General features: G+C 39.8%; 11 protein-coding genes across 26 annotated transcripts in view; 3 read left to right on the forward strand and 8 right to left on the reverse strand.

Moving 5' to 3' along the window:
• DLD (dihydrolipoamide dehydrogenase) overlaps nucleotides 1-4,513 on the reverse strand; it is a 13,655-nt gene extending 9,142 nt beyond the window's left edge. Inside the window, exons 1-3 of the mRNA XM_054060092.1 lie at nucleotides 4,368-4,513; nucleotides 3,231-3,306; nucleotides 2,380-2,459 (exon numbers count right to left, since the gene is read on the reverse strand). Of these exons, the coding sequence (XP_053916067.1) occupies nucleotides 2,380-2,459; nucleotides 3,231-3,306; nucleotides 4,368-4,406 (195 nt within the window). The 5' untranslated portion in view covers nucleotides 4,407-4,513. The remainder of the gene's footprint in view (nucleotides 1-2,379; nucleotides 2,460-3,230; nucleotides 3,307-4,367) is intronic.
• Nucleotides 4,514-28,449: 23,936 nt separating this feature from the next.
• On the forward strand, nucleotides 28,450-47,191 carry SLC26A3 (solute carrier family 26 member 3). Its single transcript, XM_009557271.2, has 22 exons — nucleotides 28,450-28,526; nucleotides 31,838-31,956; nucleotides 32,047-32,246; nucleotides 33,051-33,190; nucleotides 33,328-33,438; nucleotides 33,529-33,686; nucleotides 34,472-34,636; nucleotides 35,298-35,450; nucleotides 36,235-36,317; nucleotides 37,603-37,750; nucleotides 37,880-37,993; nucleotides 38,108-38,185; nucleotides 38,636-38,731; nucleotides 39,722-39,828; nucleotides 40,086-40,155; nucleotides 40,239-40,331; nucleotides 41,580-41,675; nucleotides 42,284-42,517; nucleotides 44,097-44,151; nucleotides 44,634-44,779; nucleotides 45,571-45,636; nucleotides 46,516-47,191. The coding sequence occupies exons 3-22, from the start codon at nucleotides 32,116-32,118 to the stop codon at nucleotides 46,537-46,539; spliced, it is 2,268 nt and encodes a 755-aa protein (XP_009555566.2). The 5' UTR covers nucleotides 28,450-28,526; nucleotides 31,838-31,956; nucleotides 32,047-32,115; the 3' UTR covers nucleotides 46,540-47,191.
• A 4,157-nt stretch (nucleotides 47,192-51,348) lies between these two features.
• CBLL1 (Cbl proto-oncogene like 1) lies at nucleotides 51,349-60,492 on the reverse strand. Of its 3 annotated transcripts, none has more exons than XM_009557273.2 (6): nucleotides 60,149-60,492; nucleotides 57,723-57,890; nucleotides 57,269-57,366; nucleotides 56,912-56,995; nucleotides 56,018-56,091; nucleotides 51,349-55,477 (listed from the first exon to the last, which is right to left on the reverse strand). In XM_009557273.2, the coding sequence occupies exons 1-6, from the start codon at nucleotides 60,159-60,161 to the stop codon at nucleotides 54,436-54,438; spliced, it is 1,479 nt and encodes a 492-aa protein (XP_009555568.1). In that variant the 5' UTR covers nucleotides 60,162-60,492; the 3' UTR covers nucleotides 51,349-54,435. The 3 variants fall into 3 exon arrangements, with proteins under 3 accessions (XP_009555568.1, XP_053918754.1, XP_009555567.1); XM_054062779.1 differs by lacking the exon at nucleotides 60,149-60,492 and adding an exon at nucleotides 59,811-60,000 and having other exon boundaries at nucleotides 51,350-55,477; nucleotides 57,269-57,369; XM_009557272.2 differs by having other exon boundaries at nucleotides 51,351-55,477; nucleotides 57,269-57,369; nucleotides 60,149-60,479.
• Nucleotides 60,493-62,028: 1,536 nt separating this feature from the next.
• SLC26A4 (solute carrier family 26 member 4) lies at nucleotides 62,029-90,570 on the reverse strand. 3 transcript variants are annotated; one of them, XM_054062730.1, is made up of 20 exons: nucleotides 90,296-90,570; nucleotides 88,676-88,815; nucleotides 85,752-85,862; nucleotides 84,028-84,218; nucleotides 83,387-83,551; nucleotides 80,659-80,811; nucleotides 80,467-80,549; nucleotides 79,372-79,519; nucleotides 76,828-76,941; nucleotides 75,985-76,062; nucleotides 75,715-75,810; nucleotides 74,152-74,258; nucleotides 72,898-72,967; nucleotides 72,495-72,587; nucleotides 72,297-72,392; nucleotides 70,282-70,512; nucleotides 68,773-68,827; nucleotides 68,317-68,462; nucleotides 66,626-66,709; nucleotides 62,029-64,973 (listed from the first exon to the last, which is right to left on the reverse strand). In XM_054062730.1, exons 1-20 carry the CDS (start codon nucleotides 90,448-90,450, stop codon nucleotides 64,950-64,952), a joined length of 2,340 nt encoding a protein of 779 aa, XP_053918705.1. In that variant the 5' UTR covers nucleotides 90,451-90,570; the 3' UTR covers nucleotides 62,029-64,949. The 3 variants fall into 3 exon arrangements, 2 of the variants coding, with proteins under 2 accessions (XP_053918705.1, XP_053918715.1); XR_008449136.1 differs by lacking the exons at nucleotides 62,029-64,973; nucleotides 66,626-66,709 and adding an exon at nucleotides 69,922-69,944 and having other exon boundaries at nucleotides 68,397-68,462; XM_054062740.1 differs by lacking the exons at nucleotides 85,752-85,862; nucleotides 88,676-88,815; nucleotides 90,296-90,570 and adding an exon at nucleotides 85,281-85,498.
• Nucleotides 90,571-97,545: 6,975 nt separating this feature from the next.
• On the reverse strand, nucleotides 97,546-135,831 carry DUS4L (dihydrouridine synthase 4 like). Of its 5 annotated transcripts, XM_054063349.1 has the most exons (13): nucleotides 135,692-135,831; nucleotides 134,999-135,133; nucleotides 134,355-134,476; nucleotides 130,809-130,926; nucleotides 129,232-129,354; nucleotides 128,048-128,293; nucleotides 118,562-118,666; nucleotides 114,494-114,594; nucleotides 112,225-112,375; nucleotides 108,321-108,456; nucleotides 105,536-105,647; nucleotides 99,779-99,879; nucleotides 97,546-98,434 (listed from the first exon to the last, which is right to left on the reverse strand). In XM_054063349.1, exons 2-13 carry the CDS (start codon nucleotides 135,106-135,108, stop codon nucleotides 98,396-98,398), a joined length of 1,464 nt encoding a protein of 487 aa, XP_053919324.1. In that variant the 5' UTR covers nucleotides 135,109-135,133; nucleotides 135,692-135,831; the 3' UTR covers nucleotides 97,546-98,395. The 5 variants fall into 5 exon arrangements, with proteins under 5 accessions (XP_053919324.1, XP_053919307.1, XP_053919314.1 ...); XM_054063332.1 differs by lacking the exons at nucleotides 128,048-128,293; nucleotides 129,232-129,354; nucleotides 130,809-130,926; ... (1 more) ...; nucleotides 134,999-135,133; nucleotides 135,692-135,831 and adding an exon at nucleotides 119,175-119,297 and having other exon boundaries at nucleotides 97,549-98,434; XM_054063339.1 differs by lacking the exons at nucleotides 128,048-128,293; nucleotides 129,232-129,354; nucleotides 130,809-130,926; ... (1 more) ...; nucleotides 134,999-135,133; nucleotides 135,692-135,831 and adding an exon at nucleotides 119,126-119,229 and having other exon boundaries at nucleotides 97,549-98,434.
• A 120-nt stretch (nucleotides 135,832-135,951) lies between these two features.
• COG5 (component of oligomeric golgi complex 5) lies at nucleotides 135,952-321,087 on the forward strand. Its single transcript, XM_054063261.1, is given in 23 exon segments — nucleotides 135,952-136,077; nucleotides 137,360-137,499; nucleotides 138,505-138,562; nucleotides 141,303-141,357; nucleotides 141,459-141,528; nucleotides 146,235-146,355; nucleotides 214,878-214,984; nucleotides 214,987-215,010; nucleotides 257,886-258,051; nucleotides 259,137-259,249; nucleotides 259,344-259,421; nucleotides 273,321-273,402; nucleotides 275,685-275,889; nucleotides 276,990-277,151; nucleotides 279,385-279,484; nucleotides 297,026-297,136; nucleotides 298,516-298,578; nucleotides 299,376-299,479; nucleotides 300,901-301,138; nucleotides 309,931-310,007; nucleotides 310,507-310,633; nucleotides 311,185-311,264; nucleotides 320,403-321,087. Coding segments are annotated over 23 exon segments (2,466 nt in total). The 5' UTR covers nucleotides 135,952-136,007; the 3' UTR covers nucleotides 320,518-321,087.
• Nucleotides 163,465-175,979, reverse strand: GPR22 (G protein-coupled receptor 22). Of its 4 annotated transcripts, none has more exons than XM_054063305.1 (3): nucleotides 175,521-175,979; nucleotides 174,135-174,524; nucleotides 163,465-171,541 (listed from the first exon to the last, which is right to left on the reverse strand). In XM_054063305.1, the coding sequence occupies exon 3, from the start codon at nucleotides 171,514-171,516 to the stop codon at nucleotides 170,215-170,217; it is 1,302 nt and encodes a 433-aa protein (XP_053919280.1). In that variant the 5' UTR covers nucleotides 171,517-171,541; nucleotides 174,135-174,524; nucleotides 175,521-175,979; the 3' UTR covers nucleotides 163,465-170,214. The 4 variants fall into 4 exon arrangements, with proteins under 4 accessions (XP_053919280.1, XP_009555572.1, XP_053919273.1 ...); XM_054063298.1 differs by having other exon boundaries at nucleotides 163,467-171,541; nucleotides 174,264-174,524; XM_054063289.1 differs by having other exon boundaries at nucleotides 163,467-171,541; nucleotides 173,454-174,524.
• A 140-nt stretch (nucleotides 321,088-321,227) lies between the features above and the next one.
• Nucleotides 321,228-339,396, reverse strand: HBP1 (HMG-box transcription factor 1). 3 transcript variants are annotated; one of them, XM_054063274.1, is made up of 11 exons: nucleotides 339,376-339,396; nucleotides 335,086-335,278; nucleotides 333,763-333,997; nucleotides 332,753-332,885; nucleotides 331,870-331,981; nucleotides 331,621-331,733; nucleotides 331,124-331,280; nucleotides 330,425-330,569; nucleotides 327,716-328,045; nucleotides 323,878-324,019; nucleotides 321,228-322,325 (listed from the first exon to the last, which is right to left on the reverse strand). In XM_054063274.1, the coding sequence occupies exons 2-11, from the start codon at nucleotides 335,252-335,254 to the stop codon at nucleotides 322,308-322,310; spliced, it is 1,554 nt and encodes a 517-aa protein (XP_053919249.1). In that variant the 5' UTR covers nucleotides 335,255-335,278; nucleotides 339,376-339,396; the 3' UTR covers nucleotides 321,228-322,307. The 3 variants fall into 3 exon arrangements, with proteins under 3 accessions (XP_053919249.1, XP_053919246.1, XP_053919253.1); XM_054063271.1 differs by having other exon boundaries at nucleotides 339,292-339,385; XM_054063278.1 differs by lacking the exon at nucleotides 339,376-339,396 and adding an exon at nucleotides 339,292-339,343 and having other exon boundaries at nucleotides 335,086-335,274.
• A 7,709-nt stretch (nucleotides 339,397-347,105) lies between these two features.
• Nucleotides 347,106-441,452, reverse strand: PRKAR2B (protein kinase cAMP-dependent type II regulatory subunit beta). The gene is made up of 11 exons (XM_054050221.1): nucleotides 440,923-441,452; nucleotides 410,145-410,180; nucleotides 371,812-371,864; nucleotides 370,590-370,673; nucleotides 360,777-360,883; nucleotides 358,586-358,739; nucleotides 356,952-357,053; nucleotides 356,467-356,541; nucleotides 355,665-355,730; nucleotides 355,364-355,502; nucleotides 347,106-352,433 (listed from the first exon to the last, which is right to left on the reverse strand). Exons 1-11 carry the CDS (start codon nucleotides 441,239-441,241, stop codon nucleotides 352,300-352,302), a joined length of 1,269 nt encoding a protein of 422 aa, XP_053906196.1. The 5' UTR covers nucleotides 441,242-441,452; the 3' UTR covers nucleotides 347,106-352,299.
• Nucleotides 441,453-467,904: 26,452 nt separating this feature from the next.
• On the reverse strand, nucleotides 467,905-503,617 carry PIK3CG (phosphatidylinositol-4,5-bisphosphate 3-kinase catalytic subunit gamma). Of its 3 annotated transcripts, none has more exons than XM_054079598.1 (11): nucleotides 503,482-503,617; nucleotides 494,861-496,876; nucleotides 490,481-490,546; nucleotides 490,151-490,376; nucleotides 485,517-485,620; nucleotides 483,013-483,159; nucleotides 481,829-481,919; nucleotides 477,773-477,903; nucleotides 477,055-477,166; nucleotides 475,017-475,174; nucleotides 467,905-469,905 (listed from the first exon to the last, which is right to left on the reverse strand). In XM_054079598.1, exons 2-11 carry the CDS (start codon nucleotides 496,862-496,864, stop codon nucleotides 469,624-469,626), a joined length of 3,321 nt encoding a protein of 1,106 aa, XP_053935573.1. In that variant the 5' UTR covers nucleotides 496,865-496,876; nucleotides 503,482-503,617; the 3' UTR covers nucleotides 467,905-469,623. The 3 variants fall into 3 exon arrangements, with proteins under 3 accessions (XP_053935573.1, XP_053935579.1, XP_053935589.1); XM_054079604.1 differs by lacking the exon at nucleotides 503,482-503,617 and adding an exon at nucleotides 498,066-498,205; XM_054079614.1 differs by lacking the exon at nucleotides 475,017-475,174 and having other exon boundaries at nucleotides 469,652-469,905.
• A 25,453-nt stretch (nucleotides 503,618-529,070) lies between these two features.
• CCDC71L (coiled-coil domain containing 71 like) lies at nucleotides 529,071-530,810 on the forward strand. The gene has a single exon (XM_054056577.1). It carries the CDS (start codon nucleotides 529,726-529,728, stop codon nucleotides 530,668-530,670), a length of 945 nt encoding a protein of 314 aa, XP_053912552.1. The 5' UTR covers nucleotides 529,071-529,725; the 3' UTR covers nucleotides 530,671-530,810.
• The last annotated feature ends 20,009 nt before the right edge of the window (nucleotides 530,811-550,819 follow it).

The raw sequence follows: 550,819 nt of genomic DNA on the forward strand, positions 1-550,819 counted from the left end.
CCCTAAGTTAAAAACCACAAAATGGCTCTTTGCAACAAAACTCCCTACCAGAAGAGAGCCACATTCCCCACTACACCATTTATACTTTCATACAAGTTTATGTGTCGTTATTCTGCTTCAAAAACGCACAAAGTTGCCTCAGTTAAATACAACACACAGTTCTGTGAAAGATGTTCCCCTTACAATTAAAAAAAAAAACCCTGCAAAAAGTAAATCATGCAAAAGTTTTCCTATGGACATGTAATCACAAGGAAACAATAAATTAAGTAATATGTTAAAATCACATGATTTTCATAAATGTTCTTTTATTTAAAGAAAACAAAAGCCCCAACCCACAAACATTTCCCTCTCTAAAAAATTAACAATCCTGCAAGACCTTTTGCCATAAAGTTGTGCCAAGATCTATAAAGAATGAATAAATTCAAGTAAAGTGAAGCCAAGCAAAAATAAGTTCAATACCAGCAGGGCTGGAAAATATTTCATCTTCCTCTCACCAACTTGCCAACATCAAAGTGTACAAAGGCAAAAAACAACGGACGAAACTTCAAGTGAAAACAGATCGCTTGCGGAGGGGGGGAAGAGAGTATCGCAGACCTTTTTTATAGAAACAAAATAATTGCCATCTCCTTCTTTGCACGGTGCATACATGTTCAAAACAATAGTTCCTTGGTTTTATACTCCAAGAGCTCTGATCTGCTGACAGATATGACCACCCAGGGGAAAGTGTATTTCATCAATTCTTTTAAATTGCTATTTTTGCACTAAAGTAGAGGTGATGGTAATGTGAAGAGCAGGATTCACCCTACCAAATCACAGAAATGCATTTGAGACATGTTGATTCTCTATTTACTCTTCCTCCTGTTTTAAGCCCATGAATGCATGAAAAACAATCCGAGAGCTTTAAATGCTGCACTACAGATCAACCAGCACCAGACTGCTCCTACCTTTACCCAAGAAGGTGGTTCTGCCTCATCCAATTTACATCAATTTCACCAACAAGGCCAAGCAAAGCTCTTGAAAAAGCCAATGCCCAGAGAACATTGTTGGCAATAAAGTGGGATGGTGTGGTGGCAATACAAGGACTTAATACTCGTACTACCACAGGCAGCACTAAAATTGAAGGTTAAGGTTCAACAGAGCACAGTCAGATTCTTCCATGAATGGTGTCACTATAGAATCTGTCTTAGTACCCGTCTCACAAAAACATCTCTTTACATTTCTCAATGACAGAATAAACATTTTTCATTTATTCAGTATCACAGGGAATACAGGCAAGCATGTCCAAATATTTCACCCACTCTGACTAGCTGTAAAGCAGAGTAACAAAATTATTTTTTGCCACCATGAAACACAAAATCCAGGGCACATTTTAACCTACTTGTACAGGATATCCCATTGTTAATCAAAGATATGAAGGACCTGAGGACAGTGTTGCTCCAAGAAAAGCAGGCATATAGCCACAAAAAATAACTTTAGAATAAACAATCAACTCGTTTTTGTCATGAAGTCCAGATGTCATGATTCAGAAGAATTGGGACAGACATATCAGTCAATCCAGACTGCTAACACTGTCTTCTTGGAGTTCAAAATGATTTAAGATATGAATAACACAGTGCCAAGGGAGTAAGCTGATCTCGTATTAAGAAGTAAAGATAAAAAAAATTCTAGCTAAAGTCACACTTTTTATTTTCCCAAGTTTAAAAAATCTGAAATGCATTATGCACATATAACTCTCACAACACTCAATTAAATGACACATCATTAGCACCTGTCAAACAAAAGCTCCCACTTTCAAGAGGTATTCAAAGACAACAGACAGAACAGCAGATATGAACATGAATAAATGCAAATTAGATACTACAGCATTTCTACATATATATTTGCCTCTAAAATTCTCACATGGCAATGTATTTCCTCTACTCGCATTCAAAAAACCCACATCATTTGAATATTGTTTTTTCCTTTTTTGAGTTCCCTCACTCTGTTATTCAGGATAGTCTTCCAGTGGCCTTTTTGTCACCGCTTCAATTTTTTTTTTCCTTTTTGTCATTGGGAGAAAAATTCCTTCAAGACATTCTTTTCCCACCTTCTTCTCCACAAGAGTATAAGCCCACCTCAATTATCACTTCCAATCAAAAGAAAGCTATCCTAAGCAGCTTTATCAGTAGTCCCGCAGGACTACAGACAGCAACACCTTCACATTTCCATTACACCTTCTGTTTAATCTGGATAAGCAAGGTAAAGAAAGACTACCAACACATCAACAGCATCTGGTGGCCCAAGATGTGACAGAAGAATTTCAGTTTTTCAGTATCACACAAACATCTCCCAAGTTCATCTGGATGAATATTCTGCCATGTGAGTGAGGTCTCATCTTACCTTAAATCCAAGCTGAGCTGCTTTGATAGCAGCAACATACCCTCCAGGTCCAGACCCAATAACTGTGACATCGGCATCAACTGAAACAGAGAGCATCCGAGTAATTTTTGTTTCGGCAATTAACATTTTACTCCATGAATACCCATTGTATGATTTTCACGTTTGAAAACATATTTTCTAAATGGCAAAATAGCTATTACAAGCTAGGTTTAGGCAAGTAAATTACACCTCGCATCTGAGGGCAAATTTCTGGACAAAAGGAAAAACTATGTGGAGGTATTCACTCTGCATTACAAATAACCAGTCTTAAGTTTTAAACAGAAAATCATGTAAAATGAAATGAGGCAACCGAGTCCTGCTATAAATCCTTTAAGAACTTAACCCAGTTCTTAAGAACTTAAATTATGCCTGGATAGTTTACTATAACATTTTTCCAGCATAGGTTCTGTTGATGCATAGTGCAAAAGGTAAACACCTACTGAATACCAGTAGTTTATAAAGGAGAAAATATGGCTGAAATAGGTATCTATGCAACGTCTATTGATTATGAACACAGCAGAATGAACTTCGTACCTAAATCATATCTTGTAATCACATTCTTTGGAATATTAACTACCATCGCTGTTCTTAAGTTATATAAAGTTCAGCTTCTGTTTAGCTTGATATAAAACAGGACAAACTAGCTACTACTTTGCATCTAAATCTCCACACTGACATGGATTCCCCTGTCACCTTGTAGGCTGACATCTAATTTTGAAGCAATGCTTTGGTTTTTTATGTTTTCAGGGGTTTTTTTGTGGTTTTTTGTTTTTTTTTTTTTTTGTCCACACACATTCTTCACAACTAATTACCTTGATCAGCATAGGTCCTTTGTGACACTGCAAAAATTCCCTGGAGACCACGATGAATCCGATCAAAATGGCTTCTCTAGAAAGGGAAAAAATATCCTCAATTTCAAAAGTTGAAGTCTAACCTTTAAGAAAAATAAGGATTCAACCCCACACAGAGTCACCAGTTAACCAGAACAGGCACAACATGATGGAAGCAGATGTGGAGGGCACCAACTGGAACATGAGATGGAAGTCGCTCTGCCGTTTGCTGCTCCGCAGCCCCAGATGATGGTTACACTTGTGTTCATGCCAGTCTTGCCTAAGACTGTCTCCACATACGCTAACCTCCAGTCCTTCACACAGGGCTCCCAAACCACTTAAGCACACCAATCAGACACCCACTAGAGTTTATGAAAAGTCCTGGTGTTCTGTAACCATCCCCTTCAGGCAAGTCCTATGAACAGGCACATCTCCTGTTCCCTGGAGGTGTTCAAGGCCAGGCTGGATGAGGTTTGAAGTAACCTGATCCAGGGGAAGGCGTTCCTGTGCATGGGAAGGGGTTTGGAACTGGATGATCACAGAACTATAGAATGGTTTGGGACGCAAGGGACCTTAAAGATCAGAGGGTTCCAACCCTCCTGCGATGGGCAGGGACACCTTCCACTGGATCAGGCTGCTCAAGGTCCCATCCAACCTGGCCTTGAACACCTCTAGGGATGGGGCAGCCACAGCTTCCCAGGGCAACCTGTGCCGGTGCCTCACCACCCTCACGGTGAAGAAATTCCTCCTTATAAATCTTCCCTTCTCCAATTTAAAGCTATTCCCCTCCTCCTATCACCGCACGCCCTTGCCAGAAGCCCCTCCCCAGCCCTTTGAGGTCATGCAACGACTCCGCGCTTTCGGTGGCGCTTCCGGCGATCTTTCAGCTGCTCGGGGGCGGCACAGCCGCTGCCGGCGCCTCTCCGGTAATCTGAGCAAGGGTCAGTCCCAGGGATGCCCGCAGCCGCCTCCATTCCCTCCCCACGAGAGCAGCAAGGCCGCACGGCGCCTGCTCGGGCCGCTGCGCCCCGCCCGCTCCGCCGAGGGGGTACGGGGGCGTGAGGGAAGCCCCGGCACGAGCTGCCGCGCGCGGCCGCGCTCCCCTCGCCGCCGACCTACCCGAGCGAGCGCGCAGGAGGCGCGCGCCCAGCGCTGCATGGTCCGCCGCCCGCGCCCACCGCTCCAAGGACTCCGAGGACTCGCGCAGGCGCGATGCGGCGTGGGGGGGGTGAAAGGGAGAGCGGAGGGGGAGCCACGGCGCACCCTGGCGGAGGAGGCCGCGCGGTGCAGCGCGGTGAGGGAAGGGGCGGTGCTATGCAAATGAGATACGAGGGGCGGGATTATGCAAGTAACACTCCGCCGGTACATGCAAATGAGGCTCCTGCGGCGAGGCTGGCCAGGCAAATGAGGTTCTTAGAGTGAGGGCGGGGCATGCAAATGAGTTTGTTAAAGAGAGGATGGTCATGCAAATGAGGCTCTCAAAGTGGGGAGGGGGCATGCAAAGAATGGTTTTAAGGCGGGGCCATGCAAACGAGGCTGTTAAAGAGGGGACAGGCATGCAAATGAGGTTCTCCGAGTGGGGAGGGGCACGCAAATAATGTTCTTAAGGCGGGGCCGTGCAAGTACTGCTTCTAAAGTGGGGAATGCAAATTAGTCTTTTAATAAGGGGCATACAAACGAGGCTCTTAAAGCAGGGTCAGTAGGGCAATGCAAATGAGGCTCTTTAAGTGGGGCGGGGCCATGCAAAGAAAGGTTTTTAAGCAGGGACACGGCCATGCAACTAGAGCTCTTAAAGTGGGGAATGGAATGCAAATTAGGCTCTTCAGGAGGGGATATGCAAATGAGGTTCTTAACAGAGGCAACCCATGCAAATGAGGGTATTAAAGGTGGGGTGGGGTATGCAAATGAGGCAGTTAATAAGGGGTGGGGAAGGCCCCATACAAATGATGCTCTTAATAATGTTGAGCAAAGACAATCAAATAAGGCTCCTAGAAGGGGCAGGCGCTCCCAGGGCCACTCTGCACAGCAGCTCAGAGCACAACGTGGCACTGGAACAACTATTTGAGTTGGGCAAAGCAGCTCACAAACCCCCATCTAATAAATCAAAAGAAAATTTGGGAGCAAATACGGAAGTAAAAAATACTTCGTTTTTCAGAGTGAAACCTCTGTCATCTAAATTATAACAAAATGCACATAAATTCAGTTTTTAAATATTCAAAAATATAAAATCTAATATATTTCATTTTGGAAAGTACTTGGAATGATTACTTTCATTTTATTTAATCAGGAAAAGTTTAAACTAGAATGTTAAGACCTTTTTATAGTCATAGAATGGTTTGCGTTGGAAGTGACCTTAAAGCTCATGCAGTTCCAATCTCCAATCTCCCTGCTATGGGCAGGGACACCTCCCACTGGATCAGGTTGCTCAAAGCCCCATCCAACTTGGCCTTGAACACCTCCAGGGATGGGGCAGCCACAACTTCTCAGGGCAACCTCTGCCAGTGCTTCACCACCCTTACAGTAAAAAATTTCTTCCTAATATCTCATCTAAATCTCCCCTCTTTCACCTTAAAACTGTTACTCCTTGTCTGATGCCAGCACTCCCTGATAAAGAGCCTCTCCTCAGCTTTCCTGTAGGCAATCAACACAGTTCAATTGACACTGTTTAATTTAATGCTATGTATGTTCTTCCAGGAGCATTTGTTCTTTAGAAGAGTCTGCACATCCCATAGTCCTCTGCTGTTTGCACTTCAGCGCGTCAATATTTGAAAATGTAAAACTTTCATTGCCTATCAGGGAACAGCAACAGGCCAAGACCATTTTCCTTCTATACTGCATTCCACCTGGTCTAGAACAGAACCATAGAATCATTAAGGTTGGAAAAGACCTCTAAGATCATCAAGTCCAACCATGAGTCCAACACCACCATGCCTACTAAACCATATGCTGTATTCTCTTCAATATATATAAAAACATCTAAATGTGGCTTTAGGCAAGTAATCTGCAACATAGTTATTAATACTGATTGTGCATACTGCCTGAAGGTGAAAATGTTTTCTGTGAAAAAGAATTCTCCAGTGTTCTAGACTTACTTTCTAATTTCTTGCATAAAATCAAGAGTTCCATGAGAGGGCAGCATTCTGTTATTTCCCGTGTGTAGAAGCATATAATTTGGCACAAATTTTGGAGATCCCTCAGAAGAGAACCCATAATATTCATGAATGACAGCCTTTCCGATTAGAGCAGACTCAAAATATTTAGAAGAACGACCTAGGAGAAGCGCAATTCACCCATTAATAAAACGTAGTCAGATCTGAGAGAGGTGTAGTAGCTAATGAATATGCCGGTGTCTAACAATGCTATGTGAAAGCACCTGGGTTCAGGGCACGATTCCTCTTCTGTCTTTGTACATAAGGATGTCTCTGCGCATCAAGAAACACTAAAGACTGCATGTGTCTGATATTTTTATATTTAAGTTCTTAACTCTTAGTCTGGCTGATAAGAAAGCATCCCAGAGTCTTTGACACTTGCAGAATAAGCATCATGGCCCTGTCATTTCCTCCAATCCTCACTAATGAGCAGAACAAAGAAAATAAAAAGCAAAAAAAAACACTAGCTGTCCCTACCTGAAAGATCTCAGCAAAAACATTTCCATTCCCTATGGCTCTTCCCCAAGCCTCCCAGACCTGCGCACCAGCAGGAGGGTATTGGAGCCCTCCCCTCTGTGCAGGCAGCGCTCGGCACCTTGTGAATATTTCTGCGTAAACTAAATTTTTTTTCACGTAGATCTGAACGCCATGAGCACATTCACACAGCCACATGTGCCATGAGCATGTTGTTATTGCTAGCAGCAAACATGACCATCTGGTAACCAAGTTGGTGAAGGGTCTGGTGAACGAGTCTTATAAGGATTGGCTGGGATTGCTTAGCCTGGAGAAGAGGAGGCTGAGGGGAGACCTCATCACTCTTTACAGCTACCTGAAAGGAGGTTGTAGTGAGGTGGCTGCTGCTCATCTCCCAAGTAACAAGTGACAGGGCAAGAGAAAATGACCCCAAGTTGCTCCAGGGGTGGCTTAGATTGGATATTAGAAAAAATTTCTTTCCCAAGAAAGTGGTCAAGCATTGAAACAAGCTGCCCAAGGAAGTGGTGGCATTTCGATCCCTGGAGGTATTCAGAAAGTATGTAGACATGGCACTTCGGGACATAGTTTAGTAGGCATGGTGCTGTTGATCTTGGAGATCTTTTCCAACATCAGTGATTCTATGATTCTATGTTTCTATAATTCTGCAACAAGAAATGACTCAAGGCTCTGAAGGACACACTTTGGACATGTAATATCTTGCTAAGAGAGCAATATCTGGGTTACAAGTGCAAGAACAGGACAGGGCAGAACAAACGGCTGCCCATCCGCATCCTGTGGGTTCCTGCTGCACCATGAAGTTTTCTCAGACTGGAGGAGATTCTTGTGATCACCTTTGCCACTGAAAGGAACAGGGCTTCCGTGGCAATTGCTTCAGGACCCAGGAGCAGTGAGAGACTGTAGGGACCCTGGAGTAATGCAGAAACCATCAAAGCATGTTTTGGTGGATGGGGGAAGTGGGAGAGCAAAGGGGCACAGGGGAGCACAAGGCTGGACTCCTCTGCCCCATTTGCTACAGGCTTGGCAGTCGCCTCTGAACAGCCTTGCTCATTAACTGTGTGTCACTTGAGGTCATGGTGGCTGGGACTGCCTTCCTGAGGCTTCCTGGGGATTTTGCTGGAATTCAGAGGTTGTTAAAATATTTTCTTGAGGTTTTATATCTCTGAGTAATAAAGACCATAAAGATCAGATACTCAGTAGATTGCTTTTAGGACTGTGGTAGTTGCAAACAAAGATCATCTGAATGCCTTTTGTTCTGTTTCTCCTGGAATAACTCTACCTCACCTTTCTTTGGTTGTGGCACTCCTTTTGTGAACACTGAGGTTACAGCACCTGGGCGCACTGTTGCTTTTTATTGCATTTGTTAGTACACATGAAACATCCCCTTACAGTGAAGCAGTCTCCCAAGGATCCCAGGCTGCATCAGGGAAAGTACTGCCAGCAGGTCAAGGGAGGTGATCCTTGCCCTCTGCTCAGCACTGGAGAGGCCACAGCTGGAGTGCTGGGTCCCGTTCTGGGCTCCACAGTATAGGAGGGACATGGATGTACTGGAAAAGGGCTACAAAGACAATGAAGGGATGGAAGAATCTCTCCTGTGAGGGAAGGATGAAAGAGCTGGGACTGTTCAGCCTGGAGAAGAGAAGGTTCAGGGGCATCTCATCAATGTACATAAATATCTGAAGGGAGAGCGCAAAGAAGATGAATCCCAGGTTCTTCTCAGTGGTGCCCAAGGACAGGACCAAGGCAATGGGCACAGCCTGAAACACAGGAGGTTCCCTCTGAATATCAGGAGACACTTTTGCACTTGTAAGGATGACTGAGCACTGGCACAGTTTGCCCAAGGAGGCAGTGGAGTCTCCATCCTTTGAGATACTCAAAAACCATCCAGACACAGTCCTGAACAACTAGTTCTAGGTTACCCTGCCTGAGCATGGAATTAGACAAGATGACCGCCAGAGGTCCATTCCAGCCTGTCCTTCCATGATTCTGTGTCAGGAACATAAACTACATCATTAAGTCTTCTGATTAGCTGCCCTGAAAACAAGACTCACCTCTGACTTAGAGCCAGAGGAGGAGAGTTGCAGACACATACTGATGTCAACAGAGGGCAACCTGACTGCATAGATTAACGGGGAGATGTGTAAGTATGTTTTGGAAAGAAGTATGCATAAGAACCTAGAGCATTATATTTCTGTGAAATACTGAATATTTTCTTGCAGTAAAAATAGATTGCTTACACATGTGCCTATTCACATATGTTTATTTTTACACTTCAAGATTATCAAATTATCAGTCTAGACAGACTATTACACTGGCTCTGACTTGGGAGAACAGAACTGAAAGACCTACCACACTGCAGCCAAAGACTGGATTGTGGCCATCAGTGTCTTGTACCTTGCAAAGCTATATATCACAAAGCACATTTTCAGATGATTCCTCTTATCTTGGGTAAATCTTTTTGGTAAACCCTCTTTGGTGAGAGTGAGCACCATGGCAGGGCAAGGTATATCCAGAAAGAGGAGTGGAGTATTTTTCTGCACCCTTGTCCAAAGCAGGGTATTATATTGCTTTCCAAACTGCTCAGCTTACTGCTCTGCTTACAAAAGCTTCCTATCACTCAGGTATTAAAGCAAGAGGAGTAGAGAAGTGCAATAGCTATACCAAGTCCATGACCTCTGTTTGAGGTTCTGCATCAATATGTGGGCAACATGGGATAAATAGGAAGGAGGAAGGCAAGTGGGATAGGGCCAGATATAAAACAGCAGCATACCTCAGATTCACTGAAGGGGCAGGACAAATGTCTCTAAAGTATATCAGGAGTCCTGATATGCACTCTGTTCTGCAGGTATTTCACAAAGATCTGTGACTCCCAAATTCTTGTAAGTGAGTTAAGCAGTCAGGACGTTCTTCTGCGACCTGGAGCTCTGAAGGAGCGCACGTAAGCAAGCAGAGACTCAAGGAGGCTGAAGCACGTTATCAAGCCAGAGGGAAGTCAGACAGAAGTTCCAGACCTTACAAAGGACATCAGAGCTGGGTCTGACGGCAAGAGCCATTTAGGGTCTCTTGCACCATGGTCCAAACTGTTACTATAACATACCTGAGGCCTGGTCACATACCAGGGTTAAAGACTCAGCACTCTGCCCAACGCTAGCTCCTAGCTCGTGAGTGAGGAGTGATGCAGCTGTCTCCCCTGAGGGAGTGACTTTTCTTTGCATTTAAATGTTAGGCACCTAGAGAAGCCATCCTCCTAAAGCAAGTACTCAAAGTCCCTGGGCAGTCAGCAGGTGCCTTTGAAAACAAGCACCCAGGAGATCCTGGCTGCCTATCTTATATGCATGCACCGAGGCCAATACAATCTTCTTCAGGGCCTTCAAGGATTCCTGCCTGTGCTTTTATTATAGAGAGAAAACAAGCAATCAAAGCAGGACTTATCTCACCTCACTGCAGCCATCAAGGTCAGACAACTGGTTTAGCAGGTCTAATAGAAATCTAGTCTTCTGAGCTCCTATGGGAGATGCAGAAAGACTGGCAAATTGAGAGGGTGGCTCATCCTGCCCCAAGGTGGCTGTCAAGGATTGCCCTCGAAGGGCTGAATGTAGGCAGTCAGCTGAGCAGAAAGGGAACCCAGGTGGCCTGCTTTAAGACAGTGAAAGCTCACGAGAGAAATGCTCACCCCATTTAAGCAGGAGTGCTAGCTGGGCATTTCATGTGGTTCAGATGGATCCTGCCCTGGGTGTCCCAGGGACACAACTGTGCTGCTGCCCTTCAAAGGAGGCAGAGGTGAATTTTCCTCTAGTCGTCAGTTTTCTTAATTTTACCAAATGTTATTAGTTTTAGTAATTTTATCAAGTCTGTACTGCAGAAAGAAAGTGGGAGCTCTATGTTTGATGTCTTTTCCTCTGATTTCCTTCCATCTGACTTCCTCCTGGGTATTAATTATTTTGCAATAGCAATGAGTGTCTTTGCATAACAGTAACTCAGTGTACCTTGTGTTCCCTGCACATTACTCAGTTCCAAAAATTTGTGACCTTCTAGCTACAGAGAAGATTACAGATAAGGCTGGTGTGGAATAAAAGTGCCTGGTTTGAACATGGAAAAAGTCTGCAGTATTTCTAGGAGGTTACACAAAAGAAAAAAATTACTCACTGCAGGATAAAATTGTGCAGCGCCCATAATTCAACATCTTTGCAATAAGAATTAGGATAGGATTATGTATTACTGATGTTTTCCTTTTCCTGTGCTCAATTTGTCACTGCCCATTTAAACTTCTTAATAAACCATTGTACTGGAGCTGATCATAAAGTGCCAGTTAATATTCACTTTTTGGGTTTTTTTTGAAAAAAAAGCACTTTCATTTCTTTTAGGCTTCCAGTTAAATGTTATGGGTTTTTTTTTTTAATAAAAATCAAAACCAAAACTACAAATGTTTTGTATTCCTTAAACACCTGTAACATTAATTGGTTTTATTGGTTTTGGAAAACATGTAAATCTAAACTAAGGTGGAAAGTTTCCACGCAAGTTTTCATATCTTGCTTTTGTCCCCAAACAAGGCCATTAAAAAATGCAATGACTATGTAGTATTTAATTTTCTTTGATTCTGAAACCTATGGAAAACAAGGTAATTAAAATAAAAATAAAACCTAAATAACAAGGCAATCAACTTGCATACACCCTTCAGGACCTATGAACTACATGAAGGAAATGGCCCGCTTCTACTCAGGGGATGACTTTCTCATGTTCTGTTCTCCTAATCAAGGATCTGGCCTTTTAATCCCCTGAGGGAGGGTATTTTGTGACTAACAGGAAGTTTTACACCAGGAACCAGGGACATTTTCTGTGTTCAGAAAGAAAATCTTCAAAGTAATAAATTCTCATTGTTAGATCATCTTGGCTTTATGAAAGTCAAAGTTCTCCCTGAAACACCATGTTATCGTACAGCTTGGAGCTTTCCCGGTGATAAACTGTTGATAAACAGAGCATATTTCCTGCCTATAAGATCACTGCGGTGTTAATGTTTTAAGCACTGTATGGTACCTGGATGGGAGAACATCCTGATCTAGCACAGCAAATCTACTGACACGGTGAAAATCAAGGTGCATGCGCATGCTGATCTGCAGTTTGCCCTTTAGGCACCGTAATCAATATAGATTAGTTATATTAACATTACTGTTTGCTTGTGATATTGTGCATTAGTGCATTACAACAAAGTTGTGCGCCTGGGAGGCACCAACCCCATGCTACAGTGGTAGGCTGGCTTCCAGCTGGTGAGAAAACAGCTCTGGAGAAAAAGGCCTGAAGGTCCTGGTGGATACCAAACTGACCATGAGCCAGCAACCTGCCCTAGCAGGAAAGATCAACAGCCTCCTGGGCTGCATGAGCGAAGAAGTAGCCAGCAGGTTGAGAGAAGGGATTTTTTCCCCTCTATTCAGTGCTTGTGGGACTACATCTACAAAAATGACTTCCAACTTTGACTCCCCAGTGGAAAAAAATATGGTGATAGAGTCAACAGGTACAAGTTGGTGGACAGGCACTGTGCCCTTGTTCTCAGCACCTGCCCAGCCTTCCCCAAGACGATCTAACCTGCTCTGTAGGAGCTTCAGGGAGATTTTATAGTGCTGTTGGCTACCTATTCCTCAGTTCTATTATTGTTATTGTTAGAAAGTTTCACATCTATTTTAGATCTATCTTGGGCTGGTTACTCTCTCAAAGAGAACATTTTATCTGTTAGATACAATTTGTCCTTGAAAAATTTCATTCATTGTTGTTTAGCTTTTTATTATACTCAAGATGCTAAAAATTATATAAAAAGGTTGAAGTACTCTCAGATTCCCTAGGTTCTCCTTTCCCCTTCAGCTGAACATGAAGTAAATCCTTTTTGCACTCATCAAGACTCCAATGTCCCATCAAAGGTGGCTTCTCCGACTCCTTAAGTAGTCCAGGATGAATTTCATCAAGACCTGCCAACCTGGGGGCCTTTACTTGTAGACTATAAGCAAAAGTCTATTAGGAAAAACTTTATACGTACATTTCGTGTTTCTTGCTAGGATGCATTGGATAGGGAAAGAAGAAGTTAAATATCATTCAAACAATCTAGACAAACAATGTCAAGACAAATGTTGCCTACAACTACTTATATATAAGCATAAGAAAAGGAAGGAGAGAAAAGAAACACACAGAAAAAAATGAGGGTTAAATCAAATAAAACCAGCATGACTTGCATCACAAAGTGAACAAGGACAGAGACATGAGTTACCTCTACTTCAACATTTAGTACGTTGTACTGGTTTGGGCTGGGATAGAGTTAAATTTTTTCAAGGTACTTCAGAAGGTGCTGTGTTTTGGATTCGTGCTGAAAACAGTGCTGATAAAACAGGGATGTTGTAGCTATTGCTGAGAACTGCTTGCACAGCATCAAGGCTTTTTCTACTCCTTGCACCATCACACCAGCCTGTGGGCTAGGGGTGCACCAAAAGTTGGGAAAGGACACAGCTGGGACAGCTGATCTCGACTAACCAGAGGGAACAAGCCATACTATGTGACATTATGCCCAGAAATAAAAGCCATGGGAAGAAGGAGAAAAGGGGGACGTTTTGAGTTATGATGTTTATCTTCACAAGTAATCTTTACACATGACAGAGCCCTTTTCTTCTGGACACTAAACCGCTGCATGCTGATGGGGAGTAGCAAGTGAATTCCTTATTTTTCTTTACTTGCACATGCAGCTTTTGCTTTACCTATTAAACTGTATTTATCTCAATCCATGAGTTTTCACGCTTGTAAGGGGCTGTGTAGGGCTCACCTGACATCACAGGTGCTTACATCACAACACACATACAAACAGGTGCGGCTTTGTACAGTGCAGTGGTTGTGCCGAGGACCCAAAATCCACATTTCAGTGTTTTTCTTTATTTTAGACAAGCTGTAGCCTAGCTCTGTTGAACATCCTGTTGCAGCTGCTCCTAAATGCACACCTGGAGCACATATTTCCATTCATTCCCACTCCTAGGAAGCTGGTTCATCTCCTCTGAGGCTGCTACAGTGTGAGACACAAAGCAGAAGAGGAGATGATCAAGGGATTTGCTACAAAAGAGGACTTGTGTTCTGATCAACACACTAATGTAAATGCTGCCGAAGAGACCACAGGAGGAGGCTGCAGGTGCTCAAATAGAATAAATCAATGGCATAAAGACTTAAAATAGTGTACCATCTTGCAACCTCCACTTTTAAAAGCTCATGCATAGCAGAAAACATGATCCTGATGCACAAAATGAAAAAACAACAATAATTATATAGTTTTTCTAAACTGGCTATCTTTACAAGTTTAGTAGATAATTAATGTTAATTAGTTGATTACTCCCCAGGCAGCCTTAATAAACATCAAACCCCAAAATGTGAACTTCACCCTCTCTTCTGTTCCATATCTTAACACAAGGTCTTATTGTCATGAACATATTAACATGGAGATGGGCTAGGAGCTGCCTGAAAATGTTTTTTTCCCTCCTTTTTAGCCTCTCTGTCGTTTGGTGCATGAGACCCGCCAGTGCTGGGATGGCAGAAGCAAGGACGAGGCAAGTCCCAGCCCCGCAGCAGGGGCAGTTCTTGGGAGTGCGATTTGGGATATTGCATGTCTGCCCATAGCAGGGCAGTATTCCCTTTCAGCAGCTTGATTTGCCCCAGTCCAGCCCAACACATCATGCATTGTGTCTTTCACTCTAAATTGTGTTCTAGAAAGCACTTAATGTGCTTAAGTTCAATCTCTTCTCCTAATCCTGAACTGCACACCAGCACAAATGTGATTCTACTGCCAACACTGCTGGACCTAGACATGCAGGAGCCTGGATGGGCCTTCTGTGCTTCCCCCACGACCTCTTCAGTAGGGAAGTCTCCTTGTGTCCAGGTTCTTGGACTCGCAGGCTACTTTTCAGTGCAGGAGGAAGGCTAAAGCATAGCCAGAAGTGAGTCATGGAGTCAGTAAGATGAAAAAAAATGTTGGATACAAGAACCCAGAAGCTGCAGAGCAGAAAACAGCACGTGGAATATTTTATGTGCAACTAGGTGCAAGTCAGACTGGAGCACTCTCCGTTATCAGCATCTTACCAGTTCTAGCCAGGTCAGGTATGTCTACGTGACTGGGAGTGAAGTGCAGCCATACCTCTAAACATAGCTTCAGGATGATAGGAGTACCTGGAAGCTCAGCAAGGCTCAACTCCTTTGTGAAGAGGATGTCTGTGGATCTTTGAAGCTGGTTTCAAGTAGAACAAAAAAAAGGAAGCACCAAGAAACATAATGGTTCCATGCCAACTGCTGGACAGATTTGTTCCACTCCCTTACTGAGTCATCAGGTGCTCCAACATCCCAAAGTCACCTATCAGTAGCCTAAAGTGCATTACCCGCACCTGCAAGGACTCCAGATCTGCTCCTTTTGCAGGATTAAGGCATTTTTATTTCTAAGATTTTTCACTCCCTCTAATACCCTTATTAACTTGAGCAACTCTGGACATTGATACAGCAACACTCTAAAACATTGGTTAAAATCCAATTCTTTTCTCTATGGCTTTGCCTACAGGGATATTTTCATGGCTTACCAGAGATATTAGCACATCTATTTTTCTTGCAGCAGCCGCCATTTTAGCTAACTTACCTCTTTGTGCATTCAGAACTAATTTAGAGCAACTATGCTCTAGCTAAACTCCAGTTTCCCTATGCCCATAGTTCAATATATTTATTCTCTCTTACTCTAAAATAACCTATTTCCCTCCAAAGGGAGCTGAGGGAACTTGAAAACTTCAAAATATACCAGGGCTGGGAAAGGATTTGGACTATGGACTGTGTATTGTGTTACCACCACAAAGCCCCTTACAGTGCTGTTGAGGAAAGCCAAAGTAGAGATTCATTTCAAAGTTTTTGCTTTTCTGGTGCTCCTCTGAGCTGATTTATGCTGTAAAACTGTGATTTGACTATGCCAAAGGGAGATCTAGTAGGTTGGAAAATTGCAAGGCAGACTCACTGTGTCTGTCTTCACTGGTGTTGTAGTCGCCAAGTTTTCCTTCAATCTTGCTCCTCTTCTCCTTATTGTTCCTTTTCTATCTGTTCCTCAGTTGAGCTACACTTTAGCACTTTAGCACCTTTGGAGCATGTCAAAGGACACACTGGCACTGCACAGCAGAGATGTCAGGGTGTCGGGGAGGGGAGCAGGATCTCCCTGTTAGCACCCACAGCCCCTTAGATCAGCCCAGCTCATCTGACTGAGCTGATTTGGTGACCACTGTCACCACTGCAAACAAACCCTGGAGTTGCCTTATTGCACCAGGTCAGCGTCTACATTGCTCTGTCACATGTCCAGTCAAGTCAGGCCTAAAAGAAACACATATTGGAAATGCATCTTCTGTTCCTGAAACCCTCTAACTCCTTTTAGTGGCACCTGTCTTTAGACACCAAGGATAGAGGACCCAAATCACTGGACTTCAAACATTTGCAAGGTCAACGCTTGCATCTGGGAAACTTCTGTGGAGTGCCTCTGCAGTCAGTGGGAGTGACAGATGCTCTCACAAAGCACAATTCAGGTGATTGTCTGTAGATAGCCACCATAGGAAAATGGAGTAATCACTTTGGAAGCACCCATCTCTCCCTAAAGAGAGCTGCGCATGATTAAGTCATCTGTGTGCGTCCATACCAGCCTTCTTCCATGAGCCACCCAGTCGATCTCCAATGGAGATCTGCCTTTTGATCCGAAAGAGGCAAGGGTCCTTTGGGACACAGCTATGAAATCCTTCAGTCAATGTCTATATCTTGTATATACACATATAAGAAGCCTGAATTCTGTCAGGTTCTAATGTAGAGTGCTCTACTTGCTTTACTTAATAGTAAAGCAATCTTGCAATCTTAATAGTTTTCTTTAACTAGCATTTGTTTCTAGGCTCTTTTAAAAACTGATAACAAGAAATCAGGTGTCCCAATGTCTGGCTTTGTTTTGGTCTCCCCTCAGCAGGTCTGAAGCCTTGAGGACCACTGCATGGAGCACGTGGGCTAAGTTGGAGTGTCAGCAAGAAAAGGTGGACATCTCACAGATAAACACTGGCAGAAACAGAGTGCACTCTTCTAAAGTCGTATTCTTAGCAATGTCTGAACTATTTAGACCAAAACCATCCGAGAAGTCATCCTGAAACAGATTCTGTGCAGGTCAGCTTATTGCAAAGACCTGCAGTTTGGCACAAAGACTGCAGCTGCAAAGTGGGGCAGTCAACACTCACTTGCTAAATTGCTGTTAGACCATTGGCCTCAACAATGTTGTATGGAAGGAGTTTCACCATGAGTTGGGCGCTTAGAGAAAAAGGATTTCCTTTATTAGTTTTGAATTGTTCCTTTCAAGATTTCACGTACATTTTTTGTTTCTAATATTGAAAAGTAGGGAGATCAGGAAACCCCACTTGGAGCCTCCTTTGCACAGAGGTACGTGTGCCTTTTGTATAGTGGCATTCTTAACATATTTGTGGACCATAGTCACATTGATGTCTAACAGACTAATAACAAATACCTGCGATGTTCCCCACAGACCTCCCAGTCTTAACCACAGTTATTGAAATTCAGGAATCCTTGCTGATGTCCTAATTGATAACTGAAATGGATTAAAGAGACATTGTTGGGAAACAATCAAGGAAGATATCTGAGAGGATAACTTTGTAGGTGGCAGCACAAGAACAATAGGACCTGAACACCCAGGTTACGCAGCTGATTCACAACTACACACGCAAGGACATGACTCTCTGCCCTGTACAAGCTAGTCAGTCATGGAGCAAATCAGTGCAGACTCCTGACAGAGTCAGGTTCCCAGAAGGCTTCCTGCAGTCAAGGATATTTTAATACCAGAACAATGAGGAATATCGATTGCTCTGAGGTAATATCTGCCTCTAACAGAACCTGCATTGGGCTATCTGGGCCATCACAGGACAAGATGTCCTTGCAAAAGAAGTTTCCAAAACGTCTATCAATAAAACATCCTTTGATATGGCACGAAGTAATATTTACATGCCTTAGTTTCTTTTAAGTAAAGCGAATATCATATGTCTACTGTGGAAGGAAGTGATAAAGTCACACAAATAGTCATAAAGCAATACAAGAATCTTGAGTCGAAGATCCTAAAAAGCAACAAGTGCTATTATATCATTAATACATTAATAGTGAGATACCCCGGGTAATGTTTAACTGTAGAATGAGACAGCAGTAATGAAAATGGCACTTAAACAAGCATTAATTGTTCTTCTAATCAAGGAACTGTTCCACAAATTGAACTATTATCTTCAAAAAAAATTAGAGTGATTCAGTAAGAGGTATATTTACAAACACTTTATCTTCAGACAGATTGTAAAGATTATCAACACAGGTTTATATTAATAAATTATGCTTGAGTAAGAATTGTATTTTGGATCAGTTTTCAAATGCTAACCAGGAATGCAAGAGTTCAATGGCATTTTATATGTTGTATTATAGACAAAATATTTTTTACAAATATATATTAATATCAATATAATAAAATATCAATATATATAAAAAGTATGTTTTCCAGTGGTTGCAAGACCACCAACTCAGTTTTGTGTATGATCAGGCCATTCTAATTGTCATGTTTCATTGTCATTTATATTGATTAATGACTGTTTGGAACTGTTACTAGTATTCATTTCTGGTTCATGAATGTACATAAGGAATCTGGCACAGGCAGACATAGATAGGCAGGTCTAGGAAGTGAGGAGGAAGTTTACATATCGATTCTTAAGAAAAATAGTTTTTTTTACAGCTGCATCAGTCAGGAGCACGGTGCCTGGGATATTCATCCTCAATCTTTTCTTGTGAAGATTCAGACACTGACTTGCCAGTGCCTTTAAGGAGACACTTACTGCTCTGCACGTGTCATTTATTCTTTCTACGCATTTTCTGGCACCTCATTCCTCTGCCACAGGCAGGATACTCTTTTATCGTCTCCACACTGCCTTCAAGAATACTTAAGCTATCCAAGTTTTTCTTGCCCTCTGCGAGCAAAAGGCATTTGAGGTCCTAGAACGGCACAGAAGGTCTTCCAAAAGCATTTATACTCTTAGTGCTCCATCAAAGTTGCAATCCTCTGCACACCCAGCTGCAGAGGATCAAGTTAAATGGGTTACAGCTATGGTACGGCATGCACTGTGTTCCTGTTGGCACAGCAAGACTCCTTCCTGGCATGACCTTCTTAACTCTCCTGGGACGCTGTGCAGATCAGCTCTCATGTGTGATAGCTTCACCAGAAGTACTGCTTGCAGCTTTCCAGGGCAAGCCTGATTCATATGCTGTAACTTGCAGCCCATGCACCTAACAACCTCCAGACTGCAGGAGTGCGTGTGAGCTCTGCCATTCAGCAGCTCAGACCCACCAGGGCTGTCTTGCTTACAGAGCCCTGCTTAAACCACAAATCCTTCTCAGCTTCTGTGATAAGAGTCAAAAGACTGAGTTTAAATATTAACAAAATGCTCTGTGGTGCATGAGGCAGTCAAGGCTGAGTGCAGTGTTCTGTAATTGGGTTGCACCAGTTTGGAAAAATCTTAGCTTTCAATAGCCCTGTGTATCCACAATAAAGTTTCATTTTCCACCACGTGGGCAGTTGGCAAGCGAAGACATGAACTTTTGTCTTTAAGAAATTCTTTTTTACCTCATGCAGCTAATTCAAGGCCAGAATTGTCTCTTTTCAGCCAAGAATGACAGCTCAACTGTTTCTGCTCACCTGTGGGTGGACAGGAGGAGGGGAAGGGCTAGGAGCAGGGCAATGGGACATCTCCCTGCTCCTCCTCTTCAGCAGGGCTAATTTCTGCCATCCAAAGCAGCCTTGCAGGAGGATTGCCTGTCTGGAAGAGCACACCAGCAGCTCTCTGTGCAAAGAGGAGACCTCAGCTGGGCGTGCAAGAAATCTGGTCAGACCACTCTCTCTGTCCCTGCTCCCCCTTGACCTTCTTGCAAATGAAGGTGTCACAGGACCCAATATGGGATGGTCTTGGGGGTCTGAACCCACCTCTCATACATATGCCAGGCTGCAGGCGCAGAAAACCCCTCAGGAGCACATGGCCATGTCCCTTCATAAGTTAATTCATGTTTTTTCACCTTCTATCTGTCTCCCCAGCAAGCTGGGTTTCCCAGTTATTTCTTCTATCTCACCCATCTGCATTTCTGCCTGCACTCTCCTGTAAGTGTCCTGACTGTCTTCTTTGCTTCAGCCTGGTAATTTCCACCAGTTTTTAGTATGTCTCACTATAGAGAGTTGTGTTTTGATCAGTCATTGCAAGGACAAACAAAACCCAGTTTCTTAAATGTAACTGAGACTTAGCTTTGGACAGAGCATTGTTCCAGAAGCTTTAGGAACATCTTCAAGTGTGAGAAAAAAGCAGAAGGGTTCTTGTGGAGGCAGATATCCTTTTGGCAAAGCCTTGCTTCACGCACAAGGGGTGAGGCAGAAAGCTTTTCAGACTTGCCATCACTGACAGCAGGAGGTCTCTCCGTACACTGAGCTGGCCTGGAGCCCATCAGGGCCCAGACTAGTCTGGGTGATGCAGCTTTTCCAACCCAAACTGCAGCAACTTTTTAGAACATCACGAATCACGTGCAAAATTTTGTGTATGCCATTTATTTATTGTGATCCCTAATTAGGAGCTGGCCCTAATGGAAACAGCAGCACTACAACCATGTCTTGCATCCCATAGCTCAGATGACAGTCCCTGCTCATCTTGTCCTGATGGTGGAACTTGCCAATCCAAAACAAGTTGCAATCTGACTCCTTAGTGCTGTTTAAGTCAGGCTCTGAGTACACAGTTCAGTAAATAAAGGTCTGGATTGCCTAGAAAAACAGAACGATTTAACAAAATGAAGGAATCCACACGTGGTTTTGTGGTTGTTTTTCCAAGGGGCCGTCACAGGACAGAGGTTAGTTGGTTGGTGCTTGTACTGATAGAGACATTAGACTGCAACCAACTCAGACTTATCAGATGTACTTAGATACACAGCTTTTATTCTGGGGCCATGCTGAGTCACAAATAAAAAAGTCTTTCCAGTGGACCTTGGAAAATACTACATCGTACAAGTGCAGCCCAGTGTTGTCCTTTAGGCTGGCCAGTTTCTTACTGCCTGATCTTTAGGTGATTTTGCATGAAGCTCAGCATGGCAGATTCCCTTTTCAGTTTCACCAAAAGGACTTTTTTGTTTCACTCCTACAGCTCAGCACTCCAAGCCCCATCAGCGAGTCAGTGGGAATGATGCCAGCTATTGAGAAAGATGTTAATTTCCTGGAGCAACTATCTTTTCTAAGATGGCCTTTATCCTAAACTGATTAGACACAATACTTTTAGCTTGTTTGATCTGGCACAATTACAAGCAGAAGCAGGCTGGCAAGGAGGGAAGGGGAGAGCCGGCTCCCCGCAGCGGGTGGTATGGCCAGGGCCAGTTCCCCAGAAGTTCTTGCAAAAGAACATGCCACTCCCTCACACTGGAGAGTGTTCCCATGCCTGTTACTAATTGCTGGTTGCAGAATGTCCCGTACACATAGCTTTGGGATTTGTGGCTTTGCATGCTTTTGTCCCAGCTGGAGGAAATACATCTCTTTTTGTCAATAATGCTGGAGATAGGAACTGCCTCAGTGGCCACTTTGGGATCCAAAGATGACTATGGGCCTGGGTGGCTGAGCTTTCCATCAGGTGGAAAAAACAACTAAATAAAAGGCTGGAACCATCGGCTGTAGGCAAGTCACAACAAACCACGTGGACTGCTAGGCTTCCCGTTGTATAAGCAGAGGCCAAAATATCAACTACAAGCACCACATGGAGGAATTAAAAAAAATTGGATTCTAGGCTTGACTGACTCAGATATTCTGTGGATGAACCCAGGAGTCCCAGGGCTGGTGGGTCCGGGACTCTGAGCACAAAACTACAGACATTGCTACTTGCTCTTTTTTTCACCAAGTGGTAAATGAAATATCATTAAAATGTTCCATTTGTTGTTTTTTTCTGGATCTCATATACTTATGATAACAGTTATTTTAAAATAACTTTAATATTTTTAGTGTTTAATATTTTTAAAATAGTTTAAAGTATGTTGTCTCTGCATGACACAGAGTAGCAAATTCTAAAGAAGTGAAAGTTTGCTAGCACTAATCTACAGAATTAATCTAAACTACTGATTTTCAGCATGTGGTCTTTGAACCTACTGCTCTACTTCTAAGGCTTTCTGTAACATGAGTAAGGCAAGCAGGCTTTTCTATGCTAGATTGTAATGTTTGTTGTGTGCTGTATGAAAATGTTTATAAGCCCACAAATGGAAAAACTTATGTAAGTTAACAGCAAATTGAAAAATGAAAATTTTAAAAAAAAAGCATTTCAGTGACAATTCATTGCAATGTAGAAACCGGAAGTTCCTATCTTAACTATTACTAAAATTTTCACTAAAGTGAGGATCGTTAATTAGTTTTAAACTATTTTGCCATAAGATCAAAAGAGGAAACGCTCCTTGTCTCACAAAATCTGGTTTGTGCAGTCCCAGGAGAAGAGCAGGTTGGTAATAAAGGTAAGTTCAGGCTAAAATTCCCAAATTTAGCAGTGCAGGAAAGACCTGGATCCCTTAGATTGAGAGGAGGGCCACAAAGATCATCAGAGGGCTGGAGCACCCCCAATATGAGGACAGACTGAGGGAGCTGGGGTTGTTAGAAGAGAAGAGAAGAGAAGAGAAGAGAAGAGAAGAGAAGAGAAGAGAAGAGAAGAGAAGAGAAGAGAAGAGAAGAGAAGAGAAGAGAAGAGAAGAGAAGAGAAGAGAAGAGAAGAGAAGAGAAGAGAAGAGAAGAGAAGAGAAGGCTGCATGTGGGGAGACCTTAGAGCAACCTTCCAATACTTATATAGGGACTACAGGAAAGCTGGGAAGGGGCTTTTCATCAGGGAGTGCAGGGATGGGATGAGGGGCAACAGTTTTAAGCTGAAAGAAGGTAGACGTAGATTAGATATTAGGAAGAAATTTTTTACTGTGAGAGTGGTGAAGCACTGGCGAAGGTTGCCCAGAGAAGTTGTAGATGTCCCATCCTAGGAGGTGTTCAACACCAGGCTGGATGAGGCTTTGAGCAACCTGATCCAGTGGAAGGTGTCCCTGCCCATGGCAGGGAGGTAGGAATATGGGTAATCTTTAAGGTCCTTTCTAACCCAAACCATTCTATGGTTCTAAATCCAGATGTGACTTCAAGGTATTTTAAAGAGTGGGGCTTGATACACCCGAATAGCTCTGGAACAAACACTTGGCAATGGTGTGGGTGAGCATAAACCCCAGACTTGTTGAGTCATAGAGCCCACTGCTAGCTGAACCCTTCTGCTAGATGAACACAGCAATGTTGCTCCATGAGCGAAATACCAGATTGTTTCATTTTCCACATTCTTGCAAAACAAGCTGACCCTGATAGGAACCGCAGAACTGATAAGAGACCTGGTGAAATATTGGGAAATACATTTTTCCATGTAACTGTTACCTGAAGAAAACTTCAGGTATAATTCACACTGTTTAAAAAATGGCAGTCTAAAGTATGTGGAGATAATAGAGTATTTTATTGCACTGCTATCTGCTAAGGTACACCACACAGGGACACCTATAGCACAAACATACATGATTACAAGGAACTGGCTCTGACTTAGGTTTGAATGTCTTCAGGTGTTTCACCAGCTACACAGAAATATCTGCTGCATATTTGTTTATTTAGGCTATTTTTAACAGTACCCTTAGAGGTGTTTCAAAATGGATAAGCAACTAAGAGTTGCTGGACATCAAAGTGGAAATTAGGAACAGTGACCAGGACTTGGCTGGGAAATACTGTTCAGAGAAGCTGCTATTGTAGTCTGCATTTTCACCATTTATAATTACAGTTTGATTCTGGTTTTACTTTCGTGCCAGTTTGACTTTGTTCCTGTTTAACAGAAACATTTTTGGCTTAGGAATTGAAATTCAGGTGACCGCTGCTGTGGTCTTCAAGGGTCATTATCTTGACTGACCTCTGGGGAGACACGAACTGGACCAAAGTCATGGGCTGGAGATGGAGCTACTGACAAATGGTCCATCAGTACTGAGGAATGGAAAAATGGGCTTCTTCTGTCCCAGCAGTGCTGGACACAGGCATGAGTGTCAGGCCCCATCCAACATAAGCAACAGCACCTGGGCTTCAATTGACCAACTGAATAAACTGTCCCTCCCTCTGCCATCTGCTCTTGCTTGCCAAGAGGGAAAGACCTTTAAGAAAATACAGTGGGGCAAGCTCCACATTACCATGGTATTCACAAATCTCAGCAGGAAATGGCTGTGCTGTAAAACCATAAAACCACAGGCAGCTGACACCATGGCCTCCTAGAGGTGGGATATACACAGAGCGTGAATATTCATAACCGCTGAATGCAAGTCTGACCAGGACAGGGTGCCCTGTAATGCCTTTACTTCATTCTGGGGCCATGTAGGATGTTTTTAGAGTTTCATGTGACTGAAAAGCCTTTGCAAATGGGTGTCCATCTCTTGGAGCAGGTGTCCCTGGAGCCAGCGGGAATGAGGGTGGAGAGGCAAGGCTGCACCTTCCTTTCCAGTATGACGTAGATGAGGCTATCTACACCTCTGCTTTATTTTCAGATATCTGAACACTGATTATTCTCTGTGTTAAACATAATTGTGTGTGCATGTCACAGTATCTGTACTATAGGACAGAGCATGTCAGGCTGCGTCACTGCAGATTCCTTCACTCACCCACTGCCGGAAGGAGAAGCTCCACAAGGCTCTCTGTTGTACATCCTTCCATTGCTGTGATTCCCAGCCTAGTTGAATCTCAAATAAGCTGTTGTTATATTCAGTCACAATGTAAAAATTATATTTAAAAGCTGAATCAATAAGTCTAATCTAGCTGGATGTCTCTGATGTAAGAGATCTCTTAAGAAATTATTTTGCTTTGTGAAATCAAGAAAGACAGCAGCTTTAAATAAAACCAAAGGAATTAATTATGCCTAGAGCAAAATATGCAAAGTTCATAAAAAAGAAAATAACCTTAACATTGAATTAAAATATGACATATTTTTCTTGAAGAACAAAGTCTAATTTTTAGTGTCAGCAGAGAAGGATGGCAAAAATCTCCCTGCTCTGGATGTCAATGTCCAGGATTTTGTGTTTGTGGTCTTTATGGTGTCATGCCATCATATAAACATCCACCATCCAGGTCCTATTGCTGGCTTTCAGGGCACAATAACTCTAAATCCATAATAAAAGGGAATTAAAATACACAAGTGCAATAAAAGAAGAGTGAATAAAAAGTGAGAGGCAAGTGACTACAGCACTAACCCTTTTACTGGAAATTTCCAGCTCCTCTGCATTGGTACCCTGCTGTGACTGTATTGGGTGCTCCTGCTAATTTTTGTGTGCTCTGTACAAAGGAGTGATAACTGTCAATGACTCATATAGCCCAGCAGGGTGTTGGTTCTTCCTGAGTCACTATAAGCAAAATTCAGACCCTCTTTGTTCTGCAAGTTGTGATAAATCTGAGCAATACAGAAATATTATTGTTAACAGAACTGATCTCCTCTTCTTGCCCAACTTTTCCAATCTTATGTTGACTGCCTGACACTTACTTCTTAACTAAATTTACTTAACCCACCCCTATTTTATGTGTTACCACTGAATTTGATGCAGCAGCATGGCTGATTTGTGCCTCAGGGTACTACGAAGAGAACCTGTCTGTAAAAAGCAAGATCCTAGAGACTATAAGCTGGAGGTGAAATGACATTATGCTTCCTTCTGGTGTCAATGTCCTGAATCTATGAGTACAAGCGACACCTCTGCTTTCCATGAAGACCTCTCAGGGCCATGCAGTTTTCCTTTTCTTTCTTGGAGGCCCCCAGTGGGGGCTTCAAATCTTGAGGATGCCATTCACTGGCTGCAGCTCCAGTCCCTCCTCCAAAACAGGCACCCATCAGCGACGCATGACCAGAGTGACTACCACACTTCCTGCTGAGCCAAGTATATTTCTTTTACCCACTGAGCTGCCCAAGTAGATCAGTGTCATATTTGAAAAGGCTGTAAAAAATTGAGTTTGGGGTGGTTTGCACTAGAGACATCACAGCAGATGGTATCGTGAGTGATATTTCGCAGAACCTGGTAGCAGGGTGACCAGCTGGGCAGCGGAAGACAGGATGTGGCCAGAAAGCTGCAGATTAGAACAGAAGCTTTATACAACACATGGAGAAGGACAACATTAGGAAACATTAGAAATCCACACAGGCTGTTATTCTCATAACCTCAGCCAGCTAATCTCCCAGTATCGATACAGGTGTTTATTTAACACTAAAGAAAGATATAGAACTCTTCACAAAATAAGATGCGTCTCTGGCAAAACTGTTTTATTCTTTCTCTGTGAAACTTCTCTGCAGTTGTAAGGTGTTTGCACAATTTGTTACTGCTTTATCTCCCTTCAGTCACTTGTTGTTCTCTCCTCATCCTGGACGTGTCAGGAGGCAGCACATGTGAAGCCCTTCAGAGTTCAGCTCAACGAGTATCTTTGAAGAGCTGCGTGTGGTTTTCAGCTCCCATGAAAACAAGAGGAGGCTAAGTGTACTTGAGACTTGGCAAAGGATCAGGCTGTGACTGATTTATAGCATTCAACTCTCTGCATTTCTGGGGTTGCCTGAGAGAGAAAGCAATGAGAAATGTTCACATCTTCCTGCTCTGCTCCTCACTGCAGAAAGGGCCACAGTTTCCCAATTGGTTATGGAGTTTCGCTGGTGTTTAAGCACTCAGTGTAAAGACATCAGGTGTTTGCACAGCTGAACCTGCACAGTGTGGGACAGAAGCAACCTGCCCTCTGTAAGACCCTTGTGAATGAAACCTCTTCCTCATCATCAGGAGAAAATCATGTTTAATTACCTCTGCAAACAGGCCAAAGCATTTATTTCCCTCATCACTCCATGCAGCACCTTACTGCTTCGGTAAATTAGAGGAAGTAAACCACTACAGATGGATGTAATGAAGCCAAAGAAAAGACGCTACTGACTTCATTACTGCTAAGGGTCCCTCCTGCATTTAAACTTCATCCTAAAAAAAGCTGTCCTACTGTTTTACGTTTCAGCTTCTCCTCAAATACAAAGAATTAAGAGTACATTCAACACTTCAAAGGGGTTTTAAAGAAATTCGATAGCTGCATCATGTTAATTATTCTGTGGCTTGAGTTCTACATCTTTTTAAAAGTTTCTTATTTTAATGGTAAATGTAATTTCAGTGTCATTTTTGCATACTGCAGCAAATCCCTTAAGCCTAACTGCACTTACCAAAAGCAGAGGTTTGCTATCACAGAAAAGGTGTTCTTGACAGTTTAGGAAATGATCTGGGATCTTTACTGACTGGGGACCTTATGGTCTTGGTTAGAAATGTAACTTCAACTTTCAAAAGCACCTGTGATCCATAAAAACTCTCAGGGAACTTGGGGCCATAGGCTAAAGCACAAGAAAGATACCCTGACTGAATGGTCTAATAGATATCTCACCTTGTGGGAGGGATATTGGGGTCCTGCTCGCTTAATTATATTTCTTAGTCTAATCATTCACTGAAATACGGGCAAATCATCTGAGAGCAGAAGCTCAGGCTTCTCCTGCCTCTGCTCCTCCTAGCTCCATGCTATGGTGTCCTCAGCACCTCAGCACTGAAGGCTTACTGCTCTCCTGAACAAAGGACACCTGAACACAGGCACTTGCAACTAAAGTTGCAGCCTGAGGCATCAAAATGCTATTTCAGGTATCTCCTTAGGTGGTTTTATGTATCTCAGAGAAATGTTTACAAAGATTCACTTTGACCTAGAAAGGATGATTTCCCTGTAAAGGCAGTGAAGGGGACCAGGATCCTGCAGGATGGTTGAACCCACCTATGCCACATTCGTGCCCAAACACTCAGTGGCACACACAGTCCACATCTTTCTGCTGTCTGTAATGGGATGTCACAGCTGCAGCTCCACCAAGTCACAGCCAGCCTTTGGAAATCCCTGCAAAGGCTGTTTTCGGTAATGATCTGAGCATTCAGGAATTGCTTCTGGGAAGACAATTTAGAGTTCTTTAAAGGTGCTTCAGAGGAAGTTTCACAGAGACACATGTTGTCCAAAGCTGGCACGCCTGGTGGCCCTATCTCCCTTAGCAGTGGCTTATGCTCCCTCAGAAATGAAACAGACCATAGCTGAGCTCTGTTTACCATTTCTCACTGTGCTCAACAAAAACCTGGCAGATGCTCAGCAGAGGATTGGAACAGACCGCCTTTCTTATTCACCTCTATTTTCCCATATTAACCTTTGCAGACCAATCAGAAATAGTTCACTAAACTGAGTTAAGCAATATCAGGGAGAACTCTAAGAAATGACTTTTATCATCCCTCATGAGGATAGGCTCAATGGTCAAGGCCACAGTGAGATCTTCCTTTTCTTGTAAAAGTTAACTAAAGTTAGTTATTAAAGTGCTGGCAGTATTTAGGGAGGTTCTGAAAAGAAGAACAGCACAAGATACCTGCACTGCTGCTGAAAATTTCAAGGATATCTTTTTCCATTAAATCTTGTTGTCATTTCTTCTGAAGAGCTTCCTGGAAGAAACATCAGGTACAATTTTGACTTAGCAGTCCGGGTGTGGGATATGTCAAGTAATGGTTTTCAATTAAATGCTTCTAGTCATGTGTTGTATTTCTTGTAAGATGTAAAAGTTTCCCATGTGGAATTTGTTTGTGTTTTTCAAATGTTTATCTTGCAGAGAAATAGAGTTTGCGAGTGTGTGTACTCAGATTGAAAAGTGCGATGAAGTATGTTAATGTCTAATTATTCAGTTACCGTTACCACATTTTTGTGTACTTCTTCAACAATATTTAGGATAAATTAATAAAGGAGGAAAAGTATCCCCTTGTTAATTCTCACAACAAAATTCCACACATCAAAACATGCATTACCAAAGATTCACAGATGTGGGGGATTAGCAATGGAGTCAGAGAATTTTACATGTGAGAGATGGTAATGCTATTAATTGCTAGCCGTGAGAACAGGGTCAGAGGCTATGTGGAATAAAATTGAACCAGAATGTTACCTCTGGGGTTTCAGTTCAGACCTAGTTTTGGTTAATAGTGAGTGAAAGTTGTTACCAGTCAATAGGTGTGTGGTGTGTGCTTGGTCTGTGCTCCTGTTTCCCATCTGTGGGTGGGCACATTATAGAAGTCATCAGAAGAATTGTGCCACAGAAAGAGTCCAAAGACACAATGATGGGAGCTCTCTGGAAAGGCAGCATGCATTACTGGAGTATCTCTTTTAAGGGATTTGTGGAGGATATTGGCCTCCACTCATCACAATATCCCCACGTTCTCTAAAACACCTGAAATAAGCAATGATGCTGACAGCTGAAAATCTGTCCCTATGCAGAGGGCATCCTATCTTTGTAAACATGTATGGGAAGAAAATGAGAGTGAGCAAGAGGAAGGCAGTTCTGGCTGAAATCATGGTGGCTGATAGCTGCCAGTAGAGCTCATGGAAGAGAGAACCAGTCAAGAAAAGCTCAACTAGCAGGTGACTTGCAGCAGTGGTCATCCAGCTGCAGTAAGGTGCTGCACTACATTGGTCTCATTTACCTGCAAGGAAACAGGTTGAAGGCACTTTACATTGCATTTCAAGTGCTCAGGCTGGCTTGGTTAAACTTAACTTAATTAATGCCATGTGGCACCACAGTTTTTAAAGCAGTCTCATGCTCACATGGTTCGGCTTGACAAGACTCTTCAGATAAGGCTCACAGAACTCCTTCTGCAGCTCTAACTCATCAACCCAAACCACGAGGAGAGTCAATAAGTTTGGGCTCCTTTCAGGAAGCAAAAAGCATGCACAAAATGCATACATCTTCAGCAAGACTAGCACTAATAAGCAAAAGTCAGTTTGGAGGGCTGTAAGGAGGCATGTTATATGCCCCCTGAAACTGGGGTATTAAAGTTGGCCTGAGGAAAGAATAAAGGCCAGGCAAGGGTCAGGAGTGACAATGAAGGACTCAGAAAATCTACAGCTGCTGCAGCACTGGGGAAAATCTGAAATAAAAGAGTAACCTATGCACTTCTTTTATTATTATGGCTTACAAACATTTCAAAAGGTGCGAATAGTACTTCTTGTGCCCAACAATGTAATGGACAAAACTATTCCACAGGGCTTTCAGCAATATTCCTCTCTGTGGCATGAAGTCTAGGAGGTTGATATGCAGACAAGGAAGCAGAGCAATTCTAAAATCTTTGATAGGTAAAACTTCATTCTGCAAATCTAAGTACAACAAGATTTATCAGAGAAAGAATTACATTTACCAATTTTTTCATTGAAATTTCATCAGCCTGAGGTTTGGAGCTCTGATACCAACAGAGGGAGGGGCAGTAGTTACAGTTACAGGATTGGAGTATGATTTTCACAGATTTTGGATCAGGGTCCTGAATGAGCTTAGATTTTAAGAATGAGTCTGTTAGAATAATTGCATACCAATTTTTGGAGAATATTTTGGATCTATTCTTTTATGTTAAAACAGATACTAAAAATGTTTAATCTATTGCCAAAATAATGAATACTTTGTGGGGAAATAATATATCAACAAAACCCACATATCCAAGAGGCTCTTCTGACACTATTTGCATTTCAAGACACCCATGAATTTCCCCAGAATGAACTAAGAAGAAACTAAAATGAAATCACTTGAAATAAGTCAATAATGGGCACAGAATTGTAGCAAAGTTTCAGGAAGGGATTCACATTTTAATGCCAAAATTGTCAGAGATAAAAATCTTGTCATCTGTTCATGACTATGCAAACAGCTTTGTGCCACTTGAAAATCTGTCGTGTGATATCACCAGATATTGAGTACACACAAGTCTGAGTTAGAAATACACGTGGGCTATTTCAGTGTGAGTCAGGCCTTAGACCTGAGTGAAGAACAACTGTTGGTTAGGTATCTGTCATGAGATGCCGAGGAGCATTTGTGCTAGGGGAGAGAAAATGAAAAAAAATGCTCTGTTCTCAGTATCACAAAAGGCTTTTTGCTTCCTACAGTACAGCTTTGTCTCTGAGTCTAAAAAAAATAAAATAGGAGAGAATAGATAAGTTCCAGTTTGAAGGGTTCTACAGTGATCATCTAGTCCAACTATGGCTAACAAAGGGAAATTCCATGGCTCCTGACTAGGACAACTACTGTATTAAGTATTTAACAGTGGCTGCATTAAAGAGAAATGGTTTTAGATAGTACATTTATATATGTGAATTTAACATGGGAAGTATGTGAGGCATAGAGAAGTGGAACAGCACAGTGGGCATCAAAGTGATGGCAGCAATGAATTGCTGCAAAATGCCCAGTGGTATCAACTGAAACAAATCTTGAATCTTCTTGTGTGCGATATGGGTTTTAGGGGTCATTTCTGGAGTGACTAAGGACAGTTTCTATCAGCACGAACATGCAAATGTGGCTTGGGACAAGGAAGAAAATAGTATCTAGGTCAGAAGTTGCAACCGCTGTTCATGGGCGTGAAAGATAGGAGAAGCAGTTCAGACAACATGTGGAAAGAAATCTGACAAATAACTTAACAAGCAGCAATGCAATATTTTTTTTACTACTGAGCCTAACCTCCTGAGCATGCAAACCCAAGCCAAAAGATTCAGCCCCATCTCCAAGTCCAAGAGAGGACAGCTGAACCCTGTCTTGGCTTTGCCTTTCCCCTCACATGTCAATGGGTTTTGGTGAGCTCCCAGCCCTCCCAGCAGTGCCACAAAAAGAAAACACTTTGGATCTTCTTGTTTATTCTTTAAGAACTTAGTTTTTCCTGAGGGAGGCAGGTTTTGATTGTAGACAGCTGACTCAGAGATACTTTAACTCAAAATTCATGTTCTCTCTTTTTTTTTGGCTGCATCTTTAGGAATAAATACTTCATGCTCCTGTGAAACACTCTCCTGCGGTGGGAGGAGGAGGAAGGCTGGAGATCACCTTGGCAAAGTGAAGCAGATGTCTCAGCCGTATTACTTTTGATCTTCAAAGGTGGTAATTCTCATTTTGGAGTTCACTCATCTATGTTTACAGCTACCCACCTCACAGTACACAAGAAGCTAACAATGTTCTTTATTTCAGGGTTTTAAGTGACTGAGGCCAGAGAGAAGCACACACGAGTCACCATCCTCACCTGACTTTTCAGGAGAAATGGTCGAACCTGTAGGCAACCACTATGTTGTAGCCAGACCTGTGTACTCAGAGAATTTGTTCAATGAAGAGCATGAGAAATTGCACAGATACCATAAAACCTTTTGGGATCACCTGAAACTATATTTTCGGTAAGGAGATTTTTATTCATTTTAAATGTGCATCTAAGAAATAGCCTGAACTGCTGCTCTAAGAGAGCATGAACTCCATCCTAACAAATTTTATCTCGGATTCCAAGAAAGCAATGAAAACTCATTAACCAAATGCAATATCATATTTTTTTGAAGGATTTTAGCTTCTATTACCTTTAAAAGTCTTCCTACAGTTGTATCCAAAGCAGTTTCTCTTTTCCTGGGCGCTTGATAGCAGAGTCAAGGGAAGCCTTTTGATGGCTTTTCAATAATTCAAGGAGTCCTATAAGAAAGATGGGGACAGACTTTTTAGTAAGACCTGGAGCAATAGGACAGAGAGGAATGGTTTTAGACTAAAAGAGAATGGATTCAGACTAGATATAAGGAAGACATTTTTTACATTGAAAGTGGTAAAACACTGGGATAGGTTGCCCAGAGAAGTTGTAGAATCCTCATCTGTGCAAACATTCAAGATCAGGGTGGAGGGGTCTCTAAGCAACCTGATCTAGTTGAAGATGGCCTTGCTTACTGTAGGGGATCTGGACTAGACGTCCCTTCCAACACAAATGATTCTATTATTCCATGATTTTATGAAAATTTCAATTGGAAGGGGCCTCAGGAAGCTACTGGGTCCTCCTTGAAGCACAGCTGGCAGAGGAAGTTAATCAAGGCTGTGTCTGAGTGAGATTTTGACCTCTAGCTTCCTAAATGTGAATCCTTTTCTCTTTGTTTCTCCTCAAAAGACAAGCTGTGACTCAGCCAAGCTGTTCAGTGGCAGAGCTCTGTCCTCTTGTGTCTTCACAGCTACTCCCCACAAAGGGCCAAAAAAATTGCCTTGGGTTTGTTTCCCATCATTTCGTGGCTGCCTGCGTACCGCTTTAGGGAGTGGATATTGAGTGACATAGTCTCCGGCATCAACACAGGGCTCGTGGCTGTCCTACAAGGTACATCTGGGAAACCTGTGCTCTGACACAGCTCTGTGCTCTGTGCTCTGACACAGCCTGCTCTGCCGGTTGCAAAGGGACTGCTGCCTTCAGTGCGTAGCACACACATCACCTTTCCCGGGCCTCTGTCCTTACAGGTCTCGCCTTTGCTTTGCTGGTGAACGTCCCCCCCAGTTACGGACTCTATGCAGCGTTTTTTCCTGTCTTGGTCTATTTTATCTTTGGCACATCCAGACATATCTCAGTGGGTAAGTTCAGGCACACCAACCACCCTCCTGACTGGTGAAAAAGTACATGCTGCACCTTCAGGTCTCTAATGAATGCCTTGTGTTGCTCAGGTCCCTTCCCTGTCCTGAGCCTGATGGTGGGAGGAGTTGTTGTGAGGCTGGTCCCCGATGACATTTCTGGCAATGCCAATTCCACGAACATGTCTGCTATAAACGAAGAGAGGGTGATGGTGGCTGCATCTGTAACCTTCCTTTCTGGGGTTTTTCAGGTTGGTTAACATATGTGTGTGTGTGCTCGCATCCATCTATATGCATGTATATTAATTAATTGAACGGTGCACTAGACCTTTCCTTTGTTTTCTGCTGGTGTAGTCATCAAAGTAATTCTTTTCCTCTTCCCATGCAACTGCCCTTGGCTCACTGATTAGGAGTCATCCATCCCCCTCCAGTGACCAGTCACTGGTTCACGCCGTGAAATCCCTGGTTTTGCCGCGATCTGAGCCTACGGCCCAGACTGGTGGGCTCTTCCTAAAGCAAAAAAATAGTCTGCTGGATAGGAAAAAAGGTAGTTATGAGATAAATGTGAATGATGTAGATACAGCAAGGGGAATAAAACCTCTGTCTCATAATAGTGAAGTATTTGAATTTGACTTTAAAACAAACAAACAAACAAACAAATGTATCCTTCCTTCCTAATATAGAATTCCTACATTTCTTTCTTTCCTACCATATTAATATGGTTGTGCTTCATGAAACACTGGTACCATGTAAAAGCACAGGTAATGAAAACCCTAAGACTAAGGAGGTTTATTTTAGCTATAAAATAAAAAGAATAGGCTCTAACTGCTCTAGCAATTACTTCTCATAGTCTTATGCTCTCTGTTTCTAAGTCTCAACTTTCATTGCATATCTGGTGACAGTATTTTCCTTTATCCCTGAATGTATGGGATCAGGTGAAAAAACTTTGTTCTCATTTAATATGGTTCTCTCTGTTGAAGAATTTGCTTAAAAGCATGAATGAATCACACTGATGTACGGTTATTTTGCATTTCAGTTGCTTCTGGGAATTCTCCAGTTTGGATTCATCGTTATTTATCTATCACAATCATTGATCAGCGGTTTCACAACTGCTGCAGCTATCCATGTGTTGGTGTCTCAGCTGAAATTCATGCTTCAACTACCTGTCCCTGGATTTAATAAACCATTTGGCATCATCTATGTAAGTGCAAAATGTTTGTTATTTGATAATGTTGTTGAAACCTGCGATGTATATCTGACAAGGCAGTAGTAACAGAACTGAGCATAAAAACAGTAAAGCAGGAGGAAACACAAGAGAAAAATGTATTATCAACATATGACCTATCTTTAAATTTATTACCAAACACCACGTGACATCCCGTTTGGCTAATTAGTTCTATTGTGTACTGGCGTATTTTATTTAAGCATTCAACTTTGCCTCGAGCATTTATTCCTTTCTACTGGACTGATATTATATGTATTTAACTTGGATATGACTCTGTGAGGGCTGTTGGATGAGAAAGGAGGAAGATGAACAGGAAGGAAAAGCAGTGAGAGGCACCTACTGAGTAGTTCATATTGCTCACATTTCCCATCGCATGCATACACATTGCTCTGCCTCTGGGGAAGGCCAGGAGAAGTGGGTCGACAGCCAGTGGAAAGGGTCTTTCATGGACGCTTTCATCATTCAGATAACACATATGTGCATTCATTGGAGCTTTAAATCCTCATGTCACAGGGAATAAGTCCCAACTGCCATAACCCTCAGAGCAATTCAGAGACAAGCCTTTCTGGGTAGGAGAGTGCTAGTGTGCCACAGTACTGTTATTTCTACATCATGGCTTTTTTTCCTGATTTTGCAGACTCTGGAGAGCATTTTCACCCAGATCACAAAAACAAACATCGCTGACCTCATCACATCCCTTGTTGTCTTGGTTATTGTGTTCGTGGTGAAAGAAATCAACGATCGATACAAAGCAAAGTTACCAACTCCCATCCCAATAGAACTCCTAGTGGTAATGGTCACTTCTCTCTGATTTTGCAATTGTTCCATAGCTATAGTGGTATGGGAAGCAGCCTTTTAAGTATTTCTTCTCCCATTCTGTATTAAACGATGGGCTGTTGTTTTACCTGTAGGGAAAAATTGACAGCATTCATGACCTACTGTAAAATGTTTTAGCTTTACTTATTTGTTCTTAACTGAATGCGTCTGTAGTGCACAAAATTGTATAAAACTTGATTTTTTTTTTCTTTGGATGAAATCATCTGCCTGCCTTTCATATCAGCCAGCTGCAGTCCCACAGCTGGAGCCCCTCTGCACCACACCTGCAAGCAGCTACTGAAGCCTTGGCCATCGATGGCTGAGCACAAAAGAGTTTTGTCCTCCAGCAACAAAGGGTTTTGCTCCCAAGCAGCAGCAGGGTGAGGGAATCCACACATGGCCAGCAAGCTCCTAGAGTCCTGGAGCATGTCTCTATAGATGCAGGTGGCGCTTATTTTCCCCTCGAGTTAAGACAGCACCTTGTTAGAAAACACTTGTTTTATTGAATGGGATGTTCTCTGTTGTAAGTGAGATATTCTGGTGTATTCTCTGAGTGATTTATGAGCATAAAGCCATTCCTGCAAGGGGGTTCAGGAATGACATCTGAGCAGCAAAGGGATGTGCAGACTTGGGACATAGTTCTGCCACCAGTGATGAGACTGGGAGGTACATGGGAGAGGGAAGGTAACGTCTTTTAATAGTGCCTCCATACTTGTGTTTGAATATGCCTAATGGAAGTGGGGTTTATTATCTTTCAGACAGTCTTAGCAGCACTGATTTCCTATTACGTTAACTTTGAAGAAAAATTTAATGTAGCTGTTGTTGGAAAACTAGAAGAAGGGTAAGTGATTTGCTTAAAATTTACCAGTGGAGAAAAACATTCTCTCTAGTTTGTTAGTACTAAAGCAGTTCAATTATGTTTCTGATTAAAATAATCTGCTTCATCTAGTTTAGGTAGGTAAATAAACTCTTTGCTCTCAATGAGGACACACTTTCAATAGATAAAAGTTACTCACTCGAGCGCATCTCCTACAGGACAAAGAGTACACAAATAATTGTATGCTTCATTCTTCAAGAGAGCTGTTGAGCAGGAGGTTGATCTTTATCCACTTTACTGAGCTACTGTTTCCTAAACTGTTCCATTTCCCTCAAAGTACATGCATTGTTCAGCAGCCACCACAAGCCCTGGGAAGCCACCACCGCATCATGCAGTTCTCCTACCTGGTCCCCTGCCACCAGTTGCCAGCGTGGCCCCAGGCACTGTTTTCCTCAGAAGGCCTCAGTGTCTGCTCCTCCAGGAGTGTATCCATTCAGGCAATTTGAGTGTATATCCATATGGTGATGACATGCAGCTGTGCCAGGATTTTAGTATAAAGAATTAATAGGCACACATTAAGTTAAAAAGATGGAGGAAGACGTCTACTAGGATAGCAGACTGCAGCCGTTTACCCACTGGGACACTTTGGATTGCCTCTGGTAGCTCTAGGGGTGTAAGTGAATGAAGTTGGGAGAGGAAGAGCTATTTCTCCTCAGGAGTCTCCCTTCTGCAGATTTCAGTTCACTGAAAAAAAATGAAAGAAAATTAAAAAAATAGGCCTAAAGAGGAATTATCTTTTTTTTTTTTTCCTAACTGCAAAAGCTCTTGATCAAATGAACCGGAAATAGTAAAACTAAAGTATCTAGCTGATAGCCTGAGAGACTACTTAATGCTACCTGACTTAGTGAATATTTGTTTAGCTGTCTAAAGTGCTTTAATGAATCACACAGGGAGTAGGGTTTTTTTCTTGTCAAAGCTAAGTTAAATCTTTCCACATGCAAACTGCCTGTGCAAGGGCCTCAGTGCCATGTCAGAGAAGGCAGAACTATGCATGTACCTTGGACGCAATATGCTGTGGCTGGTCCTGGCCAAGTAAATGAGAACCTGCTGAGACACAAACTGAGCTGAGTGTGGATAACCGGAGTCTTTGTCCTGATCAAGGATTTCCCAAAGATTTGCAGGGTTTGGATCCACTATTCTGTGTTGCATCTCTCCAGAGTGCTCAATGTGAGCTGGACCACTGCCTTTCTCACTTGCTTGACAACCTGTCTCCTTGGGAATAGCCTTAGCAGAGGTTTTTGTGTTTCAGATTTCACATGCCTGTTGCACCTGATGCAAGTATCCTCCAAAAGTGTATCGGTGACGGCATTTCCATTGCCATCGTTGGCTTCGCGGTAGCCTTCTCTGTGGCTAAAGTCTATTCCATCAAGCATGACTACCCACTAGACAGCAACCAGGTAGGTGAAAAATAGAGGTCAATACAGTGAGTTTGTCAATGGGAAATATGTAATTTTAGGAATGCTCTATCATGTGAATAATTGTCATGAACTAGCTTGTAAGGACAATCTATTTTGCTTTTATTTCAGGAACTAATTGCTTTTGGGCTGGGTAATATAGTTGGTGGATCATTCAAAGGATTTGCCTCTAGTACTGCTCTGTCAAGATCGGGTGTGCAGGAGAGCACGGGAGGCAAAACGCAGGTATAGAAGACAACAGATCATGATGGTGTTTAACGCGAGAAAGCTTCCTTTTTTTCCTGGATGGCCATAAAGCCTTCAGGCACTTACTCAGGGTGAAATTGCTCTCTCATGCAGATTGCTGGTATTATCTCAGCTATCATCGTCTTGATCGTGATCTTGGCTATTGGGTTTCTCCTGGCACCATTACAGAAGGTATTCACTGGTTTCACCTTGTGCTTTTTCCTGCTTGCCAAAGACAGGGCTGCTTTAGGAGTCACTGGGAGCGTTCATAGACTCCATTGGGAGCCAAATGGGATTTTACAAAGCTTGGTTCTTCTTCCCAGATCATGATAGAAAGGACCACTACATCTGGTCCCTCAAAGGGAAAGCAGGTGCCCAAACACCGCGTATCACAGCACCAGCTTTTAGGTGCCAAAAATAAGCGCTATTTGTACACCCCAATCAGATACCTGTGCTGCTCCATGGCTAGGGAGGTTCCAATGCGATGCATGGGGCATTGTGACTCACAGTGTGAATCACCATGAGGAGATACCTGGTCCTTGAGCTGTATATTTTCCTATTTAGACGAGCTTCTAAGTCTTGCTGTTCAACGTTTGCTTCGCTTGCTTTAAAATTCAACATGCATTTTGGTCTTTTTAACAGTCAGTCCTTGCATCTTTGGCTCTTGGCAACTTGAAAGGAATGCTCATGCAATTCAAGGAAGTAGGCATCCTGTGGAGAAAGGACAAGTATGACTGTGTAAGTTGAGCCCCATAAGCATTCAGGAATGAAGCATCTGGAAAAGTCATCTATTACACAAATTAGCTTACAGGTTATCTTTATTTTTATGTCTTCCTGACTTCACAAAATAGGGACGTGCCTTTTCTACTCATATGCCCCCTCCTCATGTTTTCCATTTTTATCCCATCTATTTTGGGTAGATTTTCTCTCCTAACTTCATTTATATAAATTTCATCAAAATCTGTTAAAACACAGTCCATATTATAAAGCCAAATATAAAAAGAATTTACAAAAAAAAAATCTAGGCACCCAGTGCATTGACTACACATTCAGGGACACTGCCTCACGCTCTCACAGCACATTAGGTGGAGGTTACCCAGGAAAAAAACAAGTGACAACCACAGCTTGAAGGATTTTCTCCAAATATGAAAGTCCACGGATGGAAGGCAGGACTGCTTACTTTTGACAGACAGAAAATTTACGGCTTTCTCATGGGCCAGTTCCTTGTGTTCCCAAATGGTTCCAAGCCTTAGATTTCCCAGCTACCAGATATTTACCTTGTTAAAATTCTTTGACAGCTGTGGTCAAAAAATACTCGGTATTATCTAGTTATTTGTGTTTCTCAGTCAAGTACATTCACAGCACCTACACTTGCCTGTTTTGATACCCAAGGCATGTTTACAAATCTCAGCTTTACCAGGATCCTGATTTACTCATAACCTTGCCTTTCTGCTGGATTTTTATTGTTTAGTGAACCACCTACGAAAGATCCACACTCCTATTATTTTAAGCCTTTATTGTATAGAAATTATAATCTCTTCTAACACATCCTGGTGCTATGAGTGAGTCTGACCTTATTTTATAAGGAAAAAACCCAACAAACTAGGGAATGTGAAACCCCTCAGGTAGCCTAGGCCAGATCTGAGACCTGTTGCTGCTCCTTCCCTAGGCTAACAAGCCAGGTCCTTGACGTGCTCCTAACTGCTTCCCTCCACCTGCTCGTTACAGGTTATATGGGTAGTGACTTTCTTAGCTGCTGTTTTTCTTGGCCTGGATATTGGGCTAGCAACTGCCGTGGCATTCCAGCTGCTGACCGTGGTGTTCCGCTCCCAGATGTGAGTACTTGTGGAACACGATCATAAGATAACACAAGGCCTTGTGTTATGAAATAACTCCTCTTGTACAGAGAAGGCCAACAGCCCCGTACTTCACTCTGTTCAGCAACCATGCATGGAAAAATCATTTACAGAACCCTTGAGTGTGGGGTCCCATTTCAGTCTATCTCAGCAGCCGAGGCTGCTTTCTCTGATCCTTCCCTTCTGCCAGGTCTCAGTATGGGTTACAAATAATCGTATTGTGTGTTTGTTCTCAGTCCGAGCTGCACCCTTTTGGCTAATGTTGGGAGAAGTAACATCTACAGAAACAGAAAGGATTACACTGACGTAAGAAATGTCTCTTTTACTACATGCTGCATTTGTGTTTCTGTAGCAGACGTGGTTACTGACATTTGTGCTTCATTGTACAGATCTATGAGCCAGAGGGAGTGAAGATTTTCAGATGCGCATCTCCTATCTTCTTTGCTAATATTGAATTCTTCAGAGATAAACTCATCACTGCTGTAAGTGTTTGGGGCTGTCATTCTTAATGTATGAATTGCATGACATGTTAAGGCAAATACAGGAAGAGAACAGGCTGATTTGCACTGAACTTATGTTGTAACAACATATTTACGTATTTTAAGTCCCTTAGAAGAAAGTAGTGCAAACATAGATAATATGAAGTGCCATTATTTTATTTCATTAACATTTATATTATTTACGCCCAATAAATGCTGGTTTACTCATCTTGCCCCAAAGAATATAAACATAAGACTCAGAAGAAAAGTTGAATGAAATTACACCATCAAAGAGGTCTCAACATCTTCCATGATAAACTGGGCAAAGGCAGACAGTCCTTAGACAAGCAGCATAGAAAGCCAGGATCCTTGAGCTCTCATCACCTCACTATCCTCGGGCTGAACTGAACTTGTACCCATAATCTCTCCTTCCTGCTGCTCTTAAGGGGGAGTCCATGAGCAGCGGCTGCTCTGAACATTCATAATGAGCTGTTCATTCTTTACATGAGGGACTGAAACTGGTGAAGGAGCTCGGGAATCTGACCCCTTTGAGTCTCTATGTGCTTGGCTTTCACCTCAGAAGAGCTTGAAGGGTTTTTTTTTCTGTTAGTGCAGATGTTCACACCATTCTCTTTCTTTACAAACATGGGCACTTCTAGCACCCCTCTCCTGCACCTCCTAGACAGACGAATTAGAAGACTTGCAGGAATTTAGTATTTTTGTAACCCTTATTAGCTTAATTTACCTGCTGTCTAATTTATTAAAATGATCCAAGAGGTTCAAAAGACACATGCAGTCAGCGTGATCAACTTGTGTTTTCTTCTTCAAGAAAACTAACCAGTGTGTGAGTCAGGTGGCATAGAGCAGTTACAAACTGTGACCTCTCTAATCTCAGTCACCTGGGTGGTGACTCCTGACAAAGATGAGTAGGACAAGCTTTGGGCTAGCCAGCACTGCCCCAGCCTGCTGGAGGTGCTGGCCTGTGCTACAGCATTGCCACTGCTATAATGCTGTCCATGCTGGTGCTCTAAATCTAGTACAGATGGACCTGCCTGGTTTGTAGTCATACCTTTGGAAATATTTCCAATGAAGAAAAAGAGCCCTTGTTTGAATTGAGGAAAGCAGGCAGGAAACATCAAATCCAAATTATGTTCATTGTGCCTGTAAAGTAAAGCCACATGAAATTATGTGTCCTTCCCCTGGTGTCACTGGGATGGGTTTTTTTTAATTATTCAAACTGCGTTTTTGCAGGTTGGCTTCAACCCACTGAGAGTCCTGAGGAAACGTAACAAAGCTCTGAGGAAGATCAGAAAGATGCTGAAGAAAGGAGAGCTGCAAGTGACACCCGTATGTAAGGCAACTCCGTGGCTTGATGTGGCAGAGAAGTGCCTCAGAGCCTCCTGTCCTAAGTCAATATGTTATTCCCCAAGTTGACACCTTACAATATAAACACATTTTAAAAATAAGATTTTAAATGGCTTTGACAATTAGAGACTTACAGCTTTGCCATGGGCAGAGTTTCTGTATGTCCACTGGAAATTTGTTTGGCATCAAATGGCAAAGCCCACAGAAGCAATGTTCATGCTGCATTAATGGTAGAACAAAGCTGATTTTCTCCCAGCCCAAATCCTGTATACTTTTTGTTGACTTTCCCAAAGTTACTGAATAAAACCATATCTGACCATTGACTTGAGGGAACAATAAAAAGCCAGCAATAACTGATTATGATGATTAAATGATTGATGAGAGGAAAACCAATATTTCCAAACTCCTCCAGACAAAGGAGTGAAAACTATTTCTAGTGTGAAGTAGAGGTGGATACTGCTCCATTTCATGGCTACATCAGCTTTCCTTTGCCTTCACTCTTGCCCTGGCATAAGATATGCTACAAACTACTACCCTGGCTGGGTCTTAGAAAGAAGTACTAATTATGACACTTTTATCTGTCAACACAGAAAGGCTTGATTTGCATGGCTAACCATACGCAGGAGTCAGATGAAGAATTAGACAATGATATGATAGAGGAGCTGGATCAGCCCACCAGCATGACAGACTTGCCCATTCACATCAACTGGGGCACTGACCTCCCCGCCGGCATCACTGTGCCCCGGGTTGACATCCACAGCATCATTCTGGATTTCTCATCAGTGTCCTTCCTCGACTTTTCTGCCACGAGGGTCCTCCAAAAGGTGACTGTGATTCACAAGACACACAGTGATCATATGAAAGAGTAACATGAATGTAGTTACACTTGAGGGAAGGGATGGCACCCAGAGGGACTTGGGTAGGCTTGAGGCATGGGCCCATGTGATCATCTTGATGTTCAATAAGGCCAAGTGCAAGGCCCTGCAGCTGGGCCTGGGCAATTCCTAGTATCAATACAGGCTGGGGGATGAATAGATTGAGAGCAGCCCCATGGAGAAGGACTTCAGGGTGCTGGTGGATGAAAAACTGGACATGAGCTGGCAATGTGTGATTGCAGCCCAATGGCCAATTGTATCCTAGGCTGCATCAAAAGAAGCATGGCCAGCAGACTGAGAGAGGTGATTCTATCCCTCTACTCCACTCTGGTAAGATCCCATCTGGAGTACTGCACCCATCTCTGGAGTCCTCAGCACAGGAAAGATATGGACCTCTTGGAGCAGGTCCAGAGGAGACCTACAAAGATGATCAGAGGGTTGGAACACCTCTCCTGTGAAGAAAGGCTGAGAGAATTGAGGTTGCTCAGCCTAGAGAAGAGAAGGCTCAGGGCGAAGTGAAGTCTTCCAATACTTAAAGGGGGCTTATAAGAAAGATGAAGAAACTTTTTATCAAGGTTTGTAGTGACAGAAGGAGAAGCCATGTTAAACTAAAAGAGGTTGGATTTAGATTAGATATAAGCAAGAAATTTTTAAGGTGAGGGTGGTGAGACACTGGAACAGGTTGTCCAGAGAAGTTGAGGATGCCCTGACCCTGAAGTGTTCAGGTTGGATGGAGCTTTGAGCAACCTGGTCTAGTGGAAGATATCCCTGCCTGTGGCAGGAGGGTTGAACTAGATGATCTTTCTTTAAAGGTCCCTTCCAACCTTATTCTATGATTCTAGTCTGCTTCTAAAGGTATGTTCCCATGTGGACTGGAAAGTCAGGGGCAACCTTTGAGTTTATATGACTGTTAACGTACATTTTCCACAGAAAAAGTTTAGGAAACAGATTAAGTAATCAATCTAAATTTTCCTGTAATTAGAGTGTTGGCTGCAGAACCCTTTATTTACCTGGTAAGATTTTTTAGAAGCTTTACAGAAATGTACATATGAAATATGGTTTTAAACACTAGGCTAGGAGTTAGAAAATTTGTATCCTGGTTTTGGATGGAATAAGGTTGATTTTCATCCTAGTAGCTAGTATAGTGCTGTGTTTTGGATTTAGTGTGAGAATAATGTTGATAATACATTGATGTTTTATTTGTTGCTAAGCAGTGCTTACACTAAGTCAACTTTCCAGCTTCTCACAAACTGCCAGCAAGAACCTGGGCAGGGGTACAGCCAGGACAGCTAACCCAAACTGGCCAAAAGGGTATTTCATACCGTATGATGTCATATTCAGTCCACTGCCATGCGAAGAGACTATCCTGCCTGTAGATGCAGCAGTTTGGGTTTAGAGCTGCTTATTATTGTTCAAAATACAATCAATACCTTGAAGTGGTTTGTACATACGCTGTGGCTAGTCATTGTAATGGCTGTTATCAGCACAAACAGCAATATCTAAATGGTGCCTGCTTCTGCTTTAACAGACTTTGAAAGAATTTATCCGGATTGACATCGACATTTACATTACAGGAGCACATGGTGAGTACTTGATTTTCTGCCAGCATCACTGCAGTTGCCTCATCCCACTGCCCTCCCAGTCCACCACAAAACATGGCTGGGGAGGCTTACCCCAGTTCTACCTTCCAGTCTTGGATAACAAACAGATCCAGCTGAGCAGAGGCATCATCCCACCCATGCTGTTCCCAGCAGGCTAGAACCACACATCACAGCTCCTTTTACCTACAGCTGCTACTGTGCCTTACAGCCCTGGGCTGCAAGATGCACTATCAGGCAGCCTGCGTTAAGCATTAAATAAGAGCTCATGTTCCCCTTCCCTTCTCCCTGGCAACGAGCAAGGCAGTACTGATGGGCATTTACCACATCAATAAAGAGGAATCCATCTTCTCTAATAAATAAAGCAGAGCAGTATACCAGAAACTACTGTGTTCACTCCATAGATACATTTCTTCATTCTCAAGGCCCATGAGTCACTTTGTGCTTTGATTTTGTTCCCCCCACAGAGGGCTTCCTGGAGAAACTTGTGAGAAGTGCGTTTTTTGATGAGGAGATTAAGCCATCCATGTTTTTCCTCACCATTCATGACGCAGTTCTACATATTTTGCTGAAGAAGGACATAGCCAGCTCCCCCAAATTAAAGCTCACTAAGGTAACACTACAGTTTTAATATTTCACTACTTTAGAGTCTTTACACTACTCAGAGGCACCTACGCATGCTCTGCATAGCTCACCAGGGACTCCATACCATGATTATATTAAATAAGTTAATGATGAAAACTCAGTTGGTCTCCAATAAATTTGGAGACCACGAGTGGCCCCTGGTCCAAGTTCTTCACAAACCACTAGTGAAAAAGTGAATAATTCCCTCTGGAGACTGGCCTGGCCATGGACTTCTGCTGCAGCCACCTCCTTGGGAAGAGTGTAGCGCAGGGGAAATTCTGGCTCATCCATCACAGTCCTCTGTCATTGCCCATGAGGTGGGGATCTCTGTATACAGTGCAGTGGCTCCTGTGAGGCAAACTTGATACCGCTTGCATACAGGCTTCCCTGGCCTGTCTACCTTCAAAAGGAGTGCTAAAGTGGTGTGGATAAACCAGTACAGCCAAACTTGGCACTAGCCTTTCTGGGAACATTCTTAAATTGAGAAAAAGAAAGGATTCTGTGTATGTGAAATCTGTAACTCAGAGTGCTACTCACTTGGAAACTGTCTAATCTCACTTGGTTGAACTGGCCAGGCTCTCCTGCACTGACCCAGAGACCTGGCAGGGGGCATAAAGGGCTGGCAAGTGAGTGCTTGCTTCCTTCCAGGTAAACTTTCCATGTGTGTATCAGAGATTTAAAAGGAAGACCTTCTTCAATGTTAAAAAGGAAAAAAAAATTAAAGAAAAATAAAAGGCAGCAATTCATTTCCTAGCTCATAACTTCTTGTGTTCATTGCAGGAGAAGGGTAGCAGCAACAGCTGTATCGTCATCCCCAGCAACGGACTGTGCAGCCAGGAGCACGCGGTAAGGATCCTGTCTCCAGTAGCAGCTCTCCAACTGTAGGAAACACAGCACAAAAGCTGCTCACAGCACCTGCTAGGTCAGATAACAAAAGCACCTTCATCCCTGAGCTCTTGTGTCAGCCCAGGGCAGAAAGCATCCAGACAGCTTATTGACAGGATTTGACTTAAGGCAAAGCCTTACAGGAATAAGAGACGTGGGGCTCTGCTCACAAGCCTTGCCTTGCACGCTGAGAGTCTGCAGAAGGAAGGCGGGCAAGGGCCATCTCAGCATTAGTCCCATTTACCCAAATGTCTCAGACGGAACAGGAGTCTGGAGAGACAAATAAGAAAGGGACACAGTCTTTTGTCATGGATTTAAAGAGAAGGGGAGAGAAGGGAAGGCTCCAACAAGACCTTATAGCAGCCTTCCAGTACTTAAAGGGGGCCTACAGGAAAGATAGGGAGGGGCTGTTTGTCAGGGAGTGCAGGGATAGGACAAGGGGTAATGGTTTTAAGGTTAAAGAGGGGAGATTTAGATGAGATATTAGGAAGAAATTTTTGCTGTCAGTGTGATGAGGCACTGGATCAGGTTGCCCAGGGAAGTTATGGAGGCTCCATCCCTGGATGTGTTCAAGGCGAGGTTGGATGAGTGGAAGATGACCCTGCCCATGGCAGAGGGGTTGAAACTGGATGATCTTTAAGGTCCTTTCCAACCCAAAACATTCTATGACTCTACGACCCAGTGCACAGCTAAACCCACAAGGAAAAAATGTCAGACCACAGTCTTCCCATTTAAACAATTTAAAGGAATAAATTCTTACATACCACTCATCAGAGAGCACCTACCTACCATGGCTGTTCCTTGCAGAGGGTGACATTTGTTTTCTTCTATTTCCTGCAGATTTCAACAGAAACAAAATTTTAGATTTCATTTTCTATGCATAAAAACCTCCACCAACACAACATCACTTACAGAAGATTAATGCAGACACAGAGATGAGCATGAAGACAGAGGGATACTTTTAAATATCTTAAGAAGGATTTACTACATATAGTTATGTTCTAAGTTTTGCAATGGGATTATTAGTCTTTCTGTGTCTCTGTGTATATATAAATGTATTTATGTACATACGTGGGAAGCTAAAATCACACAGATTTTCTTATTGCGTACCTTGTTGACTGCTTACTCACAGAGCTGAAGCAGCAGGTAACGTTAACCCTCTTTGCAAATACTTGTACATATATCTATATTATTCTGACAGTGTGTAGACAACCTGTACAGTTACTACAGAATGTATAGATATTGGAAATCTTGTAATTTATAACACAAACTAACAGTTGGGAGTGGTATTTTATTGTCACCTTGTATATAATTTATATAAAGTTTTCCTTATGTTTTTTAAGATACCTAGTAGACTGAGTTGTTAAACTTGGTTTCAGGTCACTACCCTGAGCCTAGTGTGCACAGTGCCCAATGCAGCTATTGTAAAACGTGAAGATCCTTCAGGAAAAACACGGCATTTTCAGACCGAAACATGATTTATTGATTTGGATTGGGCTGATATAAAGTGCACAAGAGAGGATACATTTAGAGTGGACTATTAAATAATGATTTTGGTAACTCTGCTTTGCTTGCTGCGTTTGTCAATACACTGTTGAAGTAGCTTATAATCTGCGAGCATGTCTCACAGCGAGCAGAGCGGCCCCAGAACTTGGCTCAGGAGGAGCTGTGGGTGCAGAGCTGCTGGGCGGGCAGGCTGAATTGCCCCGGTCTCTTGAACAGATGCACAAAAGACTTTAACTTAAAAAGAGCCTGTTCTGATCCTCTAGTCTGCACAACCCAGTTGAGCCACTGCTGCAAATCAAATCATCCCCTGCTGGACCTCCAAGACTTGAAGCTGAACGACAGCACGTCTTTTAGAGAAAATGCAAGGACTGACAGAACTTTAAATTTAGCGTAGTGAATGCTGGAGGTAAAGACATCTTCAGGCTAGACAATAATGGAACCATTCTTGGAGTCTGAAAGAAACAGCAGCCTGAAATTCAGGAGTTCTAGTTTTCAAGCCTAGTTTTGACTTGCAACCAAGCTGGGGGGACCAGAATAATGCATTTGGACTTATAGTTAAGAAGGGTTTATAGGAAGGAGAAAGTGCTCTGGGTAAACAAGAACTACGATTTTTGTCTCCATAGTATTCAAGATTTCAGAACAAAATTTGGAAGAAAATGACACAGACGTAAGTAGGGAGAAATGCCGCTTGGTTTTAGAAAAAGTACATATACATACGCCATGTTCATCTGGTGCCTTTAGAAAACAGATCTTCCAAAGGGAAATGCCACAGAGCCACCACTCTGGAACTGAATAAAACTTTCTGTGCCATGTCAACAGGCAACTGTTAATGCTGTTGGAGAAGATAGGATCCCTAAAGGCATTGAAAGGCAAAGATAGATTATACTAAAGAGGTGACAACAAGGAGCTTTGAAAGGCAAGTACCAGGGCAGAGGAAGTATTGATCTGTTCAATATTTTCATTAATTTCTTTTTTTTTTTTCTCGCAAAAATCTGGAGTTATCTTACAAAATCTGCCAGTGAGACCAAGCTGGAAGATAATATTAAAGTGGGGAGGCTTTGAATACAGAAAGAATAAGGTGACCTTCAAAGCTGAGGAAAGAGACGCTCAGCATTCAGAGCACATACTCATGGATTTGCAGATGAGCTGTGGTTCTGCAGTGGGTGGTCATATGCCCAAAATGACATGGGAGTGGAGGCCTTGGGTTATAACCACAGTGAGATGTTACAGACCACTTTCTTCAGATGTCAGAGGGATAGTGAGCAGCTGTACTAGCCTTCTGCTCCTCTGAGCGTGCCACAGCAGGCTTGCTGGCCAAGTCACGGACGTGTTGCATGCCAAACAACCAGCACAACAGCACTGGAGAACAGGTACAACTAGGACATCGCTGAATTGCCTTTCTAATGCAGCCTTCCAAAAAACATAGATTGTATCAGATTTCCTCAGCAGAATGAGGAGGATATGAGGGCTACTATGCAATGTGCAGGGAATATGTCACTCTAAATATTCCAAACTACAAGGCTAAGCCCTCCAGCTCGAGAAAGATGAAGTCAAACCGCAGTTAATGAGGAAAACTGCTATGAGGATCTTTGTGGAACAGAAAGCCTGTATTCAAGAGATGAAAAAAGAAATATAGATGCATGCAGGATTTAACCTAAGGAAGAGGAAAGGCTATGCAAGATAAAAAATGATATTGTCCTTTGAGAGAGAAAAAAAGACATAAACTGGCCAAACATAAACATAAACTAGATATTAGAAGACGGCTCCTGATTTTTACAATGCTGAGATTCTGGAACACCTTTTCCAGTAGAATAAGAAAAGGAGAAAAACATTCTAAACTACTTTTAAGATGAGGCTTAGCATAGTTATGAAAATCATGTTATCAAATTGCACCAGTGGCATCTGAACTTTCTGACTGAGGCTGTCCTTTCCAGTCCTGTGCTCACACGCACTTATACAGACTCAGGCAAACATCCCTAGCAAAAGCAATTCAGCCTGGTGGAACCCCACATCCTGCACTTCAAAGCCATTACTGGGTTTGCTGACAGGTTTTGGGTTAAGCAAAAAGTTTTCTTTTCAAGTTGCACTCCTCCAAACAGTCCAGTACTAGAGACTCTTTTGATGTAGCACAATGTCTCCCAGCATAAATCCCCCTTCCAAAACTATTCACCTTTTCTTAAATGGACAGGAAACCCGGACAGCCTTAACTAGAGAGCCCTGCACTCCCTTCTCACTGTCCCCACCACTACTTGTCATCCTCTTAAATCATTCTACTCCTTATTTTTTAATGTTGACAACAGCCACATTGTATTTCTGATGTGTTACGTGATTTCCCTTCCAGGTACTGGTTATTTCTTCATGCTCTGTTACTCTAACGCTAACGTTGCTTTGGGCAGTTTACCCTCACGCGGGCTGTTGCACGTACTCCTTGCCCAGCTGGAGAATACTGTGGTGATGCAAATTTATTGGCATACTTTTGAGACAGGCACCTTTGGAAATCTAGATACTGCTCTTCCACTGAGCACTGTCACTGTGTGATTAGTGCAATACTTTACTCAAGAATAAGCTAAAAGGCAAATTTCATACCTGCTTTCCTTTTGGGGAGATGACAGATATGACATCAATTCATCACATATCCTGAGCCTATTTCTCCGCAGCACAGTGCAGATGCTTGGTAAGCGATTAAATTATTGCTAAACTATCTTTAAGCACTTTTTTACTGGAAACAAGTATCACTTGCAGTTCTCTCTTCCTCATCCCTGTTTTGAATGTAGGCAGCTTTCTTTTCTCACACTTCTTAAGAAAACATCTTCTCCCTTCTGCTGCCTAAGAAAATGCCTGAAAATTTACCTGATCCAGAAACGGCAAAGGAAAAGTGCAGGAACTCTCATTAGTATGTATGTGATTTTATTTAGTGTAGGAAATAATTAACCATGAAGTATCTTGGAGCCATGATCAAGCCTTGAACTGAAGAAAACTTTTGCCGACTGACCCATATTCATATCTATGTAAAATTTTGGGTTTTTTTAAGCAGTTAAGCTGAACTTTTGTGAAATTTTACTACATAAAAGTGGAAATTTTCCTGGCCACTTATCATTCTTTCTGTTGTATTGACTGTACTACAATCAGCCGCACTAGCACTTGAGAATCACTTGCACTCAATTATCAAAGTGAATGATTAATGTTTCAAGACGACTGAGCTCATTTACCAGCTCCCTGCTGCTATTGCACCCACAACTTTACGGACCTGTGCTGCATTTTTTTAATCTTTTAATCTCTTGTACTCATGAACTGAGTCAAAACTAAAAACATTAAAAAAAAAACAACCAAAAAACAAACCACAATGAATGCCCCATATTTAGTGAACAAGGAGATAAAATTCAGAATAGGAAAAGTTTCTAAAGTCACTCTGTCTTATGGCTGGGTCAAGACGCAAAGGAGCTCTAAACTTCATTCTCACTCACATTGCCCAAACAAAAGCAGTCAGTTCAGTTTACAAACTAGTCTGTATGATAATTGTCACTGTGAATATAACATACTTGAATACAGTGATGAATCTCTTGGTTGTGAAGGCACCATTACTAAAAAAAGATGATTTAACAGTTGCTAAGAATTGGTTTTCACACCATAAAATAAAACCCAGGGGAACTAAAAGTAGTATAGTACTGACATTTCTTTTAGACATTTCTTTTAGAAATGTAGTCAGGATGAAAATTAACATAAACCTTGCACATTTTTGGTTGCATTGGACTCTCCAGTATCTCATAGATGAACAGGGAAAATTCAAACTTACTTCTCATACATCCAATATTGTGATGCAACTGCAATCCGCTGTGCTTCTCCAGCTTCCCAGGCTTGACAGTGCCTTCTGATGCAGCCATGTGCATGCTTTTGTTGGCAACACAGCAATGCACACAGACAGAAACAACACAAAATCAGAAAAAAGTTGTACAGAGCAGAAAACATTTAGAGAGATGTGTTCAGACTTGCTCCATGGAGAAAGCGCATCCACAAAGGTGCTTTTGAGAACACTTGACCACACATAATACAGAGGTGGTTTTTCTCCCCTGTTATGTGTACAAACTCTAACTTGGAATGAACACAAGTTATTTCCACTTTATTTTTTAACAAAAAGAATTTGACACTCATTTGAGAGCATTAAAACAGAAGCGGAAACTCCATCTAGTAGGCTTTTCTATTCCTCTTGAATCAGATTTTTTAAAACTAATTAGCATTTTTTCTTTTTTACAAGGCATGAAGATATCACTTATCAAATCTAGGTAACCAGTCTTTACGTTAGTAGTATTTGGAAAAGAAAACACCAAATAAAGTACACACTCATGCAATTAGCCTGCTTATTGTAAAGTATGCATGGTTGCAGGCAATCCTTTAAGCAAAGTTGAAGATGACATTGAAGATAAAGTATAAGGAGACAAGGATCTAAACCACAAATGTTTTCAGGCTGTCTGCTGGTGTCCTTTCACTCATTTCATGGTGGATACAAACAGTCACCAAACCCCTTTTCATTCCCTTATGTGACATTACTAGGGGAACCTACAATGCCTGACAAATTCAAATGTCATCGGAGCTGTCTTCAAAACTTGAGATCTCCTCAGCAATGCTTTGGGAGAGAAATCATCACCACAGACAGGGATATTTATGCAAAATAAACATAACTGATTCAATTCAAATGTTTGTCTTTAAAGGAAAACCTAAGTAGGAATCCAAAGAATTCGCAAGCACATCTCACCATTATTAAGACTGTCATTACACAATCAAGTACAATATATGGCATTTCTGAACTTCACAGTGAAATAATCAGGAATTTTGCAAAACTCCTGCAACCAACCGAACAACAAAAAACCAAAATATGCCCCAAAGCCCAAAAAGACTGCTAACATAAGATTTTGACCAACACAGACATTGTTTACCTTTGTAAATATGAAAGCATCAGCAGTACCCTTAGCTACACCGGTAAACCTAAGACTTAATAAATTGATTTAGGTCTTCCTGTTCGAGGACACAGAAATCTGACTCAAGTCAAAGTTCTGCCTACATAACATGACCTTTCATTAAGTCCTCTATCACAAAGACTTCTGGTCCGTGGTCACTGAATACTGCAAGGGAGCCCTCTGATTTTTTTTGGTCACTGTCCAGATGACATATAGCAGCTTTGCCTCAAATATAAACAGTAAAAAATCTCACACATTCTCTATAGCGATATTTTACCTTTTTTTCCTTTTTGACAGAGCAAAGGTTGGACTCGATGATCTAAGAGGTCTTTTCCAACCTAGCGATTCTATGATTCTAAGGTTGCTGTATTCCCTTATCAATCCGACTGCCTCAGCATTTCCAGAGAAGCATTTTATTATTAATTTGAAGAAGAATAGCAGCAGGTCAAGAATTATTACATGTGAACCCTTCCTCTGCTTCCCAACAGACCCGGCAGCATACAACAGAAGTACGCAACCTGACTTACTTCTAAGTAGCAGCATGATGGAAAATCTTGCCTTACTTCCTCATCACCTGCAACTGGCAGGTAACAGCTGATTTCAGAATGTCTTGTTTTCCAAAGGAAAAGTACATGGGTGAGGTCGATGTGTCTCGCTGCACAAAAGCCTGTCGTATCCTTGTAAACCCGCATGTGTTGCCTTCTCAGCCCAAATAAAGTGACACTGGTACCCAGACCTGCCAGTCAGTCCATTTCAAACAGGTACATTAAACATAAGCTCGGCCTTGCACAGTCAAATAACAATAACCAGACATGCAGATTTCCTCCCAGATAAAATTGTATGCTGCAATATAAACCTGCCTCCTACCAAGTGTTTTAACAGTGATGAAAGCAGGTCCTTAAAAGACCCTCATGTGTTTATTAATAAAGTTACCGAAACAAAGTAACGCTGTTATTTTTGCCTTCATATGCACCGAAACAATAAATTTTCAACCAATGCCATACCACAGCACTCTATCATACCACCAGATTCTTTTTATTTAATCAGTTTGTTTTATTCAAAATTACTTTTTTCAGAGAAACCAAAAGAAGGAACATTCTCATTTTATGCTTATTAGATTTCTCTTTAAAAGTATGCTTATGAAACATAAATCTTGGGCCAAAACAGACCCGAGGGCCTGCTTATAGTGCTGCTTTTAAAAAAAGGAAAACACTTTCTGTTCAATTAGGTCCGTATCACAAAATCAAAACAGATAAAGGACGTGTAGCTTTTTTATTTCTTTGTATCTACATAAGGGATTTCAGACCACTTTTTTCTGGTTATCCAAGAGGGAAGTTTTCTTACTGTACATATTGTATAAAGTGGCAGAGGCAAACACCACTCTGCTACCTAAAATAATCTGCTTCTCACAGACATGGCAAACTAACTCACAGCCATCTCCACACAAACGTAGCCATAGGTAAAGAGAATTGTTTGAATTCAACTGCAGTGAGTAGCGTACATGTAAACAGAACCTTCTGAAACAAAATGAGCTTTAAAACAAACAAAACCCCCAAAACTCAAATAAAAACAAATTAAAAAAAAAAAATCAAAACCTGCAATGCATTATTACATGGTTTCGTGTCATGGCCAAAGCTGAACTTATGACAAATTTATCTTTCTGCATAAATTTAAAGAAAAAAAGCTGAAATGCAGTATTCTCAATGTCTGATTTCTAATGCTATGAATTCACCATAGCCTGAATTCCTTATAAGTAATGGTGACTGTAAAGTTCCCTTAGTGTTCCATTACACTGCCCATTTGGAAAAGATTAGTGCTGAAACGCGTCCCCGAGCTATGTTTGTGTTAATTTCATATAGAAACCCACCATTTTTACAACCATATTTGAATTTAATTGTTGTACAGAATTTAACAAAAACATATCACAAGTGAAACTAAACACTGGATTTAACAAAAACAATATTCAGAATGATACAACGTGTTCATTTTCTCCAGGAAATAACATTACAAGTGTTCATCTTAGAACAATTTAACCACACTAGAGACAGAAGTTCTGTTAAAATGAAACTGTGGTCTACTAAGCCACTTATTTCAGCACTACAGAATATTTGAAGTCAGAGTCCTACGGCCAACGCTTAAAAATCATTTGAGATTCAACCCCCAAATGTCTTACAGTCAAAATGACAGTATTTTTTTTTAAAAAAAAAACCACAATAAAATAACCCCAAAACAATTAGTTAAAAGGCTGTTGTATATAGTTCTATCCTCTTCATAGCACTCTCTATTCACATAATTGCTCACATCACTGGTAATAGGGTCTGTATCTGGCTTGATCAGGGTGGTGTGGTCCAGGAAGCGGGGCCTGAGCAGGAGGCCCTTGCATTCTTGGAGGTGGAGGTGGCCCCCTCGGAGCGGGCCATATCCCTGGACTCATTCCCCCAGGCTGTGTGAAAGGGGGACTAAGCGTTCCTTGATCTTCACTGAACTGTGGCAAAGAGTTAGGATTATAGTGATGGGGAGGGGGAGCATTTACATTTACAGGGGGGCCTCCATGCTGAGGAGGGGGAGGTCCCGGAGGAGGATGATTCATATATGGTGGCATCTGGGCAATTATATGTCCAGGTGGTGGGGTTATTGGAGGAGGAGCAGAGGTCATTGGTGGTGGAGGAGCTTGGCTATACACCATGTGCGGAGTACCTGCGGCCTGGGGAGGGTGTTGCAGTGGATGGCTTATTGGTGGAGGTGGTGGTGGGGGTGGCGCGTAATGTTGCTGTGGAGGCATAATGTGGTGAGGGTGCGATACCACTGGCTGGCCCTGGTATTCAGGATGATGATGAGCAGGTGCGGGGGCCGGTGGAGGTGGTTCTCGAGCACCTGAATTCGAATCATCCTGAATAGGGACGGTTATTAAGTTGCTGTGTTTTCTCGTGGAAATGCGGAAGGTGTCCTGGCTGACTGGGCGAGGCGGTGGTGGAGCCATGGACATCTCTGCAGGAGGCGCACGGATGTCTTCGTGTGGCGGATTATAATGCTCATGTGGCACATGCTGCAAAGGAGGTGGTGGCATCATGATGTGCTGCTTTGGCGGAATGTGGCTCATATGATGTTTCTCAGGTGGCATTATGAAACGCTCAGGGATTTCAGCAGGCGGTGGGGCAATAGGAGGATGCACAGGTTCAATCGGAGGACGAGTAACAGGCTTTCCAGCTCTCATATGACGGTGGTTGATGTGAGCTTGTAAGTCCCTCTGTGACAGGTAAGTTCTCTTGCACCCTTGAACAATGCTACACATGAAGAGAGACCCTCGGACACACTGCTCAATTCGCTGCACTGGTTCATTACAGCTACATCAGAAGAGAATATTGGTTTATAGCCATCACAGAGAACTCAATCTGCAATTATTTGTTTTTTAAAAAGTCAACCAATTTACCATAACTACCCAAACTAGAACTAACATTTTTTTTTCTCCACAGTAGCAATGAAAGAAACATTTCATTGATTTGGAAATTTATCTAGTTTTTAAGACTCCAAATACAACTATGAAAGAATATAAAAAGTTAATGAGATGGAAATTTATACATAGCATCACAGTGTCTCGCAAATTTCTTGCATGCTTTAAGCCTCACCAAGAGTCACACTCACTAAGTAAATTAAACTGCCATTTATTCCTTTTCAAAGCAGAGCAATAGCCGGAGGTTATCTACCCACATACTTAAGCACCGAACTATGGGATACAAAATTATAATCAAGTGGTGTAGTAAACAGTCCTCTAATGCCTCTGCTAAACAACCATAAATAAGAATTATGCTAATACAGTACCTGAAATAAGATAGTTAAGTTACTTTCCTATGTTTTCTTTAATAACAAATCTTGAGATAACTTACCCTGGACACATCTTGTCTCCCTTTTTCTCATGTAGTATAGCACAGTCATAGCAGAAAACATGCTTGCAAGGTATCTAGACACAAAAAATGTCTCTGTGAAGACATGGCATATAAATATCCACGTCATTTTGCACTGTTCCTCCCTCCAGCACACAATTTCTAATAATAAGAGTCACTACATTACCTATGAGGTGGACAAGCATAGTGGTAATTACTAGTTTACAGCATCTTTATATAGAAGCTTTCTAAAAAGTTTGTTTTGTGTTTGGGTTTTTGGGGGTCAGTTTGTTAGGGTTTTTTAAGAGTTGGCACAAATGTACAGGCAAAAGTTTAAGTCTTGCAATAATACCAACGTGGGACATTTACAGAAGCCGTGTACACAATCTAATTACACCTGTTTTGCCGTCAAGGAAATAAAGTTTAAAAAGCATTAACTATCATTAAGTCAGATCCTGAAACATCTTACATCAAACTTTGAAATCTAAAGTAGTCTCGGGGATTTTGTCACACTAATTTTAAAGGGACATGAAAGGAAACTGTTTCCTAACTGCATTCCAAGCCTTCAATTGACATAAAGAGCTCATTTTCCAAGCTAAGTGGTGTAAAGTCAGATCTCACTGAATTTGAGGGGATTTTGTTGGTGACGGTGTTCTCATTTTTTAACGTTTTTGAGCTCATTATATTAAATCAGGGTGTAAAGTGAAACCAGACAGACAGATAGAACAAAACCACTTCATCAACGAAGATCACCAGTTCCATCCTGATATTCTTCTGCTGTTTATTCAGACGCCTGCTGAGATCAGTAAACTCCAGAGGCCTCAGAAGGGCACAGTAAAACCTGTTTTTACCAAGAAGGAAACCATGGCTGCATCTTCCACTGATAATTTCACTCACCATGCGTCCATACATTTTGATGGGCAATCCACATTTATCACAGAAATGGACTGGTGTATCATCCTTTTCCCCCAGCAAGTTTATCTAATAGGGTAGAGAAAGGGGTGGGAGAACAAAACCCAACATCATTAAAGCTTCCCATTTCAATTACCATGAATATATCCATTATTTCTAAGTTTTCTGAGAAGGAAGTAAGAACACAAATGCAAGAAAGCAGAGAATGTATTTTCAGTCAGTCAAAAGTAATGGAAGCACTTTTATTTAAGAAGGTATCTACCAGTTTATTTAAGAAGGTCTCTATCATGTGGTTTGATGATTGACAGACAAAGACTGACTACTTCCCATCCGTGACTTTACCTTATAGTCCCAGAAGATGGGTCCAGGAAATCTCCTCTGATTGCCAAACATTTCACCTCCTTTGCATTCATATCGCTCCTCTTCATTATAATCAAATTCTTCTGTGGGAAGAAGAACGAGGAGAAAAACACATGCCAACGACAACACTTGCCTAATTGACAGCAGTTGTTTTTAAAAGCACATGTCATTCTCTACTGAAACCATCAAAAAACACCACAGCACTTCTAATGTGCTGGGCCCATTCTACAGAAAGGTACAGTCAAACAGGAAGACAGTCTGTTTTGGGAATGTGCACTATTGAATCTTATAGTGCAGCAATACTCAGAAATTTGAAACTTGTTTGGCACTTGGACAGAACCTTGGTCTCAAAATTTCCAAGGCTGAATAAAGTCTTGAACTATGCTGCAGAATAATATAATTCCCTGCTGCAGGGCTAGTAGTTATCCTAACTTACCTTCATCACCAGCTTGCGTCTTTGATGGCATCCTGTTCATACTCCTTGGAGTTCGAGGTGCAGGTTTGGTTTTATTGGTCTGTTTTGAGATAAGTTTTATAGGGATTCTTCTACGAACGTCAAGACCACCCAATGATCCTGAACTATTTGTTCCTTGCAAATCATTGTCTACAAAGGGGGGGGAAAAAAAGCTTATCTAATTTTGCAGTATCTCAGTTTCTAAAGAGGCTAAATATTAACAGAAAAGTTTTAAGACAAATATTTTAAAGCCTGTTTGAGACTCATAAAACATATTAAGTTTTAATCGCTGGAAAACAAATAACCTCTAGAAGAAATCGTATGTGAAGTCACAAAACTGCATTGGGAACAATCACAATTTTAGGAAATCTAGTTCTAAAAATAAAGCTATTTAAATAAGTTAGCTAGTCTGTCATTTCTCCACAACAGGAAGAACAACATTCAGCTCCTCTCACAGTGTGAATACCACTGAAGAGTCAATTCTTCATACAATCGTCACTGCACAGAACATCTTATGAGAAAAGGTAGTTTTCATAAACAATTTAAATACATCGTAAAAGTTTGAAGAAAACTGGTTTCCACTCTAAATCAGCATCTTGACATCTCACTTAAAAATCTAGCATAAGCATCACACAAGTATCAGTACTTAAGAACAGTATTATCCCAGCTAAACTAAAAATTATTTTTCCCCACTACGTACAGAATTCTCTGTAACCAGATTTAAATCCAAGTACCAAACCAATGGAAGCAAGCAACAGCTCAACACAAGCAACAGCAGAGACAGGCTCCAAGAGATACCCTAGATGGGGTATTGCAACAAACAACATCAATGAAGGGGGTACAACTTCCTCAGCTTTCACTAAGTCCACCTTAAACCTCTGCTCAGCTCATTCACACAAAAATGAGCTTTTCACACAAAAATGATTTGTGTGAAATCTCATTCACACAAAAATAAAGCTATGCCCTTCACAAATCCACCCAGCTCACTTTCATTTTAACTGAAAATGCCGTTTTGACAAGCGTTTCAAAGGGTCACATGCTCAGCCTTAGAGCAGTGAGGCCTCAAAGGATTACAGCACCACTGCATCTGTATAATGAAATTAGGGCCCTATCAGTGTAATCTAACGTCTCCAAAACAACTGTCTCTCAAAACCTACAGCCACCCCACACAACATAAGTAGAGGAAAAACAAAGAAAAAACAAAAGGATGGGGTTGCTCTAGGTTACTCTGCAACGACCATCCAAACTAAGAACTGTGACAAAGTTTCAAATCGGGACCCTGCCTTGACAGTCACTTTACCTCAAAATCAAGAGCTCTCAACTTCCTTTGATAGAGCAAACGTATTTACTCTTCTTAGCACTGTGGTTGACACATTTCACTCTAAAAAGCAATATGTAAAAAGGAAAATGCAATAAAGCCTGCTTTTGTTTATTTGTTGCTTTTGTTTAGGCTGCCCTGTTGGCTAAAAAAAATGGCCCCACAAACATACAACTACAACAACAGGCATCCCAGAGGCTGCGAGGTGGAACATCAGAGACTAACACTATAGCCACCTATTTTCCACTTGTTGGGAAATCCTGTTTTCTACCACAATACACAAAAACACAGTATCACAGACCAGATCCACTCGGAGAATCTTAATCCATTTGCAAACAGAGATAACAAAGCAAATTAAAACCAAAACAATTTTTGTGTATTTCTCAGTCCACTGAACTGCCACTACGAAACAGTTAAATTCTGTTTTTTCTCTTCCATATACCTTTACAGGTTGGAAAAATTTACACAAGTTACTTGCCCAACTGATCCAAACTAGGAAATTAATTACTCATTCATGTTTCACAGGAGAATACTAAACTCCAGTCTGCATAAGCACAAGTAGCAGGATCAAATCCAGGAAAAAAATATGAAACCCACACCAAAACTGTTAACACTACCAAGAGAAGACTAATTAGAGGGACTATCTCCTCCAAAACTGTCACTTTCATCAACTTTTTATGTTTTATTACTGTATTTCAAGTTTTTTTGCAAAAATCCATAAATACAGCTCAAATCCTACACCTGATACGTACAAATTTACAGCGTGATAGTTGCTAAGAAAGCAGAAAAACATGAGCAACCCCCACGCCCACTCATCAGCTCCTCAAGCCCGCGCCAACCAGCACAGCACCAAAGCGACAACACCAGGTTCAGGAGTTTCCCCTCCAGAGCCGGAGAGCGCAGCGCGGGGAAAGGAAAACCCGGCCCTGAGAGGCGCTGGGCCCGGCAGCCCCACCGTGCCGCAGGGAGGCCCCGCCGCGCCCCTGGACGCCCCCCCGGGCTCTCCTTGGGCTCCTCCTGGGCGGCAGCGCCGAGCGGGCCCGTGCGGGGCCGCGTAGGAACGGGTCCCGCCGACCTCTCCCTTCCTCACCATTGTGGTCCATGATTCGGCGCGGGGCACTGTGGGAGCGGAAGGGCGCGGCCGGAAGCGGAAGTGGACGGGTCACGGGTGGAGAGAGCGTGAAGAAAGGCGCGGGGGAAATGTGAGAAAGGATGCAGCGAAGAAACGTTTGTGGTGCCGCGTTCGCCTCTCCCCGGTGGAGCGGCCGCGACGCCGCGGAGCGCTGAGGGCATGGTGGAGCCCGCGAGATAGCTCAGCAGAGCGGAGGCGCCGGGAGAGCCACGCTCTCGGCGACCAGGCCCTGAGGGAGGCGCGAGGCCTGCCGGGACGGTGGTGGTGGCGGCGCGTGGCTTCGGGGAGGAAAGGAAAAGTGCCGCACTCCGCCGCGCATGCGCGCTAGGCGGGACTGGGGGAAGTTGCAGGTCACCGCCGCGCATGCGCGCTGGGTGGGGCAGGGAGTGTCGGACGCTATCCCGCATGCGTTCTGGGCGTGTCGCGTATGCGCGCTGGGGGGGGAGCCCGCGGGCGCGCGAGCGCTGAAGATGGCGGAGTGTGGAGCAGGGCAGCTCGGGTGCTGCGGCTTTCGCGGGGGACGGGGGGACCCGGAGCGCTCCTGTTCGCTCTTGCGGCCTCTTTGGACTTCTAAGGAACAGAGGAACCTGAAACCCCGCTGGACTCTGCTGGCCGCTGGTGGGCGACCGTGTTTTGCCGTGGGAGCGGCAGGTTCCTGGCGGCCGGGGCCGCGGGACCGAACCGCAAGTGCGCCCTCGGGCGTGGTAGGATTGTGGGAATTCATTGATAAGTTTTGCTGCAGCTGGTTTATGTGTTTAATAGTCTCATCATATAAAGATCAATAACCTGAGAGAATAAAGACTGTCTTAACGTTGCAAGAATTTATTGATAGGCTTAGTTGTCTTGTAAGATGGAGTTGTCTTGGGTCGAGAGAGAACCTGAAGGGAGTCTCCAGACATGGTTGGATAACTTAAAAAAATAAACATTCTTTGAGGACTGAGACGTTTCTTTGTATAAAACTAGTAGTATATTTACTTACTCCTTTTGCAAGATGTTATGCCTTGTTTAGAAGGGCATCCACTTCAGTGCTGGATTGTAAAATCACAATGTGAATTCACCAGTGAATGTTTCTCACAGCATCATTTGGTTGGAAAAGATCTTCGAGATCATCGAGTCTAGCAGTACCTAAGCACTTAATCTACCTGCCTTTTAAACACCTCCCAGGATGGAAACTCATTCAGCTCCCTGGGCAGCAGTTCCAGTGCCTGGTAACTCTTTCAGTGAAGGAATTTTTCCTGAAAAAAGCAGGGGAGCTCACTTCCTCAAGAACTTAATTTGTGTAATTTCCCTCAACCTAGCGTTTTGTAAATCCTACAGAATTCAGTGGGATACTGTCTTTTTGGAGTGCTTCTGCAGCACTGAAGAATGGAAGGGATCCTGCCTGGTCTAGTGGGACGTGTCCCTGCCCATCACAGGGTGGTTGGAACCGGATGATCTTTAAGGTCCCTTCCAACCCAAACTATTCTGTGATTCTATGAACATAAATAAATTGTAGGTTATAGGGTAGAAGGTGGCCCTAAGCAGTCCTTCTGCTGTCCTAAGGTAGCGGCAACTCTACACCACACACTGAAGATTAGTGCCTGTGTCACATAGTCTCAAGGATTGGTATCTTCCATCCCTGTGGACCATATCTCATCATCTTTACAGCCTTAACCTACAAAGCTGCCATTTAAGCCTAATGCTTCTTGCCTCATTCCCACAAGGCAGAGTGAACAGGTTTTTCTTTTTGTCTCTGTTGTTCCTCAAAAGGCTGACCCAAGGGAAGCCTGACGCTGATCCCCACGTAATATGCTTTATTGCCCCATAATAAGAATTCCCAAAGCGAAGAGTTTAAGGAAAACCCAACAGGCAGATTTGTGGAGGCTGTTTTCAGTATGCACGACTTTATTTTCTAGTTAACAATTACTTTCAAAATGCAGGTTTTTAAAAGAGTAAAAAACTTAAAATGTAGCTCCAAATTTAACACCGGTCATGCAGAAACAGAATAGTAATACTCAAAATGCATACAAAAATACCACTTCTTCATTCTGCTGGAAAAAGGAAAGCACATCTAGTTGCATTAGTCATGGAGGTTTGAATTAGTACAAAATTGTACAGAATTTTAGCTCCATTGCAAAATGCATTATTTTGATATCTTATTTTAATGGGTACAGAAATAGAAAATTAAGAAGCACGCACCCCCTGACTCACTGAGAAAGGTATTGGAATGCCTTCCGTGTGTTATTTTTACCATCTTGTGTAACTGTAGGCTTTATGTGCAATGCTGTTTTCCATGAAAAGATGAATATATTGTGCCGGTTAATTAGAATACAACCACGCCTTGAAGAAATAAGCAGGCCAAGAATAAGTGCATTGCATAATATTTTCTGGCAATTAATTCCAGCTGAGATGTCATATTTAGAAAGGAAACTGGAAAACTGTTGAATATTTAATTGATTTTGCTACATACCTGTATTGACAAGAACAGGAGAAAATTTGAAAAATAGCGTAAGTCCACATTTCGTCTAGTAAGAATCCATACTCAAACTTCACAGTACGGATGTTCTCTCAAGGAAAAAAAATACCACTGCTACCATTTTTTATGCTGTCTTTTCCATAGTATGTATTCTGAATAAAAATTATCTGAAGGCTCACTCATCAGTCCCAGGTAGAATATTTTAATTTTACTTTTTACATAAAATGTACATCCACTTTAGAAAAGAAATACAGCTGCTGAGAAACACGTTACTGGCCTTGTCCTTCATCACTGTGTGCACTGACAACTGCAGCCAACATTCAGGTTAATGGAAGTTGGGCCCATGCGCCAACAGGAGAGTTTTGTCCGTAATGCAGACAGAAGTGCCAGCCTCGAGCATTAGGCTGGTGAACAGAGGGGGAGAGAATGAGGACAGGTAGTGCTTAAAGCATAAATTGTCAAATCACAGCCTGAGCCTAAGCATTAGTGTAAATAGAAATCAATACTTCCACCTGTGGTGTGGATCCGTCTGACTTGCTGCTTAAGCAGGTGCTTCATGCTCAGCTTGCGGAGATGCCAATCTGACGCACAAATGGCACGTGTCTATTTGTAAATGCAAACCTGTGGTTTCGCTCACTTGGACTGGAACATCAGTATTGCCTGCATTCAAGCCTATGTTGCATTTGAAATGAGAAACTTCACTGACTATCATGAAGGCTGAAGTTTTTGCCTTAATTAGAGAATAAAGATGTCGTTCTGGTGCTGTTATCCGCTGTGAGATACTGTCTGACTGGCTGAAGTTTATAGGATTTTTTTTCACTGATTTTGATAGAATTCACTCAGGTCCTTAGGACAGAGTAAGTTATTTAGTGCTTAGCTTTTACCTGAGGATTTCTGCTAACATTAATTGCAGCAAAAATCTTCTTTGTGCAGTGCAATATAGGGAAATTTCTCTGACTTAATCAGGTAAGGAGGCTTAAATATATGAACACACTGTAGCCCACACTGTGAAATTTCATGGGATTTTATACCTGGCTGTTTCTTACACTTTTGTAACTATCTATCTGTTCCTTCACCATGCAGGGCTTTTTTCCATTTAAAAATTAGTGTAGTGCTAAAAAAATTAAGGTATCAATCTGCTTTCCATCAAAACACATTTCTTCATCAAAAGTAAGAACATTGATTTCTGATATCTATTTTATATAGTCCTAAAGTAAGGATTAAAGTTTTGCAGGTCAAATCCTTTATCTTTTGTAAATTATTGCACTTGTGCATTATGGACTGTCGAATATAAAAGAACAGCAGCAGTTTGATGTAGAATATTAAAAGAAAAAATATGCTATATAAAAATATAACTATTAAGTAAAGTAAATAAACACCTATCTTCCACTTAAAAACCCCGCAAACTTCTATACTAGGTCACATTCTGACTTCTTACTTGCGCTCAGTAGCAGCCTGTTCTACCGATTCCATTAAGTACTTGGGGACTAAGGTTTTCCTTTGTCTGATTTATGTCATGATCTGCCTTTTGATGAAAGATAGTTAACCTAGCCAAAATAATTTTTTTGTGTATACTTCATTTTAGGGATCAATATTAATAGTAGTGCATGATTTGCTACCATGGGATTAGTACAGAACTAATGAATTGATATCCAATGGTCTTTTCTATTGAAACTTATCCTATTTAAAGTTTTATAGTAGTTCAGTGCTGTTTTCTGTTCGTGTGACTGTTTCACCTGACACCTGTTTCAGTTACCTAACAAACTGCAGCAGTTTAAGGAATTGCTTGGAAAAAGTGATCGTGATACGTTTTTCAAGACTTGCTAGCACATGTGCTCATACTAACGTTCCAAAATTGCAAACCCTTGGCCAGCTGGAACTCCTGCCTTTTTGCTAGGCATTGTACAAATACAGAACAAAAGGCTTGCCATCCAAAGGTTTTAGTCTCTTCAACTCTCCTGGGCAGACCACAAAGCAGCTTTTTGCCCTGTATACACTGATAAAACAGTGTGATGCATCTCTCCCTCACTAGTTCCAAGACTGAATACATCTTTCATAATAGTCTTCTGATTTTTTTTAATCAATATATCATATTGGAAAGTGCTTGCTGAATCAAGGTCCAGAATATTTCTGAGATAACGTTAGCTAGAATTTGGAGATTTCTAGAGATCTATATCATTCAGACAAACAATCAGGGTTTTCTCCTAGTGCAAAGATTGGTTTCATTGCAGAAAATGTTTCTATAGTACCAGTGCATAAATATTGCTGTGAGTTCACAGGTAAGACAGTCCCAGCAGTCCATCCTCATGAAGCAAGTCTGCGCATCGCCTAGTGAAGTGGTTTTCGAAAGGTGGAGAAAAAAAGGCAATGGTTAGTTTGGAGTACACACCGCTTGGGAAAATAAAATGTTTGTGAATGTATTAATTAAAAACTACCAAGTTCAACCTGGCCTCCATGAAAGTACAAAGTAACGATTCTGATGCAGCTGCCCTCTGACTTGAGTCTGCATCCAACGATTCAGTCAGGAAGCTGGCTCCCACTTTCAAAATGTGGCTTTCAAGGTGGAGGACAGAAACCTCTGAAAACACTCCCTGCCCTTGGATTTTGGTAGTTTAGTGTTTGTCTTCTTTTCTTATTTAATGACAATAATGTAAATATCTAAGCAATCCTATGAATAGAAATCAGAATTCAAGTCTTTTTGGCCTGCCATTCCCAAATGTTCCTGTTACAGAATCATGGTGTCTTTCCAGATTTTTTAATCCTTCCTTCCTTTCTGTACTGCGACTTACAGTGGAGTGGAAAGTGCTTCTCCCCATATTAGTGATAAAGAATAACATTTGGGTCTCTTGCAATATTCACACCAACTAAAAAGAAGGGGATGAATCAGGAGTACCAAGTATTGCAATCTGCTTACTGAGCTCTGATAAGTTTGAGAAGCTTTTGCTCAGGATCTCAGTTTTTCCTCTCACTGATGTGCCTTCCAAACCAACCTTACCTTTTCCCATGGGACTTCACGCAATGGGAGAAACTACAATGCCGTGTGATGCTGAGGACCTCTACCCAGCCACAAACTCCTCTTACAAACTTGCCTCCAGAGACCTCTACATCACACCCCCCAGCAACCTTGCTGCAGCATTTTACTAGAGCATGACAAAGAGAAGGGTCACAGCATGTCTCCAGCCCTTTTTCATTCCTGGTGCTGGAGCAGAGAGGCTAAGCACAGGGTGCTGCTCCATTTTATTTTTGGAATTAAGAACAGAGTTCTGACTAGTGCCACAATAGGAGGGACACATAATAATCATGCCTTTACCTACATGGACTGTTACAATATTTCCATGGTATTGATGCATCACTAGTTTAACCCATCTCGGGCTACAAAAGGGCATTTAGCCCAATCTCTTGTTTGCTGAATAAGTGACCCATGTGCTGCAATATTATTTTACCAGTAAGTGCGGCTTTCTTTTCTGACAGTGTTCTGTATATATATAAATACAAAATACCACGGTATTGCTTTCATGGATTTGTGTTGTTGCATGTTAGTTATCTTCAGGAGACCACTTTGATGCAGTTTCCTGTAAAATGTTCAGATTGTGCAAGAAGATGCCTGCTGTATTAAAAGGAGGAATGAAGGGGGAAACTTGACTGTAATTTTGGACTCGGGTGTCTCAAGCAGTACCAGGTCTTCTCTTAGGCACCCAACTCATGCCTGTGTAAGGCAAAAGTAGTCCTAAAGCAACAGAGATCAAGAGACACTTGTGCACGTACAATCTGCTACATCTCTAAAAGACTGGCTTCCTCCACTAAGCACTGACATCCAGGTGCCCAGAGAGCGTATTTATTAACAGAGAAGGAAACTGTTGAGGGCTTAACTGTTAGGTTAATCCACTGTACTTTCACAGCATGACTCAGTGCTACAGGCAAAGGAATAAAGCCAGCAATATTCTGTAAGTCATAGGCATATTCAGTTCTCAAGTGCTTACCTCTTCCTGAACATCAAGTTCATCATCAGGACGGCTTGTTTCTGTGAATTCTATGGGTTCTTTAGACTCCTGCATGAGTGAAATCTTGGTAGAAAGAAATTAAAAAACGTGATGAGTGACACATTGTCTGTATCATTGAAGCTGATCTATTGCTCTGAAGTGCCTTAATACAACTTTCACAACTCATAAGTCTGTTGTTTACTGTTCCTTGACAAAGTCGTTCCTTTAGTTCAGCTGAAAGAAACTTGGAAAATGTTGGAAAGCTTCTGATCCTGCCTCTTCTTATATGGTTAATTATGGCTTTGTAAAAATAATAAAAGCAGAATCGGTTTCTAAACTGCTATATAGCTTCGTCAAAATGTTTATCTCTACTATAAGACAGTACAAAACTTCTAGATCTGGGTTGTAAGCAAAAAATATCAAAAAAAATAAGGACTCCATCCTATTTAACAATAATATTAATTTTAAATACTGCCTAGAGAAGTCATGGATGCCCCATCTCTGGAGGAGTTCAGGACCAGGTTGGATGAGCAACCTGACCTGGGGTAAGGTGCCCTTGCCCACGGCAAGGGGGTTGGAACTGGATGGTCTTAAAGGTGCTATGAATAGAACCATAGAATGGGTTGGGTTGGAAAGGACCTTAAAGATCATATAGTTCCAAGCCCCCTGCCATGGGCAGGGACACCTCCCAGTGGATCAGGTTGCTCAAGGCCTCCTTGAACCTGGCCTTGAACACCTCCAGGGATGGGACAGCCACAACTTCCCTGGGCAACCTGTGCTAGTTCCTCATTATGAAGAATTTCCTCCTTATGTCTAAGTCTAAATCTTCCCTTCTCCTATTTATAGCCTTTCCTACTAGGCCTATCATAACAAGCCTTGTTAACAGTTCCCCCCAGCTTTCTTGTAGCCCCTTCAGGTACTGGAAGGTCACTCTAAGGTCTCCCCGGAGCCTTCTCTTCTCCAGGCTGAACAGCCCCAACTCTTCCAGCCTGCCCTTGTATGGGAGATGCTCCAGCCCTCTGATCATCCTTGTAGCCCTCCTCTGGACACATTCCAACAGTTCCATATCCTTCTTATGTTGAGGATTCCAGAACTGGACACAATAATCCAGGTGGGGTCTCACAAGAGAGGAATAGAGGGGCAGATTCACCTCCCTCGATCTGCTGATTCTATGATTCTATTTATTCAGAATACTAAAATAGTGATTGCTAGGGAAGGAACTGTAGTGCAAAGACAGGAGAACATTATGAGGCTGTTTTTCTAATGTGGGCTCACATCTTTAAACACTACAGAGTGTTCTGGTTATCTCAAAAAACACAGAATACAACTAGGAAATGCACAGAGGAGGGCCGTAGGAATGAACACTGGTGTGGAACAGCTTCCAGGTACACTCGAACAAAGTAGAATGGGACACTTCAGCTTTGATCAGATGTATATGAAATTATTACTAGTGTAGGGAAAGACAGCAGGGAATGATGACTTTTCACTAATAAGATCCTGGGGTCGACAAACCTTTCCTTTAATCTAGCACAATATTCAGATACTACAGAAGCTGTCCAATTTACTAGACTCTAATTTTTTCGTACTTAGCTCTATGTTTAGTTTTTGAACGTGCCATGCTGTAATGGAAATTACAAAAATGAATACTAGATGATAGAAGGAAGGGAAATGTACCTACTGGATAACCTTACCTTCTCAAATATGGGATCCTGGTTATCCCTGTACGTCATTTGATTCCGTATGTAGAGCACAGCATCATGAACCGTCAGGAAGAACATGTCTTTTCTGACAATATCATCAAAGAAGGCACTCCGTTCCAGTTGTGATATAAGGTTATCTGAAGAAAGTCATATAAGGTTAATACAGTTTAAAGTAATTTAAGAAATAACTCTCAAAATACATGGTTGCAACTATCAGAAATCAAATGTACAGCCAAATCAATCAATCATAGCTTTCTCTTAACTTTTACTTTCCATGTTTCATTTAAACCCCACTATTCTTTGTGTCCCACCACAGCCCACCATGTTTATCAGTGTGATAATTCATATTTTTGTTAAAACAAATGCTTCCACAATACATCTAGAGGTCCCTTCTCATCTTCATTGTATTCTTTGCATGAGTAGTAGTAGGAATATTTGGATGTTTACCTTGATATGAGGCAAAGTATACTCTCACATCAATCCTCTCAAACTCTTTAATTATCTAAAAAAAAAAAAGTTTGCAACAAGGACATAAATAAATAAAGTCTGTAAGGAGAAAACACATATATGTATACGCTATGTACAGGCGCGCACACACTTTTGATTTGTTTCTTCACACGTCTTCATTGCAAATTGTGGCTTTATTATGATATGGGGTTATTAATAAAAGTAAGGAGCTGCTATATTTTGCTATACTTAAAGTCCATACTGGCTGCTGAAGTGGCCTTTCTTTCACTGTGTAAGTGGAACTATCAGTTTTACACATGCATACATTGCTACCTATTAAGGTTCTCATTCTATTCTCAGTACGAATAATCATATCTCTTCAAGTGAGAACCACATGGGCTTGAGCGAGCTTAATTTCCCACTACATATGCGAGATATCATGCAGTCTTTCACTGGCACATGCAAATTTTTTTTACACGGGCTTTACCCTCATGCAGTGCACCAGATGGACCTATTCTTGGATGAAAAAGCTGTATATGGAGAGTCATATCTGTGGACCATATATCTCTTTTGTCTCAGAAGCCAGAACTGAATCCAGGCTAAGCAGAAGGCTGAAGCAAAGCACACAGCATTCTTGTATTTCTGTGTGTTTAAAAGGTGGGAGGCTGGATTCTACCCCTGGCTCCCTGGTGGCAAGCAAGTCTCTTAGAATAGTGTTTTCCCCTTCTGTTCATTGGTAAACTGGAGTCTTGGTAATCTAAGGTCTGGTTTATGGATAGGTTAAGCAGTCTCAGCTGCAAAATGAAGTTAGTGAAAGCCGCAATCTGAACATAGGAAGCATCATAAAACACTGAAGACTGAACAATCTGGTCACACACACTTGTAACTGGGTACCAAATAATAATGAAATACTTCACTGTAATCTCTTCACCTCATTTCCCTCCCCCTAAACTAGGAATAATACCTCATTATGCAGTGTGATATTTGAAGATGAATTAATGAATGTTGATGAAGGGCTCTCATATTAGCTACAGAAAAACCCATAAAGAAATTAATCATTCTTCCTTAATAATATAAATAATATGGAATGAATATATAAATCGTGTGGCTAAAGACTGTACAGTGATGGTAAGATGAAATTTTTACTACCTCTGTGCTGAGTGAGCATCATCCTGTGCCCAGATTAAAGCAGAAAGCATGTGGAAAGAAAATATATAACTAAAATATTTCATAACACATGCAAACAAGGGGACCACATTTTACAGTTCTGTTTTAGAGTACATGACTACACAACCTTTGTATTGTTCTTTGAATGTATTTTTTGGTTATTTTTTCCCACCTGAAATATACACACACTGGTATTCTACCTCTTGCTGTACAAGTTGTGAAGATATTTTTCAACAATAAACTTTCAAAAACTCAGAAATTAACTTCAGCTAACAGCTCTTGATTTACTTACTGATGGCTAGTTTCATTTTCATGGAACCCAGGAAAAAAAAAAGCACTTACCGTTTTTATTGATCTCACAGCTACAATATCCAAGAAGGTTACTGCTCCAAAGTCAAGAATGAGACTGTGGATGGGCACCCTGGGGATGTTAACTTTGACTGGGAGTTCTGAATTCCAGTCCACCTGGATCTCTACTTCTTTGGTGGGAACTTGAAGATCTTCATTGTCTTCCGGTTCCTCATCAGTCTCAAAAGCTTCATTATTAATACCAGGCTCACTGATGATGCCATTCTAATGTTCAGTGTTCAGATAATATATGGAATATATCATTTAATCATGGAGAAAGTTATGGAGTTACAGGAAATATTTGCCTGGGATACCTTCTGTTTCAGGAATGAATAAAATGGATATTCGTGACCAGTACCCTCTGCTCATGACCCCTGGTAATGTGGTTAGCATAAATAATGCTTTTTATGAGGCAAGCAGCCATTCTCTGAGACCAAGTAGGTCTCGTATTCATTCCCTTTCCCCTCATTCTCAGGCCTCGAAGGTCCTGTGAACCAAGTAGACAAACTAAACAGATTTCTTTTTCCCTTCCCTATTGGCCTCAAGATCCCTGGGCTCTCTTCCTTGCCAGCCCTGAACGTTCTAAGCACCCAGCCAGCCAGGTGGGATTGATGACCCTGTCACAGAACAGGGAAGTGTAACAGCACTCAGAGCACTCTCTATAAAATTAAGCAGTTACAAGTCTTAAGTGCGGAATTCAAGCTGGAACTGCAGCTGGACAGTGAGACTTGTGACCTATCACTGTAGCCAGTGATGCCTCCATTGCCTGATTCCTCCAAAGATTGGAGTTGACCTCTCTCCTTTTACATGTTTTTTTAGTCCAGATTATGATTGCTGTATTGATACATTGAACCGTGCATTAAGATCTGACCCACCCTGGAGAGGGTCTAGGTGATTGTAAACCATAAGTTGATTTAGGGTGCTGGTGATAAGAAACTGCAAGTTAAGTTGTATTATAAATTCTGTATTACACTACTTATCAACTGTACTAAATTCATTCTGTTTGGAGAAATCCTGTGCCATTCTAATCCTGTGCTATAAAAATAATAAAATCCTGTTAAGAAAAATAAAGATTTAATTGTTTAGTGCCATCATCATTCTGCCAAGGATCCTTAGAAGAACCAGTCTGTCCCGTTAGAGTGAGGTAACATTATTGCATCCATGAATTTAAAGAAAAACAAGACAGAGCACATAATTACTTCCTCCTCTGTGCTGCATATTTCCCTTCCTGCTTTTTTCCTTTGTTAAAAGAGCACCTTCCAGCAAAAAGGCCATTCCCCATAAAAATAAATCCCTCAGAGCTACTCCCTCAACAGCTTTATTTCTGTGTGATATTCAAGACCAGTATTTTCAACTTCGAATTAGATTTACTACATATGATAACATGGAGAAATGACTATGTCAAAAGTTGGAATGTAACATAACTGAGCATTTACCCACATCACGAGTTGTAATATATACAGGAAATACTGCATCCTGCAGTGAGAGCAATGACAAGAGAAAACCCAAGTCTAACTTTCAGCTCTGGAAATTTAATAGGCTGCCTGTACCTGTCCACTCCTGTAAGCATTTAATTATTAAAATGGACATTCCTTTTTCAGAGGAATGCTTTCTTTAAAGAGGATGTGGAAGGCTTTGTCGACCAGCCAACTGATACAGCTCAGCTGTGCATGGGAAGCCAGATAACTGGAGCATGTACACGTGAAGAAGCCAACACTTTTACTGCACAGAGGCAATCTCACGTGGTGAGGAGTAGAGGCAAGGTCGGGGAATCTCTTGCTTCCACTCCTATTAACACTATAACCATCGCAGCTGCCTGAATCTGTGGGCTTTTTGGCAATAGCTGTACCACTCCGCTTAGTCTGCTGCAAGTCCCAGACTTATTACTATAAGTCACAATTTTCCATCTTTATTTATAGGATGAGCACAGAGAAATTAATAATTAAGGCAAAAGTAATGAGCTCTAGCAGTAATCCTTTAAGAAAATAGAAAGAAAAATATCAGTTTACCTTAGTAGCTTTTAATTTTCCCTTCTTGATTAGCTTTTGTATCTTCCTCAGTGCTTTGAGTCTCTTGTTATATACCTTGACTGCATCAAATCCCACCTACAGAAAAAGGATCGAATTTTTTTAAATTTACCCAGATATCATTCTGAGGAAATCTCAAAGACAATTAAGAAGAATCCAAAACCATCATGTAGCTCTTACTGTGGATTTAAGGCTGCTTTTCAGTCCATCGATGTTAGCATAAAAAATTGGACTTGAAAACCTGAGAATCTTCACACCTTCTGGTTCTATAACCTGTTGCCAAAGAATATAAGGTTAAGCAGCAACAACCATATTTTGGCTAATAAAAAGCTGTTTAACTGTTTCAATAGTTCAACTACGTATCTAATTCACACAAAAATGGTGTATCTTTGCTGATAATTGAGGTGATTTAGACCCATGCAACATGGACCAACCATTTGGATCCAGATGAAGAATTTAATGCTGAAACTTGTTAGCTTTGAGCACTCCGCATCCAAAAATCAAGTTGTCCACAATATGCAAGGCACAACTTGGTCTTACACTAACTTGTAGAGTGAAGGGAAGCGACTCAACAATGACTTACATTTTTGTAGTCCTTGACCTTCTTGTAGATGTCTGTGCCAGGAATGTTTCCAAAGCCACCCCATGAAGGACTAACAGAAACAAAAAGAAAAGACAATGAAGGTAAACCTCACTGTTAGGCATTCACAGAACTGAAGGGATTGCAGCATAAAAACTGTCATAGACTCTTGTAGTCTGCTTTCTTCTGCCAAACTAGTAGCCTTATTGGAAAAGTGTCTTATCTTTGTTTTGTGTCATTGTGAAAGGGTCTTTTTCTAATTGATTTATAGGGAACAGTCTTTCTCAAAGACAAGGGGCTTTGGTCTTGACTACTTGCTGCACCGTTTTTACATACAGCGAAATTAATAACTTCTTCTATTTGTTTCCAAAACCAGAAAAATATTTTAAAAGGAGATTAGTTTGGTTTGAAGGAAGAAAGAAAAAAATTTTTTACTCTGAAATAACATTGATCACTTTAGTTTCAATACAGCTGGAATGATACATTTACATTCTTTTCAGATCACTTAAAACTTCTTGTCCAAACCTTTTAATATTTATTTCAGTCAATAACAAAACCAAAATATTTTGCCATCTCCAGATATATTTTTAATAGTTGAAGCATTTTTTTTTAAAGCTTATAAAGCCTCACTTCTCTTTTGTATTTTGATTTCACAAATCTGAGTTGAATTGGGGAATGGGGGAATGTTTTTTTGAGGCTCTTCAAATTCTGTTTTTTATAATCTAACATTCTGTAAGAGTTTTACTTTTATTTTACAACAAATTGGACAGAAGCACAGAAATTTGTCTTATTCTCATGCTTTCCCTTCCTCTTCTTTTACAGGCACACACTGCCTTGTATAAGGAATAAGTGAAAAGGTTACTGGCATGTGCAACATACTGTAGTAGTGTTTCATGCTAGGAGTTATTATAATGAACAATTACTCACAGAAGCCATTCGTACAACTTTTCATATTTGATCTAGAATGTTCCTGTCCCTTTACAGAACTTGGCTGTGTGGGTGCACAAATAACATATGGCAGAGTGCCCAACATGGTATAGAGTAAATACTGACAAAATAATGCAGATTCTCTTTTATCAATGTAATTAAATAATAGCACAGAAATGGTGTTTTGTTCTAAAGAACAGACTTTTTCCATTTCAAAATTTTTGTAAGCCCAAACACATTTTCTGCCACAAATGATCTTGCTTTTCAGCATATTATCTTCCTTTTTCTTGGTATAAAACTAACAATTCTTTCTGATCCTGTGTTACTTACAACTGAACTCTCAGCACAACCGTCAGCAATCCAAACAGAAGGCCAGCAAGTAATCCCAAATCAAGTCCCAGAATGATGGATGCTACACATGTAAAAACCCAGATCATCTGGAGAGGAAATAACAAACGTAAAATCAAAGTCTCTTAAGTATAACATACAAGTCCTGGCCCTGCTAAAGAATCACTAGACCAGACAACATGAGTAGCAGAAGAATTTAAATTTGGAGATGATCATAACTCACTGGCAATTAGCCTACTTCCATACAAAAGTCTTCTTCTTCCTCCAAGATGCTTCTGTCCATTACTGCCTTTTAAGGCAGAGTTAACTTTTTAGGAAATAAGGTATTTTAAAATAATAACATTTTTCAAGGATCCAGTTAGGCTGGTGAAATTAAAGCGGATGCAGTTAACCATTGCATTTTATTTTTTTCTGATAGTGGCAGTCTTTGTTAATCTTTCTTTTGCAATTGGCAAGAATGTATTTGCCCAATGTGTAATGTACTCTAAGATGCAGCACCTGCAGATATTAGAGAGGGGAGAGGGATCTTCAGCGATATCGAAGAATCAGAACTGTTCCAAAGAGAGGTATTTCTTATTAACAGGTTTATGGCACTCTCTAAAGTCTCCACTGAATATTCAGGTGGAACAGTTGAAGTGCGCTCCTTGGTTCCTCTCCACGTCACTGCCCAGGCAGAACACGCAGTGGACCCAATTATAAAAAAAGCTGAGTGCTTGCACTCCTGAGTGCCTGACTGAAGTCAGTGGGATCTTTAACCTGTAAAGAGGACTAGTAAATGACTGACTAAAAAATTCAGGTCTACCTAAGGCAGCTACTGCCCAAATGACACACACTGTAAAATAAATGCATTGAAAAGACTGCATGGAGGGAATACTTCCCATGCAATCTTTTCCTGCCCTAACAGCCACACTGAAGGTCTGTTTCCCAGAAAGCACAGTGGAAGATGTGAACAAGTACCCTGAGATACGGTTATAACGGTTCATAAGAAAAGCCTGTTCACATATCCCTTACCATTTCAAAATGAATCCACATTCAGGCTAGGATTAGTCTTGCTACAACAGGAAAACATATCTTCTGAGGACTACCTCAGATTATCCAGGCAAATGGGATGCTAACGTGGTAACAACATAAATATATGTACATTAATTAAGAGAAGGTCAGCTTTTATGACCCATCTAAACTGTGTGAAAGATAAAAGCAGAATGGTAAAGCAGGCAACAGGCCATCTTTATTCTGATTTTCAAGCCATCTCAACACAAGATTGCTGTAATCTATGATAATTGCTATGAAGGAGTCATCACTGCACAGGAATACCCTGATTGGCAACCTCACTGTGGGGTATAAGGAATAAAGAAGAGAAGCAGAATGCTATGTAGAACTGACCTGATGGAACTTTCATTTTGAAGATGCACACAAAAGTTGTCTGATGTTAACTCCACAGAATTCTGTTTATGTGGTAGTTAAGAGAAATTTGGATGGTATTAAAAGGTAAAAAGCAAACCAGTCAAAAGCATTCAGGAGAAAAGAAAAAATTAGGTTCCTTACAGCATCCACTTTATTCTGTCTCCAAAGACGGGGAACATCAAACACTTGCATGAACATCCCTTTCAAGTTAGCTATCACTACAGCTGCCAACACAGACTGTGAAGAAAGATGATTAAAATTGTTATTTGGAAGCAAGGATGCATATTTAGATAGTGCTCAATGTTATACACTACAAGTCAGAACCTTCCCTGATATTAATCACCATAGTTTAAACAGGGCTATTAATCCTGCCCATCAAAGTTAAGCATTTAAAGAAGACAAGTATGGTACCTTTTGTAAGGGCTCTAGCAATTTCCCCAGGGCAACAATAGAAATCAAAACAATCACAGCTGAGACTATACCAGCAACCTGCGAAGAACAGAGGGTTTATAGGAAATGAAATTATTGAGACTCTATCTTATGTTTCTAGGATTACAAAGAAAACTATATAAGTAGTTGCAAATTACATTTGTTTTAGGAATAAGGAGACCTGCCAAAATGCTGTTGTTTTCAGGCATATGTGGTCAATCTTTATACACTTCAGCTGACACAGAGGGAATTCCATTAAGCAGGTAGCGTAAACAACTGCACGCAAGGTAGTAGCTCTTGGGGAGTTACATTGCATAGACAGATTAAAGGAGCAGAGTCCGTGTGTCAGCCAGAAAAGGGGCTGCTGGATAACTTGTAGTTCTCTCCTGTCAAAACATGCAGAGCTGTAGTACTATAAAACAGAATGGCACATTCAACATGAGAAAGCCAGCAGATGGGCAAACGATGAATAGCTTCTCAGGCCTGCTCAGGCTTAAATACTCATAGGCAGCTGTGAGAGGATTTTCTTTTTCATCCTGAATTCCTACAGAGACAAACTCAGTCCCTTAACTGGGAATTAAATCTAGGGAATGAGGCTTGAAGGATTTCTGACCTCTAATGTAATCCATGCTATGTAAAACTTGATTGCCCTCTTCTGGCAGAGCTACAAAAATGATTCACTACCAGAGTACAAGCTAATACATATGTAGCTTTCCATGTGCCAACAACACAATCATTTTAGGACTATTTTCCTCCCTGTAAAATCTCTGTCCTATATAACATTAAATTTACCCATATATAGTGCTAGTAAAAAGATGTCATTACCTGAGTTTTTCCGCCAGTGCTTTCTTGGACTGCAGTCCGCGAAAGAGCAGTAGTTGCAACAAAACAGGAAAAGGCACCTGAAAAAATGTTGCTCAAGCCAAAGGCAATAAACTCCTGAAAGATAATTGGATGATGCTGTAAATACAGGCGCCTGGAGACAATTTTGCAATGGAAAACGACAATAGCTCCTACAGTACTTAGTAAAGTAGGGAGCACAATAACATTGAGAAGAGTATGGATTAGTAATAGCTGTTAAATGTTTGCACAAATTCCTCTTTTGCCAGTGTAACTACCTGTGTTTGGAAAGCAATCCAGTGAGGTCGGTATACTCTCCCTAACATGGACATACTTGTCTTAGTATAAAGACATTTAAAACTTATTTCCAACAATGTTATCAAAACTAACATTTCTGACAATTACACTAGTATAACTGCATCAACAAATGGGACTGGTATAAATTTAACTCCCAAGCACCATCAGCTAAACAAATAATTTTAATCAGTATAACAGTCTAAGCTTAGACAAAACTTTAGTTAAAGAAAAGCATTGTATTATCAGTAGAACTAATCAGGAACTTTGCAATAAAACACAGTTTCAGTGAAAACTTCTAGTTTGCTGAGCCAAAAGTTTTTCACTCTAGACATCGCAATGAACTCATGCTGAGTCCCAGGCAGTGTTCTCATAGATTTGCCCCAGGGTCACAGATGCTGGCACCTACTGATGCTGGTTGTTCTGCTCAAGTGACAAGGACCCCAGGAGCTTTATGTCCTGGGATCTGGGCCATTCCTCTGATGTGAAATGAGGCATTTGGGAGCTGCCTGCAATTCCATGTAATTGACAGAAACATTGTTTTTCACCAAGCTGACACAGTCACAAAAGCTTTTCAGTCACTGAAAAAATTTTAAGATATAATTTGAGATTTGATTTTGATTCCCTTCTTTACTCCAAAATGAAATTTCCTGTAAGCTTTTTCATTAAGCTCCAACGACAAGAGCAGGCTCTTAAGTCATGTTCTTTAACAGAACAGACGTAGGTGATTCATGCCTATTCCTGTGTAACAGCTGTGCTCCACACAAAAATGCTGGAAATACAGTTGCTGGTGTTCTTAGGCCTTAGTAATCTATGAATCTGTGAAGACAAAATAAACACTAGCAGATAATAGTATTAACCTGTCCTTCAAAATTATGCTACTACCTCCTTTCATGGTGTTATTTTAATTTGTCTAGTTCAAGTAAACCATTTGCCCATCATCCATGGCTGCACTTGACCTTTGCTATGTGTAAAATTCATAGCATAGTATTAAAAGGAAGGCACTTTGCTTTTATAGACAGTAATTCTACTACTACACTGTTTAATTAGTATCTTTGAAGTATATCACCTGCTGGCAGAAGAGCATAGTCAACAAAATAACAGCATAAACAGCACTTCCAGGAATATGTATTATTCATTCAGATTTATTAAAATGAAAGTAAATGCATTTTAGGCACCTTTAAATCACAGTGTTACCAGATCTGACCTTGGAATATTGTAAAGTGACCAGCATGTTTAGAAGTATAATTTTGTTACATACAGTAAGACAGCTTTTCCAAAATCAAACTTTATGTAATACATTAGTATTAAAATAAAGGAGTCATTAAACAAAGTACTCAGTTTATCTATTTATTGTAGAAAGTGTATTTTCTCATATGTTCAAAGGATAAAATTCAAAATTAGCATAGATGCAGGACAAGGCACCTCTCTGACATTTTTCTCCCACGTCCTTGGGCAAGCCACACAACACCTGGTGAAGACACTGGCCAACTGCAGGAATCCCCTGAGAGTTTGTGAAGGCAAAGCTCATATTACATTCTAGCTATGTGCCTTCAGAAACCAGTGGTTAAAACAATTCAGTCATTTTGTTCAGATAAGATGTTCATATGCTGGTAGGCATTTGCTTTTGTGAAGCTGCAGGAGTTAGCTATACAGTTAGAAGTATATTTATGTTGTTGTAACTGGTGTCATGCTGAAAAGTACAATAATTTATTCTGTAGGAATAAAATCATGCCTTAACTGAAAAACTCAACAATTCCTGCATTTAAACCTAAATAAAGATGTCTGGAGCAGCTTCTAGCTTGACATTGCTTGACTCTATCCCCAGCAACACCCCTCAAAATATGCCTTATAGGTAGAAATGGAAAGCAGGTTGCTGAAGCTGGCCACACACAATCAACATCATCAAAAAATTCCCTAATAGAGTGCTTAGCTTCAACTACCTTCTGAGAGCTACTGTCGTCACTAAAGCAACAGAGAAGGAATAATTATTATGAAAAGTACATAATGAAGACAGAACACATCTGGTTTATCTCTTTGTTGTAAATTTGTCAGGTAATAGCTGACCATTTCAGCTATATTTTTTTTTCAATAGCCGAAAAAATTTCTCCTGTCAGTCTTCAATGGTAGTCTGAAAAATGTGTGTAAATGAGGTTTGTTCCATTTGGCTACATAAGTCAACACAAAACAGAACTTATTTTCACTATGTTTATGAACTATTTTGGTTATACATACCTGGTTTCCATCAATAGCATAGTCATACTTGGTTGCATATACTTTCCCCACAGATACGGCAATAGCATAAGCAACAATAGCAATGGAAAAGGAGGCTGCTATCATCTGGGAAAACAGGCTGACATCTGGAGGTTCGGGAGGCAAAAATCTAGCATTTAGAAAATATAGTAGTGTTATCAACTTTGATCAAATTCTGTTCTTACTAGAATTGTCAAGGAGTTTGAGGCAGAGGCACACAGGTTGCTTGTAATATGAAGTGTAATGTTTCAAGTTAATAAAAATGTGGAAACAGCCCATTGACATACAGAACACGCTTATCTAGCTCACCATAGCCCAAATCCGGATGCTATTAGTCAGCAACAAAGTTCCCATTGTTCTCAGCATGATTGAGATTTGGCCTTATGATAGCAAAGTGAAAAGGTACATTTTTTTAAGCACTGAGTAAAGAATGTATTGAACAGTACCATGTATTACATAAATATGTTAATGGCCCTTCATACTATTGTTAACGCATTTCATCAGAAGATCTCAAAAACATTTTATCCTCTACTGTGTTTCCACAAATCTTAATTAATCAAGCCCTGAATACCAAATGGAATGTGGTTACTACTGTGAAGTGCTCTGAATCTTTCAAGTGAAAGTCTCTACCAGTGTAATCCTCAACATCCTTGCTCCTATGACTATGGAAGTGACAAGATTGATCGGGATAACAGTAGTTGCATGAATAAGAATAGGATAACTCAACTCTACAGAAATTAGATCTATGCAGAATGTCATTATTAAAAATCCTTTTTTTTTTTTCTCACATTTTCCATAGTCATATATTCACTTCATGAGCATGAAGCAATTCACTCCCAGGCAAACTTCACGAATCAGGTAGATTTTCCTAAGCCCATTTTACAGATGAAGGAAAGCTAAGCAACCTATTTAGGTGGCATAATTGACAGAGCCAGAAGGAAAACTCAGGAAATGTCCAGCTCTGAGTTCTAAACTTAGGTTACAGCTCTCAATATCTCTTTTATGTCTTTTCTCTTACCACAGTCATTTTTAGCTAGTTAAAATAATACCTATTTCCCAGAAAATAAAGGCACTCACCCTCTTGGAATGCTCTTAACAATGCCTGCATTGTATTTTTTTTCCAAGTCAGCAGCATATGAAATGCCAGTGGCTACTATTGTCTGCAACAAAATAAAACAGTTTTAATACTTAAAAGAGGTTCTTCTCTTCCTGTAGCTAGCCCCTTCTATTTTATCTGTTATCAGTTTTTTGTTATGCTCCTTTGCTTACCACAATAACTTCTATTGGTATAGGTATAGGTATCTTGTGTTTGAACCGATCATTTATTTCTTTAACTACCATGCAGATAAAAATGGTGAGGAGTCCAGCAATAAGATCTGCAATGTTGGTGGTACCAATTTTTTCAAATGTTTCAATAAGGGTCTGAAAAATAAAAAATAACAACAGAAATGTGTCCATGTCTACTTGAAGGATTTGAAAATACTCATTAGAAAAAACAGATGCATGGAGTTTCGGAGGAGGCTGAGTTATTTCTTTACTCAGGCCTGGAGGAGCTTGGAGGTAACGTATTGTCAAGGTGCTACAAATCAGATTTATTGGTGAATTTAACTGAAAAAGCATAACTGCAAATATTGTCCACACAGGGGGCTTCTACTTCCTGATTTTTAAGAAATAAATACTAAATAAGAAGACCTATATTTTACCTCTATATGTTCTTGGAGTAAGGAAGGGAAGATGTATAGCTTCTTCACTTTGTTCAGATAGCAAGGGAGGTCCTAGTTTTTCTACTAAAAAGTCAGCTAGCAGACCCACGGGCAAAACTGTGATTCACTACGTGCCCAATACATATGGATTATGTTTCCTATTTCCAGTGTTGACATATAGAGAATGAGTATGAACATATGGGTCCCACCAGGCTCGTACACTTGAGAAAAGCAGTCACTAAACCTCACCTTACAGTAGTTATCCCTCCTGTCAGAGTTCAGTCCCAGGCTGGAGGACTCTCACAACTGGGCTGCAATAGGCAGCTCCCTTCTCCACCCTTGGTGTGCCCTTGCTTGGTTCCACTGATTATTGCAGACAAGCATACAGAGATAACAGGAAGGAATGATTACAGAAAAGCTACAAGTACTCCTCTGTCCTCCTCCTGAGCATCAGGGTAATTCTAGCTTGCCCCTCTTCTCCAAGAAAATTTAATTATTTCACACATAGTGAAGCAGCTTCAACAGAACAATGTGGTAGAGAAGGGGTTAGAAACAGACTTCTTGCCTCCTGGTTAGCTCCCCAAATACTGAGCTGTCAGTTTAAAGGCAAGTGGAGAGTTGCAGCAGCAGTACCACTACTAACATTCTGAAAAGACACTGGTTTTGAAAGATAAAGTCTAAGTGCTTAATCATCTACTTATTTCTAAGCTAAAGAATCAGCCTTCCTGAAAGACTGAATCAAATGCGTTCCTTCAGGTAAGATAAGCCATTTCTTGCCCACTGTACTGCCATTCTGTGGATCCCATTCTTACTGACTCTCTCTTGCACTGCCCGACTTCACAGCAGGACGGTAACTTCCTAACTTTGGCCTGTGAATTCTGCTAATGTGGGATGCAGTTTGTTAAACACCACTTTTGAAGTAAGTCCAAAACTTGCTGAAGCTGATACAGCAAGTCACTGGTTGAGCAGACTAGAAATCACAATTTCCTTGCTCTACACACACCTGCAAATACACTGGCTTGACTCACCTGTAAGAACACAGAATCTTTGAGCTTTAACCTGAAAAGTCAGCACTCCACTCAGGCATATAGGAGCTGGAAGAACCATGTAATTCCTTTTCAAAAATACTTTCTACTAAATGTAACTCTCTTCCATAAACATAAAAAACGGAGATCGAAAAACCTGCTGGATTAATAAGTCCATCAGCCTGCCAGTTCTGGTCTAAGGTCTATTAGATAATGCTTTGTCTCATCTAATTTTCCTTGTCCTGAGGGAAAGAGTTTTCTTTAATTCTGAAGAGATGCATAGCACAATTATTCTTAAATAGCCCATGAGATTTTTTTTCTACATTTTACCTTGATGTTTGTAGTTATATTCATCCTACTATTGCTAATCTAGATGTCTAATGTATTTTTCTATTCTGGTTGTCTGAACTGGCATGTAAAATCTATAAATACATTTTTTTGTGTAGAACAGCCTCCTTTAGAAATTTGTTACTTTAATATGAAGTGCTATGGAAGATCTAAAATGCTATGAACCTGAATAGTTTCATGCTGAAGTCAGTGACAAAACTCTCAATAATTTTCCTAGAGAAGGAGACTATTCCGTAATATGAGACCTCTAAGAATTCAGTGTTTCTATAATCCAGCCAAGACATTTCTCCGTTTGATCTTTTTCTCTAAGATCAACAAATGGAGTTGTGACAGCAACATTTAGCCTCACCTTAGCTAACCAGTAGGTACCTGGCCGTAGGGTGGGAATCCACATCCTTCTTTAGGTATTCTCAAGTATGGCTATGGTGTGGAATGGAGGATGGTGCCCTTTACCAGAATGACCTGCTGGTTTAAGAGTAAAGAGGCTTGGGACCAGTCAGCTTTGGGAGATGACCTCACAGCGTCAAGAAATGATGAAGCATCCGACATAATAAGCCAGGAACCAAGGGGTGAGATGGAAATTAGTCTCCAGAAGTGACAACCTAGAGAACTAGATAGATACTAGAACTAGAACTTTTACTAAATAATTACATTTAAACTTTATGTGAAAAACACCTCTGCCTGAAAAAGACTTCAAGGTGGCAATTAGATTTTCTGTCTGGGGAACTCTGAAAGCAGATACTTAGGGCCCCACAGCTATAAACAAACAGCTGCAGATCTTCATGAGAGTGAGAACTAAATGAGTGCCCTGCACTTACCATCATATAAATGAACCATTTCTGTATGAAATGGAAGCAGAAGATAAACAATTATACAAAAATTCAGGCATAAACCAAAACCAAAGTAGAAGGGCATACTTACATATATTATGGAAAGGACACCGTTATAGTTTTTTGTTGAAACATTTAGGACTATTTTCAATTGTGACACAAGCACTTGAAAAGCAGCTGCAGTTGTGAATCCCCCAACTAGTGGATCTGCAAGGTACCTCACAATGAAACCAATCTGAAGGACTCCAAATACTACCTGGAAAAATCATGAAGAATAACATGCTAAAAAACAAAAAGGTACACTTTTATTTGGTGACTTCTTATGTTTTATTCTTTCCTCTTTGTTGATACAGAGTCATAGGACCATTTTCCCCCATTGCAGCCTAGTGTAGCTTAATATTATGCCATCCAAGGAAATAAAAAGAGACACAACAAAATGTGTGAAAGGATGCTCCAGAATATGCACCACTAGCTCTCAGTTTCATGCAGGTTTCTTGGTCTGGAAAGGGCTATTCTTCTGTTGCCTGTGCTCCCAGCCATGCTGCCACAGACTGCCAAAGATAAGAAGAATAATGCTCCAAAAGCTCTGCAGAGTCTGAGATTACCTTCCATCATTTTTGTGTCTTACTACAGGAGAATGTCTTACTGCCCTAGCAGGTATTTCCATGTCATGTGTTTTCCAATTAAAATTAAAGCAATATCAGTCTCGTCTCTTCAAGCCAACTATTTTACCTGTAAAATTCCAACCAGAAATGTGAGGGTACTAGCAATCAGGACTCTCTGTGCATCTCTGGATTCAATGTCTATCAGTGCTCCAGTACCATTAGTCCCAGTAGCATTTATGCCATCTATGAGAAAATTATCATCAGGGGCCATGCTCAATACCACAGATCCCACCATCAAACTGACTACAGGGAATGGACCTGTAATGACAAACAGAATATACTAAAGTTTAATGTACATCAAAAAGAAGCATTTATCAGACTAGATGAACAAACTTTAAATCAGAAAATTGCATTCAATATTTTAACTGGGCTACATTAGTAGTATTAGTGTGTCAGGAGCCATAGGGACTGCAAAAATGACACAAAGACACATTTCCTTCCTTAAATAACTTATGTTTTACATAAAGGTGCAGTTTCATGCTTTGCTTAAGCCAATTTAGGGCTGTACCAAGGCTGAAAGAGGAGCATGTTCCAACCACGTCCCTTGTATCAGCACCACAGCCAGACAAAACAGATCACTGAGCCAGCTGAAAGCAACATTTTTCTTTTTTCAGTTGCGGTTAGTTTTCAGTTGATCCAGAGTGTCACAGAGCTACTGTGACCAGCAATCCCAACACCACGGTGGTGGCAGGAACATGCACCAAGGGCTACGCATCTTTCGGCAGTAGTATGGTATTACATTAGCTAAAGATGACTGAAACTATACTTTGGGCAAGATACAGAGAGAGTAAATAATCATTGTGTCAGCAACACATAAACTAAAAGCAACCACATTTGTTGCAGTTATGTTCTAAATCTATGCAGGAAGGGAGAATGTCTTAAAGAAGGATGAGTTAATCTTATAGGCACCTTAGAGGACACGTCAAGAGTAAGAGTACTGGAGAAAGTATAGAAAGGAATGTTTGATAATGTAGAAAATAGGGATGTCAACATAACTAGAGATGACAACTCAGACCTGGATAGCAAATGCAAGCTGATAGGTAGGGTAGGAAAAGACTAAGAAAGTGGAAAGAACGTACAGCAGTATATGATGCAACAGAGAGGAAAGTTGATGAAAAAGTGTAATAACATGCCAAAGTTTTTGGGAGGAAACCACTCTGCTGTTAGCAAATATGAACAAGGGAAAGACTGTCTTTTGTTAGAATTAAGAAAAAGAAACTTCAGTGATCATACTGTAACATGAATTTCAAATGTGAGAACTGACAGGAAACAAACCCCATATTTTAAAGGAAGTATTCAGAAAGAATCAACAAGGTTTACCCATAGCCTTGATGTGAGGCCCTAGAGCGAGGCTGGAGTGTACACACAGGTTCTGGGTCTCCGCGACAGGCAAGAAGATGATATTGTCCATAGTGATCGAAAAAGGATGCAGCAAGGAAGGCGTGTAGAAAAGACTAAGGGCTCTGTTTTAGCCATCTTGAGCTTTAGCTGGTAGACAAAATGTCTGTTCATACTGCCTACTGAGGCCTCTCTCTTGTAATTTCTTACATAGAGTATAGACAAAGAAAGATTTAAACTTCAGCATAAATGCAAGCAAAAAGCATGCATGTGCACAACTGAAGTTAGCTATTATGCACAATTGCCTGTACAGAGAAGAAACATCCATCAAGTCACCCAAACCCACCAATATTTAAATTCAGCACAACAAATTTGGTTCAGAAAGTAGTTATCACAGTAAGGATTAACATTTTGTAATAGATAATGCACTGTAACTTGAACACATGCAGTTACCAACTGAGATGTGCCTTGATGTTCCCAGGAAAAAGTATGTCAGGATGGGAAAAAAGGCAGAATAGAGACCATATCCGACAGGAACTGCAACCAGCAAAGCATATGCCAAACCTGAAATGATAGACCATCATGACAGTCCGATTCAAAATCTCTCAACAAACTAATATATTGTATAGAATAGACTTTCAGAAAGATTTACTCATTTGGTCCAGATAGAATTTAGAATGTGTTTTGTCTGTAAACCAGTTGCAGGCACATATGTAAGTATATATAAGTACTGACAGGCTGAGAGAGTTGGGGTTGTTCAGCCTGGAGAAAAGAAAGCTCCATAGAGGCCTTATAGCAACCTTCCAATACCTGACAGGACTACAAGAAAGCTGGGAAGGGACTGTTCATGAAGGCGTGTAGTGATAGGACTAGGGGCAATGGCTATAAACTGGAGAGGGGCAGATTTAGACTGGACATAAGGAAGAATTTCTTCTCTATGAGAGTGGCGAGGCACCGGCACAGGTTGTCCAGGGAAGCTGTGGCTGCCCCGTCCCTAGAGGTGTTCAAGGCCAGGCTGGATGGGAACCTGGGCAGCCTGATCTAGTGGAACGTGTCCCTGCCCATGGCAGGGGGGTTGGAACTGGATGGTCTTTAAAGTCCCTTCCAATCCAAACTATTTTATGATTCTATGATTCTGTCAATGACTGTAAATGATTACATATCCCACACTGGCAGCTGGATAAATAAGTACTGAAAGATGTTCCTATATTTGTACAGGTAGCACAAAACATAGGCTCAGATATGAAATTTAAGTGAGGTAACACTGTTAGAAGAGTGAATGGTCTGCCCATTGAGAGAAAAGAGGGCTACGCAAAGTGTTCTATTTATAGGCAGAAATTTCTAGTGCAGATTGAATTATTGAACTACAAATATGCTTCAGTATGTTCAGCCCTTTGGAAAACTAGGTCACTTCTTTTTTTTTGACTGTCAGCTTATAGATTTAAATACCAAAAGTAAATCACACAGATTTGAGAGTTTTGATCCTTATCATCACGTTCCTTTGTGTACCTGCGCAAGCCGTCAAATCCAACAAACAATGAGAAAAAAAAAGTTATTATCATTACCACACCCAGGTTAGCTCCCACTACAGAATGCAGTATTCTGCTCCAAAGATACTGCAAAAACCTATCAGAGTTCAAAACAAGCAAAGCCCTGATCATAGTGCTGTGACTGGTGGAAGGATTGCAAGCAACACACACAGTTGCTGGGAGTTAGGGACTTCAGGGACCTCAAGATCCCAGAGGACTTTTTTTGACTTTATTGTATGATTTAGAATTTCAGAATTATTCTATTTTTTATAAATTACAGCTAAATGTAGATTAAACCAGGTACTAATTTGAGGGTTCTTAGTGTTGATTGGTTGGGTTTCTTTTTTTAATACATAGATGGGAGAACAAATGGTTTATTTAATAAATCATTTTTACAAGTGAAATCTAATCATGAGAAAATGAGGACCCACTGTAAAAAAATAGAGGCAATTACTGTAAAAGCATAATAGTTGTTATAATTCATACAAAAAGCCCATCTAGCCCAGTTCTTTTTAAAAAGGCAGGGGCGTCCTGTAACTGTGGCTCTACCTTCGGCAGAGATCTTCCAGCTCTGACAAAGATTCTCTGTGGGACTGCGGACAAATTACTTTGTTATTCCTCAGGTCACCCCTGCCTGGGGCAGAAGTTTGTAAGCTTTCTTTTCTGGACAGTCTGCGCCTTCCTAGCACGCTCCAAGGGAACAGACAGGAGGGAATACTTGTGGCTAATTGGGAATGCATAAACGGCTTTCTTTGTTCCCAATGGGAATCCCTTTGTGCAAACACACAATATCCAATGAGGAAAAATGTGGAGTTGACACAACTTAACCTCCCCCGCTCCTGGAAAATTGTGAAAACAGTATAAGAACATGACTGAGGTGAAAGAAATTAATGTGCTGGATTGCATCAGGGTTATGGCTAGTCTTGTCCTAAGTGGACCTTCTCAGCTGCCTCAGGCAGAATAGTTCTGCCCTTTAAGTTTTCCTTAATTAGCTTATTGTAACCAATTTCAGCTCATTTCTGCCACTTGTTTATTTGTTCACCTCTTGAATGCTTTCCTGTTAAATGGCATAAGGAAATAAGGAAAACTTAACATTGCAAACCAGGTACTGCAAATATCCATCAAGTTTATGGATTTGTTTAATGCAAACATGCCACCACCTCCTTGAGGGCTGTTTTCTGCATATGCCTGAACAATCTTACTGGCAAAATTTTAAAGGAGAATAGATATCAAGGTTGCATTATTTTGGAGCTATGTATTATTAAGAATTCTCTTACTGTGAGGGTGAGGAGGCACTGGCACAGGTTGCCCAAAGGAGTCTTGAATGCCTCATCCCTGGAGGTGTTTAAGGCCAGGTTGGATGAGGTTTTGAGCAACCTGATCCAGTGGGAGGTGTCCCTGCCTGTGGTAAGGAGATGGAACTGGATGATCTTTAAGGTCCCTTCCAACCCAAAACATTCTATGATTCTATGATTTTTGTAGGCAGTTGCCGGAGCGTTATAGGCTCAGATAACCAAGAAAGGGAAATGAGCCCACCTGACCTGTCTGATTAATCACAATGTATTGAAAATTTTAAATACCAAAGTGAATGTTCTTCAAGTAAAAGGCTTGGGGAAAAAGTTAAATACACCTTGACAGCCCATCAAAGGAAATTTAAATCTTCTAGCCAAGCAGAGAAAAAAAGGAACACGTTAAAATCATTAATTATTTACTGTAAAATAATACCTAATATCTAGTATTAAATAACAAGTCTCAGATTTGTAATTCCATCTGCGTGACATCCCTGTGTTCGGCTGGCTCCCTGTGGAGCTGTCCCAGAGAACAGAGGGCCGAGGTGCCCAGCTTTACCTTGCAGGGTGGCAACAAGGCCGGTGCTGACCCCTGAGATGAGGTCGCTGATCAGCCACTCTCGCACCCGGTAGTTGGGCAGCCACTCCAGGATGGGCAGGAAGGACTTGGTGATCTGGAAGGCCCTTTTCCTTGAACATCTGCAAGAAAATGAGTGATGAGTCTGACTGGGAAGCCACCAGCAGCCTCAAGCTGACAGCAAACCGGGGCAATGCCTGTTTTAGCAGGCAGAGACAGGCACGGCCGAGCCTTGCAGACAGGGGTGAGGCAGGGATCAATGTCACAAGCACTGCCTCCTGAAGGAAGTGCCCCATGGGCTTTTCGATATGAAGGGAAGACAAGATCCATCTGCAGACATTGTTCCCTAGATCGAACTTGCATCTGCGGACTCTTTGATACAAAGGGAAGCCATGATCCACCTGTGGATGTTGTTCCATAGCTGGAACTCGCATCTAAGGGCTCTTTGACACAAAGGGATGCCAAGATCCATCCCTGGACATTGTTCCACAGATGGAATTTGCATCTATGGGGTCTTCAATACAAAGGGAAGCCAAGATCCAGCTGCGGACTTTGTTCCATAGACAGAACTTGCATCTATGTGCTCTTCGCTACATAGGGAAGGCAAGCTCTATCTGTGGACATTATTCCATAGATGGAGCTTGCATTTACAGGTTCTTTCATATGAAGGGAAGCCAAGATCCATCTGTGGGCATTGTTCTATAGATGGAACTTGCGTCTATGGGCTCTTTGATACTCAGGGATGCCAAGATCCATCTGCAGGCATTATTCCGTAGATGGAACTTGCATCTACGGGCTGTTTGCTACAAAGGGAAGCCAAGCTGCATCTCTGGACATTGTTCTGTAGATGGAACTTGCATCTACAGGCTCTTTCAGACAAAGGGAAGCCAAGATCCATCTGTGGGCATTATTCCATAGATGGAATTTGCATCTACAGTCTCTTTGATATGAAGGGAACCCAAGATCCATCTGTGAACGTTATTTCATAGATGGAACTTGCATTTACGGGCTCTTTCATACAGAGGGAAACTGAGATCCACCTGCAGGCATTATTCCATAGATGGAACTTGTATCTATGGGCTCTTTGATATGAAGGGAAGCCAAGACCCATTTGCAGGTGTGGTTCCATAGATGGAACTTGCATAATGGAATGTGTCGATGGGCTCTTCGATAAGAAAGGAAGCAAAGATCCACCTGCAGATGTTGTTCCACAGATGGAATGTGCATCTACAGGCTCTTTCATACAAAGGGAAGCCAATATCCACCTGTGAGCATTATTCCACAGATGGAACCTGTATCTATGGGCTCTTTGATAGGAACAGAAGCCAAGATCCACCTGTGGACATTACTTCATAGATGGAACTTGCATTTACGGGCTCTTTCATACAAAGGGAAACCAAGATCCACCTGCGGGCATTGTTCCATAGATGGAACTTGCATCTATGGGGTCTGTGATACGCAGGGGAGCCACGCTCCATCTCTGGACATTGTTCCATCGACAGAAAGTGCGCCTACGGTCTCTTTGACGGTCAGGGTGCCGCGATCCTCCCGGGGCGACGTCCCCCCGACAGATCCCCCGCTCCCCCCGCTCCCCTCACGCACCTGCTCGCCCGCTGCAGCCTCTCGCGGAGGGTGGGCGGCGGCGGGGGGCGCCGCTCGTTCTCCTCCTGGAAGCCCGCCTGGCTGTAGACGGGCCGCGACACCACGTAGCGCCCGGGCTCCGCCGGCGGCTGCTCGGGCCGCCCGCCCGCCGCCATCGCCCCGCCCGCAGCGCTGTCCGCGTCCTGAACCGCCCCGGCACCGCCCTGAGGGACCGCGCCCGCCCCGCCGCCTTTATGGACCTGCCAGAGACGCCCTCGCCTGCCCCACCGCCTTTATGGACCTGCCAGAGACGCCCCTGCCCGCCCCACCGCCTTTATGGACCTGCCAGAGACGCCCCCTCCCGCCCCGCCGCCTTTATGGCCCTGCCAGAGGCGCCCCCGCCCGCCCCGCCCCCCGCCTCAGGGGCTGCGGTTCCAAGCGGGCGCGGGGCGCTGTGGCGGGTGGTGGGTGCGGAGCCTCGTTCCGCTGCCCCCAAAGCCCTCGCGGAGGGGACAAGGCAGGACCTTCCACTCCACTCTCTACTCGGCTCACACGGAAACATCCGAGTCTCCAGATTTCTGCCGCATCGTGTGAACCGGCTCCACGCAGATATAAACACCCCATAAACCGCATCTGCTCCCCGAACCGTCCCTGGGATCACCCGGCAAGGGAAGGAGAGGCGGTTCGGAGCCCGCGGGCTCTTCGTGTCACACCTGAAATGACAAAGGTGGCTCTGGCTGCGGCTTCTCTTTTGCCCAGGGCAAGGTTAAGGGGAATAAACTCCTCTGCAACTCTGCTGCGATTTAGGATTAGAAATGAGACCCTCAACCTGCATGCTGAGCCCTGCTGCTGAGAAAGTCTCTGTTTTCTTTGCAGCAACAAAAGGATTGTTCCCATTACTTGAAAAAAAAAAAAGCACAAAAGAAAATGATCAGAAATATTATCAAGTGATGCTGAAATAAATGCCTATACTACCAAAGAGAGCGTGCTAGATAGAAGCTCTTCCATGTCCTCTGTGCAGGAGGACATCTGAGCAAAGATCTCACAGGATCTCACGTGTCTTCCTCACCATGGGAGGTGGGAAAATCAGAATCAGTGTCAATGTTTCAACTAAAACCAAAGAGGTGCTGAGGGTACAACAAGTAAAATATTTGTTCAACGACCTACTCAGGCGTGGGTATTCTCAATGACCTTGCTTTCAAAGCTTTTAGGATAGTGGTAGCTTTGGGCATGTTGAGGTCAACGTTGATATATTAGAAAAAAAGCTACTTGCGGAAAGTACATTTAGTAGTGTAACACAGCTCAGGATTCCTAATCCTGCAGTAGGCTTCCCCTGCTGCTGCGCTGTAAGACATGTCTGGGTAAACCAGTGAAATGCTTTGATCTGAGCAGCGTCGTATCAGGGAGCAAAAACAGCCAGCTTCTAAACTGTGTCCCAAAGATCTATAGAAGCTTGTAAGCCTGCCATTGGATAGAGTAAAAACTGAGAGTTCCTGTCTGGCAGTAGGGTTTTGTAGCCTAAGGAAAATGGTCTTGAGTAAACATTACTCACTGCAGAGGAGGAGAGTTTTTGGATTTTTTTGCTAGCAGATAATACTACAAGGAAATGGGATTATTGTTGAAAAACACAAAGAGTAGCTTGATTGAGTTAGACACATAGTAAAACACATATAGAAAACTAAGCTGGCATCAAAACTGAGTTATTTAGTAGGTTAGAATGCACTCCTGATAAAAATGGAGTAGCATGAGAAGTAGTTTTCAGATCTAACTTTTAAAAGCTGTTGTGTAACGTCTTTTTAGGCTCTAAAATTAACATAAAGAAAATGAAATCATAGAATGGTTTGGGCTGGAAGGGACCTTAAAGATCATTCAGTTCCTACACCCCTGCAGGAGACCCCTCACAGTGGGTCAGGTTGCTCAAAGCCTCATCCAACCTGGCCTTGAACACCACTGGGGACAGGGCAGCCACAACTTCTCTGGGCAACCTGTGCCAGTGCCTCACCACTCTCAAAATCTTCCTAATAACTCACCTAAATCTCCTCTCTTTCAGCTTAAAGCCATCACTCCTTTTCCTATCGCTACATGCCCTTGTAAAAAATCTGTCCCCCTCTTTCCTGTAGGCCCCCCTTAAGTACTGGAAGGCTGCTATAAGGTCTTGCCGGAGCCTTCTTTTCTCCAGGCTGAACAACCTCAAGTTTTTCAGCCTATTGTCAGAGGAGAGGTGTTCCAGCTCTCTGATCATCTTCATGGCTGTGTCTAGACTCGCTCCAACAGTTGCATGTCCTTCTTATGTTGGGGGCCCCAGAGCTGGATGCGGTACTCCAGGCAGAGTCTCAACAAAGCAGAGTAGAAGGCTAGAATAATCACCACCCTTGACCTGCTGGTCACACTTCTTCTGATGTGACTCAGGATCAAATAACTCCAAAAAGTATAAAGGCTTCTAGGTTAATCGTTACAGCAAAGGGTAATGCACAAACATTTTCGGGAACCTGACATAGACACACTCCCCTTCCAACATAAACTCACTTCTTAGGACTGGATGTGTATCACATAATAATTTCTCTGAAAATACCCACAAACCTATGATTATCTTATTTTTCGTATAAATGGGATTTTCTATGAGAACTAATATCAAGAAGAACAAAAGTCATTAACACAGGAAGACTACAGTCAGGGGAATTTGAACTAACTGTAACTAATGCTCTTTGCAAATTCTTTTCCTGCAGCACACATTTGCCTGGATGGAAGATTCAGGGGATAAAATGCTGTAGGATCCTCAGCAGATGATGTACAGATGAGAACTCTGTAAGACCATGCATATGGGCAGGACAGGAGAATGCATGTTTTAGGACAAGAGATTTCAAGAAAAAAGCTCTATCTGTGTAACAGAATGCACTCACCAGCATTTGTAAAGAAAATTATTTGAGGAAGAGGACAAGGAATCCAAATCCCAGCTCAGGATGGATCCTAAGCACAGATGTGTGTGAAATCAGAAGCAAGGAGTTTCTGAACTGCAGTGTGGCTGACCCCACTCAGGATGCTGCCCCATGTAGCATCCCCTTTCCCAGGAACACTAAGTCTCCAGGACAGAAGGCAGACTAAGGCAGGCTTTTTTTTCTTTCTTGTTTTGTCAACTTGAAATCTACATCAGTCTTATAAATCCTCCTGTTCACCTTATTATTTGTTACTATTTCCTATTCAGATCATGTTCATTTTGTGTTCACTATGAGATGAACAACCTAGGGTGGATACAAAGCCTGTATCCAAGTCCCTGCTCACAGTATCGCTGTATGCTCTGTTCCCAAGTCCTTGACTCTAAACACATAAGTAATGTCTGGAGAAGTATCAAAGCCTAAGATTTTGTTCTTACCAGCCAAAAATAATAGTCCCTCTCTTCCTTCCTTTCACATTGTCTCTTTTCTGTACCATGTCTTAAACTCAAAAGAAAAGGAATAGTTTAGCACCTTTCCCGCCAACTTAGTTTCTTCTTCCATAGTCAAAGCATATGTGTTTAAACTTCACACTAAGTAAGATGTAGAACATAGTCTCACTTTCTAGGTCAGCATCTATTAAGCTACACCACAAAACACAATTATCACTAAACTGCTGCCTGTTCTGGCTGCATTTTCAAAGACAAGAGTAAACCCGATCAGACTTCACAGACATTTTGATCTCAGGCAACACAATAAAAGAAAGCATTTGAGCTGCAAGTCTTGCAGATGTGCTTTTAATACAGCTGCAAATGGTATCCAATTTCCAGACAAATGGGTTTTGAGAGATGCTTCCCATTCTCTTTTTCCCTAGTAGCTGGCTTTGGTATCTCCTCACTTCAGTGGACATGCGAGCAATACTTTCACCATGAGAGTGGTGAGGCACTGGGACAGTTTGCCCATGGAAATTGTGGATGCCCCATCTCTGGAGGTGTTCAAGGCCAAACTGGATGGGGCCCTGGGCAGCCTGATCTAGTGGAACGTGATCAGGGGGGTTGGAACTGGATGATCTTTAAGGTCCCTTCCAACACAAACTATTCTATGCCTCTAGGATTGTACTTTGCAATTCCCTCTAGGCACCTAACACAGCAGGTAGGCTCCCACTCACTAAACCCTGATGCACCCAGACATGTCTGAGACCCCAACATCCCAGACTTGGCTCTGTTGATGCAGATGGAGACCACCTTGACAGACTTCAGAAGGGAATCCTCTAACATATATGGTCCTTGTGTGCAGGAATGTAGCCTTCTCCCTCCTCCGCTCAGCTTTCCCAAGGCTGGTGATGGAATAGCAACATTTTAGGGCAGACTTGCACTTGTGGATGCTAACAGGAATTTGTTAGGGACCACAATTGTATATCAGAGTGATGAACACTAAACTAGAGGGAGTCTCTTGGTTTCCTCAAAGATACACCTTGCAAGGCCCATCCCCATTTGCACATTGCCTTAGGAGTGACAGAAGTATTACATTTTATAATAGGAAATAAAACAATTCCACGTATATTGCTGAACTGGCAGTGCTCGGTTCCAGAACTATGTTTTTAGACCTTACATAATTAATGTACACAGCAGTATTCAGCACAGAGGACTGGAAAGACATAACTGAGAGCTGATTTTCCAACTGAACCCTTTCTGTCAAAGGACTTGTATTAGGTTGCATTGGGACCCAGACTCCAGTTGCCACTGGGATAAGCAGGATCCAAATGCAAGGAAAATTGTCCCCAAGAACTTACAAAGTAAATTCAGTATTTCAAGGAATGTTTGAGAACTGAGACAGTCTTATGATACTTCTACAATAACTTTGTATTTGGAAAACCAAACTTAAATGTTAATTCCACGCTGAGTAAAAAACAGAGCCTTCTCCCTCACAAAGAAGCAAGGGAAGCACCGTGTCTCTCCGATGAGGCTACATAGCCAAGGGCTGCTGTGGCAGCAAACAGGTAGTGCTAATGCAAGAGTACATTTTCAGAAAAGACTGCACACAACTTATGTTATTAAAGAAGATATATTATCAAATGTTTGTTGCAAAAATAGAAAAACAGAAAAAATATTCTGCTTGGCTAGGGGTTTCATTTAAGGAAAGGCTGAAGCATGTACTTACGCCTATTAATATTCAGGTCAGTTTTCAAGCACCCACCATGGGCTCGCTGCTTTCTTGACTCAGCAGAAAAATGCGTTTATGAAAAAACAAGAAAACACATCTTATTTGAAAGCTACTATCAGTTAAACCTGGGCAAATACTTTCAGAATTAACACTCTCTCCTATGCTTCCTCACCAAAGTACTGAAAGTGCACATTCCTACTATTGTAAAGAAGGAAAAAAGTTCCAAAACAACCAGACAATTGCTTTGACGTTATTTAGAGAATAAAGAGCTCTGAATTCTTACTTCTGGAGACATACCCAGAATTAATTCAACTGTCAAACAAGAGCACAGGAAGCAACTTTGATTCCATCAGTATTGGTGGGGCCTTAAATTTTACTTCAGCTCTTTCCTAAAAAACAGGCAAGCATGAACAAAATCTGACCACCCTGGAACAGCAAGAGTTAAAACCATGACATTTTGATTCACTCTTTCATTGTATATCAAGCGTAACTTAAAACATTACTGATGAGAGAACTGTGCTTAAAGTTGATCAACCCAGACTCCTCCTGCATGCTCTGAACACATATAAAGTACCGTGAAACAAAGCAAACACCAAATATTCCGCAAGATTTGCCGTGTACTGGAATGTACAATGTAGATGTAAAATTAATGTAAAATTGATGTACATCAATGTACAATGTACAATTAAGATGTACATTTAAGACTCCCAATTTTACAAAAGAAACATGTTCTTCCCAATAATACATTTCTAAAAACAAAATTACAAACATTAGTAAACTGCAGACATTACAAAATAGTTTCAATCTGAGTAACAGAAAATTCTTTTTAAGTGAACAAACCTGGGAGTCCAAAGAGCTGAGCACGTGGTGATGCAACTCAGTGCAATGTGTCTTTTCACAACAGACAGGTAGAAAAATGCCAGTGGTCATATTCTAGTCTGTGAAGGGAAATCTGGTGATACAAATACCAGACATGGCAGAGGGAAAGCAGAAAGTCTGGGTGTTTTAGGCAATCTCTAATTTTTAATCACAGAAACATTCTTTGTGGTCTGATATGCAGGGGGTTTTGTTTTAAGCTGTTGCCTCCTGGCTCCCTTATCTTCCAAGCAGCCAGCAGGACACCGCCAGGCGGAGATGACCGGTGGGATTGGAAGGCAGTGTGCGAGTACCACCTGTTGAATGAATGTTGCATGTTCAAAAATACCAGGCATCATTCCTGCAGCTGAGGAAACACTACACACTACTACCTACTCCTTCGCACTCCAGTCATGCTCTACAGCAAAAATTACTGTAAAACATTTGGACTTCCTTCTCAAGGAGAAAGATTGGTACTAAACCACATTCACAGCCACCTATTTTTTTGTTCCATGTTAGCTTTTCCAAGACAAATTTTTAGGGATGAAGAGTCCAGTTCATGATGTGAATTATGAGATTATCTACCTAATTATTTACCTGCACTATGGGAAGAAATGCATGAAATTTAATGACCAGATAACAACAGTAAATAATAAGTAATATTTGCTTTTGTTCTGGGTCTTAACGTAAGAAAACCAAACGAACTTTTACATCTCTTATTAGAAACAGCACCTGCTGTTATACCTCTAAGGCTTCCAACTATAGTCTTTAGATCATACTGGAGATATACTTAAAATTGTGGCAGAATGTTTCAGAAGGGGGATGGGAGGAGGGAAGATGCGTTCAGCTACATCAACAAAACCTGCGTGCATGCAGCTATTAAAATATGTAGCTTCTCCTAAAAGTTCCAGTTTGTTCTAATAAACAAATCTCCAGTGTTGTAGAATTTGAGAATGCATTGTCATTCCGTAATGCTTCATAAAGGATGAAGCATTTTTTAAAAAAAAAATGCATTCTTATTTAATACATTATGTTAAGATGCTTTACAATACTGAATACGCTATGTTTACATTCTAAGCTAAACAAATCCCATTTCCAGAGCAATCAAAACTATCTGTAAGAAGGCAGCTGCATTTCCAGGGAAAGTTAAGTATCACAAAATTAGAAGTGTATATTGTTCTTTGTGCATGTATCTGTTAACCCTGATGAGATAGTATGTTAGGAGAGATTCACATGAACAAACCCTTTGATGCAACAAACATATCCAACTTCCAAATATAATCTGGAACCAACAGAACAAAAAAGAAACTCAAGACAATTTTCTGAATGCCAAAGAGGGCTTATGCAAAACAGTGCACATTTATTTGAGGTATCGTATCCATGAAAACAAAACAAAACAAACCCAAGTATCTACATTTAAAAAGAATTTTCAGCAAGGCAAAAGAAGTTTGGTGGCACATACAGAGTAAAAAGATGTAAACAGTGTAAAAATACAGAATGCTAATAACAACCACACTTTGGTTATGAAAACTGAAATATCCCAGTGTATTAAAGAAAAATAAAACAGAGGCATGCAAAACATTATCTGTTATCCACGTGGCTAAGTGAAAGTCACAAGCTAGTGAGATGGATTCAGAAACGCAGTTTTTCTTCTTTCTTTCTTTTCCTTAGATCAACTGTTGCTCAATTTTACACTGAAGTGGAACTGCTGATGAAAAGCTTTCAGCCATCTTCAACCCACTTGTAACTGAATTTTTGAAGACTCCAAATGCTAAGGAGGTTTAGGCAGTTGTGTTTTTACGATAAAGCATGATATACAATCTTGGTCAAATGCTACAAGCAAATGGTGCATGATCTTTTACCATTCTGGAAGGCAAAAACCTTTGCGAACAGTCAAGTTGCTCCAGATGGAACCAAAAGATTATTTCTGAGTTTCGCCCTCACAAGAACAGTGACAAACTCCACGGTAAACCTGGTAAGCCACTTAATGTTTTATTTGCAGCACAGAATGTTTAGGCAACCAAGATACATTAAACGAATCTGAATAGTGACCTGCAGAGCAAGTGCTTTGCAGAAAAATCAGGTTTTGTTTCAGATACGCATCAGGAGCCTGAACAGCACAAGGCTTTTGACATCGAAGCAACTGTACTGATGCTATTTATCTTAGATGAACCTATAGGTCTTTCTTGTCTTCTGCTTCATTTAGACTCTCCTGAAAAAAAGACAGATAAATAATTTCTTATGTTTGGCAGGATCAGAAATTCTTGACTGCAGATGCCATATTTTGCCCCTTGCAGTCCTACCCGATTTGTCTACCATACACCCTTCAAAGCTGTAGCCCCATCAATACTAACCACATAACATGTGTGGCTCTGGTCCTAGAACAGCAACTGCCACACAACCCACTGCTGTTCCTCATTCACATTACAGCTCAGCTGTGCAGCAAACACAGCAGAAAATGTTTTCTGCTATCAAATGATTTATCCTTGTGAGCTGCATCTCCTGTGTGCTCAGTACCTTCATTCTTTCCATACAGCTAAACACAGAAAACTATGGATGTGTTCCAGACCACAAGACTGTTCGAAATGCAGAAAGACTGCTACAGCTCATTACACAGGCAAGCACAACAAAGATAGGACATGCATGGTGGTCTTTTAATCCAAAAACCTGAGATCAGTTGAGCAATCTGTGCAAAAGTATAGGGTCAAGCTAAGAATCAGTAAGTGGCTTCACAGAGTACAGGAAAAAGATTACAACCAGCTCAAATCTGCATCTTAAAAATATATTTTATTAACACAGAACCTATTTTATTAACAGCTCTTCTTGAAAAGCAGGCCACCAACATTTTAACGTCAATCATTTATCTTTTCCCAAGACCATTCCTTATAAATAGGCTAACTTTGACTTTTACTGAATTTTGGTTGAATTCTGAGGCACGGAACCTACAAACTCTTGTTTTTAAAGAAAAAGCAGGGCTCCTAGTTCTACTAGAAAAAAATACTGCATATATTATAGCCATAGCCATATGCAAACCAAATCAAACTGCTAATTCAGCTTTTGCTTACTATCTTTCTTTATTTTGTACTTCAGTTCGTATTTTTATAGTAGCCTATTTTCAGCTTAAAATTTTCATTTTAGGCTGTTTATTGTTTGGCATTTTGATTTTTCTGCGTTCTTGCGTATCAGCAGTACTGCCTTATATATAATCCAGTACTACAAAAGCACGTTTAAAGACTAAACAATACAAAATTCCTCTTATAAATGATGTCTATACCACACAAACACTACTCCTATCATTTTCTTTCAAGACCTCAGTTTGATCATCACACGCAAAATTATCTGAATCTTGTTTCCCAAGTGAGAGCAAAATTGAGCCTAACAATGGCCTGAGCTTTGACACCTGATGTGCAAAAAAGGAAAATGCAAATAGCTCTCCTGTCCAGTCTTTGGAAAAAGATCCTAGTAAATTCTCCTCTATAGTAATTACCCAACAAGTAGAATTTTGCTGGTACAATTTCAGAACATTGTGCTCATGTAATGATCCAGAACCTCCTACCTGAAGCTGTTCGTATTCTTTCATCAGACGATCATATTCTCTTTTAAGGCCTTCAGACTGCTTTTTGACTGCAGTTACGTCATTGTTTGCCTTGTGGAGAGCTGTAAAATATCAGAATTAGTGTTTTAATTATTACTTGTATTCCTGTAGTTCTTCAGAGCTGGGGTTTTGTATTAGGGCTCCACTGCATTAGACAGTCCTTCCTCTAAGAAAAGCTTAAATTTAAACCAGAGCATCACAGATGGACACAGGAAAAGATATGCAAGACAGGGTAATTACTTGTGTTCAGGACAAGCAGCACAAGGAATGGGAAGGGGCTGTAAGAACGTACAAGGCCAATAAACTGTGTTGTCAGAGTTGACAAGTTACTGATGACTGCAGTGTTCTTTCACATTGCAGAACACAGTTATAGAAAAACAAAACTCTATAACTTCCCAAACCAAAACTGTTAGCCCTCTTAAAACAAGGAAGGAACTGAATCACTGGGCAAGATTTTAGCAAAGCAACCCAGGATGTCTATAAAACGTGACGGGGGGAGGGGAAAGAAAATATGTTATTACTGGAGAACAGACCCCCGTGCTTTTCCACCCTGTTAGATATTTCACTATGCATGAGGTAATTCATTAGAAGCATCATTTTATGCACAGGAAGGCAGAAAGGGTGGTGGTAAGATAGATAACTGCGAGCAAGTTTTTAAGACAAGAAAAAGTAATTATTACTCTACTCACAATTTCAACAGCAATAAACTGAGAGCCTGTCTATGTGGCAGTACAAAATAGCACAGAACTCTGTAGGGTTCACAATGCAGGGTAAATCGGTATAAAGTTTCATAAAGCCATTAGTCCTTAGCTGTTGTGTAAGCATTCAAGTAAGGTAATTTAGACATTTTTATATTTCTCTGTTACAGATATCTTGGTTGTCTTTATATTTCTCTGCTGTAGGAGCACAGGCATACCCTAAAACTTGATTTATTCATGCTAAAACAGGAAAATGTTGTAATTGACCTATGAGGCTGCCTCACATACCCATAGTTAAACAACAAATCTTGATGGTACAAATAAAGAAATAAACACGTGAAGTTTTCATTGTTCTGAAAATGTGGATTTGTCCTTCGATTGCGAGCTCCCTGAGACAGACTGTTCTGTTCTTTCTCAGAGACCTCCAAGACACTTCAGAATTGAAGCACCTCTGTAAGAGCCTGTTCTCAAAAGATGAGGAGCTAGGTGGGTTTTTTGTTAAGAATCTAGCAACAAGCACTCTGGTCTGAACCACGTTTCTCTTTGGGCTGCCAAAACATCAGGACAAGAGATCTGACCACTCTCCTACATGCAAAAAGGAAGATTCCCTCTTCCAGTGTTTCTACTATTTTTAAATAACTAATTTCATTTTACAGATTCAAATAATTCAAATTTTAGAAGTTGGCCAGTGGTTTTCCAGTACGAGGATTTTTACCTAGCCTGAAATTCTGGTCTCCTGAAGTTAACTAAGCTTATGTCTATTGATTCCAACATCGTCAAAAGGTCATCCCATCTCTTTAAATTCTTTCTTACATTTCCACACCCTTACACTGGTATCCTTCATCCTTTAATGTATTTTTGACAGCATAAATACAAAAAACATTTTCTAAAGGTTTCAGTATTCAGAATGACCATGATTTCAATGCATCTGACCCCACTGCATTTACTCTGTCTCTGATCTTGCTACTGTTTAAAATATTCCACAGTAAAATTTGGAAATTACTCTAAAATAAACTTGTGACAATTTGATAAGCTTCTGAATTTTAAGTTGTAGACAAAAAACATGTATATGGCATTTTGCCAAGAATCTGCTCATTAGAAAGATAAATTTTGCCTTTGTTTAAATAATTATGTACATAGTTATAGTAAAAATTAATGATATCTCATTTCTGATTTCCTAACTCATTTCTCATGTCCTAACATCTAGGACTATTTAGCTTTTTACAAGCAGCACCACAGTACTTTAGTTGCAACTAAAAACTACTGTATCTTTAAAACATGAACAAAGTATCTGCAAACCAAACCGCAAACAAGCTGCTGCTTTGTTTCAATGTTTTGACCAAAACAGATGTATGACAGAATACCTCACCTAACCCTAGAAGAAGAAAAAGCAAAGAACAGATTGTCCTTCCCACCTGTGTTGGCTACAGACAAAAATAACCTCAACCAAACCCAGACTCATTCCTGTTGGGGTCACACAACAGAAAAAGAGCATTGCATCCTTGAAAACACAAACTCCTCATCGCGCCAGCTTCTCCGGATGTCATTTTGTCAAGCAGAGACCATCCATACATCACTGCTCAACTATTTTACATTACTGCTCAGCCATTTTGCCACTGCAGTGGAGCCGAGTCGAGCATACAGGTATATTGTTTGTCGTATGGATATCATCTGAACGCTGATCCAGCAGAAAACAGAAGATCCTTTGTGTGCACAATACAGTCAGTTATTATTTCTGGCTTCCATCTGGCCTGTCAGTTTGCCTCGCAGGACATAGAACAGCTGGACTAGCAGCAAGCAAAATCCAGCAGCTGACTGTTCCTACTAAGTAAATGCATGAGCAGGCAGGAGGCGAGAATGCTGCTCCTATGCTAACACAACTAATCAGAGGAACAGTCAGTAAGTCCTAAAACTGGAACTCAGCTTCAGCACTGAGAGAGGTGGGCAATCCTTTTTCATTCCTTCTCCTTGACATTTATGGAGAATTGAATCCCTTTACACTTAATGTGTAACTAGAGCTCCATAAACTAACGTAACATGTACAGTCTGGAAGAAGTAGAGAACTTGTCCTTCCCTTACCACATGCTCTGTATCATTTTCAGGGTAGATATTTTACTCCAGATTCCTCTAAAGTCAAAGCACGATGAGGAATAAAATTGCTCTGAGGAGGTTACCACAGCCTAGTAGCTGTAGCATTTCTATTTTCTTCTCATTTCAACAAAGATGGAGAACCGAACAGTAAAACAAAGCCAAACAGCAACAAAAGCAACCAATGATTCTTTGGGCATTTTCCTGCACAACTACTAGTCCTGGTCTGACTAAATCACTTGACTTACAGTGCTTGCTACTAAGGAAACGATCTGGAACTTAAATTAGCATTGCTTACAATACAAGTCTAAACTCCAAATTATTTGAACTAGTTTAAGACCAAGATCTCTCTCTTAAAAGAGTCTTCAAGTTGAGAAAGAGCTATTCACATTTAAGAATTTAGGCACTGACAGGACAAGAAATTTGCCAACAAAATACACTGTAAAGCTGGGAACATAACTCCAGTCAAGTAATTCCATACTAATTCTGAATTCTCTTCTTAAGATGCAGTGGGCAGATAAAAGTTTAAAGAGAAGAAGCAGAAATCATATTGATAAAATACCATCTTGGAAGGCCACTGAACAGTCATGTTATTACATGTCCAGGTATGCTAAAAATGGATTTAGGCTCTGAAAGTGTTAGCCCCACTGCTGGGTGCCTATAAAGCCCCCAGTATGTGGGGTCTGCAATAATGATGTAGTGAAGAACTAGCCCCCTTTCCTTCGCTTCCATTATATGGCAAAAATCCCATCAAGGGGGATAAGAAAGTCGAATCTGAAAAGAAAACAAATCTGGCCAAAATCTTCATCACTCATTTCCAACTTTCCCTCAGATTTTAGTAATTTCATGACTCAGTCCCTTTGTCTGGCATTTTCACTCTTCCTCCCCATCTGCCCAGGGCATGGTGGGCAGCAAAATGTCTTCTTAATGTAGAGTTTCACTTACAGTTAAATGGACAAAAAAAGACAAGGTGGACTGTGTCTCCGGTAAAAGGTAAAGAGCTGAAGAACTAGAGCCAGGTTTCCTGGACGTCTGCAATAATCAGTCTACACTATAATTTCAGTCCGAATTTCAGAAGTAGGAGGCACAGTATTTTCTCTACCAGAAGTGGTAAACAGAGATCAAAACCTTACAGAAAATTTGTATTAACAAAAACTTGAAGTCATGGCACTAATCTGATACTAAACATGTGGCCTACTACAAAGTAATATATCACCCTAAGACCATGCTGATGGTAAAATAAGCTTTTCCGTTTCAACTTTGGTAACTGCATAATGCATTGCTCATACTTCACTAGCACGAAATTCAACATGCACTTGCTCAGTTGCAGAACTCTCAGGAGAAAACGGTAGATTCAATTCACATTAAATCTCTATCATTCCACAAAAACTTGTGTCTGCAGATGTGGTTACTATCAAGTACTTGAAGCTTTCTGGCTAACAGTTTGCTCAAAATAATGTGTAGGAAAACTTACTAAAAATATAAGATAGAACAACAACACCATCTAGCCAACGATGATAACTAACATAACCACGGCTTTTCTGCTTTGGCATTGAAGGGGACAGCACCAAGGGAAGGGCTGTAAATATTTTCCTATTCATTCCTTAAAAAGACCCTCTCCCCTACTCTCCCTCTAACAAAAGACTCAAGTATGTTTTAATTTCTACATCTTTTGGATGGGCAACAGCCCACGGGGAGAAGGCAGCTGAAGCAGCATGTGGTAAATCTATTTATTCCTTAGCTTTCCCTAGCATTCCTCACCGAAAAGCTTATATTATATTAGTGTTACATACCTCCAGTTAGTTTAAATAAAACATATGCATTTAAGTTTTTCATTGATCCTGTCGCTTCAAAGCCAGTTTTGCCCCCTTTCTCTAAGAAAACAGCAGGAGAGGGAAAACCCACAATCAAACCTGCCTGAGAATGTGACCTAGTAAGACGCTCTACTTAAAAGATTCATGTTGCTTCAAGCCCAGCTGAAAACAGCTGTTCTACAATTCTTGTTCATCTTCCCAGTGGACAGGGAAAAATGATTAATGAAATATTTGTTATTTTTACAGCTTTGTGGCAGTGCTTTGCAATATGAAAGAAGGGCTATGTTTTGATGATAACATGGTACTGGTACATTATCTGGTACTATGAATTTGTTACAGTCTGAACATCTGATTAATGCTTACAAGGTCACAGGCAGTGTTATCTTAAAAAACACAGATTTCAGATGAGGAGGTATTCATAAGCATCACACACCTTGACAGATCCCAACAAGACAGAGCCAAACAGGTCAAATCTGCTTCTATCTCAATTTGGGTTGCCAAGAAAGCAGTTTTGACAACCTAAACCATAAACAGTGAAGCTGCTAACAAAGGCATTATGTTACAAATTGCAGAACGTGTTTCCTTGTAGGGGGGAAAAAGAAAAAATAGATTAAAAAAACCCGCTAATATCTCTGCTGCAGGAGATGTATAAATTTAGAATAAGAGTCAGGAACTTTTCTGCTATCTAACTGAAATCCTACTTTATAGAAAAAAAACCTTCAACCACTTGCTTCCCCATTTTATACAGGGAGAGTGGCTAATATGTACAACATGAAAGATCAATCTGATGCCTGTAAGCAACCTGCAATTGATTCCATAACCTGGTCATGTCACTGATGAAGTCAATACTACCTAAACAGATCAGTTCAATTTGTTAACAATTGCAATTTAACTAAGGTGATCAAATTACACTGAGCATATTTTCCTTATGAAAGCGTTTACTAAAACAAGGGGATGGCAGTGGCATGTTTTTCCAGTTCCTAGTCAAACGCAAAGAAACCCCAAGCCAAGTCTTCTGTAAATTGATGCAGTTAATGCTATACCTAGAATAAATTTCTGACATCCACTGTGGAAATAACGTTTTCCTTAATTGCAAGGAAGTCCTAACCAATACTTACCAGTGGATGTCTTCTGTAGCTCTGCTTTCAAATCTTCAACTTCCTTCTTCAACTTTTCATCAGTTACTTCTGCCGACTCTTTCTTTTTACCACTTCCTTGTTGACTCAAGGCCTATTAAAAACCACAGTTGCTATAATTAATTTTGTTTTCATTAGTCTGATGTTAATGCCAAACCACCAGAGAATGTTAGCCTTGATCTAGCAAAGTGACAGGTTTTATCAAGTGCCAACATGACACAGGCAGGCATTCAGTCGTTCTATAATAGGAAAAAAAAAAAAAGGAAAAAGATGGAAAAAATGCTCAGTCTTTTAAGCTGATCGTAATGGCATAGTTGTAATAGTATCTGCGGTGCAAGAGTACTTTTTCTCTCTGCATCATGCCCACAACTTCTGTTTAGGATATAAATGGCTATTCCGGAAGGCATGTGCTGGGACTGTAGGTGACAGAACACTGACATGCTTATACACAACTCGCTCTAATAATTTATTCTGATTTAAATCATGTACATCACAAATCTCTCTTTGTAGGTTTCCAGCTACTTCTTAACCCTTCAAAACATCAATACCCAGATTAGATTTCCACTGAAATGGAAGGAAAAAACTAGGAAAGGGTTCAGGAAAAGCTCTGTAAATACTAGGCACAAGAGTTGCATATGTCCCATATCCTGAAAACCTTGGCACTACTATACTTAGTGCACAGTCAATTAAGACAATTGCTATTCATAAAATCATAGAATCATACATTAAGGACTAGACCCCATAATTAGACCCTTTGCTCATATAGCCTCTATTATCCAACCAAGTATGATCTCTGTTATAAAAATGGCAAAAGAAGAGGTAAATGCTTAACAGGAAAAGAAAAGTAGAACAAATGAGATGAACAGCCATTAGGTGAACCAGAGCTTATTGGGCACCAGGTATGAGCAGATAAGAAAGATTGCTTTAGGAAGAAAGAAAAGAACTGTTTATAAAGACTGGTAAACAACCCAAAGAAAGTCTTCCAGAAGCAGTCTAACCAAAGACCAGAGATTTCATTTGACTGCTGGTAATAAAACCATAGACAATTTTTCATTAAATTGGCCTCCTTTACTTTGTGCTGCTCTCTTCTTATTAATACACAAATAGTTACTTCTGTAAACTTCTATCTTCAGTCTTGTGCTCCATGGAATCTCTGAACAGGAGACAGCACCAGAGCAAACCCAAAGTATTTGTACTCAGTCAGTGCCCTGTATGCAATTACTCTTGCCTCTCTCTGATAGTGGAAAGAAGCACATTTATAAATGAACAGGAGAACCTAAGTCACAGTACCTCTATAAAATTAAAACAATTCTGCACACTTTGCATCTCCAGGTTAATGGAGATCCAGCTGCAGCACGCTGGCTGTACTTGTGGCTACCACTGGTTTTGCAAACCATGCAGCCAAACACACAAATAGAAACAGATAGGAACACAGCTTCCAGTTTCTGGCTATCACTTACAAGCAGCTAAGAGAATGTGTTGCTAAGAGAATGTGAAAGCAGAACAAGAAAAAAAAAAAAATAAAGAGAGGACTTCTGGCCAAAACCCAATAGGACAGAAAGAAGGGAACAAAAAAAAAAAAAAAAAAAAAAAAGCACCACTATGCAGTAAAGAGACAAATTCCATGGCTGAGGGACAGAGTTTTTAACGTTTTGACAAAATACAAAATCTTAAAATTATGAAATAATTTTATACTTGGTAAGTATTTAACACACAGTCCAGTGATCCTTGTTTTAGGACACCTCTCAAACAACTGGATTTTTTTGCATCCTCTCTAGTACTTTTTGTTCAGTCTGTTCTCTTTGCCTGTAGAGTACCAAAAACAACAACAATAAAAAAGCAGTGCTGGTAACCATAGACACTGCTCCAAACTGGAAGGAAACCTGTACATACCTGCAGTGAATTTTGTTTTGACAGCGTGCCAGACTGAAGAATGCTGTAAAAGTCTTCATAGCCTGGATACCTACACTCTAGCTTATGGTTCCATCTCTTCCAACAGAAGTCAAACTAACCAATTATGAGAAAAGATTTCATACATTTATCTTTATTTTTGCTGACTTCCCTTCCTGTATACAACTGTACATTGAACCACAGCAGACAAATGACAGCTTTTCTCCATTCTTCTCAAAAATAACGTATTTTTGGTCCACTGGTGGTTCTCTTAAGTAAGAAATTTTTGGTAATATGCCTATTAATACTATGGCAGCACTTTACTGAGAATGGAAGGTACTAGGAAATTGGCCGACCCACCAAAAATATAGATGAAAAATTACAAAAGGCAATAAATACAAAAGACCAATTCTACAAAGTTAGAAAAGACATTTCAGGACCAGAGCAAATCCATGTAGAAAAAAACAGCCAACTTGAGCACAGCTATATTGTGGGCTTTTCTGTACTGGACTGCTACAGGCCTGACCTCAACAGCCAACTGTTTAGGATAAAAAGCATAAAATCAGTGTCTCCCTCTACTTTGCTATAATTAAATTCAAAGAGATATTTTAAGAATATATTACTACTTTGATGAAATTTGTACTGGAAAGACAAAAGTTCATTTAATTGGATTATTACTTTAGTTTCCTTAGTTATCAAAATGCTGCTGAAATTTGTATTCACTATTCTGAATCTCATATTGCAAGAACACTATTCTTCCTTTTTCCACCAGAAGAAAAAAAATGAACAAGCATTATTCAGTAGCAAGCCATCCCCAGAGCATTTTGTCCTAACTACTTGCTGTATAAGAAAATAACTAAGAAAAGTTCAAAGATACCTCCTGCAGCTTTTCATTCTCGGCCATGTATTTTTTGGCTGCTTCGGTAGTATTGATAACTTGCGTTTCCAGAGCTGCATGAGATGCCATCTGTTTTGCCAACTGAGTAAGAAGGGTGACGGTACGTCTCAATACACTGGTGAAGAAACACAGTGAACAGCACAGTAATTCACAGCACAAAACAAAAAAACCAAAAAAAAACCACAAAACCCACAAGACAACCCCTTTTCTCTCTCTCTCTGTATTAGATGGGGAAACAAAACCACGAGAAGACTGTTTAAGCATCTAAAGGGAAACATCCAGGCTCATCGATGACAAATAACAGTAATGTAAGAGACTGAAAACATTTTCAACCACCTGAAAATCTGACTTTTAACTCCTGCAGAACCTCCCTTCCAAAATCCCACAGCCATTAAGGGGTCAGAGACCTGCTTGCTTTAATGCTGAAACACTCTTACCTGACTTAGTGTTTTAAATAGGATGGATCTCTTGAATACAAGACCTGAGCAATGTGTTATTGTAATGCACATGATACAAAAAAAAAATGCCAACACAACTTTATAAAAGGCCTTGCAAGAATGAAACTAGAGATGTGAGCACATCAATCTTAAAAGTACTCTGTCGATACTGTATAAAATCAGAACATCCATGAACGCCAGCACTCGTATGGCACCTCAAATCTAAGCTTTGCAAATAACTCCCTTGATTTTGCCACTTTGCACCACTACTTTCATTATTCATCTTGGAGTCTTTCAAAGCAGTATGTTGCTGAATCAAGGAAAGGCCAAAGCAACACTGAATTAAATTAATTCCTGGAATATAACTATGCAGCTGCTCTTCAAAAGAAATTTGAAAATCTAAGTATTTGGCTTTCTCATAGCTCAAAGCGTATTAATAGACCTCTTGGCTTTCAAGGTAGCCCCCTTCTCTGCTTTTTTCACTGTAAGATCATTTCTTTATTCTTGGGGAGTTTAATAAAAAAGTTAAGGCCCTCACGCTCATATAACTTTTCCAAGGATTAGCAGGTTATACTACTGCTTATTTACTTATAGATACAGCAGTCCAGAGTCAACGAAACATTATTAAAACAGAGTCACCGATTCAGAATGCTGAAAGGGGCTTCCAGAGCTGACCCTGCCCAAGATCCTGCACAAAGCAAGGACGGGTTGAGCAGATTGGATAGAGGCGCAACTGGACAGTTGAGTTCCCACAGCCTCCAATAATGGAGATTTCACTGTATTTTAGAGTCCTTCTTCCAGTGTTTGACTTCTCTTGATAGCAAAAAAAAAGCACTTTTTACCACAAGTCAGAATTTTGCAGGTTTGTGGCTGTTGCCTCTTCTATTTCCTGTGTGGATCCACAGAATAGCAGGCCACATCTTCTCTACATCCTACTATGAGATAGCTGTAGAAAGCAACAGGATGTCCCCTTTGAGGCGTCTCTGGCTGAAGCCAAGCTTCCTCATACTCTGCACACAGATCATGTGTTTCTGCCCCCAACCTTCTCAGTACCCTGCTGCAGTACTCCAGTATTTCAAGGAGTCAAAACTGGACATGGTCCTGCCTCTGCAGTCCCCCACACGCCAGACAGAAGGGAATACACCTGCTGACTACACCCAGTCCAACACATGTTGACCTGGCTATTTACCAGGATACCCAGGTCCTTTTCAGCAAAACTGCTTTCTACTTTCAGCTAGTCAGTCAGTCTGTCCCCAGCCTGGATGCTATACCTGATCCTACAAGATAGTCAGTGTGTCCCCATCCTAGGATGTCACAGACCTGTATGTGCTCAATCTGCTTAAGTACTCCCTAACTGCAACTTGGGCTGCTGCGAGTAACATTACATTCCCCACCAACTCTCCTGCAAGGCTCGGAGAACTGGGAGGCAAAATAGACCTTAACAGTAAGAAATGATGTAAAGTAAGGTTGGTAACAAGACATTTAGTGTCTCATTGTTTTCCACATCTTTCTTTTTGTTTTGAGCCCTTCACATCCATCTCTGGTTCAGCACCAAGTAACAGAGAGCTAGACAAGCCTTGGCAAGCTCTCCACATCTCCCAAGACATGAAGTCAGATTAGCAGGTGGATGCGCCTCTCCTGTCTAGAAGACAGTCTCTGGTAAATAGAAGCCTCCTATTTTCTGTGCAGACAGTTTGCAGATAAAGGCTCAGATGGCCCAATATCTCCACTTACAGGCAGTCACTTTTCCTCACCTGTACCCAGTGTTCTACAATTACTGAACCACAGATGGAGAAGAGCTCTGGTCGTGTTGCCAGAAGTGACAAGCTTCCAGCCTCCTCCATCTTAGGAACCTCCATCTACCACTCTTCTGGAATTCTCCTATTGGTTGACGTGCTAAAGTGAATCAAAACTGACCCAAAGAATGAACCAGAAGCATCCAGGTACCCATTCACACATACACGTGGTTTTAAGTTGGTTGGATGACAATAGTAGCAGTGTAGGATAAGGCAACCCAAGCTTTTCCTCCCTTCTCTAACAGGCATTATGCCTGCTTAATGGATAAGCAAAACAGCTCTAACAGGAAAGTCCTTTGATCAAGCCACTCCTGTAGGAGTATTTATTTCTTCTAAATCTTGGTAAAAGGCCAGTAGCCAAAAAGAGGCCTTAAGCAAATCTCTGCAAGAGCAGAGCTTTCATCCATAATAAAATCCATTAGGGCCACCTGACCAGTTTTCTTCTGTGAAAGCCAAGTAGTAGGACCCTGAGGGATGAGCTTCTAATCAGCGTAGGACACAATCCAGCTATTCCTCTTTTAGAGCAGAGATTACAAACATATTTGTGAATATTTACTTAACCTTTCTGAAGGAAGAGAAAGAACATGATGCATTCCTATCACTATTGTGCAAAGCTACAGCCACTTATTTTTTTGCCAAAGTTTTCCTGCTGAAGTTTCGTATGAATATTTCCTTGACACTCCTTATGTACAATGTTCCTCAGCTATAAGCTAAAATGGCCATACATCACTCCAAGCAAAAGAGGTTTGTCAGAAGTCTCTGTGATTCCAGGCCTTTCCTTGTTCTATGTTCCTCTTACATATCCAGGCAATGTCAAGGAGCTTGCTGAAGGAACTCAGAGGAGGGCCAGCATTCTTTGCTTCGTGTAGGAAACGAAGAAGTAGGAAATGGCCTGACCAACATGACTGCTCCCATTCATCCACATTAGCTGTGTCCAATTAGTTCACGTGCTCCTTGCCCAACTGATAAGATCTGCAGGTTGTTGTGGCTACTGTGAAAACTTACAGGTAGCCTTGGCTGCTTCTGCTAGGCAGTACAGAACTGTCCTTTCCATTTCCTGTTTGATTAGCCACATTTAAATACCCTGAAAGGGATAGTGCACTTAAGATTGTCTCGCCAGTTGCCACGAAGTGTTTGATCTAAAATAACACCTGAAACTTTAATCGAACACTGGAACATTATCCTACAGTTCCAAACTTTGAGCTTTAGATGAAGTGGTTCAAGTTAGACTCAAAATTTTGCTTCTTAACACAACATGAAGCAATAACACTTTCTTGCAACATATTAAGATTAACTTAATAGTACTTCAGTTTTTGAGGGAGTTTTATTCCAGTTTTCCATGTTCAAACCAAACAAAACATAGGGCATAAGTTTAAGGAAGGAAATGATTATTCCCTGGAGAAACTTCTCCTGCAAAAGACATGTTTTCTCAAACATTCAAAATGTTTCTTTCCATGTGTTGCTCGCATATCCTTCCAATCTTCAAACATTTGCAAGGTACTATTTCCCCTGATCTTACTTGCTTCATTCGTAATCTTCTCATAGTTAACCTTCTGAAACTAGTCTTCCGATTTTTTTACAGTTGTATTACTTTGTGTGATAGTTCCTGTAAGAAACTTGTTATGTAGAAATTAGAAAAATGTTACTTACAGCCAAAGAAATAAGGAAAAGCCTGAGAGATAGAGGTTCCTTTGTGATCGGAAGAGTTTCATCTGAATATGATCAAAGGCATTGGTATTGATGTTCACAGTCTTTTCACTCACGTGAACAGCCGAGTACTTCCTAACTTCTCTAACAGCATCTGTAAACAGAAGTTTGCTCTTATTCACATCTGTGGGTATGCACATACAATAAACCAGACATAATATTAGAAATATGTATTTAGACTTTCTGCTCAGCAAAAATGTGTAGGACAAATAGTGACATCACTTGTCACTTGTCCGTACATTTTAAAGACAGGTCTTCATAAATCACTGAAGCCACATAATGCATTTCTGGAGATACGCCAAACCAATGCCCAAAGCATGCCTGAACAGTCATTTTCAACACTTGCACTCAGCCACTAGATTAGGCCAAAGCAAGACAGTCTTACAAACATTACCAGAGACCCTCCAGACAGCGTCAAAACATCACCGCTGACAACAGAATTAAAATCTTGCCAACAGACAAGCAGTGAGAAAACAGAAAGAGAAGGGAAAAAGATACACCTTCTGAAGTATTTGCCTCATATGGAATTCTTCAGGAAAATATGTATTTTACTAATGACAGAAGCGTCTGTGCTTGAATCACAGAGGGAAAAAAAACATTTCTATAACATCTATCAAAATAGGAAAACTGTAGTAACACAATGTTGAACATGAACAGAACAGAGTGAGTAAGCTACACCTCAACTTTCTTTCATCTGCCTTTCATCTATCATATATTCCTGATAGTTCTATAGAAGGGCAAACAGACTGCTGGTACTTTCCAAAGGACGAAATAATTAATTAGGACTTATATAGACATAAACCCAAAACCTAATCCAGTTAAGAATTCATATTACAACGTGCAAACTTAGGATCATCATACATACTTAAGGCCAACAGAGCATCTAAAATCTCCTCCTGCACATTAACAAATATCCACAATTCATGAATCATCACCAGTTCTTGCACACTATTTTGGCCACATTTTATTAAGATGCTGCTGCATTTGTCTAAGTAAAAAACATCAGCTCCAAAGAAAAGTGTATGTGAATAACATCACTTATGACTCCCTCTTTCACAGTCATAAGCTACTTAGGAGGAAAAAAAAAAACAAATGGATTTCAAGTGAAACTTTTCAAACAATGCAACAAAGACCAAGGCCAAACAAAAGTCCATATCCCTGTGCTAAAGGACGATTTAGTCTTGCATCATCTTATGCTATGGGGCAAACCTCATCACTGCTTTACTTTAGCCCAAGTCTATCTTCCCACAAAAAACAATGACCATCATTAACTCAAAAGCAAACTTTCAAAGTTTTCAATAGGAGATCAGGAAGAATAAATGAAATCCATCACTTCTCTGTCTTAAGCCATTTAACTGAAGGATCTACTTCCGAGGTTAATATTAAAGATCATTTAAAACATTAAAAAATGTTTATTTACATTTTCATTATTATTTAAATATTAGGAATATAGTATTGCTGTCTGGTCTGATTTTATATGTAGTATATGTAAGTGCATCTGTACGTTTCTCTCAGCAGACAATAAAACCAAGCCATTTTTTCTTTGTAGTTTGGAACTAAATAGCAATTTCACCGTAAGGTGTTGGAAACGCTTCTATCCATGGAGGAGAACTACTTCTATCACTGAAACACAGGAGAATTATTTCCGTCATTGAAACACAGGAGATGCTTACCACACAAAGCAGTCAGGACAGACATTTAATGAAATCAGTCAGGCATGTGTCTGTCATTCGAGCTCCAGTTTCACTAAAGCTTTACTCCCACTTGACAGAACTTGGAATCTACTCACAACAACTGTAGACGACAGCTGTTTTCTATCTGCACTGGGCAAAGTACTCAAATAGCTCAAAGCTCTGATATCCTCTTCTGCTCTTCTATTTCAACAGCAACCAAGAGAAAGAGTGCCATCTACTGCACGTTGAGAAGCTCAGCTAAACTCTTGCAAACATTTCAAGCTCATTCCTTATGTGAGGAAGCGAAACCAAGCAACAGCCCAGACCAAGCTCCAGTTTCCTCATTATTCACTTATTACTATTGCATTTGGATTCCCAAAACAGAGACAGTATAAACCCTCTCCTCTTCCACTCTATTGTAGAACTTTTAAACAATGTAGCTGATTTACATCAGGCTTGAACCCTTTCAGTTAATTTACCATCATAAACTCATATACCATCTTTTTCCTCCATTTGTTAAGGAATCATTTAACACTTACCAAGAAACAGGACGATCAGTAAAATTATTGTTGTAAGGAACATCTTGTTCCAAAAAACTGCCAATTTGCTCCATAGAGGAATTGTAAAAATCTTCTGCCATCTGTAAAACAGCACCGTGTTATTCAAAAATAATTAAACACTAGAAGAACAGCATAATAGCCTCACAGAGAAGAGCCTTGATATCGATATGAGACTTATGTAAGGTCTCTAAGCAGCTGCTTTAAACATAACATAATTTAGGTATATGTAACTTTTCCAACAATCTGACTTGCTTATCTCTTTTTTGTTTCTCGTCAATACAGGCAAAGACGGTTGGTTCAACCGAAAAATTCTTGCACGATAGCAGATAACTCTCCAGATGCGTTTTATTTTAGCTCTTACTTTGGTTAGCATTACTTTGTGTTTGGTCAATAAACTCAGGGATAGGGTAAAGATTATAAAACCCACTCCATCAGTTTTATTTCTACCCACTTATACTGCTTGCTGCCAAATAAAAAAAAGACCACAAATTAAGATTTTTCTCTACCATCCTTCTTTAGAAGGCTTCTTTTACATTGATGAATCTGCATAATTATGAAATACAAAGATTGTTATTATATTCTAACTTACAAATGACAACAAAAGGATGTCTCATGCGTATATTTTGTCAAACGATAAAGCCTCTTTCAAGAGCATAAATTTGTTGGCTGAGGATGGAACTTCAGAGGTCCAATGGTGGTGAAGACTTTTGTTTGTTTGTTTAAAGCAATCAATTGCCTATTCAATATTACCGCATGGAGGGCTCTGCAAGAATGCACACTTGAAGCACAGATTAGGAACATCTGATGTGATTAAATGAACTGAAACCCACGAGAGCCAATAACAGAGGAGCTACTTGTTCTTTGCTGCAGGTTAGAATCAGTGCTACTAAAAAAATGAAGTAATACTTAGTTACGCCATTAATGATGTAACACAGGCATGCTAGTCACTGCCTGATTATATCAGGTAAAATATCCAGCTTTTGTTAACACTATTTACGTTTTACAGAGTCTGTTAAAACTTTCCCTTTAACAAAGCATTTTCCAACCTAGTATGAACCTAATTTACGTTAGACTGTAGAACTGTCTCCAATGGTTCCTTCTGGTTCTGTACCAGGAAGAATTAAACTATTTTAGCACTGTATGTGTGAAAACCTCATTTAAATATTTTAACATAATCTGAATTCTTTATAGAAGACAGACATAGTCTGTATCAACCAAGAAGCAGACTTTAATTAAAGCAAGCTGCAAGTCTAACAAAGCCAACTTGTTAATTCAAAACATGCAATTCTCCAAGTTTCATATTGATCACTGCTTAAGAAGTGATTCTCTGAGGTATGACCTTAGACCAACCATACTGCCAAGTTATACTCAGAGTAAAAATAAGATCCATTTACTGCAAAGTCTTCCTATGTTGTATTTTCAAGCCTATCTTTCCTCAACAAATATCAATATTCACATTTATTAATGCTGCATTTCCTTTTGGTGACAGAAGTCACATAAATCTAACCCTTCCAAACTACAATACCGGCCACCACTACAGACATCCTGCATTTGGTAGTACAGTTCTGTCTTTTTGTGCACTTGCATTTTTATATTGTCAATTTATTTACCTCCCAGAAATTTAAAAGCTTGCTAACAAATTTGAAAAGGAGTTCATTATCCAAAAACTTGCAGGCACAAAAGAGGCAAACAATATATTTGAAGACTGACAAGTAAGGAATATTGTAAACATTATAAGCAATATGAATAAAAAATAAACAAAAATAGAAAAAAAAATTGTAAAATAACATCCTCAGAGAGAGAAACAAAATGCGTTAACTACTTTTACTGTATGCAAAGATCTGGCTTACAACCTTATCTTAAGATTGGTTCCTGTAAATAGCTCTTCAAATTTGGTAATGTTACTTTTGTTTCTTTATAAGAAATAAAGAAAGTTAGCTTCTCTACAAGAAGCAAGAGAAAGAGAGTTACGATTTGTTTCCAGAATATCAGTAATTCTCAAAGAGAACCTTCTGAAAAATGCAAGTAGTATAAAACCATAAAGCTTTTTAAAGTTACCACTGTCTCAGTGTTCTGTAAAAACTGTTGCATTTGTTTCCTGGATCTTTAGATATATTTAGTATGAAGAATGCAGCTTTTATTGAAATAAAATGCTTTCAGGAACAAAAGGCTGCAGTGCAGATAGTCTGAATTTGATTTAATTTTAATTAATTTTAGTTTAAAACCCGTGGGAGACTTTTCAAAATGGCTGGATCATCCACAGCTGGTATCAATGCTTAATCATGTTTCCTCAGCTTCAGAGGCTGAAACTGTTTTTGCAATCTAATTTAACCCCTGATTTTTCACAAGCTGGCTTGGGAGGAGTTAAGCATTTCAACACAGATTGTGCTCTCCTGTTTTCCAATCAAAAGTGCAACTTTATGTAAGAAGGCTGAAAGTATTACGGGAGTTACAACTGTAAGGCTATTAATGGATTGTGTGAGGAAACAAGCTGCAACAGTTTCTGCAGGCTGATGACACACACAGAGGACATTTGGATTACTGAAACGGGTTTCACTTATGACATAAATGGGCCTTGAATTCAGTCTTTGTGGCTGAAAAGCAAATTCATAACCTGCAGTGTCACCAAAATTTATTCTAACATTAAAACCAGCATTTTTATATATGTACCAGGGATAGATTCTTGCCCTTGTTTTTTAGCATTCAGCTATTCCTTTGAACAGTGGTTTCTGAAAGAGTGAAACATCTTTATCTTTTACACGACGTGTTCAATCATCTAATTAACAAAACCATCGCTGGAACCTTGTGGTGACAAAGACTAGATTTAGCTGCTGTGACAGTACCGGAGGGCAGCAGTTCTGCCTTGCACATCTTGGTGGCCTGGGAGCTGGTTCTGTCAGATAAGTAAAGTACGGGCAATTAAAGGCCTATGTAAAACTGCTGTTCTTCAGAGTTTTAATTTCCTCGCTTGTCAGTCTTCAAACAGATTGATTGCCTCTTTTCTGCCTGCATATTTTTTGGATAATGAACTGATTTTCAAATTTGTTAGCAAGCTTTATAAATTTCTGGGAGGTAAATAAATTAACAATATAAAAATGCAAGCGCACAAAAAGACAGAACTATACTGCCAAATGCAGGATGTCTATAGTGGTGGCCGGTATCGTATTTTGGAAGGGTTAGATTTATGTGACTTCTGTCACCAAAAGAAAATGCAGCATTAATAAATGTGAATGTTGATAATTGCTGAGGAAAAATAAGCATGAAAATACAACATAGGAAGACTTTGCAGTAAATGGATCTTATTTTTACTCCGAGTATAACTTGCCAGTATATGGTTGGTCTAAGGTAATACCTCAGAGAATCACTTCTTAAGCAGTGATCAGTATTACAAACATTATTTCTTAATGTCTGCGTTATGTTCCTGAAGTGTTATTAATCTGTTAATATGTATATAAAGTTTAGAGAGGTCTTTATTTCAGTAGTCCTGAACCTCTTGCATTAAGCTGAAGCCTGCATTTTTTAAAACAATCACCAATTTCTTGCAGCTACACACGCTGCATGCATTTAGCTCCAAATATCAGACATCTCTTAGCTGTTCAGCACCCACAATGCCTAGCGCGCCAAAACATTGTAATGCTGTTCCTCACAAACTTGACAAACAGCTGCGGAAAAGGCTGCATCATCACTCCATTTCTTACTCAGTTGACAGCAACCAAAACCAGATGCCCTCCTGTACACCGGCTACTCCAAAAACCCCTGCAAGAAGACTGGGAAATGACATCCCACCGGCTGAAGCAAAGCCAGAGCTCATCCTGGGAACCCTAACGGGTGCTCAGATGAATCAGCAGCGTGTGCAATCAAACATACAACTCCTTAAAAGAGACTTATTCCTGAAACTCCTGACTCCAGTCCCAATGAGCATTCCTTTGGCTAAGTTCACAGCTGGTTTAAGATGCAGAACTCGATGTTTATAAAAACAAAAATGTAAAATAAACCGAAAGCAGTGAGAAGGCCAAGCTGGGGGTGCCCAGCGCACTGCAGCCCTACCTCAGCGGGGAGATGAACGGCAGGCAGAGCACGAGAATGACTCCAATTTCACCGTACAGGAAGGCGGCAACCGCTGTCCACTGGAAAGTCATCTTCCCGGCGGGGCTGCGGGAGAGGGCACAGCTCAGAGGGGCGGCAGGGAGGGCAAAGGGGGGGGCACAGCTCAGAGGGGAGGCGGGGAGGAAGGGCAAAGGGGGGGCACGGCTCAGAGAAGGGGGACATGGGTCGAGGGCAGCAGGGAGGGCACGGATGAGGGGCACGACTCAGGGAAGCTGCAGGGTAGACAGAGATGGGGGGGCATAGCTCAGGGGGCGGCAGGGAGGGCACATATGGGGGGGCACCGATGAAGGGCCACAGCTCGGGGAGGGGGACACGGCTGGGGGGGGGGGGGCGTAGGGAGGGAAAAGGAGGGGCATGGCTCGGGGGAGCAGCAAGAGCGGAGGGCACGGATGGGGGGCGGGCAGGATCAGGCGGCGGCAGCGCCCCCCGAGCGGAGCCGCCCCCCGGGGTCGGTATCATCCCCCGGTCACCGCGCACCCCGGGACGCGGCCGCCCCGTCCCCACCTCCTCCCGTCCCGCGGCTCGTCCCGTTCCCGGCTCGTCCCGTTCCCACCTTCACCCGTCCCCACCTCCTTCCGTCTCGCGGCTCGTCCCGATGGCGTCGCGGCCGCGCGGGGGGGCGGGAGCGAGCGAGAAGGCACCTCCCGGGCGGCCCGGCCCGCCCCGCTGGGAGGCGGGACCCAAACGCCACACGGAAACGCTGCAGGACGAGATTTGGTTCGTTAGCGAGCGAGCGTCGTTCATGGGGGCTGAGCAACGCGAGGCGGTGCTCTGCATCAACCCGGTGCGACCAGACGAGAGCTGGACAGGATCTGTGCCGCGCTTACACGCACCGGTACTGATGCCCTGGGAAGGCAGGCTCAGTAATCGGCAGTTGGGACGGGTCCAGAGGAGGCTACAAGGATGATGAGAGGGCTGGAGCACCTCCCACACGAGGACAGGCTGATTGCTGGGGCTGTTCAGCCTGGAGGAGAGTCCGAGGAGACCTTATAGAGACCTTCCAGTACCTGAAGGAGCTACAGGAAAGCTGGGGAGGGACTGTTCGCAAAGGCTTGTGGTGACAGGACGAGGGCAATGGGTATAAACTGGAGAGGGGCAGATTTAGACTGGACCTGAGGAAGAATTTCTTCACCGTGAGAGTGGTGAGGCACTGGCACAGGTTGCCCAGGGAAGCTGTGGCTGCCCCATCCTTGGAGGTGATCAAGGCCAGGTTGGATGGGGCCTTGGGCAGCCTGATCTAGTGGGATGGAACTAGATGATCTTTAAGGTCCCTTCCAACCCAAACTATTCTATGATTCTATGAATAATCAATACCAGTTTGATTATTAACCAAGTATTCCTTTAATAAATGGCGCCGGGGTACACGTGGGGTAACCCACCTAATGTGTCCAAATCTTCAGACTGGTTACATACTTTTATACTGGTTAAACACACATATTTGTATAGATTCTAGGAAATACTGGTTAAACATACATATCCATATAGATTCCCGGAAACCTGTTACATGTCCATTATTTTTCCTAGTTTATCACTCACTTTTGTACACACATCACAGTTTCTTTGTGTCTTCAGAAGCCTCTGTTAGTCTCTTATCTCCTTCCTCATTGTGTCCTCTTGGGGCCTCAGGTCTATCCTTTGTTCTTGCTGTGGGACTGTCCTTTTAATACTTGATTTGTTCCTTGTTTCAACTAGTAAACAGGCTAAACTCTTGTTACAATCACATTCTTTCTAACTACAAGCTGGCCAAGACCTGATTCTTATTATTCCCATTATTCTTATTATTGTTTAAGCTAATTCATTCCCTTAACATAATAATTTATTCCTTCCTTCAGTATAATGGCTTTAAACTGGAGAAGATTAATGGCTTTAAATTGGAGGGGGGAAGATTTAGACTAGACGTAAGGAAGAAATTCTTCACTATGAGGGTGAAGTTGTGGCTGCCCCATCCCTAGAGGTGTTCAAGGCCAGGTTGGATGGGGCCTTGGGCAGCCTGATCTAGTGGGAAGTGTCTCTGCCCGTGGCAGGGGGTTGGAACTGGATGATCTTTATGGTCCCTTCCAACCCAAACCATTCCATGATTCTGTAAATTTTCCCAGAAATTTTATGTATATTCTATCACTTTCCAAGGACTAATTTTAATACTATTATAATCCTCACAAATCAAAACTCTTGCTAATTCAAAGCTGGTTCCAGCTCTGCCTGACCTTGCATTTGAGAAAGGGAAACAGTGCAAACAGAGGTGATTACAGAAGAGACAGCTGTTCAGCATGGATCATACTTCACACAAGACGCTGTCATCTCCAAAGAATGAACAATGTCTGGATAAATGCTGTTTGAAAGAAAACATGCTGTCAGAGGAACATTCTGTCTAACTTTCAAAAATACAGTTACTTAGAGGAAACTTTACTTTAGATTAAATAAAAAAATAATCCACTTTTTGGAGGAGAGGAGGCATCAGTGTCTTTTGTCCCAGCTGGGAAGAGTTGCGAGCAGGACCAAAGGGAAATGACAGTCCCTTCAGGAGGCTCCCTTTTTACAAGTAGTCACATGGAAAAGACAAGGGGTAATGGGTTTAAGTTGCTCCTGGGGAGATTCTGATTGGATTCCAAAATAATATTTTTCATCGTGAGAACAGTTAAACATCGGAATAATCTCCCCAGGGACGTGGTGGATTCCTCTACACTGGACACTTTTAAGGCTCATCTTGACAGGGTTCTGGGCCATCTCATTTAAACTATATATTAGCAAAAGGTTGGACCAGTTGATCCCTGAGGTCCCTTTCAGCCCAGCGTTCTGTGATTCTGAAGGGTCCCCACCATCCTCCCCGCTCCCAAAAGCCATCCTTGGCTGCCATTCCGGGCTCTGGCTGGGGGCACAGACAACAGTTGCTGAGGGGTTTGTGTGGGGCAGCTGAAGAGCCGAGCCTGAGGGTAGGTGCAAATTTACTCAGGGCCCCATCCCCGACCCAATGCATTCCTCAATATATTAAGACACTATAAACACATTTTCTCAAGGAAAATAGGTCCAGCATTTCATAAAGACACCACCAATAACAACCAAACCACAAGCAGTCTTGAACACTGTCAAACAGGCCTGTTCGGATCTCATGAACAAACAATATTCTTCCAGCAAAACCTGTTCTGTCTTACTAACCCTGCTAACTACAGTGAGTTTTATCAGCATAATGATGTTCCAAGCTCATAATTTTCATACTTTGGTACCTGTTCTCCCATTTCTTGAGTATCTCTTGCCAACCTTGTAACTACCCTTCACTGCCTCTGCACCACCCTCCCTGAGCAGTCTTTCCTGTTGTTTTCAGTATTTCCAATACTGTTGCTTGGGTAATCTTTGCCTCATGAAGTATTAACGAGGTACTGATACAGCTATCGGACACTCTTGGCCCTGCAAGTTTCTAGTCCCAAATGGCCCCCAAAACTGCTCTCCAGTTACCCATGTAGTTGTTTTTCATGTAACTCCCCCTTAACCACTGGGAAAATCCAGCCATTCCTCTCAGCGCTGTCTGTGTCTTTTTGCCAGCTTCTCACACAATTGTATGCCACATCCAGCAATTTCATATGTCATATCCAGGGGTTTTCCGCACCCTGTTCAGTGACTTCAGGCCAGGGCCTGCTCAGGAGCTTATGGCCTTGCCTGTAGCCCTACAAGACCCCAACTTGCTGCTGGTGGAAGAGGTTACCTTGTCTAGCTGGGCATCACCAGCCCTCTTGCTATAACTACCTGCTTTTGGGAATTCTGTCCCAATTAATTTCTATCAAAATGAGACAGACTAAAAGCTGTGAATAGTAGTTCTTTGTTACTCTAATCCATTGGAATTGAAGTGGGGTAGGAAGTTCTTGCATAAGCAGTTTTGAGCAGAGTTGTTTGCAGCTGATCACAATTTGAAATTGTTTACACTTAGAATTTCCCAGGTCTCTGGCCTGGGGATTCAGCCAGTGTGTTAACATTTTCCTAGCTGCTGCCAAGCAATATCTAGATGAAAGGTTACATCCCAAATAATTGTTTATGCATAACAAACACTGGAGAGTAAATACAACCAGCTATTTCAATCCACTCTACACAGTGGTAACAGCCTGGGTTTTAAGAAGGATTTCTAACATGTTTTCATAAACATACTTTATCAGAAGCATATGCAGAGCATAACCTCTTAGTATGTCTTGTTTATTACACTTTAGCTATCAGCCTACAGCAATTATACTATATTGAAGCTGTGAAAGCGTTATTAAAGACTTTCTCTCCTTTAATTCCAGAACAGTTTCCTGAGCTGCTTACTCACTTCTTACTAGTCCTGTAAGCTGGCCCCCCAATAGCCTAGTCTTATATCGATAGGACCGTATTTGCCTATCCCTGCTGCCTATCCTCTGAGTCTGCCTTTTCACTTCAGGGGTTTCATTAAGATCTCAAGAGTTGCTCTGCAGTGACTGCTGTGCACTTACACTGCAGCTGCTGCATCTTCCCTAACAACCTGCAATGAGATCTGAGGGATAGAGAGAAGCCTCCTGCAAATATCTGTGAGACCGCCCTTCTCCTGTTGACTGCACACTGCCACTCCTGGGAGATATTCTAACTGAAGTTATAGAGTTCTGTGTTGTTGATCTAAGCCTGCCTGCCTTACAGTGAGCCACAGTGTGATAAGTAGGACGCCATACAATATATATTATGCCAGGCTGCTTTAGGAAAAAAACTTGCTAACCTTGAAACATTACAGTTAAAAGAAACACCTTCCTCTCCCACCAGCAAGGTGACAAAGTGTGGGAAACTACGGCGGGCCCGTGCATCCCTTGACAGAACAAGAAGAAATTGACCTTGAACAGGTAACGGTGTACCCATGAAGAGGCTGGAAAGTCTTAGAGAAGGAAATGAAACAAGCAACATCTAACAGGAATCGAAACTGTCCCGAAGAAGAAAGGAAATGAAACAAGCAGCATCTAACAGGAACTGAAAAGAAAAATAGTAGATACAGATGAACAAATGAGAGTAAAGCTTTAGGCACTTGGTCAGAGCAGTTGAGCGAATCACTTTAATAGTTTTAGTGTGTGAACGCAGCCTGATAGATAAGAAAAAGTATAAAGAGACTTGTAAAACAATAAAGTTTGGCTTTTTGCTCACAAACTTCAGGATGTTGTGTTCATCCCAACAACGACAACGAAGTATTCAGAAACAGAAAAAAGAAATGCCTGTGTATTAGCAGCTAGTCAGAGGACAGAAATTTGACTAATTCTCTGCTGAAAGGCAGGCAAAGAGAAAGTTTAAACTTGTTCTATTCTACCTTGGCTTGTATGACAGCTGTTTCATCATCACACACTGCATTTGCCTAACTATCAACCCATAACAGAGAAGAGACCTGAGAAACAGCAGTAGGGAATGGCAAGGACATGAGTTTGACTTGATGATCTTTGTGGGTCTCTTTCAACTCAGGACATTCTATGGCTCTATGATAATAGAGAAAATGGGAGTACAGAGTGCAGTTTAGATTAATGCAGCAGGGTCAAAGTTGCAAGAAAGTACACCTATTAGGAGACTATAGCACTGTTGTACAGGGTGGCTTCATGTAAATGTCTGGATCAGTTACAGGAGGCAAAGGACCTGAAATAGGAGACAAAGCTTTGTATCTTACATTACTTGCAGAATAACTTTTAAAAATTCAAAAATTAGAAAACAGAAAGACTGCATGCCTGGTGATGTTACAAAGAACATACAGGGAAGGAATGTACGTAGTGGCTTTAAACTGAAGATGAGAAATTTCCCATATTCAAATGGCTTATAATGAGAAATGTGACCACATGCTTAGAACAACACTGGAAGTGCAGTAACTAGCTCCCACCTTTAGCAATTTATGTATATTTGAATAGTACAGCTGTTCACAGTATGGCTTTAAGATCCCAGTTTTGAAGTTTATTCTATGTTAACAGTGAAGTGTCTTCAGATGTATGAAAAATACACAAGGGAAGAAGGCATACAATTCATTTCACCCTCAAAAAGGGATGATAAATTTCCATTAACTTTTATGATGCGTAATTGGTTAGATCAAGCACTCTGTAATTACCAGCAATATTAACAGCAACCTAGGTCTTGTACTGCAGGCAGAAACCTCTATGATTGATCTCACACAGGCACAACAACTGCTGCCTTCAAAATCATAAAGTATTCAGTTCCTAAATAGGTCAAGGTTATTTCAAGTCCTCCAAAAATCATCTTCCCACTACTACAAGGCACCCCATGCCCCTGACTTATGTTTGTGTTATTTGATTATAATAAATAACTACTTCTTCTCTGCTTCTTGTGGCTAATGGGACAGTTCACAGCAAATAACAGTTGCTTGTCAAATCACTGTCTTAAAGAGTGAACTAGACTTGATGGCTCAGGTCATGCCTTTCAAACTTTTGTTTGCATGCTTAAATCAGAACATGTTCACTCTGAAAAATGCTCATCTTTTATGCCATTGCAGTAAAAGAATTGTGAGAATCCATATATATTAATGATTAAAAACAATTTGGGGAGTAGCATCAAAGGCAACCTTCCCTCCCCCATGGAGTCAGTCTATTAAAAAAATACAACTGTATACAAAACTGAGTAATTTATTTAGAAAATTTAGAGCTATTCACTTGTATAGTCACAGAAGCATCAGTGTCAGAAAACAAAGCAATTTCTGGTGTGAATTTCTGTGTAAACACATAAACCAAATTATTTGATTACAAATAATTGTACTGCACAGATTTGTGAAATTTCGCTTGCAGAACAAATGCAGCTGGTGTGTAGTGTTATTATCTTGTTCTAATTTTCACTATTTCCCTCCTATACAAAGATTCAAAGCCAAGCAGTTGTCATGCTTTGATAAACAAAATGCCAGGAGGCAGAAAGGACTGCAAGAGCCCCACTGAGAGAATCTGTCAGCTCTTCTCTGACCTATAAAGTTCTGTTTTGGTAGATCACAGGGATTTTTTACATAATTATTATGCAGTAGATAAACAAAACTGAATTTAGTTAGATTGAACTTTCAAGTCTTCTATTTTAGATTCAGCTGTTTGTACTTAATTTAAACTATCACTTCATTTCATTCTTTGCTCCTTTCTGTCATTGTTTTGCTACATGAAGTATGGAATTTTTCCGAGTAGTAAGTCTAGAAAGTTTTAGTCTGCAAAAGGAACTTCTAATTTAAAAGAGGATACTATGACAGGCTTCAAGGCCTATGCAAATTTAGAAGTACAGCTTATGTCAGTTAAAGCAAAAACTTCTGTAATTGCTCCAGTTGCATTCTTTTGGTTGGTAATACTTGATATTATTTATAAGTAGTCCTTCTGATTTTAGGAGGTTTCACACAAGGAAGCCCCTCGTTTTGCAAACATGTTTCTGTAAGCAATAGTCTGAAAAAAAAAAATATATAAAAAAAAGAATTGTCTTACAACAATCAGTCTTCTGTGTAGTAGTCCATTGTAAACAGAATTCCACATCTATGGAATCTGGAATATTTTCTAGAGTGAAAAAGCTGACATAAAAATATAAAAAATATAAAATATCACCCTGATCATCATGTTGTGTTGAAAATACTTGTACAATATATTAATGTGAGTATTAGGAACCCAAATAAAACTTTAACAATATATCACCAATTGGAAAATACAAGTTTACACAGAAATAAAATACTTCTTGTTATCACACACCATAACGGTCATTCAGATAATCTAGTACTGCTGAGGTACTTGATAAAATATTAAAAACTTTTTTTTCTTGTTTTGATGTTATGCGTTCCATCATGTACATTAAGTGGTGGTGAAAACAGGTAAAAGGAGTTCCATGCTCAAGAGCAATGTCCACCCAGTCCTGGATGCACTTCAAAGGTGTCTCTTCGTATCCTGCAAACATAGCCGGATTTGCTAAGAGTCCTCTAGCCACCATCACACCTTCAAATTGGAAATTAAAGCAGTAAGTTACATTATAGCTTAAATTTTACATTGCATCTTCCTATGGATTTTGTATAGAACAACCACCCAAAGCTGACGAGAAACTGGAGAACGACAGGGCTGAGTATTACACCTACACCACAGAAATCCACCGAACAATTCAAGCCTTGGAGTATCTACAAAACCCGTCAACACATTCAACTCGACGATGTAACCTTCCAGAAGTTTTGAAACAAAACAAAGGATACAGAAGCCTTTCCTCCCTACTTTTTGAACTGCAATCTGACAGTATTTTGGTTTTATTTGCTGCACACATAGAAGCCTGTCTCTTTAACATAAAATTATGACAGAAAGATACATGAGTAGTTATACGCTAAATCTAGTTATTTTTAGTGTAACTCAGCTGACTCACTGACCTAGAATCTTTCTTCCAGCAAAAGCTCAATGTCTCAATTACATAAATCTTAGGACTGTTGGACTGCAGTAAGACTTGCTGAACAAGCCAGAGTATTTGCAACTATAGTCCCAAATTGTCAGCTGACCTGACCAAAGTTCTATTCTAATTTCTCTGTGATTAAGGGATTCTGTTTTCCTGCACTGTCAACATATCACCTGTCACACTTGGTCTCTTCTTAATAACTAGCATGATCAAATATGACAAATTTCTTTTGCTTCTGTACACAACAGAAAAAAACCTAATGCTTTATATTTTTATTATTCAACAAGGTCAGCTGGGCTACAAGAACATTATTTTCTGTTATGCATTTCCTTCCTGCTTTGTGTTTGGGGGGAAAGTCACTGCAGTAGCATGGCAGTTTGGTTCAACTCATTTTTGTTGTTGCTAATAATTATGAATAGTGTCAAAAGAAACCTGCCATATCAACTTTTCCTTACACCACCACCTAATGTTCTCTGTCCTGTTATTCTCAAGCTGTCAGATACAAAATATGTAGGTACCTCTTTCAAACATATACTGAATTTCCATACTAAGTAACTCCACAGCAATCCTTTTCCCCAACATTTTACCTGTGAAGTGTAGATACATACAGATTTGAGAGTGCAATGCCTCACTGTGTCCTTGAAGACAACCATCTTAACTGTTAAGTCTCACTCAACAGCATTTCCTTTTTTCCACCATATTCTTACTATAAGAAATCTGTTTCTATGTGCAGGAAGTAGAGATTTCAAAGTGGAAGTTCACAGTTCTTGAAAAGATGATGAGCTCCATAAAGAGACGGAATAAAAGTCTGAAGGTCCTCCTGAACTCCACTACTGCGTGATATCATAACTAAGCAAAAAGCTTTTGTAGTTTGCCTTGGAAACGATTATTTGTGGTTTTGAGTAACAGTGCTATAGTGCTCTGATGATTACAAGTGAGTCTGTTCATAGGGCATCTCAAACTTCCTCTGTCATTTGACTCCTCAAAAAGTGAAATCACTCAAATCATGTCCTACTTACAGCCAAAATAAGTACTTTGAAATCTGATTTTTAAGTTTACTTAGAAAACAGAGTATGTTTAATCTTACCATCTGCTCCTGTCAAGTCATGTACATTTTCAGCATCTTTTAAAGTTTTAATGTCTCCATTGGCCACAACAGGTATAGACAAGCTTTGTTTAATTATTTTAATTGCATCGTAATGTACAGGCTGATGTCTTTCTTCTACGCTTCTCCCGTGTACTGTAATCCATGAAACTCCAGTTGCTTCAGCTTTTTGACACAGGTCAACTGTTCTTTTTAAGTCCTCATGGATCCTAAAATTCCAAGGAATGAAAACATTAGATAGTAAGTTACCTGAACTGTTTAAAAAGCCCTCCTCCGTAAGAAGGAATTATCACAGATTTGTATAAATAACAGTATAAATAAAATATTACTGTTGGAAGATAAGGAGTTGTTTGTTTTTCTAAATAAAGACATATGAATTTAATATGGAAACCACTATTTAAATTAACCTTTCCCAATTATATCACATCTCTTAAATGGTATATTTTATAGAGATTGAGCAAGGGTGCCCCAAAAGATTCTAAAATAAACATCATTATTTTGCATACTTTGTGATTAAAAAAAATCCAATTTATAATAGTTCCCCTTTCCTTAAGGACTGCAAACTGAGTACAAACTTTAATGACATATGCAAAAGCCACATGGGATGTGTGTATAAATAGCAGATGAAGTGGTACAAAGCAATGCAAAGCAATAGTTTACAGAAGTGAAAGCGATGAAGGGAAGCAGGATGTGTTCCTTACAGCAGCTGAAGGGACCAGTCCCCAGTTTCATTAACCCTTCCCATTAGTCAACACTAACTGTGGCTCTGGCCTCCAGAAGCTCACAAAGTAAATGCCTGTGATGATACAGAAACTGTATAGATACATTGCTTTCTTTTATATAACTCCAGACCTTTAACTTGTACTTTCTTGTCATTTGGATTGCAAGAAAAATCTAGTATCCAATATGTTATCCAGGTAAGTAGCCAAAGGCTGTGCTGGTTCTGTCTAAGTCTGGAATTACATGCCTCAGATATTCTTTCACCATCTGGGGTCACACGTAAGGAAATCAATAGCTGTAATTCTGTTAATGCAATATTACACATTATAATAAGGTATAGTGTAAGTATTCCACTAATATATTTCTTTAAAAAAAAATTAAAAGGATTCTGCCATGTACCACAAAGAGTAATAAAAGTTGGACCTACCTTATTTTAACAGATACTGAAAATCTAGGGTTATCGATCTGATTCCGTACATGTCTCACCATATCTTGAATGAGCTCTGGTTTATTTATCAAGCAAGCACCATAACCTTCTGCCATTGCCCATCTTTAAAAAAAGAACATTTTTTTTCTACATTTGAAAAAATGCAGATTTCAGTCAAATACACCAGTTTCTTTCCTTAGTAACTTTAGAATGTGCGGTTAAGTAAACACAGATAGTACTGGCTGTAGAACAATGATTCCTTTGCAGTTTGACACCAGCTTTTAGATCCTAGTTTAGTCTCCACTGTGCTGTTAGAACTGTGGACAATTTACTAACCTCTTCCAGTTTCATTTTCTGTCCACAAAAGGGACTCACAGGGAAGATAAATTAACATTTAATCAATGATGGTTTAGATCATAAACAAAATAAACAGTGTGATGTTTCCCCTCCCACTGGATCATGGACTTTATTCTAAACAGAAAATGACTTTGGACTGAAAAGAAAAATTGTTTTAGAGTGCAAGTAAGGATATAATTTCAGCAATATTCTGTTTTCCCTCATTGCAAACCATATTATTTTGATTTTCAGGAAATAACCTTTGATCCCACTAAAGAGCAGCAGGTGTTTTTTCTTAAACAATTTTTCTTATAAAGGCACACTAAGTGCACAAAGTTTTGTTATTTTGAAACCAGCATACACAAGAAACAAAGGATTCAAATGCAGGCATAGATCTTTGGCTTAAAAGGACTTACAGTTTGGAATGCTTAATGGTGGTTAATTTAGAAAAAAATACACTTCCATTCCAAAGCCTCAGATCTCTCCAGAAAAGAGCGTTCTCAAATACTATAATTTTAAGTGAAGACAACTTGATCAGAATAGACAAATTAAGTATTTGCACTGTAAAATTATCTTCTGCTTTACTATATTTATTTTTGAGGTCCTCACTTGACAAGCATGTAATAATTAGTTCTCAATTGAACCAGTTAGCAGGAATCTTCATTTGTGAATTACTACTCTGTTTCACTGTCAAGGCAAAATCTTTACCAATTTAAGTGAAAAGAAGTTCACTAATTCACTGTACTTGTAAATCTAATATAAGACAAGAAATTATTTTCAGCTCTTCCTGAACAATATAATCCATATAATTCTATTTTAGAGATTATCCTTCACTTGCAGAAGTCTAAGACACGAGAGACTTGCCTCGTTATTTTGAGAATTGCCACATCATTTCTCAAAACTCTCCAAATCATTAGCAGCAAGCTCTTTTTGGTAATGCATATTTAACATTTGTTGAGAAGGGATGGACACTTCACTTCTGAGCTAACACTCAATATCTCAAGAATTTAAAAAGGCAAGTTGGCAAATACATCTGGTTTTCCAGTCTCAACATGGTGACAGCCATCACAGAACATGCAGAACAGTGTCTTGCCACATAGACATTTCTGACATGTTAAAAAGCTGTTTCTTCCTCCAACTCTATTTTTAGGTTACAACAGAAATTACTATGAAAATAAAGACCAGTATTCTTTAATTTCAAATTATTTCATCATATTTATCCAGCTTTTTCAAAATTTTACCTCTGTGGACAGCCACAGTTTAGGTCGATTCCATCCGCAAAAGGAGCGATGATACGGGCAGCATCACACAAAACCTGCGCTTCTTTAGCAGCAAACTGAACGATCAGTGGATGATCACCTATTCCAATGAAAGACAGTTAAGAGCTTTAAAAACCATCAGAATATAAGAAGAAGACATAATACATTTCAAATGTTTTTCATATACCGAAAAGCTGTCTGGCTGTAGTCCTGGACAAGCAGCTCTAGGTAACCCTGTCTGAGCAGGGGTCTAGATAACATGTCCTACAGAGGTCCTTCCAAACTTGACTATTTTGTGATTCTCTGAGGCCTAGGTCACAAATAAATAAAGGTAGCTGACCAGTAGTTACTAAATGAGTATGTCCATCAAGAAAGATGGGAATACAGACAAAGATATGTGTTCTAGACGGTTACTGGCTCAACATGTATTTTTTCTGACTGAGATTGGTCAGATGCTTATCTTTCATAAAGACAATATACGAAAGTAAGCATTCTTTATTTTTCAGCAGCCTCCATGCTTTGCCTCCTAGCTCACCCCTTCTCGTCTGCATGCTGCCCCTGTGCACTGCTGACATGGCTGTCTGTCTTGCCAGGTGCTTACAGAACCAACCCTTCAGAAAGGAGTTAAACAACCCACAAGCTTTGCCCTTCCTTATCTCAGCCCATCTTTTTCCTCTTCTGTGCCAACATATTTGGTTTTTATCCACAACGTGATATGCAGAGTTGGAATGAGAACACTCAGGCAGAGACAGCTTTAGCAGCTTTGTCTCAAGTGGGAAACCAAAGTGTCAGTGCTCCTCAATGTGGGTCTGCTGAACTGCTTGTGATTTACTAAGCTCCTGCAGAAAGCCAGATGGTCATTTGGAACATGTTCTCCTCTTTTACAGCTACTGCATTACATTAAAGGCACCTAGAAATATTACAAGCTGTCTTAGCACTCACTTTCCATATAAACAATTGCTGCAGTTAAGAGGAAGGGGCATATCTGAGCACCAAAAGAAAGAGACGATCCAACAAACGCACAAAGCAAGTGCACTTCTGGTACTCAAAAGACCACAAATACTTCTGAAGACTTTTCTGGTTTAGTGGAAAAGAAGTAATTCTTGAAGTAGTGGAGCTTAAGTCAGAAAGGTCAGCAGTACCTAGTCTTTCAAGCTGAATCACTTCTAGAAGCTACATAAAAATATGGCAAGAAAAAAAAATCCCTTGCATATTTTCAAAGTGGTGTTCGTTTAATACAGTGCTCAGATGAAAAGATTTACATTATTACAGCTAGTATTTTGGAACAATCCATGCTCCTAGCTTTCCAGTTGCGCAATAAGTAACAAAAATACTGAGCCTAGCCATATTAAACTTTCTAGCAGCAGCCATGAATAATATTTACCACTATTTGAGAAATATACAACAAAGACAACAATGTTGGAAGAAAATAGGAACAAGAAACTGCAATTGTACACTCCAAACCCACTCTGCTAATTAGACACTAAATTCCCAAACAGACAGGAAGTTAAACATAAAACCACAGTAAAATTTCACAACCTGTTGTGGAACTACTTGTTAAAAGCATAAATGCTAATAATGTAAACACTATACTCTGGCAAAGCTGTCTGAGCCAGAATATTTTACAGGCCTATAAAGTTAAGGCCAGCCTGAAAGAGGCGAACAGGGTAAAGATGCTGTTTAACATCAGGATATTTCATTTTGTACCCCTTGTTATCAGACAGCAAAGGACTATTTCCTCTTTCCCTGTCCCTGCACCGCCGAGAATACAATACGCATCTGACCTGTGGAACTTCACTGTCACAGGACATTGAGTAGATCAGAAGTATAAGTAAATTCAAAGGGGGCAAACTCTGTGGAGCTTTGAGCCATGTATATTGTCAGTTATGTTTCTACTCATTTATTTTTACACACAAAGAATTCTTCATACTTTTTTAAAGTTGAATTCCACTAATAAGAGAGTCAACCTGTGCTTCCCAATGTGTTTCTGTGACTGCTCTGTTCTATTTGAATAATGCACCATAGTAAACAGTGAGTGCTAAAATAATGAAATACACTTCCCTGCTATTATATATACTCTTATGAAATCACCAGTTTAGTGGTCTGAGTAGATGAAATCATCACATTTCATAAGTCCTACACACCAATCTTACTAGCGTGTTAGCAGTGCGCTCTTCGTTCCTGCAGTTGCAGCCTATGCTTGTTATGTTCCTTGTTAGTGTCTTCTACTGCAGCCACTTCATGCCAGCAGCTCTGCATTGTTGTTGTCACGTCTTCCCCCATATTTCGTACCACTTTTCTCATTTTCTTTACAGCCAGGACTGTACAACTCCTTATACTCCTTCTTTTTGTATGTGTTCTGGTTATGTTGTTGCACCATGCCTGAAGCCTTGCTTCTCCTCCTCAACCCCACTCATGCTTCAACCTCCCTCTTGCTCCTTTTTATCACTCTCAATATCTAGAGGAGTCCACCAACAGCCCCTTCCACTTTCCACTCCAGCTAATTTGAAATCCTGCTTCTTTTATCAATCCTTGATTCCACTATCTGGTCTATTAATTTTTTTTGCTGTTAGCAACCCCCTTATTTTTGTTAAGAATTTTCCTGGCAAGGAGTTAAGTGTTTGTCTCTGAAACACACCAGAAACAGCAACCGCTGTTAAAAGAATCTTACTACTACCTTGTACTGTGTCTGTTTGGGATGGAGCTTATTTGAAGCTTATTTACAGCAGCCTGTATGGTGCCGTGTTTCAGATTTTGTAACAAAAAAAGTGTCGATAATGCACCAATATTTTGGGTATTGCTGCACAGCAACTTGCAGTGTCAAAACTTTTTCTTTTTCTCATTCTGCTTCTTCCTGCCCCCAGCAAATACTTTGGCATAGACAAGAAACTGGGAGCGGATGCAACTGAGACAGCTGACCCAAACTGGCCCAAGTAATAATCCATACTGCGTATCATCAAGCTCAGCAATAAAACTGGAGTGGTAGTGGAAGAAGAAAGTGGCTTGGGACACAGAAATTGTGTTCCAGGGTGGCCATTACCCAGCGACTGGCTGGGCATTGGTCTGCTAATGTGAGGTGGGATGCGATTGTTTTTGCACCACTTAGTTCTTTTTCTTTCCTTCATTTATTAAGCTGTCTTTATCTCAACCCTGAGTATTTTCTACCTTTTGCTCCTCCTGTTCTACTCCTGTGGTGCTGGGGGGGTGCAGGAGGAATGTATAAGCAGTTGTGTGGGTGCAGAGCTCCTGGCCAGCTTTGTGTGGTCAACTCATCACACGTCTAAATCAGTTTGGAGGCCCCGATTTCAGGCAGAGACAAGGTTTTCCATTATTTCTACTTGACACACACTCACTAGAACGTGCTTACTCTTACCTAGAATATTTATATGGTTTTACAATCAGATACGGTATACCAAAACTGTTAATGGATGCGATGTCAAGTTCTGTGACAGACTTCATTCACTTGGCCAACTTGGTTTATTGCCACAGAAAACTCTGACAAGACAATGGTTTATTAAAAACAAATACCTTTGTTTGTTGTGAACTCACTGTCTCTAGCTTTTGCAGATCTCACAAAATCAGCTGCGACTATCATTGGTGTGTAACACAAATCACATTTGTATTTTCTAACCAAAGTTCTGAAAGCCAACCTGTAAACAAATAAAAATTGAGAGGTAAATACTAAAGACATTTTTCTGATTAGCTATTCTAAAATGCTTTTCTGACAGGCAGTAGTGTTGGGATGTCCAAGTGCTATAAATAATTAAATAAGAAAAAGGTAATTATCCCCGTTTTTACAGTCAAGATAAACTTCCTCAAAGAAAACAAGGCTGACAGAATCATAAATAGTTTGGATTGGAAAAGATCATTAAGGTCTTTTAGTCCAAAGCCCCTAGTAAGCAGGGACATCTTCAATTAGATCAGGTTGCTCAGAGCCCCATCCAACCCGACTTCGGAAGTTTCCAGGGATGAGGCTTCTACTACCACTCTGGACAGCCTGCTACAGTGTTTCACCACCGTCACAGTAAAAATTTTCTTCCTAATATCTAGTGTAAACCCCTCTGGTTCTTGTTTAAAATCCTTACCACTCATCCTATTGCTACAGGCCCTGCCAAGAAGTTTTTCCCCATCTTATCAGCCCTCTTTAAGTAGTGAACATGGCAGGTACTTACTTTGAATAGCGCACCATAGGGGCACAAATTTTTACAACTTGCCCAGAATGAAACAGATCCATGGGAACTTTTGGTTGGCATGGTTTAGTTTCTGCGATGTCACCAATCATGTATAATTAGCAATCCTTTTAGCATCTGGGAAAAAACAAACAGTGTTTGGAATACACGTCATTCAGCTACTTCTCAGTCTGTGCAGCAAGAATTAGTGCTTAAACACAACCTGGTTTTGGCTATCCTAGAATCATAGAATGGTTTGGGTTGGAAGGGACCCTAAAGATCATCCAGTTCCACTCCCCTGCCATGGGCAGGGACATGTCCCACCAGATCAGGCTGCCCAAGGCCACATCCAACCTGGCCTTGAACACCTCCAGAGATGGGGCAGCCACAACTTCCCTGGGCAACCTGTGCCAGTGCCTCACCACTCTCATGGTGAAGAAACTCTTCCTAATGCCTAGTCTTCCCCCTTCCAATTTAAAGCCATTCCCGCTAGTCCTATCACTCCACGCCTTTGTAAACAGTCCCTCTCCAGCTTTCCTGTAGCCTTTTAGCTACTGGAAGGTCGCTATAAGGGCTCCTTCTCCAGGCTGAAGAACCCTGCACCAAGCCCCTCACTCGGGCAGTGCCGGCTGCCTTTTCCCACCGCCGAGCGCCCCGCTGTTATCCCTGACACCCCCCGTTGTTTCTCCTCCTCACCTCCCGTTCGGCCTGGCGGGACCCAGGGCTCGGGCGGAGTCTCCGCACACGGTGGGGCTCGGACACCCGCTCCTCCAGCTCAGGCCCCTCCGTCCTACCGGCCGCGGACCGGTCTCCCTCCACAACCTCCTCCCACACGGCGAGGACTGCGGCGCGACCGCCCCGGACTGAGCTCGACGCCCTCCGCGCCCACCGCGCGCGCGCGTACTCCCGTTCCCGCGCTCACCACGCGCGAGCGCGCGCGCCACGCTCCCGCCCGGCCCCGTCCCGTCGCGCGCCTTCGGCATCATCGCGGCGCGCCGCTGCCCCTGCCAGCATGGAGCGGGAGGAGGAGGCGGCGGGGGCGGGCGGAGCGGCCCCGGCCCTCGCCGAGCTGCTCGCTGACGGTGAGGATGATGTGTCCCCGCAGGCGGGACCCCTGCGACAGACTGCGCTGGGCGGGCAGAGGCGGCGGGAGCGCGGTGACCCCCGCGCTGTCCGGCGGCGGAGAGAGGGGACCCGGTGTCCCGGGGCTGCCGGGAGGGGTCACCTGGGGTCACCTGCTTCGGGAGGGAAGGAGAGGGCGGAGAGGAGAGGCGGAGGTGCTTGGCAGCGCTGGGATGGAGACTCGCGTCTAGCTTAGAGTCATGCAGGAGTTTGAGTTGGAAGGGACCTTAAAGATCATATAGTTCCGACCCCACAGGGCAGGAACTCGCACTAGATCAGGCTGCCCAAGGCCCCATCCAGCCTGGCCTCGAACGCCTCCAGGGACGGGGCATCCACAACTTCCTGAGCAACCTGTGCCAGTGCCTCACCACCCTCATGGAAAAATTCCTCCTTATGTCTAGTCTAAATCTGCCCCTCTCCAGTTTATACCCGTCCCCCCTCGTCCTATCACTACAAGCCTTTGTAAACAATCCCTCCCCAGCTTTCTTGTAGCCCCATTCAGGTACTGTTCCCAAAGCATCGCTACAGCATCATTTCTTAACTTGGCGTTCTACAAACTGGCGCTGCTGTGAGAGCCTGGCACGGTGTCTGTGCCACTTCGGTCCTCAGTGTTTTGAAGGTGGCTGGTGTGTGTCTGATCAGGGGTGCAACCTTGACAGCCTCACCTGCTCAAACTGTACAGTTTGGGGAAGATATCAACACTTTTTAGTGTGTTCTCTGCAACAAAAGGCTGTTCTGTGTGTGTTCTATGCAACAGAGGGGAATAAAGGCAGATATGTCTCTTTCACCATTTAACACTTCTCCGTCTCCTCTTCTCCCCTCCAGTCATCAGCTCCAAACTTGTTTCTCCTCATTGTGGTCTCTTCTAGACATAAGGAAGAATTTCTTCACCATGAGAGTGGTGAGGCACCGACACAGGTTGTCCAGGGAAGCTGTGGCTGCCCCATCCCTGGAGGTTTTCAAAGCCAGGTTGGATGGGGCCTTGGGCAGCCTCATCTAGCGGGATGTCCCTGCCCATGCAGGAGGGTTGGAACTGGATGATCTTTAAGGTGCCTTCCAACTCCAACTATTATACGATTCTGTGATTATTCACAAATCAGTGTGTCATTTGTATTGTGTGATGTAGAGCATGTATGCTGTTGGATTTGGAGGTATTGAAGGTCAGAGAACTGTTTGCTTCAGGTCCATCAATATAATTTAGCTGTTCTAAAGCTTGAAGATAAAATCTGAATCTTTTTTCAGAGTGTTATGCTGACTTCTTCAAAGAAGACTTTGATGTGAAAGCTTACACTTCCCAGTCTATCCATCAGGCTGTGATAGCTGAGCAACTAGCGAAACTTGCCCAAGGTATTAGTCAGTTGGATAAAGAGCTTCATTTACAAGTAAGTTTAAAGCAAATGTGTTATTCTGGGGTAGTTGATATAAACTAGTCAAAACCTTACTAATCTTATGATCTTGTTGCTTCTGAAATTGGCCGTTGTACTCTGCAAGCAGTAACTAAAGGTACAGCTTGCAGCAAATCTAGTAGTGAATCTGGTACTTAACCCAGTTCACTCAGTACTTCTACCAAGAAGCCATGTATTGCTTTGTTTTCAGTTTCTGTCACCAATCTCTTTCTACATGGAGGTTCCACCCTTTCTTGTAATATTCCCCAGCTCTTTCCAAATGATCATGTCAGCTATCAGAAGCACTGGCCTGTGTTTTCGGATAACAGTTGTGAGGTGATAGGAAGTGATTTAACCTACAGCCTTTTATCCTGTGTTGGACAGGAGCCTAGAGTCTAGGGTTTACTTTTATCTGGGCAAATATGACCTGTGTTAACACATCTCCACATCTTCAGCAAGGCTTTTGAGTTTGGATAGTAGGAAGCTTTTTGGTAAAAATCTTTTTGGACATCACAAATCCACAGTGGCCCTTGCAGTGAGAACACATGGTAAGTTTGTGTGTAGTTTCAAAACCTGATTATGCTTCCCCCCCAGCCTAAACTGCTAAATTCTTTGGGAACTAGTTTCTAAATGTCACAAGTAGAAAAGAAAATATAAAAAATGTGAATATGCATTATTACTGTGTGATTAATAAGCTTAAACTTACTATTACGGTTATATATGAAGGTGTTTTGAAGTGTGATTGCTGACTTTAATTAAGATGTCAGCTGTGCTTCAGTCACTGACTTTTTCTTGTTCTGAGCTTGCCGCTTTTGTGAATTAAAATGTATTCTAAAAACAGTTTCATCTTTAAGGTGCGGCTGCTTTTTCCTGTGTCAGCCTGATGTAGGGATGGTGATAGTTTAATGCTTAATGTAGACACAATGACAATAAATTATTATTCCTTTCAGGCACACATCCCTGTTTTTCTTTGTTGATTTCTCTGTTCTTTTTTTTTTTAAGGTTGTTGCTAGACATGAAGACCTGCTGGCCCAAGCAACTGGAATTGAATCCCTGGAAGGCAAGTACCATTATATTAAGCTTGCTACTTCTTTCACTTTCAGTATCTGTTCAGGGAATGTCTTTCACTGCCAACTTTGGCCTCTAGTGTTAAGGCTATGAGTGTAACGTGGCAGCCGCTTTTTGATTGTCAGTAGATGGAGCTCCAGGGAGAAGATTTGGCTGGTACTTCTCTGGAGTAACTACTTCATAGGAAAATGTATTTTGATAATCAGTATGAGCAACTGTAGCAATCAAGTCTTTTTGACCTTTTAATATAGTTTTCTAAATAAGTCTCATTTTGTTGTATCTGTTGGTCTGAGTACCAAGTTTGCGCCTGTTTCTTGGTGCAAATCTTAACCAAAGAGGCTTTAATATGTAATCTTAACTGCATTGGGATTTTTTTCTTCCTAGTAAGGGGCTGCTGAGTTAAATACATACCTTTGTGTTATTCCACCATTTGGGATCTGGATTTTAACATAAAAGGCTGTCTTTCAAAGGCGTTAGTTAAGAACCATTGAATTTGTATAGAAAAGTAGTTGCAGTATATTGTTCTTGTGTTAGGAGCTCATTAGACCTGCCATTCTGTTCTTTGTCACTTGCTGGGAACTTCACTTGGTTTGTGGGTTTGTGTGGGTTTTTTTTTTTCTTTTGTGCAGAAAGATATTTACCTCTATAACATGCTAATTTGAATTTACTATGGAATCCAAGCATTTGCCCTTTTCCTCTTCTATTTTGTAACTTCCTAAGTAATTTATCTTTGTTCATCCCGGTCATGATCTTCAGCAATTTGTGCTCAGTAGAATTGTGGTTTCTGAAATCATAGTGGTTTCTGAAGGCATCCTTTCCTAAAATTTCTCTGAGGAAAGAATGAAGTACTTCAGTACTTAAAAACAACTGTTCAGTTATAGAACATTCCTGTAAGGCAGGTGTGGTAAATAATGTGTGTTTCACAGCTAATAACCCAAAGTAAAAATAAAATTGAATTCACCTCAAATTTGTTGAAATTTCTCCATTTTCTTAGAGTTATACTCTCTAAGGGCCTGTGTTTGGGGAAGGGAGAAGCATGCAAAAGTTCTAATCCTGAGAAACTTCAGTCTGCAAGCTGCCAGGAAAATCTAAAGTCTCTGTACACAAAGATGGTGTTTTAAGTTTTGCAAAACTTTTTATCTCTGCCCTTCTTGTGCTACACGTGATATAGGGCCACTGTAGAAGAAACATGGAGTCTAGATTCATACGAAAAAGAAAAGATGGGTGTCAGTAAGAATTTTATTAATAGTTGTGAGCTCTTGGTATGTTTATCAAGAAAGTTAGGAAGTGAAGGTTGTGGAACTAGTTCATAGCATGCATAATTATTTGGAAGTGTGAAAGTGAATATCATTAGCTGTTTAAAATTGATATATTTGGCTTGTAGAGTCCTTTCTTTCTTGTGTCTGTGCACTTTTTTAATGGTAGACCACGGATCTGGTATACGTACTCTTTTCTGTCTGTCAGCTCAATAGATATCTTGAGCTACCTGTTAGCTCAAGGTAAGCTAAATGGTATTATCCCATATCTTATGCAGCAGATGGGGAGGGTAGATTGCATTTTCACCTATCCTAATTCTTCCTTCTGGCAAGAGGACTGCTGTATGCTTTATAGCAATGTCACAGTCAGAGATGCAGCACTATCATGCTACTGTCCCTCCCCCATTATTGCAATGTACAGTAGAAAATTCAGCCTATTTTGCCAACTTTTCACTGTATCTTGTATCTTCATTCTCTGATGTTTCAGAATTGCGTGCCTACCATTCCATGTATAAAAGTCAGAGAAATCCTGAACCAAAGTAACAATTCTGAAATATAGAGAAGATGAGAGTTGGCATATTTATATAAATTACACGAGATACAGTCTCCGTACAAGACAAGATGAATGAAACTCTTGGCTGTATATATGTTTGTCTTCCATCTTACTGTATCATATTGCAGTTTTATCCAATTTAATGATGACATGCTTGTAAACAGGGCTTTACAAAAATGTATGTTTGAGAATGCTAACAATAACTGGAACAAAAATAATTTCATAGGCCTGGGTTTGCCTAACTTAATTAAATTCTCAGCAGGCTGATTCCATATTGCAAAAATTACTGCTCCTCTTGACTACTTCGTTTGCAATTTAACAAGAAAAGAACAAGCATGCTTGTGTGCTGCTTCTTTGTGCTACTTTGCCAAACTAATTAGGGTGGCTTGCTCTGTTTGTATTCTATATTAAATGACCTCACAATTACACTGATACCTTACTTTTTGCTAAAGATGCTTGTGCATGGGAGGAAAACTGAAATAGAGTTGGTTATCTTCTCAGTCCTCTTTGTTGCTTTTTGTGAACTATCTAGTCACTGTGTTAAATAAATTGTGTTAAATAGGTTGTACCATTTTTGTATATCATGTTCAGGTGTTTGTACTAGGTGTTTGTTCTCTTGTCTTAGAAAGCAATATGCTCTAAATGTTTGAAATGTCACATACGCTGAATCTCAGAGTGATATAGGTTTGTGTTCTCCACCAATAAATTTACCATGACATTCAATGAGTGACTTGTTACCTGCTCAGTGTATTTCCAAGTATGCTATGTTTTATAAATTTCAGTCTGTTTGAATGCTTTGTTTTAAAGGAGGAAGCTGTTTTTTATTAATGCTGAAGTAGTCTGCAGTTGTTACTATGGTTTGAAGAGTGGTTCTTTCTGTCATTGACAAGTGTTCCATGTGAAAAATGTACTTTATTTTGCAGGTGTCCTCCAGATGATGCAAACTAGGATAGGAGCTCTACAAAGTACTGTTGATAGGTATGCCATTCACTATGCGATTAGAAACTATAATTTTTTTTATTGTTCTATCATGTTATTTATTAATGCTGCTATAAATAAATTTCTCTTCTTATCTTTAGAATTAAAGTAAAAATTGTTGACCCCTACAACAAAATAGTGTCTCGCACAGCGCAGCTAGCAAAACTTCAAGTAAGTTGTATTAAAAATGTATTAAAAAAACCCTTTTTGAATGTATATTGTTTCCCAGTTGTCAGAGAGATGGGTGAGATTTTCATAATTCAGTAGACTGTAGTTTATTGTTGGTACTTTTCAATGAAAATCAATATTTGTGTGTCTCATCATGAGCTACTGAGAAGTGCTTCGTTTTGCAAACTAAGAGACTGATCTCTGCACTAGCTAAGTGAGTTTTTGTAGAGATGGAGGGAAGAAGAAGGGTTATCTGAGTAGACACTAATTACATTCTCATTACTGTTTGTGTAATTTTGGTATTTAATGTTATAGTGCCATTGTGTAGAAGATGTGTTTTTCTTTAAGTTAATGCATGCTTGACTGCAGCTTAGTAAGAGTTCAGGAATTAATTAATTCTTTCAGAATAGTCATGATGCAGCTTACGGAGACAGTCGTGGTTCAGGAGTTTTATAAGCCCAGGTACATTGTTGTCCCTGCCTTTTGAATGTAAGTGGAGTCTACGGGAGAATGTAGATCTCTGTTAGAGGATAGCAGTGGGAGTTAGCTTATCACGACGACATTGAGATAAGTGTCCAAGACTTCCATTGCTGATTTTATATTCATTGAAAACTATTCCATAGTTCTTCAGTTGTGTAGGTGCATTGTAGTCAGTTTATGGTTTGAAGAGCAACACAACTTCAAATCTACAACTGTTTAATGAGTTATTGTTTGAACTATTTGTCTTCAAAAATTTGCCTTAGCTTTGCAATACTACGAAGTTATCTAAAAGTAGCAGAAATTTGAGCTGTGAATACATGCTCAAGTCGGTTGCCCTCTATGGGTTGTACAGCAGAGTAGATGGAGCTGCAAATTGTCATGCAATCTGGGGGCTGGTGGAGCAGCTGCACCAGTCTCTTGGCTGAACTTCTATTTTCTACATTCAGTAGCAGTGAAGTTCAGCAGGAAGCTCTTAACACTATGTTCAGCCAGTTTGCGCAGCTGCTTCTCCTGTTCTTTTCAACTCCAGCTATTAACTGTTTATGCCACTGGGCAAAACTTCCTTAACTTCCTTGACTTCCATGTGGCAGGTTAGGTGCGGGGCTTTTTTGTTCTCTGATGTATGTTGCAACTGTAGGAAGGGTTGTGGGAATTTGAGGCTAAAGATTATGATAATTTCTGCCCTGACCTTACATAAAGTCTAACTGCAGAAAGATGTCTGAGAAGAATGAGTCCATGAACTTAGGAAACGTTTCTTAGGTGCACTTGCTTCCTCTTTGCTGTAGCAGGGTTACATGGATTTTCCTGTGGTGTGAAAGCAGAATACACCCAGAGTCAGCATTACTCAAATTTGCTGTACCAAGGAATTTGCAGTGTCTGGCTTTTCTGGGCTGTAAGTCAGAAGAAAGAGGTGCAGGACAAGGGGAGCATCCAAATCCATTTACTTCTCTCAGTATAGAAAGAGGAATGATGATTCCGACTTCTCTGCTGCTGGCAGTCCATCCTTGGCACAAGAGCTGCTGTTCCTTCTAGTGTTGGAAGATACCTAGGAAATTATTTATGTTGCACTATGTGTTGGGAGGCATTGAGGGTCGGGGCACCTGGGCTTACGGAGTGGAGTCAGTAGGCCTTTGAGCTGTCAGCCCTTCTGCCTCCCCAAGGTGCACTGCTGTTGTGTCTCGTTAGCTGGCTGCCGTGTTGTTCAGGAAGGAAGGGCAGCAACACAGAAAACTGTTAACTTCCTGGCAGTGGCAGGGCTTGTGACATGGAATTGCTCCCAAATGTGAGATTGGTGGCATGGGACGTTTTCAAACTTGCTAATTTTGTCAGTTGATGTACAGTTGGTAGAATAAGTAAAAAAAAGTAGACGGTTGATAGCAGAGGTTGCTCCCTGTCAAAATATGTAGGGCTGCCAGATATGTTTTGCTGAACTGTGTGGTGTTTAAGGGCCTCTTGTACTCATGATGGTATCGTTTTAGTGCTTTTCCATTGATTGCTGTGGGACTGCTCACAAACTGAAGGAATATTTGGCTTGCATAAAGTGGGATTTTGCCATCTGTAGTTGTTTTTAATATAGTCTGGCTTTTTTATAAACATTCTCAGTGCAAATTCATTGTCGAACTTCAATTCTAGTACTGAATTCTAAATCTCTGCTGTGTGCTTGTGTATATTGTGTCTTGCTGTGCTCTTACAGCTTCACGGCATCCCAAGGGAGCCACAGACTCACAAAGCTTACTTCCTACTTTAATTTATACTGTCCTCTTCTGAGTCTTTCCAAAGTAGATCACAAGCTAAATGGGAGTAGTTAACAGCTAAAACATGCAGACACAGTTTGTCTTTCAGAGGCTTATTTTCTGTGTGGCTCTGTTAAACCAAGTGTTTCTACATGTTTTCTTACTTTCAGATATCTCAGTGTTTAAAAAATCCTTATAAGATCTAAATGTTTAAAACTTTTTTTTTTTTTTAAAAACGTGTTTTTTAAAGTCGCTCTCTCTTAAAATAATTCACCAGATGCAGATTTCATTCAGATGCTACGGTGACTAAATAGTAAATGTGATCTGAACATAGAGGACTGTCACATCTTTCTGTTGGCTTCTGTTATATATACATACTCAATTACATCAAGATCTAGCAGATACATGCATATACGAGCTATGCACTGGCACATTTTGAATGGTCCTCTCTTTATAGTTAACTCTTCTTTCAGTGATTTCTTAAAATTAATTTGAGATTAAAAGTACGAGGCTATTTGATTGCTCAAGTTGTAGCAATAATGTCTGTTAGTGTTGATATGTTGCCTTAAATTCCCGGAGATAACATGTAATCTCCAGAAAAATTGTGTTCTGTCTTTAATTTTATGAAACCCATTGGGAGTAGCTCAGGGCACTGGCCTTTTCCAAATTAATTCTTGCTTGAACAGTGGAATTCATTCCTTCTTGGATGAAAGCATCTCCTTTAGAAAAGCATACTACATCAATGGAGGAAGGGAATGTTTCCTGAGTTAATTCAAGCTTCTGTTATGCATATGGTCAGGTAAGAGGATCCAGTGTCTGTGAACAACTCCACTGTTAGATAAAAAAATTATTTCCGTTACACAGTCCTCTTATGTTGGATTCTTTTACAGTGACTGGGAGTTTTATTAAGTTGAACAACTGATGTAAATGGAAATACTTGAGTGAAACAGAACATAATGCAAGGGCATAATGCAGTAGCAATGGCTGTGAAGTTATGAGTGCAGTGGATTTTTCTCCTTTTTCTAATTCACAGGGACAGAAGTGAAAATTTTCTTTTTGCTCTTGTATCTAAATGTGATTTCTCCAATCTCTTATTCAGCTTGATAGTCCATTTAAAAGATGGTTTCTTGGGACAGGATATAATGAGCAACAATCAAATGAAAAAAATAATCTTTTGGCATAAAGTAAAAGATGGTCAGAAGATAACTGAAGTTGAATTCCTAGGGAAAAACATTAGCCAGAGGTATACACAATTGGATTACAGAGTAATTAAATTTGAAAGCAGAGTAGTAATACTATGCCCTCTTCTTTGGCAAAGCACAGTGCACTATATGAAAAGCTATTTTTAATTATCTTGTAGAAATTTAGTTCATAGATATGAAAGTGATATGTGGATCAAGATTTTTCTAATTAAAGAAATGAATTAATAAAAACTAATACGTTAATCTCTCAAAGTAGGATAAAACCCACTTGGTTTTCACTAATGGTAATAGAAGTCATGTGGTTGTCTTAAAACACTTAGGAAACTTGCACTTCAGACTGTGTGATATAGAGCTAAAAGCAGCAAGTGATTGTGCTTTCAGTCATTTGCCTCAGTGTTTTTTTTTTCTGTTTTTTTCCTTTTCATTCTGTCTAGATGTTTAGTAAAATTAAACTTTAATATTTGTGTTTTGATTTGTGCTGGCACAGGAAAGAGACTGACAAGTTGTGCAGTCCATTGTTGGTTTAAATTACTCACTTGGGTGTTTCCATATGTACACTTTAAAATTTGTTTTCAAGACATTAACTTGAGTCTAAAAAAGTGGTTCAATGTCCGTCAGATACTAAGTATTTTTAAAAGTAATTTTAATTTAATTTTGATATCCATAAGGTAAATATTTCAGGAGGCTTTGTCTTCAGTACCAGGGAAAATACCTCATAACAATGATGTCTTGTTCCAAACTTCTTATCTACCTCTTATGCTAATATGATTGCAGATGTTGGTCTCTGTCTGTGACTGCACTAACATACACATACTTTTTTACCTTCTCCTTAAAAGTATTTTTGATTTCTAGTTTAGATGTTACACACATCAGAGCCTTGCTTCTCCTGGGGCGTGTACTTCCTAGCCCCACTGACCTAATCCAGCCCTAGAGGAATTCTGCACTTAACCTCTTACTGTTTTCCTGTCTCTGTTATTTGCTTTATAGAAGGAGAAAACCTGTCTAGAGATCTTAGTTTAATAGAATATTATGAAACTATTTAGTTTTACTCAGACATCAGCAATGACTTTTTTTTTTTTTTTCTAAATTGGTGCTAATGAAAACATAAACAAATGTTTCCTGAAAATTTATGTATGGATCCTGAAAAAAAGGGATTTCAGTTTTCAATAAACCCAAGGAATTTGGTTTTATTCACATTCATTTTTTTGGTTAAAAATAGTTCTCTATTTGAGGCCTAATATTATGTGATCGTAATGTACTGATAATATCCCCTAATGCTACAATTTCTCTGCAGGCAGCTTGTGACTTGCTGCGGAGGATAATACGCATCTTGTATCTCAGTAAGAGACTTCAAGGACAACTGCAGGGAGGAAGCAGAGAGATAACAAAAGCTGCCCAGAGTCTCAATGAACTTGGTGAGTCCTTCTTAGTTACTTTTAGAGGCATCTTTAGCTTGCGCTCGTATGACTTAAAGACTAGTGTTTGACTGCGAAAGATTGAGGGATTTCTTTGTTTTTCGCTGTCGTTCTTGCTGTCTGTTTCCTGATTTGAATTGAGAAATGATATGGATGGAACTCATTAGTATTTTCAGGTTTTTTTATATGACTTCTCTAGATAAAAGTATTTAATAATATGAAAATACTTTGATAATAACTTTGTGTTCTTTTGGGCAACAGTTTTTTGTGAAGCAATTAATTTCGCATTGGTTCATATTTGCATAAGACACCTTTAGAAGCAGCAGGTATATATTTAGCTTTTGGAAGATGTTGCGCTACATTATGGCATTGTTTGATTTACAGTTTATGTCCTAAAAGAAAATTCTTGGTCTTTGTAGCCTTTTTGAAAGCCATATGTGATATAATATAAAGATACCTGACCTAATTCAAATAATGGAAGCATTCTGCTGCAGTAGTGACTAATTTGCCTTGTGTTTTATTGGCTTTTAGGAAGAATGATTAAATAGTTCTCATGAAGCTCACATTACATTGCTAGATTGTTTTCTGTATTTGAGCTAGCTTGAGTATGTCCACACTGTGCTGCAGGATGCAGTGAGGAGCATCCCATTAGTCTTGGAGCTTGGCTGTTTGTGTTGTATATGGTATCTTGCCAGCTGTTTCTCCTTTGATTTAATGGTATTCAAATTTCAGCTTCCCAAAATAGGTTGTGGGAGGGCTGAACTCTCAAGCATTCAGAATCATCCTGAGGTTTATTGTGCGTATTTGTCACTACTGCTCTTTTTATAGTGTGTAATCAAAAAATTATTAGACAATGACTTAGTCTTATAATTAGCAGATGCTGTGTTGCAAACGGAAAGTTTATATATTTATTTAGTATATCAGTTTGACTGAAGCACTTAAGGATCAATTGTAGCATTCTAAGCTAGAATATTTTCTCTAATTTTCTGTTTTTTCTAATGTTTAATTTTCTTTCCATTTGGTCTCCCTTCACATCCTAAGACTTGTGGGATTAATCTGAATGCTAGATCCTATCCAAATAATTAGTACAATTTAATGGTAAAATCTGAGATGTTTATTTTGTACAGTTTTTAGGATTTCTTTCTTAAAGAAAATGCCTTTTATTACTCCTTCCGCTATTTTTTTCTTTCACCATTTAAAAAAAGAGCTTGCATTCTGTTTTGTTCAAGTGATACAGTCTTTTGAGTTTCTTGTTTTCAAGTACTTGGTCTTTCCCTGAAGCTTAGTAATGTTTGAATAATAATTATTGTTAAAGATGAAGGGAAATGTGTCCCCTTAGGAAGCCCTTTTGAGTTTCATCCTGCAGTCCATAGTGGCGGGGCCAAGGCTTATGGTCATTAATTTAATCTTTAGTTCTGGATGGTTTGTGGCCTGGTAAAAATCCCTTGGCTACTGTCGTCTCTCTCCCTCTCTTTTCCTGGTATCTCTTCCTTTCTTCTCTGTCACAATTTGAGTTAAAATATGTGAGACTTCAGAGGGACAGTTTACCAATCTGCTTAACCCTTTCTCCGACAATCTCGCAAGAACAATAAACTGCTCACCTTGTCAGAGTAAGGTAAACACTGAGCAATCACGCAAGGACAATTAATCTTGTCCAGTATGCTCTACACCATGGCACTTGGGTTTTGACCCTTTCTCCGACAGTGTCGCAGAAATGAAAATATACCATCCAGCTTTCTGGGTTGCGGCAAACACTAAGTAATCATGCTAGGGCAATTAATATTGTCCGGCTTGCTCGACACCGCTTTACTGGGCTCTTAACAGAGGTCTCGCAAAGACAATCAGTCTCATCTAGCTTGCTGAGTTTAAATCAGAAATCCCCTTTAAATCCCTGTTAACAGTTAGTAGGATTCCTGAGACTTGTATGTTTATAAAAAAGTTGATTTTATTAGGAATAAATGATTATAAGAATTTGTGACTAAATAAGGGTTCCGTGGTGGCTGGGGATAAGATACTGTTTTCAAAAATATATTGCAAGTCAAGCATCTGAGCATGGATAGGAGCAATGTGCAGGTAGGAAATATGTGATTAAGGTCAAAATATAGAGTTACTAATAATTAGCTTGATGTTAAGATATATATTTAGCACGCATAACACAAAAATCTTACCCCAGTGATGTCCCAGTTGGGGAGGGAAGATGGGGTTTAACCCATAGGCTGATCCCAAAAGTTTTGATGTTCTTTCCCCTCTACAACTTTTCCCTTTGTTTACATTTTTATAACTTGGGCCTTTGGGGTGGAGTTTTAGGTGGAGCTTGAGTGACTGAAGCAATTATGTCAACCCCTGCTGATAGGTGGAGAAAAAGTTCTTGCCTCACATGCCGAAACTTAACTGTACACACCCAGTAGGAATCTTTACGAGAGTGGTGTGTCTCAGAGACAGGGAGGAGACAAGTAGCCTTAGGTGTGGAGGTGTGTTTTAGTATTATAATAATATGACAGTGATGTTATAATGAGTACAGGTCAGACGGAGGGCAGGATTGTCAGAGCAGCAGCTGCAGTTCATCTTCTTGGAAAATACTTGGGCAGTTGTACCATGCTCCTTGCTGATAGTGGGGCTGGCTACGTCTATCTCCAAATGTCCGATCTCCCACTTAACAGGCTAGATGTCCTTGCTGTATTCCTTTCTGATAAAAAGTGTGCTACACCTGTGCGTGTTGTATCTCCACTAACTTTGCTTTTAAAATAAAACTGCCTTGTACTCAGCCTGTGGAGGGGGAATATTCAGAAAACTTTGGGGTTCCCATTTCTCCCCACATTTAGCTTTATTCCCACATTCTCTCTTACCTCTCCATCTGCAGCCCTCTCATCGCTTAGCTATCAGCTCTTTGTTATCCTCTGCTGCCCACCTTGACTAGTCTGAATTCCTATGACCTTCCAGCTGGCCATGAAGCCATTCCTATGGCCTTCCAGCTGGCCATGAAGCCCAGCACCCGAGTGGATGGGAACAGCCCTGGAAGGAGTGGCTGGTGTGGTGGACTGGAGGTGTTTATCCTGTGTAGTGAGGTGATGGATTACTGGATATGAGGTGGCTGTGTTCAGACAGGATGGCAGTGTGCAGTGGCTGGAGCCATCAGTGTTCAGGATACCGCAGGGGCCCTCGGTGGGAAAGTGGTGTGTTGCAGGGAGGCTGGATTTTGGAATTAAACTGGGGAAGCACTGTGCTGTGCTTCTGGCCGCACTGGAGGGTGTGGGACACCTGTAGGGTGATGGTGGTAGCACAGTGCAGGAGAGCAGTGGTGCTGTGGTGACTTGGGATGAGGTTGTGGAAATGCTGCTCTTTGGAAAGACGGAAGGTGTGATGTAGTGCTCTGTGGTGTGTGGACGGTGGGAAGCATGGGGGACAAATAGTGGGCACTGGTATTGAGCTGTGAAGTATGAAAGCTTTGGGAAGATTTAGGAAGTACTACAACATCTGATAGTAGTAAATAGGTGGTAGACATGAGCAGTGTGAAAGCCTGGTATTGAACAGGGAGCTCTGCCTCCTGGAGGCCTTGAATTGGGGATCTTGGCCAAGATTCATACTGATTTGTGGTTTTAGCCAGATATTTCTGAATATCTCTTTTGGTTCTTATTCAGGGAAAATCCTTTCCATTGTTTGTTACCTTTCTGTTGTACGTGCGGTACAGTACAATTCCTGTTTTATTGAAATCAGCAGCACTATGATATTACTATGAAAGCTTTGCACTTTCTCTGGTATAATAAACCTTTTATTGCTTATAGGTTGTTCCGAGTAGAATTTTGGGATAACTGGCCATTTATTTTTACATGCTGTTGTGTTCTGTATGTGTTTGGGGGACACAAAAAAAAAGTGTGTGCCCCTTAAGTTTATGTATTCAACAAATATTTCCTCAGCAAATCTATGTTAGTTCACTTACAGCTTTTACTCAGTTGCGTCTTGAAGTTTATTTTGCAGTAATGAGAAAAGTTACAATAAAAATAGAAAATCTTGGAATTAGAAATATGAGTCGATCAACTACAAGAAACAGTGGCGTTTACTGAGAAAGGTGTTTTTATTGGATACTTTGTTAAGTTGATAGTAGTCTGCAGATCTCCAGCTTTAGTGGATGGTGTTAAGAACTTTACTCTGAAAGCATTTGGTAATGTTTTCACTGAGATCTCTACTTAAAGCTAAAGTAGATCTAAAATTGCTCTGTGTTGGACTTTCACGTTCTTTGAAATTAACTTCCCACTTTGGTGCAGTCAGAAGAGAAACTTAATTTCCTACATAATTTTTAGAGATTGTGTGATTTGTGCATGTGTGTTTGTTAAAAAACCCGAACTGTCTTCTTCAACGTCTTCGCTTCTAAACACGCTCCTTAACACGCTTCTTAGAGTTGTCTAGTAGTAAAGTAGAAACAGCTTTGTGATACTCCATTGAACAAGCTATTAGCTGCTGCTCTAGTGATGATTCTTCATGTTATACATTCCAATTCAATGTATGGGTAGGTAAAACAATTGGCATATTCAGATGTCACACCATGCCTAATGCAGTGAATTATATGCCCTGACTGTGGTATTTTAATACAAATATTTTATGAAGTGAAAAAGAAACATTCCTAAGCAAGTTTAAATAATAGAATGTGACAAGAAGATGGTACACTATATACAGTTCCCATTCACGGAAGGCAATCTACAGGTATTAAAAAATCTGCTGTCTTCTGTGTGGGTGTGCAGAAATGACAGCCTGTAACAGTGGCCAGTGACTGATCAGATGAAGATGGAAAAATTCTTAGTTGTGTAGCGATTGGCTAACTTGATTGTGGACGCGTTGTTCATTCCATCTTTCAGTTACAGAGCTAGTTCTGGGCAGCAAAGGATTTGTATCTTCTGCTTGTTAGATACCTTTAAGTGATGCGATCGTTATTCATATAAATGTCTAGACTCCTTTTAATTATAATGAACTCATAGTCTCTCTATATGGTTGTATGATAATTTGTTTCACAGCAAGTACGTTTATTTGCTTGAGTGACCTTGTAAGCATAATACTTGTAGGCAGGCTCTCACAGCAGCCGTGGTTTTGCTTTTTTGTAAACTCGGAGTTAGTCTGTGACTAAGCTGTGCAGCCATAAAATGAAGAGGAAGGGGTCTATTGAAGTGCGGTTTTGGGTGTCTTCGACATAGAAGTTGCTCTAGGACAATACTGCCTTCTGTGTAACTTATGAGAAGAGAGGATTTAAAATGAAATAATGCTAGAGAAAAGGCAAAATATTGTCAGCTATGGAAGTCTACCTAAAATGGAGACAAGCCTACATGTATATTGTCCTCTGTATGAAAAGGGAGCAAAGCTTACACTTGGCAGTTATTTAGGCTTAACATGACAATAGGACACTTAAGGGGAATGCAAAGAAATAAAGCTCAGTTTTGATGATACTTGTGTAGCTTGGATGGAGAAAACTGAAATAATTTAAGATATGCATGATACTGGGTGAAATACAATTTGAAAGAAGTTATTTGGCTGTGCCTGGAATGCCTCTTTGTGGCTGGCGTAATGTAGGTGGTGGTAGCCCTGTCTACTGAAGTGCACTCCACAACTAGTGACATCTGTACAAAGGTGCCGGTGGTCTTGTGCCTGAAAAACTCTCCTGTTGGGGCCTGAAAAAAATTTGACTTAGCATCTTTCTAGGGTAAACAAAATGGGTCATAATATCACCTAAATAAGAAAAAAACTGGATATGGCTGGTAATGTCTGTTAGAATCAAAACTGGGGGAAATGGGAGGAGGGAAATGACCTTTTGACTGCATGCCTTAATTGGTATTGCAGTGGTGGAACCTTGGTTTATCCAGTATTGGGGTTTCTCTGTTTTAGTGTGCTTTTCTAGTATTACTACTGCATGAAGTACCTTGGGAGTTCCCACCAAAAGGGAACACCATTGTAAAGACTGTGAAGTTATCTATAGTATTACAGCTTGTCACCCAGTTTGTATCATACAGTAACACAAAATAATGCTTGATAAAGAGGAACAATTACATTTCTTTGTGGAAATTCAATTTCTTTTCACATTTTGTTCTTGTAGTTGTGTTGTAGTAATGTCATATGGTCTGTGTTTTCCCCACATCTTTGAAAATGCTTTTTTTCTTCTTTTTCTCTGTTGCTGTTAAAACATGGACCTATTCCATAGGAAGGAGAAAGTGTTCCTTTGTGTGTATACATGTGTATGTGTATCAATATTTATAAACACAAATATAAACAATATGAATATTCATTCTAATGTATCTCAACTGTTTGTCAGAGCAATCTAATTGTTCCTAATGTTTATCATTGGAAAGTCTTGGGGGAAGATATGAGATTCCAGAAGATGAAGAGCTTGGTTTATTGAAAACAGAGCTCACTGGCACGTGTTTTATTTAGACAATTGAAACTAACATGACTTCCTTAAGCAAAGAAAATCTAGAACAAATAAACTGTTTGTGGGAGTCTAAAATGTGAAAGTGCTTTTAAATAGTAGGCCACATAGATTTATCATAAACGAATCCTGTTAACCAATGCCATTTTCTTTGCTGGCAGTATGACAGGTCTTAGGACTAGAGAGATCCATGAATATCTTGTAGTTTGATTCAAATAGGGCTCTTGACACCATGTCACACCAGCAGAATCAGATGAAAATGTTGTGCAATGAATGCTGAGGTTTTGAGAAACCTGTAGCCCAAAAGTCTTCATCAGTTGTTCGCTGTTGCTCAGCAGTAGTATATCAAGTGGGGTTTTGTTGAAATGTGTTTCACAGCTGGCTAGTGTTTTCATTAGTGATTTGAGTGATGTAATATGGTATATCCTTATTAAATTTGCAAGTAATAATCAAGCAAAGAAGAATGGAAAATATGTCGGAAAACAGGATTAATGAATTGGAGATATGTCTTAGCTGAACTGATTTCATTTCTCTTCCAGGTAAGTGCAAAGTCCTAGCAATAAATAGTTGTAGTTTACAGCAGGAACAGCAAAAATGACTGTGTGGGTAACAGTTCTGCAGAGAGGCTTGATGGTTCCTCACAATGTGAGTGCAAGCCAGTTATTTGTTTTGCAGCATCGTGACCTTGTTAGCAACGGAATTTGTCCTGAGTCTTGATAAGGATGTTGTGTGCAAGGCACATGAAACAAATCTTCTGTTCATGCTTTGGCTGGAGTATCAAGTCCCTTTTAATGCACCTTATTCAAGGAAATGTAGGTTAATTGGAGAAAGTCCGTAGTACAGTGGTAGTGATGGCTTAAGGTATCGGGGATGGGCAATGGGCAGAGGAACTGAAAGTGTATGGTGTTCTGGTTGCAGAAGAGAGGCTGAGAGGCAGAGTAACATTCTTCAGATTAATTAAAGTTTTTCAAATGGGAAGGTAGTGAATGGCTTTCTACATTCACTGTGATTGAAACAGTAAGTAATGGGCCTGAAGTGAAACAGAAAATTCTGCTGATAATGGTCATGTCGGGGGAGCTTCGAAGTCAGTATTTGAAGCTTTTTAAAAAGCAGTTTAGACAAAGCATGAGTAGTTTAGATACAGGTGGTTTTGCCTTGAAGCAGAAGTGCTGAGTAAACTGGCCTGGTATCAGTCCTTTGTTCCTCTCAGGGATGCTCCCCAGCAACTCCTAATAGAAAACATATTGTAGAGAAGTTTTGCGTGTTTTTTGTTGGTGTGCGCTGTTTTCTTTTTTTTTTTTTAATTGGACTGCATAATGTAAAATTTGCTTCCCACAAGCTGGTGTTGTGCACTGTGCCCAGATACTTCCTGAAATATTAGGACAGTGTCACTGGAAAATTCATGTCATCACTTTGGTTCAGCCTCTTCATATCACTCCTTCAGATGAAACATTAGATAAATCTCCTCAAAGACCTTCAGCTCACCCGTCTGACACAATTACTTCTCTTCTGGTTGTGACTGACGTTCAAGTGAGCTTCACACAGTTCATCCCGTTACTGGAGTGATGCAAAAATTGACCTTCAAAAACTATTAATGTCAATATTCTCTAGGAGAATGCAGTGAGCAAGAAAAGAGAGTTGGTACTGTCTATGTGCATGTAAATGTTGTGATTCTAATTATTTTTCATTTGTGAGGAGAGAAGGCAGGTTGTCTATTTCTCAGTGACCCTACTGTTTTTAAGAAAGCTATTAATTTATTCCTGCAATTTTAAAATATTTGTGAATGGTGAATATTGTTTTGTATTTATCAAAATACTAAACACTACTAGTCAATATTCAGGAAACAAGAATTCTAATTTGTTGAAAACTTAAATTAACTCATTTAAGTAATAAGTGTTCATACTTGTTAGTTTTACACCAGTTCTTATCCGTATATGTTGCAAGCTAGAATTACCTGTACATATTGTTTCCACTGTGTGCCTTATTAGTTAAGTGTTAAAACTGTAAATAATCTGACTAAAACACAGACTTATTCTGAAGTGATTGCGGATTAGCTGGCTAATATTTGTCCTTCATGTTAACTACTATTGTATAAAAACTGTGTCATTTTAACTGCTGCGATTTTTGAAGTAACATTAAATATGTTATATATCTGTATACAAGTATTACTAAACTTGCAATGGTAACTGCCTGAGCACCTGCCATGGACACTGTGGTTGCTGTCTTTCCCTGCTGCTTTCTTCCCATAGAGTATTCAGCAATGAAATTGGTTTTTTTTTCAAATCCGAGCAAAAGTTTAGAGTGTGTGATTGCCAAGCCAGGTCTTGTGTTGACTGCAGTTAAAGCGAGGAAGGACTTGGTTACTAGCGTGTCAGTGAGGTCTTTCACTGCTGGTACACAAAGCAGACAGATTTGTTGATATTAACATTGCTGTGTGCAGTTCTCGTAAGAATCAACACACATCAAACTGAAGAGAAAAGTTGCTTTCATGGTGCTTTTGTTTAGGGATTTAGATACAGTACATTTTACTGCTTTGTGCAAGACTTGGTGTCCTCTGAAATAGTATAGCATACGTCTGTGTAGGACAATGCGCTGTTCTGTAGGAGTAAGCGAACTGATTTGATTAATAGAAATTACACGGCCATGCTAGCATGATGCTTTGCCTTGGGTAATTAGTCCTGCTGAGAATAACTGAATTGTGTTATTGGCTCAGAGCCATCTGCATTATTTGTGAATGCCACTGCTTCAGGTGGTACATCTGTGCCCGTAGTAAGTGCAAATATCTTGCTAAAACAGTTTTTCTTCTGTCCCTGGTGGTGTTAGCAGTAGCACTGCCAGACCTGCACTGAAACTGTTTGGGCTAAAATATGCTGTGCTGTTCTGTTCTTGGGTGTAATTCCATGTTCTTCAATTTTGTTGCTGTTCCTTTCAATTGAGTCGGGTTTTTTTTTGTTTTGTTTTGTTTTGTTTTTTCCTGAGGTTCTGTTACCAAAAGATGAAGACTTGCAAAAAGTTGTTGTGCAACCATTTATTTGTAGCGTTCCAGACGAAAACCCCTCTCTGGTGGGACTCTCAAGCAGATATACAAATAATTTAAAAGCTTTTAATATTTGTAGCTTTAAAACAAAAAGCCTTGAACTGTTTGGAAACTGAGAACTCATTTTTATAGAAAAGCTTAGTTTCTCCAAAATCAGATGTTCAAAAAATCATAAAAAAAAAGAGAAGTTCTTCAGATACTATATTTCTCGTTTTTCTGTGACAGTCAGCTATATTGCAGAATAATTGTTGTTTATTTTTAATGTGATAATGTTGGTAGAACCATTCAGCTTACATTCATCCAACAGAGGCAGTTGATGTTGTTATTTAGTACATAGATAAATAAAAAGAAAAAAGCATATTTGTACTGCTTCAATTTACTGTGTTTAGAAAGATTCAGATATTATTAGTTGATCTGCCTTTTCAAGGAAAGGAGTGCCATGAAAGCTTTGGATAGTTAGTGCTATCAAAAATCCTTTTGGTTACTAAGATCTTGTTATTTTCTTAATATTGTTCCTGGCCTCATGTTGCCAAAGTCAGTTCTTTATTTATTGTAAATTAACGTGGATGGAAGAGCTACTGAAGCTTCTGCTGAATCGTGTTATTTCATAGATTATGATGTACAACCAAATATTTTGTGTAATGAGTGTAGAAGCTAGCCCTTGTGCATTTCTGTAGCTGATAAACCATACGCTTATTTCTTTCTCTGTTTTAATTATGCACACAACAGTCTTGTTCTATGGCATCTTCTTTTGTTTTGTGCTATGTTTACCTTTTAAGCAGACTTAAGGAGCTTCTGTGGATATTAATTGATTTCTTGTTGGCTTTTGAAATAACCTAAGAAAAATCTTGATAGTGTGTAACAAGTTAATTGATTTGAACTATTCACTATAAGATACTGAATTAATGTGCGTGTAACAAAGTGACTTGCAAAGCAATAGAGTTTTAATTATTTAGAGGCCATGTGTAAGACTTCTCTATCCTCTTTGAGCAAGTAAGACAGAACATACAGATTTTACCATCAAATTATGTTTTGCTGTGATTGGGATTCCCAGCTTGGAAATTTTATGTTAGACAAAGCAGTTTATGTCAATATGTATGTTTTACCTAATCTCTGACATGCATTCTTTTTCTAACGATTTTCAATAGAAGACACTGAATAATTGCAGGCACATGAGAGAAAGTTTGAGTTGATAAACAGAAAATATCCTGATGGAATTTTGTTTTACAACATAATCTGTAAGTTAGTAGGACTAAAAAAAAGCTGAGTTTCCGTTAATGGGGTGGGTTTTTTTTAAATGTCTGGTTTCCCTTAAATAACCACAAACATGTTTCAAATTTGCTATATTGAGTGAATTACAGAGCTGTTTATTCATGTTAGCAGTAAGATGATTTCTGTTTTTGATGAGATTACTCTTTAAGCTGTAACTACTTGAAGAATTTGATTTTGCTGTACTAGAAAGCATTTGGTAATTCTAGTCTCAAGTGTATAGGCCTTGTCAGAGGGCTGTATATCAGACATTTATAGGGGGTGTACAAGAAAGCTGGGGAGGGTCTTTTTACAAAGGCATGTAGTGTTAGGACAAAGGGGAATAGCTATAAATTGGAGGGGAGCAGATTTAGACTAGACGTAACGAGAAAATTCTTTACCGTGAGAGTAGTGAGGCACTGGCACAGGTTGCCCAGGGAAGTTGTGGCTGCCCCATCCCTGGAGGTGCTCAAGGCCAGGTGCGATGGGGCCTTAGGCAGCCTGGTTTAGTGGGAGGTGTCCCTGCCCATGGCAGGAGGGTTGGAAATGGATAATCTTTCAGGTCCCTTCCAACTCAAACCATTCTATGATTCTAGGATGATTTTAAAATGGATTTAGTACTCAGCTTCCTGTCTTGAGGTGTTAACCTGTTCCTGAGAGGTAACTTACTGATGTCCCATTAGCAAGGCTGTGTCAAGTTAATTATAGCGTGTTCAGGTTGCCTTTTTTGTAGCATGTGGAGTATTTGTAACAGTTTTTATCCTGATTGCAGGCCCATCAGAGACTATTTTCAGTCCTTTGCTCTTTCTTGCTCCCAGTTACAGATGTCCATACCTTTTTTGTTCCTTACATTTTTTTGAAAAGCTCTGCTCCTCCAACCACCTTGTCATCTATTACTGTGAATCTGATTGCTGCTATTTAATTATTTGTATCAATTATGATTATTAATGTCATGAACTAACCTACAGAAGTTTTGGTTGTAGGGCAGTATTACACTAAGCAAGGCTTCAGCAGGGGCAGAGTAAAATCTGGGGCTTGACAGCTCTCGATTTATATGTTTTCAACAGTTCAGAGAACTCCAGTGTGAGAGAAATGATAGTGGATAAGAACTAGAGAAGGAGAGAGAAGATGCAATGGACTACCTTCTGCTAGGAGAGGAATTATTGTCAGGACAGCAGGGTAGTGTACCAGTCATGAACCTGATAAGTTCATATACATTTAAACTCTCTTGTGTACTGTCACATGCATGAATCAGGAACGGTGTTTGCCCTGGCAGTACATGAAGTTCTGTGTATGAGATTAAGCCGGTAGTTCTTATTTCTTAAAGCCACTGAAACAACAGTATTTTCCATCTGCTTTGGTAACGTATCAGATGGTCTGGGGCTTTGAGAGCCAGAGGATATATTTAGGGTTTGTAGCCCCACCTGAGTAAGGCTGAAACAGAGGAACACAGGAATTTTGAAACAGGAACTAATTGGAAGAGTAGAAGGAGTGACAGAAGAGGGAAGTTGTGAAAGAAGGTCGTGGTAATTACACTACCCTGTCTTTTCTTATTAATGAGCTTAAATGTAAAGGCTGAGTTTTCCCAGATTTCGTTTGTTTGTTTTGCAGTTGGTGAGCTTAAATGTGTGACTTTAAAATCTGAAAACTATACTAATATTCCATTTCTGTAATTGCAAAATTCCCCTTCTACTCTCTTTTCGAAGTATCCCTATAGAGCAATGAGGAATTATACCAAACCTATTTGTGTTTTGCATTTAAGGGATACGTTTTCCACCCCAGGAGGATGGTATCTCAGCTCATAAGGGTGTTTGGACCTTGGTTTTGCTTTTCCCCTTGATTATTTTAAGTGTTTGAACAGTAAGCATTTTTGTGTTTGTTAGCTAGGGTGTGTCGGGACAGTGGAGTTATGAAAGGATTTGGAAGAATCAGCGACACAGATAATCTTGTACTTGTGAATGCTTGTGTTTAGCCAAACACAGGATAACTACAGCTTCAGAGTTTTTTTTCCCCCAATTACTTTGGAACAGTTATGATTGTGTAACTAGTACAGATCTTGGGCCACTTTTAAATTTTGAGACAAAGTATTCTGTTACTGAGTAGTCATACTTTTTAAATAGAACCATGTAAATAAAAGTAGAAATGAAAGCTATGGGGTTTTGTTTCCAGGTGGCATACAGAAATTATCAATACCCAAAGGATCTGCAAGTTCTGCCTGCTTTTGAATCTAGTAATTTTTTGTGCACTGGCTTTAAAACAAACAAAAAAATTGTGCACACCAAAGGTAAGAGAAGAGTTTAAGGTGATTACTTTTGGCTGAGAGAGAAGGGGAAATAGGTTAGCTGTGAGTCTCTGAAAGATTATCTTTTTGCTTCTTGTAAATTATCACTACATTGCAGAAAGTAAGAGCAGCAAGAATTTAAGAATAGTTTGTAGTGTCTTTTACATCTTATAAAAACAAAGAAAAAAGTATTTACTCACAAGTTTCTGTGTATGTTCATGAAAAGAAAGGCAAGTTGGGTTACATAGTTTAAATTAATAAGTGGACGCAGGCATATTGATGAAGAGGAGATGTCATCTCTAGATTGAGTGGCGTATATTCTCACTGTGTTTCAATAGGTATAAAAGTTCAAGTAAATAGTTAAGATCTAGGACTCAGTACCTATTATAAACAAGTGAGTCACTGACACTAACAACTAGTATGGAAAATTTAAGTTCTGTAGAGTTTGACACCATTTACAGCTAGAATGATACGTCTGAAAGAGCATGGGTCTAGTTGCCTATTCTACTCTGTGTGGAGATTCAACAAGGAAATGGCAATTTTATGTTTCAGGCAGGTCTGCATATGCACTGTCTGAAGCTCTGGTAGGAACTGGCATTTGAGACTTTCTCTGTTTTCCTCTTCCTCTCCTGAGTATTTACATGCTTGGAAATTCAATAGTAAGCTGCAGGGTAGTGCTCCCAGAATGAGAGTAGTGATCTCTAAGGTGATCAGGCCCAGTGGTTTGAGTTCAATAATCACTTCCCCATGGGAAGGTGTGGAGAAATCTCACACATGTTTTTCCTAGGGAAGGTGACTGGGGGTAGCTGGGAGGACGTGTGCTTCCTTTTGTTTTTCTGTGGGCAATGGTGAAATCAGTTGGTTAGCGGTTAAAGAAATAACACTGAGAAGCAGTTCATAATGTTAATCATTGTGTTAGTGTCTGAGAAAACAGATATTTTTTTTTTCCCCCTTTTCTGAAATTATTTCTGAATCAGATTGAGAAATAGAGTGAGAATAGAAATAGATAAAATGGGCAGGTAACTTGTGATCATCAAGGAAAAGAGCATTCAATTAGACTATTTGTCCTCTATGGCCAGTAATAAAAGATCACAAATTTCTAACACAGGAATTATCAACAACGAGAAACATTATTCTGGATTCCCTTATAATAGATAAACTCACTGCATTTGGAAGCCTCTTGTTGCTAGAGTGGAAAATTGTGATGCGTCAGGCAAACTGAGAGCAGACACAGTGTTTAATGTTTAATTTTTGGAAGAGTTAATTTTCCAATGAAGAGGATCTTTTGTTCAGTAGTTTGGAGTAATGTATGTAGACAAAAGTGGAAACCTTACTGAGAAAACCGTATTAGATTGTGAAATATTGGCTTTTTGGCAATCAAGAAAGAGAGTAGTCCTGGCTAAAGGCCTGTTCTAATGTGGTGACAAAACAAAGACAACCAATATAATTGGAAAAACAATGTATAAATGCAACTGAATGCATTGTAGAGCATAGATATGATAAATTTAAAATATTGGAGAAAAATCTGTGGGTGGCGGGAACCAGAGAGACACTCATCATAGAGTAATCTTGTTAATATATGTGCTTCCAGATTGGTCATAAAGATTTAGAATAGGAGGTTTTATTTTTTTTTATTGATAAATGCTCTTGCTTTATTTTTGGAGGCAGAATAATTTGTGCTTCCACAAAGAATACCTTGTAATCCAGCAATAACTAAGGAGGATGCTATACAAATGTGCTAACTTTCTAACTCCTTACTGAATGGAGAAGGACAAAGTCCAACTTGTGTTGCTCCAACTTGTGTTGCTCCAACGTTCACAAGGAGAAACGGTATTCCTGTTAAAATCAGTCAGTTAGATATAAAGCTGCTATAGAAAAATAGTAGAGAAGTTGAATCCATTTGAAAGAAGAGTTTGTGGCTGTGAAGCTGAATTAATGATAAAAAATTACATTTTTATGGAAAATGTGAAACAAATTTTGTGTTTTGATTACTTACTTGATTAAAGGAATTGTGTAGATGCATTATAGATCTATTTTATGTGCATAATCTACAATTTAGATAATTTAAATCATAGAATCATAGAATGGTTTGAGTTGGAAGGGATCTTAAATATCCCTTAATGTATTATTCTCTTAAGTATTTAGATAAGACATCTTCTTCTCACCTCACAGTTGCTCTGCATTCTTGGTAGATTTGTTACTAGGGGAGCTAAAAGACAAAAACCAGAGGTAGGTAAGGTAATGGTGATTTTCTATGGGTGTACACCTCAGATTAAGGCAGGCTGCTGGAGTACTGTGTCCAGTTCTGGAATCCCCAATGTAAGAAAGTTATGGAACTGTTGGAACGACTCCAGGAGAGGGCCACGAATATGATTAGAGGGCTGGAGCACCTCTGCTATGAGGACAGGCTGGAAGAGTTGGGGTTGTTCAGCCTGGAGAAGAGAAGGCTCCAGAGGGACCTTATAGTGACCTTCCTGTACCCGAAGGGTGGCTGCAAGGAAGCTGGGGACTTTTTACGAGGGCATGTAGTGATAGGGCAAGGGGTAATGGCTATAAATTGGAAGGGGGAACATTTAGATTAGACGTTAGGAAGAAATTTTTAATGATGAGGCTGGTGAGGCACTGGCACAGGTTGCCCAGGGAGGTTGTGGCTGCCCCATCCCTAGAGGTATTCAAGGCCAAGTTGGATGGGGCTTTGGGCAGCCTGATCTAGTGGGATGTCCCTGCCCATGGCAGGGGCAGGTGGAACTGGATGGTCTTTCAGGTCCCTTCCAAACACTCCATAATTGCACTGGAGGAGAAGCTGCTTATGAAAGGGCAGAGCACCTTGAGTGTTCAACACGTACATATAGCATGCTTTTTAAATTAAAAAAAAAAAGAAAGAAATATCATCTCTGTTTTCACAAATATGAAAATATGGTACTTAGCTTCTGTAAAACATTGGGTTTGGACTGTGACCACGCTGGGATTGCTTTACCAATGTTGTTTCCATTCTAGCATTCATGCAGGTATGTCAGGTAAACATGTACTTCTGCAATTGGTATTGGAAATTGTGCTGTACAGATGGAAACATAGTTTTGTGGTTACCTGTGAATAAATGCCACAGTAGGAGATTAAATGGGCTCTTTTCTTGAAGAATAAGACTGTAGAGGTGCATCCATGGGGAGAAAATAAGGGGTTGCAGAAGGACGGTTTGATTAGCTAAGAAAGAAATGTCAAGAACTAGGGACTGGAAAATGAGGCCTGGCAAATTTATAAGTATGAAATAATTGAAATATGAGATTGTGTATACAATTTGGTTGTAATTCCTCAAGTAAATACTGGTTGTTCAAATCTTAGCCATAATAACCAGTTTTATCCTGTTCATTTCTAATTGAAATGTGAACCAGTTCAGGTTAGAAAAATTGAAACAAATGTCTGTGAAAAGAAGACTGAAGTCTAATCTTTGTCCAGGTACTGGATGGGAGGCCATATTCCTGTAACGGTCGTTTCTGCCTTGCCCTAAAGATAATCATGGTGTTGCTGTGTGTAATACAAATTAATGAGTAGTGTAGAGTGAGATTTAATTCTTGCACATAGGCAACAGCTTTAAAAATAGGCTGTTCTCACAGGAATAGTTTTTCCTCTATCTCCCAACCCAACCACATGTTTTTCAAGTATTAGTTTCATCACTGTTCTCAGTTATGGTTTGAAAAGTGAAATAATCCGGTCTTTTTATTTGTTTACCATTCAGGTTTAACCTTCCATTGCTCACAGGCACCAAATCTGATTACTGGCTTTATTATTTTAAAGGTTCTTCAGCTGAGAACAGCATGGTCTCCTATCTCTTTTCATGTAATTTTAGGAAAGATGTGAAGACTTAACCTCATTAAAAGAAGGAACATCCTATTATTTTGAGAACATACTGTGTCTATCGCAGATAGTCTACAATCCCAAAGACTTCCACCCCCAATTTTTAGCTGACCTAACTGCAAACTAAGGATGCAGTAGAAACTTGAGATTTTTGACTGAAACAAAATTTGAGTATAACAAAGTCTCCATGACTGAATCAAAAATTTTCCACTTTCATTTAAACTGTTCCTGTAATCTTCACTGTAAGCTGTACAACTCGGACAAGATTTGTCAAGAGCTTCTGAATACATTAATCTTTTAAAAGATCTCTTTAACTTGTCTTCATGTGCACTTTTTTGTGCATTGTCTGTGTTTGATGTGACTGCAGATGACCTGAACAGTTCCATTTTATATTTATTGGCGTATAAGCTCATATGGTCAGAATTATTACACTTAAATGTTTGTTCCCATTTAAACACAGAAAATAGATTCACTTAATTTGGAAACTTCTTATGATTTGATGTCTGCTTGGTAACTGTTCAGAAGATGAATTTATAATTCAAGTAACACTGTTGTTTTTATTACATGCAAATATACTAGAAAGTCTGTTTTAGCTGAAAAAAATCTTTCATGAAATATCTTACCGACTGTGGTAGCAACAAACTCATATGCTAAATCTTATTTTAGCTATATTGTGCTCCATATAGGTGCAGGTGTGGCAAAACACAAAAAAATAGTTTTCCATGAGAGTTTTCGAGTGAAGTATTTAGTCTGTGGAAGCCACTGTTGTTGTTATTGAACCATGAAACTGTGTCAAAACCTTCCCTTTGCCTGCAGATTCCTGTCACATCGTTTGTTTTGTTTGCTATCATTCATTGGTAGGTCTCACTCACTAGTTTTTAGACTTGCTAGGTGGAATTATTCTTCTTCACATTATTGTTCAGGTGTTTAACACATTCACATTCACTCACAGTGTTGGTACTCACATTCACTTCTTGTTTTGTGATGATACATAGATTGCAAATAGTGTTCCTTTTCCATTTTCCTTTACCTTTTGCATGTTTTCAGCACACTGGTAAATGCAGCCTAGTGCACAGTATTGCTGATGTTAGCAATGATTTACGACTGTAGGAAGCTGTCCCTTTTTCCCCCCTTACTTCTCCCTTCTTCCTTCCCTGTTTAGTTGTGACAGGGATTTATGAAAAATATCTTGAAATAAGATTTGGAAGAAAACCACGGTGCAGAGCAGAAATAGATTGTCATCAGTTATTGTGCTTTTTTCTCCACTGCTAATTAAGTTTAAATTTAATTTAATTTGAAGTAAAATCTCGCAACAGATTGTGAGAGATCCTAGTACAGTTGAAAGTAAAGCTGTGCTAATATTGGTCTGTTAATAACAGTCTGACATAGCCGAGTGACAGATTTTACAGCAAAAATGTTGTTTCAGCAGTGACATTGATTTGTTTATCGGATATGGTATCAAGTTAAATTGTTGCAAGATAGGGTAGGAAGATAGAGATCATAGCAGGGTAACATAAACCAAAAGTATATTTCCAAAAACGCAGCTTGGAAAAGAAACAAGGGTGCGTTGTTTGCCAACAGCTTTGTGCCGTCAGCGTGCCCGCCTGCTTGCCTGGCTGTGCAGTGTAGGGAATCAGAATGAGGATATAGAAATGCATGTATTCAAAAGATAGAATTCATTCGAACTATAAAAAATAAATTATCTTTTAATAATTTCAGGTTATGTGCCTCCTATAGAATTTTCCCTCTATATCTTCTGGTTTTTAATTTTAAATTAATTTCATTTAATTGGTGAGAGTTTCTTTGTAAAATAGGAAGACAGCTGATAAAAAAACCTGTAAAGTGAACATACAGGAAGATATTTCTTCCATTCTGGCTCAGTTTGTAATAAGCACTGAAGTGTAATTTTAGCATAACATAAAGATGGCTAATGACATTCCTCCTTCAAATTTAATACTCTACAGAAATAATTAAAGTGAGCTAAAGAAGCAGTAATTGAAAACATACTGTCGTGGTGAAACACTTGAAATATTAAGACAAGCTGAAGTTATCTGACCAATAATGATTTCAGGAACAATTCAATAGAATTAAAAAAAAAAATTACCTATGGGAACAAGCATCCAGTAACATTTTCTTTTCAGGTCTGTTCTTGGAATGCCTGTACTCTGTATGTATTTTCTACTCAGTGAAATGTATAGTTTATCTCTGAGAGAAAAGACAGTAGAAAAAAGACAGTGGTCTCTTTCTGTATGTTTTGAGTATGATTTGTTAGGTCAAAAGCCTTTTCTAGAGTTGCTCTTCATGTGGTTTTGCCCTCTCCTCCCAGCAATTTTGGTAAAGACATATCTCACACTGGGTGATTCAAAGATAAGTTCTTCTTGTGTTTTTGTTTATTGTGGTCTAGATAGTAAAGTTAGGATTCTTTCCCTGGCAGGTGCATGTTGCTCTCCACCTTTCTGTAGGGCTTGTGGCCGTAGATGCCTCGCAGGAGTTCCTTCCACCTTCTGCCCTTTTCCTCTTGACCTGTACTCTCCACCTACTTTACATCCTACTTCTTTAACACTCTCTGGGTATGAGTCAGTTTTGATTTTCCTTTTAGTCACTCAGTATGTCTGTTTTTTTTCTTTTTTTCCCTCACCCTCCCCTCAGCAAAACAAAACTCAAAGCCTGTGTTTAATTTTGCTTTCTGAGTTGCACGAGTGTTCTATGAAGTAGAAAAGGCAGAAGGTAGTTTCAGAGTTAGATTCTTCTCTCCTGTTGGTGCAAGACAAATGAATTCGGTGATAATACAGCAGAATGTGTGAAGCGGGAGTGGAATTTGACTGTCATAAAGCTGGAAAGTTTTAATACAGAAGCTGATTGCCCTTAGCTGTATGTTGGAGTTGTTTGAACGATGAGAGGGAAGAGTAAGTTAGTGCATTCTATGTTTTTTAATACTACATCAAAACTTTGCCCAACAATGCTGTGTTCTCTTTTAAAAGAGCTTAATGGCAATTGGGAACTAGAACACTTTATTCAGAAGAAACAAACATACATCTAAAATATTCAGCTATCAAAGAATTCTGATGACTAGCACATACATTGATGTTGGAAAAAGAACCATTATGTGCATTGTAGTATGATATACGTAACAATTAACACAGCAGAAAAATTCTGCCTTGTGCTTAGGTAAATTATATATTGATGAATGTATTATTTCATTTAAAAAGAAAAAAAAATATGGTGTTGGGGATGGGCAGGCATTTAAACGTATGCATGGTGGGGCATAGTGCCTGTCTGTCCAGTTTAGAGATACTCTTATCAAAACCCCCTCCATGTAAATATTAAACAGATGCTAATGGCTGTAAAAGTAAGAGACATGCAAGTATTGAGCTCACTTTTGGTGTTTATGGATGTATAATAATGATGTAGTACGTACTTGTGTGTATTTATGTAACAGTGAAGGAAGAGAGGCATATTGATCTAATGTGTATCCGGATGCATACATTTTTAATCTAATATATTTAGAAATCACTGAACTGATTCCTATCCCTTGGCACTAATGAAGCAGACAGAACTTCTGACGATGTATCACTGCCTTGTAATCCCTAAATTTGTTGCCAACCTGAAACTAGATTTTTGTGAGGTATTTACATTTCTGTTTCACTGATTTGTGATGTACTGGTGTGCTTCTTGAATATTATAGTAGGTACTGGCACTGTACCGGCCTTTTTTGTACTTTTAGTGCAGGCTAAATTAATTTTAGAATGTAAATTTGAATGCAAATGCATCTGAAGTTAAAAGGCAACATAGTCAGATACCAGCTAATATTTTAGGGACAGAGAACATGTGGAAAGTGGTGGTGGTTGCTTATGTTTCTGAGATGTGTTTGCTGGAATTAATATTTTTAGAGTCCTGTACAGTTCTGCTTGCCTTAAGCTGAGTAGTGTGAAATGTACTTAAACTAATGACTCACTGTGGTGAGATATTTTTTAAGAATGTGGTGGGTTTCTTATTGTGCAATAATATGGCATGTATTTGCCCTTTTTTCTCCAGTGATGCTGCCTGTTTTTGCATTCTGTTTTAGTCTGTCAGTCAAGCACCCATGGCACACCTTCATAACCCTTCTAAAGTCCTCTTCTATATCTTTGGTATATAAAATGTTCCTTCACTAGTTGCTCTTTTTATGTTTTTATGTCTTATGTTAAATCTGTCATCTTTGTGGTATAGATCATGTATGATTCTGTGTTGTAATGACTCCAATGTGCATATAGGACTGCACATATTCTTACTTGTATTACTTCCTGCTCTATGTAGAATTTTTTTCTGTGGACCTCAAAGTGTGCTTCAACATGGTATAAGTCCCTTTTTTCCCCTTTATTTAATGAAAGATGTAGAATAGTTAATGTAAAAATGAACTTGGTTATATTCTTAAATGCTATCAATAACTGTGATCTACGTAGCCTTTAAAACCTGACTTAATCTGTCCACCTAATTCCTAGGCTGTATTTTTAATTTGGTATGAAGATTCATTGACTCTGACTTTCTAATGAATGAGCTTTTAACACTAAACCTGTAGTACTTGAGGATTTATTTAGTTTTAAAAAGTAAAGTTAATATTGTTAAGAAACCTTTCAAGTCTGAAAGCTTTTCTTAAATGCTTGTTTCAGATAAGGACATGGTATAAACTTATTCACGTGTTGTGATCATTATGATTTCTTCTTTTTAAAGAAATGAATAGCATTTTAAATTGATTTAAGACTGCTTTATTGGAAGATAAGTAATCAGTTAAATCATATTATGTCATTAATCCTAGAGATCCCACTTTCTTTTCCTCTGAGTGTTCTGAATACAGATGATAGCTAGGCAGAGAAAAGAAGTGTTAGGAAAAAAAGAAAAAAATAATAGTTCCTGCTCTAGGCTTTTTGGGCACATTTCTTTTCAGAAGAGCTTATTCCTGAAAGAATGGTTTGCAGTGGTAAATTTGGAGCATATAAGGTTTTAAAAAAAGAGCTTCTTGCATAAAACCGTTAAGTTTACTTCCCTCCTGCAACCTCACAAATAAGATGAATTTTAATTCTTGTAGGAAACTTGAAGTAAAATAGTGTTGGCTTGGATGAAATGGACGCTGTAAGTGGGCACAGCTGGACGTAGGTGTTGTTGGGCTAGCTTTTAGAAAAAGCCAGTGAAATTATGTTGAATGTATGTTATGCAGTACTTTTAGATAACAAATTTTTATCAATTAGATAATAAAACTTCTGGCTAGAGTGTGGATGATTGTAAGTGGCTGGTCTTTGTGGAAGATGTAGTATTATTTTTTTGTGTCTTCTGTTCTAGTAAGCTAAAACATGAGCCTAAGTAAACTAGGATGCATTATAAGTACTGCTTTTCTTTCTAACCACAAAACCAGTTTTGGCAATACGCAGGTGATTAATAACTTAATGGTGTAATGGAAAATAGCATTTTGCTCCCTTAAAACCACACTTTTTTTAATATGCAGCTTCAGAAAAATACTTCAGAATTTTTTTAATGTAATACTTCAGTCAACTAGCTCTCATATTCAAGGATATGCTCTGCCTTTTTCCTTTTTTTAGTAGAAGCCAATACTTATTGAGAATTAGCCTTTTAATTACAGTGGTAGCTGCTGACGCACTGAGCATTTTATATAACAAGACAAGTGAAATCATGCTAATTGATTTTGCATTTTTTTGGTTTGTTTCCCCCTCCCCCTATAGCTGGTAACTAAGTCAATTAATGTAGCCACTGTTCATTGAAATGATGAATTTCTAAGCCTGGGATAGTGCAAGCTGCTCAAAAAACGCTTTTGTTTGGATGAATAACTTAATTCTTGCTTATAGTGAAGTGGATGATATGACTTCTTAAGGCTTCCTATTCTTCTTCACAGGTGTAGGATGAAATAGAAAAAGATGATGTAGAATGATGCTATTGCACGGCTGTCCAGGAAATACAGAGATAGGGTAGCTAGCAGTATTGATCGATTTGTGACAAAGCAGTTGTATAGCTAGAACTGAATATCATCAAAGGAGAAGTGAAGTCAAAATAATATAAAAGTTGTTGAGGGCAAGAAAATGCCACTTTCAGCTGTGGCACTTGACAGCTATATCTGTCTATGTATAGTTGGTATGAATTAAATATCTCTGTATAAAAGGTCCCTGTGTCACACTAGAGATCTAGCTAAACCCCTTCAGTGTGAAAATCTAAGCTTTTGCACAGGAATGGCTTAGTCAGTTCCTTGTCTTTTAGCATCAAGCCCAGTAATATTCTTGTCTCTGTGGTTTTGCCTTCCTTTAGCCTGCCTTTTCCCTTACCTCCTCCACCTCTCCTGTGTGATAATTCAAAGTTGTGTATTTTCTGTCTAGAAACTGTGGTTCTGAGATGATATACGCAAGACCTTTTTCTTTTCTTAAATGTATCGTCAGTTTTTGGACCATCTTGAATTGTTTTTTTTCCTCTATCAAAATCAACTGATTCTGAACTGTTATTTGAAGAACATCACATAAATGGCTTTGTCTACATGTGCATGGTAATTACATGCTGGAGAAATTTGAAATAATTAGCTACCTAAATATGAGGTCAAAATATGTCCAAGTTGTAGCTATATAGCATTCAGAATATCTCTGATCAGTACTGTTTATGAATTAAATTTAAAAATGCCCTAGCATGCAAAATGTTGAATTTGTGCTTTAGAAAAGTATTACTGAGTGGAATTTTTGCTTAAAAATGCTTTTATATTTACAGAGAAATTGAGCCATACAAATATTGTTAAAATTTCGCACTTCTTTAAGGCTATTTATTTTCTAAAAAAGAGGACTTGAATATTTTTGACAAATATACACATGGTGTTACACTAACAAACAGCCATGCAACATATATCTTACATAATGAAGAGATTGAATATACAAGACCTACTCTATTTAACATATATATTGAAATTTTACACTCGCCAATAGTTAAAAAAAGTTTTTCTTATTTGGCAGTATTTTTCTACAATTTGTTCAAATGTTCTGCTTGATGTATTTTGGTGAATACTGAAATCTAGTCAGTGACAACCTGAGGTACTAAACATTTCTGCCTTACTTCGTTATCTTCAAAGGTAATCTTTTTGTTCCTTTTAGGCTCTATCCATGAGTTGTGTATTACAGCATTGTTTGGCAGGGGATCTGCTTCCACTATTGAAACAACTCGCTTTTTCATCTTACTTTTCAGAACTTTCTGAAACTTTTGCCTGGTGAATGCATAAAGTAGAGGGTGAAATATAGTCGTTCCGTATGCCATTACTAGAAAGCATAATCGCAACTTTACCAAAAGGTCACTTGGGCCCAAACATAAGATGGTGGTGTTTAAAACAGAGATTGGTGTCCAGCAGAGAAGAAAAGTTGAGATAATCAAGAGGGACATTCTGAAGACTCTCTTTTGCCGTTCTCGTCGCTCCCGATGCCGTTTTACAGCTCTGCGTAGGGCAATTATGACAGACACAGAAGTCCTTACGCCAAAGACAACATTTTTGCCTGTGCTGCTGTGGGACATGTCTGTAGTCTCGTGCTGAGTGGTCAAAGAAATAGTTTTTTTCTTTCGAGCTTTCTTCTTTTGTCCTGTTGTAAATCTTGTACCAATCCGAATATTTAGAGCCTGAAGTATTTTGCTGTAAGTAATTAGCATTACTATAACAGTGAAGAAGAAGATTGGAATCTGAACGAGAAGGTGGTAGTACATTCCTAGCTCAGTGTGGTACTCGTTTGTACTCACACACAGAAGTGTCTTATTTTCCCAAGTACTTGCGCTTTGAAGACTGAAAAAGTTGACTTCTATGAAAGGAATCAGGAAGGAAAAAAGTGAAATTATCCATATTGATGTCATTAGTATCACAGCCCTTCCCATAGTCAGAATTCGATTGGCAGGTTTTACAGAGATGTCATATCGGTCCAGAGTGATTGCAAAGACGTTGATTGCAGTTGAAACACTTGCAAAAGAGACACAAGCCTCGTGGAAGCAGCAAATCAGAGCAGTGTTACTCTCCAGTGAAAGCAGAAGGATAACTATAGTTAGAGGAATACATCCCACACAAATTATTACATCAAGTACATGAAGGTTCATTGTAATTATGTTACTGACAGAGTTGATTAAGTTGGATTTCATACAGTAAAGTACCAGCACGGTGAGGTTGCTGCCGAGTCCCAAAACAATTTCTAACATCAAAAATCCAGTGAGAGAAACTTGAAAGCTTAATGGATATGATAGTGGTTGGTACATGTTGCTGTCGATGTCGTCAATGGCATCTCGAACTGTAATGTTAGATTCAGACTGCATGTTGACTTCCAGAATGAGGGAGAAACACATCCTTTTGTTGCAGTTGTTTTTTCTCCTGAAAGGTGAAACAAAATATGGAACTATTTGATTTCTTTTTTTTTTTCTTTTTGACACTTACTGTAGATAAATGCTAGTGGAGGAGGATGGAGGAAAAGCATCTATTCTTATCAAAATTTTGATTTACTCTTTGTTTAGGGCTTTAGTTGGTATGGACTCAAAAGCCTGAGGATCTAGAATAGGACCTTTCCTTTTCGAAGGAAAGCAGGATTTGTTGAAAAAAAAAAAAAGTGAAAAGCTTCCACTTACGGAGACAAGGCTTTATTTATAATGATGTCGTTTTACAAAGGGCCCATTTGTTGAACAAACTATACTTGTACATTGCTTTTGTATTGCGGTGAGGGCCATTTTAGAAGAATGTTGTTAAGTATTAACAAATTAGTACTTGAGATCATTTTAAAAAGGCTCTTGTGGAAAAAGAAAGTGATAGGAACATGGAGCACTGTTGCTTGTGTATCATAAAAAGAACATTTAAATTACTTATGGCAATTTAGCAGCCCCTTTCTTTTGAAGAATTTGCAGTACTTTTGTGGGCTGAAACTTGAAGTTCTATAATTAAGTAGATTTTTACAGAGCTTCAAGATTTCTGTTAAATTTTATCTTGTGTGCATTCTCATATATGCAACTTAACCACTACAACAATTTCATTAAGTGTATATAATATCAAATGGCAAACTTATCTGGGTTTGAGGGAATGGAGTTTATTATAAAAATACTACAGTCTGTTTCTTTAAGAAATCAATGCCTACATGGAATGGGAGAGTATTTAATTTTATTCCAGAATAGATTTAATGGAATAATTTTAGAAATTAATCCTTTATAAGACAGTTGTCTCTTTCAGATTTGTTGTGGTTTTTTGTTTTCTTTGAATGCAAACTGCAATGAAACCCAACAGACTTATATATGTAGCATGTTTGTCTTAGGAATAAGTGAGGTTGAAAAAAAAGTAGCATTTATTATATCTAGGAGATTTTTTATTTTGTGACTCATCTGCTTGTTTTACACATACCATATACACATTTTAAATGTAGCATCTGCATGTAATACTTGATATTTGTATTATTTATATTGTCAGCCAGCTCTTGAGTTTGTAATGAAATGAATAAATAAAAGAGAGATTACTCAGTTTCTTGTTATGATACTTGAGGGTTTTGTTTTTAGGTAGCTTTAAATTTAAGAGCATACGTACTTGGCATGAAAATAAATTTAAATGCAGACCTTTGTTCCAGCCTGAATACATTAAAAATGGATAGCACTAAGGTGAACAAAAATGAGCTCTTTTTTTAATGAAAGTATGAATTAAGCACATTTGGGATACAGTATGCAAATGGGTTTCATCTGCAGTTCTGAAAAGCCTCAGTTGCACAATACTATTAACTGCAAATTGTATGAAGAAAATTGTTGGTATGCTTCAACAGTTATTTCACATGTGCCTCTTAGATACAAAAGATGTAAATTAGAACGTATTAGTCTCAGGTGTGAAACGAAACAAGAAACATTTCAAAAGCTTGGATTAATTTCTAATTTAAGCAACATCTATTAGCTTTATATTAACCCTCAGGAATCCGATTTCCTCTGTTAGGCTGTCCTGGCTGTGAACAGATTTCAGGAAACCATTCCAAATACATTACTGAATAAATTGAGTTCTTTTGTATTAGCAAAAGCCAAAACAAATGATGATCTTAACATTATGCCAACTGAAATTCTGTGAAAACAGAAATCTTCAGATATGCTAAGTGTTACGAATAGATTAACCATCACCTCCTTGTTGCACTGATTGCATATCAGTGAAATAAAAGCAGAAATGTCAAGGCAGGGTGCTAATTTACCTAGCGCTTCGCCTTTCTGGACGGTGCCTGTTCCCTTGCCAATGCTGAGCAGGGATGGGGTGCATGCAACTGCTGACCTACCTGTTCTCTGCGCCTCAAGGGCCTTTCAGATCACTGCAGCAGCTTGTCATAAATTGATACATGGTGTCACTGATAGATATTTGACATGCACTGTAACCTGGAAACCAAGTGGTAGCTGGGCTCTTATTTCATTCCTTGCAGGGTTTTTTTCCTTCCCCCCCCCCTTTTTTTTTTTTTTTTGTTCCAGCACTTCAGCAGCAAATTCTGATTAAACGTGGGGTCTTCTTAATTGCCTGAGACACTTCCACAGCCCAGTGCATATTCTGCATGTCTGCTCTGAGTTTCAAGGCAGCAATAACAAATAAACCTTCTTTTAAGTGATGTTAATTTCTTTCCCCTCTTGCATTTTGTAGCAGCCTGTTTTTATTTTCCAGGTTTAAAAAGGAAGATTTCTGATCTCTCTTTTCAGAGTATATGCAGACATTCTTTAGTTTATGGTTGCATATTTCTTTCTGTAATATTCATGCTCATTACTTTTGAGTGATGGCTTAGTCAAAGAAGTTGCTATACATCATAAAATCCGGCTCGTGTGCTTTGAGTGTAACCATGAGTAACCTAATTTGGCTTATTTTCATTTAAGGAGACTGCACAACAAACCATAAAACTGAGAGAAAAATATCCATTAGTCATTATGACAAATAAGTTATTTAATGAGTAGTATAGAAAAAGCTTGGTTAAAACCTTATTCAGCTTGCTGGTGAAGTATGCATATTCTCCTTTGGGGAATTCATGTTTCATTGTTTCTTCATGCATCAGTAGTATCCACAATTCTGGTTTTAAATTATAAATCCCTCTTTAAGAAATTCTCACCATTTTAAGGATTGATCATTGCAGTCTTCTTCTAATGAAAATCTGAGCAGATGTGTTAGTCTTCCATGTATATTGTTGAAGTGTCGTGCACGTAAGTGGCAATGCAAGCGTGTTCCATGTTTTGTTTCTAATTCCTTTATGTCTTAAGAATACATTTTAGTGGTGCATCCTGCTGCTTGTAGGTCATACAGCTAGAAAGAGACCCGGTCAACTGCATTCTTCATATTGTCAGTTGTAAAACAGAATTAGTTGCTGCATGCCCTTGTGAAGGGGAGGAAAAAAAGAGGTTAAAAGTAGGGCTTATACTTTCAAAATAAAGTTAATGCAAGAATATATTTTGTAATATCACTTATTTCATGGATAAAAGATCTCTAAAATAGGATCTTGCATATTACATAGAAAATAGTTGCTAGTAAATCACTATTTTATAGTAAAATCATATCAATTTTCTGTCAGCTTACATGAATTTAGTTTTTTGGATGAGTTTTCTGTTCTCCAAATAGTGCAGGTTACAAAAAAGCCATCTAGAAGCAATAATTATTGTATTCAGAATTTCTGTGACTAGAGCTAGAAAATGTAGTTTCATAGCTCTCGTGAGCAGGTGGTTTATATATACAACTCTCTTTTCATCTAATGAGAAATTGAGCAGAGTCAGAGAGCTTTATAGGAAATACAGTTTTGTTTAATTTGCACTTATAATTTCCTTGAAATAAATATTTAGCAAATCCATGTTTTTAATAAACAGCTTGAATGTGCAGGACAATGAAACAAGTGAGCTTAATTAAAAATAGAAAGCAAAAAAGGGGGATTTCTTTAGCAATCAGATATAGTCATATTAGCCAGCCTTCATAAAGCAATAAGTATGCACCAATTACAGACTGTCTGATCCTTCAAAGAGTTAACTGTAACATATTTAACTGCCAATATTTGAAAATACTGCTGAGAGAGGAAAAAAATATTCCCCGTTGCATTATGTGTTTCCCCCCCAATACTCTATTAGCTTAAACTATACTGTCTTTATGTTGTACCAACAAACCAGGTTCTTAATATTCTGCATGACTTTAATACAAAAAAACATTTTTCTACCATTATGCTTTTTTTGAGGAGGGGGAAATAGTGTTTGAATTATTTCCTGGTCTCAAATATAACAAGATACTAGCACTTAACGTAAGTTGAATCTAATCTCTTCCCCTTTTTCTCCAAATTTTTTGTTAAATGTTGCTAATTCTGCAAACCATAATAAGGAACAGATCTTACCTCCACTAAAGATTTGATAAATTCTCGATGCAGGTGAAGCAGTTCCAGGTTGGAGGGATTCATTTTGTTCACTTGTTAGCAGAGTAGAAGGGAAAGAGGGTGATAAGCATATCTTCAGAAAATGACCTTAGTGAAAATTTGTGCCTGTACTGTGTCATTGTTTCAGCATACTGCTAACGTATACAACTGCTTTAGTTCTGGTTTACAGGCTGCTGCAGTCTCCCACTCTTCCTACTGTAGAATCAATAAGCATCTGAAAATTCATAATGAAAGTAATTTAACATACTGAAGGCTTCTTGTCTCCAGAGACACCACTGAGATTCAAGCTTTCAAAAAAAGAAAAGCCGTGCTTCTGAGAGGAAAGCTTGCGATGGGCAGCTTTTGCAGAATGACAGCCTACCTTGTCGCTTCTCCTCACTGCAGAGAGATGCAGTGCACTCACTAATTTTGATTGGTCAGTGATGTTGGGCTTAAATTGTGCTTCATATATGGGATTGATGCCCCCCCCCTCGATTTATATAAGGATTCTTTTATAAAAGGACTCAATTTACAAATGATTTATGAATTCTGGAATATATTAAGGGTATGCTCATTTTATTTTTACCTTTTCACTCTTACTTTTTGTACACTGGAAACCACATGACACTGAAAAAAAAAAAAAAGATTAAATGTTTATTACTTAAAAAGCTTCCAACAATCTATATTTGAATTTGCCTACTTTCCATTTGTGATTTTTTTTCCTTTGGTCCAAAGAACATCTCTGAAATAAAACTGCCTCTTTGAGCCATGCTGGATTTCACCTGATATGTTTATATGCGATTGAAGATTTAAGTCTTGTCTTGAATATTTATTTTCAGGACAAGCTGGTACCTGCATGTATATTAGGAAAAAATCTATTAGGATTCACAGAGATTATTCAGGTTGTTAAAATAGGTTGATAATTCAGTTTAATTCATGAATCAGAAACAAATGATTTTTATAATCCATCACAATCTATAGTGTATGTATAACAGTTTAGGTTGTTAGTTCCGTTGAAATATTAACTTCTAAAAAAATTTTGTATGTTCCACATCAATTTTGCTAGAGACTTCACGGGTTTCTGTAAGGATATCTTGCATGACGTTCTTGACCTTCACTTTCCAGGGGGCGGGAGGTGTCTTAATTTTCAACACAAAAAAGAGTTTTGTTCTGTAACTTATTTCTGAGTCTTTTCTATCAGTCTAAACAATGCTCTCAACCAGTTAATGAGGAGTGAGAGAAGTGTGGCACAGTATCTATTTTAATGAATACTAATACTAAAATAAACCTTGGAAATAAATTCAATATACAACTCAAAGTAACTTTTTTAAAAATTGACTTGCTGAAGCAAGAAATTTAAGACTCTCTGAGTATAAAATGTTCTGCTGGTAGTTTTTCATCTCTAGTAAGTGTAGGGTTTGGAGCTTTTTCTGTGTTTTTTCTTGATTTTAAAGAATTTTTAAATTTTTTTTTAAGTGTGATAAAGTACTAAATGTTAAATCATCATTCTCACATAAGCAGCTGTATTAAGATAGCAGCTTTGGTCAAATTTTGATGAGGTTTTCTGTTTTTAATTTGTTAATGCAATTATAAAATGCAGTTGTGTAACTCTCACATTGTCTGCATTTCTTCTCTCTACTTTTTCTCTCAGCCATCCATCCAATATATTATTTATCTTTAGGTAACTGCATACTTTATTTATTTGTTTAAAATAGTTACGTATCCATTTACCATGCTTCCTCTTCTGTAGTCTTTCATGTTCAGAAAGTACCTAAATAAAGATTGCAGAAACTTTGAACGGAGATCACGGGCTCGGTAGGTACCAGGTGGCTTTGCTGAGTAGCAACTGATTGAGCTCTTTGAGCTGTGTGTGTCGTCTGCCTCCCAAGAGCTCGAAACCAGGGATACCAGCATAGCTCTTAAGGGTGACGTGATAAAGAGGATTCCTGAAATGAAAGCATAAATACTAATATATTAAAGAGATTTACTTGCTTCACTTTCAATATGACTTAGGATAAGTAGGGAAGCCTGTCTAAATTTAAACAGATGAATCTCCATCTCTCTTTCTAATTCTTCAATGTGTGCCTGATGGCACACAAAGATGGAGATGCTGGATGAGCTGTACTGTTAGAAAGAGAAAGATGTATACAGGAGGAAGATTGTAACAGGGTTTTGGACGCAGTGTGGATATGTGTTTCAAAGGCAGGCAAAAGGGTCACAAAAGCTTCCTTTGTTAGAGGAGGCGATGATAGCAAAAGTTTTATCTGCAGAAAGTGTTTGAGAGGAATGATAAGGAGCTGAGCTGTGAACATAGCAAGCCTAAGTTTTCTGGAGAGAAAATCAGGAGAAGCAGCAGTGCCATATGGAGGCAATCAAGAGTAGGTGGATGGATAGACATGCTTACAAGCCATTGCTGTGCAGATGCTAGTTAAGATGGTGTGAATAGATGACATCATCCTCAAAGGGTAGATAGGGAAGAGTGGGCAAAAAGAGCCATGTGCAGTCACCCAACATAGACAGAAATATGTGCTGTTCTTATACCTGTTTCTGTATCAGTACAGAATGCTAGAGAAAGAATTTGACTGGTGTTTTGAGTTTTAGGTCACTGAGAAGTGTGTTGGAAGGGTAATCAGAAGGCAGAAATACCAGGGAAGAGCAGGAGTCTTGAACCAGGAGATTCGTGATGAAAGGCCTTAGGACTAAGAATGACAACGCAAGGGGAGAGGGAGACTCAGAAGGTGACAGATGGTAGAGCCCTGAGGGGTCGAGGCTGCTGGGTCTGATATGTGGAGAAAATAAATGCAGAAAGGAAGGAGCTTGAAGCAGAGTGGAGCAGAACAGAGGCATGTGCTTGTAAAGAGGTGCTGGGTGCACATGGGTAGGGATAGCTGCGATTGCCATAGCATGCCCCCTTGTTGCACCTTTAAATTGAATTCAGGAGTCATAACTGTCTGTTAATTTTTCTGTTTTGCTGAGAGCAGGAAGTCCAAAAATTTGGAGTTTTTCTTCTTTTGTCTGCTGTCTTACATTCTACACACAGGAAGCAATGTCTTAGGGTCAACTGTTACTGCATCCTGAAACAGTGTTTGGTCATTTGTAGATCTGGAGGTCTAAACTCTGCTGGTGAGTTGACAAGATTGCCTCAAATGCAACTTCTTGCTCTGCAGTTTTTTAGAGAAACCTACTTTGTTAAAAAGACTGCTTAGTCTCACAAGGTCTAGCAGGACCAAATGAAGTACTTATGTCTTAAGTTTTCTGCCAGAGTCCTTGATTTTGTAGCATTAGCATTCTTTTAAATTGCTTTAGGGTTTAACTTTACATAAATATATCACAGACCACCTTAACATCCAGGTGTCATGGAATAGACACGTTCATAAAGATCTTTATTGGCACAGTTGGGAAACTGTCTGCTTATTTCTCTTGCGCTCTGCATTATTCTCTGCAATATTCTTTTTCTCTTACATTATTCTTTTTTATCTCCCCTGAATGCTCCAGCAGCGCTTTCAGTTTCTTTGGGCTGCACATCTTGTTATCTAGTTTGAATCTTGCTGCTCATTTAGTGCCTATTTAGAATTTTACTGCTTTTTGGTCTAAAAATGTCATCTGCTCTCATATTTGCAAGAGACTTGGGCTCTTAACTCATAGAAATTCCTCAGTGACACATAATCTCTTTAGAGCTTAAGTTGCTTTTGGGAATGAATATTGGGTGATTTTTGACATCTTGCTCTGGGATTGTTCATCAGCATTATTTAGGTGGTGCATCTGCACAATTCCGGCTGGATAGATCCTCCTGTACCTTGCACTTACCTACACTGGGCAGTTTGGTGTCCAATTCTAATGTAGCTCTTCTGGATGGTTCATTGTTTTAGCTGTTCTAGCGGCTTGTGATCCATATCTAAAATGTGTTTCTTGCCTTTTTGCATCTTATTTTTTTCAGTGGTCTGTTGCAAAGATCTTTATTATAATGTTGTCAAAAATCCAGTAACTTCTGCAGTATCAAGGGAAAATAGTTGATAATAGCAGTTGGGATTCAGGAGTTGTGCTGGTGTGCCCTTGTTGTGCTGGATTTGTCAAGGTGTTCTGTTTTACCCAACACTGAAATTATGGCTTGCTGGCTTGGATGATGCTGCAGCATGTTTTTATATTGAAAAGGTATAAATCTGACTCCTGTCCAGTACACAAATCACAGTTGTAAAGGGGTTTATTATTGTTTAAGAATGATATGCTGAGTAGGTGACAAAAACTCTGCTAGAACAAGTACCATTCTGACTTGATGGTAATGCAGTTTTTTTTTTCTTTTGACACAAGTACTTTATTCTCATTTCCTTAATCTATCAAGAATCGTTCTAAGAGTATGCTTTCCTGTAGTAAAGACTGATATCTACAAAATTAATTCTATTCAGTGTTCCATCCTTAATGTTTATTTTCCTTTCTCCCTCTTGCCATACAGCTGTCTTTGTTTTGTTATTTTTATAATAACTTATTTAGGTTGAGTTTGGAGTATTTTGCGTTTGTAACTTCCATTTTTCCCTTGCCAGAAAACATTCCTATATTGTTGATCTCAGTTTCTCCATTTTATAATTACCTCCATAAATAGAAAAAAATTTTGGATTTTCCACCTTAATTATATATAATTTCGTTGTGCTCCCCGTTGTATTTGCATAGATGTACACCTTTAGAAGCAACATAAATACTAGTATTTTTAATTAGATATAGAATATTTTATATATGAATAATATTTATTTTAGTGTTATATATTTTATATCTTTATCTAATTTCCTATATTTTGAATATTTATTCATTTTCAAGATGTGGAATTAGGGTTAGCATAGCAGCTTTAGTATGGAAAGACTACCTGCTAATACTACAAAATAAAAATGTCACAGAAGATTAATTTGGTTTTGTGTAATTATTAGGCAAAGCTTCAGTAATATTCTGTGTTAGTTCAACTATTGACCTTTTCAGCACTGGAAGTTCCTGTACTCATGAGGAAATGTGTAAATTACAGAATGCCCTTCAGCAATCAATGCTAAAACTGTATTTTGTTTTAGTTTTGCACAATGAGGTAATACCAAAGAAGAATTATAGAGCCAGTGCTGGTTGTCAGTCATATATAGAGAAGACTGTCTTTTCATACTATAATGGCAAATTTGGTTTAGTAATGTAACTGAATCATGACCCTGATGCATTGTTGCACAATTATTTAAGCATTTTAGTAAAAAAAAAAAAAAAATTAATATGAGTTGTCCTCAGAGGGGAAGAATGGCTGGTAAATTTAATAGTAAGTTGAATAACATCAGTCTGACTCCAGCTTTTATCCATGGAAGTGGTTTGTCCTCTAATATAAACATTCACAATGAATAGTGCTGTTTCCTGTGGTAGTTATTGACAGAATTTTAAATAATCACTGTAAATTTCAGGGTATCTTTTTCATTTTTCTTTAAAAATAGCAATATGGCTGTGAATTTAGTTTTTCTTTCATTGCAAATTATACTTTCAGTACTCAGAATTTGAGAGATCTCTGCTTTTATAAAATATTCTTAGTTCTAAGTTGGCAATTGCTAGTGAGTTTCAGTGAGTTTTAATTATTATGGAAAGGCTTTTGGAGTTCTGGCATATATCTTTTGTGTGCTTCAAACATAAAAAGAAAAAAGGCACCTGCTTGCATCGTTTAAGCTTGTGAAAGGGTGCCTGAAAGAGTCTTGATTCGCTGAGTTGTAAAGTAGTTTAGCATGATAGCTGAAGAGTGCTGAAGCTGGAGTGCTGACACGGTGTGGCTCTAGAATGAAGAAATGTAGCCTCGTGGTTAAAAGTTCCAGGTGGTTCCTTGTCTGGCTTTCATCAAAATATTTTGTATGTTGGAAAAATTTTTCCCTGTTATTCCCTGCTGCTGAGGTTGCTGTGTTCTAGCATCCCCCAGTCCTCACTCAGGACAGCACTGTGCTAGGGACGTGGCAGAATGGCATCAATGGAAACATTCCAGGAAGCTTACCAGAGTGAATTGAACTCAGAGGCAGCTGAACATAACATGCAGGATTTAAACTTCAGGATCTGTTTCAGGATTCTCCATCGGATGTCCTTGATGCTATGGAAGCTGTGCCTGGCAAAGTAAGCGGGATGGGCAGGAGCAGCACTAGCTGCCCTGTTACAATCCCCTGATGCAGGAGTTTTGTTACACACCTTCTTGCCAGACTTGAACACAGTCTGTTGAATAAGCAGCTCTAGAGAAAATCTTCCTGTTTTCTTATTTTGTTTTAAATTACCATACTACTTAGAGGATATTATATCTAAGGATATTAGTAGTATTGCTAATTTAAAACAAAATAAGAAAACAGGAAGATTTTCTCTAGAGCTGCTTATTCAACAGAGGTCTTCAACACACTTTGTTTCTAGTCATTTTTAAAAATAGGAAGGCAATACAATTTTCTCTTAATTAAGACAAAGGGTTCACATGGAGTGCTTAGTAGCAAGTATTCTTCTAGCTGAAATTAAGAGACAAATGTCTTATGATCTTAATTGCCCTGTGAGTAAAGAGTGAACACAACATGAATAAGTATGACAACATAAGCAGTGCCCTTTAATTTTTTTAAGATCATACATGGTCTAAAGGATTACCCACAGAGTGAGTTCGTATGTTGCAGTCTCACTCAGTTACCCCCTTGGCTGATCTGGTTTGGAAGCACTACAGAGTGTATGAAAAGGGTCCAGTGGGCTCCCTGTCTTCAGAATCAAAGTTTAGTGATCACACACAGTAGGTCTACATGTTTCCGTGTAACTGCAGTGGCAGAAACGTACTTCGCCTTTTTCAGACAACAAAGTAAAGTCTATAGGCAGTAGTTAGATTCTCCCAGCCCAGGTTGTGAGTGACTGCTGTAAGAGGTTAAGACCATCCATCAGGCCCCCATGTTCAGTTCAAGCCATTTACACCAATCAGATAGTGCTGATATTCGTCCATTAAGTTCCCAGAATCTGAAGAATTATATGAAGTATGGTGTGTTTTCTTGTCTGATTTTTTTAAATGATAAAATATTCTCTTTCCCTCTTTGACAGTCTAGTTCTTGAGTGGCAAAGACGGAAAGACAGAGTACTTTATCATTTTTTACAAGGTTGTTAAGGAAAACTGGTAGAAAATCTGTTTATGTTGTGCCATAAGACATGTGAGATAAGTTTTAAAGTAATAAGCTATAATGATAAATGCATGGTAGTAAAGAAATGTAAGTAAGCTAGTGCATTGTGCTGGATTCACCATTTCCTTTGCTAAAAAGAATATTAATTCCATTGATGTGCATGTTGAGTTAAATTTAGATTTGTGTTGATATCATCTTCAGTTTACATTCTTTCTTCCTCTGTTGTTTGAGTGTACTGGATTCCATCATTTGTATCTGTCATATCATATAGTTTATTTTTTTTGTTATTGATTGTTGAAAAATATTTCTCACTTTCTGAAGAGAATAAATGAAATAGAAATACAATACCCTTGATATTTTCTGAGTTTTTAAAAACACGTAGCTCTAAAATCTAAAATAAATACTTAATGTGTTTAAAATGCATGCATATGTATGCATATGAAGAACTAATTTTATCTATGAAGCTTTCAGATATCACAGATTTCTGTGCCTAAACCATAGTTTCAGGTTTTTTCCATCTCCTGAAGTATTTTTAACCTCACTGCATAATTGTTGTTTGAAACCACTTATTGTAGTACTTAAGCAAATGAGAGCTTGTTTCAAAAATGCTTTCATTTGCTGTTTTTTGAGGTAAGGCTGCGAGCAGTAGTGTCAGTGGGAGATCTAAAGAAGGGAATCTGTTTTGCTTCAGGTGCAGTTGATGCCTGGACGTGGCATTGCAGTCATTAGACTTGAATCCGAGGTTTTATTTTACTAATAAAATCTTCAGAAATTGAAAGTGATTGGTGGAACATTATTCTGACACCAATGGATGATGAGCAAAGACATGTTTATCGTGAAAAAACTTGAGAAATTCTTCAGCAGCCTTCACTTGATTATCTGCTTAAGAAATGAAAACGTATGGGTAGAATGAGTTGAAGTGATAGGAGCTATAAAGTGTAGTTGGAATGGGAAAGAGGAAAAATGTTATTTGCATTATTTCTCGTACCTTTCAAAGTGAGAAGCTTCAGTATTACTAGGTAGGCTAGCAACTCTGCAAATCGCTACCTATGGTTAGGAGTTCCTGGAGGAAATGTGGAATACGGAGTATAGCAACCGCTACAGCCTCTCAACAGGAAAACCGTGTGAGTTATTACCTACTGACTCTGCCCATTACCACCCTGTCTTTCTATAAGAGAAATTGCTGTTCTGATACAAGTAGAGGTCTTTTCCAGTCCTTGTTCTTTCCACAGTAGATATGGTGCCCAGTGAGAAATTGCCCTCCCCGAGAGACAGCTGAATATGGAGAACATTATTTCTCTTATTAATCAAGCAAATTAGTATTAATGTGAGGAAAGAATTGAAGGAAAGGAGAGCCAGCTCTTTGAAAGTGGTTACCACTTTTAGCCTGCTTGGTGGTTAGGTTAGAAATGGTTTTTTCTTTAAAGTTGTTTTATGTTGTAATACCTTTTCCTGGTGTCTTGCTCTCAAAGGAGAAAGAAAAACTCAGCCAGCCCTTCCTGTTTCCCCTGGGGTGGCTTTTTTTTTTACCACTGCAAATTTTTCATATAGTCTCCAGAAACTTATTTTGTTCACCACCATAAAAAAATCCTAACCATCTACCTGTTTATTGTGTTCTTGATAATACCCTGTTTAACACTTCCACTCCAAAATCTTTAAGCAGGCATTATCACAATAATCAATATGTACTTTGGTTGAGGGGAGAGTACTTAAACAAAAATTTTCCAGTGATTTGGACTGGCAGTTAAATGCATACTTTGATGATTACTACAGACTGTGATGACAGCAAGTACTTAATACAGTTTCTGACAGTATAAAAGTCACTCTTACTAATCTTGAATCCTGTAGGCAAAGCCAATATTACGATGTACTTTGGGGCAGTAAAGGTTGATATTAGTCAAGAGAAATTTTAGTTTGTATTCAGTACTCTTAATCTAGAGCAAACTTATATGGACAGTTAGAGATAATGTGGGTTAACTCTTCCACTAACGATTTTAGCTGCTTGTGCAATGCCCATGACCACAATGCATGGACATCTTGTGTCTGCTTTGTAGTTTCTCTTCAAATCACTCTGTTCTGTAGAAAAGCAGTTTGGCTGTGTACTAGAAGCCTAGGGCAGCTCTGGAAAGTCTGCCTCTATTTCATTAATCTGTCCAGTCTCTATAATACAAGACCAATTTCTCTTTGAAAAAAGCAGGGACTGTATAAATTTTCCACATTTATTATCTTTGCAGGTTTTGAAGCAGAGATTTTTTATATCTAACTAGACTTGACAAAGGAAGTTAAACCAAGGCAATGCTTAGGAGTAATAATGAGCAAATTGAGGTCTGAGTGGAAAAATAGTTAATGTATTTAAATCTTTCTCTCAGGACATTCATTTCTTTTCCCTAAAGTAAAGTAATGTATTGGCAAAGTCAGGATATAAATTATTTCTTGCATGAACCTTAGTTCTGTCTAAATTACTTGAAGCCATCAGCTGCATTGGAAGGGGAGGGAGCAAAACAAACCCTGAGAACATGCAAATAATTAATGAGATTTAAAAAAATATATCGATGAAACATTATAGAATTCTCTACTTCATCGTCCAGCTTTTCAAAATTAAACAAAACCTCCACATATCTCTAAGGAAACAGGCCTTACAGCATGCGTAGAAGATTATTAAACGCAGGACAAAGGTACAGATCCACGTTTGGAGAATATTTCACCTGGATTTTGACATCTAGGTGCCGTTGCTTGCAACATCAGCTAGGAAGTTAAATTTTTGCTGAACAAAACCTAAAATCATATAGGACCTAACAGTTAAACAAATCAATATCACGAATAGAGCAAACTGGATATAGTGCTTTTATGTACAGTACTTTGGGTTCTGCCATACTGGAAAACTTTTCATTTGTATGTTACGTCCCTTGTATTTGGGTACATTTCTCCTTCTCTTATCCTTCCCAATATCAGTATTTCATGTGTGCATGTGACGTGGCAGAAGGAAAAGGAAAGGATAGATCTATTAACAGTCAGATGCAAGGACTGGGAAGTTGTGAGAATTGCTCCAAGGGTGGCTGAGCTGCTCTTCAGGATTATTTATATAGGCTTTCCTCATTTTCTCATTTTGCTACAAGTGGACAGAGAACACTGAATGTTGAGTTTCATAGTTGCTTTTGTAGGAAACAGCTGAGAGCTTGATGTGTAAGCCTTGCTTTAAGGTTTGATTTGTTTTTTTTTTTTTTTTTCCCTTAAATCTTCAGCAATATCAATATTTCTTCACTTTGCTACCACAGTGTAATTCCTTTGAGTATGACTGCCATGTATGGTAGTTTGCTGGATTGCATCCTGTGATCAGCTGGGCACAAAATTGCCTTGAGTAGATTTGCACATCCACAACACAAAGAAATGAGAATGGAAATGGGACTGATCCCAAAAATTCCATAGACTAACAGCTGCAGAGGGAACTGTGGACTGTAGGCTACAGTCCACATAAAATCGCTGATCTGTAATTTTAAATCTTTGTTTAAATCTCTGATTACGATGCAAAGTTTATTTTCTCTTTCTGTGCTTGCGTAAAAGCATCTGTATTTTCAAAGTATGTTTTAAAATCGCTGAGAGCTGCTAGTCCTAGATGCTGAAGAAATGAATTCGCCAAATCACTAATCTTTTTAATATTTTAGATTCTTTTTAGAAACACATACAGCTGATATAATTTAATAGTCTGTTCTTGTGCAGAGTCTTGGCTAATGCATCTGTTGAATGAATAAATAAATGGAAAGAAATGCAGTTTTAATTCTGGCAAAAACTATTTTTATTTCTTGTTTGTAAAATTGGCAGCAATATTCTACTAAAGGATAGCATTGTTGGTTACTGACACGGTGGAATAATAGTGGCAGTTAGAAATAAATGTGAATTTAGCTGGATTTTATAGCTTGGGCTTTTATTATTTTGAATTAATCCTAGCACCTGCATAATAATGCAAGATGCTGGTTTCACTTTTGACAAATATTACACATTCATAGATTAATGTATAGCTTCTAATCTCCATTGATTACTATTATCTAGCAAGTGCTTGCTAGGTATCAGAGCAGTCTGACATGGTGAGTGGGTCACAGATTGGGCCAAGCTGTTCTTTGACTGAGGCTCAAGAGAGCAGCCAGGCAGCTCCTGCTTTATCCTCCAGGCAGAAATGTATCTTTTCTTTGCCTGCCTTTTGGCTTTTGCCTTCATACTGAATTACTAATTTATTTAAATTTTTTTTTTTTTGGGGGGGTAATTGACTAAACCTTTAATAAGGAAATTCTGTGTATTCCATATCCAAAGAGTTTTACTTGCAGTACCCAACTGTTTGCTGTTCAGTTTTGCTGATGAACACAGGGTTGCTCAAGATGCCTGCTGTGTCCACCTCCCAAGGTCTCCTCAGCCCTGTTCCAGATCCCCTTCCAAACCTAGGGATTCAGGGTTGCTGACTCAGCTGGAACAAGGCATGCTGGGTTGCTCTTGAAGACATCTGTGGTTGCTTGACTTCATTAAAGTTCTGCTGTTCTAACCATTGCTGATCAGCGGTGCTCACCCTGAGTCTGTCTTGTTCAGCTGAACAGCACGTACAAAGTAGTTATTCTCTAACTCCTATGACTGTGGTACATAAAACTATGGTATTAATATATAAATGTATATGTACATGTATGTAAAAAATATATATATAATTTACTTTAATTGTCCAGAAGTGGTGTGAATTACACTCTTTCTGACAACGGAAACAGTATAATTATTTCTGTAGAAACAGTTATTATTTAATCGGTTGGTCTTACGTTGTGGCCTTTCTAGCACTTGTAGCCTGAGAAATTGATGTCTTAATGCTTTTTTTCCTCTTCTGGTCTTTAATTGTGACTAAAACTTTCTAATTTTAGAAGAGAGGACTCAAAGGAGATCTTATAGCGACTTTCCAGTACCTGAAGGAGGCCTACAGGAAAGCTGGAGAGGGGCTATTCATACAGGCTTGTGGGGATAGGACCAGGGGGAACAGCTATAAACTGGAGAGAGGCAGATTTAGATTAGACTTTAGGAGGAATTTCTTCACCATGGGAGTGGTGAGACGGGCACAGGTTGCCCAGGGAAGTTGTGGCTGCCCCATCCCTGGAGGTGTTCAAGGCCAGGTTGGATGGGGCCTTGGGCAGCCTGATCTAGTGTCCCTAGATGTCCCTGCCCATGGCAGGGGGGTTGGAACTGGATGATCTTTAAGGTCCCTTCCAACCCAAACTATTCTATGATTCTGTGATTCTATGATTCTATGATTCTATGATTCTGTGAGTCTAATGTCTTTGCAGACTGGGATGCAAAAGCAGTGAATTGTCTCCTTCATTACTTTGTTACAACTCTTAAGTGCCTACTTAACATGAATTAGTTTACATCCTTCAGATATTTCTGTAAGAGTTGACATTACAAGTAATTGAAAGCAATAAACTGTTTGTTTCATACTTCTAATTGCTTCACAGAAATCTTGATCCTGGTCTTCCAGCATCCAAAAGTGAGTGAATAAATCTTTTTCCATGCTCATGAAAGTCCTTTTCGGATGTCATATGCATGTTTAACACTCCAGTGTAATTTCATTAAGGAAAATCTCATGATAAATTCAGATAAAGAAAAAACTCGAAAACTAAAGCAGACATCCTACTGTCAAACAAATATTAACAACGACAAGACTGTTCCATTCAAAGGATGAAAAAGACTGCAAGTAATCCTATGAGTAGTATTTTTGGAACAGATTCTGATAGTTTTGGATTCTTCATCAGGTTTATTCATATTTGGAGAAGGAAACCCCTGAATCGAAACCATTCTGTGTAATTGTGCAGTGGTTTTAAATTACTTGAAAAATTTATATTTTCTCTAGTTTTTAGACTTTCACTACTTGAACTCATGTTTAAATAAGCTTGAGTGAAGAAATGGTGTTGAACTCACACTCTCCTTTCTGTTTGTAATCTAGATATCATCTTTGATGCATCCAAAAAATGTGAATTGTTGCACTTGTCCCCATAATTACTAAAATGAATTCACTGCTGTCTGCCTCAAGCAGGCGCTTATTATTAAAAAATTGCTTTTGTAGTTGAGCATGGTAATATGAGACAAAATTATAATTCTTCCATTGTGAATACAAGAAATACTCTTATTCGTGTTACCAAAGCAAACACATCTATCTCTGGTGAAATGCTAAGCACAGTGTTGACTCTCTAGTAAATACTGAATATTACAGGTAGTTCTCTTAACTGATCAGTGTAAAACCTGTGAAAGTATCAGATCTATCGATGGCAGGATTTTCTCGTTCTATATTTAATTTTTCTGTCATACTGTTCTGCCTTGCTTCCATTCCAGTTACAATAGTTATGCATTGAGTTACGCATGGAGTGATCTGGTTCTCAGGCTGAACTTAGGCTGGATTTGGAACCAATTAAAGCATTTTTAAGTCTGGAGAAGATTATTTTTAGTCTTGCAGGGAGTGCAATAGGCAAATATGTCTTACACTTTCTACTACATGTTTATTATAACTATATTTCTGCTTGGACAAATCCTTTTCCCCTTCATTTGGATTAAATACATTGACAACTTGTGTAGGTACAGGGAGAGCACAAAGAAAAGGCAGTTCTGTCTTGGAACGTTGTGCTAAAGACCTTTCACCCGCCTGTGAATCACAGTGAATAACACTTTTTCCTTCTTTCTTTTCAATCTGAAGCTTTATTTATAAAGTAAAAATCTACTGTGTTATAGTAGCACAGAAATCAGGGTTATGAGCTTGCTGCAGAAAGAGGTTAGGTGGAAAAGCAAACTGGTATATAAGCCTGTAGAAGGAGAACAGTTATACTGCTCAGTTTCCCTGGATAAATGATCCCGCTTGAGAAGGCACGAGTGCAGTGATCCCAATTCTAGGGAAGTTCTTATCTGAATTCTTGCTCAGAAATAACAAGTCATTGAACTCCTGAAGTTTCCAGGCTTGAGCTTATGTTTCTAGACCCAGTTTCAAGTTTGAAAGTATGAGCTGTGAAAGTTTTGGCTCATCAGATTCACAAATTCCACAGTGTTACTTATTTAAAGCAGGTTGAGGTAGCTGCACCATGTATTATGTAATCTTATACCCAAAAAGATTCCCCCCCTCTCCAGGCAGTAAAAAGAGAAGTTGTTTTATATCCCTATATTGTAATACATAACATACTTCTGTACTTTTGACATGGGAACACAAAGAACACCACTATATTTATGTACCTTGAGATCTTCCTACACATTTCTATGTCCTTTATTTATTTTTTCTTCCCTTTATTTTGTATTCTATGTACAGAAATCAGAGGCTCAAGGAAATAACACAACTTAAGAATTTTTTATTTTGACCAGTATACAAAACGTGCATAAAGTTATATATAATGTATTCCTAGATGTTCTTTTTCACATTTCTTTGAAAAGAAATTTTTTACATCTGTTGTTCACATACCTCTGTATTTGCCTGAATTTTAGGTTTTTGTACACATCTCTTTTTTTTTTTTTAAATTACCTTTTAAGAAACTGTTGGATCTTTTAATTTAAATTTTATTTTTTTCTTGGCAAGGGGTGAACTTGACTCTTGCTTAATTGACTGTGAAAAACATTAATAAAATTGGTACATGCAAAATGCTGATAAACGTGTGGTTTAAAGTAGACTTTTGCCCTTGCACTGGCCTTTACTGCTTTATAATAAAACATATTATTGTAACAAAGTCAGAAAGCAGAAAATTTTCAGGCAGTAATGTTTTTCAGATTCATGGCATCTGTTCAGTTGGTGTTTATGAAGCACTTGGAGGTACTCAGATGAATGAGACTATATTAGTGTATGCGTTAGATGGCACCATTCGAAGGAGCAGCATGTCTAAAGAAATGTATCTTGGACTTTTATAAATTTAATTGTATACAAACCTCCCTAAGTAAAATAGCCTATGAAATGCAAAACATAAGCATTAAATTCCTTGGATGTCTTTTATTGGGGAAGCAAGATTGGTAAGGGCACAATATGTTGCAGGCTGTATTTCACAGCTCTGCCAACAGGAATCCAATCTGAGCTAGTGCACAGCTGCTATTCCTGCCAGTCCTCCTCTCTCTCCTGATAGAGCTTGATCAGCTTGCTTTGTTTTTCTGTGTTCTCTTAAAACGAAGGCTGTTTAACAATTGTTGCTAATGAATTAGCGATCTCCTGTTCAGGGACTTTTTTTTACAGGGTGCTTCCCCCTAACATTAAAATATTCACAGCATAGAATAAGATAATGAGGAAAAATAGATGTGAAGTTGAAGATGGATTGTGATCGATGGAAATACATAATAAAAACTAGATGTTCTTACAACAATTGTGCTATTCTTTTTGTCCCTGTAACACAGTTAATCCTCCTCCGCCCCCCACACAACAGATTTGTAATGAAAGAATAGAATCTTGTGCAGGCTGCAACTCCCAGAGGTAAAACCCACAGTACTAGACTTCCATCTGTATAGCCTGTTTTATTTCAGAGAGATTTCATTTCATTTTCCTTGGTTAAATTAGTCTGAAATACTGTCTTTGCAAGTTCATGAAAATTATTCTATAATGGGCAAGTACTATATTTTTTAAAGTTTTATATTCAGTTTCTTGGTGCCAGTGCTTGCTATTTACCTGATGTTCACATCATCCTTTCTGCTATGTCCTGATGTTTATTATGCTCTCTTGCCTTTTTGCTCACTTTCATGGCCAGAAGCATTGCTAGTGATCTGTTCTCCACAGAAGTCTCTCTCCTTCTCCTCTTCCACCCCCATAATAAAATACCAGAGTAAAAAAAAAAGTTACCTGTGTTAGTTACTTGTGATTGGAGTGGGGAAGGGAATCCTCTTAGGTTGAATAATGTATCTTTATAGAATTTAAGATCATTCAACCAGAATAGAGTCATAGAATCACCAGAAAAGACCTTTGAGATCATCGAGTCCAACCATACCTGTCTGCCACTAAACGATGTCCTTAAGTACTTCGTCTACCCGTGTTTTAAACCCTTCCAGGGTTGGTGACTCCACCACCTGCCTGGGCAAATACTTACCTGCAGTGTTTACATTCACCAAACATAGCCCTTACTGCTTAGTAAAGGCTTTTATCTGCTTGGGGAAATCTGGATTTGAAATTAAGATATACATGTTTAAAAAAAAAAAAGCTTCCCTTCCCCTAGGGAAGGGGGTGGTGCTGGGTTTTTTTTTGACTCGTCAGCCAGCGTGCTAAAATGTACTGAATCAATACTTTAAATCAATAGGCACATATTCAGTAGTTTCTTAGAAGCAGTTAGACCTGCATAGAAGGTCTGATGAGACCTAATCCTGATGAGACCTATGCATGTAAATCCTTTCATAACCTGTAGCCCACAGGGGCAGGTAAAGCTGCAGTGCTGAGTTCAAGAGTAGGCACAGCCTGGTGGCCTGGTGAGAACTTGGCTGGCTTGTGAGACAATATAGCATTGTCCCTCTCCTTTGCTAAGTAATAAATACCTCTTCCCCCAAAACAGAGCAAATAGCTGACTTAGATCCATAAATTACTGTGAATATACATAGGACCCACCAAAGCTACTTTTGTGAAGGGCGGTGGCTGAACACTTGAGAAAGGCTAGTAAGTATTATCTGAATAGTCTGGATTTATGTAATTGCCACTTAAAAGCTCTTTTACTTTTCCCACGCAGTATTTACCCTTATTGAAGGTATTAGTTTCAAACCAGGTAATCTGCCCTTTTGTCTTCCTAAGTTTGTTACTTTGATCAGCTCTGTTCCTTAAAGAACTTGCACTTCAACTTTGAAAGTTTTGAGTGGTTTTGCTGCAACTAATTTATGTGTTACCTTTTTTGTGCGTTGTATGCATTCTGTGCTAATTAGTGCTTGAGTAAAAGGAAATCAGAATAGATGTAGTAATCGCTGAGTAAGATGGTGGAAACTTGATGCCACTACACACAAACTTTGTAGAATTCTATATTATATTGCTTTAATGTGGAGCTTCATACACACAGTAGATTAAAGATTGCCTTCCATGTTTGGTGAATTGATATAAGTTGTTCTCCTGTGATTCTTTTCTCCTTGCATCTCTGCCACACACAATTACTTGTTCCTTCCGTAGGTGCTGATACATGTGTGTCTGGGGGAGCGAGGCACCCATGCAAGGAACTGATCTGGCTGAAAGCTAGCAGGGTCATTTTCAGCAGAATGCTTGTGATACAGAGGAGGGTGGGAAACAACATGACTGGGAGATGTGGAAGGGAGGGAGCCAGCCACAGTGGCTGGAATTTAGATTGGTAGCATAAAGTGATATGGAACTGAATCACAAGAGACTTGGGTCTGGTACCAGATCTCAGTATCTTCCCTTTCTTAAAATCTGTAGTATGATCAGATTATATGCAAGCCAGTGTCTGAATCATTACTGTTCCCCTCCTCCCCTGGAGGTCTCTGAACACTCAGTAAATTCCAGAGGAGTGGGAGAAATCTGACCCTATGACACGACTCAGAAAGGGTAAATGAAATGACTCATAACCTGGGTCAGTTTGCCTTTGACAGACTAACTTTTGAGTAATGATATGGGCGTAACAATTGAAAGAGGCAATCATAATTCTAATTGGTACTCCTGAAAATAATTTTTAACAAATACATTTTTGCTTTTTCTTTATTGTGATAGCATTCTTTTGACATTGCACGTAGGTTTGAGGTGACCTGTATGCTGTGGATTGATATTGCTATGGTGTATGTTATGGTTTTAAATACTTTTTTTCTAAATGTGAATGAGACAAGCATTGAACACAGCCGTTTTGCTAACAAAGCTTGCAGGATCCTTTTGTCACTCTTTGTCACTTAATTTCTGCATCTACAAATGGAAAAGAGTTTAATAAAAGGTAATAGACTAATTTGATTTTTTAAAATAAGACTGCAAGTCTGATAAAGCTTAAATGTATTAACGCTATTGAATTCTGTAGGCCTTTTTAATATGTTTCAAGAAAAAAAAAATCAAGTAAAAGATAAAAAGAAAAAAACCCCAAACCCTGAGCAGCTGGAATGGTAGAGTAAATGGCAGAGCAGCTTTTCCTTGAAAAAGAATGATTTGTTCTCTTTTGTAGAGTTTATTTCATCCCAAGGTCTGCAGACTCCTTAAGCCTTCCAGCTATTTTCATCTTTGAGCTGGAAGTCTTCTGTGTACATAGTAGGTTGAAGAAAACTTTGGTATAATCTTTTTCTGAACACCTCTAATTTTTATTGTAATCTTCCTGGTCACATGTTTTTGAAACTCTTAGGTAATTCTTCATTAGCTTTTTTGTACACTGCACAAAATATCGCGTCTGTCGGAAACTGATGTACAATTCCGTTCGTCGTCCAGCCACCAAGCATCTATTGTTACTTTTTGAACTTATGTCTTAATTTTGTAAACCAGTAGAAGTATAGTACATTTAATATAAATATTAATGCTATTTAAAACCTAAAGGAATGGGAAAAAAATGAAGGAATGGCAGTTTGTATAGTTTCTGGGTTGGGGTATAAGGGAATCATGAAGCTGCGTGCTGCTGTCTGTGCAGAAGCAGTGGATTAGGGTGAAGCATCAGACATAATTCTGTTTGGTTTTCTTCCTTCATCAGTATGCAGGTTCCTCTTGGTCGTATTGATCTTTTCTGCTTATTTACTGTCCTTTCATTTTATGAGACCTATACAATCATTAAATGGAGTAGTTTGAATCGAGTTTGAATTATTTTCACTTGCTGTGACATTGTTTTTTACAGACTGGGTTCATTTACCGGATGTCTGTACTGTTAGCTGCCATTAAGATAAAAATAGCTCATGGGCAAAACCAAGTAAGTAACTGTAGCCAAGTGTCTCAGGTTAAATGACCTGACCTACTTGAGAAAGTTGCACAGACTTGGTATCTTTATTTCAAAATGTCAGGTGTTGTCCAGGATTTTGTTTTTGTTATACTCTTTTAGTTTTTACTCTGAAAACTGAGGAAATATTAATTCACAGCAGAACAATTTGATCTCAGTGTGAACAGTGCTGAAGATCATATTGCTTAAAACAGCCTTTTGCTGAGCAACAGCCCAGGAACTGTTGTGTGATGGCATCATTCTTAATTCTCAGCTTGCTGTCTGCCTGACTGTGCACGCTCAAGGGGCTATCTGGAAATCAAAATAGATGCCTCTTATAGAGCCCTGTTGGTGCTATTTTAGGGCTGAGGTACCTGAGTAGCTTTGATTGGATCTACACTAGAAAAGTTTTGCTAGTACGGCTCTTCCAGATAATTTTTTCAGCATACATGTGGTGGTGCAAATGCATTTTTACCAGCGCAGCCAATGTTAGCTCCTGAATGAAATGGGATAAATTACACCAGCAAAAGACCTTTTCTGTAAAAATACTGCATTTCATTGCCATAATGCTGCACTACGAAAAGTTTGCGATCTAGAGCTGGATTTAATATAACTCTTTTAGTAAAGAATAGAACACAGAATCAACTGTGTTACACTTAGTAAGCAAAGCTAGTGAAAAATACTGGATGAGTCATAACGAATACTGTGAGTCTTTTTCTCTATCCCCCTTTTTTGTCCTCAAAACAATTTGATGGGGCTGCTTAAACAGATGGGCAGAAAACCTTTTAGTGTATGTTGGAAAACTGTTTCCCATGAAGAACAGTTTCCTTAAGTCATTTGCACTCTTTTTTTCTTTGTTCAACATTGACTGAACTAGTCAAAACATTTTAAGCATATTAAGCAATAACATATTAAGCAAGTCTATAAAATAATGAAATTGAAACTAGAAGTTAAGAGTTCTTAGAAATATTTACATTAATATTTGACTGAGTATAAATCTTACAATAACTACTTTTGACTCTTCTAGGAAACTTATGCTGAAGATAAAGAAAACCTTTATAAGGGTTGCTATGCTGTTTTGTACTGAAAATATTTAGAATTGTCTGGCAAATTTATTCTCAATCAAAAATGAGCTGTGCTTTGACTTTGCTGTAAGTGTTCAGAAACGATGAGGCAGAGACACCTAAGTTTTATAACTGTCCTTCCAAGAGACATTTGTAGAGTTATTATGGTGTTGCAGAACCCGTAGCTTTTCAGGGACTTTATTTCAGTCCTCTTCCTCTTCTCTTCCTACAGCAGTTGCCCAGCAGTGCTGTGCCTGAGGTCAGGAGAAGGTTTAATGGCTCTTCCTTATCTGCTTTGGGCCTGGTCACTGCTATTATGAACTGCGAAGGTCTGCCCTCTGCATGTTCTTTAGGAAGACCCAGGCTCTTAAAATTTATGTAAGGTTAATAGTCTGCATAATTTTGCAGAGAATGAGCAAGTACTTGGCAGGAGGTGCCAAAAAGCTGTGGCAGATTTATGTTGTGCTCTGTAGTCTCAAAACGGGTTCAAAGGACACTGATGATAACAGGTGACTAATAATACACCATGCAGTAACTCTTCTGTGGTGGAGATGAGTCAGGTAGTTATCAATTTCTACACGCATTTGCAAAGCAGCATCCATCTAATGAGGGAGGTTTGGAAGTTTTTTTTGATTTGTGATTTGCTGGAATCTTACTAAAAATGTGTGGGTAGATTTTGGGATCTTTTTTCCGGTCCACACTGTATGAAAAGGGGTGGAAGAATCCTGTAATTTATTTTACCTCCGGTGTTCAGTAATTCTCAAGCCCTTGCAGTGCCTCCAGTATGTTTCCCCTTACATAAGATAAGAGGAATCGCTGTTTTGCAGGTTTTTTCTTATTAAGATGTTTTCTCTCTTATCTCTGCCTGTGGGCTCTCCATGCAGTTCTCACTAGCGAATCGCCTGATCCCTCTCAAGTCCTTGCTGGAGGGGAGCTGGCAGAGTGATCACTTTTGGGAGGAGGCAGTGAGATGAGTAGCTGAAAACCAGCTTCTTAACCTTTCTCCATAAAGCAGGTGGGGATGCTATAGCTTACTTTGTTGTGCAGCCCAGACTTCTCAAACTGTGCTCCTTTTTTTCAGAGAATTCTGTTGAAGATCTGGCCCAGTTGCTACATGTTCTTTGGGAAATGGAAAGGCAGTGCTATACCCCCATGACTGCATTACTAACTTGTGGCAATGTAGGACTGAAAATCTCATTCTACTTATATGTATTTCCAAATTTTTAGATGGTACTTTCAGGATAACATTTGAGAATCTGAACGTAAAAGGGACTTCTGAAAACCTTGGGAATACAAAGCGAGTGTTCTCTAAAAGTTCAGAAATAGACAAGCAAAATAAAATATACAGACCAATGTTGTTTTAAAAAGTTAGACCCATGCCATGGTTTCTTGAGGCCTGACTCGTTTTTTAATTCTTGATGCTGTTGCTGCTGACGTTTGCCTTCTCTTTTGTTTTCTGGGGAAATAAATGGTGCTTAGGTTCCTCTCTCCATCTCCCCATCTTCCACTGGCTCTTTTTCTGACTGTACTGTATATTTCCCAGCTTCACTTGGGGCAAAGGGTGAGGGAGGCTGAGGTTCACAGCAACGTGGATGATTACTTGGGGAGTACAAGTAGAATGAAGAACATACATACAAAGTCTTCAGACTCCCAAAATAAGGGTCCTCAAAGACATGGAGCATGCATAGAAGTATTGTGAAATGTTCTGCTTTATCAGGCCAAGAAATGTTTACTTATTTTTCTGTTTTTCTCCTCTCAGAAATGTACTTCTGGTGGTTTGTGCATTTTATTAACTTAACATGATTCCCTCAGTGAGCCGAGACAGACGTCCCTTCTCTTAGTTGCTGTGGGGCCTTTGATACTTAATTTCACTTTTTTCATCTCATTGTATTTCTCAAATTGGAATTGTGTTTAGCTTATTTTCCCCTGCAACAGACTTCATACAAAACTTTTCTGTCATTTGTTGTGATGTATGAACTTAAGTGATTATTTGTAAATTCGTATACCCTCATGCCTTTTTTTTTACTTTCTACAAGCCACTACTTGTTGTGGTTCTATATGAGAAGACTGGCATTCTCTAAATGAGCCAATGAAATTATTTTCCTATTTCCTGCTATCAAATACAAAATTTTATTATTGAAGCCTAATGCTCCTGAGGAGTGCTCTGTCTTACCTAGGATGCCTTTGAAGACCTGTCTGCTTTCCCTTACTCCAGCAATTTCCCTTGGACTCCTAACACTGCTTGCCAAAGTCAGACCAAGCATAATTAACTTTGTGGAGTAAAATAAGTCTTCAAAAGAGTTAGGTAAAGCATGTAATTGTTGCTTTCTGGGAAGGTTTGAAACTTTGAAGTCCAGTTTTCATCCAACTTACGAGAACTCTAAAACTGCAGCAAAACAGAAATCTAAAGAGATGTGCACTTTGGAATTGGATAGGTCTTCTTTATTCCCTCTAAATTATTTCATAGCATAATATGACATAATTAAAATATTTTTTTTAAATAGGAAGCAATAGCTGCTTCCAAACTGTGAAATATCCTATAAAACAATGCTTTTAATATTGAATTCTCATTTAATAACACTATGCAAACATGGATTAGAAAAAACCCAGTAGAGTCCTGTGGAGGCTACAGTTTTCATTTTTAGTTCCTTTGTGTAAAACAAATGCAAACTCTGTTAAATCTAAAATTTTTGTACTTATAATTGTTTTAATTCCTTGTCCTAGAGCCTTACTCCCTTGTTAGTGCTTGCTCTCAGAGAGGGAAGGAGCTGAGGTCCATCAGAGCTGTCCTGGCACCCCTGGTGGCTGTGCTGGCCATCATGGGCAGGACCAAGGGCTATCAATCTGATGCCTGATTCTGCTGTGGTTCTCAGTGATTCCCTGAGGTTACCACTAACAGGAGGCTCTACCAAGTTCCTCTACTTCAGTCAGTGCTAATAAGCCATTTTATTTACAAATATGATCTGTGTAATGTCTCCTGAAATGCAGTCAGCTAATCCTGCCTTTTTAATTACTTACAATGACTTTAATGATGGAGGTATGTAAGATCATGGATCCTGTGGGAAAAGTGAAGATGTGTAACAAGCAGCCCCTCTCTTCCATTACAAGCACCAGTGAATGAAACCATCCAGTGGCAGGTTCACAATGTAAAGTTGCTTCTCTATGCAATATGCGTTCCTGTTGTCATGGAAAGTAGGGATTGGTAGATGTTTCCATGGGTTCAAGGAGTGATTTTATGGTTAACATAAAAGAAACTGGAATTGCGGATTATCGAATGTAATAGTACCATTGCTCATAGTATTGCTAAAGCATGGATTGTTGCTCTGTGGAGCTTCTGCTTTCTGAGTGTCCATGCTTTGGTCTCAGTACCCTGTGTTGAAGAGGAGCGTGGCTAACCTGAGAGCTTAATCACGTCATGGAAGCTAATAGCTGAGACCACAGTTGGTCCAGCAGCTTGTCTCTTAGCATATGTTGATGATCATTTTACTCAGTTCTAGACATGATGTGCTGCTTTCCGAGCAGGGATGTCCCAGTGAGTTATATTGGACAGTAATAAGTTTTACATATTAGACTTACAGATGTATGGGGTTTTCAATCAAGACTCTTTGCTGCTGCTTCTTAGTTTCCAGTGTTTCAGTGATAAATGGTCATGAGTCTATCAATACCATTAATTCTGAAGACTGTGGATAATCTTAATTTTCTGTTAAAGATTGGCAAGATATACTTTCTGTATGTTGGAAAAATGCGAGTCTTAATTGTGGTGCAATGTAATATTTTCTTGACTTCAGGATTGGGTTCCTATAAGAAAGTTCAGTACATGCTATTGATAAATTGGTTTTCCCCCAAATTTTTTTTTCTTTATTTTCCTCCTGAAGAAAAATTTAAACAACGGTAATATTAGTTTCAGAGAAGGATTTTTTTTTCCTGATTTTGAAATGATTTGTCACTATCAGTCACTATCAGCAGTGAATTCCACAAACTGTGCCTTGTGAGGCTTGAGAAAAATCTGTTGTCAGACTAAATATTATTTAGAATTAGAGGAACTGTAATAAAAATTATGAGAGCATCATATGAGTACATAATGAGTCTGTGTGTTTTATCATTTTACTTTTAAGTATTAAATTGCTAAACATCTTTTACCCTTTAAGCAGCACAATTTTTTTGTCCGTTCAACTTTTTTCTGTCAGTTATTAGATTTAATTGGCTGACAGATGTATGTAATAATAATTGGCTCATAGGTAATTATATAATTCTACAAAGAAAACATCAGCATTATTTATTTAATATCCATTATTTGCTAAATTAAATGTTATCACCCATCTGTTAACAATTTGTGCCTTTAACGACTGAAAGATTTGCTTGAACTTATTGTTTGCTTCCTTGGATATGCAATCTTTAAAAAAAAATCTTGATATTTTTAGCACTTAGCTCATTATTTTGAACTCTGGTACGGAAGACATTAATTTTTAATTTTGTGTCTGTGAATTAATAATAGTAGAACTCAAATCTGTCAGTACCCTATTTGAGTTAACTTAGCTTTTCATTTTTACCTTTTTCAAAATAATAGAAGAAAAAATATAACTGCTGTTTCCATCAATGTTTAATCATATTGAGAAGGTACATTCTTATGAAATCTGAATCTATGGCAATTCTCAACCTTCATATATGTATGTGCTTTCTAATTTTAACAATTTAATCAAGTTTTTCTTGAAAAAAATCATAGTAAGTGTGCACGAAAGGGCCCAGGCTAGTAGTGATAAATCATGCTGTTCTTTTAGGTTGATGAAGAACTTCTACAGGCAGGAGAAAAGGTGTGCTGCCCCAGCTATCTAAAGGCAGACCTGGAGTGTGTTCTGGGGGGTTGTTTCATTTTCTTCCACCTTTGAGCAAGAGCTGTGCAGGTGTGCTGAACCAGTTCCCTGTCGTAGGTGAGCAGTGATTCAGGTTTGTGATCTGGCAGGTGTGGAGGCTGTGGTGGACGCTGCAGAGCAGCTTGTAGGTTGGGGTAGGTTGCCAGGAATGCTTCCTTGCATTCTTGTAACGGCAGTATGGCTAAGCATTATGGTAAGTGCTGAACGCGAGAGTTGCATTTCACCAATTTCTTCTAATGTTTTTAGCAAGTTGCAACAAGTGTTATGTGGAGGGGAGAGGAAATGTTTGGAGTTGTTTTGAAGCTGTTTTCTTTTTTTATTGTCACTATCCAAATCGTATGAATAGAAGGTATTAAAACATTGTCAGGGTAACCGCTGTCAGTCTTTGTGTCATGGTTAAATACTTCATATTTCTATTGGAAGGTTGAAAGACAGGCACCTGTGAAGGCTATCTTCAATTGCAAGTGTTTGGAACCTGAACATTGTTACGTTCAGTTCGGCTTTGAAATAACATTCTTCTCTTGCCCATCTTTTTGGCTCTGTTGCTAAGTGTTATTATTACTAGAAGAATTGGTGAGAATTCTGGCGCGCTAAGCAGATTTCTGCCATAGGCTGATATTTAAATTTGAAAAAGGCTTTCCTGTTGGAGATAAGATATATTGTGTGGTGTTTTAAAATTTTGCAGTTACGTTCAAGTTGTCTGCAGAACCACTTTGGATAACACAAGGTTCACTTTGTTCTCCCACAGAATGTCTAAGGTACATAAAACCTGTGTGATTTATAGCCTATGCAACATCTGTTGAGTCTAAAGATGATAAAATCTGTAGCTAATTGCAGGAAGTTATTGATGGTATGCCAAGGAAGAGGTGGGAGGAATTAAATATGCATTTATTAAAGATAAAAATTACATATATTCTAAAGTGCTGAGGGAGTTAACATAGCTGATTCTAAGGAAAATGCGGCTCTGTTTTTTGTAGAAATGTTTTCCTGAAGGTGTAAGTATGAAAGGGATGAGTAGTGGGTGTTGAAAAGAGACAGGAGAGACCCATAAGGAGAGAGGAATATGAAAGAAATATTTACAGCTTATATATGTAGCAAAGAAAAAAAAGTAATATTCCCTCTTATCCAGGGGCTAAGGTAACATGAGTTTTTTAAAAAAATTATTTTGTAGCACTGTAGCCCTAATAATCTTAAAATATTTCCTGGCATTTACATGTATGTAGTAGAAGTGATCCATGTTCTCTCATGTACAAACTGACATTTTTGGATGCCTGTTTTAGTGCAAAAATAATGATAAAACATCAAAAAAAATAAGATAGATCTTACTGAAGTGAAAAAATGAACTGTGGCTAGAAATTACTGGCTCAATAAGGTAATTGTAGACTTGTACACCTGAACTCTGTAACTGTCTGTAAATGCCATTATCCACATGTAAAACTGTTCAAGAATTAGGTCATTAACCATTAACATAATGAATTAAAAGACATATATGAACCAGCATCTCTTGTGCCTTCCTTTGAGGGCACTGATTCAGCGAAGAGTCAGCCATCTCTGCCGCCTCAGCAGCTGGTGAGATGTTAAAAAGAAGTTATTTTTTACTAAGATTTTCAAAATACATCATCCATTTTCCTTCATTTTCTTTTATCATTGTATGGTTATTGCAACATGACATGGTACTGTTGGAAACTGAATTATTTTAGCTTTACATAATGCTCTATATTGAGAAATTCTACTTAGTAATGGTAGTGAATGGTAATGCATCGATAATATTTAAAAGCGGCCAAAAATACAGGTATTTTCAGACCAACGTGTGTAAGTTTAGATTATCTTTTACATCCTTCTACTCATAACTATCTTGCTTGCTCTCATGGCTTTAGTTGTGATGCTAACTCAGGTAAATAAAAGAGAGACAGTCGTATACCTTCATTTAAATGAGTCCTTGTCTTTGTTTGGGAAAGAGATGTTTTTCTTCAGCCACTCCTGTGATACAGTTGGATGGGCATAATTCCTTTACATGGGTTTATGATGTAATTGCAATATAATTTCAATGCAATTATCTCTTGCAGATATGAGAGTACATTTCTTTCCATCCTGCTTCATTGTATATGCTGATGTGATGCTCCATTTTGAGGTGGATGGCTTATTGTTCATCTGTTGGGAAATATATTTTCCCTACAGTAAAAATCTTGATGAATGTCTGCTTGAAATTTATTAAAACCAAGTTTTATTTACCCCTTTGTTTTCCAGTTTTAGATGCTCTCCTGAAATCTGAGCAGAAATGCTATTTGCATTGGTAATGAGCAAGCAGTGCACATCTAGGTTCTTATGGTCTCAGGTGAGGGTGGGGAGGAAACTGTCAAGGTGGAAAGCAAGTGAGGGCACTAGTAACAGATTAATAAAGACTGTCTTTGATTTGTCTTTGACCGAACTGATTTGTGTTTGTATCCTTTCACAAGTTATATTTGTTCATACTTTTCTGTATCTATTTTTGAGCATACTGTCCTTCTCATCTCTTTCATTCTCTGAGTTAATTTCTTCAGCCAGCCCCTACTTGGGGTTCATCTCTCTCCTGTTCCATATTATACTTTTCTGTCCCTCTTTCTGTTTCCATCTTTTTCACATACGCTGTACACGTTGCATTGTGTCTGTGATGCTATGAAGTCTGTTCAAAACAGAAATAGAACAACTGCATTTTTACTGGCAGTGTTCTTTTTATTTTTACTTGGCTCCAAAAAAAAGCCTGAGAGGAGCATTGACTTGTAGACGTATTATTGCTTTGTTGCTGCAATAAATTTGATTTTGAAAGTCCGTGTACATCTGAAGAGCAGTTCCTCATCTGTGCAGTGTCTAAATTAAACAAATTTATTATGGAGAAGTGTTTTTTTCCTCTGTTTATTTTTAATCATAGAATAGAATCGTAGAATGGTTTCGGTTGGAAGCGACCTTAAAGATCATCCAGTGCCATTGGCAGGGACACCTCCCACTAGATCAGTAGTAGACACCAACCACAAGGTTCCCTTTGTTACCTTGGCCTCTTTTTTCTTAACCATAAGCTTTCAACATGTGAAGAACAGTTATAGCCATCAGAATATAATGTGGACTTTGTAAATGATATAGACATGGGGTTTGTTTTCATTATTATATCTTGTGCTTCATGTTATGGACCTGTTGTAGTTTATAGGTATTGATGTAAGACATTTTCTTTTGAATGTTTTCCGATTCCTAGGACATAATTCAGGTAGAATTTTTAGGGTGGAGTTGGTTTCAGCTCCATCCAAATGCTGGCGATGAATCGCATGAATGTTACATTTATTTGGGAGTATCTTATCACAGAGAATTTACAATAAAATGCAGTTTAAGTTACTAAAGATGTTTGGGAGCTCTTGAGGAAATTTCAGCTTCCTTTGAGGAAAGACTTAAGAAGCTTAGGGTGATTTTTTTAAGTTTTAGATCTTAATGTTTCACTCTTTAGCAATTTAAATTATATTAAAATATATTGTCTGCATTCCTGCAGGTTAACCTCCCTGGATAAGGTGTACAGCCCCACAAATACGGTATTCTCCCCAAATGTCTAATCAATATCTCCTGTGCTGTAACTTGTGTTTTTCTCATCTCTTGTCTGTTGTCCTGTCCATGTGCATCTCTAAGAAAGGTCTGTCTCTGTCTTATCCTGACCACTTGTTGGGTAGCAGAAGACAGCAGTTAGATGTCATCTCAATCATATCTTTTCTATGTTAACAGACTCAGTTCTCTCAGCCTTTCCTTATACTCATATGTGTCAGTCTTGGTGGTTCCCTGTTAGACTGGCTTTAGTTTGTGTCTTTTTTCTGCAGGGAGGCATGAAGTACAGGGGCTTTACGAATGCCAAAAAACTGTCGCTTCCCTCAAGCTACTGGCTTAACGCTTGCTACACCCAGTCCAGTACACAGTAGATTGCTTCTGCTGCAAGGACACACTGAAATTTACTTTCAACTTGCTGTCCACAGGGTCCTTTTCTGCAGAGTTTCAGGTGCACAGGGTTGTGCCAACGCAGATGAACAGGGCTTAATTTGCTTTTGTTAAATTTCATGTTTCCATCTGTCCATTTCTCAAGGTTGTTGAGGTTCTTCAGACTGGCAGCCCTGCCCTGAGAACTTCCCCCAAATTGCTATCACCCATAACCTCACAGAAGGTTGATTTTGTCCCATCACCCAGGTTACTAACGATGACTTTAAATAGTATCACCCTCACGGCTGACCAGCCACCAGCTGGATGTGGAGTCACTACCTACTCCCCTTGGAGCCTGCCAGTCCAGGCAGTTGAGGAGGCAGTGGGTGAGATAGAAAGTATGAGGTTTAGTAGGTTGTGGTTAAGTAAGTCTGTCAGTCTGTATTCAAAGGTGAGGGGGAAGGCTGGGGGAGATCTAATGGTGCGTAGGTGGGGAACCTTAAAGGAGTTCAACAGCTCTTGCTTTAGGCCTAAGTGAATGTGGGAGTAGTGTGGTATAACTTGTGATTAGACCTAAGTAATGTTTGTCTTGGTGTGTTAAGCTATTTTCTGAATCATGGCATTTTCACAGGAATGTCTCCAAAATCTGGTGCTCATTGTTAAGTCACTGATGATGATAAAAATAGATAGCAAAGTCATTTCCATCAATTCCAGATCCCACCTGGCATCTGATTTCTAGCCCAGAGAGTAGTAGGAATTAACTCTTCTATCAAGACAATTTAAATGTAGCTTTAATATGATGTTAAAAATAGCTACTCAGTCTTCCTCACTACTCCTCCAGTATTGTTATCAGCTTTGGGTGTGTTTTTTCAGTTTTATGCATGCAGTATGGAGAGAAACAGCAAGTTTCTGCTGTAGATGGCATTGATCATAGATGATTATTAAAGTATTACTACTGTAGTACTACCATACTGCTACAAACAGTATTCTTTAATCATTTGGAGGAAGCAAAGATGATCGCCAGTGCAGGATGACAACTCATTCCTTCTTATTCCAACCTGCCTATAAACCTTCATTTCCCCTCTGTTTTAACATGCTAGAAAAAACCCAGTTCTTTCATACCTATGTGATTGCTAATTTTAGATTTTGGAATTCTCAGTTTTCTTCTGAAGTAAAGCTTGAATCAGGAAAGATAATGCTCCATCACTGGAAGTGTTTAAGGTCAGGTTGGACAGGTCTTTATGCAACATGAACTGGTGAAAGATCTCCCTGACCAAGAGGGCTGGACTAGATAGTCTTTAAAGACTGCATCTGAACGAAATGTTCTGTGATTCTTTGGTAAACAATGTAGATGACAAGTCTGTTCTACAATACAGATAATGATGTAAATGAGGAGTTCAGATTTTGCCTTCTTTGAATCATATGCTTTCTACCAGTTTAGTTTTGGTACTGTTGACCTCATTTTTCTGAAACTACACCAGTCTTGACATGTAATTGATATGCAAAATGGAGAAGTATTCTACTTTGTTTTTATTTTTAATGTCCCCTTCACTAGGGACATCTGTCAGAAGCTATACCTGATTGTCTAATACATTCTGTTTCCTTTTCTGGACGTAAGCAGCAAGAGCGTGTTAACATGCTGTCTGAAAAGGAAAACAGAAATACCGTGCCATGGGCCTCACTCAGTTTCTGTCTCCAGCAGGATGATTTTGCCTCACTTAATGTTGGTCAAACAGCAAAACTAAAAAAACCCATATGTATTATGCATACAAGTAGTTAATTTTTAAGACAGTAGAAACTGGTTAAATAAAGATCAGTTTTCATAAGAACTTAATGGCGTTTTAGTGGCAGAAACAGATTTTATTCTTGGTTATATCACTGAGGAAGGGGGAAGTTTTCAGGAATCTTGCTTTGTAGGAAAAGGGAAGGAAAGGCAGCAGGAGTTTTGTAAGCAACTGGCATTTTAGTAAAATAAAATGTTCTTCCTCTTTACTAATGGGTTCATAATATATGCAGAAAATTTTCAAAATTAATAATTTTGTGAAGTGTATCTAAAATATGTGGCATATTGTATATGACAGATAATATAGAGTGATGACGTTCCTATTTTGAACACTTTAAAAGGCATAATGTATGCAGTTTTCTTAGGAATAGACATCTTTTACTGAAGAGCTCATGTTCTATAAGATGGCTGTAAGATATTGTTTCATAGTAACAGTAGTGGAATCCCTTTCGCTTGATTTAAAGGCTTAAGATAAGCCTTGCTGCAGCAAATACTTCGGTGCCTGATACAGAGCGTGGGGCAGTCATTTCAGCCTGTGTGGAGAATTCATCTGATTAAAACAGAACATGGAGAAGGGTTCTTTTTTGAGGTACCAGCTTCCACTTTGAAGACTGACAAATGTGTTTGCTCTTGCCATTCCCCACCTGTTCTGTGCATCAACAGCATGAAAAATTTATGTGCCTCTGAGAAGCAGACTATTGTTCTTTATTTTGCGATGTGTTAGTCTATTCTACTTAGAGAATGAAGATGTAGTATGAAATGTTAGATTGCTTTCACCGAAGTGTGAGCATTGGGTTTCTGCTGAGGTATTGGGATCTCAGGGTCTCTTATAAGTCTGGTTTTCATTTCATATTACCTGCATTGATAAAAATAACTAAGGTTATTTTTAGGTAATTCAGGCCCAGCAGCATCCTGGGTTGTTGGTTCAGTTACAAGTGAGGGAAGCAGAGTCTCATCCTTTCCAGTAACTAGTGCTGTAACTAACATTTTCACTAGGACCATGGAAGTTTCCATGCTGGGTTAGATTTGTGGCCCATTTGAATTAGTAAATTACTTTGAGGTACTTTAGAAGCACATGGAAAAAGTTTGATTGCATCCTCAGGAATTCTAACACATCAATCTACTCATTTTGTTTGTTTTTCGCTTGTATCTAGGCACTGCCTAGGTCCAGACTGAAGCCCTTTCAGAACTGAAGTTGATTGTCACTGCTGAACAATTCTTCCTCAGAGAAAAGATTTTACATGCTTTTACAGTATCTGTCCAGTCCCTTCTAACTTTTTGTAACAGAAACAAATGTTTCAAATAACAGTTTAGGTTCAGTTTTGTGAATATCTGCACACATGAGCTTCCTCCAAGAAAAGTTGTGTCCTGCCTGTGGGTTCCTACCCTCTCCCTGTGTTCTTCTGTGTCTGTATTGAGTCAGATGAGAGAATGTCTTTAGATGAAAACTAACTCAACTGAAGAAGACTCTCTTATGAGTGCTAAAACTTGGAGGCTGGGATGGAGTGAAAGAGTAGGGAAGCAGGTTATGGGCATGGAGGTGGAAATCAGAGAACGTTCTGTTCAGGGCAGCCTGCACTCAGATCAGCTTAAAGTAATAATGACATTGCAGTTCTACTCCGTCTTGACATTCTTTACTTATAATATGCTATTTCTAATAGACAGTTTCAACCATTTTTTTTCTGATGGTTAAGTTACCTCTAGAGAAATTTTCAGTATGAATGCTGTGCTGTATTCACTGTAATATTTGCTCCGTAGCAGTCCTCCACAGTATTTCTTGATAAATCATGTTTTGGTAGCCTCTCATCTTCTGCATACTTAAATCCCAGCAGAACTCTTGGGTATCATTTGGACCTGTTGACTTTTTGGAATTTAAATTAGTTTCTTCCAAAATGGTAATTTTTCTTCATTATGGAAAAAAAACAGCCTTAGGGTACAGATATCACCAACATTTTCTGCAACTGAGACTGCAGAAGCAAAATAAAACAAATGACCCATGTGAAAGAAGTAAGCCCCAAACCTTCTTCAAACAGGCAAACAAAAATCTATGGTTTTATGATTTTGTTTGGAGTTTCAGGAATGGCTTAATTTCCTTTAATTTCCCCATCCCCCCAGTCTCCCATGACACACTCCTGAATTTGTCAGTGGATTCTTGCTACTTATGCATCTGGGGGATTTTGATGATATTACATGTTTGCTTCCAGGGAATCCATGTTAGCTCTTATAATTTCCTTCTTTCCTCCTTTTTATTAGCATCACTGAGGTTTCTTCTTAGAGCACAGAAAGATTTCTCTGTTGGGTCAAGTAGCGTCTTAAGTGACACAGTCTAATCACATTGGTCTATTACTAGCTGTCCTGGTTTCATCTTTGTTAGTGCACCTGGTTGTCTTCAGTAGTTGTCTGCTGATTCTCTAGTTTCTACCAAAAGCTCAAAATCAAATCAGTCTAAATAAAGAGCATAATAAAGTTTTTGTGAAGCTCATGGGATTCCTAGATTCGTAGTTATAAATATATTTTAGTACTTACAGAAAATTTTAATTCAGATTTTCTTCTTATCTTCATTATGTATTATCAGAGAGCAATATTTGAGGTCAAAAAATGAAATCAGAGAAAGGTTCTACGTTGTTGAGTCACTTGGATTAAGAAAAGCTCACCATTTTGCTCAGTGTATTGTTCTACCTAATGTACGATGGGCATATTGGATTTATCGCTGTCTATTAGACTGTTCTTACATAACTATATGGGCAATGTTGGTTTAAAAACTACATTTTTAAGCAGCTTCTCGGCTGGTAGATTAGAAAAGCTGATCAAATTTAGTAAATCAAGAGCATTTAGAATTGTAATGACAAAAAACTTTTCTCTTTAAGAAATATAAAGTTCTAACCCTTTGTCAGGCTGAGGTAGATTATAAATGTCACTGATTCCTAGGGCTCAGTGTATTCTGCTTTAACACATAACATTTTTGTTCAAGAAGAGGATTCAGCAGTGTTGTGGTTTAACCCCAGCTGGCAACTAAGCTCCACACAGCTCTTTACTCACTCCCCTCCAGTGGGATAAGGGAGACAATTGGAAGATTAAAATAGAGAAAACTTGTGGGTTGGGATAAAGTCAGTCTAATAGGTAAAGCAAAGCTACATCACGTATAACAGTTGCTTGGGAAGACAAACACCATTGCTCTGAATGTCCCCCTCTTCCTACTTCTTCCTGCAGATTTATATGCTAGGTAGGATGTCGTATGGTGTGGTATGGGATATCCCTTTGGTCAGTTGGGGTCAGCTGTCCCAGCTGTGTCTCCTCCTACCTTCTTGTGCATCCCCAGACCACTCACTGATGGGATGATGTGAGGAGCAGAAAAGGCCTTGACTTTGTATAAGTGCTGCTCGGCAGTAACAAAAACCCCCACCTGTGTTATTTAAACTTTTCAGCCCAAATTCAAAACATAGCCCCATACTAGCTACCTTGGATAAAATAGTATTAGTTTTACTCTAGTGCTTTAAGGGTAAAGCAGAGGGAAAGCTGACAAGTTTTAAACTGTGCCCCAATCCCCAGTGTCTGTACTGACTGAGAGATAAGCCACTCTGCTTAATTCCTAAGAAGAAGACACAAGTACCTTATGGCCCATGTCACCTTCACCTCTGATCATGACCATGGTGTCATTGACAGACTGTGCATGGCAAGAAACAGAATAGTGATTGCATAAGTGCCTGAAGCAAAATCCCACATTTGTTGGTTGCTACGTTAATAGCTGGTGGTATCTTTGTTGTATTTCACATGACAACGTTTCTCTAGTAACTAAAATTGTCTGGTTGGAATGTGTGAATTCCTCTGCAATATTTTAAATAGACTGGCTTGTAAACGCACTGTGGTTCTGGCTGTGATCTGGTCGTCCTTGTGTCAGCTGCCCTTCTGCTTTGTTTCATTGTGCGCTCTAGGATGGCAGCATCATTCCGGTGAATATGCAAGTATAGATATTTCTAATACTGTTTTGCCTGCTTAGATGATAAAATCGGTGTAAAGGCGCATATCCTGCCCCTGTTACAGCTTCTGCTCTTACATAAGAAAGGCAGGAAAGCACTTGCAGGTGTTTCTGCCGTACCCTTGCTCTCCTTAGGAAAACTGCCTTTCTTTTTAAAATGTGATTGTTAGGGCTTCTCCCTAGGTACAATAGCATCTGAGAGCATCCACAGCAAGATGTCTAACCACTGACCCCACAGAAAGGCCCTCTGTTTTGAAGCCGTGCTGAAATGCATTGTCCTAAAGCATATTGTTAGGATTGCAGGAAATTTGGAGTGAAACTGCAGATTTTGGCAGTTTAGCGAGAGGTGGCTGCCAGTCTGAGGCACAGATGGAGGTATTTGGAGAAGCCAAAGCAGCATGGTCTTTCTGTTCCTTTCTTAAAACCATCAGAAGGATTAGATTTTTAGCACTTGAAATGGCTTAATTTAGATTTTGAGAAAAATACAGTAGGGAGAGAGTCTCTTTTTTTAGTTCTCTTCACAGATTTTTCTGTAAGTTTAGAAGATCAGAACCATATTTTTTAATTTGATTTTGTTTAAGCAGCCTGGAGTTGCAGAATACAATTTTATGACATAAGTGAACTCCACAGCAGCTCTTGTATTTGTGGACTGTGTAAGGTGATATTTGCACCTTTTTTTAGTCAAGTTGCCAAGAAACTACTTCATAGTTTACTATGGCAGGAGACTTAATCTGTGGGTAGTTCTTTGCACTTTTTTTTTCCTGTGCAGCTGAGAGGAGAAGGGTCAGAAAACTTGTCTTCACATTCAAGACGCTTGCTCACTGAAGTTACTAATTGAATTAGTGGGAGTTTAATATCCATTTTAATAGGTTCATGTGCAAGGCCACCTGTAGATATGCAGCTTAGTTACAGCAAAAAGAAGCAGGGAAGTCATGGTCTGGGTGGCTGCTACAGCCTCTAGCAAAAGCGGCTTTGTAAGCCTGCCTGCATCCAGGGCTTCAATAACAGCCTGTGCAGCATGAGGTGTGCTGGTCTGCTGCTCAGCTGTCCTTTGACTGCTCTGATCCATTTTTAAACAAATGCATACGGACAAAAGCATTTACAGGCTTATTCTTAGTAAACAAAAACCAATTTGACATACTGTACTGTTATGGAATTGATTTCCTTTATAGAATCATAGAATCGTAGAATCACCAGGTTGGAAGGGACCCACTGGGTCATCGAGTCCAACCATTCCTAACAATCTCTAAACCATTGCCCCTCAGCACCTGGTCCACCTGTCCCTTAAACACCTCCAGGGAAGGTGACTCAACCACCTTCCTGGGCAGCCTATTCCAGTGCCCAATGACCCTTTCCATGAAAAATTTTTTCCTCATGTCCAGCCTGAACCTCCCCTGGCAGAGCTTGAAGCCATTCCCCCTTGTCCTGTCCCCTGTCACTTGGGAGAAGAAGCCAGCTCCCTCCTCTCCACAACCTCCTTTCAGGTAGTTGTAGAGAGCAATAAGGTCTCCCCTCAGCCTCCTCTTCTCCAGGCCAAGTAACCCCAGGTCTCTCGGCCGCTCCTCAGAAGACTTGTTCTCCAGCCCCCTCACCAGTTTCGTTGCTCTTCTCTGGACACACTCCAGAGCCTCAACATCCTTCTTATGGTAAGGGGACCAGAACTGAACACAGTACTCCAGGTGCGGTCTCACCAGTGCTGAGTAAAGAGGGAGAATAACCTCCCTGGACCTGCTGGTGACGCCGTTTCTGATACAAGCCAAGATGCTGTTGGCCTTCTTGGCCACCTGAGCACACTGCTGGCTCATGTTTAGTCGGCTGTCCAACCACAACCCCCAGGTCCTCCTCCTCCAGGCAGCTTTCGAGCCAGACTTCTCCCTGTCAGTAGCACTGCACAGGGTTGTTGTGCCCCAAAGGGCCAGACCCGGCCATTTGGACCTTGTTAAATATCTCATGCCATTGGTCTCAGCCCAAGTGGTCCAACCTGTCAGATCCCTTTTGCAGAGCCTCCCTACCCTCTATCAGATCCATGCTTCCACCCAGCTTAGTGTCATCTGCAAACTTGCTGAGGGTGCACTGAATGCCTTCATCCAGGTCATTGATAAAGACATTGAACAGGGCTGGACCCAGTACCGAGCCCTGAGGAACCCCACTTAACTGGTTAACTGGTCTCCAGCTGGAGTTAACTCCATTGCCACCACTCTCTGGACCCAGCCATCCTACCAGTTTTAAACCAGGAGGAGCGTGCACCTGTCCAGGCCAGAGGCAGACAGTTTCTGAAGCAGAATGCTGCGAGAAACTGTCAAAGGCTTTACTGAAGTCCAAGAAGACTACATCCACAGCCTTTCCCCCATCCAGTAGTCGAGTAATTTTGTCATAGAAGGCGATCAGGTTAGTTTGGCAAGATCTGCCTGTCGTGAACCCGTGTTGACTGGGCCTGATCACCCGGTTCTCTTGCATGTGATTCATGATAGCACTCAAGATCACCTATTACATGACTTTCCCCGGCACTGAGGTCAGACTGACAGGCCTGTAGTTCCCTGGATCCTCCCTGCAACCCTTCTTGTAGATGGGCACAACGTCAACCAGCCTCCAGTCCAGTGGAACTTCCCCAGTCAGCCAGGACTGCTGGAAGATGATGGAAAGGGGTTTAGAAAGGACATTCGCCAGCTCCTTTAATACTCTTGGATGGATCCCATCCGGCCCCATAGACTTGTGGGTGTCTAGCTGGGCAAGCCTTATTCCTTATTATGTAGTACTCTTCTAACCTTTTTGTTTCAGATTCTTATGAGATGTTTTTCATATGCAGGTATGGGGATGTTCTCTGCATAGCTGTGAAGTGACTCACTTGGAATTTTGTGTTCAGTTGTGAACATGTGGTTGCTATAATTAATCTAAGGCTTGGATTAGTTTATTGTGAATAAACAATTATTGCATACTAAAGTGAAAGGTTATTTGGCAAAGATTTAAAAGTTCAATTGGCTTAGGTGGAGTTGAAGTCTGTGCCTTAAAGTGTGCCTTAAAAAACTGACTTGGAGGGCGTAAAAGGAAGATCACTTTATTAGGAAGTCATAGTGGGCTGGTTGTAAATGGAAATGGGGGAAACATTGTTTGATGAAGGAAGTATCTGGATTATTCTGTTAGTTTTATGGGTTCTTTCAAAAGAACCAGTGGAAGACCTGCTAGATTGAGCTTAATGCTGAAAACTGTGTAGATGAGAGTAGTCCTGTATTATTTCAGAGATAAGTGGTATTGTAAATGTCTAGGTTACCTTGACATAGGGAACTGCGATGATTTAAATCTAGAAAGGTAAAAAAGGAGGAAAAAACCCATTGTTTAACTCTGAAGGTTCTAAAGGTTCACTGAGTATGTTTCTAGACTGCTTTTACATTTCTCTACAGGTGTAACCTAAGGCCTGTTCCTTAAAGCATGGCCCAAGCATGTTCAGCATGTTCTATAAATTTAATCATCCAGTTCCCACAAAATTTATGTTGTAATTCAGAGTTTTAACTGGAGAGATGTGTCTGTTCTTGGAGGAACATAAAGCAGTAGATGTTCTCAGGTCATGCTTTCCATATTGCATAGTTTGATTTGCGAGTGAGCCATAGTTATGGGTGTAATTGAATGTGAATGATCTGAGTTCTAGCCCGATGTAAACTATAGGTCTTCATTAGTCTGAAGTTGAATATATGGTTCCTGCATCCTAAACTTTGTTACTGTCACTATCAAGTCAAAGACTTCTGGGAAGAGGTGTCCTCCACCCCTTTTTTCAAAGACACATCACTACTTAGGTTAGGTCAGGAGTGCAAAATCAGGCAAAAGCCAACAAGCAGGGAACGTAGAGGTCAGGGAGCCCTTGGAATGTTAAAACCTTGTTTTTACTCCCTGGGTTGTGTTTTATGTATGAAACTGTCCAGTGAGAAAAGCCTAAACATCCATTATAATATTGCCGCCTTTAAAAGAAAGTGAATGTGTCTGGAAGAAAAAGTGTTACAGATTCAAACCTCCTTTGATAAAGGGAGGTAAGTATTGGGGTTTCTACTTGCTGGAATGCTCTACTTACTAAGTGGCTGTTAGTGAAAGACAAGTAATTTGGCCAGACCTACATAGCCAGTGACAGAGTTGATACTGAATATATTTTCTTGTTGCAGTTTGCCAGTCTACATCAGTAGTCTGTAGATGCCTGACTGATGGTTGTTTCCACAATAATAAATTTTGTAATGTTTCTGTGATTGAAAATGAAAAAAATATTGTTTTCTTTTCCTGCCATTTCTCTGTGTTTGATCTCAAGTGTTTAGAAGTGCAGTTTAAATATATGAAGTGTAATTTAAATCTAGTAACATATCGTGTATCTAGAATTTCAGATCTAGAGCAAAATTGTGCTTACCCAAACTTCTGGTTTGAAAAGTTTAATTATCTGGGACAATCCTTTGGGACAAGGAGGTGATTTCTTGCCCCTTCCTGCCCTGTGACTGAGACTCTGGAGTACCTAGAACTGATGCTGTGCATCTCTTTTGAAGTGTCTGGGTGTAGAGAAGGATGGTAAAGTAAATTTGGTGTATTCAATATCCCAGTTTTCTTGAATAATAATCTGTTTATTTTCATTTTTCTTCTGGTATAATACCTACTTTGACATACTCTTTTGTCCAGTGTTGTGTGCGAAAACATGCTTTGGAATTAACTGTAATTTCAAATTGTTCTAACATGTTTAAAATGTTCCGTTATCCTATGTCATGCTTATCAATGTTTTGTTGCTTTTATAGATTACCTTTCTCAAGGGGTAGATCTCTCTGGAATAGAAGTAATTGAAAACGATCTGACTTTTTATTGCAAGAGCTCGCTTGAGGTGGAAAATCAGGCTAAAAGGTTGTGCTTGAGCAAGGTGTGGAGACTCAGGTAAAATACACTTTCGTTTTTTTACTTTCTTTCGAAAGTGAAGTGTAAAAGTAATCTGAAGGGATTTCCTTTGTTTCGTGGTAGCATTGACTAATAGAGATTAAATGTGAAAAAAGTCTTACATAAGAAATTCTGACACATGAGAGTATCCAAAGAAATGGACGAAGCTGGCATTGTACAACATTTGCAAGAACAAAACTTGCAGGATCTGACCCTGAAATTTGGGAGAAAGTAGTGCTAATATGAAGAGTTTGACTCTAAACATTGATTAAAGCTTGATGATTGATAGAACCTAAAACTGTAAGAAGATTTGTACATTTTAGCTGTGCAATAGTATATTGCAATGATTTGAAAGATTTCCCATTAAAACTTTCAAGAGCATTTTAAACTTTGAGGTAAGTGTTCACTGTAGGGAAGATAAAACTGAATATACATAATTACATTTATCCAATCTAAATTTAATTATCTAGATTTTTATTAACCTGGCTGCATCTGTTATTTAACTATTTGTAGTATCATTAGTACTTTCTTCTTGCCTTTTTAAAAATTCCTGTTCTTTCGTCTATAATTTTTAGTATTCTTTTTTAAAAACGCAGTATTTTAAATCTCCATTACTACAATAAGAGGCAAAATCTAGTACAAATCCCTGTCAAATTTGGGTTTTAAATCAGAGAACAATGAGGGTTGGAACAGGCATTTTTTGTGCTGTTTGTTACCAACAGTTAACCTACCTGTAAGTCAGTATAGCATTCATTTGACTGTTTGAAAGTTGGCATGAAAATAGAACTTACATAGAATAGAAAATCTCTTAATTGGCTTGGTTAGGTAATTGAAGATTAAAATTACCAGTGTGTCTCAAACTTTTACCAGACCTCTCGTTTCATGTAATTTTGTGCAAAAAGAAGTCATGATATGTAAATACCTTGGCTATTTACGATAGGCAAACGGTAGGAAAAAGCACCTCATTTTTCACTTGGTTATTGTTCAAATGTTGAAACTCCTGGCTGTTAGAGCATGTTGCCAAGCTATGATTGGGCTTCTTAGAAGCTATGAAACATATGCAATGTTAAATAAAGACTGCATGAAGATACGGCCTGAGAAAAAGCAGGTGGACATTTGTTTTAAATGTAGTAAAATCTTCATCAGCGAGTACTCCTTCTAGTTTTTCATGTTATGTTGACCTTCCCTGATAATTTTCTCTTCATATTAAGTGCTAAAACAGAACTGACAAAGAAACCTTGGGGAAATCAATCCCACTCCACTTGAAAAATAGATAGATTTATTAGGTGTTCCAGGCTGTATCCAGGTAATCAAGAGATTATTAAAGTATATGACTGTTGTGCTTTAGCCAGGGGCCTGTTTCCAGCAAATGGAAGATTCTTTGGAAGAACATTAGTAGTGCTTAGTCATATCAGAAGCTGGGCTGTTTTCATGAAGAGGTGTTGGGATATGCTTCACAGTTTTATTGTTGGATATAATTTGTGGATTTTATGTTGGAAAAATAGTGTCTTTAGAAAACATGCATGCAGGCATTGCCCAAAAAATCTGGAGCTTGAAGTACAACTAGCAGATAGTATATCTTTGATTCTTGTTACTGTAGCTGTGCATTTCACTGACAAGTTGATTTACATTTATACCTACAAACCCCTGAGATTCCTCCTAAGAGGACATGGGTTCTTCACCTTTTCTTCTGTTTCGTATGACATATTCCTCAGATGGGCTGTCTTCCTGCTAGTATCTATTCTGGTAGTCAAGTCTATACCTTTGAGAATAGTGCACCTATATTAATTTGTCCAGGTGGTTCTTCAGTTATTTGATATTCATGTTTAGAATTGCAATTTTAGTTTTCACCTTTGTTTTAATCTGGTGTGTAAATAATACAGGAGATCAGTTGCCTACGTTACAGTGAGCTATATTTCTGTATTTAGCACTTTTCAGCAATGCCTTAATAAGAAAGTTATCTTACAATCTCCATTTGCGAGTGTTTCAGTGTCCATCAGGAAGAGAAGGCAGGAAAGTGGAAATACGCAAATAAGTAAAACTTTTAGTATCTCCTTTTAAGCAGAATTTGTTTGAATTCGGTGAATGTCTTCTCTAGAATTCTGCTTTTTTCCAGAGGTGCTGCTAGAATTTACTCTGACAAAGAGAGTGGAAATAAAATGTTTAAACTGCCTCTTTCAGCATTTTGATATGCCTAGTTTGTTTAGATAATAAACTATTTTTGTTTTTTTGATTATTTATTTAATGATGTATGTCACATGCTAATGAGATTTTCCCAAATAATCACTAGCAGTAGCACATGAAAGCAGATACCTGTGAGTGACACATTGTCTTTTTCTCTGTGTTTCTAATTCGGTTGCTTTTATGGCATGTCCATCACTGCAAGCACTTGTATGTTTCTGCAGAAGAAATGACATCTCCTCTTTCCTACTTCCTTTGCAGTTGTGCATTAGCCGTTCACTGCTTCAGAAGTGATGGCTTCCACTCATGTTCATGGCGGTGTCTTTAAAGCTGCTGTCTGGCTATAAACTAGAAGTGTGTGTCAGTGTATCTAAAACAGGCTTTCATAGAGCTGCCAACCATGCTTGTCTTCCTATATCCTTTTAGAAAGAGGTAAGCCCTCTTTGCTGTTGTTGACAGAAGTATTATAGCCACAAATAATAGCAAACCCAGTCAAGCAGGGGTACCAGTGGCTATGAGCAGGTTTTTCATTGTCCCGTAAGCTTTGTTGCACACTCCTAGTGTACATAGCACAGATTGATGCTCTTTCATGACCCATAGAACAGTAACAAGGAAATGTATTCAAATCCCATCCTTACTGTTTGGTCCTTAACTCCTCGGTAGCTTTCCTCCACGCTGTAAGCAAGTTAATGGCAGATAGTATAGAAATCAGGGTAGGCTGCTTTAACAGAGATACTTTAGTAACAGATACTTTGTTTTACAGAACAACTTTATTGAAGTCACTATTCTAAGAGAAGCAACAGCAATGTTTTCCTGCGTTAAAAGATAAAAAGAGGTACATATCCATCTTGCAATTGCCTGAAGCATCCCCCAGCATTTCTCTTGCTTACAGGATAAACCTTAGGCAGAAGAATCTGGATTTGCTCTTGACAGCACTTCATCCCTTTATTCAACAACAGTGTATTGTGTAAAGCCGGTCTGAATAATAAGAAATTACTCAGAGCAACGGGAGATTTATTAAGATTACTATTGCTCAATTCCAGGTAGAATGCTTATGCCAGGCAGTGTTGTGGATGCTATACTTATGAAAAAGAACTGTCTGCAACTTAGCTCACACTTCAAACTCTTACTGCTACATATTGTTTTGCTTAGTATGGGACTTTCTTCTTAAAGCCAGGGATGCCCAAACTTAGTTCCATCGGCCAGTGGCAAGTTTGATAGCATTAGAAGCTAGGTCATGTGTGTGCAGAAAGGACATGCATTTCCATCTCCTCCCTCTTTACTCCCCTGAAGAGCTATCCCTAGTTCTGAGCTAAGTTCACTGCTTTAACAACAGTTCAGGTCTCTTCTGCGTAAGAAGAATGGATTTTTCATGTATGTATTTATATGTATTTGTGTGAAATATGTTAGGAACCCACACTCTTGCTTTTGACTATACCAATGCAAACTTTACTATTTAGGATGTAGATGGTGAGGCCTATGGTATTATTAAAGATTGATTTAAATATGAAATATCCATTTATGCCAAACAAGACGTGGTGTGGAGATTAAAGCAGAACTCAGATTTCCTTGCATTTGCACCTTAAACACAGTTTGTCCTTCTGTGTGTTACAGAAACATTCTGTATCTTTGACCATCAACAGTAAAAATTTTCCTTCTTTATCTCCTAGACTGATCTATGGGAGACTCCTTGTTTTTTTTTTAAGGAAGATTGTGGTTAAATTCTGTGACGTTAGATGCCCAGTTTTCCTTGTTTAACGTATGAGCCAATTTATTTTCCTGCCTAGCGTGGATCTGGAGAGAGTTGAATTCATTGGAAATTCACTGAAATTGTTCTGGTGATCATGTAGTAAAGTTTTCTGATCATGTTAGAGAAAGCAAAGAATAAGTGTAAGCTTAATAACTACCCTTTGTCCAAATGAATATTAAATTGTTTATGCGGGTTTTTTTTATACATAGTTGGGGTTTTGTTTTTTTATTCCCAAATGAAGACCTTTCCTAATTATAACCTCAGAAAAAAGAAGAGGGGGAAAAACTCCAGCAGAAATAAATTCTAAACTCTACTTCTGCAAGGTGTTCAAATGCCTGATTTGTATGCACAGGATAAATATGTAAACAATACAATCGGAACAAATATGTCTCAATTAATTCTGTAACATCTTTATAACTGTTGTCACTTTGAGCGTATTTGGGGACATTTTGAATTTTCATATTGTAACTGACTGAGTAGAATTTGTTTATGAATTGTTCTGTGTTGTGTTCTTGTTCCATGCTGAACCTTTCCTCTGAGGTTGTCGACTCTGGGACAAGTACAAACATTTTTTTTCCACTTCTACAAATTATTAACTAGATGTTTATGCATAATTGTTCTTGACTAACGCTTTTTAGCACCTGACAAAAGTGATGGGAGGATGAAGTATCTGCATAATTAACCAGTTGTCTGGAGGTGACCGTCAAGAAGTTGCTCAATTGATCTCAGTTCAGGATTCCCTAACTTAGGTGCTTATGTAGTACATGCAATGTTATGGCAAAATTCATAAAATTACACTAACATCTTTCATAGACTGGCATTTAATCTCATGTCAGAGATCTCTAACAGAAGGTCGTTGTCATCTCCAAGGGATTGGAGAGGAAAATATGCACATAATTGACCATTTTTCTGAACATGATCATCAAGATTTTGCATAATTTATTTCATTTCAAGGTCCTGTGAGCTGAGTGCTTATGCAGTACAGCTTGCAGCATTACGATAAGATTGGTGAAATTAATCTTAAATCCTTCATAGGGCAGTCGAGGATCTTAAACAATACATGCTTGTTATTATCCTGTGGCAGCATTTTCCAGTCAAGCAAATGCACTTGAAAGTTTTTGAGATATTCAGATATTAAGAATGGCTGCTTTGGGCTCCATTTTTCACCTTTTTTTGGTGAAACTTGCAAAAAGATTATAGTGTTGCATACTTGAGTTACTTCTGTTTGTTACTGCCGAAGGTGTGTGTGGCTCTTCTAGCATTTCTGTCTGGACAAGTGTCTTGTGGTCTTCAGTTTCTTATTTTCAATCCTGCAGACTTTAGTAAGAGCATATGTTTCATTGAAGCATCCTTTTTTTCTAGATTAGTTTATGATATTTTAACACTTCACTTTAAATCAAAGTATACTTGCTAGTCTTTGCTACTTCAAATCTTCAGGTCTGAATGCTTTATACTAAATTGGACTGAGCAAGCGTGTGTGAACATGCTGTCTAAAGTTGTCAGCTCTGTGGAAGAGTGCTTGACTGTCAAACAAAGTCTAATGCCATAGGTGAATGTCACTTTATGTGCCCCACAGTTGTGTAGTGGGGCTCTTACTGTCTGTCTTTAGTTCATTTGGCTTAGGATGTGTAACATTGCCTGCAGTGGTGTAGAGCACTAGTCAAAAGAAAAATTTTAACTTCCAGATGGTTGTGCCTGCCCTTTGCTGTTTTACGTATTAGAGATCATATTTTGTCATATCTTTTAAACAATTTAAGCCCATGTGTACTTCAGAATCTCAATGGGATTGATTACCATTATGTAAAGTGCATAACTGCGTATGTATGTGTAATTATAAAATGATCATTCTAATAGCAGATAAGGTAGAAAAATGTGAGAAAAGAATCCCTCCAATTTGGCACACCACCAGTCATCTTTTTATCCATATATCGTAGGTTATCCGCATAAAAAGTCTGGAAAAAGTAGAGTTGAAATGCTACCCAGAATACACTGTTTTGGGTTTTTTTTAAGTCAAAGAGTAGTAATTGCTTTTTTCTTTTTATTTTTGTTTTGTTCTGACATTTATTCCTACTTTGAAAGCTAGAAGTTGGAATTTAACCTCATCACAGTCAAAAATTTAAGCAGTATAGTACACTTTAGGCAGTAGATGTTATATTTCCTTATTATTCCATAATCTTGATTCCCTGGAGGAGATCCTGATGGAAGCTAGACTGAGACTGCTATTTCATAATGAAGTGATTGACTACAATATGATATAGAAATGGAAGGCATTTTTGATTACTCAGTTTGAAGTCAATTACTTGAATGTAGAGTAAGAAGACTGAAGGATTATCTGAAAAAGGAAAATTTGAACCTGCCTGCTGGTTTTGTCGTAAGGTGAGAGTGGTAGCTATAGTTACCTTTAAATTGTCTAGCTTTGCTTAGTAAAGACAGAGGATGAGATCCAAAGTTTTTATTTAAGTTTACGTTAGCCACCCATTTTACTGCTTTTTGTAATTCTAATGTAGACAGAGAACACTTATTTCAGTATGTTATTGCTGTCATATTAGCTTTCTGTTGTAAAAGATCACAATGGCACTTGAGTCTGTTTAATTAAATGCCTACTGGCTTATACTGTTTCTGATTTTACTTTTACAATAGTTCTAGATACATATGGAGAATTTTCACTTTCTGTGTTTATATATCCTTACAAGTTTTACTCTACCCTGATCTTTAATTTTCTTTGTCACAGAAACATACTCATCTTGCATTATTCAATTTTATTTTTCATCTTCAATATTTTGGTTGTGTTTCTTTGTGATCTTGTTAACTTGCTAAATCAGATGCCTTCATCTGGCCATCTGGTGCATGGCGCTACTGAAGGAATATTCGAGAAATCTAAATTACTTCTTCTTTAAACTATTCTGTTACAACGCGATAGAGCAGTGCATGTCACATCTAGCAACTAAAAAATATCTTCCAAGTATGTGTTAGTTGTATCCTACAACTGAATGGTAAACTTCATGGGGATTAATCAAATGTTATGAAATTTTCACTTTACTATTCTGGTCAAAAAAGAGTTCATTTTATCTTAAAGTATAATCTAATGGAACTGAAGCGTTAACTGCGCTTCAGTAATTCAAAATCACCAAGCTACACACTAAGCATGAATTTATACTTCTGAACTATGGATTAAAATAAACCACAGATTTCTCTGCAACATAATCGGCTGATACTGATATAACCTAGAATATCCTTTCAGTTTCCATAGGAACAGATGATGGAATGTTTTGAATCTTGGAATAGCTAAACCGAATGTCTGGCTTCAATACAGTTCACTTTTATTTTACAGCTTGCAACCTCTGCATGTAAGGGCTAAGAACATGCATAAAGAAAGAAAGGTGGAATATTGACATGACATATTTTCAAATGTTTTTAGTGGCAATAGTAAAGTAGCGGTTTTAACAATAGCAACAATAATAGTAAAAATAAAAATACTTTAAGGTGTTTCTGTGCAAAACTCTTCAGGTGTTAGCTGTGTTATTTATTATATAGGTACAAAATGTATTTCCAGATCCACAGGAAGAGAGAAAACATTAATTATTCCTGTGTGTTAGTGGCTCTTTAAATGTTTTACAAGAACAAAAATAATCTGTCTCATTGGTCATTTCTAAATTTCATTTCCAGCTATTGCATTGTGCCTCTGTTACACTGTATAGGCATATTTTCTCATTGGAACCATTTGTACAACACGATAAAACTTCGTGTAGCCAGAAAGAAACAATGAGCAAAACATCAGTGGAATACATAGTGAGTTATACTGGTGACTATGGCAAACGATAATAATCCAAGGAAACACACTAGCTCTGGTAGCACTTGTTGTATTAGATGTTTGACATCTCTTTCTTAACAGGTCATGGTGCTGTATCAGAGAAGATTTGCTTTCAGTGTAAAAACATTAACAAGGTTTGAAAGATACCTCTTTGTTTGAGATAAATGGATATGTAAGTCCAGTACTAATGTATAGGAAGAATCTAGAGGCCTTGTTAACAAATCATTGGGAATCTAAGTGTTTGTAACCTGAGACTCGTTAATGCAGGTAGAAATGATAATGTGACTGACTGCTTGGTACTTGGGCTCTTTTCATTTGTTGTAGCTCCAGCATTTAAGATATTTGATCTGAATGGAGCAACACTGTTCCAAAGTGGTTTAAATAGTATCTTTTTCAAATATCCAAATTCTGAGTTTATTTTCAGCTACCATTAATAGAGGAGACGTGAGAGCTGTAGTTATTGGAACATATGGACAGGTTTAATAGCAACATTTTGAAAATAGAAGGATATTCAAATAAAAGTAATATCTAGGGCTTTCATGCTCAATATTAGAATATAATTTACTGTTGTAAATGTCCAGAGAACCCTGCGTCACATGTTACATTCTGAATATTAATCCTCTTTAACTAATGGTTCTGGTTTATGCTTTTGCACTATCTTTTAGAAAATTTTTTGCAAACTGTGTTAGTTGGTTTAGGCAGGTATCAGTAAGCCTCATTCTGCAGGTGAGGAGATATAGGGAAGTTCTGAATGACAAGAAGTAAGCAAGTAGGTTCTAAACAAAGTATCAGGGTTTACAAGTTTCTGTGCTTTAACAATTAGGCAGCAGTGGTTCCTTTTGACAGACCTTGTGTCATGAAAATGCTTTTTCCCTCTGCTATGAAAATAATACTTTTTCTTAAATAGATCCTGGAACCTTCTGTTTTCTCACCCAGTAATAACTGCAGCTGTAATTGTTTATCTTTTGAAATATATTGCAGCTAATGTAGAATAAGCGTTGTAAAATGAGTGTAAATTTTAGTTCTTGAATATATGTCCAGCAGAAATTTTCTGTGTATGGGAGTGAGGACAAGGGACTAATTAATTAACCGTCAGAGGGCCCCTTGCCTTCGATCAGCTGCCTTTCCCAGTTAGTAACTCTTTCTAGGAGTTTACTTTCCCAGCTCTGTGTCAGGGATGTGGCCATGCAGCTAAGCAGTGCCCTCACCTGTATTTGACTTCACATCTACCTCTGATGAACTTCTGCAATATTCAGGGTCAGGTTAGGTCCTTATAAAATTAAAAGGTTCTTATGTACCAGATATTGAACAAACAAACAAAATGCACAGGTTTTCATTTTTGTGAGGAGGTAGTATTGTGACATATTTTGTCACAATATTTTAGGTTATGATTTCAACAAAACCTTCAAATTTAATTAAGCCTAAATTAGAGTAGATTTTCCCCTGTTCTTTGGATTTTTTTTTTCTTCAAATCATATTAAAGTAGAGAACTGAGAAATAAAACGATCATTTTTTCCCAGATTTGGACTGCCTTACTGTCTCCACTGGGGTGATGGCAATGGCAGCAGTCTCTGCCGCAGAACCTAGGCATGTATGTGTTTGGGATTAGAGCATACCGCTATCCTTTCTTCTCCCATCCTTCAGCTGCATACCATTATGCTTCCATTTCCCTAGGCCTCAGCATGCCTTCAACGGCACCCAAATTGAGAAGACATTGGCTATCTTGCTCTTATACCTCTGTTGATTTCCAAACTGTGACCCCAGCTGAACCCAACACCTGGCATGTGAGAGCCCTATATTTGTGTCTGAAATGCTCCCACAGATCACCCCATGGCTCAGGCGAGCACAGCAGAACCAGAAACTGCCTCCTTTTTTGCTGTTTGTGTCCCCTACCTCCCACTGGAGGAGGTGTTGGCTCAGGGTTTTGGGAGGTTTGGCCAGGAGAGTGATGCATCTTGTTGATCATCTGTTAGTGCTCTTTGCTATTAATTTGATGTCTGCTGGACAGGTGTTCCACAGAGTAGTTTTTGTCAAACTGGAAAGCAGACAGCTTCAGTGAGGTATTGTCAATAGCAAATAAGCGTGAAAGAGCCTTCCTTCTGTGGCAGGTAGTGTGCCATGGTGTAAGGAATTCATAATTAGTTAATATGAGGCACAGGCTAAAAAGCACCAGCTTTAAGCAAATATTGAAAATAGCAGAAAGCAGGAGACTGTGTTTTGAGAAAGAACCTGCTTGGATAGACACATGCATATTTAATCCATGATTCATGTAATTCAATGATTCATGTAATAGTAATGTGATGCATATGGTAATACAAGTGTTTAGTAATCTTTTTGGCTTGAATTCTCTACCTAATTGGGAATTGTTGCCCTTTTTTATATCTTAGAATTATTTCGTAAGTGTTAGAATTAACTGAAGTAAACAATAATATTACTGTAATTATGCCTGCTAGACTTATTTAACTGAAAATAGTTTTGTCCTTAAAGTCATTAAGCTTTTATTAATTGAAAACTGTGTCTGATTTTCCCCAAGTGTTTTAGTGCCATGACCTTTTTCAATGCCTTTCCCAGAGAATCCATTGTTATCTAAACTGTCATTTTTTCTTTTACTGTTTTTCTTCTGACAAGGTACTGCTTTATGTTTGCTACTCTGAATCTAAAAAAATGACAGCTGAAACAAATAGTATAAGATGAAACTTTGTGTTATGAAAACAACAAAAAAGGGAGACATTTTTACTGCTCAGTTTTCTAGGTTTCATAACAGTTTATATGTCTATGATATTTTATTAAACTGATGAAATTAAATTTGTATCTTGCCTTTCTAACTTGACAGAGTTTTATAAGATGATAAAATTCCTCAAGTTTTCTTTAAATGGACTTCGAAGAATTTTGGTAGCAACTCTTTTCTCAGCTCAGAGAGTGGTATTTCTTCATATACAATAAGGTGAAGATTGTTTGAGCAATTACTTCGATAATCAGTGACCTAAATCCTGAGGCAAGGCCGGTGTTTCTACTGGGTAAATATGTTGAAATTGCTGAAGAAGGGAAAGCATAGTAATTTTTTAAGAGATCTCATGCCAGAGATCCAAAAGTGCAATTTTTTGCAGGTCTACCCGATTCATTTTCAGAGATGTAGTTTTGCCCCATATATATTATGCTTTCCAGAGTGAAAGGCTTTATAACTCAGCAGGCAACGATGAATTCCTCTGTGAATACTGCTGGGAAAACAGGACTACTTTTTAGAAACGTCTATACAGCATAATAGAGATAATATAGTAGTAAAGATGGCCATGATAGTGTTTTGTTTAGTCTAGCCAGAATTAGTTCATGCCAAAATATATGCCTTGTAATCTGGTGTTGACCATGCGGAAGTGTGTACTGCTGTTGCTGCCTTTGTTAGTCTTAAGGAACATAAGGATGAAAGCGTGTGCCCGTGTTGCAAGCTAGATAGGCAATGTGTTGATGTTTTCATTCTTCTTGTTTTGATCATAATTTATACAGGTAATCATAGTTATTGCATGCTGATACATACTCCCTCTGCAGAGCTCAGATGGTGCTTATTTTTGTGCAGCTCTTTTGCTCCAGGAGCAGGGAAGAAGGGAAGCTGGAAGATGAACTGCACTCAGTCTTTCCCTCTCCCCCCTGCAGCACTGTACGTGAGCAAAGCTAAAATGTGTATGCATTGGGAAGGATCGTGTGCTGGAGCAGGAGTTACCAGCTAGGAGGATGGGAGTGTGCCTTATGTTTTCCTGCACCACAGGTTTTAGTCTACCCTGGAGATATGATCTTAAATCCTATTGATTTCTTGTGGAAAAAAATGTAGTTGCCTTGCAGTACTTGCTCACTGTTGTAGATTTTTCTATTGCTGCTTAGTGCTGTCTTTGCAGTTATTGGGATGTTAGCACCAACTTATTTGAGGAAGGTCTAAGTCACATTTTTCTTGGTTATTGATGTTAGAGGAAGGGTTTTCCTGAATTCAGATCTAGGTCAGTATTTATTACTGTTGGGTTTTGGGGTACCACATATTGAAGACCATGTCCGTGAAGCACATATGTATCACCCAATGGAAACTTTTGGTATGACATTAATGTTAGTCATTTGGTTTTTGCTTCAGATTTCTTTTTTCTGCCTAAGGAGATGTTAATGCATATGGCCTTTTTCATTCTGTCTTTCTTTCTACTTCACCCTTGCTTTATCCCCTTTAAAATGCTAGCTCAGAACATGAGTTTCAAAGTGCTCTACAAATAAATACAAGCAACCTTTCCACATACTAAAAACTTTTTCAGTTGTTGGGTTGCTTCAGGCTATTCTGCTGTACATATGGAAAATTCCCCTTAGTTTAGCCAGGCATCAGCAGTTCCACCACACCTAAGAATTAAACTTTAACTATCTCATGATCAAGGATATTTTTCTCCTTATTACCAAGTACCATTCTACATGGCGACCCTCTGAGTGTTCTCACATGCAGCACAGTGGGAAGCATCACCGTGGCGAGTTTATGTTGCTTCAGTGCAGTCTGTAAAGGAATCATAAAATGAATTAATTCATAGACTTATTCAGTGAGCTAAGAAACCTTGTGATCACATAGTCTGACCTGTGTAGCGGTGGAAACAGACTTAAATTTGTTAGATGGTGAACTGTAAGGTGTGAAGAATAACTATTTTGAGCTGCAAATTGAATTCTAAAGCAGGGAATTTAATAACTAGTTAACTTTTATTGTACTGACCAGTCCTGAATTATAAAAGAAGTTGTGTAGCCATATAAAGTAGTCTTTGCTGTGAGGTGGTTGACACAGCAAAGTTACTGCAGAAATAAAGTAGATTATTGAAATAATGCTCTGACTTGTGAACATCTGAAAATTGATCTCATACATATTACTTTAAAATGCAAATTGATTTATTATCAGGCTTATATTTATACTTGATGTTCTCTATTCAATGTAGAAATCTTACAATTTTATAGAACATCTTTGGGATTTTCTTTTCAGAGAAGGTAAGTTTTAGCATAGCTGTGACCTCTGTTCAGAGAATTTTTTTTTTCCTAATTCTGAAACAAGTGGTAAGGACTTTTAAAAATTTAAAAAGTGTTAGGTTGTTAACTTTAACTAAAAATTAGATTTTAGATTAGTTGTTTAGTCTACAACTGAACTCTTTTCCCCACACTCTAAGTACTTAATACGTTGTGCCTTTATAGTTATATATGAATAGTTTGCACCCTCAACAAGTTTGTAGATGACACTAAGCCAAGTGGTGTAGTTGCCACACCGGAAAGACGGGATGTCATCCAGAGGGACCTGGACAGACTGGAGAAGTGGGCCTGTGCGAACCTCATGAGGTTCAACAAGGCCAAGTGCAAGGTCCTGCACCTGGGTCGGGGTAATCCCCGCTTTCAGTACACGATGGGGGATGATGTGCTTGAGAGCAGCCCTGCAGAGAAGGACTTGGGGTGCTGATTGATGAGAAGCTCGACATGAGCCGGCAATGTGTGCTCGCAGCCCAGAAGGCCAAACATGTCCTGGGCTGCATCAAAAGAAGCGTGGCCAGCAGGGCGAGGGAGGGGATTCTGCCCCTCTGTTCCTCTCTTGTGAGACCTCATCTGGAATAGTGTGTCCGGTTCTGGAATCCTCAACGTAAGAAGGATATGGAGCTATTGGAACGGGTCCAGAGGAGGGCTACAAAGATGATCAGAGGGCTGGAGCACCTTCCCTACGAGGACAGGCTGAGAGACTTGGGCTTGTTCAGCCTGGAGAAGAGAAGGCTCAGAGGAGATCTTATAGTGACCTTCCAGTACCTGAAAGGGCTACAAGAAAGCTGAGGAGGGACTGTTCATAAAGGCTTATGGGGATAGGACCAGGGGGAACAGGTGAAAACTGGAGACGGACGGATTTAGACTTGACATTAGGAAGAATTTCTTCACCATGAGAGTGGTGAGGCACTGGCACAGGTTGCCCAGGGAAGCTGTGGCTGCCCCATCCCTGGAGGTCTTCAAGTCCAGGTTAGATGGGGCCTTGGTCAGACTGATCTAACGGGATATCTGTGCTCATGGCACGGGGGTTGGAACTAGATGATCTTTAAGGTCCCTTCCAACCCTAACTGTACTATGATTCTATGTTTCTAGGTGTCTTTGGAGGAGGGAATTTAATCCTACATCTTCATAAATAGATGTACCTAGATATAATTTCTCTTGCATACTAAATTCCTCCTGTAAAGACTATTGCCATTGCCTCTGTATGCAATTTTTATGAACAATTGATTAATTCTCTTTTTTCCTTGAAAATTATACTAGTACATACATTGTGCCCCAGGTAAAAGTATTAAATGTACTAAAACACTGTCATGTTTTCCACACATAATACTATTATGCATTCCAATTTCTATAGGGAATGTTTGCATCTTTGTTTTCTGTAAAACACTATGGCCTTGTTTATATTTCATGGTAGTTAAGTTCACAGTTTATGTATCATTCAAACAAGGGAAAATACTAGAGGTATAAGAGCTGAATTTTAATAATGGATGAGGAAGTGAATTGTAATTGCAGTAGTTTTCCTAAAGCCATTTTAGTATAAGGATCTCTGTCAACAGTCACGTTGAATAGTTTATACATACGCAAGTTTTCTACCTTGGCTTTGAGTATTCAGAAGAAGTCTGGCAAAGCTGATTTTCTTTTGTTTTAGAATTCAGAATCCATTTTCCGTCTTCCTTCCATCTTGTAGGCATCTGTCTTAAAGTGAGTGTGAGTTTACTTAAAGCATGAGGCAGTACAGAACTTGACCAGTTAAGTAGTGGCTGTTCATACTACTGCTCCACAGATTCTGGGCAAGATCAAGCAACCAATATTATTTGTCATAATTTTTTAGTGTTCATTTCTTCCTCTAGGTTTGTAGGTTTCTTGGGGAAGGGGATGCTTAATTAAAGTTAAGGTTCTAGTTATTGTCTTCATCCCATGCCTTAGGCCAAGTTGTTCACTAATGTCATCTAGCACATCTCTTTTGTAGCCAAAAACTGCTGTGCACATTCCTTGAAGAAGAGACTTTGGCGTAGAATTCATGAAAACCCGGCATGGTGTATGATTGTACAGATGTGCTAAGAATGTTATTTTAACTGAGAATTTAATGAATTTTTTAACTGAAGATGATTATTGTTCTTGTTTGGAAGTCCCAGGGAGATTTAGCACAACTGTAATGTAAGCACATGTACACTTCTGTATAGCGTCCAATTATGCAGCAGTATCACATGTGAAACTTAGACTGGAACACTAGGCTTATTGTAGCAATCAGCCAGTAACGCTGAGAGGCAGCCTTTTTTCTATCCCTCTGAGTTGGGATAAAACTACAGACTAGTGATACAGACTCTGTATTAATATTTTTAATTAAAGACAGAGATTTTTTTTTTAAATAGATGCCCCTAAACCAGAGACCTCATGTTTGTTGTGAGTGGAATTCATATTCCATGTGCCTTAATGTAACATTTCAGTTTTTAGAGACTCAAGTGTCTTTCCTTTGTGAATTCTAAGGATATCCACCTGTAGGAGTTGTGTGCTGTCATGGCTTACTGTCATTTGCAAATTTTAATAGTCCTGTAATCTCTTTTGGCATTTTTAAGTCCATAACTTGAGAGTGTTGAATAGCACCAGAGTTAGGATAGACAGTGCAAAAGACAGGTGTTCGAGTGTCATACCCTTTCAATTTTAAGTGAATCATATAAATACTCTTTGAGTAGGGTTATCCCACCCTTATTCCTTATGTCCATTTTACGGAAGCTGAATCTAGACCGTGTTTTCTTCGCTTACTTGAGGGAAAGTCCCTTAAGATAGTGACAGCCTTGCTTCAAATCAAAACATATTATATATCCCATTAAAAGATATGTTACTCTGTCACAGAAATAAATTACTTTGGTTTGGCATGAGTTGTTTCTGACAAAGCCATCTTGGCTATTATTTAGCACCATATTAAAATTTCCTTGTGTATATCAAAAGGTAATTTAACTGTGCAGTCAAATGTAAATAAGTTATTACTTTGTAGCAATAAGACTACATAATATTGTGGTGCTGTTTGATGGTCCAGTTTGAAGAACAAAAATGTAATATATGAGATGCTAATTTTGGAATACCTCTGGTGTTAGTGACTTTGTTATATGAAGCCTTCAAACTCCTTAATGTCTTGTTTGGATATCAACTCAAGTTTCTGGGAATTGCTCAAGTAGGTTGGTAATTAAGGCACTTTCTGAATGTAATTAGTGGAGCATGCGGTAATTAATAAACTTGTAATCACTAGATGTAAAATGTATTCCTAAAGTACTACAACTTGGATAATGAAAACATTTACAACCTGTATCATTCATGGAGAACAATAGTACTCCTTAATATATTTTGCAATGAATCAGTAAGCTCTCTTCTCCTTCTTCAGCCCCCGCTGCTGACAGTTATTTTAAGATCAGAATTAATAATTATGTATATATAGCTCCTGTAAATCAGATGGATTAAAGAAAACAAATTTTTGACAAAGCTGAAGCTGAAGTACATTTTCTTAGCTAGGTTACATGTCAGCTGTAGATGTATAACAGGATTTTTACAATAAAATAAAGTGTTTATGGAAGGCCTAGGTCACTTGCTAGTTACTAATCATATTATTCTGCTTTTTCTGATTTGGGTCAACATTTGTGAATGGATTCTTGTTCATAGTCCCTACAAAAAGTGAGGTGGGCAACTGGTAGAGCTGTCCTCGGAATTTTTTTTTTTTTTGTCAGAGGAGTTTGAATCTTTAACTTTGAAATATTTGCATCAAAATAGTCCATTTCTTAGGCTTATGACAGCAAAATTTATCTCTACTTGTGTCTGTGACTCTGCAAAACTATTTCATAGTATCATAGTATAGTTAGGGTTGGAAGGGACCTTAAAGACCATCTAGTTCCAACCCCCCAGCCTGATCCCATTAGATCAGTCTGACCAAGGCCCCATCTAACCTGGACTTGAAGACCTCCAGGGATGGGGCAGCCACAGCTTCCCTGGGCAACCTGTGCCAGTGCCTCACCACTCTCATGGTGAAGAAATTCTTCCTAATGTCAAGTCTAAATCCGTCCGTCTCCAGTTTTCACCTGTTCCCCCTGGTCCTATCCCCATAAGCCTTTATGAACAGTCCCTCCTCAGCTTTCTTGTAGCCCTTTCAGGTACTGGAAGGTCACTATAAGATCTCCTCTGAGCCTTCTCTTCTCCAGGCTGAACAAGCCCAAGTCTCTCAGCCTGTCCTCGTAGGGAAGGTGCTCCAGCCCTCTGATCATCTTTGTAGCCCTCCTCTGGACCCGTTCCAATAGCTCCATATCCTTCTTACGTTGAGGATTCCAGAACCAGACATACTATTCCAGATGAGGTCTCACAAGAGAGGAACAGAGGGGCAGAATCCCCTCCCTCGCCCTGCTGGCCACGCTTCTTTTGATGCAGCCCAGGACATGTTTGGCCTTCTGGGCTGCGAGCACACATTGCCGGCTCATGTCGAGCTTCTCATCAATCAGCACCCCAAGTCCTTCTCTGCAGGGCTGCTCTCAAGCACATCATCCCCCATCGTGTACTGAAAGCGGGGATTACCCCGACCCAGGTGCAGGACCTTGCACTTGGCCTTGTTGAACCTCATGAGGTTCTCGGAGGCCCACTTCTCCAGTCTGTCCAGGACCTTACACTTGGCCTTATTATTGTATTTTAGAAAGGCAACTTCCTGCTAATTGAAACTTTGTTTTATTAGACAGTATGTCTATCCCAGCATAATTTGTGCATATTAGAGGGGGAAGTGTGCTGGAAATAATAAAGGTTACTGCGATTTATCTAAACACATGAAATGCAGCAACACATTCCTGAAGGTTGCCATAAGCACAGAGCTAACACAAACCCAAAGATTACTGGTCCTGTCAATTGAGGTAACAATTAAAAATCATAAAGATGTTGCTGAGAAGCTCTGTTCCCCTTCTCCGCTTTCTCCCTTTCCCTTCTGCAACTCATTGAAGATCATGTTGAGGAAAATACTTTTCAAACAATGAAAAAAAAGGGATGTAGAAGATATTAATGTAATTATGTAAATTAGGAATATGGCCACATTTAGATTACTTTAAATTGTGCTCACTTGGTCTCAGTGATAGGATTTAGAAGAATTTCAGAAAAGCATGTAAGAAAGTTTAGGAATATAAAGAAACCTGTCATAAGAATAAAAATTTAGAATATTAATTTTATTAAATAAGTTCAGCAAATAAAATATGTGTAAGCATGTAAAATAGTGACTGATACAGAGGAGAGAAAGTGGAATCCTTTAGATTTTACAGTTTTCTAGCTAGTTAATACAACATTTGTCCAACAGAGGTATTCAGAATTGTAAACAACTTCTGTGGCATGTTTCTTACAAAAGTACCAATTTAACAGTAAAATAATTGTTTTGTTAAATATTAGCATTAGTACCTATGAAGATGTTTATACAGAACATGTCTGAAACAGTGGCATTTAAAATGTAAATGTCAAGAATCTTGCTGTATGTCATTTATGGACAGCGATTCCATTTAATATCTGAAAAAATCTCTGAAGAGGTCTCTATCTCAGGAAAAATGTATGGAGATTGGTCTCTCTCAAGAAAATTTTGCAGGACTTTTTTCCTTTTAGTTTTCAAGTTTATTTCACACTCAAGTTAATGTAAAATCATTGATGTGTTGTAGAGTCTTGACGATACTTTTGTGTCATGAGGAGCTTTGGTTCAATATTTCTACGTTAGCTTTAAAAATTATGTACTTTTGGTTGTCGTACTCATTTCCCATTGCTCTGCTTTCTTAGTAATGATAGAGAACTCAAAAAATGCAAAAAGAGAATAACAAAAGTTGTATTACCATGATTTTTGTAAGAACCTTTAGAATAAAAATTGTTAACCACTAAGTAATTTCTTTGCTCTATTAAATTATATATGCTTAAATTTGTGGACAAGGACATGCCCATGTATGTTTTGCCTCTTGAAAATGGCAAAGTGCTGAAAAATCCAAATGCTGTTACTGTGGTAAGGTGTTCATATAAAAATATTCTTGTATCTTTTACAATTTACTGGTTTTCAAGGACTTCATCAACAACGTTTCGATGCTTGTGACCTGTTTCACAGGTGTTGATTTTTACAACAAAGTGAAGGCATGCTTATATATGACAACTTTTTAGGTTGGAGGAAAATAACGGGTTTTTATCAGGAGGGAAAGTAAGTTTGCTTTATTGACATCTTATACAATTTATTAAGTAAATGAATCTTATTTTAACAATGGCATTATTTTTAAAATAAAACTCTTTCTTTGTCATGCTTTGTATGCCCATAATGTCGGGACTTGGCTGGCATACATGATGTAAAGAGGTCAGTGAAAGATTACTTTTGGTTGTAGCTTAAGTACACAGAGATTACAGCAGTACTTTGTTTTATTCTTTAAGGTTAAGAATTTGATAGCAGTTAACAGGTACTTAGTTCAGTAGGTTCCTTTTCATAAATAACCATCGTAATGGGCCTAGATAAAGAGAGATATCTTGAGTTCTCAAACATATATCTTCTGACTGAATTTTTCCCATGAAAACTAAGCTTTAAAAGGCACTTCAGCTTGTGCATGTATAAAAAGTTCATCATCAGTTGCTGACTCCTGCAAGTAAACCTCAGCTGTGTGCTTGTATGTGACGTAAGTGATATCACACTGTTTATCCAAATGACATTGTCACAGGAAATAGCTATTATTAGCCCAAACGTTTCCCTTTTAGGAATCCGTTGGAATCTGATCTTGCCTGTTTGGGTTTATATTGATACAAGTCCCTGAAAAAGTCATGCCCTTTTATTACAAAGGTTTTTGCCACTCTTTTTTTGCTTGAAAAAGCTAGTGAACTGAACTCAAACGTGTGCCCTCAGTCTTGCACGTGACCCAAACAAGTATTTATCCCCCGAGAAAGTATATAAAGTCCCCGATCCAGGGTTTTCTTAAAAGAGGTATCATATCAGGTGTCTGAACAATTCCACAAAGTTCAGAGGTGTTGTGAGGAATTATGAAAAAATTTATGTGGGCCATCCTAGGGTTCAGTTGGCTTGAAGCCAGCCATTTGGACCTGTGAAGTCAGGAATTTGACCTGATGAGATGCATCCCAGAGTCCTGAGGGAGTTGGCAGATGTGGTTGCCAAGCGACTCTCCATGGCAGTCAGGAGAGGTCCCTGGTGACTGGAAGAAGGGTAACGTTGTGCCCACTTTTAAAAAGGATAGAAAAGATGGCCTTTGGAACCACTGACCTGTCAGCCTCACCTCTGTGCCTGGGAAGATCATGGAACAGATCCTCCTAGAAGCTATGGTAAAGCACATGGAGGGCGGGGAGGTGATTAATGGCAGCCAGCATGGCTTCACCGGGGTAAGTCCTGTCTGACCAACTTGGTGGCTTTCTATGATGGGGTAACCACAGCTGTGGACATGGGTAAACTGACAGATGTGGTCTATCTAGACTTCTGTAAAGCCTTTGACACAGTCCCCCACAACATCCTTCTCTCTAAATTGGAGAGATATGGATTTGATGGGTGGACGGTAAGGTAGATAAGAAACTGATTGGATGGTTGTATTCAGAGAGTAGTGGTCAATGGCTCAGACTCCAGATGGAGATCCGTGACAAGTGGTGTCCCTCAGGATTCTGTACTGGGACCGGTGCTGTTCAATATCTTTATCAATGATATTGACAGTGAGATTGAGTGCACCCTCAGCAAGTTTGCGGATGAAACCAAGCTGAGTGGTGTAGTTGCCACACCAGAAGGAGGGATTGTCATCCAGAGGGACCTGGACAGACTAGAGAAGTGGGCCTCTGAGAACCTCATGAGGTTCAACAAGGCCAAGTGCAAGGTCCTGTACCTGGGTCGGGGCAATCCCCGTTTTCAGTATATGATGGGGAATGACATGCTTGAGAGCAGCCCTGCAGAGAAGGACTTGGGGGTGATGGTTGGTGAGAAGCTCGACATGAGCCGGCAATGTGTGCTCACAGTCCAGAAGGCCAACCATATCCTGGGCTGCATCAAAAGAAGCGTGGCCAGCAGGTTGAGGGAGGGGATTCTGCCCCTCTGTTCCTCTCTTGTGAGGCCTCCTCTGGAATAGTGTGTCCAGTTCTGGAATCCTCAACGTAAGAAGGATATGGAGCTGTTGGAACGGGTCCAGATGAAGGCTACAAAGATGATCGGAGGGCTGGAGCACCTTCCCTACGAGGACAGGCTGAGAGACTTGGGCTTGTTCAGCCTGGAGAAGAGAAGGCTCAGAGGAGATCTTATAGTGACCTTCCAGTACCTGAAGGGGGCCTACAGGAAAGCTGGAGAGGAGCTATTCATAAAGGCTTATGGAGATAGGACCAGGGGGAATGGGTATAAACTGGAAAGCAAGCTTGGAACTAGATGATCTTTAAGGTCACTTCCAACCCTAACTATACTATGATACTATGAATTTCTGCAAGAGTCAAAAGTCTGTATGCTAAACGTAGTTTGGTGATTGTTTTTGTTAGAATGGGCTAACTGACAGTGAATGAAATGTAGGAAAATAGGTATTCCTTTTGTCTGTGGCCATATAAGAGAATGGATCTGATGCTGAACAAATACAAATTATATTAGTTTTTTGACTTGAGGTCCAGTGGGGTTTTGAACCCTCTTGAGCCCTTTTAAATGCAATATTAAGGCTTAAAATATATAGAAGAAACAAAGCTGAGCATTGAAAATGCTGTTTTCGGTTTTCCTTAATGGAAAGCATGCCGTGTTGTTGGGGTATGAATCCACGTTTAAATTGTGTCTCCTTGGAGAGTCATCTTAATGCCTACTGATGAAATTCAGCACTTTAGTGATGCTTGAGCCAAGACAAGGTCCTTTAGTACAAGAATTGTTCAATCATTGTCATCTCTGCAGGGTGAATGCTGATACCTTATACAGTATACCTTACTATACTAGATAGGGATTAGAGTTATTCTTTCAGTTCTTGCTGTCCATTTGGAATGGATGTGTAGGACCTTACAACACTTGGGCCTGGAGCATAAGCCACTATATTTTAGGATTTATTCTTACATTATCCTTTAGAAGGTTAAAGAATATTTATATTGTCCTTGAGATTTTTTGTGTGTAGACAGACACAAGCATTTCCCCTGATGTTATGACTCAACAAGCAAAGTTCAAATGATTAATAAGAAACCATAATTTCTGCAATGCTGCATTATGTACTCTGTCAGCAAACAAGGAGAGTGAACAAGGATTCATCATCTCCCTAAAGAAACAGGACAAGTCAGTAAGGCAAGTGGAGGATTATTTTGGTTTTGGCTGACATTAGATCATTGGAAACTTTGCTATAGCTTGTCTTAAGTTTGCAAAAAAACCTAAGAAATTGTAGACTGTCATTCTAGAATGGTACATTTCTTGAATACACTGAAGATTATGTGCATCATCTCTTCAAAATGAAACCTTTTTTTTCTTTTTCTGTGTCGCTTCCTTTTCAGTCACAGGAGTGAACACAAAGGCCACCTGCTTAGTATGTTTTGCTAACAGATCCTTCTCCAGAGAAAAGGATCGTGAACCAGGATTTCATTCAAAAAATAAAATAAGCCTAAATTACTATAATCAGTGCATTTTTGTTCAGATTGATGATAAATGAGCTACTCTAGAACTTGATATTAGTATCAATGTCTGGAAGGATACTAAGGATCAGATGGGAACAAACATCTTATTATTTTATTGCAGGCAGCAGAACCACTGCTTCTGTGGCTGTCCTGAGCATTTGAAAGCGGTGATTTTTTTTTCTCCAGGTTTAATCGATAGGTAGAAGGCCTGTAGGAGAGATACCCATTTGTAAATCAACATCTGCATGTAGAACCTATCAGAAGGTCAAAAGTGCCTTGGGGAGCTGCGAAGCTATGGGTGATAACAGATGACAGCATGATTACAGCACGTTGCTGACTTCTGTAAGCTAGTTAGAAGGATGTTGGGTTTGTATGACTAGGAAGCCTTCATCTGCTTATTAATCTTATAACTCGAGAAGTTAAACTGTATGTTGTCGTTACTTTGGCTTAAAGCTGCCTATGTGCTTCTGCATAGAATGAAGTGTTGCAAGGCAGCTTGCTGTGGAGTAGCTATAAGCTGGCATTTTCCTTCAGTTCGTTTATTTTCTGGTTTTATGGCTTATAGAGCATTCCTGCCTGTATTGACCCTCTCACAGCCTGTTAACGAATGTATTTCATGCTTTAGACTCCATTTTGATGTTAAATAATTGTTGATGGTTGCTTTTCAGTACCTCTTGTATTTTAAATCTATTCAGAGCTTATCACAGTTATGCTGATGCTAGGCCAGCAGATGCTGGAATCAGAACTCCTAATCAAATTTTTATTAATTATTGTAATAACTGTTAGATGCTTTTGAATATCCCACGTATTTCCACCCCTCAAAACCCCTGAAGAGTTTATTGTGCAAAAGCACTGTTCAGTAGCAGACCTTTTAACAGGCTGTGGTTAACCATGCTGTTAAATGGGCTGTCTTAAGTTGGTTCAGCCACTGAACCAACTTCATGTATAGCTTCCCCTTTAGGATTCTGCAAGCAAATAATAGAGTGAGACAGCTTGAAAATACTCTTGACTACTGTATGCTTATTATTTGGCTAGATCCACCCTTAGAAAAATACTCTTAGGTCATCCTTGAGATCATTTCTTCCTGACCAAACTGATTTAATTGCTGCTTAACCAAAGACAAACATGTGGTATGAGGATGTAGAAAGCAAAGCAGAGCTTCCTGTTTTCTCAAAAGCTGCAAGAGAAGATTTGTGGAATACATAATTTCATGAATATAGACACGAAGGCTAAAAAGATCCACTGATTACAATATTTCGCTTTTTCACATTTTGGTCCTTCCCACCCTGTAGACTTGCTCAGGAAACAGGATTTTACATGGCCTTCAGAAGTATTTCATAGTGTGCTCTCTTTAGAATCTATTACCTTTTCCAGAAACGTTCTTTGGTAGGTAAAGCCAGACTAGTGAGTTTAAAAGTAATCTTGTATTTTCACTTACCATTAATTTTCTGTGGAATAGTTGACTATTACAAAAATAAACTATGGGAGAGAGAAGGCAAGGAAGTTGTCAAAAATACCTGAAGGTATAGCTGAATACAGTCTATGGCTACAATGAATTTGTAAAATTTGTCTATTCACTGGGAAAAAAAAAACCCAAATGGCAGTTTTGATTTCTAAGGACCAAAGCACATAGTTTTTCTTTAGTTTTGATGTAAAGCTTCATGATATTTGTCTTAATCCAGCTTCGTACTGAATAGCAACGTGTCATCATTAGTACATAAGTTACATTTATATTTTATTTGTTTTGCCATTTTTTTATCAAGCCAAAGAGAGTCAGGCACTCCTTTTACTTTTACTCAATCCATGGCTCATCTTTTTCAGTCTGGCTTTTGGGATGCTGCTGTTTGCCTCCTCCTTCCCAGCTGTTCACTAGAAGATTCAGGACTGAAGCCAATTAATTTGCTTTCCTACTTTATTACCAAAAATGGCAAAATTTTGCCAATGTTGTCATTTTCTGACTTCAATAATAGATAATAAAGTTGCACGTGGGAATTTTTGCATATCATCAATTTTTTGAGTGTGGGTGGAATACTATTTCAGGCTCTTACTCTGAAATGCTAAAGCATAAAAGACTGTATTATGTATTTTCTTTCCATGATAACCAATATTTTTAGCTTATTTCTGATTCATCTATATCTGAGATAAGCTATCAGAGGCACAGAAATGAATGGTCATGTATATACCCTGGGTTTCCTTTCTCTAAACTCCTTGGGAAGACAAAGTGTTTAAGACACTGTGTAGAGAAGAGGGGGAGTACGCTTCAAAACTTCTAGGAAATATATGTTTTTGCTTTTTGCATTTTACCGGAGGAGGAAGTTTCTTGACAACATCTGTAACTGAATTTGATAGGAACTAGTTTCTGTCTGTGGAGGACAAGTTCTGTTGAATTTAAAGACATTGAAATACTATATTGTACAGGGTGTTTTGATTTAATTTTATTTTTAACTGCTGTATAGGTTTATTAGAAGATGTTTGGATAAGATCCAAATAAAATTGACTCAGATTTCTTTATTATATCCATAGCCCGATGTGGACATTCTGAGGAATTACTAAAATAAGTTATCAGAAAGTAGTAAACTGTGGCCACCACATTGCTCTTGAGAAGGTATCTGTAAGTCTTCACACCAAATTAACATTGAATACTGTGGCATGCATGTGCCTTCCTTTTCCAGCTTTGCAGTGTAATCATATGACTTCCGCTGTCCCTCCTTCAGGTTAAGGTTGTCTCCATCTTTATTAATGTAAACATAAGTCGCTATAAACCAGCTTTGTTTAAGAAAGACTGTAAATTGTGAGTTACTATAGATTTTAAGGTGAAAGGGGAGTATGGCATATGTAACTTAAGAGTAGTTGCAACTGTGTTTACACTCTCCATGAGTTTAAGAGTATTTACGTAGAGGAGATGCAATTTGATTTAGAGAGTTAAGAAAGAAAAGAAAAAAAAAAAAGATTAACCTATCCATTACTTTATCTCTTAAAGTTTTGGGCCTTTTAAAGGCAGAAAATGTTCATCTTTTGTTCCTTGCCATTAGTAACAGAAGCTGCTTGTAATATAGGCATACCAACTATCCATTGAGGATCTACTCCTGAAAAATGCAATGCTAGCGTATCAACAGATGGCAAAGCAGTTTTTGCTGTTAGAGTCAATGTAACAGGGTACAGATGAGTGTGGGTACTTCAGATACACAGGGACAAGACTTGTGTTGTGGAGGATGGACATGCAGTGGCAGGATTCTCAGGGCTGTCAGCTGGAGGAAGCACTGGCTTAGCAGCAGCTGACTTTTCTAACCAGGCAATCACTCTGAGAGAAAGAGCTCAGCTGCTTCCTACATGAGATTGATTGCCCAATTTTAATTTATTACTGTGGGCATTCTTGCATTCTTCTACATTTTAATTGTGCAAATCATCTTCCTTAGAATAATTGAGATGAATTAAAGCAGTCAGCAATGAAAAACTGAAAACTGGGTGTTATTACAGTGATTAGCAGCAATATGGGGTATTAGATGATTGTTCACAGAAGTCCAAAACTAAACACACTGATGAAACAGATAGTGGAGTATTCCTTAACCACCAAAATAGTCGTGTTACTGGGGAGTGTCAGCAATTAGATGTTGCGATAATCAGGAGTTAGTGCAACACCCTTAATTTTGGAATGTGTCTTGGAGGGTAACAAATCTTTTAAGTACTTTTGGCTTTCCCAGTCACATTGCTATGTTAATGTTTCTGAAATCAAATGCCTTTCTGAGGTAACAAATCTTTTGGCTTCCTAAAATGTATTGACTATATTTTAATTTTCCTTCTAACAACTTTGTTAAAATACATTAAATTCCATTTGAAAATGGTAATGTGTCACAGGAATATGTAATAAAAGAAAAAGATGAGGGTACTGACTGATAGTTCAAAGAGTTACTGTTTGTTTCTAGAATTTTTCAGATATCACATTTAAAGAACAAATTTCAGTGGCTATCTAGTTTGTATTTCAAAGAAGGGATTGGATACTGTAGTCTCTCAGGACAATTGACCCAATCTGATAGCTGCTTCTGAGAACTCACTGCATGCCACACCCTGTGGTGATGGTTGCTGCCCTATGGCAAGCATCCTTCATGGTGGTCTCTGTTGCTTCCCAGATACATTACTAGGCACAGGATTTTAATTCTGTTGCATGCACGAACACAAACACGTGCTCACACAATTTCTTGGTGTCCCAGACATGCCTGATAACCGTGTGTATGCTGATGATACATCATAATACTTCATGATCAGCAAAGATTTCTCAAGAGTCAGTCCTATCAAACCAGTTTTAGCTTCCTAAACTAGAACCTTAGTTTCCTCCTGTCAAAGGGTGATCAGTTTAGAGGATGGAGGGGTGAAAGGTGAGGTCTAATATTTTATTTGCAATGTGTTACCTCTGGCGTTTTCAAATTCAAACTGAGGAAGGGTGATGAAACTGCTTCAAAATTAATGCAGGATAGTTTGGAAACCACAGACAGTGTTGATTTCCATCTGAAATGGAAGAAAGTATCAAGTGAGTTTCTACATGGTTTTGCCCCAGGCACTAATTAGCACTATTCAGTGCTTTCATTAATCATCTGAATGATGGAATACAAAATATACCTATTAAATTTACAGAATGCACCTGTCTGAGAAGGATTGAGAAGTCTTGTGAGGACACAGAATTCAGAATGATCTCGAGAAACTGATTTGAAAAAAATAAGATGCTATTGAAAAGGAACAAGTATAAGGTACATGAGGAGAAAGGGAAGAAAACCATGGGTATAGTAAACACAACTGTGGGGATAGTAACCTGCAAAAGGGCATTTTGAGGCTATAGTGGATTACAGGCTGAATGTGAGCCATATCAAGCAGATGAGGAAAATATTGTATTGGGAGGTGTAAACAAAAGTATAGGTTGTTAAACATGAACTAATCCCTGTGCTCTACTCATATGGAGCAACCTTTGTGCTCTACTCAGCCCTGTGAGTTCTGATAGTGAATTCAATATGTCAAGAAGGATGTGGACTAGCCTGAGGGGTAGTCAAGTGAGAAGCACTGAAAACTATGCTTAAGAATTACAGCTTGGGTAAATTTCTGCTTTATGTTTGTATTTTTAGCTGTAGACACAGTTGCTTTAGAAAATAGCACTAAACTTGAATGACTTCTTAAGATCTTTCCAGTCTGTGTGGTACATTTAGTAGTTTCTTGGAAAAGTGAGATGATACGATGTCCTGGATCTGACAGCTGAACCGAACATCCAGCACCCTGATTGCGGTGAATGCACACATCGGAGAGATTGTATGTGAATGTACGTGAGGGTCAACTCTCCAGCAATTGTTAGAGTAGGGAACATGTGCTGTGCCCCTCTCCTGCACCTGCACAAAGGCAAGCAGCCCACCCAGCCAGAAAGGCCGGGCATCCCTGCAGTTGCTTTATAATTTATGGGTGACATGACACATTTTTAATGGATCTGAAGTTTCACTAATGGAAAATACTTGCTACCGTAAACAAAGTAAATCAGCTTGTTGGTGATTTAATACTGTGTTTCACACGCTGATAAGTTTGTGAATCTGTTGGCACTCTACTTGATGTGGATGCAAGGACATTCAATACCAGCAGTTCTCCCTCTTATGTACATCGGCCAGCAGCACACTTTGAAAGTGGACAAAAATAGAGGGTATCGTTGTGGTTTGTCAGAATGCTAAAAATCTGAATGATTACTTTTTTAGGAAGCTGTTCTCTGGAGCCCTCTTAACCTGCAATGTCATCAGTGGCTCACTGTGATAAGCAAACCATGAGAGAAATCAAGATAACATTTCTGTAAGATGGAAGGTGAAGAAAATTTTAAGGAGAACTAATAAATGAAAATTTGCTGAAAAAAAACCCACATCAGGTTTTAAATTAAGGAAACAAAAATATTAATTGCTAGTCAGACTAGTGGAGTGGATAATATGTAGACCGTTTGTTAGATAGAATGTTAGGAGGGAAGAATTTATGCTCTTGGAAAAGGAGAATGATGTCTGGGAAAAAGACACTCCATTGATGAGTGCTGTAGAGATCCAAACTTGAATAATTTATTTTCGCAAGTAAGAGTATGTGTTTCAGTGCTGCTAGTCCTTCAGAAAGAGATGTAAAACTATGTTTAAACAACGAGTTGATATTTACTAAAACTTTTAATGTAGAGCGTGAGGTTGAAATACAGTGTATATGTTTGTGCTTTGCTGGGACTCTGCATGTCTAAGGGCTGCTCTGCACACATTGTTGAGAATATTCAAGGAGAAACTCCACCAGCCGTTTGAGGGGTAGTGTTCTTCAGGATACTACAAATAATTTGAAGGGATCCAGTCAGGAATTTCTCTCAAAATATTTGTGCTCTACTCGGCACACCCACTCACTTGCTTAATATAAGATTCTGTTGAAAAGATTGTGTGCAGATGTAGAGATAATAGTCCTGTAACGAAAGGGTAGGCTATAGTTTACATCTTTGGAATTTAAATGCACGTTATGGATAGATTGGTTTCATGCAAGGCAGTTAACGCATATAAATTAATAGGTTTTCAGTTTCTACATGTGAGATTGTTTCTTGAAAACATGGGTAATACTGGAAATCAGTGAAAATGGACACAGTGCTCCTGCAGACTGAGTGGAGCTTAGCAGTAAGGCACAGTGTAAATTTGTACATAAAAATGTCAGTACACTGCAGAACTCAAGACTTGCAGTAACACAGTATCATACTTTGTTAATAAGCTGATGGGGACAGAATTGTATGTTTTTGATCTTAACTTGTTTAGTGTGTGAGTGTTATTAAAAATGTGTATGACACACTAGTGATCCACTTGAATACAGATGAAGGACAGTATTACATACTGAAGATCTATTTCTGGGAATTCCTCTAGACTTCTATTAAAAAAATAATTCAGTAGATTTCGGTGATCAGACATTCTGACGAACAGTCCATGATTTAAATGACATTTTGATCTTTCTTCAGGATGTCTGGCTGACCAGAATGTATGTGTATATCATGTAAAAGATAAAATACTGATTTCATTTTCTCAAAAAGCGAGCATCTAACATCAAATGGAGTCTTATTAACTCCTGTAGTGTCAAAAAAAGACCTTGTGCATAGTTGTATGTATCTTTTAACATCTTTACATTTTGTCAGGCCATGTGTCTTTATTTACTGGTATATAACTAGAAAAATACAGTTTTTAGCTGACATGTTTAGCTGTTGTGTGTTGGTTAGTCCTTGTGTGAGCTGTTACAAATGTGCTCATATGTTTTAATGGATCAGTTCATTCAAACATAGTACTGAGTTGCAACATTTAATCAGATTTGTTCTTTATATTCATGATAAATCAATTAACATCTCTTTTGATCATGTACATTACCCAAGTTTCACTTAGAAAGAAAGCAACTACCAAGATTGAGAAACCTTTATTCATCTTCCAGAGTTCCATGTGCCAAGTTTCATATTTACTGCACATTGTTTCCAGGTGTGCATGACAAAAATGCTGTTGCTATTCTCTGGCATTCTGTATTTTCTATTTTGAGCTGAGGAATTCGTGTTTTCAGTAGAAGTTTACCTGAGTTTGATCTATCCCTCTGTGTTAGATAACTCTGTAATATGCATTATCAGAATTCCTTACAATTCCTGTTGCTGTTATACCTACAGCACCTTTGTGACAGAGGAGAATACCGACATCTGTTGTTTGCAGGTGAGGAACAGAGGCCCAGAGAGAGACTTCATGGACCAGTCATATCAAGCTCCTAGATCTTGCCATGCACAGTAAGGGTCGTGGCAGTGGGAGTGCTGGTGGGGGAGTGTTAAAGCACTTCTTCAGGAGGTGGGAGCGAAGGCCAGGGTCATCTTAAGCCTGAAGGGCTTTGTCCTGTGTCTCATTTGGGAAGGAGTGACCTACCCTTGAGCACCAGGCAGGGCTGGGGTGACTGCATGCTGCTGTGGCTGCTAAAGGGCTTGGCACTAAGGCATGTCGCTGAAAACACTTTTACAAACTTAGCATTTACTCATGCAGACAAGACAACTGGTTTGTGCTTAGAGGTTGGATCTACCTAATAAACATGGTATAGACCCAAGCAATGTGATATTCATGGGTTGAAGGGAAGAATAACTGTAGTCCAGCGTGGACAGTTTATCTCGGAAGTTCTGAATTCAGCTCATTCTGTGAGTTTGTGACCAGCTGAAAATCACATTTTAAACTGCCGAGTCTGAACTCTACTCAATGGATTGTTTTCTCTTCCTATATCTTAAAAGCAGACTCAAGACATTGAAAGAGCTGCTGTTTCACAGACTGTTCTTTAACTGTGCTGCTATTATTCCTTACCCAAGAATTCACATGGTTGAAACTGATTTTAAAAATAAGCTTGCACGTAGTCCAGTGTGTTAAACCTGCAAAGGGGGATGCAAATAGCATCTTTCAGTATTGCTTACTTCCTGCCGCTGTTCTGGCTGTAACACAGAGGCAATGTAGTTAGACTTTTCTTCCTATTCTTTTCTGGTAATCTCCCCTTCTTTGCTACTCAAAGTTATTTTTTAGAGTAGAAATAGAGAAGGCAGAAGCCGTGATTGCTGTGGGGAAGTACTATGGAAACCTGCCACAACGACTGTTTCAAATGAAAGTGAATCTTCAGCTGTTTAAAAAGTCAAAGTATTTGTCAGATTCTGGTGTCTCCTCTAGAGGCAGAGCTGGAGGGGAAGGAAGTGTATAGGGGGGTGTTAAGGAGAAAATACATATTCTTTCTTTTCACTGGGGAAAAATACATTTCTAGGCTCAGCCTTGCAGTTACATGTCCTGCAATGTAGTTATTATCTAGGACCTAAAATTGCCTAATTATTTAATCTGTAATAATGTGATGCTAGCAATGGTTGATTAGACACATTTGCTCTAAAATCTAGCTTGTAAATGTTTCCAACTGTTATTTTTTTTTTAAAGAAAACATGGGCAGATGCTTCCCTTCTTTGAAAGAATTATTCACAAAGCTGAAAAGAAGTTACTAGTGGTGAATGCAGCAATAATTAAATAAATATACCTTTAGCATACATTTCAGTTGTGGATGATTGTCCATATTTTCCAGATGGAAAATGTGAAGCATGATGTTAATGTTTATTAGATCCCAAGTCCCTTATCATTTGTTCTCTCTGCCCTTTCTAAAGAAAAAAACATCAAATGCATTTTGTTGTTATTAGTAAAGCATGCAGAAGATAAAAAATGACACAGCTGTGGTACTGCTGGTAATGTTATGATTGATAGATTCACTTTGGGTCTCCTGTTACATTCACAGTGCCTTTTAAAATGTTCTAGTTGTTTCAGCACTATGCTGATGCCTAACAGTGTGGATACATCCATATATACATCTATATATACATCTATATTCATATATACATCTATGATTCTATGATTCTGTATGTATAGGAACATGAATGTTTTTTAATTAAAAGAAATGTTTGGAATGCCAGTGATTAATCACTAAAAATCACTAAAAGAGTCCAGTGGCACTACCTGAGGGTATTCCAAAAATGTGCAGTGAATTCATCTCCAAGCAGTCACTTAAGCTGATGGAGGTGTTCCACGATGTTCGTTGGTCATGTTAGTTGCTATTAGAAGTATTGGAAAGCAGTATTAGGTAAATGGAGAATATGTAAAGGAGGTTTTCTTTAATTTAAAAAATACTGCTTTTCTTAAAGGACTGATGAGAAACAACAACAAAAAAGACTTGCTGGTGGAGAAGTAATTCTAAAGTAGTAAATTAATCCTTTTTAATGTATAAGCATAGCAAAATAGGCTTTCATTTAAAATTTCAGAGGTTTTATTTTCATGTTTTGACTTCAATTTTTTACTGCTAAGTTATGAAGCCTTGAAAATAATAGACATGATGATAGTCTCCTTTGTCCTGTGAGATCCTGATCTTTCAGATTTTGATGTGTCTGCATGCATTTATTAAAATATGTATACTGAATTCAAAACAGATTATGGGATTATGCAGATTCTGTCTGCTTTCAGCTGTGATATAGAAAGCTTTATATCACTTTGCTATTGTGCCCTTGCCCTATGTAGAGGCAATTTAGGAAGCTTAATGCAGTTGGTGTCTAACTGTGACACAGTATTTTTGTAAAATTCTTCATTGCTTCTAGCCGTTGTAAATGGTTAATCAAAGAAGATTGCCAGATTATGTGTCTGGAAGTTTTTTTTCGATTTTTTTTTTTTTCTGTAGGTGTTTGTGACTCATAAATGCAGAATTAGACCAAAAATCTGTGAGTGGATAATGGAGTATTTCAAGTACTTTACTGCACTTTCAGTGCAGCACAACAAATAGCCTGCACTTTCCGGTGTTTATTTGTAAGGACTGATTATTCTGTGGCCCTGCTAATCCCATCATTTCTGTTCCTGTTTTTATGATAGTGCAAGAAAGTGGTTTATAAATAGTTTCTATAAATGGGTATTCCTGAAAGTACATCTGATCTGAAAAATATTTTTACATAACTGTCTTTTATGGTAAAGTAATAGGTGAAAATTGAGAAGTCATTAATGTTTTATATCCCTTCACTCTGCTATGAATCATCACTTAGCTGTTTGCCAAAATCTTTGTATTCTGTTTAGTGACAATTTTGTACGAGAATCAGCTGGATAATTTTTAAATTCACACCTTGTCCTTTTCTTTGAAGGTTCATCTGATTAATTTGGCCGGTTGCCAAGAAAATGTTAAACCTTATCTTCCATCCTCTAGGAAGAGGCTGTTTTAAATACTTGTTAACTTAGAGCTTGATAATGCTTTTCAAGGAACTCAGATAGCTTTACTGGTCCAAAACCTGTAGGTAATTCTAGGGAATTAGTAGTTTTGTATTGTATTTGTCGGGGGGGGGGAGAAAGAACACTTCAGAAAGCTCTCAGAAACCACCTTGTGTTTTAGAGCTTCCCATTGAGTCTACTTATTTTGAAATATGAAACAGTTTGGTTTCAAACCAATTAGTAAATGTCATTTGTGATCACTAAAAAATTATTCCTCATAGAATACCCGTCATGAAAACACAGGAATGTTTATTAACATTGAGTTCAGCTTTCTTTGCAGACAGAAATTATTTTGAATTAGAGGCTGCTGCGTAGTCTGCTGCTGTGTTCTGCTTGCCCATCTGTTTAGGTGGTTTCTCTGGACTGGAAACAAGTCACCCATTACGTCTTGGGCAGCTCTGACCACACTACAAAACTGAAATGTACTAAGACAAGGTAGTACTTACAAGGGAAAGAAGGTATCTGATTCTAATACTTTTAAGCTAATTAATCAATTATGATAATAGATTCATCCATTTATATGCAAAGAGACATGGACCACTGCTATGAACAGTTCAACTGTGAAAGGCTTTGTAAATAAAATATGCCTTAGGGGGACCATGAGGGAGACTGAGGACAGTACGTATCGATGCGGAAACTGGAAACTAAGTTTAGGAGTTGAAGGTGGCTCCAAAGAGAAAGATATGAATGGAAGGAGGTGTTATCAGAACAAGACTACAGAAGGGCTGGAGGGTGGACTGGGAGTTGGATAAGGTGGAGCTGTGAAGTAAGGAAATGGTGTTTGCCTTGCTACAGATCAAGAGGGGAGGGCTAAGTTTAGATGTTGTTGAAAATAGTTGTGATAAGATTAGAATGAGAAACAGAGAGGCTTTTCTTTATTAGACATTGCAGTGCCTTAATTGCATGGATCTAGTCCTCGTAGAATGAGCTTAATCAAAACTGAAATAAAGTAGTCTGCTGCCAAAGTCCTTGTCCATTTGAGTCTTCTATACCAAATTCTTTCTGATTTGGTTTAAGTACTCAGAGGTAAACAGCGTGTATGAAATTCTACTAGGATTCCAGGGGTGCAGCTGAGCAGAGACTGACCCTGGCTTTGGCTGGGTCTCTGTATAATCCATCCCAGTCTTTTTAATTGGTACTTTCATGTATCTGTCTCTCTTCAAAACTGAGGCTACACTGAGGTTCTTTCTCTCCAGATAAGATTCTATGTTATTGTTAAATGCCTTTCTCAGACTGTAATTCTATTTGTGGTTTGTACTGTTGACTGTTGATTGTTAACATGTTCTGAAATAATGCAATTAAGTGATCCAAGAAAAACATACAACGCATTAATAAGCCACATCTGCATAAAGCAGAGTGAAAAATATGATTGACTAGCCATGATACTCATCTAAATAAGAGAATATAATTCATTTTGCCTTTTTCTCAGGTTAATAATTTGCTCTTTTTCTTAATCTTCTCTGAAAAATGGATGTTTCATCATGTTCTTGATCTGCTACTCACTGCCACGTGAAATTCTGCATTATCGTACATTTGGATGTGTTCTAATGGTAACAAAAGATTTAAAGCTTTGAGTTAGCTTGAAATGGCATACAGAACTGAACAGTATGTTGCATTAGAAAGGAGAAATCTTGCATCAAAATACTGCAGATCCTAGGTGATGAATAACGTCCTCTATGTGGAACAAGTTATGCACTTAACTGCTTATTCTTCTGGTCTTTTATCTCCCTTCTTCCCTTCTGCAGGCGCTGCCCCCAGTAAGTTTGTACGTGTGTGAAGGTTTCAAAATGCGTTACTGGCAGATAACTAAAGTGAGAGGTGACCTTTTTCAGTAGCAAAACTGGATCCCAAATGCATGAGCTAGCTTCAGGCAAAACTAGGCACAGTCATTCTTTTTCTTTAGATGACTTCGGGATTTTTTTCTTCAAGTAAATTTTTTGTGTAATATAGCTGTGTCCATTCATTTTAAAGTCTACGTATTTTTTGAAAAAAACCCAACCTATAGAAATACAAAATATATTCCTTTAAATATAGCATCTGTAACAGGAAGAGATCAGTCTGTCATGCTTCTCCCAGTGGAGAAATTTACAAGAGGGCTTGGAATACTGATATCCGGGAATGGGTAGCACTGCCAGCCCTGAGGAAGTGTTGTTAGGTGTGTATGCAGATGCTTGCTTTCTTTCAAGGTAGCGTCAGGGAAAATGACTGCAAGTGTCCATTGTTATATTTTCCTGGAACTGTAATCGGAACTAGGAAGGGAAAATGGAGCAGGAGGGGGATGTCTTCTGGCTTATTTGAATGATCCTATCTCTGCCTTACAAGGCCCTGAGCAGCTGGGTCTGGTAGACCCTCCTTTGAACAAGGAGGTGGTTCAGGTGATCTCCAGTGGTCCCTACTATCCTCAGCTGTTCTGTAGTTCTATGATTCCTCACCAAATTATTTGCAGGCCTGAAGTTTCTTGTAGGTGGGTGATGCAAGGATTTTTAACATTTTATTAAGAAGAAAAAAATTGTTTTGAAATGTGATCTAACAGTGCCTCTGGCATTGATGGGGGTCTGTCTATGGTTGAATATGAAAATAATAACTGGAAAGAATTTAAAGTAAAGTAACTTTTTAAAGTTCATTCTTTTTAAATATTTGAGGGCACTTCAGACCTGCTGACAATATGTGCACAGATTTCAGAAATGGGATATTGTCACTTGCACAGGTAATTATTATCTTGTTGCAAAGACTAGCAAGAGAACAAGAGAACCCAGATGGCTTTTAGTAGATATTTAAACCATTTGGAGCATACCATGTAGAGGATATTTTGTCTGAAATCAGATTTTTTTTTGTAATTTTTTTGTAAACAGAGAAAAAATATTATAACCCTCCAGTAGTTCACTCCTATTCTTGTTATGACTGAATTAAAAGTAAAACTTGACATTCCTGTTTTGTAACTGTTTTGTTCAACCAGTTAACAAAGTGAGCAAGTACATAATGATATTGTGAGGAGGGAGAGAACACCTAGTCACAAGCTGCTCTCCAGAGATCAGAATTAGTAACAAGATTATGTGTCCTTAGAGTTATGTGCTTCAGTAACAGGACTTGAATCAGCAGGTGCTACAGGAGGTGCTACAACCTTGCCCTCTGCTACAGAAGGACAGGAGGTGCTACAACCTTGCCCTCTGCTTTCTGACCTTCATTGGAAAGCAATAGCTGTGTTTTTAGTAGCAAAGCCACATCTCCAGATTAACAGGCCAACTGGTTCATTATTGAAGAGGTCTTTAGAGATTGGTCAAGTTGTGTAAGAGGTAAAAAAATCATTTAAGAAGTTTGATTTGGCTCAGATGCCCTCATTTCTTAGTTGTCTGTTTGTTTTTATCACCACATATGATTTCTACTCTGAATTTCTGCACTTTCTACTCTCAAATACAGCATTGTAGGATAAAACATGTAATAGTTATGGGCTAGTTGATCTAGCTGATCTGTCCTCATAGGTGTTAGAAACTTTCTTTGAAATTGCTGTCACGTTGATAGCCTAAGGCTTGGTAAACTTTGGAATATTGCTTGATGTCTCATGAGATAATTCTTTACAACCGATCCTGATGCCTTTCTGTTCCATTAGCTCTTAGCCATCTGTTGCTTTGATTACACTATTAAAGGGAATAAGTGTTTTGGCAAGCTATTTAGCTGTGTTGAAAAATCTTGTTTCTTTGCTTTCTAGTATTTTATTGCTGATGTTTTTTTTCTCTGAACCTTTATAGCGTAGTGCTTCTTGTTATTTACTTCTTGTTATTACAAGAATCGAAAGTCTAACATAGTTTGAGAATGTGATGATGTTTATGGCTGTTTATGGCTGTGCTTTACGGCTGTTTTCCTTCCTGTGAAAGTCCTTTTACCAAAAGAAGTTGTGTGTTCCAAACATGGGCTAACAGAAGGTAGATATTGTAACCTAACCATATTTAAATGTTTAGCTTTGGGACTCTTGCTTCTGAAAGCATAAAATGTGCTTTTCCAGAGTCTGGCCAATGTGTTGTGTCAGTATTACCTTCTATAGAAAATTATAACATCTTAACCCCTTGCTCCTCCCAACACTGCAAAGGTCAAAACAATAAGAGCTGGATAATCATTAGAAAGAAGACTGTATTCTCTGGGTATACATTGTCAATTTGACCTTTTCATGTATTGCTCAGATTTTGAAGATGAACAGAGTAAAAGACAGATGGGGTGATAATGAACATAGAGACGTGCTTCCTAAGTAGGTTCATTTTTAGGAGTTGTGATATACCAATTAATTTTTTTTTAAGGCCTGGACTTTTCGAAATTAAATAAAATACTGTTTTTAGACTGCAGCTGAATTTCATTGGCATTAAATTTCTACTTTTAGTTTTTTGTTAATTTTTCCTGCAGTTAAAATAGTGGAGTGATACTGCAAAACAAGAATTCCAACAAATCTTAGTAAATTATTAATTCTGCTCAGTAGGTCATTTTGCCTTGGCTGTGACTCAGGCAACTTGAGTTTCCTTCACACCTTACCTGCATGAGCTCTTTAAATTGGATTGCAACTTCTCCTGGAGTAGCATCTCACTTTTTTTTTCACTTTTGGCGTCTGCAAGAGAGAACTACTCCTAATTGGTAGCTGTGGGTGCTTACAAACCCTTCCTCAATCACTTGGTCTCCAAGTAGTAGTCCTTGTCATTAGAGCTAGCAATGTTATTTATAGAAAAATTATTTGAAGGAGGCAGTATGTTGTAATGGTAGCAGGAAGGAGGAAGGAGTAAATACTGTCCAAGTTTGAATTATCCATATGAAGTGCTTCCAAACTGTCATGTGAAGGAATATTTTCTCAGAGAGCTGTTCTGATTATGTGGCGCACACACTTCTGAGATGTAACTACATGACTGTTAGCAATTAATTAGATTTCTAACACTGCTTCTTTATGAAAATAGTTGTAATTGTCACAGGTAGTATTGGCTGTAAATACTCAGGGCAATTAACACATCTTCATTTGAGAAGGAACTTGATGGTCCACACAGGTGAAAACCCTGCAGCATGGGGTCATATGAGCAGATTTGCACTGGATAAAGAAATAATGATGTGGTGTTCCCTAAGGCAGCTGGAGAAGAAAGGTTCACATGATAAATCCCCTACCCTGGGACCATAGAGTGTGAGTTTGGAAGCTTTGTTTGTAGCACTTGAGCCAATTAGTTTTGCCTGTCATCCGGATTTCTTAATTTTATTTCAACTTTATGTTAGGAATCTTCCTGTCCCCAAACTAGCTCAGTGTCATCACTGCACCCCCTTGTGAGGAGCAGACTTGCTCATCCAAGCTGTGTTTCCAATGATAAAACAGAATATTCGTCTTTATTAGCCATGCTTTTTGACGGTTGTTCTGATAACACTGGCAGATATCATAAAATAAGAGACTAGGGTAGAATAAATGACTTTATTCTACCCTAGGAGATATTTTTAAATTAGAAATGTTTTCAGTTAAGTCTCTAATGAGATTTTTATCTAGCGTTCATGCGTGTCACTTATTTTCCTTCTTATCTATGATGGTCTGCTGGACCAAATGGGTTGGGAGGGGATAAAATGAATTGAAAATCATGTTAGTAATCTGAACATTTCTTAATGACAGAGAAGATGAACAAATGCATTTGCTACAAACATCTCTTTATAGTTTCTTCTGTTCTGCTAAAACATAAATTGTAACATCCATGCCGTTTTTCAAGTGGTAGCTAACATCACCCTTCTGTCCAAGCTATTTAATGTGTTGTCTGACAGATGATGAGAAACTTCGATATTTTTTAAAAATTGTGAGAGTTGCTTTCATGGTAGAACTTGCTTTTGAGCAAGTTGATCTTATTTTCTTCTTCATCTGTCAAACTGATGATTCACTGAGTCTTCCTAAGCTCTTAAATTTGTGGAATTTAGTTTCCACATATTTGTAACATAATACGTTGTCATGTGCCAGATGGAGAAGTGTTTTGAATGGAGAAGGATATTATTGGTGGACTTAATGAAGCTTCCTGCTTCATTACAGTTTTTTCAATATGAAGATCACTATAGTTAATCTTCGAGTAGGTAGTGGTGTAGGCCAACGGTTTATGGGGTCATGGTTTTATTTCACTTGTGTGTGGTTGTTTTTATGCACAGTAGATTACACTGTACTCCTGATATATTACTAAATGTTGTACTGATTTTCTTTGCCCCCTGCTCTCTTGATTGCCATCACTTAAATTTTATGGCATATGTACCAGTATTTTTTGGATGCCAATTTATTGTATAAAAGAGTATTTTCTTGTAAGGCACTCCTTTGTGTGAAGCAGGATTGTGTCTTGCTGTTACTCTAACTGTCCATGCGTTTTTACACAATAAAACCGGTCTGGTTTGTGTTTGGTAAAAACTACTCCTTCTGAGCCTTCCTTTACAGAAGAAGACACTTAAAGCAAAAGGAGCATAGGATCTTATGGACAGAGATTCCTAGGAGGATGCTTACAAATTGCTGAGTGTAGTTGCCTGCTGTGGCGGACAACTTGATTATAAAATACTGCTAATAAGATCATTAAATTCCATCTCAAAAATAGTTATGTTTGTGTTCCTATTGGATAGCTGTTCTTAAGATTATTCTCTGATGTGATTCTGTTTTCCATTGTAAATCACTTCTGTGGTCAGTTTGATTTTTTTTTTTTTTTTTTTACTTTGAATGCATGCTTTCCATTTGGTAAGAACTATGGCAATCTTTTGAATTTCAGATATGTTTAGCTTTAAGCTTTCTCAAATAGAATAAAAATATTACAAATTCTTACAAAGTCTGTTGGTAGTGGCAAATTCTGCAATACTGTTTTTGAATTTTTGTCCAGTGTGTATTAATGATAAACAGTCTTAATTTTGAAGTGTCTATGCAAGACTGAAAGTACAATCATTTATTTTCTTCCTGCTTTCCACATAATAATTGTTGTCCCCAGAGATGCTCCATTTTTTAACATATTGTCTAAACCTAGAAACTATCTGTGCATAAAGAAATGCAATTCTCTTAGGATTAGTTATAACAACAGTGGACTTTATATAGCCTGTCTGGGGCATATAAAATGCAAACTGTGAGGAGAGAAAACTGCTATATATGAAACAAACAAAAAAAGGTATTTTATTGTACATTGTCAGAGTTTTAATGTAGCTCTAATTTCTGTTACGCAAGATGAATACGTGAGCTAGAAGCCCTCTGTTAGTGGCTGTTTTCGCAATTTAAAGCAAATAAGAAATAGGTCACCTGCATAGTCTTTGTTCAATTCTGGTTTTAACTTTGGGACTGGCTTTGGAAGATACTTTGAGTGAATTGCCAGTTTCCATGAAGATGAGTTTTGGTTATTCCCTAACTATTCCTGACCTTAGAATGCGTTGTTTGACAACTTTTGGCTAAAAGCAGTTATTTTGAAACATAGCTCAGGCTCTGTTGGAGCACTTTGTGTCTTTCTTGGCCAGTAGCTGCATAGTCACTTTGCTGAACTGTGATGTAGGAGCTCTGAGATTCCTCTGTGGCCTGAAATTATTTGTGCCTATACTGCCTGTCAGGAAAGTGAGTATCTGACCATTGGTTATTCAGCGCTGGATAGTGCCCTGCTCACTTTATGATGTCCTCCTATTTTTGTGTTGGTTAGTATATGAACATTTACTAAAGCCAGACTGAAACCTTGTTGAGTGCTCTTACAGTAGTAGTAAGGTGTTGATTTTATATTACTGACTTGCTACCCTATTTTATAATTGTGTAAGTATTCTATAACAGTTAGAATAATTTCAGCAAGAAAGACTGGTAAATTAATCTATATTTTTCTATTTTTGCTTTCCTTCCTTTCATTCTCTTTCTTCCTTCCTTCCAGCTTCTCTTCATTCTATTCCCCGTCCTCTTCCCATTTATATTTTCTTTCTCCTCATTCGTTCTGTCCCCAAATTCCCCCATTGCATTATACTGCTCTTCATTTTCTGACATCCCATTAATCTTCCAGTCTTTATGACTTACTTTCCCACCTCCACAAGCACACCCACAGGTTGCTTAGAAATTTTACAGCATACCCAGTTGTCAAGCTAAACCTACAAGTCCCAGACCCAGAATACTATGCAGGGAATGCTCATAAACGCCCACACTATTTGGAAAAAGAAACTGGTACAATTAGTATAAGGTCTGCAAACCATAATACATGCCTGATATTCCTTTGCTTTCCACTAAACCTGGGAACTCCTCACTGGAGTTGGGGAAAAAGATGGGATCTGGCATTTTTGGCTTCAACTAAGGTTCTCATCTTTGCAGAAACTCTTGGAAGAGTGACATCAAGTTGTTGTTATAGTAGAGAGACCTCTGAAACATTAGGCTGAGGAAAGCATACTGTTCCTCAGTGCATCAGATAACCTGTTGCAGTGGGTACATGTACCCTGAGTGGATCCTTCACACAGCAGCCATGTTGTAGCTTTACTGCTGTGCTATCAGTGCAAGTTCCCCGCACCTGAGAGGCAGGTGGACGCACGCACTTTCTTTGACTCAAGAATGTCTGTCTAAGAAAACCATGGCTTGGGGAAGATGAACCAGAGTTGCATTGGTCTTGCAGTAGACTCTCTTTATGTAGAGGCTACTACTGCTGCAGCCATCGACAGGAAGAATGCAGTGGTGTAAAGTCTCACTGCAAGAAGAGAGTCGAGATGGGGTTTCTAGTCAGAGAAGTCTGTGGTGATAGATCTTTCTGTCCAAACTGGGTGCCAGGATTTCTGCCAGACCATGTTCTTTACTGCTGACAGAAGTCACTGAGAAAAATGACAGAAGACTACATCTCTAATGTGTGTATGATCAACTGATCGCCCCCTCCACTAATTGCCTGTGAATGCTGTATTCAGTGCATGGATGACAGTGTTTAGTTTCTAAAGGCAATAATTTGAGGCTTTTCTCTTGCTAAACAGCACCCATGCCAGTGTTTAGTGTTGCTCAGTGGAATTATCATCAGATTTAATGTTAATCAAAGGTCTCTTAAACAAGGGACCTGAACAGTTTCTGATTAGTTTTCACTCTCCTGTGTTGTGGAAAAGCTCTGAAAAATACAAAGACACCGGAGGTTTTTTTTGGTTTTGCAGGCTTCAGAAATGACTGCTGTGTTGCTTTGCACTCTTAATTCTACTGTGAGGAAGATTAAGTTATTGTCAGTATTAGAAATAGAAATGTAGAAATGCAAGCCTAAATTCTGCAGTAGTCGCTAGAAGGGGCTTGACCTGCTTGCCTCTGCTTGTCTTTGGTTAGTATTTGTTTTTTAAGCCCTATCACATTTACTGAACTGTTTGGCTCTTAAATGACAGTACTGTAATAGACACTGCATGTTAAAACAATATTACTAGCTACACCATAGCTGAATATAGCCATACTGTAACTAACTTTGGAGTTACTGGATCAATCCCTGGTAACCCACCCTAGGTTAGATATTGCCAGCAGTGCTTCCAGTTCCTTTTTTGCTGTTCTTATTCAGAGGATAGCGCCAAAGGAAGCTAAGCAAAGCATTCATTGCTAAGCAATCAAAGGAAATCAGTCCCCTCCTTTATCCTGTTCTCTGTTATGCAGTAAGGATGTCAGTTATTTAATGTCAAATGAAGTGGATTAGCAGACTGAACTTAAAGAGGAACTTGCCCAGAAAAATTATGCCTCGTCGTGGATAAAAAAACCCTGTAGTACAGCTAAAGATAATAATTACATTTTAAAATCTTCTTTCTATAGAATCCAACTCAAGTGGGAACTGCTCTTCAGGTTTTCTATAATCTTGGGACTTTGAAGGATACCATCGCTAATGTGGTGGACGGATACTGCACAGTCCTGGAGGAGAACATAAAAAATGCTTTGGATATCAAAGTATTGACCCAACCATCTCAAACTGTTACAAGAGGTACGATACTTGTTTTACAGAATGATAACTGTTTTTTTTTTTTTGACAGAAGTACAATATGTTGTCAAGTGGAAGAAATTCTCACATCCAAGCCTGTTTAGGAATGCTTCCCTGCTTGCTTTAACCAGTAGAGGGTGGAAGTGGGCATGTCTCCAAAATCATCTAATGCAAAGCCAAAATTGGGTCTGTCTGTTATGACTGGGCTCAGAAGTTTTTCTTTCATCCCCACCTTTCCTCTTTTTCCTGACTTGGCAAGAAATTGTCCTCATTAGTCTACAACTTTGCAGCAGTTTCTTAGCACTTTGTCATGGGAAGATGAATTCAAATTCTGCTTTCTCTGTGTTTGTGGGAGGATCATGGGTAGAAATTATTTGCAAGCAATGGAACAAACCTGAAACTACATTGTGATGCTTTTGTCAGATGGAAGTCTTTTCAAAGCAGTATGTTCAATATGAAATAGTGTTGCACTGTTAAACATTTAGTTCCCACATGTTAGCTCAGATACCAAAGAATACCAAGGAACTGGGCAGGCAGGGAAATTTGAACTTTGGCAATATAAACATTTAAAATTTCTTTAAAAAATCTTTCACAAGTTTGAGGTTCAACCTGATGGTCACTAGCATAACAAAGGAATACAGCCCCTCTCAAGGAAAGTGGTGTTTAGAAGCTGCATGCCTTTCAGCTAGAACATCACTTTTTCTTTAGCAGTTCACTTATGTATTTTAGTGCTGAGCTGCTAATACCTGTATTTTTCCCAGCTACTGTGTCTGCCATTTCACTTTGCTATTACATCCCACGACAGTGCTTATTTGCATTACCTTGGTGTTTTGGTGGAAGTCTGAGTTGATAAAGCAGGTAGCAGTGATAAACATTGAAGTATCCCCACTAAACTTTGGAGTTCAGTTGGCTTCTCAGTTGAGACAACAGAGGCCATTCACAAAGCTCTGTTTTGAAGCTATTTTAGGCTGCTTGGATTTGTAAAAAACATTCTTATGTCAAAGGGCAGAGAGATCTGTATTTCTAATATTTTAATTTTCACATGTGAGAGCTGAAATGTGCTGCTGTGTGTTTTAAAAACCATTTAGGAGGTCCTGGTAGAGCTGCTATGCCAACACCTGGGAACACAGCAGCTTTTCGAGCAGCCCTCTGGACAAACATGGAGAAACTCATGGATCAGATCTGTGCAGCTTGTGGGCAGGTACTCAGCGGATAGTTCCTGTTTGTCTAATCATGCAGTTTTGCATGTAAGATATTAGATGTCACTTTTCCTCTCAATAAATTCTTTCTTACAGGTGCAGCATTTGCAAAAAGTATTGACAAAAAAAAGAGATCCTGTATCACATGTCTGCTTCATAGAGGAGATACTTAAGGTAAAGTTTTAATTTAACTATTTCTTAGTAATGCTGCAAGGAAAATGTGATGAGGGGATGTGTTTGTTTACACTTCTACAGTTCCATAACAATTTTGTAATAAAAATAATGGGAAAATATTAAAAGTCAGACTAACAGTGAAAGCTACATTTACGGTCTGTGAGTTACATCTGTAAAGTGTAAACATGTTCTTTTTATAATAATTTCTCTTGTTTTCATTAAAGGGAGCTGATAAGGCACGACTGTCAGTTTTTATTACTGATCATTAATGTCATTCCGGAAAATACCATGTGATTTGAGTAATTAATTAAGTCTGTTAGTTTACATAGGAAAATGTGTCTTCATCTAACGCTTTCAGCCATCTGTTTCTCTACTTCTTAGCAATTTCTTCCTTGAAAAATAATCATGGCTGTTCTTTTGAATACCTGTTCTTTTCAATTCTTTTGCATTGTTTTCTATTCATATTTGGAATAATTTGATTAATGATCATCTTCAGTGTTGGGAACAGAATTACTGAAGCTATCTCATCTATCTTATTAGATGAGAAGAAGCAAGCGACGTGTTTATACAGACATCTCCTTTTCCAAGTATATGGCTGGATTTTTAATTTAAATGAATTTAATTTTTGAAATATGCCAAGGAAACTCTTCATATGCAAATGTGGTCTTCTCAACAGTGAAAGCAAATAATGAAGGTTAAAGCCAGCATTTATCTGTCTGTTAAGCCCATCTCCAAATGGTGTTCCATAGAACATCACTTTTCTATGAGGCACTCTAAACTTCCATTTCTGTGTTGTAAAAAAAACCCAAACAAACAAACACAAAACACATCAAAAAGTTTATATAAACTTTTGGCATATTTTTTTTTGTTAAAAAGTTTGATCTTCAAAAAAATATCTGTTGCTGCTGGATGGACCCCTTTAGTAGATCAGCATGTGAAAGGAGGAACATAGAAACCAATAGGCAGAAGGAGGAATTCTGGAATGCTCAGGAGGAGTTTGGATGGAAAGGGAGCTTAGATAGATGAGTTTTTAGTGTTCATGCGTGACTCCCACCTTGGGCCTGTGCTTCTCACTTTCTCTCTTCTCTTTTGTACAACAGCACTCGAAAAGGGGATAGGAATTTTCCGATTGAGGATGATAATAAAGGGAAATCAACGGAAGCCTTTTATCATCCTGAGGAATAAATTAACAGGGAAAATGAATCTCAATAGAAGCTAGATGCAGAGTAAAGAAAAACTCATTAGAAGATAAATTAAAAGGCTTTTGGGTTGTCATATGCTAAGCATGTTCCATGATATCTCTGATTACCCTTCCTTCCCTATGGCTTTATACTGCAAAATTGTATCTAAGTGACAAATTGTATTTCCCAAATAAAATACCATCTGTGTTTTTCTCTACAGTTACCACTCTTCCAATTAGTTTGCTCTTCAACGGGTGTTCGGGTGTGGTATAACACCAAGCCAGACAGTTGTCATTCTCAGTGAGGCAGCTAAGGAGTAGTTGTATATCCTTGTCTGATGCTACCAGAGCTCTCTCAGCATGACGCGCTGCTGCTGCTGCTGCTTTACTTTCTTCTTACCGAGATGGTCGAGTGTAGCACAGTGTTCTCAGCCCTTCTTGCAGCTATACGATTTGCTTTAGTGTCCCTTGAAAAAAGCGTGGCACCGTCCTGCAGATGGGTAAAGTCACACCAAACAGTAGAGCTGTTTTTTAGACAAAGCCAGACATGCGCTAGATTCTGCTGAAATTCAAGAATATGCATACAGATGGCTGTATGGGAGAGTATGTGAATTGTTGAAAGTTGAAAGTAAGAAACTGGAATTTTGCCATTTACTAATGAAAATTCTGTGTCATACTAATCCAAACTGGAACAACAGGCTTTCCTCAGCAAGTGTTCTGGAGAGAGGCAAAAGTTGCATTTTCTTTGTTGTATTCAATTTCATTAATAAACTGAGCAAATGAACAAAACAAACTAAAGGTACTAACATACCCATTCACTAGGGCAGCATACCCACGCCAGAAGATAGGAAAACGAATCATCCACTCTACAGTCTGTGCACTAATTACTGTTACTGATGTCAACATTATTATTATAGTCATCTTCTGCAGCATCTGCAGTACCACTTTGCCTGTCCATCTGCTTCCTTGTTTTGATTACTGCAGTGCGAGTATCATCCTAAGAAGCATAAGAGCGGAGGAGACCCGGCTTTTTTAAAGCACAAATCCTTTAATAGCGAGGAAGCTACTTGCCTTTTTGGTTTTTTTAAAAACTATCTCTTTTTTTTCTCATTTTTGCATCTTCACAGATAGTGCAGCCCGCATTTTTTTCTAGTTTTTTATCATCTCACACATTTGCTTTCCAGCCTTCTAATTACCTGTTACCATAATAATGCTTAGTAGTGTATTATCATGTTGTATCTAAAAATTTAGTTTTAAAAGCACTAATTAATTAAAGGATTCCCGAAAACTCTCTGTTTAAAAGACAAAAGGGAAACAAAAGAAAAATCTGACAGTTGGAGAAACTGAGGCATAGGGCTTGTAGAATTTATAAAAAGCGTAGTTCAGCAGCAGGGCAATGACAACACCCACGACTTTTCTACAGTATGTTTTCTCTTACAGGATTGACTGCCAAGTTTTTCCACCAGTAGATGTGGCCAGGAGCTAAGTGACGTACAGAGGCTTACATGACTGTCGTGGCAGAATCTGGAGATGACATTTATATTGCACTTTTTCCCACTACTTTCCTTTGCAGATTTAGATTTTGGTATTTTTCCTTTGCCACAATATGAAAGTAATGCAAAGGATTTGCCATCCATATTGAAAAGAAGTCACATACTCATAGTACATTGTAAAAACTGTTGCATTTCGTACTTGTAATGAACTATGAATTCTTTATTATTCTGTAAATTTTAAAATTAGATTTAATTTCCAGGAAAGATGTATTGATATTTAAATGAGAAATACATTTATTTTAAGACTGAATGGACATTTTTGTGATTTATCTAAGAAAAAAGGCCTTTAACAACTAGGTTTTAGTTGAAGAACAAGGCTAAAAGAATTCAGAATTCATTAAGTTCTAATTTCTAATTTTGGGGGAAACGAATAGAGATTTGATTTTATACATTTTTAAAAGGTAGGTCTATTTTTTTCATAATGAGGGTAAAAATTACAAATAAGATTTAAATAATGTAAAATTGATATTTTTACTCATCTAATGACTGGTTATTTTTGTAATTTCTTTCAATTGTTTAATTCACCTTCAGAGAGCCTAATAGGTTGTTTACTCTGCTTTATTGCTTCTCTCTTTCAATATGTGGTGACTAATCCTTCGTCAGCTGTTGTAATACCTAAACTACAATTGACTTCAGTCCTGAAGGATGTATCTTTATGTGACAACCACCTTCCTAATTAGAGATAAGAATCCCTCTAAGCCCCTTGTAAAAGAGTTGAAAATGATCTATGATCTCCTCTATTTTGGGTCCTTCACTCCCTCTTCAGGCACCAGTGAACAGGCTGCAAAGTGCGAAAGAGCCTTAAAAGCAGCAAATAATTTTGTAGAAGGTGTTTGGGATAGGCAGAAGGGAACTCCTGTGAGAGGGCATATCTGCCCTGGATCACCTTTGATCTGCTGTCCCACTTGTTAGCAGTTAAGGCACACTGCTAACCCCATCATTTATGTAAGCCTCTGGGTAAAAAAGTGAGCTGAGGGTTGCAGGAGTGTTATTATGTACTTCGTGGAGGGCTCTTATCGTTGCCTCTCCTGATGAACGTGTTGTGAGTAAGCAGGCTATTTTCTTGAGTTGTCAACACTGGCAATGTGAGGTGTTAACAATACAGAAGGAAGTGTCCTCATCATTACATAAGATAAAGAAAATAAATGGAAAATATAGAAGTCTATTGCCCAAAGTGTACTTACATTTCACCTTATTTCTCCTCCCTATCCAAACTTGTTAAAAAATGGTGCCGCTTAGCAGTTATTCACATATAACATAACATAGTCATGTTCAGTTGACCCAATTAAAAAATAATCCCAAGTGGAAAAATTTGAAAAATGATCTAATTACTGCTGTGTATAAGTGCAGAAAATAATCTGGTTTTCAGCTATTATTACAACTATGTGATTTGTTTTCCAGTGTTCTTTTTGTTTTGTTTTGATTTTTTTTTTTTTCTGTAGAAGCAGAATAGGATTACTTGCACATCATTCCTACTGTGGTTTCTGTTTGTTATTTAAGCAATAACAAGTTACTTTGTGGCAAGCTACACACAACTTAATGAGCAGGTTTTTGATCCCTCAAAGATGCTCTTTATTTCAGATCTACCAATTGTCCCTCTGAATTCAGTTGCAGATTTTTGAGACCTGTCTTAAAAAAAATTAAAGGTTTCACCAGCTAAAGGTCCTAATCTCAGCTTTGGATGGATCAGTGTGTCCAGACACCCATGCTAGAAGTATATTGCTTCTAATTCAAATGGGAGGGTCAGAACCTGTGCAATGGTTTTCTAACAACATTGTGTTTTCTCTAGAACTTTAATTCTGTTTCCCTGACAGAAATGTGCAGCCATCAATAAAAAAAGGAATGGTGTGGAAGTTGCATGGTTTAGTAGGTTGTAATGACCTTTGTTCTTTATCACTTTTTGTTCGGTGGGGTTTGTGCAAAGTACAGTTTGGTGATTATAGAAAATTGTTAAGTCAGTCGGGTTTCAGGCATCTTGCTATTGGAAAAGGAAAGCATTTACTGGGAGTGCTGCCTTTTTTCATTGTTCTCTTCGGTCTTGCCTGAACAAGTACAGGCTGAGTGGACATGGTAATGAACCATCCTGTCATCTTTGGATGGGGTACGTAGTAGTCAAGGGGAAAGTGTAGTTTGAATTGCTGCTGCACACATTAAATCGATTCTCTGGATAGACAAAAACTGTCAGGTCCCTTGGGTAGTTACTGGCTCTTGGAAATGCTAAGTTCATTCACTTGCAGTTGATACATATCTTGCAGGAATATGAGAGGATTAATTAATGTTTTAAGTAGTCTTGAAGATATAGGGCACTGTTTAAGACGTATTTTTGTTCCATACAAATCAGTTTGTCTGAGGAATCATTTAAGAATTCTGATATTCTAATAGGGAAAATGCCCAATCTTAACTTTATTTTCTGGTTAAGAAAGTTATGTTTTTTTTTAAAAAAAAACCCAATCAAACAGATTTTATTTCTTTTGTCAGCTGCATAAAGAACCCTTTTCAGAATGTTGCAGTACTGCCCGAAGTCTAAAAATGATTACACCTTGGGTATAAACTGATCAACTCAGTGTAATGAAATTCTATGCCCTGCAGTAGTACAAAAAATCAAGGTAATTTTTAAAATTATGGTGTCGTTTATTGACATCTGTTCACCTGCAATGTATAATGTAGACAACATTAGAAATTTAAATGCACTGTTCTTTTTAATAATTTAATCTTGACTACTTTGAGAAGATAGAAAAGGTTTTTTGAAAACACATTCAGAATTTGTCTGTTTCTTTACTGATTAATCGCGCTACTGAGGATGATGGCTTTTTGTTCACAGTCTAACATTTGACAATTATGTTGCTATAGAAATAGTGCAAATAGATTTCCTTATTTCTGTCCCATAAGATCTTGCTCTACAAAATTGTTAAATAATTTGCATTGTCGCTTTATTGGTGGAAAAAATATTTAGGCTGTCCTTTAAATGTCTTCTACATTTAGAGCAACATTCTCAAGTTCTGTATTTCTTTACAGTGGAGTCCCTTGATTACAGACAGAAAACACTGTATGTATTAGTATGCAAAGCCTGATTTCAGGACCCTGCAGCAACTAGCTACATGGTAATATTCACTATATTGTTTTACATTTCAAAGAGGCTTCACAATAAAGATGTTTTTCACATTCTACTCAAAGTATCAAAATTTCTACAGGGAAAAATAAGTTGGAAGTGATTGTCATAAAGAGGGAGCCAGTTTAGAATCAGTGGGTCAGATTTATTATGTGAATGTTAGAATAGCTATTTTAGACACACACAAATATGATAATTCACAGATGGGAAATTATACTCATTAAGTCCTAAATTTACAGTGTGGAGGAAATAGAGTCATTTGTAAAAATAAATGTGTCTTTTCAGCATATTCTTGCATTCTTGTCTAATACTGAATAAGGGGAGTACTTTCATTCCTTTTCCTTGAATTTAGATTTAAAGTCAGATACCAAATAGTTATATTAAGAACAGAGCTCAAGAGATTTCATTTCAGTATTAGTAAAGTTAATTAGCAGTTTGGTATGTTTTTTAAAAATGAGATAAGCTGTTCTGTTTCTATGTTTGAGGAGATTTTAGATCAGTTTTCCAGGCTGCAGCATTAATGTTATTGTAGAGTAACAGTGAATACAGCTCTTCAAATATCTTTGCTGTTACAGTACTAATACTCAGCCCACTATTGTGCAATGGTTTGTTAACTTACTAGTAGCTGTCAGTGAAAATGGGTTATACTTTTTGAACTGTGAAATCAAGTCACTTTCATATGGATAAGTGGGAAGGGTTTTAACACATGGATTCTGTCAGCCTGTAGTTTCTCCCATCAAAGATAATCTTGTAACCCTGTAAACAACTTTAATTTAAATTTCAAATCTCTACAGCTGAGTAGTAATGTTGCTTCACACTATTAGCAAGTCATGGTGTAATACAATGCACTAAAGATGTAAAGACTACGGAAAAAAAAAGAATTTTTAATCTGCAAGTATTAAAGACTTTTTTTTCTCTGTTCATTCTATATCAATGGAAGAATACTGATTGAATCCTTTCCTTACCATAAGTCGTTGCCTAGAAGATGGTTGAACCTGCAGTCTCTTTCAGCTGCACTGTGTGCTATTACAGTCCTCTTTCTGAAGTTCTGAAACTCAGCTTTTCATGAACATAGGGTTGCTCATGAATGGCCCAGCTGAATGGCCAGGCCCAGAGGGTCGTGATCAGTGGCACAAAGTCTATCTGGAAGACAGGAACTAGTGCTGTACCTCAGGGGTCAGTATGGTCCAGTCGTGTTTAACAGCTTCATTAATGGTCTGGATGGTGGGGCAGAGTGTACCCTCAGCAAGTTTGCTGCTGACAAAAGCTGGGAGGAGAGTCTGATGCTCCAGTGGTTCATGCTGCCATCCAGAGGGACCTCAACAGGTTGGAGAAATTGGCTGGCAGGAGCCTTATAAAGATAAACAAAGACAAGTGTGAAGTCCTGCACTTGAGGAGGAACAACCACTTGCTGGGGGCCACTCAGCTTGGAAAGCAGCTTGGCAGAAAAGGATCTGGGGGTCCTGGTGGCCACCAAATTGAACATAAACCAGCAATGTGCTCTTGTGTGAGAAAAGGCAAATAGTGTCCTGGACTGTGTTAGTCAAAGTATTGCAGCAGATTGAGAAGATGGATTCTTCCCTTTACTCATGACTGGTGATGGCACAACGTGGAGCAAGTACTGTGCTGAGTTCTAGGTTTCTTAGTACAAGAGACGTGAGGGCCCACTGGAGAGTGTGATGAAGGGCCACAAAGATGCAGGGACTGCAACATCTTTCCTTTGTTCAGCCTGGAGTAGAGAAGACTGAGGGAGTTCTCGTCAATGTATTTAAACACCTAAAGGGGGGGGTGCAAAGAAGCTGGAGCCAGGCCTGCTCCACTGATGCCCAGTGACAGGGCCAGAGGCAGTGGGCACATACTAAAACACAGGATGTTCTCTCTGAACATCGAGAAACACTTTTTCACTGTGAAGGTCACTGAGCACTGGTACAGGTTGCTCGGGGAATTTTTGGAGGTATACAGGTGCTGCCTGGACACAGTCCTGGACAACCTGGTCTAAATGGCTTTGCTTAATCAGGGGGGCTGGACCACATACCTCCAGAGGTCCCTTCTAACTTCAACCACTCTGTGATTCTGTTGACTTACGTCTTAAAGTCTCTACCTAAAAGGCTGTTCCGGTGCTTTGAATTTTGCATCTGCTAAACATGGACCTTTTCTGTCCTAGACTAGCAAAAGTGTTAAATGCCATTAGAATATTAAATTTTCAAACTTACTATGCTAGTATTATGGGGAAAGAGTGTTATTAGTTTACAACATCAAGATTTATTTAAGAGAACCTTGTCTTAAGATACAGATTTCTAGTCTGTGTTCACGTAGAATGCAGAACCCTGTGTTCAGCTTTGCTTCCTTGAGCTGGGACTGAGGATCAGGATGAACTAGCACCGTCCACGTGCCTCCTGGCACTGTCGTTATGTGGTATTGTCGTGCATTCTTAAATGTTTTATCTAAAAACCCCTCTGTTGTGGGGAAGTTGCACAGTATTACTGTCTGTGTGGAGTATTGATAATGGTAACTTTATAGTAAGAGTTGAAACTAAGTAGTTATACAAGGTGAACACATGGTTTTGCTGAGTGTTGATTATGGCTCCAGTTCAGGAGCACTTAAGCACTTTCTTAGGGTCACGTAAATAAGGTTTACCATGGAAGTTAAACAGGCTGCCTGCATCTATTATTCTAATTAGGGTAAACTTCTTTGAATTACGGTTTACACAAATGATCTTTGTCCAGTTCCCGTACACAATAAAGTGTGCTCTGCTGTTGAGAAAATGCATTGCCATTTGTGGTCTAGCCTGCCGGACATACTTTGTCTGATTTATACGTGTAATTTCCATGAGCGAGTAATTCCTGTGTGAATAGGATATATGATGTGAGTTTTTCAACAGTATGAAAAATGGTAGAATTATAGTGGATGAACCAAACTGGAATCTAATTGTTGTGGTTTTCTGTTGTAGTCTACACGGATGCAAGTGGATTCCCTAAGAATAACATTTTCAAAAGAAGCTAAGTGCTTATAGCTCATATGTGTTTCAAAAGCATCTTTCTATTCCCCTGGTTCTGGCCAACTGTTCAGCAGGTCAGAACAGCAGAGAGTTGCCCTAGTTTATGTTACTGGGCAGTTGTTCGGCGCATTTTGTGACAGCAAAGAGTAGGTAAGAGGAAGACAGATCTAAGCTGTCTTGTACTGCCCAAGGAGTTGCATAGGGGCTACTAAATCAGCTGAGTGCCTGCTGAGCTGTATTGGTACTGGGGCTAAAAGTGGTCACTGGGTGCGGAAGCAGGAGAAACAATATTTTTAATTTCCATTTTGGTTTGGTAGATTATTAGCTTATGTAAGTGTAGTTTAGAAAGAAACATTTGCACAGCAGATATTTTATGAAAAAAAAAGCCAGTTCTTAAGCTTCAACCATTTTTTAGTGGTGCAAATTACATTTTGTGTGCAGAGTTTCTCTGCTAGGGGATCAAAATAAAGCTGTGAACAGATAGTACCATTGGTTAAAAAATGCTTAGTTAAATGGATCTGTGATTGGGGGAAAATCCTGTTTTGCCATTATAGTCCTACAGTTGCTTGCAATTAATGTTCATAGATTTAATTCAGTTGTATTCTGTAATGGGAGAAATATGTACATGTCAACTTGAATCTTGCCTGCCCTGAGATTTAAATGCTGTCAGTTGCTGTTAAGTTTCTTTTGTTGAAGAAAACTAATATTGCGTGAAAAGAGGGAATAGCATTCTGCTATATGTTAAAGGGTAATAATTTCCTCTGAGAGACTTTAAATTACGCATAGATGTTTCATTTATATTTCCTATATATGCACTATGCACCTGAAACAATTTTGCCCCAGATAACAGTACCAGACCTCTTAAATTCCAAAGGTTTATGTGTTTTCTGTGTTATTAAACACATACTGTGATGGGGGGGAAATATGTCAGAATGGTGACCTTTTTCCAGTGTTGTTGGTTATAGAATAGGAAGCTGTTAGAAAATGATTGCCACAGAGCTGAAAAGATAATCGGATGCAGTTCATTACTCATCTTGTCAGCTGCTCCTGCTACAAGGGATTGTATCACAAGATGTTAATCTGCTTGTGACTAGATTTCAAAGCAAGCATTTTTATTTTGGAGGGGGTGTAAGTAATTTAACATCTTTCAATTTTATTTCATTTTCAGGAGTAAGAGAAATGGAAAATTCCCAATTTAAAGTCTCAGAATATTAATTGATAAAAATATTAGTACAACTTTGCACGTTCTGTTATAAAAATATGCTAAGCTGCAGAAAGCTATTTAATTACAGAAGTTGTTCTTTTTAAGCTATTGATAAGGTTGTATGATGTGTTAACTTCAGTAGTGGAAGTTAATCTGCTAGCACACTTTAGTGTGTACTGCAGGACAGGTAGAGACACAAGGCAGATTTACACCAAAAAGAATCCCTTCTAGACATTGAATCCCTAATGTGGATGTGCCCAGTGCTCCCGTACATCGTCTGCCAGTGAGGATATTTGGTGTAAGTTAGAGGAGGATCAAATTTTTTACTTACACTCTACAGATGGGAAGACGACAGGAATGCAATTTTAGCTAGATGATGTTTTCTGAAAGTAAATAGCCCAAAAGAGCAGTTACTTTCTGATACTGTGGGATGTTGCTTACAGTGCTATATGAAGCATTGGAGAGGGCTTACAAAATTTCCATTACAATAACATGAGGTGGTAGATATGCTGTATACATTTCAGGCAAGCAGTACTGCCTTTTCCCCTTCTACCTGCATCCTGCCTGTCTTCTTAAGTCCTTGAAGAAGTTGTTCAGTACAAGGAGAGGGACATTTCCTTTAACTTCCTGCGAAGCTGGAGAAAAATACTCCTTTTGCTCCCCTTTTTGTGTCATGTTCTAGTATTGATTATTGTCAAATGGAATTGTACATTTTATTTTAAATACTTAAATTATAATTTCTGTTTTGATCTACAGGGATGGATGTAAACTCTATTAAATACATTATTTAAAAAACAAGCAGTGAGATACTTTAAACTACTTAAAAAATAATACATTGAGTTAATATGTAAGCAAAAGAAATTACAGGTTTAAACAAAACAAATAAAAGGTTTCTGGATACTCAGGGTTGCGTATTGCACTTTTTATTCCAGCAGCACTATCTATTGCTAACGCCTCGCTGTGTTCCAATTCTGGTAGCTACAGTCCACCCACTTAAAACACCCTTCGTGTATTCATAAATGACAATATTCACTAATTCCTGCCACAAAACTCTTATATGGTCTTTAGTGTGCTATTAATCAGCAGCTATATTTCACCTCAAGAGTGACTGCTTCTCAACACTGGACAAAGCAAAGTATCATATCTTCCATTATAGAAGCAACCAGTAATGACTCCGTAGGTAGTGTTTTTAGTTGGCTCAAAGTCGAGGCATTAATGATTTTTTTCCCCCTGAACAGTTTTGACAGAGTAGTCAATCAGTATGAAAATATTTGAATTTTCCAGGTAGCTTTTCCCCTCTGTTTCTCCTCACACATAATACAATTGGTTAGCTGAGACACGACAGCCACCTTCGCGGCATAATTCCAACACAGTTTGTGAATGCCATTTGCCCAGGTCAGAAGACATAAGCTGATGGGCAGAGGATTAAGTGGTACAGCTGTGGCTACAATGCAAATGTTTACATGAGTACACAGGTATAGATGTGTGACATTATATATGTATATATAGCTACACAGAAATCTTTTATCTTTTCACAATAACATTAAATGTCATCACACGTATGTTACTGTTACTTGTCACTACATTGAAGTTGACAGTTAAAATAGAAATGTCAGTGTGGGGAGAGCACATGCAAGTTTGTTTTCAAGACCCTTCAGTCATTGAATTTTCTGCTGAGACTGTGACAGGGGTGTAGATGGTCATTACAGTAATGAAAAAAAAGTTGTTTGAAAGTGCTTTGTAAGTATTTTTCCACCTCCATTAGATTATTTAGAAATTGAACTGAGTTACCATGCTGAATAGGCAAATGTTGTTCCAGGCTGGAATAAAGAATATGAAAGCTAATTAATTTACTCTATAGTTGATGTGAAAGGCCATTTGTTTTATGGTAATTTTCATGTTTTAAATGTGAAATTTTGAAATGAAGAACTGAGTAGTTTCACATTTATGCTATAGTAATAAATTTACAAAAAACTCGCAAAATATTTCATGCAGTGCACCTTCTGGATCATTGTCTAATATTATAATTTTACTTTGCCTGTATATAAAAATCAAGTATAATTTTACAGAAAATACAAATATAGCTATAAAATAAGTTATTTCAGTTTTTAAATCCATCAGTGCTCTTGAGGAGTCAAAACTGAGGTTACATCATCCCAGTTTTAGTATTCTATGTTAATTCTCATACATTTTAAAAGTATGAGTCCAACAGCATAAAATATATTCTCTCTCAATTCTTAACACATGATGTGTAAATTTTGTCTTGGAGTATCTTTAGATAAAAGGGGTAGGGGTTGGATGAATTCCTCATCTAATCTCAGAATTTGTGAAAGCAATTTTAGTTTGGGGTTTTTTTTTTCAGTTTTTAGATGTCTCAGTGTACCTTCGACTGATTTTTCAGTTTTTAATCAATTCCTTTAAGATGATAGTTTTGGAACTGGAATTTAAGCTTGAACTTTCAGTCTTTCAATGACCAGGTCTTTGAGTGGGATGCAGTGGTACCCTGTTCAAGATGACATTCTAAACACCTTCATTGCTTTGCTTGTTATTGCCAGTGCAAGTGAATAGAGTGCGTTGTTTCTTCCTGTGTTAAGTAGTAATTCTGTTTGGAGTAGGTGGACTTCTATATTTGATACCTCTTTACTGCTTTTTGTGGTGCTGGGCAGTGCAGACATTGAACTAACACTTCAAAAGGGCTTGTGGGATTGTTTGGTTGAAGAGGATTTTTTTCATTTTTCTCATAGCGAAATCATTGGCAGTGCCAAAAGGAAAGCTGAGAAAACGCATCCCTCTTTGACAGTGTTTTCAGTGTTGAGCCCTTTGCTTGAACCTCATCTTCAGCTATAAATGTTGTGCTTTGATTTAAAATCTTGTGTCTTTCAGTGAGTCAGGATAGAAACAGCCAAGTGCCAGCGTAAGATCCTTAGAAATGCTGACATTTGTCATCACTGCTGGCTTTTCACTTCTTCATTCTGAGCACTTCTTGCTGATTATCATTACTATAGTGATTTGGTCAAACTGGTTAATTTATACCATAGGGTGGTGTATACTGTGTAAACCATGCAGTGAAGGAAACTATTCTGCCCAGAGTGAGCTCTTCCTTCCCATGAAAACACTGGACAGCCTTCGAAGTATCTAACTAGTGGGCAGGACAGGATGCCTGTTACCATCTCTTGTAATTTTTTCTACCTCAGACTCAGAGGCAGTAAGAAAGCAAAAGAGAGGAAACAAAATCATGCTTTAATGCTTGAGAGTAAGTGCAAAACGCTGCGGGGAGTAAGGAAAGAACCTGGCGTTCCTTGGATGTCTTTTTGCAAGAATATGCTACCTTGTTTCCATTTCTGACAGCAAAACCTGTTGACAAAAGGTAGAGAGTCAACTGTGGGATTCACTGTATTTTCGTGTGTTTTATGTTTTTAGAAACAGGGAGCTGTTCTCTGTGAAGCAGAGCAGCATGCACTGTTTTGGTCCCTGGTCGGTGTTTGCAAGCATGTCGTAATGGCAGGAACGAGAATTGCTGTGATGTAGACAGCAAGAGAACCCTCACAGAATGAGGAGCTCACTGCCATGCACAGAGGTTTTGCAACACAGCTCCTGCCCCAAGAGAGCTGGGAGCGTTTCTCTCAGGCTTGAAGGGAAATCTCCTATTTGAGAGAACGTTGAAGCTTTTATTTTGGCTTCCTCCAGTGTTTTTTTTCTAGCTCTAAACTGGAGGAAAACTTCTCAGACTTCATTTGCTTAGTTTTTATTCTCAGTGATGGTAGAACAGTGTTGACTGGAAGCATTTGCATTGTTTAAGGTGCTTTGAGAAGAGTATGTTTTGAAACTTGTGTTTCTTCTGTCCCTTGCTAACAGGATGGCCAGTCTGATATTCTGTACAAATTTTGGATGACAGTAACTGAGACACTTTCGTCTCAGTTTCAGTCAGCAACAGACTGTAAGTATTCCGTATAAATGATCTGTAATGTGTTCTGTAGTTACTTTGAACCTCTCATTTCAGTAAGCCTCATTATCTCCTCTAACAGACCTATAACAGCAGTTCACTCAGTGCAGAGTCTGTGAGTCTAAAACTTTTTGGTTTGTAATAAACAGTGTGATCCTCCTAAACTGTGGTTGAATTTTCAGAAAGAGATATTTTCTTCTTCATTAAGTGGTCATTAGCTGATGGCAAAAATACATTTTTACAATTGTATGTAGAGGTGAAAATGTTTGGAATGTTTGTTATTTTATACTTCCCAAAGCAAATTCAGTAATTTGATTTTATAGAACAGTTCTTACAATTTTTTCTTGTTAAACACCGATTACTTGTAAAAGTCTCATTTTAGCCATTTTTGAATATGTTTATAAATAGGAGTTGAGTTTCATCAGCATTGTGTCTTAGTCTAAATATACATGAATGATTGGTCTTCTGACTGTACACAGTATTCTATACATATGTTATCATCAATAGCTGATATGATAAAGCAATATTAGATAAAAATCATGTATAAACACAAGGCAGCACTGTTACCTGTACATGCTAATGCAGCATGCACTTGGATCATAGGGGAGTTTGGTGCTTTCAAAAATATATCTTTCATGTTTGTATATGGTGTATAAAGTTAATCTTTTGCACATGCAGGTAAAGGGCATAAGATTTGTGATCTGTGACCTCAGTTGTTGCATTGGCCCTTCAAAAGCTGGTCCTTCCAGGCTTTATAGCAGCAATATAATTTTGAGGAACTGGCTGTGTGATTCATGTTCAGCGGTTGCTAAGTAACTAGGTGATCCCAAAAGAAAATTTATTCATCTTGTGTTAAAACATACTAATTTTACTGTTTGCCTTATGCGTTACTTTAACAGCAGTATGTACATACCCGGAATCTTGCATATCGCAGGCCAAACATGTGCTGTCTGCTTTCAGCACTCAGTTTTAAGACTGTAAAATTGTGACATTGGTTAATGGGGTCAGTCAGCATTTCAGAAGTAAGGGCACTCTTACATTTTGTCAGCAGTACTTTGTCTGACAACTGTTCAAAATTAGTATTTATGATTTTTAATCATTTTGTAATAAAAATTTAGATGGAGTAGTTGGATATTTGAACTGACAGTGATACTTTTACTTTGCTACAACTGAGTTTTGGGGAAACAATGCTTAGAGCAAATATATTTTTAAATTTTTTAAGTGATGTCTATATGAGAATGTTAATTTTTAATACGTGAATTCTAAGTGATTGAATCCACTGACATCAGTCACAGACCTCTGGATCATGTAGATAAGAGGAAGACTAGATAATGTCAGAAAAATAGTGTAAAATTAGGAATTCAAGGCAGTTCACAAGGTTTGGTAATAGATCATGATCTGCTTTTGTGAGGTTGGGACAGTTGTTATAAATATAGCTTTGTGACCTAAAATAACTCTGTGTTTGATAATAAATGTGAATCTTCCAGTATTCAAAATTAGAATATATTTGAATTGAAAGGATAGGCTGAGTGAAATGGGGCAGATGTCTGGAACCTGAAAAATCTATGAATGAATGGAACAGGGTTAATCTCCTAATGTAATGGGAAATCCATAAAGTATGAGTGATGTTAGATCAAGTTGCTGAAACAGTTGTACATTTGTTTCATTTCCTGTTACTTGTGCTGAGCTTTTCAAGGCTGAAAATAATGCTGATTTTTCTACTGGATTTTCATTCTTTGTTTGACAAGTTTAGAGTTTGCATTTTATGTGCCTTATTCTAGATGTGTGTAAAAGCAACTGCTTCCCTCATCAGAGTTCTTAAGAGTTTGGGTCACAGAAATGTTATGTTTGTTTTGAATGGGTATCTTCCAAGTTCCACAGCCCCACACTTTCCCCCCGTCAACATCTTATTAGAAAATCTTTAGATTTAGGGAGTTATAATCAGACTTTGGACTTAAATGAATGATAGTGCTAATAATTAAATTTTATATGGAATGTTTCATGACCATGATTAGTGTCTCTATAGTACAAAAATTCCATGCCCAGTCTTCCAAATGTGGATTTTATGCTGGTGCTTTAGATATGTACCTTTGTCAACTGCATTTATAGCTCATACCACTTCAAAATTAGTTTTAACCATTACATTATTAATATTAAAGACAGGATAACATTGTATGCCATTCATTGATAGAAATGCAAGGATATAGGGGTTTTATATCAATGAAAAAATGAGCTTGAACTTAGCAATACATATTGCTTACTGCTTTATTTTGCAGCCTCTATGTTTTTGAAACAAGCTTTTGAAGGAGAATACCCTAAGTTACTGAGGCTTTATAATGACTTGTGGAAGCGCCTGCAACAATATAGTCAAAATATTCAGAGGAATTTTAGCACAAGTGGAACTGCTGATCTCTTTGCTGAACTACCACAAATGGAAGAAGATACACAGGACATATTCATGCAAAAATCCCAAGATTATGAGTATGTATTATGAATTGTAAGGCAATGAAATGTAAAGCTTTGCACCCTGCAAGAAAACAGAATGTTTTTAAGACCTTAGTGTTATTCAAATTGTCATAGTGGGAAAATTTTAAAGGCTTTTTTTTTCTTTTGTAGTTATTGCTTTAATAATATTTCAGAGCTGTTGGATTTTCATTAAGTTATGTAATGAACAGTGTTGGGTTGTTTTGTCTATCACAAATCCCTGACTTTGGAACTAGTTTTATCTTTTTTGTCTCTTAGGGTGAAAAAAAAAGCAGAATGATGCAAATTCAGTTTTACATGTGTTACGGTTACAGCAGTAGCTTTCTCTTAATGATACTGCAATCACTGGAGTGTGACAAATACTTAGTTTGTTATGATTCACAGTGTTTATGTTTATACATTGGAGAATAAACATTATCTGAGTGGTAGATACCGGAAGGATCAAACCGAAACAGGCTTATCAAGTCTATTAGAACTTCTAGACTTACGTAAGATAAAATGATTTTTTTTGTGAGATTTGTACTGGCTTAAATATGTTCCTGAGCAGTCAGTGGGAGACTTAGTATTGGAAGCAAAGTAAAAAGTTCACCAGACTTCTGACAATGATATAAAATGTTTGAGAGCTACTGCTTACTCATTTTCACAAACAGAAGTACTGAGTCTGAAGCTTAGATTTAAGAATAATCTTTCTGTTTGAGGCTTTCTCTATGCATACAAATACCAGAAGGGTTTTTTTTTAATGTATCATTGAGTACAAGCTATCTGCTAATGAAATATGTGACTACAGAAAGGTCTTTCACTGCAGTTCTGTATATCTTGCTGATATTTTGCAGTCTGTCCCAAGAACACCTTGTGTTAGTGATTCCACATAGATCTTACAGAAAGTGCCAAGAACTGTTTTGAACTACAGAGAATAGCTCTGGTGGTTCATGTGAAAAGCAAGGTGTTATACAATATTAAAATATTTTCAAGTGCACATACTTAAAGAGCAGAAAGAAAAAACAGGTTCAATACTGTGAAGTTTTTATGATCTGGAAAGATTCAGTGCTATTGTATATTTTAATTTAAAATGTAATATTTTTGTCTTATACCCGCAGTCCAGAAAAGGCCTTGAAAGATTCACTGCAACAGTATGAAGCTGCTTATTTGTCAAAATCCTTATCTCGACTCTTTGACCCCATCAATCTTGTCTTCCCTCCTGGAGGTCGGAATCCTCCTTCTTCTGACGAACTTGACAGCATCATTAAAACTATTGCCAGGTATGCGTGTACAATACATTGCAAAATGTGATCTTCAACATGCTTTTTCTCATAAGTTACAGTTTTAGAAATGAGATTCCCTTAGCTGTGAAAGATTGAATACTATTTAGTTGTAAAACTGGTTGGTGTAAAAATTAAGTCAGGATTTGGAATGGAATGGAATGGAATGGAATGGAATGGAATGGAATGGAATGGAATGGAATACCATGCCATGCCATGCCATGCCATGCCATGCCATACTTCAATTTTAAGGGACCTACAGCCATCATCCAGTCCAACTGCCTGACCTCTTCAGGGCTAACCAAAAGTTAAAGTATGTTGTTAAGGGCATTGTCCAGATGCCTCTTAAACGCTGACAGGCTTGGGGCACTGACCACCTCTGTTATACTGTTTGTTGTACCCTTGGTAAATAAATGCTTCCTAATACCAAGTTTAACCTTCCCCTGATGCAGCTTTGAGTCCTTCCTACATGTCCTGTCACTGAATGCCAGAGAGAAATGATCAGCATCTCCCTCCCTCTCCAGCTCCGCTACTCGGGAAGATACAGAGAGCAATGAGATTGCCCCTCAAGCTCCTTTCCTCCAAACTAGACAAGCCCTCATTCCTTCCAGACCTCTCACCAGCTTTGTTGCCCTCTTCTGGGTGCATTCAAGAACATTCACATCCTTCTTAAATTGTGGGACCCAGAACTGCACACAGTATTCAAGATGAGGTTCTACCAACACTGAATACAGTGGGATAATCACCTCTTTACTATTGTTTATAACTTATTGTAACATAGAATTTATATGTTTGTCATTTTATTCTTTATTCTTTATTCTTTATTCTTTATTTTCTTAATTTTGTTTTTCTGAAATAACTGAAATTTTGTAAATGTCTGATATGCATTATTCTGACTGTGTCAGAAGGGAAAATGATAGTTGTTTGGCTGCAAGTGATAATACCTGATATAAATACTCTGTTAGAGCAGGACAATATCAGACAACTATTCTAGGTATAATTTGTAAAATGAGATACTTAAATTGTTAGTGGTGTATTTTCCCTCGTAAGGTTTTGGAACGGACCGTTGTGTTTAATACAGTCCGAAAATGATAGGCAGTATTCCTAGTATGTGTATGTGCGTGTGTAATATTAAATACTGACACTGTACTGGTGACAGGGAGTTACAGCTGCTCAGAACATGCCTGTTGGTGTCATTATTGATGTTAATTTGCTCCTTGTGGAAGAGAAGGGAAAAATATGAAAATTAGGACATTTCAGTTTTCCATAGTGAGTTTTAGCTAATAATGTTTGGGACCCTACAGAGTTCTTGGAGAAGTTTTTTCCTATGTTTAGGCTTGATATAAGGAAGAATTTCTTCACCATAACAGTGGTGAGACACTGGAACAGGTTGCCCAGGGAGGTTGTGGATGCCCCATTCCTGGAGGTGTTCAAGACCAGGCTGGATGGGGCCTTGGGCAGCCTGGTCTGGTGGGAAGTGTCCCTGCCCATGGCAAGGGGTTTGGAACTAGATGATCTTTAAGGTCCCTTCAAAACCAAACTATTCTATGATTCTATGATTCTGTGATTCTATGATTCTATGTCAGGGTGCCTAGTGTCTCTCCAGTTGTTGGGAGAGGTTAATCTCACCACTAGCAGCATGGTGGTCTTTGTGTTTGTCTGTTTTCAGTAGAGCATTTATGAACGCAGCCCCAGCTCATGGAGGTCTGGAGGATTCTGTGGAAAAGAAATACTAGAAGTGATTTAGAAGTCTCTTCCTTCTTCTGTTCATTCCCTGTCATTCCTTTGGGGCCTCTGTTACTATAAAGGATTGCCTAAAACACAGCTTATTAGTTTTGTCAAGCTAAGGCGTCCCCTGGGTATTTCTGCACAGCTCATGTAATTCCAGAGTTGAATGACTGTGTATTCACCTGCGATGTTTGAAGGCTGCTGCCAAAGCTTGAGTGTAGTTAATTGCAGTCAATATTTTTGAATGGCTTACTGATAGTGATTTCATACTGAAGTGTCATTCCTAAACTTTGCTCATTTTTACCAGAATAGGAACACTGCACATAAAATTCCCAAATGACTTGTTAAATTGTAAACTGAATTACAGTGGTTAGAAAGACTTGGTGGTATGTATTACTCTTTCTAAATTAACATGCCATGTAACTGTGTATTCGTAGTTAACTCTTTATCGATTAAATACAGTACTGTTTAGTTGTTAATTAAGATTTGTAACCTTTACTTCCAGTGAGCTGAATGTGGCTGCTGTTGATGCAGACCTGAGTTTAGCTGTGGCAAAGAATGTGGCAAAGACCGTTCAGCTCTACGGTGTAAAGTCTGAGCAGCTTGTAAGTAATTTTAAATTACTAAAACCTTACGGCTTTCTATATACAATGTTTTGGGTTTTTCAGATGTAAGACATAACAGTAAAGCAATCTAGATAGATAAAACCTTCAAATTGGATTTCCATTGTATTTGGGAACATTTTCAGTTAAATTCTGCCTTCAGATAATCACAGTCTATTGATAGCCATAAAATTTGTCTGTATAACTCCAAATTGGATTTGCCTTATTAATTTAAAAAAATCAAAATTGTAATTGTTGTTAAGTAAAATTACGGCAATTCAATTCAATTTAATATTTACCAATGTTTGATATTCCATCAGTTACATGATATATTGCCTGTATAGTAAAATCTGGACTATTATATTTTTTCACTATTTGCAACAAAATTTGGGCATTTTTCCTATATATTTATTATTTGCAATGTTTTTAACTGGTCCTTGATTTGTTTGCATTTGTCAAATGCTTCCAGTCATTTGCTATGCCCTGTTATCTAGTGTTGAAGTGAATTGAGGAAGGATCCCCAAAGCCTTATCCTTTGGATAAAGATCCCCTAAAAGCCAGTGGATAGTACAGTGAATGTTGTCATCATATGAAAAAATAATTTTTAAGATCAACAATTTTCTCTTGAGATTTGTTGCTGAAATTTTAATGCGTTCTTTATGAAAAGATGAAAATTAATTTTTGCAATATGCGGATCCACAAGGAATGACTAGCTACTTGTATTTGTAAACAAGATTTTCATTTAAAAAAGATTAATTCTGAAAGCAAACTCAGGCTCCCTGACCTTAATTTACTATGTGGTTCCTTTAAAAAGAGATATTTGCTAACATTTTTTGTAACAGTTGGCTACAAAACATTGAAGCAATGAAGTTAGTATGGATTCAGTTTACCTTTTAGACACCTGCTGTCTCCCAATAACCTTTAAAAAACTGAAATTCAATAACACGTGCCTTGTTTACCATGTCCGTTGGATGAGTTATGTTGAAAGTTTGCAAACTAGAGTAGGGAAGAGGAACATAGGTGAAGCAGTCATGAAGGTCATAGAAGATATTTGAGATTTTAAATTAAAATATATATATTTACATTATTTTGCTATATATTTAAAGCATTAGTTCTTAAGTTGGCTCTTCCCTTAAAGACACCAAATCATGGCTTCATAATTTCAGAATGAAATTTGGTCATGAAGGAAATCAGTAGTTTTTGTAGGTTTTAACTTGTGTCAACATTTATCATGAAGTTTTGAATGAAATAACAGCATTCCACTGGAAAAAAGACTTATCAGATGTAACTGTGAAAGCACCGGGGTTTGTTGTGCTCATTGTCTCTGTTAGAGTTTGAATCTGCCCAGTGGCTTGTTCAGAGCTGTACATCATCTTGTGATCAGCCAGCTGGCAAATTCTTTAGAAACCCTGAAAAAAAGGTTATGTAGAAATAAGCTGACACATTTATGATTTGTGACTTTGTATTAGCTGACCTTAAACTAAAAGAATGTAGGAGTAAGGAGGGAGTTTAAGCCCTTGAACTTCTTGAATTTGACAGTTATTTGAAATTATTTGAAAATAAAACTTAAAATTTTGAAAAACTAAGTGACAGAATTAGTCAAGCTGGCAGAATGAACGTGAATGTCCTTCAAGAATATACCTCTAAATTGTCAAAACAGTATCAACAATGTATCGCACAGCTACATTTTTTTTTACAATTTTTTAATTCCTTACTGATATAAATGTTACAAAATTAAAACCTGGAAGGACTCAATGCTGTTGCCAAGGCATAGGTGTATAGCGCCATCTTTAAAGTGCTAAAATACGCCTCGCCTCCAGCTGCATCGCTGGAAGGGCATAGCTCTCCCACTTGTCCAGTGCCACGCGTGCCAGCCCTGTGAATATAATCCAGAACATCTTAACTTTTTTGTTTTGTAACTATTCTTGGATAGACAGATTGAGCCTGAAACGTGTACCACATGTAGAACAGGAGCTATGTCAGACTGTTTCATTATGTTTTAATGGTGTAGCCAAGAATGCAATCTTCATTCAGTCTTGCAATCCAGCCTCCAACAATAGCTTTCTAAAGCTGAGAAGGGTGACCATGTAACGTTTCTGCTTAGATGCTTCATTTCTGATAGCTATAGAGAAGAAGTGCTAAAGATGAGAATTTATTTCACGGAGGAATTCACAATTGAGTTCTCTTCCAAATTGAAATTAAACAAAAGAATCTCAGAATGAAGGAAGGGGGGCGGGGGGATTTTAAGAGTAATTTTTTTCTTTTTGGTAATATTATAGGTAAAGTCAAATGATGAAAAATTGAAATGTGCAGTCCTAAAATTGTTGAGATATTCTGGTGTCATGTTTCTCCAGTTAGCTTCAGATAGGAAAAAAAACCCCAAGAAAAATGTTATTCAAGACTCAAATATTTTACCTTTGGGTAAAAGTAGCATCTGGCAATCTGTACACATAGTACTAAAGTAAAAACAATTAAGAAAATATGGCCTCTTCCTGTGAATCCAAAACGTTTGTGTTACTTGTGATTTCATATACTGATGGCTTTTGGTTTCAGCTTTCCCCACACCAAGAAATAGCTGTTGCTTTGCCCTAGAGCTATTCTTGTGTTTCGCAGTTCAAATGACTTGAGAGAAGATATAAATAACCCTTTGTGAGCAGTAGGTAGATGTATTCTGCTGTTGAGTGAATCTTTATCTAAGCCCTTCCTGATGCTTGATGTGGTTGGTATATTCCATGAAGTGTTCAGATTTATTGTCCTGATTTCACTCAGTGTAATTGCAGATGTTCTTGCTATACAAAGTTTGAAGGGGTAATTACACATTGCACTAGTTTTACAGAAATATTTCTCTTGATTTAAGAGTATTACCTTTCAACTTCACCACCCATCCTGTGTTTTGTTAGGTGATGCTGAGGTAGGGTGCTTGGTATATTTTCTCTGTGCTGATATTATCATCTTATTCACATTTTCCCTAAATCAGGCAGCCCAAACTTCTTCATGGTTACAGACACTGTGAGGTTTCTGTTTAGTGACCATTTATACATACTTCTCATTCCAGATTGGAAGAGAGATTAACAAATCTGATCATCGTGTTTTGGATAAAGAGTGAAATTTTCCTCTTCTGCATGTGCTCATTGTAATCCATTGCTTACTTTTTAACATAATTTTGCTTACTGAGCCAGATTTTGCTAATTAGCCACAAACTTTTCTCCTTGATTTAAGAGTTTTCCAGACGAGTCATCTATTCCCCTTCGCAAATACCTTAAGTTGCCTGTGATGATTGACACATTTAACATGTTGTGCTCTTGTTTAACTGGCCACATAAGGATAATTAGCTCTTTCATCAAATGCTGATAAGAAGTACAGTGGAAGGAAGAGATTCATGAGAAACCACTAAGTTGCATTTCCTGAAAACAAAGAAAAAGTTGAGTAACTTTGGGGTTTTTTTAGAATCCATGCTGCTTAACAAAAGACAGAATCTCACAAATGTGCCTCCTAGAAAAATGTTCCCCCCTTTGTGTAACTGATAGTTGGGAAGAGACGTAAGAGAGCTTATATCTCACCGACATCTGCATTAGCTGCCTTTGACATGGCAGCAGTAATTGCATGGCAGGATCCTGTGGGACAGGAGTCTCTGAACTTTTTTGGTCATGCATTCGTATCAGTAGAGACTTTTCGAGCACGCACCCCTATTATATGTATGTTTATCTATTTATAAATTATATACGTGTAGTATTGAAGTTCTGGTATTTTTTTCCTGCACCCCAGTGGATTGTCTTGTGTAACCCCTGTGGTGCATGCACCTCACTTTGGAGACCACTTCTCTAGGGTAATACTTTGCATTTATCTTCCATATTAAGAAGTGAAGAGATTTTGGTTGTCCATTTTTGGAAAAGATGCCCCATTGATTACAGAAGTATTTTAAATTCACATTTGATTTTTGTTCATATGCTACTTTAAGTCAGATTTCTCATTTATGTGTAAAATAAGGAAAACTGTAGTCTTCTGTTGATTGGAAATGAGACAAAACTGTTTTGCCCGTCGTTTTGTCATTTACTGAGCTGAATTTTAAATGCACTTGAAATATAGCGATTTCTTTCGTGATTAAAAATCTCTTTGTTGCAACTTTGCAATCGCTGTGTTTTGGTCTGCCCGTTGATAGAGCTATTTCCTTATTTAATACTTAGAACTGGATCTCTTGAGAAGTCATGAAACATTGAGGGTTAAAAGCTCTGAAAGTTCACAAGCTGTGTACTTTTGCCAACAAGCAGGAAAACAAATTGTAAGATCCATTGTCGTTATAGAGATTGAAGATGAAAGAGCCCTATTTGATCATCTAGTCTATTCCCTTCCCAGCGCAGGACTATTTAAAACAATATTTATCGATGGGGGTTTCGTTGCATTCTTTCTGCTTTTAGATTGATTTCAGTTACCTCATATATTGTGAGTAGAAATGTAAGTACTGTATGTTCTCTTACTTTTGTGCTATTTCTGTTCAGCTTGGCATGTGGGTGGATTGAAATACACTAACACACCCACCAAGTGCACATAGATGAAATGTGTTGTGCTGTGAACATGAAAATGCAGTTGTTTAGAGAAGATGCAGTTCTCCTACTTTTTGATCCTGGAGACCTTTACTAGTTTTCTCCCTAGAGTTGCAGTCATCCTGTCAGACTATCTTTATTAATTGCAATCAGAGTCCCACAGCAATCCCTCCCTCTCCTGCTGCCTCCTCCCACCATCAAACATCACTGTCAGAGGCAAAGTGGCCTGGTATCTTTTGGCCAATAAACAAGCAAAGAGTAATTTGCAGAGGCAGGATTGTAAAAATCAGGTTGCCCACTTCAGAGCAGATTTGGGTGATTATACTGGCAACGTCTGGTGGATCAAACTATCTTAAAAGCATTTCGATATGTGGATGTGAATGCTTACATCATTTAGGCAAACACAAACTCACTTTGCTGTGCTCCCAGATGGCGGGGCACACCGTACCTCCACTCCACGGCAGGGTGACCCACTCAGCCTTGTACAACACTCTTATTCAGCCTGGAGCACAAACAGAGCAAGTTCATGTCTGCTTGAAGCACAAACAAAGCAAGAATCTGCATGGCCATGTTACACTAGACAGATTTATCCTAAGGTTGGGATAGATAAGGCTAAAATCAGTGGGAGCTGTGATTGCCTATAATTGGAGAGGTTCCTAAATATGGAATATTGTATTTGATGAAAAGTTTGTCTAAAAAAGGGGATGTTTCCAACAGACAAGAGGCTGCAGGCAGCTGATATAATGGAGATCTTTCCCACTGTCAGGCTTGTAAGCAATCATAAAGAGGAAACACTCAGAAGTTGGAGAAGGAGAGTGGGTGTAGTGAGGGAGGAAGGGAATAGAGAATCTGAATTGTTTTTTTTATTCCCTTACCTAAATGTGGTTGGAATTGTGTCATACATCTTCCAAAAGTAGATGAATGAGGTGGAGGCCCGAAATACAGGCTGTGGGCAGTGCTCTGGGAAAGCTACTAATCTATCCTTTGCCCACAGCTCATGGTAGAGGCTTAGCATCTCATCAGGATCTTAACCTGGGCAATGGTTGTGAGATGCTCTGGTTATCACGTTTGCCTAGTAAAAACCACTTGGAAATTTTTAAGCACTATAGAAAGAGCACAGTCCTTGGCATTTGGAAGAACTCTTCCCCTTCTTAAGAAAACATAAGGTGAAAATTGGTGTATTTTATGTATATCAGAGTTGAAATGCTAAAGATCGAGTAACGGAAGTGAATTTTGAGGTTAAAGATTAAAGAGAAGACATAAGTGCCTCAAAAATTAGAGTCCCCACACCAAGGTTCAAGTAGTTGTCCCATATCCTCAAGGCACAGGACATTGATTCATGTATTGAAGACCTCTGGTACCAGACACACCAAAAGACAAAGTGAAAGAGAAATTGCTGTTTCCAACCAAAACCATTCTGTGATTCTGTTCTGATTCCAATGCTTGGGATGCAAAGGAATTTGTATGGGTTTTCTCTGATGAATGAGGTTTTTAGGTTCTAGGTTGTTTTGAAGACGTCAGCATCAGCTCATAGCTGTGATAGAGAGTAGGCAGCCTCTTTCTCACTATCCTGGAGCTCAGTAGTATATTGAGATTTATTTACATTTGCTTCAGTAAATATGAGTTATGTAATGTTATATATGGTTTTAGAATGTGCACCATTTGCGGAGTACTAGAGAAGTGATATGAGCAACAATATACGGGTACTCTGCTAAGTACAAAAAGGTTCTTGGAACGTAACGGACAAGCTCTGATTTAGCTTGATACTGTTTTTCAATGCAATGATGAAACTGGATTTCAGATGTTGTAAAGCAACTCTGAATATTTAATTGGATTAATGATTAAATGTAGAGGGACTGACACAAAAATTCTACGAATAAAACTAATATATTATTTTTAAACTCTATTTTTTCGGAGGTTTTACTGAGATCTGCTTTTCTGTTAACTAGTACAAAATAGCATAACTAGGTCTGTGTTATTGTAAAGTATTATCTGTCATAATGATGAAGTAACATGACAGATGTTTTTTGTGCATTATTTAAGATAGTAAATATCAAAAGAGCATAGTAAGTAGAAAAGCATAACGCTTGTTGTTTCAACCCTTCCTTCAGAGTTGAAGGCTGATATATCCCGATCACTTACTCCTTGTCCCCAGATGCTCTAGATTTTTTTTGCAACAGAGTATGGGTGTGGAAAGAAAAACACATGACTGTCCTCAGAACAGTAAATGCAAGTGAGTAAATGAGCTTGGTGTCATCTGTTTGAAGGCAAATTTGTATCATCGAGGCTTGTTCTGATTAGTGTTGGCCTTGTTTCAAGGATCAGTGAAATGTGTCTGGTTTTCTGCAGAAACGCTGTGTATTAAATTGCTCCACACTGTCACCCTGATGTTGTGTGTTAATGTCTGCCTTTTTCAGCCGAGAGTACAAGGTCAATAAGGGTTTATGACTGACACTCAGGACTTAATTTGCCATCCTAACTGTGAACCCTCTCAGTCTCCAACATGGTACGTAACAGTAACTCATCAGCGAGAGGTGCCTGGGAATGCTGCTGGACACTGTGGCCAGCCGGTACGGGACAGCCTGCCTCGTGGCTGGCAAGGGCTCCTCTTCCCCAGAGCCTCTACCTGGCTGTCAGGGCCCCTTCAGGGATGCTGTCTCAGATATTGCCTCTCCTGAGCTGTGGCTGGAGATTATTTGGAAGACTAGTTGTTGGCCCAGGCCAAAAACTTGATCCAGGAACCTTTCCCGGCACTGTTTAATTCACTGCTATGGGTGCAGCCAAATATGTGAGTGAGACTGAAGAGAGCAACATGCAAAATCTGTTCAAGAGGTAGCTTAAAATGCTGACAGATTGGAGTAGTTTTTTTTCTTGCTTCTGGAATTCATACTTTCTTAATTCTGATGTAAATAGATCTCTAAGGCAAAAGTTATGAATTGCTGATTTCTTCTATATTAACTTGCTTTTGGGCTTAAGATTTTCTTAAATTGCCAGAGTTTCAAAAGATGCGCTTTCCTAAAAATATTTTTCTATCTGTAATTGTTGTCAGCCGTACTTGATTTATTTTCAAATAACATTTGGTGTTTCTAAGAGAGTTTTAGTCCTCAAAAAGAGCACAGTAACTGTTTGTGGCATTGTGGCTAGTTGGCAACTCCAAATACTGCTGAATGGGTGCAAAGAAACTCTGGGATATTAACTCTTCTCAGGAGTTTCTTCAGGTAGCTAAATATTACTTTGAGCCAGCTCAGATGACACCTTTTTGATGCTGGTGCAGCCAACCCCTTCTGTAGTTTAATGTTCTATTTTTAGTGAGTGTAATGGATGAAGATATAGGCTGAGGAGCATCTATCTATCTGTCATGTTCAGATATATTTAGAGCACTGATCTTTGTAATGCTGATCAGCACCAAATGCATTACATAAGGTTAGCATCAAAATATATATATAATGGAAAGTCAGCTCTGCTGCAGTTCTTCCTTAATTATTTTTAGTATTGCCCACAAAACTTGTACGGCTCAGTGCGTTATCCTGCTGTTGTGCTCTGTCTCTACTCTTTAGGAATAATGTTTAAAGATTACTTTCTCTTCTCTCATAGCTTTTCAGTCACAGGTCTCCTTCCCAAGGCTTCAAATAGGGTTGTCAGGCAGTGATATACATTACAGAGATTTTAATAAATGCCCAGTTTCCCCTAGGACTGCAGCTGAGACAAACAATTTCCTTCTCAACGTCCTTCAATCCACTTTATATTTGAACTTGTGATTTGCAGGTGCAAGATTCCAAATTCTGTTTTACTTACGTCATCAGCTACTGTTGTGTTCTTTAGCGCTGCTCAGGTGGCTTAATCTTTGCCCATAAACATCTTTTCCATTTTCCACTTTTAGTGGATATTTAGAATTAATATCTCTCTATTAAATGTCTCTGGTCCACTACCTGGCTATTTAGAATGGGATGGAATAGGTTATGTGGAAGATTTTTTTGAGTTTAAGTTGAGTTGAGGCTGTGAGAAAACAGAGCATATTCTTCCCAGACCACACTAGAGAACTTATTTTATCATTCAGATTTTCTGCAAAAAGCTGATCTTTGAGTATGTTTAAAAACTAGTTTCTAATTACTGAGGTCTAAAATAGATTTCAGCTTTCTGCACAGCCATCCCATCATCATAACTATTTGTGATATTGTGGCAGATAAATCTTGATTTTTTAATTATTTCTTTCTTTGTGGTTTTATGGTGCATCTGATACATGATAATCAATAGGAGATAGTCTGCTGTTTGTTTCTGGTGGTGTAGTCTTAAAGTGTAATTCTGTCATGCCATGGCTTTACAGATCTGCCAGGATTTCTCTTCCTGAGATTACAGTTAATTGTGCTATGATCTCTGTGATTATATTTTTACTCTTTAAAAACAGTCTCTAATTTATTAATGCTTTTTCTTGTTTTGTAAACCTTGTTGCAATAAAGGAAATGAGGAAGGAAAATACTAGAGTGCCAGGTGGAATAGAAAAACAACAATTCATCCAGCTTAATCTTCGAGCTGAGAAAGAGTGTCTTTACAAGGAATTTTCGTAATGTCATTTTTAGAAGAAGTGTCTGTCATGCTTGATCAGGGGAAAAAAGATATAAAAAAGCTGTTTTCAGTGGCTTATTTAGATGACAAGCAATATGAATGGCATATTTTTGTCCAGAATCTAAAAGTGTTATAACTGATGCAGAGACTCAGACTATATGGGAATATCTTGGCTCAGTCAGTGAAATTATTGAAGAAAATCAGAAATGCAAAGGAAGATGAGATTTAAAAGTTAAAATATTGCAGTGATAAAACAATTGGATGAGAAGGATCGGTTCTTAATTTTCTGTATTTGTGGAGTTAGGAATTTTTGCCATACCTTTCTGTCAGTACTTAGTGGTTGACTAGGAGAAGGCAGAGAGAAGCTGGACTAAACAAGTTTTCCATAGGTTGTGACCCTGTCTGCCTACTGGCGAGCAAAAATATCCGTAATGTGTTGCAAGAAAGAGGTTGATCTAGGAAGTCTATAATTCTGGTTTCTTCTTAGGGAAATGAAAAAAATTAAGACCTTGTTTATGGAGGAAAGCATTGGTTGGATTGAGTTTAGTCATGTGTATTCCTAAGGAGAAATGTACCTTACGCCAATCAAATGCATTGTTTTGCTCATTTAATTTCTGCAAGTTCCCCAAGTGAAATATGCTATATTAGCAAGAAAACAGATGTGAGCTGCATTGCCATTAGGATGTTTACTGATGTTTACTGGCATAACTGTGGTATCTGCATTGTTATTTTTTTGTCCACCCATCCTCTTACCTGACATAGCTAAATTTAACTAGCTGAACAATTCACCAAAGTAGGGGAGAACAGCGTGGAGTGAGAGAGAAAAGATTTCCTGGAATCAGATTCTTCCAGTGAAAGGAAAATACTGTTCATGCACTGGAATTTTGCCACTAGATTTAAATTCCAGTGAATTTATGAGGCCAGTGATGGTTTTGAATTGAAAAGCATAATGAATTCTCATTGTAATGACACAAACTGAATTTCTGATTGCATTTTTTATTATGTGATCTTATAAGAATTAATCCATGTCTTGTATTAGGTGGTATTATTATGAATTGTGAGCTTTCATTTGTGAGTGAATCACTATTCAGGCCATATTCCAACAATGAGATTTGTCTGACAGTTCCCGGGAAGCATATCTAGACCTGTCTAAATGTCGAATATTGTGAACTTTGGATGGAAGTATGAAATGTAATAAGGTCACAAGTTGTTAAGAAAAATAGTGAAATGACACTTCAGGAAAGGTTTTCTGTAAAGAATGGGTCAGTTACAATGGTGTAATTAATGTGAAAGATTATATTTTTCCCACTTCTTTTTGGGATACATGTATTAATATTATACCAGTAACTTGAAGACATGGTGTTACTGTCATTGAAAAACTTGTATCTATGCTAGCCTATTCTATTTAAATGAGAGAACCCAAAAATATCAATTCAATATTTGGCACATTAAAGGAATTCATTAATAGGTATTTAAATAGAGTGTGTGGGATGTTATTATATGCTAAAATAATTTAAGAATAATTACTATTTCACTGTACAGTAACAAAAGCTAAAGATGGCAGTAGGTCTAATTTAAAAATAATCAAAAGTCAGATAAGGTTTTGTTATTTTTTTTGATGGTAAGATCAGAAGAGTTTTGTTTAAACAGTCATTAGGAAGCTACTTATTTTGGTCAGAGAATACTTAGGAATGTCTAGCTGATAAGTCACTTAAAAAGCATTTAAACTTTTAAAAATTGAACTAAAATTCTGGAGGAGAAAGTTGCATTAAAAAATAACTTCGTGAAACATTTTCTTCATTCTCATGTTGTCTTTTGCTGGTTAGATCGTGACTCACATAATAAATGTGTGATTTTTATTTTATTTTTTTTTAGAGATACTGGCTAAACTCCAGAAAAAAAATCATCCAAGCATAAAAGGCTGATTTTGAGAGTACTATGTACTTCATTTTGTCTTGCTGGGAAAGTGGTTAAAAGACTTTAGATCTAGTGTGTAATTTTGCTAACAGAAAAAGAGCAAGATTGCACAAACCTTACAGTATTTTATTATAGTATGCTCTAAATTATTTCATGCCAAATAAAATTCTGTTATTCAGAAACTGATCCATTTAAATGTATGTTGATACGGTAAAGGCTTTGGAATTTTGCAGTTTTGGAACAACTCTAATGAGGGTTGGACAATGTAAATTTATCATCTTCTCAGGGTAGAAGTAGTCTAATCTCTATTAACACCTCAACTTGATACCAAAAAGAGCAGATGGCTATTAAATCAGTTGATTATATTTTTTATTTGTAGATTAATATTGCCTTATCATGTTGGACCCATCTTGCATGTATTTGGAATGGATATTTGCTCTTTGTCTCTGGAGGTGCACCCTCATAAGCTAGTTCGGACCAACAACTATTGGGATGACATGTAAAATATGATTAATCATTCAGTCGTTAATTTGGCAAGCATGAAAAAATCAGTAAACTGTTACAGTCAGAGGTATCAGGATCAACACACATTGTCCTTGGAATCCTCCTCAGTCTTGGTCTAGATGGATAAACCTGAGTCTGAAAAAATGTCAAATACAAAGAGCATAGTTTTCAGAACTTCGGGAATGATTCTGAGTGCTTCAGGTTTAGGATTCTATGAGATTCCATACAGGAAATGGTTTCAGGTGTCTGTCTTCTTTCTTGGTCAGGGACTTAACAGTCCCTTCAAATTTTTTTTCCCAAAATAATAATTGTTGTTTTCTATAAGATTTTGGATGCCTTCACCACAGAGCTCCTTTTCTCTATCCCTAGAATATAAAATTGTCATTTTTCTGGGGAAGCTAGACATAGACATTCATGTTCTGAAAATTACAAGAACGTCTTGAGGGTGCAATATAAATGTTTTTATATACATTTTAAGTTATTACCTGAACTCACAACTTATTCCTTTCTTCATGTCTTGAAATATTTCTTCTTTGAAAAAGTATAAATAATTCCATTCTTATTTATGATTTATTCTTAAGTTTTAGTTGATTTTTTTTTTAATGACGAACATTAATTTTGGTTTATTCTCGTCAGTCGAGGACCTTATTTGCCCCAACACATTCATTCAAATCCTACTTCATGTCTCTTCTTTTTGCAAGTTGTCCTCTAAGTAGTTAATATATTAGGTGGCATGGCAAGTGGAGTTCAGATTGTCATGTATTTTTATGCTAAACAGTATCATATTTTTACAAAAAGTAGCAAACTGATTCTACTAAACTTTTGTGTCTCTTTGGTGGAAAGAGATTGTAAAAGGCTCCTTCTGCCACATGGAAAACATTAAACCTGATAGTAAATCATCCCAATTATTTGTGGGTTATGGGAGAAATCCCAGGGCCAAGCCCTTTTGACTCAGAAACTCTGTAAATGGATTCTGTGCTTTATAAAAGTTGTTATGATCAGGCAGGAGGCCAAATACCAGGTGGATTGATTGCTTTCTGCCAGAGGTATGGCCACATCGACTGCCTCTATTAGGAATGCAGTTATTCTTGAAAATGTCAGCTTGACAATTAGAGTTCAATTCGTGTTATTAAAACACATTAGTCTCATGATCCTAGAGTTAGATCAAATGCTTTGTTGAGAGGCACTGCTTTTGTCTTATTTTGAAATCTTCTCTGCACTCCTCCTAAATCATGATGCCGTTTCCTACTCTTCAGAGAGTGGGTTTGCTGAGACTATTTTAGAGTAGAGAAATCAAATAAATAGAGTTTTCCAAAACTGTCAATAAGAATTCACACAAGATCTTAGCTGCTTGGTGTGAAACTGAGTCTTTTCACAAAACATTTAGTCTGTGAAGGGAGCAGTAGCAAATCAGCTCACAAATCAGTGCCTCTTCTGAGCTGCCGCCTATTGAAAGAAGGGAATTCAGTCACTTTGAAACACTAAACAAATCACAGGAAGAGGCCTATCAATGGTCTGAGCTGTTCTGCAAGAAACAGATAAACTGAGTTGGTATTTCTTTATAACCTGAGAGAGAACGGATGATTTGATTGACGTCCTAATCTAAATTCTGCGTTCATTGCTTCATGGTGAAAACAAGAATTCAAACCCAGAGCAGTCTTATCGTAGCACATGTCTCAACATGTGAGATCAAATCCATGCTGTCAATTTACATGTCTGCTCTGAGGTATTAAACATGGAAAAGTGTAAAATCCAGAACACTTGATCTAATTATTGTCAAGACATATTTCCAAAGCAGCTCTGTGCAAAGGGGTGCAAATACTTTAATAGGATGAGAGTTCATCTGACACGGCTTAGGGCAGAATGGCTGCCTCTGTGTATCTGCAGTTCTGCTTTAGATTCCCTTTACAGTTAGTGAAGGGAGATAGGTGCATGCAGGGTGCTCTCTCCCTAAAGCGGGGTCTCTAAAATAGGCTGGATGAATTACTGAATGGAAGTGCTTATTTCTCTACTCTGTGGTTTCCTGTGCGTGGTCAGGTGAATCATTCCTGAAATTTTCTGCATTTCTGGGCAACGTACTAACCCAGTATGAGGCACCTGCAATCTCTGCAGGTGAAGCAGTGTAACCATATTAGTGTACTGAAGGATGCAAACTAAAAGGAACTATTTTCCAGAATTACTTCTGAATTTGGTGAGAGCACGGTGCTAGTCGTGGCTTAGTTTCTCAACCATGTCAGGCTGAAGCAAGTCTGATGGCCTTCAGTCAGCTTGTTCCTCTTTGTGACAAGTTTTGTGTATCAGCTTCCATAAGTCTCCTTTTGGTTCAGTAAACTACCCAACCTTCTATATAGTTGTTACATTCTGTTGAATGTTGTCCTCTAGGCAGCTTCCTCCAGGTAGTCACCTACTGGATTGAGCCTGCAAATTTCAGCCTCCTACTTTAGAGTGTCCTCATATGCATGTCAGAAAGGCGCTGTCTCCAGTATTTCTTTCTTATTTTAGTTTAACAGCTGCCCTTTGATTTTTTTTGAAATTCTGTGTGGCACTAAAGCTCCCCTTCACGTTCTTGAGGGTACCATGAGACACAGCCCTTGTCTAAGTGCCTGGATGCATGCTACAGAAGTCCTAGCTAATGTTCACTGGTGGGAGACTTCTCGGCCTCGTTCGTCTCTTCCTCACTAGCACCTCACGTCACCAGTGTGCTGGTAGCTCGTGTTGGCACAAGCAGCTTATTTTCAGTTGTAGAACTGTTGTTTGCTGAGGAACGGGGTGCCTGTGCCTTGCTAGTGCCCATGAAATTGCTAGAAAGAGTAGACAGGCTTTGAGGTAAAAGCAGGAACAGTTTATCTAACTGAAGTAATGAGCATAAGAAATCAATTGCTATACTAAAAGACAGATACAGAGAAGTGGAACAGTTACAGTCCTTGTTTTTACTGCTCGTTCAGGTCTGGGTTCTACATGATTTCTTTTCCTCTGTTTTCTTTTCAACTAGCAAGCTCAAGCCAGACTAACTCCCAGGGTGACTGACAGTTCCCTGGAGATGGGATCTGGTCTTTCAGCTATGTTTTGTCTATCAATTGTTTCTTTCCCAAAATAGATTCCGATTTGGGATGAAGTCACCCCTTCTGCCCTCCCCATTTCTGCTTAGCATAAATTTACCCTCCTGGCCTTCTGCAGTTCTGGATAAATCTAACTGATTAAAAAGGTTAGATTTTGTCTCTAGTGGCCTCATCAAAAAGAAGCTCTTGGACTGTGTCTTTCAGCTGAGTGGATGTGGCTAGGCTTCACATTTTTTTTACTTAATCTGTTTAACACAGTGCAGTCTCCAGTGAGCAGATAACAGAGGAAGAGTTGCATTACCACTGGGTTTAAATACATAAGCTGTGTCCAGCATAGAACTTCAAAAGTACTTGGTATGTAAGTGAGGGTGATGAATGTGAATCATTGATAAAATCTGGTGGGACAGAAAATAAATTGAGGGATGATTTGTCTAAAGTAAATAGGCCTTAAGTGTGGTTTGTTGGAACTGGAGAGATACAATAATAGTGTTTTCCTACATGAATGCATGATTGTACAATGGATATTAAACATGTGAAGGATTTGGTCTGAGGCATTGGAATATTGGAATAACAATAAACTACCTGAAATCCAGATACATGCCAGTGATTAATCTTGTTGGACAGTCAGTGCAGAACTTTCGTGCCTCGAGGCAAGGTCATAGAAATTATTGTGCTGACAGCAAGAGTTGGGAATGACCACCTGAGACTTCCGCTGTAGATGGTAGGGCGCACCTACCCATGTAGGTGCCAGGTGTTTCCATGGCACACGTTCAGGAGAAGCAGTCCTGGGGAGCCCTGGGCTGTCCAGTTTCTACAACTACTTAGGGGAGTAAGTTTTCTGGACCTCTGTGTTTTAGGCCAGTGGTCTAATTTCAAGACACACAAGGGATTAGTACATTTAGCTGTCGAAGTTCAAATTGATTAATTTAAGGGAATTTACTATGATAAACAATTTTAGAAAATTTAGTTTCTTTAAGGCATTTTTAATCCTTGCCTGTGAAACTGCACTGCAGCTGACTGCAAGAGTTGCTTGTTGCTGCAGAAGGGTTATGTTTGTACTTGTTAATGGTTTTACTTACCAGTTGAGCTTTTTCACCATCAGAAGAGACACAGTCTAATGATATCATAATATCTAAAAAAAAGAAATTGTGAAACCTTTACATTAGACTCTGAGGAACTGAAATGTAAGTGACTAGGATTTAAAGTTTTACTGTCTTAGTAGTGTCTTTTATGTTTAGTGGTTGTAGATGTGCAAACCCCCAACTGAACAGTCTTTGCAGTTCTTAAAAAGATGTGGAAAAAAGGGTTATGGGATCTGGGAAGGTGGTCAGTGGGGTGGACAGAGTGGTTCTCCGCACAACCGTTTTGTTATTGGTCTGAGAAGCTGTAATCGTGAGAATCAGAATTCTTGAAACCAGTCAGGTCTGTCAAATAGAAATATCAGGAAGGAAACAGAGATTTATGTTGCTCACATGGCTGTTCTCACATGGCTTCCTTCTCATCAGGAAGGCAGGAAGCTGATGAGAAGATGTATTTGTCAGCTAGTCTGAAGATGTGTTCTGATGTGAAATAATTGAAGATACATTGGAAAATGTTTTTCCCTCTGCAAAGGCTTCAGAAACCTATTTATCCTGAAATAATCCCTAAATTTGAAGACAGGGAAACAAATTGATATTGTCACTATAGTGCTGTGATTAAGTTTGAGTTCCTGCTTGCTTGCAAGAACTTGTCTAAAACTTCATTATTAGCAGTGCTGTCAAATACTAGATAACTTTGCTTGTATGTTGTCTGTGTTTATGTTAAGCTTTGGCAATTACAGGAATAGTCTTTCGCTAGTAAAGATTCGCTGTTTCCCCATAACTTAAAAATTTTCATGTTATGTTTGGTTTTTTTGTTCTAAAACAGTTGTTACTGTATATTCAGTTTTCATTTAGGAGTGTTCTGCAGGACCTATAACTGTGTTTAAAGATATACTTCGTAAAAGTCTCTTGATTACTTGTTAAATGAGTTGAATGTATTTATACTGAGAGCTTTGTGGAGCTGGGCATCTTCAGGAGTTTCCTGGAATAATTTTGTATCCTGAAATATAGATAACTAGTGAGATAATTATATCTCAGTAAAGCCTTCTATTAATAGCTATTCTTGCTGTAATATTAGATGTACTTCTCCTAGAATTCACATAGCCGTTTGGCAGTTCTTTGTATTTCAGCAGTTTTCACTGCACAAGAAAATTTCTGTTTATTCTCCAATTACAATTTATTTTATTTTAAATTCTAGACATGTACTGTGGTATCCTTAAGGGACTGTTCTGTAGTCAATTGCTATTTATGTGTTGCCCTGCAACTTTTGATTTCTGTGATAACGATAAAAAATGCATGCTTTGTAGAGTTTAAATATGAAGAACTATTTTTTTATTTTTTTGCTGAAAGATTTGCAGATAGAACTCCTTTTAATAACAGGACTAGTTTTGGTCCTTGCTGTTCTATTTTCCTGTTAATTTACTGTTAATTTAGTATGTACAAAGCTGTAAGCCATCTAGTTGAAGAAACAGTTTTTAAGGAGAGGTTTGAATGGTTGTCAGAAGTAAGGACTGACATGATAGAGAAAACCATACCTTTTCAGTTCTGCTGCTGCTAGTTTATACTGCATCCTCAGGTAGGTGACTTCACCTGATAGATTGCGAAGTTAAAGTTATGCTAGGATTAGGTATCTCCAAGAGATCTGTGTCCAAGTGTTGTGGTTTGGGAGCAGAGACAGCAATGTCTCATAGTTCTTGTTGTTCAGTTTGTGTTATCTGGAGATGGAAATTACATGAATCAGAACAAGAGCTGAATGGAAGAACATTGCTACTGAAGACCAATGGCTTTCTGCTGTTGCCGAAATTTAGTTTACTATAGTTTTGTGGTGGTGCACTGTTTAAAGAGTTAGTGCTATTTTAACAATTTCTGCAATTCCTGCAGCTGTCTACTCAAGGAGATGCCAGCCAGGTGATTGGACCACTGACAGAGGGACAGAGGAGGAACGTGGCTGTAGTTAATTCACTGTACAAACTGCATCAGTCAGTTCTGAAGGTAGGCTTCCTGTGGTATTTCTCTTCTGGCCATAATGTTGACTTCTTATCACTATCGCGTGCATGTTCTCCCATAAGCTGATGAGAACCTTGACAAATACAACTCAATTTTGGGTTAAGAGCTGCACCTTGCTATGCACTTGTATAACTCCTTGAGACTTCGTAGACCCTTGTAAGCACTGCTACGTGACAAGTCGTCCATGTTAGGAGTGAAAGATGCGTTTATAGAGAATAATTGCATCTCACAGCCGTTGTTTTGTGAGCCTAAACAATTGAACTCATTTTTTTTTTTTTAAAACAAGTAAGCTCTGTGTTTGAACTGGTCGGCCTGATGGCCCTCGTCTGCATCTGTCCCAGCCTAAGCTTATATTTCTCAGAAGACCTTCATTACTTTCCCATGATTATGGTCAAAGAGAAATGGAGATGAAAAGGGTGAAATCAAGAAAAGCAGCACCTCACAAATATCTCCTTCCATTATTGCTGTGGCCAAAGTCTGCCATGGAAATGTTTTCAGGATTAAGCATAGTTATGAATAATTCCAATTTACTGGCTTAGTGATGCCAATGGCTCTGCAGTTTCTGTAAAATAAAACAAACAAATATAGTGGTAGTTGTAGTTAATCAGGTTTAAATCCTAGCCTGATTAGAAAAAAGACCATGAGTACTCCTGACTGTGGATATGTTTAAAGAATTCACAAAATGCTAAAAAGCCTATAAAATTTGCTTGGATTTTGCAAACAGATGGTAGATCAACTTTTAAGTCTGCTTTCCTTGATGTATTTAGTAATGAACCTCATGTGCCTTAGTGTTGGATGGAGATCTGATATGATTCAGTCTTTGAGTTCGGTACTTATCTGGCTTAAAAATATTATTGTATAGCATGTTCATAGCTGTAAGGAAATGAGGAGAATATTCCTTCAACTCATTCCTTCTCTTTCAATTCTATTATTATTGTGGCTGTACATAAACAGCTGTATATCATGTAGTATTGTAATAGTCATAAGACTGAGAAAGAACAACCATTCTTTCAAATATTTGCCGTAGCGCTGCTTGTGTAGTTCTCCATAAATTCTGTACTTAGCAGTGGGAGAATACATCACTTATTTTTATTCTGATACTGTTAACCCTTCAACTAAATTTCAGTTGAACTGAATTGAATAATTTCTTTGCCAAGGCAGAAGCAGGGTCCGTAGGAGATTAGAGAGCAAATACTGGTGCAATGAAAATTCTGTCTGTATACAATGCATTTGATAATTCTCTATAACTATGTAAGCCACTCATTACTAAGGATAATTCAGTATGTTTTTAAATTACATTAAACATTATAGATTCTAGTAATTTGTTGAATGTTGGCTATTAACGATTACTTTAAAATTTTTAGGTCATTACCAATCAGAGCTCATTTCCAGCAGCTGCTGAGCAAACAGTCACAACTGCCTTAAAGGTAATTGAATGTCCCTGTGCCACAAGGGTAGAGCTTTGCTTTGTTTGTTACACTTAAAATGGGCACTTAGTATCCCAGGTATTATTTTATGTCAGTATGTGTTAGTCAAAGGTATACAAATATTCTGAAATGTATATTTTGTTGTATCTGCAGCTACATATGTGTTGCATCTGCCAAATCACTGCTTGAGTAGGGTTTGTATTCAAGAATATTCTTGTAATGGCAGAAACACAGATGTCATCTGACTGTGAAAATAAATGCCTTTCTCTGCAGCGTTCGCACAGCAATAACTGAATCCATCATCACCTCCTTACACCCCCTGACACACACACAAAATTATGATTTCTATGCTACCTGGTGCTTTTCTGGGGGGCGGTGTGGATGGCTGTGCAGCCTTCTGTGGGTGACAGCTATCCACATCCATCCTGCTCTGCACTCATCTGGGAGGTGTTTTGTGTAGAGAAATCAAGGGCAGCATGTGTGTCTGGGGAATGAATGGCTGAACGAAGTCTGCACCAAAACATGTATGTTTACAAACCAGGAATGCCAGGTTGTTGTGCATCTTTTAGAAGAGAACCTTTCCCAGAAGTAGTTTTTCCCAGCCTTGTTTCTGTACTTTACCAGTAAAATCAATTAAAGAGAAATGTTATCTTAGACTTTGTCCTTCAATTTAGCAGTTTCAAATGCAGAATAATAAAAAGCACTGTTGACATATTTGTCCAGGTATTTTAGAGGTGTCAAAATGCAAATGCTTCTAGTTTCTGTTTCCTTACTTCTGCCTTTTTCTTTTATTTTAGGCAGTCCATGATCTGATGGGTAGTGCTGTTCAACCATTGCTAAACTCTGTAGGAGATTCAGTAGAAGCTATTATCATCACTATGCACCAGGAAGATTTTTCTGGGTAATTAGAAATATTTTTTCAATTTACCATTGCTTTGGAAAGACGTCCTGCATATGTGTGATTGATTGTTATTGCCACATTGTCCTTGGAGCGAGAGCACTTGTTTCTTGAGGGGAAGCCAATGCTTTATGGTCAGTGAATACTGAAAACAGAATAGCACCTGTCTGTTGAAACAAATTAACCAGGTAGCATCTATCTTCTCCGCTCCCCCAGCTTTTTCTTTTGTCGTATCTGTTGAGTAAAATTAATTTTAAACAGAAAAAAAAAAAGACAAGCAGAGGCCATTTTTGTGCTTAAAAAAACTTACTTGCTTTCAAAATTTATTTTTTGTAGACAGTCTTCGGAAGTGTCAATATTGTTTTTTCTGTAAATAAAGCATATAACCTCTGACTCAAAATTACACAGATTTTTTTCTAAAGTATTATTGGATATGCAATAGTTCAAAAAAATCTTTTTAATTGGAAGTTCATATTTAGTGTACCATGCTATTTTCCCATAGCATTTTAATTAAAAATTCCAGTATTCTTTATCTGCAAAGATCTTACATCCTATCTATAATTGAGACTTCCTTTCTGAGCATTGTTTTGGCTGTTGTTCTGACATTGCTTATATTGTCATCAGAAGTCTTGTTTTCCATCTTGGAAGTTCGCTGAAAATGGTGTATTTTCAGAGGCATTTTAAAGTTTCCTTTTGAAATTATTATTTTTTATTATTATTATTTTACCTTCTCCATCTTTGTTTCACCACCAGCAGTAAAATATCTCTCTAGGTGGATAAACTGATTCCAACCAAAGGCTAAGTTTTGTTAGATAGCCTGTATGGTCGATGTTCCTGAATTTGGAAGAGCTCTTTTGCCTGGCTTTGCTTTAAGAATGAGAAGGGTGATTGATTTCTATGTCCTGCAGCTGCTGTGCTGCTTCTGTGATAATTAGATTGACTTTATAATCGTGGGTTTGAGGAATCTAGGAAGCTAATTCTGTACAGGGAAGAGGTTTGGCTAGGCTAAACTGGTAACCCTGTGACATGTATTTATATTTTCTGATCCATTCTTAGAGTACTGAATCAGCGACAGGGACATTTAGATTTAGGGGCTGGATTTGAGGTTTAGGCTCCAAACTGGTGGCAGCTCTGCAAGTAGGGTGGGAGTGGGGTGATTTCCTTTATCTTGTTAAGATGACAATATCTGATAAAGAGGTGATTTGACTACAGTTTCAGAGAGGGCTACATGGGGATTTTTTTGACTAGAAATGAGACTACAATTCATGCTATGGTTTCATGAGGTAAAGAAAAATCCAGTCTTTACCATGAGGTGAAGAAAAAAAGAAACCAATAGGTTCTGGTTGTGTTTTAAAGATGAATTTAGCTGTCCCCATTTCTTCTTCCTTTTCTGTGTTTTTTTTTTTTTTTTTTTTTTTTTCCAGATCATTATCCAGCTCAGGAAAACCAGATGTCCCTTGTTCTCTGTACATGAAAGAACTGCAGGGTTTTATAGCAAGAGTCATGAGTGACTACTTCAGACATTTTGAATGTTTTGACTTTGTCTTTGATAACACTGAAGCCATGGCTCAAAGAGCAATTGAACTTTTCATTCGCAACGCCAGTCTAATAAGGCCCCTCGGTGAAGGTGGGAAGATGCGGCTTGCGGCAGATTTTGCACAGGTACCCTTAAAACTGATTTCTGCTTTGTGCTGTTACCTCACTGTATTCAGTGAAAAGTATCAATACTTTTTTCCCCATCAAAGTATAAACAGGCAGCTGTACTAATCGGTGCGTTCCAGTTCTAAACATTCTCTCCGATGAGATACTGTATCCTGAGAAAGGCATCCACTAAGTAGTTGAAGATCCCTCGTTACTGTAAGGCACATTCAGGGAGGTCTGACAGCTTCCTATCAAGTGACTGTTGCATTTGAATTCTGCTGCGTCTTGACATTTTATCCTGCTTGTCAGACGTCTTTGGAATGTCCATCATTTGCCACCATTCATTAACTTCCTTCGTTCTCTCTCCTCTAATGGAACCGTGTGTTGCTTTCTTAATCACTTTATATATCACAGTGCCCACAGTGGTTAATCTTTTAACTCATCTGCCCTGCAGTGTAGGAGGCAAGCTAAAGAAATAGTAACATCCCGTGGAAGAGCTGTCCTTTCTGTAACAGAAGAACAGGGGTTTTTGTGAGATTCTCTTCATGACCTGATTGACTTGTCTGCCACTCAGCTTCACCTAGCTCTTATACTGGACTAAAACATAAAAAGAATTACCAGACTAATATTCACTACCTGTCTGCATTATCTGCTATATTCAGATTTAATTTGTCAATAGTAACACCATGTGATTAGCTTGCCGAAGAATACAGGAATCCCCTAGATTGGTCTGTGAGTCCCGGTTATTATTATCAAAAGTGCAAATGGAAATTAACACTACTTGTCTGCATACTGAGTGCTGCTTTTTGCTGGTAGGTAAACAAGGTAGGCAGGGAGGGAGGAATCACTGCCATCTGCACTCCTGCTTGTGGCTGCTTTGTATCTTTTGCCTGTGAGTTACAAACATGTTGCTCAGGAGTAGGTATTCATTATTCGGAAGTAGCAAATCAGTCTTTCACCATGGAAGTTAAGGGAAAGTTTTCAATTGCTTTTAGTAGGAAGGCTCTGTTCCTTTCTCAATTTTGAAGACAATGACATAAAATTGGAGAAAAAAAGGATGCTTGTTTCCTCCTCTAGGAGGAATGTAGATAATTTTTGTAATTTATGCTGCAGTACCAAAGTAAGTTGAGTAAATTTGGGAAATATCTTCACCTAATTCTACAGTAAAGAACATCTGATCTAAGCACCTATTGTAATAATACTAAAAATATCACTCATTTATCTTTTTGAAACACTTATTTTCTCATTTGTCTTTTAAGTGAAAACTGAAGGTAAGTTTTCATCTGATGTAGAGGGATTTACGTGTTCTTCCCCATTGTGCTGTATATAACTCCTGAATGGACAACTATGTGAAGATAAGTGTTCCGATTTCTCTTCTTTTGTATTGTGGAAGGAAAAAAAAAGATTAGGTTTAGGTTTCATTCTTGTCTGCTGCCTTCAACTGTTACTGTGTCTGCGGGCTGCCTTGTGTTTTTCTCATCTTCACATTGCACCATATTTTTGGCTTGTTTAAAAGCAGGCTTAAGACAAGAGCTGTCTTGTGTCCAGCCAGCCCCACGCAGCCACCTCAGTGGCTCACTCTGTACCTTTGAGTGTCTCTGTACAGAGAGCTCCGCAGGGCCTCCCAGGCTGCACAGGGGCTGTAGTGTCCAGAATGGCCTGGATGCTATATCCTGTTGCTCAGAGTAACAGAAAAAAGGACTGAAACATTCTGTGTGTGGAGGCTGCCTTATATCTGTGTTTTCCGGGATGTGCCTGCCCCTCCTGAAAACCTGGTGGGTTTTAAGCACATGCCCATGAGGGCATGTTGAGGAAAAGACTTGATTTCTCCAAAGAGAAAGGATGGCTGCTGCTGCTCTGGGCTGAGGAGAACAGGGAGCAGTTATTTAGCTGGGCCTCAGGCTTGATGGGAAGGATAAATTTTTCCAAGTGGCCATAAATACTGCTTGCAGAGTTTTTTCAGTCCCAGAAAGGGACTGCGATGTTGGATTAAAGCCAAACACAAAGGAAAGGACCTGCCTGAAAAGTCAGTGTGTGTGTAGGAGGAGGTTTGTTTATAAATCATTTCTACTTGTGCTTTCTCTTGTAGTCATTTTGAATTTTTACTCAGAAGGAGGTTGCGTGTCCCTGCTTAATACTCGCTTTTGAAATCTAAAACCAGTTTTGGTGTTTTGAGGTTACTTGCAAGCAAAAGACCGGGGCAGAAATCTGACCAGAAGCTTTGGTTAATTTGAGGTCATATTGTAGGACACATGTAGTAGATCATGTATTCCGGGATTGAATCATATTTTGGGTAACTCATGTGCTTGTATGAATTTCTGAAAGAAACGTTAGAGTTAGAGCTGCCTTATATTCAGCAGAATGGCTTTAGCTTAGAGTAAAATTTGAAAATTCTTGCACTGGAAGCGTGTTTTACTGATAAATTGCTTCAAAACAACTGTTATTTACACAGAAGGGGGAAAACTGAGGCTTTGAGTTCTTTTCACTCAGAACTGGGTTTCTGAGGAGCACCATGGACAATTTTCTTGAGTAAGGAGCAGCTACTTATACAGTTAGGAGTTATTGTTGTAATTCTGTTGAATTCTCTGTCTTATCCTGTTTCCAGTGTCAGCATTGCTTTTTACTGGCTTGTGCGTTAGATATTTCAACAGTAAGACTAGGTGTGTGCTGGTGTGGTGGCTGTAAGCAGAGGTATGACAGGCTTGAAATATGCCTGAATATCATTTGTATGATTTCATGAATATCAGTAATTACAGGAACACAGAAACACTGTAAGGCCTAGAAAATGTCTGCAGTGCTGCAAGATTATTATTGCATTGTGTGCTGTTCCTTGGGACTCTCATTTGAAATATTTCTAGTCTACAGGCTGAATTTCACGCTCTTGGTTTTTATGCAGGCAATTGCACAAGATTACTTTTCAGTTCACTCCTATAAATTCCTGGATCAGTCTGTTTTCATTTGGTTTCATATTTTTAAGGCGATCATAATTCAGTATTCATGTGTGTAATACCAAATTTCGCTTTTTAATTCAGTACTAGTCAGGCTGAAAAAAATGTTCTCCTGGAGGCAAGCAAGCCAGCAAGCCCTGATGTTTTCTCAACATTTATGTTTCTGGGGAGTACCAGTTCTTCACCAGAGAACCTTTTAACTTGCTTGGTATTTGGAATTGTTACAGCACTTACACTTAGGCACGTTCAGGCCTTCCTAAAACCCAATGGAAGTACTGGACAATGCAGCAAAGAATGAAATATAAGCATGATCAATTGAGAAATTTATTTAGAAGAAATGGGAAATATTTGAGAAATATTAAGAAATGAGAATTATTGGCATGGCATGGAAATTTGCAGTCTGCTACATGAAGTTTGTGGGAAAATAGCTGTTTATTAATAGCAAATACAAATCATAACTGCATTGGAATAAACTAGGCTAGAGATTGTAAAGACTGAATAGTCTTTATGCTTCATGGCATGAAGGCATGGCATGATTTCCCATCTTTCATAGTACGAGTATATATTTTGAATGACATATAAGGCAGGAACCACTGCCTGTGCCAAGAACTCCCCTCTCATGTCATGACTTTATTTTCAGCCTTGTTGAGTGAATGATTTTTATTGGTCATGTTTGAGTTAATACTATTCTGTATTCACCTTCATATATTTCTGCTCTAGGTGTGATTTAAAGGGTTTTTTTTGGCATTGTTCAATACTGCGTTCAAATATTTTTACGGGGCATAGTTACCATTGCCACCAACTCTTCAAGTCTTTATCAGTAAAGTACTACAAAATGTTTTGATTTTGTTGAATCTTCCCAGAAAAATGTTTTTACTGGAGAGGCTGACAATGAGAAGTTCTAGTATAGAAGAAATGTTTCTGTCTGCTGGTTAGACTACAGTCAGAATCTGGTTACCTGACTCAATATATGGCATTAAAAAAGCAAGAATATTAGGCATTTGTTTTCTAAAAAAAGATAAACAGATTTTGCTCATTTGATCAAACATGATGTTACAAGCGTGAAAAAGCTTCTTATATCTTTTTACCTGATAAATTTCCTTTCTGGTTTCTCATGGACAAGTGAGAGAAACAGGATGCTGTAATCACACTTGCAGTCGTACGGACAGAAACTAACAGAGTTAAAATGCATTTCATGTTTAATGCTAACTACTGGAAGGAGGAAATTATTTTCTCATGTGTGATATTTTGGAGATGTTACAGCTGAAGGATTTACTTAGACATCAACCGTTTTGGAATTGCTGCATGAGGGAGAAATCTAATTCCACATCGCTTCAAGGGCAGCGTCTTTCATATAATAGTTCAGATCTCTTCTGCTCTCTTGCTTGTTAAAGCATTCTCTCTCGGTGAATGGCTAGAAAAAAGCATTTTGAGTTAACATTTAAAAACTTGGAATTCATCTTGGCCAGGAAGAAATGTGATTGCTAAAAATTTAATGTTAAGATTTTCCAGCTGACAAAATAGCTGTTTAGTAATGAGAGATCTTGAAAATACCACAATGGGCACTAAACAATAACTTCACTATGGGGTTTTTTGAAGCACTGTCCAATATATATGCATTATCTGTATCTAGACTACGTATTAACTTCACCCTTGGGTTGCTGAACATAATCCAATTAGAGAAGCCAGCCATGAGATGTGTTTTTTACAACATAGCTAGCCAGTGAATAGCTCAACAGATAATTGACCACCTAGCCATGGGCTATGGCAGGGTCATAGAAGAAGAAAAGATAATATAGCCTCTTTGAGCTTAGAGAGCAAGAATCTTTGAGAAGAAGCATATGCTGGGCAGAAGTCTGCCACTGTGTTCTGTGAAGCATAGCAAAATAACATGAATAAATCATGGAAGAGCAATGGGGTTTGGATGAAGTTATAAGAAACAAGGCAGCGTTGTTATTCTTTCTTCTGTTGTAGCTGTGCCTTCCTTTTCAGCAGGCATGTGCACTTCCTACTGCTTCTCTTGGATCTTGTCTTAATTATGATCTCACGTTAGTCAATCAGGCCTCTGTGATTGCAAATTACTGCTTGGACACCTGATTTATCATTGAATTTAACCTGGTTATCTGAGTTTTCAAATTTGCATTTCTGGGAGAGAAATTTGGAATTGAAACAAAAAATGCTACCTACCTTTCATATGTAAAGTCCGTAGGACATGGCTGTATGAAAGGCTGTGCACACACGATGCAAATACTGGCTTGCAGACAGCCAAAACCATCACCCGACCTGTAAAAGCTCACTAAAATGCTTTGGAAGCTACAGCTGTGTATCATAGCAAAATCTGCTACAGTATAAACATGCTGCATGAATCAAGAGTTGGTGCAGCTTCAGGCGATGACAGGTAGTGAACCCAAGAAGTGATGTATGCTCAATCCTCTGCCCAATTCCAGCACCTTAAAGACAGCAGCTGTTCCAGATGAATGATTCCTCTCTGGCACTCGCTCCCAGGCCAGCAGGGCTGGCGGGCTGTGCCTTCAGAAGCACAAAAGCCCACTCAGTGGGCCTGCAGAAATCAATGTAATAGCAGAATGATGCTGTAGCATCTCACCATATCATTGATGCTCAGACAAATAGCTTCAAGTGAAGAAAACAATCTTAGTTATTATGTATAGTCTTTATTGGAGAGATGAGGTTCTAACACAGAGCAGACTAGTGTTGTAAATTACCAAAAAAAAAAAAGTTTCTGTGGTTGATATAGTTTTTACCACATTAGTTTTCACTCATTCCCACTCTTTATGAGTCAATTTGAGATGGTATAGTATGCTGCAAAGCTTAAAAACAATTTTTTTCTTTGGCAACTGGTACTTCACGAATCAACCATCTGCTGCCATTAAATCTATCTAGTTCTAGCAATACTAATAATTTCCTACAGTGAAAAAAGGTTGAAAATGAAGTAATAGAATTTTCCAAAGTAAATTTTATTCTTTAAGACTAAAAATGTTGATTTATGGAACGTATGTTCAAGAGAAATTGTTCGAATTTGTTTTAATAAGGAATTGGTTAAGCTGTAGAAAGTTTCACTTAAATCTCATTATATTGTATTATGTTTCAAGAGTGAAACAATAATTCAAAACTTATTAAGCAAAATTATATTTTGCTACTCTGGGATTTCTTACCCCTCATGAGTACAGTTTGATCCATGCATCTCTGTCAGACTGGCAGTTTGTTGCCTGTTTTCAAATTCTCTAAAGCACCTAAAAGAATTATCTTTTCCCTGGTTCTTCACAGCTACCAGCCCACAGCTCCCACCAGAGCTGGGACACCAGCTTCTGCAGGATATCAGTTACTTCCAGCTGCCCCCAGCTAATACTGATGCCTGAAAAGAAGCTCCGGAGAAATCAGAGTCTTGCTCCCATTTGTTTTTGTTTTTCAGGATCTATAGGGTCTTTGTGTCATGATACAGCAAAGCCTGCTTCATCAGATCCTCTTTTTGGCTACGTAGCCCTGATCCTGTGCAGCGGACCAGCCTCTTGACTCCCATACATGCTCAGAAGTGTCCTGGAGGATTGAGGGGAACAACATGCTGAACTTGCTCTAAGTTTCATCGCAATCTAGAGTTGGAGCACCTCCCCGCAGAAATCCCCACGGACAATCTGCCTGTGCTGGGAGTGTGCACTCATCCTCTGTGCCAGCAAATTCTGCACCCTGCACAGCAGCTGACAGCTCCTCCTCGCGTGGGGATGTTGGTTTCCCGTTTGCGTGCCTTTTGTGCTGTCTGGTGCATAGCATGCTTGCCCAGGAACTGCAGAGCCACGTTGTGCATGCTCTTCAGCCCAAGAAGCAGGTACCCTTTGCACCTGCATGCGGGAGAGGTGACATAGCTCTCCCTGTGAGGGTTATAGGACAGGGCCACCCCACCCGCTGTAGTGAAGGGGACAGTTCATAGCCTAGAGTAGAAGATTCAGAGGCCAGGACAGCGAGCAGGAAGGAGCTGGGCTGTTACCTACTGCTGGAGCATTCATCTGAAAACAGAAGACAAAGATCCTTATTTCCACTTACTGGATTTTTGTTCACTTTCTGCCTCTGCGAGTTTCCACTTGGTATAAAATGCAGATTTCAAGCAGCCTGGGAGTACTTGATGTGGGGCACGTACGCCAAGGTTTCTAGGTTCACGGAGCAGCATTGCACTGCCTATCGGCTGGCTCTGTGGGGCTTTCCCATCGCCTTTCAGAGGTGCCCTTCTCTCCTTGTCTGTAGAGGAAGTGTAGATGCCCTCTGGCTCTCCCAGCTTTGTCTGACAGTGTCAGGTAGGTGGATACTGCTGCTACATGACCCACCTGATGTACATTAGATGTTTGCCTCAGGGAAAGATGCATCACACCCCAGGAGCAACTGTTTCTCTCCACTGAGTATGAAGAGAACCTGTAGATGTTGAGAAGTAGGTGAGGTGACTCCTGTCCTGCCACCTTCTTTTTAAGATGGGTCCCTGAGGTACATGGCCGTGATGGGCATTAATTGCTAATTTAATTTCTTCTGGTTTTAGATGAACTATGGCATCACAGTTCACTGTGCCATCTTTCTTGTTGATGCTGGAACCCCAGCACAGTTAGATGCTCTTGGTGAAGCTGTGGTCCAGCAGCCAGCTCCGTCTGAGGAAATGCTACAGCTGGAAAGAATAATAGTATTAAAGATTTCACTGTAAATAGTGCCTTATCATAAATGCTTTGAAACTCTGTCAGCAATGTTACTTAAATGGAAAGCTCATTGTGTGGTGTTTTTGATCTTCTTACTTATTTTAGCTCTCATTCTTTGAAAGTTAGTGTAATTGTGCATTATATGGAAATCAAAGTCTGAATAGTCTTTCAAGTTGGGGATTTTAACAAGCATACGTAGACAATAAGGCTTGAATCCCTCTGTTGACTTAAACTGTATCTGGCTAAAATTACCTATGGGTTTTTTGAGTGGTGGTGTTTGTATTAGTGTGCGTATTAACTGAAATTTTGGCATGTCCATATTCAGTCTGGGATCTGAAAGTGAAATTGTTTTTTCTTGCTTCTGTGTCCTCACTGTTAATGAAGAGCCTGTGACAGAATTTAGTGTCACATGAGTGATCTAAAAACCCAGGTGGAGCTTGGATCTTGTTCAAAACGTCAGGTGAACTCCAGTGCTTAAAAACAGAAAGCATTTTAATTTTTTTTTTAAATGGCCGCTTAACTCAGAGACTGAACAGTATGAAAATAGGTATGAAAATAATACTTTTACACACTGCTTTTTTGCCTGTGATTCCATACCACCCTGTGGCAATAGGTCCCAGCTGCTTCTGTCTAATCTGCCTAGGTTTTGTGCCCCAGAATTTGGGGTCAAATAGTAAAAAAGGAATCACTTTAACCTTGTGCTTCACCAGAGGAAAGGGTGCCCAGGTGAAATGGGTGTGGATTTTTACTGCTTTTGGGGTGGTTTAGGGGTGGAGACTTGCCTAGACATGCTTCCTTGCCAGGCTGCAGTCAGGTATTTTGGGTATTGACCTAAATGCTTCATCAGAAAACTCATCACCAACAAAATAAACCTTCTGTGAGAAGCAAAGCTTCAGTCTCAGAAAGCTCACGAGACCCCATCTGTTCTTAGTCGTGGACTGTCACTGTCATTTGTTATGGGATGCTTACTGTGTTGCCAAGAACAAGGCAGAAGTCTTGGCTTGGGCAATGCAGTATGAAAGGGAAGCAGAGCTTCTTGTCTCAGATTCAGCCACCAGTGAGAAATCAGGACTTGGTGTGCACGTTTGGATTGTTGCTTAAAGGCAGGCTGCTTCAATACTAAGCTTTATGTTTTGGGACAGTCTAATTCAAATGAAAATGTTTGGTTTTACAGATGGAGTTGGCGGTAGCGCCACTGTGTCGGCGAGTCTCTGACCTAGGAAAATCTTACAGACAGCTGAGGTCGTTCAGGTGAGTTGCAGTTGCAGGAACCAGCAATTGGCAGTATGACCAGATGGTATTTCAAAACTGATTTATTACCTCCTGTTATTTCTGATTGAACTGAGAGTTTTCTTGGCAACACCCACCTGGAAATTAGAAATAGATTAAAGTTCTTTTAAATTTTATGCAAAGTATAACTATAATTTAACAATCTTTGTCATGCTAATGTTGGCCAAATTGTACTTTTTGTGTTGCTTTCAGTGCAGCTTCTGTATGACAGCGAGTTCTGTAGTTACCTGAAATGTTTTCACTGAAATATAAAATTTACAATCCTGTGTTGTTTAATTAAAATAGGCAACTTCTGGAGATTTTTACAAACTGAACTTTTGCTGAAAGCCTAAGATGCAGAGTAGTTTAAAAAAAACAGGTGATTGTATGCTAACATAATATTGCCACCATAAAGGCATCTTTCTAATACATAAGATAAGCTTTTTCTTCCTTTCACAAGTGTATTGTTCCATTTTTCCAGACCGCTGCTGTTCCAGACCAGTGAGCACATTGCCAGTAGCCCAGCGCTGGGAGAGGTTATTCCATTCAGCATCATTCTTCAGTTCTTATTCGGAAGAGCACCACCAGAGTTAAAATCGCCCTTCCAGGTAATAAGGTCAACCTGTCTTTCCTTTCAGAGTGCCCAAGGGAGTAGTTTGTGATAGTTATTTTAGTTAAAAAATATTCAAGCTCATACTTTATATGATTTGTTGGCTTTTGTTTTTATTGTGGCAAAGGTGTCATGATTGTTGACTTCTATTTTAATTAATTAGCAGTAAGAAGGAGATAACCTGATTTTTAATAGACTCTCAATTCTTTAATACTCTGTCAGCTTATAGAAGAAATTGCAGGTCTTATTCAAGACTGCAAATTGCCTGGATCCTGCTTAAATAAGGTGCAGGAAATCTTGATTCAAACCTCTGTCAGGATTGGGCAAACAGCTGATGTAGGAGATCACTTGCTACAAAGCTCCCAAACATGATACTGGGCTTTTTCTGTTATTTGTCTCTGATTCCTTAATTGATTATGCATCACTGCAGTATTAAGGGAGCCTCATGTGGCCTTCATTTGTGTCACCTCAGATTCTGAAATTGATGTGTGTGTTTCCTTTTTCACATTTATGTGTAATTGGTATTTGTTTTGTGTTTCTCTGTATCAGAGGGCTGAGTGGTCCATTGCCCGCTACTCCCAGTGGCTTGATGATCATCCTTCTGAAAAAGACAGGCTTGCTCTCATACGGTAAAAATCGTGCTTCTTTCTTCTCTTTATCTGTGATGGTAGAGCAGTAACTTACCTGCACACCAGGTCTGGTCTTGAAAAGTGAAAAAATGTGCTATAGGAGAGGTATCATAGATACCCTTTCTCCACTTATGAGATGAGTTACAAAATGGGAGAATATATGAACTCAACGCTCCCCTCTGTCCCCTGTACCCAAACCCACCAGTGTCTTTGGAAGGAACACATAATCCTTTTATAAAAGAAGGAAGTTATGCACAATGATGGTTTAAATTAATACTGTGTTTTAGCAAAACTGCATCTCTTGACTGTTGGAAAATCAAGGCTTCAGCCGTCTTGTCTTGCTTAAACAATGAATAAGTACATAGGAATTTAAAAATGGAAGGTCCTTGTTACACCTCTGCAATGTTCTTCAGGAAATCAGCCCAGGACCTTTGGGAAGTGTTAATTACGTCAGATTCTTAAAATCCTTCTAGGGTAGATGACTCGATAGCTAACTACTATATTGCATCTTAAACTGTCAAGAAAAGTTGTGAAGAGTCTTGTTTTTCAAAACAGCAGATTTTTAAAGTGTGTTAGAGAGAACAGATGTGTTGTATGAAGATGACAAAGCCAGCCTGAGAATCCTCCAGATTCAAGGCTGGGATGATCATTTGGCTCCTAATGCCCTGAGTCTTCCAGCCTTCCTCTCGATGTCCTCTCCTGACCTTGGTATCACCCACTCCAGTGGCACAGGAGATGTTGTCACACAGAGCAGTGCCAGACTCCATCTGGCCTGGGAGCCAATTCTGTCCTTGCACTTCTGCACATGGGTGTTGCCAGCTTTTGCTGAAATCATAAAAGCTGGCTTTTCAGTTCCAGCCAGCAGTGGTTGTGCTCGAGAAAATCGCCCATTATCTGTCCATACTTTTAAGGCAGCCAAGAGAGTGTGCTATAAATATTTACAGTTCTTGAAGCTGATAGCACCATACAGTCCGGTGTAGTGCTCGGGCCAATTAAGGAAATATGGTTGATCACCAGAAGATCTTAGCAGGATTTATTTCCAACATACTAAAATGCAAACTGCATCTCTTCATTTGCGTATTAAAAGAGATTTTTTTTAAAATCATGCATTGTTAGTCTAGTTTGGCTACAAAACTAGATTTTCTTGAATCTCAAACAATTAGACCTTGAATTACAGGGGAATGGATATCAGGTACAGGGCCGATGCAGCTGTATATGTAACTTAGTTGTGAATATTTGGATTGTGATTTCTGTCCTGTTAGTACTGGCAAAACTGACAATGTTGAACTTCAGATACATTAAAGAAAGCCAAGAATGCAAATCGTTTGAGAACTGATTGGGTTTTATTCTTTTCAGTCATGAATTTGAAAATGCCATCCTTAAATTACAACACATTTTTGTCTTTGCTTGCAATTAAATTTCTTCCAGACTGATTTGGTTAATGAGTGTGCTGGTGATCATGTTCAGACACTGATAAATTGCTCTGACCATGGAGGTATTAAGGAACAAGCCTTGGAACAAGGGTTTTAGGCAGAGAGAGTGCCATCCATTGGTCCAAGTAGCATAGCTGAAATATTTGAGCTTTTTGTTTCAATCCTTTCATTGAATCCTTTATCCATTTTGCATGAGATGCCACTGTTAAGATACTTAAGCGTTATTATCCTGAGAATCTGAGGCTGCAAGGTTATCACTTGGCAAGGTTATCACTTGAGCATCTTACAGTGAGAATGTGGTCCTTTTGCTTTGCATTGTGGAGTGCTCAGACATCTGTCCTCCTAGGGCACGGACAGGGCAGCTTTGAAGGTCTGCCCTTCCCAGAGGCCTCTGCTGGCACTCCAGTGGCTCTTGTTATGCCAGAGCAAGGCTGTTTGTCACTGCCCACGCTTGGCTGCTTCTCCATCCATCCCCAGGCCCACTGCTTGCTGGCACCACTTTGCTGAGCCACATGAATTAACTGCGCTGGATTTGTCAAGCAGACTCTTCTCTTGAGTAATTTTGTTGGCAGCTCGTGTAGCACTGCATGGCTGGGAGCAAAGAGCAGGGGCTAGCTGGCCAGCGCTTGAATGCAGCCAGTGAAGGGGCTGGTTCTGCTTTGCAGACACCAGTAACCTCTGGTTATATAATACAGGCATTGCTGTATGCATTCACCCTTTTACCATCCTCTCTCGTGCCCTTTAGCCATTCCTAAATAGGCCGGCTGTCCGTACCTGGGGCAGGCAGGCAACCATCAGTCGCTGATCACCACGTTTCACTCATATTTGCTTTAATACTGTGTTGGAAGATTTCTGAGCCTGCTCTTCATGTCTCTCGTATGAATCTTAAGGTGAACAGGTGTCTTGCTCATTTGTCTGGAGTCTTTTATCAGTCACCCTCTTCAAGCTTTTTCCACCTGTGGCTGTTCAGCTGTGCTGATTGAACCTTGGATGTTTTGAGCCTTCAGATCCCTACACTGGCCTACATCAAGAAATTATCTTTACATTTGCTGCAGCTTTGCAAATGGTAATTTTCTGCAACTTCCCCTTGTAACGACTGTGCAATTACTCTAGGGATCTGCCACACAGATATTAATTTACTTGTGTTATCAGAGTCCTTACAGCTTCATATTAAAGCTAATTGCAGTCCTTCTTCCACTCTGTATATCGTAAATGCTTCGTGTGCAATGTGGTGTTAGTATTATGAATGTCATGAAACATTCCAAGCATTTTTGTGCATTTCTTTCCACCTGTGTACAGAATGAATGGTGGGATTTACCTGGCCAGAGGTTTATTAGCTAGACTCCCTTTATAGTCAACGGAGAGAAACAGGCGCTGCTGGGGCTGATTCATCTCCTCCTGAAGCAGGTACTAAAATAGGTCAGTTGCGTTGTGTCCTGAAAGCTGCATTTTCTCTGCTCAGTGAAGAGAGCGTGGGCTGGGACACGGGAGCTCTCTCGGGCAGACAGCTGCCCTGCAGGCACTCAAAGTTAGGTGAGATCACCCTGCTGCAGGCATCCTCCCCAGAGTGGGGATTGTTTTGAAAGGAGCGCTTCTTTAAGCAGCCAGGGCCTTTTTTTTCTTTTTAAATTAAGTTTGAAAACTCAACCTGTCTTCCGTAAAAGAAGTTGTTAGATGTGGCAGGATCTGAACCAGCCCATAGGATATTTCATCCACTCAAGGGCCAAATTCTTACCTTTACCATTACCGTGTGGGTAAACTCCCCTTACCGAGGCACACCGTTGCTGAGCAGCGTTGAAAAAGCCAGGCCTAGCAAAGGGTTCCTTTGCTGGTGGCCTGAGCCAGAGAGTGATTCTGACGGCTAACCTGCCAGTGAGCAGGGACATGTGCCAGCTTGAGGACCACCACGGAATCCCCATCTGTGTGTTAGGTTCAGTCGTGGTAGATGCGGCAGCAGGGCAGCTTTGCTGCAAGCAGCAGAGTAACTGCTCTGCTCTGCTTAAACCAAGCAAGCAGCAGCCACGCAGTGTGGCTGAAGGGCTGCAGTGTGTTGGCTGCGGTGCCTGCGCCTCCAAGCGCTCCCCCAGCCAGCGCCAGGCCATTCATAAAAACCCTCCGTGTCACTTAGGCTTGTCTGTCAACGCACAAGTCCTTTGATTTCTTTGTTATGCAGTCCAGAATAAACCGGAGATGTCTCTTGCTAATCTGTTGTCCTACAGATGATGTGGTTGGAGATCTCGGTGGTTTTACAGTAACTTTTACAGCACTTGATTACATAGATCTGATGTCAGGCAGATGTGCTCTTACACAGCATGTTTTCCACTTTGATTCTGTTTCTATTCTATTGATTCTGTTTTCCTCTTTGCCCTGAAGTTTGCTGAGCAAACAGGCTTTTAACAAAATACAAAGGAAAAGTCTGGCCCTGCTGTCATCCAGCTGCCCTGCTGATCGATCGGGACCCACGTGCACAGGGCACTGCCCCGCTGCGGAACAGAAAGATGATCCCTGCCTCTTCTGAAGCTTACAATTTACATCAGGCTCCACTGGACTGAGGCAAAGCCCAGGAGGGTAGTGCTAGTATTCACAAATCCATATAAAATTAAATAATTAATTAGAGTAATTCTGAGTGATACATGTGAAGATCCCTTTAAGAACCACAGCCCAGATTATGTAGGTTTTTTTTCTTATAACTATAGATACAAATCTTCATGGGTTGAAATAACATTTTAAAAAAGAACTTATCTGGCTCTTACATAATCAGCTTGTCCTGGTTTCCAAGAAAGCTCATGTTTTCGCTCAAGCAAGTGAAGTAATTTAATAAGTGCTTTAAAATCCTTTTCCTTATGTGGGAGGGCATCTTAAACTTAGATTTTTTTTTTCTTGCTTCTTATGGCATTTTTAATGAAGCATTAATATATGCAGAACATACCACCAACCCTCTTTACATAGTGCTCTTCTACAAACAATATTTGTAATGTATACCATAGCTTGTCTTCTAAAATAGAAACAGATTGCTGAACAGGTTTTATGTCCTTTATTAGACTAGAAGATGCTGAATTTAGGGCATTATTTAGTCTAATCCCTTCAAGAGTATGTTTTGTGTATTACATAAACAGGGTTTCTTCCATCTTCTTAAACACTGGTAATATAACTATAAATTACATCTTTTGATATGACAACAGCTGTGATCTCTTCTGTGCTAGAGACTCGATGATACTGTTTTCACCCATGATGCTGTTTATTTTTCCATTACGACTTACGCTCTAGTGTTTTTACAGTGTCCTCTACAGGAGCAAGCCTACCTTTTTTTAAGACAAAATTTTAATTTTGGTAAACCAGTGCATCTGAATTGAGTTCTGTGCTGCCAGCATAGTTTACAAACACTTGTTTGAGGTAGGACTGGTAAAGTTTACTAAAATGTCATCATAAAATTTGCGTTTTAAGTGTTAGCAAAGGTATTAAACTCATTTGTATCTCAAAGTGAGGTGCACTCTGTAGGCATCTCAGCAACTTCAGTGAAGCGTGTTGTTACAACTTGCCCAGCTTAGCCAGCTGGAGCTGAAATCTGACTACGTGCAGCAGCAACCATCTTGCTTTGCTGTGCGCAGCTCCCTGCACTGTCCGTATTTCTATACATCATAGTCCCAAAATCCCACCCTTAAAACTTGGTAACTGTCTTCAGAGAAACAGAATACCCATCCCAAATGTACTTCTGAAATCACGTCTACTTTATGATCATTCGTGGTTTTGGTTACCTCTCCCAGCCCATTCCTCCCACTCGCTCTGAAGCAACCTCACCATTGTTCTCTGGACTCCAAACGTCTTTTCTCCCTGGATTCATGGTTTCTGCCATTTTACTACCTGGACCTTCCATTACGAGGGATGCTGTTCCTCACGGGATGGGCAGGCTTCCTGGCCTGTCACCACTGTGTCATTACCATGGGGAGCAATGCAGAGGTGCATTTTCTGAGCTGATCAGATCTCGACCATGACTGTGAGCTGTTCCAGGGTCTCCAGGAAGGGTATGGAGCTCTAGGTGACTGTGACTATCTCTTGGCTCCCGGCCTTTAACAGCTGCAGCTGCTTTTCATCCTTTCACTCAGTGTAAGGCCCCTCCAGGTACTTTCTTACACCCACTCACGTAGAAGGCAGACGGCTCCTCTGCCTTAGTGGGCGCATGAAGCAGGTAGTTCTCCAGAGCAGTTCTGCTCTGGAGGTGCCCATGTCCTCTGATCAGTGGTCGATGTTTCTCTGTGACTTGTTCATTCTGTTGGCGCTGCAGTTCCTGTCAATTGTTCCCCCAGGGTTACAGTGAAATCCCCACCAATGAGAGATGTGGCACTTGCAAAATAACCTTCACAAGTTGGAAGGCTGACAAGTCAAAGGCACCTGACATAAATGTTCAGTTTGTTAAGAAGTCAGTGCTCACCAGGCCTCGGTCATAGCTTAGGCCATCAGCAAAACTTCTATTGGCGGTAGAAGCATGGGACGTGGGAAAATAGTGACTGCATTTATTCTTAACACACTGAAAAAGCTTTTATTTTCATTGCTCAGTGTAGAGCTGTAAAAGGTCTGATTTAGCAAAATACCTGAGCATTCCCCTTATGAATGATGGAGTAGCAATAATTGGTTGTCTTTTGAGCAGAAAAGAGAGTTAGTTAAGATGCTCCTGAGTTGGTCATACTGATGAAGATTGTCTCTTTGAAACAACACAAGCAAAGGCACAGTAAAACAGCAAGCACAGCAGAGGAGAGCTGACGAAGATCAGCTTCTCTTGGCCTCTGCTAGGAAGGAGAAGGAGCTGGGCTGGTCTGAGGTCACCAAACAATTTGCCAGGTTCTTTTTAGCTGCTTTTTGAGTTGTAAGAGGACAGCGGCTGCCACTGGTGGAGTTGGTTTTGCCAGTTAAATGAGATTCTTTTGAGGGCAGGAGAAAGAAAACAAGATGAAAGCTGCCAGAAGGTGCAACAGCAAGCCATTAATGCTGGTGTTTGGCACTTAGCGTAGCCTAAATCTCATTCCCTCTTGTTTGATCTGATGGGAATAACAGTCTGGCTAAGGATTATCAAGGGCTGACGTTGAGTGGGTTTGGGTGCTGCTTTTAGGGTAAAGCTTCTCCCTTTCATCTGAAGGGATCTGGTTATCTCTGTCATCTCTTTCAAAGCAAGGAGATGAAGTCAGAAAGGGGTAGCAGTGTTACCATCTGGATAATGATGCCAGCCCACAACTTCACCGAGAGGTGTCACAGTGTTCTAAGTTAAGCAGGTCAGTATGTTTTTTTCTGTTTTCTGCTTTTGATGACGTCTAAAAACTATTTGGGCCCAACAGACTTTGGGGAGTGTATAGAGAAAAAGACAGGAGCACTGGTGAATGGAAAGGGAAATATCTATACACTTCCCAAAGTCACATTCAGCAAGACGAATGACAGTTACAGTAAGAGAACTGTGACTCTTCAGGGTGTGTTGGTACGTGGTGTGGACCCTCAGCAGTAACTGACCAGTTAAGTTGTTAACAGAATTGAACTGCTCTCAACAGCCTCCAGGCCAACACGAGGGGCTGTTTCTGTGCTCGGTCACTTTATTCTTCTGAAGCCTCTCAGCTCTCCAGTAAGCCAATCCATCTTCCTTTTGCATCCTCTCAATCTCAGCCAGTGTGCCCTGGGCTTCAGCAAAGAGGGAGTTTAAAGTCCAGCTGCCCTGCCTGGGGAGGGCAGGAACGGTGGGTGGTGGCATCACCTCGTGCCTGTGCCGTTTCATTCCCATGCTGTGCTCAGCAGAAAAGCTGCCTCGGGTTCCTTGGTTACACAGCTGCACACTTCACTCTCTCCCTGTCAAACGCCATTGGTGGCAGGGCAGGGAGGGAGTGTGCGTGTGTCCAGCACCTGGCTTTGATGGGGTTAAGTTCCGGCAGGCGCAGCCCCAGGACCAGTTCATAGGCTGATCTGTCATCGCTCTCACTGGCTTCTCCGAAACCAAAGCTGGGCACGTCTCTCCAGCAAGCTGAGCACAGGCTCTTGGCATCAGGAGCATCTCCCACTTGTTAATAAATGAAATTTGCTGGAGGTTCCCAGCAGTGCTTTGACACAGGGGGCAGTTAGTTTTCGTTTAGGAAGTTCCGAGCCCTCTCCCTCGCTGGTTTAGCCCTCGCTGGTAGGCAACAAAGAATACTACAAATGTGCTTCCTTCTGTCGTCTCTTCTTCTGGTTTGCCAGGTCTTGCTTGGTCTACGAGCCGGGCTTGTCTGTAGCTTCCCAGTGCTGCAGCATCACACATGGATCTTGGCCCCTCGCTCATCATCTTAGTCCAGGGGAGACGGTGTGTGTGTGAAACATGGGTGGAAACTCAATCCTTAGAGTTACTGCTTCCCTTAAGCTTTGCCTAATTAAATGTCTGCTTACTGCCTATTGCCTCCAGTTGCCAGCAGGCGCGTACGGGATAGCAGCGCTGCCTTAGATCGCCTGCACTCTGCAGTGATGCGCTATTTCATTGCAAGCCAGTCTTGGCAATAGCAGCAAACATAAACACAGCTATGCCTGCACCCAGCCCTCCATCCTACGCAGTTGATGTGAACCTACGTGCACAACATTGCGGTTGCTCTCAGTGCTCTCATCTCCGTTACCCTCTTGCCACCACCAGATGGGCACAGCCACCTGCCCCTCCCCCAGCAGGACTGGGAACGGTCCTGCAAAAAACAGAGGATGCCCTCAGCGGCAGAGCAGCTGTGCTGGTGTGTCCCACGCTTCTGTAAAGGAGTTAAAACCCAGGACCGCTTCCCCACTGGTTTCAGCTCTGGTGTTTGGGCATTAGCAGGGGACCCACTGCCCTGCAGGATGGTGCCTGGGATCGGCTGGGAAGGCCTGTGGTTACAGTCTCTGTTAGTGCTGCTGCTGTCACCAACCAGCAGAGGGACAGCCATGTATCAGTTCTCATAGTCCCCCCTTACAATGGGGTCTGTGGTTTGTGTATGTTTTCCTAAATGTCGTTTTGCTGTTAATAGCAGCAATGGAACAAAACATAAGGAGGTTTAGAAAGAAACCCCAACTGTTTTGTCTATTACATGAAGAAATAGGAGAGAAGACACATTAAATTAGAGCCTATACATACAGACAAGTGTGTCACCACTGCGGTCCCTTTTTGCTCTGAAAGGTATTTGAGCAACTCAAACAAGACTACTTTAGGTGTGACATCCCCCAGCCACGTGCCAGACCAGCACAGCAAAGCCATACAGACACACGTACACGCTGGCTGTGGGTTAGTGCAGTAGCGGCAGTTCAAAAGCCTGAGCCAGGAATCACCTGAAGGTATCGCAATTGCTCGCGGTGCCCCAGTTTCATTCCCCAAGTTGTACTCGGCGCGTCTGCAGCAGCTGGAGTCTATTCTTTCCGTTTCTAAAGGTTACCAGTACAGCAATGTGCCTGAGTCTGTGCGTCAGAGCTGTCATTTCAAGCCATCTGCAACATGCTGCTTATTTAAATGTTAACTTGTTCGCTCCTCAAAACATGCAAGAAAGGAGAGAAAGATCCTGAAACAATTATGCAGAGCTCTGTAAGGCCTCTCCTACCCCCTTCCTTCCACAGATATGCAAGATCATTGGAGGAAAATCCTGCAGTAGGGACAAAGTAAATTAATTTCTGTTGCAGATCCCAAACGAACGGTATTTGTACACTGTTTAATTACATGAGCTACTTTTCTTTCGTCATTTTTCAGTGGTGCGCTGGAAGCTTATGTTCAGTCAGTACGAACAAGAGAGGGGAAAGAGTTCGCACCAGTCTATCCCATAATGGTTCAGCTGCTGCAGAAAGCGATGTCAACCCTTCAGTGAATGTATCTGGACAACTCTCCCAGAACACGGGGAGCCACAGATACTTACAGTTCATGTGACCTATTCTTCAATGTGTAAGCTTCACAATGAAATGTTTACCTGCTTCATCTGTCACTTCTATCCTCTTGCTTTACATTCATAGTCTAGAGCTTATTTATAAACAAATATTATAAGGAAATTGTTTGATTTCTATGTGCTGTATGTCTACATCTAATAGAAATGAATCATTCTTTAGCATTCCTCTTGAATTTAGAAAGGCATAAAATTAGAACGTACTCCAATATTAGAGTAATTGTCAAATATCTCAAATAAGGAAACGGCTCTTATCCATACAAGCATAGTTTTAAACAGCTGGATAGATTTTAGCCTTATTCAGAAAATTATACTTTTGTAACTCAAGAATTGTCAGTTTCCACCTAAAATTCACTACCTTTAGGACAAGGAAAATGTATTTATAAGTAACTTAAATAATTCTCTATTACACTGCTGTTCGCTTTGAAGTATTTCAGCTTTCTTTTTGTTAAAATTGTAATAAAGAACACTGACTTGATCGTTCCTGAATTCGGTGTTTGAAATTCCTCAGCATCTTCCTACCTGCAAAGCATCACATATTTTGGGAGGGTTAATGAAAAGACTTACACGCAGAACATATCAGTCTCTGCAGGCCTGACTTAAAGGATTCATCTTCATTTTATACAATACACAACACCAAATTTTAATGAATTTATTTGAATATACAAGAATATAGTGTGCAAAAATCTTAGGGGCAACACCATGTAGACGTGTCAAACTGAAATTTACAGTTGTGATTCTTAAAAAAAAAAAGAAACACACAGCTGTTTAGTACATGAAAAGCCATGATTGTAAAAGTTCACAGCAGAAGCAATTGTAATCCTAACGCAGCTGCTCTAATTTTAGACAGTTGGAGGAAAAAAAGTAAAGTGCAAGTGTTGCACCTATAGTTAAGTGCAAAGTTTGCCCCCACCATAAAGATGTCTTATGGCAAAATAAAATATTGTAGAATATGTGGCAAAGACAAAACACAGTTAAAACTATGATGGTGACGATATCAACAGCACCATATTTCTTGAGATAACGCTATTTATTCATTTCATCCTGTCCTGGGCTGTTGTTTCCACCAGGCACAACAGCTCTCACTGTGCCAGCTGGTGCAAAACTATCTCACTTGTGGATACAAATTTTATACGTGGCAACCCAAGCAGCAGCTCCCATGCTACATTACACTATGCTCTCCACTTACCATGTGCCGGTAACTTGTTGGCCTCTGGGCAGGCTGGGAAGCGAGAGGCTGGTAATATGTTTTGCTATTTCAGAAAATCCCAGGCCCCAGAATCCTAATTAATAATATGGTTGTGCAATACATATTAATCAGCAATAAGAATCAATGTATATAAACAGCTGTTACGTATTTTAAAATTCCCCTTTTTGTACATTGTCTTTTAAAAATAAACATTTATACACATCTCCTTCGCCTCTTTCTGAAGTACTTTAGCACCACAGGATATCCATTTTCAAGCCTATATTACCTGATACATATATGAAGTTTGGAAGAAAAAATAAGGCAATTTGGTTTAAAATGTTGATAGTTTTAGCTTGCTTAATGTTCTATTGTAAAAAGCAAATCCGCACTCAGATCATTTCTGACTTGATGGTGCCAGTATTTTATGGTCACACACAGTCACAACAAATAGTAAGACCTTCGTCTTGCATCTTCTTGCCATCAAGCAACAGCCACTGTGTAAATACAGAGTTAGCAGGAAAATTCTGGCTTAATGCTGCTGTGAGCCCTGAGAAAAGAGAAGAGAAAACCAGGTTAGCAGTTACCAAGCAAAGAGAAACTACACATTATTTTAAATCTACTGAACACTTGCTTTGAAAGCCACGAGTCCTTGTAATCATTGGTCAGTTATTCAGAAGAAAACAAAATACTGAAAGGGTCTTTTCATGATCATGGGGTAAAATCATCCATCAAGTAACCAAGCTGTGAACAAAATTCTTAGTTAGCTGAAATAAAACAACTTTGAAACCTATTTCCTGCTGTGAGACTGAGGCAACAGGTTGTACAGGAACTGTTAGCTTAAGACCGTAAGGATGAGGAAAATCCTACTTCAAGGTAGGATAAGAAAGCCATCCTCCTTGCTAAGGTCAACCCACCTCTGTTCCTCTCAGTTACACACAAACACCCCCACCGAGTTCCCTGACGCTCACAGGAGCTCACGTGAAGTGAACTCGATCTCATGATCCAACAGCAGTGCGAAAACAGAATCAAGAAATGATATTATTTTAACTAAACCCACAACGACAGCTAACAGAAGCTGTCACTGTGAATTAAATTAGAATACACGCAAGAGAAAACCAGCTTGTTCCTAGCAGTGGGATTTGGTGAAAGCTGCAACAACGGACTGAGAGCTCAGCAACAAGTATGTACGGCAATAAGAAGCAACATGGTATTGGAGCACTTCTTATTCGAGTCTTAAGGCAACACTTACACAGACTCTTCATGAAGTTACCCTCATTTATAGCTGAAAGGAGAGGCGGTAATTTGAGGATGAACTCTTAAACCTATGAAGTCCACAACACACTTGATGCTCCTACCCAGGCAGAGTTTGTGATGCTGATGAAAGGATCTTGCATTCTGTGCGCCCCAGTGGATCTTTCCTTCCAACCTATTTCTCCAGCTAAACATGCACAATCCCCTTTTTGATGCCAACTTTCTATATTACCCAAAAGCCCTTATCTTACCCAATACATCCACCACTGACAAATATACTGCAGACCTTAAACCGATGACCTTCTTCACAGTGGAGAACAATTTATTCCCCTACAGAAGCAGTGTTATCTGTTGCATTTACTTTACAATTACAACAAAGTAATAAATGAAAGGGAGTAATGGAAGAAAAACTACGTTGCCCCCTCAATAACCTCATATATGCTGATGTAAATTATGAGTAAAAATGTTAGAAAATAGTAAAGAAAACACTTTAACTGAAGAAAAAGTTGACTATGGCTGAATCACAACAGAGGAGGATTTTCTGAAAGCTTAGATGGTTTTGAGAGAAATTTAGGAACAACCTTACAAACTCAGTTACTTCAAACAAAAGGTCACGTGCCCTTCCTCTGCGCTTCATAAGCATGCTCACACGTGGAACCCTCATAAAAGTCAGATAGACCCTTTCCTCCTGCCAAATGCCCCAAAGCAGGTTACACACACAACACAGGGGAGTAAAATGAAGGCTTGGGCTACCAAGAAAGAAGCAGACAGCCGAGTATATCCTGCACAAATCCTACTGTATGAACACATTTAACTGCACAATGAAAAAGACTGCTTCACAAACATACAGAATTTGTTCGTTTTCGTTTCCAACAGTCAGGATTTAAACGCTTCTGCTCTTCTGCCAAGGCCTTGGCTTCTAGCGTATACATCCGTCTTTCTTCATTTTTCATTTTCTTCCACCTGTCACCGAGTATCACACTTATGGCTCTGCAAGATAAATGTTTACAGTGCCGTCAGGACAAGGTGTTAAGAAATACCCTTATTTTTCTTTTTTACCTCAGCACCTTAAGAGAGACAAATGCAGAACAAAAAAATCCACACAGAAGAAATCAACTGTATCTTTAAAATAATATTTAAACAGTTCTGATTATTTTCTCATACTTCTTTTAAGAGTTAAACAACTGAGACTTCTCTGTGAGCTCAGCATGGGTCAATGAACATTCTAACATTTAAAGGGGTGGACATTTGAATACGCAGCAACTTGCATAAACCAGCAAAGCAGGGATGTTAAAAAAAACACCACCAAATGGTAACTCCCATTTGTTTTGCTCTACTTTCATACTGGAAGATCATAAGACAGATCTACTGAAAATATGTTCTGTAATAATCAGGGCAATGATCTGAATTGACCTCAGCCAAACAAATATTTGATTAACTGCAAACCCCCATGTCTATTTAACAGACGTGCGTAGCTTTCTCCACCTTTAATCCATACTGGGGAGAACATGAGTGGGTGGAACATACTGGTGAGTTCCCATTCCTATGCAAAAGGAACTGTTTGTTCTAACACACCTTATCATTACTTCCAGAAGCTGAATGAATTGCTTTTCCTACTGCTTATAAACTTGATGTGTTTTGGACAATATTTCCCCATATTATGATGTCATATTGCTTCACTTTACTCCCAAATGTTAGATCAATACTCCATTAAGGCTTTCACTCCATCCTTTCACTGAAGGAAAACTCTAAACAACAGCTATTTTATCAATGACAGCTACTAAACCACTGAGTAGGTAGGTTGTGGCTTCAGATCACGGTGATGAAAGCTCTATGACCAGAAAATGTTGTATACAAGTAGAGTACTTTGCTTTATCATATTAATAAGTTCCTCGCTGGCAGCGAAGCTATTCACAGACTTCGTAACAGAATCAAGGAGAGCAGAGTGACATTAGGAATACGCAGCAGTTCTGAGGGCTTCCCTGCACCGTATCAACAAGAAAATGGATGAGGATTTTAATCCTGCAAGACCATTTAGCACCATTCAGGCTTCCCCAGCAGAGCACAGCAAGAACTCCACTAGCGCTGCCATTAAGCCCGTGCTGTCACATGCTCTGGAGACTCCTTAAAACAAAATCCTCAAGTTGCAACTAGATCCCATCAACATCAAACCCACCAGCACAGCCTGGTTCTTCGGCAATGGAATTTCTGGTTTTCAATCCAAATTAAGAACGAGTACCTTCGGTCTGCCATCAGAAGTAAACACACTCCAGTTTAATTAGCAGATTTTTCATGTTTAGCCATATCTGGAGGCAAACTGACAGCAGACGAAACCTGTCTGGTTTTGGTCACCACTTTGTATTGGGTCACCCATACCCCCAGGAAAGAACCTGGTGACTCAGAGAGACCAGGTTTGCTGAAAAGCCATTGAATTCCACATAAAAATGCACTATGAGATATTTATATTTCAAATGCAACAATATGTATTTTCTATCTCCAGAGAAAAAACTGCACTGAAGCACTGCAAGTGAGTACAGATACGTACATTTTGAAGAGCTTGAAAAATCAAATACAGAGACAAAAGCTCCATTTCTCCAAAGCAGCAGTTCTATGAATGAACCACTGAGTCTGAAAAAAGATGTACACAGAAATTTCCTGACACAACAGAGATCTAGTTCTCCTGACTACAAACAAGGAAGAAAAAACTGACCCTACTATATCACTGCCTTAGGTGCCCTTCACCCTCACTGCAACCTCACAGTGCTCTGCACACTGCATTTGCCCTCTTAAAATGCCTGTACAATTCCTGACAACATTTTAGCAATAGCCTAACGTGCGATTCCTTAAACTGCAGTTAATTCAAAAGGAACCGTCAAACATTAGTTGAGAACACGCTGAGTTCACCCAGTAGTTACGTTCAGCATGAACAAATGCTGTTGATAGTTCAGGTGATTTTCTTATCTTTAGAACATACATTACTCAAATTTCAAGCATTTCTGAACATGCAATCAAGTCCAACTATGGTTACAATGAGAATAGCTAGAAAAGAAACAAGTGCTGGCCTAATATCAGTTTCTCAGGTACAGCCTCATGGTTCACAGTATTTTTAAGTATCATATGAATGTTGACTTGTGCTTTGAATGTTTACAGCTCACTATCTTGTTGACATGGCTTAAGCTACTTTGTCCCAGAACAGACCATTTAACTGGAATACCTTAAGCTCCGTCCTTTTTTACCAGCCTAAATAAAAATAAAATAACTGTAGCAAACATAAGATCTACGGTGTACAGAAATGGGTACTACCTGTAACCACCCTAAGATCTACTCAGGAATCTGAAAATTACTCACGCTTACATTTGAGAAGCATGAGAGTTACCTCTGAACAGCTAACCTAATAAATGCCCCAGCAACACCTGAGTAACAGTAGCTACATGCCTATAAAATCAATTATCACTAATTCCCACGATTTCTTCTGTACTATATTTTATGCTTCCAAATGCACTGCCTTCCAAATGAGACTGTGAGCAGTGCACTCTGAAGCTTATTTGTAACTTGTCACCACTTTCCTTCAAGGTGAACTGGCTCACTGAAATATATAACTTATTTTCACATCCATCCAGCTGCAGCTCCAGTTTACTGCATCCATTTGAAAATCAGCATTTTCAATTAAATATATACCCATCAATCATAACTTTACCTAGCTGACATTCTGCTTGATTTGTCATTGATAATTGCAATGAATTTAAAGGCAGCCTATCTGCTTCACTAAAATTATGAGAAACATTGCAGAACATCACTGCCAGGACGCATAAGACTGGCTGGGATTTAGGGACAGGATATTTGCAGGGCAGGATTTTAATTCTCAATACCAGTTACAACCTCCTTGCTATAACATTATAAAATAGCCAAAACGCTGTCAAAGCCCTGTCACCTTTAGTTTTTACCAGATTTAGTACTAATCTTTTATGTGACTGTGCCATTTTTATAGCAATAGTTTTCATAGTGTTATTAAAAGTCTGGTTATGAGATCAATGCATGTTTAGTTTACATTTACACATGCACAATTAGCATAAAACCATTATTTAAAACATATACAATGGACATACATAAAAGAACAAAGAACCCTCCCCCAGACACATGGTCCTATGACTCTTCCTGTGAGTTTCAGCAGACTGCTGAATGCCTTTAAGGACAAGTAGAATGTGGCAATGTACTGTTTGGATTAAGATCTTCACATTATTCCAAACGATATATGGAATGAGAATAAATTATAGTAATTTCACTGAACAAACTGCAATATTATGTCAAGACTTAATTAGAAGGACCAGGAATTCCCTTTTTTCCATTCCAACACATGAGCAGTGAGCCTGGTACTTTCTTCCCATGAACATTTCTCATCAGTGTAAACAAAGACTGTTGTGTATGCACATACATAAATGTGCCACTTACTTTACCCAAATGCTTTCTCAGAAGGTCAGTTAGCCAAAAGAGCTTGCCTCAAATTTATCAAATACTGTATATATTTGAAGTCCACTCACAAATTAAACTTTGTGTCAGCTTCTTTTAAAAAAATACACACATGCTTTCTTTCACAGGCAAAATTTAGTCCACTTAAATTTACAGGTGGGACACAGATTTACTGCTAGCTCACCAGTTAATAACCAAACTACAGCTCTATACCATTACCTGTTATCTTTCCCTGGATACATCTGAGTATATTCAACTCTGTATTTTTTGGCAAAAAGCATGAAGGCATTCATTGGTCTTTTGCACTTGTTGGGAGAAGTGGCACTCACAGTACTTGCAGTCCCTGAGCTCTGGCTTTTGCCAGCTTTGCTGTACAAAGAACTGGAGGAAAGATGTGATGACGCAGTAGATGTACAGTTTTTAGTACTGCATTCTGATCTCTCAGCATCTTGATTGTTTGATCCTCCACAAGACAGAGAAGCGCGACGCTGGCGAGCCATGCTGCTTAGCACATAAACTGCAGAGGAATCCATTGGTGTAAAATCGTAACTAAAAGAAAAAGACATATAATAAAATGATCAAGTAATTTTCAAGTAAAATCCCCAAACAGATGTTCACTCACTCTTCATCTGTGCTACATTTCTAGTATTCTTGTCTCTTTTGTGTGACATAATGATTTCTGCTTGATGCAGAAGTCCATATGAAAAAAAAACACAAACGAACAAACAAAACTCTGGCAGATGAATTAATAGTTTTTTCAATGTGCTAGCAGACTGCAACTTTGCAAGACCTGCTGTGTAATATCACCTTCCTAGGTGATTATACACCGTCTTCAAATTCATCCTCTTTTAAAATTCTTTCTCCTTCAGTCATTACCATAATCAAATCTAGCCAGTGAATGATAGGTACTGAAAGGGACAACTGATGTGGGAAGACTAAACATCAAGTTCACTTGCAAATATAGATTAACTACAAATATTAAATCAGTATATTAAAATAATTTATATACACTATTGTATAAATAACTCCTCTAGGCAGTTAATTACATATTATTTTAGAAACAAGCCTTCCACTGAGATTAAAAAATTGTTTAAAGACCCATGATGTTGCATACTATTTAAGGCTGACAAACGTCTGCCCTCTAGTGACAAAAATGTGAGATTCCTCCATATTTCTAGGTATTTCAACAGTTTACGAGTTTTTTCTAATCAATTTAGACCAACAAATTCTATAAACTGTTTTAATTTTTTGTTGACCAACAACTACGGTTAACCATTACAGAAGAGCTTTAATTCCACAGACTGTTTGTTATCATCTTCAGGAGTGCGCAGATCAGCCTGTGAACCACAGGCTTTACTGTCTTTAGCATGCTATATGAGGAAAAGGCACTTGTAGAAGTGTTATGCAATCATACCTCTAAAATACTTAAGTTACCACCACAAAATAAATAAAAAACCATACATAACTCTAAGGCTCTGCTCATCCACTGCTTTATGTGGCTATAGTCGCATAAATAATGGAAAAACGAAGGGCTTTAGGGCTTTGAAGAGCTTTGTTCTGAACACAAAGTAGAACTACTAGCAAAGAAATGCTGCAAGTGGAAGTGCATCCCATATCTGCAAAGGCAGCTCATTTCTGTGGGATGGAACCAAAAGCAAAGATGGAGTCTGAAGCCTCTAAAATCCATCAGAACAGCAAAAAGCGACAAAGAAGGTATAATGCCGACAACCCCGCAGGCAAGTTAACAAGATGCTGAGAAAGGACCCCTCCATTCTGCAAACACTCCAGCACCCTTCCTGTTCCTAATCTCCTTCCCATAAACAGCAAGAGGATTTTGCTTCTTAATTCTTCTGTTCTGATAACCACAACTGCTGCTGCACACTCCTCTCGATGAGTTACTCCCTTCTGCCCAAAAGAGACAAAGAATTTGAGGTGTCCATGCAGTTTTCAGCTGTGCTGAAAGATGAACAAGGAGCCACAAGCTGAATTTATTCAGCGAGATGTAAATATAACCATTCTAACAGCTTTCTACATATGCAGTTCAGAACAGGAGTTAATAAGAAGTTAAAAAAAAACAGACAGCATATCAGTGAGGACAAGCAACTTGAATGAATATGAAACCACAGTGAAGCACCTAGCACTTGAACTACAAACTGCATTATGAATTATTTTTCTTTCCTCTGTAAAAAAGAAAACAGTAATTCAACTGGAACAAAAACAGATGCTAAGGAGTTAACATCATAGGAGAAGATGAATTCTACTAGAGCTAAAAACTTCAAAATAGTATGGAAAAAACTTTATGAGTAATAATATTTCCTTTGAATCCTATAACAATTTATGTTGGACAGGACCTCTGAAGGCTAACTAGTTGCTCAAAGCAAGATAAACCTCAAAGTTAATCAAAGTTTGAAGTTAGTTAAGTCTGATATGTTAGAAAACAATCACAAAAAGCAGAATATACGAAAATAGTATGAACTAATTATGAAAGTTCTGTATTCTAAAGTCATAGCATGTGCACTTATTACTAAGAAACTACTAAGACAATTTGGATGCATAGATGCATACAAAGCACAGGTTAAGAGCTGGCAGACGTACTATCATGGGAAAATTGTACTAGGTTTTTAAAACATAACTCACTTTACCTGGAATACATATACAGATAACATATATTTACTGTTTTATCTAATCTGACTTAACCTATCTTCAAAAGGGGCTGAAAAGTTATTTTACTCCAAGGTATTACTTTGCAGTTTAGCAGAGCACATAATTACACAGCTTTCCTAGTATTCAGTCTTCATTTTCCCTCCCATTTATCTTGTATTACCATACGTATTCCTTCTTTGCTCTACATATTTCAAATTCTTGTAGACTTAAGGTGCCTACTCATTAAATACAAGAACCGCTGAGGCCACTTTATCTAAAAATTACCTTTTAAATGTATCAAAAACACCTGAATCATCAAAGTTAATGGCATCAGGGTGTCCAGGAGGTAGACACAGATCTCCAAGATGCATTTCACAGCATGGAATGCCATGCTGTACCACAGTCAAGCTTGGATAAAAAGATGACCAACCTGAAGTGGTAAAGAGTTAAATTAGACAAGTGTCCAGACAATCTCTCTAGTTCATAACTGGAGCGATCCTACATCTCTAAATGACATAATTTTACAAAATGCTCTGATGCAGTTTCTTTCATCCAAGAGAAAAATCAGAAACACTTACTCACGGAATTCTTACTGCAAACAGTTTATTTTTAGCTTAAGTAAAAACTCATTCTAGCAAAAAAAGTAATCAAACCCTGTTTTACCATCAGAACTTCCCTGTTTAGCAAATCAGAAAAATCTCCCTTATTTGCAGCTTTCCTTTCTCCCCCCAATTTTTCTGCTTTCTTGAGCTCCGTTTTCACACTTGATCAAATCCTTCATTAAGAAATATGCAGTATTTCTATAGCTTTATAGCTTTACGGTTTTGTTTGCTAAAATTCTGAATTTCATTATAAAGATAGTGAATTGATTTTACCACACTGCTTTTATGAATTTCTTAAGCAACATGGGACACCAATAAAATCTGCAACTACTTTCTAAGAATATTTTTATATATAACCATGTACACTTGTAGTATTTCATACCTTTATTTTTAACATAAAAAGGATGATCGAGTCTGCATTCTACTGTAAGCAGGCCATCTTCCACTGTGCCAGGATCAAAAGTCAACTTCAGCACTGACTCACCAAAGGAAATGCTTTCTTCATGAGAAATCAACTTCAAACCATCAGAACCATATCCCTGTAAGCACACAACACAGGTCAAATATTTCCCCCAAGAAAAGCATATACTTGTGTATGCTACAGGTGTATAGTCATCATCTTAAATTAAAAATACCAACATTCTAAGAGCTCTCAACAATATAACATATTATAAAGACAACGTAACAGTCAAAACACACCTAAATAAATTCAGCTCAATTGGTTTATAACAAGATACTCAAAATAGAGTAGTGATCAGCTCTAGGCAAGTTTAGTACAAGCCTGTCTTCCTGTGACAGTAATTAAAAGCACAGGGATAACGTAAGAAACTAAACATCTGCTACAAGTATTGAAAAGGATTTATAAGAACTAACGGTTACCTTGTAAGGACTCACTGCCAGATCTTCCTCTTTTCCACAGCTTTGAGATCTTGCAAAATCTTCAACATCCTGCCATTCTTTATTGCGTCCTTTATGAAAGCACAAACGAGAGCCTAACATATTTTTTCAAGAAAAAAAAAGATAAAAAGATTAGTGTTATGTAAAAAAGTCTGAGTTAGTGAAAAAACAAAAAAACCAACAACACCAAAAAGACAAGACAAAACAAATACCTATTTGATGTTACTTTACCTTTCAGAAAACAATGCCAAACTGTTGAGGGCCAGGAGTGGCACCATCCTAAATCATCATCATCTGAAAGTGATGACATACAGAAAATGCCAGATTCTGATTCACTATTTGCCTGTAAAAAAGGCAAAAAGGTGTTCATATTTTACTGCAAAAGATTTCAGGGCTGGTCTTCTATCTCTTCAGGACACATTCTCTAATTTGCATCTGTATCATCAATTTGCTTTAAACGCCAATAGGAATGTAACATGAAGACAGATTCAAGGAATGTATTTTCATCTCCTTCTCTTGAAATGTGCCTTCCTGAAATCTTTGCATTTTATCCTCTGAGAGTAATTTCCCACCTATGGATTATCTTATGCTTAGGTACAAGCAGTTTACAAGCTTGTAAATCCTTGGTCATCCACAGTACCACCCAACACACGTGTTATGCTATGGTCAAATCTCTGGAAAGCTGTAGGGTCAAGTTGGTTTTAGATAAATCACTAGAAAAAACTCCATGTCTTTAACAGACACGTTTCAGACACAAACTAACATACAGGAAAGGGAGAAGCAGGACTGACAATTTATGTGCATCTGAAAGTATGGTTCCTTTTCAAGACAGCAAACAAGTTAATATGATTTTTTTAAAAATTGCTAAAGAAGGAACTCGAAGAGAAGCTGAGCTTTCTTAGCATGTGATCATTTAAAAAAAAAATGTGGGCTCTATGATGTAGCACAAGCAGCCTATTGTTTGGTAAAAAAAAAAAAGTAACAGCACATCTAGCCTAAAAATCAGATGGTTTTAGAACTACATAGATTATTTTTTTGAACTAGTTTCTCTTTTCAAAAAGCTTAACCCATTACTCACGCATCTTTGTTTTAGCATTGTTTCAGAACAACTCACCCTTTCATGTCTAACTGGTGTTTCATCCAAATCATTCTTGGAGAAGTTAGGATCATTCTTTGAGGATCCTGGTGGAGGACGAGCATAGGAATGTAAACTTTTGCTTGTAGCTATTATGTGAACAGGAGATGATCTACAACAGAAAAATGTATTTTAAAATATCTCAGATTAAGACAACACAAAACTTAGCTGTCATTACTCTAAAATACTTTTAAATAAAAGCTTTTATTTAAAAGCTGTTTGCATGAGCTGAATAACAATACCCACACACCAACATTCAAATGGGATGATTTAAGGATGCAAGCTCAGGCAAAGGGAGTGTTTAGCATAACTTCTGCATAGCTTCTACATACCACCCAAACGATCACACTACGCCCACACCAGCACCTCCTGGTCACAATGTCGAAGTTTTTACAAACATTGTGAAGTGAATACCCCATTCTTAAACCACACAGAGACATCTGCTCACTGTCAACAGTGTGGCATTTAGTTTTCTTATTACAAACCTAAGACCAAAGACATACAACAATAGGTGAAGCCCAGAAATATCTAACATCCCACACTGCTTCTCACAGCCTTATGGAATTTACAGATCACAAAATTGAAACACTAGCAATAAAAAATATATTGTGATAGATTTCCAATTAGCTCTTTAAAAAAAAAATCTGAAGTCTAAAGTGCACTAGTAAGTATTAAGAATATAATATAACAAATTCATCTTTTCATCTGCTGTTTCATACGGGGTAAATGCCCAGAATTTCTGAGATTTCTGTAGTTAGACAATGTGCTTATACCATCCAACTTTATCTGTGGCTGGCAATTAAGCATCTTTTGAAACAGGCTCTCAAATGAGTCCTGTGTAATCTTGTGGAAGAGACTAAAGTTACTATGCAGAAAGATCAAAACCACGACTCCAGTTCAAAGTCAGAGGGTGTGAAGAGTGAAGGAAAAGTTTCTGGACACATAATATTACAAATACTGCAGTTCAAAACTGAAATGAATGTCAGTACCTGTTGTAAAAAGAGCACTGCATCAAAGGACTCTGAGGACTTGTGGCTATATTTGCTAATTCTGTCAACCAGTTCACCCCGTTCTCACAAGAATAAGCACTTTCTGAATTGCTGTTTGAGGTATGTTGGTTCCACGAAGGCCTTGAACATTCCTGATGTGAAACATCAGCACCAAGCTGAAAAAGCGCAGGTGAGGCAGAATCCGTCTGCACAGCCTGTAGTTCAGGAAGATCATCTACAAACAAACGCGCAAATTATCATAATTATACCCACTGATAAATTCTAGTTGACATCAAATCTTGAAAATAAAAATCAAAAATAAACCACAACGAAGTAACCCACAATGAAGTAACTAATTTTATTTTCTCATATCGCAACTACCAACATTTCACAAAACCCATTCATAATACTGACAAAATGGACACAGAAATAACCACAATCTCTAGCCTACTATGCATCCATGCAAGCGATTTAAGGAAAACATTTAAGTAACTAGATACAAATGTAGTTCTGGGTTTAAGATCTTACCAGACTGACTAGTTTACACAGAATATACTGCAGAATTATGCAAAAGTATTAATATCCTCCACTAAAACATTCAACAAAATGCAACTAAATTAATCTGTCCTAGCAGGTGCAACACTAAAAATTCTCAACATCAAGGGCTGTACAAGGTAAAGGTTTTCCACGCTTCCACCACAGAACTGGAATTTAATAACTTGGGAGTCATGAAAGCTGGGTATACACCCTGGTAGGGGTGAACTATCAATAATCCACACAAACCACATGTTATAGAAAACAACAGAAAAGAGTCCAGCTTGTTAACACAAGTCCATTACATTCTCTTGCATAACTAAGTATTGTTATTCTTATTCACTCCATGACTTCAATTAAATGTGTAAATATTTAATTGATTATATCAATACTTTCTAATGTACATGTTAATTTTCTGCAATAAATAAGAACTGAAGTTAAACGCTCCTTTCGCCCAGAATCTCTACTTGCAGCTTATATAAAGTAGCATAATTTCCCTTTAGGAGGAGCTCTCGAGCTTTGTTTGTTATTCTTGTGCTAAAAAAAGCTCAGGAACAGAAATCTGTAGCTCTGAGTTCAAGAAAACATTTAAGTCAACAGGCCAGTGTGTCAGAACTGGAAATGGGTTAAAGGGAAAAGTGACTGCAAAATAAGACTTCAGATGTCACAACGCACTATCATATTCCCTGCCCTACTTCCACTAAAAATCAGTATCTAGTGATTCCTCTATAGGAAAACTACAACAAACTTTAAGAATTTGGCTTCTTCTGAAAAAGTCATGTTATTTACCAAGTTCCATGTGTTCATCACAGGATGCATATCCAGGAGAAGAGGGCAGGTTTTCATTACACTTCAGCAACTCCAGTGACTCATTCATCCCTGAAGGTCTCTTGTCCACTACCAGAAGGAGTTTCTGAACTGCATTAGGCATTTGATTTGTCTTCACTTCCCACACCATGTTAGGATGCTCCAAAGTATCTGACTTTAAAGAGACAGAGGTTAAAAATTTGTATACATATGAACTGTTTTAAGTTGCATCTGACAGGCTAATTCACTACCAAAACCCTAATTCTTCCATTATCTTTTGATAATCACAACATAATTTAGCTTGAAAAGGGACCTCCAGAAATGTTCTGGCACAAACCTCGCAGAAAGCAGAGCCAACCCTGAAGTCAGATGAGATTGTCTGGGGCCCTGGTCACTTGAGTTTCTACTACCTTGAAGGATGGAGATTCCCTGAACACTTCTCAGGAACCTATTTCAGTGCCAGGCTTTCAGTATAATAAACTGCTCCCTAAGCAGTTTGAACTTCATTTGCCACAGCCTGCATCCATTGCCTCTGAATAGTCTGGGGTCATCTCCTTAACCACCACTCAAGCCAAGGTAACCAACACACTTGGTACCCTGAGCCATGCACCTTGTCACTGAAGGCAATCAGATAGGAAGGTCAGACAAGATTTGCCTTTGGTTAAGCCGTCCTGGATATTCCCAGTCACTTTCTTGACTTATAAGAATCAAGACATAGCTGTCAGTATGATCTACTCCACAATCTTCCTCAAAGCTACGGTTAGGCTGACCAACCTGTAGCTTCCCTACAACCTCCTCCTCGAAGCCATGTGTGACATTTTATTTCTTCTAGTCACTGGAAGCCCTCCTGCCACCAAATCCACCACCTTTTGGAGACCATCCTCACAATGACACTGGCCAGCTCCTCTCAACACATCCCCTCCAGTCTCACAGACTTGTGTGTGGCTGGCTCACAGAACTGGCTTGCCCCAACTCACTCTTCCCCTACCGTAGACAAAGCAGCACCTCACTCCATCAGGTGTGAGTTGCTAGGCCTAGGGACTCGAGGAATCAGAAACAGGCCTTGTGAATAAAGACCAAAGCAAAGAAGATGTTGTCTTCAGCCTTTTGACACTAGGTCTCCCATGCCATTTAGGATCAGGCCAGTGTTTTCCTTAGCCACCCTTTCACTACTGGTGTATCAGCAGAAGCCTTTTTCATCGCCCTTCAAATCCAATTCTATGTATAGTTTCAAATCCATTTGACTGCTAACATCCTTAACTGTTTTGTAGATGAAAGAAATAGGAAGCCTCTACTAGTAGATCTCACTGCTGTTTCATTTCCCCAAGCCCCAGTACTGTAACATCTACAACAAAAGAAATATTTCAAATAATCTTCAGCAGTCAGAGAAGTGTGTGATTTTTCTACACAACCACTGCCTCTAAAAGCTGGAAAACAACGTTAGGCAGTCTTTAGTAATTTGGTTATCTACTGGGTCTTTTTCAGATGATGATGATGATGAATTAAAGCTACCATAACATGATTACCTTGTACTTTAATGAAATGTCATTGGAAAAGTAATCCTGAGTCCCTCACAAAAGAGCAAAAAACAGAGCTCAGTAAGAAAGAAAATCTGAAAAGTCTACACATGTACAACCACAAAGTAAGCCACCAAGCACCACAAGAGAAATAAAAGCAGCTAAAACCAGTATATTTTCATATGAAACAGTTCCTAAGCCTATCGTCCTAGAAGTTCCCTCAGTGTAATGCATAAAAATCCATCTGATAACAATTATGAAAAAACATCTTTCTTTTAATAAACAGTTAAAAGATATTGTGTGTATACAGACAACATTAACAATAGCGCATGCCTTTACTCATCCTATGAATTTTTTTCACTCATTTTGCAGCTTGTCCTGTACATAATATAGTTCAAACATAAGTCTTTCAACCACGTACTGGCCCTACCAGATAAGGCCTGATCTAATCAGTGAATTTTTTGTTACTGGAAAATTTCTTAACTTTCTCATCTCCTGATCTTTCAAACAGATGTAAAACTTGCATAAACTTGCATTCCAAACATAAAAAGATGTTTGATTCTACTCAAATGGCACTAGTACTAAAGCCACAATAGTGTAATTCTGATTTTAAGGAAGTGGAGAAGGAAGGTAAGAAAAATGAGCTATCAGTGGCATGTGTATTTCACCTCTAAGAAATATCTTTAATGCACATGAGGGACAGTAGAATTGCACAACAGCACAAGAGCAGAAAGCTCAGTCATTTCTGAACAGAAAAATTAGACCTCAGTAGTACAGGTCAGGACCTTGATGATTATCTCCAGGTAATCAACTCTGAAAAACCACTCCTTGTTTTTCTAGCTTGTCGAAGTCTTTCGAAGTCCTTTCTTCCCCCCACCTTCTGCTTGTTTTTTCCTTTTATTTTTTCCTTTCTTCCTTTCTCATTTTCCTGCCAAAATAAACAAGCTAACTTATTTTAAGAATGTTACCTTCTCCTTCTCTCCTGCCAGCTGCCAAGACTTGAAAGTACCTGTCCTGGTATCCTAACACACTGAAGGTCAGAGATAAGATACAGATAAAACACGCTAATCTGACAAGATAGATATCCATTTGGAGAAATGAAATGTTTTTCCAAGTCACAAGAATTTCTCTAAACCAAAGCCACTCATACATAAAAGCCAACAAATCCTCTAACAAATGAATTAAAACAAAAAGAATGCGTCTAACTTTAGTTTCAATTTTTCTGTTCTATTTGCCTGCTTTGGACACTATGTTTCTCTTGCCCTCACCCTTCCAATGTTTTGGAACATTAAGGGCATGGTCATTAATTAGCTTGTAAAGACTCATTTTTTTAATTCAACTTCGGGTTCAAAACTTGTTGTGACAGCAGTATGCTTCGCAGGACTACAATTACTGCCATTTTAATTTAAAGACTAAATGAATTTATTTATGGATTTGTGCTTTAAAGTAAGACGTCACACTAAAACAAATGGCAATATTAACAAAAAGCTCATTAATTAAACCCTGTCTATTTCTGAAGGACAAAAATAAGTTTGGGACAAAAATAAATTCACCCATGTAAAAGTCTGCGGCTGAGAAGGGGTTCAGCAGGAACCGGGCAAAATCCACCCAAACCGCACTCTGCAGGAATGCCTGGGTGGAAGTGCTTCCCGTGTTTTTCCTTCTGGTATTTGCCTTCCTTCTCCCAATCTACCGCCGGAGTCTCAGGCAAAGTTTGCGCCTGCAGCAATTCACTGGATGGAGGTTAACACGGAACAGCTTCTCCAAGCAAAACACAACATACTGGCAAGACTGGATCTACACCAGGGACTTTTATTGGCACAGCTGCTTTGATCAAGGATTCTCGCTCCACATCCCCGACTCGCACAGCTGTGCCAGCAAAGCGCTGCCGAGGCGCAGCCTCAGAGGAACAACGCCACATGATTCATGATGTTTGTGCAAAGACGGCGCTTACAGCGGCCGAACCGCCCCCCCCCCCCCCCGCAGAAGGAAGCACTGCCCTCCCCGCACCACGTAAACACCCCGTCGCAGAGCAAACATTACGCCTTTGGTTACATAAGGAAGACGTTTATAATCAAGAATTAAGAGGCGCAGGATCGCTCACCACCGTATGAGCCTGGGGGGCAGGGGCAGGGGTGAGAGGAACACCACCACCCCCCCAGTCATGTGACCCCCCCGGCCGCTGCCCTTGTTTATAACCCCCCACAGGCACCGCGCATGCGCGCAAGGCTCCATTCATTCATAACTGCGTAACAGCCCGGGCGCGGGGGGGGGGGGCAGCGCCCCCAGCCCAGCCTCGCGCGGCCCCGCCGCTCCCCACGCGCGCCCCCCTCACCCCTCACAGCAACCGACCCGCGACCGCCGGCGCCCCCAAGGAGCCCAGGGAGAGCGGGGGACAGACACAGGGTCACAGACACAGACACACACACACACACACACACAGGCGCCATTGCGCCCTCTCCGGGACCCGGGTCTCAGCCCGGCGCCGCGGGAGGGTGGCGGTCCCGAAAGCGCCCAGTAAAAAACGCCCGGGCTCCCGCCGCCGCCCAAAGCCAGCGCCCCCTAGGCTCGGGCCGCCGCCGCTCACCTCCGGCCCCGCGGACCCAGCCCAGCCCCAGCCGGGGCCTCGTAGCCGCCCCGAAGCGGCAGCTCCAAACTTTGTGGCACTTACCAAACCCGTCGCCATTACCGAACTCCCCGCAGCTCCCCCCCGCCTCGCCCCGCGCAGCCCAGCCCAGCCCAGCCCCGCACGCACCGGACGGCGCTCGAGCGCCCACTGGTCGAGGGCGACGCCGCTCGAGACGCAGCCGCTTCCTATTGGCTGCCCGGCTCGCCAATCAGGGGAGTACCCGGAGGGCGGGCGTGTTTTGCCTCTCCTGCGCTTCCAAATGGGCCGCTCTGCACGTCAATCACCGCCGAGCGGCGCTTCGATTGGCCGACGCCTCCGCGGGGGCTCTCCGCGGGGCATTCTGGGAATTGTAGTCTTTGCGGCCCCCACCGCCTGCGGGCTCGGCCGAGCGAGGACGACAGCTCCCAGGATGCCCCGCGCTGCGCCCGACAGACAGTAAACAAGAGGCTCAGGGACACGTGTACCCGCGGTGCTGGGCAGCCCCGCGGCGGGTGCTGTGCGGCCCGCGCTGCCCTGGCGGCTCCCGCGGCTTCTCGGGGCGGCGTGGCGCTGGCTCCCGGCATCCGCGCGCAAACGGCGGCCCGGTCCCAGGGTGCCGCCTGCCCCGGCCATCCCCGCGGTCTTTCGTCATTTACGACCGCTAATAACGCGGTGACAGAACGGCCCCGCTCCCGTTTCCCCGAATCAAGGCTGCGGGGGTGAAAGGCGGTGGCCAAAGGTCAGGGATGAGTCAGCAGCCGCCCTCGCCCGGCCTCTCCCCTGGTTTTCTTTACATTAACAACACGGTGGTAGTGGCTGAAGTCCCAAATGCGAGGTGGTGTGAGAAGAAAAATCATGCTTTGTTTTTAAATCTCTGCGGGTTTTCCTGTCTGCCGGAGTCTGCCAGGCTTTCCCGTACATTTAATGCCAAAATAACAACCTGGTGTCTTTGAGATCACTTCTGGGTTGCTGACAGAGAAATGAGCCTACAGGTACTATGAGATTTGCCTACTTGAGTAACTCTGGGGTATTGCGGAGATGAGAATGGACTCCTGATGTCCCCAGGCCACATACTCAGTCGGAAATCTATGACTGTGAATGATTCAGGCTGGATATCAGAAAAATTTTTACAGAAAAGGTCATTGGGCACTGGCAGAGGCTGCCCAGGGAGGTGGTTGGGTCACCATCCCTGAAGGTATTTAAAAGATGGGTAGACGATGTCATCAGGGACATGGTTTAGTGGTTGATAGGAACGGTTGGACTCGATGATCCAAGAGGTCTTTAACAACTTGGTGATTCCATGATTTTATGATTCTGTGTGATACAAGAAAAATGCATGTACAATTAAGAAATAATCAATAGTGTTTTAGAAACTCATGGACAGTGTCCTGATTTTGCAGTTGTTGGGATTTTTCCAAGAAAAGCATTTCTTCTTTATCCTGTTTTCAACATCATCTCAATCACATGAACGTGTCCTAACTCTTGTATCGAAGCTTTCCTTGCAATTTGTATCTACGACAGTTTGCACTTTCAGGCAAACTAATACAGTGTGCAAGAAAATCAGCAAAATAAAATTGAGTATTGCAATATAAACAGAAGTAGTTCTGTATTTAGAGCCCTGCGTAAGCTTTGTGGCCAATGAAACATGCTGTTAGTGGCCACTAGAGGGGATGCTGCTTTTATCATTTCCACAGGTCTGCAAGGGTAATGCAATTGAAAAGGAAAAAAAATAAATCACACTCCCTGAAATTGTACTTGGCATCAGAACACACTCAGTATGTGGATGTCATTGGCACATCAGCTTATAATATGGCTTCTCCAAAAAGTTTTGCCTGTTAGTAAACTCATGACCATCTGTAGGAACTGTTTGAAGAGAGACATTACTTTCAAAAACATGCAGTATGTGCTGCAGTGTGAATTGGAGATTATTACTTTTTATATGTATGTGTGCAAGTTTAGCTTGAAAAAGAAAAAGCAGACAAATCAGTGCCGTGGAATTTAATGAAGAGCCTTCTGTGCTTAATCATATAACAAACCATCCCTTTGCAGATCATATTCCTAGTCTGAAAACACAGGAGTTATTTGAACAAATGCCTCCAGGAGAAAATCTGAAAATTAAGGTTGAGATTCATTGGTTAAGTGACTAGACAGCTTATTATAATAGCAACCATCTAATCCACAAGCTCAGATTTTTCCTGTATTTAGAATTAAGGCTTTTCCTAAGTAGCTGATACATCTCGATATAAGGAAGCTTTCTTGGCATCCTTTCTCTGAAATACATTTATTAATAAATTGAAAACTGGTAAACCAGGAATCATCTTACACCACTTCACAATAAAATTAACTTTAAAGCTGTGTTCATTCCTCCCCTTCCCCTATCTCTTTTGATCTCCCTTATTCATATAAGCAGCCCTTAGGCTCTTTGGAGAGGGACCCAGGCTTCTATAGTTTTTAATGAATTTTACTGTAGACCCTGCATTTCCAGATCAAGGCTTGGCAGAAGACCTGGGTATGCAGACATCTCCATCCTGCAGATGGGCTGCTCTGCTTGTGTACAGCCACTTGCAAGGTAAAACTCACAGTTTACTCTTCTGAAAGCTCTGTCTGCTGCAGTGTGGAAGGCGGAGAGCACAGAGGCTGGATTAAGCAGCAACAGAAGATAAGAAATCCTGTCTCGAGCCCCATCAGATTCTACAGAAAAAACCTGTTGGCCTAAAGGTTTGTACCTTGTTATAGACCACATTTCCACTCAACTATATACTTTTCCTCCCCAAAACTACGGCTTTTTTCCCAAGCTAAGTGTTGAATATGTTTAAAATCATAGAATCATAGAATCACAGAATCATAGAATAGTTTGGGTTAAATATTATCTAGTTCCAACAACCTTGCCATGGGCAGGGATGTCCCACTAGATCAGGCTGCCCAAGGCCACATCCAACCTGGCCTTGAATACCTCCAGGGATGGGGCAGCCACAGCTTCCCTTGGCAACCTGTGCCAGTGTCTCACTGCCCTCATGGTGAAGAAATTCTTCCTAAGGTCTAGTCTAAATCTGGCCCTGTCCAGCTTATACCCGTTCTCCCTCTTCCTATCCTCACAAGCCTTTATGAATAGCCCCTCTCCAGCTTTCCTGTAGGCCCCCTTCAGGTACTGGAAGGTTGTTATAAGATCTCCTCTGAGCCTTCTCTTTTCCAGGCAGAACAACCCCAACACTTTCAGCTTGTCCTTGTATGGAAGGTGCTCCAGCCCTCTGATCATCTTTGTAGCCCTCCTCTGGACCCGTTCTAACAGCTCCATATCCTTCTTACATTGAGGATTCCAGAACTGGACACAGTATTCCAGATGAGGTCTCACAAGAGAGGAATAGCGGGGCAGAATCGCTTCTCTCGCTCTGCTGGCCATACTTCTTTTGATGCAGCCCAGAATACAGTTGGCCTTCTGGGCTGCAAGCGCACATTGCTGGCTCATGTCGAGCTTCTCATCGACCATTTGCTGTGAAGATTCACAATTCCTAAAAAACCTAAGCACAAGTGTTAGGTGTGAAGCTTAGTCCTTTGAGATCCACTGGCCCAGGTTCCAGATACAGACAAGAATTAGAACCTCGACATCACACTCACCATCTACAATATACTCAAAAAGCATGAAAATATGAATCCTACCTAGGACTGAGAAGAAAATTTTGTAAAGATGAGTGTCTGAATTGTTTTGAGATTCTACAAATAGAAATGTAACAGCTTCCTTATTTTCAAATCTACATTTTCTCCTTTGCGTACAATAAGTTAACCTTTGCTCAGGGAGGATGTAAGAGAAAATGAGTATAAGGACAGGTAGTCCAAGCAGTAGAGGGCAGCAGGACACATAAAACTGCATCAAAACTTACTAACCCCCTTGGTCAAGTCAAATGTGTATCTTCTAAATTTCAGAATTAAGATTATGTCAATGCCACGCTGCTTGCTCTGTATGCCTAGTCTCTAATTAAAGCATTACCCCCCTTCACACACCCTACCTCAACCTTACTCCATGCCCAAAATGAATGGGTGCTCAGAGAATGAATCAATGCTGCGTAACGCAGACAGTGTTGGTAGCTTTGCTGATTCAGTTGCTTCTGCTGTTGTAAGAGAGGTAAAAAATAAGGTGGAGGGTTGGGAAGTGTTTATTTTGAGTTCTTGACACATTACAGATGGCTACTAAAGAACACAAGATAAGCAAGAGAGACGACACAAACAGAAAAGAAAGATTTAGATAAATTTTCATCCTAGCTATATACCATTTAAAATTGCCAGCCACAAAGTTAAGAAACCACAAGGTAAATTTGAAAAATGTGTAATACTAATTGTCAAAGTCATATTAGTAAAATATATATTATGTATTGGATTTATGCCTATCTTTACTTTTAATCTTTATTGTCCAAAGCGCATGCCTTGTCCTGCCCTTAGGACACAGCTCCCGCTGCTGACTCTCTGAAAAACAGAATATCATTATTTTAATTCTGCTACAGGAGCTTTCACATCCACGTGTAGACTTCCACCCTCCTAAATACTCCCCAGACATCAAAGCAGCTTTGCTCAACAGAGCTTCCACTTCCACCCAATGCAGCAGCCTTTGTTCTGCAGCCATTCTGCTAGACCCTCTCACATCAGTTTTATTCTTTCACAATGATTTCGGTATGTCCTAAAGCTATATGTACTCATTCCCTCTTCTAGCTAACTGCAAGGGTGGTTGCCCCCCTCTACGTCCTAATGATAGCTCTGGCCGTGCCCACCCCTACATTTCGCCTCTTTACTCTTCTCACAGAGGACGCTGTTGGGAATGCAGAGCAGAGGAACAGAGGACTTGCTGCGCCCAGGAAAGATCTTTTTTCCTTGAGTGCCAGAAGGGAAAATTCACTTATCTCCTGCAGTGGTTCAAGTTGGGGAAAACCAAATAACAGGCCAGAGATTTTTATTTATTTTTTTATTCAAAAAAAAGGTCAGGAATTAATGAGAAATGTATTTCATGTCATTATGGCGCAGATTTCAGTTTTGGCTAAACTTTTATCACCTACAAAGATAGCCCAAGACAAAAACTGGCAATAGTATCAGGAAAAAAAGACCTGACATATCAGAAAACAAACCAGAAGAATGATAATTAGAAAACTCTATCCCAGCTCAAAGTCTGCAAAAGAACAAGTCAAGAAGAGACTACAGGTAACCTGTAGGTTCCCCCTATGCTGGTTGGTAAATTAAAATTTCAGGGAGTGTTCCTGGGCACTGGAATAAAATAATCTTTTTTTTTTTTCTTTTTCTTTTTCTTTTGAACGGCCCTGGCATAGTTTTTTATTGGGCCAATAGCAAATGATTTTCGGATATGGCTGGGGAGCTACCATACGCCAAGGACTACAATAGAGCTGGGGAGGGGCTCTTTATCAGGGAGTGCAGGGATAGGATGAGGTGTAATGGTTTTAAACTGAAAGAGGAGAGATGTAGATTAGATATTAGGAAGAAATATTTTACTGTGAGGTGAGGCACTGGCACAGGCTGCCCAGAGAAGTTGTGGCTGCCCCATCCCTGGAGGTGTTCAAGGCGAGGTTGGATGGGGCTTTGAGCAACCTGATCCAGAGGAAGATGTCCCTGCCCATGACAGGGGGGTTGGAACTGAGTGATCTTTAAGGTCTCTTCTAACCAAACCATTCCATGATTCTGTGACTCTATGATGAGAATTCTCAGTTGGCCATCTGCATATGGCCACCCCATATGGAAAGATACTGGAAAACAATATAAATGTTGGTTATTCAATACCTCTGCACTAGCAAATAGTCTCAGGCACATAAAATTTTCTGTAATGGATACAACCATACAAACGCAGCCACAATATAAAGGTATAGTGGAGCTAAGGTTGCTTAAGATAGTCACACCTTCTGACTCCACAAGGACAAAGCAACAAAGAGAGAAAGAAGATATAGCTGGGTGATATGTTGGATGGCTTTTTCCAAATCAGACATTTATCGGAACTGAGTTTCCAGCATCTTCAGAAATGTTGGGGAGCAGGTCCCAGAGGCTCATTCACTGCCAGGGAATTAGTCTTCTACAGGGAGACCTGCACAGAGCATTATCCTTTCCTAAAACTTGATAGCTGCTCAGCTGAAATAATTCAGTATGTTCAAAGAAGAGAGAACAAAGTAGTCATACCACGCCATGATGCTATTTTTAGGCTGTCCTAATTTAATTTACGTCAGTATGAAAAAGTTGAGTCAGCTCATACTGGCACAATGGCCTTGTATAACCTATTGTTAGAGTTTTTCACATGGTTTTGGCTGGACACAGTTTCTTTTACATGACAGTTTGGCGTTTGTCTCTTCCTTGTTTTCCCATACATACAGATACCTCTACCAGTGCTAAGGAAGGTACAACTCTATCCATGGGTATTCACACAGCCGTCACAACACCATTACTGCACTCCAGCTCAGCTTGATTTGCCATCATAGCAGGGACAGGGATGGGACAAAGGGGATGAGAGAGTCACTGCCCAGTCAACCAGACCTCTGCGTCTGTCATGTGTTGGGGAGCCAACATGATGAACATCACAAGTGGGTAAATTTGAAAACTTCAAAGGAGAGCTTGCTAATATGTTTAACTCTTTACACAACAGTATCACAATGGTGAAAAAATATACATAAATCTCACCCAGCCTTCTAGCCAGAATCCTCCAACCTGACTGACAGTATCGCAAAGGTGCAAATATGTATTGCCCAGCCTGTCAGAATAATTAATATAGCAATTTCGAAAGGATAAATAATATCCAGCTTGCTAAATGCACAGTAAGTAACATAGCAATGAAGCAAGGGTAATTAATAATTACCCAGCTTGCTACGTTCTGAATCACTTTAAATTCAACGATGTTGCAAAGGCAATAAATTTAGCCTAGCTTGTTAAATTAGAGACTCCCCTTTACATCCCTTTAAACAGTTATAAAAGACTGCAGAGACTTGTACAAACAATTCAATTGTATTAAGAATAACAGCTCATGACTTAATAAGGTTCGATAGTAGCTGCGGAGAAGGTACTGTTTGCAAAAATACATTGAACGGCCCTGTTTATGACTCAACACTTGAACGTGCATAAGCGTGCAACAAGCCATGATAGGTGAGGAGCAATAACAATCAGATGCAAGTAAAGATAACATGTAGATAGGCTTAGAGAACAGAGAGATACTAATAATTAACTTGATGTTAATTAGCTTGATGTTAAGATGTGTATTTGGCATGGATAACACAAGTGCTTACCCCAGTGGAATCTGGGGTTGGGGGGAAGGGTTTTGGGATCCAGCCTGTTGGCTGATCCCAGAAGTTTTGGTCACATTTTCCCCTCCTCACACCCACGATGAAATTGGGTGTGGGGAGATGGGATTCAGCCTGTTGGCTGATCCCTAGAGCTTCAGTGACATTTTTCTTTTCTTTGTGCATGCCCACCCCCAGAACTTTCCTTTCATCTACACTTTTTATAGTAAGCTTGAGTGAATGTGGTCACAATATCAAGTGCTGACTGGTGGAAAATTTGATTGTGTTTTAATATTATAATGATATTACAGTGATGAGCACAGGTCATCTATTGGCTGAGTCGTCAGAGCAGCAGCTGCATCCATCATCTTAGAAAATAATTAGGCTCTTGTCCTTGGAAGGGCCTTGCCAGTCGCAGGAGTTGACTACGCCTACTTCCAGATGTCTCATCCCCAACTTACTGATACTGATGTGCCCTTGATACATTCCTTTCTGTTGAAGGCCTTGTACTCAGCCCATGGCAAGGAAGGGGGAAAGTGGTAGGGAAGAGAGTGGTGCAGGAATGAAGGACGAGACGGACTCCAGTGAGGTGGTAAATGGAGACCTTTATTGCTCTTAGCGAGCTCCTCATATACGCAGTGTTATGTTGCATCTAAAACTTGGCATCAATTGATTGGTTACAAACAACTGTTCACGCGTATAAGTTTATACTACTATTTGTTAGTTGCTACTGTCCACGTGTCTAGATCAGACAGTTACTTGCTTAATTAGCTTTGCATATTTTACATACTCTTCCCATAAGTTATCATGATTTCTACTTTTCTAACTTACACCTCCCTCTCAGCTTCTGGGCATACAGCCATAGCTTACTGTTGCTATCCGTTGTTTCTTACTGCACTGTTCATGGTCCTTCAAGGGCATCTTGGCCTTCATTAATATAAAATGTTTCTACAGAGTGGGGGGAAGCACCCAGGTCCATTACTCCCCACATCCATCCCCATTTCCATACTTAGCTATTATTCCTGCATGCAGCCTAATTCCCAACAGCATCCAACTACGGACCCAGCCAGTCACTCCACTTGCCTTACATACTCCTACTGTCACTGGCTGTCCATCTGGCTGTCAGAATAAAGATAATTTAGAGTGAAAGAAAGAAATGGGGTGAAGGAAGAGATAATGTTAAAATGTAATCTTTCTAGGATATTAAAAGCCTGAAGAAAACTATCCAGATCCCCTTTGGTCCACGAAGAGAGGGTGTCCAGCCTGTTAAGCATCTCTGAGCCAAAAAGTAGATTAAGAACTTGGAAACAGTCTTGGTATATATCCAAAGGTAATCCAACTCTCAGAATTATTTGTAAATGATTCTGAATTTTCTAAGACAGTCAACAGCACAGATCTATACATATTCAGCATCCAAAGAGGCAATGCCTCCCATAGAAAACTACAATAATACTTATTTGAGGACTACAGACACAGGAAAGTATCTTAGAAACTCCAAAAAAACCCCACACACCTATAATCATCACATGTATGTATGGATAAAAAGAGCTTTGAACTAGCATAAAGACTTTAGCAAGAGTGTGTAAGAACGTCCATGCTGTAGCAAACTGACTTTCAGCAGAACACTTTGTTTAGCAAAAGCTATCATATGCAGCAAGCATCTTAAAAAAGAGGACTAGGAATCTGATGTGCCAGGTCTGTGTAGGATGACCAGCAGATATTGATTTTGCACATCTGGTAAATCTTGATATTGAGAAACAATAACACTTGGCATGGAAAGTGTGTCATAAACTACAAAATGACAGAAATCATGATGTACCTGATCCCAGAATCACATTACAGAAAGCTTAAAGCACCAAACATTTAAAACAAAGCAGAACAAGCCCACCAAATCCAAACCCGCCATTCCAGCAAGGACCAGGACAGTCTTTACTAAATACAAAAGACAAAATGAGGAAAAAAGATGAGTGGCAGTGTTTTTGGCTGTAGATGGTTTCACAATGCTCTTCACTGCTTTACGCCGGAACTTCCACAATCAGTCACTTCCTGACCTCAAGCAGGAGATCCAGAAGGGAATTATTTCAGAAGGGTTTCTTCCAGATGAATTTGAATGAAATGTCATGAAGATCAAACAAATGACATTTAAAAAGCGATGGCATCAGCATGAGGACCAAGGAAGCCTGCTTTCCTCAAGGTTTGTGTCTTGTGATTGACTGAGGGCTGCGGTTGATTTTTTTTCCCATGGTTGAAGCATTTGTAAACATTTGCTGCCATGTGGAATCTCTTTTGCTTAGTAACGTGAGCTCAGGAATGCCCTTCTCGTACAGGATGTCTCTCAGGCTTTTCTCTCCTCACTCAGTGGGGTATATTTTCAAATTCATTGGAGCATTTATTTATTTATTTTTTCATCTTTAAGACTTTGCCATCTGCCAAATTCAATTAAATCTTCTGCAGAATTATAAACCGCTGGTGAAGTTGGGGCGAGAGTAAAGAAACTAACATGTACACGCCAAGTAACTGCCAAAGTCCTGTTCCTTTCGTGACCTGACTACAAACAAGAATGATGAAAATCTTAAATAACAGAAGCATCAGGTAATCTAAGTATGAACACAGACATTCTTATAAGGTAAGCCTGACATAGTATTGTTTAAAATCATTAGAACTATTTAACTTGTTTTAAAAGGTGATTACAAATCAGTGACTAGATATGATTTGCTTTCTACCATGAACACTTGCGACATTTGTGACATGAAAATGGGCGTGTTGAAAGGGTACATATGAATGGATTCAGAGGACATCCCAAATCCTATCATACCTCATCTGGAGTATTGTGTCCAATTCTGGAATCCTCAACATAAGAAGGATATGGAACTGTTGGAACAGGTCCAGAGGAGGGCTACAAGGATGATCAGAGGGCTGGAGCACCTTCTGTATGAGGACAGGCTGAGAGAGTTGAGGCTGTTCAGCCTGGAGAAGACTCCGAGGAGATATTATAGTCATCTTCCAGTACCTGAAAGGGGCTACAGGAAAGCTGGGGAGGGACTGTTCACAAAGGCTTGTAGGTATAGGATGAGGGGCAATGGGTATAAACTGGAGAGGGCCAGATTTAGACTAGACGTAAAGAAGAATTTCTTCACCATGAGAGTGGTGAGACACTGGCACAGGTTGCCCAGGGAAGCTGTGAATGCCCTATCCCTGGAGGTGTTCAAGGCCAGGTTGGATGGGACCTTTGGCAGCCTGGTCTGGTGGGAAGTGTCCCTGCCCATGGCAGGGGTGTTAGAACTAGATGATCTTCGAGGTCCCTTCGAACCCAAACTATTCTATGATTCTATGAAGGATATAATGATTTGGACGAAACTTTCAAAGTGATAGTTTATTGCTGTTAGTTACCTCCCCATAATTCACCAACAAAGAAAATTCCAGAATACTAGTTCCCAAGAGCAACACAATAAAACTGCTGCAACATGAAACTGTACTTTGAGACTCAGAAAATCCGAAGTCTCTAATTATCTTAAATTTATCACTCCACAGCTTTTTCCCACCTAAAAAAATTACAAGCAAACCATCAAGAGTAGCTATGACAATTACCGAACCAGCATGTCATCTATTCTGAGTAGACAGATGATCCTCATACCATCATTTATGAAAATCACATGAAAGTGTTAAGAATTATGAATGTTTTAATAAATTAATATAAATAGGTCATTTGTGACTATATGATAATGGAATTAAAACACGACAATATCAACAGACTTAGATTTTTATATATAAAAGTGTTGTTTATTGTAAGGAAACTTTAAATATAACCAACAATATTGAAAATATCATGACTGGCATTTATGGCCTTGGTTGTGGTTTGCTGCCATACAAGTAATTTATAGCATTTTTCTTAATCACATCAAGCTAGTGCAAAATATAGATAGCTTTTAGAGATTAAGCATACAGAATGACAAGAGTGTAGATTTTGGTTACCTGATATTTCCTTCTAGTATAACAGGCTTCTCTTTTTTTTCCACAAATCAAAAGTACAAAGGCAAGTTATCATATGTGCAATTATTCATACCAAGTTTCTAGGTAAAAAAAAAGACATCTGTAAATTTTGCTCAGATTGTATTTTTGTAGGAATCTGATTTATAATTTATACCATCCTGTATGATATAAATTATGTATTGTTATCATATTATATAATCATAATTTCATATACAGGTATGATTATATAAATTGTCAGAACATATCACTAAATATAGGATAATTATTACATCAACATACACAAATATGTGGCATTAGAAAAGTCATTATCGAAGAAGGAAAGATGTTATAATTCAGGTGTTTGAGACAGGACACAAGCAGCCTTTCCTTGTAGTATCAGACAGTATCTGGCAGTTCTTGTAGTCTCATTGTGGCAGAACTACTGCCAATTACCATTATGTGCACTAGCTTTCCACGTAAATCAACAGATAGGCCAGTAAGCAGCACTAAAATTGGGCTGTGCCTGAAATTTCCAGTCACAGACCCCGGTAAGCAATGAGCCTTGTGCTCCCAATTAAGATGTTATTCTCTCTTCTCAGTCTCAGGAGGTATCCCATGCTATTGCGGCTAAAGAGATACTATTTTATGATGACCTACAGGTTTCTGAAAGCAGGACAAGTTAGTTCGGACGATGACGTACTTTCCACGCTTGTTCAAAGCTTTTAAAGTATTGATCTGTCAAATTAAAAATATTTTTGTACTTCCTGATAAGGATTTTTCAAGTACAAGCTTAGTTTAGCATGGCTTTTGACATCAATCACTTCAGTAATTGAATCTGGTCTTCGATAGCTAAGATTAGACTGCAAGAAGAGAGATATACAGAGATCATTTCATTTGAAATAGGTAAAAGATTTAACAGATAAAAAAGGTGAGATCTAAAAAAAAATTAACTACAGAACAAGCCTAGAGAAGACAAAATGCATAAATATAAAACAAGGGAGAAGGAAAACAATACAGGTTTTGTATGATTAGGCAGAACATGACAATGACCTATACCTTTGCTTTTAAAGTACTAAGGTCAATTTGTCGGTTGTCCTCACTCTGGACTGTACAGAATACATGTAACTAATAAAAAAATGCAGTTTATTGCAAAAATATACAAGTCCTCTAAATTGCATAAGATATTACAGTTTCGTGCTGAAACATGACATATTAAACAATGAGGACTTTAAACCAAATTACAAAATGTTAAAAATCAGATTTGGGTCATGAGTGTTACACAAAATGCATTATCATGCTTTATCTTACAATTAGTCTTGTGATTCATTACTTCTGTGATAAATGCAACATAAAATCATGACAACTGTAATAGTCTGAAAGTAATATCTACTGTATATCTTCTGTATTAATACATATAAACACTTTGTGTGCACTAATACTTTCAACATACCACATTCAAACTAACAGTCTTTCCAGAAAAGTTGCAACCTTTTCAAAGAGCAGAAGCTGGTTTAAGTTCATCATGTGGGTTTTTTTTTGAAATCTACTCTTTAAGGAAATGCTGTGTTAAAGGACTTCATTTTCAAAGGTGCTGTGCTACTGTGGGTCTTCTTGATGCCAGCTGGAACCATCAGTGCTATGCACTTTTAAAAATCAAGCCCACAATTTACTGGATTCCTAATTTGTTTACTAGTATTTCCACTGTAATAAGTCAAAACAAAATACCCCCAAACCCAGTCTTAAAATCACAGAAAATGCTTGGCATCTATAGGAAAAGAGACAATTTCTCAGTGGACTAACCACTACTGTGCTATATTCCATAACAGATCTTGTTGCTCCAATGTTTAGTTCATGCACTGGGATCAGCAATGTCCATGTTTGTTCCAAACAGAGCAACTAGCTGTTCCTCATAGTTTGCAATGTTTCTTTTCAGAATTTCCATACAAGGTCCCAAGAGCCTTTCAAATGCCTGCACATCCATAACTAAGATAAAAGGGGAGAGAAAGAGAAAGAATATAAAGTGCTCGTCAGTTGCAGACACTAATCTTGGTGTTTATGACATTCCAAAGTAAAATTTTTAATTATAACAGAACAGATGCTACTGACACATATACTTTGTTTGCACAGAAGAGAACCATTTACCGTAGCAAAACCAAGATCAACCAACACATTGCTGTCTTGAAACTTCATACATAAACTTAGAATTTGTTGTGTTTCTTATTTTGAAAATATTTTTATATTAAGATTAATGTGACCCAAGAGCTGCTGAAGAAGTCTGGAGGGGCCTGGGTTCCTCCACAGAATACAGTTTTAAGACCCTTGAGATTTCGAAAAAACACATTCTTTGCTACTGTTGTTGGTTGGTCTAACTTCACCTGTTTCCTTGCTATTTTTACTTGTTTCCACTCGCAGTGGCAATTGTAATAGACACTTTTTTCCCAGTAAGCATACGAAAAGTTGGAGATAGTAATTCACGTGCAATGTCAGTGCGTAACCAACCACAATATTTTCTTTACTTGATCACATAATTTTATCTTCTGTAGTTCTACCCAATAGTCCAGGGACAAAACTTCATACCTTGACCAACTACCAATCTGGTTGCCTGTAGTCTCTAGGCTTGCTGAGAGAAGTTCAAGATCTCTCCTATTTGGGAAGTGCCGGAGATCTTAGCAAGTCACCCCTACTGGGTAATGACACTCATCCTCATCACTACCTCTTATTCTTTCTGCTTTGTCATCTGTCATCTTTCATCTTTATTGCTTGACCATCTCTCTACGCTTGGAGACAAGGATTTTTAAAAATAATGCCTTTATAAGTAAGTGAGAAGCTTTTTGGTTACTGGCTTGCTAATCAAGCTGTCATTCCAGAATGCCAAACCTGTCTTTATAGTTTATACAGTTTTTCCATAATTAGATACAAATGTTTAGGAGCTAAACATTAGACCATGAAAAGCAATGGATGCAAAGGGCTGTCTATAAGCACAAGTCCTAAGGTCTTTGTTTTTCCTGTGTCTGAGGCTGTGGTGTGACGGAATGATTAAATTAACAGCTGGTGAAGACTAAAAATTTGTTAAAGTTCAAGTCATGGTGATAAAACATGACAGGATTTTTATCACAGTTATTTCTTAGATGAGAGTCAGCCTACTGAGAAAAGAAATACTTTACCTTTCTGCAGAGTATTAGACATTTATCTGGTAGCTATAAATGGTTTGCAGTAACACTCTCCTATACTGTCCCAAAATAATTTTTACTTCCATGCTATTAATGCTGGATAATTTGTGCTTAATTCCAGTTATCAATTACAAACAATTACTGCAGATAAATAATGCAAACAGGAACTCAAAGCAATTGATAAGGTACCTAAACAGTCTTATTTGGGTAAATGTAAATAAGTCATAGCATTACATAATAATAGAGCTGTTTAGATTGGAAGAGACTTTCAAGATCATCAAGTCTGACCACTAACCTAACACTGCCAACACCACCACTAAAACACATCCCTAAGCACCACAACTACATGTCTTTTAAATACCTCAAGGGATAGTGACTCCACCATTTCTGTGGGCAGCCTGCTCGGATGCCTGATGATTCTTTTGCTGAAGAAATTTTTCCTAATATCTAATCTAAACGTCCCCTAGCACAACTTGAGGTCATTTCCCCTTGTCCTACTGCTTGTTGCTTGGGAGAAGGGACATACATCCACCTTGCGACAATCTCCTTTCAGGAGTATGTAGAGAGCAATAAGGTCTCCCCTCAGCCTCTTTTTCTCCAGACTAAACAGACTCAGATCCCTCAGCTACTCCTCAATAAGACTTGTTGTCCAGACCCTTCACCAGCTTTGTTGTCCTTCTCTGGACACTCCAGCACCTCAATGTCTTTCTTGCAGTGAATAGCCCAAAACTGCACACAATGTTCAGGTGTGGCCTCACCAGTGTCAAGTACAGGGAGACAATCACTTCCCTGGTCCTGCTGGCCACCCATGTTATTTCTGATACAAGCCTCTTCCTCTTCCTTTGTCACTAAGTTTCCCCCTTGCCCCATCCAATAAAGGATGGAGATTCCCATTTGACCTCCTTCTGCTGCTAATGTATTTACAGAAACATTTTGAATTGCCTTTTATGGCAGTAGCCAGACTAGCTTCTAGATGGGCTTTGGCCCTTCTTATTTTCTCCCTGCATAACGTCGTGACATCTTTGTAGCCCTCCTCTGTTGCCTGCCCCTCCTTCTGAAGGTTATAAACTCTCCTTTTTTTTCCTGAGTTCCAGCCAGAGCTCTCTGTTTAGCTAGACCAGTCTACTTGCCTGCCAGCTCATCTTTTGGTATACGGGGACAGCCTGCTCCTACGCCTTTAAGATCTCCTTCTTGAAGAATGTCCAGCCTTCCTGGGCGCCCTTGCCCTTCACGGCTGCCTCCCAAGGGATTCTGTCAACCAGGCTCCTAAATGGGCCAAAGTCTGCCCTCTGGAAATGCACAGTGGCAGTTCTGCTGACCCCTTTCTTACCACTCTGAGAATTGAAAACTCTTTATTTGGTGAGCACTATGCCTAAGATGGCCTGCAACTATCACATCACCCACAAATCTTTCTCTGTTCGGAAACAACAGGTCCATCAGAGTGCCTTCTCTAGTTGGCTTACTACTTGGCCTGCATCTTCGCTGCCGCATGGATGTCCATCCCCTTCCTCCACAGAGACGTCAGACCAAAGGACCTGACTAACACACCATCCCTCAAATATTGGTGAGCTGCCCTGGGCTTATCTCCATCAAGCCTTGATTTATCCCTTTCCCACTTCAAATCTGGTTTAAAGCTCTTCAACGAGCTTTAAGTCTTGTATGCAGGAGAAAAACAGGGTTCATAACCAGATACGTCGTGTATAACTTTATATTATTAAAATATAAATATTCATCAAACAGTACCTAAACATTTGACAGTGCCAAGAGCAAATGCAGAAGCGGCTCGTGGTTTGTTAGTTACAAGAGCAAGTTCTCCAAAATACTGTCCTCTTGAGCATCGCGCTATTTCAACTGCTCCATTCTCTTCTACATCTTGTTTACCCTGAAATATCAGGTAAAATAAGAAAGAGAAAGGAAGGGAGAGAATGAGAGACAGGTTTACAGAACTCAGCAAAATCAGTACCAACAGTAGCATTACTGTTTAACACTTAGAATACATAAAGATTTTAAACAAAATTAAATTCTGTGTTTTAGGGCTGTTTACCTTCCTTGTCATTATAATCCTTACTTCTCCCGATTCCACAATGAAGAAAGAATCAGCCGAGTCACCCTGTAGAATTAAAAAATAAAGTGAGTAAAGGAAATGTGAAATTTCCTTTTTAGTTTCACAGTAACATTAAAATATTTGCAGCCAGTGCCTTGAAGCTAATCTTTTTGATGCCTGATGCAAAATAAATCACTTTTAATGTGAAAACCTTACTCAAAGCACATAATAATTAAAACATCTATACAGAACTGAGAGTGAGATCTTTTCCTAAAAAGACATAGCTGATTGTGCGTTATAGAAAAAGCAGAGAAAAAAATATTATGGAATATTTTAGGATCTTTATTCCTGTTTCTCCACCTTTGTATTCCTTCTAAATTATTTCCCTTATGGAGTTTCCAGTATAAAAAGCCTCTAACCTGATATCCAGGAGCTATTTTAGGGCAAGAAGGTCTCAGCTGGCTACCCTGAATACTTCTACATTCTTCTTCAAAAGATTATCATATTTTTAACAACAAAACCAAGGTAAGTCTTCAGTGCTCAAACTGCAAGCAATCATTCTTTTATATATCTTTAACTTTTAACTACACTAAAAATGTTGACTACTTAATTCATAACAACTAAGAGGGATGTTTTTCAAAGTGCCATAAGTGAAAAATTAGCTTCTGGAACAAAATAATTACCTCTCTCACGTGCAGTGTTTTTATTTCATTTGACTGAGAAAAACATAGTTTAAAAGTATGTATTATCTATAGATAACATGATACTTGAAAGAAAAAAAAAACCTAAAAATAAACTGTACCTGAGCAATTATTTGTTCTCCATCTTTGTACACTTTGGTGCCAATCACATCAACCACTTTTAAACGCTCAGATACCTTCATTTAAAACAAGAAAATGTAAGAAATAGTTGGTTAGCATTACAATGTTATATTTAGAAAAACCTTTCTTTTAAAAAAATACTTTCAGAAAAGCATCCATGTAAAATACAGCTGTTAAATGAAAATATTTTTAAATTCCCTAAGTCATTGTTTAATTTTATTGGCTAATATCTAATAAAATAAAGCTTAAGAAAATGAAGATAAAAGTAAAAAAAAAAAAATTATTAACAATAAGCTCTTTATCCTGAAAATTTAGGAATATCAAAAACATAGCCTTTCACTAAAACAAAAGTATGAAAAATTTTATTCTGGAGAAAAATCTTCATTCCAAATTTAAACTCTGCAAAAGCAGAATCTTATCAGGTACCTCTGACACAGCCATTAAAATAACGCAGTAGAAATCTTACTTCTAAAGATTTAAGGAATGGCAATGACTCAATAAAACTTTCATACATTCTTCTCTTTTTGGCATTATTTTTTACAATGATTCTTCGGAATGTTACCCTGTCCTGTAAACACAAAGAGAAGAAAGTTTATTAACAAAAAATACACTTGTTTTTAGAAAGGGCTGCATATGTTCAAATTACCCAAGTTTATTACTTGGGTAACTTACTTTATTATTATATATTATATATTATATATTATATATTATATATTATATATTATATATTATATATTATATTATTATATATTATCTATAATTATCTATTACCTATTATCTACTATCTATTAGATATTAGATGATAGATAATAGATAATTATAGATAATATATAATAATATAATATATAATATATAATTTATTATCTATAATTATCTATTATCTATCATCTAATATCTAATAGATAATAGATAATTATATATTATAATATAATATATATATATACACTTATATTATAAATATTACTTTATTACCCAAGTTTATTATTACCAAGTCAATGTAGCCATCAATCTAGCTGGCTACTCTCCCCATAAAGGCAGCTGAGAAAGACCCCTCTAGAGGTCAATCGAGAGCTCCTCAAGTTTAGCCCCTGAGTTGATTTCACGACTTGAAAAGCTTCCCTGCGCTTCAGCAGAGATTACATACAGGGTTTTCATACAGAGGAGTTCGCTACACAGTGAATGCTGAGTGGGTAATTTCAGATATTTAAGAAATCCTTAATATTGAGATATTTAATTTACAAAGTTTAGTCATGATCCAGAAGTGCCATGTGTACTGATATGTATGCAAAGAGGTTTTTATATTATTATACAAACAAACCAAAATATATGGATTTAGGTCGTAGGTCACAGTCACAGTGCATTTTCTGCCATTTCAGCAGAACAAGACTCATTGCTGCCCTAAACAGCCAAGTGGACAGTCCTTAATATTTGGCAATCCAAGTGCAGCAGACATGGAAAAACTACACCTATGCTATTTTCTTCTCTAAACTTCATATGATCATGTCCTGGTAACAGACATGAGGTGAAATGCTTTACAAGCCTTCACTGCTGCAGGTGGGACTTGCTGGCCAATATAACCCAATCCAATTTAAACCCATTCTTATATTGTCCTAAATTCTGCCATGATCCCAAAAGTCACATGGATTAAGTTGGTGAAAAAACTTGCGTTTCGCTTCAATAGGAAAATGTTATCTTCACATCAGTCCTTAGATTGATAATTTTGAAGAAGATGCCTATCCCAGTTCTACTATTGTGTTAAATTCTATTACTGTTGTCAAAGAGCTAAATAGAATAACACTCATAAATAACCTCAAATTTGAATTTTACTCTGGAACCAAAGGCATTTCTTTTCAAGATGGTGGAAAACATTCTATACATATATTTAAGTAATTTCAAGTGGTTTGCAATTAAAATAATTATTTTTTTTAAAAAACTCAGTGTTTTATTAAGCCTCATGTTTGCTTCTGCTGATTCTGGAAAAAAATGTTCTCAGAAGTTTTAAAATTAAGTCTTTCCAAAATTGTAAATAATTTTTTAAACTGATATTGCACACCAGTACAATTTATATAAACAATCTCTTAAAATAAGTATTTCACTTACCAAACCCCAGATGGCACCAGGAGAGGTAGCTATAATTGTAGCTGCTCTGGGTGTATTGTACATTAAGGCCAACTCGCCAAAACTTCCTCGGTTATCGTAGGTTCCAACACACCTCCCAACGCCATCACATTTTACATAAATATCGTATGTACCTCTGTTAATAAAATATATAAATACAGTGAGTAGAATCCAGTCCTGGTCTTTGCTAAGCAGCCTCTCTCTACATTTTTTTACACCATGAATCCGAAAGGTAAAGTGTGTGAAATACATTTGCTTGTTTAAACAAGCAAGTTAAATTTGATATTGAACACCTCAATCACTTCCATAAATAATAAAAATACCTCCTTTTCAAAGGGAAGGATAGGATTATTATTTTTTGCATTAACTCAGTTTAAAGATAGACTGGATATACAGTGATGCATTGATGACCAGAACTTATTAAAACAATAAAATTAACTTAGTATCTGTTTCTTAGTTTCATTTAAACACACTGAATACAAACGTAACAAGTCTTTGAAAAAAATGACTATGATCACTGAAATAATAATACAAGTTATTTAACATTTACAATATTTTAAAGTATTTTAGAATGTAATAAATAGAGTAGACACCGGAAACAGAAGGAATGTGTATGAAAAACAACATAAGGTTATTAAAGATATGTATTTATATAATAAGAGTGTGGATTTCTTATCCCCATCATTAAGCTTTGGGAATGCAGTAAAATGTGGTATCTTGTAAAGCATGACATTGATGCCGAGACACCATTTTGTTCAGGGCTGAACTGCTGTATAGTATGTGGTAAGAAATCATGTTAATTCAATGCAAAAATCTGTGCAATGATTGCATTAATAAGGGACTTAGAGGTGATTCAGTGCACCTAAAAACTGCAAGACTGACAGAATACTGTTAAGTCCTTGCAGCTTTTTGGGTAAGATATGAAAGCCTCACAAAGCTCAAATACAATAACTCTTCCAGACACATTTCAATGATCTTCTGATTGAATAGTTCAGTTGAAAGGGGTGTACAATGATCATCCAGTCCAGCTGCCTGACCTCGTCAGGGCTGACCAAAAGTTAAAGCATGTTGATAAGGGCATTGTCCAAATGCCTCTTAAACACTGACAGGCTTGAGGCACTGAACTCTAGGAAGCCTGTTCCAGTGCTTGGACTATCCTCTCAGTAAATAAATGCTTCCTATTATCAAGTCTAAACCTCCTTCAGCGCAGTTTTGAACCATTCCCACGCATCCTGCCACTGGATCCCAGGGAGAAGAGATCAGCAACTCCCTCTCCACTTCTCCTCAAGAACCTGCAGAGAACAATGAAAGACCCTCCTTTTCTCCAAACTAGAAAAGGCGCACCTAATAGGTGCCTTTCAGCCCTGTCAACAGCTTTGTTGCCCTTCTCTGAAGGCATTCAAGGACCTTCACATCCTTCTTAAATTGTGGGACCCAAAACTGCACAGAGTACTCAAGGTGAAGCTGCACCAGTGCTAAACACAGCAGGATAACCATCTCTTTTGACTGGCTGGTTATACTGATCTACAATGATCTTTGCATCTCTTTTAGAATTGTAGCACAATATTCCTTTCAAACACTCTCGGTAATCACTGTGTTAGTCTAAAGGTACACATAGGAAAAGGTGTTTTGGGATAGCCCGTCTGGAGTCTGTGCCAAAAGACTTCTAAAAGATGCCGAAGTAAATGCTCTTCCTAGCTCACTGGAATGAACAGTAATCAACGTCTAGAATTTTACTTAATTACCTGCTTTTTCCATACAGATCTTCAAATGAAGAGTAGTGACTTAGCTACTTGAGGTCTAATAACATTCATGTGAATGAGAAAGTCTACAGATAATATTGAAATGCAGTAAGATTTAAAATATTGAACTGAAGCACTTTTCTCATTGTTTTATGTTAGATCTTGCCATGTTAAAAGAAAAAAAAAAACCCAGCTTTTGGGATCTAGCAATATATAAGGAGAACAGGAACGTATTTCTGTATGAAAAATTTGCTTCCTTTCAAAACCACTTGTACATAGCTCTGAAAGAGTTTTATTTGTTCATGTGTGTTCTTTTCTCTTTCTCCCATGCAGACATATGTAAGGGTTAAATACAAGTACACAGAAAAATAGATTTTTCTCAATGGACTTCTGCAGAATACTTTATGCTATAATAAGACACAGCAACTCACCTATCAATGACATAGAAGTTGTCGCCATCATCCCCTTGATCAATGACATGTTCCCCTCCTTCAACCAGCTTTTCAAACATCGCATCCAACACCTGAGACATCTGTTCCTATTTAAAAGAACACAAAGACAAGAAATCATCATCCATTTTTAAAAATTTTACTCTCCAAATTAACTGTTCAGCCTCCCAAATATACAGATAAAGCCGAGACATAAAAATGTTTGCGCTAACAGAAATGTGGAGATTGGTCTGAAAGACAGTTTTATTTAGTGTTCAGTGTTGGCTTTTTCTTCTTCTAGTGTGCAGAGCCCAGCTTCCTTTCTTGTCCCTTCCAATGATAACGTAGCTCTCATCTACAAATTGCTCATATTGCAAAAAATACACTCACCTGTTTTTTTCTTTAGAAATATTTTACAGCATTTAGTTTCAAAATGATTGTAAAGTATTTTGAAAATCTAAATTATGCAATGTCTGCAAAATGTTGGGACAGATCTAACTACAAAGGTTGAGTAAGAAAATACCGGACTCTCTGGGAAGTAGGAATTTACACAATGCTATAAAACTGTTAATTTGAACAGAATACAAATGTTTAGAGAGAAATGTTGACGGACTAACAAAATGTCAGCACCTGAATTATGAGAGTCTAATAAAAAACCCAAATCATTAATTACATAATTTGTCTTGTTTGGTGTAAATCTGCTAAAAAAACTTTACTATTCCCATAAAAACACTAGAGTGCAGCTCATTGTGGGTTATCAATATGAATCCTAAAATGGTAACTTAATAAACAAAACAAGTAAGAAAATGCAGAATGGTCCACATTTTATGGAGGAGCAGAGGTTCTATGTTATCCTCTAAATGCAAGCAATGCAAGAAAAGTATATTATATAGGCCCTGATCCCTGAAAATTAAAATACTCACAAGACAACTTGAAAAAAAGATTGAACTACAAAGACAGTTATTTGTGGTTCTGAAGGCATAAAGCACAGAGTTACAATCTTAATCCAGTGTGCTTCATCTCAGATTTCAGATTAGAACATTTTCAGTCTCATAATTGTGAATCAAGTTCACCAGAAGGTACAATTTTTCTGGTAGGTAAATCTATGACTTTCAGACAAGAGAGTAGAACTGAAAATACTATTTCCTTTAAAACACTTTTTAAACACTTGAAGTTATTTAATACATTTGAAAGCTCAACAACTGTCTGTTATCTGCTGAAGTATTACACGTATATTTTCACTTTCTAAATTAATTGCAACTTAAAGACAACTGGTCCCTTTCCCAAAGCTTCCTACGTAAAATTAAGATAGAGCAGACTACAATAACCAAACTAGGCATGTGTTCTTTGCTTTACCATGAGAATTACAAAACTTGCTTGGCAGCTCGCTGCTATGTGAATCCTCCTGACTCTCTGCCAAACTGAGACTCAATTTACTGGCTCCCTCCGTAGTTACTTTGAATGGATAAAGATGGGTAATTTCAGAATTAAAAGGCAGTTCTGTTATCATACACAAAATTAACTCTGGTATTTGGTAAAATGGTGCAGGCTGAGACCTCTTCTTTCTTAAAGCAGTTCTAGATTTAAACATACATATTGAATGAAAACAGGAAGAGTTTTCTAATAGCAGTGTTTATAAATAATATATATGTTTATATAAACACATAAATATAAATAATTATTTATATCATATATTATTATTTATATCAGTGGTTTTTATTACAGTGTTTGTAAATCTGCTATGTATAATTCTGTGGCAATCTGGTAACATATATTCTAAAGAATGATACGTCAAAAACATGATAAAATTTTTAACAGAAATACAATATGTAAGGAATCTGAAATATTATACATGCATATTGTGCAATCTTTGTGACTTCTGGTAAAATTTCATTACCTTAATACAGTTTGTTCAAATATTTTAACTAGTTAACAGTCATAGTCACATGCCCTTCATATTAAATGTTTCCTCAGTTCAGTATTTTGAAAGCTTTAATTAGTGGGAAAATGCACTACAAATACAAAGAATCAAACGTGAAGTTTAAATTATTTGACATTTGATTGTTAATTTAATGTTTATATACATATTCTGATTAATACATGTAATGGATTTTTTTTTCATTCTAAATTGTGAAGCATGTAAATACTTCAAAAAAGGAGCATTTTTGAGAAAATTTATGGGAACCTTGTGTTGTTGCCATGAAAGCACCCTTTGATCAGCATCCTTTGTGACAGAGAAAGTATTTTAACTTCTTAAAAGCAAGGAGGCTGAATGGGAAATGACATTTTCTGAAAGACACATTCTCAAGACAAGCTAAATTCATGTATCAAGATGTTGTTCTTATAAAGAGATTTTCTTCAAGTGTAGTTATTGCATTTCTGTCAAGAAGTCTTTCTAACAATTGAACTTTAATGACAAAGCATGATTTCACAAAATAATTTACTAGACAAGTGAATAAACACATGATAGTTACAGCCATCATTACAGTCTCAATCACCCTTGCTTTCAAGTGTGAATTTAACTACCAGGAAGCAGGAGAGCAAAGACGCATTCATTCCCTTACCAACATCAGCCTGCATGATATTTCCTCTGGTATCTCCTGAAGTGGAGATAATCTTCTTTTCTCTCTTACTCAGACCAAAATGATACCTACGCTGGTTTTGTACTAGCTTAAATGAACTCGGCTAATGAAGTTCTTTTGCATATTGAGATTGGTCAGAATCAGAGTCTATGAAAAGTACAAACTCAACAGGACCAGGGGATGGACTCCAGCACTGACATAGTATAGATTGGGTTGGTTTGCTCTTACACAACTGGTGTAACAACTTACGCAGCTGGTACAGTTTTGGCTTGTGCCAACTATCACTCCTCCTGACAAACCCTGGTCATGGTTTGGAGGAAGGTTTGAGCCCAAGGTTCCTCCCAGAAAAAGCAAAACCACCTGGTTAGTTGCTTGGTTTGGTGAGGTTAGGAGGAGAGAGTGGTATGAGTGTGTTTCGCTGTACATATGTATGTCATGCGGCATGGCATGGCCTCAGGAACAGAGAATCTCTGATATAACTTGTTGTTACCAATTACTGAACTGAATTAAAAGTGACAAGAATGGAAAATTTAAAAGGCAGGCAGGCAGTCTCTGCCTTTGGGCGTCCTTAATTTCCTGACAAACAAAATCTGTATTTCTAGTCAATCAAATGACATTTTCCCACTAATTAAAGCTTTCAAAATACTGAACTGAGGAAACATTTAATATGAAGGGCATGTGACTATGACTGTTAACTAGTTAAAAACAGTTAGCATGTATTCTTAGCTCTTTAGTCCCAAAACGTGTAAATTAACTCCACAGCCTCTCTGGGCAACCTGTTCTAGCATTTGACTACCCTCACAGTAAAAAAAGGCTTTTCTAGTCCTTAAACAGGGGGTGTTTTTTTGTATTTCAGTTTGTGTACGTTGTGCCTTATCCTGTCACAACATCACTTGAGAGCAAGTCTGGTCAATAGATTGGTGCCTCTATCAGTAGAAAGGCACTCTTGCCTCTTTAATCAACCCTTGAAATATGCTGTCAAGCTCCTGTTTATCCTGCCTGATGCTATGTGGTCCTTTTCACATCTTTCTGCAGTTCTTTCATCTGATGGCTCAGCACTGACCACAGCACATGTTCCTTCAGGAGAGACACCTGCCACTCCTAGTGACCAAGATGGTCACATCCTACCTCTGGATCCGGCTTGAAACCTCTAGGTATGCCATGGTTGGCTGGTTCAGCTGGTGCTGGGCAGCACTTCCAGTTCCACTTCAAATTCCCATCTACACAAACAATACCTCAACCGCAGCATCTCTGCTAGTTCGTTCTTTCTGCTGTGCTCTCTCTTGTCAACAGCAGTTACCCAGGTGCTCTTCAGTGACACTTCACTAGGAGTCTGATCCTCTCTGACAGTCTTCACATAACTACACTAAACACTACACCTGCAAAAAAAAGTGGTTTCCCCTTCTTCCCCTTTATCCCACGGTGGCCACATGAACCAATAGCATAAAAGCTGAACTTTCATGTCAAAAAATACACCTGGTAGCTATTATGGTGATGAACAGCACAACACCTAAGAAGAGGTTTTATGAATCACACTGTTATGAGTTAGTAACTACTTTTCTGTGCCTAAATTAACACTCAGATACAAGGTACCTTTACAAATCTAAACATGCATAAGTAAAAGTGTGTGTAAGCCTGATGTATTGCCATTTCATATCTGAAATATACAAAATCATGGGCATGTTTATAGTGTTACAAACAAAAGACACAGCATGAGATTAAAAAGAACAAAGCCCCAGACAGTAACGATAACTGGTTTACCAAGGAGTTTCCCCTGGAACAGTGTCTGATTCCATCGTTCTTGCCAAGTCAAGTAAAAAACTGCAAATAATCACTCACAGCTCTCCTAACACATACTTTGTATCACATAAAGCACTGACCTCCAGACACATGTTGCATTATTTGAAAATAGTATGTTAGACTCGATTTCTTTCAAGTCAACAAAACAAACACGGCAATTACATCTTAATGCAATTCCTTGGAAAAAAATCAGTTAGATAGTGGACATTGATTAATGAACATTAAAACAACATTTTATTTAGTACACATTTCACACAGATTAAAAATCCAGTCACTCATATATCCTTGCAAGAAAGCTGTTGACTCATTCAGGAGAGCTGGCAGACCATGAGATGTCCTTCCTAAATGCCAGCAGCTCTTTTAACTGCCAAACTACCAAGCAATTTGCTACCAATGTGCCAGGTACATGTCTTCTTAATATCAGTCTATAGATTTACTGTAAGTCACTTTGTAAAGGAAAAAGAACAAATTCCTCTATACTAAACTGAACCATTCTTAAACAACGGGACTTTCAAGAATCATCTGTGTTTAAATTGTCAATACAAATGTTTGTTGTCTGACAAAGTGCTATCTATTCAGAATCAATGAAGGCACTGTAGATTAAATGGAAAGTAGGGCACAATCATCACCCAAAGTTATGACAATGACAAATGTAAAAAGTAACTTTTGGAGTTGGGAAATTCCACCTAGTTGGAAGCAGTTAAGTCCTAAAAGTAGGATGATACATTAGGATCATATGTGCTTTGGGAATCCCGCTAAAGGAGGATAAGTGTGCTGCTGCAGCGCTTCCTGACAGGAAATCTCAGTTAATTTCCCTTTTACATCCAAGACAGCCTGCACAACCTAAGCAGGCATCAGATTGCCATGCACTTCAGTACAACAGTAGTAACTAGACTTGCCTATCTCATATGACTTGTAAAAATCATAATGTTCTGAGACACAATCATAAGATTATCACATGAAAAAAATGAATCCACAGTTCTACTATTACCCTTGGGTTCATAAACCACTTTATTCTTTACTCCTACAGCCATTATACTAAAATGAATGCAAGTTAAAACAGCATCTATTGGCCACCTTATCTTCACTTTCAGCAGTATGAAATATCAACAAATTAACGCTCAGCATGAAATTAAGAGGGTAAAGACGCAGGCAGAATACCAGAATAGGAAGAAAGAAAGAAACCCCAGAGAGATAGAAAAAGTTAAAAAAACATAAGCAGGGAAACCACACAAAGAAAATGAGCTCTTAATCAACAAGTCAGAACCTCAAAGAGGAAAAGAAAATTACAGAATTCATGTCTCAAGCTCTCTACATTTGTTTTTCAGAACAAAACCATGTACATATACTCCCCTGGAACTCTTGACATAAATGTTGGTAGTATTACTGATCCAATTCAAGATGTGTAGTTCCTTTGTGTAATACTCACTTGTAACCCAATCAAAAGGCATCTATTTCCTCACTGTCAAAGAATCTAATTTATATTTTGATTGTATAATCAATATTTCTGACCATTAATATTTTCATTGAGAATTCACCTTAATCTTCTTCCACGTAGTTATATGTTAAACTAGTATTCTGTCTCTCAAATATCAAGTACATGCCCATCAGTCAGTCTCAGTAAGACTTTTTATATTTTGTAAGTAGCCCCTCTGAGCAAGCTGGCTGCTGTTTGACTTTTTAGTAGTTTACTAAAAAATGAGCAGAAATAATTCAGAGTTGCAAACAGTTTCCAAAATTCTTAAGCTGAAAGCACCTCACACTGGGCAGTTCTTTTGCAGAACATCTTCAATAACTGATTTTAGGCAAGGCAGAGGGAATCCTTGTTTGCTAGATCTAACATAAGCATTACTTTTGCCTTAGGATAAAAATAGGGGGTTAAGTGCAGTATTATTTGTTTGGTAAACCCTTAGTTTGCAAAGAGCTTTGTGCCATCTAGGAGGGCAGAGTGTTAATATATTCAGGCATTCTGGGCTCTCTCTTCCATTTCACCAAAAGTTTTCAGAATTTGAAAGCACTATGAGACTCTTCTATTAGTAGCACTTTTCAAGGAATGCTTTGGCCCCAAGTACAAGAGTACAATTCATAAAACACAGTTGCAGTATGCTTTCTTTCATCTTCCTTTGGGTTAATCAATTCTAATTGATTAATAAATAGTTGTGCTTACAGTAATTCTCCAGGTGTGTGAGTGGCAACATGCCCAGAAATTGCTCTTGCATATTTGTCAAGAATATGTATAATTTATTACCTTTTAGAAAAGGGTCAAAACCTATTTGAAATATTCTCTACAAGCATTAGCAGGGCAAAGCTCTCCAAAATAAAACTTCCCTGAACGAGAATAGATGATCTAACACGGCTTTTGAATTTTTGCAAAAGAAAAGATTCAAACTTTAAGTGTCAGGGTGCGGCACAGCTTTGATAGTACCAGTTCCTTGAGCCACTCTGTTAACTCTGATAATCGGTTTATGCATGCATAGAGAGCAAGGAGCTTGGCACACATGGCAACCCTGCAAGAACAAAAATAATACTAGGATTTTCTGGTATGGCAGGTAATCGAGAAAAATAATAAATAATACTATGATTTAATAGGAAGAGGTTTTTCTGGGAAGAACAGGAGGAGATGCTTGAACAAATGGGTTAACCTAACATAGGTTAGATTAATAGTGTGGGAAGAGGAAAATGAACATCTGAATGTAACTTTCTCTCTTTTAATTCACCCATCCACACAGTTCTGCTCCTGGAATTTCTCTTGATTCTTTCCTGATCTGGTCCTCTATAAAGTAGCCAAAGAGCTCTGCAAAAACCTCTTTCCCTCATCTTGTTGCACATGCCTGTTTTAATCCATATTCTTCCAATAACTTTTTCAATGCTGTTATGCACTAGTGAAAACTGATATTGAGTGACAGCAACGAGACGGGAAGTGATTAAGCCCCTAGAAAGGTGAAAAAAATGCTAACATAGTGATTTTTTTAAAAGTACTTTTTATTTAAGGTAGTGAACTCAGGAATGCCTTGTTGAACTGACATTAGTTGACCAGTCACATCCTCATCAATCCACAAATTTAAAGAAAGTTTCAAGAAAATTCAAGTAACTTCTCAGACTTTAAGGAATTTATAAGATTTGGGCTCTAAGACAGAGTGCTGCTCAGGGAATCCTACCAGACCTGGTGTTCATTTATACTATGCTATATTTTCATCAGAGCCAATATGTGAAATACTGATATTTATAAATAATTCTCTGTAAGTTTACCTATCTGATATTCAAACACTGCTATCAGGTAAATGCATGCTCGAGACAGTGCTTGTATGTGTTTAGAAAGTCCTAAGTTGTCTCAAAGTCTGAAGGTTATCTTTTTCTCCTCTCTCTCATTTAATCTCACATTCAAATAGTTTTGCAGTTTTTCACTTTTATGTGAAGGCTCCTGTCTGTTCCAATGGACTCTTTAATTAAAATGCTGAGCAGTACTGTAAGTCACCTCCCAGCTACTGCAACTTCTGATATCCTTATCTTATCCTTCCATTCAAATTAAAACAGCGTGTTAGGGTGGGATAAAGCATCATGTACTGAATGCAGTTCTGATGGTGCCTTAGGAGGCGTTTTTATACAGTATTTGAGGGTGATGTCCTATCTAAGAATGGCGTTTGACACCTTGGTAAAAAGCCACCAGGGAAAAGCCATTAAGCACTTTACATTATCTCTTCCCCTCCAACTCACTGACCTCTGAAAAAATGTTTTTCATACACAGAACTATAGCAGAAGTAGGCTGAACTTCAACGCAAGGAAAAAAGCAGTAGGTGTTGGAGACGTTATCTATACGCAGCTTGACTTTTGTTCCAGAGATTTTTTAAGATATTATCTCTCTCCAACATGAAGGAGGTTTTTCGCTAATACACCAGAGAGCAACCTGCAGCAGTTGGCACCACACACACTTGTGCTGCAGGGTGGAGAGGCAGAGGTGAGGAAAAGAGCTGGGATAGGAACATTTAAATTACTGCAACTACAGTGGCAGAGCTCTTGAGTCACTGCCTAGCAGCAGAACAAAAAGGAGGAGTGGGAGAAGTTCCCAGGGGACTACGGATCTTCGCTCCACAGAAGAAGCAAACCAGACTGAAGGGTACATTTTAATACCCTTGCTATCTTCAGAGCTCAGTAGCTTTCCAATACCTTTTATGAATAAAGTTGTAATAAAAAACTAATTTATAAAAATTAACTTATTCAGGTTCTCAGAATGTAAGAATGTCTGTGAAGGGTATAATGAAGAAGGAAGTGTTCTTAGTCCTCTGGACAATCTGAGCAAAGAGAGCGTTCTGCAAAGCCGGGGGTCTGTGGCTCAGTGCACCTCAGAGCCTCTATGGGAACAGGTAGCCAGGGTCAGGGCTCAGTCTTTGTGCAGACAGAAGCAGAAGCTGGAAACCTGCAGCACAAATTAACCTGCGTTCCCTGTAACAGCACCTGACTTCCAGAGCTGCAGGCTGATCTTTCCATTAGCTCCCTCTTGAATAAAATTTAAGTTTTTTTGTTCTTATGCTTAAAACTCTCCATAATTATTTCCCTTTCCCCTGTGCTCTCTCCCCTGACAGCACTGAATCAATTCTCTTGAGAGAGCATTTGGTGTACTGTGAGTCATCCTCAGTATACATTTTTTGATTGATACACTTGCCTTTCCCTGAGAGGACCTTGTGCTTTTTTTGTAGCATTATCACCTTTGTCTGATCCAGATAGCTCACTCACTGCATTTAAGCTTTCTCAAAAGCCCATCATTGTTTGTATAGGCAATAAAAGGAAATTATCTAAAGAGTTTTTACAGTATCTATATTAGGTAAAATAAAAACGTAAAAACTTTGCTATTGCCTTTCCCTTTCCCCTTATTTTATAACTTGCTTGTTCCTTACATCTATAGCCAAACTGTAGGCTTTGGGGGTCATTTTAGGTTTTGAAGGAGCAGTCAGCACACTTTTGGGTGATAAAATGTAACCAGTATAAACAATTTCAAAATTCCAGATAGCTGATGAGTTTGCATCCTGAGCAACCTGATCTAGCTCAAGAAGTCCCTGTTCACTGCAGGGGGGTTGGACTAGATTTCCTTCACAGTCCCTTCTAATCCAAACCATTCTAGGATTCTATGATTACATACATCAACGTATAGCCAGAAGATCTAAAATAAGAAAATAAAAGAACAAAATACTTTACAATCATATTTATGCATGCATTCATATTAAGGTACTTCAAGACTATCGTTCATGGTGATGAATGAAAGATTCTCTAAATATGCCACATTGGTTATAAAAATGGCATTTTGGGAGTTCATGAAAAGGTCAAGAAAGCACATATAAAAGCTTGCAAAAGTCATACCTGTAAACTTCTGCTCAAGAGTTCAAGAGAATGTATTCTTAGCAGCACTCCTAAATGTTGTTCATTACAAAGACTCTCTTACCGGATCAAGGTTCTTAAAAAGAAGAATGTCCTTGCATGCCTCCTGCAGTCTGTTTCTTTGATCATCTGTTTTAGGGTGAATAATCTGAGGGATATAATAGAAAAACCCTTAAGTGGCTATCATATAATAGCACTAGCTGAAGGACTGAGCTAATTCATCTAAGCATTTTACACGGTATTTTGGCCATGGTTTGTAACAGTTTCATTTCAAAACCTTTAGAGTTTGAATAAATACTCAATGATAGCATTACAGCAATGATAACACCAGAGCATTAGCAAATGAAGCACCGCTGTATTGAAGATAACAAGACCTTTACATTTGTAGAACCCTGTTCATTTCTGCAAGCCATTCTGGATACTTTTATCTCAACTATTGCTACATATAGTTACTCTCTAATCATATTTGAAGCATTCACGTTTTATAAAAAGCACCACTGTTACATTTAGCCATGTGCCATGACTACTTCCCAAAGAACATTTGGTGAAATATTATCTGTTTTAAGTTTATATAGGAAGTTTCACAGAGCAAACAGCACACTTGACACTATGCCAGTGAAGTAGAGATTTACTAAATTATCAGTGTCTGGTTAATGTCAATATCAAGCAAGTTCTTCATTCAACCCATATGCTTAAAAAGGTATTTCAAAACTGTAATACTATAGGATAACCTTTCTGACAGCTTTACAAACCAGAAATTAGGTTGAATACAAACATTTAGACTTGTCTTAAAAGTCATACTTGCACTATTCCATATTAAAAGCTCAGTATATGCCTTTAAAAGGGTATCATAAGTAAAAGAAATTACAGATTTCTTTAGGTATTTCACTGCACATCTGAAAATCTTAGTGATTTTTAATTTACCTTTTCTTCTGCCTTATGTAAAATACTAGAATATTGAGAAAAGCACTGCAAGATTATGAAGACACCAAATAAGTACTTTGAGGAGCAGACACTCTCAGGGCAAATATAATTGCACAAAAGTGTTTCCTTAACAGACTATGTATCAAAGGTGCGGTACTTTAGAATAATGCTCCTACGTGAGTGACTATTACAGAGGATTTCTTAATGTTCCTTTAACATAAAAACTCCAGAGTTTATTAAAATATATTATAATAAAGATGATTTTGGAAAGGAATGCTGATTTTGGAAAGGAATGGTGATGCTGCTTACATTTAGTTAATGCCTGAGAAATGAAAAAGTATTTGACTGAAAGCATTAAATACCCTAGATTCTGTGTCGTCCTCTTCCTCATCTGGATTGTAAGTTTCTGCACAAACTGAAATAAAATAAAAAAAAAAGTATAATTTAATTCAAAGTACAATAATGTTTCACAAGATTTACAGGACAGAAAATGCATTGTGTGGCACCATAATAATACGCAGTAACATAACACACTCAAAGAATCACAGAAGGTACTGCTGACAGTGTCCATAGCAGGTCATCTCCAAACTGCTGGTGAAATGAAGCTCCACTTTTACCATTTTTCATAAGTGTTCTGAGTTTTAAGACCTCTAATATACTTATAAATTTCTCACCTAACCTGTTCTAAGTGATCTGACCTTACTATCAGATATATTTTTTTTTTCTGATGTCGAAACTAATTCCTGTTAGAATTCAAGCTATCCATACTGGATGCAGAGATCAGATCGTTTCCTTCATCTGTTCGAGGTAGTCTGGAGGGTAGGTGTGTGAGTTTTGGTTGGTTGGTTAATTTTGCATTGGTGGTTTGCTTTTGGGGTTTTTTTTTTGCATATTTGGCAAGGTTCCTCTCCTACCTGCCTTTTAAGGGTAAATAATCCTTGGTTTTCAATTTTTTCCTCACAAGTCACATTTTCCAGCTCTCTTACTACCATCATTGCTATTATCTGAACTCCCTACAATTAGCTCTATCTTTACTGAAGTATGATGCTCAAAACTGGATGCAGTATTTGAGCAGAGCAGAGTACTGAGTACAACAGATGAAGTACTTCCATACGTTTTGCAGGCTATGCATCTTTTTCACCCATCCATATCTTTTTCACAACAGCTTGATTATTTTATTCATGTAATATTCATGACTTACGTATCTCTTTCAAAATCCATTGCTGTTATAACCAGCTGTCCTGTGTCTTGTATATGGCTATTCTGCCTAAGTACCATGTGCTTACACCTATTAAAGCCATTTCTCCAATGCATCAAGGTCATTTTCCATTCTAATCCTGTTCTCTGGCATTATTCCAGTCCATTCTCAACTTTGTGACAACTGCAAATTTAATAAGCATACCCTCTCATACATAATCCAGATTATTACTGAAAAAAACAGAACAGTGTGTAAAATGAACTCTTGTGGAATATATACACAGCAGTGAAACAGTAGTAGCCTATCTAATCAGTTTTGCAGCAATATCCCATGCAACTTATGCTAAAATACTGCTTGATGTTCCCTAGTTTGTTTATAGGGGAGTCTTGCGAGACAGCATTCAGAAGTTTCTTAAAGTGAAAACATAGAACATCCGCTCCTTTCCTTTTAGCTATAAGTTTTAATCTCTTATTACAGGTTATTATATAGTTCCAGGAAACCCAGGCTGATTGCTGTTGGTTGCTCTTCCCCAGGTACAAAAATTGTCTGTAATATCTCTAGGAACAAAAATGATCTGTAAATCTGTGACAAGCCTGTTCCCTCTATAGCTCCCCCACCCTTTTAAGGATCAAGTTTTCTATTTTTCTGGTTTTTCCACACTCATTTTTCTTCTTCAGATTCTCAGTGGTAATTGCTAACAGGGTGGAGAGTGATTTAGGCAATTGTCCCAGTTTCCAAGTATAATATGTCAGGCACAGCTAACCTGGGAACACCTAACACATTAACTGCTCCCTGATTTGTCCTTTCTCTATTCTAGGCTGAATTTTCCATATGCTTTAATACCACTAGTGAAGACTGACATGCTTCTGTTGACCAGAAGAGCAACACTTTCCTGGAACATGCTCTTGCCAGAAATACATTTCCAGAACAATTTTTGTTACTCCTCATGTTTCTTTCTTGTACATAGTCTTTTCTTATTCACATCTTTTTGGCCTTGGTTGCTTTGATTATTTTTATTCTCTACATCTCTTGCTACCCTATTGTACTTGTTCTGAATAATTGAAACTCAGTTTAATTTTCTACATGGTTCCTTCTTGTGCTTGATATAAATAAGGTGTTTATATTTTAGACAGATTTCTTTTACTATGCTCTTTGTCTTTGTCCTGGGCTGTCTCAATTTGCATTTTCACTCTTTTTCCTTTGAGGAGCAATTGATTCCTTTAATTTCTTTTCTTCAGACTCCTTTCCAAAGATATTATGCCCATCGTTCTCTCGTATCCCCTTGAAATCTATTATTCTGGTTCTTTTACTCAACTTCTTTCCCTTTCTGTGAGCTTTATCTTCCCAGGTTAATTCTCACTCAAGCTGCCTTTTCTCTCCCTATTCCTGAACAGCTTCTCCCCTGGAGCGGGTATCAAATAGCATAGCTTCCCCTTTGATTGCCTTTTCCCACCATCTCATAATCTGGTCATAAGTGCAAAACGCGTTGGGCAATTGGTACTCTCAGAGGAGTACCAATTTTGTTGGTTTTTAACAGATGACTGATTAGTTAAAATCTCCCATCATCACCATCCTCTCTACTCTGCTAATAAAAACCCTCATCTACCTGATCTCTTTGGTGGGCTGTGCAATGCCTGCCTAACGATGGAGCCCATGAGCTTTTCCCCTTTTTATAATGACACATGGACCATCCAACTCCCTCTACAGCTGGGTCACAGCACAAGTGTCTGAACTCAATATAAAACACAATCAGCCTTTTTGTCCTCCCTGACCACTTTACAGAGCCTGTCTTCTCCATCTCCTCCCACTGGCTAGTGTCGGGGATGTTGCTGGCCGCCCCCAAAGCTGCCCCCAAAGCCTCCCCCATCTCCTGGCTGAACCAGCCCTGGTCCCGTATCCTCTCCTCACAGGACAAGAGCTTCAGTACCACCTTCTCTGTGGCTTTCTCTGAACCCACCCCAGATTGTCAATGTTTATATGTATTGCATACAATCTTTACCTCTCTATATACTGTACGTCTCCATCATCACCATCCTCTCTACTCTGCTAATAAAAACCCTCATCTACCTGATCTCTTTGGTGGGCTGTGCAATGCCTGCCTAACGATGGAGCCCATGAGCTTTTCCCCTTTTTATAATGACACATGGACCATCCAACTCCCTCTACAGCTGGGTCACAGCACAAGTGTCTGAACTCAATATAAAACACAATCAGCCTTTTTGTCCTCCCACTGCATCTTTCCTATGCTCAGTCACACTGTCACTCATGAATTAAGATTTCAAGTCCTCTTGTTTATTCCTCATATTTCCTATATTTTTATACAAACAACTTCTAAAGTAGTGACCAGGTAGACCCACTGAACTCCATATTCCTGCACCCAATGAAGATGGTTTTATTGCAAAGGGCATCATTGCACATATTATGCAGAGTCCCAAAGGAAGTCTTGTTCCTCGCTGTATCAGGCACCCAGCAAACACTAAAATATCAACTTTATAAAACTTGGCATCTTCAAAAACTGAAATAAATTTGACACGGGTCCCTCTGGAACTGAGTGAAATATTCCTACCAAGTTTACTAGGAACTGGACTTGGTCCCAAACAATTACAAATGTCCACAAAAGGAAGTCTGAAATCTGTTGAACGAGTATAATATATTTTACCTCTATATAAACAGTGTTCCTACCAACTGTTTTATGATACTAGAGTTATTTCAATCTTGTCTGAAATAAACTTCAGGGGATCTTATTTAAATAGCAACAATAATAACATGCCAAGTAAGCACCATAACCCATCTTAATGTAAATCACTGATTTGCTTCAGGCTAATATCAGCGTCTGTGCCTCAGAGCACATGTGGGTACATGGGAGTCAACAAACCTGTATCACAGTACAGTGTGCTGATGGGTGTAGAGTTGGTCTCAGTCTGAGGTACAGTGACATCCTGATCTTACTTAAAATAAAACCTCTACATGAAAAAAATTATTAAAAAAGAGGAATTTAATTTAATAGCTGTGATGTTGTTAACACAATCAACAGGTCTCAGAGACCCTGGCTGAACATTTTAACAGTCTGCCAGACTGCACAAAAGAACCTGAATTTAGCCTCTTCCATGCCCATCCTGAACTGACTTGTCAGTGCCTTTCACATAGCCTGAAGCAGGATCAGTCCAGAAAGAATGTTCCTGAGCTCTTCTCTCAACTGGAGTCTCTTCTCTAGTGTGACTCTTCTCTGCTAGAAGCTCATTTCAGTCAGACTCATTAACTGTTACCACCAGGTACCTTCATTAAATCTTTTTTATCACTTATTATGGACAATATATTAATGACTGCAGTTTCTCCTGGCTACCGTCGATCTGTCAGATTTTTTAAAGTGTTTATTCTTATTATCTGTGATGAGAAACTTACTCTTCTGCTTAAAATACTGTACTTATTTTGCCTTGGTGTATCTTTTTGCTATAATCACAGATGGCTGCATCTTGCATTTGGGTCACAACTTAAATATTATACCAATGCTGTGGCTCTGTGTTTTAAATATGGAATTTAATTTCCTTCATTGCTGATTTCAGTAGGCTGTCTTACTGACTTTATAGTCTAGTAACACACTAACTTCTGAGTGCACGGCAGTAGATATCTCATGGAAAGACCTGATATATTTTATTTCTGTACTTGAAATATGGTTTCTGTCATTACTACGGTCCACTGAATTTCATTACATGAACACTGGTGGTTTGGAAGATAAGATCATGAGATCCTATAATCTAAAACTATGTAAGATGCCTCTTCTGTAGACATCCACATCTGCAGATGTCATCTGGATTCCAGTTACAGTCAATGGAGAGAAACCAGCACATTTACACAGTGATTCATCTGTCCTGTACTACATGTCCCAATTAAAATGAGATTAATTTAAAATGTGACTAATTATCTGGTCACTAATTGATCCTATCCCTCTTGAGATGAGTCCTGTTAGTTATAACAAGCTGCAAGACTGGTTTCCCCACTTCCCCATTTAGCCCATATTTCTTGGAAAACAGATAAATTCCTCTTTTGATGACAGGTTGCCCATGGAATAGCACACCTTCTTTATTTTTCATTTATTCCAGGGAGACGGTCTGTGGTCCACATCTCTTCTGTCTAAGGCTTCACTGGCACCATAGACATTAATTACTCTGAACAATTCCACTGCTGGTGGCTCCAGCACTCACGGTGTTTAGTATTTTATTTTTCTACCCCTTCAGTTCATTCCGCACTCCCAGTGGCATACACTGCATGGTGACTTTATCATGCTCAAATGCCCTGCCACATTTTGCTGCGTGTCACTGCTGAATGCAGTACGTACTTCATTACTCAAGACACAGTCCTAATACCGTTCTTAAGGACCTATTTAATCCCATGCATAATTACAGCATTTAAAAAAGGTAATAAAAACATTGTACATATTTCTCCATTTTGCTAAGCTCAACCAAGTGAAACATTTTTTATTTAGTTTTTTCAACCGAGAGTTATAATCTCCCAAGACGGACACAAACGAAAATAAGCCCAAATACATCAATGCAAAGTATTTGTAGGAAAAATCTGAACTGTCAAAAGGCAGTGCATTATTAAAATGCACATGTACTGAAAACTGTATACAACTCTAGATGGATTGTTTTGTCAGGAAGAAGAGATAGGTTTTTGTATTTTCTAACTCATCACTCCAAGTAAAGTAAATTTCCTGTTTTTCAGCTAGCAAATATGTTTTCAATTCAAACCCAGAAATAGTCACTTCAGCCGTGAATGAATTCTAAAATGGAAATTAACTTACTTAGTAACTGTAAGAGCTCAAGAAGTGTTAGCTGTGTCCCTTAACGTATCAGGAAATAAGAAGCTATCAATAAGGAATGAAAATTCTTATATAATCATAAAATAATGTATTACATTCAACACATGGCAGGAAAAACTGTAACAAGAGCCTGTAACAAGAGGTGGAATGACAGGTGTCAGGGGTCAGGCGTTAGGGAGGATACTTCTCTAAAACACCATATAGGTAATAAAGGGTCCACTGGGAAGGTGACGCAAGCAGCAGCCCAGCTGAAGTGCTTTTACACTAACACACGAAGCTTGAGCAACAAGCAGGAGGAGCTGGAAGCTACCATGCTACTAGAAAGCTATGATCTAGTTGCCATCACAGAAACGTGGTGGGATGAATCCCGTGACTGGGATTTCATAAGTAGTTTTCATTTAAACAAAAGCAACCCTGTGTGATGGTAGCAATAAGAAATAACTGGTCATGGTCTTTGAAGTTCACAGCTATCAAGTCTCATATTATTGCTAGACATGGTTTTGACTGGATCACATGGAAGACAAGATTGAAGAGCTGTAAGTAAACATAAGCACTGGAGAACAACCCAGAGAAACGAGATCAACTCTCTCCTCTATCTGAGCACACAATGAGATGAGATAAAATTTATCTGGTTCCACATATGACATAATAAGGCAAATACCAACTGGCTCTGTTGCTGAGATCCACCATTTGTGCAAAAGCCTGAGTGTTGCAAGGAGTTAAGGTTGCTATAAATAGAAGCTAATTTGGAATGAAGCATGATCGCTGGGCTATCAGTTCCCATGATACCGTCAAAAAGAAGGCATCTGTGAAATGCCTACACCTGGTAGGGTCACTAAACTGAAACTTAATCACAGCATAATTAGGTGAATTAATAAACAGAATGCCTGATACCTTGCAATTCCGTGTTATTATTATATTAGATATGGAACATTTGCATTACAAATGCTGTCCAAAGGGGAATAAAAGTATGTATGCTCAGAAGAAAGGTCTGGCAATCACAGAGACATAACTATTCTTGAGATTTCCTCACACGCAACAAACCAAAAATTTAAGATTTCCCCCTCAAATCTACCAGATTTATGGGGTAATGACTTTTGAGTGGTCCACTATCTAACACAAATCACTAAGTGCTCAGGATACCATTCTAAAAACCCAAAGCTGCATAAAATCCAGGCAGCTCATTTCCTCTTAATTATCGGGAAGCTGGCTTTCAGTTCATTAAGCAGGGACTGACTGAATTGGAGTCTTGGAAGCACTGCCAAGACAGTCTGTTTCAAGATCGGTTCCTCACGAAGGACAGTTATCTGCTCTTGCTTTCATCGTACAGGCTGAAATTCTGCAAAGACTGCCTGACGGTCATGAACACAAACCAAACACTGGGTTTGTGCTCAGCTATGCAGTCCAAAAGCAAAACCTTTTACAGGATTGGAAGACCTTGCTCAGCCTGCACTACATGCTTGTGAGAAATCAAACACTCACACAATCAACTTGTCTACAGTATCTTCTCTTGTCCATCTGCTACTAATGTTATTTCTAATTAGTTACACTTCAAGATATTTCCTCCAGCACTTCTAAATAACATCAATTGCCTAATATAATATGTAGCATCTTGAAAAAGGTTCGTGCCAACAGTGAGTCATATAAACTCCCAAGGATTCTCTGTTCAAAAGTCCGCATTGAGTTTATTCATATTTCACCAATCCTCACACTGAAGCTGGAATTTCATCAAGGTTGTACAGAACACTATGGAAACCCATTTGAAGAAACATGATGGCCCACACCAGATGTTTTTTGATAACTTTATCCCAGTTGAGTTTTTCATGTTTGGCCACTACTGTGCAAGTTCCTTAACATTATTTGGTATGTAGCAGTGAAAATTACAATGTATTAGACCACAGTACCTTCCTGTACTCCAGGTCAGAGCACTCTGCATGACAGCTAGCGCACTCACTAGGTCAAAGATATACACTCTTCCCTAAAATCATAGAGATTTGAATCACTGAATAGACTCATCCACAGAAACAGTATGTTTGAACTTTACCACAAGTAGCTGAAAAGACTTTCCTATTTTTAAATACAGAAGAAGAAAAGGGCTTTAATAGAATTTCCCTAAGGACTTATATAGTACTTAGTCCTCTTTCTAGTTCTATTTCAGTTCTTTCTATAACCACAGAATCATTAAAGTTGGAAGAAGACCTCTAATATCATCAAGTCCAACCATCATCCAAACACCCACTGTGCCTACTAAACCATGTCCAGAAGTGCCATATTTTTTTATCGTCTCCAGGGATGGTGACTCCATCACTTCCCTGGGCAGCCTGTCCCAATGCTTGACAACCCTTTTGGTGAAGTAATTTTTCCTAATATCCAATTTAAACCTCCCCTGACACTACCTGAGGCCATTTCCTCTCATCTTATTGCCTGTCAGTTGGGAGAAGAGACCAACACCCACTTGACCACAACCTTCTTTCAAGTAGTTGTAGAGAGCGATAGGGAGTCCCCTCAGCCTCTTTTTCTCCAGGCTAAACAACCCCAATCCCCTCAGCTTCTACTCATAAGAGTTGTTTTCCAAATCCTTCACCAGCTTCGTTGCCCTTCTCTGGACATGCTCCAGCAACTCCATGTCCTACTTGTACTGAGAGGCCCAGCACTGAACATGGTATTTGATGTAATAAATAACTCTGTAATTTGTCAAGATGGAGCTAAAAAAACCCAAACAAACAAGGCTTCTGGCCAATGGTAGGAGACAGTTTTGCTTGGTTTCTCAGGAACTGCTTGACTTCATCTGTCTGACTAGTGAAAACCAGCACAAACACACATTACAGTGTCCAGAACACTGTAGGTAGTTACTAAACAGCAAAATCATTACAAAACTGAGATACATTTCCACTAGAAGAATTTGCCAGTATACACCATGTACTGTGCTAGTACACCACGCACTGTGCTACTTACACTATAAGCTTTCCCAATATAGCATATGGAGAAGCATAACATATAGAAACACACTGTACTCTGATGTTTACTTTTGTAACCTTCTGTTCCCATTCTCATAAATGTCCAACCAGTTCACAATGCTACAGTGCATTATTTGGGACATATCTGAATTATATATAAATATTTGACAAATTCTGAGCAGACGCAGAGCTCTTTGCATACATTTCAACTTTATATTTGCTAATAGTACAGGATAAAACCAGAACTGCATCCAGCTCCTCTCTTAGTACTTCACAGCCACCAACTACAGTTTTTTTACTTATTGAAAAATCAGCATCAGGAAGATCTCAGAGAATGTACATTATCTTCCCAACAGAGAACTCATCCCTTACATAGAAAGTGAGCAAATATAAATTACAGCTATCAAGAAAACATATTCTGAACATGGCAACCTAATATTTTTGCCTGTTTTCTTTCTGCTTTATACAGATTTAATATTATTTTACATCAAAATATTTTTCAGGATTCTAAATCTATTTCAAATAAGAAACAGTTTTGAATTCTGATTTGCTACAAACATTTTAAAAATTGAACCTACAGCTGTTCATCCCCAGAACCTGAATCCTGAGACCTACATATTTGCATTTTTAAACTCATACCATGGTAGTACAGATTAAGGAAAGGATATACAGTCCAGTAAACCACAGCAGCAGCTTGTTTTCACCCAAAATGAAGTATCTCTCCAGTCTGACAGTGTTTGTAATTTATACTGTACCTCATGTCAGGTTTCATATAATAGAAAAAAATCCGATAGAATAGTTGCTGCTGATTTTTATGAAACTATGTAAACTTCAACAAGAAACTATTTAGACGAGTTCTAACACATTGCTATGCGATCTCCCTGTCTGTATCTCAACCCACAAACCTTTCATTGCATTTTCTCTCCTGCTGTCCAGTTGAGGAAGTGGAGTGATAAGAGTGGCTTAGTGGGCAACTGGCACCCAGTCAAAGTCAACCCACCACAATAAGGTAAGTAAGGACATATGGAAGAAGACGTGAAAAAAACCTGTTCTCCAAGGCATTCTAACATACTGGAGAAGGAGGGGGAGCGCCTAGGCTGTGTAAAAGAGCACTTGGAAAAGTAGAGTAGAACAAAAAAAAAGCATAAGACACATAGAACTCAGGAGGGCAAAATGAATGGCAGAACTTGGGTCTGAAAGTAGGTCACCAGGTAAAACAGCCAAGAACCATCCTGGTTTAATGGCACTGGGGCAAGGAGTGGGGAAAGGAGAGGGACTAGTGTTACCGATCTGCAGAGTTACAAAGGCTAATGAAACAAAAAGGAAGCGGTTATTTTATGGAACCGCGTATTTATGGCTATTTTATATGCTGGTGTTTCAAAGACTAACACAAAGAGGAAGGATGTAGCAAGGGAAAGAAAAAGGTTAGGAGTGACACACAAAGAAAATAATCACTGATGAAAAGATATGTAAAGATATAAAAGGATTTAAGAAAACAAAAGAAAATATAGATTAAGGGCAGACAAGAGAAGGTGACCCCCAAGCCAAAGACTCATGCAAAGAGTGACTGTAGGGAGGTTAGGGACAAAAAACTACTGGCTCTGACAAGCCTGTCTCAGTGTCCTGCCAGCGGGCTGAACTGATTTGACCAAGACAAGGTGAAAAACCTGCCAATAACAATATCATCAATCATCCAGAAAAGTAAGGAAGGTACAGATAGTACTAGAGCTAGAATACTCCTAGGAACCTTTGGAATGTCATCTAGTTAAGACATAATTACAAGAGTTCCTCAGAGGCACATGTCAAAACTAAGACTCCCATGTATAGGGTAGACTTTGTTTGGGCAGCTAAGGAAATGCAAAATTCAGTCTCAACAGGTTTCACAGAAAAGCCTGAATACATATGAGATTCAGAATAGCAAGCTGAAGACAGGCACCTAAAAAAGAAGCAGAATCAGCCTTTTAAAAGAATGGTTGCTATAGCAAATTTACTTTTGCTTTTCAGGAAGGAAGGAAGGAAGCTTGAACCCATGCTTCTCTGTTTTCCAGAAATGTGCCCTACATACTACATTTCAAAATACTCTGTAATAAGATGCTCTTCATTCCTCCTGAGCCTGGGCTGTTTAGCAAAATGAAATGCAGCAATAAGCTAAAGGAGCATATATCTTGGAATTTTAGCGTGCTGATTTTAGCTATGTTGGCTCCAGCAGAACGGGTAAGTCATGCTCACATAATCCTCTATATAAGAAATATGATAAACCAAATTTACTGAACAGGTTCCAGATAAAACAGGAAGGCAGGTAGACAAAAAACATTATGGAAAATATTTCTGCCAAGTTTTGAAAAGGTTGATTTTGAACATCTGGTTTCTCAACAATTCCAGAAAATCCATCTAAGATTTTTTTGCTGACAGGATTTTCTTTAGATAGCCAAAGGAAGTTTAGAAGACAAATCATAACTATGAGATAATATATGCTGTTTTACTTTTTCACTATCAAAATATAAACTGCTGTTATGAAATAATACTTGTACTACATACTAAGGTAAGAAAGTAAGCACACAACATAGCAACCACTACATGTTCACCCACATATGTAATAGTGTAGACAATTATACCAAGCCAAAAGATTGACTACAAATCATTTTCCTTCCAAGAATTGGGTCTGTAATCATCCTGATAACACCAATTACCACCTTTATATTCCCTAATAATGCAAGTATTCCATAACTGTGTGACATTCAGAACAGGAAAGAAGGCATCAAGGTCTCACGGCACTAGTTTACCTTTTCCTAAAAGAAAAAATAACAACATCAAACCTCCTCTGATTCAGCTAATAAGCTGCCACTACTTGGAACTAATATTTCTCAGAAAGTCCTTAGCCAAAGGTAAATACAGACAGCGTACTTTGATAACTGAAAAATCACATCTTTACTCCCAGGTTTTTTTCATCCTCCACCCCTCACACACATACACGTTTGGTACCATTATGAATGAAACACTACTGTATTCAAGAGATTAAGTGGGTGAACATACACACTGATGTGAACCTAGCTTTTTTCTGCATACTGTAAAACTAGTTTTATTTTTTCTATTTATGGATCTTGCAGATTTCCACAGTGCTCAGTTTCTTTCTCTCTTATTATTATAAGATGATGCAGAAAGGCTGTATGAGATACCATCAACACATGTAGGACACTTCAAGTGGTATTACTCTCTACACTGCTCACCACCACTTCATTTTCTCAGTACTGACTTAAAATCACATAACACTTGAAGAGAAGCTAGCTAAAGATGAACCCAAGAAAACTGACATAATGCATGCAGGAGAAGACCACTGAACTTCTGGCAATGAGATCTCAAACAGCCTCATACTGTCAAGAGAGTTGTTTTGGACTTCCCAGTCTACTCCATACCCAAATGGCTGTGATGACAAAAGCACATTCATCCACCGGCAGCTGACCAAGAAAGACTGTGCTCTTTCCACTTGATGAAAAAAGGACCAGAGTGATCCATGCATGAATGGCCTCCAGACTTCTGCAATACACCTCTAATAATTAAATCACATCATCTTGGAAAAAAGCTGACCACGTTGCCACAAATACTTCGCTGCCATATTCCAGTCCCTGTTCCAGTATTGTCCATTTCTATACAGTTCCTTGTTTTACACAAACTTCAACTCATAGTCTCTTGTACCGATACACGGGAACTTCACCAGAACTGGCTCTTGTGTCCCCTTGCACAACCATGACCTTATGCTGTTTCAGCAGAGAAGTAAACTGTCAGACAACAGAAGAAAGCTTGTCAGTGTGCATACATCAAGTTTCTCAGCAACTGAATCCACACCAGAAAACCCCAGCATGCAAAGAGCAGAATAAAAGTGGGTTAGCCATTCTGAAAACTAATCATAAAATTCATGCTTTCAACTTAGTTTCTTCTTGGTTAGTTATGTATACAAAAAACATACATTAGTAAAATTTACTCCTTGATGGAGGAAAGATTTTTTTTTCTGTTTTTGCTTCATGAGATGAGAAATAGTAACATATGCCTGCTCCGTAAGCCATGATTCCTTCAAATCTAGTAGATAAAAATAAAGACCCTAACCTGAGCCAGAGAAATTTCATAGAATCATAGAATTCCTAGGTTGGAAAAGACCTTTGAGATTGAGTCTCAAGTAGCCGTCTGCTACTAAATCACATGCCTTGGCACTTCATCTACCTATCTTTTAAACACCTCCAGGGATGGTGACTCAATCACCTCCCTGGGCAGCCTGTTCCAGTGCTTGATAACCCTTTCAGTGAAAAAGTTTTTCCTAATGTCCAAACTGAACCTCCCCTGGCGCAGCTTGAGACCATTCCCTCTCATCCTATCACCTGTCACTTGGGAGAAAAGGCTAGCACCCACCTCTCTACAACCTCCTTTCAGGTAGTTGTAGACAGTGATAAGGTCTCCCCTCAGCCTCCTCTTCTCCAGGCTAAACAACCCCAGTTCCCTCGGCTGCTCCTTGTAAGACTTGTTCTCCAGTCCCTTCACCAGCTTCACTGCCCTTCTCTGGACACACTCCAGGACCTCAATGTCTTGCAGTGAGGGACCCCAAAATGAACACAGTATTCGAGGTGCAGTCTCACCAGTGCCGAGTACAGGGGCAGAATCATCTCCCTGCTCCTGCTGGCCACACTGTTTCTGATACAAGCCAAGATGCCGCTGGCCCTCTTGGCCACTTGGGCCACTGATGGCTCATATTCAGTCATCTGTCAATTAACAACCCGAGGTCCTTCTCTGCCAGGCAGCTTTCCAGCCACTCTTCTCCAAGTGTGCAGCGCTGCACGGCGTTGTTGTGCCCCAAGTGCAGGGCTCTGCAATTGGCCTTGTTGAACCTCATCCCATTGGCCTCAGCCAATCAGTCCAGCATGTTCAGAACCCTTTGCAGAGCCTCCCTACCCTCAAGAACATGGACCGTTCCTTGCAGCTTAGTGTCATCCAACAACTTACTAAGGATACATTCAATTCCCTGGTCCTGTAGTTTCCTGAATCCTCTCTCCGATCCTTCTTGTAAATGGGTGTAACATCTGCCAGCCTCCAGTCAAGTGGAACTTCCCCAGTCATCCAGGACTGCTGGTAGATGATAGAAAGGCATTTGGCAAGCACTTTTGCCAGCTCCCTCAACACCCTCTGGTGGATCCCATCTGGACCCATAGACTTGTGAATGTCTAACTGACGTTCCTGACACTTAGTGACCAATTGAAATCAATACTAGGTAATTGTTTATCCCAATCACTTTTCAGAACAGGTCTTGGAATTACAGCACAAGTTAAACAACGAGTTAACATCTTCCTCTGCAGGGAATCCAGAATTTTGATTTCAGGCTTACAGTCATTTTCTCCTGGGAAAGGAAGTACCTATAGATGTGCTTCAGCAACAACTCTGTTAAATATAAAAGGAGAATAAATGAACCCTTAGGGTAAGACAGAGTGGCATCTAGCTTCTTCAGCCAAAACAGTCATTTGTAACAGAATGTTCTTTCAGAGACAAAACTTAGAGGGAATAGTCAAAGCCACAGCTGAAGGAACCCCAAGGAAACTGTATTTCCTTATAAATGTCCTGTGTTTAAGCAGCAATGCTAAAAAATTTCTTGATTTAATCTGTATACGGTTCCCTTGACACATTCAGAAATTTCACGTTTAATGATTAAATAATCATCCCATGTTAAAGTTACCAAGACAGCAGAAGATAACAAAAATATTCCAGTGGAATGAACCAGACCATTTGCTGACTGAGGTACCCACAGCTGATATATTAAAATACTCTAATTCTAAAGAAAGACAAAACAATAAAAAGCAATAAAAATTAAAAGCTATAAGCATTAAAAATAAGAAATTGCAGGCTTGGAATACTGTGACAAATTAATTAGAAGGTACTACATTTAGTGTAACCACTTACAAATCAATATGGTTTTTTGCACTCTCAGGAGCCTGCCAGTGTGCCAAGGTGTAAACACAAGGTAATGTTATTAATACTTAAGATTAATTGAGGCTCTCAAAGGTGCACAGTACACACACATCAGTGTATAGACCATTTCAGTCTGGTAAACATTTTTCATCTTATGCTACTCTTAGAAGAGGCACATGCATCCAAACATCCCTTGTCCTCATTCTCAGCCCTGAAACACCACAGGCTGGGCAACCCCTGCCCGGGGAGCTGGTCCCCTCAAATGGCCCTGAGGGTCTTGGTGGGCAGCTGCTGACCGTGAGCTAGCAGTGCCCTGGCAGCAAGTAGGACCAACCATCTCCAGGGCTGTATGAACTGGAGAAGTGATCATCCATTTGTACTCCACACTCATTAGACCACATGCAGAATACTGGGTCCACTTCCAGGGGACTCCAACATAGGAAAAACATCGATAAACTCGAACAAGCTAAGGAAAAGATCAGCAGGATGGTGGAGCACTTGTCCTTCAAGCAGAGGCTGAGGGAGCTGAGTTTGTTCATCCCAAAGAAAAGACAGTTGTGGTGGACCTGACAGTAGCCTGGCAGTGCCTACTGGGAGGCGTCTGAGGCTCTGCAAACTGGTGCATGGTGGGAAGATGACAAAGGCATGACTTGAAACACAAGTGTCTCAGACTGGATATAAGGAATTTCATTATGAGGACAGTCAGGTGGTGGAGCAGGTTTCCCAGGGAGAAATAGAATCACAGAATCATAGAATGGTTTGAGTTGGAAGGGACCTTAAAGATCATCTAATTCCATCCGCCCTGCCATGGGCAGAGACAGCTCCCACTAGATCATGCTGCCCAAGACCCCATCCAACCTGGACCTGAAGACTTCCACAACTTCCCTGGGCAACCTGTGCCAGTGCCTCATCATCCACATTGTGAAGAAATTCCTCCTTATGTCTAGCCTAAATCTGCCCCTCTCCGGTTTATACCCATTGCTGCTCGTCCTATCACTATATGCCTTTGCAAGAAGTACCACCCCAGCTTTCTTGTAGGCCCCCTTCAAGTACTGGAAGGTTGCTCTAAGGTCTCCTCAGTCTTCTCTTCTCTGGGCTGAACAACTCCAAATCTCCTAGCCTGTCCTTGTAGGGAAGGTGCTCCGGCCTTCTGTTCATCTTTGTAGTCCTCCTCTGAACCCATTCCAACAGCTCCATATCCTTCTTACACTGAAGATTCCAGAACTGGACACAATACTCCAAGTGGGGTCTCACAAGAGCAGAATAGAGGGGTTAGAATCACCTCCCTTGACCTGCTGGCCATGCTTCTTTTGATGCAGCACAGGATACAGTCAGCCTTCTGGGCCAGAGGAGCATATTGCCGGCTCATGTCAAACTTCTCATCAATCAGCACCCCCAAGTCCTTCTCTGTGGAGCTGCTCTTAATCACATCATCTCCCATCCTATACTGAAACCACAGATTGCCCTGACCTAGGTGTAGGACCTTGCACTTGGTCTTGTTGAACCTCATGAGGTTCACAGAGGCCACTTCTCCAGTTTGTCCAGGTCCCTCTGGAAGATTGTCCTTGGATGTTTTCAAGAACCAGTCCTCAGCAACCTGGTCTGATCTAAGAGCTGTCCCACTCTGAGCTGGAATTTGGACTAGAGACCTCCCAAGATCCCTTTCAGTCTGAATTATGCTAAGATCCAGAAGAATCCAGTCACTGGGAAATTATCTTTCTTACTATGTGTCCAGAAGTATATTCACATTATCTGTAGTTCCAAGTAGTTCCCTTTATGCATTAATTACCTGGCCAAGGGCATCTGAATGGTTATCAAAAAAAGCAAATACAGAACCACTTTAGAACCTGCCATAGGACAGCCCAAGCCTTTTCTTTCATAACTGCATAAAGGATACACCTGATGTCACTGTTGTTAAAGATGGGTGGAAAAATTGCAGACATTTCCTTGCAGATTTTAGCCTGGCTCTGTCACAAGAGAAATGTTGCAGAACCCGAAGCAGTGACCTGAGATTTATCACAGAAGACTACAATGCGTTCAAAACTGGAAGTAAAATCCAGTGTGAAATATCACAAAAACTCTGCATGTCACTTGTCACAGGAGACAATGACACTAAGCAGCTGACCAAAAGGTGAATTACTGATTCATGGTTAGCATAAACCAGAATTTATTGTTCTGGACAACAACTGCTCAAGTTAACTTTTTAACCTTTGATGATACTAGATTCTGTTTTCAAATGCTTGAGAACCAGATTTACAGAGATATCACTAATATGGAGAAATAATGGGAAATACAAAAGAATGATCATCAAAATATGCAAAGAAGAAATATTTCCAAATGCTTAACACAAGTAGCATCTATCTTCAGCACACTGGTGAAGACTACAGGAACTGCAGATGGCCAAGTGCAAAGAAGACAAAAAGACTATTGATCGTCCCCCTGAGCACATTATTGGTGTTTATGACTCAAAGCCCACAACATATTAAAGAGACCAGTCTTCATTCTGTTTTATAGGAAAGGAACTTCTGCTTCTGTGTAGCTCATTTGAAACTATCATTTTACAGATACTGTCTTAAATCTATCTGAGGCCTCACCTGAGCCTGCTCACCCTGACAAAAGTACAGAAGAAAGCAAAAGGAGAAAACATTCAACACATCCAACAATGGCCTGCAAATTTTTCATGGAAACTGGGATATTGTCCTCTTGACTTAAAAAAAGAGAAGCCATCAGTGAAAGATACTTAACAGAGGCCAGTATGTTTCTATACATGCCAGAACTCTAAACCACAATGTCCTAGAGGAAAAACAGCAGCTGCTGCAAAACTTGAGGACCATACCGACACACCTAGAGTACCCTGAAGGGATACTCTGGAAGCAATTGGATTCAGCAAGGAGTCCCGTTAGTCAGAGAAAGCTGGATAAAGGCAACACAGCATCTCCGTAAGTTGCCCTCTTTCAGAACAAACAGTCTGATAAATCACAGGTCAGAATCACAATGAAAACAAACACACTTTTTCTGACCCCGTCCTGACAGTCCAGGAGTTTGGCATCACCAAGAAAAACAAACTGCATCAGAGCACAGAAAATCCACATTCATAAAAGTACGATCTTGACTCAATTCTAAAGGCAGTAAACCAGCAAAAGACAGCATTTCTCCTGGGAAAGTCAGTTGATTTCAGAATGATCTTAATTCCGGGGAAGCATACCAGAAGTGCAGATAACAGATGCAGAACACCCATAGGGTCTCCAAATCTTTTAATTACAGCAAGCTTAAGCTAACCTTCACTCACCTGAACATAAACTGACAAGACAATTGACCACTGCAATATAGTAGACACTGTTCTTTCTAGTATGAGATGGAGAACAGCTAGCCAGAGCCACTGTCTCAAGAAAAGGTAAGGAAAAAAAGGCTAAGACCACCTCCTGAAGCAAGTTACATCTTCACAATTAATCAGTTGAAGCGAGGCATCTAATACTATGCTGGCTGAATTGTAAACAGAGAAAACTGGTTCCTCAGTGTTTACAACAAGAATCCAATAATCCATCGGGTGCAATGAAGTGCTGTTACTTTTATAATACCCATAGCTCTGTTTCCCCCTTCTGGAATAAGACGCATTTTCAAACCACAACCCCCCAAGAAAACATTAATTTTCAGATCCACATTCACACCCTAGGGATTGTATCACAGCACTCAGAGACTAAGATTATTTGTGGTCATAGAATCATTAAGGTTGGAAAAGACCTCCAAGATCAAGTCTAACCATCAGCCCAACACCACTGTGTCTACTAAACCATGTCCTAAAGTGCCACCTCTACACATTTTTTGAACACTTCAGGCAAGGAGACTTCACCATTTCCCTGTGCAGCCTGCTCCAATGCTTTCAGCAAAGAAATTTTCACTAATATCCAATCTAAACCTCCCCTGGCACAACCTGAGGCCATTTCCTCTCATCTCATTGCTAGTCACTTGGGAAAAGTGACCCTGGTGATCCATGGGTGTTGGGGGATCAATGGTGAGGCTGAGAGGGCGGAGTACTATAACAAGTTATACTAAGTTTCTTGAACTTCCAGGATGCTGGGTGTTACTACTGAGCACAAAGTGTCACTTCTACAGAGGTATCCCCAGTTGGTGTCAGAGGATCTGACAGAGCTGTAAATCACACAGTTGCTGAACTGGAGAACGTTGTCATATGCTTAATGTCCTGGTGTCTATTTGGTAAGCCCATGCTACAGAGTCAGCATCAACATACAAGCTTCCTCCATGACACAACACTCCATGGTAACTCCACTGGCCCCATGGGTCTCACCTTTACTATGATAGGTCTGAAGAGACAGGTACCTCCTTGAGGGAGTCTAGAACAATCTGTTTGGTGCCATAGGTAAAGAGGTGCTGGTCCCTGGAAGCAGCTAAGAGGCTCATTGCAACCTCAGACGCCTGGACCAGATGAGGCCCTTGAGGCTTTCTCAGCTCCACTCCTGTGCAACACAGGCATTTGATCCCTTCACTTGCTAAATGTAGAAGAACGGCAAACAGAGCACTTATCAGGAAAGCATCACTATCTAAGCAATAAAAATACTTCACATGCAGATCAAAGATGGAATTGAGACCTCCTAATTCTCACAGCAATGGATGTAAACTATAAAGACATTACAGCTTTAAATAAAAAGAACAGGATACAGAATAATCCACCATGTACAAGAAAATCTGTCTAAGCAGAAAGCGGTTCATTTCTGCAGAGTGGTTGGAGGAGTGGAAATATCCCTGAGCACGCTTCAGCTCGAGCTGTAACCCACTTTCCCTCCAAGGATGTGGGAGAGTCTGGCATCTTCTCCCTGCAGGTACGGCCAAGGGCAAATAATGATGTGATCTGCAGTGAAGAGGAGTGTGTTAAACAGACAGTGTCACTGTTCACATGGACTATCACCCACAGAAAGACACAATTATTTACTGATGATAACAAAACTATTTAAAATAGACATGAATTCCTACCATTACACTTGCACCCAGTAAGAAAAAGGCTTTCCATATTTTATTTTATTCTTTTTCAAGAACAGTTTAGAATAAAGTGTTTGCTCTGTTAACACTGAAAAACTAATGACATAGAAAAGGCATGAGAGGGAAGAATATGAGAGGGAAGATAAAAAAAAAAAATCAGTGAGCTGCTAATGAAGGGAAATTTTAAGATCTTCCAGACCACATAAACCTATTCAAAACACATCAGCATATTACACTGCCCTTTGAAAACTAAAAAAATCAGTCACTTGGTAGAAAAAAAAAAAAGTATAAATAGTACCCCTGATTCCAGTGAGCACAGCACAAAGCCCTCAGAATATTCCTAGGACCTTATGAAGTTAAATATTATTCACATATATAAATATTCACCTGCAAGGATGAAGCTACGTGATAACTATAGGACTATATAAGAATTAAAGACACCACATAAAAGCACTGTACATACAGCAAGGGCAGCCTGTGGGATCCAGAGAATGGCGGATACACCACATACAGAGCCTCCGCTCCCTCATACTGGTGCATCTGTCCCCCGCAGTCCCCAGCCATTCCTTATATCTGCAAGAATATAATAGAAAGAAAAGGCATAACAGGGTGCTTCAAGACCTGAGAGAAGATGGGAGCACAAGGTTTAGGGTCTCCACTCCCTTACCCAAGTACTACCCAACAACTCTGGGCCTCTAGTTCTCTGTCACGAAGAGGAAACCTCTCCAGTTTAAGGGCTGTAATGGCACAGAGCAAAATGCTTATGTTTAATACAGTTTCTAGAAGGCAGAGGACACTGCTGATGGGTTACAGGCTCTTGTTACAATTTGTTTTGTAATGTGTATCACTAATTCTGTGTTGTGATACTCACAAAAGAGATAGTATGAATAAAATTGGATTTCCCAAGGAAGCAAAGATCTTGGAAGACTTGAAAGACAAAGAGCCCTCAAAAGTCTAAAAAGAAAGTTTTCTAGTCACCAGTTTTGTTGCCTAAAAAAGAAATTAAAATTCTAACTTACGTTCTTCAACCTCCATCTCAGAGGTAAAGGAAAACAGCATACAGTTCCCAAAATATGTCTATGGCTGTATCAACTAAAGGATCAATGTCTGAACTGGAAAATGGAATTGTAAGCCTTCATTGGACATGATGACCTTCCAAAATAAATTTTAAAAAAGTAAAAATTCATCAAGTCATGAACATGAAGAAGCAAACAGTTGTGAGACTTACGGAAGTCAAAATAAAAATGGTACATTAAAACTCCCAAAAGTTCTGACACTAAACATTTGTTTAATAGGGAAAGAAGTATGCATTCATCTCCCAGATGGCTGGGTACAAGGAGCTTCCATTAATCCAGCCAGCCCAGGGTTATATTATTCTATTCTGTAAAGCCACTTACGTATGTTCTACCCACTTGCATTAGTGTGCAATTTCATAACCTAATCATTAAAGTGTGTTGATTTTGTCTCTAGAAGGAAGGACGTGCAGTAATTTTAACATTGCAGTCATGAAACCAATGGAAGGAAGCAAAATGGAGAAGTTTCATTAAAAATGTGCATTCATTAAAAATAGCAACATGGGGATGTAAATGCAGAGTTCCTGCTGTTACCACTCATATGATAAATGCACTAAGAAACCCAGCAGTCATATGTGATTGCCACCAGCCTATAATCAGAAGCAATTCCAATTGCTCATATAAATGATGTGTCTTTGAAAATGATCCATCACTCATGTTGTGCTCCGATTAAGGAGCCCTGCATGAAGAGTGTGAACAGAACAGATATGCCCCTGAAATCTGCTTCCTCTCTTGCACAGTACAACTACTTGCTACCTCAATATCCATCCAACTGAGCACCTTCATTCTCATGGAAATCAGTGGGAGATACTTAGCACTTTTAAAAATAAGGTCTAGCGCTGAATACATAGGCTTAATAAATTCATGATAGAAAACAAAACTCACAAGCAGTCACTTTTAACTTTTGGCAGCACTTTTTTTATTTAATGATTCAAACTTATTTAGCAATTAACCACACATTTTAAAAGCTGTCTTGTCACATATGTGGTCATTAAACTGAAATCACATAACTCAGAATGTGAGTATGCTTCAGCCTTGAAAATGTCATACATATTGAAAGAACTGTGCTCAAATTCCAAACGAGAATTACATTATGGTCAGAGACAAACCACAAAATATTATGTCCTAAAAATTACTCAGCAGAAATGTATGGGTATGTCAGAACTATGGGTATTACTGGCACTTTTTAGCAACCATAATTATAGAAGTTCAGTAACGTAAAGAATTGTTTAACAGAATAAATACATTCAACAAACTTCTACTTTTTATGAGAACTCAGACTGGTACATTCACTGCAGAAAAACCTGCAATTCATAACAAATATTTCAAACAAACATCAGTAAAGTATATCTGAATTTGAAGTATTTTCCTCCCCAAAGGATTACCAAATACTATGAAAATAATTTTTTGTATAAATCAGTAAATCATTGCCACAGTGATGGATGGAGAAAGACAATTAGCACCCCTGAAAACCTGTCTGCTCTTTCAGGATGAAATAAACTAAGCTGGAACATGAACAATAGAAACTGAAAAAAAATAACAGAAAAAGTATAAATAAATGTCTACCTGCCACAGGAGATGAAACAGAGCGTTACTTTAAATACAACAAAATCAGGATTCCACAAAAAGCACTGAGAAAGAAAACACAAGAGCAATTCTACTTAGAAAGAATACATAAGTGAACAGCAGAATGTGACTAAATGACTTCCCTCTACGCGAAGTTACACACTCTGTATACAACCCACTACATCTACATAATTTAAAAAGGTAGGAAACAAAACACAAGGTAGTGTGCCATGCCTGTATGCATGCACACATGGCCACAAACACTGTATTATTTACTATTACACAGTTAGAACAGAAGCACACACAGCAGCAGATGCGTGTGAGTGCATGTATATGCACGTAGACACGTGTTAGTCGTCTCTCTACTTCAAATGCTCTCCTGCATCCACAGACACACTCTAGAGTATTTTGAGATTGCCATGGGCTTCTTACTGTCCTCTGGCCACCAACCCAGACCAAGAACTCTCTGTTCCATGTATGCTCTTATGCTAGAGGGGAAGGAGGACACTATTCTACAAATCTTTAAGAAAGTATTTTTGTTTTATTGTCTTGCCCTTTAGAAGCCACTCTTGTAGCTCACTCCAGTCACATCATTCACAACCATCTAGAGAACAATTACACAGATTAATTCATTTCTAACTCTTTATTTATTCAAGATACCCTTTATACTGTTGCTCTGTAACATCACAAAAGCTTGAGCTATAATTCCCAGTGATCTGGTGTACAGACCCATGTATATCTGTTTTAGATCTCCAGTGTGTCATGACCAGCTAAATGTACTTGTGAATTCAATTAACTGCTTTTCATGTAAATTTGTCAGGACAGGTTTTTGTTCTATGCCAGGTGACAGTAATATACCGTCCTTGTGGGGGCCACAGCATGTACAGGAACGACTTTATTAATTTATTCCTGTTACTTTCAACTTTATATCTACAGCTTCTTGACTGTTTCGCAGTTAAGTTGTGTTCAGGAGGCTTTAAGCAACTTGGCATCCAGCAATGGATGTGAGGATATCGGGAGCTGCATGACTGCATCAGCAAATATATATTAGCCTAGCGATACACACAGCTAACACCTCTGTCAATCGGTAACAAACCACTGTCTAACATATGGGCCTTATTAAGATGAAGTATGGGGTCATATTGTCTTTCTTATTCTTGTGCAAGCAAGCAATTAAATTAGCAAAATGTACAGTCTTCACCAACATGCAACAACATATTGGTGTTATCAGGCACTACTGAACCATGATGACAATTCAGATTTTCCTGGGTAATTAATCACAAAAGTGATCCCAGGAACACAGCTCAGAAGGATCTTCTAGATTACAATCTCATCTTTTTCAGTGTAATTATGCTGCACAGTAGGCATAAATATTTCTTTTCTTCTTTCTTAGCTGTTTTGCATTTGAAGCATCCCTTCATACTAACAATGATAAACGTGACTGACTCCATGTAATGTGCCTTAAATCCTCCAGGACAGCAGGCAGGCCTTATACAGGGAGTCATTTTTGCTGTGTTTTATATAAATGCACACACACACATATATACGTTTTTATCTGCTGATTTTTTACTTAGTTTATTGGAGTCTAAAACCCAAACTGATGATGGCTGACGCTCCCCAAGAATTTATTCCCAAATGACTAACGTAAATTGGGTGGTTCTTTTAAAATAAAGAATAAGATTAGTGTCTATCTTCTCCGTAAAGAAAATGCCTGAAAAATATTGTGTCCTGTATTACTATCTTTGCACAATACTGATGTATATTACTAGGATGAGACAGACAAATATGAATGAAAGAGTCTGTGTATTCTACTCTAGACCCATCCAGAATAGGTGTGAAAATTGTTCCCAAACCAGTGCTAGCAGGAGAAAAAGAAGAAAGATGTCTCTTCAGGTTGCTCACTGGTATGAATATGAGAGAGCAGATAGAAATTCTAGTTTAGGACTCCCTGCTTCCAATGTTTCAAGTCCGTAGCTCACAGAGCGCACTTTTGCTACACTACTGCTCCACTCTAAAGCTGTATTTCCAAAACACAGACTGTGATAACAGGAAAGATCAGCGCTGGCAAGTGTTCGTTAAATTTGTGCCTTAAAAGATGCCCTTGTCACTTACCAGACTGAGTGCATAGGAATGTTAAGGGTATAAACTCCCAGTTTTGTTGCAGTGTGTAGCTGATATTCAGCATCAAAGACCATTTTGGAGGATGACTGAAGCACTGAGGTGAGGTTGATATGGGTCTTCCTCGTGTGAGTGGGCATTTCAATACTGAAATCTCCATTAATTTCTCCACTAATATCTCCAATAATTTTCATTACTTCCTCATATATGGATAGGGGAAAGAGTTAATGTTGTCATGCAACCTGACATTTAACAAGAAAAATAAGCAAGGCTGTAACATTTCCACTTAAAAAGCATTCCTCTGAAAAGTTCATTTTTCTTTATTTTCTGATCAAATCCTGTTACCTACTCTAACTAGATAATAAATATATACATACAATTTTATTCATGAGTGGATTGTGGCATACAGCAATTTCTCATTCTGGTATGCTCATAATAATTCTTCACAGTAATTGTGAAGACAGTACAAAACAAACTTCCTCACTTTCACACAAAATAGCGATCCAAACAAGAACAGGAATTACTCACCTTTTTGATAATGATCTAAATCACTAGCTTAAAACCAACCCCCTTAAAGATGCACTGCACTGATACAACAAAAAATTATTCTTTTTAAATTTAATATTCCACTAAAGAAGAAAAGGGATTTAATTTGGGTGAGAGTGATATAAGGAAGAAAAATCTTTATAATATTTATTCAGAGAAATTACTGAAACTAAAACTCAGGAGAGATTTCATGTTCAGTCCTACAATTTTCTTAAAAATTTTGTACTAAAAAGCTATGTATACTATGCTTTACATGCACATACAAAAACACCACTGCCATATAACGGCCAGATTCTTCTCCATTTGCCACGTGAGCACCATGGGAGGGAGCCAGACTCTTCCTGACTTACACAGTCAATGTAAGATTGAACAAGGCAGAGAGTGAGAGATCTTGAGTTCAAAATCTATTAAAGAAATTCCTTAATGGTAATCTAATAATCAAAAGGGACAAGTGGGAGTAAAATATTGCATGCAGAAGGATGCCTTTAGTCCCTTACTGCAATTCACCTTGCAATGCTCCCCTGACATTTCGCACTGCTAAAACACAACTCTGCACAGTGCAAAAGTGAGTTATTTCTGCTTTGCTCTGACCCAGCAGTTTGTACGTAATGGTCACACAACCATTTCCATTAGTTTCTATATAATAATAAACTAAACAAATCCAATGCACAAAGAATGATGAGCTTGTGTCTGCAAGCATCAGAACACTGTATATAATAACAGTGTGATCACAACAGTGACTTGCCTAGCACAGTTCTAAGTAACCTCATTTGAAAGAGCATACATAAACAATAGATTTTAAAAATTAGCTCTCCAACGATTTTCCAAGACAGAAGAATTTTCACACCTGTATCGAGAAGAGAAAGCAAGGTCTGAAATGAGAAAAAGGGCATTACCTATTGCTAAAGAGAGCAAATATGGTCCCACGTTAGCAACTGAACTATTACTGGGATGTACCAATCTGCTTGTCTGGTAAACTTGGATGTCCAGCACAGAAATATGACTCGCTTTTGGGGCACGCTGATAAGAAAACAAACATGGATTTCAGAGATACTGTTTTTATCCATCACACTGTATTTCCTTCAATGCTTTAAATTTGTCTATATCCTCCAAACCACAGCTGCAGAAATGGACCTGAGAGATATAGGACAAAGATACATGAAGCAAAGATGCTGTAAAACAGGACTATGTGGCTGCAGAGGGGTGGGTGCAGGAAATAGGGTATGTTTGATGGTGAGAAAGTCTTGGTCTTATGCTTTGACAAAGGATATTTTGTTTAAAAAATTGAGAAATACAACCTGCAGTTCAAGGAATTGTGCTTCCTATGAAACATACAGAACTGACATGGAGCATTCAGGAAGCAAAACATCAGTCTGCTGTTCATTTTATACAATGTGCACAAATGGCATCTGGTGTTTTAAACACCATGGTATTTAGCAAAGATAGTTAAATATAATTTTCCCCTTTCTTTGACTTCACAGTATTTAAAGGAAGAAGTACTTGTCAAATATTAAGCCAAACTTCAAGGTCAAAGGCCAAGCCATTTGTATTATGGTGTTCCACATGAAAACTTGCTAAGCAAAATGTTCCACAAGTATTGTTACTCCATTTTGAGCAAACTATGTAAATCATGCCTTGTCTTATTCCTCTTTTATGCTCCAAATCAAATCTTCCACAACACGAAAGTCAAACCACATGAAATCAAAGATGGAATTAATTGTTTTGGAAAACTGGTAAGCAGATAGTACAGCCTACAGATCTGTCACATATAATGGAGGTAGCATACCTTCCTCCCTAACGTAAATACAAATGCTGAAGAACAAAATAGCACAGCAACCAAAGAGGACCTTACCATAGACACATATACTGAAATATGACGAAAATGATAAAAAATATGATGAAAAATACTGACAAAAAATCAGTATTATTAAATAACGACTATCAATACACATCTGCTCAAAAAATAATTTTAAAATCCTTCCTATTTCTTTCAAGTCATGTGCATACTCATTGAAAAATAGCAATTATTTTATTTCTTTCAAAATCTTAAGTTATGAACATCGTGATAAAAACATTGGATGATCCCTAGCTTCGCTGATCATGTTTAGATTCTGCTGTGCTATGTGGATTGCTGAGATCATCAATGGTGAATGCAAACTTAGAAGCAGGTTAAAAAAGAAAACATAGTATGACCTACAGGTTGTCAGACAAAAGGAGAATTTGTTGTGACAAATATTAACTGGAGACAAGAGAGTAACTATTAATCTGAAAATACTGGCTATAAAATGAAGATAAAGTAAAATACAACAGAATAATCTGTTTTATACGAACTAGTTCAAAGCACTCACTGCAATCTGAGATCATTCATTAAGAAATCTTAGTACATTTATTCAGTAATTGTTGACATGTGCAAACCACTGCTTGCAGATAAATAACAGCCATATTTATTGTTATTAATATGAACATTTGGCCTCATTTCTATGTTTATTTTGACAGAAAGCCTGAAAAACCTGTTTTCTCTGGAATTTATTCATTACTACTTAGCCACATAGCAAGAAGATCTCCTCTTTGCCTATAACGCATTTCTACAGTCATGAAAGATGTACGATGGTGGATTAAAGCATTCCAAGTACAAGAGTGTCAAATACTGGTCTGTGTAAAATCTGAAGGGAAGAAAAATGTAGCTCCTTAGATAGACCCCTCCACAGCCTCAAGCAAAGCAGGAGGCTATGCCAACCCAATTACCCGAGAGAGTGCAGGGAACCAGGCTCTGGCATGGTCCCTGGCACAGTACCAAACTGAACTGCTCCCAAATGGCACTATGGATGACACCATGCTGCTGGTGACAGTAAAGGCTCAGCTTACACACATAAGCTCTACTGTGGCACTTTCCCATACACATCTTGTTTACTAGTTAGATAGATAAAATGAGTTTAAAGGAACTGGGCAGTTAGTTTAACAGATCCATACCTTGCTAGGATACCTCAGCTCTTCACCAAACTAACTGCAGCCCATTAAGACAAATCTGATTCCCGTTTCAACACCAACCTCCAGTTTACATCTCAGATACCTGTAACAAGATCAGCCCAAATTGCTGGAAAAAAACAGTGATTAATTTTATTGATACAAAACTATATGCAGAATACTTTCCAAAAAGAATACTAAAATAGCAGGGAAAATAGAGGTGTATGCAGTAATCTGTAAACTCAAAACACATTTACAACTCTCCTGTTTTCTAAAGAGGTTGCTATCCAGCTTTACCAAACTGCTCCATTTTAAAATCATAACTCCATGGTTTAGTCAGTCTATAAAACACAGTCCAGAAATATATACTTGCAAGGACATCTGAACAAACACAGAAATATAGATGAAACCTCAAGAAATCATCTAAAACATCTCTATGCACTGCTGTGGTACGAATTACACCTCTATCCCTGCAGAAAAACATCTTACTTTTCCTTAAAACTTCTGAGATAACACAGTTTTCCTGAGCAGTTTAGTCTATTGCTTCAGTAAGTGTTTGGCTAGAAAATTTCCCCCAAAGTGTAGCCTAAATATTTGTGTGTATAAAAATTAGGCCAATCACTGTTTGCTTATTTCCTTCCTTCTCTGCCACCTCCTTAGGACAAACACTGACAACCCTCTCTATAGCAACCTGTCGCACAGCGCAAGACCTGCGTATGTATTCCTACCATTGCCTCTCCTCCCCTTTCCTTACTTAACTCAAACTTTATCTCATAGAATGCATCTACTAAATCTCTTCTTCTTTATTAAGCTTAAAGTGTTATGACAGAACAGCTTAAGCATAGCCACGTCTAAAATGTGGCACGACATTAATTTGCAACAGTTAGCCTATTTCTGTAACTCGGCTCCATATATGGAGCTCCGAAAAATTCATATTCAACCTCTGCTGATGATCCATACAAGGAAACGCTTGTTGCAACCTGCTAGAATCTATGTTTCAGATACTGGAGGTTTAATAAAGGAACAAATGAATGTTAAAGGGAACCACTTAAAAAGTTGCAGAAGTAATGCATGGAGAGCCTAAATTTTGTTCACTTTTGAATAAGAATACCACTGTCCAACTATACCCTGTAGGATGGAATGTTACGGTACAGATGTAATGCAGTCTAGAGAAGAAAGTTTCATGAGCAGAATCTTCCACTAGAACAGCTAAAACAGCTGAACCAAGGAGGCAGACACGCTTCCAAGCACACAAACTCTTCTTCAGATCTGCATCAAAAGCAACAAATCTCAAGGAAACAACAGGTCAGGAACAAGTACTCTGAGTTTGATGTCATGGTGTTATCTTATTAGACATTCTGGACAACAACAGTGGCTGGCATTGGGAAGCAAATGTGCATGCTCCCTAATTCTATGTTATTGCTTCATTCTTCTACAGGAACTTTTCTCAAATTCCGAAAAACTATATGAGGAGACTAGACAGCAAATTAAACCCTTGGTGACTCTCTCGTTTGCAGGAGAACTTGTGAAGTGTACAGCAAATAAGCTATGCAAGAGAAACTAAAGAAAGAAAACTGGATCACATGGTTATGGATAGGGTGGGAAACAGCTTCTATTGCTAACTTTCCACAAACCCAAAGAGGGTTGTGGGGCAGGCACTGAGATCAGTTCTTCATTCTCAAGAGATAAATATGTGCTTTCAACAGGACTAGGACCAGACTGAAGTACAAGACCCTTCTTGACCTAGTGGTTGTAAGGGGCCAACAGCTCAGTCCACCATGCCATATTGTTATACTGCAGCCTAAACTCAGACCACAGACAAGTTCCACCAGCTCTGGTGGTGTCTGGCATCAGAGGCCACTCTAGGGAAAACTCTTTGGCTTGTTTCTCCCTGTGACACTGGCCATGGGATAAATCTGCAAGAGCAGACGGAACATACAAGTTAAGTTTCACTATGGCACACAGAAAAAAAACCCATAGCGTAGACATACCATGGGGCAAAGACAAATAATCACCTGATCTTTGAACTGCTGTGCACATAATTACAGGTATGCTCTTTAGGAGTTATGATGATAAGTGCTTCATAGAAAAAAACCAGGGATCTCATGTAGGACGTTCAGTTTCTGATTGAGCCAAAATTAGTGATATTGATGCTCCACTTCCAATAAGCGCAGGATAATTCTCTTTCTTTAATAGAAATGGGTGTTGGGAAATTCCTCAAGGTTTGTAAAGCATTTAAGTATTACAGCGATGGTAACTGTAAGAGACCATGGCAAGGAAGGACAATATTCTCTGTAAGGACTGGGGAGTACAGACTATACAATGCATTTATGTGAAAATACAAAATAAAGAAGGGAGTACATTCTCAGCAATTAGCAATTGCGGCAGCTGCTATTAAGGAATATGGTAGAAGAGGCACAGCTGTGTAGGAAAGCTGCATAAAACAGAACTGACGCCTGCCCTGCAAGAGGGACAGCAACTAAAGAAGGGCGTGTCCACTCACACAACGATGCATGGCATACGTCTGCACCCTTGTACAGCTGCAGCCTTGCAGAAGCCTGTGCAACCTAGCAACTTTCAGCAGGCTAACTTAGATGAAGATATTCTGCTTCTGTGACCTCCAGTAAGCCGCAACTTGTCACACTGATGTGCTACCATAAGTTTAAGTGTCGTCTTTACTGTCCTCTGTCATGCAACACAGATACACTCTAAAGCTCTGACAGCACTTTCTCCTTCTGGTTTTCCTCATCACTACAATGGCAGCCTTAGTGCCTAACTAGGTTTTAGTATTAAACATTACTATATCCCAGCTGACTATGTGCCTGTTTATTTGAAAAACTGAAGGATTGGGCATTTAAAATTATGGATTGATTCCATGCGTGTAACAAAGAACAAAGATGAATTCAGCACCACCCAAATTCAGTTTGGGGGTTACTCATCACTCAGAACAAGCAGAACCAGCAACTCTGCTGGAAGACCTACACTGAAATTACTGGTTCATCAGTAAAGTTCTTTATTATGCTTCCTTCTGTCCGCATGAATAAATATGCTTCTACAACAACACTGCCTCCTACCTGAGCATTTCAAAGAAGAGCTTACAGTTACTTCATTCCTTACCACTGCTTTTGGTACAGCTCCAGCTTCTGCCTTACTGTATGAAAGGGAATAGCACTTCATTTCATTAGCTGCCTTTCCGTGACAATTTTTAACATGCCAAAGGAAAGCGGGTGCCAGTCCCTAAGAAAATCTCATATAATTCAAGCAGATTGAAATTAGGAATGACATACTGTTCCTAGGGACAATCTATTCTCAGCTAAGAGTATGGATTTGTTCTTCCTAAACACCAGTTTGAATTAAAGAATTGAATTTAATATCATCTATGTTCTTCCATACTTATAATTTCAGAAAGCAATTAGTTATTCCTTCACTAACAGGACTCCCATACTCTAAATTCAGTAAAATTCCTCAGTGTTTCTTAAGTAGGTTGTCACATTTTCTGTAGATACCATTAAACTAAAAACTAGCAGTGATATATGTAAATGCTATTGTGGGCATGACTAATCCACAGTCCACACATCTGTTCAGAATAATGAAGCCTGAAACTTTTATCTTGTCACTTTCTTCCTAATGGCATCTTACGCAAAGATGAAGAATAGATAAATTGTTCTAGCAAACCCTGCTCCCAGATTTCCCCTTTATGAGGGCTGTGCAGAACTTCCCTCCTCCTATGTGAATGCATGCCAGAACAGAAGCAGTTATCATACGCCAGGCAGAGGCGTGAGCCCTGTGCGTCAGACAGGGAGAGCTGAGAACACCTATCTCTGCCGCTGCATGACAAGGGCACAGCCAACTCAGGCATGAAGGGCCGTTGATCGGTCACGCTGTAGGCATAGCCCTGATGCAGTGGCACTGTCTTGCTCTCAGCTGTGCAATCACAGGGCTTGGAGGTCTGATGGGCAACCCACCACTGAGGTCATCATAAAGTACCCACTGACTTGTTTGTGAAGTGCTTCAGTCTGTGTGTGTAGTATTTTACTGAAAAAACTAGCTTTGAGGGCTTAGAAATTAATCAGCGTGTTTCAATTGAAAGGTTTACTTATTTCTGAAAATTCTAAAAAGACTGAAAATGTCAAAGGTTTCCTATTACGTGTTTTCTGCCAACTGAGGTTAACAGAAAATATTTCTAACCGGCAGAAACTCTTGCTGTAAAATACTTAAATAATTACAAGGCTTGAGCAGAAGTGAACTAAAACAACTCTCTACCAATTCAAATTAGCTACCATCTGTGTTAGATAATTCCATTATCATGGCTTACGGGTATCTCAAGGAATTAAAAATAAAGAGCATCTCCTTTTTTCTCTTCCAACTGCTGACATTTTGTAACTCTTAAAATTTGTATAAGTAAAATGAGTTTTGGTTCTTAGAGAAACTTCCATACCTCTGTAAAAAGAGAAAACAAAAAAGAGAAGAAATAAAAGAAGAGATAAGCCACTAAACGTAGCCACATCTTTATCAGAAATTACTACAGTACATAAGTGACCTGACCTCCATACCAAAATATTTTTAATTTGAGTACATGGTAAATGAATTAAACACATCCTTTTCAAAGGACATGCTTCCTTCTTTCTAAGCTTTCCCTCTTTAGCTATTCAGCCAGCACCTATAAGTGACAGTTCTTAGCAGTGTGTGCAAAGGCAAAAAATATTTCCAATTTCAACAACTGCAAATAAAAAAAAAGTTTCAAAGTAGAAAAAAAAGGAATAATACTTGTTGCACAGAGATCTCCTCTAGTATTATGTGAGATTCTCTCTTTCTCGCTTAGGTTGATGGCTGATGCAGTAGGTGTATAATGTAAGCATTAATTTACTTCTAATGTGTTTCTCTCTTTTCACAGCAGAGGTTCTTACTGGCATCCACGGTAAAGAAGCCTGAAAAGTTTTGCCTTCTCTGCTTCCTTCTGTTCTTTCCACAACAGTGGTATCTCCCGGATGGCAAGTTTACTCCAGATAAAGCTAAGCCAACTATTCTCTAGAGGTTCAGTGCTAATGGACTCTGTTGACTATGTTTAAATTAGACTTTTTTAGAGCTTTGTGCAGAAGCTGGCAAATAAATAAAGCTATTTCTCTTTCTCATTTGGTTGAAAGAACAACATTTAAAACTCCATTTATTTCCTTTTCACAGGATGAAAATGGTGATATTGTCTGTGGGAGAGGAATGTGGAAGTTATCTCTGTTGTTTATAAGACATGCTCCACAGATGCCCTTGAGCCTATCAGTTATTCTTAGCATGAGCAGGCTAACCTACAGCAACCTCAGTTGGGTTCTCTTCACTTTTTCAGAAGCTTAAGCACATACAGAACTGAAGTAACTTTATAGACCATTATCTATTGGCTGGAGGTTAGCAACTGTAACACCCATTTACAAGAAGGGTTAGCGAGAGGATCCAGGGAACTCCGGTGCCAGGGAAGGTCACGGAGCAGGTCATCTTGAGTGCTATCACACAGCACATACAGGACAATCAAGTGATCAGGCTGAATCAGCAGGGGTTTATGAAAGGCAGGTCGTGCTTGACTAACCTGTTCTTCTATGACAAGGTTACCAACTTAATGGATGAGGCAAAGGCTGTGCATATAATGTGTCTGGACTTCAGTAAAGCCTTTGACACCATTTCTCACCGTATTCTGCTTGAGAAACTGGCTTCAACCAGCATGGACAGATATATCCTCTGCTGAGTTAAAAGCTGGATGGATGGTTGTGCCCAAAGAGTGGTGGTAAAGGGAGTTAAATCCAGTTGGAGGCTGCTCACTAGTGGTGTCCCCAGGGCTCAGTGTTTGGTCCAGTTCTGTTCAATATCTGTTATCAATGATCTGGATGAGGGGATTGACTGTATCCTTAGTAAGTTCGTTGATGACACTGAGCTGGGAGGAACGGTCCACGTGCTTGAGGGTAGAGAGGCTCTGCAAAGGGATCTGAACAGGCTGGACTGATTGGCTGAGGCCAATGGGATGAGGTTCAACAAGGCCAGTTGCAGAGCCCTGCGTGTCGAGCACAACAACCCCGTGCAGCGCTACAGGCTTGGAGTAGCATGGCTGGAAAGCTGCCCAGCAGAGAAGGACCTGGGGGTGTTGATTGACAGCGGATGAATATGAGCCAGCAGCATGTCCAGGTGGCCAAAAAGGCCAATGGCATCTTGGCTTGTATCAGAAACAGTGTGGCCAGCAGGACCAGGGAAGTGATTCTGCCCTTGTACTCGGCACTTGTGAGGCCAGACCTCGAATACTGTGTTCGGTTTTGAGCTTCTCACTACAAGAACAACATAGAGGTTCTGGAGTGTGTCCAGAGAAGGGCAATGAAGCTGGTCAAGGGGCTGGAGAACAAGCTTTATGAGGAGTGGCTGAGGAAACCGGGGCTGTTTAGCCTGGAGAAGAGGAGGCTGAGAGGAGACCTTATCACTGTCTACAACTACCTGAAAGGAGGTTGTAGAGAGGTGGGTGTTGGTCTCTTCTCCCAAGTGATTGGTGACAGAACTAGAGGGAATGGCCACAAGTTGCACCTGTGAAGATTAGACACCAGAAAACATTTCTTCATTGAAGGAGTTATCGGGCACTGGAACAGGCTGCCCAGGGAGGTTGTTGAGTCACCATCCCTGAAGGTATTGAAAAGATGGGTAGATGAAGTACTCAGGGATACGGTTTAGTAGTGGATAGGTAAGGTTGGAGTTGATGATCTCAAAGGTTTTTTCCAACCAAGCGATTCTATGATTCTATTTCTTAATATACTATACATTTGTATATAATAATAGCAAATGGGTATAAATTGCCTCCATTAATTTATACTCAATAGATACCATTCAAGTTCATTCTATAGCAAATCCATGATGGTTTGTTTTGTTGCATTACTCTAATTTCCTGCCAGTATTTAATGAAATAATTTACTTGTTTATGTATCCGTCAGAATACTGAAAAGCAGGGACCCAATCCTTTTGTTAACATACAGAAACACATTAGCTTTCCATCTCCAGGTATCTCATACTCAGATGAATTCTAATCTCATCCATAGCAAGAAAGTATCTGTGTATATTCAGAAAATGCACTTCTAGGCTACCTCTGCTTGTTCAGGAATTTCCACTCATTTTTCACCTCATGAGCATACCCACAGCTTTTTCTTCCACTTCATGCTGTTTCTACCTCCATGCTCCTCTTTGTTGCCATCCAAGTCTCTTGATTGCCTCAACAGTCTTTCCTCATTTCTCTTCATCTCAGTCCCACCAGATTTTAAAAGAAAAAATAAGGATTAACTACTTGCAGCTGTCTCATTGTTCATTCTAGCTCTGTAAAGTAGTTTTAATCTCCTCTACTTGCTAAACTGCACTAAGACTACGATATCTGTTATTCTTTGTGCATAGCCTAGAACACCGGAGTGCATTATTAACTGGCCCATAAGTAGCTATGTCATCAGCACTATGGTATACGTGTATTATATGCACAAAGCCCACATTGCATAAACACAGACATATGTGTAAACAGACAGAAAAGATACTAAATAAGGTAGGTCGATAAATTTTAATAATTGAAATTCAAGAACAATTAATTGATCCTAGTTTACTTGTGCCTTTATCCTCTACATACCAATGACAGTACATTAATACATTCACAGCATGTTAACAGGAACAGCTGTTAAATAATAAATGCCTTACTATACTGTTTTTCAGCAGGTGCTTCAGCAATTAAACTCCAGCTGCTTAATTTCTGGCTCAGTTAGGAAAAATAACTATATCTTATGCCACCAAATAAAATACTAGGCATTATCGAAAGAATAACAGAAACATCAAAATCAAGACATTCACTGTAGAGAATTATTGTTCTTTGTGAAGAAATATGTGTCATGTCTTGGCTTTTCCCTGCTTATGATCAGAAGAGCTCAAAAAGCAGCTTTAGCAGAATAATCTAGGAGCTTTCGCTGTGGGTATCACTGGATGTTATGCCTCAATTGGTGTCAGGAGTTCAGCTCTTTCTCCATCCCACTCCTGGCAAAAGGCAGTCACTACTGCCCCTCTTTCAGATGTAGTTATTGGGAGCCACGGCACAGGTTAGATGGAGACTCGGTGAAAACCAAAACACCACAACCTCCCGTATTTCTGTTTTCTTTCAATCAATGCACCTTCAGGCAGCACAAGTCCTAGCTCTATGCAAGGGAAGTAGAGACAACCTAGAGGCAGAGGTGTGACAAAGGCCCGGACCCAAAAATCACTCTCTCAGAATCAGCCTGCAGTATCACTAGAAACCACATGCTACAGCTAACTCTCCAAACACTCGTCATTAACTTGGAGTAGAGTTTATCAGAAGCAAATCTTCAAAACCACTCAAGAAACAACAATCTTGCATGCTTCAAACTCTAAAATCGCTCTTAGCTAAATAGCCTAAAACTAAGATAAATCCATATTTGAGAAAAACCCTGTTTCGTTCGGTCAGCCTCTCATTACATAAACATGAAAACTGACTTCAATTTCAGAATGCTATTAAGCTATCAAGCATAAAAAGACAGCTAATATCTGGCTGTTCCACTTGCAAGGTATCTTGACTACCTTAATGCACCCAAACAACTGTTCAATTAAAAAAAAGTACCTAAAAATATGGTTTGAACTGCAAACATCCCTGTAAAATGTAGCATTAACAGCATCACCCGTTTCATAGTTTTAATGTTATTTTTATCAATCAAGTTTCTTAAACCATAGAGTGGTTTGGGTTGGAAGGGACCTTAAAGATCATTTGTACTGTACCTCTCCAGTAGTCATTTATTATTTAAGAAAAGAAAGAACTGTCAGCATTCATGGCTTGTTTGAAAAATAATTAAGGTGACTATTAAAGCTGCCAGAAACGTAATAAAGTAGAAGCTACAGTAGATTGCAGTATTACCTTGTTCTAGCTTGAAATTATTTACATAATTTCATCTGGACCACACTTAACTCATTATTATGAATAAGATAATTCTATTTTATCTTTCCATAACAAGACCAAAACACACAAAATATTAATTGTCCATAGAAACTATTTCCCCAATAACTACAAAACCTTCAGGCTTCTGACATGTTTTTACTTTCCTTTTAAAGGAACATTAAAAATAACTGTGGTTTTTTTTCCTTAAGCATTAGCTTTTCAAACAATCAAACTCTCCTAATGAAATGCAAAAGCTTCTCACACATCTGTTATAAGGATTGCATTCATTAAAGTCAGCTATCAATCAGTCACAGTAAAACTTTACTTAAAACATGCTATGTAATTTGCATAAAGCCCTGCTCTCTGTTACTGAGAGATAGTTAACGAATCATTACTTTCATTTCATGCTACAGTACCTCATGAAATATTATCAATACTTAAAACATGAGAATACTTGCAATTCATTACACTTTCTTACATTATGCTACATATGCTATGCACCAATCCTGCAAATGTAAACATCCATTTCTCTATATGCTTCCTTAGTAATCCTGTAGATCTCCACTAAAATCTTTGTATTGACTGTGGTTGTAACTAGCAAAATTAGAAGTCTGGATAGACTTACTGCATTACAGAATACAAACTTTATTAAATTTACTAAAAATGATCTGCAGTTGAAAACAGAACGCATTTCATAGATTTTAAACTTTGTGTACTGAGATGACTAGGAGCAGCTGCTATCTGCTCTGCTGACTCCTACCAGTCAGTCATTAGTTGCACCACAGTTAGTGTTGGCTTTTACACCCCACTTGCAGATTCATAGTATTTCAAATAAGTCAGAGTTAGGTTCTGGGCCTCATGCTTCCAGAGAAAAAGCCCTCAAAATTACACTTAAGGGCTATGATATGGCAGAACAATAAGTAGAGGCCACAGATCTTCATTTTAAGTGATACATAATTTGGAGGGATCTATTACACGCAACACAATAAGGTAAATAACCTTCTGAGCCAGCACGAACCACGTTAACTTGCAGAATACACAAATCGGCACCAAGCTAGGCAGGAGCATCCCTAGCACAACACCCCACCACAGCAATGCTGTTGCTAGGACCTGACTTGCCAGCTCTTCACAGCAGAACAACGCATCATGTACACAGAGCAGCTCAGTTTGAAGAACACTGGGAAACTTATACGCAGTTGTACATTTTCTGACCATAGGCGACCACCAAATGGCTGTTTCAGGCTGTCTATGAAGTAAACAAGACAACCCCACATCAGATTACAGTCAGGTCTTGCTTTTTAAGTGCCGTTCTGTTAGGACTAAGATTATTTTCTTCAAAGGACAAAAAAGAAAAACTTAGGTTTTTCAGAAATTCCACAGCAACAAGAAGACTTCATGCAAGTTCTGCAACCTGAAACCTTGGCTACATTCTTCAGTAAACCACGTAACGGGTTTGAGGTTAAGCTAAATCAGTAGTCGTCATAGAAATCTGATTAGCGCCTTACATGACAACCACCATCGGTATTATGTTTCAACTGTTACGTAGACCAATGAAACATGCAACTTTATCCAACTTACCTGATGCCCGTCTGGTGAATCGATTTATCACTGGAGCTGAAAGAAATCAGAAGATTTCCATTAGATTACTTTTGCAATAGTCTAACACACTTTAAACACAACATTATACTCGATTCAAAGGGCAACAGCTACAAAAATCCATTAACCATCATTTTTTAATCTTTTTAGAAACCCATGTTAACTTCATACACAGTTCAACTTTTAAGCAGCTTTTCAAGTGATATGTTAGACAGTAACTAGCAAGCTTTCAAGACCATTTTCAGCTTCTTAAGAGTTACTGTTACTTGTTGCTGTTCATCACTGGCTGTGAAACAATTAGATCTGCATTTCCATTATTTACTGAGAGCACAGAAATTGGCATCTTGCAAAAAATGACACAAGCATGGATTTAAAAAAAGAAAAATATGTAAAATAACTAATTTTACTTTTTACAAAATATACCTATTAGAAATCTGTCAACACAGACACGCCTATAGAGAAAAAGACTCATTGCAATCCAGTCTGAAAGATCAACTTTTGCTTTCACTAACCTTTAAAACTCCTTGAGTAAGTCAGTAACAATGCCAGCCCCTGCCCAAACCCCAGTTTTGCAGTGCAAGTCACTGTTTTCTAGTGTCATCTTGGCACATCTCTAGCTATGTGCTGCCAAACATTTGGAATCGGACTCCTGTCTTTTTTCCAACTGGGAGAGATCGCAAAATACATCTTAAAACACAGTTTTGCCTCAAATTCATTTCCAGGTTTACCAGCTTTTTCAAGACCTACTAGAGATAAAATAAGTAAAGAAATACAATTTTATGTTTTGTCTTCTAAATACAACCTTCAGTCTGCTTCTAATTAATAAGAAACACTAGTCTTGAACTCCACTTTCATATGATACATTAGCTGCTGGAATAAACAGTAAGAAGAAAATATGAATGACCTAATTTCAAACGTGGGCAGCAGCTACATTAAAAATTTATGCCCTTACAGTGCTTATTAATATTCAACCCTAAAAATTGCTCTGAATGTTTACATGGAATTGAAAAATATTGAACTTTTTTTTTTATTTTATCTCACTTAATTTTACATGGGAGTTATGCATTTTTTCTTGAACATCTAAGCCAAGATAAAGAGGAAAAAAAACAGCTGAGAAAACAGAAGAGACAGCAAGAGCTTGAGATGCAAACTGACTTTTTATTCCTTTAGGGAGAAAAAATAACAGAGCAAAGCTACAATTTCTCAACCATGGTTGCAGATGGTTTGTGCAGGCATACAGAGGAGTGACAGGTCCAAGCAGCAAGAAATACACTGGGAAACCTGAGTGCAGTAGTTCAGAGTGCTGGTCATGAGCAAGGAAACCCCTGGTGAATAAGTTATCACAAATCCCAAGCTCATGTACAAATAAATAAGAGAGTAACATAACCAGTAAGTTATTTTCAAATGTGAATTCAAATTCATCCCAACTTTCACCCCAAGACAAGAAATTTAGACACATATTTTTTATTAGAGCGGACATCATATTTTATGCAACTACTGTTTTCTAATACAGGGGATTGCTTCTTTCTGTTTTGTTTCTAGATTTATGGACCAAATTAATTTCAGTACACCAGTCATAAATGTCACCATCAGATGGCTGAGCTGTAACCTCCAGTGTGTAAATCAGCAGCAGTTTTCAGCAAATGTGCTCACATTAAAAAAAAATAGTATGTGGAATCTGACATATTTCTAAGAAGAAACTATGAAACAGTGCTTTGCTCCTATTCAAAAGCTTTCCCCAAAGTCAGGGAGGGTATGTTGCTGTGGCTGTCAGTTCTGTACATCATCTGTAGATTTGAAGATTTAACTCCTCTAGACAGCCACTTCAGCACATTTTAACAACGCAAAAAAATGGTATCTAACACAAAACTACCATAATTTGGATACTACTTGTCTCTGAAAGAAGTTACTGGGACTGTCAGATACAGGTCCTTTTCCACCTCCTTCCAGCTACACACTTCCAAATTCAGTCTCTTATTTGGCTGCAGGGAGCTTAATTCATTTTGCAATAAATTTTTACAAGTCATTTACTGTTAGGAAAATAAGGTGGGGAGGCAGGGAATTAAAAATAGCAAGAATGTCAGAACCTTGATAAGCAACAGGTTTTGAGCTCATGAGAATAATCAAGTTTTTGAGCTGCAACCAGGCAAAGCCTTCCTTCCCAGACTGGGCTTTCATGAGGTCATCCAAATGTGTTACTGGGAGACTTAGAAGCAGCACCCACAGTTCTTTGTTAAGGAGCAAGCTGAACTACTCACTATTTCCCTTGAGGCAAACTGCAATATACTTTTGTTGCCCAGAAAGACTAAGTGTAGTCTTACAAGAAGGTCTCAGAGAATCATCAGTCATACAGAAATTTAGCTAGGATTTTCACTACAAAGTAGATGCATGGTCAGCCAGGTCACTGGCGGGCAGGATAAGCACAGTGAGGTGCACAAAAGAGAATCTAGGAAGCATTTTGCTGGAGCTGTAAAAAAAATACTGTCTTTCAAACATGTCAGGAGGTGAAAGTCTTGGCTCAGAAACAAATGGACACAATTGATGGAAGAAATATTCAAGGACGAATATTAAATGCTCTTCCTGGACCCACAGAGCATCAGGAGCAACAGAAATTTCCAGTGAAGAAGCACTAGTTGCTTTACTCGTGCCTATCATCTTCCCTGGATATCTCTTTTCAGCCACTGTCCTTGCTGTTTTGGGCTAAGGCTGACTCCTAAGTCTGGATGGGGATGACTGTTGTGATTGAGAAGGCTCAGGTGAAAGCAGCACCCAGAGAGTACCATACCAAGAGACAGCCTTGGCCTCCAGGTTTCACTGTGAGGGCAGTTTTGAAAATCCACTCACAGGCCGCATAGATATTGCATTTCCATCTATGGGTTCAAACTCTAAGCTATGTGCAGGCACAAGAAGCACATCTGGCTACAGTGCTTCCCACCCTGCTGCTGCAGCCGCTCCTCAACACCTCTCGACCCTCTCCTTCCAGCCACAGCCACAAGCGGCTTCTCAAGACTTTCAGTGCCTGCCTGTAGGCACAGCAGAAAGCAGCTGGCTGTTCTGTAGGCTGCCCGAGGACTGCTCCCTACCTAACCCAGGCAGACTTGTCAGAGGGCCACCCCTTCCATGACAACACCCCACCTGCAACACTGCTGAGAGAGGCCAGTTCGTGGCACCACAATATTCCAGCGAGGGTAAAGTCAGCAGGGAAATGAACGGGCTTGAGGCAATACCCTTGTGGCTATTGAAGTTAACTCTACAGCAGAAATACACTTTATGTTAAAGGTTATAGTGACATTGTGCTGAAGATAAGTTGCTCAGAATGATTCCATAAAACAATTTGCTAGTAAAAAACTGCTTACAGTAACTTACAGCCATACCCACCCCCCTAGACTTGTGCAAAATACAAAAGGAACGAGAAACATGGATTGCAAAAACTTGTCATTGCAAAATCCCGGCATTTTACCCAATAAAGGGTAAACTGGCATGCAGATAAATTCAGACAGTGACATTTGATCTTTTTTTACAGCAAGAGAAAGGGTGCTGCACCACAACTGAGTAATATACTACAGCACACGCAAGATCCTGTTTAAGTGCACAGCGTCACTCCAGTATTCAACATGATTCTTCATGTTCTAGTTTGTCCCAACCAAAATCTGTTACAAACTTACATGGGGGAAAATAAGTAAAGGGGGCAGGTGGAAGAGAAATTACAAGAGTCTGTATCCTGATGAAGTTTTCATTAAATAATCATTTGAAACTGTGCAAGCTGTTGATCCTTACATGACACATTACAGTTGTTTTGCTGTTAGTGCTATGTAAGAGAGAATTCCGCCATCTAAAATGTTACCTGCTAGCAGCTGAAATTCATGTTTGCAAGTCCTTGCTCAGATAACCAATGGAATCCTAGAATTGTTTGGTTGGAAAAAACCTTTGAGATCATGAAGTCCAACCATATCTGTCTACTACTAAACCATATCTCTGAGTACCTTGTCTACCTATCTTTCAAACAGCTCCAGGGACAGTGAGTCAACCACTTCCCTTGGCAGCCTGTGCTGATGTCTGATAACCCATGCCGTGAACAAATTTTCCCTAATATCAAATTTAAACCTCCCCAGGCATAACTTGAGGCCGTTTCCTCTCATTCTACCACTTGTAACTTGGGAGAAAAGACCAACACCCACCTCGCTCCAACTCTTTCAGGCAGTTGTAGACAGTGATAGTACAGTTTTTAAAATATTTTGGCAATACAGATCAAGTAAATAAACAGAATTATTCATAAATGATCAAAAGAGGCTGAAGTGTTTTAATACATCTATTTACCAAGAACATAGGCTGTGAAAACAACACCAAACTACACAAAGCATGCACTAAAATTTTTTCCATCACTCACAACTATATAACCATTGCTCCTTTCCCCACTGTACTTCACCTCTCATACTGATCTTCCCAAGCATTAAGCAGGTATGAAAACAGCGCTGTGAAACAGACCACAGAAGCAGCATAATTTTTTAAGTAGAGAAGGAAATGGGGTCTACGGGGTTGTCTACAGAGCACCAAGACTCTGAAGGTAATGCTAAAGAAGGATCTCTAGCTGAGCATCCTCTACATAGTTAACTTGTTTTGATAGTTCGAGCTGTCCATTTTTGCAGACTCACAGTTTAAAGCGCTCAAAGTCGGGTTTGCTTTAGAAACTGTCAGAGATTCTTGTGCCATTAATGTCACCTGGAATAAGAGGCTAAACACGTTGCAGACATTAGACATGCAGCCTTCCTAAGAACTCAGGGACTGTCAGCCCAGGATTGAACAAGAAGTTCTGCTAATCAGGGGCTGCTATGGACGCGCTCAAGCGCTCTGACCACCAGACCTGTAAACTGGAGCCTTCTGCAGGTCTGTAGACCAGGCAAATACACAACCCTGGGCTATGCTGTACAGCACATGGGGAACCCATGTGTGCCCAAGCCAGCGTGAGCACACCCAGCTCCCTGCAGCCACTCTGGTGGATGGAGGCTATCAGGAGACTGCTCAGGCCACTCAAGGCAATGCTCTTTCAGAGCAAAAACCACAAAATCAAAATGCCCACTTTGAGTGACAAGGGCTGGCAGGAAATTAGTGATTAATCTTCAGTATTAGTAAAATTAGAACACTTTCCACAAGCCCCACTTTCAATTAGCCACTGTAATTTCTTCATAGGGCAAAGGGTGAAATGCTCTTAAAAATCCCAACCAACCAAAGAAAAATTGTATATGGCTATTGCATGTTTAAAGCCCTCAAATTTGGCAGCCCACAGCCCCCAAAAAACAGCTCTATTTACATGGCAGGTATACCACTAATATATCTTAAAAATATAAAGATATATCTGCACCACAGCAGATATTCCTAGGGTGGAAGACTCAACTGCCCCAAGTGAGGCTATGAAACAAAAGTCACAGCCAAATCATACAACTTTTTCTATCCCATTGAGTGCAAAAAACACTGTTAAAACTTTCAAGAACCTCATCGAGGTCAGTGGGTTAAACACAGCTCAGATTGCAACAAGAAACTGAGAACCTGCTCTCAACACATGACATTTTATATTGTCTAACCCTAGTGATTTCAGAAGAGTTATTCCTGGTTCACACATTATTTTTCATCATGTATCTCAAAATCCCAGGCCAAGTTTCAACTGATGAGCATCACGGGTGCCACAGGATCCACCTTTTCAGTTGTAGGCTTAGCAGTTGCTTAGAGGTCCAGCAACTTTCAGAAATATTTTGAATTACACCTATATTAGTCACATTTCTATATTATGCAAATTATCATTAGCTTGTTTCCTTTCATAAACAGATTATTAATTAGAATGAGCTAATCAGAACAAGAGAAAAATCAAATCTAAATGAATGCCTTTCTAAAATACATGCTTTAGTCAGACTTATGTTTTGAGGTCCCAAATGGGTGAAATACAATTAACTTCCCATTACCTGTGGGATAACAATACATTGGGACACCATGGATAATAATAACAGCAATAATTTGGGGCCATTCTAATGTTCCTTCATCACAGGAAACTTTAATTTTAGTTCAACATTGTTCCAGTCAGAATGATTATTTTGGAGCACTTCCAGGTGAACCAGACATATGATAATACCATTACGCTAATGTACCTTTGCACTAATAAGACCTCATAGAATGTCCTGGAAGGCAGGACAAGCAACACCACTGCCACCACCTTGCATGCTCTTCCCTATGGGAGCCTCCAAAGCCAGTTCCCACACCTGCACATACGCCCTTTCCAGCGCTGCTGGAGGTCCAACGCAGCTGCTGCTGAGCCACAACTAACAAGACCATCTTCATGAAACTAACTGCAGCCAGATGCCTCGGTGTGCCAAATTTTGCAGGCATATCGTGGGGTACCCGAGTGCTCCACACACACGCAGCTATGGAGCAGCACCGGAGCTGGCTCCAAGAGCAGCTCAGCTTTGTGCAGCAGTACCAGTGCAGGTAGCAGTGGCTCAGGTAATCCACAACCACAATGCAACAGACTATCCACTACGGATAATTTACCAATGGAAAATTGCTGACTGCATTTACAGTCGATACCATACCTAAGGTCAAGGTATACTGTCTTTTCTTGCTTAGAATCACTGAATAGGACTAGCATACAGATTTTGGAAGATAATAAAATCAAGCTGTTAAAAGTTAAATGAAATTACATAAATTATGGAATAAAACTATACAGTATAGCTCTCTATATTCCTTAAGAAAATTGTTACAGTTCTAATAGCTTCAGAAACGGTTTGCTTTGCTCTGAAGAGCTAGCTATTCTTCCTTCTAGTTTTCAGACTTTTGTTGTTACATTCACTGACAGTTTGAAGAAATTACTCTGACAAAGGAGGGAGTTGTCAGGTCTATAGAGAATGCCTCTCATCTTTTCTCTGTGAAAGGCCATGACGACTGTGAGGAAAGGGGATGAGACCAGGGAATATGCAACTGTTATTCAGAAGACAAACAAACAGCCCTTGCAATACAGTAGTCAGATAGAGAACAGCTTTTTAAATGTGTTTCAATTTCTGGAAATTTAACAGCAACAGTAATATTTTAATGATTAAATGCATAAGATAAATTTTATTATTATTAAATTCAAGAAAAGCACGCAGGCATAGCCTTCACACACAAAGAAAAGGTAAATCACAGCCACACAGGTGTCCACCGTAACACTCAGCCAAGGAGCCTAAAAGGTTAGCCAGTAACACTGCCGCCATATTTCCCAATAAACAAACCTTAACAACTCAGGAGGATCTTAAGTCCATTCCAACACACTGATTTTCCATGGGGAGGTAAACCCACAGCCCTTCAGAGGGTGGGATCTGCATGCAGAGGGATCTGGCTCCATGCAAAGAAGGGTGCATTCCTGGAAGGCATCACAAGTAGGTGCTTTTAGAAGAGTGTGTTTCCTAAGGAGCCACAGCTGCTATGTACCCAAGCAGGCAGAATGCATACGTACAGGCAGAATGCAGGCAGTGAGACATGAAGTAACACATGCTTTCAGGGAGTCCCACAGACAGAGACTGAGAAATCCAAGATAAGGAAGAAACGATGCTACAGTGGCAGTATTTACGTGCTACTGATAGAAAAAGTGAGAGAATAATTTGGCTGTTGCAAGAAAAGTAGATGCTGGTGAAAGAAAATAGCTACATCAAATAGGATGCCTTAAGATTTTTTTCTTTTTAGTTAAAAATTATATGTACAGATCCTAAAACCATGTGTACCATAGCAAATATATACATAATCATTCCTATCTCTGAAGACATCAAAACAACTGTAAAATAAAAAATATACAGAAATCAGAATATCCTGTAATCCCCATTTTTTATATTATGCACAAACTAATTTTACAAGAGGTCACAGTCCTAAATGCAGTTAGTCAAAACTGAATTTCAAGATTTTAATGTCTCTACAGATGACTTTTGTTCATTTTTCCGTCTGGAAAAGGAGTTCCATTTCACTGTAGAATAGTTTCTAAAGAAAGTTGAGAGAGACTTATAATCACAGTAATTTGAAAACTACACTGGATAATTGTCTTGTGTTCCTTGTGACTTAGCTCTGGAGCTCATATTTCCTGAATTATGAGCTAGTACACTAGGACTGCACCTTTCCAAACCCAGCACTGTGCACTTCGAAAGGCTGCACAGGATTCTATGGTCTCTTAGGATAACTTTCAGAGGAAGATGAGATGGAAGAATCTCAGTGACCTATTTTATTCTTACAAGTACATAAACTATCCTGAAAAAAGGCTGCCAAAAACAGCACAGAAGAAAGCTACTCTTCTTTATGTATTTCATTCCACATACTAATATGTATATCTCCCAGGTGATACACACAAGTTGTTGTTTGGTTTTGGTTTGAAGTAGCAAACTTTCTGACCTCACCTCTGTCTGACGACTACCCAGCAACAAGCCACAAATTATTTCTTCAAAACCCAAAACTTGACTGCATGACTCACATCAAAAAAGCTCAGTAGCATTTTTTTTATAAATTAATTCACTGATTATTAAGATGTCACCACACATGAACATGAATTAAGCATGTGGATAAGTACCTCAGGTTGTGCTTTGCTGGAGGTGAAAACTCTGTGTATCCATTTACACGCGTCACTATTCTAGTTTCCTGGTACCAATGTTATAAATGGAGTCCATGAAAGCATTTAATAAACATATAATCTATTATTTCAGGACTTTGATATTATTTCCAGGTTATAATTAGTGTTCATGTTAACTATATTTGTTTTTAACCTACTACTATGAAGCAGCACACTTTCATGGCCACATTCTGACATGTACATACAGCCAGTCATTATGCCTCAAGTTGGCTGGTTATTTAACGTCATAACACAAACCTTGAAAGAGAGGCAAAGAAATCTTTCCCACTTTATCAGTTAAGAGATTTCAGCTCTTACGAATAATTGATGCTGTATGTAATTACTAACACTGAAAATAAAAAGATTAAATGCTTGTCTCATATGTTGGACCAATGACCCAATACAGTGAAAAGGGCTGTCACACCCTATTAATGGGAATGAAGTGCTGCTCCTGAAGAGCATCTTTACTTTTCTCACCCAAGCAGCTCATTTGAGATTTCAGCTTTTTTTTTTTTTTTTAATTTTTAAACCTAACACTTCTTTCAGATCAATGTCCCATGTTAGGACATAACAATATTAAGCAAAGATGTTGCTGTATTGAGTTTTTCTATCTTAAATGTGCATTTTGTTACACAGTGCCACATGCCCACATTGCATGTTTCTCCTTAGAAGTTAATCCTCATTACTGCTTATGACCAGCACACTTAGTCATTATCTCATTAAAAGTAATCAGTCATCTAGCTAAGAGATGGGGAAAAAAAAATCATTCACAGCAATATTTATAATCCTTGGTTATACCAGGGAGTGCAACAAGTTAATTGGTGCTAGAGCTTATCTAGGCACAAGACAAAGACATGTACCTGTGCGGAAGTGCTGGCTTGGAGTACTTCCTGCTCTTAACTCTACATCACCCAGTACAAATGATGAAAACTAATCGTGTTTATATGAGAAGAGTTCTACCCATTGAGAGACAATACAACTCAAAATCAGAAAGGGAATATGAAATTGAACCTAAAAATATCAATGGAATAAATGTATGAGGGAGGCCAGGCTTCCTGGGATGTGCCTGAGGTATGAGGACCCAAGCCTTCCCACAGTCAGAACTCATGACCTGGCGCACTGCTTCTGCTTGCTCACCACCTATAGATACCATTTTGCTTCCACCCTCTGTCTTTTACATTTTACCAAACTACGGCAAAGTGGGCTGGGGGGATTTGATTCTGTTTTTAATACTGCCCAACACCACTTGCAGTAACAGCCCTCTTTGCTAAGCAATTCATTAGTATCTCCAAGGAATATTCTGCTGTCGCCATAGAATAGTTCACAATTGCTACTAAACCCCATCTGACACAAAATGTCAGTAATGCTTTTATCTTTTCACCATCTGTAAATGGCTTCTTTCCACTTCAAATTTCATAAGCTATTTTAAGAATATTATGGTTATTTGCTTTCTAACACTGCAGCGTAGGCGTTTAGATCCAATTTCATGTTCTTTTCTGCTTTCTAATTTTGCTGCCTGAAGCATATTTACTAATGCAGGCATGTTCCCAGTCAGAATGGGAGAAAATGGTCATTCTGCCAAAGCTCTACTAGCAATGTCCAAATCAGTTTGGTGGTGCTGCTCACCCATAGAAGTACCAAACTGACATTTCCTGTGTTATCAGGCTTCAGGATCACCACTTCATAAGATGAAGAATAATTTGCAACTATACTTGAATCAATATTTCTGTCAAATTGCAAATTAGACTGCTCAAGATTTTACAAGAGTGATCTGTTCTCCTGAATTCCTGGTAGCCAACAGCTTCCCGTAAGTATTACACAACTGTGCTTTAGGCTTTTTTTCATAAAATTTTGGCCTACGTTTTTTTGTCTCTTGACAGTACCTGCAAGTTATATTTATTACAAAGGAATACGTTGCAATCTTGCTGATGGCAGTGGGTTGGAGAAGATGTCATAGCTGTCAGTATTCTTCTCCAAAGGAGTACACCTTTGTATGGAGTTTATAATTATCTCATCTATTTTATACGGTTTAACAACTGTGAACATAATGGCTTTCTCCCATACACATTCATACTACCCGTGTTTAACCCAAAGCCTCAAACCTTTTAAGACTCAGGCTTTCCTACTATTATTCATGTTTTTGTCACTTTGCCATTAGGTTATGACAACAAATCCTACATGGGCAAACAACATTAAAACCTTCTGAAGTTAAAGAGTTTATACAAAGTTTCTGCCTGCTTCCTAGGACTACCTTGGCAGAAACCTGTGCTATAAAGTACCTTGACGAAGCAGTACATGAATATATGCAATCTAAAATCTGCACTGCCTGCTTACTCACTTCTTGGTGAAATATAAGATTCTGGACTTGATGAGTATTTTAAAATTTGCATATTTTAAGAACATTACATACTTAAAGGGAGTTTCTCTTGTCTTCATGATAACTCATTCTCAGATGGTCAGAACTAAAATAGACAATTTTGTTAGCTTTCAGTTCATGAGTCAAAGCACATTTTCCCACTTAGTTTTAAAGAAAGGTTGCGAGTTTTACCTCATCAGAGAGCACAAAGTCTCTAAAAAGAAAAGAATAAAGACAAAACCCCAAGTATTATTGCTGAATATAATGAGAAGAATGGCATTGAGACTGTTGCAGAAAAAAAAAACAGGCGTGATGATCCACTAACTACAGAGATCTCAGGTGTGATTCAGGTTAACCACCATGAATGGTTTTATGAGTCAAGGAAGGGAGTAGAAGACCACCAAATAATCCCTGGTGACAGCGATACCTGTACCTGGGTCAGGGCAATATCAATACTGGCTGGCAGATGAAGGGAATGAGAGCAGCCCTGCCAAGAAAGACTTCAGGGTACTGGCAAATGAAAAGCTAGATGTGAGCAATGTGCACTCACAGCCTGGAATGCAAACTGTATCCTGAGCTGCATCAAAAGAAGCATGGCCAATAGGTCAAGGGAGTTGATTCTGCCCCTCTACTGCACTCTCATGAGACCCCACCTGGAGTACTGTGTCCAGTATTTCTGGTGTCCTCGGCACAGGAAAGACATGGACGTGTTGAGGCAGATCCAGAGGAAGGCCATGAAGATGGTCAGAGGGTTGGATCACCCCTCCTACAAAGAAAGGCTGAGAGAGCTGATGTTGTTTAGCGTTGAGAAGAAACAGCTCCACACAGACTTTACTGCAGCCTTTCAGTACTTAAAGGGGGCTTATAAGCAAGATGGGAACAAAATTTGTTAGCAGGGCCTGCTGTGATAGGACTAGGGGTAATGGTTTTAAACTAAAAGACCTCATCTCCATGATCACCATCCTGATCCTGAAATTCTCCTCTGAATGGCTAACTCCTTTTTGGAACGTGATACCCCACCATCAGCTATCCCTCTTCTCACGTATGTAAACATGCAGAACACGGTGCACTTCACAGCATGAAGTGTAGCACAGCACAGTTTGTCTTGTACTCAACTCACTCTTGATACAACTCCGCTGGTATTTGTATGACCGTGATCAAACACACACCCACACTGCTGCGTGTTACTGTCCCAGTGCCAAGACAGAGATGACATCAAATAACAGCATATATATGGTATAATGCCTTTGTTTAGGTTCTTTTTCCAGGCCTGCACTCATCCCAAACTGTTTTTCTCTTCCATGGCAACAACTCAAAACTTCTTCCCCACATATGCCAGGATTGTAGCCCAGACTACATAAAATGCATATAGAGAATGAACAGAGAGCTCAGTTGCCTAACTTGGTGTGAAGATTTTTGTGCCCTGAAGGTAACATTTGTGCATAATGATATCAAATGTTGTCACATGAACCCCTTTATAAATCTAGCCTTTATTTTCAAACTGCCTCTTAGTGAGTCAATACCTGTGTCTCGATTATGGAGCATTTGAGACCAAATACCACATTTCTTAAGAGAATTCAGAGGTCATAAGAGATCCTGGAGCGTGTACAGATCTTATGGACAGGTTAATAGGACATGCCATTTCTGTCCTGAACCAATTGACTTGTACAAGAGAGGTGAGGAGTGGCAAAAGAAGCAGCAAATACCAGTTTACTTCAGCGTCTTCTGTTTTGTTAGTGTAAAATGGGGATTACTGGTAGTATCTGAACAATGCCTCTAAGCAGAGAGATGGTCAAACTGCAAATACATAGTCTTATCTACTGTCATTTGACTTCTTACATTGCAATGGCATTAAAAGCATTCAATGAGACTACATAAAACTGTAAATGGCATTATGTTTTATGGCTGCACTACTTGGGATCACATTCAGAAGTGTCCAGCACTGGATTTTTTGGTGCTTCTCCACTTTGCGCAACAGTCTGGGCAGCATCTGAAAAGTTGCATCTGTTGTAAGTAAACTTCAACATCACAATCACTTTCGATCCTGTTTCATTCTGTTCCTGGCTAGCAAAGCTTGAGAACACTGTACTGACTTCCTTCACTAACTATCTGTGAGATTCCTACCAGGAGCCAATTTTCCATGACTCTTGATAACAAAACTTTCCAATGGGCTGATTAGTCATTAGGCAATGAAATAACTCTTGGCATAAAATAATGGTCTTCCATCAGAGGGCTTTTTAGACCAAAAAACCCAAACGTACTGTGCTCCCAGTTTGGATTCCCCAGCAAAATTACAGTTGATACCGACACCACCACCTGAAGTAGAGCCAAAATCAATTGTAACAAATGTATGTGGTCATGACCTAAAGATCCCTTCCCTCTAGGCCCATCCAAGAAATCTGACACACACTGTTTCGTGCTGTCTATTTACAGTTACCTAACTGGGCATATAACATGAGATTCAGGTACTGAAGAGACAGAATAAAGGCAGACAAATAGATGCAGTTGGAGTCTGGCTCAGTCTCTCTGCTTTGGGGACATGTCAGAAACTCTGTGTCTGATGAAGGGCTGCTTGTCCTGCCTAGTGTCCTCTCCCAGTCTCCACTGCCTTTCAAGAAATTCTGCTTCTTTTAGAGCAGGTAAACAGAAAAGGTCAAGACTGCATCAAAAAGGAAGAAACAAAAACTAAGGGATGAGTCTGCTTGACTGGTTACATGTCAGACTAGCAACTCACACCTCCAAAAACAGCCTTATTCCCCAGGCCATGCCATATCACTAAGGGCAAGGACTGAAACCTCTTCTCTGAAACCAAGTCAACGTGCAGGCAAGCATGCTAAAAAGCAGATAAGATGCCTGACTCTGACCTAGTGGTCTGGATATTCAAGTGTTCACAAAGATAGTGTAGAGTTTCTTTTCCTACTTACTGGAATATGTGTGCTTGATACTATACCTTGATACTATACCCTTAGCAGAAAAAAAATAAAATCCATTTCTGTAAATTACTTACGAATTTCTAATATTTATTCCTTGCTTTCTCAAAACAGATTTAAAAAAAAAATGTATACTATTTCAGAAAGTTTCTGAAATTAAAGGATACTGAACTCCATAAACTTTGGGTAACCATTAATTTTAACTTCTATTTCAGGTATCCACATTAGGTTACTAGAAAAGGAGGATTACTCCTGCTGATTTTTCTTTTAAAAATTATTTTCAACAACTTGGGGAAATTAGTTTAATGTCTTAATTAATCAAATAAGAGTAGGATAACAAGGAATAAAACCAAATCTTAAAAACACCTTCCACCCAGCCCTCCCTTCTTCCCCAAGCTCAACTTTACACCTGATTTTCTCTATTTCCTCTCCCAGAGTGGTGCAGGAAGATGGGGAATGGGAGTTTCAGTCAGTTCATCACACACTGCCTCTCCAACTCCTTCCTCCTCAGATAGAGTTCTCCTCACATTCTTCCCCTGCTCCACTGCAGGGTCCCTCTCACAGGAGACAGTCATCAAAGAACTCCTCCGACGTGAATTCTTCCCATGGGCTGCAGTTCTTCAGGAACTGTTCCAGCGTGGGTCCCTTCCATGGTGGACAGTCCTTCAGGAACAGACTGCTCCACGGTTGGTTCCCCATAGGGTCACAAGTGCTGTCAGCAAACCTTCTCTAGCATGGGCTCCTCTTTCCATGGGTCCACAGGTCCTACTCCAGCATGAGTTCTCCAGGGGGTAACAGCCTTCCTCCGGCATCCAGGTAGATACATCCAGGATGCAAGTGGATATCTGCCCCACCATGGACCTCCATGGGCTGCACAGGAACAGCCTGTCTCACCATGGTCTTCACCACAGGCTGCAGGGAAATCTCTGCTCTGGTGCCTAGAGCACCACCTCCCTCTCCTCCTTCAATAACCTTGGTGTCTGCAGAGTTGTTTCTCTCACACATTGTCACTCCTCTCTCTGGCTGCTGCCACAGCAGCAGCTTTTCCCCCTTCTTAAATACATTATCACAGAGGCCCTACCACCAATGCCGAGTGGCTTGGCCCTGGCCAGCGGCAGGTCCGTCTTGGAGCCAGTTGACATTGGCTTGGTCAGACACGGGGGAAGCTTCCGGCAGCTTCTTACAGAAGCTACCCCTGTAGCCCTCAGCTACCCAAATGTTGCCACACAAACCAAAAACAACTCTTCGTAGACTAAATACCTGACCTTCATGTTAGTTGTGACCAGAAAAGCACACTGTTTAATGTGGGATTCTGTAATGGTTATATGACAGGAATGCATATTAATAACCACAAACTCTCTTTTGTATAAACAGTCTGGTAAATGACGGTGTGAGTTAGGAATATCAAGCAATGCAGTCCTTTCAGTGTGTAGACGAGACAGTTCTGCATTTGCTTCACGTGAGGTTGTGCTTGTGGAGCAGGACTGGCTGTTGAGGATGCAGCTAACCAAGCCATTTCCAGCACATTCCACTTCCTGCAACAGCCAATCCCTTTTGAGGCAGCTGCTGGCTGGGCAAACAGCTTTGTCTTTTCGTGCTCCCTCCCACTCACTCAGGCTCATATAGAGTACTGCATCCAGGTGGGGAGACCTCAGCACAGGAAAGACATGGACCTGTTGAAGCAGGTTCAGGGGAGGGCCACAAAAACGATCAGCCAGATGTAACGCCTCTCCTATGAAGGAAAGCTGAGAGAGTTGGGGTTGTTCATCTTGAGGAAGAGAAGGTTCTTCTGCAGAGACCTTACTGTGGCCTTTCAGTACTCAAATGAGGGTTTATAAGAAAGATAGGGACAGACTTTTTAGCAGGGCCTGTTGTGATAAGACAAAGGGTAATGGTTTTAAACCAAAAGAATGGAGATTTAGACTAGATATAAGAAAGACATTTTTTACAATGAGGGCAGTGAAACACTGGAACAGGTTTCCCAGAGAAGTGGTGGATGACCCATCCCTGGAAACATTCAGTGTCAGGTTAGACAGGGCTCTGAGCAACCTGATATAGTTAAAGATGTCCCTGCTCACTGTAGAGGGGTCAGATGACCTTAAAGGTTCCTGCCAACTCAAACTATTCTATGATTCTAAGTCCATGACACAGATAGAGATTTAACCCAATTTGTCTTAACTCTCAGATCCCTGTTTTTAATTGCTGGATCATTCTTCCTCTTAAAGGACAAGATGAGATAAGTAAAGACTAAACTTTAGCCTTCAGTCGAAATTCCTTTGTCTTGTAGATTTCATCCAGACCCACAAAGTAGTTAAATAAATTTTCTTTGCACAATTTTTAAGTACCTCTTATGGATATGGAAATGCTGCCCCTACTTACTACATTGCACCCTATACACTCATTTAAAAATGTGTTTATAACTAACTTGATAGACCATAAAAGTTTCATCAGTCCAGTCTATAAAAATCGACATGTGTGTATTTTCTAAAGCATACAGTTTCACAGTCCTTGTAGGTGTTACAGCACCACGACCTTAAAATTTATAGCACTATTACAGATGAATGCTATCCAGTTTTACAGACATGCCAATAGTCCTGATTAACATGCCTCTGCCATTTGTTTCACAGCTTTAGAACCAAATTCTCCTTTTTGCTATTAAAACAAGGTTACTTAGAAATCAAACCACTTGCATAAAACATGTAGGGTATGACCAACAGAAAACAGCAGGATGATTACATCTCCTTTTGATACAAACAGAAAAAAGTGACTATTTTATATCCAGTGGTGAGTTTCATCTCACAGTCTAACTGGAATTTGTGTGACTTTCCAATTACAGACTACAAAACTTCAACCTTCTTTCCACTCCCTAAAGTATCATCAGTTATGTGCATTTGATTCCTCACTCTATAAACACAGAAACGAACATCAAATATAAACTACTATGAGAGAAGTTATCTTTAGAAAACATTGGAACTGTTGGCTCTCTAATACGCAATTGGTGCAAGAAAAAGTATTTTTATAGAGGAAACAAAAATTTACTACCTAAAAGGTACTCCATAAAAACCTTCAACATTGAGACAAAAGCTAATTTCATCCCTTCACCAAAAAAGAAAAAAAAAAAGGGGGGGGGGCGTGTAGTTTTACAGCTTTATAAACTGTTTTGCCCTGGAAGGCAGAACACAAGTTAAACAATGTCAGTTCCTAGCCAGAAGTAAATATAAAGTAGAGTTTCCGGAATGAGTGCGTAAATCTTCTTGGCTCTGCCTTTACATTTTTAAAACAGTGTATATGTTTATATTCTGACCTTTGTACCTTTTCCAAATGAAAACAAAACAAAAGAAAAATCATGAAGAAATAGTTTTCAGCAATAACCGGACTCCTATTACCTTCCGAGTGTTGGTTACAGCAACAGTTAACTGCCAGAAGTGCACACTCTGATGCTATAAATTGCTGTCAGTAATAACTACCTTATTTCCAGAAAACTGCTTCGTACTTCATTTCTTTCACCTAGGTTCCCAGCAAAGCTTATATCACATTATCCACCTGCTTGTTCCCCTTACAAGCTTCTGAACTTGCTGAAAATTTGCAATTAAATCTAGCAATGAAGAAAGTCTCAGAGCAAAAATGTCCCTGCTAATTTATGAAAATTAGGAGCTGACACCAAACTGCTATCCACCGTGAAGGAAAGGTCACATAAATTCAGCACTGGTGTGCCTCATTTGGCCTGTCAGCCAGCTAATCGGTATGAGATGGCCCTTAACACATCAGTACAAGACAGCTCTGAAGCACAGGCACTCAGGTGCTGCCCCTGCGAACACCCTAACGTACCTTCAGTAATGTGCTTCCTGAATAAAACAAAATGCAACAAATGTATGATACACCCTCCATGTCATATACCAACTAGCTCTTTCAGGCCATAAAACATAGAATCATAGAATCACTAGGTTGGAAGGGACCCACTGGGTCACCGAGTCCAACCATTCCAAACACTCCCTAAACCATTGCCCCTCAGCACTTCGTCCACCGTCCCTTGAACACCTCCAGGGAAGGTGACTCAACCACCTCCCTGGGCAGCCTGTTCCAGTGCCCAATGACCCCTTCTGTGAAAAAATTTTTCCTGATGTCCAGCCTGAACCTCCCCTGGTGGAGCTTGAGGCCATTCCCCCTTGTCCTGACATGTTTTGTTTTGTTTTAGCCCAACTGAACATATACCTACGAGAGTGCTGGGATAACCTCATACTACGATTTTTACAGTGGGGATTAAAGAAACAAAAAAGGTAGGTGACAGTTTGTATCTTCAGTGCTGTGTAATCGATTTTATTAATTCCTCACAAGCAGCTGTGTAACAACCTCAGCAAATAAGACATCAAAGCTTAAAATAAAAAATAAAAAAACTCACTGAATAGGAACCCACAGTAAATGTTGAAGGTGAGACAGTGAATTGTAATGTACAGATCTCTATCACAGCCGCAAATGAAGAAGTAAAACACATCTTACAAAGTACTGAAAACTCCATGCACACAAGGAGAACTAAAATAATTCTGAGAACTAAAATAATAATGAGGTTGCATTTCCTCATGCCAGTGGCACGATGGCCTGGCAATGCCCAGACAGCTCCTGCTGAGGGGAGGGACCAGGGTCCAGCTCCCGAAAAAGGGACCCTGGGTTTGTCACCCCTGAGCCAAAACAGGTAACAAACAGCCTTCTTTATCAGAGAGAAGCATTAACAGACTCTGTAACCTGTAGGATGTAAGGACATTTCTTCCTGGAGCTCATTTCTATACTTTGGTTTGATTCTGTCAAGGATTCAGATGCTCTAGTGGCAAAATTCTTCCAGAGTTAGACGCAACATTATTTTTCTAGTGCAAAAAAGTCTGTTCCAGTGAGTACCATAGAATCACTAAGGTTAGAAAAGACCTCCAAGATCATCTTGTCCAACTGTTAGCCCAACATCACCAGGCCTACTAAACCACATCCTGATGTGCCATGTCTACACATTTTTTTAACACCTCCAGGGATGGTGATTCCACTACTTCCCTAGGCAGCTTGTTCCAATGCTTGACAACCCTTCCAATAGAGACATTTTTCTTAATATCTAACCTAAACCTCTCCTGGGGCAACTTGAGGTCATTTCTTCTTGTTGTATCATTTGTTACTTGGGAGGAGAAACCAACATTCACCTCACTACAACCGCCTTTCAGGTAGTTGTAGAGAACAAGGTCTCCCCCTCAGCCTTCCTTTCTCCTCAGCCACTCCTCATAAGACTTGTGCTCCATTTTCACCAGCTTTGTTGCCCTTCTTTGCACATGCACCTCAATGTCTTTCTTGTACTGTACAATGAGGTGCAAGCTGATACCAAAATTATTACAATGATCTGGATTCAAGAGAACTTGCCCCTTCTTCTGAAAGGCGTATATATGCACCATACTTCAACTCACTCCCAGATAGTCTTCCATTGCCTGGTGTTACAGCTATAAACACTGTAAGTGGCATGCTAGAATTGTATCAACATGCCTCCTTTTGTTTGGGAAGTGTGATTGCACACATATCTGTGATTTATCTTCCATTATTGTCTCACAGAATGGTAAATAAGCCTTTATCTCAAAGCAAGGGCATTGGATGTGAGCCACTGATTGAGCTTCTGTGTAAACAGCAGGTAAAGCCGTCTTCTTAATCTTGTGTATTACAAAAAGCAAAAGAAGGAGAACAATAGATTATACACTAATAACAGCAACAAAAGATGAAAAACAGAAATGCTGTTACTGTCTTTTACTACATTTCTCGCCCCACCCTCACCCCCCCCCCCCCCAAATCCAGTGCATGAGAAAGATCCTTTAGCAAAAAAAAATAGCTGAGGTGTAAGAAGTAGGTTGTTGCGACTCATTGCTTTACTCTTATGCTCCATATAACCTTCCTGGGAAAAACTAACTTCTTTGGTGGAAATGATCAATCGCATTCAATTTTAGAAGTAGCATGAAAATCAGTTTTTTCTAGCAGTACTTATAGAAGTTCATGTTGAGAAACTTTACTGCGCCACACTCCCAAAACTTCTCCAAAACAAAGTCAGAGGAGAGGACAAATGCCTATACGTTTGCACAGAAAGCACACCCTTCTCTCACAAGCTCTAAATGTTTGACTGAGACTTCCCAATCTCTTTATACACCCCAAAGCCTGTATCTGCTGAATGCAATGATTTGAAGGATGGGCTTAGAGAAAGCATGAAGTTGTTTCTCTTCTTTTTCCATTTTTTTGAGGCCATACCTAAAATAATTCCAGACAGGCCATGTCTATATGACAATATATTCCAGACACACAGCAAACTAGGAGCCACTTAAAACAATGACTCCATTTTATCAGTATTCCTAAGAAAGCAAAACCAGAAGAACAAATGACACCTTTTTGCAAGGTGGATAATGGAAATGAATCTATGCCTACTCCCACCTCTGCTGCCAGCAGCAGCTACATTCCAGCAGAAGGATAAAACCGATTACCCAGGGAGACATGTAGATAAATACTGCAGATAATTTTTTTACCGAGAATTGAAGTTAGTAGTATCGAAGAATAAATAACCATCTATCTTTTTCAGGCCAATTTTTTATTATTTAATGGCTAATGCACACATGTTTCCTGTAGGTTGAGGTAACAGGAAGGAAGGATGTTAACTTTATATTTATATCACCTCACAAATGCTTAAATAATGTAGTAGTGAAGGCTAGATCAGAGTTTTTCATGGTTTGAGTACCTATTAAAAACCAACAAAGGCAGATAAATTATCAGCTGAAAGAAGGCTTTTAGAGAAAGATGCCTGAACATTACTTGAAGGTATTGAACAAAATGGCTGGAAAAAGGAAACAGTATGCATGAAAACAGAAAAAAAAATGCACAAAACAGAACTCAAGATAAAATGATGACTGCACCTAGCACTGAAAGACTCATGAAGAAGCAGATCTGTAAAGGTAGTGGATCCTAACTCCTCAATTACAATAGAAATTGGGCATAAATGAAAAAAAATCTGTCCCTCTAAGGTTTAATAATGTCTATTATTGAGAACCTACGTTTTTCAGAACTCGCTTATAATGAAAAGATGTTTTTACTAGGATGGAGGAAAACATGGTGATCAAAGCCTTCACAAAATTTTAATATGCATCTACAGTACACATCTTAATTGCTTCTTACTAAGTGTGATGAATATCACAGACATTGTTTGGGAGAGTACTAGAAATCTCAGGACAGTCCCAGCTCTTCATTAGATCATGGTTTTGTTATTAATGCTTCTAAAGATTGTTAATCCAGGAGAAGTATTTAAACATACATCAACTTGTAGATATCCCTTTCCAAAGCCTTAGGAAGAAAAACTTAAAAACTTTGTGATCAACAACTACTTCAAGGACTTGTGACATTAGTCTGCACTTTTTACCAAAGACAATCATTGGCCTAATGTTGGAATTCCTGAAGCATCAATGTAAAGACGTGCTACAGCTTCAGAGGGAGAATCTAAAAGGGAACAAGTTCAGTGGTCAAAGTAACAGGAAACAAATTAGACTAGATCAGTGCAGAGACGATAAATACTCATTTGTGGGGTCATCCAAAAAAAAGGCCACAACAATGCTGTCATGGAAAGCAAGTTAATCCATACCCATCCAACAGTTACGAATGCTTTTTAACTCATGGAAATGGATTTTATTTTTCATACTGGCATTACAGATCTATCATTAAAACCAGAACGGCACAGCAAACCTTTCAGCCTGTGCTCTCAGGCTAGCAAGTCTGAATGTTTATACTTGCTTCCAGCTTGTATTCATCCCAACACTGATGATTCTGTACATCTTTTATTTATAGTCTATACTGGAGCTTTGCAAGGAATGTTTTCTTTCCAGTGTTGGGCAAGGACTTCTTTTCTTCCTGTCTAGTATGTTTTACAATAGACGTATCTGCTAAAAAGTTACACTATGAAGACAATATCAGTATTTATAAAACCAAATTTTACATGTGTATCACAGGGATTCAGAAGGAGTTGATGCTGTTACAAGGGCCTTTATACAAGCAAGACGGTGTCTGGAGCAACTCTGAGAAGGAAAGATCATGTTACTTCTCCTCCTTTCAAAACCCATTTTAAACAGCAATTTTCTAGTCCCTCCATTAAGGAAGTCTTCATAATATTTACTAATTGGACCTTTTAGCCCAGCTTTACAAAAAGCACTCTAGTCAAATAACTGAAACAGTATGTGCAAGAAAGCTACTCTTATTGCCAGCTTTTACCCACTCAAGCTCTCAGCTTCAAATTCTTGCTCTGATGATTTTTCCCTTAATATTAATATAATTAAGCGTAGCAATTTAAGAGGCAAACATACAAGTGAAAAACATTTTCTGTTGTTACAACATGTTTTTTACCACTCTACCTTCTATTATCCAGACTTTTGTAGTACAATAAAGGCTGACTGAATTAAAATTTGGATTTTTTTTTTAATTGTTTCATTCCTTATCATTTCCTCACTTTATCTGAGCTCCGTAAATTACTTTTCTAAGCAGCAATGCTAAAAGGGTGCCTTTTATGGAAAGGATGGCAAACTGCCATATGGCTGTTGTTCAGTTCACTCTGTGGACACCTTGTACCTACAACCTGCATTTTATTCCCATGCACTTCAGACATTCTTGCCTGTCTGCATCCTCCGTCATTTCAGATGTAGCACCTTTTTGCATGACATGGCATCATTTAAAATGCTGAATGAGGCAATGGACAGTTGATTAACATCATCTTTTTGACATAGTCCCAAAACTGTATGTCTTCTATGTTACTGGCTGTATCCATTTAAATCTGGATTTATGTATTATGCTGCCTTGAGACTGCAAATAGAAATACTGTGTGAGTACTTCTGCTATTTTTATCACCAAATGCACAAAAAAAATTGAAATAGAGCTCTTAAAAATTTTAAATTAAAAGTAGACTTGACAAACATGAAGCCTTTCTTCAAGGAAAAATGTAATAACACCAGTCAATTAGAAAAGCAAAAAACTGAAAACAAAGGACACCTAAAGCCAAATTTCACCCTCTTCAACAACACCTTGTTTAGTGCTATGACTGAAAACTGATCTACAGAACAAAATCATATTCTACAAGGAAAAAGATTAAATAAAAAAATGCCTGTAACTACTTGTCATGATCAAAATTCACAGTAAGAACACCCTGTTCAGTTCCATGAAGTAAACAAGTTATTCCTACTCAGGAAGTGAAAGGGTTAGCCTGAAAGGGTGAAAGCATAAGGGTTTTCAGTACAAAACCTCTACATAAAGGTATCTAAAGTTATTTGTATCATCATCCAACGTCCCAAAGAAAAGGGGAAAAAAAAGTATTTATTTCCTTTAGAATTCTCATGAGACTGCTTTAAAACAGTATCATAACTGATGGATGTTTATGGTAACAATATCTACTTATAGATGAGCATATTTTTTTAATAGATTTATGTAGCTCATAGTAACACATGCATATATGGACTTAATCTTTTATGCAACCACATCCATGTAACATACAACATGAAAAAGACTAAGATAAATCTATCATCCCTTGTAAGATCATCTCTTTTTCTTCTAGTTCATGTACATCAAGGCCTATTCCAGCAGCAGAGAATACTGAACCATTTAAAATGGCTTTTTCTCAAAGCCTTCTCCCTCCTTCATTCATTTTTTAATCAATCACTTTTTTTTCAAGCACAGAACTTCTCTATAATTACACTCACATGAAGCTCAAAAGAAAGAGCTCACACTCGGAGTGAGTATGGTTTTTCTACAGCATGACTTTAAGGCATTCCCATTAAAGTAATAGTTGATGAAACAACCCCTGTGATTTTTAAGCACTAAAGAAAAGATATTTCACAAAGTGTTTTTATGTACTATTCAATATTTCAATTTTTCCATCAGCGCCAAAAACATCTTAACCCCTATGAAGACTGCAGCTGTACCCACATGACTTTCTTGACATTGACCACTACGGTTAGTTTTTGAAACAGAAAATGGTTGAGAACAATCTGGATTTGCCATGAAAAACTCCAACTGAAACTTTCATTGGAACACAAGCTTACTAGAATATAAGTGTTATGTGTCTCCAGATACGGTAATATGACAGGTGACTATGTCAAAATATTTAAAAGATCACTCAGCATCACATGACCAAGTTCACATTCATACAATACATTGACCACTAATTTAACTTTGCATTTATGCTCTTCTGAAATAAATTTAGAAGCCAAATAAAATTTTGATATAAAATTCAGGACATGAATTTGGGATGTAGACATGAAGAGAGCAGGGCTATACCTGGAGAGAGAAAATATGAGCAGAGAATTTAATGTTCTCTCTCTCATATGTGCTGTCTATTCTTTTATCTTCGTCCCCTTACTGCAGTTCCGTCCCTCCTCTTGCTTTTACTTTGGCATTTTCCTTACCACATACGGACTCCTTTTCTACCTCTATGTCCTGCCTTCCACCTTGCCTTTTTGGTTTCTTTCATCCCTGTCCAAACAAATGATCTTTCCCAATCTAGAGGTCTTCTTTGATACTGGAAAACCAGAAGCAGGGCAGCAGCCTGTACCTTGATTAATCTGTACCTTGTGACCTAAATGTGCAATTTCCAAACCATATGTTCCAGATTTACAGGAGCAGATAAGGCCAATAAGTCCACAGAGATTTGACTATTTAAGGTAGATTTCCCTCAGATGGAGGGTTCTCACTGGACAGAACTAGAGAAGAGAATGCGGTACTTTTGCGTAACAGATTGGGGATAAACCCTGAGATATACATGTATTAAACTAAGCCTAACTTACTGACAGATGCATGAAGCATCTCTGTGCAGGTTACAAATGCTAGGCCATTATGTTGGGGTTTTATAACTTCAATAGGAGCACATTCTAAAACCAGGCACTTTTGTACTGTCCACGCATACATCTTTATTCTGTTCTCTGAAAAAAAAAAGAAATTGTTCTTCCATTCATGTACAATGTAAATGCATAAATAGGCATAAATACTGAGAACAAAAAAAAATTGAAGGTCTCTTTGGGAAATGGAACCAAAGTCAGCAAGTGACGCAAAACTCTACAGCATTCTTGAGGAAGACGGTTTTACTTTAAAACAGGAGCTATACATCCAAGGAGCACAGTGGTGGTGTGCAAATGTTAGTACTGACAGTGTTTATGCCTTATCATTCATAATGCAATCATTACAAACTCAGGCCAACAAAATTTTATGTCTTCCTATACTTACTGAATTAATGCTGTTCTTTTTCCAAGCTGAGCAGTCAGCCAAAATCAGTTTCAAGTCATTTCTTTAGAGAAGACGAAGCTGGAAATAAATTCAAATGTTTTTTGTATAGTTCTACTTCTTTCCTGTCCTTAAGTCTGGAGTTTTCTCCTTCTCTTAAATGCACAGACACAAACTTTAACAAAGTAATAGCCAGCAGAGACTCCTTTGCTCATTCACACTTTTGAGTGGGGATACATGTACACTTCTGAGTGGAGGCTGCTATCATTTCAACTAAATTCTTAACACAAACACTCTTTTTTTAAAGAATGTGTTTAGAGCAAAAGTATCTACAATCACAAATACATGCACGTCTAAGAGGGAACCATATTCTTTACTACAAAGACTATTAAGTGCTACCTGTTACAAGTTCACATTTCTAGTTGCTTGTAATTTTGTTAAACAAAGTTTTTGAACTGCAAGTCTCCCAACCTGAATAAAACACCTGGGCCAGATCAAGGGATTGAAAAAAAAGAAAGAACAAAAAGACTAAGCTGCCAACTTGCTCAGGTTTGCTTTCTAAAATAAATGTCAGCAGAAAGAAACTATTTTCATTTGCTCCTGCCAAAAACATCAGAAACCATTATTTCCAAAAGGTCTGTTATTCTGAAGATTTACAGCAATTTTTTGGGTTTTGGGACTGAGTATGCTACTAGATAACAGTGGCCAGTGGCCAACCCCTGACCACCAAGGCCCACTGAACCAGCAAGGCACACACCCACATGACTAAAATTCTTTTCCCTCCCAGAAGCCCTGTTCTTCCCAAATACCCATCCTGACAGGTCTCTTGCAAACACTACACTCCGAACCACAGCAAGGAGAGGACAGAGAAGTACAAGGAGATACAGCCTGCAGCCTTGTCAACAAGTGCACCAACAATGCCATACTCGCACGATCTTAAGGGACTCACCTGTAACTGGAAAATTCTTTTTTCTACACTACATCCACATTAAGGCTGCTGACCAGCCTGGCTCTGATTAGGTTTGTCCTTATAACCACACAAAGCATGCTTCCTTTCTTTTTATATTTCAGAACTGTAGAAATTACTAGAACATCGTTCCTAAAGTTGGCTAAGCATGTATTAGATGGGAATGCTTTCAGTCACCACCCACTATAATCCAGATTTTAATTTGAATATAATTTGAATATAATTTGAACATTTTTAAGAAATTCACGTGTTTTTCTGTATGATCCCTGACTTAATGATATCCTGCTACAACCAAGAATCATTAAGGCTGGAAAAGACCTCAAAGATCATCCAGTCCAACTGCCAGTCCAACCACCATACCCACTAAACCATGTCCCAAAGTGACATGACTACATGGTTCTTCAACACCTCCAGGAATGTGACTCCACCACTTTCCTAAGCAGTCTGTTCCAATGCTTCACCACTCTTCTGGTAAAGAAATTTCTTCTGATATCCAATCTAAACCTCCACTGGCACAGAGTTTTATACTGCCCTTTTGCTCTAACTGACCCCTTCCACTGCTCTAATCAACCTGTTATCATTGCAGCACAGCCCTGCAGGAAGTTTATAAAATGTTCAGTGCTTTCTAGTTTTTAATTTCAGGAAGAAAACCATAAGTAAGGGTAACAGAGTGATGAAGTCTCATCTACCATCACAAAGCTGGCAGACGTGGTTGTGTGCAAAGTGTTATCTGATGCTCGTTTCTACAATTCACCTATTATTTCAAAATTTGTACGAACATTATGCATGGAAAACAATTCAGACTGAAGGAACTAAAGTAAAGACATGTTTAACATTGATCTTGTAAGCTAGAATTCATGTTTTAGCTAAACAGTGATCTCATTATTTGAGCATAGTCAGTGGGTAAAGCTGAGATATGTATGTGCATTTTCTAGCTCAAGTTTCCAAGGAAGGAACTCAAAGCAACCAATACACCAAAAGAAACACATGGGGGAGGAGAGGGACAGCTGTAGTACTTTCCTGTTAAAATACATCACTATCTGAGAAAAAAACATCAAAACAAAGCAAAGTAAAAGAGAAGAAAAACAAAGTAAACAGAGGCTACGTGACACCAAACAGTACATACAGCACTGCAGTTTTTAAGTTTAAAGAACAGCAATGTTACCTCATAGGAGATGAAATATGAATTTTTAGCTATGGCAAATATTTAAAAACAGCTGTTACAAATGATCTGGGTTATTACCCATCAAAATAAGCTGCACATTAATGTGTAAGTGGTAGCACTAAGAGAAAAGTATAGTCATTTGTAAACGGGCAAATAACTTACTGAGCATTTCAAATTTTGCATGGTACAATACATTTTAATATGCACTTAAAACCTTCAAAAATTTAGCAGAATTTGCCAAAAAGGGGCTCATTTTTATACAATTATAGAATGGGTTGGGTTGGAAGGGACCTTAAAGATCACCCATTTCCACCGCCCCTGCCATGGGCAAGGAGACCTCCCACTAGATCAGGCTGCCAAAGGCCCCATCCAAGCTGGCCTTGAACTCCAGGGATGGGGCAGCCACAACTTCCCAGGGCAACCTATTCCAGTGCCTCACCACTCTCATTGTGAAGAATTTCCTCCCTATATCTAGAAATTCCTCCTAATGTATATCCCCTATTCAATTCAGTAAATGCTATTAGTATTAGCAGGAATTAGTTGTGGTCACAAATTAACACTAATACACGTGTAGGATAACTTAATATATAAAAAAACCCACACGACTAGAAGGCTCAAAAACCATTCCCAAAGTAAGCAGTGTGTTTAGAAGGGGATAATCTAAATACTCCAAACCTAAAGCAGGTGCCAATTCAGAACTGTGACACTAATACAACCAAGTTCTCTCTCCAGACAAGGCAAATGCTTTTACTCATGTTTGGTTTCTGCAACTGATATTATGGACACAGCAGAGGACATGAGTAGAGTGTAATTCATGGTTCACGTACGACTCTTAATCCTGAATATAGGAGGTTTTTTTCTTTTTTTCTTTTAAACACAGCTTAGGCCTCAGCTCATCATTTCTGAAACAGGATAATGCTGATGTACCTTCCAAAATGCATTTCAAGGACAAAACTAACACTGATAGAGAGTTCAACTGCAGTGCTTGGAGGTATTTAGAAAAGTGGAGGGGGGGCGCGGGGTAGAAATGCTGGATACAACAGCATTTACTAGGAGCTCTCAACAACATCCTGTTTAAATTAATTGAGGAATATTGTCATCTTGATGCTTCAAGTGCACTGCTTTAACACAGAAAAGATACCACCACTAGGTCTGAGGTACTCCCCAGAGGTTATTATTTCACATTTGCTTACAAACTTCTCCAATTTGTCTTCCTGTCCTGCATGAAAGTAGTATACAAACAGGACTCAGTGACTATAAGAAGTAGTCTGACTATTCTGAAAGGCAAAAGAAAAAAAAAAAAACAAAAAGGAAAAAAGTTGTCCCCAATTCAAGGAACAGAAAGCGAAAGTACAAAAGATACATGCTTTTAAATTGGTATTTAAACCCATCAAACAATTATTCAAATACAAGCCTTTATGTCCCCAGTTATTAACAAAAGGCTGAGTGGATGCATTGTTCTGATACCTTAAAAGAATACATATTCAGGGCAGATGTAAAATTACAGTTTAGAATACACACTTCTGCACAACACAGAAATACCCAAGCTCAGCATTAGTAATCATTTACTATAACTTATTTATTATTCTCCTTCCACGTGGTTTCACAAATATTTCACTTTTTTTGTTACCTTTAATTATTCCAACTAACAGAAATTACAAGCCATAATGCAATTAAACTTTAAAAATGCATTAGGCTTGGAAACGTGATATTTTAAGTGCTTTTTTCGTCAAATGCGCAAATCTGTTACTTAAACTAAGTCATTCCAGCATTCCCCTTAATAAGAATACTGACAATAATGGCCTTCCTTCTTCACAATCACAACAAAGAGAGTATCAAGAGAATCTTGATTACAGGTATTCATCAGAAAAGCTTAGAAAGCTCCTCAAAATGCCCTGTAAATTTTTACATATGCAACACATACATAATAATAATTCAAGCTACATTCCCGCACATCCCTCCATACAACATTTCAGTTCTCCATTCAACACTGAATCTGTTTAGCGCTACCATAATTCATGTTTGAAAACCACGTCTACCATTAGTGAATTGAGACAGCATTTTGGCCTTCCACACTATCACCATTTCAGTTTTCAAAGACAGCAAATTTCCAGATTTTAGCTAATCTCCCATAATCAGTGTTACAGTTCAAAATTACCACATAAATCTGCAGAACCTGATTGACAGATTCAAATTCTCATTAAATACACGTGGTATAGCTGCAAAGAACAGATGAAAAGAATGGCGGCTGCTTCAGAATGTAACAGAAAGCATTTAGAAAACTTACCCAGGTCTTACCATCTGCATTTTTTCCTGATAAAACACACATAGGGACACTATTTTAAAAGCTGCACTAATATTCCTCTAGCAAACAGCTGGCTTCTGTACTCTGCTAAGCAAATCTACCTCCAGCATGACTGGGAGGGACAAATGCTTCAATGACCTGATGAGATATACTTCAATTTCAAGCTGTTCTCAAAAAAAATAAGCTAATGATAAAGATGCTGGGACCTTTCCCCTTCTCCATCTAAGCTTATTGACTGACCTCTCAGCATCTGACTGTCCTGACTGACCCTTCGGTTCGCCTGCTCATGACACAAAGAGAAGCCCAACACACCCTTCAGAGACAGCTACTGCTCGTCCCATAAATCAGAGCAGCTGATGGATCGACACTGTCTCTAAATAGAGCCTGCCAGCAACACAAAGATAAGGTACCATTAGCTGCGTGCAGATAGGTGTTACCCTCAAAACACAAAGATCCCACACACGTTCTTTGCTGTCCTCGCAGCTATGCGTGCTCCACAGGCTCTGCTACCAGGTGGAAAATTTTACCCTGGCTTTCAATAAGAAATTATGTCTTAAATTGTACTCTGCTTTGGAAACACAAGTAAGTACATCTATGCAAAACGCTTAACCGGCGTGTAAATACAGTACCGTGTCCCTGAGAGGTGCTTTCTAGGGCAGGCATACTGACTGCACAATGTAGATGTGCTCTCTTGTGCTCCTCTAAAACGGAAAATGGATTTTCTGTCGGGAATATCACGGGCCTGCACGCAGCAGGCAATGCAGCTGCGGAGCTCAGCGCCACATCCCGCACCGCCCGGCATCCCGCCCGGCATCCCGCACCGCCCGGTATCCCGCACCGCCCGGCCACAGCGAGAAGCCCGGGAGGTGAAACTTTGCAGCGGGGACCAGGACTATCTCGGGCTCCGCCGCTTGGCACCAGCGAGGGAGCTGCCACTGCCCATTGGAACCGCGGTCGCCGAGGCTCCCGCATCCCCACATCCCCGCATCCCCGCATCCTTGCAGCCCGGTATCCTCGCATCCCTGCGTCCCCGCATCCCAGTATCCTCGCATCCCTGCATCCCCGCGTCCCCGCATCCCGGTATCCTCGCATCCCGCAACCCCGCGTCCCCGCACAGGGCGCGGCCGTGCCCGGGCAGCCTCCCCCGCCCTGCCCACCCTCTTCCGGCCCCCTTACCCGGGAACTGCTGCTGCTGCGGCTGCTGCGGCTGCTGCTCGTCCTCGCCGCTCTCCGAGTCGGTCTGCATGGGCTCCTCGGCGAAGTTGACGCCGTGGGCGGCGCGGCGCGGCTGCTGGCTGCCCCTGCCATGGCCCGAGCCCGCCCTGCGCCCGCCGCTCGCCTCCTTCTCCGCCGGTGCCGCCGCCGCCTCCTCCTCCTTCAGGCGCCCGAAGTACTGGAGGGCGAACTCCAGCAGGTCTGCGGGCTGGCTCCGCAGCACCTCCACCGTGAAGCCCTGCAGCAGCTCCGTCAGCCCCGCCGGGATGGAGATGCTCATGCCGGGGCCGGCCGGGGGGGCGCAGCCCGGCTGCGAAAGGGGAGGGAGAGGGGAAGGGGAGGCAGGGGGAGAGGAGGAGGAAGAAGGCGAGCCGCGGGTCGGTAGGCGCTCGGGTGGCCGGCGGGCTGGGCGGCGGGGGCAGCGCTCGCTCCGCTTCGCCCCGCGCTCGGCAGCGCCGGCCCCTCCGCGCACGAAGCCTCCCCGCCCCCGCCGCCTCCTCCCCCCGGCACGGGGGAACCTCACGCGCATGTGACCCGCGAAACCATGACAACCTCCCGCCGGGGACCGCGGCCCGCAGCGCCCCCCCCGCGGGGAGGCGGGACCCGAGCGGGCCGGGAGAGGGGGCTCCGCGCTGCCGCTCCGCATCCCCCCGCCCCGCTTCCCGGCAGCGTCCGCTTGCCCGGCTCCCGAGGCTCCGGCATCCCCAGGCTCTGGGTGCCTTTTCCCGTGGCTCCCTGCATCCCGACGCTCTGGGTGCCTTTTCCCTTGGCTCCCGGCATCCCGAGGCTCTGGGTGCCTTTTCCGTTAGCTTCCGGCATCCCCAGGCTCTGGGTGCCTTTTCCCTTGGCTCCCGGCATCCCGAGGCTCCGGGTGCCCTTCACCGTGGCTCCCGGCATCCACAGGCTCTGGGTGACTTTTCCCGTGGCTCCCGGCATCCCGACGCTCTGGGTGCCTTTTCCTTTGGCTCCCGGCATCCACAGGCTCTGGGTGCCTTTTCCCCTGGGCTCCTGGCATCCCGAGGCTCCAGGTGCCTTTTCCCTTGGCTCCCGGCATCCCGACGCTCTGGGTGCCTTTCCCCGTGACTCCCAGAATCCTGGGGCTCCAGGTGCCTTTTCCCGTGGCTCCCGGCATCCCGACGCTCTGGGTGCCTTTCCCTTTGGCTCCCGGCATCCCGACGCTCTGGGTGCCTTTCCCTTTGGCTCCCGGCATCCCCAGACTCCAGGTGCCTTTCCCCTGTGGTGAGTCCAGCATCCGCGCTGGAGATTCATGGGGATTCCTAATGAGTGAAGGACCACAGTGGATGTAGTGTTTCGTAGCTAATTGCTCCTGTGCTTTTTCACAGCCGTGTGTCATCTCACAGATACTCCCCACATCATTTGTACACATAGATATGCCATCTATTTATATTAATGTATATTATTTAGGATGAGAGGGATGATGCACTGTTAGAAAACGCATCCTGTGTGTCAGCTGGTTGTCTAAGGTCCAGGAAAAATTTAGCTGGAGAAAGAAATAGCTGTTAAAAAAAGAGAAAAATACATCCAATTTAAACATTGCTGATTGTCAGCGCTCAGCACAGACACTCTTCCCAGTCATGCTGTAGAGACTACTTAGCACAGTGTAAGTAGGTGCTGCTTGTCATCACCAGGAAGCTGAAATGTTTTAAGTAGCAATTACGGGTGCCATGTTTTTCATATGGCTTTGCTAAATGTTTCTGGGAAGCAAGTTCCTTGCAGTGCGTGAACACTGCATCACCCCTGATTTGTAATCACCTCTGAACATTTGGCCAACGTTTTGGGGTTCCAGAAATAACTGTTGGAGTCTTATTTTTATGCACCAAGCAAATTAGCTGCTAAAAAGTCCAAGGCTGGGACAACTTGGCTGTTTGATTTAACTAAACATTCAAGATTACTGTAATTGCCTTGAGATATACCGCAAAAGAGCTTAGGGTGAAACAAGCAGCCAAAATTTGGGTTTGTATTAGCAAGATGCTGAAAGACCTGACTTCAAGAAAGTAACGTGACAACGAAATACAGTGATCCTGGTGATGCTTTTCAGACAGATCTGGATCTCAAAACCACTTTTAATTGAGTTAGCTTCCAAGTGAAACACTGCACCCTGTGTATGCATGGAGCAATATGCATATCCATATGCAATGGAGCTTGGTTCACAAGTAGGATCTTTTAAGTGTTATAGACCAGGCAAGTTAGTGAAGTGAGTGATCCAAGTATGCATGGGTGGTATTGCTGCCCTGCAGCAGGCAAGAGACACCTCTTCTGATGGAGCTGTGAAATAGCCTTGGGCAATGTCTCGTGGCTTCATTTTTCTCTGCAGAAAAAGCCTGTAGCCAGCCATTATGAGGTACTTATTTGAAATGAAGTTTACTGATGTTTAGCATTGTCCAGCCTGAGAAACACCTTCAGGGTCAAGCTAAGTCCTTTGGGAGTAGACCAAAAGTGCTCTCTGGTCTGCAGAAGGTTGCTCCACCAGCAGGCTCTAAGAACTGCTGCAGTGTCCTGGGGAGGGCTAACACCTGGCCAGCACATGCACACTTCATGCCATGCCCCAGCGTTGGCACGCCCTGACCACAGCTGCCCTTACAAAGCACTGCACATATGTTACAATGGCCATATACATTACAACGGCCAAGAATCGAGTGCAACAAGAGAGCTGTCATCTGTACATTATACGCAGGTGCATACCTTAGTCAATCTAGAGAGTAATTTAGCTAGAAATGCCAGATTGGCTCATTTACAAGTTTAGGAGGTTAAAAGCCCTCTCCCACCACAGAGGGGGCTGATCTGTTTGTGTCCAGATTTAAAGATACCTAAGCTCCAGGAAGGGAAGTGTTGGCAACTGGTGCTTCCAGGTACTAAGTATCCTGTGAGTGTGCAATACTCCATTTAACAAAGTCTTCCAGGACTAAAAGGATTTTCTCTTAGCCAGGCAAGGCACTCTGTAATCCTAGGAATTTACCAGCAGCATAACATTTTTGCCATCTAATCAAGGATTTCTTTATCTTGCCAGAGCCTCCCATCTTCCCAGATGTAAAAGGAAATTGCTTCTCTGAGGACTTCCTCAAGAACCAGTCTTTGATGTTTGTATGCAAAAGTGGGATAGTTTGAAAAAGAGATTCCTGACTGGTGGCATTCTAAAGAATTATTCTTTTTTAAAATTTTCAAAACTGCCCAAAACATTTGTATCGGGTGAGTCTTGTCTTGAGTTTTGGTGTATCTCAAAGGATGGCAGTGAGCTTTGTAGTTCTACTTGTTGTCATCTGGCTTCCTTAGATACTTTCTGTTCCAAGGAGCTTACATTGGCATTTGAGTTGCTTTTGAATCATCATAAGGAGGACAGCAGTCCCAAAATGTGTTATGTCTGGCAAAGTGTACGGTTAGGTAATGAGAGTATTGGTTCACACTTCTCTGATGAGTTTTATTAGTTGCTACTAGTTTTTGTGTGTCATTTTAGTTGAGCTGTGAACATCATCTTGAAATGAAAGAGAATGTAAAACCTTCAGAAATCCTTCTGTACTGAAAAGGGATTGGGCAGAACATTCCCCTCACAGTTACCAAGAAAACAATGTAATGACTTATGTTGTCTCCTTCCCTCCCAGCCAAAAGAGGCACTCTTCATAACACACTGCTTACCAGCTTTGCATGTCGATCTGTCTCTTGAATTGGTTTGAGGCTGTGAAAAACTGGGAGCATACAGCTGGCAGCTGAGAAATAGGAGGCACTGTGTCTCCCATGCAACAATTCCAGGCAGCGTACTGCAGACAGCGGCTGGACTGCTTCTGTCAGAGATCAGAACACGAGATCTTTTCTGATCGTGTAGAAGACAACGAACAGACTGCATAAGGAAGTCATGAGAGACTTTCAAGCCTGGTCTTTACCAGGGCAAATGCAAATTTAGTAAATTTAGTAAACTTGAGCTAAAGAAGTCCATCCAGCAGCAAACTACAAGCCTTTTTTTTCTGCCAGCTTTCGACTTTGGCCTGATAGGCACATCCTTCTCTAGTCCTTGCAAAGGCATTCCCTCAGACAACCATGTTCTGATTAATCGTGGCTAAGCTCTGCAATGTAGTAAGTGCCATACAGAGGGGATGGAGGCGTGTGCTTCAATGTTACAAGTGTAAGACTAGGTAAATCCTCTTCTCTGGACTGGAAAGTAACTTTAGCAAGCACAGTAGTGGAGTACAGGCTTTAAAAACCACTTCTTAGCTACCTTCTTGAAGGCAAGAGGGACCATTATTATTTTCTGCTCAGCCCAGCTGCAGAGCTAGCCCAGACAGAAGAGACCCTGATCTCTTCATCTGTAGTGGTCTCTCTCCTAAGTTGGCACGCTAGGAACTCCCACTGATGGCTCTCAGTGGAAAGAATGTTCATATCATACTGGAGAAAATACAGGGCAAAAGCTGTCTCTGATAGAGTGTAGTAGGAAAAGGTTGACATTTGGATGTAGAAGACGTTACTCTTTGTATTTCCTATGTTTTAAAGGTTTTTGTTTTTTTTTTTTATCTTAGATCTCTGTCCTGGCTTTTGAAATTTAAAATGCAGACACATTTTGCATGATTAAAAGCTGCTGCTGACAAGTAACCTACAAATCCCTTCATGTTTTACATTTACTTCAAAATCTCTTTAGCTGTATGGCAACGTTTTTTCCTTGCTGGCTCTTGATCAAGCAATAGCTGGTTTGTAAGTTTTAAACAACCATAGTTTGTAGGAATAATCATGTGTCAATTTATGATATTCCAAAATACCTTAAAATGTTACTTAGAATGACTTTTTTTTCCTCAGCTCATGCTGGCTTACTAGGCAAATCTTGTTCACAGAATTTTCTTACTGACAGTTTTTAATGGCAATCATTCGGCCATAGATCTTTTCAGCAATAACAAAACTTGTGGCTGTGCAGATCCATAGTTTACCGCATTTCTGTTCTTCTCATTTGAATGGTATGTTACTATTATGATTTTAATAAATCCGTTACCAATCTCAATCTATTTATCAGAAAAATATTCAGTTCTATTAACAATATAAGAAATTAGTGCCTGTAATTCATGGATCAAATCGAAACACATTTCTCGTTACTCTTCCTTTACTTGAGTCTCCTCTTCTCCAACTCATACCCTTTGTTCTGCCTGTGCTTATTATTATGTGGATTCAAAGCACTTAACTTCCCCAGCCTAATGTAAATCTATAATGGCAAGGTCCAAGGGGCTATTTACATACTCAAGTATAATTCATATTTATGCCAATGAAGATTTTCCCTGAGCAAGCAGAAAAGCTAAGTTCAAAACTTGAAATGGAAGGAATCCACCTCTGGAAAGAGCAGAGTGGTGAAGCATTGCAAATGAAATAGCCCCTGCTGTATTCAGTACCGATTCACAACTATTTTAACCTGATACAAGGTTTGAGGAGTTTCCTCCCACCAAAATGAGTCCCTGCTACCATCCGAAGAAGTGTTTCTTTCTTTCATCTCCTTTGTATCACATTCTTAGCCCTTGTGGGTCTATGTAGTCAGTCAAATTACATGCCTGGTAGCGGTAAGATGAATCATCAGGCTGACAGAAGAGAGCAGAAGTCACACTCAGGAGTAGTATCAAACTATCCTTTCATCAGCAATTCAAATTTAGGTTGGCTTACATTGGTCATGAAAGCAAGTCTTCAAATGACCTTATCTACTGAGGTAATATGGTCAGAAGAATTGCAAAATATCAGATCTTCTGACCTCAAGTCCCTTCTTAACCCAAAACTGGTCTTTCCAGGAAGCATGAAGTTCATCACTTATTGCAAACTCTGTGTACAACTATTATTACTCAGTGAATGAGCAGTTGTTGATTTCCTTTTAAATCTATTAAATAGTTTGTGGTTCTTGATATTCAGAAACTACTGGATACTCTCTCTTAGAAAATCAATCCTCTTGATGTGCCTCAATTTGGGCCCTCACAATTACCTACAATTTCAGAAAAAATTTGATTAGAATTTTTAAAGTCAATATAGCCAGTGTTGAACTTGCCATTAAAAGTAAATCTTCTCATTTTAAAAAGTAGTAAGATAAAATGACAATGTAGATGCTGTAGACCAGCTATTTTGAGGATCTTGTTTCATACGGTGTCTTACTCTGTTTATAAAAATGGCATTGTACACTGTCAACACAACCTGTTAAATGGCTAACAGAGACATCTCCCCAAGTAGTTGACAACAGAAAATCATCATCAGATGGAGAAGTTCCCCAGTGATTGACAGTAGGCTGCTTCTATTCAACACCTTCTGCAGTCACTCGGGAGCAAGCATAAATGTTGCTGATATAATTTCCAGATGACACAAAACCCAGTCAGAATGGTGATATCTGTGAGCTCAGGAAAGCGTGAAGTGGTCTGGGTAACTTGCCCATTTAAATAAAATCTTACTTTATACCTCTACGTATTAAGTCCTTGACTGCAGAAGAGACAGTGCAAAATGTTTCTGCAGAATGGCAGGACTTTATCTTGGAAAGCAGTGCTTCTAGAAGGGTTTAGGGATCAAAATGGAGAAAACAGCTCAACTTGAATTCCTGGTGTAATCCTATAGAGAAAGGGGCTAATGAGATTCTTGGTTGTTTCAAGAGGGAGACTGAAAATAGGAGTGGAGGATATTCCCTTTGTAAAGTACTCTTGAGACCAGTAAAAGTGAATGGCTTACAATTTTGGTGTCTATATGTTCAAAAGAATTTGGAAAAATGGGAGACATGCAGAGAAGACTCACAGGAATTATTCATAAGCTGAAGAAAATGCCTTGAGATGGAAAGATTGGGAGAATTAGCCTTTATCTAAGTAGTTGTTATTATGCTGAGTAGAAGAGGCTTATACCGAATGATCTAAGTGATAAAGGATATCAATCTAGATCATCTAGTGGTTCCTTCTAGCCCTTTTAAGGCAAAGGATGGTATTGGTCTTGCTTATCGGAAATGACTCGACATCTTCTCTTGGGAAGTCAAACTCTTTCATGCCTCTAGAGGAAGACACAAATATCCCAAAAGATGCAGTAGTTCTTAGGTCTTATGAAATACAAAGTAATAGTGAGAAAATCATAGTACAAATATACTTTTAAAAACCTACAGTCACCACTGTAGATGCTTGGGTATTATTTAAATGCAAAAAGCCTTAGTGAATGGATAGTTTTGCTTTTCATTTTCTTTGAGGGAGCTGGGGAATCTGATGATTTTTGAAAAGTGAACTTTCTCTCTGCAAACCTTTTTCTCCTCTCACTAGTCCTTATCTGAAATCTTCAGATCATCTGCTGTGTAGCAAAAACAGGGAGCAAAGGAGTAGAAATAGCTATTGGATGGAGAGCAACCCTACAATTCCATGCCTCACATTTTTCATTAACTGCCAATGTTCCTGCAAACAAATCTATTATGAGAATTATCTTATGTTTCCTGGGAGCTAGTCCCTCCAAAAGGAGGGGTTAAGGGCTGCGGAGTCTGTGGATCTAAATGGAATCTTCTCCAAGGGAAAAGGCAAATTTTGACTGGACATTTACTGCTGGGTTTTTGGTTTGGGCTGGGTTTTGGTGTGAGTCTGTTTGTTCGTTTGTTTGTATTTTCTCTGATAGATGTAATTGTTACTTATTATTTTCTTGAAGAGATTAATATTTATTCTTGTCAGGAGAAATAAAGCATCTGCATAAGTGTTAGTTAAAGAGGACACAAAAGCACCAGCTGACATATTTTTCTGGATTTGAACCTTAGTGCAGTGGTAATGTTCCTGTAGACTTTCATCTTCGTGAAAACTGAGAATAGCATTAGTGAGTAAAACTAGCATTTTGACCCTAACGAAGGATTTCTTTCTCAACTTGGATATCCCTGCACTACACACAGCTTGGGTTGGGGAGGTAGGCACGCTGAGCTGTATAACAGACACTTTTATGTGTTAAAGGCACCAGAAAAGAGGGGTTCAGGTATTGCCAAGTCTGTGAGGGAAGACGTATGCCTGTAGTTGGAAGAGCTACTTTTGAGAGAAGAGCCTTAATTCAAACCAGCAAACCTTAAAGGACAAATGTGGATGCTTCAGAGCTGTGCACTGGAATGCCAAGTCTCCAGTTTGTCTCAGAATGGTTTGTTTATAAGAACTTGTAAATGTGCATTTGATTAAAAAATAATCTAAATGTAATGACCTTTACAGATTCTGGAACAGAAAGACTGTTTTTCTATATCTCTCTCATGTATGTGTGCGCATGTATAAATAAATGCATACACAGGCATATATGTCTGTATGTGACATTACTGTTTCTATTTTGGCAGAACCTAAAGACTTGGTAGTATTAATCACTCTGCAAATGCAATAAAAGTATCATAACTTAGTTGACTTGCAGTGAGTTGAGTCTGGCTATATAATGTAGACTTATGGATCAGGAAAGAAACTATGCGATTGCTTTTCATACTTTTGTAAGAAACAGAAATATTTACATTTTTAAAGTAAAATTAATAATCGCACCGCCCTTTCAATATACCAACTTTAGCCACAGGAATGGAATATAAACAGTGCCAGACATTCATTCCCATGAGTTTTTGTATCGTTGTTTTCAGCACAATTTATTTTTGTTCAATTCTATGGGAAATGCACACACTTTTGTGCAGTTGCCAGAATGTGATTTCCCAATGCCCCCTATTTATTTCCAAGTGTGCTTTTTTTCAGATGCAAGTACTTTTGCAACAGCACTTTTTCATGTTTTATCGCATAAGTAATCCTTGCTCATACTGAACCCATTTGCCGAGGACAATGGTTATGTATGTGAAACTGAAAGGGCAGCCACGTACGTTAGCGAAAGTCTCCCAAACTGGTGGTAACAGTCAGGGTCTGCCATTATTCTCGCTCACTCCACCTAAAGGCTGCGTGCACGTAGTTGCATCTGGAGCCAACCAGGCAGAACCTCTGCTTTGTTCAGATTCTGCTGAGTGTAACAGAGTACAGCGGTTGTCAGGGAGATGGTGATATTTTGCTGAAATCCCTCTCTCTGGGCCAACATTGCAGGACAATTTGGAGGCTGCCCAAATTTGTGGCAGATTAATCCATAGGAACCATCCGTGAGCTGGGGCCAGCCAGAGCACATGAAGCTTCAGAGTGATTTACGGTGTAACAGTTGCGTAAGGAGCTGTGGAGAGTTTCAAACTGATAATACATCTGTTGTACAAGACACCAAATTTAATCTCGAGAAGAGGAGGTGGAGGAAGACCTTATTGCTCTTTACAACTACCTGAAAGGAGGTTGTAGCAACTTGGGTGTTTATCTCTTATCCAAAGTTAAAAGCGATAGGACAAGAGGAAATCACAGAATCATAGAATGGTTTGGGTTGGAAGGGACCTTAAAGATCATCTAGTTCCAGTCCCCCTGCCATGGGCAGGGACATCCCACTAGATCAGGCTGCCCAAGGCCCCATCCAACCTGGCCTTGAACACCTCCTGGGATGGGGTGTTCACAACCTCCCTGGGCAACCTGTGCCAGTGTCTCACCACTCTCTTAGTGAAGAAATTCTTCCTAATGTCCAGTCTAATCTGCCCCTCTCCAGTTTATACCCATTCCCCCTCGTCCTATCCCCACAAGCCTTTACGAATAGCCCCTCTCCAGCTTTCCGGCAGGCCCCCTTGAAGTACTGGAAGGTCGCTATAAGATCTCCTCTGAGCCTTCTCTTCTCCAGGCTGAACAAGCCCAACTCTCTCAGCCTGTCCTCGTAGGGAAGGTGCTCCAGCCCTCTGATCATCTTTGTAGCCCTCCTCTGGACCCGTTCCAAAAGCTCCATATCCTTCTTATGTTGAGGATTCCAGAACTGGACACAATATTCCAGATGAGGTCTCACAAGAGAGGAATGGAGGGGCAGAATCACTTCCCTCGCTCTGCTGGCCACGCTTTTTTTGATGCAGCCCAGGATACAGTTGGCTTTCTGAGCTGCGATCACACATTGCCGGCTCATGTCAAGTTTCTCATCAACCAGCACCCCGAAGTCCTTCTCTGCAGAGCTGCTCTCAAGCATGTCATCCCCCATCATGTACTGAAAGTGGAGATTGCCCCTACCCAGGTGCAGGACCTTACACTTGGCCTTGTTGAACACATGAGGTTCTCAGAGGCCCACTTCTCCAGTCTGTTCAGGTCCCTCTGGATGACATCCCATCCTTCCGGTGTGGCAACTATACCACTCAGTTTGGTGTCATCTGCAAACTTGCTGAGGGTGCACTCAATCTCGCTGTCAATATCATTGATAAAGATATTAAACAGCACCAGTCCCAGTACGGACCCCTGAGGGACACCACTTGTCACAGATCTCCATCTGGACTTCGAGTCATTGAAATGGCCTCAAGTTGTGTCAGAGGAGGTTTAGATTGGATATTAGGAAAAATTTATTCACAGAAAGTTGTGAAGCATTCAAACAAGCTGCCCAGGGAAGTGGTTGAATCACATCCTTGGAGGTGTTTAAAAGATGTGCAGACTGTGGTGCTTAGGGACATAGTTTAGTGGTGGACTTGGCAGTGTTAGGTTTGTGGTTGGACTTGATGATCTTAAAGTTCTTTTCCAACCTAAATGTTTCTGTGATTTGGCTGTGGCACCTGCCCCAGAAGGACAACCTACCTATAGAGCTAACATCCTTATCTAAAGGATAGGAGCATGGTCCTTATCTACTCAAATTTACATGATACTTTTCAGGTCAGCATAATTTTCTGCCCTAAGATCATTTTCATGTAGTGGATTTTTTTTCTCTTAAACCTTAAGGGTTTATTTGCTTGTTAAGATAAATCTGACAGTCTCCTTACATCTATATAAAATCATCCTTTTATCGTTACCTCACAGTCTATTCAAAGTCTCTTGTGTTTGGACACACAGTTGCAGGCCCAGCACAGTCCTATACAAAGTGCTGTAAATATGTCCAGACTGCGTATAAATGGGGCACCACTGGAAAAGACCTCTCCCAAACTCCTTTACAGCATGCTGAGAAGAAGACATTTTAATATTTGTCCCAACTCCAACTCATGAAGTTCGTGAAACACAGAACCTGCACCATGATATCCTGCATAAATGCCCTACTCTTATCTCACAGCATTATCCAGCACAGCCTTCAAACAAGTAGGGAAAGGAAGAAATGTGATCTTGAGGCCATATTTAGGTCAGTAGGCCTTCCTGCTTCTTCTACCTGCTTTAATTTATACCTAGTAGCCCAAATGTGAGCTTGTTCCTGGATCTTTTACCTATCTGAATACTATATCCTTCCCCTCATAACACATCTCCCTGTCTTTGATGTTCTGCAATAATTAGATGTTTGTTTTGATGTTCTTTTTCTGAAGGTGATGAAGAAAGAATGCAGCAGGAATGCAGGCACAGAAGTGTAGGGATCTTTCAGTGAGAAAATTCCCTTTGGGCAACCATAGCCCTGGCAGGAACGGCTTCTAAGTCCTCAGGGTTTTTTTTATCCTTCTCAAAAATGTCAATGTCTGGCTGAAAAAACTGCAATATGGATGCTTCGCAGATTCCCTGAACAGGAATGGAAGAGGAAGATGCAGGCAGTGGATATCCTGTTTTACTAACATTAGGCAGCCAGATTGTCCTGTGGGAGCCAGCAGCAAGGTCCAACTGGTCTTATCCTTATTATAGAACAGGATAATGATTATGGAGAGCACAGAGAGATTCTCAGCGTGTGATCAGTGCCACATTGCTGCCTTGGCCAGCTTCCAATGTGATACTCACCAGGCTAAGATCTTTTCCTTAATCCAGAAAGCGCTAACCTAGTTTTCAGTCCTCCCCATGGAATCAATTTAGCATTGATTAAGATACATGGAGAAACCCAGTCATGGCTGCAGCTGGAGTGGCAGAAAATCATGTGGGCTGGGGTTGCACTGGTCTCCTCACCTGTCCTAGGAAGCACCAGATCAGGCACATCTGCAAAACTGCCGTGTGCTCCCAGAAGTGAGATAATTCTCTGTGAGTTTCCACTATTTCTTGCCCCTCTTTCTCTTTCAACGCAGATGCAGAGAGGTCATAACATACCAGGAGGAAGGGCCGACTCCTTGCAAACCTTTCCTCCACCTATATGTCTGTATCTTGTTCCCTATCTGCTGTAGGCAGCACTGCTCCCTGCTCAGCATCATCCCAGCTGGATAGCAAGACAGGAGGAAAGGAATGAGGAGGGAGGGCAGGCCAAAACCGGCAGACAGCAATGTACTCTCTCTCCTGGGACTAAAAGGCATTACGTCCTGGCAGGGGCCATCCTGGGGAACTGCAGCTAATCATGTCCTGGGCTCTAATGTGCCGATTTGCCAAGTAAATTTGAGTTTCTCATGAACTGAGATTTTCAGTGTTTGATTGCCAAAGTAAAAGCAGTGAACTTTGGGCAGTGGAGATGCTCTCCGTGAAAGCCAACAAGTGAGGGAAGTGCATCATCACAGGCTTCTGCCTCTCCAGGTGGTCCTCCCTTTGTGAGGGGAAGCTTTGGTACAGAGCAGGGCACGCTCCTTTCTGCCATGGAAATGGCAAAACGCTCCTAAATGATGGAGGGCAGTGTGCACTCAGGACTGACTGTATTGTAGTAAAACTGATTTACATTCACAGAAAACAACAACACAGCTTTGGTTATGGCTATGTTTTACAAGCAGTAGAAACCTTTTGTGTCCTGTCAGTGTTTCAGTGCATGTAGAACCAATACAGAGCTCACTGAAGCTGCTTGTAGCGGACTGCTGTCCACTACAGAAGATGCTGGGATCAAGTCCTACTGGATTCATATTATTTTCTTCTGCGAAATGATAACTTAATTAGAGGTGAAAAAGAAAGAAGATCAGTGTTTCGTGGTCTTTCAGTTACAGAGGAAAATCACAGAATCACAGAATCAGCTGAGGCTGGTAGGCATCTCTGGGGATTGTCTAGATTGTGTGTTTCAGGTCCTGTCCACTGCCTCTTGCCCTGTCACTGGGCAGTCTGGCACCATCTCCAGGCTGAGCAGTCCTCGCTCTCTCAGCCTCTCCTTGTATGCCAGATGCTACAAGCCATTAATCAATGGTCATGGCCCTTGGTTGGACTCACTCCGCTATCCCCACGTCTCTTTTGTACTGGGAAGCCTTTGTCCTGTTGAGGTCACACTGAGTGGCAGCACAGCCATCTGGTGTACCAACCACCTTTCCCAGTTTCGATTCTTCTGCAAATACTCTGCAGGTGTGCTCTGTCCCACCACCCAGGTCATTAACATAGAGGCACATAGAGGCACCCCGGTACAAGGTGACCCCTGGCATGCATCACTAGTGAATGGCCTCCACACTTTCATTACAGGTAAGTACAGGTTTAACATCTGCCCCAGTTGCTTTAAGGAGCAGATAAAGATGTTATATCTGGAAGTGTTACATTTCTGCTTGTAAATATATGGAAATGTAAGAAGGGTTCTTCTAAATGCTTATGGAAAAGCATATTTTATTGGACACAAACTAAGTGCTAGAATTAATTTTGAAGTATCTACTACTAAAATATCTACTATCTCAAAATATCTGCTACTTAGTAGAACATCAAACATTATTTCATTTTAAACAGGTATAGGGCTTAAAATTTTAACTTTTAAAACATGTAGATACTTAAAAATTGCTCCATTGTGTAAACAAACCCTTGCTTAAAAGTACGGTGTCTTGAAAAAATAAATTAAAAGAAAATTGATGGCTTTTATTTTCTTTTAGTGTCTCAACCGTTGGCATTCCTCAGTTTAGATGTCAACATTTCTAAGCTGGAAGCTGGAAAATAAAAATAGTTACACTCTAAAAAGGGGCAGGGCTGAGGGTGAAAGGTCCTGATCTTGCAAGTTCTTGCTCAAATGGAAACTCAATAGGACTACTTGGGTGAGGAGGAATTACTCACCCAGCAGAAATTACAAAATGAGGCTGATCTCCTCTACTAAAATCATAACAATTCAAACATGGAAAAGATTATTCACTTTCTGATTAAAAAGGACAAGTTAGAGTGTACAAATCTGTGATTATTTTAAAGAAGTGACCACAGCTGAAACCCACTGGAAATCTGTTTTGAAAACAGATGAGGACCTCCTGCTGGTAGTTAGACCACAGTGATGTCTTAAAAACTGTTGGTTTTCTAGAGTTTTTATATTTAATATAGATGACCTAAAGTGATTGCAGTCCTGTTTGGAAGCCACGTATGTATTCACGTCAGTATTAGCAATATCTTGGGCTAGACAGAAAGCTTGAAAACTATTCACATAAATAAAAATCAGTGCATTTGGGGGATCATTTCATTCTGCGGCCTTAAAAATAGTTTCCTTAGCACAGTAAGATGACATTCTTGGGAAAAAAAAAAAAAAGTATTATATGGCAAAAGTATCTTTATTTCTATCATGAAGAACGGTCCTGACACAGTAGCACAGAAAAGCCATTTTTATTCCAAGCAATTCAGCTTGTACAAATGAAACCTAAAGAGCATGAACACACCACAACACCATGAAACTGATTGTCTGACTCTTGAGATAGGGGTAAGTGCCTAACAGCTATTTTCCAGACAATGAGCACTCAGCTAATAACCAGGGTACATGTCAAGAAGGTTTTAAAGGGCAATGTTACTCACAGTTTAGTGGTTATTAAAGAATATTGAAATAGACCCCAGAAGTCTATCTCTTCTTTCACTACTCTGAGTGAAGGGAGAAGTCCCCCAAATCCATACGTCTTTTTTCCTCTGTCCTTTTTCTACCTGGAGCACCACCTTCTCTGAATTTGAGCAACTCTGCCCTGATTTTCAAATTAAATTTCCTTGAAGAGGCAGTCCCCACTTCCAGGATCCAAGGACAGTCCAGTTGGTGTGATCAGACTCTGCGTGAGGACTCTGCCACACCTGGCTGGTTTCAAAGCCATTTGTAGCAAAAGGCATTTACCACAGAAGAAGGTCCATAAATCTGAATACTTCAAAATGTCACAGCCAATGAAATTGCAAGCAGTAGTTCTCAGCCTTTGAAAAAGCATCTAAACTTTCGAATTGCTGGGCCCATTGCCCTTGCTCCTTTTGTGAAGTTTCTGATTTTCCCTCTGAAAGATGATGATCCCATGAATAATTATCTAATTTCCTAACTTACTTCTTATCTGTTGTTTGCGGCAGCTACTTCCCAGCTGTGGGTTGGAAATCAAAAGAATTCTCCAGCGCAAAGCTCTTTGCTTAGAATGTCTTGATGGTTCCCTCACAGAACAGCAAATGGGCAATGTAAAAATCCGTTTTATTGTTCCAGTGCACTTGATTCTCCATCTCCTCAACCTTTTCAACTGGGAAAAAATGGTTCTTTGAACATATCTATTATAGCTCCTTACATGACAAACTCTGTGGAGTCTTTCTGTTATGTACATAGAGACCTACTTTTATCAATGCTGATTTCCTTCCTTAGTTCTGGCTGTCTCTGAACATTTTCATTGTCTTTGGAATAACAGAGTCATTACCTTCTCCAGATCTCAGTGGTTTCCTCTGTTGTTCTAGGTCATGATCTTGTAAGTAGATCTGTGCCTTTGGACCTTTGCGCCTGACCGGCTTTCGCTGTTGGATGAAAGTCCAACATTTTATTTCTCAGAAATATTCTTGTAAATAATCCATTTCCAGTATAAGACTGCAGCTCATTAGTTTTCCTGGGGGAAAGATCAGGGGTCCTGAAAAAATTGAAATGTCATGTTTTTGTGTTAGTTTAAAGTCTATTCTTGGACCTTGTTGATGACTAAACTACTAAAAACTGGACCCGTCTGTCTGAGTTTATGAGGATGTAATGCATCAGAAGAGATTCACAAATAAGTTGGGGGTTTTTTTTCCCTAGGATTAATTAATTTTCTGAGCAAAGTAAACTCATGTAGTACATTAAATAAGTCTTGCACAGTTTATTGTTTATTTGCAGGCCTGTTCTTTAAAGAAGAAGACAATTTCTTCTCAAATGCAGCTCATTTCTCTGTGACCCACTCTGACAGCTGTGACAATCTGTTTGTCACAAAGCTTAGTGCATACCGATTTATATGTTGGTAGCTGGGGGTGAAACAGTCTCGTTTGTGAGTTTAGGACTTTAAAACACGGTGTGAAGATTCACCAGATTACTCCCTGGGTTTTTTTTAAACGATTTTATTACTTTTTAACTTTGCGCTTCATTGAGTTCTCTTGCAAGAGTAACTCTTACGTGGAAGAAAAATACTGCCCTGAAATGTTCTAATGATCTTCCATGTCACAACTATGATAAGATGGCTATGGGGAATACATCGCGCTGAGACTGGTAGTGGGCTGTTTGCCATTCTGGGGTGAATTGTTTCTGGCTTGGTACCACATGCCTGATGGTGGCATGTGTCTTCTCAGGAAGGACAAATTGCTCTCCTTCATGTTTGGCAAACTCCTGCTGGCATGCTAAAGGGCCTATATTTAGCACTGGTACTGTTTAGCCAACAAGCTGGAAAAATTGTTGTGATGATGCGACTAGAGCTTTACTGAAGCTGTTTTTCAAGAGCAGAAGAATACGTGGTTGAAGTGGTCTCTGAATCTTGTTCCGATTTTCTCTGAGTACAGTACATCCTGATCCCAAGCCCAAGCCTGCAGTGTTGCAGCTTGAACTAGAGCTCATTTACTGTGATCTGGCATCAGTGAGATTCCTGTGAAGGATGGCTATTTTGATATACAGCTTGGTACTCACAAGTCTGCTCTCCGTGTTCCATCAATCCCTGTCTGCAGCTGCCTCCTTTCCTTTTACTCTAGTGGCATGTGCTGTCCACTCCCAGATGTGCTGAGAGCAGAGATCCAGAGAGCAGCAGCAATTGCTCTCATCAAATGCCTTTTTGCCTGTCGTGCAGCGGGCAAGGGGTCTATGTACCATTCCAAACGCTCCTGAGATGGAAGGCAATATGAACCCTGATGCTCACTGTGGGAATTTCATGTTCATTCTTCTTTCCCCTTGTGAAACAGCAACATCAGGAATCTCCCAAAGAAGTGGAGTGATACCATGAAGTTATTTTACCGCTCTTATTGCCACCCCAAATTGGCCCCAGGGACATCCACTGTTCAACAAGAGCATTTGAGGTTCCTTATCCCAGAAAGCCATGCCTATAGGAATGATGGTCATGGTTATCTGCTGTTCATATTCAAGTTACATTTTCAACTGGAAATTTACTCTACACTTAAGCTTTGCATATACACACTGTTAGCAAGAGTGTGAAAGACATTACCTCTTGAGGAAAAAAATAGACCAATATCCCAATATAAACACAATTTGATTTCCTTTATTTAGGCTGTGTTGAGGAAAAGAGATCCATATGGAATGAGCTAAAATAGGCTTTTCGTTAACAAAACTTTTCAAACACATGCTCTGGTCACAAGAACTCAGCTCAAGACATATGAAAAAAGGATTACAGAGGACTCTAATCTCCTCTTCCTTGCTTAAAAAAACTGTACAACAGACTATTTACTTGTGCCTTGCCACACTTTCTCATAAGCAAAGGAGTTTTGGAGGTATTTTTAAAAACACTGTCAAAATGTACCATAATTCTTCACTTGGGCATTTAAATCTTCTCTTCCATTTGAAGCAAGTGTTGCTTTTGGTTCTTATAGCCATAGACAAAACATAAAAAATCAACTGTGCTTACCTATATTGGTGTTTTCTCTTCTCTGTGTCAAGGAGGAGGTTCCTGGGACTTCTAATATTGTGTGCATTTTTCTCTTTGGCTGTTTCCGTATTGCTGGCAGCACAACTAAGAGCAAGGAGTTTCCTTTTTTTTTCTGTATGACCCTTTTGTATATATAAAAATTAGGTTATTCTGCTGATTTAATTACTGTGAGGGCAGATCTTCTTCTTAGGCTTCTTGTCACAACACTGACATTTCTTGTGGAAGTCTTAAGAGATTTGACACTTTTAATCATAATACCATTTCTATCTCATCTTCCAGTTAACAAATGTTGATTAATAACTCTTGGCATTAGAAACTACTCACAGCTTTTGCTTATTTTTGATAATTCAGTAAACTGAGGGAAGGTCTTGACAACCTTCATTTGCTTTGATTAGGAGCTGAAGGACTATTTTTGTATCTTTCTCATCTTTCTGGGCCAAGGGTAAGATAGAGAGTGGGTTGTGCATATCTAAAACATCCGTCCTATACAGATCTGTTAAATCCCTCAGACGTTTGTTGTTGAGTATTACTGGAATAAATTCACTGCAGATCCCTCACCTGGCAAACACTGCCACATCGTGACTCATGGGTATGAACATTGAGTTGTAAACCATCTCTAGTCCACTTATCTGCTAGAAAGATATTTGTTTGTATGTTCCAAAGAAGCCCTTTTACCATGAATAAGGTAGTGTTAAGAAAAGTGCAAGATACAAACCACTTGTTGGAGGGTAGACCCTCAAGAGTAAGGTAATACACAGTCCTTCTTTTACAGGAATATTTCTGTTGTTTTCCTTACAGGCTTCTTGGTCAGCATTAAGGAAAAAATGCTTTAATTTGGGCGAAAAGGTCAAGAAACTAAGTTATAGCAAGGAAGTTTCAGCCCAGCTCTCAGCTTTCAGGACCTTGCTGTTATTTGGACAAAAGCAGACTCTAGCAAGAGCTTGTCCTGTTGCCTCTCCACTGCCAGCTGCCCTTTCTTTACAGGCCTTTTTAATCAAGGAAATCACTGAGCACAGATGAATTCCTGCTGCAAAATTTTGAGACTAGTGGTAGATAGCACCTTCCTTTTATTTCTTGCACTTACTCATACTCAGTTCAACAAGTCACTGTGCATTAATGTTATGTGTCAGTAAAAGTGCCAGAAAAGCATTTTGAGGGTTGGTTTCTTGAGCACACAGCCAGGGCTCGAGTGACACCAATACAGCCCACGTGCAGGGGCTGGATTCTTCCACTGGGCTTGGTACTAACGTTAGGCTTCCTACACTCACCTGTTCTATGCCAGAAAGTCACTTTATCTAGATGCAAAGCTTTGTAAACCATAGATTTTAGGGAAAAAGTAAACAGCAAATTAACAAGAAACATCTTGATTCCAGCAATTTGTGGAGACTAAAAGGGATACATAGATGTGAAACGGTACTGAAAACTGAAGTTTCTTGCATTGTACACCTCTCCCCTCACAGCCCAGGAGCTTTGGGGGGCTCTGTCACGGCCTGAATTGCTGTATTGTTGGCTCCCACGTTGTTTGATTGAGTCTGAAAAATTACCATAGCAATCCACTGTCAGCAGGTAATGGTTTCCTCTGAGTTAAGAAAGAGAAGCTGCCGACTCCTGCTGTGCTCTGTTGGGTGCATCGGGTGTTGCCATCGAGCTCCTTTCGTTTGTTCTGGTGTTTTGAACAAACGAAACAGTCTCTAACTATTTTTTATCATTCTTGCTAGGGAAGTGCACAGCCCATCTTTCCCTGCGTGTACTGTTCCGATAGGTCTTCTGAGTATCTTTTTCAGAGCCATTTCAGGTATTTTACTCGTAGTGACCAAGTACTCTGTTTCTGCAGTCTATATTCTAGAGTCAGCTTTGTTTCTTCCTTCCAAAATGTAGCCCAAATACTTTGTCATTCTGCAAATTAACCAGATTTCCTAGATTATCCTAGGGGGCTGATTGTCCTAAAAGATTAATTGTTTCATTGATTTCATCTCATCTTCATTTCTAGTAGGCACTGGTATAATAAAGGTCTCTTTCTGAAATATTGCTTTATGAGGAGTATTGAAAGCGGTTAACTTGCTTCTCAGCAGGTCCAGTTGTTGATGCTACTAGGTAGAGTGACCACAGTTTTTGGATAGGATGCATATACAATGACATCTAGGATAATAGGCTGTGGTGGCCCCACATATTGGGGTTTTTGAGTCTTGGTCACCCTGGAGAAGCGCTGCATTTCTGCTACTACTGCACTAACTGCATTAAGATTGCTCCACTTTTCCAGTCAAATGTGTATTCGCGATGAAGTTCCTTTTTCACCTTAAGCCTACTGATAACAGCAGTCAGGAGCGTGAATACAGAGCATTAGAGCTGGGGAAAGCTTGGTCTTCAGTGCTTTGCACCTTGAAGCATAAACACAGAGCTCCTCCTGATTTCTTTTGCTGTTAGATTTCTTTTCTAGAGGGATTCACAGCCAGGAGAATTTTTAGCAATTTTTTTCCGGTGCAGGTGTTGACTGCATCTCTGCTGGTATTTTTGACACTTTATTCTTTTGCTAGCATTCAGCTGTGCATTTCCCAGCAGTAAGAAGTGAACAGTCTGTGCTGCTTTTAGATTTTGAGGTCCAAGCAACAACAACAAAAAAATGGAATTGAGGAACCGGGGGGAGGATGCTGAGCAGTGGCAGAGAACAATCATTCACATTAAGGCTTTATCTACTGGTTAGGAAAAAAAGAAACCAAAACAAATGAACAAAAAAGCAAGTTTATATTTTATAAAATATATTTATTCTCATTGAATAGTTCTGGAAATCCTATTCTTAAACACCATGAGGATAAATTTTGCGTTAAACTAAAGACCACTCTGCACAGGTGAGTTTTTTTCTCAGTATTTATGTGGGTGGCTGATGTCATAAAAATATTCCTTCACATACAGATCTCTGCAGCTCATGTAAATCTTTATTGAGAAATGTGAAGTAGTAGAAGAACACTTTATTTTCCTTGTATGTTCATTGTTCTTTTTCCCGATGTACTTTGTAGGCCTGGTATAGAAGTGGAATATGTGGCCCTGTGGGAAAGCAGCCCAACAGGGAATTAAGAGAGAGCAGGGAATGAATGGTGGTCGGCTTCTTGGAGGGATGATAGACGTTTAGAGGAGACACCATTGGAGCAGCCATAGAGAGGCGTGTATTTTTATGTGAGCATCCATAGCTGGCTTTTCCGAACAAGACGACTGTGTGTACGCAGGGGAACAGAGGAAGAGAAAGGAGTTTAAAAAGTCAATACTCCACAAATATACTTGATGAGTTAGTGGTTTTTTTCAACTCCAGTTTGGGGTAAGGGTCTTATGTTTCAGCCACCTTGAAGAGAGTTAGTTCCTTTCTTCTCATGCTAACAACATTGGGAAAACATTCCTCTCACTCTTTTTTTTTTTTAAATCCTAGTGCTATAAGTTGTGTGTCTAGATGGCTTGTGGAAAGACAGAACTCCAGAGGATGGGCTAAACTAAAAATGCTTTTATATAAGGATAAATAAGGATTTTTAAGCACATACTACTTTCTGAAGAGCTCGTGTTATAATAGCATTTCGAGAAGAAAGTAGGGGAAGAATATGAAAAGGAGAATAGTGGGAATAAATGACACTTCAGGGAAAAGTCTTCTGAGAGGTGCATTCCTCAAATCCCCGAGAGGGACACTTAACTCACATTGAGTTGAGGAACTACAGTTGCGTACAGCAGTGCATGAATCCCATGAAAAGGTCCTTTTAGTAATGCACCTTATCTGCTGAGGTCTAAACTCTGCTTGTGCTGCTGGCTGTACCCTAGGACCTCTCAAGAGGGGTGAGAGGTGATGTTCCCTCCTCAGATGGAGGGTCAGGGGCCTGCCTCTCTTTTTTCAGAAAAGCTGAGGAATGTGAGCAGAATCTGTCATCAAGTGGCTTTGGTCTGACCTTCAGTGCAACACACTTACCCTCTCCTCAAAGCTCCAGAGCACACTGCTCATCATGGCACTTAAACCCTGACTTCAACACCATTTCCACCAGGGATGCTGCCACTGGGTCCCTCTTGGTCTGGGAAAGATGCAGTTGCACCCAATTCCCCACAAAACTGGTGTCAGGGTCCACGGGACATTCAAGTCTCTGATCTTGTTAAAAGCCACTCTTTGCCTTCACTTTGGTGCCATTACAATGCCAGATTCTTAGATATGGACCTCTGCAAAGTGAATGTTTAGCTAATTAGAACGCAAGGTCTACAGTGGCAAGAAGAATAACTGTCTAACTTTACATGAGGCATCACCTGGAATCAAAAGGTCCCTGCCTAGAATTTTTTTGTTTGAGACTCATGGAATGATAGAATAATAGAATCATAGAATGTTCTGAGTTGGAAGCGACTCACAAGGATCATCAATTCCAACTCCTTTCCCTGCACAGGACAACTCCAACATTCACACCATGTCTCTGAGGGCATTGTCCAAATGCTTATTCAATATTGACAGGCTTGGCACCATGACTGCTTCCCTGGGGAACCTGTTCCAGTGCTCCACCACCCTCTGGGTGAAGAACGTTTTCCTAATATCCAACCTAAATCTCCCCTGGCACATCTTCCTGCCATTCCCTCGGGTCCTCCCATTTTTGACCAGAGAGAAGAGATCAGCTCCTGCTTCTCCTCCTCCCCTTGTGAGGAAGCAGTAAACTGTGATGAGATCTCCACTCAGTCTCCTCTTCTCCAGGCTGAACAGACCAAGTGCCTTCAGCCACTCCTCATACAGCTTCCCTCTAGGCTCTCCACCAACTTTGTGGCTGTCCTCTGGATACTCTCCAGTAGCTTGAAATCCTTTTTATACTGTGGTGCTCGGAACTGCACACAGTACTAAAGGTGAGGCAACAATAGCAGAGTAGAGCAGGACAATCACTTACCTTGACTGGCTAGCAACGCCGTGCTTGATGCACCCAGGACACTGTTGGCCTTAGCTGCCAGGACACACTCTTGGCTGATGTTCAACTTGCTGTTCACCAGAACCCACAGATCCCTTTCCGCAGGGCTGCTCTCCAGCCTCTCGCTCCCCAGTCTGTATGTATATCCAGGGTTGCTGTGTCCCACGTGCAAAACCCAGCACTTGCCCTTGTTAAACTTCATGTGCTTATTGATTGCCCAGCTCTTCAACCTCTCTGGATCCCTCAGCAGATCCTCTTTGTCCTGAAGAGTGCCGACAGCTCCCTCCAATTATGTGTCATCCACAAACTTAATAATCAAACTTTTGAGTCCTGCATCCAGGTAATTTATAAAGATATTTAAGAGTACTGGCCCTAAGATGGATCTCTGTGGAACCCCGCTAGTGACGGCTCACCAGCCCGAAATAACCTCATTCACTATGTCCCTTTGAGCCCAGCCCATCCGCCAACTGTTCACCCACTGCATTACGTGTTTATCCAGCTGCATGCTGGACATTTTGTTTAGGAGGATAATGTGAGAATCAGTATCAAAGGCTTTAATGAAATACAGAAAGAGTGTGTCAACTGGCTTCCCTTGGTCAACTAGGTGGGACTCCTTTTAAATTACTGAGATCTCTGGGTACTTTTCTTTCCAAGCAGGCAGAATTACCATTTTATAAGGTTTGGAAAATACATCATATTCCATGGGAAAACAGCAGGTTTGTAAAACAGAGATGCTGCCACGATCTTAATCAAAATGAAGGATAACTTTGACTGGAGGGAGAGCGTTTCCTGAGGAGACCTGTTTATCTCACAGATCTTTTTTGTGCAGAGACATTTGACAACTGAGCAGAGGAGCTGCCATCCTGCATCACAGCCAGAGCCTGTCCAGGCCACTATCTTGTCCCTGACCAAGGTTGGCTCCAAACGCTTCAGAGTAAAATGCATTTCCATCGTGATGGGAAATAACTCTCCCATGTGAGGAGTTTAATGCCAATCCCAGACACTTGCTGGTTTGAGGCGGAAACACCAGACAAACTATTTCTTTGGGTTTTTTCTTTATTTTTTTTTTTTTTTATTTTAAATCACAGGTAATTCACAGTAAATATTCTGAGCAAAATTCAACTTTGGCCATATCATATTTTGAATTGTTAATGAACTGTTTATCATGGAACTGTATGACTTCTTGGATTATTAAACAGTCACAGCTCTCATAGCCTTTTACAGGATAATTAGTCTTGATTTGGTACAAAGTCTGAGCTGTAGTTTTAAAACTGGTTTGTACTACAATCCATTATAATTTCTATTTTGTTTCTCTTCCTCTTTTCAGGGATATTGCCTGGTTATTTATTATTACATTATATTCGACCTTTCTTTGTGTATCAGCTACTCAATGCTTATCTTTTCAAGTGATGCCGCTGTCTACAGATTATTATTTTCCATTTGTTTCTTCATGCATTTAATAAATGAACTGGTGGTCAGCTCTGACTATAGGCGGTAGAGCTCCGAGACTGTGACCAGGAATTGCAAACTGTGACTCCTAACATCAGAACATCAGAGAGATCGCACCGAAGCGTGGGATGTGCTCATACTTACGAGATACAGCACTTCTGCCATTCGCAGGTCTCTTTTGTTAGCTAAAATTAACTGGTGCTGTGCTACTGCTGTTTCCAAAGTGACAGCCTCTTCTTTTGCATCCCCAGGAGATCACCTGGGAAGCAGTACATCTTTTTATTAACGCTGCCCACTTGCCTTCCCCAGCCCGTGAAGGGCTCTTGCTGTGCCAAGTGCTGCCATGCACACTCTGAAATGACAAAAAAAAACCATTTAGGAAGGAGTTTTTCCTGTCAAGTGCCCACTTGCTCATTATCAACAGGCAGGACACCAGCCTCCCTCCTGCTTGAGACGCACTGATGCTCAAAAAGCCAGGAAAAGCCATGTGCTTCAAACTGTCTCCCCGTATCACACTCGAACCAGTGACCAATGCCTCTTTTCTCTATGATGTAACGATGTATGAACCTCACATGGTTATAATTGTGTAGTTTTGTATATTCAATTAGCCCTTACTATTAACGGTGTAAATGCAGACAAACTGCTTTCTCTTCTCCAGCATGAATCTAATTCTCTGCAAACATACCACAAAGTTTTAAAAAAATTAGTACTTTTTCTAGCCAATTCTGCCTCTGAATGCAGTGTTGTGAGCATGGCAGGAACCTCTTCCCGCAGATGTCTGTCCAGCAGAACAGGGGATTTCAGGACTGCTGTTTTCAACATATATTGTGTAATTATCATTTAGAAGATTCATGAAAGTGCATCGGTGTTTTTCAGATACTTCAGTGTTACTGGGATACCCAAAGGGCCCAACAGACCCCGCAGAAGGCTTGGTATTCCAGATTTTAATGCTAATCATTTCTTATTTTCAAGACTAATTTACACAAACTGAATTAGTCAGCAGCACAGAGTTTGTAATGTACACACTCCTGGGAACTACTCACGAGGATTTGCAGAACGCTGCAAGAAGACAGCAAAAACAGTTTAGAATGAAAAATACCCTAAAAGAATTAGAATTTCCATTGATGTTTTTCCTCAAGTCAGTTGTTCATATGTCTATTTCTGCATTATTGGTCACATTTTAGAGGAAATTCTGCTAAATATGTGTTAAATAAGGCTAAATATTCCAGTAATGATAGATTAAATACCTCTAACAAGTTCACCCAGTCTACTCAAGTGTTCAAGGCTGGGCTGGATGGGGCCTTGGGCAGCCTGATCTAGTGGGAGGGGTCCCTGCCCATGGCAGGGGGGTTGGAATCAGATGATCTTTAAGGTCCCTTCCAACTCAAACCATTCTATAATTCTGTGATTCAATTAATATCTAAATACAGTCACACTGTAGATGTTAGCTCCCTTCCAACTTCTCTTCCTGTCTTGGAATATAATTAGGCTGGAGCCTTGGGGACACACTCATTACTAGCAGCGTCTGAGGCACTGACTCCAAGAATAGATTTAAATTTCCACTGTCAGGTGCAATAGTAATGTAAATTTAGAATACCAGAAAAATGTAATACATCTTAAAGAAAAAAGTAGCCCTTGAAGATAATTTTCAAAAAATAATCTTAAGGGGAACAGGAGACAAGGATAATTGAGACCTACTCAGAAAATTCAGTAGTTTTCTCTTTCTGCGTGCTGTGTTAAAGCCTGTGAAAAATGTGGTAGGTGACTAATTCACTCTTCATGGTTTATAACCCTTATAAACCAGCTATTCTGGAGTGCTGGTGTTTATGCACTGGAAGACAACAGGCTCAAATTCAGGCAATTGTGACTCAACTCCTTGCTTTGACAGCTGCTTCTGTGCTAAGGCTCCAGTTCTGAGGCCTGCGATGTGTGGCCATCACCGCAGAAAGCGACCGCTGCATTCTGCACTGGGACAGACACAGGTACTTACGCCCCCCACCTCACCTGAATAGCAGTTGTGCGCTGCCTGGGAGCTGCATTGCTTCAAACCTCATCTCTGCATTGCTCTCCTTCCACGTCACGGCTTGCCAGAAAACAACATCAGTTGTTGGAGGTTCCCAGAGGCAGACAAAAGCCAACAGATAATCAGCCATATGAATGAATGTGCAGCTATTTATAAATAGAGTGCTGGTAGGCTGCCCAACAGCTTGTTCTGTAGGTAAAAAGGAGATTTGGCAGCTACTTTTGATCACCCCCAGGAGTCAGGCTGACAAACGCCCAACACACAACACAAAGTGGGCGTTCAAAGGAAGACACAAGGCAGTGCAGCACTGCCTGAACAGCCCAACCAGAGGCTTCACGGGCAACGAAACCAATGAAGTCTGCTGATTAGCTCAGCACGGAGGCGTTTCAGATGCCTGTAACAAACATTGTATACAGTTCAATACAGCACATTGTAAACTACTGACAAAAATCAGCCTAAGTTCAGTGTGGGACTGAACAGCTTCCCTCTGGGTGCAGGTCTCTCAGAGACCTTTTTTCTGCATATAGGAGCTGCTTCAGGAGTGCCAATTCCCTTGAAATTGTTATTAGCATTTATTTATCCACACTGGATTGAAGCTTAGCAGTAGATTTACTTATTTTGTTAAAAGCATGAACTTGCTAAAAGCTTCAGATTTTTCTTTACAGAACAAGCCAGGAATGAATGAAGTGCTCTCAGAAAGAGAGCATTTTACAGTTACAATAACTGCAATTCTAATACGAGATGCTGTTAAAATTTAAGAAAGCTGACATGGTACAGAATTATTAATATGTAACTAAACTGGTTCCTCTGAGTGCGACACTGAATATGATTTCTTACTGAGATTACATAGTCTTTAAGTAGCTGGGTAAAAAATATGTACATGTGTTTTGGGCAAAAGTGCATATTATTAATGAATGATAATCAAGTCAATAGAACATGTCCATTTATTTCAGATCCTCAAAATACAAATCTAAAAATATCATTTAAAAGACAATATTCACCATTTAGTACATATTTTATATTTTATTACTGCCTTAAGCCTTTCTTGCACAGAATAATGTAAGAGAATAATAAAATACTCTACATTTTAACACATTAGATCTCCTTAACTAGAGTCTACCATATATATAAAAAATACTGTTGTGCACAGTAACCAATTAAACATCTACATTTAGAATAATTGGCTACATCTCATAACAGAGGCATTAATTACAGTACATTTATTAAAGATCCTTCAAGAATACACTCAGTAGTATGGCTGGCAGCAGTAGTTAAAATGTTAAGGGTTCTGTGAAATGATTGAAGCAAATGACAACAGAATTTAAAAATTCAGTTAATCATTCAAAGGCAATGTAAAACCCATGTAAAGCCACGACGAAAGAAGAAATTACACAGGCACAAGTGCAAACAAGCAACATTGTAAGCCATGTTCTCTCTTTGGTAAAAATCACTTAGCAGAAAATATACAATAATAATTCAAGTCAAAGACTAATTCATGCTATATATTTTATCCTTTCCTACCATAGGCAGACTTGATAATTTGCAGACATCCTACAATAGAGAAGTTCAAATTCTACTAAACGCTGCCCATTTTTTCCTCTTTTAAGTTTAAATACTGAAACTAAAGATAAGGATTTTTTTCTTCCATAAATAGCTTTCCAGTAGTAAAGGCTCTTAAGGAATTTAAAAATAAATAGCAAAATATACACAATTTCAAAGGCTACATTTAATTCCTTCCAGGTATAATCTGAAAATATATCTCCAAAGAATAAATAACTTTGGGTTTCTCAAATATTTGGTAAAAATATCAGTTACTCTTACATAAGGAGTTTTCTCTGAGGAATAGGGAAGTACCATTGCTTTTTTTACAAGCCTTTACTGTACAGGTAGAATTTTAGTAACTTTACAGTAAGAATATAATCTGTGATATAATATGGACTTTCCCCATTAAAAGTACAGTAAAAAAGACTTTCAAAATTAACCCTTTAGATTGTCAGGTTCAAACCTGAGGAACTTACAGGTAACTATTAATTTCTCCTGGCAGGGCGGCCAAGCTTGGTTGTGTGTGTCAGGAGGCTACAACAGCAGTAAGGAAATTTCTTCTGGCAGTTGAGTCAATGTGTTTTCTACTGACAACATATTAAAAACCCAAAAAGGACGAAGTCTTAAGGAAGGGACAAAAGGCTGTGGGTGAAGAACACTTGACTGTAAGCCATCCTGAGAAATAAGTGAATTGCCTACAAAGATTTCAACATAACCGTAGATTTTCAAGAGATTCTTCTGCTTTTTAAGGGCTTGACTCTCATGAACAATTAAGGTAATGTCGTAGGGGATTTCTACTTGAATTTGAAGGTTATCATCTTACTCAAGCTCCTCCTTCATATTTATCTGAAATTATTACTAAGGAAAAAAAAATGCAGGCCACACCAGCAAAGCACCCAGTTAAAAGAATCCAGCAGCCTGAAGTTTTATTAGACGTTAAAAAACCCCCTTAACTGCAGGAAGGTCTTCTGGAGGGGCAGAGCAAAAGTCCTTGCCTTTTCAGATCCATAAGCTGCCAGCAAAGTAAAGGCAATTTTGACTGCTCATTTATTCAGAATGCATAAATAACATGCAAATTCACTAACCTCCTATTCACACCCACAGTTAACTTACATAAAATGTTAAGCAGAATGCTTTTCTACTCCTTGTTTGATTCCAAGCACAAGATGTAAAAACCAGTTAAATTGCACAGTCCAGCCCTTATCTCTGCAAACCTCTATCTGATCAAGAAAATGCTTTTTGGCATCTTCTTCGTTTTTCCCTACTGTCAGCGCATCCCGGATATATTCAATATCCTCTTTGCTGGTTAACTGGGGCATTCCAGTCATTAACATCATGGAGAACAGGATGATCAGAAGGTTTGTGTGATGTCGAAGAGCTAAATAAGCCTTCACGCATACGTCCTACAAGAAAGAAAAATGGTTTGTTAATTGATGAGGTGAACTGATTGGGAAGGTGTAGGAATTTCACAGGACTCATTAACCAATGCTACTCAATCACTCCAGTACATCGGAGAGAGGAGACCCAAGAGAGCTTTTCACCTGAGCAGAACCACGAAACAGACTTCTGTGTCCATTGCTTGGTATTACTTCATTCATCACCACACCTTGGGGCAACAAGTACTGTTTTGGTGTACAAACTGAAGGCTCTTTTTAATCACATTCTATCAATTACTAAAGCATAAAACCTTAGCTTTGTCAAAATTTCAAATTAATTTCCCTGCCATATAATCTCTTTCTGCGACTGTTAAAAGAGACAGAAATAATTCACTTTCTTCCTTGCCAAACAGTATGTTCCCATTTAAAGATCCTGGCTGGCAGGTGATACTGAACAAAGCAGCACCTCCAGGGGACTGTTCTTCATTTTATATATATGTCTATCAACACTGCAGAGCTGACAGCTTATTTAATGGAGAAGATTTTTCAGGCTTGGCATTGAGAGATTTTTCTAAGTGTCAGCTCTAGTTTTCAGGCACACTGCCTTGCTATAGGACTTTAGGTTTATGTGCTGTCATACTGGGTTCCACAGATCTTTTTTCATAGCTTTTTCAGTTTCATATATAAGTAATCTGTGTTTTACCTTCAGAAGAACGAAGTTTCTGCAGCTTGGAAAACCATGCGATGCTTTTTAAAAGAATAAGTGTTAAGTTTCAGTGTTATGTGACTACTACATAAACTGAAATTATTATTTCTTCCATTAAATTTAGTATTCATTTACTTTTAGAAACAGCATCTTGAGGAAAACAATGTAATGCAGAAATCAATCATATATTAGAAAGTTAAATTTGGCCTATGCTGCAGGAAAGTAAAAAGATGAAAAATATTTCCAAGAAGGTTGTGGCTATTAAAACCAAAGCTGAAGCAATGCTAATTTTTACCCAATTAAATATTCAATTTAACCTTTCCACAAATGTACTTGAGTTTATTAAAGAATTCTTAAGAAATCCAAATATATTCATGTAAAGTTCCATCAAATCTCATCAGCCCTCTACAACACTTTATTTTTGACAAGGTGTATGTTTTTTAATTCCTTAGATACAAGTAATTTCAACATCTATCACTATTCACATCAGCAACACCAGGACAACCAACCAGAGACGAAGATATGGAGGAAGGAACGTGCTATGTTGAATATCTGTCTGTAGGGTTTCTTTTTGCCCTTTGCCTGGGCTCTCAAATCTTTCGCTCTGTTTCCAAATAAATTCTATCCTGAAATAAGATCATACTCATGATATCTAATGTTAATTTAGCTCTAGCAAAGCAGAAGATAAATAACTATGGTCAAAGCACCATTTACAACAGAAAAGACTATAGTCTTATCACAAGGATTAGTTTCTGTCGGTGACACTAGGATAAAAAATAAATAAAAAAATATTCTACTTATGTATTATTAACTTCAAACAGGGAACTCTTGTCACAAGAGTTAGTGTGTGTTTTGTTCCTCTTGAAAGAGATGAAAGCTCTTTACAGTTACATCAAAGAAGGTTTTACAATTCTCTGTGGATGATGCATCTCACTACTGAAGTTGTCTGAGACAGAAAAACAACTACACAGTCAAGAACCTGGCACCACTGCATCTCAAAGCAGTCCTTCCAGGTATTCAAAAGATCTAAAAAGATCTGTTACAGTTATTCATTCAGAACTGAATTCAGTTTTGAATTAATATCTTCCAAGGAAACTAATTTTTACACTTCTGAGAGAGGCAGAGAGAACCAAAAATAACAGATACATATGTGTCAAGGATATGTACATGTTTACCATGGGATTAACAGGAAAGACACTAACTATTCTAAAGCCACAGGCAAAATGAAAGGAGCTGAGGAGAAACAAAAATCCCATTGTCCAAGAGACAATAAAGAACAGTTATTTTGAGAACTTGAAACTGTCCTAAGTATTAGTAATGTAAAGGTTAAGCATTTTCATAATATAAAGTGCCCAAGTTCTGCTATATTGGCCATGCCTTCCCTGTACAATACACTACAAACAAGTATTTTTTAATGATGAATTCCCTTGTTTTTTCTGTGGCTTTTGTTTGACAATCAAATACACAAGATTTTGTAAACAAATGGTAGAGAAGAATTTGATTAACATCAAAACCACAGACCTCTGTATTATCAAGTCCGCAGAGTAACGAAAAAATAATGAATTAAATTAAATATAATGAATAAAACTGCATCAAAACTTACTGCAAAAACTAGCAAAGGCAATTTTAGGCAAACTAGTAACAGGTAGATGGACAAAGCTCAGAAGGCTATGAAGATGTATAAGGAGGCTCTCAAGGGTTTCTACAAGTCAGAAGTGAAAAGGTAGACAGGAGTACATAGGAGTAAGAGAGTTTCCTGGGTTTTGGCCGTGGGCTGGAAAGGAAATGCCACCACATAGGACACTTATAGCAAAAGAAACCTGGACACTACTAAGGCAGCTGAAAAATTCATACATGGAACAGAAAAACACCTGTCTTCTCAGATTAAGTCATGCATAAATACATTTGTGCAATTAGGACCAAAAGCCACCAAATACTGCTTCCTACTAAGCATCTCTGTGATGTCATTGATAAGTTCTGGCCTGTAATTTGCATCAAACCATCATAAGGAATGCAAACAAAAAGAGAAGCAAAATTTCAGTTAAGACCTAACAGAAAGGAGCTTTACTGCCAGTTCCAGAAAAGTTGCCAGGCCACTGACAGCTTTATAAGTTCAATAATAATGAACTGTGCTCTGCTGCAGTGAGCCTCGGTCAAAATTATTTGTCTTATTAATCTCTTCTGACATAGTCAATATGAGCTATGGCTAACACATCCGTATGGACAGTATCCAACTGGCGACAGAGCAATACCATTCTTTAAAAAAGTAGATATTTTAAGGTATTTTAAAATATTTTTAATACCAAAACTTGTAAAAAACCAAAGTATTCCTCTAAAGTACAACTCACTTTAATGTAGTTGAAATACAAATGAATGAGAGATGTTCTTAAAAATTAATGAAGGATAAATGCTGACACTTTTCCATTAAGACGCAAATGTGAGTCAGCTGGTATGCTGAATGAATTCCTCAGTATTAGGAAACATGATGAAACCAGATAGTTAAAAAGTGAAGCTATAAGTTTGTTTATTTTTGTACTCTAACCATACAATTAAAACATCTATTTTTTTACAGCAAAATGTGTGATGCAGATCTTGCTCTTGTTACTGTTTTACTTGTAAAGATGTATTTTATTTGTCTTTGAGACAGAAAAGCCTTAAAAAGTATTACCAGAATAGCAGTTTATAAACACCTAATGCACCAGAACTGTACATGAACTTACATTTTTATCGGTCAGTAGTACTGTTGTCTGTGTGTAAATCATCCCACTTAAAATGGCCACACATCACAGTCACAGTTCACAAAGGTAAAGCACATCGATCACCTTTCATCTGGCCAATAACACTAGCGGAAATGACACTGTCACTACCATGGCATTCCTAAACCACCTGCATTAGTGGGATAGTAGCCATGTTTACTAATACGTACCAGAGTGGCAGAATGTGTATTCAGTAAACTCCAGGACTATACGACGAAAGCACAGCTTACTGCACAGGTGTAAGGCCAAAACCACCTCTTGTTGCTTTTGGTATTTGGGCTGCTGAAGTAAAGGTCAGATGTTCTCTAAAAAGCTGGATGAACCTTATATACAAACGCAACATTACCTTGCTGCAGACACTAGCAGCTTGCTAGTCTGCAATTTTTCATTAGCACACTAATTTTTGCTTCCAGAGCAGAGGTTTTGTATGAATTAACATACCCTAGAGTGGTGTTTCAGCCGCACACTTGCACATGGCTTACAGCAGCAGCAATCGCGTCCCTCCTGCATGTAGCACAGCTCACAGGCGTCTCTGAGAGCACGACTCAGCATTCCCCTCCCATAGCAAAGTACACCCTGCTCTTAAATCCTTCAAGCTAGATGCTCCCTTCAAAACACTTGCACTGTAATAAAGCTAGTCCTTCTGCAAAACTAAGACTCGAAAATCACATCTGGTTCTTTAGTTATTTTCAGAAGTCTAGGCTGAAGGACGACATTTGCCTCGCTATGTGCTGTACCACGTGTAAGTTCAAAGGGAAATGTCCATCATCCAACAGTGAGAGCCTTAATTAGGCACTCAGGTTAGAAACCCAAACTCCTTACTAGGATGGAGAGACTGCTTCACCCAAAGGGAATCCAGAACATCTAAGTTAGGCTTTTGCTTTGACTCGCACGTTGGAGGAGACTTTTTCTTTTGATATTAGAGGGAACCTGCTTTCTTCATCAGGTATTTATATATTTAAAGTCCGTAAATATGAGCACAGGAATAACAACCCAGATATTCATTTACTTCTGCTCAGCCATTTCATTAAACACACTAAACAGCATTTTGCCTTGCTCCCTCCTTGCCCAGGTCCTACAAAGGCTTGAAATATCACAACTGTTTCAGAGGGGCTGCATTTCAAATAGAAGCTGCAACAGAACAGACTTGAAACACCATTCTTTTCTTTCAGTGTGTTAAGTCCATCCACTTCACATAACCAGAATCTGACATAGCTTACGGTCACTGCAGATTTCTATTCAGCTGGAGTACTCTGAGCCCCAGCACACGAGGGCAGAATCAGGAGGGAATAACACTGGCAAAGCCAGCCAGGAATTCCTTGCACCTGCTCGCAATACACTGAAGGCTCTGCTTAGTGCTATGAGTTTCCCCCTAATAACACAAATAATAAAGCCCTCCACAAAGTATTTTCAATCAAGACAAAAAACAAAGAACTGCCTATCTAGTCCACTGCTAACCGAAGGTTTTCAATGTGGCTTCTTGTTTGAATTCCAGTTTTCATAATCTTACAGATAATTTTTGCACTTAGTTGAGCCTAAAATATCCCAGAATTGTAGCACGAGTCAGAAAATTTTATTAACATAGCCTAGACTGTTGAAAACTAAGGCATAAATGTTTATTTCTGAGGGCAAAAAACATTGCTTGATTGATTTGCAGCTAGATATTCATTCTTTACCTGAAATTTATGGAAATGGAGACTTGTCTTCTTCCCGGAAGTGCCCATAACAAACAGAAAATCTGGAGTTAGCACAAAAGGAACTCTTTCCTTATTAATGCCAAGGAAGCTTTTATAATTCCCAAGGATATGGCCAAAATCTATATGGAAAAGGTTACCTTTATAAAGAAGAAGTCACAGTTAGTCTCAAACACAATAAACTGACAAGAACACTTGTATTCACAGTAATTCCAAAATCTCTTTTTGGGGTGTGTATGATCACTCTTTTGTTCAGCAGAAAAGACTATTTTCTCTTTCTCTTTTTTAAAAATCTATAATTCTGTCCTCTTGGCAAAATTAGTTTTTATTTATCTTTGGCAGTTGTTAGAACCCTGGCAGAACTGCTGTATTTTCTAAATACACACTCACAGCTTTACAGCAATCAACCAAGGAAAGCTTGTGCCTCAGATCCTGAACGACCAGCTCCCTGCACATCGCTACATGGAAAAGTCTTATGGATTATACTTCAATTACCCACGGGATTCTGGCACTATCCAGCTCCTTAACTAGTGTCATTCACTAGAACATGCTCACAGACCTGTATTACTAACTTTTAAACCACCCAGTACTGTACAGAATAAGCCTACATTGTCACTCTTTGGGTAACTAAGATTCTGGTAGGTTATCAGTTCCCAGAAAAGTGATGAAAAACTCCCTTTTTAAGGATTGCTACACCTACAGGACTAGAATATGCTACTGCTTTTCAGATTATTTTATTACTTCCACTGGCAGAGAAGACTTAAGGGTAAAAAGAGTATGGTTACTTAAAAACATCGATTTGTAACAGTGATATACACATAAAAAAGAGATAAAACATCAAATTATATAAGATGATACTTAACAGTGATCCGTAGGTGGAATATCCTTATATGTTGCAGCATATCAGCCAGTTCCCAAATCCTCTCAACCTACCAAATCTGACACACTACAGACCTCACAGCTGGCACCGTTCTGGCTTCTGTTGTCAAGACAGCTCCCATTGAAGATTCTAAGGCAAATCTGGCTCCTGACCACAACAAAATAACCTTTCCCTTCCTCTGCCAATTTTCTGCCAACAGGCACTAACATTGAATTATCTTACACATAATGTTGAAATTAAAGCATTTCTTTGTCCTCTTTTCCTCCAGCATTTCTGGTAAATTTTTTTACTGTAGTCTTCAATTAGCTCATTTCTTCCTTCAGGGTACTTCTCTCTAGCCTTCAACTGGTAAAACTTATAATTAATATTAAATATACAGCCTTCTAACTAAGCCCAAAAGTATTTTCTGTCTCTTAGCATTATGTAAAGACTAATTATGAACCAAGAGGATCACAACACTGGAACTGAATGTCTAAGACTGAATAAAACTCCTCCATACGTACTGCTCATTATAGGGTTCTTTCTGCAGCTTCCACAGGTAAGTAAAATTAGGAATGAACCAATGTGCAGCTACAGAAACGATTCCCAAAGTTTGTAACAAAAAAAAATATGGTTCTTTCGGGAGGATTGTAACCATCCCAGAGACTCCAGTAGAAAATCCAATACATTCCATGTACCCTTATTTTCTAGGATTTTCTACAAAGGTATAAAAAGCAATTATGTTCCTCAGAAGTGAAAGTAGTCCAGTAATATCTGAATTCTGACACAGATACTGTTGCACCAAACACCCTCAGAACGACAGTGACCCTTCAGACAGGTGAACAGATGTCTGCTTTTAAAGATTTCTTTTGTCTTCTAGATCTTAATCTAGAAACTAAAAAAAAAATAGTTTTACATTCCTCATTACTCAGTTTGTCACAAACTCATCCTTAGAAAAGAATGGCATTATTAATGAAAAATATCTAGAGCCTATACGAAGGCCAAGAGGGGTGACAACACATTTCGATGCCACAAGAGGACTTGAACTCACAAGCAATGCTGACAGATCTGGATTCATTGTTAAATCCATCATTTATTAAATTGAAAGATAAATCTAGTGAAGTACAGACACTTGTGTGAAAGCCTTAAAAAATAACTCACCTGTTTCTGTAATCATAATGTTGTCGTTGTGCCTGTCTCCTATTCCAAGTACAAAGGTTGCCACGCAGTATCCAGCACAAGAATAAACAAATCTTTCCACAGCTGCCTGAAACTAAAAATAAATCTTGAAGATGTTAAATCTTTCAGTGCTAGAAACTAAATATCAGAGTCACATCCCTTTCTATTGACACGCATCTATCAGTAGTTAGACAAATTGCCTTACAAAATACAGCTTTGTGTAGCGGAGATTAAGATCACAGCCCTGCACTGCCCTCACTATTCTGTGTGAGCAGGCTCCATCCCTTCACGCAGATAAAATAAGCATATAGCTGTCCACACTTTGAGAAAAAAAGCTGGCAGCAAGCCCTAGTAGGTCAGTGGACATACCTACCTGTGCAAAGGAGTTGTGAGTACCCAAACATGTATTTAAATACTCTAAAACCACACTGCCTTTCAGTGGTCTTCGGTGTCCTTTCAATCTGCTCCTCATTTATCACTTCAAAACACTACAGACAAAAGAGTCACTTCTAAAGCATCTTTTTTTCTCAGGAGCTAGGGGCCAGCTGGATGCTAAAGGCTCTTTCACAGACGCACACAGCTGAGTACACGGAACATTGATGGACTTTTTTTAAACTCATGAACACAATCATATGGGCTCTGTGCTCCTAAATTAGTTAGGTGCATTTGAAAATCCTACTTAAAAGTTCGAAGAACTCACCTTCTCTTCAATCATGCATCTTTCCTTGAGCCACTGGTTTAGTATTTCATCCTTAAATGCACCAGTGTTGCCAACTGTACTCTGCTGGATTTTGGCAATTGTTGTAGCATCTTTCACAATTTCAATCATTCCTAGAGAAAACAAGGAAGAAGTTATAAGTTGTTATTAAGTTTATATTAAAAGCATATTAAAAATATGCAAAATTCCATCTAAACCTGTGTTTTTCAAAATCAACTGCAGAACTTCATAGGTTGTGAGTAGAAATTTGTTTTACAAGAAACAGGGGTTCTTGTTCATTCCTAGCTGAAACCAGCCAGAGCTTGTAACAAGCCTGGCATCCTAAACTCTGCCAGGAGAACATAAAACCTTTTAAAACGGAATCATGTCATCAGTGGGGACTGAGACTTTTCCCAAGGAAAGGAACTACCTCCTGTCCAGATCCCCTTCAGAGGCCCAGGTACCATCCACATTCTCACCAGATTCTCTCCAATTTCACAAATTTGAGGAGCTAAAGAGAAGCTGCAGCATCACAGCCACCTACAGATGCAAGTGTTGCCAGAACCGTGGCAAAGGAACAGAGCTGTCCCTCCTGCAGCAAATCCAATTTAAGCTGAAGCGTGCATATGCACAGGAAGGTTCAGGAATACTAATACACAGTGAGGTATAGCAATGGGATTGCTGCGGGAAAGCTCTAGCTGTTGGGACCCAGAGGTTGGTCCCTAAACCAAACAGATCCTCACAAAGGCAAATCCACATATCAGAGCAATGCGGTGCAGAAACAAGGAGTTGTACTGCTCATACTGAAGTGGCATGGGATGAAGGGGGAGCTAGAGAGGAAAGCAGAAACAGAGGCTTCAACACAACTCTGCAGTGTAGCCAAGACTAGCAAATGTAGTCTGCCCTCGACTGGCCATGCCTGTATGGGGGAAGCTCAGATTTTAGTTGAACTTATTTGGTAACTGGAATTACCATGTTTTCTTCCTTTGTTTTATGTTCAACAGTTTCTTCTTAGTAAAAGCCTGGCTTAAGCTCCAGCTCAATGATAAAAGAGCAAACAAAACCATCCCTTTTTCTCCAAAGTGATTGAAAGCAGTTTCTGATTCAGTTTCAGTTTGACTGTCTCTGAAATGGATAAGTTTCTGTCTAGTCACAGACCTCCCCTTTTGCAACTACTGAATTCTGTGCAAATTTTTTAGTAACAGAGTAACAATGAAGTAATCTCTTTCTGCCTTCCATGCCTGGATGAATTCATGGCTGTATATCCCCTGGAGGTATTCTTCCATCTTCACAGGCACCTAAGTTTCTTTGCAATAAGCTATTGAGGAAATATGACTTCCAAAGCCCAACAACACCAAATTAAAAAGCCCTGCATTTTGGTCTGTGCTTGTCAAACTGTTGCTTTCCTCCTGGGAGTGAGTTCCACACCACACTCCAACTGTTGAAAAGGCTTCCCCTGCCTATGCTCACAAATCTCCCTCTACTGGCCAACAGCTTCTTGATTCCAAAGGAGCAGAACTGTTGCAGGAGGCAACTTCTACTTCCCCTCGCATTTCAAACTTTTCACAGCATAGCTATGTTGATCAGCAGTGTGAGAAATGGCCAGATTTTGAAGCAGCTGCTAATAAATGCCCTTACTGATCATTCTCCACCGCACTGCTGAGAAAATGGTATAAATCCTACACAGAATGTCGTGCAGCTTATTCTGTCCAAGTAAATATATCAAGGATATTGTGGTTAAAAAGTTGTCTGCTGGAAGAGTATAGATCTACTGGGAAATCCTTCTACAGACAGACACACACGTCTCTCGGTACGTATAGTTAGTCCTAAAGACGACTTCAGTAAGTGGGACAGAGGATCTCAGCTGGGCTGGACTTAGCTGGAAGGAAGCACAGCAGTAAATGCTACATGTTTCTGGTGATCTGCAGTACTAAAGCAGGTGACTCTTATGTTAAGTGCCAGCTTAAACTTCTAAAATATAGTGGTGATGTATTATAGTAATTACTGATAATTGCCTCACAGAGGCAGGAACACATGGCCACGTCAAAGGAGAGAGAATAGTGGATGATCTTTTACCAGTGATACGTAGAGAAGAAAGTTTCTCCCATAGAGGTCTGTTTGGCAGCAACAGTGGAGAGGGTGGATGCTTCCAAAACTGCGAACTGTATTGAATGCAGATGTCTTCAACAGACTGAGAAAGCTCTAAACTGGAGGGGATACCATCTCCAAGTGTAAGACACCTGGCTGTTTGCCTGTGCTCAGTGTAGAAAGGGATACTGTCCTTGTGACAATACCCAGAAACTGTCCCAAGTTCCATGGAAATATTAAGAAGGAGGAAAGAAGCAGCTTGGATGCAGACCACATATGAATATTGTGAAAGAACATTTGCATGCTACTACTTTTTGGCTCTGTTCCAAACAAGCATAAGATCTACATCAAAGTCTCCCACACTGGGTATCACTAATTTAGGCTGCAGGTATTCTCAGCAAACTGAGCAGGAGTCTTGATGTGATTAACCATGTCCCTATCGTGACGCTGAAAGGATGCTAAATGCTTACATCTCCCCCATGAGTATAAGAAAATAAACAAGTACTTCCTTGAGATAAAAGAACGGGGAGTCAACTAAGAATTCATGGAAGAATAATGAAGCCTGTAACTTGAACATAAGACTGCTAGGATCACTGGTGGAATTCCTCTATTCCCCTCCATTATTACAATAAATTAAAATAATCTTAAAACAATGTAAACAAAATTAAATTAAATCTTAAAATATCTCTCTAAAAATCAGGTTTGTTAAACATACCTAAAGGAGAGGAAAACAAACCAACTCTCCTTAAATTTATAGTATTTTCGTGTCATACTTCATTTCTTTTATTATTAGAATTTTACCAATACAGTTTATTTAAAACACTTATATTAGGAGAAAGGAAATTCTCTTGTGCCACACCACCAAGTATTTTATCAGTGAGTTCGGGTCTTCTGCATTGCTGAGATATCTTGAGGTCAAAAGAAAGGATGACAAAAATGTTATGTGGCAATTGATTTTAGAGAGGCATACATTACAGATGTATATTAAAAGAGTTCTTAATATTACTGGGACTCAACTCATTATTCTTTAATCTATAAAGAAAAAACTATTGTTGAAAAAGAAAAGAATGAAAAAGCTGGAAATGGTGGAAGACACACAACCACATTCACAGTATCATTATTTTATCAATCCATGTAGTTACTATCATACTGCCGGCTACACCAATGACAGTAATTAACAAACTTGCTATTTTTTACACATGTTCAAGCTTTCAGTAAATGGCAAAGCTGTACTCAGTAATCTGTCTCACTGATGCACAGTTTATACTAGCAAAACCATTTTTTTCAGCACAGTAGCTTCATTTGGGCATGGCCAATTTTTCCATACTGAGGACGCTGTCCTCCAGCCAATTGTTCAAGAACTGCTCAGTCAAACTGAATTGCTGCAGTCAATTCAGTATCATCTGGATACGAGGAAACTGTGCAGTGTGGATGTTCTAGCTTATATAATACGTGCAAATCCAACCACAGTCAGTTTCAAGCCATTAGTTTGGCATTTCTGGATGGAATTGGACTCTTCCAGAGCCGATCAGGTTGCTCTCCACATCATCATACAGTTCTCCCACCATGAATTCTGGAAAGCAGATCAGCTGCGCTGCTGGAACTAATGCCCACTGAGAAATATTGCCAGAGCATCATGTTGAGTAATGCTGTTGCTTCTATATAGTACAGGGTACAAAGGAAAAAAACATAAATGTTTTGCTATTAAGAAGAAACTTGCAGCAGGATCCAAACAGTTGGACTTAGACAGGAATCACAGTCAGTTAAGCCAGTGCAGCAGCTGAAGGATAACAATTAGAAGGGCAGAAACCATTTCTGACACAACTGAAGGCTGCTCACAGAAAGTCTAATAAACTGCTGTTTATCTCGGGACTACACCGCATACTAGAATAGTTCTCCCATATACAGCTTCTGCAATTACGGTATTTTTAATTTCTAATCGCAATAAGTGATTAGAAATCACACACATACCTATTTTGTTCCCTGTAGAAATACAACCATATGGTAACAAACAGAGGTCCAAAGATTCTGCTTCCCAAATGGATTCCATAATTCGAAGAATCTAGTAAAAAAAATTGCATACCCTAAGTTACTTCAAATTGTTTGGACGTTATTTATTACTCTCACAAATAACACTACCCAGACGTCCAAGATGAGGATAAACTTGTCTATTTTGCAGATTAAGAAATAGATACAGAAAGTGTGCAGCCATTCAAGTATGTCCACTTTTTTCCATAAGTATCCCCAAAACCAGTTTGTCAGAATAATCACAGAAATATTACTAGAGCAATGCCACCTACTAATTTCTTTTATATTCACAACTTCAGCTATTGCATAAATTAACGATAAAAATGCTTCATTAGAATAAACAGCCACCTTGCACTAAATAAAATTCCTTCTCTACAACACCAAAATGTAAATTATGTATGGCACATGGCAGGAGAAAACTGGGTAGTGGTACGTACTCGGTCTGGCTGAGATTAAGTTAATTTTCTTCATAGCAGTTCGTATGGTGTTGTGGTTTAGGTTTGGTGATCAAAGCAATGCCAGTAACACACTGATACTCCAGCAGTTGCTGAGCACTCTTTGCAGTGTCAAGGCTGCCTCTGTTTCTCACTCTGCCCCACTGTGAACAGACTGGGGGTGTACAAGATGTTGGGAGGGGACACAACCAGGCGGATGACCCAAACCAACCAAAGAAACACTCCATGCTGAATAATGTAACGCTCAGCAATAAAACAAAGAGGAAGGAGGTTAGGTAGGTTAACCATCTTTTGCACAGGAACTGGCTGAGCACTGGTTTATCCATAGGATGTGGTGAGCGACTGCCTTTGCATCACTTGTTTTTCCCCATTCGTCCACTTCTCCTTTGCTTTGTAAACATTTTTCATCTCATCTCACAAGTTGTCTTGCTTTTACTCTACCTTTTCGCTTTCTCCATCCCACTGGGGTTAACCCAGAACACACTAACTTAGAAAACTGTAGTACATGAAAGAAGATCCAGTTTTGGTGTCAGCCTTACCATGTACTGTTTAAAAAACAAAAGACAACCTCATATGAAGATAAGGTTCACACATTTCTGAAAAGTTAAATAATTTTAAAATATCTTAAAATATTCATGCTATTATTAATTTTATACATCTTAGCTATCATACCTGTAAAATAAGCATGTCCTGACGGAGGTCATCTCCATGTTTGAAGATTATACCTATGGTTTCATTTGATAGTGCTGTTGGATCTGCGCATTTAAACTCAAGCCAGAGTGGCTTCTTCTTAGATGCCATTACTTTACATTTTTCTATCTGTGAAAGACACATTTATGGCTTGCTAGTCATTGTTCTCCAACATCAGCACAACTAAGCTTTTAACACACCAATTACAGGGCAGTTCACCAACTTCCAGTCAGTTTTACCACAAGAAACACACTGAAAGCACATGCAGGTAGTGGTATTCAGTTGCCACATAAAGCCTCCCTGAGCCTACACAACTTTTAACACTGTCCATGGTAAAGGAAAAAACATGCCTTGACTCATTGAAACTGAATTTAGCTTGTAAATCTGCTTCTGCTTCAGAGAGACAAAACCCCTTTTAAAGCAGGAATAGGAGATTTTGATGAAACAGGGAATTTATTTTTGTATTTTATGAATGATTATGATAAATTAGTTTCACAAATCCCATTTTCCCCATGAATGTGAACAATTTACTAAGGGAATTGAATCAAGCCATCTGGAATAACCGAAGTTGCTGGAAGTCAAAAGGATGGATGATGTGGCAAATTGCATTGGACAATGATTATGTTCCAGTTATGCAAAGCACCTGTTAGAATGCAGAATGCTGTTGTGAGATATGGGATTCGTGAAACTAAAATTTAACATAGTCATTCATAAAATACAAAAATAAATTCCCTGTTACATTTTATTACATTTTTAATCTTGAGAAATTCAGCACCGAAACTACTGAAATTGCATTATTTCACGTTTTCTCAACTATTTATATCTAATACAACTGTAGTTTCTCTAATATTTTCTATTTTGGAATTCCCAGTTCATTGTTGAACATTACTATGTACAATAAAGCCATCTAAAAAAATAAAAGCAATTGCATCTTAGTGTTTGAGAGCCGACAGACTTGATCAGCACAGAATAGTATTTTTGAATATTCATGTTTCGTAGATTGAGGTTCTAAGCTTGTAGGTTAAAACAAAACAGTTTTTCCCATCCTTATTATCCTTTTTAAAAGGAAGAAGTTGTTAAATCTTCGAACTTACTAGAAACACTGATTTTGCTTCTAATACTTGGTTTAGACTAGTCAGATTTCACCGTCTGAAGATTATAGACAAGTAGTACTTGCTAGAATGAAGATGGAATGAAAGCTCACTAATACAGTTCAACATATCACATATTTTTGTCCATATAGCTTGGGAGGGGGGAAAAGCCTCTAATGCATCTATTTTTGGACATCGCTACCTTTCCTTGTAAATCTGTTGCTTCCTTCATCCAGGAAAGTCCTGGCAGGGCTCAATATTTCCTAAGTGAAGGAAAACTAGAAAATCCAGACAGATCATTTATTTTGAAAGTCACTTTTTGCCAAGCAGTTGGTGATCTTTGTACACAAAAGGCTAATGAGAGTGAAACAAAATCAAGAAAATAACACTCAAGAACCCACAAATTCTCTATTTCTGAGTAAACAATGTTTGAACTAATTCTGCACCGACAATATGTCAGTCATAGCCAACTGGGAGGTGTTTAACTCTTTCAGCTTGAAGATAGACTAGCTTATAGCCTGTCTATCAAGGCACAGTTTTATTTAACAGAACATGGCCAGATCTAGACAACTACTATCAGTCAACCAAATGAGTACCCTACTATTTGGCAATTCCTTAGGCTGGATGGTTTGTCTGTCCTTAGCTAATCAAGGGATTCTTTTCTTGTAGGCTCCTTATTGCATATCAAGTGAATCTGAGGATCTTCACTGTGCTTCTTTACCCAAACCTTATATTGCATAGCAGATGCATGAACCAATTCCCTTTCACTACACATCTGCTGATTTCTTAATCTTGTTTTTAACTCTGAGTCAACATAAGCCACTGCAATCTCACCACAAAACTGGAGACAGCAGCAAAGACAAACGAAGTGTTTCTTAATGTATTTCTAATAAAATCTTAATGTGTTTTCTAATAAAAGTAACAAAAGCAACACAGAGATATTGAAAAATCAGAATCAGCTAAGGTAGACATTTCTGCTAGTAAGATGAAGGTCTCAATCTAAACCTTAATGACAGATATGAATCAGCATAAAACATAGAAAGTAACTGGAGGAACAGAAATTGAGTATTCCAAAGGCCCTCAAGTCAGATAAAAGCTTTATACAGGTATTAAATGTTAAAAAAAAAAAAAAACTAATGGAAAAATGATAATTGCCATTTAATGACTAAGATTTTGGGGTTGTTGCATTTTTTTAGTGCATGATGGCATGTCATTACATTTAAAAAAATGCTAATAGGTTTAGGAACAAAAACTTATTGAGTCCATGAAACATCATTGTATTCACAGTGAAATAAGACCTTTACACATTAGCAAGAATTTTTACCAAATGACACATGCTTACAAATAGGAGATTTATTTTCAAAAAGCATTTGTGAACTCTCAGAATATACCAACCACTAGGGCTCCTGCTCTTAGCCCAGGATCATATGGAACTCTGAAACTTTCTGGAAGTTTGCTGCTCTGTAGTTTTTCAAGCTTTTGCCTCAGCTGTGCAATAACTGCAATTACAAGAAAACACAATGAAATCAAAAGTTGGAAAGCAAAAATATTTAAGTAATCAAACTTGTTAAGCATCATGATTTAAATGAAAACCTCCTTTGCTAAACTACTTTTTAAATTGTTTTCCTCAAGGATCTCCTGATCTGAGAAACAGAGGAAGATTCTTTAACTCGCACGATTAATGGTCGGGGCTGTTCCAGACACCTAAAGGTAAAGTCTTCAGCACCTCACAAGTCATGTGCCTTCTGCACAGTGTTAAAAGCACTGCACAGTGCTTGATGTTCTGAAGACTCAAGAAATTATATTAAAATGTCATCTTTAATTTAAGAAACAAAATAAAACACAGCACAACACACCAAAATTATTTTGACATTATAACTGCTAAGGATACGCTCATTGAACCATCTACCTAAAGGCTCAGAAGGAGAAGGCACTTCGTGTTTTCTAGTATTATTTTGACCTACTTCATTGCTCTTGCAGACAGACTCATGGCTTCGGAGCTCTTGGAGTCAATTATACTGCAACTGTAAGGATTCCAGCTATAAAGATACTGAGTTTCCTATCCTCCTAAAAAACTGGTTTCATAGTGCAGCCTTCTTAATCTCACACTCCATTACAAAGAAAATCTGTCATACATTTATACAAACAAGAATTTTAGCGTTCATACATAAACTTAGCCTTTTCACTCATAAAACCTCAAGCTTCTGAATCTTCAGCTTAGAACAGTATGCATTATACTACATATGACGCACTTTGTTCGTCTCAACTAGCAGGTGTTTGCAGCATAAGCCATATACTGGTATTACCATTTACTATGACAAAGACCTGAACACTGTTTTAAAAGAAATTGCAGCTACACGGCAGAGGTCAGGTAATTTTGGAATTAAAAACTGAAAAGCAAAAAAATTTTTATGAGAAAACAAGATACAGACCTGGACACTTAATAAATAGAACTGTAAAATCAAACAACTGTAGAGGTTTGGACTCAAAGGGACCCCTAAAGGTCATCTCCTCCAAGTCCATAAAGTGAGTAGGGACATCTTTAACTAGCAGGTTGCTCTGAGCCCCATCCAACCTGACCCTGAATGTTTCCAGGGATGGGGCATCCACTGCTTCTCTGGGCAACCTGTGCGAGTGTTTCACCATTCTCGTTGCAAAAAAAAATTTCCTTATATCCAGCCTAAATCTACCCTCCCTTAGTTTAAAAACATTACCCCTTGTCCTATCACAGCATGCACTGATACAAGTCTGTCCTCATCTTTCTTACAGGCTCTCTTTATTGAAAGGCCACAATAAGGTCTCTGTGAAGCCTTTTCTTCTCCAGGCTGAACAATCTCAAATCTCTAAAGCTTTCCTCCCATCAGAGGTGTTCCACCCCTCTGTCTGATCATTTTTGTGACCCTTCTCCAGACCTGCTTCAGGTCCACGTCTTTCCTGTGCTGAGGACTCCAGAGCTTGATGCAGTACTCAGGTGAGGTCTCAGCACAGTGTAGCAGATGGGCAGAAACGCTTTCTCAACCTGCTGGCCACCGTTCCTTTGATCCACCTTCCAGGACATGGTTGGCTTTCTGGGCTGCAAGTGCACATAGCCAGCTCGTGTCCAAAAAAGGAAGACATATCAAAAGTTGCTATCAAATTTAGGAAGTCAAGCCAAAAGAATTACCCAAGAACTCACCGAACACAAATGTTACACTTATCTCAAAGGCTTTTAGGAAAAAAACTACCCAGCAGTGCCAGGATATATGCCAGCAGTGCCAACGTGGAATCTCCTCTGGTAAAAAATGCATAAATCTGACACAGAAGCTCATAAGTGAACTTTCACAATTAGATATCTTTCAAAAAAAAAAAAAAAACAAACCAACAAAAACCAAACCACAACCAAGCCGAACAAAAAAAAAAATCCACAAATACTGGAGGAAGAAAAATGTATACAAGAATTAGATGCAGCTGCATGACAATGAAATTAAACAGTTTGAAGCATTCAGACTGAAAATATAAACTATGAACGTTAGAAGTGATAGGGCAAAAAAGAAGCAATAAGCTAAAGAAGACATTTTAGGATATAAATTTTTCAAAAATGTAAGAAGGGAGCCTGTAGGAAAAATCGTATCCTTAATAATCTGAGAATAAATTAAATTAGATATAGCATTAGCAGGACACTTCATAGTTTCAGGAAGCCTTATTCAGTGAAAAATGTCAATTATATAAGTAATCTTTCAATGTTCTGCTGTACGTTACATACAAAGATACTTTAACTTCAAAAGCTGGTGGGTGTTAATGTGATTGCTTTCTCTTGAAATTTTTCTTCTTTGCCCACATCTCCTTCAAAGATAATGTATGATGGGAACTACTGCTGTTACAGACATGTACATCTGCAAGGCTGTAAAGTTTCTCTCAAAAACATAGGACTTGATCAAATATATTTAGATTATAGAGTTGTTAAGATAAAATTTTAGGAAGTTGTTTATGAAGAATATTTTGCATAGGGGTTCATTAAGTCTCCTATTTCACACTATGTAGTAGTGTATTGACACCACATTAGATGTTGAAGAATATATATTTCCTTCAAATTTCTTACTGAACACCACCACAGCCACTTCTGCATAACCAGAGTGGAATGGTTTTCCAAACCAAGGGCTTCCTGGCCTGAACATACCAAGCTGAACATGCAGGGCTGGTCTCTCTACAACTTTCAGAATTTGGATATTGTCGTATGTCTTCTGGCACTCATTCCCAACACCAAGTAACTAACAGGAATGACAACAAATTGGACAAGCGAACAGTCTGCTGGGTTAAAAACTGTCTGGATGGCTGGGACCAATGTGGTAAAATGACTTAAAATCCAGTTGGAGACCAGCAAGTGGTGTTCCCCAGGGCTCAGTGCTGTAACCAGTTCTGTCCAATATCTTTGTCAATGATATGTCTGAGAGGATTGAATGTACCCGTAGTAAGTTTGTGGATGACACTAAGCTGGGAGGAAGGGTTGATCTGCCCGAGGGTAGGGAGGCTTTTCAACGGGATCTGAACAGGCCGAATCAGTGGGCTGAGACCAAAGGGATGAGTTTTAACAAGGCCAAGTGCTGAGTCCTGCACTTGGGGCACAACAACCCCGTGCAGTGCTACAGGTTTGGGGAAGAGTGGCTAGAAAGCTGCCTGGCAGAGAAGGACTTGGGGGTGTTGGTTGACAGTGGCTGAATATGAGCCAGCAGTGTGCCCAGGTGGTCAAGAAGGCCAATGGCATCTTCATCTGTATCAGAAATGGTGTGGACAGCAGGTCCAGGGAGGTGATTCTGCCCCTGTACTCAGCACTGGCGAGACCACAACTCGATTACTGTGTTCAGTTTTGGGCCCCTCACTACAAGAAGGATACTGAGGTCCTGGAGTGTGTCCAGAGAAGGGCAACGAAGCTGGTGAAGGGGCTGGAGAACAAGTCTTATGAGAAGCAGCTGAGGGAATTGGGGTTGTTTAGCCTGAAGAAAAGGAGACTGAGGGGAGACCTTATCACTGCCTACAACTGAAAGGAGGTTGTAGCGATGTGAGTGTTGATCTCTTCTCCCAAGTGATAGGTGATAGAAAGAGAAGGAATGGTCTCAAGCTGCGCCAGGCGAGGTTCAGATTGGACATTAGGAAAAATTTGTTCACTGAAGGAGTTTTCAGGCACTGGAACAGGCTGCCCAGGAAGGTGGTTGAGTCACTGCCCCTGGAGGGATTTAAAAGATAGGTAGATGAAGTACTCAGGGATATGGTTTAGTAGTGGACAGGTATGGTTGGACTTGATGATCTCAAAGGTCTTTTCCAACCAAGTGGTTCTATGATACTATGAAATAAGCTTTTAAGAAAGTTGGGAAAGGAAAATAAAAAAGGGCAGGCAAATCCCAGAAGTAAACAGGGACTGTATAACCCTACTGTGCCTTCCAAAGGAGTGCTTACAAGAACTAGAACTAATACCACATCTGTGTCTCACAGGACTCCTATTCAGCACATCACAAAGCCCCAGAGATGTGCTCTGTTTATTCACTGTGATCTACCAGCTACTTTTGTGGCATAGTAGAGGCTGTATTGGACTCTTACCCTGTCCTCTTGCCAAGAGCCTTTCAGAGACTGCTTAGGGTAAGGCTGTGTTTCTTGGCAAGTGTCACTTTTTGTCTTTATTTCCAGCTAATATTTATGTCCTAGGTTGTTATTTTCTCCAGCAATGGCATTCAGCTAAGGGTTATGTACAAGAACTTAGCTGTTTTCCAGTTGCATGGCGTGAAGTTCAAGAAGATAAGCCAAAGCATGATAAAGTACCTCACGTCTGTAACATCCATATTCTTCCCCTTTTGGGGTGGAATGAGCAAACAAATGTATTATTGCTTTGATAATTATTGACTTACACTGGCATTTTAAAAGAAACAACAACGATGCCCTTTGACAGGAATTTATCCAGGAATTTTCTAAATAAACACTACAATTTGCTGCCTAGATTTTCATGCCCAAAGACAAACCCCAAAATTATTATAAACAAAGAAATGCCTGTTAGCAAATACCTTGAGAAGTGACATCATACTTTTCTGCAGAAACTGATTTTATCTCCATCGTTACTTTATGCAGCAACTCAATTACTTGAACCTGCTTCATGAAATCATGTAGCATTGCTTTTCCACAGCCTCTAAGATAGGCTTCTAGGATGACGGCAAACCTCTGTTGGTAATGCATGGACTGGGCAATCTCACTTCTTAAGAACCAGAACAAGAAGTGACCAATTCTTTTGTTCTAGAGATAAAGAAAAATACTACAATCAGCACATATTTCTTGACAAAAGGTTTTAATAACACCAATAACTTTAGCATAATTTGGTTGTATATTGAAGTACTTACTCTCAAACCACGTTTCAGCAGAAATCTGGCTAATGCGCTGTCATGATATGGCTCAAATTTCACAGCCTGAGTGAGATAAACATAGAAGAAATGTTACTAATATCTTCAAGATCCCATTGCATTTATATTTTAGGGATGCCACGCAGAGAGTGCATTGCTGCAAAAGGAGAGAAAGTATAACAAAACAGGCCATTTGAGGAAACAAAGTTAAACATAGCAAGGATTCTCTGTTTGAGTCAAGAAGCACTTTTCATTTGCAACAGGGTTTTTTTTCAGGTATATTATTAAAGTTACAAGTGAAGCAATGCAAGCAGCAGCTAAACAGTGAGACCAATCTCAGGTCCTGAAGGCATGTGAACAAAGCAACACCATCCTCAGGCCATCGCATAACCCAGGAAGCTTAGAAAACAGTCTGCAGACTGACTGGCACTCTGAGAAAGCTTGAAAAGATTATTGCCAAATGAAATGATAGATTTGTAACCATTCGTTAAGGAAAAATTTCAGTAATGAAGTACTGTTTTTTGACAACATCTGCCACTTTGGGACTGGGCACAAGGGTTCACTGCTGGGTTCTCCAGCAAGCATGGGATACAACAGCAGCTTTTTGGAGCACCTCGTCTCAGGCATTCTGGCCTTTAGGCCCTAAATGAACCGCTAATGAACCTTTATTTTAGTATAAAAAACTACGATGCACATTCTATATTAATGGAGTAAAATTAGAGGAGACTTCACCAAACTTTTCTCTTTTTAATGACTCTGTGGGCACAAATGTATCTTTTCTCTTCCAACAGCCACTCCTCCTCCATCCTAGCCCACAGCTATTTCCAAACTACTGCCAAAAAAGGGTGGAAACGAAAAGTCAACAACCTTTTTTTTGAAGCGTTAGGATTGGAATTTTTTGCTGTAATTCTCTCTCCAATAGCCAAGTGAACCTGTCTATCAGGAAACTACCACACCTCCAGGTACTGGGCTGTGCTAGAGAACTTGGTCTCTTCAGGTGTTTTTTCCAGCACCTTCTTTCCCACTGCTTGAGGGTATCAAGTTTATAGGGGGTTTGTATTAAGACTAAGGGCAGAAAAAAAGTATCCATGTGTATCCCTGGGTAAGAAAGGAGAAATAAGAAGCATACAGCCTCTGGAAGAGTTACAAAACCCCTGTAGCGGACAGAGGGGGTTGCTGACTGGCTTCAGGTTCTGGTAACAGAGCACCAGGAAGTGGCACTAGGGAGATTAAAGGAATACAAAGGGATGTGCAGAGAGCTGGGTGCATGTAGTATGCTCAGCTTTCAAAAGCATCAAAGTATGCAAAATTCTAGCGATAATTATTCAACAGAATATAATGGCTCTTTCAAGATCACTGTGGTCTGCAGCTTCAGCTTGCAAAGAAGCAACCAAGCCATCAGCAGAGGTCCACTAAATTCATCAAACAAATCACAGGTTTTATAAGAGTTATATAACTCTTAAAAGTACGGTGGCACACAGCTGTATTTTTTATTATTAAAATAACAACACTGTTTCTGAAATGTAAATCATCCTGTGGGTTTATTCAACAGAAAAAAAAAAACCTAAGCTTTTTCAGTCAACCTTCTAGAATGAACCAACTCATGAAAATGCTACGGAGACTTTCCTTTCCAGCTGCTGGCTATGAGACAGACAACAAAGCCAAGTACCAGACTTGCACGTCTACAGTACCATAATTCTGCAAGAACTGTCTTAACCATCCTTGCAATACTGTTTTATTTGCCCAAACAACACTATCTTATTTAGGAAAGATAATGAGAACTCACAAACATAGACTGATTTTAAAATATATAGAACTTTTAACTTTGTGTATTTGATTATGAGGTATGAGGGGGTTTTAATAAAAATTAATTTTCACTGCAGTAAGGCACCCAAAAGCAATAACTATTACATAAATTCAAATGGATTTGCTTACAGTTCCAAGAAAGCCTATTAAAAACCTCATTCTGGTATGCACTCTGCTGAATGTTCTCAGTGCATATCCCTGAAAAACAATTTAAGAATGAAATACAGCCAAACAACCGGCCATTGCTCCAGAGCAAAACCGCATTATATTAAGGTTGCAAATACATTTTAGCATAAAATAATATGAGAAAAAATGTATTATAAGCATCCTTCTTATGCTTATGTTTTAGAAATAATTATTTTTAACAATCAATCCCATTTTTCTTTCTCCCTCACAATATCAACATTTGAATAGCAACAACAAAAGCTAGCTGTCAAAAAATGTCTGCTGGCACTTCATCAGGTCCCTGCACGTACCTTTACCTTGTCAATTCAGCAGCAGAAGAGCTTTACTCACTGATATACACAAGCAGTACATCTGTCAGTGTTTGTTTCTCAAAGGATTTTGTTTTATTTTAACTACCCTATCCACGTTTTATCAACTGCACAGAGAACAACAGACCTTTACAGCAAGTTCAATAGGTTTATTTATGGCATGGCTGCTTCTATTTGGGATAAACCTGAGGGTAACGAAAATGTTTGTTTGATTTCTAACTCTACTGAGAAATAAAATGGGAACATCCTGCACAGAGTGAAATAAGCCACAGAGCTTCCATGAAGGCATGTGAGAAGGGATGACCATTTGCAGAAGAGACCTCTTGGATGTGTCCATTAGAGGAGAGAAATGGCTAACATCCATACTCTGAAAAAATGTGGATTTTCAAATACACTGTGGTACTAACACTTAGTTGCAGGATACTGATGGCCCATGCACTGTTGTTAGCCAAGGAAGGAAAGACAAGGAAGCGGCAGAGAGGTGAGAGCTTGGGATCTAGCATTTTTTTCCTTTGGGGGATGGCAATCTTTTAATTTATTACTACATTTCTTACTAAAAAATCACACAGTGAAGTTGAGCTACTATGATTTTACCGTACGGTAATTTAATTTACTGTTAGAGAGATTTATTATTTTTAAAACTCTTCAGATTTGTTCCTCCTGAAAACAAATCATTCCAAAAACAAATGGAAAAAACCCTGTCTTTCCCATTCTCTCAGGCACTTTGATATCAACCAATCACCATCCCAAACCCCTAGTTTGGATACAAAAGTGAATAAAATTGCTGTGCCACATGTAGACAGCAAAAGCTGACAAGCCAAGTCAAGCATATATATAGCTGCAGCTACGTGGGAGGCCCAATGAGGTAACTGTAGCGGCTCCTTTGGTTAATGCAGAAGTGTGTAAATTCTGCCTGGGGAGCCTAATCGTCAGACAAGTAAAGACAAGGCTAAAAAGGCCTTGTTTAAAGCACTACTGATGTGCAGCAAAATCTGAAATACTAACTTCATTTTCCTGGGAACCTGGGCTGCCTCTGAACCCGCAGAAATTAAAAGCCCCATCCTGCAGGTTCCCAGGCTGCACCCATTCCTTTTCTTTATTTTTGAATGCCAATTCTCTCCTCTGATCCTTTGGAAAAAAGTGGGGGAAAAAAAAGTATTTCCTGCTTTGCGGGGCGACAGCTTTTCTGCACAAACCAGAGCCCTGTCGGGTGTGGGAAGCCTGTGGAGTTGCCTTGCTTCAGGGGACACATTTAACAGGAAGAACCATAGGGTTACACCTTTCATCAGCCATCAGACATGACTTCACTGATGACAGGCTGCCTAGCTACAGCACTGCATTGCAAAAAAGCAAACAAACCTATTTTCTTGTATATCTGATACAAACCTTCCCAACATTTCATTTGCTTCAAATCGATACAGCGGTGATTCATGGCCATTAAAACACACAATTTTTCACCCAACTTCTGAGAATGAATTAATCTTATTATCGAGTCCTAGCAATACTTTCTTTACTTTTTATACTTTTTTGGACACTTCTGGATAAATCTGGTCCCCTTAACCCTACAAGACTGAAGTCATTGCCACATACTATGTAACTACAGTGTTATTCTTGACCTAAAACCCAACCCCAGATTTTTCTTCAGGCCTTTTCCGTGGCAACATCTGCTTTTACTTTTTTTATGCCTACACTCTCAACTGTTGGTAAAGCCGGTCAACAATTCTTCAGTGCCCTGTGATTTGGACACGATACAAACAGAATTGGAGACAGCACAGTTAGGTTTCACTCCCATCATAGCTGTGCTAGTGTGGACAGTTTCCAGGAAAACATACTACTGTAAATGCAAGATGCAAATTGTAAGACACAAGGCAATGGTAACATAAAAATAACAACGTAGGCAAAAGGTGAAATGTAGAAAGTCTGTTTTGGATTAACTTGGTTACCACCACTGCTTTGACTAAACACTGAAGACTTCAAAACCACAGATTACTAACTAGATCTGCTAAGAGATGAGAATGATAACAGAGTGATGCAAATATCCCAAGAAGGCAGAGATCGGGAGACTGCAAATACAACTTACCTGCACAAGCTGTAAAAGATAATGAAGAACATCATCATCATCTAAACTTTCCAGTTTTTGAACTGCCATTGCTCGGACATTTTCATCTGAAAAGTTACAGTCCAGAAGCTGCATGGTGAGTCCAACATCCAAAATACTTTGATCCCAAACATCCTTTTTAGCTAGCAACTGGTAAGTTTTGGCCACTATTTCTTGTTGTCCCCACTTCACAGAGCTAAGCAGCTTAGGATACGCCTTGGGGTGCTTTATGCTTTCATATCTAAAGTGCCACAACAGTTCTTTGTCTTCAGGAGAAAGTGGATTAAGTGGGTCAGTTGCTATGATTTCTTCTAGCTGCTTGCGAAGCTGGTTGGGCATTTCAGCTCGTGTCCTATCCCCTTGGGAATCTGATGTTATCCTGTGTTTGGGCAAGGCAATTGGGTGGCAGTACTTGTCCAGCACAACAGAGATAGCCATTGAGTTCTCCTTATCTGGGTTAGTTGCCGATGTGAGTTTGTCTGCATTGATACTTCCCTGTTCTTCCCCCTTGCCTGGAATTTTCCACATGTGGAGCACATACTCCCCACTTCGTAGCAGGAAACGATGATCTATCAACAAAAGATTTACATAATAGAGAAGCTGAGTTTTGCATTTTGAATCGGAGTTGGGAGATTCATGTGACTGAAGGTTTGTCTTTGTTGACACCCCCTGTGCTTTGCCGCAGTATATCTGAAGATTCAGGAGTGCTCCTTTGGGCAAATCCTTGATTTTGATATCAAACTCCAACCAAATATTCCACAGAACCTCTTCAGTAAAAGGCTTTGATGAAGTCCTCCTCTGTGAAAGGAGCTGCTGCCCATGTTGAATGTTAGCCTCCACAAACACGGTAAGATCAGTATTTCTCGGTAAAACTGGGATATCAATGCCAATTATTTTCACTCTAAATTTCCTATTACAATCCCACAAAGAGATAGTGAAGACCCTCTCATGATCTTTTCCATCTATTGTTAGTTGTTCATGATAGCCTGTAACTCCTGTACAGTCATCCACCAAGGGCCACTCTTCCTTCTGAACCTCATCCTCATTCGGGTCAGGGGGATTGTCTAAGACAAGGTGGATTTCTTCCCCATTCTTAAGGCATTGTCTTATCCAGTGAAAATCTTTGATTGGTGTCTCTCCAATAATGTACTCATCTCTGCCACAAATCCTGAGAACAAAATCCAGTTCACTATGATCTTCAGGAATGTCCATCAAAGACTTCTTCTTTGCCATTTTTGTGAAAAAGCTGTGGAGAATCATATCTGGAGTGTCATCTATTGACACTTTAATTTTTTGGCTAGTTGTTCCTCTATGTATGATTATGAAAATGTTATTATTAGTGATTTTTTTTAATAAATATTCTGGGAGGGGCTTAGATGTAGTCCATGGGTGCATGGCATACAATTTAGGATCTCTACAAGCTACCTCTATCATCCGCGGAGTGACTAATCTGCGACGGGTAAACTCTAGCTCATCATCATGCACGTTGCTTACATCAGTGACATCATAACCAATTAAATCATTCAGCTGCTGCTGAAATTCCTGAACTACTTCTGATGGTGGTTGTTTTTGGACAACATAGATCTTGCCTACCTTCTTCTGTAACACCTTCCAGTACAGTATGCAGTCCAATGTCTGTAATACTTGATGCTTATCATAAATTTCATACCATTGCCCTTTCTTTTGATACTGCAGAATAAATTGATCTGGTGTGAATGTATGGTAGAAGTCTGTGGTTTGACTCATTTCTATTGCACGCATCCAAATCTGTGCTTTCATTTGCTCAACCGTACAGTTGCCAGCTATTTCGAGTACCATAATTTCTGGTACTTTAGTATGTTTATTGCTTGTAGGCAAAATGAACTCAATGGATATCAATTCCATCGACGACAAATTGCTTGACATACAGTGAGGTTTCATTCTTCTTCTCCTTCGTTTGTTTTCCTCTCTCATAACAACAGGTTGTTCATAATCACCCAACTCCATGCCAGAAGAAATCTAGCAAAACACACAAATATTTGATTACTTTCTCATTTACATTTTTCTTTATTCTTATTTTTTAACTCTTCCTAATTAAAACAGCAGGTCAGTCAAAATCCTGCTAAGTATATGCTTTTTATATTACCCCTTAATTTCTGATCATACTTAATTTACACAAGCCACCTCAGAAGCAATCTATTAAATTCAAAACCAAATACAGAAAATAATAATAACTCAATGATTAAATAATTAAAATATCGTTTTAAATAGCCTTCCCAGATTTCATCGAGGACAAGCAGTCCAACTACACTGATTTGTTCAAGCTTCTACGTGAGCAAGCACCAGTTCTTCTGCTGCCTCATTTGTGTTGATGCTGCTGCTATTAACGTAAGTGGATTTTCACAGAAATCAAAAGACACATTACTGAGCAGAATGCGGTCCTACTGAGTTCCAGGAAAGTAACGAAACAAGGAATTTACGTGCAGTGTGGACAGAAATAAGCCCACTCCCATGTTGCTCTGCCTCTCCTTTTAGTGATGAAGAATAAAGATTTAAGACAAAAAAACCCATTAAGATTCAAAAGTCAGGGACTCCTGAAGACAGATATTTAATGTTCACCTAAATTCGAGCCTACTATCCTTAGGTGTGCTTCTTTTAACTAAATCAATTTGTCAGACTCAAAACATCCATCCATTTTAAAACTAAACACTTTCAGTATAAACTATTAGTTTGTTAGAGAAAAACTCCTAAGCTGATGCCGATTTATTACCCTGTACATCAAACCACACCCAAAACCCCCGTAAAGCAACTTTGAACACAGGTAGCCTACCCTATCCACTTTCAGCAAATGAAAATGTTGTTGCTCACAGTTAATCTCCATTGAACAACATTAAAGTGGAAATTATTCACCAAGAGCTTGGAAGAGAAAGGCAGCACCGACAGAGCATGCTCACACAAGCTAAGTTACAGCAACATACTAAACATCTCTTCCAGAAAACTCTTCTTACACATAAAATCTTTCTCTAACTGCCAGAAAAACAAAAAGCAATGTAAGGATACCTTAGCAGATAACAAAACAGGAAGATAAACATAAAAGGTTAAACTGAAACAACACAGCAAGCTAACTAAAATTCTTTCTTCAAGTTCCAGAAAGCAACGACTGTGGACACACTACCTCTATAACTGACAAAGCACATGGAAATATTACCTGCTTATAAAATAACAGCTGAACTCCTGAAGATGACTCATTTGTTTAATTTCTGAAGTTCCTATATTTTCAAAGGAAGATCATTCACACAAAAAAATTGCTTTGTTTAAGCTGTTCTGCTTTTCTTGCTCGCCCTCATACCCAGATGCAAAGGAAGTGCTGCGCTTACCAGGAAGGAAGTTTTAACCAAGTTGATTATACATATGATTGCTCATTTTAAAAAAGTCAGAATGCTTTTCCTGTTACAACAGTAGAAATACACTAACAGTTCACCAATTTAATTTTAACACACACACATATATAGAAGACATGCTTAAGCCTTTCTAAAATAGCTGAGAATAATCTGGACAATAAATTTAATGAATTCAAGTAAAACATTTTTAAAATGACATATTTTGGAGAGCATACTTGCTTTATTAAAAAGTCAAATAAAAATACTAGATAAAAGACAACTAAATCAGCAATGTTTCCTTATTTTCATTTTCATGGTGACAGCCCTTTTGAGGACTCTCAAATTCATCAGTTTTTTAAGCCAATCTCCATACAAGCATCACATGGAGTTGGTATCTGCTAACAATCTTGCGTGGTAACCTCAGCAGTAGAGCTCCCAGGCAATTTTCCTCTGAGTATTTTAAAGTCATCCATTTACGATTACAAACACAAAGTGAAATCTGCTAGAAATGACTTAAGAGTGAAGAATTTAAATCACAGACTTTCAACTCTAATTCTTGTGGTTAGCTGCTTTTTTACAATCTGAAAAGCTGCTCCCTTACTAAAAACAAACAAAACAAAACAAAACAAAGGAAAATATTTGGGAAAAAACGTATAAATCAGAAAGAAAAGACAGAAAAAGCCCTAATCATATCCTTTTTCTTTATGACTTTTCCAGTGAAATACTGGCCATTCTGAAGAACAATAAGCAGTACGCATCGTACAGCAACACATAGCTGACAAAAATGATGACTCCCAAGAAAAAGAAAAAAATATGAAACAATCAAAAGGTCTTTTAGCAACAGCAAAGCGGTGGGGTCTTTTCTTTTCTTAACATATGCATGCTTCCTATCTCTAAGACATCTTCCTTATTAAAAAGAGAAAAAAAGAAACCTCCCCCTGTACTGGCAAAAAAATCTGAGTCTCGTATAGACATTGAATATGCCGCTCACAGCCTCCCAAATTAACACTTTGCCAAGGTTAAAACAAGAAAATACCCTCCATCATAGACAAAGCTCTTCTTCCTCAGAGCATCATTTTGCTTAGCAGCCAAGACTAATCTCTTTTTGGAGACTATTTTTCCAGGAAGGGAATCTGGGGAAAACACACTCCATCCCAGCTCCCTCTACCTTTTTCAGTCAGTACTTGAAATATTTCAAGGAAGTTAAGTTGCCTTTAACATTTTGTTGCCGCTACGAAATCTACCCATCTTGGCCAAGACATCTCCGGCACTCATCCTGTGTGCATGTACAGCCTGTCAGCATTCATCAGACACAGTCTCTGTGGGATCTCAGGACTACAGACTGCTTTCCTCTCTGGTCCTTCTCTTAGCTGACAAAAAGCACTCCGGTGCAGGAAAAGGGGAGTTATCTGTAACCTCAACAGCAGTGCCCAAGATGACAGAGGAGAAAGAAACAGACAGTTTTAAATAAAAAGAAAAAAGAGCTGGAGCTGCAGGAAAAGAAAATGAGTGAAGCTGGAAGATGAAAATGCATTTCGCAAAACCTGTTTTGAAATTCCCTGACTTTTGGGAGCTTGGCTTTCTAGTGGTTTTGCAAAGTCTGTACTTAGAAGTATAATTTTTAAAACATGTAATAAAGTCACACATTTTTCTGCATTTAAGCATAAGCAACCAGCAGTGAGGGTTGTTTCATGTCAACAGGCTATATATGGTTTTCTCAAATATCCTTCGTTCTAGAAGTCATAGCGCTGGCCCTATTAAGGAAACCTGGACTCATCACAGTTTCATTGGGTTTTGCCAGATCTAAGAAAGCATACAGGTTTAGAATGTCCTCATCTCGCTGCCTTGTGATATGCATTTAAAGACTAATTTTTCAAACACACACAAATATTCCATCTCCTGTTAAGCTGGTCTAGCAATACTCCATTGCTCAAGACCACCAAGAAAATCAAAAGTAGCATCTCAGAAATTCAAAAGCATCTCTGCCTTATGCAGCAGAGAACTATCCTGTACACTGCTTAATGAATGCAACTGTTTGACACTTTCATGCACTTTTAAAAAGACCGGTAGAGCAATATTGTGGAAAGATCAAATATTCCCCACAAACTGCAACAGATACAATGCAAAATGTGTGTCACTTGTGTACCTGCCCATACAAGACTATCTCTTCACCCACATTCATTTAGGCTCTGACCTGCCATGTCCAGTGCAGTCCAGTCCAACCCAGATGCCCAATTTCATCTCCAGTTCAGCTCCAATCCCTTTGCATCAGCTTCAGAAGCCAATTATTGGAGTGATGTCTGTCTCTAATCTGTCTGCAGCGACAGATTCAAAAGCGTCCTCATTCTTACGGTGACAAGAAATGGCAAAAAGCATATTTCCTCATGCATACTCATCAGAAAACCTGGATGTTTGTAACTAAAAATAATTTAAAATAACTTGTTAAAACCTTTGTCATGCCCATTACTTACAGTACTGGCACTACTTACATGTAATAGCATTACTTACAGAACTGACATTTCTATAAGCCTACTGCAACAAAACCACAAAAAATAAAAAAGCCATTTTTTTAATTATTTCTAATTTAATTTAATTCTAACCCCAGATTTCTCTGTATTAGGAGAACTGTTCTACCACTAGTCCACAAATCTTGACAGGGAGCAATGGAGGAGGAGATGGGCCTGTAAAAAGTAACTAAGAAAAGCAAACAGGCCTGCCTTTGTCTCCAGTCCTGTTTGTATCTCAATGCTCAGGTCAGGAAACTGATCATAGCAACAACAACAACAAAATTTGGTTAATTTTCAGCTGGATCAGTTCCTTAGTCTGACTCATCACTTGCAGGAGTGGTCGGGAAGGGAAGAGAAGGGAAGGTAACGAAGCCAGCACAGTTTAAGATAACTGAGGCTGAAATGTAATTCACAGCAGGATTAGGAGCTAAACTAATGAGTAAACTTGTTAGAGGGTTTCAGAACACTGATTGAAAGGTGCTTTAAAAAGACAACGTGGCATTGTCATGAGTTACTCTGTATATTCTGCTATAAAAAATTCAAGATACCTGTCAAAAGGCACTGCCTTTTTCAGTGTTTATTTTTATGCTTATTCTAGTTTCTGCTTCTGTTTTAATCCACTGTATGACAACATGGTATTTTTAATTTTTCATTTTAGTGCCAGCCCTTTCCCAGGCTATAACATAACCTGCAAGAAAACAGGCACTCGCTATCAGAGTAAGAATCACCTCATGCACACAGTATGCAAATATAAACTACTTACACTCACACTTCAAGATAAATGAAAAAAAATCCACCCCAACTATGACATAACCCTAAGTTTTCCAAGCAGCACACTACATCTACTTGCTAGCATTGTCCTGTTGCAGGAGACTGCTTTGCATTTGCTGGACAGGAGTACAATATATCTTCCTTTCATCTACAATGATCCACTGCTGAACTACGTAGGCAAGATACAGCGCCGTCATGTTAAGCATGAACACAACAACAAAAACTGCTTTGCTCAGTTCTTTTGTCTAATCCTCGAGCAACTACTAGCTCCCAGGAGAATTAAATCAGAGCAGCTTCCCATTAGCAAGAAACTTCACAGATAATATAGTCGGATTCTTCATCAAAAAGTATACTAATCAGCAGATACAGCTGAACATCTTTGCAAGGTGGTTGCACACTGAATCTGACTGCTTGTTACGGTTGTGCTATTTTCAGGACTTCCTTCACTACAGACCTTTGTGTGGCATCACAGAATTGCTTGGGTTGGAAGGGACCATGAAGGCCATCTAGTTCCTTTGGACTTGAACCCAAACATTCCAGTTTCCACCCAAGCTATCTATATGGGATGCTTCTGGAACCAAGAGTAACTTCTAGCTGCTTCCAAGCAACTAGGTAAGAAATCTGGCAAAGTTAACTGGAGTTACACACGTAACGGCGATCTACCTTTCAGCCAACACTTCATAGAGTCTGAAAACACGGCTATGGCTCCTGCAGGGACACACTCACTGTTGGGACACACTTCCAACTTGTGCCAGTTCTTCAAATACTGACCTGTATGATCTCATCTCCACCAACAACCAACTCCTGAATGCCCTCTGCTATTTTTCAGACCCTTTGCGGTGGGGGAAGGTTTTATGGTCTACATAGACCGAGACAAGAGGTTACTGTTTGTGGATGAGGAAACACACTTATTTGTTGTTTAAAAGCTGCACTGTAGCAGAGCTAACTTAAGATCCTAAGACTACATGGAGCAGCCACTGAAGGTGCGATGCTTTACTTCATTCATCTACACCTGAGTTGGGGCAATCTGCAGTTTTAATACAGGATGAGGGATGATCTGATTGAGAGCAGCCCTGCAGAGAAGGACTTGGGGATGCTGGTTGATAAGAAGGCCAACATGAGCTGACAATGTGCACTTGCAGCCCAGAAGGCCAACCGTATCCTGGGCTGAAGCAAAAGAAGTGGGGCCAGCAGGTTGAGGGAAGTGATTCTGACCCTCTATTCCTCTCTTGTGAGACTTCACCTGGTGTGTTGTGTCCAGTTCCGGAATCCTCAACATGAGAAGGATACGGAGCTGTTGGAATGGGTCCAGAGCAGGCTACAAGGATGATCAGAGGGCTGGAGCACCTCCCATACATGGACAGGCTGAGAGAGTTGGGGTTGGTCAGTCTGGAGAAGGTTCCAAGGAGATGTCATATAGCTCTTCCAATAGCTGAAGGGGCTACAGGAAAGCTGGGGAGGGACTGTTTACGAGGGCGTGGAGTGATAGGATATGGGGGAATGGGTACAAACTGGAGAGGGGCAGCTTTAGACTAGACATAAGGAGGAATTTCTGTACTATGAGAGTGGTGAGGCACCGGCACAGGTTGCCCAGGGAAGTTGTGGGTGCCCCATCCCTGGAGGTGTTCAAGGCCGGGCTGGATGGGGCCTTGGGCAGCCTGGTTTGCTGGGAGGTGTCCCTGCCCGTGGCAGGGGGGTTGGAACTGGATGATATTTACGATCCCTTCCAACCCAAACCATCCTTTCACTCACCGCTCCGAACCCGAGCCGGTACCAACCCGCGGGGGGCGCAGCCTTCGCTCTGAACCCTGCGGGTCGCCTCCTCTCCGCAAGGGGAAGGGAAGGCGGCGGGGCTGCCCCCGAGATGGCGGCTCCGGCTGCTCCGAGGGCGGAACGAGCGAGGGGAGAAAGGGGTGCTGTGCTCCTGCCGCGGGAACGCAGCCCACCCCAAGACGGAGCCACTTACCGCAGCAGCCCCGCTCCAGGCAGGTGTTTCCCTTTAGCAGGAAGGCGAACGAACCGGGAGGCGGAGAGGAGGCTCCATTGCCGGAGGGAGGCAGCTCCGCCGCCGCCAATCAGGAGCCGCACAGAGGGAACCCCCGCCCGGCGCCGCGGGGAGGTGCGGCTGCGAGAAGTGGGATGGTTTGGGGTTCGAACGAAAGAAGAATTGAGCTTCATCTAAGGAATTGTATTTTTTTAAAAAAAAAAAAGTTAGGCAGAACGTGCCTCTGATCCCGTGTTTTCTTTCAAGCAGTGTTTTTCCCACTGTTCATTCTTTAGAGATGATGATGGCTTGTGTTTGGTAGGATCATAGAATCATAGAATGGTTTGGGTTGCAAGAGACCTCAAAGATCATCCAGTTCCAACCCCCCTGCCATGGGCAGGGACCTCCCACGAAATCAGTCTCATCCAGCCCGGCCTTGAACACCTCCAGGGATGGGGCACCCACAACTTCCCTGGGCAACCTGTGCTGGTGCCTCACCACTCTCATGGTAAGAGAAATTCCTCCTTATGTCTAGTCTAAAGCTGCCCCTCTCCAGTTTGTACTCATTACCCTACATCCTATCATTCCACGCCCTCGTAAACAGTCCCTCTCCAGCTTTCCTGTAGCCTCTTCAGCTATTGGAAGATCTATATGACATCTCCTTGGAACCTTCTCCAGACTGACCAACCCCAACTCTCTCAGCCTGTCCATGTATGGGAGGTGCTCCAGCCCTCTGATCATCCTTGTAGCCTGCTCTGGACCCGTTCCGACAGCTCCATGTCCTTCTTATGTTGAGGATTCCGGAACTGGACACAATACTCCAGATGAAGTCTCACAAGAGAGGAATAGAGGGTCAGAATCACTTCCCTCAACCTGCTGGCCCCACTTCTTTTGCTGCAGCCCAGGATACGGTTGGCCTTCTGGGCTGCAAGTGCACATTGTCAGCTCATGCTGGCCTTCTCATCAACCAGCATCCCCAAGTCCTTCTCTGCAGGGCTACTCTCAATCAAATCATCCCTCATCCTGTATTGAAACCGCAAGTTGCCCTGACCGATGTGTAGGACCTTGCACTTGGCCTTGTTGAACCTCATGAGGTTCACATAGGCCCATTTCTCCAGCCTGTCCAGGTCCCTCTGGATGACATCCCATTTTTCCAGTGTGGCAACTGCACCACTCATCTCGATGTCATCTGCAAACTCGATCTTGCAGTCTATATCATTGATGAAGATATTAAACAGCACTGGTCCCAGTACAGACCCCTGAGGGACATCAGTAGTCACAGATCTCCATCTGGACATCGAGCCATTGACCACTAATCTCTTAATACAACCATCCAACCAGTTTTTTATCTACCGAATAGTCCACCTGATCTGTGCTGAGATGTCTTGGTATGATCTGTGCTGAGATCTTTCTCTAATCACCTCTGTTTGCAGTCTCCCTATCTCAAATGCAAGGTCAAGCAGAGAGCTGGAGCCAGTTCTGAAATAGCAAGAGTTTTGACTGTTGTGAAATTCATAATAACATAAAAATGGGTCCTTGGAATGTAACAGAATGTGCATAAGACTTCTGGGAAAATTTATACATATATATGTGTGGTGATGAAGGAGACACAGACCTCGTAGTTTTCTCTAAGCATATTCTTTTAATCAGCACAGCACATAGGAGTCAAATTAAGAAAATAACACCGGTTTCTCTCCTTCAGGCAGATCTTTTTACAGCTCTTCGGTTCCCAAACTAAAGAGACAAGCAGGATGTTTTTGTTTTTGTCTATTCCACACTCTTGTGACTGCTTGCAGTTGTATCTCAAATCCACTTATTCCCAGGCATTTTTTTCCAGCCTGGCCTTCTCACATATTCAAGATTTGTTATCCTGTGTGTTTAGTTCAGAACACCCCATCTTTTTAATAATGTTTATTATAACATGCTTGGTACCAGCTTCATGCTTTATGTTAGTCCCAATTAATCTTCCATATACTTGGTGTTGCTCCCACATGCATGTAAGTAGGAAATATATTCTGTAGCCAGTTCTTGTCTCATTGCACGTGATTGATGGAGATTACTCCCTTGTGTCACCCAGGCCTGAAAAAGAGTGCTTGTTTTCCTAAAATAAGTCCTATACAGTTTATTTGCCAGCATTTTCGGTATCACAGGGACCCGCTGGCCCGGTATGGCCACAGCAGCCAGAGTGGGGGTAGAGCGAGGGTGAAGCATCGCAGCCTTAGAGTGGTGTAATCGCCAGCACAAGGCATGCAGGACCTGTCCTGGTGTTGGTACAGGCAAGACAACCTCTCTGGAAGCAGCTCCAAGAAGGTGACATCACCTGGGGCCCAGAGTGCCCAGATGCAGGCTGATGCAGGCTGGGCCAGGTGCAAAGGCATGGACAAAGTTTATCTAAGCTGTCCTCAGAAAAACCCTGGTGATGGCAGTTTGCTCTAGCACAGCACTTCCTCCTTTGGAAAGATTTTCTTGGTGTCTTATTAAGTGCCTACTCCTTTAGGTTTAGCCTCTTGGAAGTCTCATTCTTTTATTTTGCAGCTACTTTTTGTTTGAATGAGCTGTATTCTTGTTTTCCTGCTATTTTCCCTTCTCCAGTCTGGGCAGTCCTGTCTCTCTCTTTTTAGGTCATGTTCCTTAGACCTCCTGTGATTCCTGTAGCTTGCCTGTGGGCTCTTGCCAAAGGAGCCGTGTTGTTTTTTGGAAGGCACTGCACAAAATGGGACACCGTAGTACTCCAGCAGAGGCTTTGCCAAGGCTGCCCACAGCAGGAGGATTAATTCATCAGCCTCACGGTGCCAGGACTCCAAATGCAGCTCAGGCATAACCATTCACTTCCAATTCAAACAAAAAAAACAAACTCCCCCTTGCCACTCTTTTCTCACTGTGGCTGCTAGCTGTTTGGCTCTGAAGGGACCTGAGTTTATCTCCACAGACCTTTTTTGGAACAAACAGCAGAACTCTTTACGTGATTGTTCTGAGACTTTTTTTGACCCTGGTCTTCCAATGAGATTCACAGGTGAACGCTGTACAGCACAGAACCCATCCACTTTCCTTGAAAGCTGTGCTGATGTAAGGTTGCATCTTCCAGGGAGCAGTTTACAAGACCATGGACTGTCACAAAGATTATAAAAATTAGGTTAATTTTTCTAGGTACACATTATTAACTTCCATAGAATGGAAATATCAGAAGGAAGTAACTAGTATGTTACTCATACAGATGCATTATAAAAAGCAATTTTCATTATAGCAGTGGGTTTCTTTTGACTTAGAAAATTGTTTGTCTAACATTAAGAATCATATCAGCCTGAAGCAGAAAGTAATAGAGAAACTATTGTATAAACATGGAGTTTCAAAATGAATATACATTACACTGAGCTGCAGTTGTAAGAAATCTTAACTCCGTACTGGCCTCAAGTTCCCCTTTTTACAAAGTGAAAGCAAAGTAAAAGGCTTCACCACCTTCACGTAATGTGTGTGCAGCATAGGGAAAACATGGTGAAGACTCACTTTGTGCTTGGTTTTGCCTGATAGAATGGGTAATATCAGTCAGAGAAGTTCAGCTTTGCACAGCATGTGTATTACTGAATGCTTTAAAAGAGATAAAAAACCTTATCAGAATAGGAAGCCTTTTGTTATTGTTGTTGGCTGGATCCCCAGATGGATCACTCCAGGAACACAAGTGTAGCCAGTTTGGCGACTGATCCTGTTAAAATCTGTGGAGTTTATTTGAGGATGCACAAACACATGGAAATTTGAGCAGCCGAATAAGAAACTGTCATTTGTCAAAAGACAATTATAGGGGGCTAATTTACAGCTGGAGCAAATGACACATTTCATGTTGTCTTCAGCCAGAATTTTATAGAATATTTTTTTAAATAGCTATAAGCCAGCATAATGTTATTTGCAATGAAAGAATAAATTATTTTATCTATTATATTTGAGAAAAGGAGGTGACTTGAAAGCCTTTTTCTTTTCAGGATTTAGTAAGTTAATGAAATATTAATTTTTTGCCGTCAGTCTTCAGCTCCTCTCTATACAGCACAGTTTTCTTTGTTGTCTTTTGTGGCAAACCAAGTAATACAAACTTTCCTATTGCCAAGGACGCTCTCCTTATAGGTTGGAAATGCATATTTTAACATTATTTTATTCCCATTGATTTCCGAATGTGACTTGAATCCTTTCCCATAAATTATTTATTGGTCTTTTCTTCTTTTTTCTTCAGTCAAGAACAGCTTGTACAATAAACTGAAACGCACGTTTTACCACATAAAGAATGAGAGTTTAAAAGAGTCAGGAATACCATAACTTAATGAAGGAAGGTGAAGAACACAATTTGGTATTTAAATGAAGCTGGTTTAATCAAAATTAGTCATGCAAGGAAGCAATCATTTTGCCAATATAATTTTATGGGGTGCAGTCAAGATGCAATTATTTCCTTTATCTTTCAGCTGTAATAAAAATATGACAAGGAATTGCTGTCGTGATCTTAAATGGGAGTTTTGGAGGTTGGAAAAATGTAAGATGGTATCTTTTGTGTTTTCTGCACAGTCAAATATCAGTTTTCCTGTCGGTTTCATGGGGAAGAGAGATAAAGAATAACAGTCACATTAAATGCTCAGCAACAACTTTATATACTGACATATGTTGGAACTGGATATAAATGTTCTGTTGTCCCTGACAGACTGGGTTCATTGCAATTTAGGAAATAGTATGTAATAGTTTGGGGTGGTGGTGTTTTGTTTTCTGTATTGCCAGCAGAGAAAAAAATTAAATGGAGAATCTTTGTAGGTCCTATACCAACAAAGCCAGACCCTGCTTGTCAAATCCCAGCAATAGCTACATTCGGTTTTGTAATTGGTTTCCTATGTAAAGAAAACAGAAAAAAACCACATTATGGGCCACATTGTGCTTCCTGCTGGAGTGGTAGGTAGCTTTCTCCTTTCTTGCAGAATTTATGTTGGAATTTTCAACTTGGTTTTAAGCACTTTATGATACATTCAGTGCGGGATTTAAAATAAACTGACATAATCCCTTTATTTTACAGCTCTGCTCTGAAAACTGATCCTGTAAATATGCAATCAGTTTTGTTAACATCATTGCAGTTGCTTTGTCCATATGCATGATCATATGGTAACTTTGGTCTCAAAAATAAGTTTTTCTTCTTGCTATAACTTGACAACAAGCAGAGAAGGAGTGAACTGGATTTTAGTTTGGCTTTTGCATTGTAGTAGGTATGGTGACTGCTCATTTAATGGATGTAACTGATAGCTAACTGCAGCCTGCAGATCTGTCCTCCATTCACAGCTTCATTTTATGGGAAAGGCAGTCCATCTCTTTTTATGCCAGTCCTGGCTCATTGCTTGGGGAAGCAGTAGAAGGCCCTGGGGCCGCGGCAGGAGAGTGATGGTGCCAGAAGAGGAGCAAATTAAGGCTGGGGTCTTGCTGCATCTCTCTGAAGGGATGACAGCAGGCAGTTAAATCCTCCATAAGATGTCTCCTGGGTGAGCTTGGGTTCCCAGGGAGAGGCATCCAGGGGAATCTTTTAAAATCTGCTGGGCATGAAGTAGGCTTCTGGCCTGATCCAGAATGAGCTCTGTGAGGAGTTGTAGGCACAACTGAGTCAGGAAAACTCAAATAAGGAAAAGAGGAGTCTTGCCTATCTCTGCTCCCTGCTCCTCCAAGAAATACCCAGTCTTTCCTTTTCTCCTGCTAGGTCAGTGCTCCTGGTCATCAAGATTTTGTACAAAATCCCTCACTTCAAACACATACAGCTTTCAAAACAGGAAGCGGCAGGTGTTCAGAGGCCTTCTGAGATACATCTGCTGAAGGCTTTGTCTCCCATTTTACTTATTTAGGCTCTTATACCTCATAATAAGTATTTAAAGCACAGGGGTAGGAGTGCAAGCTGTTTCCTCTATACCACATACGTACACACTTCAGCTGAGATGTAAAACTCACACAACACTTCTTACTGGCTGGAATACCTATTTTTGACTGTTCATATGTGTAAGAGTTTGTCAGATAGACATCTACTCCACATGGTAGCAGAGTGTGTGTAAGCAGATCTTAAAGACCATTGGTTATTCATAAGGGGTGGGGAAAACTCACGAGTTTTTGTGGCTGCTGTCCGAAGTCTCAGTATTAGGTGGTGATGCAATATTGCATCATCTTGTGGTGCTGAAACTTGGCAGAGGAAACGAAAGAGGTCAGAAATAGAAACGTAAAGAAAAAGAGTTCACACTTCCTACAAGGCCTCTAGTCTATTAGCATTACATTAAGTCCTCCTAAATATAAGATACGGACAGGATTTCCTTAGTCTCTGAAAGTTTCTGACACCAAAAATAATGAGTCTAATTTGCTGCCCAGAGACTACACTACATAAACAAGCTTTCTGAACTGTGTTGCTGTGTTATGTTCCTGTCCTGATGCTTACTCTTAATCTTTGAAAATTTGGTCAGTTGTCTGCCTATTTGTTGCTGCATCCTCTTGTCTGCATTTGCATTGCATAGGAGTTATGTAAGGGCAGGCTTTTATCAGAGGATTTCTGGATATTTTTTGTTGTAAATGAGTAATGTAAAATGCTTTCTTCTTAAACTACCTCCTTTCCTCTCTCTGTATATTGAAGTACCATATCCTTTACACACAAAAGTGTTTCTCAACAGAACTCCAGGCATCCTGTAGGCTAATTGATCTTCTGTCATAATACTTGTAGTACTAGAAGTACTAAAAAGATATTCAAGTAGGAATATATTTGTTCCACTGAGTTTAGTTGAATACAAAATGAACTACAAAGAAAGCTCTTTCCCGGCCTCTTCTTTTCTGGAAACATACTCTTAACCTTCTCCAACAGCTTTAACAGAGTGCCCAGGAGATCACCACATTGGGGGTTTTTTGATTGAATAAAGGGATTTAAAGTTAAATGGCTTTAAGTTGGACAGAGAGCCTGTAGGCAGGTGTCTTTCTTTCAGGAGGAGGCTGGGGATCCTGTCTGTGTGCTGGGGATCCCATTAAGGTGCCAGAGTCGTACCTGTGACAGCACTTCATACACAGAAGACAGCGTCTCATCATAGTGGAAGCTTTGCTAAATAAACATCTATCCGCACACTGGAACATAGAGCTTCTGTCTTTACAGACAAATCAAAGCCTCGACAGCCAGCCAGCACAACCACTATGAGTAAAAAGCCAGATTCAGTCCTGAAACTTTGTACACTTGCTTCCTAGAAATGAAAAGCTAAACATCACCCAGATAAAACAGCTGATATTGGCAGACAGCCCATTTATGTTAGGATTCCTTGAGTTACCATCAGAAATATTACATTACCTATAAAGTGCATGTCCGCATACTTTTCTGCTTTCAGTGGAAAGCCAGGGCTCTCAAGCAAACTTTTATGAAGCCTCTTTACTCTTTTCCTTTTCACAGCATGAAGCCTGAGATGTTCAGCAGAGGAGGATGTGGTACCTGAGCCCAGTTTGGGTGAAATTATGCTGGTCCTTGATGGAAGGCAGTAACTGCCACAAATTGCTGGTCAGAGCCTGCTCTTTACGTGCTCCCTGTGCCCAGGAAAATAAGCAGTGCATCATTCTCCCTTGGTCTACAGTTCTGCACCTCAAAGCCCAAAAGGAATGTAGCAATGTTTGTCTCTGCACCATGACTCAGCCAGAGTCACACCACCTCACGTATCAGCTAGATGGCTGTGATAAAAACTTTTTGTCTCTTATTTTTTAAGTTAAAATGTGGCAGATGGCCAGATTATACTTCCCAGAGCATGTAGGACACAGTCATCCTGAGTACATTGGTCAGATTGATGCATCTCCAGGTTTTGTGAGGCTAGCCTGCCTGCACAGAATCACAGAATCATAGAATGGCTTGGGTTGGAAGGGACCTTTACAGGTCATCTAGTCCAACCTCCCCTGCAGCGAGCAGGGACATCTTCAACTAGATCAGGTTGCTCAGAGCACCATCCAACCTGACCTTGAATGTTTCCAGGGATGGGTCCTCCACTATCTCTCTGGGAAACCTGTTCAATTGTTTCACCACCCTCAGCGTGAAAATTATCTTCCAAATATCTAGTCTAAACTTTTCTTCTTTTAGTTTAAAACCACTATCCCTTGTCCCATTGCTACAGACCCTGCTAAAAAGTTTTTCACCATCTTTCTTATAAGCCCCCTATAAGTATTGAAAGGCTGCAATAAGGTCTCCTTAGAGTCTTCTCTTCTCCAAGCTGTACAACTCCAACTCTCTCAAGCCTCTCAACATAGGGATCATGTTCCAGGCCTTTGATTATTTTGTTGGCCCTCCATGGGCCTACTCCAACAAGTCTGTATCCTTCCTATGCTGAGGGCTCCAGAGCTGGATGCAGTTTTCCAGGTGTGATCTCACCAGAGCACAGTAGATGGGAAGAACCAATTCCCTCGACCTGCTGGCCACCATTCTGTTGATGAAGCCCAGGATACAGTTGGCCTTCTGGGCTGCAAGCACACACTGCTGGCTCATGTCCAGCTTTTCATCCATGAGGACCTCCAGATTTTTCTCCGCAGCTTCTATGTGGCTGAAAACAGGCAGGGCATGGAATTGTTGTTGTCTATTAGCAGACATATCCTACAATATTCATCTCTTGAACAACATTCAGAATCTCTTTGATGCATTCCAGAAGCTACTGGAAGTCTTCCTAAATTCACACATGAGGCAGGCATGCAGGATCTTCTATTTCATCTCAACAGGGAGCAATTGTTCTTCTTTAGGAAGCTGATGTTCTTTCCCAGTATTTTTCCTAACAACAAAATGTTTTGGCTGAGATGTTATGGTTTCCCTCCATGAAGAGGGTGTTTTAGTACCATGGAGACTGGATGCAGCCATCTTTTCAAAGTACAACAGTACCCCAAAAGTGTCTGGTAGGTTGACAAGAATAAGATTGACAAGAATAAGGTAAGGAACACATGGGAGGATACTAGGGTGGTATTCCCTCTCTGATCTACAGATACTCTAAATTGTCATTGGACCCTTGGTGGCTTCCAAGAGAAGAAAATAGATATGTGGAAGGTGAATCCCGGCTAAGCATGGAAGAGGAGGACAGGAAGATGCCATGGAAGAATGATTGATATTAGGGATGTGTAACAAACCCAAACGAATGAGTAACTTCGAAAGCAGCATTTTGAAAATCCCTTGAGAAGTGATCCCCTTGATGGACCAGAGGCTACATAGCAGAGCTTGTTTTAGGCACAGAAGTTGCTGGTACCGGGCTGGAACTGCAGGGTCTGCCCCTGAGGAGGGCTAAAGATATGGTAGGGAGCGAGTCCTTAAGAACAAGGATGGTCAGTACTGGGATCAGTCCCACAGAGCTGGCCCTCAAGATGGCAACCTGCCATCACAAGGCTGCATGGTCCCTTGGGTGTCAGCACCTGGGCAGAGGATGGGGCTTTTCAGGCTTTTACCCCATGAAAAAGTGAACCTCAGAAGAGTGTAATGACTTCTGTATCTTGACAGGCTGAGCCCTGCAAGTGGCAACAACACTTTGGTTCCTTCATTTCCTTATTTTTGCCTGTTTCAAGTAATTGACATTACAGTGGTTGTAGATGAAAAGGAACTTCGAAAAGGTGTTGCTGGGAGTTCAGAGTCAAGGGTTTGCATCCAAGAGGGTGCTAATGAGGGGAAGCAGCCTAGAAGACCATGGCTTGACTGTGACATGCTCACTGCATGAGTTGCCTGTGCTACTACCTCGGGAGAGAACAGTATTAGCTGAGTTAATTGTCTCAGTGTCACTTAGATAAACAGCAGGATACTCGGGGCAGTGTCCATCTGCTAAGAGTGAAGGCATGCCAAAAGATGATTGATCTGAAATCCCAGATTCTGCTTGAAAGATGCTCCAGTACCAGTGAGGTCAGTACATGAACTAACCTCATTGAAACTCATGGCAGATAAAATGTATGTAAACCAATGGACAATACAAGCCATTCTTAATTAAGAAAAACATTATTGAGGTAATTCATGGTTAATGCACAGGAAAAAAAAATATTATTTTAGGTTTCCATATAGTTAAGGGATGAAAAGTGCAGTGGAGGTCCAGAATGGATCTGGTTTTATGCACACAGGGTGCACGTGCAATAGTAGCAGTGTTTGTGTTGGCAGCCTTTTCAAAGGGACTTGGCACTACCCTGTTATCCAGCCTTAATTCCATGAAAGGAGGAGTACAAAAACCAAGGATTCTCTTCACTAGTGATTGAGGGGGAAAAAAACAGCTGAGTCTGAGTTAGTCTGATAATCCCATTTAAACAAATTATGTATGTTGAAACACTGTGGATTTCTGAGATAAGCAAATCCGTCACAGGTCCTGCAGCCAGGGAGGAGGGAAGGTCTTGTGTTTGATGTGCTTGGGGAGATACTAGTGCAATTCTGGCTCTGTAATCTTGCCAGGAAAATGAACACAGGTCCGGATTCAGCCCGAGGAGGCGGATTTAAATCAGGCTTTGGAGGTGTGTGTCTATCTGCGATGATTAAGTTAGCTGGCATGAACCTAAGCCATTTGGCGGTGCTGCTGACCACAGATGCTCTCTGTGACTTCAGTGGGCATGAGCGTTGCTGTCTAATCTCTCTGATCCACCATCCCAACGTTCTGCCGAGGTGGTGTAGTGGGTCACTTCAGCTGGGCACACACCTCGCGCTCCCCCCGCATACAGAGCCCTGGCGCCGTCCCACGAACAACGGCCACACTGCCATGGACGACGAAGGCACTCCTGCAACCCCCTGTACTGCGCAGGCGCCCTTCGTTCACTGTCCGCATCCGCGGGTGTGATGTCATCTGCCGCGAGGGTGACGTCACCGGCCACCCGCCCTGCGCTGGCGTTGCATCACGGCGCCGGGACAGAGGCGACCCTGGTGCTGTGGTGACACCTGCTGGGCCGACAGGAACATCACCGCGGCTGCGGCTGCGGGGCACGGGGTCATGTCCTCGTCCTCGTTCTTGTCTTCGCCCTCGTTCTTGTCCTCGTCCTCGTTCTTGTCTTCGCCCTCGTTCTTGTCCTCGTTCTTGTCTTCGCCCTCGTTCTTGTCTTCGTCCTCGTCCTTGTCCGGCCGCATGGACCTGTCCCGTCGGGGGCAGGAGGGGGTGACAGCGCACCCCTGCTGAAACAAGGACCCCACCTCAAGGAGCCTGAGCTCCTCTGGTGGTGGGGGTGAGGAACATGTGCTCAGGGGAAGCTGTGCCTTCTATCCAGGACTTTCTAATGAGTGTGTCCCCTTCCTTCTTATTTTCATGTCCCTTAGAAATAAAACTGGAAGACAAAGAATTTTTACAGGGCGACTTTGGAGCTGGTGGAGCTGGGTCTTATTCACACTTCCAGCATGAGCGCAAGGAAGATCTTTGGCTTCCTGTCTCCACCCGTCTCTTATTCATTTATGGCATGTGGAGAAGAATGTTGATTACCAAAGCTATCCATGTCCGTCTTGTATAGTTTTGTTCATTAACATCTGAAGTAATTTAAGCTCCTTAGGAAAAAAATCTTCACTGAAAGGGTTGTCAAGCATTGGAACAGGCTTCCCAGGGAAGTGGTGGAGTCCCCATCCCTGGAAGTATTTAAAAGATGTTTGAATGTGGCACTTGGGAGCATGGTTTAGTGGTGGACTTGGCAGTGTTAGGTTTATGGTTGGACTTGATCTTAAAGATCTTTTCCAATCTAAATGATTCTATGATTCTATGATTTTAGCATGCCTGTGCTTCAGCTACATGTGTCATCCAAAATGAGATTGGCAGAGCTTTCACATCCCACCAAGTCACTGTGTAAACTGTCACATAAGCACATGAATCCAGTTCTGGACATGATAGAGAGGAGCAGAACAGGAATGTGAGTGACTTCTCTGGCTGAGGACAGCCTTCATGCAAGAGCTGGGTCTGTCAGAGGTGCCTGTGCCAGAGCTGCCTGTCAGCTGCCCACTGAGCAGACCACTCAGGTTAAGGAGCTCAGACCTGAGGTTTCCAACAACTTTCCAGTTTGCCTCTGCCAGGGGTTACAGCCCAAAGTGACTGGTAAAATTCACACTGGGGCACCACACAGACTAGTGAGACCACTGACACCTTAAGGCCATTGTCCTGTGGGTCTCACATACAAGGTTGGTCTGAGATTGACACTCAGGAATGTCTGTTGGTTGACAGAGGGGCTGATGATCCTGGGGCTGATTCAGACCTTCTGGCTGCTGTAATCTCCCAACAACATGAATCTTCCTGACTCCATTTTCTGCAAAATGCTTCCCTACCTTACGCGCATACCTTGGAACACAGGCACTGCCGGCGCTTTTGTTGAACCTTTCCATCAGACCTTGCACTCTCCCTTCTCTCAGCTGTATGTTGGCTGGATTTGAGGAACTTACATACTTTATTTCTCCTGAATCAGATACCACCCCAAGCACATCTCTTTGTCAGATGTTTGGTTTATGATACTTTAAGATAAGTTGCTATATTAGGGTTTGGATTCAATGCCTTGCATTTCTTGCAAGTGCTGATACAGCCACGTCACATAACAAAATCCATTTGTTAAGAAATTCAGCATTAATAAAATAACCTTGATCTTATTGCAGGTAGACAGCAAGCCATCTGCAAGCAGCTAGCTACAAATGCATACGCTGAACTCAAAAATAGATTGCAGCTGTTTGGCATGAACTGAAGCACAATATCCTGAAGGTGGCCTTTGTTTCAGAACAACACTCAGTGTTGGAAGGTTTACTGCCTGTCCTGGCGTACAGGATGCCTGATTCCAGGACTTTCCAGTGTTTCCTGTAGGTAACCAGAGCAAATATTTGTATAGCATTTGGACCTGGTTGGTCATCATTCTGTTAAAAAATCTTTAGGAAACTGACAGGTGTCTCTTCAGTGTGGTATCTCTTTTTTTTCTCCCTTTGCTTTGTGCTCATCCTGATGTCCATTTTTCTTGGGTGAAGTGTGATGACTATCTCATTATTGGCCTTCAATATTTTTCCTGCTTATAGCAGATCCAGAAGAATTCCCTTGTAATCCCTCAACACAGCTAATGTTTAGAAAATGGAAGAGATCATTGTACATGAGTGCCTAGAGAAATACAAGAACTCCATCCTGGGGCACACCCACTACCTTCCTTAACCTATTTTAAAGACAAATTCCAGTCATCTGAAACAAGAAGGCTACAATTTTTTTTTTCATTGAAGAGTTATGCATTTTCCATGGGCATTTCAGCATCTAACTTAGATCATAGAATCACAGAATCATAGAATGGTTTGGATTGGAAGGGACCTTAAAGATTATCCATTTCCAACCCTCCTGCCATGGGCAGGGACACTTTCCACTACAGCAGGTTGCTCAAAGCCTCATCTAACCTGGCCTTGAACACTTCCAAGGATGAGGCATCCATGACTTCTCTGGGCAACCTGTTCCAGTGCCTCATCACTCTCAGAGTAAAAAAATTTCTTCCTAACATCTAATCTAAATCTCCCCTCTTTAAGCTTAAAACCATTCCTCTTCCTCCTATCACTGCATCCGCTGATAAAGAGCCCCTCCCTGTCTTTCCTGTACTTGCCCCTATTAAGTACTGGAGGGCTGCTATAAGGTCTCCCCTGAGACTTCTCTTCTCTAGACAGAACAAGCCCAACTCTCTCTGTTCTTGTATGGCAAGTTCTTCAGCCTTCTGATCATCTTTGTGGGCCTCCTCTGGACTCACTTTAACAGATCCATGATCTTCCTGTGTTGAGGAGTCCAGAATTGAATGCAGTACTCCAGGTGAGATCTTAATAGAGTAGAGGGTCAGAAACACCTCTCTCGACCTGCTTGTCACACTTCTTTTGATGAAACCCAGGATACAGTTGGTTTTATGGACTGCAAGTGCACGTTGTTGGCTCATGTCGAGCTTCTCGTCCACCAACACCCCTAATTCCAGAGAGAGACTTCACTCCTTGGCTTGGCCTGAGACCTTCATCATGACAGATTTCCTGGGTGATTGGTGGCCTAAGGATGACTCTGATCACTGTGTCCAGACCTGTTCGTGATCCGGAATCACAGACTCAACTTCTTGAAGCCTCATAGTCGAGGCAACATTCCTGCCTGTGTTGCTGTCACTCTCAGCTCCTGACCTCTCCACCTTCCCTGTCTTTGTTCCTGTCATTTTCCAGAGGTCTGCACTTCAAATGCAGAAACTGCTAGACGTGGTGAAATCAATTTTCATGTCAACTGAGCTTGGACAGGAACGAGGTTTATTATCCTGAAAATATTTTTTTAAATATAAGAGATATGTAAAATATTTCAAAAATATTTTATCTTGCTGCAGACATCAGGATTTTCAGAGCAGTCATTTTGGTGATAAATCAAAAGTAATCACAGAATCACACAGAATCACAGAATGACCTGAGTAGGAAGGGACCCACTCAGATCACCGATTCCAATTCCCTTCTCTGCACAGGACAATCCCAACGTTCAAACCATGTGTCTGAGGGCATTGTCCAAATGTTTTTTTTAATATTGTCAGGCTTGGCACCATTACTGATTCCCTGGGGAACCTGTTCCAGTGCTCAACCACCCTCTGGGTGAAGAACGCTTTCCTAATATCCAACCTAAATCCCCCCTGGCACATCTTCCTGCCATTCCCTCAGGTCCTACCATTGGTGACCAGAGAGAAGAGATCAGCTCCTGCTTCTCCTCCTCCACTTGTGAGGAGGCAGTAAGCTGCGATGAGGTCCCCCCTCAGTCTCTTCTTCTCCAGGCTGAACAGACCAAGTGACTTCAGCCACTCCTCATACAACTTCCTCTCTAGACCCTTCACCAACTTTGTGTCTGTCCTCTGGACACCCTCCAGTAGCTTGAAATCCTTTTTTATACTGTGGTGCTCAAAACTGCACACAGTACTCAAGGTGGGGCTGCATCAGGGCAGAGTGGGACAATCACCCCCCTTGACCAGCTATCAATGCCGTGCTTGGTGCACCCCAGGACATGGTTGCCATCTTGGCTGCCAGGGCACACTGTTGGCTTATGTTCAACTTGCCATTGACCAGAATCCCCAAATCCGTTTCTGCAGGGCTGCTCTCCAGCCTCTCGCTCCCCAGTCTGTATGTATATCCAGGGTTGCCGTGTCCCAGGTGCAAAACCCAGCATTTGCCCTTGTTAAACTTCATGTGGTTGCCCAGCTCTCCAATCTCTCTAGATCCCTCTGCAGGGCCTCTTTGCCCTGAAGAACGTCAACAGCTCCCCCCCGTTTGGTGTCATCAGTAAACTTGTTTAGTAAACTCTTGAGTCCTGCATCCATGTCATTTATAAAGATATTTAAAAGTACTGGTCCTAAGATGGATCACTGTGGAACCCCGCTAGCAACTGCTCACCAGCCCGAAACAACCCCATTCACTATGTCCCTTTGAGCTCAACTCATCAGTCAATTGTTCACCCACTGCATTATGTATTTATCCAGCTGCATGCTGGACATTTTTTTTAGGAGGATAATGTGAGAGACAGTATCAAAGGCCTTGCTGAAATCTAGAAAGATTATGTCAACTGGTTTTTCTTGGTCAACTAGGTGGATAACCTTGTCATAGAAGGAAATTAAGTTTGTCAGGCAGGACCTTCCCTTTACAAACCTATGCTGGCCGGGACCAATGACTATGTTGTCTTTCAGGTGTTTTTCAGTAGCTCCCAAAATAATGTTCTCCATAATCTTACTGGGCACTGAAGTGAGACTGACAGGCCTGTGGTTACTGTGGTCATCCCTGCTGCCTTTCTTGAAGACTGAGACAACATATGCCAGCTTCCAGTCAACTGGTACCTCTCCACATTCCCGAAACCATTGAAAAATCATTGAAAGAGTTCTCATTATGACATCAGCCAGCTCTTTAAGTACCCTTGGATGAATCCTGTCAGGCCCCATAGACTTACAGGGATTCAGCTGGAGCAGCAAATCCTGCACAAATTCAAGGTTGATTGGGAGTTTATCATTTGCAGAGTCTTGGTCCTCTAGCCCAGAGCTCTGGGAGGCCAGAGCCCACCATCTGTATTGAAGACAGAGGAAAGAAAAACCCATTAAATATCTTGTCTGTATCCCTGTTTATGAAGTGTCCATGCTCATCAAGTAATGAGCCAATGTAATGGGCCAAAGTAACAAATAGTTCAGGGCAAATGACATTTTTTTGGAGACTATGGCTCATGTTTTTCTACCGGTGGGTAATTAGTCAGCTATACAAAATGCAGTTGTGTCAACAAACTGTTCTTAAGGAATCATACATTGTATTAGTCATAGTCTGAGACAACAGGATTGAAAAGTGATAATTGGGGAGTTCAAGGTCAAACATCAACGTGTCAGATAACAAGTAGCTGAAGTCTGTACTAGGAGCTGTATATCCAAACAGTTTCCCAGCAAAAACTTTTTACCTATTTTTTCTAGGTTTATTCATCTTCAATATCAGGACATGACATATTGCTGAAAATAATGTTACTATCCATAACTGATCCATTTCTGGATCAGAACCTGGAGATGCTGTTTAAAGTGGAAGTAACTAGGGGTATGAACACAAATATGAAGTGTGACTTCTAAGAATGCTAAGCTATTGGAAGGTAGTCCATGAGAAAAGACTGGAGAAGGCTGCACAGGAGCTGAAATGATTTAGCAATGACCAGTTTGGTTTTGTTGCAGGTCTCTCCACTTCTGCTTTGACTATCACATAACCCATAGAGGTTAGTTTAAAGAAGAGACTGGGTGAAGGAAACATTCAGTTTTGACCGAAAACATATTTATACCTGTGACAGAATTAATTTCACTTTAATAAGGACTCCCAGAGGACTCTCATCTAAAGTAGTCATAAAATGCTTCTAAAGTCAGTGGAGATAATTGGATGAGATGTCCATATCCATCCTGAAAGCTGGTCTACATTACATTAGCAATTTCAAATGTGTCAGATTTAGTTTGCCATTGGATGAGCCATTTCTCTGCAATCTATTTCCCTTTCTCTGCTCGCTTTCTAATCCCTTTCTAATCCTTACGCTTTTCTGTAATTGGCCAACTGTCCGTCTTCATGTGTTTTAACATGGCACAAGAGGTTTATGCTAGGAAATGCCTGCCACTGGGAAAAGCCATTCTGTAGTCTGCCTTGGTGAGATAGACCCTAATCTAGACCCTAGATTTTATTTTTTAATCTCCAAATTTCATGCAAATTCATACTGGATCTGTCAAGCATTTTCCTTTTCTTCATTATCAACAATTTTTACACAAGTCCTGGAGTCTCAGCTTTTCAATTTTCTCTATTATTTCTTTTCAGATTTGTTTTTCCTTTGCTATTGTCATATATATGATGTGTAAACACCAAGAGCTGCATAATATCATATTCACTTGGTAACTAAACTGATTAATTCTCTAACCATTGCAGGACAAAATAGGACACGTAGCAAGCAAAGAAAACATGTATTGTAACACATCAGTCACTGGGAAGAAGGTGCTTTTCAAAGTACTGTCTCATTTTGGCAGGAAGCAAATGAGCAGGCATTTCAGTGAATCAGCTTTTAGTCAGGGAGGGTCAGTTAGGAAGAAATTGGATCAGGAAGACGCTAGAAAAGGAATGGAGAGTATGAGGAACATGAATGGAAAAATAGTTCTGGTTAATGTAATATGTAAAGATGAGGAAAATTGTATTAGTATTCATCTGTTACGATGTGTCCAATCACTTGCTACAGTCCCGAGATTAAAGACGCCAGTCTTTGTTTCAGACAGGACTTGAGGTTAGCCTCTGGCATCTTCATTTACACTTCTAAGTAATGACCACTTGAGACATTTGCAGTTCTCATTGCCTGCAAGGGAATAGTGAATGGCTCAGACCATGACCTGCAAATGTTAAGCACTGAGCAGCTCCCCCTAGACAATGCATTGAGACTTCAACTTTATGCTCCTAGTGTGAAAAACTTAAAATGCAGATGTAAAAAAATGCTAAGGGACAGTGAAAAATATGGCGTAATGAGATGACTTTAATGAAACCGGTGCAACCCTCATGTAGGTACCCTTAAATACGAGTAACAATGGCTCATTGAACTTCAATTGAATAGGAGCCGGTATAAAATAAACTGAAGTATACTCCACAAACTGGAACAAGTGGCCACACTAGGACTTTGCGTGGGTTTAATTAAATTAGTAAAAGATTAAACCACTACCATTTCTTATTTGGAGGAGCCTTACAAAGGCAGCTGAGGGAAATGGCTGTTGAATATGAATAACTGATGACTTTGTCACTTTATAATGAAAGTTTGGATCACATTCATATTTTGGAAAATATTGGATGTAATTGCTGGTTGATAGTGTTCATACAATGTACATTCCTCTGTAAGAATAAACACATTACTTAATTCACTCTGTTTCTGAAAGATGATTTTAAAATACTGGTAAATGAGCTACTCATCCACCTGAACCCATTGCAGGTTCACTGAGGATGAACTTGCCTTCAATATTATTCTTTTGAGGAGAGACTGTATAATAATGCAGATCATGGATAGGTCAAAGCCTCTGCTAGCATCGGTCACTGTGTCTGTACTGAAATAGAGAGTATTTATAGCTACTTACAAGAGTATCTTTTCTTCCATTTTAGAAGGTACAATGTAAAAGCCCAGTTCTCGGGGTGTTATTTATTTTTATTCTTTCTTTATAACAATATTATCTTTCCTTATAATAATATTATCTATATAACAATATAACAAAATTGGTAAAAATCATTAATGTGTTCATATAATCCAGTTTAGATACTTATTTTGTGACTATGTGAATTCATAGTAATTTTAAATGGATTCTAAGGAATACAATCAACCAAGTGTTACCAAATTATAAATTATTACAATATTGTGGGGAATGGGTATAGAATCATGGAATTATAGAATGGTTTGTGTTGGAAGGGACCTTCAAGATCATCCAGTTCCAGCCCTCCTGCCATGGGCAGGGCATCTTCTACTAGATAGATTGCTCAGAGGCTTATCCATCCTGGCCTTGAACACCTCCAAGGATGGGGCAGCCACAACTTCTCTGGGCAACCTGTGCAGTGCCTCACCACTCACAGTAAAAATATTTCTTCCTATCTAAACTAGTTCTCCCCTCTTTCAGCTCAAAACTGTCAGCCCTCGTCCTGTCACTGCACTCCCTGATAAAGAGCCCCTCCCCAGCTTTCCTGTAGCCTCCTTTAAGTACTGGAAGGCTGCTATAAGGTCTCCCTAGAGCCTTCTCCTCTCCAGGCTGAACAACCCCAACTCTCTCAGCCTGTCCTCATACGGGACGTTCATATATAAGATATAAACCACAATTCGGGCTTTTTGAATTAGGATTGAATAACATATGAAATACACCCAAGGAACAGAAAGTGATACAACTAAAAGTAACGTGACCAGACCTCTAGCAGGTTTTAAGTCGGGCAGGATCTCAGTTTAGTAAAGACATTCAGTTCATTTTAAGTGAGTTGGCATCTCCAGCGCTCCCCAAAGCTAGGTCTCTTGTGCCGGCTCGCAGTGCTGTACCCGGAGGCCAACTAAACCCCCCTGCTCGCCTGCTGCTGGGGCAGAGGTCCCTTAGCAGGAGGAACTGGGAAGTGTAGAGATAAGCCTTCCAGGCTTTTGAAACCCATGCCTAACTCAGAGAACAAATGAGAGATTCAGAAGGAGGTGTTAATGCTAACAGCCAACATCTACATGATAATTGAGTGCTTACAACATTCACTGAAACAGAGAGCCTCCACCTAAGGCTCTAAAGCTCACGCTCCTCTACCCTGTGAAAGTGCCAGGGAGGATCTGAAAAAGGAACGATTTCGATCACTTTCTGTTAAAATAAACACAACGGGCAGTAAGGTTTGCAAGGTTCGTGTGGAAAAAGAGAACACTAAGAATGTGCCTGACTAAGACGTCGTCCAGTGACAGTAAAGCTGCCGTAAGTATCCATTTAAGGAAGTCACATCCATATGTCATACAGAGCTGAGCTGGTACCAGCTCCCTCACTGACTCATTCAAAGCACTTTGAAGGGTAACTTCCTCTCCATGGACTTTGTGCTGGATCATGTATCCTCCCTAGGCCAGTATAAAATGTAAATCTAATATAAACATTGCATTATATCCTGTGACAAGTTCAACAAAAGAATTAATTGTGTTCTCCCACTGTTCTGGAGTGAATCTGTACTGTCAGCTCATCCGGTAATGTATGAATCTGTTAGGAAGGAAAATGGAAGCACAGGCTGGAGTGTATCATGAAAAGAATTCTTTAACTGACATGCTCAGTAACGCTTGGTATCAAGAAATAAGATTTAATTAATCAAGTTATTAAATAATATTAATAATCAAGTTATTAAATAATATTAATAAGTTAGTAGGCTTTAAAAATTGCCTCATTTGAGACAAGTGAATGAAAATCGCGTTTAACAGTATCAGCACTTAAAATGGAGTACTTTAGAAACAATGTGATCAATATTACAAGACGACTCGGCCTATGAGACCATGTTCTCCAACAATGTATTTCCTATGTTGGAATTGTATTCAGAAATTAATACTAGATGGATCTATTATCTGGTAAGTTTACACCTTTGATAATGTATAGCTTTTCCTGAAAACGTACGAGTTGGTCCTGTATTGGAAAGTAGTGCAGATCATCTTTTTGTTTTATAAATAGGATTATAATTTGAAGGAACATATTTTAGACAGAAAATGACTGAAGAAAGAGAAGAAGGAGAATGTTTCAGCATAAATCTCACCAACAGGGAAAAAAAAAAAGAAAAGAAAAAGAAGGAAAAATAGGAGAGAAATAATCTCAGGCAGTGGAATACAATGAATACACTTTCAGGCTCCACCTTTGCTGGGCTTCTGCTAAGCGTGACTTCTGGATACTGATGGACTCTGTAAGCTATGCAATTTTTTCTCTGCAAATGCTTCATTGCTTTTTAGTTCTAGAATATGTTCTTGCAGCTCTTGCAACAGTAAATCTCTGGGAAAGAAAGAGCACATTTTATTGTTGTGGTAGCCCTCATCTGTCTTTTATCAGGTCAGCAGAGCAGAACCAGCCATGGTGGCCAGCTCCAGGGTCTCCCTAGTCCAGCATCCTTGTCTGTTAGGTGCTAGAAAAGGAAGGTTGGGGCAAGAGGGTGAGAACAGTGCAAACATTTAGGGTTACCTCCCCTGCTGCATTCCTCCTTTCTTTCCTAGCCCTTTGCTTATGAGCTTTCTGAGCCCGAGGTGCTAGACACAGTTTTCCAGCACAAAAGTCTTGATTTTTTTCTTCCACTCACGTCTAAGCATTTCAAATGGTGTACTCTGTAATGTCTGCAGCCCCTTCTCAACGAGCTCACACTTCTGTTCAGTATTAGGGTACATTTTTCCATTTTGTCACCAACAACTTTGCTGGAAAATGAACTCCACAGAGTAATTATGAATCATCTGAAAGAAAAAATACTTCTCTTTGGTAATTTATATTTTTTTCTATAGCTCCATGTGCTTCCCTGTTGTTCTTGTATTATGAGAAGTAAGACATAACAATTTCTTATCTGCCTTCTTTTCACAATTGCAATTCTAAAAACATTTATCATATTCTTCCTCAGCCAACTGTTTTTCAAGCTGAAGAGTCTATTTAATCTTTTTTTTCATAGAGAAGCTCTTTTCCATAGAGAAGCTGCTCATCCTAGTTGCCCTTCTTTGTGCCATTACTATACCTCATTGGAGATGGTAAGACTGGAAACACGTAGTATTCAATTTTGTGGAAGCACAATAGTCCTGTATCCAGCAGAATGCTGTCTTTCGTTTTGCTGTCTATGCCTTCAATAGTGAACATCTTATTTCCCTTTTTGGCTGCCACTGTGATTTCTACACACAGCAATTCCATGTCTTCCCCCCTCCCCCCTCCCGCCCGATATCTGATTGAGAGACTATTCTTGTAAATCATTTGCTTTTGTCTCTCTCTGAAAGTATTTTCAGGAACTTTGCTAATGCTTGTCCAGGCACTTCTCAGACCCAGGAACCTGATGACTATTGGGAAACGTTTGAATTGTAGTTGCAAATGTTTATGGAATCATGCTCATAATGTCATGCAAACTTTCCTGAAGTATGCCAGAGACACTTAGGAAGCAAACTAACAAAAGCAGTCTGCCCATTAATGCAATCTCTCCATAGCAGAGGTAAAGATATTAGAAAAGAGTGGTTATCTTTGCAGGTATTGGGCAGCCAGACTGTCCTTGCTAATCTGTGTAGAAGAGCATTAGTATGCTGGAGGAAAAGCCTCAGCATCAGAGGTGGTGTGACTTAATATCTGTGATTTTTGGATTTATCAGCAGGACTCAGTGTGATCATAAGTACAGAAAACATTTTTAGAAACTAAAATAATTAGTAGTGACAAGTGTTTTTTTGGTGCTGGGCAGGAATTATTTAACAAAATAGTATCCCTGCAATATTTTGTCAATCGGTGCTTTACCCCTCGCTTCTCAACAATTCTTTAAAGAAAACAAATTCTAACAAATAATTTGGAACAAAAAATACAGATTTTTTTCTCTTCTCTGTTCCACTGTACTTTTAGAATAATGATTGTTAGAAATTAAGATCTGCCGAAAATTAAGTCATGGAGTTGTACATCTTAGTCAAGCCATTTTAATCCACTTCTTCATTTTATTAATCTGTTAAAGTAAAGCAATATTTACTTCCATAACTCAGGAGAGCCATGAGTGATAATGAATGCTATCAAGCAGTAGTATGATTAAAATGAAGAGCTATGCACTTCCAAAGGACTATTAATTTTAATGTTATTACTGTACTGAGCTATTGTAAATTACTGAAATATAGCCAATTACCATGGATTTTCTTGAGACAACTTTGTAATGAATTAAAAGAAGAGCATTGTGCTGCAGAAAACTCATAAAGAAGTTGTAAAACTGAGATTACATCCTATGCCCTAAAATTGTATTGTCCATACTGGAAGAAAAAAAGTAAAAATGATTAACACAAAGATGTACTGATCTGTCTTTTTACTGTAGCTACGGTGATTCACTTCCCCCTTGATGAAAATTCCCCATCTGTGTCTCAATGATTTTCAACTCATGCCAGAAATGTCTATAATCTCAGCAGAAAGGTTATGGACAATGATTATAAACAACTGGGTTTCTACAGTTTAATGATGACCCACATGTCAGCTGAGCTGCTGGAGCTGATATCGGGAGCTCCTGCCATCTCCTGTGGTCCAGCAGATGATGAGCTTCTTGCTAAGCTGTGGTCACCTCATAGCTGCAACCATGCACTCATACACCAGTGTTTGACTGACTGCAGCACAGCTGTATCAAGAGATGTCGGCCCGTAACACTTCCAGTTCTGAGTTCTTATCCCTTCTCCATATGTATACCTCCTTCAGTTAAATCAATCTGCCTGCACAACTGTGCTCTAAAGTATGCTGTGAAACAAACCAATTAAAACCCACCACCACCATCATTGTTTGAAGAAAGGTTTTTTTCAAAAATGGGTCATTTATAAAGCTCATTTAGATTACAACTGCATCTCGTATTGCAGTCCCCATGAAGACTGTCCCCATGAAGATTTAAAATAGCTTGTTAATATCCACCTTAGATGGTTATTTGGATTGCTAATCTTGAGCTTCCCATGAACACAAGCTGAATTAGACTGTGAAGAAAATTCAATTATTTCCACTGGCAGCAAGGAATAATTTCTTACACATAATTTCTGCCTCTTATTTGACTGGCTTTCTTGACATTCCAATTTAGGTTCTTGATGAGTTGAGAATAAAACATTTCTCTATTCTAAACTGAAAGATTAATTACAGAAGAAAGACTGTCTATGAAGAAAAATGTTATTCCTCACTCTTTACGAATGCTGACAGAAAGTAATTAGTTAGGAGTCTAATCAAACCCTTAGTAGGATTCACGGGGAAGATTAGACCACCTCTGCCCTTGCTAAAACCTTGCTGTTCTGGGTACTGGAAAGAGCTCTGGTTTAATTGAAACAATGCAGGAATCTAACAAGACGCTTTCCCTGTGACACGAATCTCTGAAGTATTGGAAAACATGCTGTAGAGGGACATGGGATTTCACAACAGTTGACAAAACTGTGCTTATAAAGGTGCAAGCATAGCAGTGCTATGCCAGAAGGAACGGCACTATGGACTGGTAGTTCTCACAAAGGGTTCGACCAATGCAAAGACTGAGTTCTTTCCACTTCATTTGAGATATGCTTTGTTGGGATACGAAGCAAATCTCAATGATGTTGTGAACATTTCAGTGTCAATAAGCTGGAGAAATGGGCTCGTGAAGTTCAACAGGAAGAGCAAAGTCCTGCATCTGGACAGGAACAACCCTAAGTACTGATATAATGTGAGGGTCACCCAGATAGAAAACAGTTTGGCAGAAAAGGATTTGAAGGTCTTGGTGGACACCTGGTTGAACACGAGCCAGCAACATGCCAACATGCCCCAGACAAATAGCATCCTGGGCTGCATTGGGCAAAGTATTGACAGCAGCTTGAGAGAGGTGGTCCCTTCCTTTATTTACTGTTGGTGAGGTGACAGCTGGAGTCCTGGGTCCAGTTCTGGGCTCCCCAGTACAGGAGAGACATAGACATACTGGAGACAATTCAACAAAGGGCCACAAAGATGATGAAGGAGACTGGAGCATTTCTCCTGTGAGGGAAGGTTGAGGGAGCTAGGACTGTTCAGCCTGAAGAAGAGAAGGCTCAGGGGGATCTCATAAATGCACATAAATATCTGAAGTGAGGATGCAAAGACGACAGAGAGAGGCTCTTCTCAGCAGTGCCCAGTGACAGGACCAGAAGCAATGGGCACAAAATGAAACACAGCAGGCTCCCTCTGAACATCAGGAAATACCTTTTCACCATGTGGGAGACCGAGCAGTGGCACACATTGTCCAGAGACATCATGGAATCATAGACTTGCTTGATTTGAAAGCAACCCATACAAATCATCGAGTCCAATACCCAGCTCCTCACAGGGCTACCAAAAACTAAACCATATGACAAAGAGTGTCATGGAGATGTTCCTTGAACAGTTGGTACCATGCCCACTTCCCTGGGGAGCATCTTCCAGTTACCGACTACCCTCTCAGTGAAGGCCTTTTCCAAATGGCCAATCTGGACTTACCCTGATGCAGCTTCATACCATTTCCTTGTATCAACAGAGAGAGGAGTCCCTACCCTTGAAGATATTCAAAAGCTGTCTAGGCATGGGTCCTGAGCAGCCTGGTCTAGGTGGCCCTGCTTGAGCAGGGAGGTTGGACAAGATGACCTCCAGAGGTTCCTTCCAACCTCAACTGTTTTGTTTGTGTGATTCAGTACAGCAGGATGGATGTGTTTGTTGTTGCATGACAGATTTCACCGCATTCCGTCTGAGCTCCCGTTTCTGTTGTTTCACTCAGCCTTTGCTCTTCTTCCACGGGACATCACCCATTATAGCATCCAACCAAATCCTTATGTAAACATATTTCACAAGAAAAAAACACCTTTGCCCACTGCCCTGTGAAGAATCTCACCCTTGGCAGGCACATGGCAGAGCCATTGCACCAGGCCCACTAGCACCCTACTGCGCCTCGTGCCTTTCATAGCCCTATGGCAGGGGAGTCTGGTCTGGGTGATCTTTAAGGTCCCTTCCAATTTTATGCTTCAATAAAATAAATAAAATTATTAAATAAAATCCTGTGATTTATGGTTTCAATACAGGATGGGAGGTGATGTGATTGAAAGCAGCCCTGCAGAGAAGGACTTGGGGTGCTGATCAATGAGAAGCTCGACATGACCTGGTGCTTGCAGCCCAGAAAACCAACCATATCCTGGGCTGCATCAAAAGAAACATGGCCAGCAGGTCGAGGGAGAGGATTCTGCCCCTCTATTCCTCTCGTGTGACATCTCATTTGGAGAATTGTGTCCAGTTCTGGAATCCTCAACATAAGGAGGATATGGAGCTGTTGGAACGGGTCCAGAGAAGGGCTACAAAGACGATCAGAGTGCTGGAGCATCTCCCATATAAGGACAGGCTGAGAGAGTTGGGGTTGGTCAGTCTGACAAGGTTCCAAGGAGACGTCATATAGATCTTCCAATAGCTGAAGGGGCTACAGGAAAGCTGGAGAGGGACTGTTTACGAGGGCGTGGAGTGGTAGGATATGGGGGAATGGGTACAAATTGGAGAGGGGCAGATTTAGACTAAACATAAGGAGGAATTTCTGTACTATGAGAGTGGTGAGGCACTGGCAGAAGTTGCCCGGGGAAGTTGTGGCTGCCCCACCCCTGGATGGCGGGGCGCCAGCAGGGTGAGGGCTCTCTGGCGATCTGGGGGTCCCCACTGTCTCCTCCGCTCCCCTCTCCCCCCCGAGGGCGGGGCCGGCCCCGCGTGACGCGTTTCAAACGGCCCAACCGGCGGCGCGGGGGGGGCGGTACGAGGCCCCCGCCCGGCGCTTTAAACCGCCATTTTGTGACGGGCGGCGGCGAATCGATCGTCGCTGCCGAGGCGGCGAGGCCGTCCGCTGCTGTCTCTGCCTCCATGACCCGCAGTCGGAAGCGGGCGGCGCCGGAGAGCGGGGCCGCGAGCATGGACCGAGAGGCGGGCGGCGCCGCGGGGGCAGCCGGCCAGGCGGAGAAAGTTGTGTACTCGCGCTCGCAGGTCTCTTTCGCCGGCACCAAAGCGCTGGGCGACGCCCTCAAGCTCTTCATGCCCAAATCCACCGAGTTCATGAGCTCCGACTCGGAGCTGTGGAACTTCCTCTGCAGCCTCAAGCACCAGTTCTCCCCGGTCATCCTCCGCTCCAAGGACGTCTACGGATACGCCTCGTGCCGCGCCGTCGTGCCCGACCCGCCCGAGCGGCCCCGGCGCCGCGCCGCGCGCCCCCCGCCCCCCTCCGGGCCCGCGCCGGGCGGGCGGCGGAGGCGGCGGCGGCGACGGCGGCGCTGGAAGGGGCGGGGGGGCCGGCGGGCGGCAGCGGGCGGCGGCGGGGCCGGCATTAGCGGCGATCGCGGCGGTGCGGGAGCCGCCTGGGAGGCGCTGGGCGGCGGAAGGTCGCTGGAGGAGATCTGGAAGGCGGCGACGCCGCGGCTCACCACCTTCCCCACCGTGCGGGTGCGCGGCAGCGTGTGGAGCCGGCGAAGCCTCGCGGCGGCGCGGCGGCGGGCGCAGCGGATCCTCGGCGTGGACCTGAGCCCCGTGGTGCGGCTGCGGCGCTTCCCCGTGGCGCCGTCCTGAGCCCGCGGCGCGAACAAAGAGACCGATATCAGTCACCTGTTTACATTGCTTTTTTTTTTTCTGTTTTTTTTTCTTTTTTTTTTTTTTAAATGTCTGGATCGTGTTCTGCTGCTGCACTTTATGGCTCGCACCGGCCCCGACCCGCCCGTGCCCGCCGGGGCGCGGGGAGGGCGAGGCGAGGGGCCGCCTGGCAGATACCACGCGTGGGGACCAAGTTCCACTTCTCTTCTTCTCCCGTTGGGCTACCTCACAGGTCCAGAAATCCACCCAAGAAGTTATTTTCCAAAGGAACTTTACTTTCATGCTTGTATAATAAAGCACCATCCGATTCTCGCTACTTTTCTCCCTTCTTCTTCCCCACCCTTTTTGGCTGGATTATGTATGCTTTGTGGTGTTGCACTAGTATGTGCTCAGGGTATTTTGAATCCCAAGCATTCCCAAGTTTCGGTTTACTCTGATCAAGGATGCATAAGGAACGGAGGTTCAGGACTTGTGGCTGTTCTCGATGGTGCAAAAACTTTTTGACAAAAAATTTCATGGGCTTAGTGATATATAAAGATGTATCGCGCAGTATAATTGTTACACTTTTGTATCTAAAGTAATTTTTAAAGTTTTCTAGTTGAACTAAGTATTTGTTTCTATTGAGCACCTGAAGATAGAATCATCTTGATATTTTATAACCCTGTTTACTTTAAGGAAGCTCATTTGGTCAACCTAAGTGAACTTAATAAAAGTCAAAGAACAAGTGACGTTTTGGTTCTGTGAAACTGCGCACGGATGGGTTTGTTGGTGAAGTACACTGTCCAGGCGCCTAGGGTAAACAAGCTTCTGGAGAATGGTCATCAAAGCAATGCATGGGTGTCAGGAGATGAACTCTAGTACAATGTTGATGCTGACAGCCGAAAGTCAGTAACTCCTATGACCAAAATATCACACTGAAGTGCCTCTCTCTGCAAAAAGAGCAAGACTTGATACGTGATCATTTAATTGCAAAATAGTGCTGATTGTCAGCCCAGGGTTGTGCAATGATTAATGATGGAAGAGCATATTTAACGTAATTACTTGCACGTAACTTTTTTTTATAAACCTCTCCTGGGTTTCACAGTAGAGTCTGATGTAAAATTCATGATGTAGCTTGATTATTTTGACTAAAAATACCATACAGCCATTCTACGCAATTGGCAATCTCTCTTCAAACTGATTTATTAAGAGCTTTCTTAGCTCTTAGACCTTGCAGTTGGTGCATGAGGAGCAAAGGTGCACGTGTGAGAGAATGTGAATTTTTTTTTTTTTAATGTGTGTGAGAGGAATGAGAAGTGCTTGGTTAATAGGCAATTGATGTCCCTAGTATCCGGCAAATGATACTAACTTAACAGTTTCCATGGTAGAATGAATAACTTCACAGCTTGTTTATAGAATGGTTTGGTGACTCTTAAAACTTTTTTTTTCTGGTGGCTGTCGACTCCTTGTTGCCTGCTGTTGTCAGAGGAATAGGACTGCTTGATGTGTATAGGCTACTTGTAAAAACTTGCTAACGCTAACCTAAAGCAGTTAGCTTCTTCTAAAGCCTGTTTATATTTTATAGTTCTTACATCGCAAGGCTGAAAAGTTCTTATTCTCCTAAACTAACAAACTGTTCTATGTCTCTCAGGCTTTTGAATTCTTCACATAACGTTAGACTGCCTGCTGATCACTGCAGTGGTGCCACGTCACATTTCAGAAGTGAATTGGGAAATGACAGTTCTAAAGTGCATGTTGTTGTGCTGTTTCCCTGGCTGTAATGTGTGCTTAGATGTACAGTCAAAACTGTGTTGATTTAAAACTCTGTAAGACAAACTGCAATGTGACCAAATGCCAGGGCTCTAAGTATTTCATTTTTGACATTCCACTTTAGAAATGCAAGTTAAGACTATCGTTCATAGTTCTTGAAACGTCTAGTTGGCTTCCGTGATGCTGCTGTTAGGTTGAGGTTTTTTATTTTTTAGTATTCTTTTGAAAGTTTTATGGAGAAGGATGATAAAATGTAAGCAGTTGCCTTGTGCAGTCTCTTCACTAAACTGGTAAACAGGCATAGAACAGGCTAGATCAAATTTCAAGGACAGAGTTAAGGCTGCCAGAAGTATGATGTGGGAGACACTGTATTAAATTTGTGCTGCCTTATTTGGAGGCTTATCCTGAAACATTCTATGTGGGTACAAAGTATAGTGCAGTAACTTCAACTTTGTTGAGGGACTCTTGCGTGGGCTCTATGTGTAAAACTTGCTTAGTTTTCTCTTGGTTGTGCTTTGACTTCTTGGTTTTGAAATGGCAGCCTTATTGGGTTATCGTATGCTTTGCTGATACCCTGTTAGCAAGTTGGATTGAAGCTTCACTGTAGTCTAAACTCCTTTGGCAGCTGCATTTACAGATTCTTACTGAGCTATTTCAGTCTGTGAATTCATTTAAGGGGGAGGGAAATCTTTAGTTGGATTTTCTGGCAAATTAATGTGCTGAAATAGCTCACATCCAAGTACAGGACAGGGTATGAAAGCAAACAGTTTACAGGGGAGTGAAGACAGCTAATTAATGATTGTGTTCATGGCAGTTTGTGGCAATCCAGGGCAGGATTATCTGTGGTCCAGCTTCCCCCACCTTGTTCCTCTCAAATCTGCAACTCCTGCCTACCTCTCTGTGCTTATCTGAGGAAGCTAAAGCAATCAGCAAACTATGAAATGTTAGGTTTGGGCAGGTTGTTACCTGTTGACTTTTGTTTGACAAAATGCAGGTCCAGAATAAATCCAGTGTACAGTACCCAGTCTAGTTCAGTCAGCGTGGATGGTTTCATACTAAACTGGAATCTTGTGGTAGCCTCTGTTGTCAGACTTCTCTTGCAGTAGCTGGTTCCCTCCCATATGAGCTCCCATCCTACAGTGACTTTGTGTACTGGAAGTTGTGCAATTTCCTTTGCCAAACCTGAACTTTAGTCCAGTCATTCAAAGGTTATTAAACTTCAAAATGCCATAATGTCAAAAAGAGTTTCACGATAGCATCAGACGTCAAGAAGAGGGTTGAGATGACCATTGTGTTCATCATGTTGCCCAGTGTCGGCTTTACATCCAAGAGACAGTGCCTTCCTCTGAATCACTGTACAAATACATTGTTCAGGACTGAAGCTCATAAAAGGAGAAAGCAGTGCCTGGCAGAAATTTTCCTGTACTCTCATGTTGTGTATAAGTTTTCACAGCAAAAGGATCAAAGTGTACAACTGGTCCTTGAAACCATCTGTTGCTAGCCTGTAAACAACAAACTCAGTGTATGCCTGCCCGAAACTCATGCAGCGCATTGTTGTGTATTTGCTGAAGGCAAGACTTGTGGTACTTCGATTTTTCTCTGAATGGGTTAGGGGATCTACTTTCCTTGCCTATCAGAAGCAAAGGGCAGCGTGAACCCAATTTGTAGACTGCAACTTTGTTGGGAAGTAATTTTTCACTTGCTGCTGCTTCGGTAAGTCAGAGTCCTAGGTTCTTCATGCTTTTTTAAAGCAGGTGACTTATGCTAATTTATGATGGATCAATGCTGTAGTTTGAGTCTGAGGTTTGTGTGCACACGAAACCAGTGATACTGAAATGAATCTCTTTATTTCCTTTTGGCCCAATGGAGTGAAACAAAAAACGTCTGATTTGCATGTATAAGTTGAAAACACTGCTTTTGGGTTGAAAAGAATGTTTTTTTTTTTACTTGAAATGCTCTGCCTTTTGTTTTTGTCTGCAAATATAGGAAATGTGCAAGTAAAGCACTAAACTCACAAGAGTGAACAGCTTCACAGAAATGAGGCAATTTGGATCAAATAAGATAGTAGGTCAGAAATACTGGACTTCTAGAGACCCAAATTCCAGTGCCCCCTCTGTCTCACTTGGAGGAGGGACTTTGAAGTTCATTGTCCTGAGAAGTAGCTTGTAACAGCTTGAACCATTGCACTCTGTGTAATAAATATTTACTAAGCTAAAGAAAATTCCTGGATATTGGGGTGTTTAGGGAACACATCTTGGTTCTTCATTCAGTATTTATTTTAGGTGAGCATAACTGCCTTAACTTGGGAAAGGCTGAGGCAGACCTGTTCCAGAGTATTCCGTGGTAGGGGATCCATGCAGGTAGTGATTCCAAATGTGTGCTGCTTGCAATGGTTTTATTCCCAAAATATCACAAGGTGTCCAGTATCTATGGTGGTAGGACTATGTAGGAGACCTTTAGAAAGCTTCTTGTCCCTATTCGAGGCAAAGCCATTTTTCCCATACTGTAAAAATAAAGCATATATCCTCAGTGTTAGTGCCTAAATAAATTTATAGAATTACCGAACAGTTCTTTTAGTTCTTCTCTTGTTGCTGCCATTTTCTTATGTAAAAAGACCTGAAAATATTTTCCAGGATTGATATCAAGAATAAACAGTCTTGTTTATCCATTTATTTACTGCAAAACTCCTGAAGAAACTTCTGAGTGGGGCTTGACATTAGAGGAGGTGGAAGAAATAAACCTTCATTCATGCAGATCGTTTTTACTTTTAACAGTTGTGTAAGGTACCCAGTCAAACAGAAAAGCAGTCCCCTGTACTCTGCACTGGGATCTAAGAAATCTTCCATTCCGGTTCTCCTTCAGCCTCCTTATTTCAGATGATAGAAGATGAGACTTGATAGTGTCCAAGTTAAAACACTGCTGACAGGAAAGCCCTATCCCTTGAGATACTCTGATCACTCTGAGATTTCCCCCTCCATTCCTACTTCAAGTATGCGGACAATCTGTACCTATCGTCTTTTCCTAGGCTGGTTTTGAGGAGAGAAACAGAGTGAGTCATTCACAGTAGATGAGAAATTAAATTCTTGCTCTGAAAAGCAGTATTTTTGCTTGTTTGTTTTTTTTTTTTTTTTTTTTTTTTGTTTTTCTTCAGAATCTTGTGTGTAGTTGGCTGCTGCTTTCCTCCTCCTCAGGAAAAGTCTTCATTCTGTCTTTACTCTTCCTTCAGCCATCTCTAATTGCCTGCTAGTTTGCTTGTGCAAATTATTCATCAGCTTCTGTTGCCCATGCCAAATCAGCTTGCTATAGGATGATCTGTGGAGGTGGAGAGGACGTGTTCACAAGTACACATCCTAACCTCACATTTGGACAGCAATGGACCTTACTCAAAATACCAGATGCTGTTTCCAAATGGATAGTTTCCTGGATGAGCAGTAAGGAACCAAACTGGAACAACCTGGTGTGATGATTCCTTGTGATTGAGTCTGCATGATCCAAGATGCCTTTTCAAAGACTTTTTGAAATGGAAAGTTTCTTTCCATCTCTCCGTGAATCCATACACTTAAATTCTAAAGTGAAGGGGCTGTGTTATGGCTCTTTTTTCTTTTCCAGTTGAGCAGTTGAAACAACAACCACTCACTTTGTACATCCCAGGACTGTTAAAATAATTTATAACAGAACTTGTCCCCTGGCTCCATAGGATAACTGGTGAACAATGAGCATGTACTTCTGAATTAACTGTGTGGTGCCAGGTTGTGTAGGTAGCTGACACAACATATTTCACCCACTCTAAGGATACATGTCCATTCAACTCCTGGGAGTTAGTGGCACCGATTAGGACCAATGATACAAGTTTTCTTGAAACAGAGCAGAAAGAGTGAGTTAGGGCATGGGATAAACTGCTCTTGTCCTTCACTCTGCCCAAGCTTCAGTGTAATGGCTCCAAATGTCAATAATTTCCTAATTATACGAAGCATAATTATGTACAGCAAAGACAAAATTTATGAATGCTTATAATTAATATTTGTGTAAATGTACACACACACTAATACGAACTCAGATCCCAAAGCAGTTGTCTTAGAGACTTTAATTCTAGTTTTTCTTTGTTCCACTGTATCCAATGTATATTCTAAAAATGCTCCACATTTCCATGCTCTACAGGATCAGCAAAACAGTTTCAGGTCTACAACAATCCTTCCTATAGTCTAACCTGCATACTTCCTAATGGTTATCCCATCCGGAAACCACTTTCTAGTAAGATTTCTGTGGACTTTTGCCTTGTGTCAAACCCTCTAGTGTAAAAAGCTGTGGCATAATCTCCACTTAACATTTGTAGTCTTAGGAGGTTGTAAGGAGAATTTAGCTCCTCTAAAAAAATGAGCATCTGATTTTCCTTTTACTCCTCCGCTGATAATTTGATAGAGGAAGCAGAGGAAAAAAAAAAATCTGAAAACCAATCTCCTGTCTTAGCTGGAAGACTGAAGTGCTGTTCCTGCTGCTGTTGACTGGCTTTCAGCAGGAAGGGTCAAACAGCTCACACACAAAATGCCTTCCACTTAAGTACTTTTTCCAGGAAGAAACGCAGAACGCCTCTTCCTGTGAAGGCACAGAAATAGCGCTATGTCAATTCTGAGTGGGCTTTGACATGGCTATAAATGTCAGGTATGATTTTTTTCACAGAAATTCTCACTGCTTTGTAGCTTAGCTTATGTGAAAGAATAGATAGCTTTTCTTTTCATCTTTAGACCTTTTAAGGAACTCAAAGTTTAAATCCTTTAAGTGCTGCCCACACTATTTTTCTTCCCAAAGATGCATCCATCACTCAGGAAGTTGTGCATGTAGAACATAGAATACTTAAAGCTGGAAGGGACTTATGGAGGTTACCTGGTCAGTCAACAGCATCCTCCACAAGCAAAAACAGATAAAAGATGTTTTGAGAAGTGGTCCTTTAAAGACATACTAAGTACTGTTCTTGAAAAGATAGAGAAGAAACAGGGAGAGAATTAATCAGAAAAAAACCCCAGAATGTGAGAAATGTGAGAAAAACATCTTGGAAACCCACGATGAAAAAATAAGGTGTCAGTCTTTGATATTGTAAAATCATACATTGTGACCATAGTGTTGCTTGGAGCTTTGTATCCTCTCATCTTTGATGATCAAATTAGTACTGCCAAACAGAAGCATCCCAATGCTTATCTCTGGACAGGTGGAAAGAGATAGAGGAGAAAGTGGAGGAAATTTTTGTCAATATATTTTTTTTTTAGATTGTTCCATCTACTTTACTGCTCTAGTTTCACATTTCCAGCCTTTCACTCCAGCTCCATGTAGTTTGACAAAATTCCCAAGTGCAATGAGTTGTGTTACAGAGAATATACCCTAGCTGCTCTTAAAACACGTGAAATATTTGAATGCTGATAAGATCCATCAAATGTGCTCATTTATTAGCAATAAACAGTGATCTTTTGTGTAATAACTGTGCATAAATTCCTTCCATCAGCACATAAATTTCACCTCATTGTGCAATATTTAATGGAAGCCATTTCATCCATCTTTGCACTAGACCAGGTGTCTTTAATACTCCCCTGATGTTTATATTCTTCTGAATTGGGTTAACATTTTTGTCATTGTCCATTTCTTCACATCCAGCTTCCTCTTCCATATTTCCAAGTATGTAAAAATCTTCCTATTTAAAAGAAAAGTTGTAATCACAGTGATGGCGTCCTACTTGGAACAATTTGAATAAAACAATACCTGAAGGATTTTGGAGGACTGCCTGAAATGTTCTTGAAAAATAAATGTTTGACTTCATGAAAAATGTCCTATTTGAAAGAAAAGGAAAGCACAAAGCATCCAGTTGTTTTTGCATGATTTATTTTGTTGACATTTTTATCAAAACATCTTTTCTTTCTGCAAAAAGTCTTTCATTAAACTAAATTTTTGGCAAGTTAAATTTTTGGCAGAAGTAGAAAAGATAACAGAGGTGGAAACTGCTTAGGCTTTTTTTTTTTTCCATTATTTAAGTAGCTTCAGTGTTTATAAATGGAGAACAATGTATCAGTGAGCACTGAGAACTCATGTGTTTTCAGTGGTTTTTCTCCATGTCTCTCTTGACAGTATTGCCTAGCCCAGGGTTTTGTAGGTACCTACATAAAGGAATTATTAAACATATGAGCTGGTCAGTTAGACACTGGTTGGGCAAGAAGGTCCTTGCGTTAAGCACAACTCTCATATTCACAGTAGGGTATTAGGGTCACTGTGTCCTCCCTGCTGATGCTTAGCATCCCCCCGCTCTCAAGGCACTCTTTCCCTGAAGGAAGGCAGTCTGAAACCTGGATCTGGAAGGCTGTTGCCCTCTTACGTTGCATGCCGCATAGGATTTTCTTTTCAGCACAGAATGTAAAATACCACCATTTCAGAATTATAGCTCTCCATCTTGCCTAGCTGGAATGCTGCATAATAGCAGGAGCGCTAGACAAGGAAATAATATTTCATGTCAGCAGTGCTGCTAATTAATGTGTAAATCATTTTGCTCACTTTCTCCCATCACAAGATTGTCTTAAGAAAAAAATCAAAGGTTTAAAAATTCTATGTATATGCCTGCAACTTTTACGGGTCACTAAATTTCATGCTTTTCAAGATTTTCTTTGCCTCCAAGAAGAACAGAATCTCATTTTAATTTTGAATGATAAATATGTTTTCTCAGCCTAGGAATGGGGACAGTAAGAAAAACATCAAATACCATGGTCCTGGCAATAAACCCCAAAGAGTTGGCAGTCGTGGATCGGAGCAGACAAGGCTTGGGAGGAAGCCAAAGCCTGCCTGTGAGCAGGAGCAGCAGGCTGGAGACAGCTGTCTGGAATCTGTCTGGGCAGCAGGCACCCCAGGACATGAGAGTCATGCAGGGAAGCAGCTTTTTGCTGCTATGAAGGCCATAACATCAGAGCTTGTTCCCACTTAAGGGGGTTTCCTGTTAGAATTGCAATTGGCAAACCCTGCCTATAAGGATGCAAGTTAGACTGTGTCCCAGAATGGAATTACATGAGTAGCAAGGAATTGATGTATGTGTAAAGCATCTATATTAGAGGTCTTGTTCAAGTAGTTATGAGGTTTGGGAATGAGTGTTTGTTTGGTTGTTTTTTTAAATTGATGGAGAACAAAGCTATAGGAACAGGAGAGGACACAGGTGCCTGTGTGTGGAGCCACAGGTTGCATATCTCTAGGCACAATTTTGAGTTATTACAGTGAGATCAGACCAGGATTCCCCAGGTATTAGGACCTGTGGGGTGTGCAGATGATCTTTGATAGTGAAGTAGTCCTCTAGTGTTCCTATGGAAGTTGGGAATGCTTATGGAAATTCATTGTAAAGCCTGTAGGTTTGCAAACCTCAGAGCACACTCTGTTCTTGGCTCTAGACTTCTTCTGCACAGGAGACCCATGAAACACACTAACCATGATTTTAAGGCTAACTGGAACATAAATCTGAGGATGTATTAAAGAGCTTCAACCATATTATCTGTACACTTTCTTTTCATCTTGGTAGCTGCAGTTTAGACATAGATCATCTGGACTGCGCTTAGGAAGACCAAAGTTTCAGGATGTTTTCTGGTGGACCACTTTAATTCATTCCAGCTGTTTAGACTACTTGAAGGAATGCTTGCATTCATGTGATAATATATGGCAAGTATCTAAGCTTTCACCACTCCAGGCAGGCCTGGGGTTCAGCATTCACAAAACAAGCATGAGTGCTAGATGGTGCTGGGTTTGAACATAAACTCAGAACCAGGACTGATGAACACTGTATGCGTAGCCAGAGAAAGGTCTAGCTGATGATGGAGATCAGAATGACATCTGAGAGCATGACTGGTTTGACAGCGTGTTGCACCCTCTTACTCACTGGTGCCTGCTGCGTGTGCTGGTGTAAACTGCAGCTCGGCCCAAAGACAATGACTGCTGCTCAAGTAGAGACTTACTTATATGGAAAGCAGAGTGTGAATGTGAGTACTAACACCATAGCCGAGTGTGAGTATTGTGTGTAAAGAGCATCTTTTCCTCCAGCCATAAGATGATCTGCCCACGCTTTAACCAGTCTCTAAATCATTTTGAGTATCTTTTCTGGTACCTGTCAGAAGGATCAACCATCCAACTCAGCCACAGATATGTAAAAGAATAATATATCCTCCAGAAGGTCTTGAAAAGCATCACCCTCCCTTGCCCAGCTTCCAGAGAACATGGGCGTTTGCTTTCAGATGTTCACTAACATTTAGGCATGAATTAAATGCCAAAGACTGTGTATATGTAAATGTTTTGGTTCAAAGCTATTTTGAAGTGAACTCCCTGGTACCTCCACTTACCATGGATTTGGTATGCAAAAAAGTTTTGGTGTCTGTGAGCTAGCTTCCTTTAAGAGAGACTTAGTCAGAAGCTCAATCCCAACTGAAACACCAAATGTACTCCAACTCCTGATGAAGATACTAGGATCTGAACCAATGAGCAGACTGCACAACCACAAAGTCCTCCAGCATGTACTGAACATGCACAGGCTACTAGAAATCTTGCAAAACCACTTCATGCTTCTGCAACTTCCTGAATGTGCCTCCTGCTGTACAAAGGCCCTTTCAGATTTCCTTGCAACTGCCAGCCTGGAGCTCCTTGTAACTGTCTTATTTCTTCTCACTCACTTACCTCATCTTCCATCTTCTTTCTTGGAAACCTTGACCTTCTCTATCCTGACTTTTGTTGTCTTCCCCAGCCTTTGCTGCTCTTCTCTATTACTGTCATGCCTTGTTTAACAAAGGTAGACTAATGATAGTAGATGGTTCCAATGAGAGCGTCGTTTGTCGATTTCATCATTAAGCTGTTAATGTATACACCTGACCTAATGTAACCTATGCGAAGCTGACTGCTGTAATTTGGGGCCATATTGAATGACAGTAGAGTGTATGTAAGAGAGCTTTCAAGACAATGTTATCAGGACCACGGTTTTTTTTGAGATACTGGTGACCAAGTGGAAAAAAGTCTATGCAGATGTTTAATGACTGCTTATGATTGAATTTCGATGCTATTCAATTTCATCTATTGTATCTCTATGGAAGCTCTGACATTAAAGCACAGCATCATTAGTCAGGATGTCCTAACTGAGGCATGGCAGAATTTTCTCTTCCCTACTGTTTTCTTCTGTGGTAACATCTGTGTCACCAGCATTCCAGAAACCCAGTGGGTCTACAACTAGAGGCCCCAAGAAACTGGTGTGGGGACCCCATTAACTCTGCTTTGCAAGGGCTGGAAATGTACCCAGCAGCAACATAACCCAGCGGGAAGGTTGCTAACTGCCGAATGATGCCTCATTAAATTGGGAAGGTGGTGGCCTTGCTCTTGAAGATCCAAACTGCCTAGTGTTGGCATGGCTGATGTGTCTCCAATGCAGAGAGCTCAAATCAGTCTTTGGGGGGGAAAAACCCGCCCAGCCTGCTCAGCACCAGGAGAAGACTTTGGAGGGTCATGCTGGCACTTCTTTGGGACCCCTAAATTCCAATGAGGAGCCATGCAAGGACATATGAAGGAACATGTCTATGGTACTCTTCCCACCTCAGCTGGAATCCGTACCAATGGACCAGCTTCCAGAACCAGTTGTATACTGAGTGACCAGCTCCAATGCAGTACTACTGTGTCTAACTCCTGGAGTTAACTCTTCCCAGTTTCTGCAGGGTGACTCCATCACTTGTCAAATAACTCTTTCCTCCAGGTCTGTGTTTCAGAGCTCATATTCTGGCCTTGTGAATACACCAGGATTTCAGTACAAATTTAGATCAGGCGAAATAAACCCTGCAGCGTCGACTAAAAGTAATCTTAAATTGTACAGGGGTGTATTAACAGACCCTGTGTAGCTATGGAACCCAATCCAACGCAGAACTGTGTAAAACCAAGACAAAGCAGCTCAAGTTCAAGGGCATCTACTGAGAGACCAGGGTAATGACAAGAAACCTGGTTGTGTCCTTTGGCTTGCCTTGTTTATAAGGACTGAAATAACTTCTGAGTGCACAGCTGCTTTTTAGCACAGATATCTGGGAAGAGCTTTTTGAAAATGGATTTGAATTTGGACCTGATGGATTAGATTCCCCAGGCAAGCAGAACCATCTCATGGCCTTTTACCCAGGCTGGAGAAGTGGAGGGACACTTGGCTGCAGGCTGACATCTTTAATACCTCCAGGAAGGACATTCCTGAGTTTGCTTGTCCTTGCTGCGTTGGCTTTGCTGGAGCAACCAAAACACCATTCCTTCGCTCAGTCATCCCTTGCTTTTTCAGCTTCCTTTTCCCTTCTTCACACTTCCCCTTTCTGGTGAGGTGAGTCCCTAAACAGGGGACAGGAGGGAGCCCCAAATATGGGAGGAGGTGTTAAATCTGAACTGTCTTTACAAAGTGACCGAAGGCAGGAGCATTCCCTTTGCTGTTCCAAATGCCATAGAACTGATACGAGAGCTGTGGCTGCATCCCAGGCACAATACACATCCCCATAAAATTACTCAGCAGCTCTCATTACTACTGAAAACCACCAGTGTGTTAGAACACCTTGTTACTAGTGGCAACCATTTTCTGCTAGCCTAATTTCTGTCCTTTTGAAGAGTGGGAGAGGATAAAGTAGTGTTTCTTCTTTGCTTAGGAAGCTCCAGTGTCCTTTATGTTCCTGAACAGGCCAGTCCCCCTTCTGCCGCTTCTGCAGATCACACTTGTGGCCAATGAATTACCAGCTTGGCTGCCCATGGTGCAGAAGGTGTTCCAGATAACCTGTCATAACCCAGTCTTTCCCACGCTGGTACCTGTGAGCACCGCAGAACTCACAGCCTGTTCAGGCATGTGACATGAGCTCTCCTCCCTTCTGTTAACCAGCTGCTCATTTTCCCTATGCAGAATTATTTTGTCTAGCTCAGAGATAAAAATAACTCACTGTTTTCTAGGGACAGACCCCAGAGAGGTGTTCTTAAGAGAAAAGACTGAACAGCAGAACAAATAACCAAAGGACTACAATTCTGTGATGATTCAACTACCTTTGAATATACCTAGATGGTCTAAGAATAAAATTGTTAGAAATAAAAAGCAACAATTTTTGGTTTTCTAATCAGTCAGTTTTTTCGGTTGTTGTTCTGCTTCTTGCACAAGAGGCAAATGTTGCCTCAGGGCTCATGCCCCACAGGACTTACATCCATAAAGCACTGGGTGCAGTGCATCTTGTGTGAAAGTTTTGGTCAGTTTATAGGTCACAAACCAGGAAGACCTAAACCCACCCTCTAATGTGATGTGAGAGCAGATGGAAGGCTGCGTTATAAGGAGATTATATAGCTTTGCGTGGCTTCACAGGGACTTTTTAGCTCTTACCTCCTGTAGTCTGCTTCTACAAGAAAACTGGAGCCCTGTTGCTTAGGCATAGTTTCTAATAATTCAAAGGATTTAAAGATAGCTACTGGAATATATTAGGTTTCTGAGCACTGTTGGACAGCCTTATATCTAAAGCAGGACGTAAAACATTGAAGTGACATAACTCCCATTTCAGGTTGATATATATTAAAACCAAGTGAAAAAAATGAGGCACATTGACAGATCAACATTCTAAAGCTTGAGTTTATAACATCACTGGGAGCTATGGTTACGCTAAGTTTAGTTGTCCAGCTTTTACACTCATACATAAAAATTTTGGTGTCTGCAAATTAACCTTTGCCCATCTCAGTGTTGTGCAGAAGGTGTGAAGGCCTGTTACGGATATCCAGGAACTTCCCAGAGGCAGCGGGGTGATGTGCTTGGAGGTTTGCCTGTCTCCTGGTCCAGTGCCATGTGCCTCTGCTGCCTGCCCTGGAGGCAGTGCTGGTTGCAGTGTGCAACAAGGAGTTTTCTGCCTGAGCTCGGCCAAACCTGCTCCCACCCTAGTCCTGATGAGATGACATGAGGTTATTCCACAGCATGGATGCACAGGCTTATAGGACAAATTGCTTCTTTAACACAGAGTATGCTTAAATGTTTTTCATCTTCCTTGACCTCACTTCTAGCATTAGCTGAAGAGATGGCATTTACTTTAAAGACTGGAAGAAAAAATATTGAGTAAATGCAACTCTCGTTGCCAAAACTGCATATCCAAAGGGATGTTTTTAGTAGCTTGACATCTCACCTGGGATCCTTTATTCTGTCCTAGGTAGAGACTCCAGTTTAAGCATTCTGCTTGCCACATGGCTCCCTCACAGTTGTGTTTAAGATCGGACTAATGGGTTGGTGCTCAATATCCCTCCCCTCCTTTCCCTCCCCGGGTCCTTCTGTGATGGTGGCTGCTCCAAAGCTTCTGTCTGTTGAAACTGCCAGTTTAAATCTGACCCCTTTCTTATTACTCCAGACCCACATGTTTTTGCTGGTGTGATGAAGCATTGCCAGAGAAACAGCTTTTCCTCCTATCCCACAAACTTTTTCCAGGCTGTTATTTTGTCTGGGATTTTACAAACAGCAATTGGGATATATATTTCCTTCTTGTTTGCCCCCCTCAGAACATGGTCATGGCAATTGCCCACTGCCTCCCATCCAGCCAGTGGTGACAGCGTGCAGAGTATGATACAAACAGCATGTCTCACATCCTATTCTCTTTCTTCTAAAATCCTGACCCTCAACGTATACCAATTTAGCCTTTTCCATTTCATTCTGTGCAACTGCAGTTTTGGTGAGCCCTATCACCATAGGTTTGGAAAGAGAAAAGGAGACGTAGCCTGGGTGCTATCCTCTTTCTTAGTTGGGCACTTGTGTGCATATGTCCCTTGAGTTCTTTAGTTGCCAGACTCCTTCCACCCAAGGCAGCACTGGAATGTGTTTAGGAAGTTCTCTGGGTGTTGCCACACTCCTAAAGACTATTCTTCAAAAGATGTATCACTGAATGATTCATTGCTCTTACATCCTCCTTAGGTGTTGGTCTGTAGTCACCCAGCTTTTTACATGCTTATGTTATGCTTTTTAAATGCCTTTTCCTTTTCCAAACCTGTGATGAATTTAGGGGCTCTCAATGTGATGCTTTCTATTCTGCCTACAGAGAAATGTCAGTGTGACAACCACTGGTGGCATTGGCTTGGGAAGGAGGCATGAGAGGTTCACTTGGTCTGACTGCTCATTGTATCTCTCTGAGCTAAACGTGGGGAAGCTGCTGTGGTCACTGCATATGCTCTGAGGCTTGGGAGCATTGCAGGGAGTTGGAGAAGAAGTGTTTGTGGCTATGACAGTCCTTTACCATAATTTATTACTAGAAGACTTTACTACACATCTCAGTGAGTTTAAACAAAATAGAGACATGATGGGTTTATGTGCTGGTGACATCAAAGAGCACAATTGTTCTTTCCTGTCTCGATTCCCAATCCTTGTCTGTCCCCATGGTCTGACCCTTGCTGCCTGCTGATGCACATCAGCTCTCTGCATCCAAGGCCAAATTCCTCAGCAACAGTGATAAGGTGTCCTTGATTGTTAGCCTTTGCCTGTGTAATGCTTTACAAGGAAGCCATTACTAGATATGACAGAGCCAAATCTGCCTGTCAAGAATATGTTTTTGGATGCAATAACTTGGAACAAAATAAAAAATCCACAGGAAAAGAACCACATCAATGCAATATCTGCCAGTGCTCAGGGTTAGTGAAAGGCAGGCTCCAGTGATGATAATCCTATGAGTCAGAATTATATTTGGTGCTCAGACACTTGTATGATCTGTGTTATGGGAATCCTGTAGCAAGATGAGGAAGGAGTTTCCAATCTAAAAGAAAAAATGGCAGAAACTGGGAGTGAAAACTCACCTTGTTTAGTTTATGGCGTGTCCATTTTTATAACCCACATAAATCTTGGAGAAGAAGGGGCCAGTTATTGAAATTCCAGAGATATATGGTGTATCTTCAGAATTTATGTTTGGTTTTGTTTGTAGGAGAATTCTTCTGTTTTCTTTACTTCAGGGAAAATGAATCATTGTGCAGTGGGAAGCTTGAATACGAGGCTGAACAAGAATGAATTTCCTGGTTCTGTGAACTGGAGAGTACAAATCCCAACACCTTTTAGGAAATATTTGTTCACAAAGCTTTTAACAGTCTGTTGCCATAGTTGAAATGCTAATAGTCTATAATGCCTAAAAAGTACTTTAGGAGCACGTCAAGACTTTATATTGTAAGTATACAATCATCTGAAGTCTAACCATGTATCTTCTTTGGTTTCTTATTTTGGTATTTTGATATTTTAATTATAAAACATTTAAAAGTGGATAAAAGCCCACTCTATAAATTTTTAAAATTGCATTTGAAAAGGTAGTAATTTTTCTTATACTTAAAGCCTAAAGAACTTCAGGATGTATTTCACATAGCAGCAGGCAAATAAAACACGTTGTAGAACCTCTGTTATGCGTGAAATGTTTTGACTCAAATAGCTGGTGATGAACAGTGATAGATATATATGTATGATTTGATATGGGTCACTGTAGCACCTCCTTAATTGAATATCATTCAATTTCAAGTCAGGATGCATCCAGTCTCTGAAAATAACATACTGTTTTAAGAAGTTAATGCTACAAGTGGGTAAAAAAAGTCAAGGCCTGTATTTTTCACACATTTGACAAAATGATATGCATTGTCATTTTCACTGTTTTTTCTCTATTGGAAAGTAATGAATTAAACTCTTCTTAAACCATAGAATCACAGAACTGTAGAATGTTATGGGTTGGAAGGGACCTTTAAAGTTCATTTAGTCCAATCCTTCTGCAATGAGCAAGGACATCTTCAACTAGATCAGGTTGCTTGGAGCCCCATCCAACCTTACCGTGAACGTTTCCAGGGTTGAGGTTCCTACCACCTCTTCGGAAAACCTGTTCTGGTGTTTCATCACCCTCACTGCAAAACGTTTTTTTCATTATATTTAGACTAAATCTACATGGCTTTAGTTTAAAATCATTACCTCTCATCCTATTGCTATAGGCCCTGCTAAAAAGTCTGTCCCTATTTTATTTATAAGATCCTGTTAAATACTGAAAGACCATATTGAGGTCTTCCTGGACCCCTGATAATTTTGGTGGCCCTCCTCTGGACCTGCACCAACAGGTCCATGTCTTCTCTGTGCTGAGGGCTTCAGAGCCGGATGCGGTACTCCAGGTGGCATTGCACCAGAGCAGAGTAGAGGGGGAGAATCACCTCCCTTGACCTGCTGGCCACGCTTCTTTCACAGAATCACAGAATCACAAGGTTGGAAAGGACCCATTGGATCATCGAGTCCAACCGTTCCTAACACTCCCTAAACCATGTCCCTAAGTACTTCATCCACCCGTTCCTTAAACACCTCCAGGGAAGGCGACTTGACCACCTCCCTGGGCAGCCTGTTCCAGTACCCAATGACTCTTACTGTGAAGAATTTTTTTCTGATATCCAAAATATATTCTTTGATGCAGCCCAGGATACAGTTTGTCTTCTGGGCTGCCAGTGCACATTTCTAGCTCATTCCAGCTTTTCATTCACCAGTACCCTGAAGTCCTTTTCTTCGGGGCTGCTCTCAATCCTTTCACCCCCAAGTCTTTATTGATACCAAGGGTTGCCCCGACCCAGGTGTACGGCCTTGCACTTGGGCTTGTTGAACCTCATGAGGTTTGCATATGCCCACTTTTCCAGCTTATCCAGGGCCCTCTGGACAGCATTCTGTCCCTCAGGCATGTCAACCACACCACTCAGCTTGGTGTCATCTGAAAACTTGTTGAGGGTGTCCTCAGTCCCAGTGTCTATGTAATTGATGAAGAAATTAAACTATAATGGTCCCAGCACGAACCCCTGAGGGACACCCCTTGTCACAGATCTCCATCTGGACATTGAGCCACTACTCAGTGGCCACTACTAGTTGACCACTACTCTCTGAATGTGACCGTCTAACCAATTGCTCATCCACTGAACAGTCCACCCATCAAATCCATCTCTCTCCAATTTAGAGTGAAGGGTGTTGTGGGGGACTGTGTCAAAGGCTTTACAGAAGTCCAAGTAGATTATATCCATAGCTCTTCCCTTCTCCACTGACGTTGTCACTCCATCTTAGAGGGCCAGTAGGTTGCTCAGGCAGGACTTACCCCTGATGAAGCCATGCTGGCTGTCTTGAGTCACCTCCCTGTCCTCCATGTGCTTTAGCATTGCTTCTAGGAGGTTCTGTTTCATGATCTTCCCAGGCACAGAGGTGAGGCTGACAGGTCAGTAGTTCCCAGGGTCCTTCTTTCTACCCATTTTAAAAATGAGTGCAATGTTTCCCTTTTTCCAGTCACCAGGGACTTCACCTGAGTGCCATGACCTTTTCAATATTGTGGAGAATGGCTTGGCAATACACCAGCCAATTCCCTGAGGACTCTTGGATACGTCTTATCAGGTCCTATAGACTTACATATGTTCATGTTCCTCAGGTGGTCACGACCCTGATCTTCTCTTAGGAGGAACTTGGCTCCCCTAGTCCTCATCTTGTGGTCCATCAACTCAAGAGGTTTAGGATTGGAGATTTCCAGTGAAGACTGAGGCAAAAATGTTGTTGAGTACCTCACCCTTCTCCTTGTTTGCTGTTACCAGTTTGTCAGTCATGTTCATCAGGGGCGTGTGCTTTCTTTGTACTTTCTTTTCTGGTTGACATACCTGTAGAAGCTCTTCTTCTTATTCTTTGCATCCCTTGCTAAGTTCAGCTTTAGCTGTGCCTTGGCCCTCCTGATCTCATCCCTACACAACTGAGCAGTGTCCCTGTACTCTTTCCAGGATGCTTGTCCCTGCTTCCAATGCCTGTACATTCCTTTCTTGCCCTTCAAGCAGCAGGTCTCGACTCAGCCCTCTGGTCTCTCTATAATCAGAGAATCATCCTTACATACAGAAAATGAGACAGTGAAATTCCCAGACTTTGCAAGGAATATTGAAGGCAGACACAGGACTTGTAAACATGCTAAACTGACTTTAAAAGCTGATAAATTTCAGCCTGCATTTGCCCGTAGAAATCCATATATAAACTTGCTGCAGCGGTAGCATTACTGGGGAGAATTAACATAGAGATAGACTTGGTATTGCTTTATGTCTTGTTTCTGACTACTCAAATAACAATAGCAGCAGAATGGAAGTCCCCTTTGTGCCAAGAACAATAAAGTGGATGCACAGAGTCTGAGAATTCTTGGAAAAAAATACCTCACATAAATTTGGCTCTAATATGAAGTATTTTTAGATTTGGCTTCCTTTCATTGGATGTGCAAAGGATAAGAGTCCTTGGAGCAAGTCCCGACTGCCCTCTTCCTGTTTCTGGAAAAGAGGGCATTCTTGGAAGTAGGGTCTGCATTTGATTTCAGGAGAAATTTTTATTAATTTTAGTAAAAAATGTTTAATTTCAGCACAGAAACTCAAACCTCAGATTTTGATGTACAGACAAACTACGAAATGTAGTGAGGGACTGGTGAGAGAGCAGATGTTCCTTGAGGTCTCCTAAGGAACTCCACTTATCCAAGGAAATTATGATGTTCAGTGTTTTCAGTGAACCACAGAGTATCTTCAACAAGCAGATCTGTGGATCTGTGTGGGTGTCATCATGCTGCTACCTTTGATAATACCATCTTGCACCTCAAAATATTTTTTTGCATTGTAGCACCAAGAGATGTATTAATAAGTAAGACTACATTTTCTTTGAAAGAGGGGGGAAAAAGGTGCATGCATAACCCTTACAACTGTGGAGCATGTGAATTCCAAACTTTTAGAGAAGAAAGCAACTCTAATGTTTGTTTTAGATTGTTATTGTTAGATCAAGCGTAATGTTTTGAGGATCTGAGATTTTTTTGCATGGTGTATTGTGCTTCTCCTCCTTAAGAAAATTGTCTCCTTATAGGGACAATTACCACAAAGTAAGAGCTGGACTTGAGCATGGTTTCACAAGTATTTAATCTTCTTCATTTTCTAACTCTTATCTCAACCACAACATAGACATTGTTCCTGGACAAGAAGGCAGACGATTTTGTTTCTGCTCTGTGCAGAACCCTGTTCTTCTCCACTGAAATCAGTGATGAAAATCCAACTGAATTCAGTGGAAGCAGAGTTGAACCAGTGACTCCTAAGAAAGGCAAAATTGTTTGGCATCGCAGGGATCTGGGTTGCTGGTGATGCCTTTTGTCTTTTTGTTCACTTCCTCTGTCTCATTAGGGCTGTGGCTTTGTTTTTTCAGCTCTGGGGTGTATGTCTGCTACTGGGCGTTGGTGGTGTTTTTTGGACTCTGGTGCCTACTACACTAAGAGGCAGATGTTCCAGTGGTCCTTTCAAATGCAACGTCTATTGCAAAGGAGTGGGTTCTCTGCTTCTATTTTAAGTCCACGCGTCTAGGATTGGGTTTTCTTATCACTTTAGATTAGAT

The sequence above is a fragment of the Cuculus canorus genome, chromosome 1, assembly GCF_017976375.1.
Source record: "Cuculus canorus isolate bCucCan1 chromosome 1, bCucCan1.pri, whole genome shotgun sequence".
Taxonomy (NCBI): domain Eukaryota; kingdom Metazoa; phylum Chordata; class Aves; order Cuculiformes; family Cuculidae; genus Cuculus; species Cuculus canorus.

Excerpts from the sequence above, each read along its gene's own strand:
- SLC26A3 (XM_009557271.2), top strand. The coding sequence starts at position 32,116 with ATGGTCGAACCTGTAGGCAACCACTATGTTGTAGCCAGACCTGTGTAC. Across the intron at positions 35,451-36,234 it reads TCCCAATAGAACTCCTAGTG|ACAGTCTTAGCAGCACTGAT; the intron begins GTAATGGTCACT and ends ATTATCTTTCAG. Across the intron at positions 37,994-38,107 it reads GCACGGGAGGCAAAACGCAG|ATTGCTGGTATTATCTCAGC; the intron begins GTATAGAAGACA and ends TCTCTCATGCAG.
- CBLL1 (XM_009557272.2), bottom strand. Across the intron at positions 56,092-56,911 it reads TCAAAATGTATGGACGCATG|ATACCTTGCAAGCATGTTTT; the intron begins GTGAGTGAAATT and ends TTTTGTGTCTAG. Across the intron at positions 55,478-56,017 it reads GGAGACAAGATGTGTCCAGG|CTGTAATGAACCAGTGCAGC; the intron begins GTAAGTTATCTC and ends CTTCTGATGTAG.
- SLC26A4 (XM_054062730.1), bottom strand. The coding sequence starts at position 90,450 with ATGGCGGCGGGCGGGCGGCCCGAGCAGCCGCCGGCGGAGCCCGGGCGC. Across the intron at positions 76,063-76,827 it reads GCACTGGCGGAAAAACTCAG|GTTGCTGGTATAGTCTCAGC; the intron begins GTAATGACATCT and ends TGTTCTTCGCAG. Across the intron at positions 68,828-70,281 it reads CTGTGAGATCAATAAAAACG|ATAATTAAAGAGTTTGAGAG; the intron begins GTAAGTGCTTTT and ends TTTTTTTTTTAG.
- DUS4L (XM_054063349.1), bottom strand. The coding sequence starts at position 135,108 with ATGATTGGTGACATCGCAGAAACTAAACCATGCCAACCAAAAGTTCCC. Across the intron at positions 118,667-128,047 it reads GGTAAGATTAAACATACTCT|CCCCGCCGGGAAGATGACTT; the intron begins GTTTTCTAAGTA and ends CCTCTCCCGCAG. Across the intron at positions 105,648-108,320 it reads AGAATGAAAAGCTGCAGGAG|GCCTTGAGTCAACAAGGAAG; the intron begins GTATCTTTGAAC and ends GGTTTTTAATAG.
- GPR22 (XM_009557277.2), bottom strand. The coding sequence starts at position 171,516 with ATGTGTTTCTCCCTCATTCTGGAAGTCAACATGCAGTCTGAATCTAAC.
- HBP1 (XM_054063271.1), bottom strand. Across the intron at positions 331,734-331,869 it reads TTGGCATTGTTTTCTGAAAG|GCTCTCGTTTGTGCTTTCAT; the intron begins GTAAAGTAACAT and ends AAAATATGTTAG. Across the intron at positions 324,020-327,715 it reads TATCCAGGGAAAGATAACAG|AGCCATAAGTGTGATACTCG; the intron begins GTAATGGTATAG and ends TTTATCTTGCAG.
- PRKAR2B (XM_054050221.1), bottom strand. The coding sequence starts at position 441,241 with ATGAGCATCTCCATCCCGGCGGGGCTGACGGAGCTGCTGCAGGGCTTC. Across the intron at positions 356,542-356,951 it reads CATTCCTTAAATCTTTAGAA|GTATCTGAGCGTTTAAAAGT; the intron begins GTAAGATTTCTA and ends TTTTAAATGAAG. Across the intron at positions 352,434-355,363 it reads TGGCACTGTCAAATGTTTAG|TTATGGATGTGCAGGCATTT; the intron begins GTACTGTTTGAT and ends CTTTTATCTTAG.
- PIK3CG (XM_054079598.1), bottom strand. The coding sequence starts at position 496,864 with ATGGAGTTGGGTGATTATGAACAACCTGTTGTTATGAGAGAGGAAAAC. Across the intron at positions 490,547-494,860 it reads ATCTTTTACAGCTTGTGCAG|GCTGTGAAATTTGAGCCATA; the intron begins GTAAGTTGTATT and ends TATCTCACTCAG. Across the intron at positions 469,906-475,016 it reads TCCATTTCCATAAATTTCAG|GACGTATGCGTGAAGGCTTA; the intron begins GTAAAGAATGAA and ends TCTTTCTTGTAG.
- CCDC71L (XM_054056577.1), top strand. The coding sequence starts at position 529,726 with ATGGCGGGGCGCCAGCAGGGTGAGGGCTCTCTGGCGATCTGGGGGTCC.